This window comes from Caretta caretta, chromosome 6, assembly GCF_965140235.1.
Source record: "Caretta caretta isolate rCarCar2 chromosome 6, rCarCar1.hap1, whole genome shotgun sequence".
Classification (NCBI taxonomy): Eukaryota; Metazoa; Chordata; order Testudines; family Cheloniidae; genus Caretta; species Caretta caretta.
In genome coordinates this window covers 65036675-65504439 of record NC_134211.1, presented here as the reverse complement: position 1 = coordinate 65504439, position 467765 = coordinate 65036675, and the positions used below count along the sequence as shown (strand labels likewise).

Here is a 467765-nt window from a genome sequence, read left to right as displayed (position 1 = left end):
TACCTGTTATTTCAATAATGCCAAAGGTATGCATATCACTTTACAAACATAAAACCACAAGGAACCTGCATGTGGAAGAATAAGGGCAAGAAGTGGTTATTAAACATTTATATTATGGTAGCCCTCAGAGACTCCGACTAGGATTAGGGCCACCTTTATGATAGAAACTGAACAAACAGAGGTAAACACAGTTCTGCTTCAAATTCTTTACAGTCTAAGGAGTAAACTGTGTGTCACAGGGTGGGCTCTCACTTGCAAACAATGAGAGAAACCAATAGAACTCTTTGGTTGGGGAGGGAGACAAAGGGGCTGGAAGTAGGCCATTGTCCTTTGTGTGCCACCCCATGTTTGTGGGCAATTATCTATAGCTACTGTGTTGCTTTCCTGCCTGTCTTTCCAACAGCCCGCTATTAAGCTATATCAATACGTTCATACAGGAAAGTCTCATAATCCAATATATAACTTCTTCTCACTGACCAAGTCACAGATAGTGTTCATAAAATGGTTCATTCTCACCATTTTTAGATTATTGTATAGCAGCTCCTCCTGTCACAGCCCATATTGGATACTTCAGAGAAAGCGGTATGAATTCCCATAATGGCAAGTTATTGAATTGTCAGCCCATCTGGGATGATTTTTTTCCTAGCCCCAAGAAGATAGCGGTTTCTATACATCCTGAAGCATGAATACCTATATCATATATTGAAATTATCATGGGATGGTAGAAACATTAGAGTTAAGATTGCACAAGGATTTCCATTTTAACTGAGGTGAGAAAAACCTATAAAAAGCTTTTAGTGAGAAAATTAGGGTAGAATCCCTATTTTATTAACTAATTAGATATTGAGGAGTTTATAAAATTGAACATCTCAGAATTACCGTAGCTTGAGTTTTCAAGGGCAGTTTGTGGTGAAAAAATAATATAAGGTTAGTTATGACATTTTTTTAAAATGTGCCTTGTGTCTAGTTTGACATTTTCTTCAGATCCTCCCTTAAAATGTACAAGATAAGTTAACACAGTGAGGCTTTTGTCTCTCCCAGTGACTAGATGCTAGGTCATCTGAGGGGGAAATGAAGCCTGGACCTCATGCTTTCAAATCTGGAGTTACTACTGTTTGAGCTAACAGAGCAGGGCCATTAACTCATAGGCAGGAGGAAGAGCCCACAGATAAACCTCAGCATATGCTATAGCTACCAGAGGGGGAACAAACAGCCATTATGTGCATGAGGGTTTATGCAATGTTTTCAGTAGCAGAGAAGGTTGAGGGCACTTTGGAACAACTTTTATACTGGTGGAGTACAACATGGCACCATGTATGAAATGCTGACAATACTTTGGTCTGAGATTAGCAGGTGTCAGTGTTACCCTTCATTGTTATGCCTGGTTGTCAGGGGCTCAGTCTCCTCCATAGTAGCTTCACATCCATGTCTCCCCCCAGCCCCTTTCACTACCAGCTTGCTTCCTCCAGCAGCTGGTGAACATTCTTAAGCTTACAAACTGTGGTGGAATCCAGGGGATGAATGCCAGCAGGAATCACATGCTTGTGTTGTGTGTGTGTCAATTGGGGCTTTCACACAAATAAATGTCTCAAACAACCAAGGAGACTAACAACATTTCAATAGAACTTTTCGTGCATTTGGCTGCATATAGAATACTAGTGTCACACATGGCAGGTTTGAAGGTAGAGAGATGTACTTCATACTGGCAGAGATGGGGGAACCCAGAGGAAGGAGGAGGAGCACAGCTAATAGACACCTGCTAGTGCAGCCACTCCTGGTTAAACCCAATTTCTAGAAGTATAGAACAGGCTGTGGCATGTTTTCAGAAGAAAGTGATGGTCCATACTCCTTCAGGGAGTCCCCTCATCAACAGATAGGTTCTCATCACTGCTTAAAATGGTGGGCTGCTCATCGGTTAACTAATTTCAGTAATTTTTCGGCAATGATAAAACGTTAGACACAAAAATCCTGCACATCCTGTGGTATGTTGCCATTTCAGACCCCTTCATGAAGGTTGGTACAATCCAGAGCAGCTTCACAGCATTTTAAGTGTCTTCTCTCCCCTCTCACTGTGGAGAACTACCCCTGAGATACACCTATCTGTCTTTTTATAAAGAAAGTTAAAAAGACTACAGTTAGTGACAATTAATGATCCACTTCACCCATCCAAATCCCTCAAGCCTGGAAATAACAAGTTAGGGGAAAAGCCTTCAGCATTCTTTGCCATCTTCACATTGACTATCCTTCTGTTGATTACACCAAGGCTTTCAAAGATGGGTCCTGATTCAGCCTTATCTGTCAATAAAAGTAGGATAATTAAGTATCTGAAAATCTATCTAAAGTAACCGTTCACATGCTCTTTATCTGTATACATGTCATAGGGCAGGGGCAGGCTGCAGCACATCAGGTGTACCTGCCTCAGTTTCCCCTTGGTCTGGTCATAGAAAGAATAATCTCTTTAAGCATCCATTCAAAGTTCTACTTTTGGGCATAATTTATTCTTATACATGCACAATAATCCTCAGAACTCATAATAAAACCCTTTCTTCCAACTTCCCCCCACACCCTCAGAACAGGTACAGTCATAGTAGTTTTTCCATACCCCATCAGGGGACAGTACTTCCACGTTCCCCACCCAAAAGTCAGTTTCCACTCTGTTTGTAGTTTCTTGGCTCTTGTTTCAGGCCCCAACTCTCCAGGTCATTCACCAGAGAGATACCAAAGTTGCTTCCGTCCCACAACTCTCCTACCACAGCCCCCAAGTCAGGTCTCCCTCAAGAGAGCCCCCCATTGTGTTCCACTCCCCAGGCCCCCTTGGCTGAGAGTCCTACCCTTGCACAGGAAACATCGGTCCAGGACCAAAGCCCTTGTTCTGGACACAGCTTCCCACAGCCCTCCACTCAGGCCTGCTGCAAGGGGGCTTCCTACAGTGTTCCACTCACCCCGTCTTCGCTGCCTGGGAGTTATAACCTTTGAGTAATGGGTTCCCAATGAGTAGTTTAAAGATAAGTAATAAAGAATTCAGTTTGGTTTTAAGGTTCAAGATTCCAGGACAATTACAGATCATTTAATTTAGGGGAGGACGGTGAATGACAACTGAAAAAATTAAACAGTTTATTTAAAATAAAATGGTTAGTTAAAGCAAACAGGCATTACAGGAGAACCACACACTGTATTCATACTCACACTCTAGTGTAATGAGGCATGCAGGCGTGACCAGAGTCTGGACAAGAACAATGGGTACAACCTTTTCTCTAATAGTACCTTGATGGTGGATAGGTGCAGCTCTCTAAAAATCAGCCTACTACCCATTTCATAATGACTCACAACACCACCCCATAATTAATCAGCATGAAGCTAGCTTTTTACTATATCTATATTTCTACTACCATAATCAAAATACCTTCTACTCCCTCATTGACAATTTAATATTAAATATCATCCTAATTGACATCTACATAAATATAATTCTAATAACTATCAGTATAGACAGCATTCTTCCAAAACATTCACATTTCATTGAATTTGCTTGTTAAAGCCAGTTACAACAAGAGGTTGTCCTAACTTACCTCTCTTCATCTTCACTCATATTTTATCAGGCCTCTCTTAACTACTATCAAGCCTATTTTTAGGAAATAAAATTTTGGGCTTATTTACATTTCAAGCTCTCCTGTAATTCAGGACAGGTTCCTCCAGCTGAAGCCAGTCCTCACCCATAGTTTTCCTCAGCATTTATTCTTCCCAATAGTACCCTGGACTAACTCTCCTCTACTGCTCCTGTTTCAAGCTAGTCGCACCTTTCTTCCTTAGCAGCTCTCATCTGCCCCTTTTCCTAACTGACTCCTCCACTGGTTCAGTCTCTCCCAATTTATATGGCCCAGGTGCCTTCTCTGTAAACCAGTTGGGGGGCAGCTAATCAGTCACAGATGCACTGGATCTGCTCCTTCTTAAAAGGGCCAGTCACCCATGTGACAATGTTGTGACAGATATGGCAATTTCTTGGACAAACCTTACTGAATTAAGATAAAACTTATTGAATGAAGTATTTTAGGAGTCAACTGTATTAAAAATACAAATGTTTGTGTATTATTGTGGGACTATATGTAATTTCTTTAAGTGGGAGACAGAATTCAAGTAAACTGAGGAAAAGGTTATGAACATCAAAGGACTCTTAAAACAATAGACCAGACAAGATTGAATTTTAGTTGAGTAGGTTTCCTAGGAAATACTTGGGGAGAGGGTAATGTAAATCCTTTTGAAGTTACACCTTGAGGAGTGTAGCAAGGGGGACATGGCTTCCTCCAGGACTGAAGGGGAGGAACCACTCTCCACCCCCTGGCAAGCCATGCCCACCCCACTGGAAGAAGAGGGGTGGGACAGGAGGTTTAAAAGGTGGGTCCTGCAGCTCAGTTAGGCAAGAAACAGAAAAGGAAGCAGATGTCTCTTGACTATTGCTGAGCCCTATATCCAAAATAGAGTTCTGCTGAGAACTCAGAGAAGGTGCTTGGGCTGCTGACTGACCAGTACAAGGAGGAGCTACTGTGTACCCCAGATAGATAGAGGAATCCCCAGAGACAGAGGTACACTCTAAAGGGGTAGTAGGAAGTAGCCCAGAGATACCAGACAATAGTCTGGTTGTGTTGCCAGAATTCAGGACAGTGTGTTTTGGTGGGATCCCTGCTGACCCAGAGGTGGAACCCTCTGCCGTTGTTAGGGCCTTGGGCTAGGACCTGGCGGAGTAGAGTGAGCCTGAGTCCCCTTGCAGCCACCCCACCCCTGGCCTGAACTTATCTGCTCTCTGCCTGAGCCAGGAGGCAAGGCGAAAGACTGTTTATTGCTCAACCCTGCCAGAGGTGCCAGAGCCCCAAGACTGCTAATTCCCCTTTGAGCCTTGCCTTTATATATATGTGGTAGTGAGAGGGCGAGGCCTCCCTCCAAGACTGAGGGGGAGGGATAGACACAGACCCCTACACAAAAAAATCTACTGTCTCTGTCTGATTGCCTACTCATGGTCTCTGCAGATAAAGATGCAAAACTGAATACAGCAGTGATTCACAGATTCCTGGGTGTGCTTGTTCTGAGCTTTTGACTATAGAAAAACCCTTTAGTGTGGCCTGATGAACTGTTCACTGGCTCGAGCCCTTGTTGGAGTTGTGGTGGGGGGTGATCTCTGGTAAGCGTATTAGCATGCAAGTAGGTTTTTACTGTTTTAAATATGTTTTCTCTGCAATGTAAGAAACCATATGAATAAATGTGCTTGCTTAGAAAGAGCTGTGTGGTAACTTATCACTGTGGCAATTACCCTGTTCATAGCCTTTTAAAAGAAAGCAAAGCAGAGCAAAGCAGACCAACTTAGGCAGTCTGACTTTTCTGAGGAATTCACAGTGTAGGCAGGGAAGCATCCAGCCTGGAAATACTCTCCTCAGGAGGGAGAGAGATACATGTTTCTGCCTAAGAAAGGTGACTGCTGGGGAGCAAGCAGCTTAAAAGTAAGTGCCCTTGCTGGAGCATGGAGGGGAAATATAGATGCAGTTGCCCTGAAACTGTGACAAATGTGTCTGGTCCTTCTTGAATCCTACAAACCTCTGTCTCAATAACATCTTGTGACAAGGAGTCCCACAAGTTAATTATGGGGTTGAGGGGGTGTATTATAAATCCTTTTATTGTTTTTAATTCATTGGTGTATCAGATTTACTATATCAAGTAGTATTTTGTAAATCTGTTTTTGGTCTCCTCACTAAACTATGCATTCTTTTTTCTCTCTCTCTCCTCATATGGAAGTCTCTCTCCTTGCCCTCAAATCATTTTTATTGCCCATTCCTGGACCTCTTCTATTTCTGCTATATTTTTTTCAGGTAACCAGAACTGAACACTGTATCCCAGAAGACAGCAATTTTGACCAATAATTACATTTGCTACCCTTCAGCATCCCCAGTAAAGCAGCTGATATTAATCAGACTGTTTTTTAGCAAGAGCTCAACCACTTCATGTTTAAATTTCTTCAGAATGATTTCCCTTCATTCCGCTAGGTCCTGGCACCTGCCTTTTGGCTTCAGTGGGAGGTTTGTTTTTGTGTTTTTTCACTGAAAATTTTAAGAAGCACAGTAGAGTTTGGTGGAAAATGGTTTCTCTATCCTGCCAAATTTTTGAGATTTCAAATTTTTTCCTGTTTGGCATCAAACAAAACAGACTTTTTATATCTTTCAATGAAAAAACAGACAGCCCAAACTACATCAGAATAGCCAATGAATTGATGGTTGGAGCACTTACCTGGGATATGAGAGACCCAAATTCAAGTCTCTGGTCTGCATCAGGCAGAGAAAGGACTTGAATCTGACTCTCTCCTGCATTACAGCTAAGTATCCTAATCACCTAACCATTGGCTATTCTGGGGTGACTGGAGCACACTGTCTCTACCTGAGAACCTAGGTTTGATGTATCTGCATTTACCAAGGGAAAAAAACTACCAGCTCTACCCTGGAGCAGTAAATTCCATCTGAAAGCGAGAGCCAGCAGGGTCAGGAGACTGGGATTGAGAGTTATGAGTGACACCTCTGCATTCTGAGCATAGAAGTGTTGCAGCTTTCTCCAGTGACATCATAGGTCTGGGACATTGGCCAAGAAAGCAATTAGCTAGGATAGATTGACAAAACCTATAAGGGTCCTCGCCAAATTAAGAACGTCATCAGCTCTGCCTGCCAGAATACAACATGCATTTTGACATTGCATCATGATGCAGGGGAGGTTGAGTTATGCAAATTTGAGATTATAACTGGAACACAAACAGAACTGGATTTGCCTCCCAGCCCCGTAATGGTCATGTGAAGGGTTTTTAATGATCACCTGCATTAAACTCAAATACAGTATGTGCTAACTGCCCCCACTAACAAGGTTCCAAGGTGCATTCAGTCCAGAAAAGTTTAACTAAACTTTAAAAAAAAAATCCCCTCTGAATTTCAACTGGAAAAATAAATCTCTAATCTGTGTCATAATTACATGATTGGGTTATATGAGACTCTTTTGTGTTAGCACAGAATAATGCATTCTAGGCTAGATCTGGAGAGAACCAGGAAGTGCCAGAGGATTTCATAGGCTGGTGGGGGGAACAACACATTTTTTAAAAGGACACTTTTAACCTATTGTGACAGTGCCCCCATAAGGCTTTATGGAAGTATACTTATGCATTTATATGACATAACTAGAATGTGTTTTACAACTACATATGCCATGTAACATATCACTGTGAAGGTTATGATCTACTGAATCTATTAATCCTATTTGTATTCATGTGTCATTTTGTACTCAAAGTTATGAATATTGGCAGTATACTTGTTTAATTTTAAATAGCCTCAGTGAAGCAGTTCGTCAGCTTCCTGAGGAAAGACCATTCTCAGTAGGTGCCCAATCAAGAAGCCCTTAAGCCAACAATGAACTTGGAGATGTCAATCTACATCTGGGCTTTCCCAGGAATGTGACTTGGCTGATAAGGAACTCAGTCATGCATGGACATGTGACTTGCCCAGGTGACTCCAAAACTCCATTTTGTAGCTGGACTTTGCATAGGAGAGAGGAGGGGGGTTTCCACCCACAAGAGAGTCTATTTAAACCCCTGGGAGACCCCTCCAGTTTGTCTTCAGCTGGCTAAGGAGATAGCCTCTCTGCCCCACAGATACCTGAAAGAAACTGGAACAAAGGACAGTAACTACAGGGGGTGTGAGTGATTGCTGTACCCAGACTAGAAGGAGACTAGTCTGTCAAAGAAAGCTTACTGGAACTGGTGAGCTTTTTATCTGTAGTCAGTTTCTTAGACATAGACTTGTGTGTTCTATTTTATTTTGCTTGGTAATTCACTTTGTTCTGTGTGTTACTACTTGGAACCACTTAAATCCTACTTTCTGTATTTAATAAAATCACTTTTTTTTACTTAACCCAGAGTATGTATTAATACTTGAGGGGGGCAAACAGCTGTGCATATCCCTCTATCAGCGTTATAGAGGGCAAACAATTTGAGTTTACCCTGTGGTAGGGGCAAGGTTGTGGAAGACTGGCAAGGAGCTAAGTGGTGGACTGAGTATGTGACTGGATGTAAGCAGAGGGTGCAGGCAGTTTCAATGAACTTTGTCTGACAGACCCTGCCAAAAGACATTGTAGCATAGCTCAGCATATTTTTGCCTGTAAATGAGTCAGTTTATGTAATAAGCATAAATCGTATATATAAGAATGTAGCCAGCTGTTGACCCCATGTAACCCCAAAATAAGCACAGAGAATATAGCGCCGCAGAGGACTCCCCCCGCCCTCCTCCTCCCAGCGGAGTCCTGCCTGGTCAGCTGTCCCGAACAGCCAGAGTCCCCCACAGCCCCTCCGCGTGTCCTAGGGGCTCCCTGCGCAGATTGGAGCGTAAGTTCTTCCTTCCTTCAATAAAGCATAGTTTACTACTCTTAGGCCTGAGTGTCCTCCTTTCGCTGGTATCTTCCCCCCCCCCCCCCCCCAGGCCATGTGGGCACACCTGTATAAGCTTTATACAGGGTCAAATGGTTTTATTTAGGGTTTGGACCCCATTGGGAGTTGGGTATCTGAGTGTAACAGACAGGAACACTTCTGTAAACTGCTTTCAGTTAAACCTACAGCTGTTAGGGGATGTGGTTCAGACCTGGGTCTGGCTCAAACCAGGCAGAGCACTGAAGTCCTGAGCAGACAGGGCAGGAAAGCAAGAGCAGTAGTAGTCTTGGCATACCAGGTGGCAACCCCAAGGGGGTTTCTGTGATCCAACCCGTCACACCTCTGTCTGACTGCCCTGTAATGGATAGGAATATTCCTGTAGCACCTTCATTCATTAAAAAAAAAAAAAGTAGCTACATATTTCTTAAAAATAAATTAACAAACTAGGTCAATTGTCTAACTCACCTAGAAATAATGGTCCATCTGCTACTATCCCTGTATTACTTACGGGGCAGACCCACTTAGCTTTCCTCTGGATTTATTTGGAGATTAATTAAACAACTTCTATTAATAAATGTAATTTCTCCAAGGAGGTCTGCCTTCACTCCTTGAAGAGCTAAAGTAGTTTAGACTCCTGTCTACGTATGGTCCTGTTCATTCCATTGCCATATATCACAAAACAGGGCCCCACTGAAATCAATAGGCCCCACACAGACTGCAAGATACTTTCCAAACGTACAGAGACAAATATAGGAGGCGAGAAACTCATTCATCTTGCATCAATCAGGCAAACGACACTGGATTTATAACCAATCACATTGCAACTCTAGAATCAGCACAGCTCATAGATTTGGCAATATTTCAAGATGCATGACATTTTTGCTTGCTAAATAAAATATTCAGATATGTCTTAATTTAACCCCCTAAACATTCTCTTTAAAATGGTAAACGTACATTTGTATAGAGTAAATCAGCCTGGATAACACAATCATTTTAATTCATTCTATGATTTCATAATTTTATGTTTTACAGGAAAGTTACTCAAGCTGTCCAAATCCTTAAGGAATTCTTAATTTAGTAATGAAATGTCATTTCTCTTCTATCTCCCTTCCCCCCCAGTTATATTTTTCCCAGGGCCCTGTCTTGTATACATCTATCTTTTTAGACTGTGACTTTTGGGGAAGGGGCTGTGTTTTATATATGTGTATTACTCAGTGCTGAGAACAGTGCTGGTGCTAAACAAAAAAAAATATGTTGGATCCCCCATTAATTTGACACCATCAATCCCAAATAAACCTCCCATCCTCTTGAAGTGTCAGGGTGTCCATTAAAACACAGAACAAAAGATAAAATAGGAGCAACCAAGAGCAACATCAAAACAATATTTAGATCACATAGGGCCTGATCCAAAGCCATTTGCTCAAGCCCATAGGACTTAAGTGGAAGCAGGATCAGTCAGACCCATAGCTCAGGGAAATACAGTACATCAGCTGAGAGGCAAATGCAGCCCTGAGATGGGTGCAACCTCCATGTCCCTGTAACTTGCTATGTAGGAAATGAAATCAGGTTATAGACCTGATCCTACAGACCCACTCAGAACTCTCACCAACTTCAGTGGGAGATTGGCCTCAGTGAGATGTACAGACAACTGCAGCTTTTAAAATTATTTATGGTGAACTCAACTGCCAAGCAATTTCTATCCATCTGTCAAGATAGATACAAGTACAGGCAAATGTTATGGTTAGCTATATTTTTTATTTTTACAAAGATATGTAAATCTATACACAAGACATTTCAATACCCCAGTTCCCCCAATGCTAACAATTACAGCTGTGATAGGCACTCATCTCAGAAGCTGCAAGTGACTCATTTGCACATATTGATTCTGCATTGCATGATTTACTTACCCAATGTACTATGGGCCTGAATCTGATCTCAGCTGCACAATACTGTAACTTGGTACATGAGCAAGTAGATCAGGCCCAACACATGTGTAGAATGCAAAATCTCTGTGCTCTGCCACCACTCACATACTTAATTTACCATGTTATCTAACTCAGAATTTAAGTTCCCTGTGGTAGGAACAATGCCTTCCTCTGTTTTGCACTGCATCAATCTTAATGACAACACTCAGTAAATAATTAATAATAAAAAAAACTTCTTCATTGGAAAGGATATTGAACTACACTGAGTTTTGTCTATAAAAATTTCTCACAGAATAGAGAAATGCAGATTAAAGTGCTACTGTGTCCTGATGAGCTAGTTTTAAAAATAAACGTATCAGTTCTTTAAAAGTCAGCTTTATAGTCATTAGGATTGTGTGGCAATGATCTAGAAAGTGCATGTGCCCCATGATACTGCATGCACATGAAGACACTAACACTAAAAAAGTTTTAGACTATCTGTTAAAATCATAACCGAACAGCTAGGAGGGGAGTGGATTTGCTGCCATCATTGCTTTTACTTTCAATAAAAATACTTCTGAGAGGATAATGACAAGGCACAAAAGATTCAGTGTTAGTCAGATTTTTTTCCCTCTTAGAGAGGACCCTTTCCTGAGGTTAGTTGCAAACAGGACTGATAGGAGGAGAAAAGAAAAGGTGGATACCAAATGTAGGGGAATCCAGTGAGCATTCTTAACCCTGTGTGAAAAGCTCAGAGAAGTGATTTCCATCTCTCTGTCAGACTGGTTTTAAAAGGTGAAGCCCTTCAGAAGAAGATAATTAATGCTTATACATCCACTTAAGAGAGCAGCGTAGTCAATCCATTACTCAAGAGAACCATTGACTTGATATTTTTCTATCCACAGGCTGTAAGCAAACTATAAACCCAAGATCTCCAGTCTATTGGATGCACCTGGACATTCAGATGCAGTCCATATCTGAATATTACTCTGTCAAAGTTCAGGGCATCTGCCCCTGTATTCTCCCCTTTGTCGTTCCCCCCGCCCCCCATGGTCCAGCAATGGCCCCCACTTTTAGGCTCCCAGCTCCTCAGCCATAACCTCTCTTGAGAGAGGCACTGACTTTGTCAACTCATGGGGGGGTTCTCACCCCCTGCTCCACCACAGGCACCACCTCCCTCTACTCCTTCCACCAAGGCCCCATCCCTGTCCCACCTCTTCCCACCCATGCTCTATCCACACCCTGCCTCTCCTTGCCCCTGTTCTGCCCCCTTCCCCAAGCATGCCCCACCCTCACTCTGCCCCCTCCCCCCCAGCGGCTCCTGCATGCCGCTGAACAGCTGATCGTGGCAGGACCGGGGGAAGGCGCTGATCACTGGGGCTGGCAGTGGGTGTTGAGCACCCACTGTTTTTTTCCTTGGGTGCTCCAGCCCTGAAGCACCCATGGAGTCGCTGCCTATGTCTCTTGGGGTAGAGACCCATGTGTCTCTCTCCCTTCTTCACGGGGTTTTTTCCAGACTATACACGTGCCCTGCCTACACTGTGAATTCCCCAGCAAGCCAGACTGTCTAAACACGCCAGCGTCTGCACTTTGTTTTCAACTCAGCATAATTGCCCACAGTTATAAGTTATCATACAGCCCTTTTTAAACAAGCACATATATTCTTATATAGAGAAACATACTAAAAACAATAAAATAACCTATATGAATGCTAATCAGTTTATCAGAGATCACCCAAACTGCAACAAGGGCTCTGGCCAGTGATCAGTCCTTCAAACCCCACCAAGAGGTGTTTCTATAGTTATAAGTTCATAACAGCTGTTAGTTCTGAACAAGCACCCCATGAATCTGAGTTACTCTTTTATACAGGTTGGCCTTTTGATCTTTAGATTCCAAGAACAGGGCAGCAGACAATGGTTTCTCGCCTCAAGGCATAGCTTCAAAAAGTTGGGTCTGAAGGTAGGAATTTGTGTTTCCCTCCCCACAGGTATTTCCTAGGAAACCAAATTTAACTTTGTCCCAAAAGTTCCTTCTCAGGCACATTGCTGAAAATAGTCCTTTGAAGCTCATAACACTCTCCAGGGCTTATGTTGGCCACATCTCCTCTCATAGAGAAGCTACATGCAATCCCACAGTAATACATAAACTTTGTATTTATAATACAATGGACTCCAAAACTGTTTAAATTTAATTCAATAAGATCTCCCAAACATGTTGCAAGTAACTGCTACATCTGTCACATACTTCATTACACAAATATCTAAAGATGGGCCAATTACCATAGCTAAAATAAGAAATGACCCAACTCTCTACCCAAGTCTTGAAAAGGCCCTTTTTAGAAGTGTAAAAGGGTGGATTGAGTTAATCTCTTTTGAAAATATTTGTGCATTTCTGACTGCACATTCTAGATCTGTCAGGTGCCAAAAATGTAAATGCTGCAACAGCAGGAGAATTTCTTACAGTATTTTCAGTCTGATCAGAAACAGGGAGAACCAGAAATCTCATGAGAAAGCCAGAAATGATGTCACTGAATGGTCACCAAGCAGAATGTGTCTTGAAAGAAACAAGAACGGGGCTTTTCTGCTACATCTTTCATTGTACTCAGTGGAAAGTTTCCCAGTGACTCCAATAGCATTTGATTTGAGCTCTTAATATTTGCCTCACACACTTCCAGACCTTCAAGAGGGTGTATCACAAGGGGGTCCTGGCCCACAATTGGGACTCTTATGCCCCACAGCAATACAAATAGAGAATAATAATTTTAAATGATGTTTCTGCCACATGGCTCAAAGGGTGTATATAGGAAATAGCACTTAATCTAGGAGTTCCTGGTCTGGATGAGGCAGCTGAGAAGTGGGCAGCAAATGTGGTGCTGTTGATTTTTAAACTGAAGTAAATATATATGCAGTGGGAGTTTTAAAATATTTTAATTCTGCCAATATTTTTCAGTTTCAGAATTTTGTGGTAGCATATGATGATATGAAGATAATAGGCCAGATTCTTAGCTGGTGTAAATTGGCATAGCTTCCCCGAAGTCAGTTGATCTATGCCAGTTTACACCAGTTTTGGATCTGGCCCAATATTTTCATAAAGCAATTACAAATTCAAGTAGCACGTTATGAATTATGTTGTTTTCTGAGCCACAAAAATCAGTGCTTTTTGAACTATTTTTTGTTTTACTCCAAGTTGCCTCTTTTGTGGTGTTTTTCCATCACCTATTTTGGCAGCTCAATATTGTCGCTTCCAACCTACTTCACTGTGATTATCAGAGGAGGTTCTGGATAACTTCTGGCTTTCCTGCATAGAAGTTTTCTTTTTCTTGATCATAATGAACACATTCTCCTCCACCTTACCATAGGGTGGAAGAACCAAGATCAGTTCTGCAGTCTTAGGGATTGCCGACATGGGCTATTAGTGCAAGACAAGCCAGGGTGTGAATCTACAGCACACTGGCTTGCAACACAGTAACGAATAATGCGGACATTGCTACAGTGCACTAAGGTTCCATAGTGTGCTTTGACATACTGCTATTTGAAACAGGAATACGTTAAAGCACATTTACTGACCTTGTAGTGCACTTTAGCAGTGTCCACATCAGACGTAGTGCACAGCAAACTAGTGCAGTGTAAATTCCCATATTGGCTTGCTGCACAATAAAGTCTTGTGTAGACAAGCCCCTAGCCAGATTCTTGCATAACTTTGTGCCATGAACCCACAGTACTCCATAGCTGAAAAATCTATTCTTATCCAGTACAAAATCTCCAGATCTGGAGTTCACAACTTCCTGCTTCATCTTTCATAAATTACTAGTTAATCATGGCAGGTTGTGTAGATGTTTGGGCAAATAAGAGCTAGTGTATCAGTGATAGTTTTACTCTATCAAGTTTTCATAGTAGAGAGATGCTTTTTCTATATGCAAAACTCAGCTCCAATAATCAAGGTAGTTTTTTTTTCTCTTCTCTCACATCACTGCTAAAATCAAAGTATTTCACATGCATGTTCTTTATTATGTCCTCAGTTATACCTGTCAAACCTTATTGTCTTCACTGGGAGTCGAGGCCTTTCAGCATCTCTCATAGGATAGGGTCTTAGGCAGACACACTCAGATAATCCTGTTCTTAGTCACCTACTGTATATGTAATAGTATGCATTAACATGAAAATATATACCTAACTACACATTTAGTAAGAAAAGGACAGATTATGGCGAGCACCTGTGTGGTTGGACAGCCCAAAAGGGCATAGGGAATCTCCCCATCATACCTCCTACACAAGAGCTGACTACAGTTGCAGACCTTCACTCTTCTGATGGGGGAGAGGGGAGAACTGGCCAACTTTCCTAGTGACTGGGACTCTTCCCCAGTTTCATGTCCTTTTTCTGGAATGCACATACTTTAATCAGCTGCTCCCCATTCTCTATCTCAAACTGAAGCTGCATTGTCTTGATGAGGGGATATCCCCAGAGACTCAAACTATAATATTAGTCGGACTTCTTTTTTGTCCCAATGTCAAGTGTCTAGTACTTCACATCCAATTAAGATGCTCAACTCCTCTATATAAGCAAGCCAGCAAGTGGGAGGTGGGGGTTGAGGGAGAGATCAAACAACTGCTGATGTTCAATGCCTGCAGATGACAGTTTCCAAGATATTTCTGGGGATACACTTGGCAGGCACTGCCTACAATTTCTCTCTAGATACATATAAACAGCAAAAGCACAACAGCAGTCACTTACTAGAAAAGAGATAATTATGTTAATTTTTCTACATGTAGAAAAGATGGTTTAAAAACGGGCTGCTTAAGGCATCCTTCTCCTTACGGCCCCCTTCTTTCTCATCCCACCCCACCCCAGCATGTCAAGCTTGACATTTCAGCAGTTAGTTGTATTCCTGGGAGTAAAAATCCAGGACTTCATTTTGATCCCCAGTCTTCTGCACAATAAGCCAAGGCTGTTTTTTCTCTTTGGGTGAGTAGATGGCTGAGTGGCTTGTGAATGTTCCCTGAGTGCCAATTTGAATAGCAGATACAAAAATAATAATACTGTGCTGTTCTACAGTGCCTTCTATCAAAGGGTCCCAAAGCATTTTACAAGCATTAATTAATTTTGGTTGGGATTTTCAGAGGAGCATAAAGGAATTAGGTGCCAAAATCTCATTGAATTTCAATGGGATCTGAGTGCCTAACTCTTAGTCCCCTTTGAAAATCCTAGTCTAAACCTCCCTGTGATGCGAGTACGTCTTATTAACCCCATTTTACAGATGACAAAGCTGAGGCACATAGGAATAAGTGATTTGCCAAGGTCACACAGGCAGTCTTTGGCACTGTCAAATAGCAGACTGTGGTAATAAGCAATAATCCAGGCTGTGGAGGTCTCACTGCCTTTCTATTAGAAAGTTGTTTTATATTCAGTCTCTAAAACTTTCTGCGGTTAGTTTTTGCTTTGTAAGAAAATCAATAAAACAAATTTAGAGGTTTGAGGAGGAGGAAAGGAGAGGTCCAAAGCAAAAAAGGGGGTGACCTACTTCTGTTAACTTCAGGAGTTCACTTCTAGTTATCCACATGTGAGTTTTGTTAATCTCTTCATTCCTGATTTATTGTTAAAATCAAGACTAGATGTTTGGGAGATAGGAAGTAGTGTCTGTGGGGGTGGGAATGGCTAGAGAGACAGGGGGAGGGTGATTAAGGTGGGGGGAGCAAATAGTAAATCAAGAGAGTGAGGAAGCCAGGGGAGCAGGAGAGTTAGGTGAAATTTGAGTTGGTGTTGGGGGTGGTGGGGAACATAGCAGGATCCACAAAATAGGCAGATGTAGGGAGGGGAGAGCAGGGAGTTTTTGGAGGGATTCCTGCGGTGGAGGAAGGAAGACAGGCGGATGAAGGAGGATAGGGCAGGATTCCTGTTGGCCAGTGAAAGCATGTTGCAATGATTCCTGGCTGGCTGAGGAGGCACTTTGGCAGTGTGTTCCAGCTTTGCTCTGCTGGCCAGCTTGCTGCTTCTTCCAGCTAGCGGAGTTGCTGCTGGAGATTAAAAGGAGAGGCCGGTGAGGGAGGGAATGAAGCTGAGAGCTGGGTAGAAAGGAGCTGCTCCCTGCAGCCTTCTCACATCAAAGGTTTGCAGGGCTCCCAGGATCATGCAAATCCTTTGAAGTGCAAGTGATTCTGATATGCCACTTCAATGGCGCCTCAGAACCAAAGTAAAATCAACATTCACACCAGAAATGCAGCACTATAAAGCTAAGTGAAATCCTAGCTCCATTGAAGTCAATTGCAAAACTCCTATGAGTTAACTGGGTTTAGGGTTTCACCACTAAGTGCAAGATAGGGTTGATACTTGCTTTGACTAACTCCCTATGTGCTAAGTGTGCCACCTCGGTAGTGAGCCAGAACTGCTCTTACTTCAAAGGGCTTGTAGGGCTCATAGAAAACTACAAAGCTTTGGTGTCAGGAGGCAAGCCTTGAAGCCAAGTGTCCACCCCCTCATCCTGACTAGCCCTCCCTCTTCTTCCAGATCAAGTTATGAGCAATCTGTTAGCCTTGAAACACACAAGATTTTGTTTAGGTATAATCATGCTGCTAGCAGCTGGATTATTGTGCAGACTAGTATCATCTATGGGTATGTTAACACTTCTGGCTTTATGCATGTCAAGGGATGGGTTTTTGCCCCTACCCCCTGCTCCACCATCTACATGGGAAACCCTCTAACGGGTGTTCAGGGGCACAGAGAATGTAAGTTAATGTACCTGCCTGGGGGTGTGAGTAAGAAAAAGCATTAACATTTGATCCACGTCTCTAGCTGCCTACTTTGTGGTATGAATGCAGCAATGATGCGGTGAATCACCCTGGAGTCTACATAATCCTCCACCATCATTCCAACAGTTCTGTGTCCTGTATCTTCCCACCATTCGGCCTCCTCAGTTTTCTCCCACTTATTCTCTATGGACCAGAAGTAACCTGCTGTTTGTATTCCCTTGGTCAGAGTTTACCCCTCCCCTTTTGTGCGTATGGACGGCTCCACTTCCACATCTCAGTTCAGTCCTGCCCTGCCATATTTTGTGCCTTGGCCTTTCTAATTTTATCCCTATATATTTGTGTTATTTGTTTATGTTCATCCTTTGTAATTTGACCTAGTTTCCACTTGTTGTAGGATTCTTTTTTGATTTTCAGATCATTGAAGATCTCTTGGTTAAGCCAGGGTGGTCTCTTGCCACAGTTCTTACACAGTGGGATAATTTGCTCTTGTACCCTTAATAATGTCTCTTTGAAAAACTGCCAATTGTCTTAAACTGTTTTTTCCCCTTAGACTTGTTTCCCATTGGGATCTTACCTACTAATTCCCTGAGTTTGTTGAAGTCTGCCTTCTTGAAATCCATTGTCTTTATTGTGCTGTTTTCCCTCCTACCATTCCTTAGAATCATGAATTCGACCATTTCATGATCACTTTCACCAAGCTGCCTTCCACTTTCAAATTTGCAACCAGTTCTTCTCTATTTGGCAAGAATGGTGTCACCTCCTTGAGGGAGCACAGCATCCGGTACGTGTTTTTACTGACCATAAGAACCTTGAGTGCCTCTGCAAGGCTTGAACTTTGAACCAGAGGCAGGTATGGTGGGCCTTGTTATTCTCTCAATTCAAGTTTATGATCACTTACCTCCTGGGGCACCAAAACAGGAAAGCAAACGTTCTATCACAAAAGGGGGAATACAACTGGGAAAACAAGGAACCTACTTCTGAGCCCCACCTACTTCCTCAAACGTAGTAACTTTATGGGTGTTGCAATCCATCAAAACCTGGTCTCCCTTATCTGGTCCACCACAAAAGAAAGCTCAGTCACACGAGGAACACAATCTACACCATTAGGGTCTAAGATCCACCATTCTATGTGGGATGCAATAACACTTCAGTAAGTGCAAATAGTATATATTCCTGCAGGGAGCCCCCAACTGGAGGTGCTACAAGTATGGAAAGACACTCTGTTGACGGGTAATGTTGGCCATCTTAATTCCTCCTGCATGGTTGCCCCTTTTTTCTGGTGTCTCCACATACAGGCTGAAGTCCAAGCTTATGTGGACTCCTCTGAGTGCTGTGCATGTACCAAGATACCCCAAACTAGATATCTTGGCACCTTAATACTGCTGGATACTCCAGCCAGGCCTTGGTCTGCCATCACCCTAGACTTCATTGTGGAACTACCAGTGGCTACACAATGGTCTTAACGATGATGGATCATCTGATTAAAATGGCCTACTTCATCTCTTGCCACCACTTGTCCAATGCTGAAACTATTGCCCAACTCCTGGTGCAAACCACGGTTCATCTTCACAGACTTCTAGAGCACAGTTTCAGACTGATGCCCACAGTTTACCTCTCACTTTTTGCGCAATGCACTCAAGTTATTAGACATCCACATATCCACTTCCACTGTGTACCAACCCCAAACAGATGGACAAACAGAAAGGGTGAACCAAGTACTAGAACAGTATTGGAGGTGTTTCATGAACTATCACCAGGATAACTGGTACACACTCCTGCTGTATGCAGAGTTTTCATAAAACAACATCAACTATGCATCTATAGGTCAGAGCTCCTTCTTTGCAAATTACAGGATCCACCCCTGTTTTCACCCAGCACTACCAGCAGCTTCCCCAAACCCAGCTACCACCAACTGGATCCAACTGATCCATCTCATCCTGGCAGATCTCAAGAACTCCCTAGAATAGGTGAAGGTGGCTTACAAGAGGCATGTGGACCATCAGTGACAGGAAGCGCTGGCATTCACAGTAGGCCAGAAGGTGTGGATTGCCACAAAGCATCTCCAGACCAATTGGCCTTCCCAAAAACTGTACCACCAGTTGCTGGGACCCTCCAAATATGCCAGCAGATCAACCCAGTTATCTTCCACAGTCCCTCAAAATATACCCAGTTTTCCAGGTTTTATTTCTGAAGTCCTATACTGAGAATCCCTTTCCTGACTGAACCACATCATTGCCTCCCCCAGTCAAAGTGCAGGGTCACAAAGGGTATAAAATGCATGCCATCCTCAATTCCCAATGGACACATGAATTACGGACCCAAAGATAACATGGAGAACCTGCTTCCCATGTCCATGCCCCAAACTCTGTGAGAGAGTTCCATAGGACTCACCCCAAGAAGCCTGGGCTGGCATCACCCTGAGGAGAGGGGCCTGAAGGATGCCAATTTCTGGTATCCTGACCTGGCTTGACCCAGACCTGGCTACACATTTCCTGACTGCAACTTGGTAACTGACTAGTGCACACTGGTTACCCATTGCTTGGCCCTCACAAGTATTTTTCCATTCTGGTATTTCAAAAATATTTACATCCTTGATTGCTTCCCCTGCCCAAGACAAAAGTTAGAGCTGCTATTGGTAGATGTCCCTGATACATTATTTCACCCTACCCTCTCCAAGCAAGTTCCACTTCCCAAAACTTTTTCTATTAAAAAATATATCATTGTTACTTACCAGAGAGAGAGAGCCTGTGTGTGTACATGAGCGTGTGAATGAGAGAAAGAGAGAGAGAGACCCCTCCAGTGCCAGAAGTGAGAATGCCTTCTCATGAGAAAAACTGAAGGAGTGATTTTCAAGCATTCCTTCATGTTGTAAGTCATGGCCTTGTGAAAACAACGAAAGCTGGGGTTGTTTTTTTTTTTGGTCCTCCACATGGTAATTCAAATAATATACCATGTTTTTTATTCAGTTGGGAGGCACTTAAACGCCTGTTGGTGTGACCTCCTGTGAACCACTACAGGCACCACTAGTTGCCAGCAGCATTTCCATAGAGAGAGGAATGTGGCCAAAAAGCACAAGAAGCACCTTGCCTTCCAGAGGGCCAAGGAGGAGAGGGATACACTCCACGAGGACAGACCGCTAGAGAGATTCTTTGCACAACAGAGGAGGAACAAGGAGGACCACCAACTGTTCCTGGAGTAGCTGGTGACCATATGAGCCAACAGGATGGTTCAGCCAGCTCCACTGGCAGGTCCACAGTCACCTGAAATCAGACATCCTGTGCCAGCTGCAGTGTCTATAGTTACACAGGTTTATGTACCAGCACAATAGGAGTCTCCTCCATAGCTGCACATCCAGAAATCAATGTAGAGCTCACTCCTGCACAAACATCAACTCTCCCACAGCCTGAATTTGCATTGTGGACTATTGACAGTTTGATGTGCACAGTGAGTTATTTGTGTGTTCCCTGTGTTAGACAGTTATAAAAATTATGTTTTGTGCTATTCTAAGTTTTCATTGCAGTTTTGAATGGTTATCTATCATATTTACTTGCCTGTCTTTTACACTTATATAATTTGGAGTTTTCACTGTTACAGTTTCATGCTGCAGGCTTGGTTATGTACTATTTATTATTTATGCATTTACTTATTATGTATTAGGTGTTATTATTTTACTAATTTATTTTATCTTATTGTTATATTATGTACAGTACTATATTAACTATGTTTCTGTTACTAAAAAGGATATTACTGATATGTTATGATATGTATTGATTCTGTTTTACATTACTGTTTCAGTTATTTATTTTATTTATTTATTTATTGGGGTTTGTATTTGTTATCATTTAATTGTTTGATAAGGTTTCATGCAGTTGTATGTTGTGCATGTTGCACTTATGCCTACATGCACACTTATTGCTTGTGGGCTTTAACTGTGGGGAGGTATGTTGCACTTGGCTGTTCTGCACATTTGGCCACATCTTTGTCTTTTCCCGTGACGTATTATGTTTTGCAACGATGAGGATTATTTCTGAGGGCTCTCTGCATGAACAGTGAAAGTTATCAGGGCTCATAATAAAAGGGCTCAGATGCATACTTAAAAGAAATGAAACACACAGCCCTATCCCCATCCCCATCCAAAGCCCTTAATCACCAGACAACCACACAGCGGTGTGTGATGCCTCGATCGATCACTGTTTGCTGTCTAGGTGACTGACCCCTCAGTTCGCTGTACACCAACACACTGCATATTGGGGTTTGGTCGTCCATGCAGTGTGCTCAGGCTGTGTGCTGGGCATGCATGGCCCCCAGCATTGCAGTGTCCCCCAACAACCCATGCAGTAAGGCATGCGCCCATAAGTGACAGGAGAAAAGTGAGAACACAGGTAACAGTTATTAACAGTACACAGAGTCCAGGGCCCCATTACATCATCATATTTCATTTACAGCACCCTGACTTGCAAATATGGAGGCACACAAGGCATCCCTTATTTCCCTTACATGCCAGGAAGCAGCCCCAGAGAGGACAGGTGCCCTTTCTGATTGCATGTACCTGGTCTGCAAATCCATGATGTCTTGAGTTCACTCCATAGAAAAGTATTCTCCTTTACGTTTGCATATGTTGTAGAGGGTTCTACAAGCAATAATCATAAAGATGGCTGTGATGTTGCACCCCATAAGACTTTATGGAAATATGCTTATGAATGTATATATGACATAACTGGAATACATTTTATGCTACAGATGCCATGTAACATATCGCTGTGAAGGTTATGATCTACTGAATCTATTAATCCTATCTGTATGCATGTGTCATTTTGTACTCAAAGTTATAAATATTGGCGGTATACTTGTTTAATTTTAAATAGCCTCAGTGAAGCAGTTGGTCAGCTTCCTGAGGAAAAACTATTCTCAGTAAGTCCCTAATCAAGAAGCCCTTAAGCCAACAATGGACTTGGAGACGCCAATACACATCTCAGCTTTCCCAGGAATGTGGTTTGGCTGGTAAGGAACTCAGTCATGCATGGACATGTGACTTGCCCAAGTGACTCCAAAACTCCATTTTGTAACTGGACTTTGCATAGGAGAGAGGAGGGGGTTTCCACCCACAAGAGAGAGTCTATTTAAACCCCTGGGAGACCCCTCCATTTTGTCTTCAGCTGGCTCAAGAGATAGCCTCTCCACCCCCAAAGGATACCTGAAAGAAACTGGAACAAAGGACAGTAACCACAGGGGGTGTGAATGATTGCTGGACCCAGACTAGAAGGAGACTAGTCTGTAAAAGGAAGATTACTGGAACACCTCTGGGGGTGAGGTTTTATCTGTATTTAGTTTTCTTACTGTATTAGGCATAGACTTGCGTGTTTTATTTTATTTGCTTGGTAATTCACTTTGTTCTGTCTGCTATTACTTGGAACCACTTAAATCCTACTTTCTGTATTTAATAAAATCACTTTTTACTTATTATTTAACCCAGAGTATGTATTAATACCTGATGGCGGGGGGGGGGAGCAAAGAGCAGTGCATCTCTCTCTATCAGTGTTATAGAGAGCAAACAACTTATGAGTTTATCCTGTATAAGCTTTATACAGGGTAAAACGGATTTATTTGGGGTTTGGACCCCATTGAGAGTTGGGCAGCTGAGTATTAAAAAAAGGAACACTTCTTAAGCTGCTTTCAGTTAAGCCTGTAGTTTGTGGGATGTGGTTCAGACCTGGGTCTGTGTTTGTGGCCGGCAAGCGTGTCTGGCACAGCCAGGCAGGGCTCTGGAGTCCCAAGCTGGCAGGGAAAGCTGGGGCAGAAGTAGTCTTGGCACATCAGTTGGCAGCCCCAAGGGGGTTTCTGTGATCCAACCTGTCACTATGGCATTAGCCACAGTGGTATCCAAATGGTTCTGTAAACAGTCCCATCCTGTCTTCAGCCTGTCAAATGCACACTCCACCACTACCCAGCCACTGCTGAGAATTTAACTGAACCTTCTCCTGCCAGGTGCTGTGTTGTCTGGGTATGCTTCCATGAGCCATGGCCAGAGCTGGTAGGCATGTTCCCCAAAATTAACAGTAGGCACCAACACCACATTGTTAACAACAATAGCGGGGGAAATAGGGCTCCTCCCAACAGGTATGGTCCAGAGCTCCCAAAAACCTTCACTTCACTCATCTTGTCTGTACTATCCACACTGGTTTTCATGAACCTTTCTCTGGGGTCCACCAGAGCCTGCAGAATGATGGCATAGCACCTTTTGCAGTTTACATATTCACTTGTTCCCTGTTACAGGCAAATTACGGGCACCTGTGTGCCACCAATGGTCCCCAGTGCAGTTGCCGAACCCCATTTCTGTGAAGGCCAGCTATATTCCTTGCACATTTTCAGTGCCAACCAGACATGCATAAATCACAGAACATAAGAACGAACATACTGGGTCAAACCGAAAGTCCATCTAGCCCAATATCCTGTCTTCCAACAGTGGCCAATGCCAGGTGCCATAGACGCAGGAACTAGAGATCTGAGGGGTGCTGCATCACCCCCAGGTTTTATGCGGGGCTCAGGCTGCCAGCCCCATGCCCGGGCTCCACCCCTCCTGGCCCTGCACCTGGGGCCCCAGCTGCTGGCCCCACACCCAGGGCTCCACTCCCAGCCTGCACACGTGTCCCAGCTGCCAGTTCCACACCCAGGGCTCTGCTCCTGGCCCTGCATGCTGGGTCCCAGCTGCCAGCCCCGTGCCCAGGGCTCCACTCTCGGCCTCATAGCTGGAGCTCTGCTCCTGGCCCTGTGCCCAGGGTCCTGGCTGTTGGCCTGGGGTTCCATGCCTGCCCCGAGCTGTGTCCCCAGCCTCAGCCCCCTTACTCCTGTCTGTGTCCCCCTGTCCCAGAGCCACAGCTCTGCTCCTGGTCCCAGCTCTAGGGGAGAGGGGGGTGCAAGGACAGGGGTAATGGGGGGACACAAAGTAAAAAAGGGCCTTTGCAGTTTATCTGGCTTTCAGCAACCCCATTATAAAAAGTGTTCCATGACCGCTGCCAGGTGCCCCAGAGGGAATTAACAGAACAGGTAATCATCAAGTGATTCAGCCTGTCACCCACTCCCAGCTTCTGACAGTAAACGATAGCCTAGCACACTTCTACCACCACAACCCCCACAGCTGACTTGCTGACACTAAACTGTCTAGCCACAGAAATGTAGCAGTCTGGGGTAGCCAGATTCCAGAGGGCAGTAGCAGCCCACTTCTGCCCTGCTATGGCCTCCCTTAATCAAGAGTTCTGGCACTGGAGGGTCAGGGCTAGCTCCTCAAACAGCTCCAGGATGGTTTGCTTCCTCATGCAGAAGTTCTGGAGTCGCTGCTGGTTGGTTATCCCAGGTCTGAAGGACAATGTGGTCCCATCACAATGTGGTAGTTGTCCTGCGCCAGAAATCCTGCTCCACACATGGAAAATAAGCACCAATTGTGGCATGCATTAGGTCTGTACAGTCTGTCATTAATAGAGCCTTCTATGAGTCTCAGTGCCTTCTTCATCTCGGAAAGCATTCCTGAAATGCCATCCAGCATCTCGTCAAATGTCTGCTCCACTGCATAAACCATTCACCTGCAAGCAGGAGCAGCTGATTAAACGGATCCATGGCTTGGCCCTGCATTGGAACAGACAGAAGTGAGCGACTTGCACATCCAGAAGTGACAGGCATTCTTATGTGGCTGTTGAAAGCACTTCCACATGGGTGTCTCTGAAGGACGGACAAGTTCTCCCACAATAGACTGCAAACCAAGCACTAAAGCAGCTCCAGGTCTCAAGGGCTACTGGGACTGTGGGATATATGAATCCAAGCACAAAACAACATGTAGCTGTAGCATCAGCATGGATGCCGCTACAGACTTCCTTTTACAGGCACATGCACGCTCTACAGTGTTGACTCTGGCAACAAGCTTAGTTAATGCCCTGATGCATGCACGTGAGCCAGGACACAGGTACACCCCTACTATAAACATACCCTAACTGTTTCTTTGTGCTGCCCCCATCTGTTTATTGTATCCACCTGTTGTCTGCAGTCTTACACTTAGATTATCAGCCCTTCAGGGCAGGGGCTGTCTCTTCGGTATATGCTTGTACAGCATCTAGCACAATGGGGCTCTGGTCTCGGGGCTCTATTGCAATACAAATAAATAATAGACAACTGAAAACACAGACAAAAAAACTCAAAGACAGACTATTTTAGGTTAACATAATGTAAGTTATAACAAAATATAAGTCATTCTATCATTGTAAGCCCTTTGGTACATATACAAAGTATAATTTTAGAGTAATTAAAATGTGATGAATTAAGTCTAAAAGTCAAGGGATAATAAATAATTCACTCATTTAATTAACCAGTTACATGAATTAGTGGTAATTGTAGGTATCATAAAGCATAACCACAATGTAATTGCAGTGTAACTACAAGGTAGTTACAATCACTTAATTAAAATGTAACCCCTTCATAATAGCTTTGTTACAGTGGGAAATGAGGTAAAAAACGGGGAAAAGAAATCCCAGCTCAGAACCCAACCAGTTTGAGCAGAATCAGAAATGATATTCATTAAGCTACACTTACAAACTCACTGTCTCTGCACAAAAGATGTATTTCAAAAGTGTTTATGGAGTGACAATGCGATGGGATGTAAAGTGTTTTCAGTAGTCGGACACAATATGAATGAGTCATTCTGAGTCATGTTGTAACTTAAGATAGTATTCCTGTAGTAGAATCTCTGTGCCATTAGTGGGGACAGGCAAAGCTCAATAATGGGAGAAATTGCCAGTTGTGCAATTGTCACACTTTTCCTACAATTGTTTTGGCTTGGCAGGCCTATTTTTTAAATGTATGTGTTGGGCTGGTGCCAGCCCACCCTTCCCCTTCAATCCCTTTCTGCCAAAAGCTAAAGAGGTTTTTTGTACACTTTTTCAAGAGCCGGAGCTTGTTGATTAGCTCAGTGATTCTTTCAGCACTTGGCCAGCTCTGAGGAAGCATGAGAGGCAGCCTTAATACCTTCTAAAAGAAAAGAGGAGGAGGCTAGGAGGGAAGAACTCAGAAGGGAGTGAATGAGGGAACAAAAGAAAGATGCAGAAAAAAGTAAGGGGGAAATGAAGACAGGTGAGTCTAATCAAGAGAGACCAGATAATGAACTGAAGATATACCTACAGGCACCCCCAATAATAATATCCACGTTGTACCCACTGCAATATTTTTCCATTATTCCCAAAGGTGGGATTCATATAAGGCTGCCACCCAATGCTACCTAACTTTCATAGACTACAGCCCAAAATCTAGTCTCCCATTCCAGAGCAAAGGATACTGTCAAATGCCATGGCCTCAAGTACCAGCAATACCTACAGCTACTACACTTCCTTCCCATCAAATGCTGACAGCACCATTCCCCACTAATCTTAGTGCCTGAATGACATCTGCTCCTGGTTGAAGAGCAAGTGGCTACATCTAAACCCCAGCCAGATGGAGATGAGACTAGTGGGCAGAAGGAAATATTTCAAAGAACCAGCCGATACCATATCATCACCCTCAAAATAGAATCTGCCTTACTGTAGAACACTCGGGAGGCTTCTGTAATGTTGTAACACAGAGATGGGGAAGGGAGGTCAATTAAGCAGGGAAGTTCCCTGGATCAAATATATGCTACAGTATTACAGGATCACAGCACCTCGTGTATGAATCAAATTGCCATACTAACTTCCCTCTTTTCCAATATCTGTCTATATTTCTTTCAAATTATATGTCCTTTAATCTTCTGTTTCATATTCTTTGCACAATTTTCCTGTTCCAGTGAAATAATCAACTTCAGTCAATTCTGCTGAGTTAACATTCTCAGTTTTTTCAGATTAAAAAAAAATAGAGATGGAGTCCCTTCTCACACAGAGTGCTTTGATTCCCTGGGGTATCAGTTAGAAAGGGATGAGCAAATCAATTGGGTTAGAATGAGAACCCACCACAAACGTCATTCGTTCCTCAAACCAAACCACATGTAAGGTTTGAAAGCGTTCGGATAACCCCAGCCACCATCTGCTTACCTCTCCTTCAAACAATTACCAACCCCTATGCTCCTTCCTTACAGTGGCAGTGCTTGCTAGGAAGGAGGGCAGACAAACAGGTAAACTGTTGCTTCTCTGAGTTGGGGCTTCTTCACTGCCACTCACCCACATCTTCAGCTTGTGTAACTCATTTCATCTCTTCTTGGAGTATGGCTTTGGGGACACCGTATTGTGCACAAACAGTCTGATTGGCCCTTTTTATGATGTCACAGCTAGATACAAGTGATGCACAGCTAGGACCTCATTATAAACATTCCTATGATCATTATATTTAGTAGGGAGCAGAAAAAAGTTATTGGGGGAGGGGAGAGATGAGATTACGATAAAAAGGGCAGCCTCAATGGAAAATCTTGGGTCATCCCCCTCTATTGGCAATGCCGGGGTTAATGTATCATTGCACAGAGAAGAGGTGGAAAGAAATAGTAGTACAGTACCTGGTGGAGTTTTCTTCTTCCACAGATACTTGATATCTTCCAGCCATAGATGAGCCATGGCTGAATGTTTTCCTGATGGTGCCTCAAAGGGGAATAGATGTTGCTGGGCAAACACGAACAAACACAGAAAACATGCTCTCCAGCCATGGATCTGCCATCCACACAATGTAATGAATTTGGGATAGCCACTTAAGCCTCACACATGCAACTTTTTCCTTAGCACTGGGAAGATAAGAGATGAGTGTGGATAGATGATGGTGAAGGGGGTGGGTTGGTGGATGTATATGGCGTAGGTAATTGTGGAAGGTGGGAACTATGTACAGGTATGGGGCTTGGTTTGTGAAGATGCGATCTTTGGATAAATAGCCTGTTTTAAACCGGTTCAGGGCCACCTTTCTGATCCAGCAAATGGACGGGACTTCCTGTCCAAAGTGAGCCCCAATCCTTGGGACAGAGGTGGGCAAACTACGGCCCGTGGGCCACATCCGGACCCTCCTGCCCGGCCTCTGAGCTCCTGGCCCGGGAGGCTAGCCTCCAGCCCTTCCCCTGCTGTTCTCCCTCCCCCACAGCCTCAGCTCACTGCGCCACCAGCGCAATGCTGTGGGCGGCGGGGCTGCGAGCTCCTGGGGCAGCACAGCTGCAGAACCCAGCCTGACCCGGTGCTCTGTGCTGCGTGGTGGCGTAGCTGGCTCCAGCCGGGCGGTGTAGCCACCAGTGCTCCAGGGAGTGCGGTAAGGGGGCAGGGAGTGGGGGTAGGGGGTATTGGATAGAGTGCAGGGGAGTTTCAGGGTGGTGGTCAAGGGGCGTGGGTGGGGATAGGGATCAGGGCAGTCAGGAAGGGGGGGGGGTTGAACGGGGTGGCGGGGGGCAGTCGGGGCAGGAGTTCCGGGGGCAGTCAGGGGACAGGGAGAAGGGGTGATTGGATGGGGCAGGGGTCCCAGGGGATCATCAAAGGGTGAGAAGTGGGGGGGGGGATAGGGGGCAGGGGCCGGGCCACGCCTGGCTGCTTCGGGAGGCACAGTCTCCCCTAACCCACCCTCCATAGAATTTCCGAAACCTGATGCAGCCCTCAGGCCAAAAAGTTTGCCCGCCCCTGCCTTAGGAAAAGCTTGGAAGGACCTTGTCCTACTGAGGCCCCATAAGACCAAGTGCTCATTCTGAGCTGAAGCTGTGATGAATTCACAATCACAGAGAACACCCTTGTGTAGGGTTCGAAGGACTAATCATCAACCAGAACGCTTGTTGAAGCAAGGGAGTGATTTCTGGTAAGCTTATTAGCATGCATGTAGGTTCTTTTATAGTTTTTAATGTTTTCTCTGTAATTCTTTCTATCTTAATTATAAATCTGCTTGCTTAGAAACAACTGTGTGATAACTTATAATTTGTGGCAATCACACTGTGTGCCGTCCCTGAGAAAACAGGCCTGCTTAGGCAGTCTGTCTTTTGCTGGGAAAAGTCATAGTGAAGGCAGGGAACTATTCAACTTGGAAATACCCCAGTTAGAAGGGAGAGACACACACGTCTCCACCCAAGAAAGGCAACAGCTAGGGGCCAGAAGCCTGAGAGTGCGTGCCCTTGCTGAACCACTATGGGGAAACAAAGGTGCAGTTGCCCTGAACTCTGACACTATGGATATCCCTTTATTTTATCTTCATCTTCTCTGCTGTCTTGCCATTGTCCTCTGCAGCAATGAGAGCCCACAGTTTCTGCTTAAGGCTGCCCAACGTGCCTGGAGTACTTGCCAAGCATCTTTTCACTGAAGGGAAAGGGGAAGGATGTCATTGCTATTAATATGGAATCAGTTCTGGGTCTGTGTAGATGGACTCCTTCTTTTCCCCCTCCCTCATTCTCTCTGCCATCTCTGTCATCACCTGAGCCTACCCCAGAAACTGTTGCTTTTGCCATTCCTGGAATATTTTCAAAGGCACAAATGATAATGACTTTCAGTGGGAGTTAGGTGCCTAATTGCCAATTGTGCCTTTGAAACTTCCCCAACTCTGTGGTTTCTACCATTCTCCCATGGTATTTAAAAATTGCCTGTTTGCATATACTAATTTTCACCTAATAGACCAGTGGTGAGCAACCTGCTGCCCGTGGGCTGCACACAGTCCATCAGGGTAATCTGCTGGTGGGCCGCCAGACCGTTTATTTACATTCGCACTGTCGCCCACAGCTCCCAGTGGCCTCAGTCTGCCGTTCCCAGCCAATGGGAGCTGTGGGCGGCCGTGCAACTGTAAACCAACAGTCTTGGTGTGCCCACCACTGTAATAGACACTGCGACCCAGTCCTAGACCACCAGGAAATTTACATGGACTTTTCTGACATATCTGGCTAAGCACAGGTAACTCAGTTCTCTGCATGCCTGCCCCCTTCCCTAGTTGGTCATCCCAAGCTCAGTGTATGTTTCTGTGTGTATCTGCGTCAGAGCAGCATTCATTGCTTAGCAACATCCAGTGAATGAAGTCACAGAGAAAGCACTAGATCTTTGATATGAAATTACTGTTTTCTAGAATTGAAGCATTATTATAAATCTGCATTGTAATAGCATCTAAAGACCTCTTTCAGGATCAGGGCACCAGGAAAATACAGTCCAGGCTGCCATTGCTCCTTTAAAGTTAGGCCTCTGGCAATTAACCAGAAACCTTTCTTATATTCCCTTGAAACAAAGTAAAGCTGACAGGATTTGCATGCAGTTTGTGCTGGCTGCAGTTCTAAGCCGTTAGCGAGAAGCAGGAGGAGGGCCAAGTCCTGGAGGTTGGCAAGGCACCACTAATTGTCTAGGCAAAAGGGGGGTCTGACAGGTTTGTCACTACAATTTTCTTAATTATCTTTGATCTTCATCAATGCCTTGATTCAGCAAAGAAATGGAGCACAAAGTCTCCCTATTCCCATCCACCTGCGTAAGTGTTTTGCTGAGTAGGGATGGATTTCTCACCTGATTAAATGCTGAATTGGGGCCAAAGGGCATATTATTTGTGAAGATAGCAGCTGCTCTGACTCATGTGTCACATGTAGCTACCCTGCTGACAGATTTGCCTAGATCCACAAGGAAAGCAGTGTCTGCCAGGTAAACACCTCACCTTGCACCCATTTACATAAGCACCTGTCCTCTTCCTACATGATGTCCCCAATCATATACTTCTCTGGTGTTTCCAAGCCTAGGTGATGTTCTCTGTCCTCATAGTGTGGGACTGGCAGGGAACTGTGATTGCCCCAAAGGAGACACAGTCACAAGTCAATCACTAAAATGTTTGTTAATTTTTGTTCTTACCTTCCCCTAATCAAATTTGAAGAGATGCACATTTCACCATGACCCAAAGGGCACTCAGAACCCCATGAGATCAAATTCTGATTCCTGCATTTTAGGAAGGTGACACCTAAAGCATTTTACTTGTTGCAAGACCCCCCCGAAAGGGGATTTTTCAGCAGTTTCTTGGAATCTTTCATCCAACTCTTTCTTTGCAAATGGTTAAAGAAATGAGACAAATGTATCGAGAAACTATACTATAAATTTGTTAGTCTCTAAGGTGCTACAAGTACTCCTTTTCTTTATACTCCTTAAGTATTCCTGATTACTTAATGCAACACTAATCAACCAATACCTAAACCCTCATACATACACAAGACTCTATATATCTTTCTTCTGCTTCAAACTAGGTGTTTTCCTTTTATGAACTCAGTCCAGATTTTTGTTCATGTCTGTCCTGTCTCAGTCAATTCATCCCTTCTATGGAAGCTGCCAGGCTCTCAGGAAAACTGTCCTTAGGCTGGATCCATTTACCACCTTCCAGCAGAATGACCTTTTGTGGATTATTCAGAGATCAAACTTCCTTCATCACACATTAAACTGATAAATTTGTCATGGAAGAGAGTACAACCTCCTCCCACATACCCCATTCCTCCAAATGAAGAGCAGCAGAACGGGTATTAAATAATACTCTTACAGTCTCACAATGACTCAAAAAGAGGTATGTTGTGCTTTGGCAAGATACACACTGGACTCCAACAGGAAAAGGATATCTGAATTTGGTACCCTCTGGCCACATTTTCTGCCAGCCTGAGTAGTCAGGAGGGATCATTCCATGCAAAGCTAAATTAGAAAAGAAAGCTTTGATCTAATTTATAGAATAATGTACTATATAGCTGAGGAAATATGAACAAATGGATGTTTCCTCTATTTTACTGTAGCTATGTTTTGTTAATATTGAATGGCCCGTATGAAAATTTAATACAAGGAATGCCACTGGGAATTGCATTTTTATGCTTGACTTGCAGAGATACATTCTTACTAATTAAAGTAGCCATTCTACCTGCTAAAGCTGCACAGACAGCACAGTATATTTTTCATGTCCATATGTTTAAGATTTTTATTTTTGAAATATGTGCAACGACACTCTATTTTGTGACAACTGATTTTAAGTCACTGATTGGCATATACAGAATAATACAACAAACAGTGCTTTCACTTTGTTTGTGATAAGTCCTAATTTCTTTGAGTGTACTTTTGCCTTATTTACATGGAAGGGAGTCAACATCCAGAGTTCTCAGAGGTGATCCTTCAGTTTCAAGAGGTAATGGAGAAAAAGTTCATGTTAAGCTTTTATCCTTTAAGTAATCACCAGGTTTATTCAAGATTTGGGCATATTGCTCCCATTATCTATGCCCATCATCAGTCATCTTTTCCCAATGCTAATATTCACTGTTATTTCATCTATTGTTCAATAGTGACAGTGTGTTTGTTGTTTAGTAGTTAGAGCAGTGGACTGAGAATTAGGACTCCTGAGTTTTGTTGTTAATTCTGCCCCTGACTCACTATGTGATCTTGGGCAAGTCATTTAACTTTTCTGTCTCTCAGTTTCCCCATCTATAAAAGGAGGATAATACATATGAGACTCAAAAGGGTGTTGTGAGACTTGTTTGTGAAATACTTTGAGATTCTCACACAAAAGGTGCTATATTTTGCAAATGCAATATGTTACTATTAACATATCGTAAGGCCATTGTCACAGATAAACCTGTCCTGATTTGGAAATAAATTTCAGCTTTGCCAAGGCACTTATGTCACATCAAGAGACTATTATCCAAAGGCAATAACCACCAATTTTTCAATTACTTAGCAGCAAACCTCAGAAACAAAAGTGTACAATGCAGTAAAGGTGCACAAGACGAAAAATGACAAGATGAAAATCACATTTAAAATCAATTAACCATGTAAATCCCACAAACAAATAAAACTGAAAAATATATATATAAAGATTGGGTTTGTGTTTCACCATTAGTGAACTGATATCTGCTGACTTTGGCACTTCCATAAGCTTGGGCAGTGAAAGTAGATGGTTCAGTTTCAGTCTCTGGTTCTCATGCACTATCCCAAGGCTGTTGTGGGTTGGGTTCCCAACTCTTCAGGTGAATTCTTAGAAGAAATATTTATTTTTAGTATTGAAAACATTTCTATTAAAAATCACTTAAATTCATGGGCAGTGTGTAATGGAGGCTGGGGGAGGCTAAACCTCCTCAAATGCTCCCTGCCATTGCGGGGCTCTGAGCTCCTCCAGGCGGTCGGGGCTCAGGGTGGCTTGAGGAGGCAGGCCAAGGCTCCTCCAGCCATGGTGGGAGGCTCAGGGCTCCTCTGGCCCCAGCAGGCGAGAGTGGGGAGGAATGGGAGTGGGGCCTAGGGCAAGGTGGGGGTGGGTTCTCGAGTGGAAGTTGCAGGTAGGGGCTAGCCTCCCTGAATGGGGGAGTCATGCACCACCCATGCTTAAATTTTCAAAAGTGACTAGCGATTTGGGGCTTCTCAGTTTTTCGGGGCTTAACTTTAGCACCTTAAGGGTACATCTACACAGCAAAAATAAACCTCATGGCAGTGAATATCAGAACCCAGATCTACAGACTCAGGCTTATGCTACAGAGCTAAAAATAACTGTGTAGACATTCCAGCGTGGACTGGAGCTCTGGCTCTGAAACGGACCTCCCTCTAAGGGCTTTAGAGCCCAATCTCCAGCCTGAGCCAGAATGTCTACACAGCTATTTTTAGTGCTGCAGTGCAAGCCCAAGTCTGAAGACCCAAGCTCTGGGACTCGCTGCTGCAGGGTGGGGGGTTTTGTGTGTGTGGGTGCTGTGTAGACATATCCTAACAGGGCCAGATCTTCAGAAAATGCTAAGCACCCACACTCTGAAAATCAGACCCCTTTAAGTTGTCTCCTGTTGGGCACTCAAAAGTTAAGGAACTCAAGATCACTAGTCACTTTAACGTAGGCCAGTAGGTATCGTCTCCTCCTTGTGATATAAGAGACAACCAAGCTCACTATACCCCCTAATGGTTCGAGTCTGTGAGTTGGTGACAGTGCCTAATGGTTCAAGTCTGCAATCAGCAGAAGCGCCTAGTGGTTCAAGTCCCTGAATGCTTAAATTTTTTATTTTCTTCCAATTTTAACATTATCTCACCACATTCCACAATCATTTCCTAAGGGAACACAGTCTTTTACATTGCATCTCTCTAGTAGCTTTTAAGTCTTTCAGTGCCCAAAATGCTTCCAGTTCAATAATCCAATTATGTAGGAGGAGGAGATTAGAAAAAGGGAAGCAACCTGTGAAGAAAATTATGTTTCTGTGAAGTGGAATTAATTTGCAACAGACACACATGTTTCAACCAAATTTAGGGCTCTGCTGGCATCCATGCAGAGAATCATAGAAGGTAGAGATGGGAAAGACCTATTAAATTCCATCTAGGCAGTCCCCGGAGGTCCAGTGCAGGATTATTACCTACAGTGTCCTCTTGAGTCCTTTGTCCTCTATTTCCAAATTACTGTCTCAAGCAATGGGGCTTTCAGCCATTGAACTAAAACAGTTTTGACAGATAAACAGAGGAATGCCATCAAGTTGCATATTAGGCCTCACTTTGCTCAGCCAATTAATACAATATAACTAGGATGTGATTCTCCACTGCATTACACCATGAGTAGTCACCTACTTCTTTGCAAAATGGATGTAAAATTCTACCATTCTGATTAACTTTTTACATCTAAATTACCCAGGTGTAAATAATTATACAAGGCAGTGGAGAATGAGGCCCCTAGTTTTATTATACATATACATTAGTAGTGGGTATAACTCCACCACATGAGTCGTGTTGTGTGATGTATTTATTTGAAAACACCTGTTTATATCTTTATAATTCTCTCACCAGCCTTCTCACACTGAAACGAACTTCACTTCAACACGGTCAATATAGTAAAACAAACAAGGAGCTTGTAGGTCAAGCCATTGTGGAGATAGGAGGAGCCAAAATAGTATTAGAAAAATTTTAAAAACTGAAAACCACCTTATGTTTTTGAACCCATGAGCTCAACTGTTGGTCCTGGTCTGGGTGTGTTGTGCTTCTTGGGAAAGCCACCAAAGAGCTTGTTCAGCTTGAACCAACTTTTCCAAACAAAGGAGAAATTCTTCCCTTGGGTACCATGTAACATTTCAGATGGATTGGTATAATAATAGTGAAGTTCTGGTTATGCGTGCCAAAAATCAGGCTTAGAATGGGAAGTTTATTTCCACCTTAACTATGGGGAAAAAATCATGTGTTTATAATACCAGATATTTTATTTATAAGCTGCCTGTAAAACTCTCCCTGCTTCTGGAATCTGGCAGTGTGGCAGTCACAGCTTCAGTCCAAGACCCTCTGAAAGATTTTATGAGAGAAACTCTACCACTTTTTCACATACACAAGGCCCTCCTTTACATCCACATCCAATTAAGGAATTTTATTTTGGACTAGATTAGCAAGTTTTTAAGTTTAGCTCTTTTGTCGTCAGGGTCTCCTAGCATCCTAATATTCCTGCAATGGATTTGGTATTCAAGGAATTCAGGATGTCTGTCTGCTCTCAAACTACACTTAACAGTATACAGTTTTCTTCCTGGAGTAAACTTCAGCTGCCATATTGTACTATTTGAATTTTAATTCCTCAATTCCCACAGGAGCACTGAAGCTTTCTTTAAGTGCATCCAGCTTCCTCTAAACCAACCAACCACAGTCCCCCACATGACTCTATTTATTATTATAAATCAGCACATTTACTCTGTCATCTGCCTTTATCAGAAACAGCCTACTCGAAGAAGCCAGAATCAATTGCTGAAGTGGCATGGTTTTGATAGCACAAAGTCAATACAGTAAGAGAGATGAACAGTGCCACTTGGATGTAAACAATTCGACTCTGTACTCCTGCAGTGACTTTGTTATTATTGACAGTAAGGTCTGTAATTTTCCTGAAAATTAAGCAACTTGGCAAAATTCTAGAAATTAACTTTCATTCCTTGTAGCCAATTAGTTCTTTTTATCATTTAATTGAGTTATTGCTGTAGTTAACTCACATATTATTTCAGAGGTAATCAATGTGTGATGTATGGATAAGTATGAAAAGATTATAGAAGTAGAAGATTGACAAGTATTTAGGAGTGACAAGTAAAGCACAGCCTACAGGCTAAGGCCTATAAGATTTCAGCTTAGCCACACTATGATGCAGGTTTAAGGAGCCTAGACATGAGTGGGTGACCTAAGACTGACCCTATGACAATAAGACCACATGATTACTGTAAAAGATGAGCCAATAAGTGATGTCACAGAAAAATAGATCACAAGACACCTGATTGTAACATCACAGAAAATTCTGTTCTGGCCACAGGTAACCCTAGGGTTGCCAACTTTCTAATTACACAAAACTGAACACCTTTGCCCTGCTCACTGTCCCACCCCTTCTCCAAGGCCCGACTGCCGCTCACTCCATTCCCCCTCCCTCCGTCACTCACTCTTGCCCACCCTCACTTACTTTCATCAGGCTGGGGCAGGGGGGTTGGGGTGCGGGATGGAGTAAAGGCTCCAGCTGGGGGTGCGGGCTCTGGGGTGGGGCCAGAGATGAGGGTTTCAGGGTGAGGGAGGGGGTACCAGGCTGGGGCAGGGGTGCAGAAGGGGTGAGGGCTCTGCCTGGAGGTGTAGGCTCTGGAGTGGGGCCAGGGATGAAGGGTTTGGTATGCAGGGGGGGCTCCGGGTTGGGGGGCTCAGAATGTGGGAGGAGACTCAGGGCTGGGGCAGGAGTGCGGGGCAGGGGGCAGGCTCCGGGAGGGAGTTTGGGTGTGGGAGGGGGTATGGGCTGGAGCAGGGAGTTGGGGTGCGAGAGCCGGTGAGGGGTGCAGGCTCTGGGAGGGAGTTAGGCTGCAGGAGCGGGTTCCAACGTGGGCATGGGCTTGGGGCATGGGAGGCGGTATGGGCTCTGGGCGGCGCTTACCTCAGGCGGCTCCCAGAAGCAGCCAGCATGTCCAGCTTCTAGGCCACAGTGAGCAAACTTTTTGGCCTGAGGGCCACATCTGGGAATAGAAATTGTATGGCAGGCCATGAATACTCACAAAACTGGGGTTGGGGTGTGGGAGGGGGTGAGGGCTCTGATTGGGGGAGCAGGGTAGGGCCAAAAATGAGGAGTTTGGGGTGTGGGAGCGGGCTCCAGGCTGAGGCAGGGGATGAGGAGTTTGGGGTGTACGATGGTGCTCCAGGCTGAGACACAGGTGTTTGGAGGGGGATCAGGGCTGGGGCAGGGGTGCGGGTTCTGGCTGTGGGTGCAGGCTCTGAGGTGGGGCTGGGGATGAGGGGTTTGGGGTGCAGGAGGGTGCTCTGGGCTGGGACCAAGGGGTTTGAAGGGTGGGAGGGTGATCAGGGCTGGGGCAGGGGCGCGGGGGGAAGCTTAGGGGTTCAGGCTCCAGGCAGCTCCCGGAAGCAGTGGCATGTCCCTTCTCCGGCTCCAACGTGGAGGCATGGCACCTGCAGCTCCCGCTGGCCACGGTTCCTGGCCAATGGGAGCTGCGGGTGTGGCGCTTGGGGCGGGGGCAGTGTGCGAAGCAGAGCCTCTGGCTGCTCTTACATGTAGGAGCCATAGGGGGGCCATGCCACTGCTTCCGGGAGCCATGTGGAGCGGCCCATGACCCTGCTCCCCAGCTATGGGATAGAGTCTCTTCTGTATTATGCCTTATTAACATAAACCCCTTGTTGCTGAGATGTCTGATCTTGCAGAAAGGATGAGAGAGTTAGGAAAGGAAAATCTATTTGTTTTTTCATTTAAATAAAACACACTCTTATTAACCATAAAGGGAGGGAACACCACCCAGAGTGAGGGAGGAGTCACATTTGAGGAAAAGGAACATTTCCTTGCCAGAGTGAGTTGCCAGCTTTTTGAAGCCGCTCAAGGGGTTGGAATGTAAGAAAAAGTCCAGAGAGATGGATTAGTGGGCAGAATGCAAGGTGTGGTGACCAATGGTGCATGATTCTGCAATTTATCACATAGGTTTCTTGTGTGAGCATGTATACACACAAACACAGATGTAATTACTTTTTGCTCAAAGTGAGAAATATTTTTCTCCTCCACCCCCAGAGAGGGAGATAACTCAAAACCAGCTGAAAAGAATGCCCACCAAACTACTTTGAAGTTATGTCAAGCATGGAAAGTTAGAGCCAAACAGGAATTGGCCACAACACATTTGCTGCTTCCAGAATCGGCCCGTATCCTCTCAGCAGCTTTCATTCAAATGAATGGAATGTTGTTTGGATGCATCATATTAGTCTCTCAGGACAGGGTAGCGCACTCTTCCAGGATAATATTGTATTTATGTCATCCCATGATAAAGGGCCACAGTCTGCACTGGTGAGTGAGTGCATGCAGGGAGGTGCTGCTCAGCCCCCATAAGTGTTGTGGCCAATTCCTGTTTGGCTGTAACTTTCCATGCTTGACATAATTTCAAAGTATCTTTCTGGATACAAGTTCTAGATCTTTACTTCTACAGCTGCTTCTTATTCATTATGGGCAACAATGGCCCCTGTGTAGGTTAGTTAGCACAAGATCTATGTAACATATAAGCCATACTTGGAGGGTTTAAGTGGGACTTAACTGGTGCACATGCTTTGTGGTGGCCCTGTGTATGCAGGTGAATTTTATCCTATCAACAGAATTGTCTCTAAACAGAATGTGTCTAAATTATACAAAGGGCACTGAGGGGCCTTATAGACATGGCTGGCAATCCAGCAGCACTGGTGACACTAAAAAACAACAACAGCTGGCCGATCATAGCACAAAAAGCTACTTACCCTCAAAGATGAGAATGGCACCGGACAGTAATGACTGATTGATTCAGAGTCCAGAATTTCTTTCCACACATTCAGGCGCGGACCAAAAATTCTTTCATGGCCAGAGATCTGAATAATGAAAGAGACTTTGAATACAGTTAATTAAAGCACTGAAGACATTACCTGCTACTTTCTGACAATCACCTTTAAATCTCACTCTGTGCCCTTCCTAAAGTCTTGCCAAACTGTACCCAGTAAATAACATTTACCCCCTATTCTTTGCTGCAAACATTTTTCTGTCCCCTGGAAAATATAATATATAATCATTTGTTATTCACTTTTAAATATTTATGAGTGAATTCAGTGTTCTCAAAAGTAAAATTTGCAAGCTTCCCACACAGCTCTGTCAATGTACGTTCATTCTTAAGGCCAGAAATTGGGGGAATGTTTCTTACCCTATGAATTTGCTGTAATCAGTGGGTTAAAGACAAGAGTTTGTAGCAGATGCAGCCCAAGATTCTTCATCAACCTCAGTGCTCAACTGTAGTGACATGGGAAACTCTCACCCTGGGTTGGTGACATGGACTCAGTCCAACTCCAGCTAAAACAGTTGGGAGTATTTCCATTGACATCAATGGGAGTTGAATCTGGTCTATGATAAGGGTATATAGTATTTCTGACCGCATCATGTCACTCCAAGAGCCAGGGCTGTGGACACATGCCTATAATGTCTGGGAGTTAGTATACCCCCATCCAACCCATATAGGCAGACATTCCAAAGTGAAAATGAACCTATGTTAAGCCTTTGGGTAGCAGGACTGTCTAAAGCTAATCTGGCACTAGCATGAACTGGTGGAGTTCACATTAGCAACTAGCACTTGGAGAATTCTCTTGTTAACCTCTTGATGTTGGTCCTGAAATTCTGCCGGGCTCTTTGATGTTATCCTAGATTCCACAATTATAGGATCTTGCTATGAATAGCTCTAAATTGATTGTCAACCCTCTGATGTGTTCAGCTATATAAAGGCAGCCCCCCTTCTCAACATCTTGAACACAAGTTTTCTTGGTCCCTTTACAAAAGCAGAGATCTTAAACCAGAAAAATATATTGGCAAAGTATGTATTTATTTTCTGTCTTCAAGTAATCTGAGAAGTCAGTCTCATGAAGAGATGTTACACATTAACTTTTCAGTCAATTAATGAAAGTAATGGATGCACTTTGAGCTTATTTGTAGTAACCCTCCTGTGCTATGAAACAAAGGCACTGACTTTCCAATGTGCCGGGGGTGCTCGACCCCCTCTCTGCCCCAGGCCCAACCCCCACTCCATCCTTTCGTCCAAAGCCCCACCCCCACCCTCTCCCCATCCCGCCTCTTCCCTCCCTATTGTGTCCCTTCACCCAAGCATGCCTTGCCCTCACTCCTCCCGCTCTTCCCCAGTGCCTCCTGCAAGCTGTGGAACAGCTGATCATGGCGGGCGGGAAGTGCTGGGGGGAGAGGGAGGAGCTGATCGGGGGGCTGATGGTGGGTGCTCAGCACCCACCATTTTTTCCCATGGGTGCTCCGGAGCACCCATGGAGTCGTCACCTATGCTATGAAATAATATTAATATATGTCATCTGACCAATATACTCTGGATTTTCTGCCAGTGGGTTTGAAGCTCTTCCAGTGGCTGACACTAGACTCAGCCATTAAGTGTTTGACCCACTTACTCCACTGATCCTGTTGGTGTCAGATCAGTTGTAGGAGTTTTAAAGATTTGGGGGGAAATTAACAGTGTGATAGTATTAAGAACAGAGTGGGAATTACTAATATTTGTTGATGCATAAAGCACCATATTCCCATTAACTTGTACAGTAATAGGAGTAAAGAAAAGTAAAGACCAAGCTCCTTCGAGAACCTACCCCTGTAAGTGGCTTTGATTGTGTGTGGTGGTGTGAGTCGGAAGGAAAGGGAGAAGATGAGCTAGACTTGGGGTGGAGGAGGTAGACCACTCATTCTGTTGACTAGGAGATGCAAGAAGGGACCAAATAAAGTCTTTGCCTAGGGCTCTAGCACACCTATAGGTCCTAGAGAAAATCGAAGGCAAGTTGTTAGTTGAATTTGAAAGCCTTGGTTGGGGTGTAAATCTACATCAATTTTAGTTATATATTTTAGTTTAGTTTAGTGGAAGCCTTGAATGCCAATAATGAAATATGTAACTTGATTCTCTAACGGATCAACAGCCATTGACGGTGGAGAAATAATGGGGAGACATGAGAATTGAGCATATTGAAAAATGTACCTGCCTGCATCTCTAGTGCTGGATTGATGATCATGAGTGCAGGAAGTAGGCATTTAACAACATGATCACTACATGAGGATTCAAGCAGGAAGGCTATTGCAGTAGTCCCATATGTTAACTGAGCACACACTATAGTTTCAGTGATTAAAAAGGTTAAATGACTGAAAATTGGCAACGTTAACCAAACTCGGCACCTTGCTCTCCCCTTCTTTTGGCTAGCCTCTCACAACTAAGTACCTTCAACTGCCCTCTGGCTACAATTAAATGAGATTATATATATGATTTGATAATATATGATTAATATGTTATTTAAAAAATCTTGGAACTACTATGTGCCAAACCTAAACACCACAAACTCAGATGAACTTATCACCTCCACTCTTCCAACTTTTGCTCATTCATTGGCAAACTAATACAGTAAAGATTTGGAGTCAAGGAATTCATCTTCTTGTATCTCGCTGATATTTTCTGCTGAGTATCTACTCTGGGAAAATCTGGTCCCCCTGTTCAGGTGTCTCAAGTTGGATACACAAAAACTGAAGGACTCAAAATCACTAGTCACTTTTGAAATTGTAGGCCATAGTGTCTAAAATACTACACATGTGTGCTGTAGAAATGATTAGCAATAATAGAATGGCACAAATGAACAACTGTGTGAATTAAAAAAAATTGCTTAGGAAGGACTTCTAGATTCTTTAGCTATCAAGGAGGCAGCATGAGAGTCAATTTCTGAACTTGAACAACTAGGCAGCACATTGAAAATTTGTCCATGTTTTACTTAAAGAATATAACACCGTGAAATCATCTAACAAAGACAATCTGCCATGTGAACCGTATCATGACTCCTTACACATCAGTCCTGTGAACATGGGATAGCTAAGAATATTGCTAAGAGCCCCTTAAAGACTTACCTATAGATTTCACTTCACTCAGTTGTGAATCATTTGTACTATGTAATCAGACGAGTTATCATCCTAATCCATCCTATATTTAACTTCAGTGATAGTAAATCCTTTAACTTTAGGAAAACCCATCTTAAGGTAACTGCTTAATGTCTTGCATCATTCTGTATGTTGTCAACATATGGATCACAATTTGCTAATTCACAGGGGATAGCCTCTGTTGAATTCGGAGGAAATGCTTTATGTTTGCTTTCCAAACTAAGTGCTCTTAAGAATGCAGACACAGTATTCAGAGGCTGCTCTATATTCAAGAAACATTCACTGAATTGCTGAATGAATACAGTAATCACACCAAATAAGAACAAAACTAATGCTGGGACAAGAGTGTTTTTTTTTTTAAATTTGCAGCTTTTGGCTGGTGCAGCCAAATGGCAGAAGCTAAGCACACAGGCTGCAAGCAATACACCAACGTCTTCAGAATAGGACAGACTGGTAAAGGACCTTCTGGACCAAAAGTGGCAATAATGGACGAGCCGCAAGCTTGAATGACCTTGTTGGAGGGGAAGTCTCAAGCCTTCAATTCAAAGATCAATGCACTTGACAGGTAGGTTGATGAAGCAGAACAATAGATTCAGCATACAGAAGATGAGGTACTAAAACACACCAGGGGAATAAGAAAATCCTTCATTCAGAAAATGTTAATGAAATGCTATTTACTTTTAGAAAGAAAAGTCAAGACGTTTGAGAATTGAATCCATTCCCATAAAATGCAGTTAATAGGCATACAGGGGCAGAAACTCTTTTTAGTTATTATTTCTTGTTGTTATTATTATAAATGAACTATTTGCTATATATACACATTATGTCATTATTATTATTTCTTCCTCTAAGTGATTTGTTTATAAGAAACTTTTTCTGTTCAAGCTGAATGTTAAAATAGATCCTTTTATACAGAAAAATGTTACCATATTCTGATTACTTGCATGCTTAAATGCTTTCCTAGGTCATAGCCAGAATGCTCAGCAGTTTTCAGGATTGAGCCACCAATGCAGGAAATGCTCTCATTTATTTTAGCAGGAATTGAGCCTGCATAGGACTGCAGATTGGTGGTTGTTTTTTGCATAGTAGTACAAGAATTGTGCACAGCAGGAAAGTGCTTGGTTCTGATGTCTGAGTTATGTCATCTAGATTGATTCACTATGTGGAAAATCTCTCCTGACCATGATGTTGGCAGTGATGATAGAAGAGGGAACACGCTCTCTTCTTCTTTTTCTGCAGTGGTACAGTCCTGTAGGAAATCTTTGTAGTGCTAGAAGAGAGATTCAAAATGGATTTCACGTGACCAATGCACTAGCCTTCTGCCTGTGCACTTCATCTGACCTGGTATAGGAATGACCCCCTGAGTACATTCTCAGTCACCACAGAAGACAGTGATTTAGGAACAAGGTATTGATGGCTGACATCATCTGGTGGTTTCACTGATCTACCAACTCAAGGGCACTGCATACTGGCCTTGTAGTTGGGTAGTTTTCTAAGGCATGCTGAAAGGTGGATGGAGTCAGGAACGAATCTGCTAATACTGCTACCAAAGATAATAAACATATAGACTGTGGTGATGATTTTTAGGATGTGGACTCTTGCCCACTGGGGAACTGCACTGAGAAACCCCAAACATTTAATGTAAGATTTCTAAAAGCCATCAGATAAATATATTTTTTGCATTGATCAAGCATTCTTCCTTGTGCATATGTTTCTCTAGTTAGTATAATACAGCACATGGATGATAGATTGTGTAACTTTTGTTATTGGGTAGTTTTTTCTATGGGAAACTGCTGCTGCTGTATTTAGAAACAGGGTAAAAAGAATTTTCAGACAATATTTGTGAATTTTGGTTGTACTTCCTAGTGTATGAAAGCTCTTCTGAATATTTACCACTCTTAAAAATATTGTTAGCAATGTATATTTATAATACAATAAACATGATTACAATCTAATAAAAAGCAGCATCTGTTTGGGCTTTGTTTGGCACTGCGCAACTGCTGGTTTTCACAGTGTGGGAGAGTGACAGATCTCTAGACTGGCCTCCTCATATGGAACAATTAGATGCAAAATTCTCTTCAAACCTACTTAATGGCAAGGACCTTATTTGGAGTATTGTATAAAGACTACAACATTATTTAAATGTGATCATGCCATTTCAATGAGCCTAATTGGCAACTAAAGGTCATTCTCATTAGGGGCTCTTCAGAGAAGGATTCACTGAAATAAATTGTGAAATAATTTTAACATGTTGTTTTCCCCTCACCTGCTTCAAACAGTTTGAGGAGTTAGTGGGAAATTGGGCTTCTAGGACCAGAGATGATAGGGGCGCTGTATGTGAGTTCACTGTGACATAATATAATAATGTATATCCCAGCTACGTGAGGAGCTTTCACCATCATAATAGGTTTATGTTGGGAGGTGGGGGTAGGGGAGCGGACCACTCACTGTGTGTACAAGTTCTGAGATAACCTGTGAGAAGCTGAGGGTGGATGGGGTAGAGAGGAGATCTGGGATCATTGCATCAGAGGTTGTGCCAGTGTGAATGTTGAAGGTTTCCAAGAAAATAAGTAATGGGAACTTCATCACTCTATTTGGCGGTTCTCAAGGTACCTAGGACTGTGCTTCATCTTGTTACCCTCTGCCTCTAGCAAGAGGGAGGCTTGCCCATGGTATGGCTGGTTGTTAGCTCCACAACACCGCCAGCCTTTTAGCCACTCAGGCACTCTCCTCTGGGCTATGTCAGTTATCTCTGCCTCTCAGGTTAACAAGAGGTGCACTGTGGTCCACAAGTCACTTCGAGTCATTCCCCTGGGATATCCAGTCCATGACACTAACAACTCAAAGAAATCACAGATCATCTACTCCTGAAGGAGCACTGTACCTGTTTACCAGTTCTATCTGTAGCCCCATCCCCCTTAGCAAGGGACTGTGCCCCAAGAGCCATACCTTTCGGGCCCCCTGTGGGGTCGAAGACAGAGTCCTGCATTGTTGACTCCCGCGAGGCAGCTGGATACGGGGGGGAGCCAAAGAGAAAGGCTGCTGGGCCGAAGATTGAGCGTGCATTCCCCCATGCTCCCGCTGCTGCTGGCAGACATGTGGAGCCAAGGAGAGGGTGAGAGCCTGGAGAGGCAGCGGCTGAAGGCGGGAAAGTCCCTGAGAAGGTTCTGGAACACACGCAGGCCTTGGGAGCAAGAGACAGCACAGGGGCAGGAAGAGGAGAGGTCATGGTCACCCTGGTGAGGGCAGACAACAGCAGTCACGAACAGGCAGGCTGAGGGCAAGCAGCCTCTGACCCTGTGGAGAGACCCGGATGCCTAGGAAAGCAGGAGGGAGCCCAGCTTTCCCGCCATGTGGGAGAGACCAGCCGAGCAGCAGAGGGGAAAGAAGGTCTCCCTGTAGCTTGCCGGCACAGCACTTTTAGTCCCAGCAACTGGCCTGTCACTAACCCCAGCCTGCAGAAAAGCCTCAGGAGGGAACAGTTCACTCACCCCTCCTGTAACCCGCCGCCAACAACAGGAAGAGACAGTCCATCTGTCCTGCCACCACCTGCAGCCTGCTTGACCTGCAGCCAGCCTACACCAGGTCCCGGACTTGGGATCCAGAGACTGGACCTGCTTGCATCTGAACCTGTGGGTCCCAATCATTAAAGACTGCCAGCACCATTCCAGAAGGGAGCGGATGGTTAGTCCCTCTCCAGGGAGGACCTGCTTGCCTGCACCAACCTCCTGACTGCTCAGTCAGAAAAGGAACCTGAGTGAGTACCTTGTATCGTAGTTAGACAGATAGTTAGGGTTAACTTTGCACCATTAAGGCACATTGCATCTGCACAAGGCCTTTCATCTGCATGGATCATCAAGACTTGCACTGCCAGTTCCTGGTATAATAAAATGTGTTTTTAATAGCATCTCCTTACAGGCCTGCAACATATCTCCACAGGCATCACCTGGGTACCTGAAACATGCGGGACAGATGGAACTGAGCAGGGACACACTTTTGGTTAGGAATATTGGGGAGTGTGTGGTCACATGATATCGTATGCTTGCCAGCATAGCCTTGGGTAATTAAAAAGCATTATTAATATCTCTAATCATTTAATATTCTTATTGATTGCATATTTCATTTTAATCAAATCCTTATAAAGTTTCTAGCTATCGCTTTTAACTTGCTTGTTTGTACGAGTTTGAATTATTTGCGAGTTCAAGTGTGGTGGCCATTGCCTGAGTGTGATTAATTCGTCATCTCACTGGAGGCACTGCCAAACAGCTTATTTCTTCAGGACACATGGAGGAGGAGTCAGGCACCAACCAGTAGAACTGCAAAATGAACCAGGTGACAGAAACTTTGGAACTATCCAGAGACTGTGAGATACCCCTCTCCTGTTCACTCATTATACAAGGTACTAAGACAGAGCCAAAAGGGGAATTACAGATCTTAAATCACCACTCTTGGGAAAAAAAATCACACATCACTTGTGACAAAAAAGAAAGAAAGTTTATTTAAGAAAGAATAGAGATTCTACTAGAAACAAGAGAGACGGAAACAAAAGGTTATCATACAAAACAAATCATAAAACACAAACCTGGGTCTGCACTACTTAATAATTATCTTTTCTATCTACTAAAGTAGACTTCCTCCCCCCAACGCCTAGTCTGTTGCAGAGCTGGCTGGCTTCTCAGGAACCAGACTCCAATATTTCATGAGAACATCCCTGTTCCCCAGTATGACATCTCAGTGAAAAGATCTGGAGTGTCTTTCCCCCTGTGTTATCCTGAATCCATCTTTTGTCTTTATTAATAGAAAGGGGAAAGGTCTGTCATAATTTTTTTTTAACCTCCAAGTGGTTTCAGTTGTTTGCAGTTGTCTCTGATGGTTTTCCATTGAAAGTCTTGGGATGGAGCAAGGCCAAATAATTGAGCCTTGCACTACTTCACCAGTTAACCAGGGCAGGGTGAAAACATCCTCATGCTTGCATGGTTCATCATGAAAACATATTATCCCAGGTGACTAACTTTTACTCCAACGCCAGAAAGCATATTTTCAATATAATTACATTATTCCTTAAATATTAGCCATGCACACATCTGACCAGGATCATGAATCTTGACAAGCTACAAGCTTTCTGTAGATACCTTACATGTTACTGTTTATGGAGCAATATCCTGCAAGATATGTTTGGTGTAGTGAGTTTGTCAGGTCTAAGGTGAAAGCTGTTTGCAAAGAACAGGGGCCCCTTTGCCATTAAGCCTCTATCTCACGCCATATTAGGTAGCATTTTTGTCAGCTTCCCTAGGAAACCTCTCCTTTTTACAGGTCCAGAGATCAGCAGGATGCACACCTTGGACTTCTCTCTGCATTAACAGAGTAGAAAGATGCACCTGAAGGTTCTGGGCTCAGGGAGCCTCTCCTGTATTTGAAACTAGAGTGGAATAGGATGGCTTTTTCCACTACATCTTTCTGTTTTCTGTGATTGGGTCTGTAGCAGGCTATTATTTGGGGGATGAAATGAGTGAACCCTGGGTCTGCAGTGTCATACAGTGCAATACAAACCAAGTCAAGGCATGGGTATCTCTTATGATGATGCTATAGATGACAAATGGGTTTCTTACCATTGATCTTGTATTGAGCTTGAGATCCCGGTGTCTGCCTTCATGTTCCTCGGATGGGCATTTCCCATTACTGATAAGTGGGTACATCATGGTTTGGGAGAAGTTTTGATGTCATTTGTTTGTATGGTCACTCCTGTCCTGGGCTTTGTGCTGCTCTGGAGGAAAGGGTAGGAAAGGAGACTGCAGAGCCTAGTGAGTAACCTGTTAGTTCCCTCTGCAGGCTGCAACTGATTGTTGCAGGTAAGGAAGTGTCTTTTCCCTTTGCTGCTGTGGAAGGAAGGAGGAGAATTTCATGAGTTTTAGCTGTTTTTGGTTTTCACTATAACAGAGCTAGAAATGGAAAAAAATCCCAGTTACTTTTCATAGATAATTTTGAAAAAAAAATACACTGAAAAATTAAAAAAAATTTTTTTTTCAGTGTTTAAAAAACATTTTCAGTAAAAATTTCCAGTTCCCTTTTGTCGTTAAGAACCTGGAAAATTTCTACTAAAATGAAAATGTTCTGTGAAACTATATATTTTTGTCAAATAGCCATTTTTCATCACAAATATATTGTGCTGAAATCATCCTGAGCAGCTCTATGCAGTACCAGCCAGTACAAGTATTCCTTTTCTGGTTAATATACTTGTTCATAGTTTAAAATATTTGTCAGCACACATTTGTGCACACTTTGAAAGCTAAAACTGGGGAAGAGCTGGCTGGTTAACAGAGATAGAGCTTTGCAATCTCCTTTGTCCCATTTAGGGCAAAATCTAAACGCCAAGGTTAATTTACACTTTTGTTGCCACATAGGAAAGTTTCTAGCTCTTTTCATTACAGAGTTTGGCTTGAACATGTCAATGGATCACTAAGGTTGGATTCTTGCCACTGTGGTTTCTAGACACAAGTCCTTGTTGAAATGCTGTCACCTGTCCCCTCTGACCACTTTCCTTGTAATTTAGTTCGCTTTTTGATCTGGAGCTTTTTTCAAAAAGGGAGTGAAAGGGAAAATGTCTGCAGCACATAAGAAATAGTAGGCTGCTCCACCCAGTGGGTACAAGTAGTAGCCACAAGAAGCCTTCCTTCCCAGAAAAGGATGTGAAAGGGAAAGAATGAAGGAGTGTAAGACATGGAAGTAAAGCCCTTGAGACCTAAACTAATTCTATCAGGGCATGTATTGGGCTGTAGTGTTGTAAGGAATAGCCAATATGGATTTGTCAAGAACAAATAATCCAAACCAACCTAATTTCCTTTGTTGATAGGATTACTACCCAAGTGGATACGGGGGAAAGCAGTAGATGTGATGTATCTTGATTTTAGTCAGGCTTTTGACACAGCCCCACATGACATTCTTATAAGCAAACTAGGGAAATGTGCTCTAGATGTAATACTATAAGGTGGGTGCTAAACTGGTTAAAAGACTATTCTCAAAGAGTAATTATCTGTGGTTTGCTGTCAAACTGGGGGAGTGGGGGGCTTATCTAGTTGGGTCCTGCAGGGGTCAGTCTTAGCTCTGGTACTATTCAATATTTTAATTAATGAAGTGAGTAATGGAGTGGAGAGTACGCATATACAATTTATGGTTGACACCAAGATGGGATTGGTTGCAAGCACCTTGGAGGACAGGATTAGAATTCAGAACACCCTTGACAAATTGGAGAACTGGTCTGAATTCAACAAGAAGAAATGTAATAAAAACAAGTGCAGAGTTTACATTTAGAAAGGAAAAATCAAATGCACAGCTACAAAATGGGGAATAAGCAGCTAGGTGGCAGTACTGTTAAAAAGAATCTGAGGGTAATGGTGGATCACAAATTGAATATGCGTCAATAATTTGATGCAGTTGCAAAAATGGTTAATATTCTGGCTTGTATTAATAGGAATGTTGTATGTAAGACGTGGGAGGTAATTTTAGGAAAGCTGTGGATAAATTGGAGAGAGTCCACAGGAGACCAACAAAAGTTATAAAAGGTTTAGAAAACCTGACCAAGGAGTAACAGTTAAAAAACCTGAGCATGTATAATCTTAAGAAAAGAAGACTGTCAAGGAACGTGATAACAGCCTTCAAATAGGTTAAAGGCTGTTATGGAGAGGATGATGATCAATTGTTCTCCATGTCCACTGGAGGTAGGACAAGAGCAATGGGCTTAATCTGCAGCAAGGGAGATTTAGGTTAAATTTTAGGAGAAACTCTCTAACAAAGAGTATGTCTATACTGCAGGAGGAAGAAAGCCTCCAGCCCAAGTTAGACGGACTAGCGCCAACAAGGCTTGCGCTAGCATGCTAAAAGCAGCAGTGTGCTCATTGGAGCTCCTGCTGGGACTCAGACTCTCAGCCCTAGGGACTTGGGTGAGCTGGAGAACCTGAGCTCCAACCCAAAGCTCTAGGTCCACACTACTCTTTTAACATGCTTGCTTGAGCACCTCCAGCACAAGTCTGGCTACTGGAGTTAGGAAACTTGCTCCCAGCTGCACTGTAGACATATACCCTACAAAGATAGTTAAGCTGAAATCCCTTGGACATCTCCAAGTAATACAGTTCCTGGTAGCACCTAGTACTACCTAGTACACATTTGTACCATAGGGCAAACAAAGCTAGTGGCCTCTTTCATTAGGCCAATAGGATAGTGGCATTCAGAAAAAGCTTAGACATTTATATTAATAATGAGAACATCCACAGTGATGTTAGATTGGATAAAAATACGGAATGTACATCCTCATGCTTCAGGGTATCAGTCAACTACTAACTGACAAGGGCTAGGAAGAAATTTCCATTACAAGCAGGTTATACCTATACAATAATTTTCACTATCAGATTTCTTGCACCTTCCTCTGAAGCATTCATAGATTCATAGATATTTAGGTCAGAAGGGACCATTATGATCATCTAGTCTGACCTCCTGCACAACGCAAGCCACAGAATTTCACCCACCACTCCTGCAAAAAACCTCACACCTATATCTGTGCTATTGAAGTTCTCAAAGCGTAGTTTAAAGACTTCAAGGAGCAGAGAATCCTCCAGCAAGTGACCCATGCCCCATGCTACAGAGGAAGGTGAAAAACCTCCAGGGCCTCTTCCAATCTGCCCTGGAGGAAAATTCCTTCCCGACCCCAAATATGGCGATCAGCTAAACCCTGAGCATATGGGCAAGATTCAGCCAGATACTACAGACAATTCTTTCTTGGGTAACTCGGATCCCACCCCATCTAATATCCCATCACAGGCCATTGGGCCTATTTATGAATATCTAATTACCAAAACCATGTTATCCCATCATACCATCTCCTCCATAAACTTATCGAGTTTAATCTTAAAGCCAGATAGATCTTTTGCTCCCATTGCATTTGGCACTGACCACTCCCAGCAACAGGATCCTGCAACACAAAAAGCGATAAGCTATGCCCCCTAGAAATCCTAGTGATACGCACAGGTGACTACAGCACCAGTAAGGTCGCAGTTATTTGGGTATGACTTTGCATTGTGGCTGCTCACACCTGGACTAGACTAATCCAGGTGCCCAGACACAGTTGCCAATCACCCGAGTTAACTCTGTAGCGAACACATACGTTGACAGATTTTTCTCAACAAAGGGAGAAAGTTTTTATACAGCATATTCCCTATCTTACTTGGGACATTAGAAGGTCATCACTCACACATACTGTTGGTTCCTTTCAATGGATGAAAAATCTTTGGCATGTGTGATTGCCTATTTGCCACTGAGCAGATTCAGTTTTATGTCTCACTCCAAAAAACAAACAGTTACTAACCTTTCCGTAACCATTGTTCTTCGAGGTGTATTGCACCTGTCCATTCCAATGTAGGTGTGTGCATGTCCCAAGCACAGTTGCTGGAAATTTTTCCCTCAGTGGTATCCATCAGGTTGGCTCTGGCACCCTCTGGTGCGCGTGTCCAAAGTGCTGGTATAAGAGGGCCAGGCTGACCCTGCATCCCCTCAGTTCCTTCTTTCTGGCCAACTCCAAAAGAGGGGTAGGAGGGCAGGTCGTGGAATAGACATGTGCGACACCTCTTGAAGAACAACAGTTACAGAAAGGCTAGTAACCGTTTTTCCTTCTTCAAGCCCTGGCACATGTTCATTCCAATGTAGGTGACTCCCAAACCGTTGACTCGGTGGTGGGCTTGGAGTTTACGGACATGCTGACTGCAACATGGCTTGGCCAAATCCAGCATTGTCCCTGGCCTGTTGAGTGATGGAGTAATGAGAAGAAAACGTGTTCACTGATGACCAAATTGCAGCTCTGCAAATGTCCTGAATAGCGACCTGTGTTAGAAACAGGTTTCAGAGGAACAGCCATGTTAGTCTGTATTCGCAAAAAGAAAAGGAGTACTTGTGGCACCTTAGAGACTAACCAATTTATTTGAGCATGAGCTTTCGTGAGCTACAGCTCACTTCATCAGATGCATACCGTGGAAACTGCAGCAGACTTGTGTGTATATAAAGTCTGCTGCAGTTTCCACGGTATGCATCTGATGAAGTGAGCTGTAGCTCACGAAAGCTCATGCTCAAATAAATTGGTTAGTCTCTAAGGTGCCACAAGTACTCCTTTTCTTTTTGTGTTAGAAACGCCGCTGAAGATACTTGTGCCCTTGTGGATAGGCGGGGGTGGAACACTTGCCAGCTCATAGCACGGGCGGATATATGGCATGATCCACAATGAGATTCTCTGACCTGAGATAGGGAGACCTTTCATCCTGTCTGTAACCGCTACAAACAACTGGGTGGATTTCTGGAATGATTTAGTCCTTTCGATGTAGAAATCTAGTGCAACGCCTAATGTCCAATGAGTGGAGTCTCTGCTCTTCCCTGTTCGCATGTGGCTTACATAGAAAACCGACAGGAAGATAGCTTGATTGCTATGAAACTGGGAGACCATCTTTGGAAGGAAAGCAAAGATGAGGACTGAACTGCACCTTATCCTTAAAGAAAATCATGTATTAAAGCTCCAAAGCGAGGGCACAGGTCTCCGGAACCCTTCTGGCCAAAGTAATGGCCACTAAGACGCCACCTTCCAGGAAAGGTATAACAGGGAGCACATTACCAGTGGCTTGAATGGGAGCCCAGTAAGCCTCGACAAGACCAGGTTGAGATCCTGGAGGGGACAGGTTCTCACACCTGGGGATACAATCTCTCTAAGCCCTTAAGGAAATGGACAGACATTTTAGTTTAGGAAAACTCAGTTTGTATAATTTCTTAGATTCTGTTCTGTGCTTCCTTTCAACAAGCATCTTACATAAAATATTTAGAGGTTAAAATTACCCTCCTGCCACCCTTCATCCACTTTGGACAATTTAAAATGTCAACCCAAGATAGGGTATATCACAGCACAGCTAGAGTAGTTTATCTGCCTGCTAGACTTAAAGCTAGGAATAGCATCCATTAGTGTAGGAGGTGGATCTGATGAGTGGAAGCTACACACCTCTTATCACTTGACAGCTGATTCTCCCTACTGAGAGGAGGCACTGCTGTCTGAAGTCCTGACTCAACACAGCAGGGGGAAAATGGCCTATGACAACCATACTAAACATCTAAAAGGTTTTACAACAAGAAAAAGGTAGGAGGAGAGAGAGGAAAATCAGTGGGGCAAATTATATGGGGAAGTGGGATTTTTTCCATTAATAGCCCCAAATGTACAGTTCCCTTTAAATCCAGCCCTCATCTCTTAGGGATGTAAGAGGAAGGGAGATTAAGAAAACTGCATATTAAGAACACATATAACCAGCAAAAAAAAAGAAAGACATTTATCTAAACCACTGCAGTGTTGACTCAGTACCTCATCAAGAGAATGACATGATATTAATGAAGGATGATTTACTAGTTGAGAAACTCATCTATTAAACTACCCAATGTGCAAACACTTTCAAAGATCAGGTGAAACCCGTATTGTGATTTATAAAGGAAAGAAACCGACTGTAGCCATGTGACTATCAACCAGGAGGTTAGCAAATAACAATTGCAGCCAACAGCATCTTTTCCTCCAGGGAAAACATTTAGAACCAGAAAGAAGAATAAGTTAACCTATGTAGAAACAGAAAATTCTTCAGCTTGGAGTTCAACTCTGTCCTATAAGCCTGGGTGTGGAGTCCCACTGCACCTTCGGAAGGCATTCTCTCCTCTCCTCCCTCTTCCTAGCAGAGGCTCCTTAGCCTTGCCCCCATCATGTGTGCAAAGGGAAGAAAGATGAATCAAAGCTGATATTAATTCCTTGTTCACCAGAGACCAGGTACTTGCATAGACACACCCTCTTAATATCCCAATGAACCATGCAATTATTTTTGTACCCCTAATGTGGATAAAATAAAGTGGAAGTCATCAGAGTGCTTGGTTCTGGGTTTGCTTTCCTCTTCTTTTAAAAAGACGGTGAGAGAATGGGGTTTAAAACCTGCGCCAAAAAATAACGGGGGGGAGGGGTTGTCAAATAGTTGTCCTTTATAGAGCACGTGGAAGAAAATTAAAAGAAAAGTGGCAGAGTAAAAATAAGGGGAGATGAAGGGAAATGGACATATGTAAAGAAGACATAGGGAGCAATGAGGAGACAGAAGGGAATAGGAGAGGGAAGAGAGAAAGAAATTTGTCCTCGAACAGTTTTCTGCCCCAGTTCTTCTACCGTATTCTAATATCTCCCATGCCTGGCCCACAGCAGCAAATAGGATAAGCAGATCATGTGTTCAAGGAGACAAGTGAAGCAGTTATAAGAAATATGCTAGAGTGCACATTTAGAAAACCACTTCTGTAGCCTGATCTAAATAAATTGTTTCAGGGGCAAACTGATTGAAAGGCAGGAGTCTGAATAAGCCTGATTCAATATGCTAATCTGGCTCCCTGATGAACATGCTCTTCCTTTGGTTCACTGCAGCAGGTTCCGTAGAGAAATTCTGCTCAAGATGATTCGAGGCCAAGGCCAATATTTTGAGACTCTACGGCAGAGGTGGGCAAACTACGGCCCATGGGCCCGTCCCGCCCGGCCCTTGAGCTCCCGGCCGGGGAGGCTAGCCTCCCTCCCCTGCAGCCTCAGCTCACCGCGCCAGCAGCGCTCTGGCCCCGCTACTCCTGCCAGGCAGTGCGGTGGTGTGGCTGGCTTCGGCCGGGCGGCGGGGCTGCCAGCTCTTGCTGCTCTGAGCGGCATGGTAAGGAGGTGGGAGTGGGGGGGTTGGATAAGGAGCAGGGGTTTCAGCGGGGCAGTCAGGGGATAGGGAGCAGGGGGTGGTTGGATGGGGCCGAGATTCTGGGGGGGCAGTCAGGGGACGGGGAGCAGGGGGCAGTTTGATAGGTATGGGAGTCCCCGGGGGCCTGTCAGGGGTCGGGGTGTGGATTGGGGTCGGGGTAGTCAGGGGACAGGGAGCAGGGGGTGGTTGGATAGGCATTGGAGTCCTGGGGGGCCTGTCATGTGGAGGGTTGTGGATAGGGGTCAGGGTAGTCAGGGGACAGGGAGCAGGTGGGGTTGGATAGGGGATGGGATCCTAGGGGGGCGGTTAGGGGTGGGGGGTCCCAGGAGGGGACAGTCAGGGGACAAGGAGCAGGGGGGTTGGATGGGTCATGGGTTCTGAGGGGGGCAGTCAGGGGGTGGGGGCCAGGCTGTTTGGGGAGGCACAGCCTTCCCTACCCAGCCTTCCATACAGTTTCACAACACCAATGTGGCCCTCAGACCAAAAAGCTTGCCCACCCCTGCTCTAAGGCCTAAAGTTAGCCACCCAATGGCAGGAGGTGCTGAGCACCAGCAGCTCCTATTGAATTTAGTGGAAGCAGCACTTCTGAAAATCAGGCCATTTTTATCAAGGAACAATGATACAGAGATGTAGGCTATTACTTTGTGCATCGGGTTTGAAATTTTGGTTTAAATTCCATCAACTTGATTCTGCGAATTCTTATTTTCCAATTAAATACCTCTCTGAATTTCCAGTGGGCATTCACTGGTCCATTTCCTTTCAGCCTCGTTAATTCCACCCAGCCTTTTTGCATTGCTGTGGAGGCCAAGCCCAGCTCCAAATATTAAAGAACCTCATCCTCCTCACCCTAACTCCACCCACAAGCCTTGTTTGGGTTTAATTGCCCTCCACTACATATGGTCACACTCTCAGTTGTCCTTCCCAGAGTTAACACAGTTTATTCAAAATACCTTTGTCATCCAAATCTGCTCAGCCCTGGGATTAACTCCCCTTTCATAAACATGCACATTTCCCTTCTCACTGCCTTTCAGAATAGCCTGCAATGTCAAACCAGTGCTAAATAGATGTTTTTTCAAGGATGTTTTCTGACCTTGTTTGCAGAAGCCAACACTAGAGGGAGCCAACAGCCTTCTTTTCAGTTTCCCAATTCTCTGAGTGAGCGGCTTGCACAGTGCTTTGATAAAGATTTTTGTAAAGGATGTAAGTTAACTAATAAAGTGTAGTTAAAATTAGCTCCTCACTTGGGAATTCAGAAAAGCCTTCACAGAAATCCATATGGGATTGGTTTTTCTTTTGAATGCTGTTGCAGATGAGAGTTCACACCACTTAGCTAGAGAATAAACTCTCAGCTATTGCTCTAGCATTGATTTTTACATTAGTGATTAATTGTTGGTTGCCTAATAGGCTTTCTACCATGTGTCTTAAGTGTCAGTACTATGATGGAAGCTTAATCTTTTGAGGCAACTGTAAGAACTGCAAATCTTTATTTTTTTCACTGTGATCTTAGATGCTCTCTTAAAGCAGCAGGGTATTTTGCCATGTCTATGTATCTGATTAGAGGAAGGTTATTATACAGTTGTCATAGTGTCACAGAAAAAAAATGGAGATTTTCCTCAAACAAAAGTGAAACAAGTGGAAGTGGCAGATCCTTTTGCCCATGAAGTACAAAATGTGTCGTTCATCATGGAACTAATTTCGTGCACAGTTTTAGATGTGCTGAATCCTTCTGGGTATTGGGTGAAGAGACGAAGATGGGGGTCTGTACTGCCAGCGCTGGGTGAAGAGGCTGATGCTTTAGCAATGCACATGATATGATCAACATGCCAAGAGGGTTTATTTTTCCTTCTCAGGCATTTTATAAACACTCCCTGAAGACACTGATTAGTTGGCTGGCTGAGCTCCAATTGTTGTTGGAGCTCTATATAGCTCTTAGTCTATAGTCTAGCTCATATTAGTCTATAGTTAGCATAATGTAGAACAACAGCTTGGAAAAATCTTAATGAAAATTTATCAGCCCAGGCGCAAAATATACTTGCCCATATTTATTCATGTGGACGATTATAAAATAATAAGAATTATATTTTACTTCTTGTCAGAATAATCACTCACCCAAGGTGACCAGACAAGTAAAATTTTACAAGACTATTCTATAGGATTGTCTTACTCCAGAGGTTCTGTGACCCACATGCTGTAAGTCTATGGAAATGAAACGTTTTGACACCGAAGCAGTGAGAGATCAAGGAGGAAGCTTGCCCAGGAAAGTTCTCTCCAATATGAGGTGGGCTGCAAGACATTCAATCAATAAAGGGACATAAAGATCAATGAGTTAAGAAAGAAAAAGTGAGAGCATCATTAAAAATAGTTATACCACTTTGAGCTGTAGCTCATGAAAGCTTGTGCTTAAATAAATTGGTTAGTCTCTAAGGTGCCACAAGTACTCCTTTTCTTTTTGCGAATACAGACTAACACAGCTGCTACTCTGAAACCTGATCCCCCAGCACTTCATAAACGTGGCCAAGCACTATAATCCTCATTAAGGACACATTTCAGGAGAGCTTCCCTACTTAGGACAGCATGTAAGCATGTTTAAGTCTCATTGAAACCAATGGCACTGAAGCACATGCTTAAGTACTGTCCTGAATTGGGGCCTAGATGTGGAAACAGACAGAAAAGTGATCTGCCCAAAGTGTGAATCAGAAATGAGAATAGATCGCAGGTGTCCTGACCTCTAGCCCAGGGTCCTATTCACTGGATTGCACTGCCCTCCTCCCACAGTAGTAGTCCAAACACCTCAGGTGTCTCCAGTGACATTCTCATGAACAAACTGTCTCTCAAACTTAGAACTAAGTGCTGTACTGTCCATCACAATTGGGTCCTCAGGTCAAACAGTGTTATTCATCCTCAAAGAGTCATAACATCAAAGGAGCAGTCCCTTTGATTAGTGGGGGGAAAAGAAAACAAAAACCCTCCAGCATGTGACAAGATTTTCTTAGTGCAGATTTACTTTTCAGCAAACTCCTTGTGCCTTCCCTGCCTACCCGCCCTCCTCCTCATCCCAAATTTTCTGTGATCCTGGGGAGTTGCATCCCACTGTTTGATATTGACGGGTTTGCAGGTGCAGGGATTTACTATAACACACACACATTTGCCAGTGGGATGGATCAACAAACATTAACCCTGTGGTGCCAGGAGGAGTCACATTTTCTTTGCCATAAATGCCCACTGCATCAATGAAAGCACAGAAAATAGTTACACAATTAAGTTTGCAGCAAGTCCTGTGCCCATTAAAGTGCTGTACATCCTCCTCATATAAGTTGAGACATGTAGATAGACCAAGACTTTCAATTACCTGAGACAGATAAAGGAATAAAGCACTGCAAGTTCAGAGTCTTCCAAGATAAAGTCTTCCAAGTTGCTTGAGCCATTAGTCTTGCTCAGCCATCCATCAGTCCATTCCTTCCCTTCACAAAAGAGCCACTTATCGCTTTTGGCCTCCTGATTATGCATTTCTAGCTGCCCTCTTTGAAGAGAGGCATCAGTAGGTAAATTGCTAAGTATTTTAGATGATTTCACAAAGCACTTATTTAATTTGTACAAAATCCATCCTTCCCTTCAGAGGCAACTGCATGGAGGCCTCCCACAAGCCTAATCTTCCTCTTATTTTCTAGATTACCCATGTTGTGTGTGTAAGGTCACCTGGAGGTACTCTCTACTTTGTATGGAAAATTGGGGTTGTATGTATGTGGCTGCATAGTAATGTATACAAATCAGTACAATAAGTGTTGGTGTCAGAATTCTGGTCCATACACTTAAAATACAATATTTTAGATCAACTCATTAATCTCTGTTTAAAATCATCTCACCAGAATAATCTTAACTGGCCTATGGCTAAACTACAAGAGAATCCCTTGTACAAAGGACACTTGCCAAAAATAAAGGGACCAGTTTCTCATTATAAAGGTCAAAATCCCCCCCTTGGACTAGCCTGTGGAATTCAGATAGAATGATCTAGAGTCCATGTCGATCCAACCACAGGAACTAAAAGATCATGCTACTCTATGTTGGGAGGGAATGTCTGTGTTGCCTGCCTCTGAGCAAATTGGGGGCTGGGAGTTTATTACAACACATGGTTAGATCTAGTTATGAAGAAATTAGCACTTCTAATAAATCAGACCATATAACTGGAACCTGACATGTCTCTAATATCACCCAGTAACTCCCATATACACACACACAATTACTGCCGGATGAAGGTGAGCACAGTTTTATCCTGGGTGGGCAAGTGTCTTTCAGACAGATTTCTATAAATCCTAACAAAAGTGCTGGCAATGATAATCATACTCAGCAAAATGCACTAAAGACAAATCTACTAGTTCACAGCTCCTGGGCCGTCCTTGGGCCATCCCACACTATCACCTCCTGCCTCTATAAAATTAGCCTGGTGCTCCCAACAACTGCTGATCCCTGTGTAACATGCTGCTGGCGACACCCAGAACAGTGAGCCACCGTGTTACCTCCCTGCCTCTGCAAGAATGAACTTTACTGGAGATTAGACTGTGTGTCAGCTTCCTGCCACACTGGTCTGTCTTCCTTACCCGCAAGCCCCTCCAGGCTCTTCTAGCCCAAACCTTGCCTAGTAGGTAACAATCAGTGAACTCCAGCCCCTGGGCGCCTCAGAGATGTTTCTCTGCCATGCACAGCCCCCAACACTGGATAGTCAGAGAAGATATTAGGTTCATTGCTCTTTTAAAGAGTCAGTATATTACAATGTATTAACTTAACTGGGGTAAACATACCCTTCCCTTCTACCACAGCACACTGAGTTAGTTTATAGGAAAAATAAAACAAGTTTATTAACAAAAAGACATGGGTTAAGTGATACCAAGTAAAAGGAATAAAGGTAGAAATGGTTACAAACAAACAAAAGTAAAAATATGCTTTCTAATGGCCAAGACCTAACTAAACAAGCCACAGTCTTTATTCAAGGTCGTTTCCTCACCAATCTTCCTTTCCCAGCGACAGCTGGCTAACTCTTAGCTAAGATCCTCAGAGTCCATGGTTTTCCTTGTCTCTTCAGGGGATGCATAATCCAAAAACTTTTAAGGAGTCCTCATATCTCAAAGTCTGCCTTTGTTTCAAGGGTTAAAATGATCCCGGGGGATTAATTTCCTGTCTCCTCCATGGAGCTGGCTCCACCTTGATTAAGATGTCCCCTGGTGTGTTCCAATGTGATGCTTCTTGCTGTAATTTTATAATGTAAATGTTCCCTTCCTGCAAGCTCTGATACAAATGAACAGCCCATTAAATTTGGCCACACCTTGAAGTGTTGGCCTCTTTCCTTTATGTTGACAGGCCTAGTTTGAACACCTTTTAGTAACTGATTTTAAAGCACAATATCAGTGAGTATCCATAATTCCACCCACAGCACTGTCACATACATTTCATCATATTATTGACCAGTGTGGTGTTAGTTTTTAAATGATACCTCACAAGGTATACTTTGTACAAATATCTTTGCAGTGGTGTGTAGGGGGTGAACACAGTGGTGCTTCCCACTATCTCCTGCACCCAGGCCATCTCTAAGATGCCTGACCCTCCCACAATCTGCTCCTGCTCTGTTAGTTCCCTTCCATTACAATAATGACATCATCTGACAATGAGTGCTGCTCTTGTCTAATTTTTTCTCAAAGTCTAGGAATATATGAGACACATATATCACAATAGGTCAGTGCCTGACTCAGGGCAGGGACTTGAATGTGGGTCTTCCAGTCCCAGGTGAGTGTCCTGACCAGTGGGCTATTCTGGGGTGGATCTCTTGTAGGGTTTTTTGTGAACAGTTTCAAAAGGCCCCATTTTAATTCCACATTGGAACAAAACCAAATCTCAAAAATTTTCATGAAACAAAATTCTTGTTTTCTGGCTAATCCTACTGATGACCTTGCAGTCTCCAAAACTCTTCCTGACATGAGACCCGATCCAACACTCACCCAAGTCAGTGGGAATCTTTCCATTGACTTCAGGGGGCATTGGTCAGGCCTGGGGAGTGCAACTCTACCTGCAGAAAGTCCTCTTACAAACCTGGGACATGCTTCCTCAACTGATCGGCTCCCAGCCCGTTCCCAGCTGTTAGCTGCTCAGAAACTGTAGTGATTAAAGTGTTAAGGATATAATGACATTTGGCACAGTAGGCTTTTCCTCACTGCAGTGTTAGCTTGAGGTGCAACTTGACCAGGGCCGCCCAGAGGATTCAGGTGGCCTGGGGTCTTCGGCGGACTTTGCCGAAGACATGGAGCGGAAGGACCCCCGCCGCCCAAGTGCTGCCGAAAACTCTCGTGGGGGCCCCTGAAAACTCTCATGGGGGCCCCTGGGGCATATTGCCCCCGGGTGGCCCTGAACTTGACTGGCACCCCAGCCCAACTCCCATCTCCACACACACATCTAGATTGAGCGAAGTGGTGCTTTAAACTAGAGCTGACTGCCCAGCACGGGGTCTGGGTTACGGTTCAAGTCCTGCTGATGCTGGCACTACTAAGGCAGTGGGCACATGCAGCACTGTCTGCTGCTAATATGAACACACTGCAGCTCAAATGTTATTGTGCAGGGTGACCTCTCTCACTTGAGCTAGGCTAAACTGGGGAGTGAACTCAGTGCAGATAACTCAAGATAACACTGCAGTGAAGAAAAGCCCTTGGACAGCAACTTTCATCTCAGAGCACTTCACTAAGGTGGGGTAGAATGGGATATTCTCTCCATTTTAGGGTTGAGAAAACTGTAGCAGAGAGGTTAAATAATTTAGTCCAGGTTATGCTGTGAGTAAGAGAAGAACAAAAAGGTCTCATTTCCTGACTTCAGATACCGTTTTCTACCTTACCTTGTATTTGGTGTTCTTAAAAAAATATGGATGGAAGACACCACATATAGATTGATATTGTTACCATTGTCTCTCAGTCCTAATCATCGGTGCCCAAAGACCTGACATCCAAGGAAAAAATCTCTCAGAGGAGACCACACAGTGCAAAAGCTTATTTTGTGACCAGATGTCAGGTCTCGTGAATAAAAAGTGAATTATAGCAAGCATTAGAATATCACTATGTCAGCTAATCCCCCACAACGGTTTCTGGTTTTATCACAGACAGAGATGGAAAAGACCTTATTACCTCTAGTCCATCCTCAGGGAGCAGAGGAGGATTATTCTCTACAGGATTATTTCTAGCGCTTTGTTCTTTTTAGAAGTAAAATAGCTGTGATTAATTTTTCCATCCGTGAGAATCTGAGGCTAGAAGTGCTCAAGAGCCATGCTGTGCAAGTTCTCTCTGCTAATCTTGAGCAGACATGGTGTCATCTCCACGTCAAATACTGACTCTAATTCTCTTCCCATCCTTAAAGCAGAAGTGCTGTTGTGGGGACAGCTTAGTTGCAGTATGTGGCACAGAGTACGATCCAGGGGCAGTAGGGATAGCATTTATACTCAGGGTTTATATCATCACCAGCAAAAGCAAAGTAGTTCCAGGCTGATCAATTTGCATTTTATTTAATTATATGACTCCAATATCTGCCTCATTTCAATTTCATTCCTTTCCAGCAGCTGCCAACATTCACATCTGCTCTCAGCACCAGTGCTACAGTAGCAGTTATTGACAGTGATGTGGTTCTGGAGGGGTCAAATGATTAGAATTACCAATATCCCCTTTGTCAAGATCAGAGTGACACTGGTGGGAAGAGGGAAACACTTTGAGAAACTAACCAAAACTGACCTCTCCCTCCATCAGACAACAGACTTGGCTCACAGCTTTTCAAGTCCAGAGAGTTGTACAAGATGCTTAAAATACTGCAAAGTGAATTTCTATAACATTATTAATAACAAAGCGTGACTTTGCTGTTATACCACAGGGCAGGTATTACCAGAGGATCTCAACGCTTTACACAGACTAATATTAACTACTGAGGCCCTGAGAGGTTAACAGCTAAATTTTTTAAAAAGTTGTCACTAATTTTGGGTGTGTCTATTTTTTAAGTGGTCAACCAAAAACCGAGATTGGTCTTGTGGCCTCTAAAAATAGACTGTTATTGCAGTCTCAGAAATTGGACAAGCAAATTTAGTGACCACTTTTGAAAATTTGGGTCTAAATAACTTTGTCCTTACCCCATCATCACACAATGGTGCAGTGCCAGATCTGGGAAGAGAACCCTAGAGCTCTGACACCCAGTCTCCTGTTCTAAGCACTGTCTGCACGTATCAGTTCAGCTTCAGGATCCAGTGTTTTTGATTTAAGCCATTTACAATAGTCAAAGTGAGATATTGTCTAGTTTGTGAGGGAGAGCAAACAAGGTGGCTCTAGAATGAAGGACAGTTGAGCATTCAGTTAAAAACAGGCTGATTGCTTTGTTCCAGCCGTGAAAGAGACAGTGCATTTTGTAGAAGGGAGAGCAACTTATGGCCACATATAAAATAAAATCCAGGTAAGTGCAACTTATAGGTTGGGTCATCACTAGAAGGAAGGAAGGAACGAACGATGGATGGATGATTTCCTGATATGTAGACACGGGCCACACTCCAATCCTTCTCACTCCCGAACTTTGGTATTTCTGATAAAACTAAACCCAGGTTCAAAATGTCACTGGGAATTGGGTTTGCAAACCCCAAATCTGACTGTAGCAATGTTTTTCAAAACCAAATCCACCCCAGTTTGCTCCTTATTGGGATGTAACAAAACTGAAGCCTTTCATCCAAACCATTCTGCAGCACTTGGTTCATATAAAAATAGAAGCCAGAGTCAAATCACTTCTGCTTTTGGATTTGAAAAAACAATGCCCTATCAACAAGCACTTCTAAAAACAAAAGCAAACAAAAAACCCCACACACCCCTCTTGTAAATTACAGATACCTATTACTTGCTTTCTGTATCATAGTCCAAGAGAATAGACCGGTTTAGCAGTATGGCTTGCTAAGATTTACATACCAAAGATTTGGAAAACAGGATTTGTTATACTGGCTCAGACCACTTCATGCAGACCTGTATCCCGCCTCTGGCAGTGTCCAGAAATCCCTTTACTGCACGTAGCTAAATGTGTACCACCGTACACAAGGGAAAAACCCCTTAGTAACTACAGAAGTGATCAGCTTATGCCCCCAAGCTTGAGATTTGATTATCCTTATCTTAACAAGCATATGTACAAATAGCATTGGCCATAAAGCAAATTATTCAACCCTTTAAAAAACCTAGCTGTAGTCACTGGCTGTGAACTTCTGCAGCAGTGGATTCCACCTGCTACCCACCTGCTGTGTATATACCTTGGGCCAGAGCTTTAAAGGTATTTAGGGATCTAAAAATGCAGATAGGCATCTAATGAGATTTTCAGATGTGTCCAGGCACTTCATGCCTATTGAAATCAATGGGGAGTCAGACACCTAACCTACTTAGGCCCTTTTGAAAATCCCACTAGGTGCCTACCTGCATATTTAGGTGCCTAAATATCTTTAACAATCTGGCCCTATTTTCTTTGTACTTATTCTAAATTTTAATGCCAATAATTTTGAATGACCCCTCATATTATTAGACAGCCTAAGAAATGGACGTACTCGGTTCTCATTACATCCTTTGGCAGCAGGTCATTGTGTCCCCGAATCCCTAAAGTCAATGGTTAAATTTATGCCAACCCACACCTCGTCTTCTGGTTTTGGCAGCTATATAAACAAAAATCTCAACATCTCCAATGTCCCCTCCTCTGATCTTTGGTACGTCCAAGTCAGTTAACCCCACCTTGCTCTCTCCCCTTTCTGGAGCGAGAAGGATCCTTTGTTACCAGGGACATGTGGGCAGCTGGAGAAACAACCAAATCAGAGATATTTTCATTGTCTTTGAATTTAAACAATGTAGTATTCATGGAGCCAATGATAACTTAAAACACACACTTCTGTTTAAAAAAAATGTAACTAATGCTCTTAAACAGAACATTTAAAACCATAACAAGAGATCAGGGGAAAAAACTTTGTTTTTTCAGTTTATTTCATGCATTTTGATGGGACTTGGTGTATAGGGCATTTAGACTATCCCCAACATGGTGAGTCTATACAGTTTCCTCTCTTTGTGACAGTCTCTTTCATAGCAACACTTCAATAATACAAATATGGGGGACAGATTTTCAAAGGTATTTAGGGTCTAGTGGAATTTACAAAAGTGCTTAGGCACCCAGCTTCCTTTGACTTCAAGTCTTGTGATTTCATAGTCACACAGGACTGGATTTCAATTCTTCAAGTTATTGGGAGTCAGGCACCTAACCTGCTTAGGTGCTTTTGTGAATCCCACTAGGTGCCTATCTGCATATTGAGGCACCTAAATACCTTTGTAAATCTGACCTTATGCAACTATAAAAAAAATTGGCAGGGGGAAGCCTGGGGCAAGTGTAGGACCGGAAGCTACTTTGAGTAGATTATTTTTTAAAAAATTGACTCAAGTCCAAAGTGTCCCTTTAAGAAAAAATAGAGAAACTGGAAAAAATAAAGCAAAAAATGTCGGATTCTTACATCCAATTAGTAGACTCAGTTCATAGTCCATCGGAACATACACCCCCACCCCAATATTGCCGTCTCACTTCTTCTTTCCTGGAACGGACTGTCTCTTACGGAAGGAAGCCCAGGTTTGGGTTGTTTGTTTCCCCCCAACACCTTTCCAGAAGCCCTCTTGCCAGGCTTGAGTCTAAGTGTAATCTCTGATATAAAGACCATAAGAACAGCCATACTGGGTCAGACCAATCAATGATCCATCTATCCCAGTATCCTGTCTTCCGACAGTGGCCAGTGCCAAATGCTTCAGAGGGAATAAACAGAACAGGGCAATTATTGAGTGATTCATCCCATCATCCCAGCATTTGGCTAGAATGTCACAGGCTAGAGCCACCCAGAACATGTTGTTACATGCCATTGGGGCATGAGAGAACTTACTCCTGCCATACAGTTAACCATTGTCATTGCCCTGCTCGACCTCAGGGCTAACCAAATTCAGGCCTACTATCAGTGGATGCCACTCCCACTTGAACATGCATATTTTGTCTGAGTTAAATCTTAGGGCACATGATACAAATTTTTATTCTTGATTTAATTCCTTTCACATTAATAGGTGACAGCCATGTTTCATTGTTTAATGAAGTGCTTCAAGCTACCACATTTTTTCTTCCAGACTCCATGATATTAATTTTGATTCCTCTGCCATCTGTTTGCCAGAATCAGAGTTGCAATAGCTCTTGCTGCATTGGATGTTGAGTGCCCAGGAGAGAAAGCAGCTAGGAGAGAAAATGACCCACCGTAGAGTGTGCTATTTTCCGGGAGATGTAAATGTAGGGTTTAGCGTGAGAGGGAGGGAAGGGAAAAGAGCAGACACAAAGCTGAAAGTGAAGTATTATAAGCATCCCTCTTCCCCTGACCTTTAGGTGAGAGACCTATTTATAGTTATTCAGAGATATCGACCGCCATGACAACCCAAGGTTAGGAAGGTGCATAAGAAGCTTGTTCTTGAGTGGATGCCAATCTTAGTTAATTAGGCTTCTTTGGGCACTGAAAATTGATGAGGGCAAGGTATCTCTTTTGGTTACTAGCAGTGCCATCTGCACAACATCCCCACCAGCTGCTGTTTTAGAACGGATGATAGATACAGCCTTCTCAAGAGTACAATTGTGTGGAGCAGAATTCTGAATCAGAGATTTGGTCCATGCATTGTTATGTGTGTATAAATAAAGCTGACTGTAGTTATGCAAAATCCTTGGGAAAAAAATCACTGCACATAGGAGACATATTAGCCACATGCGGGACCGTAAACAGACATGAAGGGATGGCTACACATCTACACTCAGGGCAGCTGAAATATTTGGCCTTTGCCCTTGAGTATCAAAACACCAGGGACCTATATTATACCAGGCCCGCGCAATAGTAAAGAGAGCAAGGAACTTTCCCTCTTATCCACTGCTCAGGGGCTGAGCATAATCGTTTTTGCACATGGGGAAATACAGTCTGCGCTGAGTTAGTGCCTTCAGCAGTGCTAGCCTCCCCAGTGGATGTGTAAAAGCAGGGCTCTGCTTGCCTCTCTCAGTAGTCAAGAGAGCTGGCCCCACACAGAGGAAAGCACATTCCAGGCTTTCAAAAAGCGTAGAATGCAAATCATACTGTCCATAAGCTACTGGAGGTACAATGCTTTTTTAGCTTCTGTAGGGCAATATACTTCCACCTCATCCATCCATCTTAGGTACTTCTATGTCCTGCATCATTGTATCTGAGCACCTCACAAGCTTTAATGTATTTATCCTGACTGCACCCCTGTGAAGTAGAAAAGTGCTATTATCCCATTTTATCCTCTATTGAGGGCTGTGGCCAAGAATGCACAAGCTCCCTGATCTACATTCAGAGCTTATTATTTAGCCCACTTTAACTGAAGGGGGCTCAGAAACATGAAAGTTTCAGAAAACTGAATAAGCAGGATGGCAATGCTTGGGGTCATTTGCTGCTGCCAGGGGACATGACCAGCTGCTAAATAGAGGCTGGATAAATGGAGTTACAACATGCAACACCACACACTGATTAAGACAAAAATGTTGAATGACTTAAATGAACTACTTTTTCAAAAGCTAACAACTGCTAGGGAAAATGGTCTTACTTCAGAATTTCAAAGGAAACATTCAGCTCCATATTCTTCCTTAGCTTCATTGCCACAGGAAGGATGGGAGGATTTTAAGTCCCTACTCACTAGAAACAGTCAGATTTGAGGGAGTTTCCACCAGCTCCATCCATGTTGGCTCTGTTCCTACACTCTTACCTGTTTCTTCATTTTTGCTCAGCTCTGCTCTCTCTTCCGTTCTTGCTGCAGGAACAGAGGGAACGCTGATGTCTCTCTTCCCGGTGGTGCTACTGCACCCTCTGGCTTGAAGTAGTAATAACAAACACCAAGTAGCTGGTTTCCATCATCAGCATCCCCACTATAAAACTTGTTCCAACTCCCATCTCTTCCAGGATACTGGGCTAGATGGATCATTTTGTCTTGACCCAGTATGGCTGTTCTTATGTGGTGCTACCCTATGGTGCAATGCATAGGATGAACTGGTGTTCTATTGGCTCACCTTTCTCCCCAATATTTCCATGGAAGTCATAAAAGAGGAACCCTATGAAGGCCAAATTTGGAGAGAAAGTTTGAACTGATCTTTGTTATGATGATGTTGTTTTAATAAAACCAAAGCCCAGGAAAGGAGGCAAGTTGGCACTTACCCTACCATACTGAGTGGATTAGTTTTTAGCATAGGCTTCCTCACTCCCTTCCTGAGTCAGACACACACAGTGAAAGAGTATGTGAAGAGGAGATAATGGATGTGGGATACAGAATGAGGAAGATAAGTCAGTCAGTGGAGGGGGAATGAGTAGACAGAACGTTGGAGGGAGGGAGGAAGAGGGAATAGATGCAGGAGAGCCTGCACTCAAAGTTTTTAAACTAACTTTGGTGTTTGTTCCACATCTGGAAACAATTATAAGAGGATACCTGACTGCAAGGTGATGTCAAAGCTGATCAATTGCACATTTTTGTTGCTGGTGGCCTCAATCAACAAGCAGTACCCTATCAATGAAGAGACAGGCCCAAACAACTGTTTGCATTTATTTTTCCGAACAATTTAAGTAAAGTCTGCAAGTTAGGTTTTCTTGCACTTGTTTCCTGCCAAATTGCCAATGTGGCCCATGGTACGTAAAATTTGTGAACCTCCAGCTCTGCTTGAAAGTGGACATGGGTGGGGGAAACTCACTGAGAAGCAGTAACCTTTGTCCCTCAATTCTAGCGCCAGTAAAAATGGACTTTACAATGGAAAGATGGCAGCCAGTTCTCTTAGCAAGATTCCATAGGTCTTACCCAGTCAGGTCCTGGCATACACTACTGCTGCCCAAAGAGCTCCCTTGTGGTAACTATTTCTCTGTTGGAATAAAATAGATTTCCCTTTTCACTATCCACCTTTTGGGGATGCCATGGATCTAGCCATTAAAAATGTGGTGGAGAAGTAACCCTCTTGTCAGGACAAATTTTACTTAAAGTGCTACCCGACTCACCAGTGGATGCTTGTGCCAGCAGAGGACCTTTCTACCAGCTTGATGAAGCTGTTGCATGAGAATCAAAATTAAAGATAAAAAAATTGTTGTTCATTAGAGAAACAGAAATATTCTAATGGGGAGGGTGGGGAGTGAAGATTTTGCACTAGTAGGAATAGAAAGCATAATGGTGAAGTGCATGTGTATACAAAAAGGGATGGTAAACAAGGGGAAAGCAAAAGAAGAGACTCCTTGGAGAATGAAACTCTTGTCTCCTTAAGTCCTGATGCACTGGTGCAGTGAGGAAGGGCCAGGAAAGGAGGCTTTGTCTTTAGGAAGTTTCAAACAATAGAAAAAACCAACAAAATCAATAGAAAATGGTTTTAGAAGAGCCTTTAAAATGAGTTTTATTGTCAGAATTTTACAAGTTGCCTTTAGAGGCTTCATACAAGAACTCTGTTGCAAAACTCTAATAAATAGTCTGCCCCAAGTCCCAATTTTTTTTTTAAAATAAAATAAAAACCAAACCAGACGTAAAAATAGAAGAGAATAAGCAAGACTTCAGGATGCTCAGGGATGTTAGCAATATTTCTGATTTACAAATAATATCAGGCATTATACAAATCTCCTTCATACAAGTCATTTTTTAAAAAATAACAGGACATTCTCAACCTTTACAAAAGCACTCCAGAAATAGTTCCAAATAGATTCATTTCCATGACAAAACATCATCAGAGAAGAATTCCATGGGGATTATCACCACAAATTAAGCTTTAGGTCAAAGTGTAGCAAGTTCCTGTGTAGTAGGATCAAAGAGCAAGAAAAAGTGCATCAGAGAGAGCTTGGAAGATTCCCACTGATGATTTCTTTTGAGAGAGTGGGTGACTGTGGAAGAAGGGGAGGCTATTCCTGAAATGGACAAATAATACAATGTTACTTGTATAAGGCAATGTGTGTTTCAATGTGAGGGTGTTAGTGGATGCACACAGAGAAGGGCAAAGATGATACTTCACTGCATATGGCTTGCATCAATATCTGTGCAGGTTGTAGTATGAGTTATATTGTGACACCAAAAAAGTATTTCTAGAGAGGTGACATTTTATGGCAAGTTTATAGCTCCTTCAAAGAAAAACAAGTTAATCCTCCTGATGCCAGGCAAGCAGAGAAATCTTATGCTAGCCAGTTGCCCTGGGAAATCCAGACATCAGAGAGGCAAAAGTTAAAATACTGCTTCCTTCTTTGTCCCACTACTTAAGGAAGGGGACAAAGTCTCTAACTACAGCTTTATATTTCTCCATTTGCATTATCCATAACAAGGTTATTAAAGGTTTACTAATGCCAAAGACTTGCTATATAGTTGAGATTAATAAACATTTCTTCTGCCTTTTTTATTTGAAAAGTTCTATGACCAAGCTGGGTGGGGAGGGAAGGGCAAGTGCAATGACATGGCATATATGGTGTATTAGAAAATGCATACAGTTTGAAAAAAAAATCAAACACTTTACAGCTTCAGCCAAGGACCTACTATACATAGGTAGGTAATAGATCCCCAGGTAGGGGAGGGACAGAGACAATGCTTACGCAGAAGTACAGCAGTTATTCTCTCAGTCAGCCTGATGCAGTGTGCCATTTAGCATGCCAAGTTGCACTATTCCTAAAGTACCTGGCAACCATTGTTTCCATAGGAAACAAAGGCAACTAGAAGTGCTAATGCAAGGACATGTGTGATAATCTGACTCATCCATGGCTCAAGTGTCTAATCTCTCTTCCAATATTCTGATGCGGATTGTACTGTACCATACACTATGGGCATATGTTCTGTATAACATATGTGAAGATAGCACTAGTGATCAAGCACAAATCATTCAGGAGACACCTAAAACATTTTTTTTACACCCCCTTGTCTGTGGCATACTTCAGAAAACAATGTAAGGAAAGCAGCAAAATAAACGTTTCTTTCTAGTTTCCTAGGAGTCATAATATTTATCAAAGCAGCAAGGAAAAGCAGATTACCTGAAACAGAGAGAAAGGAGTTAATAGAAATAAATAGAGGCAAATAGACCGAACAATTCTGGTCCAGCCTCCAAATAATTTTGTACATAACAGGTAAAGAGATAATGTGCAAAAAATAAAGACATTCACATTTTAGTAGTTCAACTTTTATTTTACCTTTTTTAAATTATTTTTTTGTTTTTGTTTTTCTACAAAAGGCAGACAATGATTGTTGATCTGCGATTGTTCTGAGTGCGTGCAGAGGCGCAAAAAGGGGTCATCAGAGTACACAGGACGGGGAAGTGCTCTGACTATACTTTCACATATCATGATTAAGGTGGCATTAAAGCGAAGTCCCACTAACAATTATTTATAACTGATGTTTTCCTTCCCCATTTACTGTTCTCAGTTCATATCGATCGTGTTGAAAACCCATTCAGTGAATTTCTTCAGTTTCTCAGATGCACTCTGGGACTCCTCCTGTAACCGTAAGTTGTCTTCTCGCAAATGTTGCACTTCTGCCTGAAGATTGGCTTTGTCTTCTTTTTCCTAAGGGATGAGAAAGAATATGAGAGCTCAATGGTGATGCCCGGTCACATTTCCTGCTCTTGTCAACAAGGAGGACTCCATCCTACAGAGGTATTATATAGTTTTGTTTCCCCACTTTACAAGAGCTTTAAGTGCGTAGACACTCGTGTTCCTGGCTTTAGGGTATTCTATATCCATGGGCTGTGTCGTGACATTCTTTCCCCCTTATGCTCTTTCGGCACAGATTGTTGGGATTTCTCAAGACTAAATTCTAATGTAAATGCTAGCTCTGCAAGTGATCACCTGAAAATGGTCACAATCTATTCCATGCTAATACAGACGTCCTATGGTGTGACTGCTGAGGAGAACTAAGTAAGAGATGGCAAACACCTCCATGAATACTGTACTGCGTAAGAGACCTTTGACCTGAACACAGCAAGATCCTTTCTGCAGAGAAGCATGTATTTCATCATTAGAAAGTAGATGTGCTAACTTTACCTCTTACTTCCTAACACCACTGTGTTTAAAAAATAAAATACCTGGACTATGATCTGAGGAAAGAAGTAAAGAAATGTAATTTTCTCAACAAAGGATGAGACTGTTACAAATTTGGGGGTGGTGGAAAAGGTTTATAACATGACTAGTACTGCCTAGCAACAACATATTTACACCCTACAGGTTTCCTGTAGAATAAATGTTTACCCGCTTTAAATCCTCTTGGAGCATCTTCAGCAAACTTTCCAGTTGGTCCACTTTGGAAGCGAGAGTAGGAGGAGACTCTTTACTGTTGGAAGCAGGAGATAAAGACAATATTGGCAGGATTTTCTGTAATCCTTCTTCGCTTCTAACTCTAGGCTGGAAAACTGCTCAAAATACATGTGTGATACAGTACATTCTGAATATAGATTTTTACTTAAAAATGTTCACCACAGGCCTCGACTACTAACAGAAATGGTATGCACATGCTTAGGCAGCACAATCACTCAACGAAATGGCTATTAGCAGTCACTGAAGACTCATCATTTGCTTTCTCTCTCTAACCATTAGTTACAGGATAATTACATATACCTTGGAATGAGACTGCCTTGGACACTGTTTTAAACATCTCAGATGAAAGAGAACCTTCAGAAATATGCTATTTTCACAAAGACAGAAATATACTCAGCATTTTTGTGTTTTCTCTCTCCTCTGTTTTTCTTTTGTAAAAAGTCATAAGAGATCTAAGTTTGTTGCAAATCAAAGCATCTCCATCCAGTCTTCCCTGGGTTTAGTTTAAAAAACTTACCTGTCCAATATATTTACTCACCCTGTGTAAGGCTTCATCTGTGCAGTAAGCTGGTCCTCAGTCTGATCACTATTGGAAGCAGCACTCACAGGTCTGTTGTTTTCATCACTAGCAGCAAAAAATGAGGCTCGCTGAACTGAAGAGAGAAAGAGAGAGAGAGACAAACACAATTGTAAATATAATGATAATTTGCTTCTACATACTGGAGAATCTGCATTTGAGGATCTCAAAGCAACACAAACATTAAATATCACAACACAACACATGACTTATGTAATCAAAGTAGCAAGTTAAGATAGGTGAATGGAGGCATAGAAAAATTCAATACAACACTTGCTAAAAGTGACAAAGCAAGCTAGTGGCAGAAAGAAATAAAATCAAAGAAACCCATCTCACTGATCTACAACCTTCACCATGCAGCCCCTTTATATTGAAATGGAACCGACATTTTGAAAGGTACAAAGCCACTCGTGTAAAAGAATATAAGGTACTCCTTTCACTAAGAATTGCAGCACACACAGTGATTTGAACCTCCTGTGGCAAAAAAAGTTTTAGAGCCATCTTATGGCTTCACATAGTACTATTCGAGTAGCTTGGCAAATCATCATTTTTCCTAGAAAGAAGGTATTTTCCACATCTTTATGGTTGTGAGAATTACATGGAGAAAGTGAAGAGACCCTGATCATTTTTTATTTGTTATATTTGTTTATTGTTAATCCTTTATAACATGTTTTGAGATAAAAAAAATTGAAAAGAAATCTCCCCTCCTCCACCATTTGGTTTTTCCTTATAACTGTTTATTTATGAAGTTTTATCAAATTTACAAATCATTACCATACCATTTTTGTTTAGGGAAACACCATGAATGATACATCTCCTTTAGGCTTCCTAGCAAAAATGGTCAGACTCAAAGAAATGAAGAAGTAACGTCTCATTTGCTAGCTACTAATGGCCTCTCACTGGAAAGAGAAAAATAGTCTTCTTCTATTTGGCAAAGGTTTTATTCTGTGTTTTGAATAAGGCTAAAATTAACATGGCTGTTTTCTTTGACAGAATTTTGCCATGTCCATTTAAAAAAAAAAATGAAAAACGCAGGAGAACTGGATGGCTTAAGAATTTAGTAACAGCGCATGAAGGTTTTCAGTTCAGCTGTTAGTGACTAGAAACCAGCTGGGATGAGTTGGAGAGCCCTGCCTAGTTTCCAGTCAACAGGTGTCCAAAATCAGAAAAAGCACCAATTATTTATTCTAATTGGTACTTGCAAATCCCACACTGGCATTCAGCACACAGGCCACCGCATTGAGTTGACATAGAAACTGGATAATTTGTCTCTCCAGGTCAGGTTTGAAGCCCATTGGAGGAGTAGTGGGAGGAAGCTGACAATACACTGCCCATGCTTTACCTGTTCCATGAGTAGACAGAGGATTGTCAATCAGATACCTTTCACCAGAATTAATGCATACAAACTTTTAATGAAAAATAAAAGAGTGGATTCAGTGCCTAGAAAAGCGAGGAACACTAAAGTCAACTAAACTGTGAACAAGCCTAGGAGAAGAGATGGCCCATCATAGTAAATTGCACTACAATGGTGGCCTTGTTCTAATCCTTATTTGTGCATTTCACAAACCCTTTGAACAATTTCATTTCCCTCTGTGAATTAAGAAAGGATTAGAACTCCGTTCTCCAGAGGTGAATGGCAAGTACAGTAATCCATGCATCACAGAGTTCTCAGGTTAATGTCACAGCATGTTCTTACATCACTGACTGATATCAGCACTAACTAGGGAATACTGTGTGTTAGTTACTCATACTGCTGCTATTGTAGAACTAGCAGGGATACAGAAGAAAGTAGGTTACTTAACAGTAACTGCAGTTCTCAGAGTGCATTGCCTGCAGGTATCCACATTCTTGGTGTCCACGCAGCAGAACATCCAAAAAAGCAGGGATCAGTGGAAGCAACTTCATGAGGTAGAACAGCATTTATGTAGAGATTTCAAAAAGTGACTTTTGATTAGAGTATCCATACAACTTTTCCCATCAGATTCTAACAATTTTAAAGTAGTTTACACTTTGAGCTAAAAATCTTTAGTGTTTCTTTAAACTCCAGTGCATCTTGGCAACACGCATTCCTCTTCAGTTTACTAGTTGTGAAGGAGATGAAAAGCACCACAGGATAAAGTGATATCCATGTGCAAGTCCATGTATTTGGAGGTATGCTAAGGGGAGAATACCAATGGAAAGGCATGTGCCAGCAAGGCAGACTTTCCAAATTACTTTGGCAATGCACTTCAACTATAATACAGAAACTTCTTTCTAGTGCAATCTGCAGTCATTAAAGTGACTGCACTCTTTTCCACCACTGCTTGGCTTCACTCTGCACTTTCATGCCAGATGGCTGTCCATGCCTGCTGTGGTCTTTGTGACTGGTCTGTATTAATGAAAAGTATTCAGTTACACAGAAATGCAGTGAAATAATTTTGTTTCAGCTATAGTACTGAAACCTGCAGCGTGATTCAAATGTAAAGAAATGGCATCTGAATATTATACGCAAACATATATTAGGCTGTTGCAATTTGGATTGCATTTTCAAAAGAACTTGGACTTCAGAGTAGAAGAGAAGCTAAGAAATGGAAAAAATATCAGAATTAAAAAACCATCCTTAGTGAGGTATATAGTAGCATATAAGCTTTCCAAGTCAAGTATTTTGAATACTTACCCTCAAAGGCTTTGGCAGCATCTACCAAGTTTGACCAGTCCAGGTCGGAGGCAGAATCAGGCAAGGGCATAAGACCCGGGTCTGGCATGGGCTGCTTTCTCTGATCCTGGATGTCTGTGAGGGAGCTGTCTGAGGCAGAGAACTCTCCTGGAGCAATGCAGAACAAAAATTAAATAATCAAAAATTCAGCCATTTCCCTCACAGAAAGTTTCTTCATTTCCAGATAATAAAGAACTGAATCCCTATTCCTTGCTTTTCTGGGATGTAGTTTTTCAAAGCTGCACAGACGCCATTAAGAGCAGCAGTGAGACTGATCAGCCACGTCATTCTGCAAGTTAGCTCTTTGGAGACTGTGTTAACCTCTCACCCTCAGATTCAGTTCTTTCCAACATGCCCAAGATCTGCAGACCAGCACTTGGAAATCCAGGCTCTTATCTGACATTGTACACTGCAGATTCTTGTACCCCAACAGCTCATGTCTCCTCATGGGCCTGATAAGTGTTAGAAGATTCAGCAGTCTGCAGGCTTTAGGACAGCATCCCTGAACACTTTCTCTCATGGAATTAAAGGAAAATGAAATCTGAAATATTTGTAACCACTGACAAAATTATTTGTTTCAAAGGTGTTAACTGGATTGTCAGATAAATCAGAATATTTCTAGCTCATGTTTTCCCCTCCACATAATATGAAGAGCTGCCTTGAGGATGCAGTTGTTATTAATATGTTTAAAATTAACAAAATTATGAGTGAATGGAAGGTAACAAATATTGGATAGCATTAAATATCCAGTTCTATTTAAACTCTCTCTCACCAAGGGCATGTAAATAAGGAAGACAATGTATGGGTCACTCAAATGTTTGGGTCCTTTTATTCTGGAGGCCCACATTTTACAGAAAACTGAAAATTCCATTTTGTGACGATCGAATAAAACCACTGCTTTACAATAAGAGTCTTGACATTTCCATTTCAGTGCAAAGTAGAGAATGACAGAGCAGCCAAGCTTCTTTTGGAAAATACAGAGGTCTAAATGAAAGGAGACCCTGAATAGCCTGCTCTCTTTTACACCCACAGGGCATACAGGCACTCTTTCCACAAGTCAGTTACAAATGTAATTCAGTCTAAAAATATATTTTAGTACCTATGGAGAGAAGAATAAAGGGAGCTTCATCCCTCCCACCTCACGATGAGAATTATGTTAAACAGCAGCAACTATTTACAAAAATGTCAACTTCAATACTGATTGAAGAGTTGACTTCAATAGTTTTGATGTCTAGGAATGAGAGGCAGCTGAAAATTATGTAGATATTTTTTCCAGCATAGTCACCAGTTGAAGAAAATGTATTCTATGACTCTGATGACAATCAATGGACAAACAGTATTCCCTGTGATGCAGGGGGCAGTTTCTTTTCCCAGTTATATGGTTGGGGTGAGGTACGTTAAATAATACTGTGGTTTAATTCCTGGCACCTTATTTTAACAGCAACAGTTATGGTAAAACTAGTACTCCTAGTGACAGATAAACATAGATTCGGAAAGAGCAGGGTGATATACTAGGAGCCAGAATTTCCTGCATCTACAACCAGTCCATTATTTGTACTCTGGTTATCTGTTTTTTGGAGTAGAGAGTTTGGGTTTTTTAGGCTAACCCGAGTCCCTTGGTGCACTGAAGGCTCCTTTGGCATTTGCCTGCTTGATCCAGTCTGTCATCTTTTTTTAAAATTCTGATCATCACATTATTTGAATTTCAGACCTGCTTCTGCATGCCTGTCAGGTCACTACATCAGTGTGGGCAGTGCTGCAGCTCAAAATTCAAGCTGGAGAAGATCAGAGACAACATTCTAATACTGAGAATTGGGGAAGGAGATTCAGTGCTTCAGCTAGGATAAAAGAGGACTTCCCCAAAGAGCGAGGAGGATAGGCAGCTACTTCTCCCCTCCAACTCAGGAGTACGCAAGCTTCCATTGTTTCCCCTGGTACTGTGTAGGGGGATAGGTAGGGCTGCAGAAGCATTCTCCCCTCCTTTCTTTATCATACAATTCATATTTGATCAACTCACTAAATTTGGCAAAGAATGTCCTGCAGAATAAAAAACTGGAGCTTCCATTCTTGGGAAACTGTAGTCCTCTTATGGGTCTCCTCAGCTGCTCTGATATATACTAAACACTCCTAGGCTCCAGAGTGAAATAGACTAAAATCCCCACCTTTGAAGAGTTGGCAAGTGTTTTAGGTCCAGAGAAATGGCACATACTATAACCAACTATGCTAAAAGTTAAAAGCAAAATGCAAATCAAAGAACTACCAACTCCTGTAGTTTTGTTTTAAGTGCTTAAATATCTCTGGATTGAGTTGAACCTACTGGTATTATAACACTCATTCTTTTACCTAACATCACAGTATGGATGAACAGAAACAGGTGTACTTCTCCAAAAGACATTATGGAGCATTTTTACACTGAGAGACCTATTGAACTATTTCTCCCAGTGAAGGTTAAATATTCAGAAAACATACAATTACACATTTAAGTAAGCAGTGCAGTAGGAATCTGTGTAAAATCCCACCCACCCTCACCCCTGTCAGCAGCAATGGATTCAGCACAATGTAATCCACATTATACTGCATAAAATTACTGATGCTCTTCACTGCAGTAACAAGGGCATTTGCAGTATCATCTACACATTTTTTTAAAACTAAGTAAGGTAACTTTTTCCAGTTACCTGTTTAATGCTTGATCAAATTGCTTAAGTAAATCCAAATTCTGCAGTGTGTAGTGCAAGGATTTGAATTCAGGATCACTTGGTGCATTAAAAATTTATTAAGTGCTTTAATACCTCCAAATGTCCACTGGCATTCATCCACCTCAGTGGTCTTCATTGTCAGTGGTACTTTGAGCCTACTACACGTTAAAACGGGAGACACCAGAAGTAGGCAATAGTTACTTGTATAACACACAGGACGGGATCTTTGGACCAACGAGTCTTGATTCCTGCTTTTGGCAGTGGTGAAAACATGATGCTAAAGAAAAAGGCAAACTTCCCCACTCCTTCCCCAAAAACTATTTACCTGGCCGATTATGCAGTGCTGTACCCATTTGGGGGTGGGGGGAGGAGGATCCAGCTTACATTCTGAGACATGGGATTTGACTCCCCTTACTTTAGCAAAATCAAGATGCAATTAACAAATAGCCAGACAACTGTTTTTTGTTAAAGTAATTGTAATGGCATCTCTCCTTAACTGTAATTAGGCTGGACATATACTTACCATGTAATGACTTCATTCCTAAAGTGTATGATGGCCTTCGTAAGGGTAGTGACTTGGGGAGAGAAGGATATGTGCTACTGAACAGGACATCATTTGGCAGGGCTTGGTCCAAAAGCGAGGCCCGCGAGGTGAAGAAGTGTTCCCTCTGACCACTGTAAATACTCTCATCTGACAAAGTCCTCTGCAAGGCACGCTTTGTGGTAGGAGTGCTAGGGAACGGAGACTGAGAAGAGGGAAAGGTGTGACTATACATTCTTAAGAGGCCATCAGTACACAGTAACATTTCAAACATACACTACATTTGTTTATTAAAGCAATCTATATTTGTAAAAATAAGCAGGCTTTAACATACCCAATCTTCGTCAAACTGGAGGGGACAAAGTACTACATGAGCAGCTCCGTCTAGATGAACATTAAGTCTAGATGTCCGATTAGATCTTTGCCATCTCTAATTTCTATTTCTATCATTCAACAGACATCTTGTAGGATATCTAACCTCAAAAAACTCATGTATTCTGTAAATTAGCTCCAGACCATGTGTACTAGGGAAAATGTTTACAGAAGCAAGTTAAGTGATATCTAAAACAAAGAGTTCTACCTCTTGTGCTATCTTCCACACTCTCTGGCTAAGATGTCAATTGGCTACAAGCTCCATGTAACAGAACAATGAGGAAAGTCTGACAAACTAAAATCCTTCGGAGAGCTCTGAGAAAAAATTAACAAAACAAAAACAGTTCCACTAATCGAAATTCCTAGAGCAGACATGATTAAGTTGATTAATTTTGGAGAGCTGCTCTCTTGCACAGAGAAATACTTATCTGTTCACATAAATAAAAAGTTATTTAACCAGACAGTATTCTATTTCTGTGATTAAAACCCACACTGAAGGGTGGGACAGAAGCGGGGAGGAGGAGAAAGGTTATTGCTTCTGTACATTGGAGGACAATCTGCCAAAATGAAATATGGTTTTACCAAAAAGATCAGAAGCCCCTGCTAAAAGCTGCGGCAAGTTTTGTAGTTATGGATAAAGAACCAGAAATGTAGCTAAAACGTTTTTAAAACTTGCTGATAGCACCTGAAAAAACAGAAAAGAGACATTTTACATGCTAATTGTGTATTCTGCTAGTTCTCCTCCATGGGCTCATCCACACTAGGACAGAGACACATGTTGCTCATTTGTCGAGCAATATGAATATTGCAGGGTGTGGACAAAGCAGGTCTCTAAGGTTACCACAGCAGAAATGACATGGTAATGGGATTTTTGAAAACATACCGATATAAAAATTATGTGCCCATTGAGATGTGGAATTATACCTCTTTATGGGGCTCAGTGGACACAGAAATAAGACTGGCTAATTTCATTGCTATGGTGTAAGGAGGTCTGAAATGACCATCACGACGTGAGTTTTCCATTTAAGGTTGAGCACCAGAAAAATAACAACTCTTGGTACCAAGGGAACAACAACAAGGGTTTTATATACGGTTAGGTAGAAAACCCAGGGTGGATAAAAATCAATGATTTAAAAAAAGAAAATCGGATTTTTTTGATAAAATGATTTTTGAGGAAAAAACTATCTAAAGATAGTTTTAATTAAAATACATTATAGCTCAAAGACATCTCATCATGGAATACGGATTATAAATTCTAATTCTATAGTAGGAGAGAATATATTCATGTAATGTTTAAGAAAAGTTTTGTTAATGAGTTCCAATAGTTCATGGATTTAGGGACCCAATTTTATGGGTTTTCAGGGGCTTTTGCACAGATTATTTAGGTTAATCTTTCTAGCTACCCAATGGGACTCAGTGCTCAGGCTAGAAGATACCATCAGAGATGCTTAGTTTTGCAGTTCTCAAACTGTGGATTTGTGTCGCCAGAGATAACATGCTTGTTAACAGCAAAAATGTTTTTAAATAAATAAATAAATATATAGGGGTGAGAAATAGTTAAACAATTTGAAATGTCTGTCTGGTGATGTTCTCCTCCTCATACAGCATGGCAAGAAAATCCTCCAAATATTAATGATTAACCTGTTGAATTGAAGACAGTTCACCTCCCAATGACTTCACAATATCTGCTACAATTACAGTTGGTAAATGAAATAACCAATCATTCATTTTCTGATATACTGTAAAACTAATCTGAAAAGTTTTCAAAATAAATCACTTTAAAAACGTACAGTGTGTACCTTCTAAAAATGAAGCCGACATCTATCCGAGTTGTGAAGAATATGTATTAAGGTTATAACAACCAACAAGAATGCACTTTTATGTAGAAATCCATGATTAAATCGAGTCTTCCTGACTAGTGATTTAAATTGTGATTTAAATCAATTTGATTTAACTCAGATCCACTCTGAGAAAACCACTCTGTTTTCTCCTTTTGGGACCAAAAGCCCAGCTGGCAGTTTCTTGTCATGACCCAGCCAAGCCCCACAATACTTGTCCCTAGCAGGAGAGGGGAAAAAAAGAAGCCATTGTCAACATCAGGCACTGCTCAACCGAGGAACATCTGCAGTGCTCCTTGTGTTAAACATCCCAGAGTAGAAACACTTGCAGCCTCGAATATTAGAAACTGGAAACATAATTAGCGCTGGAACTTTAGATTGTTAGGCTACTAATATTTGAATACCAGGTGGATTTAGGAAGGAGAGACAATGTGAGCAGAGAAGTGAAAAGGGAGTTAGAGCAGTGGTTCCCAAACTTGTTCCGCCGCTGGTGCAGGGAAAGCCCCTGCTGGGCCGCGTCCGCAGGTTCGACTGATTGCAGGCCAATGGGAGCTGCTGGAAGTGGCACGGGCTGAGGGATGTACTGGTCGCCGCTTCCAGCGGCTCCCATTGGTGTGGAGCAGCGAACTGTGGCCACTGGGAGCCGCGATCGGCCGAACTGGCGGAGGCAGCAGGTAAACAAACTGGCTCAGCCTGCCAGGGGCTTTCCCTGCACAAGTGGTGGAACAAGTTTGGGAACCACTGAGTTAGAGGAAGATGGCATGGAGGTGACGGGTGTGAAGAGAGAAGAGAAGGCGAGATGGGCAGGAGAACTGAAGATGACAGGGAGAAGGGAAGGGATGAGAAGGCAGAAAGATTAGGAGACAAAAAAACTGCCTATCCTACCAGGAAACAGGACCTCTCAATTACCAAATACAAGAAGTGCTGCAAAAAAAAAAAAAAAAAAAAAACACACAAAATAAAAAGATTCAGGTAGCTAAGGAGGGCCACATTTCTTCACCTAACATGAAGTACAAATTGTGCACTGGGTAGAAATTATAATTATGTTTAAATTTTAACATTTATTTTCATTACTGGTAGATAATAGCATTGATAAAATTGAGCAGGTCACTAGGCTGAGCTGACACACTGATCCTAGTCACCAAGAAAATGAAGGATACTGGAAAGATTGAACTCGTTGTGCATAGTCAATAAAGAAAGAAGCTCACAAAAGATACACGCTATTCATGGTCTCTGGGACAATTAACAGTTTAAATGGAATTTCTTGAAAAGACAATAGGCGCCCGTTTACAGGTCAGGAAGAGGGTGTTTCCCCTTATGCCTCCTTCCTCTTATAAACTACTATACTGTTAAAAAAAAAAAAAAATCTTCCCCATGGCAAACTTTTTTCTCTCCAGCCTCTAAGGTAATATTTGAAAAAAAGTCTGTATATGGAATCTGGCACTTATAAGTTTTAATAAGACTTTTTGGGTTTTGACAAGCAGAGAAAGAAGCTGCTATCTCTCTCTTTTGCATGGCTGCTTTGGAAACCATTTGGGTCCTGGATGACGACCCTGAACTGTTAATCATTGGCTTAGTACACCGACACTATAGAAATCAAAACACTCTCTTGAAAATGATCTATTTTATTAGTATTTAAAAATATAAGTTATTACAATTTCTGATGAAACCTTAGGAAATTTTTCTGAATGGATTTAGTATGTATGTAAAATATTTGTTTTAGGTGTTCTCTTCAATTAAGTATGTTAGTCTCCTCAAAGGATGGCACAAAAAACTGCAACACCATTGCAACGGCTGGAATACCAAAACCATTCCCTAAGTGCTACCTTCCAGCAGTTGATAAAGCAAATGGCCAGCGTTGTGTCCATGCTAAGAATTCAGGGAAGATTAAAATTTTGGGTTCTGTTTGGTTGTTATGGATGAGAACAGGAAAGTTTCATCTGAGAAACTTACAGAATGTTGTGAGGTGCTGAGCAGCTCCTGTAAAGAGGTGAATGCCATCAACTCTCCTTAGAGTTGACAGTGTTCACATTTTCCATGAGGTACACAACACTGCAGTTTCAGTTAGACTTTTATGTTGTTTTCAACAGTGATGAACAATGCTTTATGCATGGTGCACTCAGACACTAAGGAAGTGATTGGGTCCAGATCCTCAGCTGCTGTAAACTGGCATAGATCTCTGAAGTCAATGGAGCTCTGGTCCCCTGGTCTCCACCTGCCTCCTGAATTTCACTTAACAGTGACAAAAGAGGATGATCCATTTCTGTAGCATACCTTAAAATTCTTCTGGGACTCTGGCGTTGGGCTGTCAAGATCTATCAGTTTCTTCAGCTCTTCCTCAACAGTGGACTGGGATGCTCGTTTTGGTGATGCCCGTAGATCTCTGGCTGATGCACGCAACCGTGGATGGGTCATTTCATTGCCATCACTCTGGTGTCGTCTTAAAGGGAAGGGAACAGACATGTTCAGGACCCAAAGCCACTCGGGGCTGGATCTATATACGTAATAAGCAGTAAAGCATCATCAAGATTTTCAGAGGGAAAAATGGTGTAGAGAGGGAGGATGTGGGTATGGGAAGATTAAGATAAAGTTTTGTATAATACAGTAAAGTCCCATATAAACGAAACCTGTTGAAAGCATCAACTTCCAATGCATGAAAAGTGCACCATAATAAATTTCCCTATTAAAGGGATGTACCTATTCAAAGAATGAACAAATATATAAGAACAAAAATCAATTATATAAACTAAAGTCTGTTAAATACTAGCTGAATGCTTAAACATACCAAATGTCCCGATTCTTTTAACTGGCTTCCAGTGTATAACTTGTACAAAATACTTTTTATTTTAGCTTCTATCTAGCATTCCCTTCAGTGGCCCATTGCAGTTACTGGCATCATCTGGGAATGCTGTACTTAACACCAATAATGATTTCAAAGCATCCCTAACTGCCCAGACATCTGAATCTCCACTGTAGAGGGTCAATGGTTCTGATATGCATTTTTCCAACCTCCACCTTTCAAGGTCATCTGAGACCCCAAATCACAAATCTCTTGATGCAAGTCTTAGAATGTGGGAACAAAACGAAGAATCTAAGGGACAAAACACTCAGTGTTGAGGATGGTTTTTTCATTTGTTCAATTAATATTTTGAGTTTCATTTAAAAATTCTCTAAAGAAAAATCCTACAATTTAATAAAGATGAAGTCTACTGCATTCTATAGAATTTCTATAGAAATTACTTTAAAAACTTTTACAAAGTAACGAAAAATGATAACCAAGCTATAGAATTTTTAAGCCACACTATGGAATTCTAGGGTAGAGATTCTAAAGTTCTATAGAGGTCTGATCATATCATTAAATTCTATCGGACCTTTCCATACGGGAAACTTCTCTGGATTTCAGTGCTTCTTCATGTTTAAGTTAACAACCAAACAATAGAACCAAAAAAACGCTCTTACTTTCTGGTATCCATAAACCCCACAGAGTTTATTGTCCCTCCAGGTTTTTTCCATCCAATCAGATACTTGCTAGTAGCACCCTGGCGAGGGTAGAAAGTCCTAGGACCAGAGGAGGAGGAAGAGGAGGAGGAGAAAGAAGGTGCGAGCTGTGGGGAAGTAGCAGAATGAAGCTCTTCTTTAGGTGAACTTCTGGCACTGGTGAAAACAACTGGGCTGGCAGAATGTCGTGAGCTCATGGTACTGGGAGAGAAGCATAACAAAGACAAAGCTTAACTTAAATGTGTGTGTATGCATCTTATGTAACTTTTTTAAAAACTGCATTTGGTTAGCAGGAACCCAAAGTAGTATTATTGTGATGTAAAGCTAATAATAATAATACTGTGCTGTTCTCTCATGCCTTCCATCAGACCGGAAAGCACTTTCGAAAACCAAATGAATTAAACTTCACAAGCCACCTGTGAGGTAAAAAAGTATCACCCCAAATTTACAGATGGGTAACCTAAGGCACAGAGAGGTTAAGTGACTTCAGGGTAACACAAGAAGTCTTGGCTGAGCTAGCAAGAGAACCCAGGTGAGAGTCCTAGCTCAGTATTTTATCCACAAGACCAGCCTTATCAATACCAAGAGATTTTTTTAGTATCAAAGAAATCCCAATAATATATAACGCTAGAGGATATATATTACTGGCCTTATTCATTATTGCTCATAATTCAGAGTCTGCTGCTGTCACAGCTGACAATGCCACCATGAGACAACACTCTCTACTATGTGATAAAAATGGAAGCGTTTGAGAGTCCTGCAGACACAAACGTTTCACTGTTACATTTCAGTATTACCAAAAAAGACTGGAGACCGGAAAGAGAGGATAAGTAGTTAGAGGAAACCAGAGTTTTGGTCTGCTAGGAATCAGTGTGGATGAATAGACTGAATACTTCTTTGATGAAAGACTCTGGGCAACATCATCAGTACTGGAGGACTGCACTGACTGTACATTGAGGACTTACCTTCATTGAGATCCAAGACCTGAGGATTCTACAAGAGCTGAACCATTCTTCTGTGAAGTCTGTGAGTTATGTAGGCCATGATCAATGCAGTTGCTTGGGTGCCTAGCATTTTAAAGCCTAATTTTCAATTCTAAAAGTTTAAGGGAAAAAATAGGATTGCTCACCACAGTAGGAAGAGTCCTTTTTTCTTTTGTACCCTCTTACTATGAGCATTTAATCAAGAGGAAGATATCATTTGGCTAATACATATTCCCCCTAAACAGTATTCCAGGTGGACTGAACCTTTACCCCATGAAGCTGAATTATTTCTAGTTTTCCCTAGTCATTTCAAGGCAGTTGCACAAGGGAGCAAGTAACACTGGGGAAAGAAGGAAAACGTTGGTTAAATAGGTTATTTTCTTATTTATATCACTCTGTGTAAACAGCAAATCTGTGAGAGCAGTTTCATTAAAAAGAAGAAAAATGGCTAGGCAATTAATTTGCTGTCCAGCAGACTGGGCCTTAACTGAAATTGAACGGATTGACTTTTAATATCTCTAATTCCTGACATAATATGTCTAGGCAAAGAATGTAGAGAAACAGAGTGCCTCATTCCAGCTGGTTTGCATCACAGGAAGAGTCCTGGATAAAACTAGTTTTCATTTATATGTTGATATGAAAGTTAGATGCTGTCTAAGAAGGAATCAGAACACAAAATTTTAAGACGACTATATATTATGTTATGCTTTAAAAAGGTGGAGGCATCTGTAACTACAGCAAAACTTCAGGTATAGATTCGGTGCTGGAATGCCATCATATATTTTAAGGACGTTGACACACAATTTTCTACCTTACTTTTGTGCACTGTCTTCTCCATAACTGGAGCACTGGAGGGGGTGTGTGTATGTGTGTGAGAGAGTAATTCTAGCATTTGAAACAGATGAGGTTTCTGGTATAAAGCGGTGTTTTCTGACTGTGAAATAAAAATTAAATGGATGGTTGAATTAACTAGCAGCTGAATGAACCCTAAATTTTTAGTCTGATAGCAAGTTCTCCAGTGATCCTGTCATGTGAAGGTGCATTGTATAATTTGTTACTGAAACAATGACAGAAGATATTTAAGGCATCAGATATGGTAACCTATTGTCTACACCGTTCATAATAATACTGAACATTTGATATTATATATCACTTTTCAATTGTAAATCTCAAGGCCTTTGCAAAAGAAGGTATTGTTATTCCTTTTTTTTTAAATAGCAGATAATGAAACTGAGTCAGAGATAAGAAATGATTTGCCAAGGTCACAAATTAGTGTGAAAAATCTCAGTTCTCCTGATTTCCAGTTCTGCTCCCATTCAAAACTTTCTTTCTAAATCTGTTCAGGCCATAAAATACAGCTGACAATCATAATTTCTTCCAGTTATCTGCCAGTAAACTCCAGATTGAAAAAAACTGGGAACAACTTGCCCGTAGCAGGTCAAAGCACAGTCCACCTGAAATTGCATGTCACAAATTTTGTCCACTTATGACCTGCACAAATATCACTTCTGCTAAGGAAACAGAGCAGAAGTAAGGAAAGAAATTCAGAAGTTGCTTGCCTTTTTTTTTGGGGGGGGGGGGGGGGAGGGGGAGGGAGAGAGAAATATAGTCCATCTATGAGATATCTCCATTATCAAGTTAAAGTATCAAGTGCTCAGCTGGGATGCGCATCTTAAAAGAAAATTGTATGGGACTGTTCTGTTTTTAAAATATTTTATAGTTCAGAAGGAGTGTGCATTTGAGAACTGGAGGTTTTTCCTTTGTGTAGGAATATTAATATTCCCATTATTTTTCAGAATTGTTAGTGTTAATGGAGAGTTATAGAGGGAGTAGTATCAATGAGGAGGGAAGAGAGGGCTTGTAAATAAATTTCCAAATACATTCCATGTGTTTATTTATACCTATTGTTATCAAGATGTTTCACTGAAGAGGGTATAGTAAACAAAAACATGAAATATGCAAGGAACAGTGGGGTGGCAGAGAGGTAGAAAAGTTAGCTCACAACAATTTTTATTTTTTGATGTCCTTGGTTTATATATATATTACATTGCTCCCCACTTGTCCTTGTTTAGATACAAATATTTAAATAATTAATAAAATAATTAAATATTTTTGGAGGTGCTCAGTTTTACAACATGAACATTCTAGGGATTAACCTGGTACTTTAGTGGCTGCATACTGTGCTGTTGACACCCGAGGATCAAAAGCCCCCAATCCACAAGTTGTTGAATTACACAGTGCAAACACTCTGAAGTCAGTGGGGCACTGCACAAGTAAAGGTGTTTGTCTGAATAGAACCTGAAGGCTTGGGACACAAGTTTGGGTACTGTCTACATGGGCCAGAAGGGGCTGGAAGCACTGTAGAGGCAGCACATTCCATTCCTGGGAAGAAAGTAAGGGATTCACATTGTTCAAGCTGGCAATCTGAACAGTTTGATTGTCTCTGAAGGGAGCAGAGTACAACCCTCAGGCTTGAGAAAAGGTTGTTTTTACACTGAACTTGAGCGTGGTAACAGGAAAGAATAAAAAAATATCTTTTCCTCCAACACCCATAAAAGAATCCTAGATTCTACTCATCTACTCAGCAAAATATTGTCCAATCATGAAATACAACTTTTTAAAAAGCAATTTAATACCATATCTGGATGGAAATATCAGAGATTTTGTTTTTAGTTTTGATAGTGAAGACAACAAGAGACCATTTAGCTAGTGAGCAAATGAAAGTCTGACAATTCATATGTTTCCTTTTTTATTTTATGAAATTCAAACTATCAGTGCATATGGTTTCTGTTAATGATGTTCAGATATACTGATTCTGTGTAATTACCGCCCTACATTAATGCAGTCCTCCTGGGACGCCATGAGAAACCTGCATAATCAATAGAGATTTTGGGAATGGGGGTGGAGAAGGAAAATAAAGCCCAGCCAGAAATACTGCTGCAAAATGTAATCACTATAATTTACATTTTGCCACCAATTCTCAGGTACAAGTTCTTTTATGCTCTGCCAAATGATCTGCACACTAATTACTGTTCCTGTCTTCTAAATGCACAAACACCCTAATTTGCAGTTATTTTATTTTCTGCAACTCTGTTCATTTTGTCACCAAACTAAGTTCCTCTTCCTCCAGCTCAGAACGGTTACCTTTATAGATCATACCAAAAGTATTTTAGGACTTCAGTCACAAGGTAAGCCTACAAGAAGTGAAGGGGAGGCTAAAAAAAAAAAAAAAAAAAAAAAAAAGGTGTGTGTGGAACCATCAAAAAGTGTACATGCCTTATTGAGTAACAGCATGTTCATATTGTCACTCTTGACTTTCCTCTCTCCTTCCTGACCTGTCAGTAACCCTCACTTACAATGTCATGTCTAATCAAGAGTGCAGGCTCTTTTACTTTGTTTTCAGGCACTGAATGCATTTTTAAATGTTCAAAAATTATAAAATAATAATGAGGGAATACAAGGTAGTCTGTCTTTTCTCCATGGCTAACAGACCAAATATTGTGCATTAATTTTGCAAGGTACTGTATGACCATATTTCCAAACTAGGGTGCCTCAATTCTGTTCTATAGATTACTATATCATTTCTCTGTGTAAAGAACTGTACTTTTGTTTGTTTTCAAATAAAGCAAAACAAGACTGTTCTATTTTGTGTAAAACCAGAGTAGTTTATCAAGAAAATTCAACTCCATTCTGAAAAAATATTTACAGGAACAAACAATTTAAGTGTAACTAGAGAAATGAGAATTGGGTTAAACCAAATAAACCATAGAAAAATGTCATGTTTGGAGACATATTGCTATAGTACAGCGAATTAATGAGATGGTTTGACAGGCTAACCCTACTATCAGTTGGTATCAGTTTGTATATATTTCATGATATCAAGTTTCCTTTTTTCTTTTCATTCTCTGCCACTTTTTTATTTCCACTTTTCTATTGACACTATTTGCTGCATGGAGGAGAGAATTCTAGAACCTCAACAGCCCAAACACGTTTTTACTGTTAAGAATATCTTCACAGTGTAGCTTTTAGTACTTACTGTAACCCAGGGATTTACCATGGTCCTTTTTCTCCTTTCTGAAAAATTTATTCTAAACAAAAATGTTGCTGGCAACTTTCCAGCATTGTCTTAAAATAAAAGTTATATATGTCAGGTAAAAAAATCAGTGTAAAGAGATGCTTAACATAAGGAGGCACTTAATGCCTACAATGCCCCTAGAACACAGACAGAATAGTATGGAACCCCATTAATAAAATCCCTAACTCAAATTAACGTGACACTGAGTGCAAGGAAATAAATCAATCACTGCATTACAGACTCTGTGGCAACCCCAACTTCCAGCTACACTATCAGAAGCTGTTAAACTGGATGGTAAATCTCCAGCTTTGCCTCATCTCATTTCTCCTGTAACAGAACTGTCAGACTGAAGAACTGTTAGCATCATATTTTCTACCCTCCAGCCCACTAGATATCTTAGCTGTCTCTTAAAAATACAAAGAAATTAATACAAATAATAATAAATGCAACTGCCTGCCTAAAACCAGGAAGGAAAAAAAATGATAAATGCTTTCCCTTGCAGATTTAGGTTTTTTGCTTAGTACTATAGCACAGATGCATTTTTCTTCTTACAATGATTAATAACATTTTAAAAATAATTATATTTAGTATTTTGGGAATTAAGCTAGAAGATCTGAATTTTTTTTCACCTCTAATTTTTATGATTCATTTGTAAATGAGTGCCTTTCATCTAAGGAGCTCAAAGCACTTTACAAAGAAGTTCATTATCTTCATTTTACAAATGGAGAAACTGAGATAAAAAGGTAAAGCGCCTGTCCTATGTCACACACACAGTCAGTAGTAGAGTGGGTACTAAGAATCAAGGTCTCCTCATTTCCTTGTCCCTTACTGCATGTATTAGATGGCACTACCTCCCAAGTTTCTAAACAAAAAGACTGGGGGGCGTGGACAGAGGAAGCAAATGTATAGCTATATTTTCCTGTATGAAACAACCACCACTTGAAAAAAAAGAAACAAAAATTCCAAAATCAAATGGGCATCGTTAAATTTATTTATCCCCTTGTTGACAATGATTTGAAAAGCAATGCTTGCACGATGTTCCCTATAATACACCTATCATACTAAAATCTTACATCATGTGTAACAGTGGTAGAGTGGAGCATGTTCCTGCTATCACAAATATTCACACACTCCTTAGACTGACTGGACCCACCAGTGGGAGATACAAATACCACATGCAGTGTCCACTGTCAAACACCTTACACAGTGGGATCTTTCAAACCTCTGGGTTAGCCAAAACAGGCACACAATTTTCCCTTAACACTCACTTCTCATCTCCGATATGTTAAAGAGAGAGAAAGTGAAGGTGGAAGGGGCATCAGTCATGACTTGAGAGAAAATTACCTTGTGTGGGAAACGGCATCACTAAGACTATAAGCACTGTTCTCTCTTGTTAAAGGATTGGAAGCTGGTTGACTCTTGGTGTGAATATCCAGGCTTAGTGAAGACTCCGTCTTCCGATCTACAACATGGCTTTCTTTTTCTAAAGTCCTGTCTGCGATGGAGACTACTTCACTGGAACTATGCCACAGTGGTGTCACTTTCTCCTTTGCAAGCCCTGATCGAGGAGACGTTGCTGAGGTTCCCAGAGAAGCTGTGCTGCCATGGCTGGGGCCATAGGAGGTGGTATCTATGCCACTATCAGCTGAAGTCCCTTGAAGGTAGTTGTAGCTGTTCAGCTCTGACTCAGTGCGGTCGCCACTGTCATACCATTTCTCATCACTATGGGCACTGGAGGCATTGCTGGAGAGAGTATTGCTGCTGGAGTGGCTGGAGTAGTGGCTGTCAGACTACAAAAAATGTTCATGACTTTAATTCAGAATGATCACAAAGAAGACAAGACAAAGAAGGCACAACTGCACTACGGAAGCTCTACTTTTACACATGTCTGAGGGGACTTAGAAAGTCTAAAATTCGCAGACATAACTCAGGCCATAAGTTTAATGCCCATTTTAAAAGCTTGGTATGACTTTGGGCGGTCATGCCTTAATTTATCAGAGGAAGTCTAATTTGCCCCACAATATTTTTACACCATTTACTTTAAAATTTAGTCACCTGTACTAAGCCTGCTCACAAGTAAAAATGACCATTCACGTTTAAACTTGTGATATTCAATCGCAACTGCATAACCATAGAAAAGTGCCCAATTCTTCAACAGTGCTTATAATTAAAGACAGCACAGATGCTAATTTTAAGGTGGTTAGAACACGAGAATCCATCAATCCACAACTGAAGCATGTGTTATTTCAATAATCTGATTACTTACCCAAAAGTTTGAGAAAGGACAGAATGGGCATCTCTGGCTACTCAGATCCCCCTTTACTAGAAGCTCACTGCTTCCTCAGCAGCAATCTCCTTTGCAAATAAACACTGAAATGAATTACTGGGAATGCTGCATGCTTCACAAACAGATGTATGTATGACAAGCTCCAAAGGGTGTTCCTACCCAGTTCTACAGGGTCAGAAGGATGTAGTTTTCTATTCAGTGATTGAACATGTATATAAAGGTAAGAAAAACTCCTTCAGGCAGGACTCCAGCAGCTATTATGGAAGAACCTTTCCAACTAAGGAAAAAGTTATGATCACATTTAAAGGAAATAAATGAGAGAGACTAGCTAAAGAAAGAAAAATGAAAACAAAAACAAGTGTAGAGGCAAGAGAAATGCTATTTATATTTATATTTCAACGTATGTGTATGGACTGCTGCGCCAAGCTTCTAAACACTGCCATATGAAGCATTTTTGGTAAATTGCCCAAGTCTTGCATCTGTGGCCTGGGACTAGCTATGGGGATTTACAAAGGATACTTCCTTTGGGAATAATCAGAGTTCCCACAAATACTCCACTTATCACCAGGCACCAGACCAAAAACCTACTGTTCAATTGGCAGTAAAATATTTCTGTTAAGAAATTTGCTATTAGAGCCGTGCTTAGCTTCTGGAATACTGAAAAGGCAGCAGATCTGCTTTGCTGACTCCTCTATATGCTAACAGAGAAGTATGGTTTTTTGCTGATTTTATAACTATGTTTTTGAAAGATACTTTGCCTTTGAACGGCACCCAGACCTTTTGGGCAGAAACAGAGTCAAACATTTAAAAATAATTTTTAATAAGTTAACTTACATGACCCTGCTTATTTGGAGACAAATGAACGACAGGATCCTGCCTCATCAGTCTTCCACTGGGACTGTCTCTGAAGGATGGCAGTACTTTTGATACAGCTGGGAGATGGCATGTGGGTTCTGCAACACAGCAAGCAACATTGCACTTACACAGTATATGCACTGTAGGGGCATGTGAGACAAATTAAGAAAACTTGAAATCTGATGTTACAGTTTGATTTTCCCCACTGCTGTCATTAACCAAAACCTTTGGACAGACAGTCATAAATTTATTTCAAAATACAGAATGTATGGTATACAAACCGCTTGTAAAACAAGTGCCAAATCCACACCTGTAGTAAATCAGTACAGCTCCACTGAAGTCAATGGAGCCATGAATATTTACATCAGGTGAGGACTGTGCCTCAAGTGTCCAGGAGGATGGGGCTAGGATATTAAACCAGGTGCTGGCGTATCGTAAAAATGAATGTCTCTTTGTTCACATGGCCAGAGGAGAATAAATTAGAAAGCTTGAGGTCCATCCCTGTTTAGTTGTACTGTCAGCAAGGCAGAACAGACAAGTTACAGTGATCACTTAACTATACACATTTATTTCCCCTTTGAACTTCAACCATATCTTATAGAAGTACCCCAAGTATTTCTCATCAAACCATTGAAAACAAACAGATATTTTTAAAAGAATCTATTGTCTAGTCCTAAATAGCAATATCATCTGGCATACTATTTCCATGCCACTCAATGGTTTTGACTGTACTCCATGAAAATCCAGTTACTGACCTGTAGCGTAACTTGTTTTTTGAGATGTGGGTGCAGATGTGTGTTCCACTCAGGTGCACCTGTGCTCAGCCCATCGAAGCAAGAGAACTTTGCTTAGTAGTACCCTTCAGGGCAATGTTCATGCCCTCTGGTCCTCATAGCCCCTCCCATGGCTAAATAAGGGCAGCACTGCCCCAACCACCCTCAGTTCCTTTGCACCAGAATCCAAGACTAGGACAAAGGATGGGTCATGGAATACGTATCTGCACCCCATCTTGAAGAACAAGTTATAGTACAGGTAAGTAACCATTTTTTCCCCCAACTGGTTGCAGACATGTATTCCACTGCGATGATTCTCAAACAATACTGGTAGGAGATAGGGCTTGGAGTCTTAAATGACTGCAGAACTGCCTTCCCAACTGACTTCCTTTCCCATCTGACCTAGATGCTGTGGTAATCACATAAGGTTTGGCAAAAGAATGTACAGAAAACCATGCAGCAGCTCTGCAAATGTCCAAGATTGAAATATCACTGAAAAATGCAATCGACGAGGCTTGAGCCCTTGTTGAATGAGCCCGTAAAGACTGTAGGGGTGTGGTCTGAGCTACTCCATAAGCTATGGTAATGCAGGAAGTTATCAATCTAGAAATTGTCTGCACAGATACTGGCCGACCTTTCATCTGATCCACATAAGAGACAAAGAGCTGAGGTGGTAATGAATAAAATGATTTAATTCTTTCCAGACAGAATGTCAGGCACCATCTCATATCTAACGTATGAAGCTGCTGTTCATCTGCATTCGAGTGTGTCTTAGGAAAGAATACAGGTAAGTAAATAGCGTGGTTAAGGTGAAACTGCAAAACTATTTTGGACAAAAACTTTGGATGTGGCCTCAAGGACACTTTGTCTTTGAAGTACTGTGTATATAGAGGCCATGCCGTAAGGGCTTGCAGTTTGCTTACTCTTTTTGCAGAAGATATAGAGACAAGAAGCATGATGCTACTAACCCAAATGGAGGACCCATGAGGGCAGCCAGTACAGTACAGAGGTCCCACAATGGGACTGTTTCCTTAACATGTGGAAACAGGTGGACAATGCCTTTCAGAAATCTCACTACCATGAAGTTTGAGAAAACTGATCTCCCTTGGATTGGAAGATGGAATGCCAAGAGCATTGCCAAGTGGTCCCTCAACAAGATAAGAGCCAGATCTGAGGACTTCAAATGAAATAAGTAATCCAAATCTCCTGAACACAAGTTAACATTCTCTTATTGACAAAACCGAAAAATGTTTTCACTTGGCCAAACAGGTAGTACTAGTAGGTGATTAGAACTCTCCTAACTGCTTCTGAACATTGATCTTAATTCTCACCTAGCCATCCACGCTGTGAAGTGCAACACTGCTCAGTGCCAGATGTGCAACCTGGCCAGGGTGCTGAGTCACTAGGTTGGGAAGATAAACACGAGATCTGGGAGTTTGAACAGACAGACTTAGGTCAAAGAACGAACACTGTCTTGGCCAACGTGGTGCAATAAGAATCAATGTGGCATGGTCCAACTTCAGCTTGAGGATACCTGAGAGAAACCGTAACATAGCCTGGAATTCTTAAAAAAATGTAACTTCTCATGTGTCTTTTCAGAAAACAAAGACTGTCCATCACATAGTATGTCTTCTATGCTCTTTTTTATGTACACAGCAATGCCTGAGTTCTGCAGCCAAGAAGCCCTCTTCACTGAGACATGGCAGTATGCCACATTCCTCTTAGAAGAGGAGGAAGAGTCTCTGAGCCTGGGAGTGGCTCTGATTAGTTTTATGAGTTCTCTTCCTCAGGGGAGCAGAGGAAGGGGACTGGTCCCTTTTTCTCTGAGAAGAGAGTCTGAATCTGGTGGCCTATCCAGGGTCCACACCAGCTCTGAAGACTGATGGCCCTGGTGATCTGCGGAGGGCCCCAGGGCTAAATCTGGCTTCATGGCTTCTTCCAGGAGGTGCTGTTTTAAACACAAGTCCAAGGCAACTTGAGTGCTTTTCTTAAAGGAATAGCAAATGGAGCACTCTTTATTGTCTCTCTCTCCTAAAACACAACAAACAACATGTATGGGGATTGTTATTTGGAAATGCCACCCCACAAAAAGGATGGAGCTTAAATCTGGTGAGGGCATACCACCATATAACACTATAAACAGAACTACTTCCTAAACTGACTACAAGGGTACTGCTAATTAACAATTTACAGACAATCACACTGTCGTTGTCAGAAACTGACAGGTAAAATCCACATGGCAGGCTCGAACTCAAGCCACGGGCAGTGAGAAGGAACTGAGCGGGGTCAGAATAGTGTCACCCTGATATAGGCATGGAAGAGGCTATGAGGGCGCAAGTGCTGCCCCAACAGGGACTGGTAAGCAAAATTTCTGGCTTCAGTGCATTGGGCGCATACACTCTTGAGTGGAATACAGTTCTGCAATGACGTGAAGGAACAGCATATATTTGGCCTTCTACATGAGAAAGTTGTACCAATATAACTAAAACAATTTAGAAATGGAATTAATTAAATGTGGGCAATCAACTTGTGCGGACACTCGTACTTGGTTTAAGTGTGCCTTATATCAATTTAAGGTAAGTGGATAAGGAGGTGTTTGAATAAAAAAAGCAGTTAATTCTTTTCTGAGAGGTCGCTATAGAATATAGAGGTCTTGCATGGAAAGTTCCCCAGCAGTATATATTTGCTTTCAAAGAGCTAAAAGTGGATGGGTCTTGGTGACAGTTCTTCACATGGACCTTCTAGAGATACTGAATACTCTGCATTCTTAAAATGCAACATTTAAGAGAAAATTGTGCTTACAAAAACCAAGGAACTTAGAGTACTAGAGGGTCACACACTTCATAGTTTTTGTAGGCCATATTTGGGGTCAGGAAGGAATTTTCCTCCAGGGCAGATTGGAAGAGGCCCTGGAGGTTTTTCGCCTTCCTCTGTAGCATGGGGCACGGGTCACTTGCTGGAGGATTCTCTGCTCCTTGAAGTCTTTAAACCACGATTTGAGGACTTCCATAGCTCAGACATAGGTGAGAGGTTTTTCGCAGATGAGGGTGGGTGAAATTCTGTGGCCTGCGTTGTGCAGGTCAGACTAGATTATCATAATGGTCCCTTCTGACCTTAGTATCTATGAATCTAGGCTGAGTTTATCGCACTTCCCAGGGGCTCCTTGAATCCCTCCTCACGAGCTCCCTACATTCCACCCTCCTATCCCGCACTGTCTCAGGGATTCCCTTGAAATGTCACCCATTCTCCCCTGCTGCCAACGGTTTTGTGTGGCCCGCCCATTATCTCTCCTCCCATACCAAGGTTCCCAATTCTCCCCCACCATGCTCGCAACTCTTGTGTGCACCCCTGTTCCCACTTCCCCCACAGGCTCCATTTTCCCCACGGCTGTGTGCGCTCCCCATTTCCCACTTACCCCATTCCAAGGGCTCTGTGTACTGCCCTTCCCGCACAGCTGTGTCTCCTCCTTCCCCCATACTAGGTTCTTTCAACCTTTTCGTCCACCAGGGGTTCTATGTGCCCCCCTTCCTCCCTGCCTCCATTTCAGGGTCCCCTATTCTCCCCCATGGCAGTGGCTCTGTGTTTGCCCCCATTCCCTTCATCTCTTCTCCCTGAAGGCGAGTCTGTCTGCTCCCCATTTACCCTTCCCCCTATACTAGGTTGCATCCCCATTCCCACTTCTTTCCATGTTCATCATACCCCCTTCCTCCTATGCCAGAGGCCCTACCTGTCCCTCATTCCCACCTTCTCCCCATGCCAGGGGCTGTTTTCCCTCTTCCCCACATACCATGGTCCCCAAACTCTGCCACCACTAATTTTCCCCCAAATCAATAGTGTTTTGGTTACTGATGGCTAGAACATTCCCAGAAAATTTGGAATTGATTGAATGCAGCATTCAGAAGTTATCATGTTACCTTCCTACCCACAGACAAACAGTAATTGCATCAAGTGTAGCATAAGGCGTTTGCAAGCTTGGTCAACCAGTTGAAACTGGGCAAAGTACAGATGAGAGCTATCCAAACCTCCTCAATATAGCTACTCTCTCTCAACCTTTATCTAGAGCATTATCATCATTCTAGCCCTAATGAGTCCTCTTCTGGTAAAAGTGACAAAATGGTGATTAGGTGCAATGGACAAAAATTCTTTAAAGTCTAGGGTGAAGCAGACACAGCTTTGTGTGAATCTACCATGCCTTATGTCCTACCTATTTACAAACCCTAATACTGCCTTCTTAAAGCTAAAGAATTCTACTTATTTTGTGGTGAACCAAACTGCTACATAGACTTATCAGAACTGGCATTACAGCTTCTAGACAGAGAGGCAGCTTACAGTCAGAACTGTCTGAATGCAGGACACTACCCAAGAGAGATACTGAGATTATAGCCCTGTATCCTCTTTGTTTGCTTTTGATGAATCTTGGAACCACCTTTCCCACCAGAAACACAATTTTTACAGCTCCTTTCACTTTCTTTAAGCCAATACTGTAGTATCTAACATTCCACAGCAGAACTTGCTGGCAGCTCTATCCAATGCCAGCACCAATACACAGCAGAGAAGCTGCAGAAGTAATGCTGAACAAGAGATCAGTTTTACATGTGTGGTTACCATCACAACAATATGAAAACATATGCAATTGAAAATCATTCTGTCAAAATGAGAATAACAGATGAGTATAATCACAGGTTTTCCATGTTAAAAGGAGAAAGGAGGAGGGGATGACAGATGTCTTCAATAATAAGGCACAGCTCACTGAGGCTCTGAAGTTACTCGAACAAAGTATGTGTTCAGAACCTGAGAATCACATTGCACTTCCCAAATGTCTGCTGCATTCACTGGATCCTTTATTCCGTGTTCAAGACTAGCACATTTATATAGGAATAATAGTGAACTACAATGCAGTAAGAAGGTCTGATGTGCAGACAAGATTGGGAAAGATATGGACTTCCAAGAATAGCTTCAATTCCCTGGTCCTAAAATGTCCTGAACTCCTACTAACCTATAACAGAGGAATTTAAAAAAATAGCAACCTTGACCAAACTAGTCATATTGCAACAATGCAACTGGTTGGCTATTGTAGTGCAAAACTTGTATCAGTGTCAGACTCTCATTGGTATCAACTGGTGTCAAGATGTCATCTTAGTGCACAACAGCGATATATAAAGAAGGAAAAGGTCTATGTACTGATACTCCAAATGAGGGCTTAACAATGCAAATCTTCAGTACCCAGCTGTTTTATGTAGTTAATATATTTCTTCAGCTGACAACTTAATTGCAAAATGCAAAGAAAATGTATACAGTGGTGGAAGGCAATTCTAATCAAGCTAAAGATTTATTTCACTATTTAAACTTAAATTGCATTTTTTCCATTTTGCACATGGGATTTTTATAGCTTCAATGATCAATCAATTTGCATTTATATAGCACCATTTGAAAGGGAACATTACAAACACTTAAGATAAACTAAGCGAAAATTAAACTAAGCCAAACCACTGGGGAGAGTAGGTGAGGTCAAACAAGCCTTCAACAACAAGACAAACTAATAACCATGTCTATCCAACCACTTCTTAAGGACAGGGTGTTCCAGAGAGTGGGAGAATTATGGAAAGTTTAGCCTCAGAATAACTTCTGTCCTTCCTCAGGTGATACTCAGAGGTCTCAAAGACACAGATGGAAGTATATCTAAAATCTAATAATTCATTCTAATTAATGAGAGTAACATTCACAAAGAGAAAATACAGTGGTTTAGAAGCTTCTCCCACTGCATGGAGAAATATATTACCAAAGTCACCTTGTGGTTAACACCATTTGCTTACTGCAGAACTTAATTACCTACCCATCTGGTCAGCAATACTATCCTCACTCCTCTGCCAGCTTGGTGTGGATTTGCCGCTGCTACCAGTATCTGTCTGCGTGTTCTGCCTGTCAATAGAGGCAGGGGATCTACGACTCATTCCGAACCTGTTGTAGTGTCCCCAAAACAAAGGTAGACAACAGTTTTAATTATGCTTAAATCCCATGTAGAAAAATAGCACTTACAGAAAAACGGTTATGATATCAAGTAACTTGACCCAGAAATCCAGAAACATAGCTGCTTGTGGGATTTATAATACTTTTCCTTTCAGTTATTGGGGGTCACTTACCACCTCTTATTTATAAAATACACAGTATATATATTAAACCATTAATTTACTGAGCACCTCTGTTCAAGAACTGCTGGTTTCAGTTAAAAAAATTATTTAACCAAAAATGGGTCCTAACGATGTACTAAATCACCAGTCAGCATGCTAAATCAGATGAACTTTTTTTGTTCTTAAAATATGCGAAATTATTTTGTTGCAAGATGTATTCTGGAAGGTTCAAAAAGTGTTAGTTGTTTTTACTAATGTAAAACAGTAGGTTTACCTTTTTCAGTTGACTAGCATTGAGTTTTGAGCAGTGCTTACTTTGTGCCAGGTCTTGCCAAGGCTAAGCCCTGGCACCTCTAGGCTTGGCAGTTTATAGCCCCGGCACCTCTGGGCTTGCTGCATCAGTTATGAATGTAAAAAATTGCTTGAGCCCCAGCACTTTTTTCATTACAAATTAAGCACTGGTTATGAGAGAACTATTTGTCACAAACAAGTGGCACCTGGGAAAAAGTTGAATGTTTATATCATAATTGAATTTGTTTTTTGCAATTTCCCATACCAATAGGCATCAACATGAGATTTTTAATTCTTCAGCCAAAAATGCGTGAAAAATTAGGGGGGGCAATCCGTTGTTTAACAATGATTGTGTTCAGTGTTGCTGTAGCCATGTTGGTCCCAGGATATGAGAGAGACAAGGTTGGGGAGGTAATAGCTTTTACTGCACCAAGTTCTATCGGTAGAAGGTACACAGAGCTGAGGAAGATCTCTGTGCAGCTTGAAAGCTTATACCTTCCACCAACAGAAGTTGGTCCAACACATGACTGGTTTGTCACATGACCGGTTTGTCACATGACCAGTCATGAGGAAATCCGATGGGCTAATGAAACCTCCAAAGGCTGAATTAGAATTCTTTTTTATTGAAGCACCAATTTCATATCAAAGCAGAACTTTTTAAAGGCTGATTTCATTCAATAAAGGTGTGATTTAAAGATTACAAGTTTTACTGAAAATTAGTGGAACTGTGGCCCCAACTCACTTAGACTCTTTTGAAAAATTAAGTATTTAAAAGGTGCTGAATCAACAGTCCTAGACCATGAAGTGCTATCTAGCCACACAAACACAACATGGGGAGTGACCGCATGAATTTCCCTACACTGCCATTAAAGTGGGCTGTGAGGTTTTACAGACTTCATAGACTATTATATCCTTGGCTTATCTGCTGAGGTGACCATCATATCACTATGTGTCAACAGTAGTAGTGATTTTTGGGATGTGGGCATTTGTCCATTAATAACTAGATTGAAAGCACCAATGCATTCCACATGGGCCATGGCATAGCCATTACCTGACAATTTATGGTGAATGACTGATTTGGGTTAGTTTTAAACTTGTGGCTTTGAGATAATGGATCAGCTTTGGCTGAGATAGATGAATATCTGAAGCCATTGTTTTTCCTTAATTTACACACACATTTTTGGGTGGGATTTTCAAAAGTGCCTAAGGGAATGTCTACACTGCAATAAACACCCACAGCTGGCCTATGTCAGCTGGCTCAGACTCGTGGGGTGCAGGCTGAAAAGCTATAAAACTGGACTGTAGATGTTTGGACTCAGGCTGCAGATTCCCAGAGCCCAGGCTCCAGCCCAAGTTGGAATAGCCACACTGCAATTTTATAGCTCTGCAGCCTAAGCCCCCTGAGCCCGAGTCAGCTGAGACAGGCCAGTTGCAGGTGTTTTACTGGAGCGTTGACATACTGTGACTGACTAAAGAGCACAGGCCTGATTGAAAGTCATATCATGATGAGATCTGTCAATCAAATTCATTAAGACACTGAATACAATGTATTCAAACTGTGGTGTGATACTTGTATACGTCTGCTCAATAAGCAAGTATCTGACAAGCAGAAATCCACAGCAAAAAACAACTCAAAAGCATATCAAGAAGGTGCATATACAGAAAGAAGAGGTCATTTACAAAAGGCCAGGCATTCAGGATGTGGTACTAATCTGCATAGTAGCTGCAAGGAAAGTAGATAGCGAGGAGAGGAGTAAAGAGATCTTAAAAATTAATAGAGACAGGTGACTATGTTTCCCCACTTAAATTCAATTGTAGTCAAGGACCATAGCAACCTTGACCTAAATTCTGGGGCAAGACCCTACGTATTCAAAGATACTCCAGTGGAGCAGATTGGAGATTCTGTAACAACTTCAGGAAAATCACACACAAAAATTGAAGTTTCATTTAATTATAAATGAAAATGAAAAATAGTCATAGTATCTCCCCCATCTTATTTAAGATGACATTAAATTTTTTTCATGCTGCCCCAAAATTTTTCATTTTCAAATATGCTGCAGGATAATGTACTGAAAATGCATAACTAACACAGAAGCAAATGATTTTGGCAGTTAAGAGTGGACAGTTGGGGCTTTTAGCATCTGGAAAGATGTGAGGTGTGGAAGATAGTTAAAGTTTGTGTGATGAATCCATTAATGGGATGTTAAAATGATCAGCTGTGAAACAGTTAATTTGACATTGAAATGTGTATTATATTTCGAAATGAATAAAGGGATACTGTTCTGAGAGGTACTGGAGCAACTCCCATCTCCGAACTATCGTTTCAGGTTGTCTGCAGATTCAAGGAGACACAAGGTAATAATTTTACACTCCGCACATATTTATAGGGTTCTATTAGCAGCCAAGAGAACTAAAACCCTTTTTTATTTAAATGAAAGCCTAGATTCTGAAACACAGGCAAAGGATGGATTCTGGCAAATTCCACTGCTAAACAATTGTGGAATACACAGGATCCTCCTTTATCCATCAATATCTATAAATGTAACATGCTGTATGATTTTAATACTGCAGTTTAAATATTAGATTCAGATCTTCTACTCAGGGTTAGATCATTACTTGAAGGATTTCATGAACATATCCAGAATTTAAAATAAAAAAATAAAAACAAAACCACACAAAACCACCATTAAAACAGATGAACAGCAACAGCAGATAAGCTTCGTACACTTCACAACAGTTCACATCATGGAATTTCCCCAGTTCCAACTACTTAACGTAACAGTTGAAATGAAAATAAACACATCCCGCCCTGCCAAACATAGGCCTCCCAGGTGACCTAATACTGAAATGGAAACCTGCCAACCAGTGGCGTGCCATCATATATTTAGTGAGGTATGCAACTGTACACTTGCATGCAAAATGGCATCCTCAGCACAGGGTGACCTCACACGCACCATAGGTGCAAGGTCATGCTGTGTGGAGGTCTCCATTCTGTCCTATAATATCCCTCCAACATCCCATAAACTTTAAGGGATATACAGAATTTAACCTCGTAATCCAAGAGATAATGGGAACTGTCTAAATTAAAACATTGTGAAAGACTTTCGAACAAGTATTACTATATTAACAAACTACATTAGAGTTTTATATTTTTTTAACAAACTGCTCACTTCCCTAAACATTAGCTAAGTGACTATTGAAACATTGGTAAAATCTGTCCATACTACCAAATATAAAAAAGGAGTAATTAGAAATTAGTATTTAAAAGAGAAGTTCAAGATCTAAACATCCATTTATCAAATTGTGCAGCATCAGTATTTTATTCTTCACATAATGTTCTCCTAATTAACATCCTTGATATCAATATTCATCATCAAGTGCAATGTAATATACTTTGCTTACTTTATGGTGTATTTTTATCAAAGAGGACATCAGAGATCCATGAAAATACTGTTGGTTAATCTTGGTGAGGTCTAATAATTCCCCTACTAATTAAGATGCAAGAAACTTGTTTCTTTCTTTATTTTTATTAACTAGGCCATTTAAAACTTACTAATTAAACTAGGAAATAATTAGTGCTGGTTGTAGTGGTATCTTTTATGCCACTTACATTATAAAAGTTGTTACAGGCCTCATGAAAACAGCAGAAATGCATCTTTATTTCCCAAAGGAACACAGGAAAATAGTTTATTTCATACAGCCAGAAAAAGAAAAACATTCATTCATTGTTTTATACTCCTTTTTTACATTCTATTAACATTCATACATATACATAAAAACCATACAATACAAACATAAGTGCACATGAAACACATCTATAATATATACAGCAAGCCCCATCTGGATACTGCTGAAGTGAAGAATGAGGCTTTTGCCATTGTTTTTAATGGGTGAATGATCAGGACCAATAATATAGTAGGATCACCAGTTACTGTTACAATAAAAATTGTTGGATAAAGTTTCCATCCTACTCTCTATTTTCAATTACTCGTATTCTGAAACTTTCATCTTTCAGGCTGAAATTTGTCACGGTTTGTCTTTATACCGAGAGGTGAATTTTTGGACAGCTTTAGCAAGTATGGTTCAGCCATTTACGAGCATGAGAACAATGGGGAGGAGACAGAGCAGCATGGTATTTTTCCCATCATAAAAAAAAAAATCTTGCTAGTTTTTCTAAAGTTTCTACAGCCACGTCAACGTGCCCTTAAAGATAAATTTGCCAAAGAAATTGGCTGTTTTGAGGATCAGTGCCACTTCTCGTTATCATTGTGCCTTTTATTATTCCAATGAACTGGAATAACTGGTTTGATTTGACAGAATTATTAATCTTTTAAAACAGTGAATTTAGTATGCAAGTGTGGTTTTGTTTTCTGAACTTGTAAAATGCTCAGCAAAGAAGGAAGGATCCACTATAGGTGTGTGCATGACTAACTTGTACAGTGAAATGGGCTAAGGAAGGACTCCTGTGCACTTTGGGATGATTTGGGACAACACTTAGGCACATGCATAAATCAATCCTTATTCAGAACAGTACTTAATCTGTCCTGAATAGGGATGCTTTTCTGAATCTGGGCCTTTGTGTTGGTGTGCAGGAGGGAACCTGCTCTGCAACAGGGGAAGGCACACAGCACCTAACATTTGCAGCGGAAGGTATCTTTCCTGCAAACTTCCTAATCTGTGCTGGAGCAAGACCACCTCAAAGGCACCTCGGGAGCTCTGAGCAAGAGAAAGCACTTGACACCTTGCTAAACCCCATGCTTCCATGCTGCACAGGACAGAGGCTCCTGTCTGCAGACTTTCCTAACATGCATAGGACAGGGTGTTATACTAGTGTCCAGCTAGGTAGTTTCAGACAATGGAATTTACATCACTACTACCATTTTTGCAATACAGGAGCAGAGATTTCAACTTTATAAGCACCAACATGGAGAGGATTACACACTGACCGTCAAACTACCTAAGGAGACTCCAGAGAGAAGCTTCACAGTGTGAACTATTAAGCCGTTTTTCTCCCTTCCTCTTCTGTGTAAGGGGTATTCTTAGGCATTTAGTTCTATGGTTGCCAATTATTTTTCTTTCCCTACTTAAAAATGTTTGCTTCATTTTTTCTTTTCAGTGTTCTCTGAAAAGGATACATATTTAATTTCTTCCTCCATGAGTTTTCCCAAAATGTGAATAGTGGGTCATTCCAAGGAGTTTCATGATTTCAATAAAGTTGGAGGAGACAGGCAGAAATCAGAGAAGCTTTTAATATGTGAAATAAATGATATTTTGAACAGTCCCTATAAGTCACTTGATACCCTTATGTCTAAACTATACAAATCTTAGATGAATGTATCACTTTCTTGCTTGCAAAAGCAGTGCAGGCTGCAAAGTCAAAAGCCTAAGAATTCAGTCTGAGTATTGTGCATTATTGATACCATTTAAGAAGCGGAAGCTGTGAGGTGAAGTGAAGAAGTTTGCAACATGAAACCGATGTATTTAATGAAGACTCAAATACTTCAAGGACTCTGCAGATGTTAGCCTGAGTATTGTCAGAGAGAGAAAAAGTGAGAGGACTCTTCAACCTCACTTTTTTTTCAAAAGCGAGGCAAGGAAAGAAAAACTGTTCTAGAAACTGCATGTAAAGAATAGTTTGTAAACCAGCAGAGTAAGCACAGCTCATATATATTTTATAACTCTAGCCACCAAACGGAAGAGGGAAACCTCAACCAAAAAGCACCTAAAAAAAAAAAAACCTGGTGCCTACCCTTCTGGCATAGATTTTTGTCTGTAGGTTCCCCCACCAGAGCCAGTCTCACTCGAGGACAATAGGTTGCTGGGGGAGTTGCGACACTGCTGTGATCTTGCTAAGGCAATGGATGAAACTGTGACATAGACATCAGAACCAGGAGACAACCTGTTGAAAGCAAACAAACAAACCCAGTTAAAGTCAATAAATCACAGTGCAGGGCATAATGGGCAATATGCACAAATTGCCACATCAGCAGTAAGCATGGCTTCATGGAGATAGTAAAATTGAAGCCATTTGGAGGGCCATACATATTCTCCCTTATTACTCTATTCCCTGTGGGAATAGTGGGAAAACAGACTTGGAAAAACAACTTTAGAAAAACATGCCAGTTTCCAAAGACTGCCAGAAATAAACTTGTTGAATTCTTTTTGTAGTTTGCTAGTCAGGAATACTGAAACACAACATACTTCATCCACATACCATATAACTGACTTATTTTTACATTTCAGAACAAGCTTTTGTGTGGAATTTTAACAAAATGCAGTACTTACAAATACCAACTCTTTAAGCATATAAAGCTTGTCTCTTTGCTACCGTTGTTTTGTTAATTAAAATACTAGGATTGTAGACTTGGTTAACGTTATTTATAAATGAAAAATGGGGATGTTCATCATTCCTAAATACACAGAATTGTTTGGCTAACACCTTATAACTTTGCTGGTAACTACATACTTGTGTCACATGGACCTACCTCCTAACAATACAGCAACAGTATATCATAAATGGTTAACGTTCCAACATTCACGTCTGGACAAAAAGTTGAACAGGGGTATCCTTACTTTGTCCAGCAAGGGTATCTGTCCTGCAATTGAGGTTTTGGGTCATCTTTTGGTTCCTGTGCATTCTGCCTCCAACGCATCAAGCAGAGCCTATACTGTTTTAATGATTCTACATATTTTTGCTCTACTTGTGACTGAAGTCAATGCGAATCTTTCCAGTGACTTAAAATGACTTTGGATCAGGCCCTCAGTCAACAAATTATATTTTAAACAAATTGCTTAACAAATTGTAACTGCAAAAAAGTGCAACATGTTGAAGCTTAAGACCTTTCAGTCATCTTACATGTGAAAAAACCAAGACAGATGGACTTCCATAAAACATGGTTTACCTGTCTCAGCACAGAACTTGGATCCAGGAACTTCCAAGACATTAAGCAAGCCACTTAATTGACATGCCTCAGTTTCCCATTTATAAGATGGGGGATAATATTTACTTAGCTTTCTCAATAGGATATTGTGGGAATCAATTATGAAAAGTTTGCAACTACTTTGAAGATGAAAAGGCTTATGGCTCTGATTGCTGAGAGAAATATTTGTTGAAAAATTTTAAGAGCTAGGCATTATGATGATCGTTTTCTATTTATTTGGTATTTTCCCTCCCACCCTTTTGCTTGAACAAAGACAAAAAAAGGTTGGTTTTTTTTTTTGGGGGGGGAGGATAAAGACTGACCCTCTAAATTCAGTTTGCATAAATGAGATTCAAGAAAATTTCTACCCAGCCAAAAACGCAGTGATTTAAATCCTACTCATTTGAAGCACAGCACCAAACCCAATAATGCATTTTTAGTCTACTGACCTAAATTTAACAACTCACATTTATCGGTGTAAGCAAAAATTCTGAACTTTTGATTGCAAAGAAAACAAACAGTTCAATAGATGGAAATTTAGGGAGAGATGAGCCAACCAGATTAATAGCAATTTCTAATTTTTCTAGTGGCATTCTTATACAGAAAAAAGAAAAAGGCCAGCCAAGAAAAATACTTGCTTTCAAATAAGATTCACACACTCGCACATATATACACATGTAGATCCACTAACACTTACCTAGCAATATATACATCACATTTTGTTAAACTATGACCTTCTCTCATATGATGGTTGATTAGAATTTATGGTAACGGAACAATAACGCTTCTATAGTTTTGTGTAAAATGTTCCTGCAATGGAATAGCTTGTATTTTCAATTTCAGGTATGGTTTTCCGCATTTCCTGTGCCTTTCCAAGAATGACAGTATTGTTCTGAGGTGATACAAAGACTTACACAACCACAACAGAGTTATAATTCCTCCACAAACCTGGAAGACTTTTAGTGAGAGCAAAACAAATGATTATAAACTTGGTCTGAACAGCAGAATGAACAGCCCCACAGGGAGGATAGTCTGTTATTTACAGCAGCACTGGATTTCAATTAGTACTAGCTACCATCTAACTAAAGAAAATTTTGAATAGGGAAAGTTTTATTTTACTGTAATCATCATACATAAGCCATGATAAAACTAATTTGTAGGGTAAATTAGTTGGACAAGATAATTAATATCTTCTAGTGGCATGACACATCTGTTAACTTATTTGTGATTTCCTTCCTTCTGGCACCTCAATATCCACCATTATCGTGCAATTAGGATATGTTTTGTACAAAGTATGCTTTGTGAGATATTATTCTAAAAGTCTTGATCTGCAAGACAGTAATATCTCATTGGATTGTATGTGCTACCACCATATGTGACGTTATGAAGTCTGGCTATGTATGTGCTACTGAAACATGCTGTGAGGTTAGAAACACCCACAAGCAGCCTTTCAGGTACAACAGTAAAAAGGCCAAACAATGTTAATGGTGTACTGGGGAAATGCACACAAGCACAAGGATTACCAGGAACAGTGTACAATAGAAACCTCTCTGAGATCGCACTACACAATGGGAACTGTTTGACCCAGGTCAAAGCAAAAGAGCTTTCCAGCAAGTGGGAAGAAGATATACAAGGGGGATAATGACATCATGATGGCACTTCACTCTCCTTACAACACCACACCTGGAAACACCTGAGAGGCAAGGATTGAACTGTGGGAAGTGATGGTCCCAGGCTAGAGGGATTCTTAAATTGTGTATGAAAACCTGGAAAACCCAAGCTGCAAAGCCTAGGCAGCTTGTGCCTTAAGAATCTGACAGCCTGTTTATCACTCAGGGTGAGAAACTTGCTAATTCATATCCTACCTATCTAGTCTGTTAAACTCAGTTTGCAGTTTTGTTTATTTACTCAGGTAATTTCCTTTTGATCTGTTTGCTATCATGTATAACAACTTAAAATCTATCCTTTTGTAGTTAATAAATTTGCTTTTGTTTTAACTAAAACCAATGTGTGGAAATTATAATTTAGAGCAGAAAGCTGTGGCATATCTCTCTCTCCACATTGAGGGAGTGAGTGAATTTTATGAGCTTATGCGGCACAGTTTCCTGTGCAGCGCAAGACAGTATACGTTCAGGTTTACACTCCAGAGGGGACTGCGTGCCTTAGCAACTGGGAGATGCCTTAGCTGAGCCTTCCCATGCAGAGCTGATTGCAGCATCTGTGTAAAGCTGCAGCTGGGTGTGTCCCTATATGTGTGTATACTGGTGAAAGAGCAAGATTGGAGAGCTTGGCAACATATCACAACACCACAGTGTGAAAGGGAGTCCAGGCTAATGGATCTGACTGGCTCAGTGATACCCCAGTTTCAAGTGGCACCCGTAGGGGAACTTGTTACACCTTCTATTTGTAATTTTTTAAAATTATTCATTTCAGAAGATTGTTTTGAGAAGAGCTCTCAAAACACTTACGGTGACTTAATAGTCAGAATAAAATCAAGGCGGTATTGCTGAGATATGAAAGGACTCAACACACCATAATTATAGATTAAATAGTGATAACATTATTCATTTTTAAATGGTTCAAAGAGTTATTGTCACTAGAAATGTAACCTAAAAATGGATAACATCACGTTTATATTTGGTTCCTGAAAAAATTAGAAAGATTCCTCAATAAAGAAATCCCTTTCAACCAATGGCCTATAATTTGAAAAAGGGCAGCAACCTCGTCAAAACGTGCAGCCATCAAAAGAATCACTGAAGAGATATTTCAATGGTACCTCACACCACACGAAAATATGCATAGGGCCAGGATCACGGAATTCACTAGTTAGCACTTATTCATGCAAGTTGCCCCCTTTAAATAAGTGGAACTATTTATGTAAGTATTACTCATGTAAGTAAGGGTTCCACAATCAAGCCTATGAATAAGCCAAATTTACCACTGACAAACAGATGCAACTCCATTCAAGCTCATTTATGCTACTGAGTGAACTTAGACCTAACAGCTCTAGTCCAAGCTGGAAGAACGGGTTGAGGTTGGACAAGGAGGGAAAAGGCCCATATATCTCCACATTCACATTGGGAGGAGGGAGGGGCGGGGAAAGCTGGGTGGATAAAAATCAATGATTTTTTAAATTAAAAAAAAAAAGGATTTTTTTTTTAATTTAAATCAGATTTTTTTGATAAAATGCTTTTTGAGGACAAAATCTATCTAAAGATAGTTTTAATTAAGATACATTATAGCTCAAAGATATCTCATCATGGAATAGGGATTATAAATTCTAATTCTAAAATATGAGACAATATATTCATGCAATGTTTAAGAAAAGTTTTGTAAATGAGTTCCAAGAATTCATGGATTATTCCAATCATGAATTCCAATCTTATAGGGTTCCAGGGGCTTCTGTATAGATTATTTAGGTTAATCTTTCTATCTATCCAATGGGGCTCAGTCTAGAAGATACCATGAAAGATGCTTAGTTTTGCAGTTCACAAACTGTGGATTTGTCTCTCCAGAGATAACACGCTTGTTAACAGCAAAAACGGTTTTAAATAATATAAAATATAATATAATATAATAGAGGTGAGAAATAACAGACCTCAACCCTGTTGCCCCTCTGCAAATTTGTGTACACAGAGTCAATCCCTTACCTCTCGCTAAAAGTGCAAAGTTTCAAAAAGTTCAATGAATAAAAGATTGCTGGGGGGTGGAATAGACCTGGACAAGGAGAAGAAGTCTGGAGATAAACGTGAGAAGGGAGGGACAGGAAGTAGAAACAAAAGTGAAACTGTTTGAGCAGCATATTCCAAAAGTCTTGAGGTCTTTCTGAGTATAGCCTTCATTGATTTGAGATCTACCATACCACCCTCTCACTAGAAGGGAAAACCTATAATGGCAGCAGGCTGTAAAAGAGACCCAGTTTGGGAATATTTGAACCAAATTCCTCTACCTGTGGGTAAGACAGGAATGCGTGCAAAATGCAAACAGTGCAACAAAGAAGGCCTGGTTGCCCGAATGAAACAACATCATGAGAAGTGTTCCTTCTCAGGAAGGAGCTGCGTTGAAGATGATGAAAAGAACATGTCTGAACGTGCAGGATCTTCAGGTTGGTAAATTTTTTTATTTCATACTTCTTTCTTAAGGACTAGCTCTCTTCCTTCTAGACTATTCTTGAATTCTCATGTTTGAGCAAAAAATATAGTTGTTACTCTACGGTACTATCATTTTAGATGCAGTTGTGATAAAAAATAAATAGTTGAAATAGGCAGATCTTCCTTTTACAATTTCACCTTTAAAGTAGTACTGAGTGTCAGTGAATGCAATGAGTAATACTAAATGAGCAGTATGGTAATAATAATTAAATAACTGCATTGACTTATTTTGTTTAGGAGAATCCATCCTCAACATACAGGATTCTGAAGACTATCCACCTTCAAGATCACCATCATTTTCTAGGTTTCAGAGGAACAGCCGTGTTAGTCTGTATTCGCAAAAAGAAAAGGAGTACTTGTGGCACCTTAGAGACTAACCAATTTATTTGAGCATGAGCTTTCGTGAGCTACAGCTCACTTCATCAGATGTTTACCGTGGAAACTGCAGCAGACTTTATATACACACAGAGAATATGAAACAATACCTCCTCCCACCCCACTGGAGGAGGTATTGTTTCATATTCTCTGTGTGTATATAAAGTCTGCTGCAGTTTCCACGGTAAACATCTGATGAAGTGAGCTGTAGCTCACGAAAGCTCATGCTCAAATAAATTGGTTAGTCTCTAAGGTGCCACAAGTACTCCTTTTCTTTTTGCATCATTTTCTATAGTTTCAGAGTTATCTGCCAATGATAGTGTTTCGGTCACATCATGTATGTCATGTAGCCACAGTATATCACTTGGAGCAAAAAGAAAAAAAAACCTCCATCATCCAGAAACAACCATAGATAAATTTGTGATAAGAACCAGCAGATTACAAAAAGAGGTAATTGATGAAAACATTGCCCGGTTTGTTTGTGCAACAAACTCTTCTTTCCATGTGATTGAGAACACACACTTCATTAACATGGTTCAGTCATTCAGACCAGGATACAGTCCACCCAACAGAGCAGATGCCACAGGCAAAGTGCTGGATAAAGTGTATGAAAGAGAAATTGAGCAGTGTGCGAAAGGTCTAGAGGGTGAAATTGTTAACCTGAGTCTCGATGGGTGGAGCAACATCCACAATGATCCTGTTGTATGTGCTTGTGTGACAACAGAAGAAAGGAATGTCTTCCTTAGACAAACAATTGATACATCAGGAAATGCACACACAGTAGAATACTTACAAGAAGTAGCAGTAAAAGCTATAACACACTGTGGGGAAAAAAAATTCAAATGTCTAGTACGCAGCTTGGTCACAAACAATGCTGCAGATTTATCCAAGATGAGAAGAAATTTAGAAGAGAGTCCCAAGCTAATAACGTACAGTTGTAGTGCTCATTTGATGCACCTCCTAGCCAAAGACTTCAGTGTTCCAGAAATGAAGGCTAATGCTGTTGAAATTGCAAAATACTTCTGTAACAACCACTTTGCAGCAGCTGCTCTGAAAAAAGTGGGAGGAACCAAGCTAACTCTCCCAGAAGATGTGTGATGGAACTCAGTAGTGGACTGTGTTCAGCACTATATCAAGTACTGGCCTAATCCGATGACAGTTTATGAACAAAATCATGAAAAAATAGATGGCACTGTGACAGCCAAAGTTCTCAATGTTGGGCTTAAGAGAAATGTTGAACACATGTTGAGTACCCCGAAACCTATTTCTGTAGCCTTGAACAAAATGCAGGGAAATAGCAGTTTTATTGCTGGTGCTGTTGAAATTTGGAAGAAACTGAGTGAGATCTCAAAGAGAGAAATATGCAATGACAGAGTTAAATTGCAAGCATTAAAAAATGACTGGGACAAGCACCATCTCCAGCTCATTTTCTTGCAAATATTCTCAATACTTGGTACCAGGGTCAAACCTTAACTGCTGAAGAAGAGGAGTTGGCTATGACATGGACATCCAGCAATCATCCCTCCATAATGCCAACTATAATAAACTTCAGAGCTAAGGGTGAACCATTCAAGCAATATGTTTGCTGACGATGTTTTAAAAAAAAAAAAGCACACCAGTGAACTGGTGGAAGTCACGCAAGCACTTGGATTCAGAGACGGTTGAAGTGATAATCTCACTTTTAACAGCAGTAGCTTCTTCTGCTGGTGTAAAACGAATATTTTCTTCTTTTGGACTAATTCATTCCAAATTGAGAAATCTTTTGGGACCCGAAAAAGCAGGAAAGCTTGTTTTTCTTTTCCAGATTATGAACAAATGGGAAAATGAAGGTGAAGACGACTGAGTTAGCTACAGAAGCCAATATTTTAAGTTTCTCATGTTGACCTGGCTGACAGTCAATTAAATTTTTTAATTTAACTATTTTAGTTAAACAATTTTAAAACAAACAAACCTGATTTTAAAAAACGTGAATGTTTAAATTCAAAAATTCATATTCTTGTTTTGTTAAATATTATATGTTTGCTGTTGAAGAAAAAAAATCCAGAATACATAACATTGTTGTTTTAGTTAAATAAAACAAATTTAAATGTCTGTCTGGTGACGTTCTCCTCCTAATACAGCATGGCAAGAAAATCCTCCAAATATTAATGATTAACCTGTTGAACTGGAGATATTTCACCTCCCAATGACTTCATAAATATCTGCTTCAATTACCTTTGGTAAATGAAATAACCAAACAATCATTCATTTTCTGATATAGCTGTAAAACTAATCTGAAAAGTTTTCAAAATAAATCACTGTTTAAAAATCTATAGTCTATACCTTCTAAAGATGAAAACTACATCTATCTCTGAGTTGTGAAGAATATGTATTAAGGTTATAACAACCAACAAGAATGCACTTTTATGTAGAAATCCATGATTAAATCCAGTCTTCCTGACTAGTGATTAAAATCATGATTTAAATCAAATCCAGCCTGGGGAAAACAGAGGGAGTGAGAGACACAGTATAAATATGTATACACATGAAAGACACACACACACACACACACACATATATATATAATTTGGACTGAGATTTTAGAACTAATCTAAAAAAGGTCACAGGCACAAATTTACCACATAACCACCATTTGGTATTCTTTGGCTTTTCAGTAAAAGGCAATCACTTGTCAGAAACACAGAGTTAATTTTGCTTTAATAGGCTTCAGCTAAACACCCTTGGATACACAAGGGTCATAGAAATATTGCACGATATAAAGAAATCTCAGAAAAGAGTAATGGTTCCCATTCTCGAACAAAAGGACACTACAAAAGCAACCATACGGACTGACAAAGATAAATAATTATTTTATTTTAACTCTATAGCTGCTTGTCTGGTTTTACAGATATTGGAGATGTCCCTCTTGATGAATTCACTGTCATGTTATTTGCTATAATATCCCACTGTGTTTTCTATATACTAAAAAGGTTACTAATAGTGATCAGATACTCAACGCCATTTAATATGAACAAGGGGGAAAAAACACAAACAAAAACCGGGAAATAATAGGTTAAAGAATATTTAGATAAGTTAGATGTATTCAAGTCGGCAGGGCCTAATTAAATTCATTGTAGGATACTTAAGAAACTAGCTGAAGCAATCTCAGACCCGTTAGAAATTATCTTCAAGAACTCATGGAGGCTGGGTGAGGCCCAGGAGAACTGAAGAAGGGCAAAACAGGGAACAAAGGTGCCCCTGGAATTGTAGACCAGTCAGCCTAACTTAAAGATCTGGAAAAAATACCAGAACAAATTATTAAATAATCAATTTCTGAGCACCTAGAGGACAAAAGGGTTATAAGGAATAGCAAGCATGGATATGTCAAGAACAAATCATGCCAAACCAATCTAATTTCCTTCTTTGACAGGTTTACTGGACTAGTGGATAGGGGGAAGCAGTAGACACAATATAACTTGATTTTAGCAAGGCTTTAGACACAGTCCAACATGACATTCGCATAAGCTACCTAAGGAAATGTGGTCTCGATGAAATTATGAAAGGTGGGTGGACAAATGGTTGAAAGACAATACTCAGAGTAATCATCAGTGTCAACTGGGAGGACAATGTATCTAGTAGGGTCCTGCAGGGATCAGTCCTGGGTCCGGTACTATTTAGAACTTTCATTAATGACTTGATTATGGCTACACTTATAAAATTTGCAGATGACACCAGGCTGGGAGGAGTGGCAGGCACATTGAAGGGCAGAATTAGAATTCAAAACAACCTTGAGAAACTGGAGAATTGGTCGAAATCAACATGATGAAATTCAATAAAGACAAGTGTGAAGTACTACACGTAGGAAGGAAAAATTAAATGCATAACTACAAAATGGGGAATAACTGGCTCGGTGGCAGTCCACTGAAAGGATCTGAGGGTTATACTGGATCACACATTGAATATGAATATATGTGCATTTGCAAAAAAAGTGTCAGATGCAAGATACAGGAGGTAATTGTCCCACTCTAGTCAGCAATGGAGAGGCCTTATCTGGAGTAATACATCAAATTCTGGCACCTACATTCTAGGAAAGATGTGGATAAACCAGAGAGAGGCCAGAGGAAAGCAACCAAAATAATAAAATGTTTAGGAAACTTGACCTATGAAGAAAGATTAAAAAACAGGGCATGTTTAGTCTTGAGAAAAGAAGATTGAGGGGGGAACCTGATAAGTCTTCAAATATATTAAAGGGTGTGAGAAAGAAGACTGTGATCAGTTGTTCTCCAAGTCCACTGAAAGTGGGACAAGAAGTAATGGCTTAAACTGCAAAAAAGGGAGATTTAGGACAAACTTTCTAACTTTAAGGCTGGTAAAGTACTGGAATAGGCTTCCAGGGGAGGTTGTGGAATCCCCATCTTTGTAGGTTTGCAAGAACATGTTGGGGATGGTCTAGGCTTATGTGGTCTTGCAAAAGCACAGGGAGTTGGTCTTGACCTCTCAAGGTCCCTTCCAGTCCCATTTCAATGGTTCTGCACAGCTGTGATGACTGATCTTCACAGTCATTTTTTGGAAAAGATTTACTCTTTTTTATTCTTATCTTTTAAAAAAAACAACCGCATCCACCATGGTTTTATATTGCTTTACGGCTTGGCTGAGAGTTCAAAGCCACGTGTAAGCTCTTTTCTCCTACAGATGCAACAAGATGTTTGGAGAAAGAGGTGGTGATCAAAATTTCCCAAACAATCAAGGAAAATCTTTCAAGAGCTGTGATATACAAGGGAGACAGTGAGCTCTTATTTTACTGGGACTACCATCTAGCCACTTATTCCCCATTTTGTAGTTATGCATTTGGTATTTCCTTCCTAAATGTAGTACTTTGGACTTAGTCTTTATTGAATTTCATTTTGTTTTCTTATGGGGTTTAATTTGCCATTGTAGAAAATTCCAGTTGAGATTTTTGTCAGGAAGTTTATAGAATATTTCTCTCTCTTCCCCTACTCACGTTATTTATATTACGGTATGAGAGGATACATTAAGTTATATCATTTGTATACATTTATATATATTACACACACACAAACCCTATTAAAAGAACATTCTTAAGGTTGCAAAGTCAAGCGCTCAATTGGTTAGTAATGGCCAGAATTAACAATGCCTGTGTCACCTTAATTCAGCACCCTTGTGTGTATACATTATGATACAGTTTTTACATACTATTTTTTCCACAGGACCCTGGCCTCATTCAGTGCACAGACCTGTTCTGGGGATGAATCAAGGTCGTACAGTGAAGGAGAGTTGCTTTATTTGTTACAGAAGTTGGGAAGTGTGCAGTGAATGAAGCAGGGGACTGGAGGAAGAGAAAGGATGGTCTTATGGTTAAGGAAGTTCAATGTTATCCTGAAGAACTGGATCTCTTTGCCTCTGTCACAGAGTTCCTATGCAATCCTAGGCAAGTCACCTAAACCAGACTTTTCACAAGTTGTCACCAATTGTATGTTCCTCATTTTCCGGGGGCCCAGTATGAGACACCCGGGGGTCTGATTTTGAGAAGTATTGAGAATTCACAACTGTAAATGAAGTCAATGGGAGCCGTTTTCAACAAAAGGGCAACAGAAGCAGGGGAGCGAGGGAGGGCTAGAGCTTCTGCAAGGAAAATATTGAGGGGTGGGGAGGGGAGCAGCATCTGGAGGAGGGGATACAGCAGCCTAGGTTGCACACAAGATTGGGCTGGCCACCAGGGAGCAGGTAGGACTCTCTAGCTCCGCCTTCCAGCCACCACAAGTTCCAGCAGAGACATTCTGGGGTAGGGGAAAAAGAATGAGAGAGGGCACCAATGCCCAGGCAAGGGGGCAGGGAGATGTTGGTGCACAGGGTGGCAGATGACAAGGGGGCAAGAAGGAGAAGCACAGGGCACTGGGCACCAGCCCTTGAGCTGTAGGAGCGGCAGTAGGAACTATGATGGCGCCCCACCCTAACCTGGAGCCAAGCTCCCCTCTCTCCCGCTCCTATCCCTCCATTCACGGGGAGCTTCTAACTCCCCACCCATCTGAACATATAAAGAACTATTCTGAAAAATCTGGCCTTGTGTGTCTCAAACTGAACACTCAGAATGAATGAATTCTTCTGACTTTAATCTCTCTCTGCCTCAGTTGTTAATCTGTAAAATAGAGATAAATATATCCCCTCAACTCACAGGCGTATTGTGAAAATAAATTCATTAATGTCCATGAAGCGCTCAGTTACTATAGAGATCAGTGCTACAGAAAAGCCCATAAGGAAATTAATTACATTTTCAGAGCTGGATTCAAAAAGTGTGCAGTAAATAAGGTCTGGGGCCACACAATGGGGAAAAAAAAAAAGAAAAGAAAAAAAAGAAAACAAAATCCTGAATAACTGCTCATTAAGTGAACGCAATCCATTCCATGAACTGAATAAGGTAGGTGTCCTGTGAATAATTATAATTGAAGATTATAATACATATGCACAAGGAGGATCAATGAAGATTGCACAGGCAACATTAATTCTGGCATCTCCTGCCTTTTGAGTGCTTGACTTTGTAACCTTAGTAATGTTGTTTTTAGTGTAGTTTGTGTTTGTAGAATACATATATTATGTAAAATGTCAAGAACCATAACTGACAATCTTTAGACATCTGAGGCTGTAGTCTTGGATTGCAGGGTTTGAGCTCCAATTTTCCAGTGCTGAGTGAAGATGTTAGGCCTGATGCTACTACACAGTGAACATACTATCTAGGTAATGAGGCAAGGCTTTACATTTTCTAATCCAAAACCCGTCAGTTAGGAAAAGTAAGAGTTGTATTCCAGATGGTGAAATCATAGGGAGGCCTATTCTTGTCTACACCAGGAAAAATAAGAGCATCAAGCATCAGCAACAGATGCTCTTGACTTGTGCTGAACACTATTCAACAGCAAGTGTAGCCAAGGACAAACTGTATTCAAATACCAGAACAACAACCTGTTTAGAAAAGGTTTTAACCATGGTTTCTGTTATGGTACTTAACACAGCATCATGACTACTTACTCAACAGGCTTGGCTACACTTTTTAACCAAACAAATTCCATTTAAAACTGAAATTTCCCACACTTTGCGCACTAAAAGAAGAGTATTTTTGCAAAGTCTGAGCAAACCCAACCTATGCACTAGAGCTGGCTGAAGTATTTTTTCCCAAAACTTTGATTTTTTAATGAAAAGCGGCTTTTTGACTAGGTGGAATTTTTTGAGAGAACATTTCTTTTCCATCAACACTTGATGGGTTTTGTGCAAAATCCTAAGAAAAAATGTGAATTTTTGTTTTTGATGAAAATGAAAAAATATTCTTCCTTCAAATGCTGTTCTTTTCAGAAAAAATGCATTTTCAATGTATTCCTTCAGCTCCATTATAAGCATGTGTATTCTGAATTTCTGTATAACTACGGTGATCATATTTCCCAAAGGGAAAATGGTACACCACATGGGGCTCGTCTGGGGCCCACTCCCCCACAACCAGGACTGGCCTGCATCTCTTGCGTCTCACTGCCCCCCCCCCCCCGAGAAGGGCTGGCCCAAGCTGCTCGCCCAACCCCCTTCCCCACGTGGCACTGGTATCGGTGCTTGCCTGAGCCCTGCCTGCCCCTTGCCTCTCTCCCCCTGTGGGGCTGGCATCACCACTTGCCCTGAGCCCTGCACGTTCTTCTGCACCTTACTTTTTGACAAAAGTGGCCATTTGTCCCGTTTGCTCTTGCCAGCTGAAAAAGGGACTGTCCCAGCTAAAACAGGACGTATGGTCGCCTTATGTATAACTGTAATCTAAAATCTTCAAACTTGGGGCACGAAATTGCAAACTACTGTTCATGCAACTAATGCACTGATTATAAAGAGATTACTCAAGTGTAAGAGTTTTCAGGACTGGGCCCTTTGCTTACTTTGTGGTCCTTAATGAGATTTAAAGCCAACCCTGAAGACAACTATTCCAGTATTATTTATAGAGGTTTAAAGTCAGTGTTTGAATGTAACCACATCAGTACAGTTTCCATTTGGCTTAGAATGTTGACTGTGCTCAATAACCTTTTATCTTAGGAGTGTCTGTATAGTTTAAAAGCTTTAGGTTCAGATCCAGCAAAATATTTAAGAATATACATAACTAAGCATGTAAACAGCTCCATTGACTTCAGCTCACATGTTTTCACACACTTGCTTAAGTGCTTTGCCAAACCAGGTTTCAGTTAAGACAGTCACTTTGGGATGAGTCAATTAAGAGCAGATTGTGATATAACTAACAGCACTCCCTCCCACCCCCAAACACACACTCACTCTCTCTCTCTCTCTCTCTCACACACACACACTTTCCCCCCATTAAAACAAACAGGAAATTAAATGCAAAAAACCAACATTAACACAACATTAAGATCTCAGAAGTCAAGAGATTCCAAAATATAAGGATATGTTTATACTACAGCCTATGTCGGCAAAACTTATGTCACTTAGGAGCGTGAATATTCTACCTCCCCGAGCAATGTAAGTTACACCAACATAAGCGTGCATGTGCACAGCACTATGTCGGCGGGAGAAGTTCTCCCGCCGACAAAACTTACACCGCTCGTGGAGGTGGTTTTTTATGGCAAAAGAAGAGCTCTCTCCTGTCAGCATATTCTCCTACACCAGACATTTAATTGGTTCTAGTGTGGGGGTTACACAGTTACAGGGCTCCTTACCATATAACCCGTAACTAGCACCAGGGTTAGAGGGCTCTTTACCATATAATCCGTAACGCAGAGTAGGCTCTCCTCAGCCTATCCCCAGGACTCAGTTCTCTCTGAATCCTAGCACCCTCCTCACCGCTAGGGGGACAGAGGGTGCAGCAGGGTGGGGACCTCAGCCCACAAGGTCTCACCCTATAATTTGAGCCCAAGGCACATCATCAAAATCCTAGGTCTTTTTCCCCTGGGAACTGTTCATTTTATTCTCTTAGCTGCACTGGAAACTGATTGCAAGTTGTGACAAATAAACAGCTCCACCCTTGTACCTCAGTAATGTACTCAGTGCATTCCTACTCAACCCACTGGTGCTTGCAGGTGCTGCAAGGAAGGCAAAAGACTCCCTGATCTTCTGCCATTTGGCCCTTGGGAGAAAAATTTCCTTTCTGACCCCTTAACAGGCAACTGGCTAGACCCACGGCATCCATCATGCTGGGTTCCCAATCCTTGTTTGAGTGTGCTGCTGGAATGCAGACAAAAGAGGCTCCAAAGGGCCCCTGCGTTGGGCTAAATCCTGGGATCTGCAGAATGCAGGCTAATCAGCACCTCTCTCCTCCAGCTGGCCAATGGGTGTTAGACTTCCAGAGAGGAGCTACTTATTGTCCCTTGACAAATGTCTCCATCCTCTGCCACAGGGGACTGCAGGCACCATCGATTTCCCGCACCTGTTGATGTGGGTGGGTGGCATTTTTGAAAACTTGTGTATATGACACATGGGTTGACCATCAATCTTATTCACAGCAGCGAACAAGGTATATTTTGTATGCTAGCATAAATTTATGATGGACTGCTTTGTTCATTTCATACTACTTTCCTGCTGTAGTATTGCTAATAAACTAGTTTCTTACCTGAATAACTATACGACTGAGTAGGGTTTTTTTTTTTTTTTTTTAAATAATGCTCATCTTTAAATAAGGTTAGGAAACTAAAGTGAATCTCTCTGTTAACTGGGATGATTGTATCGTCATGTTTTGTTTGCACCCTCCTATGCTTGACAAGAGTCTAGAGAACTTTGAAAGTGAAACTGAAGCCTTTAAAAGAGTCACTCATTGTTTCAGTATAAATATAAAGAAATTAAAGCTCAAGTTTAAGCCTCCATCTCAGAATATGTTTGGCCTGTATACTCAAGCTTCTCACCTGTCCCATATCAAAGAAGTCTCATTTCCCAAAGGACCCTAAGGAAACTAGGCACTCAACAGCACTGAATTTCAGTGGGAGTTTGGTGCTTACCTCTGTTATGCTCCTTTGAAAATCCCAATCTAAGTGTGTAGATGCTGATGAGCCTTTTCAAATCAAAATGCTTAACTGCAGATACATTCACCTAAGTAGGTATAGTCTACTTAGTTTAAAAAGGAATTTCCTGTAGTACTATTGAACATGGGATGCTTATTTCCATGCTTTTCCAGCTCACAGATTTTTTACAGCAACACTGATGTCTCTCTTAGGTCTAGAATTAGCTACTCTTTTGTGCATGCCTTCATGCGAATGGAATTCTTTTCTATGAGCTTGCCAGTGAATTGTGGATGGCTTTTCCCACTTTTGCTGCCATGCATTTTCAATGCAGAGCTGCCATTTTTCAACAAGAGGCTACACAGAGATTTGGAATTAGTCTCCTTACCGGGGTGAAAGTAACTTAAAGGACTTACCAGTACTCTGGGCTGTAGTCCTCTGCAGGGGGCAGGGCCTCAACCGGAAGGGGATGGGGCCTCAATGGCAAGAGGCAGGGCCTTTAAATAAATATTTAAAGGGCCCGGGCCTGCGGCTGGGAGCCTCAGGCCCTTTTAGTCACCGCCGGAGCCCCATGGTAGCGGTAGCCCCGGGGCTCCCGGCTGCTGCTGCTGCTACCACCCCAGGGCTCCAGCAGTGGGGCTCTGGCAGCTATTTAAAGGGCCTGTGGCTCTGGCCGCTGACAGGAGCCCCAGGCCCTTTAAATTGCTGGCCTGGTGAAGCTGCCCCCTGCCGGTACGGTCGGCTGTGTACCGGCTCTTGCCAGTATCCTGTACCAGACCATACCGGCTTACTTTCACCTCTGCTCCTTACTGTACTTCCCCCACCCCCACATAGTTTCTTTCCCCTGCCCATCTGCTCCTTTCCTCCACCTCCACACAACACTATCAGCAGTGTGAGAAGGCTGCACACTTTCAGCCCCTCCCACAGTAGCACTCCTTTTACTCAGCCTGAAACACATAGCCAGAGCCTGGAGCCAAGTCCTAATCAGAGGCTACTTTTAATATTTGCTATGTGTCTGGTCTGGTTTCTGTAAAAACTAATACTTCTAAACGTTTTCTTTTTAAGAAGCCAGAGTAAGTCCCCTTAATGATGTCTCCTGTCTCTTCCATGCCCACTCCCTTCTCCCAAGCAGTCTCTTCCTTGTATGCACGCTTTATATGTACACACACGTACAGACACATGCACGTGCACACACAACCTGTAACCAATCAATTTCTACTACGGCTATTCCCCATGTACTCCCTCCAATTCAGATGCCATTCTAGCTCCCTGTGCTGCCAGCACAACCGACTTCCAAAAAGGACAGTTAGCCCTGAAGTAAGTTTCACTGAGCAGTTTGAGGAACACTGAATGGCTGAATAAAGCACAACCTGAAAATGACAGTAAGCAGCAAGTTTAATTTTGAAATGCATTCTGGAGGCAGTATGATGCACTACAGTTAAAGTGTGGGGCAGGGGGAAAGAAGAACAGTGGCCAGTGCACTGTGGAGAGGCAGGGGAAAAAAAGCCTAAAAAAGGGGACACTCCAATCTGAAGCAGAAGGCTCAGAAGCTATATGGATATGCACACCTTTATTCTTAATACTGTCTCTCTCAGTTAAAACTTTCAAATCATAAAAATATCAATCTGTATAAAAAAAGGTTAACTAAGACATTAAGTATTGTATTGACATGCAGAACCGAAATAAAATTCAACTGAACATTTTGGTAATATCATATTCTGCAAGCCTGATCTTTATTTAATTTTTATCTCAGTTGAAAAAATATTGTAGCATGGCCATACTGAATTTACTTAAAGAAGATTTTGATTAATCAAGAGAAATTTATATTCCAGTCATAGTCAAATCTGAACCCTCGCAAATAAAAAATGATTTATAATTTTTCAAAGCAACAAGTCTAAAATGAACAAACAAGAGTTGCTGGATATATACCAGTGAAAATTTGCTTTAATTCCATTTCCTTGTTAGACCACATTGACCACTTCTCTATTCTTCACTATCCATAATTCTTCAACAAAATGAATTCATTTCACCATCTTCAGGAAATACTGTAATTACTTCATTGTGTCTTCCTTAAATAAAAGTTTATTCAGACATGTTTATTTTTTGTGTTTTTTATTTTCATCACCACCACTTTAAAGTAAAAAGAAAAGGAGTACTTGTGGCACCTTAGAGACTAACCAATTTATTTGAGCATAAGCTTTTGTGAGCTACAGCTCACTTCATCGGATGCATACTGTGGAGAGTGTAGAAGATCTTTTTATATACATACAAAGCATGAAAAAATACCTCCTCCCACCCCACTCTCCTGCTGCTAGTAGCTTATCTAAAGTGATCACTCTCCTTACAATGTGTATGATAATCAAGTTGGGCCATTTCCAGCACAAATCCAGAGTGTGACAAAACACCCTGTGGTGTGGGCCGAGGGACGTACTGGCCGCCGCTTCCAGCAGCCCCCATTTGGCATAAGCTTGAAAAAGTGAATCCTGTGGAAACCAATAAAGAAGTCCCTGCTGAAATGGTAACTTTGAGAAACATGAACTGCCCCATTCATTTCAATCATGGCCCCACGAAATACATGATTCTGGAGCTAGAATAGAATTTGGAATTTTTCCAAGATGCCATGGAATTCAACATCTTTGTTGTGGAACTCACCACTTTGCTACAACTAAGTGCCCAAACATCTTGTCTCCCTACCCTGCTGGGATTTGCCTACAACAGTCTCTTGCTCACCATAAGGGACTTATCTGGGCTATGGTGCATACTCCCTGAACTATTCAATGGAGTAAGACTACTGGATGTCAGGGAGCCACAGGTGAAGTCTACCTTGTATCTGGGAAGCAATGAGTCAGAAGTACAGGCTGTCCAGAGAATGGATAGTTCACTGAAACTGATTACAAAGCTCCCTGCTTGCTGGGTCCAGTGGACCTGGGGGATGGAAACAAAGATTTTGAGCTGGGCTACCTGGTGGACAACACAGCTGTGGCCTAAAAGTTGTAACCAGGCTACCATGAAGAGCATAGCAAAAACACTCAACCTCAAATATCATCACTGTTGAAAATAATCATTGATTAGTTTTATGCTAATAACTATTTTCAAGCATAAATTATAGTTGTGTGTGTTTATGTAGTGGTAGGGGATAAGAATGAAGAATATTTCATGATGATTGACTGAATTAACAGTGCCACAGAACGTAGGGGTTGTATGAAATAGAGTTTCACTGGGCTGAAAAATAAGCCGTATACCTTACGAAAAATGAGTCAGTGTCTCAGCTCAGGCCCTAGTGGATAAGTGCCTGTATTAGAAAAACACGAAAACAGCTGGCAATAATTGGCACCCTTCGTGGTACCCAGAAGCCAAGAACTGTTACTGAACTACCATCTCAGCCTTAGAGGCAGTCCCTCCAGGTCACACTTATATATGTTCATAGGACAATATGGGAAAACTATGTTTTATTTATACAGTGGAAGAATAATTTGCTTCAGTTTCCAGGACTGTTAATCCAGCACCTTTCACCATAACTAGATTCGCTAAAGAACAATCTCTGATATGGCAAATGTCAACTGGAAACTCACTTGAACTCACATACAGGTTTTCAGTCTCAAAAGCAACAAGATTCAACAGCATAAAGGTACCACTCAGTTTAGTCCCATTAGTTGATCACTCAAAAAAAAAAAAAGGTAAGAAAAATACTTATTTTCTTCTAAGCTGTTTTTTAAGTTAAGCCCTGGAAATATTTAGTGTCTTCCAGATGTTAACATAGTATCAGCAATAAAACTGTGACCTATTAAATTCAATATTGTGTCAGGTCCAATGTAAGCCAAAAATTTTACAGTGCTTCTCTGTTTCATCCTTAAACTCCACATGGTTGGAATGGAGATGATGATGGTATTAGATTACTTTATTTCTGCTGAATGGTTGTTAATACTGCTACATAAGCTTGTCCCACAAATCATCTCAAGTGCATAGCTCAAAGGGCCACCTGGATCAATTTATTATGTGCAAGTTTCACAGCTGCAGCATCCCTTAAAACACAAACCATGAACTGAAGTCAGAATACAATCCTCCTGGCTATCCCTTAGCCTTTTAGACTTTTCATTTCAAAATAGCATTTTTGCTTCAAGATTTATTTTTTTTAAAGAAGGTTGAACACCTAAAAACAAAATGAAAAAAAAAATCATTTCAAGTCAAAGTGTTTTGTTTGACCCAAAACAAAACTGTTGTCATTTGAACTGAACCACATTTTTTCAAATTGGCCCCGAACGGCCGGTGTGGGGACGTGAAGAAAGGAGCAAAATTGCTCAGCTCTACTCCTAATTTCCAGTTAAAACAGTCACTCTTATTTCTCCTCTCCGCAGCCATCAACTCCCTCCTCCCATACCCAATGCCATCATTAAAAACAAACAGAGGAGAAAAACACCCTGAACATAAAACTACAAAAAATAAAAAGATGGCAATCAATTTAGAGCAAAAAGTTCTGAAAAATAACAAAGCCAGGTAAATTTCTGACCGGACAAGCAGCAGCAGTTACTGAGCAACTGAAGAAACTGTCAATGATATTCCAGCTCTACCTCCATGGAACTTTAACCTCAAACTATCCAACGAAAACACTCCAGAACCACCATTTTTCTCAATAGCCAGTCCAGAAAAAGTGTCAACCACTTTGGAAAACTTGCAGGCTTTCTGTTACTGTGTTTGTTTTCTTAAGTAGAAAACCAGAAACGCAAAAACCTTCTAAGGGAAGTACACAGAAATGGCATCCATCACTTCTGAACACCAAACTATCTACAAAACTTGTTAGCTTATTTCACCCAAACCCACCAAATAAAAGAGATTTATCTATAGCACTAACACCACACACTAACCAACAAAAAGCAAAGGGCTAGGTGCTGGCTCTGGCTGCTGCCATTTAGTGATAGATCAGCCACGGTCAAAGAAACCATAAAGCCAGTGTATTCTTGCTGCTTAAAGGTTTGTCCAGAAACGTAGGGCTGGCGTAGCAAGCAGAGAGGATGTGGCTGGTCACAGGCAGAAAGGTCTGGCCTGCCTAACACTCCATCAATCCCTGACTGCTTCAGGCAATGGGCAGCTGGCACAAGTTAGAGCAGCCCTGAAACTCTTAACTCTGGAAGACTGGGTCTACAGCAACCTAAACAATGTTTGTTAGTGGGCAACTTGAATCTCTACATTCACAGTCTGGAGGTTGGAGGCAAGGGGAAACAAAGGATTATCTGCCCATTTCTGGAGTATGTCCCAAAGGTGGGTGGAACTCTGTGGCACAATCGTTGTTATTTATATTTGTATTATGCAGTAGCGCCTGGGCATCTCAGTCATGAACCAGGACTCCATTGTGCTACAGGTTGCACAAATACAGAACAAAGACAGTCCCTGCCCCAAAGACAAGGAAGCAATGAGACAATACTGGTCAGCATGTTGTCCCGATTTTTTGTAGGCCTCAGAGCAAAGTAGAGATCTGGAGAGAAAGTAGAGGATGTTGAAGGAGAATAATGAGTTAGGCTTGGGATACACTTAAAACATATTCTAGAATAGCTATGTTGGTGAGGAGTGTGGAAAAAAACACCCCGGCGAAATATTGACTAACCCTCAGTGTAGCTATAGCTATGCTGACACAGAAAAGTGCTTCTGTTGGTGTAGCTAACATCCTTCTGGTTGTATATGCTGCAACACAAGGGGGCTATGCCAGCATAGGCTCAGTAGCATAGACATAGACTTAGTTTTGCAGATATTTACAGGGAGCTTTTCCTAAGCATGGGAGAAAGCACAAATCAATCCTAGCTTTAACTCTTCAACAGAATTCCCTCCACCTCTGATGATCACTTTCAGGTTTATAAGTTAAATATATTTCAGTTAGGTCAGTATTTGACTAGGAAACTGAAAAAAAAATCAAGTTTCTGCTTAAAGTGGTGTTGATGTAGATAGCTGGTAAATTTCTTCACTGAATTAGTATGAACCAGAGCTTAAGGGTCCACTGTTGTGCTGGGAGCTGCCCTCTTTTATATGTTATGTACAATCAAAGCTCTGATCACTCTTTGCACTGGTCTACACTTTAAAAGCATTCTGGAATAACTGTCTGCTAGGAGTGTGATTGTTTGCTGACATAGTTATGGCAGTAAAAGCCCTAGCCTAGGTGTAGTTATACCAGTATAAAGGTGCCTTACACCAGTATAGCTTATTTTTTCCTAGAACCAGAAGATGATGTAGTGGTATAAGCACGTTTATACTGATATAACAGCATCCACACAAGGGAGATTTGGCTGATTTGCCAACACACTTAAAGTGGCAAACCTTTGAAGTCTAGTCAACCCTTTGTCATCTTTGGGTTGATTCTCCTTCTTTTACACTTCAGTTTTTGCCATATTCAAGTTTGTATGTAGGCAGAATAATTACAATCTGAATTTAATTTAAACTAGAAAAATTGTTCTTCACATTCCCTTCTAAAGACACGTGTAAGTTGCTGGGGCAGAATGTAAACATTACAGAGAAAGAAATTTTTTGCAGGCGACTGTCACTTTAAAAAAAAAAAGGATATTATTTTCATTATATTAGGTGACAATTTTAAAATTAATGTTTGAATGGATCCAGTCTCTCATCACAATTAATGGATAGTTATACAGTATGTATTATATGAATATCAGACTTCATTTATCCTTCATGTCAAAACATTTGTGATGTAGGATCCTTTTTTAGTTTATTACAAAAGTACACAAAATCTTTATGCAAACAGACAATATGTAAGCAGTTCTACTATCTATTAATGACCCTACTACTTCAGCACTGGATAGCTAATATCAAGAAAGATTCTTTTCTGTAGACTTAATTGATAACAGCTCTCTAAATCCAAGGGGGCTCCCATCAACCTCAAATATCAATAGTTACAACTAAATTTTTACAACTAAATCTCCATTCTGACTTCAGAAGGGAAAAAAAGGATGAAACGGCTTTATATTCCAGTTAACTGTTGCTTCTCTTTGCCATCTTACACTCTAGTGAACAGAGAACTACTACAAGGTCTTTCCTCTTTGAAACCACGTACCTCTAATGTTTCTAATAGTGCAAAGTAGAGACCAACAAAGTGAACTGGAGTACAGTTGATTCAGTGGGCACTAGAAAAACTGCAAGGATCATGCACAGAATGTGCAAGGAGTGTCCTTAATTAGGCATTGTCAGTGTTAAAACTTGACTACATGTTCCTTGCCTGTCTTGCACCATCCATGTGTGATCTCTTCACTTTTGGAAGTATGGGAGTCAATGGTGAAAATTCAAAGCAGACAAAGTATTTCTTCGCTAACTATAAAAATCTCATCTCTGTAGGCATTAGGACCTTTACATTAAAATAAATAAACAAATAAAAGCACTGACACATTTGGATTTTATTTACTAAAAGTACAAAGAATTACGCAACTTAAGAGAAAGAAAAATGATGTGACAATGTATGAGCCTATTAAGATAAAGAAATAAATACTTTTGTGATGTTAACGGAACACTGAAATATTAACTGGAAACAAGTGAACATTAAACAGCTGCTGTTTTACATAAAACTAGATCCTGCCCACAAAATTAAACTCTTTAGCAAACTCTGAGCAAGGAGAGAAGGCAACCTCCCCCCCCCCCCCCACACACAAAAACCTTAGATAACAGGTATTTAGAGTTGAACAGACATAATATTAACCTTTTTTAAAAAAATGCTTTAGAAAACGTTAGATTTTAAGGAGAGGGGGACAAAAAAAGGTTAAAATGGTTTGGAAACCAAGCAATCTCAAACTCATGGTTTCACATTTACAATACAAACACTGAACGGTGTGGAAATGTAATTTCTGTTTTGTAAAGTCTCCACCAAACACTGTGTGTCTTGCCATTATGATTATAATTTGAAATCCTGCAGTATAGGAGTGGGCAAACATCATTCCATGCTGCTCTGAAAACACAGGCCAAGGTTCCCTTCAACATTACTATGCAGGTATATCCTGTGGATTAAACATAACTGAGCATACAATCCAAACAGACAGGTCAGAGGTAAGATAACTTTATGTCAAATGTCAAACTGACTTCTATGGCCTTCTGTATACAAGACAACTTTAGAAAAAAATTCCCATCAGTGCTAACATTGGTAAATCAATAGGAAACTGTGTAGACAAGGCTCAAGAAGCTTCTGGCTTTTTATGTTAAGACCAATTTAACTGTCGGTGTTAAAAACACTGGTGCTACCATGGAACCACTGGTAATACAAGCAAGTTCTTTCCTAAAATTCTCAACTGCACATTTTCCTTATGAGGCAAAATACAAATCGACAATTTGAGCAAAATGATTATTTTAATTTTGTTTTTTAAAAGGGTGTAAATGCAATATAAAAATCACTGACTGAGAAAGAAATGAAAGTATAGTCTATCAACACCTTAGGAGTCATCATCATTTGTCAACTGCTGGGCTGGGCCACACTTGAGCTTCCAATCTTATCACTATAGTTTTTCTCCCTTGGCTATGATGCCTCTTAATTTCTCTCTCCTTCAATTTTTGGCTACATGAATGAATGCTTTAATGAATTAATTCACCATACCATGTATTTAAAAAGAGTTCTGTAATTTATAGCATGTATTGTCCACTTCTTTGTATTTTCCAGATGTGTAAATCATTATTCAGACATGGTCTACATACACGACATGTAAGGTCGTCTACAAAAACATACTTCGCCCACCACCCTGCCCACCGCCCATCCCTGTGTAAGTCTAGTGATACTAACAGATTTACTGAGATAATCAAAACAAAGTCACTACATTTCAGTACTATCATCCACATCTCCCATTCTTAAAGTGATGGAAATATTGTGACATGATGGTGCTGAGTAGAAATTTAAACTTTAAGCTACCTGTTCTCTGGCTCTGAAGTTAAATGACTTCTCCATCATATCAGGGAAATTTGCCTCCCTCACCTCTCTATATTGTGGCATGAATTTTATCATTAGCTAAATATATTACCTCATGCTATTTCTCAGCTGTATCTGACTTCCACAATGCTACAAAATGTGGATCCAGAATTGGAACATCCAAAAGTCCAGGTGTGTTTGGGTCCAGGATTTCAGTTCTGGTCCCACCAAATTTAAAAAGCAATACATCAATTTCAAAATATGCCATAACAAAACAGATTCCAACAATGCAATACCATCTCATTTTGCAAATAGCAGTAATAAGTTATTCCATTCTGGTCCATGTTTTTAGTTATTTGCAAGATATACTGAATAAAATATTTGAAAATACATGTAATGTGTTTTGTTTTGGAAAAAATTCTGAAAAGTGTTGAAAATTAGTTTGTGAACAGCATACATACCGCCGGCTCTCCAATGGACGTCCATCACTAGAGATGCTGCGGGGAATGTTGGCTGCTCGCTCTTGGGGCGGCATTTTCCCTTCTCCTTTCCCTGAACCAATCCTAGAGGTTCCTGGACTTTGTATCTGGGACGGTACCTGTGACATATGAGGCCCCTGCCCCTTGTTCGCATTTCGTTGCCATTTGTTATTGTTTCTGAAGGGGAATTTGAACTCATATGGAACTCCTTCATTCACTTTGTATTCCATCACTGGCATGCGACAGGTTTCTGAACAACTCCTGGAAGAAAGAAAATGAATACACAGGTAAGATATTTGTTCATACCAAAGAAAGAAAAATAAGTATTGCCTAGAATTACATTGATAAGTGCTGGCAAATGGAACAATTAAACAGAAGGTTTTAATCCTATTTAATACATCAGTGGTTCCCAAACTTGTTCCACCGCTTGTGCAGGGAAAGCCCCTGGCGGGCCGCGCCGGTTTGTTTACCTGCCACTTCTGCAGGTTCGGCCGATCGCGGATCCCAGCAGCCGCGGTTCGCTGCTCCAGGCCAATGGGAGCTGCTGGAAGCGGCAGCCAGTACATCCCTTTCCCTCCACAAGCGGCGGAACAAGTTTGGGAACCACTGTAATACATGTCTTTTCTGTTGCCTTAACTTTTGTTGCAGCAGGCTTATAAACAATACTAAAACATAGACAGTCAGTAAGACAAACCCAGAGAAACATGGAATAGATTAGATGAGCTAATATAGTAGATCTATCTCTATCTTCTACAATTCAATGATAAGGAGTCTGATCGATGGGATTTTATTTGCAATGAGCCCAACTCTAAAACCCGATCCAAAAAAGGGAAAATTCAGATTGAGCTGCTTCTAGTTTTTTATACAGTCAACAGAGTGTATAAGTTCTATACATTTGCTCAGAGATCACCCCTCAAAGCATCCAAAAGCATAGGTTGTCCATTGTTGCACCTCACTTCAACTCCAACTTGAAGGCCAGGTCAGACAGTTACAGTTACCTTTAAATCTTGAATTTTGAGTTCAATATGTCACTCTTTCTAGTAATGGTTCCCAATGTTTTCTAGTAACTATCAATTTACCAAATAAAGAATATGGATGTACCAGTGAGTGACTCAAAGTTCCATTCAACTGGATGTGCTTTAATCCAGTGGTTCTCAACCTTTTTGAGCTCAGGACACATTTGTAAACTTTGATGACCTGTCCTAACACAGTAAATAGCTTGAGTTACAAACAAAAATCTGGCTTACTAAATATTTCTTAGCCACTATAAACACATTAACATAGTCAATACTAAATACTCCTGAGGGAATTCTGTACCAAAAAATTAAAAATTCTGCAAATTCTGCACATTTTGTCAAAATAATACAACATAATCATGCCGTTTTCAATGATTTTGGTAATTTATTTCAAAATACCTTTCAGCAAGTATGTCTAACAATACAAGCAACAAAAAAGATTCAAAAAATGTTTTTTTGACAAACTGATTCCTTACTAGGCATATTAACATATCTATATGGCTCCACAGCAAGCGAGCGGGACAGAGTCTCACAGACACACTTGCCCAGCCCTACCCCGCCTCGGATCCAGATGTGAAGCAAGCAGGCGCAACCCGGCAGGATCCAAGTGTGGAGGGGCTTAGTGGCGGGGGGGGGGGGGGGGGGAATCCAGATGTGGAATGAGAGGGTTGTGTGTGGAGCAATCAGGGTGCGGGTGGCTCAGCTGGGAGTGGGATGTGGATACACGGGCTTGTTTGGGGATTCTGGGTGTAGGGAGAATGGGACTCTGTTGGGGGGTCCAAGTGAAGGTGGTTGGGGCTCAGATACAGGGGGTGGGGCTTGGTGGGTGGTCTGGATGCAGGGGGAGTCTGAGTGTATATGAGGGGGTCAGGATGCATGGGGGTTGGGAAGACAGGCTGGGGAGTGATGAGGTTCCCGGAGATGGGTCTGATTCTGCCCCGGGAGTGGCCAGTGCAGGGGAAGAGGAAGTGTCTCTCCCACCCACCCAGTTGGAACTAGCAGCTGGAGCCCAGTGCATGCTAGGAGCCATTGGCTGGGGTGTCTATAGCGCTGGGGCATCTATAGCGCTGCCCACCCCTGAGCACACCACGATAGTGAGTGAGAACCAGAAAGAGAGAGCTCAGCGCTTCCTCCCAATGCGGTGATTTGTGACTACCCTGGCTGCTCCTAATGCCCAAACCAGACATGCCCCCCCCCACCCCCACACACCGCTGCTAGGGAGGGGTGTGTGAATCAATTTTTCCCAGGGAAAGAGTAAAATCTACAAGGGGAATTAATTCTGTGCTTGCACAGTGGCACAGACTTCCCCTAAGAGTAACTAAACAACACTGTGCATACCATAGTGGCATCTCCTGTCCCACGAGGCTGGCTGAGGATGGCTCCTTCTCTAGGCACTGAGACCTCCAGGGTCACAGCGCACTTACTCAAATTTGGCCCAGTCTGACCCATATCCTCATGACAAAAGTGCAGCTGGGCCAAACCTGAGCTGTGACCCCATACTCCAGGGCATGATGCCTGGAGCTGGGAGCAGAGCCCCACAAGACTAGATCCACAGAAGCCAGCTCTAACAGGGTGAATGCGGGATGGGCTTTGCAACTCCCTGAGGTTCCATCCCCCCCCCACCCCCTTGGAGATGGGCTCCAATCTCTGCAGGGACTAAATTTCCCCCATGATCCTTTGTGACACATTCTGGCAACCCATGGGTTGAGAAATCCTGCTTTAACCCACAATGGTGATTATGAGACTGGAAGTGGAGGTTATTTACCTGTAACAGGAGGTTCTTCAAGATGTGTGGTCCCAAAGTGTATTGCATATGTAGGTGCACATGTGCACCTTGCGCCTGAGTCCAGAAGAGTTTCTTAGCAGTGTTTGTTGACCTGCATGTGCGTAGTGAGTTTCCGCGTGCCCCCAGCCAAGGGTACAACAGGTAGTATGGGGCCAACACGACTCCAACCTCCCTCTAACCATTTTGGAATCCAGTCTGAAGCAGAGGTGATGGAGTGTGGGTAGTGGAATACAGATAGGGACCACACATCTCAAAGAACCTCCAGTTACAGATAAGTAACCTCCTCCTCTTTTTCCTCTTCTTCAAGTGATGGTCCCTATGTGTATTCGATATGTGGGTGACTCGCAAACAGTGATCAGTGTGGAGGTGGGTGAGAGGATCCCAATGGAAGTGTGGTCTGCGGTATGGCGGGGCCCCAGGCAGCATCTATAGCCGTCACTTATGCGATGGCGTAGTGTCTCGTGAACATGTGGATGGAGCACCATGTTGCTGCGTAACAGATGTCTTGCCAGGAGACGTCTGCTAGTGAGGCCAATGAGTCACACTTGCATAGCGTGCGCTGTGACTATCAGACGGGTATGTTGGATTGTTTGTAGCATGCGCAGATGCTCCCTGACACCCGTTTGGAGATTTGTTGGGATGACAGGGCTTGATCCTTGACCATTCAATGACAACTACCAATAGCTTTGGTGATGTGTGAAAGGATAGGATACTGTGTAGGTAGAATGCCAGTGCACGGCGGACGTCAAGGAAGTGTCAGCTGGGGAGGCGTGCAGTTTGGAGCAGAAAACTGGCAGGTGGATGCACTCCACCACTTTTGGGAGGAATTTTAGGTGCAGCTCTAAGGACATCTTGTCCTTGTGGAATATCGTGGGTGGGAGGGTCTGCCATTGTGGATGCTCGTTCACTGACCTGTCTGGCTGAGGTAATGGCGACCAAGAATGTCACTTTCTTTGAGAGGTGGGAGAGGGACCATGTTGCCAGCGGCTCAAAGGGAGCTTTGTGAGGATGGAGAGAACAAGATTAATGTCCCATGGGGCGAGGGCTTCAGTACTCCCTGAATCGCTGAGCTGGTGTATATATACACACACCAAGGGACAGTAGTGTGGCTTTGGAGTTTTGCAGAGAGTGGAGGGATCTGTCTGTTTTTTTGTGGAACAACTTGTTCTCATCAAAGGTAAGGTCCTCAATTGTACTTTGGACCTCCATGGGAAAGTCAGATGATTGTAGCCATGAGTCCCAGTACATATAACTATCTCGGTCACTAGAGCGCGAGAGGACACGTCGGCTGCATCCACAGAGGTCTGGAGGCCCACTTGGGCAACCAGATGCCCTTTGTTTACCAGCCCCTGGAATTGCTACTGATGCGCCGGTGGCAGCTTGTCCTTGAACTCTGCTGGTTTGTTGTTGTTAAAATCATACTTGGCTAGCAGAGCCTAGTAGTTAGCAATGCAGAACTGCAGCCCTGCCAAAGAATATACCTTCATGCCCAGCAGGTCCATCCACGCTACTCTGTCTGAAGGGTAGACTTCTGAGGGTGCTGGAGTGCCTGCTCTGCTGCTGCATGGACAACCAGGGAGCTGGTTGTGTAAAAAAATCCAGTCCTTTGGCAGACACAAAATATCTCCTCTCCGCCCTCTTAAGTGTGGGGGCACAGGAGGCGGGGATGTGTCACATTGCCCCGCTGGTTGAAGGACGGCCTCGTTAATGGGTAAAGCTACCCAAAAGGGCCCCTTGGTTTGGAGGATGCCGAGAAGTTGATGTTGTGGGTCCTGATCCTCCTCGGACCGGGTACCCAGGTCTGCCACTACCCTATAGAGCAAGTCCTGATATTTATGGGGGTTGTATGGCAGAGAGAGCGGAAGCAGAATAAGCGCCTCATCAGGCAATGGGGATGCAGCAGCAGGGATCAGAGGGGCTGGCAGTACTGGTTCAATGTCTGCCTCCTCCTCATAAACAGCACTGATGGGCAAGTGGGGTACAGCCAATAGGATACCTGAGATGATGCCTGGTGTTTGTGGTAGGGATCCCAGTATGGCCAAAAAGAAGGGCCCCTCAGGTATGGTGACCTCACAGGTAGTGATTCCAGGCCTCCGTTACCGGACCATATACCGAGGAGCAAGGCAGTCTGGGCTGTTAGTCTAGACTCTGGTGTTACATCAGGGAGAACAAGGGTTCCGTCTCCGAGAACTCCTCGGATTCTGACAACTGTTCTGGCAAAGAGGGAATCGTCGGTACTGGGGGGTTGCGGTGTCGCAATTGGACAGGCTTCTCGGGCAGCAGCAGAAGAGGTTCATCCTCTGGAGTAGAGATGTCATAGGTGAGAGAACCAGACAGGAGTTGTGGGTAGGGTAGGTTCAGCCCCTCTGCCAACAGGAAAGGCTCAGAGTGTACAGGAGTCCACAGTGTTCCCATGGAGATGCCAGAGGGGTCTGGTTGCATCTGCTGAGCCAGCCTGTCTGGGAGGCACAGAGGTACCAGCAGATCAGGCAGCACATACCAGTGGGCATTCTGAATGCCTGGGTTCCAAGGTTGCTGTTAGCAGCATCGGATCCTGTTTGCACCTGGTCTTACCCTCCACATGGGGAAACATGGGCACTGGTCTGGCTGGATCCGCGTGCGACATCTCACCAGACCTGGTCCCACTTGGGGAGGAAACGCTGCACTTGGGAGCAGTCCATGGCGGGGATCTGCTCTTATGCCCATGAGAGTGTTTTTCACACTCGTGCAGGGTCTTGTCATTGGCCTTCAGTACCATTGATTCTGGGGCATGCAAGGTGCTCAGAGGAGCGCTCACTGCCAATAATGGCTGCTGTACAGGGGGTCTCCCAGTCCCTGATCTGAATGTGCCCTCGGTCTCAGGGCTTCCTCCATAAAGTATTTATGGAGGTAGAGTTCTCGAGCTTCTTGGGCTCTGGGCGGGAAAGACTTGCAGATGGAGCAGCAAGTTTCAAAAAGTGTGAGGCACCACTGGTGCTTGTCTCTCACAGAGAATGAGCGTGGGCAAGAAAAGCAGTTTTTAAAACCTGGATTCCAGGGCACACTCCCTGGTGGGGAGATGGTCCCCAAATGGGGAAAGAAACTACACTAATTGTAATAATTTATCTAACTACCCTAGAAAAGACAGTATACAGCTATATATACCAAATCAGAAGTAAGTCATTCTTTTAGAAAAACTAAGAGCACAAAGGAACTGGGGTTCCGACACAAGCCATGCGGCACTGAAAGGGAACTGGAGAGGCACTACCTATTATATCCTCAGCTGGGAGCAAGAGGAGACACACTATGCAAGTGCGGGTCAATGGATACAAACACTTCCGGACTCAGGCACATGGCACACATGTGCACCCATTTGTGGAATTCACATTGGGACCATCATTTGAAGAAGAATCTGGAGCTACCAAAACAGCACTGCAGGTTAGAGAACAAACAAAAGAATACGAATTGGACAGCAGAAGTGCACTGGGACCAGCAGAGGCTTGGACAGAACAGGAAGACTAATGCACCAGTCACTAAAGCCTTCAAGTTCAGCGGTTCAGACCACTGCTTTATACCCTCCCTTCCACCAGTAGATGCAAAATATTACTACAGTCCCAGAGCAAAATATTAATATACACATGAAGAGAATGTCAATTAATGGTCTATTTAAAACTTATATAGTGGGTTAATTTACACTTTAAATGAGGCAGGGCCTGAACAAGGAACTGAGCAGCCACATGAACCAGGAATTCCTCCTTAACCAACAAAAGGCTTTTTATTTGTTGCTTTCACTGAATGATAGAAAGCAAAGAAACCCTCAAAAAAGATTGAGTCTTCTGTAGATATTAAAACATACCTATTAAAAGTAAACATAAAAGTGATCATCAGAAATTCTTCAAACATAAGGCCTCCCACAGGATCATGCAGTCAGCTGCACCAACTGGGATATGACTTTTTTTTTTTAAAATGAAGCTTAATCAGAGTTTGATTAACCTTATCTGTTCACTGGATATTGACCATTTTAAGGTTAAAAACTCTGCAAGGAATACATTCAACATGTTTACCCTGTGAATGAAAAGAAAAATTCCACATGCTAGATTTTGTCTAGGACACAAGAAAAATATAAATTTGAGATTCCTAGTACAGCTAATTTTGAGATAATGCTTTACAAACCAAAAAGGTAATACTAACCCAAAATGAATTACATTTTTAAAAAAGTTTTATACCTTTGACATACATTGGATAATCAACCCCACTTTCCCTAAAAGTTCAATGCTTGCTAGAGACCACAAATACCAAATCTGAGGCTAAAGGGATTTATATGTTATTTTTTAGGAATTTGTGGTTTTGGGAAAGTGTCAAAATTGGGCTAAGAAATGAAAGTGGGCTACAACTTCAAAGTCACTACGAAGTCTACAAAGTAACTACTGCAACTCCATAATCATTCTAAAACCAGGTTATGGAAGAAAACAAAATAACTACAGATCAAGTTTGCAGATGACACAAAGACTGGGGGACTGGTAAATAACGAAAAAGACAAATCACTGATACTGAGTAATCTGGATCACTTTGCAAACTGGGCAGAAGCAAACAATATGCGTTTTAATATGAATAAATGTAAAACCATACATCTAGGAAGAATGAATTTAGACCATACTTTCAGAATGGGGGACTCTATTCTGGGGGAAGACTCAGAAAAAGACTTGGGGGTCATGGTGGATAATCATCGGAACGTGAACTCCCAGTGTGATTGGCCCAAAGGGCTAATGAGATCCTTGGACGTATAAATAGAAGAATCTCAAGTAGGAATAGAGAGGTTGTATCATCCCTGTATTTGGCACTGGCGTAACTGCTACAGGAATATTGTGTCCAGTTCTGGTGTCAACAGTTCAAGAAGGATGTTAATAAATTGGAGAGGATTCAGAGAAGAGCCACAAGAACATTTAAAGAATTGGAAAACATGACATAGTGAAAGACTGAAGAAGCTCAATCTATTTAGTTTAAGAAAGAGAAGGATAAGGGGTGATTTGAGGGGTGAGTTTATAAGTACCTACATAGGGAACAGAAATTTGATAATAGAGGATTCTTCAGTCTAGCAGACAAGGCGTAATAAGATCCAAAGGCAGACAGACTAGAAATAGGGCACATATTTTTTAACAGAGTGTCATTAACCATTGGAACACCTTATCATGGGTTGTCATAGCTCTACATCACTAGACATTTTTAAAATCAAGACCAGCTGTTTTTCCTAAAACAGTTGCTCTAGTTCAAACAGAAATTAAGGGAAGTCCTATTGATGGTGTTATACAAGAGGCTTGACTAGATGATCACAAAGGTCTCTTCTGGCCTTATAATCTATGAAAGCAACAGGTCTCTCCTACTTAACTTTAGGTGCTTCTCTCTAATTTGGCCACTAGAAGCCTTTGGGATAAACAGCATTATCATATAGTAAATGAAGTTCTTCGAGATGTGCGGCCAGTATCTGTATTCTACTGTGTGCGCGCACTTCATGTGCCTGAGACCAAAAGATTCTTGCCAGCAGGGCACATGTGCAGAGCAATTGACACATCTCCTAATGCTGTGAACTGAGGCTATAAGGGGCAGTGCAGAATAAGTGCTTCTCCAGTTCCTTCTCCACTGTGAAGCAAGGAAAAGATCTGAGGCAGAAGGAAAAGAGGGTAGTGGAACACAGATAGGGACAACACATCTCAAAGAACTCCAGTTACTATAAGATAAGTAACTTCTTTCTTCTTCCAGGGATGGTCCCTATCTGTATTCACTGTGAGTGACTGACAAGCAGTATTCACAAGAGGAGATAGGTGCGAGAATGCTGCTGATATAAATGATCACAGAACTGCTGCTCCATAGGACGTGTCTGCTGTGGAGGCTTGTATTATAGCATATCTCATGGAGGTATGAATGGAACTCCATTTAGCCCCTTTGCATATATCATCGAGTGACACTTATTGAAGTGAGGCTACTGAAGATGCCTGTGTTCTGTAGAGGCCTCTTATTTGTTCTGCTAGGGAAAGGAATAGTTTAGGTGACATTTTGATAGATTTTGTTCTTTGCAGATAAAACACTAATGTTCCATGCATGTCCAGGGAATGGAGTCTCTTATCCTCACTGCTTGTATGAAGCTTTGGAAAAAATACAGGTAAGTGTACTGTCTCATTTATGCGAAAGTCCGGGATTACTTTAGGAGTGAATTTTGGGTGCAATTGCAACAAGACCTTATCCTTATGGAACACTGAATACAGTGGATCGCCCATCAGGGCACCAAGTCAGAGACTAACAAATTTATCTGAGCATAAGCTTCTGTGAGCTACAGCTGATGAAGTGATCCTTTATTGCTCTAACCTAGGCTACCTCCTCTAATGAGGGCTGAGCTCTTAGACTGGTTGTTGTCTTGCCCTGACTGAGGGCCTGGTCTTATAGACTTTTGCTGCCCTGCCCTGATGACAGGCCAGAGCCCCTAACTGCTGGCTACCCGCCCTGACTGAGAGCTGGGGCTCATAGACCCTTTGCTGCTCTGTTATAACTGCAGGCCAGAGCCCCTAACAGTTGGTGCCTCGCCCTGCCTGAGGGCCCGGGTTCACATAGACTCGTTATTGCTCAGCCCAGCTCAAGTGGCCTGAGCTTTAAAGACAGCTAATTCACCCCTAACTGACTGCCGTTCTAAGGGTGAGACTGCGACGAGGCGTGGTCTCCCTCAGAGGTAGAACAGCAGGGATGGCCACACACTTTTACATTTGCATATTTAAGTTATAAACTCTTTGAGATAGGGATGACTTACTATATGTTTGTACAGCACATAGAAGAATGGGTCCCCTTCAAATAGGGCCTTTAGATATTACTGTAATACAAATCATAAATTATCTCCTGGATTATGCAGAAAAGGAAATTTGACTTTGGAAAATTTATTGCTAAAAATAAATTGCTTTGTGCAAAGATTTAACTTTAGTCTTTAATGATATATTTATTATTCAATATTTACGAAAATTTACAAATGTAAAAATGTATAAATCATTATGAATTTTTTGGATGCAGTAGGCAGGACGAGGAATTGGCATTTGGGAGTTTATAACTGAGTAATAAGCTACTTATGATCTTTGCCCCAACACAATAACAAAACCACTGTCACGAGGGTGAGTATTTTGAAAAATACTGTTATAGCTCTTCCTGCTGTGATTGTGGCCAGACTGAAGCTAAGCCTACTTTTAGCTGTGCTTAATTTAATTCAGCCAAGATATTTGAAATAAGTGGGATCTGTGCTAGAATTTTACGTTCTAACTTTTTTGCCATGATTGCAGCTGGACTTTTCATTTGCTGATCTGGCCAGATACTGTACAAAAGCATTTCAAATAGCTCACAAGAATTATCTTGTGCCACTTCTCATTTCAACCTCTGACATGCATTCAATTTTGTACTGACACTTTAGGGACAGTTGTAGCACCTGTTCTTTCCCCTTCATTTGATTCTCATTCACAAAATGGGCTCCCCTGGTTGTTCTTATGGCAATTCTAAAAGATTAAAAACAAAAGTGGGCTTTTTACAATTAGGACTCCTATCTAACTTGCAGGTGGTCTCCTTTGTTATAATGATGATCACATCTCAAAATAATAATAATGTCACAAATCACTGTAACACAGTACCTCCTCAAAAAGATCATTTGCACATTTGATTCTTGTACTTGGTTTTCTTCTAACCAAATTTAAGCACAAACTTGAGCTGACAAAGTGGACAAGTTCAGCCTACATAGCTACCTTCTCTCATATTTAAATACTGTTTATGAGGAATTAATACATGGTATTTGAGAGATGGGAAGCCGTGATATGACTGAATAGAGAAGCAATAAAAATGATAAACAGATTGGGAAAACAGAGCTCCAAGAAAAGATGAAGGAAATTGGGAATGTTCAGTTTAGCAAGAAAACCACCAGATAAAAGTTTATCCATGATCAAATGCTACATTTAAAAACTATAAAAGCAATAAAAAAGTTGACAGCCTGCCTGGAACTCAGCAAGGGTTGAGAGTGCTGTGGAGGCAGCAAGCTCAGCCACTGAGGAGACAGTCTCAATCTGCAGCAAGTTCCCTGACCAATACATACACAGGTAGATTGACTGGCTCTAGTCACATGTAGCCTTGCTTGGCTGGAAGGGGAATGGAACATCTGGCATTGGGGAAAAGGATTCATAGGAATTAAAAGTTCTCTGTGAATGAGAGGAAAATTAACTAGTATTTTGATGCATCATAAATGTACACTTGTCAGTTCAGAGATGTGTGATCTGCACAAGGTGTTTGTGGGAGTTTGAAGGATACTTTGAGAGTATTATGATTTTTACTAAACTACTGTACACGTAATAGATATTTTGTGGAGCTGAAGTGTAAATTTAGACAGCGTGCCCCCTTTTGCAACTTGTTTCAGTTGACAATATGGGATGCTGTAACATAATTCTTTAATAATCTTTATACAGGCCGGAATTTATTCCAATGTCAAAGTACCAAGGGGGAAAAGTTCTGCATTTTTAAAACAAAATAAATTTCTTGCCCAAAGGTAGCTCTAGATGGCATTAACTCTCATTCTGTCACCTCACAATACCTGCGTGGAGTGCAGTCCTCGTGTGGAGGAATGATGACAACCTTCACAGTTACTGATGTTCTCAGCAGGTCAATCATTTGTTCATGGCTTAGAGTGGCTACAGCCACTTTGCAGATCTCCACTAGCCGGCTGCCCTGTCGTAATCCTGCCTGCCAAGCATAGCCATAGGGCTCAACGTCTGCCACAATGCCTTCATAGTTCACATGGAAACCAAGCTGACCCAGTCCATTCCTACGTAAAGTCATCTCCGTGGTCTCACAGCCCTTTGTCACAAACTGAGAATTGAAATGAAGAGGAAAGAGTGATTAGTGTAATGAATTATAATCTGAGAGGGCTATAATTCTGGGTTTTACAGCCACAGTCCAAGATGGGGTATGGAGAAAGGGAACAGAAGTACTTTGTCTCAAGAAAAGTCCCCACTGATATATACAATACCAGTTCAAACAAGTCCCTTTATTCAAGCTGGATATTTAAGATAGCAGCTGATTGCACAGAATTAACTAGTGGTATTGTAGTTCTGCCTTAAAATTCCACTTATTTCATAGGAACATTAAAGGAATGTGGCAGTGCACAACAGGTAAGTGTGGAGGACTTACACAAGCACCTGTATTTCATATTTAAAATTTGACATTTTTACTAGGTCTGTGGATATTTCACAAAACTACCATTTCTCCATTATTCAGTACTATAGTTTGATGGCGTGCAACTATCCAATTTAGTGGAACTGAAACCTTCTGCCACTGTCTTAACTGGCACCAGGGTGACTACACGTTCTAAATGCTTGAACCAATGGCATGTGTGTCTCCTTCCCTCTTGTTCATTCTACAATTGTTATTTTTAATGTAGTGGAGAACACAGCTGCTACAAATACGTCTTTCCTTCATGACACAGTATTATGTGGACAAATAGTGAAGATGGACAGACATTTTCTAGATAAACAATAACAATACAATGAATTGTTTATTTTACTTTATTACTATTATTTGTATTGAGACAGCATCTAGAGGCCTCAATCTAGATTGGGGCCTGATTTGCTAGGCACTGTTCAGACACATAGTAAGGCAACTTCTACTCAAACTTTATTTGAGACTAAATATAACATGGATATGACAGAGTAAAGAGGAAACAAGAGAAATAGATAAGATCATTTGACTAGACAGGCATTTACTGTACAACTTGATGGTTCCTGAAGGTACCAAATTTTTTCTCATTCTTTTTAAACGACATCAGCTACTCCTGACTGATGCAAAACAACCAACAATGGCTGGCTACTTTCTGGTAGATGTCAAAGTAGAGGTGTGTGTGTGTGTGTGGGGAGGAATAGAGAGAGAAAACAGGAAATGGCCTTGTGGAATTAATTAATTAACAAACAGCAATTGTAAGCATTGTAATTCATTTGTTACAAAGACCAAATATTAATTTAGAAAAAAAAAATTCTAACCTCCAGCCTTTTCACGACCTCTTTGATATCATCAGAGTTGTTGATAAAGCTCTCCACAGAAACACATTCACCCCTGTCATAGAAGAGTTTGATGCTTGTGTCCGTTGAAGTCCACCCTATCACATCTCTGCAGGAACAATTGAACACCACACTCTTTGTATCCTGCTCAATGAGAACTACAAACTCATTAGATACACCCAGGAGACAGTCTATTTCCATACCCTTGCAATAGTCCTTTGCATGGACACTCCACACAATGGCACCAGAACTATGGAGCTCTGCTCCTGGATAAGGTTTGGACTTTTCCTTCTTTTTTGAAGCAAGTGAAATGAAGGGGAACTTGCCAGATGGGTCAATGGGTGTATTGGTGACATTCTTTTCTGCTAGATCTTTCAAGTACTCTTGGCGTGTCCTGGTGGCCATGGCACGGAACTTCTCGGATTTATGAGCAGCATTCTCTGCATTAATCACTTTGGCCAGTAAGAAGTCCCTGAACACATTTGATTTAGGAAAGGTAACACCTTTTGGGATTGGTGGTCCAAAGGATGGAACATCTCTGGATCTTGTCACAGCAACACTAGAAGAAATACAGAAATGAAGAAGTGATGTGTCAACATTTTAATTTCTCCTTAGCGGTTTATGGAATCTACAGAACCCACAGATATGCCCTTCTCAGGCCACCCTCTGATTTTCACACAGACCTACACTGGCAAAAGAAAGGGTTGCTTGATTCACCAGAGGCACAAAGTATCTGCAGTTAACATGCAGACAATTATTTTTTTACTTTGCTAGTTTCTCAAAGTTTTCTATAATGTATACATCGGAGAAGGGGATAGAGGAGAGAGGTAAATAATCACTCACTCTTCTTAATGCTCTCAATTGCCCTGCTAAAAAAAATAATCTAATAACTAAATGCTTCGTTACATATAATGTGCAAAATTTTCACAATACCCCACATTGGAAACCCACACAAAACTCTGTATTTGCATGTTTACGTCAGGTACAATTACATGCAAAAACAATGTTTATACTAACTTGAGAATGTGGCCAATATAATATATTGTAATATATGTTAATAATAACACAATTAAAATGTTAATAGCCAAGTATTTTGGTAAGTCCCATATATTCAATTTTTTGTAAATCAATGCTGCTGGGGGCATATATTAATATATTACATTCTCTGAGTTGTACATGACTCACCTATGAGGTGAAGAGGAACAATTCTGGCTCCTGTACTTATTCTTTAATATTTATACTATGGCAACATCTATGATTGACCATATTAATTAAGACCGATAATTAATTCATTCTAAACCATTCTTGGTTTTATTTTTAGCAAAACTAACACTCTTTTGATGTTTTCATTTAGATACACTAACTCAAATTTTCTTATTTGTGTATGAATAAAAATGTGGGTATATAATCTATATGCACAAACACCATGATTGTATGCACAATTTAAAAAACATTGGTCTGTTTTCTTTAAGGTCAGCACTGCTCTGTGTCAGTTGGAAAAAGCTGTCTTCTTAACCAGTCATTCAGGATAGGTGAACTGCTTGGACCAAATCTGACTACTCTAAACTCCTGCTCAATTTACCCCTTGAACAGAAATGTTACTTTTGTATGGTTTATAAAGACCTCTCCTCCCAGAAGAGGGGGAAGGAAGCAGGGGGAGGATGGGATGCATGCTCTTCTCTTATGGTCAGTTAAAGGCGGTTTATAGAGCTGTTTTACATCAACAGAGAAGCACAAAGCAGCTATGGTGTATATCCCAGATTCCCCTTCCCTGCTGTTTCCTGCATTCCCATTCCACAACCCCAAGTTTCCCCCCCACCTTTCCACCCCCTATGTTAATCTGTGCACTGCGCACACATCCACCGGTTTCACTCTCGTGTCTTCCCTCTCACCCCTGCGTTCGGTACCTCTTGTGCAACAAGTAGCTTTTTCAGAAAAAACATTTAGGATTAACGGTTATGTCTGGCATTATTCATAACTGAAAGTTTGTCCTTAACAGAGAGTAGTGCATAAAACATCCTTCAGAGAAATTCACCAGGCTTTGTCCTCATTCAAAATGGCAACAACCACACAGTATTTTTTATAGGACTCAGGTCACAAGTTGCTCTCAGTTTAGGTGACCTTCTTAAAATGACCATAGTATCCTGTTGGTCCCAATGGGAATGAACTCAAGCTGCCCTCAGGGAAGACAGTGCATCCCTGTTCTGTCAAAAGGCAAACAGGAACTGGAGAATGCGGGTGGTGACTAAATTTACTGAAAGCAGCTTGATGTTTCAATCCCATTGAGAATAAGAGGTGACAACCATTTTTGAGAATTTTTCTGAAGGAGGGCATTATTCTTCAGCTTCTGCTGAAGGAGAAACTCCAGAATTATAACAGAAAACAAAAATCAATCATTAATCCCAAAAGTTTCATTTTGGAAACTAGTCAATGCACCAGAGATTCACATCTCTGCCAACAATGCTGAGCTGAAATAATCTGTTACCAAAAAAAGACCTGTTAAATTTCTTAAAGGACCCATTTTAAATTAAATTTAACCTTAAACAGATTAAGGGATTTACTTGAGAATTCTCAGAAAATTAATTTGGTGTCCAAAAAGAAAGGGCTGTAACTTTGGTGAGGATACAGTGTATTCTTCATACATAACAAAATGACTGAACTCAACTTTAATTTAGCCACAGAGATGCAACCAGTGCAACCATGAAAACAAAAATAACCCCACTGCTATGTATTTGAAACCCTTCTTCCCTCTTGCCTCCACCCCTGCTTCTCTCTTCCCTTGTCACAATGTGTCTCTACTGAGATTTCAAATTCTTCAAGGTGGGGACCATGTCTTCCCAATAAGAATTTAATTTAATAATCAGCATCTGTGAACAGTTTGAGACTACACCAAATGGCACAAGCTGAAGAGGGCTTCAGATCCAGAATCCTGAATGCTGACTGATTTATGAGGAAATAATTATTTATGGGCAGTTCTGTATTTTAATCTGTACAAGCACTCAGAGCATAGCATGGGTGCCCATAGAAAATTTTATACATTTGAAATTAGATAATGGTTTGCATTATAGACAGAAAATTTCTGGTACTGTGAAACTGTTCCAAATAATCCAGTGGAGAAAAAGTCAAACTTATTCTGAGAGATTTCCTATAAAAACTTTTCAGAACTGAATTGTATAAATATGGATCAAGTATTTGTAGTGGAAAACCCATCAATGAAGAATTTTAAGCCCATGAAAGGTACATGAAACACACAAAGGTCCTGATCCTGCAAGTTACCATGCTTGGGAAGACTCCTGTATCTATGTAGAGGTATCACTGAAACCAAGTGGTCTGCTTACTTTTTAATCTGCAAACTACATTTCTGTACAGAAGCCAACTGTGTAATAAAAATACGGTTTCAGACAGAAAATGTAACTCTCAGTTTCTTCTTTCTGCAGATCTGGCCACACTTCTTCAATGGCTTCAATGAAGTGGTAGCATGAACTCAGATTCCTGAGTCTTTTCCACAAAAACCAGCAAACCCATTATGAGTTCTCAACAAAAATCTGTATTTTTACTAGACTACAAATATTAAGAATACTATCAAATGATACCAAAAGTTTTCTTTCTACATATAAATTAGTTACCTAATCTTAGAAAATTGAGCATAAAATCCACTTTCAATACAAAAATTTAATGAGCACAAATAGATTAAACATCGATTGATCCAGTGCTAATTCAATTAATCTGGAAGCCTCATAAATTTCTCAAAAGGGTAACAGCCTAATTTCAAAACTGCACCACAGTTTTTAAACCCCATGATTAAAAATATAAGGATCCCAGAACTCAGTATCCAATCAGTAACAAAATAAATCCTTATTTTACATGTTCAAATGCACCTATTTAGGCACTATTTTTAGCAACTTGTTTCCTGAAAATGTCTATGTGCCCACTAGTACCCATTCTCATTTGAAAGCTAGAGAACATTATTAACATCACAAAATCCAGAAAACTGTTTCCTTAAAGGAAGCAATAAAGTGTATTCCATTTAAGAATGCAAAAAAGGTGCTAAGCCTCAGCATATGTCAATATTTCCTTTTTGCTGTTAACCTGATAATAGCTACCTGTAACAGATGTTGTCAGTGCAAGGGTTGTGCACTCTTACAATGACAAAGACATGCTGGAAGTGAGAACGAATGTTCTTTGGGCTGAATGGCTGTGCTCCAGTTTCCTGGAAAACAATCGTCACAATATCGTTTCCAATATGCCGTTTTCTCAGGAGCTAAAAAAAATTAAAAAGATGACAATGGAAATCTCAGAGAATAGGTTAAAATGCATCAATCTTTTCATAATTTTTTCATTTCTCCTGCAATTATATTTTTAAATATCATGACTAATTATGGGGTATTTTTGTGTAAGCCACGCAGCTATTGCCATCGTTTTATTCTACAAGTCAATGCAGACATTAATACACAAAATATCTGAGGACTTAAATGAGGAACTTGCCAACGTCTAACATATTAGACAAAATGCTAGCATCTTGCATTTTCTGTTTCCATAACAACAGTTTTAATTCTATTTTAAACACAAAGAAAGGACTATGTATGGGGAAGATTTTAAGTGATTCTAAAAAGCAAATGAATTGTAATGCAAGGCATGTTATGGTTTAGTTTGTCTACTTTGTGTGTGTGTGAGTTCCAACATTATCAGCTGGTAATATTTAGAAGTTGAACAACACTCAATATATAATTATTACAAATTTGAGGTAGCTTAATATTTCTGGTTTAAACTGGTTGACAGTGTACATTAATGTATTTTTCAAAGATGTTATTTTCTTTAAACCCAACACTACAGTCTAAAAATATTATTCTTCTGCAAAAATAACTGCAACAAAAACTTTTTATTACACACAAAAGAGCACAAGATCCTAATGCAATTCTGCAATAAACACTCAAACTGGGCATAATAGGATGAAAACAAAAATGCTGGTTAGCAGACAAAAGTAAACAAAAATTCATACTAACTGTGATCTTGTAATAATATAAAACGTTTCAGGTTTTATTTGTAAATTAATATACCAACTTCCTTCATCACAGAAAAGCAGCCACTTCTGGACTGAAAAGAAGTTGTTTTACAGTACACAGCAACATTACAGAATGCTTTAGGAAAGGAAGAGACTATTAAATTTATTCAACTGAAAATGTATAGGTAGGGGGAATTTATGTAGATAGAATGTGATTATCTGAGTTTGAAATTGGCCAGGTTACTTGAGTTGACATCTCTGCTCTTATAAAAGATGCCAAGGGTGCTATAAGACCTTGATTTTATGTTTCAAACACAGGACAGAACCTCAAACAATACAGCACTCCTCTTTCCCACCCCCACAACTACCATGACAGGCACTGATTTAATTCTGTCTCTGAGGAGAAAATGACAACTACTGCATGGCCAAAATAGCTTTCTGCAAACACTTATATATATTTTTGTCCTTTAAGATCTCTCTTCAGAGAACTGAACCAGTCCATCTCTGTTTAGCTTGTAAGATCCTATATCACTGCTAAGGTGCGATTAGATGGTTAAGAGGACAAAAAAAGTATCTCGTGACTGGGAACTGAGATTATTTCCTCTATAGATCAACACCCCTGGGTACACCTATGGACTCCATATCCAGGGGTTCTCAAGCTTTTTCTTTTTGAGCTCCCCCCCGCCAACATGCTATAAAAATTCCCTGGCCCACCTGTTCCACAACTGTTTTTCTGCATATAAAAGCCAAGGAACGTTAGGGGGTAGTAAGCAGGGCAATTCCCCAGGCCTCATACCACAGGGGGGCCAGCAAAGTTAAGTTGCTCAGGCTTCGGCTTCAGCCCTGGGTGGCGGGGCTCGAGGCCTCAGGCTTCAGCCCCATGTCCTGCTTGACAGCCCCCCTGAAACCTGCTTGCAGCCCTGGACCCCTGGTTGAGAACTACTTATCAGAACCCTCTGGGAAACTTTGGCTGTTGGGGCCACTCATGTGTTCCCTCGTGATATTGAATTTTTGGAACTAAGGGCATATTAAAAACTGCAGCTATGTCCCTGAGCTCCTATCACTGATTAATAGCCAGGACCGTAGACTGTGGAGAGCGTGCCATGTGGGTCTGTGCAGGCAATCATCTCAGAGAACTTCAGTCACTCACAATTAATGTAAGTGTTTTTTTTCTTCAAGTATTGCTTGAACAGGTGCACTCTCTTGGAAGGATTTCAGTGGACTGAAGGAAGGGATAATGGAACCTAAGCTCACCATTCTGAACTTTGAACAAATTCAGTTGAAGGCTAAAATTCTTGAATCTAGAATGAACAGAAATCCCCCTGGTCTTTGGGATAACAGCACCAGCTTCCACTTTTGGTAATTATTGTATGAATATATACATTACAGCTACCTAAAATTCCCCCTGAACTTTAAATAATTTTTCATATCTTATTATAAATTGTTGTATAGTGCTGCTGTCCAATCTTAATGGCAGTCATGTTTCTTATTAGAAGCTGCTGAATTTGAGCGCTTCAAGTAGTAATATTTATTTACTGTATAGAGCACTAGAATCTTTTCTTATTTTATATATCGTTATTAATATTATTGTACTGTGTTCTCTCTTCTTGAAAATGTCAGATAATAACTAATACTAAAATATATTGAAAATACATTTTTTCACAGGACTGTTCTTTCTACCTATTAAGAGCCTACAGTGAGACCTACATAAACCTGTTTGCTAAACATCCTGTGACAGAGTTAGCCAGTTTTATTCCCGATACATATGTAATTCAATCTCTTCTATTTTTGCGTTGTTTAGACACTGGAGAGTACTTTTTAACAGGCTGCATATAGTAGTTGTCAAATACCAATGCAGTTATTTACTATTTTAAGTATGAGATTATTCACAAAGCTCTCTGCAGTTGACCTAAATTTTTTCCTGTTTATTCACTTTCTTTTAGAACACTCTGTATTCAATACTTCAACAAAGTTAAGTGCTTTCTGCCACTGCTATAGGTGTAATATTCAGTTATCATTTGACAGTACAACTACTTTATGAGGTGGAGGACAGAGGAATTCTAAATGGTCGAAGTCCATCCTACCTGTTGCTTGTTGTTAGGAGTGTATGGCAGCATGGTGGAAACATGAAACATGATTTCATAGTCTTTGTAAGTTGTATAGAGAGAGTGAGTTCCTGTTGAATCAGCTGCAATTAAAAAATTAATAAAGTGAAAAAACAACACTATTAAGTCCTTAAAAATACTTTAAAATGGGGTTGCCACATTGTTATGAAAACCTACTAGCCCAGGTACAAAACCCACTCATCATTCATCTTCACCTTAATAACAATGACAAACCTAACCATAATTTACTCACCTGCTAAAATTGCTCACCCAGCAGGCAAGTATAATTTTGCAATGCTATTTTAATACAAGATGTTAGAAAGAACTTGTAAGAAGTAAGGACATTATGAAATTATTAAGAATCCTGAACATCCTGAACTCAATCTAATTGAGCACCAGCATTGTAGGAAATACAACAGGGAACTCTTTAAGAGTATCACATATATACTTATGAAATATATATTAATGTTATATAGTTCAAAGCTAAGTAAATAGCTTTCTAATGGTACAGAACATTACTTAGTGTTGCAGAATATGGTGATAAAAATGCCTGATAGCTTTACCTTATGGACCAACATGTGTCTTGCATGGATCACTTAGTGTTCTCTGGATGTTAAGTGGCTTCTAGTTTAATGTCCTTATCTGCATACTCCGTCTTTCTAAAAGTATTTCAAAAAACCTTTGAAAAAGTCCCTTACAAGAAGCTATTAAGGCAAGTAGATAGCCATGTGGTGAGTGGGAAAATACTGTAAAGAGTAGAAAATGTCTAACAGACAAAGCTAAGAAGCATGAATAAATGGCCAGTTTCAACATGGCAAAAAGGTGAACATTGGGGTGTTTCTTATACAAACGAGTGTTGTTTAACATGCTAATTAATGATCTTGGGAAAAGACTGAGATGGCAAAACATGCAGATGACAAAATCTTTTAGGTCAATCAAGCTTAAACAGACCTACTTCAAAGGGATTTAAAGCAAGGTGAATGGATAGCATGATGGCAGATGAAACTCAGTGTTGACACACTCAGCATATGAAGTAAGCAATTGAAAGAGATCATTTAAAATATCAATGTATAATGCAAGCTTCTAAATTAACTGTAACCAATCAGAAAAAAAGCTCATTGAAAACCTCTGTTCAACGGAGAATGGCAGTCAAAAAGCAAACAACATGTTAGCATGCTTAAGGAACAGGAGGGAAAATAATCATGAAAATATTATACTGGCATTATATTAACCAAAGTTATTCTCCCACCTGGAATACTGTGTTCAGTTCTGGCCATCTTACCTCAAAAGAGGTATAGTAGATATAGAAAGGATGCTGAGACAGGTGACAAAAATGATTAGAAATGGAAAGACAGACCTTTATATGGAGAGAGATTAGTACAGCTGGGACTGTGTAGTTTAGAAAAAAGAAAAATAAGATGGAATAGGATTGAAGTGTGCAAGTATTGATTGGTCAAGAACAGGTAAATTGGGCACTTCCAATTTCTTTCTCAATAAAAACAAGATGACATTCCATTAAAAGGCAACACATTTCAAACTGAAAAAAGGAAATATATTTTATATAACTTGTAATTAATTTGTGGAACTCATTTCCACAAGTCTATGAGTTTAACAATTAATTTTTTCGGAATTGCCAGTGAACCAGTAAAATCTATTATTGGCACTGCTCTAGTGAATATATCCTTAAACTGTGTCATATAGAAAATTCTCTTATTTGTCCTCACTCACATTTCTTCTCTCCTGACAGTCCAGAATGCTTTCACCAAAGAACAAAACCAGCCGTTTGTAAGACAGTGACAGGCTGTTGACTTCAGAAGAAGTAAGTGTCATTCCTGAGGATCAGGACGGTTTTCCCAGATTCATAGATCGTAAAGTCAGAAGGGGCCATTGTGATCAACTAGTCTGACCTCTTCTATAACATAGGTCACAGGACTTCCCCAAATTGACTCCTGTTTGAATCAGAGCATATCTTTTAGATAAACAACCAATTTTGATTTAAAAGCTGCTAATGATGGAGAATTCACCACAACCCTTGATAAGGTGTTCCAGTGGTAATTTACCCTGTTAAAAATGTGCACCATATTTCTGGACTCAATTTGTCTAGCTTCAACTTTCAGTCACTGGATTTTGTTTCTACTTTTCACTGCTAGACTGAAGAGCCCTCTATTATCAAATTTCTGTTTCCCTTGTAGGTACTTACAGACTGTGATCAAGTTACCCCTTAACTTTTTCTTTGATAAGCTAAATAGATTTAGTTCACTGAGTCTTTCTTTATAAGGCTTGTTTTCTAATACCTTAAGCATTCTCATGGCTCTTCTCTTAAGTCTCCCCAATTTACCAACATCCTTCTTGAACTGCTGACACCAGAACTGGAGACGGTATTCCACAAGCAGTCCTACCAGTGCCAAATACAGGGGAGTATATATAATCTCCCTACTCCTATGCAAGATTCCCCTGTATATACATTCAAGGATCACATTAGCCTTTCTGGCCACAGTATCACACTGGGAACTCATGCTCGGATGATTATCCACCATGACCCCCAAGTCTTTTTCAGAGTCTCTGCTTCTCAGGATAGAGCCCTCCATTCTGTAACTATGGCCTGCATTCATTCTTCCTAGATGGATGATTTTACATTTGGTCTTATTAAAATGCAAATTGTTCGCTCATGCCCAGTTTACCAAGTGATCCAGATTGTTATTATTTACCACTCCCCCAATCTTTGTCTTATCTGCAAATTTACCATGAATTGTTTTGTGTTTTCTTCCAGGTCATTGATAAAAATGTTAAATAGCACTGGGCCAAGAACCAATCCCAGAAGGATCCCACCAGAAACACACCCACTTGACGATTCCATTTACAATTACATTTTGAGACCTGTCAGTCAGTTTTTAATCTATGTAATGTATGCTATATAGATTTTGTAGGATTCTAGTTTCTTAATCAAAATGCTGTGTGGTACCAAGTCAAATGCCTTATAGAAGTCAAAGTATATTACATCAATACTATTAACTATTATTATTTATCAACCAAACATAAAACCTCCAAAAATCAGGGTGGTTTAATAAGATCTACTTTCTGCAAATCCATGTTGATTGGCCTTTAATTCTTTATTAATCAAGACCAATATAATCAATTCCATTATTCTGGATCAAAGTCAAGTTGACAGTCCTGAAGTTACCCAGGTCATCTTATTACACTTTTTAAATATTCATGAATGAATATCCATCATGCTAGACAGAAATGAAACATTTATCCTTAAACACAACTGGTTATAATATTTAAAGACAATGTAATAACAACGGAAGTAGTTTGAGAGGTTTCCTTGTTTTTTTACTTATTTTAAATTATTACCATAATTCGTTGTAACCCTAGGATACATGTAATTTCCAAACCTTATTTCCTTTCCAAAGACTGCTGACTAGCAAGAGTTAGGCTACTTCCCCTTACCCAAACAAAACAAATAGATGTTGTTCCTTTCAGCAATTGTACTGGCTGAAGTTCATTACTAAGATGAGTAGAGATCATTGCCCTAGTCTATATGAAATAGGTGTTCAATTGAAAGGACACAATGTTTAAAACTGAAGGAATTCTACATATCTGTCATGAACACTTCTCATTTATGATGTTACGGAAAACATTAACTGCAATGATCACTTGTAAGAGCAAACACTGAGGAACTAATCTTAACATTTCTCAAAACAATCCTTAGCTTTAATTTTCCTTTTTGACATCAAATAAAATTTAATCTTGTTGCATTTTCATACAATACCTAAAATCAGCTTTCCTTTGTGCCGGGAACGCCTTATATCCTGTCTTGGATCATGCACCTGTCTTTTGTTGCTTGTGAAATGCTGCCAAAGGGATAAAGGACTAGGGAATTAACCTACACCACAGCACTGATCTTCCTTGTGATCTAATGATCAGATAGGGCTTGCTGTAAGAGCAGCTTCACAGTCAACTCTAAGTTTCCTATTTGGTGACTCAATGCAGAATTTCCAGCCAGGAAACAGTTTCCTAAATACGGATTCCAAAACAACTGTTCTTAAGGGTGGTCTCTAGCTTTTGAAAAGCAAGCAGCTGCAAAAAGCTTAAGACAGTTTTCACAGGTGTAGACCTCTGCATAGCAGGGCTGCTGCAGTCTCATAAGCAGAAATCATCACCATCACCATTTTTTATTTCACATTTTTTCACATTATTTCACATTAAAATAAAATATTTTATTTTATTTCATATTTTTTTTCACAAGGGCCTTTCGTAACAGGACTATCACAGGAAAGAATGGCTATTTACCATACAGCAACTGGTTCATCAAGATGAGTTGTCTATATTATTCTCCTTCTGGTATGCATGTGCCCCATGTGCTCAAGATTAAATTATTTTGGCCAGCTGTGTCCACTGGGGCCAGGGCTGCACCTTAGGAGTCCTGGCACCCCCTTTCCTAGGACATAACGGGCAGAGCAGGCCTAAATGTCCTTCATTTCCTTTATCAATACAAACTTCAGATGTTACAGGACTTTAATAGTGAGGGAAGGGGGTGGGTTGTGGAATACATATGGATAACATCTCAAAGAATTACAATTACAGTAGGGTTAGTAATTCTTTCTTTGAGTGGCTGTCCATCTGTATACCACTTCTCGTGAATCAAAAGCAGTGTTCTGACAGACAGAAAGTGAATGCTTGGAGTCTACTTAAGTAAAGACTGCAGGACAGCTCTGCCAAAGCTGGTGTCAGATTTTGATGCCTTGACTAGGGAATCATGCTGTGTAAGAGTATGTACTGATTCCCGTGTAGTCACCTTACAGGTTTCAGTAAGAGGCAATCTTTCCAGAGAAGCTGGCTCTATCCTGTATGGGGGGATCTAGCCTGGCAAACTCATAGCAAGCTCTAATACAGGGGTCGGCAACCTTTCAGAAGTGGTGTGCTGAGTCTTCATTTATTTACTCCAATTTAAGGGTTTTGCATGCCAGTAATACGTTTTAATGTTTTAGAAGGTCTCTTTCTATAAGTCTACAATATACAACTAAACTACTGTCGTATGTAAAGTAAATAAGGTTTTAAAAATGTTTAAGAAGCTTCATTTAAAATTAAATTAAAATGCAGAGCCCCCCAGACCGGTGGCCAGGACCCGGGCAGTGTGACTGCCACTGAAAATCAGCTCGCGTGCCGCCTTTGGAACACGTGCCATAGGTTGCCTACCCCTGCTCTAATACAATCAGATACCCCCTAAGAAAGTCTCTAGGATGACATTTTCTGACCCTTGTTTGCAAATGTTACAGAAAGTATAGAGGAATTTCTGAATGGTTTTGTTCTGTCTAGGTAAAAAGAGAGCCCCACAGGGGGAGCATCTGTCAACAGCAGTTTGGTGGATAGAGATTAAAAAAAAAAGGTACTCCTTTGTATACCTGGATAGGATCCAATTTAACACTAAGAACTTCTCAGCAGACCTACACCCTCATGTCTACGTGATATCTGTTGGGTAGATATACAGATTTCAATCATCCTTGCATGCAGCGTAGGTGACCTCTGACAGGCTGTGTGATATATATGCAGGAAGTCTGAGGAGTGAGAGACAGACTCTTACTGATATTTGAGGGTGAACCTGCAGCTGGGTGATGAGATCCACTATGGTTTTGAATCTGTTTTAAGACAGACTAGTGTTTCCTGTTGCGGAATCCAGTACTCTGACCTCTATTCTCTGGATTCTTGAGTCTGAGACCCAAACTGTTGAGCTGTAGGATTTGGTGAATAGAGTCAATCACCTGTGTGGGATGTTTCTCAGATGAGCCAACTGTTGAGGCAAGAATATAAATGGATCCCTTGCTTCATCAGAGCTGTCACTACTGCCAAGTAGTTGGTGAAGGTTCTTGGTGCTGTTGATAAAGCAAAGGACAGAAATCTGTCCCAATATTAGACGCTTCTAACCTGTCATCTCATGTATTTTTTGTGTACCAGGTGATTTGTTATGTGAAAATACACGTCCTGTATATCAAGAGCCATTAATCTGTCCTAAGGATCTACTAACAGGATTGTAGAGGCTCGGATTACCATCCTGAATTTGAAACGGCAGATGACGGCATTGAATTGTGCCAAGCCCAGGATTGGGAGTCAGTCCCCCTTCTATGAAATTAAAAAATAATGTGAGTAAAATCCATTCCCCTGAATTCTAGAGGCACTTCTTCTATTGCTCTGAGATTTACAAGTGAGTCCACTTCTTGCTGTAACAGCCTCTAACGAGAAGGGGCCCTGAAGAAGGATGGGGAAGAAGAAATAGGGTAGGAAGGCTCTGAAAAAGTATGGAATACCATACTTCATTGATATCTAAGACCCAGTGGTCTGAGGCAATGTGGTTCCAGGCCTCCTGAAAACAAAACAGGCAGTTGACAATATGAAGAAGAGGAAAAGTACCGATCCTCTATATGCTCCAAGTGACTCATAAGCAAGGCATCAAATTTGTTTTCTTGCTCTGCAGAATGGGGGAGTAGCAGATGAAGAAACCGTAGTCTCCCCTTTGTTGGAACCTCTCTCTTTTTCTTGGTGGTTCTGAGGGTCTCTACTGACTATCCTGGGGGTGGGGTGAGGGGCAGGCTCTGCTGGAGTAAGACAGAAGCCTAGCTTGTTTTCTCTTGAGTGCCAGTGTGCAGACTCCCAAAGACATCTAAGTTACTCATGAGTGTTTTAGCTAGTGCAAGGCTTCATCTGTTTTGGTGTTAAAGAGGTCAGAGCTATCAAATGGAGGATCCTCAATAGTTGTCTATGACTGCAATCTTTGGCAATACCTAAAGACACACAAAGATGGATGCGCTGTAGATCTCGATACTATGTCCAAGGCATGAAACATCACCTGGAGAGAAGTGTTGGCCAGTAGCTGACGCTTGGAGACAATAGTCCTCAGTTCCTCCTTGCTATCTTATGAATCACATTTTAAACGGTCTTCATTTAAATAATCTTATTTAGATAACAGTGCCTGATAAATGAGTAATATGTATTTGCAAACTTGCGGAGGAGTAGCTTTTTCTTCTGAATAAATCTAATCTTTCTGGGTTCTTGTCTTGTGGTAGTGTTTTTGGTGGTTCTAGCTGTCAGGTTTTCTCAGGTACAGCGGTTGCAATCGTGGACCCCTAAGAATCCTGGGACCAGATGTGTAGAAAAGCACTCAAATGCTTTTGAGTTTGACCAGATGAAGGTACTTGGCAGTGCCAGTCTGCTTTTCTGGAAGTAGGCACCTCAGACACTGATGTCTGCCAAAAGATGTTTCTCTAGCTACTGACCTTCTTGGCACTGAAGCTATTTTTGAATAACCTAACCTAACCATGACTATTTAACCTGAGTCACCACTAATGTCTTTGGTGGTGATTATCATTTCATGCTCCTGCAGTTGCAAAGTGTGAGTGACCTGTGCCTCTTGTATCACCGTACAGGATTTCAGAGGGGAGGTAGTCCTAGCCTCGGAAGTAGAAGCTGGCTCTCTTGATTGTTGCATACCTCAAAGGGGCCCAGTAGGCGAGGATTGAGCCTGATAAGGGTTCGGGCCAAACGGTAGGTAACATGGAGAATGCTCATCCCTACATCCTGAAGGTCTCTGAGTGTAATAATGGGCCCTATACTCCTATGAAAAGTAGGAGTCATTGGAACAGAAGCACAGTGAGTGGGTAGGGGATGTTTCTCTCTGTGCTCAGAAGCTGAGGAAAATAATGTCGGTCTTTGAAGAGAGGGTACTTGAACAGGGGAAGATAAACTACAAGCTTATGCTATGGTACTGGCGTTTATGAAGTGCTCAGCACCATAACAATATTTCTGGTTGGTACTGTATATGGCAGTCTCACCACCAAAGACATTAGTGGTGATTCAGGATGAATAGTCATTGTTAGGTTATGTTATTCAAAAATAGCTCCAGTGTCAAGGTCAGTAGCAAAAACAGCTGCATCAAGGTCGCTGGCATCAGAGTCACAGGTATCAAGGCGATAGGTATCGTGCATCAAAGCCGATACCAAAGCATCAGTACAGGGCAGTGTACTGAGCTCCACTTGAGGTGGTACCATTGCTTGGCAAGCTGTCTCTGTGAGTGTGTCAGAGGGACCTATTTTGGGTCATGAACTACCATTTGAAGAGAAAGGCAGAGATGATTTCAGCCTCTTTCTACTAGGTCTAGCAGATTTGTGCTCTCTGGAAGAGAGGTGTTTATAAATTTAGAGAGTTTAAGGCCAGAAGGACCACTAAATAATCTTGTTCAGAGGTGGGCAAACTATGGCCCGAGGGCCACATCCAACCCACAGAACCCTCCTGCCCGGTCTCTTGAGCTCCTGGCCCTGGAGGCTAGCCCCTGGCCCCTCCCCTGCTGTTCCCCCTCCCCCGCAGCCTCAGCTCACTGCTCTGGGCAGTGGGGCTGCAGAGCCATGGCCTGACCCGGTGCTCTGTGCTGAGCGGTGGCATGGCTGGCTCCAGCTGGGCGGCACAGCTGTCTGTCCTGGTGCTCTGTGCGGCACAGCTCTAGCGCCGCCAGCCACCAGTGCTCCAGGCAATGGGGTAAGGGGGCGGGGGCGTTGGATAGAAGGCAGGGGAGTTGGGAGGGGTGGTCGGAGGTGAGGGTGTGGATAGGTGTCGGGGCAGTCAGAGGGCGGGGAACAGGGGGCTTGAATGGGGGCAGGGGTCCCGGTGGGGGTGCGGTCAGGAAGTGGGGGGGGGGAGTTGGATGGAGCGGGGAGGAGGGGCAGTCCGGGAGAAAGGGTGGTTGGATCGGGCAGGGGTCCTGGGGGGGCAGTCAGGAATGAGAGGAGAGGTTGGATGGAGCAGTGGGGGAGAGTCAGGGGTGGGGGATCTGGGGGCGGTCAGGGGTTAGGGAGGTTGGATGTGGCAGGAGTCCTGGTGGGGGGACATGGGGGGCGAGAAGCAAGGGGGGTCGGATAGGGGGGTGGGCCACGCCTGGCTGTTTGGGGAGGCACAGCCTCCCCTAACCAGTGCTCCATACAATTTCGGAAACCCGGCGCCAGGAAGTCTGCCGATGATGCGTGTGCCACAGCAGCCCTAAGGATGCCACTAAGGCAAAAATCTCTGATGACCGCGTCCGTGGGTGTACGCACATCTAGAATGGAATCGATATGAGCAAGCACTCAAAGAAGAACCTCTCTTGGTAGCTGCTTATTTTACAACACAAGGATACACATCTGGTATGTCCCTTGTAGCTTTCTGTTCCAGTCCTCCAAAGACAGGTTCCTCAGTAGATGACTTGTGGAGTTTCTGATACTGATTTGATACTTCTAGCTGGAATGAATGCTTCACGGTTCTCTCTCTCCTCTTGGTCACAAATCATCAGCCGACTTCTTTGTTTTCTACTTTCTCCAATCCCTTATCACCTTGATCCTTCCCCTTGTGGCATCTGAGACAACATTTTCTGAATCTGGTTACGCAATAGGTCTGTTTTTTCTCAGATGCTACTCAATCTTGAAACTTAGGCTTCCAGATCACGTATCATCTCTTCCATAAGAACATAAGAAGGCCACACTGGGTCAGATCAAAGGTCCATCCAGCCCAGTATCCTGTCTACCAACAATGGCCAATGCCAGGTGCCCCAGAGGAAGTGAACCTAACAGGTAATGATCAAGTGATCTCTCTCCTGCCATCCATCTCCGCCCTCTGGCAAATAGAGGTTAGGAACACCATTCCTTACCCATCCTGGCTAATAACCATTAATGGACTTAACCTCCATGAATTTATCCAGGTCTCTTTTAAAACCCTGTTATAGTCCTAGCCTTCACAACCTCCTCAAGCAAGGAGTTCCACAGGTTGACTGTGCGCTGAGTGAAGAACTTCCTTTTCTTTGTTTTAAACCTGCTGCCCATTAATTTCATTTGGTGGCCCCTAGTTCTTATATTATGGGAACAAGTAAATAACTTTTCCTTATTCACTTTTCCACACCACTCATGATTTTATGTACCTCTACCATATCCCCCCTTAGTCTCCTCTTTTCCAAGCTGAAAAGTCCTAGCCTCTAATCTCTCCTCATATGGGACCCGTTCCAAACCCCTAATCATTTTAGTTGCCTTTTCTGAACCTTTTCTAATGCCCTGTCAAGGTTCCTCCCCCACTCTGAACTCTAGGGTACAGATGTGGGGACCTGCATGAAAAACCTCCTAAGCTTATCTTTACCAGCTTAGGTCAAAACTTCCCCAAGGTACAAAATATTCCACCCGTTGTCCTTGGATTGGCCGCTACCACCACCAAACTAATACTGGTTACTGGGGAAGAGCTGTTTGGACGCGTCTTTCCCCCCCAAAATACTTCCCAAAACCTTGCAGCCCACTTCCTGGACAAGGTTTGGTAAAAAGCCTCACCAATTTGCCTAGGTGACTACAGACCCAGACCCTTGGATCTTAAGAACAATGAACAATCCTCCCAACACTTGCACGCCCCCCTTTCCTGGGAAATGTTGGATAAAAAGCCTCACCAATTTGCATAGGTGACCACAGATCCAAACCCTTGGATCTGAGAACAATGAAAAAGCATTCAGTTTTCTTACAAGAAGACTTTTAATAAAAATAGAAGTAAATAGAAATAAAGAAATCCCCCCTGTAAAATCAGGATGGTAGATATCCTACAGGGTAATTAGATTCAAAAACATAGAGAACCCCTCTAGGCAAAACCTTAAGTTACAAAAAAGATACACAGACAGAAATAGTTATTCTATTCAGCACAATTCTTTTCTCAGCCATTTAAAGAAATCATAATGTAACACATACCTAGCTAGATTACTTACTAAAAGTTCTAAGACTCCATTCCTGGTCTATCCCTGGCAGAAACCAGCATAAGACAGACACACAGACCCTTTGTTTCTCTCCCTCCTCCCAGCTTTTGAAAGTATCTTGTCTCCTCATTGGTCATTTTGGTCAGGTGCCAGCGAGGTTACCTTTAGCTTCTTAACCCTTTACAGGTGAGAGGAGCTTTCCCCTGGCCAGGAGGGATTTCAAAAGGGTTTACCCTTCCCTTTATATTTATGACATGCCCGTATATCTTTTTTGAGATGAGGGGACCACATCTGCATGCAGTATTCAAGATGTGGGCATACCATGGATTTATATAAGGGCAATAAGATATTCTCCGTCTTATTCTCTATCCCTTTTTTTAATGATTCCTAACATCCCATTTGCTTTTTTGACTGCCGCTGCACACTGCGTGGACGTCTTCAGGGAACAATCCACGATAACTCCAAGATCTTTCTACTGATTAGTTGTGGCTAAATTAGCCCCCATCATATTGTACGTATAGTTGGGGTTATTTTTTCCAATGTGCATTACTTTACATTTATCCACATTAAATTTCATTTGCCATTTTGTTGCCCAATCACTTAGTTTTGTGAGATTTTTTTGAAGTTCTTCACAGTCTGCTTTGGTCTTAACTATCTTGAGCAGTTTGGTATCATCTGCAAACTTTGCCACCTCACTGTTTACCCCTTTCTCCAAATCATTTATGAATAAGTTGACTAGGATTGGTCCTAGGACTGACCCTTGGGGAACAACACTAGTTACCCCTCTCCATTCTGAAAATTTACCATTTATTCCTACTCTTTATTCTCTGTCTTTTAACCAGTTCTCAATCCATAAAAGGATCTTCCTTCTTATTCCATGACAACTTAATTTATGCAAGAGCCTTTGGTGAGGGATCTTGTCAAAGGCTTTCTGGAAATATAAGTACACTATGTCCACTGGATCTCCCTTGTCCACATGTTTGTTGACCCCCTCAAAGAACTCTAATAGATTAGTAAGACATGATCTCCTTTTACAGAAACCATCTTGACTTTTGCGCAACAATTTATGTTCTTCTATGTGTGTCTGACAATTTTATTCTTTATTATTGTTTCAACTAATTTGCCCGGTACTGACATTAGACTTACCGGTCTGTAATTGCCAGGATCACCTCTAGAGCCCTTCTTAAATATTGGCGTTACATTAGCTATCTTCCAGTCATTGGGCATAGTAGCTGATTTAAAGGACAGGTTACAAACCATAGTTAATAGTGCCGCAATTTCATATTTGAGTTCTTTCAGAACTCTTGGGTGAATGCCATCTGGTCCCGGTGACTTGTTACTGTTAAGTTTCTCAATTAATTCCAAAACCACCTCTAGTGACACTAGATTTGTCACCTACAAAAGACGGCTCAGGTTTGGGAATCTCCCTAACATCCTCAGCCGTGAAGACTGAACCAAAGAATTCATTTAGTTTCTCCGCAATGACTTTATCATCGTTAAGTGCTCCTTTTGTCTCTCCATCGTCCAGGGGCCTCACTGATTGTTTAGCAGGCTTCCTGCTTCTGATGTCCTTAAACATTTTGTTATTATTACCTTTTGAGTTTTTGGCTAGATGTTCTTCAAACTCCTTTTTGGCTTCTCTGATTACATTTTTACATTTAATTTGGCAGTGTTTAAGCTCCTTTCTATTTACCTCATTAGGATTTGACTTCCACTTTTTAAAAGATGCCTTTTTATCTCTCTCTCTGCTCCTTTGACATGGTTAAGCCACGGTGGCTCTATTTTAGTTCTTTTACTGTGTTTTTTAATTTGGGGTATACATTTAAGTTGAGCCTCGATTATGGTGTATTTGAAAAGTGTCCATGCATCTTACAGGGATTTCACTCTAGTCACTGTACCAGTGGCCAGCAGCTTGCATTTCATGCACCAGGGACCTCTTAAGTCTTCCATCAGAAAGGAGAAGTTAGCACAGCCAACGCAGACCACAACAGTTGTTCCAACATCATTCACATCCACTCACTCCAAAATTCCACTGTTTGCAGTCCCTGTTCACCTGGGAACTCCTTCCTACACCTCTCAGATGACTTAGCTTCTCTAATGGTCTTCGCTAACAACTTCTTAGCCAAGAGCTTGGGAGTTGAACTGGAGCTTGCAGGAGCACTGAGTCCGAGGCCTAGCAGTGCCTTTCTTTTCCAGTTCTGAGGAATCAATCTCTCTAAGAGAAATAGTTTGCAGCAAGCCTCTCCTACCTTTTGTGGTCTTTTAGAAAAAGAACAACAGTCAGCATTTTTCTAGGATGTGCCCCTCTCCAAAGCAACACCCACACAAACCTCAGGTATGCATGGTTCAGCAGAATAGTTTCATCGTAAGAGGGGCAAGTCTTGAGACCAGTTCTGCCATAAAGACTATGCCCTGGTACCACAAATTGCTAAATCTAAAAAGTAAGTCTCTCATTCTCTCTCTCTATAGACATAGATATCTACAGATGTATAGAGATATAGATAAAGATAGAGAGAGTGTGAGTCAGCCAGTATTAGCAAATACTAATACTAACTACATTAAAATAACACTATAAGAACATAGTAATTATTTACAAAAATAGATTTTGGCTTGCACAGTGTGAAAGAGATGTGGGTACTGTCAGGGATTCTTTGTCACGGCCACAGGAAATAAGAGGGACAACTGGACCTACTCTGTCCTTTATGCACTCAGGTGGTGAGAGCATGAGGGGACCTAGGGCATAGGCATGGCCTCAACAGACACTGCTGACCAAAAGAAACCAGTCTTGAGCTAATGGGGCACAAGCACACCAGAAATGAAATACATAGGGATAATCACCCAAAAAAGAAAGAAAAAATGCTTTAGATACTGGACCTTGATAAAACTCTAAACCAGAAGAGAGGAAGAGACATAGTCTTAATAATAATATTAAGATACTAACAGCCAGAGAAACCATTCTTAAAAATAGAGCTTATGCAGTAATAAGTCAATTTTTCTATATTCTTACATATGCAGTTTAAACATAGTGCTTGCTCTGCACAGAATCTACATTTACCAATTTTACGTAAAAATAAAATACTGCATATAAAGAATATGATTCTTGGCATCTTTTGGGACTTTATACATACATAATTTTATATTACATGAATATATCAAAATCAAATCTTAAACCTATTTTGAATTAAGGGATTTCAAAGCTCTCTGCAGGTGCAACACAGTACAGTGAAAAAAACCTACCAGACCCAGAAATAGAAGTTCACATCTGAACACTCAAGTTTTAGAGAAAATGATAAAATTTCAGGGTAAAATTAGATTTAGATACCAAAAGCAAGAACTACCAATGCTGAATATGAATGCAAGGTACTTTAATGAGCTCCAAAAGTATAAGAATCCAGGAATTAAAAACTGAAAAATGTTAACTATCTTGAAGTGTAGCTTGTGCAATATTTTCCTGTGCCAGATACAGTAACATTTAAGGGTGCAGACAACATATGTCTCTGGAAGGTTGTTTCCTTCAACAGTTTCCTAACCACTCAATTCATTTTGCAGATTTATCACTTGGAAATATCTACTCTCTGTATTCATGCAGAATCTGAAGAGCCTGTAGTTCTTATAAAATTTGCCTTTAAAAGACTTATCTTTTTGGGATTTGAGGAAAGTGAACTTTTCTCTTCTGAATAATAGAAATACTAGCGCAGTTCAAAGTGGAAAAACCACCACCACCACAAGGGAAAGATCAGTTCTTCACCCACCTACTTAGAGAAATCAAATGCGGACTCCTCCCCTCCCTAGCTTTTTAAGGGGTCTCCCACATGATCTCTCTCATAGATAACCAGGTTACATGACACTGTAGGAAAACGAGGTTACATGACACTGATTTGAGGGAGGTGAACACTGAAAATTCTAAGCAAGTTTTATACATTCAATTTTGACATTCTTTACTGGTTACAGCAAATAGACTTTTAAAGTAATACTTGAGAAGCTGAGTAATTTCATATTTTTAATGATCTCTTGCTCTCACTGCCTGTAGTTATAATACTGGTGATAGCAGAACCATGGCAACAGGACATTTTTTGCTGAGCTGAAGTTTATAAATGTTTTTCTATTTTCATGACTCAATTCCTTATTTAAATTTCCTGTACTGCAAGGAGCAAGATAACGACAGACTTCAATACAAATAGGTTAATCCTAACGTTTAAAGATGTCAGAGTTTTTAAAAAGATTTTAAAATTGAAGAAACACATACAGACACTGTATGGACTGTCTGATAAAAACAGATCTCACTAACTGTATTATGCCTCCTTCATACAAAAGGCAGAATATTTCTTTTACAAATATTGCCACATAAGACAAGATCACCATTCCAACATATTTTATGGTGGAAACTGGTGGCATAGTTGTCATAAATAGTTTAATTTACATAGGCCAACTCAGCAGAAGTCGCTAAGGAGAACAGAATAAATTCAGTAGTAAGGGACAGGACAAAAATACCTAGGGAAGGTAGTTACATAGGTTGGACACAGCATAAAATTAACAGATCAATTTACTAAGGTCAAGAGTATGACCCTGGGTCTGCAAAGCCATTTCAGCGTATTCTTCTTCTGGCAGTGACAGATCATTAAGATTATCATTAAAAATTAACAAAAGTTAATAAGGCATGCTCAATGCAATTAATGTAATATAGTTCATTGCCCTGTTATATTAATATTGATTCCAGAGGCTACTCATTTTTTACCTCAAATTTTTGAAACACCTTTGCACCAGAGTTTTGGTTCAATGTAAAAGTGAAATGTTTGTTATCAAACCTATAAAAGGCCATGTTGACATAGTTCAATTTACATGTTTGCTTTGTTTTTACTCATCCTTTGATATTGAACAGCTGTTTCTTTATAGCCAAGAATGTGATTTTTGAAGAAATCTGTTCAGTAACTGACACTCCTCTCATAAGTTATACTTATTAGTCTAAAAAATAATAAGAGGGTTGTCTTACTCTTGGTGTCCAGCTGAGCCCGGTACTTTTCAAACCCCTTGAGTCGAACTCGTTCTCCTAAGAGCTGAAGAAACTCTTCAAAGGCTGGCCCTGCTGACTCATTGTTGTACATCTCCTCTTCAGTGCTCTGTCCACCTTTGCAATACATGATCCCCACTTTCAGCTGATAGCTTAACTACAAACAGAAATAAAGATTCAAGATGTATATATCTTTCAGGTTATATAGCATTTATTCTGCCTGATTTTCTTCAGTCATTTAGTTAGTCCCCTAGTTTACAGACTCAAAAAATACCTAATCATTTGTATAACTTTCTTGCTGATATCCCCGCTGTTTTCTACCATCTTTGCCTTAAGGATGATGAGCATTGTGATTCATAGATTCTAATGCCAGAAAGAACCACTGTGATCATCTAGTTTGACCTTCTGTATAACACAGGCCACAGAACTTCCCCAAAATAATTCCTAAATCATATCTTTTAGAAAAACATCCAACCTCAATTTAAAAATTCGGAGTGGAGAATCCACCCCGATCTTTGGTACATAGCTCCAATAGTTAATTTCCCTCACTGTTAATAAAAATGAAGGGCTGCGAAAGCCCGGGATTGAACCAGGGACCTTGAGATGACTAGGTACTTTTCACCTGAAGATCTCAAATTGCTTTCCACAGGGAAATAAACATTATCCTCCTCCTTTTGCAGATGAAGAAACTGAGGCACAGGAAGGCCAAGTGACTTATTAAAGGCCACACAAAAAGTCTAGGCAGAGGCAGGATAGGAACCAGACTGATTCCCAGCCTTGTGCACTATCATTAAGATCACACTGCTTCCTTATGTAGAAGAGTAGCTCATAGTATTTGCTTATCACTGTTGTGAATGTCCATGAGTAGCGTGTTTCCTTGAGCTAGAGGAAAGATCAGAAGACACATGAAATTTGACTGGGTGATACCAGTCCACCACTGTAGGAATGGGTCATTTGCATTAGAAGAGCTTTCCTATGACTAATTTTCAGACAAGCAGCAAAACACAATTACACAAAGAAATTTTTTTAGCATTTTTTTAGCTATTTCTTTTAAGGGTCACTGTCAATTATTTTTAAGCTATAATTTATCAATTCAGAAGCTTTAACATAAAATTTCTCTCTCTGGCAATTTTTGCTTTTCTTTTTCCATTTGACAATCAGGATTATTAAATATTAAACTCTCTAGCACTGTCAATGTCTGAATTGTCACTGAGTTCATATTTTTTGGCAAAAAAATTAGCAATTAGATGTGATTTAAATGAAAATAATATTTACACCTTAGGTAATATCCCCTACCAGATTCTAACAGATACTAGTAAGATAACGTAGGTTGATTTAGGATCAATGCTACTATATTGTGCTGGGTTAAAATAAAAATACCAGAAGTACCTAACACCTTCGTAACAATGGTATTTTATTTCCTATTTTAAAACCTATCTAAATAAAAAGAATTTCTACATAACTGCAGAAGCAATATTATTATTAATCAATTTCTCCCCCTCTTAAATACTGTAGTTATTTAATAAATAAAATTAGCTTCTTCTTCTTACTCAGTATTAATTATTTTTCAAATTTTAATAATGTGGGAAAAGCCCTAACATTTTCACCTACAATGAAAATTTTAGAGCATAAAAGACTTTTTATTTAGAAGCTCCAGGGCACACGAAGTAGTTTTGTTTTGTTTTGTTCTATAGGAGACAGGCAGGAGGGTTTGGATCAATTTTTTCTCCTTTCCCACAAAACCTACAAAAAACTTGACAACAGTAAGGCTGCTGGTGCACTGAGACCATTGTCTATTATGCTGACCAATATTGTATCGTTGCATCCTTGTACTCTCCCATTTGTCTGTATTCATGTTGTCTCCTGTCTTATACTTAGATTGTGAACTCTTTGGGGCAGGGACTTTTTATTGTGTTTGTAGAGCTCCTAGCACAGTGGGATTCTGGTGCAGACTGGGGCTCTGAGGTGTGATGATAACACAAATACAAAATAATAGCCTTGAAAGTAATTAAATATTACGTCTTTATTTGAGATAACTGGCTCTTTTGCCACAGCTCCAGAGAACCAAACTTGTGAGCTTGCAAGGAGAATAAATGACTTTTTACTCTAAATTGTGAGGAAAAGACTGAGTTCCCCATCCATTTGAGATTTATTTCTTCACATCTAACATTGACACAACAACCCCACAATGAAGTAAAGTTCAGTAAGAGTGACTTCACTAAACATAAAAGTATCGAGCAAGAGTCCATAACCAAATTAGATTTAGTGTAGATTTTTAAAGCTCTGTTATATAGTAAGGACTGTCTTTGTCTGTTACATTCAAACAGGAAATTAATTTTCATTTGAAAGAGCATGCTCCTGAAAGAAAATAATGGACAGAACCTAGTTAACCTTCTTGAGAAGTAGAATGCTAGTACAATGGATTTGTCACTCAGTGATTTCTATTGCTTTACTATGTTCCACCTTGTAGACAGTGAACAAACTGTTTTTTCTGGTCCTGAATGTGGACTGTCCTAAAGGAATGTCTCTAAGAGAACAAGGAAATGCAATAGAATGACAATTTTTCTCCTGATTGAAAATCTGCCAAGTCTTGATGACTATCATTTAATGTGCAAACATGAGTGCAGTATCTTTTCTTTACAATTAAATCAAAATAGGTGGAATATACTCAATTCAGGTTCATATAACTTAAGTAACAATCAATTTCTGTGCAAATATCTCGCAAGATGCTAAAGAGACGGGGGCATACACAATATAAATTATTTTCAGCATTTTCCTGAACATTGAAATGACACAAGAACAGTTTTCCCACTGTTTTTACTTAATATATTACATTTAAAAGTGCTCATCAGTAGCCTATGTTCTCACAGACTTCAATGGGAGCTGGCCAACACTTAATGATTTTGAAAATCCCAGCCTATTGTGTATTTTGTTTATTTCATGTACATTATGGGGGACAGTGAAGCAGATTAGTTAATGGAATACTCCTGGGGGAATTCTGCCCCACTGCACAAGGGCAGAATTCATGTCCCCCACAGATTTTATTTTCTCTGCAGAAAACAGATTCTGCCGGAGAGGCACAGCAGTTACACCTTTTGCCCACCAGGGGTTGCTGTGGCACCAACACAGAGGGCAGCTGGCTCCTGGGCCAGAGTAGTCAGCATCAGATATGGAGGAGAGGCTTCATTCCTCACAGCATCCTGCCTGTGGGGCCAGATGAATAGACATAAGATATGGGGGGATGGACAGAGCAGGGCACATAGGTCTGCTGGGGGTCACAGATTAGGGTTCAGAAGGGCTAGCGTGGGGCAGATTGGGCCGGGGCACACTGGCTAGTGGGGTGACAGCTTTGAGCTAGGGGCTCAATGGGAGTGGATGTGCAGGGCCACATGAGGACTTGGGGTGGTGTCTGAGTGGAGGTGAAGGGAACATGGGGATGTGGGGGAGGAGAGGTGGCTAAGTGAAGGTGCAGGGACACATGAGGATGGGGGAGGAGGGGTGGCTGAGTGGGGGTGCAGACACACATGGGGATCGAGGGAGGAGGGATGCAGGGACACATGGGGACAGGGGCAGATATGCCTGACCAAATGGGAGAGGCTAGAGGTCAGCCAGGGTTTGCATGGGGCAGGTTCCTCTACTCCCTAACAATCTCTCCCCTCCATAAAAAAATCGTGTTCCATACCTCTTCCACCCCCAACAACACTCCTGGTTCACTCCCAGGATTTTTTCAAGCAATTACTCCCCTCCCTCAGCTCTTCTGTTACTTGCGACTCCCCTAAGCCTTTGCACTGCTTCTGAGGGGTGTGGGAAATAGGTTTCTCTATTGTAGTTTAAATGAATTATTACTCAAAGTTCTATATTAATATCCCTAGTAAGGAACCTATTTGTCAAAAAACATTTCCTGAATCTCTTTTGTTGTCTGTATTGTTACAGACACAGATGCTGACAGGTATTTTGAAACAAATTACCAAAATAACTGAAACTGGCCTAATTATATTGTGTTATTTTGACAAATAAAACATGCAGAATTTCAAAATATTGTGTGTAAAATTTTTAATTTTTTGGTGCCAAATTCCCCCAGGAGTAATGGAAGAAAGGAAGTAAATGGTCAGCTTAACTGTTTCTGCCAGCTTCCTGCTGGAGTGAAGAGGAGGAGAGAGGAATCTCTCTTCAAATGTACTGGACTTGTGCCAGAGAAGATTAGGCTGGCATTATGCCAGCTGCTAAGGAAATTCATGGGACCCACATTTCAGAAGCTCCCCCAACAGGAAAAGTCATCTGAGGATATGAAAAGAAGCTTTGGTTGGGGTGAAAGCTAAGTCCCAGGCTCTTCTGGAGAGTGGATTGAAGAACTGAGTACTTTTCTTGAAGATTCAACTGGATCCTGCTAGAGAGTGATTTTGAAGTTCAGATTGTGGGTGTGTCTGCTGGTTCAACAAAGGAACAGCTTGTTCAGTTCTCCAGACACATTTGGAATCAGACAAACCTGTTTTATGGATTTAGTTAGTGACAGGGTTATCGTTTACAATTCAACAAACATATACAGGAAAGACAAACTAAAAATTAAGTGTTGGTTCTCAGTAAGTTTCGCATTGTCAGCCTTTAAAACCTGGGTAAACAACTCCTTTCTATTTTTTTTAACTTGTATATAGCCCATTAAGTCTCACAAAAAACATCCATGTGAACTAGGGATTAGAAGGGTTAAATTTGCAACAGTGGCACAGAAAAAAGAAAAAGCCATTTCCCATTGGTCACATAACAGGTCAATGTCAGAGCCAGGAGTAGAACTCAAGTCCTCTATGACCCATTCTCTATAAGAGTCATTATAATCAATATTACTGGTAGTTATGCACGTTAAGATGGGACACTCAAAATTAAAAATTTGTCTACTTGCTTTAATCACTGGGGGGGTTAGGAAGGTTTTCTCCTCTTTTTCAGCATTGTACTATTGATAAGGCACTTTCGGGGAGTACTGAAGGCAGAAGAGGAGACTATTATTATTCACATTACCATAGCACCTAGTAGCCCTGGTCATGCACCAGGACCCCATTAAGCTAGGCTTTGCGCAAACAGAACAAAAAAAAGACTGTCCCTGTCCCAAAGTGCTTACAATCTAAGAATAAGACAGATGGGGAGCACAAGGGAACAATGAGAGAATATTAGTCAGCATGATAGGCAGTGGTCTCAGCACACCAGCAGACTAACTGTTAGTTTTTTTTGTAGGCTCCATGGAAGAAAGCAAGTTTTGAGGAGGGTTTTGAATGAGGATAATGAGTTAGTTTAGCTATTCCCAAGCATGATGGGCAGCATGGGAAAAAGAACAAAGGTGCTGGTTTGAAAATATAACAAGTGGGCAATGGAGGCTGGCATCATGGGCTGATTGGAGGTGGGAGTCAACATCTCACTAGCAAATGAGAGATGACAGGTAGGTTGGGGATAGGCTGTGAAGAGCCTTAAGAAAAGCAGCTTATGTTTGAGGTGATAGAGAAGGTGGAACCAGCGAAGGGATGTAAAGAGACGGATGACCTGGTCAAAGTGAATGGCTAGGAAAATGATCTTTGAAGCAGCATTCTGAATGGATATGAGTGGGACAAGACTGCATTTGGTTAGGCTAGAGAGAAGTATGCTGCGGTAATTGAGATGTGAGTTAAGAACTTGAATGACAGTTTTAGGTGACTGGATAAAAAAGGCCATATTGGAGACGTTCTGAAAATAGAATCAGCAAGATTTAACCATAGCTTGCATGTCACTCTTCAAATGTCTTCAATAACATGTGATGACAGTTATTTAATCGTTCCATAGTTCTCATGAAGGAGACACTTAGCCAGACTACCAAAACTTCAAATAGAAATAATCTGCTCTGTGCCTTACTTGCAAACAGGTCATGTCCTTTCTATTTTTGGGTGATTTCCAAAGCTTTTCTCACTGCTACGACTGAAACTTCCCTCTTTAAACGTTAAATTATAAAGACAACCAATAATGTGGACTATTAAGCACTGTGATAAAATGTTTTGGATAAACAAATTAGGAACAGCTCAGATACTCAGTGTTGAACAATAGCTACTGAGCATGTGTGAATTAATGTACTGAATTATGATTGTCATAATCTACCTAAACTCCCACACTCCAATTCACTAAAAATTGCAAAACCTGAATTCAGAACAACCATCTGCGTACACAATATAAAAGTCTCCAAATATGATTGGATGCTATTTTCTTAGGAAGAGATGATGCTCCAATAGCGATAGTGTTATGATCAGTAGCAGAGGGGTAGCCGTGTTAGTCTGGATCTGTAAAAGTGGCAAAGAGACCTGTGGCACCTTAGAGACTAACAGAAGGTCTATAGTCTATAAGGTGTCACAGGACTCTTTGCCAGTGTTATGACAGTTAATTTAGAGAGCTCACAACTTAATCATAGAGGATTATATAATGTGGCACAGTGAATATGTGGGGGGGAGGGATAGCTCAGTGGTTTGAGCATTGGCCTGCTAAACCCAGGGTTGTGAGTTCAATCCTTGAGGGGGCCATTTAGGGATCTGGGGCAAAAATTGGGGATTGGTCCTGCTTTAAGCAGGGGGTTGGACTAGATGACCTCCTGAGGTCCCTTGCAACCCTGATATTCTATGATTCTATGATATGCCTCTGTCCCCCACCCTCTTTCTTAATTCTAAAACATCAAGGCCAAAATGGATAATTTGTGACAGATGCAGCTTAAGTTCAGGGAGTAGCAAATATTAATTTCAATGTTCTCATTTTTAAGAGAGCAAATTTGAATGTGCACATTACTTGGAGTTATACACTAGTTTTATTTTTATAGTGGCAATATGGTCTAATGATCCAAGCATACAATCAGGAATCAAAAACTCCTGAGTTTTAATTTCAGATTAGTTACTGACTTGCCATGTGAACTTGGACAAGTCACTTTACCTTCTCTGCTTCAGTGTCCCCAAGAGCAAAATAGGGATAATGTTATACCAGACCCTTGCTAGAACGCACATCTTTATAATGCAAATTCGGATATAGCGCGGTCGCGGCCATGGATCCCAAATTTAAGTACTGTACAGCACAATTTTGAGTACAGACGCGATAAAATGATGGCTGAGCGCTCTCCTGTCGACTCCAGTACTCCACCAGAATGAGGAGCGCAAGTGCAGTCGATGGGAAAGCATCAGCTATTCACGTAGCTGAAGTTGCGTATCTTAGATTGACCCTGCATGGTACTGTAGACAAGCCCTAAGACAATTGCTGTAGGCCTAGAATGCCATACAGATGTAATGGAATAAAAATTTATAGGTACAGTATTTATCTTTAGAAAGATGTCAAAAATGTTGGGCAAAAGGAAGGCTTACTTGATGCAGGAAAAATTGGATGCTATCGAACAACTTAGAAATGGTGAAACCCAGGTAAAGATTAGCAGCGACATTGGCATTAACGAGTCCACCTTTTGTGGATGGCTAAAGAATGCTGACAAGCTCAGAATTTACATTCATAACCTGGATGAAGAGCATGGCCTTCAAAGAAAACGAGCCCGTTTAGCAAATGATGCCGATCTTGATTCTGCGGTGTACCCGCGGTTTGTACAAGAACTGCAGAAAGGCATTCCGATCTCTAGTCCACTTATAGCGCAAGCAGAAAAATTCAGCTGGGAACTTAATGGCGAATTCAGAAATTTTAAGGTGAGTTCAGGTTGGCTATGGCGATTTCAGAAAAGACACCGAATCTCTCAGATTGCAGTTTCAGGAGAAAAACGCTCTGCTGATGCTGATGCCATGCAGTCGTACCCAGCAAAGCTGAGGGAAATTTTACAGGCAGAGGGTTACTCGGAGGAACCAGTTTACAATGCAGACGAAACAGGAATTTAGTACAAAATGAGTATAAAATCTGTCAGAACAGATGAAAGTAAGAAAGAAGGATATAAACAGGCAAAAGATCGCCTTGCATTCACACAAAACAATAAAGTAACAGGCAAGCATAAATTAAAACCATTGTGCATTGGAAAGTCTCGCATGCCTTGGTGCTTTCATCACGTAAATATAAATTGCCTGCCATTTTCGTACAAGAAGTCCAAAAATTCCTGGACGAAAAGAGAAATCTTTGAACAATGGTCCTTTACCGAATTTGTCCCTTTGTGCGAAAGCATTTGCGGGCAAAACCCTTAGAAGAAAAGGACGTTCTTTTGCTAGACAACTGTCCAGCGCATCCTCTGGCTGAAAGACTCAGAACCCGTGACGATAAAGTACGCGTTGAATACTTACCTAAAAACATGACTTGCAAAATCCAGCCACTTGATCAAGGTGTTATCGCCATTTTTAAGCAGCACTATCGAAGGAACTTAGTACGAAAAATGATAGAAAGCGAGTTGTCTGTTACCGATTTTCTGAAGAAGTTGACTATAAAAGACTTCTTTTACATTGGCAGCGATTCCTGGAATTTATTACACGCTGAAACGATAAACTGCTGTTGGATGGTGGGACTGAGAGTCATTTGGTCACCCGCTCCTGGATTTACAGAGGAGGAAGTTGGAAGAACAGACCTGGAGTGGAAGCAGGAGCTGTGCCAGCAACTGTTCAGGCTCAGGGTAACTGCTCTGCCACAAAATATTAAGTCCTGGATAAGAGGCGATGATGAAGCAGAAGAATTTTGTCCCGTTGCTGAAAGTCTAATAGATGACCAAATTCTTCAGGCAGTACGACTAAACAACATTCCAGAAGCTGAAGAATTGGCCTTCGCCGTGGAAGAAGAGGAGGAAGATGAAATGGACGTCGTTCCAACGTCAACTGTGACTGTAGCTGGCTCAGAGACTGCTTTGAGATGATTTGAGAAGCAAGACGTTGAGCCTATAAAAATTATGCAGCTACATAGTCTTTTGCAGTTTGCTAAGTGGAAGCGGCACAGCAGCAAGAAGCAAAAGCAACTCACCAACTTTTTAAAGAAAAACTAGACTAGTTTATTGTAATGTCTACTTTAAATCTAATAAAGCAACACTTTTTTTCTCGTTTATTGTTTCCTTCAAAGTAGGAGTTTATTTTCTAAGATTTTCTATACTTTATGGATGTGACATTTACTGTATACAATAATTTCATTTTAATGCAGTCCCTGCTATAACATGGTACTTGGCATGAATCCCAAATCCCTCATTCTAGCGAGGGTCCGGTGTACTAGTTTACCTCACAAGGCTGTTTTTAGTACTACTTACATTCAAAGTTCTGTACAGAAATTAAAGTGTGAAATTCTAGTCCCATTGAAGTCAATGGCAAAAGTCACAATGACGTCAATAGGGGCAGGATTTCACCCTGAGGTAACAGAGAACTTTGATTATCTTTGAGAACTCATGGAGGACTGGTGACATTTCAGAGAACTGAAGAAGGGCAATCTTAGTACATATCTTTAAAAAGAGGAACAAAAAGTATCTGAGGAATTATAGACCAGCCACCCTTAATTTGATACCTGGAAAGATAGTGGAACAAATTATTAATCAATTTGGAAGAACCTAGAGGATAATAGACTGATAAATAATAGTCAACATGGATTTCTCAAGAGGAAATCATGCCAAATCAACCTACTTTCCTTCTTTGATCGGGTTACTGGTCTAGTGGAGAGAAGGGAAACAGTAGACATTATTTATCTTGATTTTAGTAAAGCTTTTGTCACAGTCCCATGTGACTTTCTCTTAAGGAAACTAAGGAATTGTGGGCTAGATGAAACGACTATAATGTGGGAGCTCTGCTGGAGGAGAAGGGGTCCTAAAAAGTAGCCAGCCAGCCAGGCAGCGGCACAGGAGCTAGCAAACAGAGCTGTAAACAGGGGAGTTTGTCTTGTGGGTTTGTTTTTGTTTTTTTTGCTGTGGGTGGTGGTGTTTTGGTGTGGTTTGTGTTTCCCAGATTAACAGGATTTAGGTGGGAAGGCTATGACAGATACAGAGGCAGCAGTGGGAGTGACCCATGTCGTGGAAGACACAATGAGGATGACTGGATGTGGAAGCTGTGGTATGTACGTGATCCTGGAGGGGGCACCCGGTAAGAGTTTTGTCTGTACGAAATGCCGTCTGATAGAGCCGATGGAGGAAAAGATCCGAGGTTTGGAGATGCAGGTGGAAAGTCTGGTTGAGTTTAGGAAGGGGTTTGAGCAGATTATGGAACAAAGACATGAGGTATCTGAAGGGAAAAGCTCAGACTTGCAGATGGAAGCAGGACTGGGGAATTCTGAGGGGAGACTGGGTGAGGAAAGTGGTCAATGGAAGCACGTGACTAAAAGAACCAGGCAGAGGAAAAGACGGGCTAGTGAAGGAGAAATAGAGCTCAGGAACAGGTTTGCAGAGTTGGAAAATGAAGACGGGGCTCAGCAGGTAGTCACTGAAGGTGGAAGGGCAAGGAAGAAGAGAAGAGCGGTTAGTCCTATAGGAAAAGGGGAAGAGTTAATGGAGATTACACCAAATATGAGCCCCAGGAGGATATAGGATGGGTTAAAGAGGATTACAAGGGAGAATAGGAATGGAAAGAACTTGCAGCCAGAGAGAGCAGGGGATAGACTGGAGAATAGCACTGTCACCAGGAAAAGGCAGGTCTATGTGATTGGGGACTCTTTACTGAGAAGAATAGATAGGCCTGTAACCAGAGCTGATCGAGAGCATTGGAGGGTGTGCTGTCTTCCAGGTGCTAAGATACGGGATGTAGACCTGAGGTTGAAAAGGATTCTAAAGGGAGCAGGAAAGAATCCCCTGATTGTCCTTCATGTGGGAACAAATGATACGGCTAGATTCTCGCTGGAAAGTATTAAGGGAGACTATGCTAGGCTGGGGAAGATGCTTGAGGAAATTGAGGCTCAGGTGATCTTTAGTGGGATTCTGCCTGTTCCTAGAGAAGGGCAACAAAGGTGTGACAAGATTATGACTATCAACAGATGGCTTAGGCAGTGGTGCTATAAGGAGGGCTTTGGGATGTATGGCCACTGGGAGGCATTCATGGACAGAGGACAGTTCTCTCGGGATGGACTTCATCTGAGTAGTGAAGGAAATAGACTTCTAGGATGGAAGCTGGCACAACTGATTAAGAGAGCTTTAAACTAGGAATTTGGGGGAGATGGTTGGGAGATGTCCAGGTAATCTCCACGCCGGATTTTAGCATTGAGAGGAAAGAACACGAACTAAGAGAGGATACAGCCGTGGGTAGGAGGAAGGGCAGTGTAGATACCAGTCTAATAGGTTATACTGGCTGTAGAATGACCGTGCCTAATAGGGTACAGAATGTGAGTGACAGTACAGTACAGGTACTGGAACAGGTACAGAATGTGAGTGAGGCCAAACAGCAAAAATTAAGATGTTTGTACACCAATGCGAGGAGCTTAGGTAACAAAATGGAGGAACTTGAGCTACTGGTGCAGGAAGTGAAACCAGATATTATAGGGATAACAGAAACATGGTGGAATAGTAGCCATGACTGGACAACAGGTATTGAAGGGTATGTGCTGTTTAGGAAAGACCGAAATAAAGGTAAAGGTGGGGGAGTAGCATTGTATATCAAAGATGAGGTAGAATATAAAGAAATAAGAAGCGATGAAATGGATAAGACTGAGTCCGTCTGGGCAAAAATTACACTGGGGAAGAAAACTATTAGAGCATCCCCTGGGATAGTGCTTGGGGTGTACTATAGACTGCTGGGATCTAATTTGGATATGGATAGAGCCCCTTTTAATGTTTTTAATAAAGTAAATACTAATGGAAACTGTGTGATCATGGGAGACTAACTTCCCAGATATAGACTGGAGGACGAGTGCTAGTAATAATAATAGGGCTCAGATTTTCCTAGATGCGATAGCTGATGGATTCCTTCATCAAATAGTTGCTGAACCAACTAGAGGGGATGCCATTTTAGATTTGGTTTTGGTGAATAGTGAGGACCTCATAGAAGAAATGGTTGTAGGGGATAATCTTGGCTCAAGTGATCATGAGCTAATTCAGTTCAAACTGAATGGAAGGATTAACAAAAATAAATCTGCAACTAGGGTTTTTGATTTCAAAAGGGCTGACTTTCAAAAATTAAGGAAATTAGTTAGGGAAGTGGATTGGACTGAAGAAGTTATGGATCTAAAGGTAGAGGAGGCCTGGGATTATTTTAAATTAAAGCTGCAGAAGCTATCGGAAGCCTGCATCCCAAGGATAATCTAGGCATGGCCTAATATCTAAACAAATACTTTGCCTCAGTCTTTAATAAGACTAAAGAGGATCTTAGGGATAATGGTAGCATGACAAATGGGAATGAGGATATGGAGATAGACATTACCATATTTGAGGTAGAAGCGAAACTCAAACAGCTTAATGGGACTAAATCGGGGGGCCCAGATAATCTTCATCCAAGAATATTAAAGGAATTGGCACATGAAATTGCAAGCCCATTAGCAAGAATTTTTAATGAATCTGTAAACTCAGGGGTTGTACCGTATGATTGGAGAATTGCTAACATAGTTCCTATTTTTAAGAAAGGGAAAAAAGGTGATCCGGGTAATTAAAGGCCTGTTAGTTTGACATCTGTAGTATGCAAGGTCTTGGAAAAAATTTTGAAGGAGAAGGTAGTTAAGGACATTGAGGTCAATGGTAAATGGGACAAAATACAACATGGTTTTAAAAAAGGTAGATCATACCAAACCAACCTGATCTCCTTCTTTGAGAAAGTAACAGATTTTTTAGACAAAGGAAACGCAGTGGATCTAATTTACCTAGATTCCAGTACGGCGTTTGATACCGTGCCACATGGGGAATTATTAGTTAAATTGGATAAGATGGGGATCAATAGGAAAATTGAAAGGTGGATAAGGAATTGGTTAAAGGGGAGACTACAACGGGTCCTACTGAAAGGTGAACTGTCAGGCTGGAGGGAGGTTACCAGTGGAGTTCCTCAAGGATCGGTTTTGGGACCAATCTTATTTAATCTTTTTATTACTGACCTCGGCACAAAAAGTGGGACTGTGCTAATAAAGTTTGTGGATGATACAAAGCTGGGAGGTATTGCCAATTTAGAGAAGGACAGGGATATCCTACAGGAGGATCTGGATGACCTTGTAAACTGGAGTAATAGTAATAAGATGAAATTTAATAGTGAGAAGTGTAAGGTCATGCATTTAGGGATTAATAACAAGAATTTTAGTTATAAGCTAGGGATGCATCAATTAGAAGTAACGGAGGAGGAAAAGGACCTTGGAGTATTGGTTGATCATAGGATGACTATGAGCCGCCAATGTGATATGGCCGTGAAAAAAGCTAATGCGGTCTTGGGATGCATTAGGAAAGGTATTTCCAGTAGGGATAAGGAGGTTTTAGTACCGTTATACAAGGCACTGGTGAGACCTCACCTGGAATACTGTGCGAAGTTCTGGTCTCCCATGTTTAAGAAGGATGAATTCAAACTGGAACAGGTACAGAGAAGGGCCACTAGGATGATCCGAGGAATGGAAAACTTGTCTTATGAAAGGAGACTCAAGGAGCTTGGCTTGTTTAGCCTAACTAAAAGAAGGTTGAGGGGAGATATGATTGCTCTCTATAAATATATCAGAGGGATAAATACCGGAGAGGGAGAGGAATTATTTAAGCTCAGTACCAATGTGGACACGAGAACAAATGGATATAAACTGGCCACCAGGAAATTTAGACTAGAAATTAGACGAAGGTTTCTAACCATCAGAGGAGTGAAGTTTTGGAATAGCCTTCCAAGGGAAGCAGTGGGGGCAAAAGATCTATCTGGCTTTAAGATTAAACTAGATAAGTTTATGGAGGAGATGGTATGATGGGATAACATGGTTTTGGTAATAGGCCCAATGGCCTGTAATAGGATATTAGATGGGGTGGGATCTGAGTTACCTAGGAAAGAATTTTCTGTAGTATCTGGCTGATGAATCTTGCCCATATGCTCAGGGTTTAGCTGATCGACATATTTGGGGTCGGGAAGGAATATTCCTCCAGGGCAGATTGGAAGAGGCCCTGGAGGTTTTTCGCCTTCCTCTGTAGCATGGGGCATGGGTCACTTGCTGGAGGATTCTCTGCTCCTTGAAGTCTTTAAACTACGATTTGAGGACTTCAATAGCACAGATATAGGTGTGAGGTTTTTTACAGGAGTGGTGGGTGAAATTCTGTGGCCTGCATTGTGCAGGAGGTCAGACTAGATTATCATAATGGTCCCTTCTGACCTAAGTATCTATGAACCCACTGAAAAAACATATTCAACAAGTATTCTAAATACTTCACTATCAAACTAGGAGAACGTATCTAGTGGGGTCCCACAGGGGTCAATCGTGGGTCCAGTACTATTCATTAATTACTTGGATTATGAGGAGAAGATTTGTGGATGCCAACAGCTGGCAGGGGTTGCAAGGGTTTTGGAGGACAGGATTAACATTCAAAAGGACCTTGGAGAATTGGTCTGAAATCAACAAGACAAACTTCCCAAAGTACTATACTAAGGAAGAACAGATCAAATGCACAATTACAACATGTAAAATAACTGGCTAGGCAGCAGTATTGCAGAAAGGGATATGGGGGTTCTAGTGGATCACAAATTGAACATGAGCCACCAATGTGATGCAGTTACAAAACTGGCTAATACCTTGGGGTATTAACCAGCATGTCGTATGTAAGACATAGGAGGTAATTATTCCACTCTCGTCAACACTGGTTAGGCCTTAAACTAGCGTATTGTGTTCAGTTTTGGGTGCAACACTAAGAAAGATGTAGATAAATTCAAGAGTCTCCAGATGAGAACAACAAATGATAAAAGGTTCAGAAAACCTGACCAATGAGGACAGACAAAAAAACTGGGCATATTTAGTCTTGAGAAAAAAAGCCTGGGTGGGGGTTACCTGATCATAGCCTTCATAATACATTAAGGGCTGCCTCAAAGAGGACAGTGACCAATTGTCCTCCTGTCCACTGAAGGTAAGACAAATAGTAATCAGCTTAATCTGCAGCAAAGTTGAGTTAGGTTAGATATTAGGAAAAAATCTCTAACTATAAGAATAGTTAAGCACTGGAATAAATTGCCAAGGGAGATTGTGGCATATCCATCATTGGAGGTTTTTAAGAACAACACCTCTCAATGATGGTTTAAGGAATACTTGGTCCTGCCTCCGTGTGCGGGAATGGAATAGGTGACCTCATGAGGTCCCTTCCAGCACTACATTTCTATGACTATCTCCCAACACAAGTAGTTTTATATTCTACAGAAATAACACTTGGCTTTACCTTTGCAAAAGTATTCATATCAAAATACTCAGAATCCCATGTTAGTTGCAGTCTTCAGAAGGGGTTCCCGGGTAAGCAGACAAATAATCTCCACCATATGTGGATAATTTTGTGATTAGAAGTGGAATTATTTTATCTACATTCCCCTAGGCATGAAAGGGCAATATTTTTACTCTGCTCAACTATATAACTCCCAAATACATATCTGAATCAAGTCTTACAAATATAGCAGTAAGTTTTTCAGGAGCACAAGAAGTCAACATATTTCACTGTCTGTACTGACCTCAAAAGACCTACTCCAATTCCTAACCTTTTCCAAATCCCTGATTCCTCATGTCCTTGATTTCAAAAAGCATTTTTAAAAGAAAAGAAAGTCTACATTTTTCAATCATGCCTTTTAACAAACTTAATGGTATTTTCTTCCCTAGAGAAATTTTATTTCAAGATTCTAAATAAGGTTATACAAGACCTTGAATTTACCTTTTAAACGAAACAAAATCAACATGGGGTGATCTCAAACTCTTGGTATCATATTCTAAATCAGATTCATCTGAAACCTATGCAATAATACATCTCTTTGCAACAATTTAAAGTTTTTGCAGGGATCAACAACTATTTAGTAAAATAAAATGAAATGTACAAAATGGATTGATATCACACGTAACTCAAGAGAACTAAAGGGCATATTGTTCCTTTTAAATTCAATCTGCAATGCACAACATAAGATGACCGATTCTATGAGATTAATTTAAACCACCTTGTGGAAGAAGGATGTGTACCACTTGTTTCACATCAGTAAAAACAATCCTTGATGTTAAGATTCTGGGCTTGTCTCTTCTCTACTTAAAACAGTTATTTTGCAATGCATTTTACAAATTTTTTTCTATGCAAGAGGTAAATAAATTATAATTTGGCTTATTTTACTAATATCTTATATAAAATAATATTCTGTATTCTTAACAGTTACATTACATGGCATTCCTTTTTAAGTGTTAGTTGCACTGCCAATTACTATGGTTTTTTTGTTTGTTTGTTTTTTTACAGCTACCCACACAGATGTTGTAGGACAAAGGATATGACACCCACCAATCACATCTGGACCATTAAAGTTCTAAATTAATCAAAAAGCTAGTCTTTAGGTTGGCAGTCTACAAAGTGGGAAATTTTCAAAGGCACAGGTGTTAAGTCCTCAGCTCCCATTGGCAATCAATGAAAGTGAGAGGCCTGACTGTGCTTTGTACCTTCGAAAAGCCACCCAAAACCATTAAAGAAAAGTTATTTAACAGTAATTGTGGCTCTTTGAATGGTTTCACCTCTATATGTTCACACTTGTGTGATGAACTCCCTGGCATTGCTGAGTTTCAGGAAACCACTAGAAAGCCAATTTCCATGAGGACTAGACTAGCAGTGCCTTGCAAGGCCAAACTTCAGCAACAAAAGGAGGAGACCATGCAGTCCAAAACTGCATCAGCTCTTTCTGCTAAACCCAGAATCATTAAGAGAGTAGAACTTGAAGGAAGAGGGACAGATGGGCTTCTAGGCTGCATATGCAGTGACAACAGTCTTTAAAAATAAAACAAGTGGTTTACCAGTGACTGTAGTTCTTTAAGAGTGTTTCCTCTGCATAGTCAAACTTGTAGGATAAGTGCATGTCAGATATGCAAACATGTACCTTCTGGTTAGTGAAATGCAGTGATGAAAGCCACCCTCACAAAAGATTTTCTGATGGCCAGTCTAAACACGGTAGAGACCAGCCAACGCTCAACAAACCATCATCTGATGTTAATTACCTCACCCAACAGGCAAGTTTTTCCAGGAAATTAGTAGTGAGCCAATATCTGATCTCCATCAACACTTTAAGACTTCTATTAATCAGAACTGCAGAAAGCATAGAGAGTCAGTTTTGAAAATGTCCTTTTAAAATTGTCATTCTACTTCTGGTTTAAGGAAAAAAACCCTTGCAGAAGTAACATGCATTGCACTGAGTACAATGCACAGCAGTGAAGAATTCAGTACCTTGGCAGATTTTTCTCTTTTCAATACAATAGCACCAAAAGAGCAGTTTTTAAAAAATGAGGGCTGGAATCCTTAAAATAAGAGTGATTAAATGGAACAACTTCCATTAAAGTTAATTTTTAAGGTTTAATCTTCTTTGACAATGTCCCTTCCACTTTGGCCAGAGAACTGTGTGAGAGAGTAAGTGAATGCACGTGCACAATTTTCATTTCACTGAGCTATGCAAAGTCTTAATTATGATCTATTGTGATGAAACAAATCCCCAACTAGCAAGAAAATTAATTTGAATTCAGATTTTACATGAGTAATGTCTAATAAAAAGTTAGCAGGCAAAATCAGAATTTTTTCCTTCAGTCACTGTTTACCTCATAACAGTAAACATTTAACAATTCAACATGGTGAGTTTAATTTTAAGAATTCCAAAAATACTGGAAGACTTGATGAAAAAGACAGTCATTTCAACTTCCAACATTGTGCAAATGCCCATTTAAACTAAAATACTGAAGTAAACTGCTGCTATACAAGACGAACAGATAATTTTGAAGTTCAATGCAGGTCTCCCAATTTAATTTTATAACACTGAAGAGTCTTTCTTATTCTTTAACTTGGGACTTACCCCTTGTTCATCCAGTTTCATAAGCTGCTCTGTGACTTTAGGAGTGTTGAAAGCCAATCTGAGGCAATGGATATTCAGCTCAGGAACTACATGTTCAAGAACTTCTTTTAAGGGAAGTCCTCTGGCTGTGCAATGCTTTGAAGTTGAAGGGATAGCATCTTCCAGCACAGAGCCTCTTAAAGTCAGAAGCTAGAACACAGAAATAATAAATTATTTTGACATATTTGGGGAGGAAGTATCAACTATTGGCAAGAGCAGAGAACTGACTCAGGACTCCTGGGCCTATTCTTGATTTTGACACTGACTTGCTGTGACATCGAGGGCAAGTCAATCTTTCAGAATCCCAGTGTACCTATGAGTAAACAAGAACAATACTACCTGTCCAACTCTCAATAGTATTTGAGAGATTTAAGTAACTCATGTTGTATAAATAGATACAGATGTGCAGAATGTTATTAATTATACCAAATACTAGACATGATACTGCAAGTGCTTTATAACAGTCTCCAGAGGCTCACATTTTGTATGAAATTAATACTTAGGGGAGAGACACAGAAGTTCACATTTCTCTTGTGAAAATCCAGGTAGCAGGTCAAATTTAAAATTGACCCCAGCATCATGAGAAGAAAGCAGACTTGTAAGGCTTTAGTATTAAGCAATGAGAACTGAGATAAACCTGAAAGATGAAATATTCAATGAGACAGACCTAGTGAGAGCTGCAAGAACTTTACAAAACATGAGAATTTCATCTGCTTATGAGTTTCAGAAAATTCCAACTATGAGGTTGGCTAAAAGGGAATGATATTCATCAGATGTCCCACATAAATGTTTGAGGGCAAACTTTCCTGCATATACAGTGTGTGCGTGTATATATCTAGAGAGAGAGTATACAAATAAGCTCTATCTACATGAAGGTCTTTTATTCAAAAAAAAAAAAAAATTCTCTTTTAAACACAAAAATGACTGACAAATTTCCAAACAAAATATCAGTTTATAAATAAAACCCAGATTATATTAAAGCAAACAGTAATTTAGAACAGACATAGGTTTTTGTTATGAATGAAGCAAAGCACCAAAACATAAGCATCTTCTCCTCCCTCCTTCCCCTCAACAGCTTCACTTCAGAAGGAATCTGAGGACATGTCTACACAGGAACATGAAGGGAACACAACTAAAGTTACGAAACCAATGTGTGTAAATTAAAGAGGAGGAGGAGGATTAAGTTACAGGTATTTTAGGCCACTTTAGTCCTGAAGAAAGCAAAGGGATGGGAGTAGGGCAGAGGAAGAGGGAAGAGAAGTTAACACAATTTAATTTATGCACATTGACTTTACATCTTTACTTGATTCGCCTTACCTTTCTGGAGTGTTCAGTGTAGACAAGCCCTGAGTTTAAGCAACAAAGGTAGAGGGAATTTCCTGAGGATTAATAGCCAACCAGTAAGAGTTATGCACTTCAGGTATTAACCCCAGGCAATCATTAAATATCCCAGAAGTGCTATGTCCCAAAATAGTTGCTGTTATAAGCCAAATCTTTTATATAGAAAAATAATTCAAAAATACTGCCTAGTTAGGGTTTTATTTTGCTATTTGTCCTCCATATTGTGTGTTGGGTGCCACTATACATGTAGTATGCTATGAGTTTGGATTTCATTGGACTCTGTCACAAAATTAATGCTCAGTATATTGGCCAATCAAGTTGCAACAATCTAGTCAGATTTACATGTAGCTTATAAAGCAATTTAGATTATTAATGTATTTTATTTGATTGATTTATTGGAAGCCAGTTATTTCTATGTGTGAAGAAATATATTTCTCCTTTAAATTGAGACCTATAGATGAACACATTAATGATCTTTAGTGTGCCATTATTTTACAATAGTTAATTATAACAGGAGTCCATTTGTACTTGTGTGTTTAAAGTATAGTATTTCTCAATTCAATGACCTACACTATGTGAAGTGGTTTGGTCGACCTAGTCCAATTTATATTTAACAGCGTTCAAGTCAAAAAATCACCAACAGATGGTACTAATTGATACCATTCATTGTAATTCATAGAAGATTCTATGACAGATTGAAAGAGAAGAGAATAAATCCCTCTCTCATGCCTAGAGGTGATCCCTCCAGTTCGGACTGAGGTATATTGGCTAGGCAAAGTGGGGCAGCGCATCCTGCACACCCATTCTGTAAATAAATACAGAACTTCAGTCTCCAGAGCTGTTAACCCAGCACTTTTTCCCAGCATTAGAGTCAACTTAAAAAAAAAACCAATCAACCAAATCCACAACAGTTCTTAGAGAATGTTTTTTGTGTGTGTGCTGCTTACATTTGGGAACATGTAATGGGATTTATATGTTGTCAAGGTTCCTCCCCCACTCTGAACTCTAGGGTACAGATGTGAGGACCTGCATGAAAAACCTCCTAAGCTTATCTTTACCAGCTTAGGTCAAAACTTCCCCAAGGTACAAAATATTCCACCCGTTGTCCTTGGACTGGCCGCTACCACCACCAAACTAATACTGGTTACTGGGGAAGAGCTGTTTGGACGCGTCCTTCCCCCCAAAATACTTCCCAAAACCTTGCACCCCACTTCCTGGACAAGGTTTGGTAAAAAGCCTCACCAATTTGCCTAGGTGACTACAGACCCAGACCCTTGGATCTTAAGAACAATGAACAATCCTCCCAACACTTGCACCCCCCTTTTCCTGGGAAATGTTGGATAAAAAGCCTCACCAATTTGCATAGGTGACCACAGACCCAAACCCTTGGATCTGAGAACAATGAAAAAGCATTCAGTATTTTACAAGAAGACTTTTAATAAAAAATAGAAGTAAATAGAAATAAAGAAATCCCCCCTGTAAAATCAGGATGGTAGATATCTTACAGGGTAATTAGATTCAAAAACATAGAGAACCCCTCTAGGCAAAACCTTAAGTTACAAAAAAAGATACACAGACAGAAATAGTTATTCTATTCAGCACAATTCTTTTCTCAGCCATTTAAAGAAATCATAATCTAACACATACCTAGCTAGATTACTTACTAAAAGTTCTAAGACTCCATTCCTGGTCTATCCCCGGCAAAGACCCAGCATACAGACAGACACAGACCCTTTGTTTCTCTCCCTCCTCCCAGCTTTTGAAAGTATCTTGTCTCCTCATTGGTCATTTTGGTCAGGTGCCAGCGAGGTTACCTTTAGCTTCTTAACCCTTTACAGGTGAGAGGAGCTTTCCCCTGGCCAGGAGGGATTTCAAAGGGGTTTACCCTTCCCTTTATTTTTATGACATATGTTCACATGAAACTCAGACTGTGATATTGTATTGATCTGATATAGTATAAAAATGTAGAAAATATGGATTTAGTGATGATACTTTACTAGAAAAGGGCAGTAACTTAAAAAGAAACTATAAATGTAGAATTGTTTCTTTATTTACTGAGGGGGTTTTAGAGTAACAGCCGTGTTAGTCTGTATTTGCAAAAAGAAAAGGAGTACTTGTGGCACCTTAGAGACTAACCAATTTATCTGAGCATAAGCTTTCCAATGAAGTGAGCTACGAAAGCTTATGCTCAAATAAATTGGTTAGTCTCTAAGGTGCCACAAGTACTCCTCTTCTTTTTGGGGGGGTTTTGTGCGCGCTTTCTATTTGGATCTTTCTTGTGTTAGTGCACATGAAAACAGCACAACAAACATAATGGACTTAAAGAAGGCAGACTTTAGGAAACTCAGAGAATTGATAGGTAAGATCCCAGGGGAACCAAGTCTAAGACAGAAACATTCCGAAGAGTTGGCAGTTTTTTAGAGAGATATTGGAATAAGAGGAAACTACCCCCATGCATAGGAAAGATAGGAGGCATGGTAACAGACCACCTTAGCTTAACCAAAAGATGATTATAAACAAACACCACAAGCATGTTGGGGCAAAATTAGAAAGCCCAAGGCACAAAACGAGATTAAACTAGCTAGGGACATAAAGGATAACATGAAAACATTTTACAAATACATTAGAAGCAAGGGGAAGACCCCAGGACAGAGTAGGCCCATTACTCAGCGAGGAGGAAAAGACAACAACAGAAAATGTAGCAAGGGCTAAAGTGTTAAATTCCTTTTTGTTTTCTGTTTTCACCAAAAAGGTTAGCAGTGACTGGACAGCTATCATAGCAAACATCTAGGTAAACTGGGTAGGATCTGAGGCTAAAATAGGGAAAAAGCAAGCTAAGAATTACTTAGGCAAGTTAGATGTCTTCAAGTCAGCAGGGTCTAATAAAATACCTGGCTGAAGAGAACATACTATCTATCTATAAAAAGGAGAATATGGACAACCATGGAAATTTTAGACCAGTCAGCTTAACTTTGGTACCTGGAAAGGTAATGGAGCAAATAATCAGTCAGTCAGTTTGTAAGCACCTGGAAGATATAAGGTGATAAGTAATAGTCAACATGAATTTGTCAAGAACAAATCATGTTATACCAACCTAATATCCCTTTTTACACAGGGTAACAAGCTTTGTGGCTAGGCAGGAAGCAGTAGATGTGATATATCTTGATGTTAGTACTGTCTCACCCGACATTCTCATAAGCAAACTAGGGAAATATAGCCTAGCCAAACGTACTATAAGGTTAGTGCACAACTAGTGGGAAAACTGTACTCAGAGAGTAGTTATCAATGGTTCACAGCCAAGCTGGAAGGGCATATGAAGTGAGGTCCCGTAGGAATTAGTCCTGAGTCCGATTCTATTCAATATCTTCATAAATTATTTTGATAATGGCATACAGAGTACACTTAAAGTTTGTGCATGATACCATGCTGGGAGGGATTGCAAGCACTTTGGAGGACAGGATTAGAATTCAAAATGATCTTGAAAAACTGTAGAAATGGTCTGAAATAAATAAGATGAAATTCCATAAGGACAAATGCAAAGTACTCCACTTAGGAAGGAATAATCAATAGCACACATACAAAATGGGAAATGACAGCCTTGGAAGGAGTGCTGCAGAAAAGGATCTGAGGCTCATAGTAGATCACAAACTAAATATGAGTCATCAGTATAAAACTGTTGTAAAAAACTCATTCTGGGATATATTTGCAGTAGTTTTATAAGCAAGACACGAGAAGTAATTCTTCCATTCTACTCAGCACTGATAAGGCTGAATACTGTGTCCAGTTCTGGGCACCGTGCTTCAGGAAAGATGTGCACAAACTGGAAAAAGTCAAGGAAAGCAACAAAAACAATTAAAGGTCTAGAAAACATGACCTATGAGGAAAGACTGAAAAAACTGGGTTTGTTTATTCTGGACAAGAGAAGACTGAGGGGGGACATGATAACAGTCTTCAAGTATGTAAAAGGTTGTTCTCATCCACTGAAGACAGGACAAGTAGTAATGGGTTTAAACTAGGGCAGTCGATTAATCGCAGTTAACTCACGCGATTAACTCAAAATTAATTGTGATTAATCGCACTGTTAAACAATAGAATACCAATTGAAATTTATTAAATATTTTGGATGTACTTCTACATTTTCAAATATTTCAATTGCATTATCTTCTGCAAATGTAAACAGAATTGTTTGTCTGAGTGATTGGCTGAACAAGAAGTAGGACTGATTAAATTTATAGGCTCTAAAGTTTTACTTTTTTTTTTTTTTTTTGAATGCAGGATTTTTTTGTATATAATTCTACATTTGTAAGTCCAACTTGCATGATAAAGAAATTACACTATAGTACTTGTATTGGTTGAATTTAAAAATACAGTACTATTTCTTTTGGTTTTTAAAGTGAAAAATATTTGTAATAAAAATAAATATAAAGTGAGCACTGTACACTTTGTATTCTGTGGTGTAAATGAAATTAATATATTTGAAAATGTAGAAAACATCCACAAATATTTAAATAAATAGTATTCTATTATTGTTTAACAGCATGATTAATTGCAATTAATTTTTTAACCACTTGACAGCCCTAGTTTAAACTGCAGCAAGGGAGATTTAGGTAGGACAGTAGGAAAAACTTCCTAACTGTAAGGGCAAATTAAGCACAGGAACAAATTACCTATGGAAGTTGTGGAATCTTTGTCATTAGAGGTTTATAAAAACAGAGTAGACAAACACCTGTCATGGATGGTCTAGATAATACTTAGTCCTGCCTCAGTGCAGGGGACTGGACTAGATGACCTATCAAGGTCCTTTCCAGTTCTGCATTTTGATGTTTTATGATTCACTGAAGCCGAGGTTGGGATGCTAAGGTGAGAATACTTGCAAGCTTACCCATCTCGATTCTCAAAACACTACTTACAGACTTGAAGGAAGAATATGCAAAAGCTATTACAAAGTAATTTATGGTTACGACAAAGCTGGACTAAATTTAAACCAGCAATAGAGTTAAAAAACTCATTTACCTAATTATTTATCCAGTCATAAGTCTATGCAAACTTTATTTTAGTTTAGTACGGAAAACACAGTAATTCTATTTTTTTTACACGCATCCTTCCATTATCTTATTTACTCATCCAAAAGGACTACTATTCTGTTGCAAGATATGGGATGTCTTGCATAAACTAATAAAATAAGATTAAAAAAAATCCCTAAGTGTAAATTAGATATAAGAGACAAAAAAACCCACAACTTTTGCCAGTGGTACTTTAAGTTTAGCCTGAGGTGGTCTGCAAGGTGAACGCTAATCTTTATTTATCAGAGTTTGAGCTTTAAATAGGAAACAAAAGTCCTAGTTGTACACTGAACTGCATTTGAACTGAATACTTCAGACGAGATAAACTAAGCAATGTGTCCATTTGAATGTTCTTGGAGAAGAAAGTTACATCATAGTTACCTTACATATAACGTTAATTGAAATTAATGGTGAGAAGGAAAGTTTCAATAGCTTTATAAGATGAGTGTAAATGTCAAGTAAGTTAAAGTTAGCAAGCTACACAGAAAGCAACAGCCTGAAAATCTGTAATTGCTTTTACAACCTGTGCCGTACCCTTGGGTGTGCCAAACAATTGTGTGTGCCTTTTTATAATAAAACTCAACAACAAATGGAACACACATCTTCAGACATAAGACAGCTTTAAAAAAGCATCTTCCCCTATTTGCCACTGACAAAATTCTCCCAAGAGTGAAACAATCCCTTTGTTGTAACAAAGTGTAATTTACAAGAGAATGGTCAGTTTCACTTCTGCTGCCCCAGCAGTTTGAACAAAAGGACTGGCACTAACCAGTGGTTTCAGATTTCATTTTGCTGCTCTAGAAATCTACCAATAGGAGGAAGAAATGATGAAACCAACACCTGCGTAAGTACAGACCATACCTCCTCACTCCCCCAGCAGAGACAGCATTCTTAGAAGCAGCTGAAGATTAGTAGTTTCTGTTGCTTAAATTTACAGAGCAGAGATTGAGATTGACAAAGAGTCTGGTCATCTTCACTCCAGCTAAAGGATAAGAACTGCAGCAATGAAGATAGCCACTCTTAAAATAAATGTGCCATAAACAGCAACAATGGTGGAGATGTAATCTGAATGTGAGAGGAAAAAGAAAAGGAAGAGAATGAAATTTCCCAGTTTGAAAGGAAGGATGAGTGGAATATCCATCGTTTCGTTCTGCTAGAAAAAAAGCAAAGAGGAAAAGAAACACTGTTCTTGCAGCAGCTGAGAGGGAGGGAGGAAGGGAGGGAATGAAAAGAAAGAAGAATCTCTGGGAAAGCGTCCAATCTATCAAACATCTACTATCCAGGAAAGATGGGACCAACAATAAAGCCCAGACTCAGCACCTGAAAAGAAGGCTAATTCTGTACACTGTCCCCATCTGCTTACCCCACCTCCCCTCCACATGTACACTAGTTAGCTGTTAAAAATACAATAGGCTTCTGAGACCAATGCACTGCCACCTAAAGTGTTAGGGTGTGGAATGTTCCATACTCTCTTACTTGCCTCTCACCATGATGTCCAGTAAATTTTTCAAGCCCTAACCAAAGTGATTTGCTCAAATATACTGTTTATTTGTGGGATGCTACTGTATAGTTCACTTTGTGATATATTTATCTTTATTCTATAAAATATAATTTATTATGGTTCTTGGTAAGGAGATTACTGTAGCATATTTACATGTGGAAGACAAAAATGTATCATGATGAGCAACAAACAGGCTTCCTTCTGGTTTCCAATATCTTCAATACAACAACTACCTGGATCTATGATTTCACCACATACTATCTGGCTTTGCCTGTTCATTACTAGTTTCTTCCCCTCTTATTCCACTCATACTTTGCTTACCTCACTGGTTCTGAAAATGATGCGGTAGTTATACAGAGGTCCATTTTCTTTTATTTCATCTGGTTTTTCTCTTCTAATGCTCACAGCTACTGGACCCAGGCTCTCATCTACCCCAAAATAGTTCCAGTGTTCTTGGGTATAAAAATAAAAATAAAGGAAAAATTCATGTTACAGCTCTCACAGAAACATTTTGCATTCAGATAATTTATTAAGTGTGAAATTCTGGACCCAATGAAATTAATGGGAGTTTGTCATTGACTTCACTGAAGCCAAAATTTCACCCTTAGCCATCAATTCACCAATGAGATCTATCTATATTTGTAGGGTGAAATTTGTCTTTGTGCCTGTACTCAAAACAGGGGTGAAATGGGACTTAACATGTGTTTGCCCCTTATGCTGATCCTTTGCAAAGGGGTAGGTTTCACTCACACTAAATCAATCAATACATTTGACCCAATGCATTAAAAGTAAAAGTATGGAAAGCAAATTAATGGATGCAAAAAACTCAGAACTACATATTTAAATCTGAAATGACAGTGTTGATTATACTATAAAAAGAAGTATAGACTATACTTGACTTTCTTTGTAGACTAACTTATAGTTTGACAAATGACAGTTCAGGGGCAATACAATAAACCTTGACAAGTATTTGAAGGGTATAAAAATCAAAGAGAAGTATTATTTGAGAAGTAAGTAAGAAAAAAGTCATAAAATTAATGTACGGACAAAATTAAGTAGCAGAAAATTTAGGATGAATATCAAGAAACATTTTATAACAGTGAGACTACGGAGTAGTACCCCAAAAGAAAATAAAGTCTTAATTGAGTTTAAAATTGGACTGGACAAAGTGGTGGAAAATATGGCAGAAGGAACAATCACTTATTTGCTGAGTGACAGGTAAAATGAATTAATTCTTATTTTACACCTGTAAATTACTCAATTCGTATGCACAAATCCAAATTTTCTAGTACACAAAAAAATGTAGTCCAACAAAACATAGACCTGAAAACTTAAGCACAAGCATTCAGAAGTTGGGTTAGGAGACCTCTTTACTATTTATAATTCTTGGACTGTTTTTCATGGGGATTGAAGTTGGGAGGTGAGAGAAGAGCTGCCACTAATGTAGTATGTCATACAGTTAAATGGAAACCTATCTTCAGTGACTAGGTAAATTCAAATCTAGACTGCCTGGCAGGTTGAGTTTAGAGAAACACTCAGTAAATTATAAACACAAGTATTTCTCAAGGCAACAAGTCCTATTACATCATAATATTGTAAGTATTTATGGAATACATAGAATAACAGAAGATTACAGGGCCTACCATAAAAGCAACACAGGACTTATTTGAACTTCAGGCTGGAACTTCATTCTTTCAATTAAAAATAAAAGATTCAATGGGGGGGAAATGTCTCCTATGATTTTCAGAATTCTCTAGAATTTCCTGGTTTAAATTAAACTCATTAGAGAATTTACATTTACTTTCAAAGTAATATAAAACAAAACTTTGACTGTAGTAGTATGTGTAGACTGTACACAATTTATGGAATACTTGGAAGTTCTTTATTCAAAAATTAATTACAAACTTGGATAAATTTGTAATTCTCACAAGCTTTTTCATAGAACAGCAAGTTTAACCTCATAGCAGATTAGCTAAAATTAATCTATCGTTTATTTTTTGTACAGCAACTAAAATGCATATGTCCTACAAGGGTATGTCTACACAGCATCTGGGAGCAAGCCCTCCAGCCAACATCCACAGACTTGTGGTAGAGGAGCAAATGCAAGAGTGCTAAAAATAACTGTGTGGATGTGATGCTTTCACATTGCAGCTCAGATTGGAGTTCGGGCTCTGATCTCACTCTCTTTCCTCACCCTCAGGTTTCAGAGTTTGGCAATTAAAAATATGTAGATATTTTCACATCATCTGATTTATTTAGTTTTCCCAGTAAAAACTTTGCTCATGGCTTCTTTAACGTTTTAGACTATAATAGACTCCATCTGATCAGATACACAAGCCAACTGTATATCAACACAAGATTACCTATATTGAGGGATCTGCCTGCACCTGACATAATATCACAGAAACCTATTACAGCCAGCTCTGAACACTTTCAGGCATCCCACAAATTGTTTATCTAGTGCTGCATGGGAAATGGGACACACTCTAATTGCAACTTTTTTTCCTCTGCTGGAGGTTGGGTACTTCCTTTTCTCCTTCACAATTGTTTTTCATCATGACTACAAAAAAGGAGTGCAACTGTGTGTTTTTGTTCAGCCTTAAAAAAAAAATTCTTAAGTCTTAAGAGCAAGTTACTCTTCCACCCTCTATTTGTGTGTGATCATTTCACTTTCAGAATCTAAGCTTACATGTTGTTACATGCACACACAAAAAGGCCAGGCTCTGCCCTTAGCTACCTGGAGGGGAACTTCATTTACCTCCTCTCCCAACCCGCTTTGTGGGAGAGTTGGCATTCTCACCCTCTACAGTTACCTCCTCAATCAGTCCCCTGTGTTACCACACATCCTCTCAACTGTTTCTACCTCTGTCCTTACCACACTCACAGTTTTCTTCTATGGTGTTCTAACCTCCAGTCCTATACCTTTTGCTGTATTTTCCTGCTCCCAGTCTCCCTCCTGCTCCTCAAATTCCATTGTGCTCCCTACAGTCTCCATCCTTAATCCACATTCCCTTACATATCTGCTGACCCTCTCCCTCCTTGTATCCCTCTCTTTTCCACTGTATCCCACATTCCCTTGCACCCAACCTTAATCCCTCTCCTACACCCCCACACATTCTCTTTTCTCTTCACAGTTTCCTGCACAGCTTCCAAACCAGACAGCTGGGCCTTCTGCGAGGTGTTTCATCCCTCATGTTTTGTATAGCCCATTGAGACCGTGAATAGAAGGCACCAGGGAAGTGACACAGATACCAAGTTTTGTATCACTTCATGTCCTAACCATGCCACTGCTTGGGGCAGGGTGTATTGAACAGAAGCTGAAATTTATTACTGCATGCAAATTATTTGCAAATATGCAAATTAGCTCATTACATTTTGTGTGTATGATGCCACATGTGGAGCTACACAACTTGGCAAATATGAGTTAGTGCTAATATAAGTCTCTGTATGTTTACATGGTCAGCAAGTGACATGTTCACTTGAAAAAGAAGCATTTTCAAAACTGAAACATCTCCATCTCTCTGTCTTCTAAACTTGTCTGTCTTCAAGTTCTGTATACCAAGCCTCTAAGTCTTTCTGACACTTACTACAGTGATGCCAATTAACATTCACTCACTGGGATAGAGTAAACTACACCAAGAATTAGTTTGGACCTAATTCAAACAGATGGGAAGCAGCTTTGTAGAAGCCGTAACTGTACATAGGGGACTACAAAATACCATGATAAACTCATTGCCAACAGCTGGCGAAGACATAAGTAGGGGGCCAAAGCTCATACTGTCATATTGAGAATGACAGCCACAAACAGCATAACTCTTGCAAGTTTCTTCTGAAATTATCATATATTGAACTGGACCTTACTATGGCAAAAATAGCCCGTCTCAGGACATGTATAGTACTGTTATGTATCCACCATGCACTTTGAAACACAGAGCCAAGATGCAGTGACCCAAACACTTTGATAAGCGGCAATCCCATGGCATAAACATTCCAAAGTTATGAATTCTCATGCTATGACCTTGAGTCCTACAATTTTTAGGTGGCTCATCTTCTGAACTTACTCAAAATGGCCACCATCTCTCATTACTTTCAGTCGGACTGAAGCCACAGGCTGGCCTTCATAGAGATGGCCACACTTTCCTTATAAGCTTTGCTTGTGGCACCAAGGCTACCAGCTGGCCACCCACTGCTGCCACTGACTGTTCTTCTAGCTGGTCCTTCCTGAACATAGCCAGCAGCGAGAGGAACAAGAGGAGAGGTAGAGGGGCTTATATATCTCCATCCCCTGGAAAAAAAATGGAAAGCTAGCTGACAAAAAGATTGATTCTTACTGCTGTTTTTTAAGATAGTTGCTATCTAAGAAAGAATCTGCTGCTATTCAAAAATACTGAAATTTTTGTAGAATTATGTGAATAAGAATTCTCTTCCTAGAGTGATAATTGTAATGCAAGATAACATGCACATAAATCAAAATTGTTGCCTTTTAACTTGGTTTAAATGTTTTGGGGTTTTTTACTCTGAATCAAGATATATGTTTGTTTTTTTTATTAAGGGTAAACTTACTTCTAAGTTATTAAAATGTCAGAGGAATACAGCACTCCATAGTAAGATTTGCATGAATTATTACATGCCAAAATAATTTCCTATTTGGAGTCACAGAAAAATACTGATATATTGTAGGAAAAAAAGGTTACTTACCCTTCTGATAGAAGAATTTCCGATAATAGTATGCACCAAGGTCCACATGTTCAACGATGTATCTCTTCACTCTATCTAAATGTAACATCAGATTTTCCTTGGGGACTTCAAGTACTGCCACTCCTGCATTTGTGCAATGGGAGCTAAGAGTAGACTCAAAAGAGGCACTTTCGCATCCACTGAAGGAACCTGAATTAGATTTGTACAGGCTGATCTTCCGTTCTCCTTCCCCACCAATCTCATTACGAAAATAAGGACAACTCATCACAAGTTCATTGCTTTTATCATCCCCCTGGTCCATATTGAGATTTCCTTTTGAATTCAGGTCTTCAGTGCTGCCCATAGGAGAATTGAAACTTGCAGAATGGGACAAGGGCCCAGAAACTAATGATGCTGCTGCTGCAGCAGAAGCTCCTGTTGTAGTGTTTCTTCTTTTAATAACATTATGTCTATTGATTGCTGCTTCATTTAAATCAAATAATATACTCTGAACATCATAATGGGCAAAGCATTTTGGACAAGTCCAAGGCCTGACACTGTCTTCTGACCTGTTATCTTCAAGGTCTGAAGACTTTGTGAGTTCCCCTTCACCTTTGGCATTACGCAACTTACGAAAAATAGAAGAATCTCCAGTCTCTGATTTTGAGCGCCTTTTAAGTGGTTTCTCCCTCTCCTTAAAGAGTCTGAGATTCTCTCTCTGAGTGATAGGCCCATCTATCACATCCAAAGAGAATCCTGAACCCTTGCTTCCACTGGCTATCAGAAGTTCACTGAGTTTGGCTGGAGCTGGGCTTCTCTGATCAGACTTCTCATCTTTATAACCCTTTAATAAATCAAAAAAACTGTCCCCTGAAGTTCCCTGCTTATCTATTGAGGATGTGCTGCCATATTCCCTGTGCAGTGATGGCCCAGATTTAAAAGTGGGTGAAATACATTCATCAAAGCTATCCACATCAAGTTCACTTAGGGTAATGTCACTGTTACTGCGTTGTCTTATTCTGCGAAGGGCTTTCCTAGGGGAACTGGGGTAACCATCAGGTGTAAGAAACCTAGAATCTAGATTCTCAGATTGTCTTGTTTTGTTTTTAAGAGTGTTCTGGATACTCTTTAACATGACAGAGTCACTAGCATTCAGGTTAACAGAGCTCCCCTGACTCCCAGGACTGCTTTTAGAGGACATACTATCAAGGCAACTTGATGTTTCATTTTCTTGACTTGATCTGCTAGTTTCTTTGACATTTTCCTTCCTTGGGGGCCAATCAGCAATCCTGGCCCTAACTCCCATTTTGGGAACACCAGGAGTAGAGGTAAGGTGGTGGGAACCGTCACTGCGTGGAGGCCCCACTGGAGCCATGACTGCAGATCCTAAGCTGCCATTCTGTGACCTAAAGCGCCTCATGTAAAAGTCATCTGAGTGAACTTTAGAACCTCCATCTGTTCCAACTGCTACCCCAGTGGCAACAGCTCTTTCAGTCTGGGACCGCTTCAAGCTGGTCATGATTTGTAAATATGTTTAGCTTTAGTAAGTTCCAAAAGAAGACATAGTCATCTCTGCTTTTTAAATGCACAATTCCCTTTTGGAGAATAGTCTCCAAAATATACACTGGTTGCATGAGATCCCAAACATGGTCATTTAAGGAAGCAGTTAAATGACAGATATCCAGGAAATTCAGGTCTTCAATAAGTTTTGATATGTAATAGCTCCTTTAGCTTTTGCATTTTAACAGGTGGCCATATTCCAATAGGCCTAAATTGTTTTAACATCACTTGAGTTCCAAAAACTTCAGAGTTATTATAATCCAATGATTTTATGCCTAGAACAGAGAAACAGGGAGACAAAAGTATTAGTAATTTTATGTAAACGCATTATCCCGCAACCAAATGTATTAAATAAATTACTACACTAAAGTTATATGTAAAACAAACACTCCATTTTTAAACCCTCCTACACTGTATCAAAAATGTAGAGTGGTGGAATTTTCATGTACTGTACCTATTGATTTGCATATAGAAAGACATTACTTTTGGATGCAACATTTGTGTACAAAGCACACCTACTGAATAGGTCAGTGCTGTTTTATAGGTTGGCTGGCAGAGAATATTACAAAACAAAGCAGAGAGCAGTCTGTCCCCGGCGACAGCCCTAAGCCCACGCACAGTATTCCAAGAAACCTAACTAGGTCATAAAATACTTCAGTGTGACAGGTATGCTCCACAATAAAGCGCACACATACTGTAAAAATCACTGATTTATTACACATTCTGTAGACTGAGTTAGAAAAATACAATTCTTTTAAGGTTTGTAAGCAAGACTAATGTTTAGATGTCAACCACCCTTGTGAGTAATTAGAAATCAATATCCACTGTTCCACTTTGTTACTATTTCACAATTATTTATACTCTGCTAATAACAAAACTGCAGAAAGCTAACGAGAAAAAGATTCGAAAAGGTTTCTACAGTAGGCATAACTTACTTCAGTAACACTTATCCTATGCTCCCCTCCCCCCAATCCTATTTGCACAAAAGCTAAATATTTTGGAAAATATGTAGCATCCCCTCAACCCCACTTTCCCACTTGTTACGTACACACAAAGTGAACGTGTGCACACGCACTTTTGCATACCCAGATATGGAAATGTTTCACTTGCTGACAAAATACTGCGAATATCACAGCTCCCCTATATTCCAGCTTCACAAGGCTATTGAAAGAAATGCTCTTCTACACTCCTCAGCACCAAAACTGATAACAAAGCATTATGTTACTCTTTGAGGAGCTACAAAAAGTTATACAAATATGCCCCGATTGGTAGAAGACAAAGGCATAAGAATGTCAGCATAAAATCCTGTACTGCTGTGTACATCCTTTAACAAAAAGAAGTAGATCATTTTCAAAGACTAAACCAATTACACAAAATGTGGCCTTTAAATACTTGCCAAATATCTGTGGAAAGATGCTGCTGAACCAGCACCATGTTGACAATGCAGTATTGTCTATGAATCAAGGGTTCTAGTGCTTCTAGGAAAACTAGTACTTTCTGCAGTCAGCTCTCAAAAGTAATGAGTACTTACTTCCACAATAATTAAATATCCTGCCAGAACATTTTCTACTTCCAAAGGCAGTATGTTTTAATTTCACTTGCCATAGACACAATCGGTTTGAAACAGCAGCAGGTATTTATATAAAGCTGAACATTTAGGAAGGAAAAATGCAAACTAATTCCAGTACACATAGCAAAAACAGTGCAAGCAGTTTGTGATACTGATGTTTTTGTGCAGCCATTCAGACATGCAATTGTCGTCCTAGTAACACTTCATCAACCATATTTATAAAAATCATTTTACATAGCTAAATAGGATAACTCTTGAAGGCTGACCGGCTACTTCAGTCACAAAACTACTGAATTTTCAATTATTTCACAAGCCAAACTTTTCATATGTGGTTACGAACTGTGTGTTCCTCGTTTTGAGCCTGGGAAGGGCCAGTCAGCAGGTGCCCTTATTGAAACCGAAGGGTCTGATATACAGAAGTGCTGAGCACTCTCATTGGCACCTGAAGTCAACCGAAGATGTTCTCTGAACATACAGTATCATAAGAACAGCCTTACTGGATCAGATCAATGGTCCAGCTAGCCCAGTATCCTGTCTCTGGCAATGGCCAGTACCAGAGGCTCCAGAGGCAACAGAACAGGAAGATTTTGAGTGATCCATCCCTGTCGTCCAAGTCCAGCTTCTGGCAGTCAGAGGCTCAGGGTCACCCAGAGCATGGAGTTGCATCCCTGATCATCTTGCTAATACCCACTGACAGGCTGATGCTCCACGAATTTATCTAATTCTTTTTTGAACCCAGTTATACTTTTGGCCTTCACAATCTCACATGGCAACAAGTTCCACAGGTTGACTCTGTGTTATGTGAACAAGTATTTTCTTTTGTTTTAAAACTGATGCCTATCAATTTCATCGGATGACCCCTAGGGAGACAGACCATTCCTTGCTTACAGACAGCCCCCGAACCTGAGGCAAATACTCTCCAGCAACCACACAACAAAAACACTACCCAGGAACCTATCCTTGCAACAAAGCCCGATGCCAACTCTGTTCACATATTTATTCAAGTGATACCATCATAGGACCTAATCACATTAGCCACGCCATCAGGGGCTCGTTCACCTGCACATCTACCATTGCGATATATACCATCATGTGCCAGCAATGCCCGTTTGCCATGTACATTGGCCAAACCGGACAGTCTCTATGCAAAAGAATAAATGGACACAAATCTGACATCAGGAATCATAACATTCAAAAACCGGTAGGAGAACACTTCAACCTCTCTGGTCACTCAGTAACAGACTTAAAGGTAGCAATTCTGCAACAGAAAAGCTTCAAAAACAGACTCCAACGAGAAACTGCTGAACTTGAATTAATATGCAAACTAGATACCATTAACTTGGGTTTGAAAGAGACTGGGAGTGGTGGGGTCATTACACATATTGAATCTATTTCCCCATGTTAAGTATACTCACACCTTCTTGTCAACTGTCTAAATGAGCCATCTTGATTATCACTACAAAAGTTTTTTTCTCCTGCTAATAATAGCTCATCTTAATTAATCAGCCTCTTACAGTTGGTATGGCTACTTCCACCTTTTCATGTTCTCTGTATGTGGGTATATATATATATATGTTCCATTCTATGCATCCGATGAAATGGGCTGTAGCCCACGAAAGCTTATGCTCTAATAAATTTGTTAGTTTCTAAGGTGCCACAAGGATTCCTGTTCTTTTTGCGGATATAGACTAACACAGCTGCTACTTTGAAACCCCCAGTTCTTATGTTATATGAAGGTGTAAAAAACACTTCTCTATTCGCTTTCTCCATGCCACTCATGATTTCATAGACCTCTATCATATCTCCCCTAGGCCATCTCTTTTTTAAGATGAACAGTCCCAGTCTTTTTAATCTCTCCTAATATGAAAGCTGTGCCATGCCCTTAATCAATTTCATTGCCCTTCTCTGCATCTTTTCCAATTCCAACATATCTTTTTAAGATGGGGGGACTAGAACTGCATACACTATTCAAGGTGTGGACGTTCCATGGGATGTATATAGTGGCATTACTATATTTTCTGTTTTACTATCTATCCCTTTCCTAATGGTTCCAAACATTGTTAGCTTTTTTGACTGCTGCCAAACACTGAGCGGATGTTTTCAGAGAACTATCCACGGTGACACCAAGATCTCTTTCTTGAGTGGTAACAGCTAATTTAGACCCCATAATTTTGTATGTATAGCTGGGATTATTTTTCCACTGTGCATTCCTTTGCAATTAACAATTTTTAATTTAATCTGCCATTTTGTCACCAGTCACCCAGTTTAGCAATAGCCCTTTGTAAAACTCAGTTACCTTCGGTAATTTTTTTATCCTCTTTCGCCACTTTACTGTTCACTCCCTTCTCCAGATTATTTATGACCATTTTGAACGGCACTGGTCCCAGTACAGATCCCTGGGGGAACCTCACTATTTACCTCTCTCCACTGTAAAAACTGTCCATTTATTCCTACCCTTTGTTTCTTGTCTTTTAACCAGTTGCTAATCCATGAAAGGACCTTTCCTCTTATAGCATAACAGTTTACTTTGCTTAAAACCTGGGGATTACAGTGGACGAGAAGCTGGACATAAGTCAACAGTGTGCCCTTGTTGCCAAGAAGGCTAAAAGGATATTGGGCTGCATTAGTAGGAGCACTGCCAGCAGACCAAAGGAAGTGATTATTCCCCTCTATTCGGCACTGATGAGGCCACATCTGGAGTATTGCGTCCAGTTTTGAGCCCCCCAATACAGAAAGGATGTGGACAAATTGGAGAGAGTCCAGGAAAGGGCAACGAAAATAATTAGGGGGCTGGAGCACATGACTTATGAGGAGAAAAGAAGAGTGAGGCGGGATTTGATAGCTGCCTTCAACTCTCTGAAGCGGGGTTCCAAAGAGGATGGAGCTAGGCTGTTCTCAGTCGTGGCAGATGACAAAACAAGGAGCAATGGTCTCAAGTTGCAGTGGGGGAGGTCTAGGTTGGATATTAGGAAAAACTATTTCACAAGGAGGGTGGTGATGCCCTGGAATGGGTTACCTAGGGAAGTGGTGTAATCTCCATCCTTAGAGGTTTTTAAGGCCTGGTTTGACGAAGCCCTGGCTGGGATGACTTAGTTGGGGGTTGGTCCTGCTTTGAGCAGGGGATTGGATTAGATGACTTCCTGAAGTTTCTTCCAACCCTAATCTTCTATGATTAAGAGCCATTGGCAAGGGACCTTGTCAACGGCTTTCTAAAAATCCAAAGTCCAAGTATATCAACTGGATCACCTTTGTCCCCCTGCTTGTTGACACCCTCAAAGAATTTTAATAGATTTGTGAGACATGATTCCCTTTACAAAAGCCATGTTGATTCTTTCCCAGCATATCAAGTTTATCAATATGTCTGATAATACTGTTCTTTACTATAGTTTCAACCAATTTGCTTCGTACTGAAGGTAGGCTTACAGGTTTGTAATCGCCAGGATCACGTCCCTTTTTAAAAAATTGATGTTACATTAATTAACCTCTGCTTATCAGATACAGAAGCTGATTTAAGCGATAGGTTACATACCACAGTTATGACAGGTTTATGCTCAAATAAATTTGTTAGTCTCTAAGGTACCACAAGTACTCCTTTTCTTCATCCCACAGTTAGTAGTTCTGCAATTTCATATTTGAGTTCCTTCAGAACTCTTGGGTGACTATCATCTGGTCCTGCTGACTTATTACTGTTTAATTTACTAATTTGTTCCAAAACCTCCTCTAATGACACCTCACCTGGGACAGTTAATCCGATGTGTCACCTAAAAGAATTGCTCAGGTTGTGGGGATATTCCCCACATCCTCTGCAGTGAAAACCTATGCAAATAATTAATTTAATTTGTCTGCAATGGCCTTGTCTTCCTTGAGAGCTCCTTTCGCACTTCAACTGTCCAATGGCTCCACTGATTGTTTGGCAGGCTTCCTGCTTCTAATGTACTTTAAAAAAATTGCTGTTAGTTTGTGTGTCCTTAGCTAGTTGCTCTTCAAATTCTTTCCTAGCATGCCTTATTATATTTTTACACTTGACTTGTCAGAGTTTATGCTTCTGTTTTCCTCACTAGGATCTGACTTCCAATTTTTAAAGGATGCCTTTTTGTCTCTAACTGCCTTTTACTCTGCTGTTTAGCCATGGTGGCATTTTTTCGGTTGTCTTACTGCTTTTTTTTTTTTTTAATTTGGGGTATACATTTAGTTTGAGTCTCCATTACTGTATTTTAAAATACTTTTCAATCAGTTTGCAAGCATTTCACCCTTGTTACTGTTTAGCAATGCTTCCTCATTTTTGTGTAATTCCCATTTTTGAAGTTAAACGCTATTGAAGTGGGTTTCTTTGATTTTTCTTTGCTGCTCCCCCAACAACGAGAACTACTCTGTCATTTCTATATATTTGTATCCTGGTATTACCATGTCTCATTGATTGTCATCATTCCATCAAGTTTCTGTGGTGCCTTTTCTATCAATATCTTAATTTAATGCCCGGCTCTCAACTTTACTGATCTTAGTATTTAGACTTCTAGCATTTGTATATATGCACTTGTACATTTTTTGTCAATATTCAGTTGCTTGCTGTTCCATACCGGTTGGCTTTCCCCTAGCCCTTAGTTTAAAAAAACTTTTACAATCTTTTTAATTTTACATGCCAGCAGTTTGGGGTTCCATTTTGGTTTAGGTGGATCCCATCCTTCCTGAGTAGGGTCCTCCTTTCCCAAAAGATTCTCCAGTTCCTAATAAACCTAAAACCCTAAAACCCAGCATTTCAGAGAACACTAACATGGAGGTCCTAGACTATAATCTTTTACCTACCAGCCTAAATCTGGGTCTGCAGTACCTCTATCCTACCTTTCCCTATGACTTTGGTACCCAGAAGTACCATGACTACTGGCTCCTCCGCAGCACTGCACATAAGTTTATCTAGATGTCTTGTGAGAGCTACAACCTTTGCACCCGGCCAGCAATTTACCGTGCAGTTCTCCCAATAATCACAACCCCGATTATCTACATTTCTAATGATCTAATTCCCCATTATTATTATCTGGCTCTTTCTAGTAACTGAGGGTCCCTCCACAGAGGAGTATCCTCAATGTGAGAGGATACCATGACATTATCTGGAAGGAGGATCCCAACTGTGGGATTGGTTCCCTCCGTTTCATCTTTATGTTCTCCTTCCCAGCCTCTGTGCTTTCATCCTCCTGAAAGCACAGAGGCTGTCAGTCTGGGGATGGTACTACTCAATTATGCTCGTGTAAATTTTGTTCACGTACCTCTATCTCCTTTTGCTCTTTCAGGTCAGCCACTCTGGCCTCTAGAGCCCATACTGTCTCTTTGAAGGCCATGAGCTGATTGCACAGTATGCAAACAAATGCCACCTGCCCACAAGCCAGGTAATCATACATGCTGCATTCAGTGCAATAAACTGTATAGCCTCCACTTTGCAGCTGGAATTCTGCCTGCACTATTTTTACTCTTGCTGCCTTTTTTTTTTTTAAAGGGATTATTGGTCTAAGCTTAGAGTACGCTTGTTGGGTATATCTGCCTCTCACACTCCCTTTCTAAATTTCTCCACAGAACACCTCTGTATGTTGCTCTAGTTTGTTAGCACCTCTGGTTGCCTTTTTAAACACCTTTTCTCCCTGACTGAGGCCTGCGCCCTTGTCAAGGGATCACAAAGGGGCTGGGATCAAAGGATAGTGGGGGCGGAGAGGGGGCGGGGGGGAGAGAAGCAGGGTAGGTAATAACCTCTCAGCCTAACCTAGCAGGCCACTTGCTCAGCACACAGATCCCAAAGCAGACTATACTATAATCTTCAAGCAAGCAAGCACAGAACAGACAGAAAAATTCACCCCCAATGATCACATGATCCTTCCCCCAAATGAGCAACTCCCTCACAAGAACATATAATGCTATGTACTCTGAAAAAATCATGCCCTAAATGTCTCAAATTGGGCCCCCAAAATGAGAGAGCAAGGAACAATTGGACAATCTATTCTTCAGAGGTAATGCAGATGAGGAACTGTTACGGGGCTGAAGGGTCAAAAAGAGGAGTTTAAACAAATATAATTTAAATAGCAACAAGTCACCAATAACCAGATGGCATTCATACAACAATTCTGAAGAAAAACAAGAAATAAGTAGCTAGCACAAAATATGTAATCCATCAATAAAATCAGCTAGGACTGGAGGGTAGGGCACATTGTACTTATCTTTAAACAAAGATGATAGGGGATCATGGGAATTATAGAGCAGTGAGCCTTACTCCCATCACAATGTAAATTACCTTAAACTATAATTAAAGACAGAATTATAAATATATAGATGAACATAATATGATAGAGACAAACTAGCATGGCATGGAAAGTCATGTCTTTCCACTCCATTACAATTTATTGAGGAAAGCACAAAACAACGAATAAAAGAATCTGTATGCAATATGTAGATGGATTTACAAAGAGTTTCATATAAAAGCACTCACTAAAGACTATTAAAGAAAATATGTAGTCACATGATAAACAGTAAAATATCACATATTGGAAACCAGTGAAGAGATAGAAAAAAGTAGGAACAAATGATCAGTTTTAAACAGAACAAAGGTTAACAGTGAAGTATCCCAAGATCTGGCCAAGCTGCTTTCCTGCAGCTCCCAGATAATTTTTAACTTTATTATTTTAGATCTACTCCCAATTCAAAATGTTCAATCATGATCAAAGTAGTATCCCTGCCTTCTCCCTCCCCAAAAGAGAATTAGAGTGATACTGGCAGGACAATCGGCTCATTAAGGAGTAACTTCAAAAGCTACAAGTGGCAAATCTCAAAGGGCTTGCAACACAACTCTATTCTTGTAAAATCTAGTAAAAGGTGGATTGGCCACTAGGACCTGAAGTTGAATCAATCATTCTTCAAACTGAAATGAGTCAGTAGAAAAATGACCTTCCATGCAAGGAGATTAAATTCACAGGAACTGAGTGAGCTTTCCTAAGATTTATCAGGGCTACATTCATATCTCATGACAGAGGGGGCATTTCAATGGGAGATTTCAAAAGCGTGAAATGCACATGCATCTAATGAATGGCAGCTGGACAAACACTGATCTGACCTTACACTAGTCATGATAGGCGAAAACAGCTGTCTAATATACCAGCATGCGATCAGTCTAAGTTGGACTCAAACAGACGAAGAAGGTAGTTAAGATTTTTGCAGGGCAAGTAAAAGGGTCCACTTGCTCCTGACCACATCACACCCAAACTTTTTCCATTTAGAGTTGCAGATCCTTCCAAGATGCCAGGAAGACATGCACCAGCGGCTTGGAGAAAACAGGCCTGCAGATCTCTACAGAAGTCAAGATTTCAGCATGGCTACTGGGCTGGAATGGAGTGGTGTGCCGCAGGCTTAAGATATCATCTGAGGCAAAAGTCTTGGCCCAATGCAGTTGGCTTTGGCCACCTACAACAGAACTGAGTACCATATCTGTCTGTGCCAGTATGCAACTATTGATCTGATTTCTTCTAAGCTTTGCCAGGACTTTTGCTACAAGTTGGAGAAAGTGTCTTTTGCTAATGTGATATCTTTTTGTGCCATGTCCAGAAGACTGACAGCTTCTTGTTCAACTCAGTGGCAAAAAGATCCACCTCCAGTGTCCTTCATCGAGGAAGATCTGGTTTGCCAGAAGGCACTCATTAGGATTCATCATAGATCAATTCAGCTTGTCTGCAACTGTGTTCTCCTTCCTTGCATGGTACATAGTGACAAGAAATATTCTGCCAATCCAACACTTGTAGATTTTCCCAATACAAGAGGACCTACTGCCTCCCTTTTTTTTTTTTTTTAAATGTAAAAGAGTATAGCCTAGTTACAAGTCTGCCTCATCTCCAGAGCATTTTATGGGCAACTGCTGTTCTTAGAATTACCAAGTTCACTGGGTACAAACTCTTTCTGTAGACAAGCTTCAGAGTGGTAGCCGTGTTAGTCTGTATCAGCAAAAACAATGAGGAGTCCTTGTGGCATCTTAGAGACTAACAAATTATTTGGGCATAAGCTTTCATGGACTAGAACTCACTTCATCAGATACATAGAGTGGAAAATACAGGAGCAGGTATAAATCATAGAATCATAGAATATCAGGGTTGGAAGGGACCCCAGAAGGTCATCTAGTCCAACCCCCTGCTCGAAGCAGGACCAATTCCCACCTTACAGTGCATTCATCCAGCCCATCCAGCTTTTGACACGGTCTCCCACAGTATTCTTGTCAGCAAGTTAAGGAAGTATGGGCTGGATGAATGCACTATAAGGTGGGTAGAAAGCTGGCTAGATTGTTGGGCTCAACGGGTAGTGATCAATGGCTCCATGTCTAGTTGGCAGCCAGTATCAAGTGGAGTGCCCCAAGGGTCGGTCCTGGGGCCGGTTTTGTTCAATATCTTCATAAATGATCTGGAGGATGGTGTGGATTGCACTCTCAGCAAATTTGCGGATGATACTAAACTGGGAGGAGTGGTAGATACGCTGGAGGGGAGGGATAGGATACAGAAGGACCTAGACAAATTGGAGGATTGGGCCAAAAGAAATCTGATGAGGTTCAATAAGGATAAGTGCAGGGTCCTGCACTTCGGACGGAAGAACCCAATGCACAGCTACAGACTAGGGACCGAATGGCTAGGCAGCAGTTCTGCGGAAAAGGACCTAGGGGTGACAGTGGACGAGAAGCTGGATATGAGTCAGCAGTGTGCCCTTGTTGCCAAGAAGGCCAATGGCATTTTGGGATGTATAAGTAGGGGCATAGCGAGCAGATCGAGGGACGTGATCGTTCCCCTCTATTCGACATTGGTGAGGCCTCATCTGGAGTACTGTGTCCAGTTTTGGACCCCACACTTCAAGAAGGATGTGGATAAATTGGAGAGAGTCCAGCGAAGGGCAACAAAAATGATTAGGGGTCTGGAACACATGACTTATGAGGAGAGGCTGAGGGAGCTGGGATTGTTTAGCCTGCAGAAGAGAAGAATGAGGGGGGATTTGATAGCTGCTTTCAACTACCTGAAAGGGGGTTCCAAAGAGGATGGCTCTAGACTGTTCTCAATGGTAGCAGATGACAGAACGAGGAGTAATGGTCTCAAGCTGCAGTGGGGGAGGTTTAGATTGGATATTAGGAAAAACTTTCACTAAGAGGGTGGTGAAACACTGGAATGCGTTACCTAGGGAGGTGGTAGAATCTCCTTCCTTAGAGGTTTTTAAGGTCAGGCTTGACAAAGCCCTGGCTGGGATGATTTAACTGGGAATTGGTCCTGCTTCGAGCAGGGGGTTGGACTAGATGACCTTCTGGGGTCCCTTCCAACCCTGATATTCTATGATTCTATGATTCCTTAACTTGCTGACAAGAATACTGTGGGAGACTGTGTCAAAAGCTTTGCTAAAGTCAAGAAACAATACATCCACTGCTTTCCTTTCATCCACAGAACCAGTAATCTCATCATAAAAGGCGATTAGATTAGTCAGGCATGACCTTCCCTTGGTGAATCCATGCTGGCTGTTCCTGATCACTTTATGAATCTAGTGCAAATACATGAAAAGATGGGAGTTGCCTTACCAAGTGTGAGGTCAGTCTAACGAGACAATTCAATTAATAGTAGATTACCAAGGGGGGAAAAATAACTTTTGTAGTGTTAATGAGAGTGGACCATTTCAAACCGTTGACAAGAAGGTGAGAGTAACAGTAGGGGAAAATTAGTATGGGGGAAATTAGGTTTAGGTTTTGTAATGACCTAACCACTCCCAGTCTTTATTCAGGCCTAATCTGATGCTGTCCAGTTTGCAAATTAATTCCAGTTCTGCTGTTTCACGTTGGAGTCTGTTTTTGAAGTTTTTGTTGTTGAAGAATTACTACTTTTAGGTCTGTTATTGAGTGACCAGGGAGATTGAAGTGTTCTCCTACTGGTTTTTGAATGTTATAATTCCTGATGTCAGATTTGTGTCCATTTATTCTTTTGCGTAGAGACTGCCCGGGTTGGCAAATGTACATGGCAGAGGGGCACTGCTGGCACATGATGGCATATATCACATTGGTAGATGTGCAGGTGAAGGAGCCCCTGATGGTGTGGCTGATGTGGTTAGGTCCTGTGATGGTGTCCCTTGAATAAATATGTGGACAGAGTTGGCACCAGGGTCTGTTGCAAGGTTTGGTTCCTGGGTTGGTGGTTTTGTTGTGTGGTGTGTAGTTGCTGGTGAGTATTTGCTTTAGGTTGTGGGGCTGTCTGGAAGCAAGGACTGGTCTGTCTCCCAAGGTCTGTGAGAGTGAGGGATCGTCCTTCAGGATAGGTTGTAGATCCTTGATGATGCGCTGGAGAGGTTTTAGTTGGGGGCTGTAGGTGACTGCTAGTGGTGTTCTGTTACTTTCTTTGTTGGGCCTGTCTTGTAGTAGGTGACTTCTGGGTACCCTTCTGGCTCTGTCGATCTGTTTCTTCACTTCACCAGGTGCGTATCGTAGCTTTAAGAACACTTGATAGAGATTCTGTAGGTGTTTCTCTCTGTCTGAGGGATCGGACAAAATGCGGTTGTATTTTAGAGCTTGGCTGTAGACAACGGATCATGTGATGTGGTCTGGATGAAAGCTGGAGGCATGTAGGTAAGTATAGTGGCCAGTAGGTTTCTGGTATAGGGTGGTGTTTATGTGACCATCGCTTATTAGCAGTGTAGTGTCTAGGAAGTGGACCTCTTGTGTGGACTGGTCCAGGCTGAAGTTGATGGTGGGGTGGAAATTGTTGAAATCCCGGTGGAATTCCTCAATGGCCTCCTTCCCTTCCAAGCTCTCGTCCCCTAATGCCCCTACTCTACTTGCGCTACATTGATGACATCATCATCTGGACCCATGAGAAGGAGGCCCTTGAGGATTCCACCAGAATTTCAAAAATTTCCACCCCACCATCAACCTCAGCCTGGACCAGTCCACACAAGAGGTCCACTTCCTATACACTATACTGCTAATAAGCGATGGTCACATAAACACCATCCTATACCATTCAACTATTTGCCAGTTGAGTTACTATAAATACCAAATAATATCTAATTACCGAAAGGAAATTTGTCAGAGGAAAAATTTCAATTTAATCCTGGTTTCAGAAATGTAGAACTTTTATCCATATTTTATTTCTTCATTTTTCAGTGTACTTTTTTTTCCTCATACAGAAGGTCTAAAAATATTTATGCAGCTACATATTATACTCATACTCCTTTTCTTTCTAGTGCAAATTTCATCAGGGCAAACTGAAAGGCACATTTTTGGGGGAGAGTATTCTGGGGAGAAAATGCTGTCTGAAGAATGGTTAGTATTTTATTTGTACAGTTTATCTGTTGTAAGCTTTTCAGGGCAGGGACAGTCTTTTTGTTCTATGTCTGTACAGCACCTGGCACTATCATGTCCAGATCCAGGACTAGGGTCCTGGGTGCCAGGGTAACACAAATAATAAATACTTTGGTTTTTGTACTTCTTTGAGAGATTGCTGCTGGGATTTTGTTGTTGTTCACGTTAATTGCATTTTTAACCAATTGTCAGAAGTACTTAAAATGTAACATGGGTACCCTTGTGCTTTTACAAACCTAAATTAAAACAACATATATGAATAAATGCTGATCTACAGAGTGTGCCACTAAGCTATGCGAAGCAAGTTTGCTTCTCTGAATGATTCATATCTTCAAAATCATATCCTATATTACTTGGATTAAAATGTTACCTATCTTTATATACTGGAGTATTTTTTGTCATACACCAGTAAAAAGGGTTCAATTCCTAGCTACTGAAGCCCCTGTCTTCATGGCCCATCCTGACCAATATTTGTGCTCTGTTTAGCTTAGCTAAGCCAGTGATCATGACTAAGGCTGCATGTCTGTCATGGAGGTCACGGAAGTCATGGATTCCGTGACTTTCCTTAACGTTCATGATTTCTGCAGTGGCCAGTTCCCAGCCAACAGGAGCTGTGGAGCTCACTTGTGGCAGGAGCTGCCCCTGGCTGCCCCTCCCGCTAGGAGCTGCAGGTTCATGATGGTTGGAGCCGGGTAGGGAGTCTGCCAGCCCCGCCAACCCTCCCCTCCCGCAAGCACCAGAGGGGGTCCCGGGCCGCACGCCGCCATCCACCGACCCCTCCACCCCAGTATGGGTCCCAGGCCACTGCCCACCAACCCGCCCAGCAACAGCAGGAGTTCTGGGCTGCGCACCACTGCCTGCTGACTCCCTCCTACCCCAGCACCAGCAAGTATCCCAGGCCGCGTACCACTGCCTGCCAACTCCCCACCCAGCATCACCGGGGGTCCCGGGCCACCTCCCAGAGCACCTGTGGCCCTCTGACCCAAGTTACCAGATTGGGGCTTTAAATAGTATCAGACTGGACAGCCACATGCTAAACTTGATGCTAGATTTGAATCTAAACTATTTTAGATTTTTTTTATACATCAGAATATAAACTAAAGCTAAAAATGGGGGCAATATTACTATTTGATTAGACTGAGAAAATTAAACAGTTTAGAGAGTTACCTTTGGATTATATGCCTGGATACAAATTTTAGAAGTTTATTGTACATTTTGGTAAATTATATACAGGCCATATAATCCAAAAGCAGTCAATTAAACATTAAGTTAATATAAACAAATCAAAGAAATTCACAAAAACACTTCTAAGTTTCTGAAAGACATGGGGAAAAAAATATTTTCATAAAGTGAGAAAGTTCAGACCAGAGTCATCAACTGCCCAACAGTCACATGGTCTTCAATTACACTATATTAGTGAGGACCTCTAGAAGAGTTTTAAAACAAATCTAACAGACACAGCATAATTTCAAATGGTAGTACCAATCAGCAATTTAAACAAGACAAGACAAGAAAGCTGATTGAAACTCTGGGAGGTAAGAATTTTTTGTTCAATCATCATCTGCTTGTTCACACTGGACAGGCAGGGTACAAACGGAGGAGGTTCTGCATTTGCATCACAAATGTATGCACTTGTTCTGAGGTCCAAAACAAGGTGGGAGGCAGAGCAGTTGAGAGTCTTTGGGTAAAGGTAAAAGGGGTAAAAAATAAGGGGTCATGGTAGGGGATCTACTCTATCCCACCAAATCAGGAAGAGGAGGTGAATGAAGCATTTCTAGGACAAACAGAAATATCAAAAACATAAGACCTGGTAGTAATGGAGGACTTTATCCAGACATCTGCTGGAAAAATAATTTGGCAAAACACAAAATTTCCAATAAGCGCTTGGAATGTATTGGGGACAACTTTTTGTTCTAGAAAGTGGAGGAAGTAACCAGGGAGACAGCCATTTTAGACTTGATTCTGACCAACAGGGAGAAAAACTGGTACTGAATCTGCAGGCAGAAGGCAATTTGGGTGAAAGCGATCATGAAATGACAAAAAAAAATTTGATTCTAAGGAAGGAAAATAGAGCATCAGAATAAGGACAACTCACTTAAAAAAAAAAAGCAGATTTCAACCAACTCAGCATTAGTAGGTAAGATCCCAGGCAAAGAATATCTAAGGAAAAAAGAGCTCAGGTGCGCTGGGAGTTTCTCAAGGAAACAATATTATATGTGCAATTGAAAACTATCCTGATGAGAAGGAAAGATAGGAAGAACAGTAAGAGGTGAATATGGCTCCATCAGGAGCATTTTAATGACTGTGGCAAGATGGCCGATTTTAGTCTGGTGGGTCCTGTGCTTTTCTTGGCAGGGAGCTAAGATGCCACCCTTTCCCCTGCTCTTGGGTGCCGAGGGCCCCGCTACTAGCCCGGGAAGGTGGTAGAGGAGGGAAGCAGGGGAGGGGTCTAGGTTTGCTCCTTGCTCTGAGTCCCAGCCCCTCTCAACTCCTGTGGGTTTCTTACCCTTGTCCCCCTTAGGTGGGGTTATCCTCGGTCCTTAGATACTGGGGGGAAGGGAGTCTCCCTGTCCTGCTGGGCAGGGTCTCCCTTACTCCAATTCTCAGATCTTCCAAATCTCTCAACACACCTCCAAGCTTCAGTCCTTTTCTCCTTCTCCCCTGTCTGCCTGACGCAGGGGGTTTTATTAGGTTCCTAACAGGCCCTTAATTGAGTGAAGGTGCTCCAATTAACCTGCAGCCACCTTCCCTAGTCTACAGGGAGCCACGCCTTAATTAGCCTTCAGCTTATATATTTCCCCTTTAGCACTCTCCCACTGTTCCCTGGCCCTCCTGTATCACATGACCTAAAATTCAAAAAGGAATCTTACAAAAGGTGGAAACATGGACAAACTGCCACAGAGGAGTTCAAAAGAATAGCTCAAGCATGTAGGAACAAAATCAGAAAGGCTAAGGCACAAAATCAGAAAGGCTAAGGCACACCTAGCGAGAGACATAAAAGGCAGTAAGAATAAGTTCTTTAAATACATTAGGAGCAAGAGAAAGATGAAAGGAAGTATTTAGCAGGGAAGGAGAGCTAACAACTGATGACATCAAGAAACTGACGTGTTTAATGCTCTTTTTGCTTCAGTCTTCGTTAAAAAGGTTATTGGTGACCAGAGGCTCAACATAATTAATATTAACAACAAAGGGGAAGGAGTGCAAGCCAAAATAGGGAAAGAACAGGTTAAAGAATATTTAGATAAGTTAGATGTATTCAAGTCAGCAGGGCCTAATGAAATTCATCCTAGGGTATTTAACAAACTAGCTGAAGTGATCTTGGAACTGTTAGCAATTATCTTTGAGAACTCCTGGAGGACATGTGAGATCCCAGAAGACTGGAAAAGGGAAAACATTGCATTTATCTTTAAAAAAGGAGAATAAAGGGGACCCTCAGAATTATGAATCAGTCAGCCTAACTTCAATACCAGGAAATACACTAGAACAAATTATTAAACAATCAAATTTTAAGCACCTGGAAAATAATAGGATTATAAGGAATAACCACCAAGGACTCATCAAGAACAAATCATGCCAATCAACCTAATCTCTACCTTTAATGGGGTAGTGGCCTAGTGGATGGGGAGAAGCAGTAGATATGATGTATCTTGATTTCTGATACTGTCCCACATGATATTCTCATAAGCAATGTAGTCTAGATGAAACTGATAGGCCTACAAGGCCATAATCAAAGAGTAGTTATCAACAGTTTGTTGTCAAACGCAGGGGACATATCCAGTGGGGTCCCGCAGCGGTCAGTACTAGGTCTAGTACTATTCAGTATATTCATTAATGACTTGGATAATGGAGAGGTAAGTATGCTTATAAAAATCTACAGATGACCCCAAACTGGAAGGGGTTACAAGGACTTTGGAGGACAGGATTAGAATTCAAAACAACCTAGACAAATAGGAGAATTGGTCTGAATTCAACAAGATGAAATTCAACGACAACAAGTGTGAACTACTTCACTTAGGAAGGAAAAAAAATCAAAAGCACAACTACAAAATAGGGAATAACTTGATAGGTGGTAGTACTGATGAAAAGGATCTGGAGGTTATAATCAGTCATAAATCAAATACAAGTCCATTATGTGATAAAGTTTCAAACAAGGCTAATATCATCCCAGCGTTTAACAACAGGAGTGTGGTATGTAAGACATAAGAGGTAGTCGTCCCGCTTCACTCAGCACGGATGAGGCCTTTCCCCTGTGTTCAATTCTGGACACCACACTTTGAGAAAGATGTGGACAAACAGGAAAGAGTCCAGAGAAGAGCAACAAAATGAAATCAGTATTAAAATGAAATCAGTCTGACCAACTAGTTATTTAGTTTAATCACTGAAGCAAGTGTAGTACACCCAGATTTTTTAATCCCAACTTTATTACAATATAAACAGGTTGTTCTTTTTAGATAACACGTGCCCAGCACATTTGTTTTGGTTTCTCTCCACACCTGGTCAAAATGTGTTTGCTGAATGTAAGTTTATATAACGTAAGGTTACTGCAGGTCTCCTCTTTAGCTAGAAACTCATTCATTTTCATTAACTGTACTAGGATTTCACATTACTGTGAATAATTCCAACACCCATACATACAAGTCCCAATAATACTGAATGATTAATTTTTCAAACGTTTTAAAGACTGGGTTTGGGGCCATGAAGAAAATGAAAGTTCATTATTCTTATCTAAGTTATACCGGTCCAATGCAGTATTTTTTCCTTCTGTAGTCAAGTGCTTCAACATTTTATTTTAACCAATGTATTTTCTGGATAGAATGCTACATAATATACTTTGTTCAACTAGCATTTTTAAAATCTGGTAGAAAAATTCAAAACACCAGTCCCTGCCACCGTATCGCCTCACCTCCAATAAATATTTCTATTTTTCTTTATTTGTCCTCTTCTGTGTAGAAAACTGACAAATTGATTTCCATAACTTTTGCAAATCAATAAAGCAAAAGAATTTCAAACATAACAAATTGGTAACAATGCAGTGGTAATGAACAATGACTGGAAGAACAGTTTCTTCGACAGAAGAAAGCATGACCTACAACTTTGGGGATGCACACTTTCCAGCCTCTGTAGGTGGGTGCAATGCGCTCAGCCACTGTCTCCTTGCATTCCTCCATTCACCCCTCAAACTCCTATTTCAGGGACATCCTGCAAATCCATTCAACCACCCTTTCCCTCATACCAGGAGCTCTTTGCATCACCCGTGTGTTCAGCCCGGCATACCACTGTCCTCTATTTACCTCACCCACCATGACAGAAGCTCTGTGTGGTCTCCCATTCCAGGGTTCTGTGTGACCCCATTCTTCCATCTTCCCCTTCTGGTCCCTACTTCCATGTCCACTCACACAGATCCCCCTTCATTCCCTTGTGGGTCCCTGCTTTGCCATCCTCTCCCCCCTCCTCCCGATCACCAAGGCCACTGCCCCCTCACTCAACACCAGGTCCCTGTTTCACCTACTCACTCTGACCCATACACACACACACACACACACCCCGAAGGTCCCTGCTTCCCTCTGATAAGCCTTCCCTATAAGGTTCTCTCATTTCAGTTACAGTCCAGAGCAGACAATGTTCTCATACAGCAAATTAAGTTTCCGCCCCAACGTGTAGTCAGCGGTACAGGGTAACAGAGAGATTGAGAGAGATTGCTCTACCTACAGTATCTAGCAATCTAGGGCCCTAACTTTCCTGTGAATTGAGTTTTTCTGGTGTTCCAATCTGCAGCAAACTGATGTTCCAAATTTACATTACAGACCAACAGAAATGCCATCCAGTTGAGTATTAGGCCTCTCTTGGCAAAGCCAATAAGGGATACTCAAAATATGTATTTAAAAAAAATATTTTCCCTGACACAGAGTTTCAAATTTCCAAATATCCCATGCTACATTCTAAGTACATTTCAAAATAGGTTTAGCATTCAGCATATTTATTTACTTCCTTGGTGGTTTTAAAATACAATGTACAGTCCTTGCACAAACAAAATTCCCATTAACTTCAGTGGGAGTTATGCACACAATTGCTACAAAATCAGGCAGGCATTCTGTTACTACTAGTTTCTATTAATATTTCAATATTTTTGCCAGTGGACTACTAACTGTATGGAAAAATCTTTGTGTTTTGATCACTACTGAAAACAAAACATTCAGACAGGAGAAAACTGACCAATAGTGGCCTTTGGATAGCAGACTGTGCTGAAACTGTGACTTCTAATTTGTAATACACTATAAAAGCAGACAGTTCCCACAGCTATGCTCTCTCGTGATTTTCAAATATAGTATTGACCTATGCTCTGGCTATAGACTTTTACATTACCAACAGAATTACTTCTGTTTGGATGAAGGTAGTGAAACACCTCTGATCCTGTATGCCTCAGTCAAAAATCTCTTTAGCCGCCTGTGAAAGAATTGCTTTAGTCTATCTAAACCACTCCCTTTACTGATATCACACACAGTCTAGGTGAGTTACAAAAATTCTTTGTCCTTAAAAGGAGCATATTTCATACATACATAAACAGAATCTTAAGAATGCTTCTCCACATGGAGTTTCCAGACCTAGGTAGACACAGAAATAACAAGGGAAGCCTAAAACAAACCTTTGTAAGTAATTCTAGAATTATTTTAAGAATAGTCCCTTTCTGAAACTAACTACAAAATGCCTAATTCTCCAGAAACTATGCAATGGTTATATTTTTAAAACTGTAAAAAAAGTGAACTTAAAGTGAATTTAAACTGAAGAACTACACTGAGTTATGCGATTCTAAAGGCAGCTGTTATGAAAGCTATTAAGCTGCGGTTGAGGTAATGAGTAGAGCACAAAATCTTAACACTGCTGATCTCAAAAAGGAATAAATAGCTGCTCAAAAAAACCCACACAACTTTGGTCAACAGAAGACAGCATACAAATTATACTAGCAAAAATAAAGATCCACAGATCATCTGGCCCAGTTCTAGTCTGTATTTTCATGACTTCAATAATGGAGTGGAGAGTATGCTTGTAAAATTCACAGATGACATCAAGCTGGGAGGGGTTTCAAGTACTTTGGAGGACAAGATTAGAATTCAAAACAACCTAGACAAATAGAATTAGGATGAATTCAACAAAATGAAATTAAATAAAGACAAATGCAAAGTACTCCACTTTGGAAGGAAATATCAAATGCACAGCTAGCAAAATGGGATATAACTGGGCAGGTGGCAATATTCCTGAAAAGGATCTGGGGGTTACTGTCAAGCACAAATTGAATATGAGTCAACAATGTGATGCAGTTGTGAAAAAGGCTTTTATTCTGGGGTGTATTAACAGGAGTGTCATAATTAAGACATGGGAGGTAACTGTCCTGCTCTACTCTGCACTGGTGAGGCCTCAGCTGGAGTAAGGCATCCAATTTTGGGTGCCACATTTTAGAAGAATGTGGACAAACTGCAAAGAATCTGAAAGAGAGCAACAAAACTGATCAAAGGTTGAGAAAACCTGACCTATGAAGACAGGTTAAAAAACTGGACATGTTTAGTCTTGAGAAGAGAAGACTGAAGGAGGCCCGATAACTCTCTTCAAACATGTTAAGCACTGTTACAAAGGAGATCAATTTTTTTCTGTGTGCTATGAAAGTAGGACAAGAAGTAATGGGCTTAATATGCAGAAAGGGAGATTTAGGGGACAAGACTTGACCTCATGAGGTCCCTTCCACCCCGACATTTATATTATTCTATTCCAGAAGTAAGCTACACAAAATAACAGGAGTGTACTGATAATAGCCTCTTCTTTAGCATGCTGTGTGTTCAAGCTACACACACTGAAAATCAGTCCTCACATTAGCTCTGTGAGACAGGTATGCTTGGTTTTTGGGTCAAGAGATCACCATAAATGGCTGAACGTGCAGCAGTAGAGAATGGAAACCGAGTAATTATAGCCAGATCTAGACTTGCATACAAAGATTTTGTTTTGATGATAGTACTGGACAGAAACGAGAACTAACACTCAAAGATAAAAGGATATTTATCCAGCTGCACCTCAAAAAATTCATGCACTACATCCCCTTTGAGAATAATTTAAAGGAAATCATTTGAGTGTTCTTTAAAACAGAGTGCCAAGGGGGAAAAAATTTAAGGACAGGACTGCCATTATTTTACTTTTGAGGCCTTTAAAAAGAAGTATTAGGAGTCCTGAACAGAGAGTTTAATTTGAGGGGAAACAAAAAGCTATTGTCCTTATTAAAATGAAGTAGTTTAAACATACTCTTTGCTTTATACTTTACATCTGTTCTCAATTAAAAATCCAGCTGCATGAAATAATATTTCTTCTTTTAAAATTAAATTAATTGTGCATATAGCACAGAAAACTTTTTAAAAATACAACTGATTCAGAAAGTCACTAAGTATTTTTAAATGATGTCTGTGGCCACACAAAGACTCCCCAAGAACCAACAAAAATGAAGGCTCTATAATGGAAAAGCTTTTTGTTAAAGACATGGATTTTTATTTAAATGTTCTTTTTAATTCCATTCAGACCCAAGAACAAGGGGTCATTTTGTACACCAAAAAAGGAAAACCATCTTTACTTAAAGTTTGGCACACATACTGTGTATATCTAAATTCATGAGGCTTCATAAATCTAGCCCAAAAAGCGTTTAGGCTTCCAATTCTTAAGTAACATAAACAAGCATAATAGCACAGCTCCCTGTGGATAATTCAGCTATTTTTGAGAAAATCTTAAATACAAGAAAAGCTTTTTGACTTTTGATAACCATGTTTATTAAGGATTTATTTTCCAAAACATCAACTTTATCAATAAAAAACAAACAAACAAAACACAATCCAAAAGCCACACTGTGAAACAAGGTAACAACTCCTAACTAGCTGTTTTTCTCATTAGGTTTATTGTAGATGCCTCCAACACATTTTGAGTTAAAAGCTAAACAAGATTTGATGGCTCAATGGGTTAAAATTTTAAAGATCATGCAAACAGAGTTTATCTGTGGCTAATAGTTTAGCACAGTCTCATATCAATAGCTGAGATTTGCTATTAATGCTTATCAGATGCTATGAAAAGATTTTGAAGTACAGATTCACTTGAGTTTTTGAATCTTGAGAATCTGGTGACAAAGATTAATGAATTAAACTATTAACAACATAACCATAAAATATAAAAGTTACGAGGAGATCTTGAAACTTTCAGCCTCAAACACAACAAACAGATTGACAGAACAATTAACAGAACAGGTAAAAACCACAGTCCTTGGTACAGAGCACATGCATTAATACAAAAGGCCTAGTGCTTTGAGGCGTTTTAAAGTGTTCCGAGCATAGTCTTTCTGCATGTAACAATTTACTTTAACAGGAGAATCAGATGGTTTACAGTGGTACAACATGAAGAGACCAAATACTCCAATGCAAACTCATCTGCAGATAATGAATTATTACTTTACAGCACCTGCAAGTATGTTAGGCCTCAAGAAAGGTCAACAAAACAATGGGGGAGAGAATTAAGAGAACAAAAGGCCACAGTACTAAAATGATCTCAGCATAGATCTGTGCACTGGATGGCCACAACATTTGCAATTTAAAAAAGCAAATATACATATAAAATAAATATCTTATTAAGTAACAATGTGGTTGATTTACATTAGAAGTGGGCATTAAGGATGGATTTTAAGAGGAGTAGTCAACTGGTGAATGAGTAAGAGCCCTGTTCAACAAGAAGCACAAAAGATTCTCTCATTAGAAAGATTTTTCTGTATGGATTCCTCCACATCAATCATGAAACAGATGCTGTTCTTTAATTTGTTTACATAGACAAATCAAATCATATATATATATATATATATATATACACACACACACACACACACACACAAAACTATACTTACATAATGCAACGCAAATTCTGCACTCCCAATTATGCAAAATCCCAGCGTTTTGAAGCTACACGCTGAGGAGTGGGACTTTGTCTGCTGATCACCTGTTAAATGAGACCAAGATCAAAGGTGCATGATATCTAAGGAAATACTGAACTGTCCATGGTTGTTCTGGCTTTGAGCGAAGGCTGTTGTGAACTTGTAACCATAAAAAAACAACAACCCTCCTCTGTGCGGCTTGAAGGACGGACTCCTACCAGTATCCTTGCTGGAGCTGAGGGGTGATATCTGATAAGCTTATTAGCATATCTCTAGGTTCCTTCATTGTTTTTAATATGTTTTCTCTGTAATGCTTTTACCTTGAAAATAAGTGTGTTTGCTTTTAAAGAGCTGTGTGGAAACTCACAACTGTTGACAATTATGTTGTACGTACATAGCCTTCAAAGAGAAAGCAAAGCACAGATGCTGGGCCTGCTTATGCAGTCTGGGTTGCTGGGGATATCATAATGTAAGCAGGGAACTGAGCAGCCTGAAAAAATCCCAGTCAGAAGAGGGAGAGACACTAGTCTCTACCCAAGAAAGGTGATGGCTGAGAAGCTGAGAGGGACCATGAATGGGGAATACAGGTGCAGCTGCCCTGAACTTGACAGATAGCTCTACAAGTTAGTCCCTAGCATATTTCAATGTGTCAACTTGAGTTTAAGAAAGAAAAAAGGTCTAAAAGTAGTTTACAAAACAAATGTAACTTTTGTCATCTGTGGTTTTCTCTATGATCACTGTCTAACCTATTAACTATAGTCAGTAAAGGAAAATATCTACATCTGCTGCTGGTTTGCATGCATGCATAACATTTCATAAAATAAAAACAGATTCTAAATTATTTAGATTCTAATGTTAAACCTCTACAAGCAAATTACCTAAAGTACAGTACATGTGTGGGTGTATTCCTGTTTCAGTGCATCAACAGCTTAATCAACCTTCCACATTATATCTGATTACAGTTCATTATATAAAATCATGCTTAACCCTTTTTGAAAAAGACAGGAATCATATTTTGAACACACTGGTCTGATTCCCCCCCGTGTCCCTAATCATTTAGGGCTAGACCCACAAAGGAATTTAGGAGTATAACTGCCACTTTAAATCCAACATTTATATCCCCCAAACCCTTTCTTAGCTGCTGCCTAACCATATATGCAATAATAATAAAATAAAAATAAAAATTAAATTAAATATACACCAGACCCTCGCTAGAATGCGGGATTTGGGATCCATGCGCGGTACCGCATTAACCGCGTTAAAATGAATTGCAATTAAAGTAATTAAATTTGGGATCCATGGCCATGACCATGTTATATGTGAATTTGCACTATATGGACATGCGTTCTAGCGAGGGTCCGGTGTACTATAAAAATAAAAAAGTTTGAACAGCCAACCTTAGTTTTAAGTGCCTCTGGCACCTCTAAGATGTAAATTTTATTATGATGATGATGAGAAATGCTTTAGCAATAAAAATAATAAATAGTTTTGCTAAAACTAAAAATATTGGTAACCCTTTAAGAGTTAGTCTGGTAACCCACTAGGAATCACTATACGTTGCATCTTTCTTTAAAGTTAATAAAAGTTAGATTAAAAGATTTGCTTTGGAATAGTCCAAAGAAGCTTTGATTTGGGCAAGGATCTGTCACTTAAGGTTCCGCAGCAGCATTTAAAACAATGAAATTACCACTGCTTTGGTTTCTGAAAACCCTGGGTAACAGCCCCCTCCAATAAGTCCTGAAACTAGGATATACAAAATGGAGGTCACTATGCACTCAAGGGAGTTGACTGAACCCAACACAGGAAGCTGCAGCATCCTAAGTGTGACCGACATCTGGACCAGTCATGTAGAAAGGACTCTCTCTCGTCCCAGGATTAAGAAAAGAAAATGTGGTGAGATTTAATTTCAAAGATTGTACTTCCCCTTCTATTCTTTAATATAAATTTCTGTAGGTTATCTTGCTGAGTCTATGCTCTCTAGGTAAAACTCAAGTAACCATCTTTTAGAGTTTAATTCCTTTATAAATTTAAGGAAATTGGCTTAAGAGAGATTGAAAATAATTTTTTTAAGCAATTGCAGTTAATATTCAAAACCTGTCCTTTTTGGACCAACCTAGTCAACAGAGAAGTTACCACACTCTTAAAAATTCCTTAAAGAGAAGTGCACCTTTGGAAATGTGATAAATGTGTCAGGTATCAAAGAACTGAGAATTGCTGATCATAAGTAAATATAATAAGAAATCTTGATCATTTACATTGGTTTTGATATAACTACTGAGCCTCAATTCTAAACTCTGATCATTGCTTGCAAGACTATACTGGCCGTGTCTGTGTTTGACTGGTGAACTGCTCATTATATATTAATGTGGTTTTGGGTGAATTAATAAATTGTTAGTTGGTTAAGAAGAAGCAAGTGTTCCAGTTTGAGAGATACTTTTCAAGTTAAAAAAGTAGACCTGAAAAGAACCTAGCGTTAAACTAGTAAGGCAATGCTCCCTGGACTTAATTAAAAAGGGGTTATCCTCTTGAATTCTATTATACTTTGGCAAACCTGGGTTAGTTAGATTTCAGCTTTAAAATCTAATGTGCATCCAGGCAAATTCATAAATTGACCCCCGTTTCATGCTTACTGCTGTGGATCATACTCAGAGAAAGGTGCCTCCTGATAGGCATTTCCTATTGGCTAGCTTAGATGCCTCCCCACTCCGAATGCTGGCTTCTATAAACCCATTCTTAGGCACTAAATTTCCCCATCTATTGTATAGGTAGCCGGGGAATTTAACAATGGTCCTTACAAAAAAAAAACCTAGGATTTTATTTTTAAATACTACGACTACTACAGCTAATTACTACAAAAAACAAACTAAACTACTTTCCACAGTGGAGGGAAGCTCAACATGGACAGCTGCTAAGGCTCTGTCTCAGGCTGAGGCAGTCAAGAAGAACCCAAGGATGGTTCACCTGTGCAGTGCTATATAACTATGGTACAGTACACAAGACTAAGTAGGATTGATGAGCAGGTCAATGGAAATTGCTATGTGAAATCTCCAATCAAAGGTGCAGGGGACTCAAGCGCACCTAGAGTGGAGCACCCACAGGAACACTACTTGAAGAAGAATATTGCTTACCTGTCGCACGCATGTTGTGAAAATTAAGTAGTTGGTGTATGCAAAGCATTAGATAAGTGCTAAAGTTCACCACAAGACCAAAAACTTCCTGCTGCAGAACCAGCAGTGCAAAGTTTATTGTACAGCTCTCTTTTTCAAAGCTATTTCAAAATATGCTGGCAACTACATTCCTGAACAGAGATTAGCATATGATGGGAGTCACACATAACTCAACTTTTTGCACAAGCATAAGTGTGAAGATGAGGAAAGCATCTGTGAATGTGTGTGAAAATTCTGCTTGTATGGACTTACACATTTTTTAAAAATTCTGTATTATAACAGCATTGCCATTACTTTAGTAAGCCACAGCATGCCAACTTCTTGTCCTTGAGTCAGCCCAAGAGTGTGAAAATGTTTTGCATGATGGGGAATGATGCCATTGAAAAGACAGTAACTCTGAAATCTTAAAATTCCACGTCATATAAGGAAGACCTTTAAACAAAACAAAAAAAAACCCAAACCCCAAAACAGAAACTTCATGTTTAATCAAATTTATCCTGGAGAGCAGCAAATTCCCTTCAGGACAGATATAATATTAAAATTCCCAAGACTGTACACACATCCCAGTACAAGTAGCTGGTTTCCACCTCTGCAGCAGGAGTGGTGTACACTGTGTCAGTAAATTTTGCTAAGGCCAGGTCTACACTATAATCTTACATTGGTCATACTATGTTGCTCAGTGGTGTGAAAAAACTACTCCCCTAAGCAACACAGCTATACCGACCTAGCCCCCGATATAAATAGCGCTATGTCCATGGAAGGGCTTCTTCTGTCATCATAGCTACTGCCTCTTGTGGAGGTGGATTAAGAACGCCAATGAGAGCAGCTCTCCAATCGGCATAGTAGCGTCTTCACTGAAGCTTTACAGTAGCACAGCTGAACCGTTGCAGATGCGCCATTGCAGTGTTTTAAGTGTAGTTGTGCCCTAACTCTCCTCTAATCTTCAAATCAGTGCTGAACAAGTGGTGTGACTGTAACAGACAGAAGTGCTAAGCCACGTCTAAACTACTCTGAACTACTAGATGGGCTGGAAAGAAGGGGAGAGAAGGGATTATGTCCCAATTCCAGTAAACCAAGGAATCTACTTGGGGGCGAGGGCGATACCATCTTTTAAGCTTTGTTTGATGAAGACAGGGACTCATGAAATCAAAGAGATGCTTCAACAGATTGTCTAAATTTTCTTCAAATCACTGTTTTCATTTAAAATAAAAGATAAATGAACTGTGCTGAAAAACTGAAGAACCATTCTAACCTCCAACTGAGAGGTGTGAAATTTCTGATACCTCCTAAATAATGAACTCGGGAAATTAAAAAACGAGCACAGCGTTGAACTGAAATTTTTCTTCCCTAATCCCTATGAATAGAAAATCCTTGAACTACTGAAGTCTATCAACTTCCGCAATGGAGTATCGATTTTCAGAAACAGACATTTGAATCCTCCTTTTAATTCCCTTTCATGTATATCATAAGCTGTCCGTTCTTTCTAGAGCACTGCTTATCCAAACCTTAAAATAGTAAAATTTGGTTGACAGCATCTTTGAAATTTGCAGTACTTCTGTCTTCTTTTACAACTGGAAAAATACTGAGAGATTAGTCTCCCTCTACTCCAGTCCTAGCTAGAACTCAGACATGCAACATGGCACAAAATTGAAAAAAAAAAAGGATTTAAAGTTAGTTACATTAAAATTTTGAAACCCTCAAAAGTGGTTTAACCCGAGAAATGAGGAAAAGGTTTTCAGAAATATGGGTGGAAGGGATGGAGATTTGGAGCTTATTTTTCCCTGAACTTTGACACCCATGCCTACTTAATATGGTGAGATAAGGGCAACTTTCTGAAAGGATCAACATCTTTACTGACAAGAAGTCAGATCAATATTAAACAAATTCTAAAACTCAGATGTTTCATTTTTTTCTTCCATGTGTACTGTAAAGTTCTGATTTGATAAAGAAGGCAACTAAAGCACACTATCTCTTCAGAATGTAGTGAATGGTAGTGGTCAATAATGTAATATAAGCCAACATCTCACATACAAGATTCTAATTTTTACCTAAAATATCTTTTAAGACTAATGTGGAATTGTTTTTAAATCAGATCAAAGTTATAGTAAGTGATCCAATATGACCACTAGTGAGACAGTGCAGAAAAAGAATAAAAAGAATAGTGTAGAACACATTATACATCCAGTCTGCCAGGAAGAAGGCAATGCCTTTGAGTGAGAGAGAGAGATATATATATATATATATATATATATATATATATATATATATATATATATACAGACAGACAGACACCGATTATCTTAAAAGGAATAGATGCACCATACAATGATATCCCACAGGAAAAGCAGTGCTGAATCATATAGGCATTACCAGAATTGAAAGAGGAGGACCGTATTAAGTTTAAACTTAACTAAGCAGGTTCTTCAAAAGCAAAGTAACTTTAACTTCATTATTTCTCTAGTGATGTTGTCTACTGAGTCTCCTGAAGTCAGTATCTTCTATGAATTGATAAGGCTTAAAGAAAGGAGTAAAATTACTTGATCAGAGCAAAAGATCCTGCATCAGTCAATGTTTAGTCTGCTAGAAAACAGAAACAAATGCGGCAGATAAGCATAGACAGATACAGGAGAATGAAATCTTTTTGTAATTATAAATGGACTGTGTTTTCAACGATGTCTACACTACGAAAGTAAGTCAACTTAATGTAAGCTGACATCCAGCCACTGCAGTAATAGTCAGTCGTGCCTGTCCACACCACACTCATGGTGTCAGTGGGAGTGCGTCCTCACTAGCACTGCTTACATTGATGCACAGAGCAGTGCACTGTGGGTAGCTATCCCACAATGCAACTAACTGCAAGGGTTTCAGGAGAGGCTTGCAATGCCTCATGGGACCAAAACATTGTCGCAGATGGGAATCGGAACATAGGTTTGACCTTCCATGATGCAGTTTCCTCCCTACCATGATATCAATGGCAAACAACCCGTATTGCCTTGTGCCTTCTTTCGAAAGCCTGGCTTAGCCATGTGTATGCCATAGCGCACGAAGGACAGACCCCGTTCAGTTGTGCAGCCTTGTTATGAGCATTACCAATCACCTCACGCCTTATCCTGCAGTATTTCCAGAGATGAGACAAGAGCTGCTGCGCAGAACATTGCGATGTCATTCAAGCAGCCCTGCAACGAGCCATAGAATGAAACAATTCCCGGTTGCTGCTGGCAGTCATGCACCCATTGAACATGGTGGAGCACCATTTCAAGTCCCGGGAAACAAGCATTGTCTGATGGGATCGCATCATTATGTGAGATGACGAGCAGTGGGTGCAGAACTTTCAAATGAGGAATGCCACTTTCCAGAAACTTTGTGCAGAGCTTTCCCCAGCGCTGAAGTGCAGCGACACTAAAATGAGACTGGCTCTGACAGTGGAAAAATGAGTGGAGATAGCTCTGTGAAAGCTTGCAATGCCAGACTGCTACTGAACTGTGGGGAATCAATTCAGTGGTGGTAAATCCACTGTGGAAGCTGTTGTGATCCAAGTGTGTGGGGCCATTAATCAACTTCTGCTAAGAAAGGTAGTGACTTTGGGCAATGTGCAGGACATGGCAGATATTTTTGCCATGATCGGGTTCCCTAACTGCGATGGGGCAATAGATGGCATGCATATCCCTATCTTGGCACCAGACCACCTAGCCAAAGAGTATATAAACCGAAAGAGGCCATTTCATTGACATCAATGTGGAATGGTCAGGAAAGGTGCATGATGTGGACATCTTTAGGAACTCCGGTCTGTTCAGAAAGCTGCAATCAGGGACTTTCTTTCCAGATCGCAAAATAACCACAGATGATGTTGAAATGCCAATAGTGATCCTGGGAGACCCAGCCTACCCCTTGCTCCCATGGCTCATGAAGCCGTATACTGGCCCCTGGACAGCAATAAGGAGCAGTTCAACAATAGGCTGAGCAAGTGCCGAATGGTGGTGGAATGTGTTTTTGGATGTTTAAAGGGTTACTGGAGCAGTTTGCTTACTAGGGCTTTGTCTACGCTAGCATTTTTGTGAGCTCACTTAATTTTTAAATGCTCACTTAATATTATTTTTGATTACAAAAATTTGCACTGTAAAAATGATAAAAGAAATAGTATTTTTCAATTCACCTCATCCAAGTACTGTAGTGCAATCTTTTTGTCGTGAAAGTGAATTTTGGAAGTTGCCAACTGCAATACATTCTGTATTGTTTGCAATGCAAAGTACCCATGAACTCTGAGCTTTCCTTTAATATGCAGAAAAGGAGTTGACATGCAATAACAGTAATATGTCATCAAGTAAAAGGGGCACATGGTAACAGTGCTTTCAGTACACTTCACAGACAAGACTTCTTGTAGCAATCAGATCCTTATCTAAGCTCAATCACTTAGCACACACAAAATAATTTATCTAGAAGGAATGAGAGTGGACATATTTCCATCTAAACACCTCTTGAGAAAAACAGGCAGTAAACAAAAGCTCTGAGGTGCATACTAACTCCACATTTATTCTTACAGCATTCCATAATCTGTTCCACAGTTCAACAGTGAAGAGACATAAGTACCTATAAAAAAGATTCAGCCCCAAATTTTCCAAACTTTGTACCTAAAATCAGGCTCCTAAATAAAACCAGTCTCGTTTTCAGAGATGCTGAGCACTTCTGACAAACAAGCCACATTATCCTAGGTCTCCTTTACACACAGATTTTGTAGTGTGACTTTTTTCACTGAAACAGTTATACTGGTGAAACCCCTAGTGTGGATGCAGTTATACTAATATAACAGTGTTTATACTGGTATAGTTTATTCCCCTTCCCATGAGGAAATAAACTACACTAGTACAACTACACCCATTCTACAGGGGGTTATACAACTGTACAACTTTTGTGTTTAGAGAAGTCCATAGGAGCCTAACTTTAGGAAACCTGGATTGAAAATCTTGGGCTTAAGTTTTATTCATAACACCAATCACAAGACTGAAAATAAATACTAAGTGGAAATGAATCTCATGCACTAAAAACTACGAAGGAAGGACATAGGTCCTCTAAGCAGATATTGCCTGAAGCTGAGAAGAAATGACACAGGTGAAGTGCTCTATTCCTATGGTAACAAGTACTACTAGATCAATAACCTAAGTCTCCTAAAAAGAAGCACACTATTCCTGCAGCTAATAGTCAATAACCACTAGCAGAAAAGAAAATATTACAAAATGAGTGGAGAAAGCATTTGGTAGCATACAAAAGAGCATCCAATATATTCAGCTTCAGGCAGGGGGCCTGTAACCTGAGCCCCACCACGCAGGGCTGAAGCCCTTGGGCTTTGGTTTCAGCCCCGGACGGTAGGGCTTGGGCTTTGGACCCAGGCACTGGGGCTCGGACTTCAGCTTTGGCCCCCAGCAAGTCTAACGCTAGCCTTGGCGACCCCATTAAAACAGGATTGCAACCCACTTTGGGGTCCCAACCCACAGTTTGAGAACTGCTACACTAGACATTGAGATTCAAATAATTAAAGCTTTATAACTGTTAAAACCACAAACTGGCATCGCCACATGTCAAAATATACAAATTAAATATCTTTTAATCTAACTAAGAAATTCCCAAGATGCATTTTTTTACTTTGCTCATCAGTAAATTTTTATTATTGATGGAAATATTTTTCATCAGTTTGTATGTGCGCAGCAAATACAACGTTTTTACTGATATTTACCAATAAAGATCTAATCCTTTCAAGCCTATGTATAATCAAGGACTCTGAAAAGAACTCCTACACTCTTGCTAACAGTAACAGTTACTCTTTTTTTTATCCTTTTCTTCAAAAATACTTCCGCACTTTAAAACAAAATAGTTATGTCTGCACAACTGTGGGACACCACAAAATGCAGAGTTCCTACAAAGCAGCTAAAAAACCCTTGATTTGGTAAAGAGACATGTAGACAAGGGTCTCATTTGCTTCTTCTGTCTATACCCACAACTGTCTTGTGATTAGAAACCATGGTGATCCTTGTCAGCAATCTAATTTACTGTATAATATCAGTAAGTAAGAATACTACTTCCAGAGAGGAATATAATGAAGAAGGCAAACAGGTTATGGCATTCAAAATAAAATTTGTGGCTTCAAGAACGAACCATCTGACTTAAAGAGTGCATTGCTGTTTTTCCCAACCTATCATGTCTCCACTCACTCTATCTCAAAAACTTTAATGACACAACTTGAACTTTGAGTATATTCATCTATAGACTCAAAACCTTACTACATAAATCATAGGGAAGGGAAGAGTATGACTGATGCCTCTTCATAAATAAAATACTTAAACATTACCTAACCTCAATATGCGTCTAAAGACTACTTGTTTTTAAATCAAAGAACATAGGTAACCGCTGGTCTGAAATAATCTCTCTGCTTGTACATAATTCTTTCAGAAACCAAACGGAAAGCACAAGTCACTCTGTCTAGATATATCACTACACCCTGTCTGAAAGGATTCTGCTACAGCAAAAAGTATTATGCTTAAGTATTAAGTTCTTTAAGCAGGTGAAGAAATATTCATCACTAAACAGCTGACATGATCAGCTGTCTATGGTTTCAGCCACAGAACATGTTTGACAACTGTGCTATGTAACATGTTATGCACTCCTTATCTGATGAGATCATGAGCCAAAAAGACACTAAGAATCCTACCAGTATATACAAAGTATATACCAGTATACTAAGAATCCTACCATCCTACCGATGAAGTGAGCTATAGCTCACGAAAGCTTATGCTCAAATAAATTGGTTAGTCTCTAAGGTGCCACAAAAGGGCCTTTTCTTTTTGCCTCGTGTAGTTGCCCAAATTGGTGGATAACTGCGTGAAAGGAAAGTGTTCATACAATGCACTCCAATAAACCATGCAGCTTCCCAGAGAAAGAAGATAATTCACATGACATATTTCCATACTGCCTTTTACTCCTTTTCTGAAGTCTCAGAGCAGGACTTCATACGACATAGAACAAGTTGTTTCTGAAAACACAGAAATGAAATGCTTGTCTAGGTTTACAATAAAATGCAAATGATTTGACACGAATATACAAACATGAATTTCTGTCAGTGAGTTCTTAAACTATGTGAGTATGGAAGCTGTCCAATTTTAATGTGGATTTAGGTGTAAGCTAATAATGTGTCCACAAAACAAGTTGAAATAGAAAATGTGACTGGGCTGCCGTGACTGCAGTATACCATAGTTCTTTTAAAAAAAAAAAAAAAGAGACCGATCACAGTCTCGCCTGAGAAAGTTCATCAGTTTAAAAAAAGCAGCAGACGCCACCGTTTATTGTTCCCCCACTCTGGAGGGAAAAAAGTGATTTATTACAGGAGAAAAGTGCTTATCCGTTTAACAAGCTATGTTCACCAACAGCATTCAATAACTTATAAAGTAATTTATGAATCATGCAATTCTCTAATATAACTGCCAAACCCCCTAATATAACTGCCAAACCCCCTTCTATCTTAAATAGACAAATGTTCATGTAATTTTTTTAAAAACTTTGGGCTTTGCAATTTCAAAATGAAGGACATTAATGGCAAGCAAACAGCAATATGAAATATGCAATCATAAACAAACAAGAAAAACAATTTTAATACCTATGAAGCAACAGATACTTGAGGTGCCATGTTATCCGACTCTCAGGATATTTTCCTCCAACAATTTCTTTTTCTAAGTTTCATTCCTTTAGCAGGTATGGGCTCAACCCACAGGTATTTTTTGCTCCTTTTATAAAATAATTATTTATTTTGGCAAAGAACAGAAAAGACCACAGTGGTGGCTACACTGGAAGTGTAGTCTGGATTCCTTAGAGATTTTCAAAACAAACATTTCAGTTTGAAGTAACAGAAGTCCAAACCTGTGTGACTATGTACTGTAGGAGGAGGAGGAGGAAGAAGAGTGAAAGAATAGAGCTATCCAATCACATCCCCACCTATGCCTGCCAGTGTCCACGGGCATATCAAATACCTTGTAGGAAACAGATTCAAAGGCTTCTAACAGATCTAAAAAACCCAGCTTGGACAACTGGTTTTCATCCATCTCCAGAAAAACAACATTGACCATGAGATTAAGTCTCTGCACCATAATCAGACCTAAAATCAGATAACAGGATGAAGGAATTCAGATCTCTAGAAATTGTCAGAGCTGTTTCACCAACATTTCTTGGTAATCTGCCCTAAAAATGGGTTATTAGACTTAGGGCAATGATTGCCAAAATTTTCTATGTCAAATGATAATTTATTGAGCAGAGGCTTAGCAATCGCTTTAAGAGCTCTTGGGTAAAATGTTCAAAAGTGACAAGGCAATTAGGAGCCTACAATGCATTGGCTTTCAATGACAATGACGCTCTTAAATTCCCTTTGAAAATGGGACGAAGGAAATTATTGAAAATTTTACAATTTAGCTTTTCTTTTTTCCTTCTAAAAACTTAAGACCTGAGAAATGCAGAAAGTTTACTGTTCCACAGGTGAATTTATAGAGTTAGATAAGATATGATAATTTGGTTTGTGGTTACAGAATTTAATTTCAACTGCCACTTAACCTTTTATACAACGGTGTGAAGATAAGGCAAATTGTATTCAGGCTGCTTTAGTAATACAGATTGTGACTAAGTGTAAATGCAAATTAACTTAAAAGTTTATCAGCATCCTAGAAAAATAAGAGTTTCAGTTTTCTTCCCAATTACCTTGAGAATGCTAGATTTTCCTATCTCCCCAGGATAAAGGGCCATAACTGGTCTCTACAGCCTTAAACTAATATATAATGACTAAGCCTTAATCCTCAATAGAAAAAAGCAAAGTAATCGCTTTTCTGAGCCTTAACACACACAGATGTGCACACACTGCATTAATAAACCAGGAATACCTGAGTCTTATATAACACGGTTAAAATAAAGAGTTTATATTTATTGACTTTGGTGAATTACATAGCCCTCAATGTTCTTCACTATCCTGCTGTCTGGTAAGAAGGACAACACAAAATACAGCAACGTCAGAATTTATCAAAAGCATTCTGCAATTGTCAGGAGAACTAGCCTGATTGATTAAAAAAGAACGAATAGCTGTTGTGTTTTTATTCCTTTTATCTGACCCAAAAGGGGAAATACATTACAATGTGGAGAGAGCACTTAAGTAATACTTGTGGAAAAAGTTATGTAAGCACAAATTCTAAGAATGCCTTTTCTGATTACCTTGAATTAGAAGTGGGGATATTTGCTAGAAATGGCCTATAGAGATTTACAAACCTTTTGAGTTGGTTTAGATACTTTGCAAGAAAGGTTATCTAGACCATGTAGCAAGCCAATTTATTCAGTAGAGAAGTTGATGGATCTGTGTCAGCTGCTCTTCGTTTACTTAAGTCAATGGCAATTGTGATCTGCAGAAAGAGAGCATCAATTCTAATTAGCTCACATCCCCTCACCCCAAAAAACCTATTGACCTTTTGAACACTCAGTATCAGTATCAGTCTACCTCTATATAAGGATGTTATCAGTATCAGTCTACCTCTATATAAGGATGTTCTTTGAGGGAACAGGAGAGGGAAGAATCCATAAACTCACTTTTAAGGGTTCCCTGCCAAATATAATAGCCTTTTTGCTACATACTGGCAAGATTTACACTTGCATGTGCGCATGTGACCAAGTTGAAGGAAGGATCTGTAATTAAAAACTGAAACCTGCATTCTGTCCTGGAAGATTTTTCTTTGGGGAAAAAAATGAATTTGAATTGGACTCCACAGGCAATGAGCCAAGGAAGGTTGATCAACTTCATTGTCTCAGCACTAGACAACCTAATTTCTGTTAAATCTGTAGGGTAACATTTTCAAACGAATTTAAAACGACTTAAGGTGTCTATGGCTACGTCTACCCCACATTTCAGTGCAGACTGCGGAAATGTGAATTGAAGAGCACAAAGTGTTGCACTGTAGCTTCCCCATGTGAACGCTGCTGGCACAAAACTAGAAGGTACCCTGTTTACATTAACCTAGCCCTTGAACCAGACCACAATAACACAAACTGGGTACCTTCTAGTTTGCATCAGCAGTGTCCATGTGGGGCAGCTACAGCGCAACACTTTGATGTGCTCTTCAGTTCACACCTCCATAGTCCGTACTGAGTGCAGCAGAGACAAGCCCTACATTTCATGGATTTAGGGCAACTGATTGGATTGGCATGTAAGAGAGCAGAGGAAGGAGGATATGCAGAAAAGATTCAGGGACATTCAGGGAGCTGAGGAAGCTAAGCTGTCTCCTCATTCCCTACACACCTGCCTCCCTACACTACATCCGATGAAGTGAGCTGTAGCTCATGAAAGCTTATGCTCAAATAAATTGGTTAGTCTCTAAGGTGCCACAAGTACTCCTTTTCTTCCTACACTACTGGCCACTGTTGCCCAAAACCAGCTCAGCTCCAATGCCCAACTTCCATAGCCCCTCGTCCTTGCACCCTCCTCACTAATTCACCTCCCCATACTAGTTATGAAGAATTTTGTTTAAAGACACAAAAACATAAACATTGAAATGTCAAATGCAGAACAGAGGACAGGAAGTACAGAATACAAATTCACATGCACTCACAACAGAGCAAAGACACAGAAACAGATACTTGTCAAAAAACCCACAAACAAATGATGCCAAAAGAAAAGGAAGATTTTAATAAATCTCTTCATGACAGGGCTGCTTTTTTCACACATCTTTAAAATGTAGAACCACTAGCTGCTAACTATTAAGAGTGAAGTGGATCCCTCCCAAAACCTGCTTTGGCAGTTCGGTTTAATAGTAATCGTTTGCTAAGCTTTGACAATTACTCCCACATTCCCCCCTGAGAGACTAATAGTTAGCTAAAAATAAAATGGAGATTAGCATTTACAGTAAACTGCCTAAGCAATGCACAATTTGACAGAAGGTGAAATTAATCAACTTTGTGGTGTGCTAATGTCCAGATTTTACTTTGAAGGTCCAGATTTAAACTTAACCAATCTAGTTGAACACATTTATGTTTAAATGGATGGCACAAAATGCTATTTTTGTTTTCCATTTCAACAGCTTGGTATTTTAGAATACTGTAGTATAGCTTCTCACTTAACATAGAGCAAAATGATTCTACATAAGTATCACAGGCCTTTGTTTAGCACCTGAAAAAAACCTTACAAAAAAGTGGATTTAAGGAAAAGGCAAAAAACTTACTATAATTTCATGGCATGTTGGCCAATACACATAACGTAGCTTCAGCATCCACACAATGAATTGTATGACCTGGGAAAAAAGCAGAATATGACCATTGAAAATATCAGGAAGAAAATATATAATATTGACAAATACATCAATTGACATCTTGTAAACAGGATTATTGATGAAGTTAAAAGAAGAAAAAGACTGTCAAGCTTCTCTCTTTTTCCATGGAAGCATAAAAATCTTTAAGCCACTTGGGGGACAGAGAGGATGGTGGAAATGTTTAAAACACAACAATGAGCCAGCTACTTTATACAACAAAATGGGTTGTTTTAAAAAGGAATATTTAAAAAAAAATTACTATTACAAATTGCACGTGGTATAGGCAGAAATTCATAAGTACTTCCTGATGCTAATTCCTAAGAGAAGACGACTATATGTAGAGATAAATCTTTAAACAAAAACAGTTAACGAAAACACATCGAATCACCGAAGATTAGGGTTGGAAGAGACCTCAAGAAGTCATCTAGTCCAATCCCCTGCTAAAGCAGGACCAACCCCAACTGAATCATCCCAGCCAAGGCTTTGTCAAGACGGGCCCAAAAACCTCTAAGGATGGAAATTCCACCACTTTCCTAGGTAACTCATTGCAGTGCTTCTCCACCCTCCTAGTGAAATAGTTTTTCCTAATATCCAACCTAGACCTAGCCCCCTCCTCTTTGGAACCCCCCTTCAGGTAGTTGAAGATTGCTACCAAATTCCCCCACTCTTCTCTTCTCCAGACTAAATAAGCTCAGTTCCCCCAGCCTCTCCTCATAAGTCATGTGCCCCAGCCCCCTAATGATTTTTGTTGCCCTCCGCTGGATTCTCTCCAATTTGTCCACATCCTTTCTGTAGTGGGGGGCCCAAAACTGGATGCAATACTCCAGATGTGGCCTCATCAGTACCGAATAGAGGGGAATAATCACCTCCCTCGATCTGCTGGCAGTGCTCCTACTAATGCAGCCCAACATGCCATTAGCCTTCTTGGCAACAAGGGCACACTGTTGACTCATACCCAGCTTATCGTCCACTGTAATTCCCAGGTCCTTTTTGCAGAACTGCCACTTAGCCAGTCAGTCCCAGCCTGTAGCAATGCATGGGATTCTTCTGTCCTAAGTGCAGGACTCTGCACTTGTCCTTCTTGAACCTCATTAGATTTCTTTTAGCCCAATCCCCCAATTTGTCTAGGTTACTCTGGATCCTATCCCTACCCTCCAGTGTATCTACCTCTCCCCCCATCTTAGTGTCAGCCACAAACTTGCTGAGCGTGCAATCCATCCCATCATCCAGATCATTAATGAAGATGTTGAACAAAATCAGCCCCAGGACAGACCCCTAGGGCACTCCACTTGATACCGGCTGCTAACTAGAAATCGAGCTGTTGATCACTACCTGTCGAGCCCGACGATCTAGCCAGCTTTCTATCCATATAGTCCATTCATCCAATCCATACTTTTTTAACTTGCTGGCAAGAATATTGTGGGAGACCATATCAAAAGCTTTGCTAAAGTCAAGATATATTATGTCCACCGCTTTCCCCATGTCCAAAGAGCCAGTTATCTCATCATAGAAGGCAATCAGGTTGGTCAGGCATGACTTGCCCTTGGTGAATCCATGTTGATTGTTCCTGATCACCTTCCTCTCGTACTTCAAAATGGATTCCTTGAGGACCTGCTCCATGATTTTTCTGGGGACAGAGGTGAGGCTGACTGGTCTGTAGTTCCCCAGATTCTTCTACTTTCCTTTTTTACAGATGGGCACTATATTTGCCTTTTTCCAATCATCTGGGACCTCACCCGATCGTCAAGAGTTTTCAAAAATAATGGCCAATGGCTCTGCAATCACATCAGTCATCACCCTCGGATGCATTAGATCCATGGGCTTGTGCATGTCCAGCTTTTGTAAATAGTCCTTAATCTGTTCTTTCACCATTGAGGGCTGCTCACCTCCTCCCCATACTGTGCTGCCCAGTGCAGCAGTCTGGGAGCTGACCTTGTCTGTGAAGACCGAGGCAAAAAAACCCATTGAGTACTTCAGCTTTATCCACATCAGTCACTAGAGTGCTTCCCCCATTCAGTAAGGGTTCCACACTTTCCCTGACCACCTTCTTGTTGCTAACATACCCTTCTTGTTATCCTTCACATCCCTTGCTCGCTGCAACTCCAATTGATCTTCCTGATTACACCCTTGTATGCTCGAGCAATATTTTTACACTCCTCCCTATTCATCTGTCCAAATTTCCACTTCTTTCAAGTTTCCGTTTTGTGTTTAAGCTCACTGAAGGTTTATTTATTAAGGCAAGCTGGTCGCCTGCTATATTTGCTATTCTTTCTGCACATCGAGATGGTTTGTTCCTGCGCCGTCAGTAAGGCTTTTTTAAAATACATGCAGCTCTCCTGGATTCCTTTCCCCCTAATATTAGCCTCCCAAGGGATCTTGCCCATCAGTTCCCTGAGGGAGTCAAAGTCTGCTTTTCTGAAATCCAGGATCCGTATTCTGCTGTTCTCCTTTCTTTCTTTTGTCAGGATCCTGAACTAGACCATCTCATGGTCACTGCTGCCCTGGTTGCCACCCACTTCTACTTCCCCTACCAATTCTTGTTTGTGAGCAGCAGGTCAAGAGGCATAGAGCCCCTAGTTGGTTCCTCCAGCACTTGCACCAGGAAGTTGTCCGCAACACTCTCCAAAAACTTCCTAGACTGGTTGTGCACTGCTGTATTGCTCTCCCAGCAGATGTCAAGGTGATTGAAGTCCCCTATGAGAACCAAGGCCTGTGATCTGGAAACTTCTGTTAGTTGTCCGAAGAAAGCCTCGTCTACCTCATCCTCCTGGTCTGGTGGTAGGGTGACCAGATGTCCCGATTTTATAGGGACAGTCCCAATATTTGGGGCTTTTTCTTATATAGGCACTTATTACCCCCCACCCCCTTCCCGATTTTTCACACTTGCTATCTGGTCACCCTATCTGGTGGTCTATAGCAGATGCCCACCAGGACATCACCCTGCTGCTCTAGCCTCTAAACTTAACCCAAAGATTCTCAACAGGCTTTTCTCCAGTTTCATATTGGAGCTCTGAGCAATCATACTGCTCCCTTACATACAGTGCAACTACTCCACCTTTTCTCCCCCGCCTGTCCTTCCTGAACTGTTTATACCCATCCATGACAGTGCTCCAGTCACGTCAGTTACCCCACCAAGTCTCTCTTATTCCAATCACACCATAGTTTCTTGACTGTGCCAGGACTTCCAATTCTTCCCGCTTGTTTCCCAGGCTTCTTGCGTTCGTGTACAGGCATAGACAAGCACTTGGAGCAGCATGAACTGCTATAAAAAAGCAGCAACAAAATACTTCCAATCTCCCCCCAACTACACACCAACTACCTCAGATGGATTGTAGGCACCTTTATAATGAGAAAATAGCAGCAAATAGTTTGGAAAGCGGACTTTGAGTGAAGGGAGGCAGAAACTAGTCAGAGGGCTGATAAGAGAGAAAAATATTGTAGTGATTCAAGGGGAACCTGATTTTACTAGGAGAGTGCAGAGCAAGTATGGGGAACACAGAAGATCCTGGTTCTAGACAGGGAAGCTAGTATAAGAATCACAGGGCTAGAAGGGACCGCAAGGATCATCTAGTCTAACCCCCTGTCAAGATGCAGGACTTGTATAGAACACAGGATTTTGTAGAAGAGGGGGAGGATGGGAAACCTGATTGCAGATAGTCGGTGGTAGCCTGATGTAGAAGCAAAGAGAGTTTGGAATACAATAGGTGAAATCCTGGCTCCACGGCAGTTACTGGGAATTTTGTCACTCACATCAATGGGACCTGGATTTCACTCAGAATGATGTACTTTAGTAACTGTTGATGCTGCATTTCTGCATGTTTATTATTATTGTATTATATTACACTGACAATTCTAGAATCAGAAAAGGTTTCCTTAGTAGGGAAAAATATTTCAGTACAAACTTACACATGAGTAGAGAAGGGTAAAAAAAATTAAGCACTTCATAACTGTTGTCTGTACAGAAATTTATAATCTCCCCCCATCCTGCTTTTGTTCATATTCTGTTCTTCCCGCATCTCTTGTTTCTTTAAACTAATTTAAGTACAGACATGTACTATCCCCTTTTATGAAATGATTACATATTTTAGACAATAAAAACAAAGGAAAATGTGGCATTGTAGAAAATTTTTTCTTGTACTCTATTTAATCCAGCCCAAGTTCTCTTGCCTGTCACTGAACAGCTGAGGCTGAGATGAGTGTATTATAGGAGTGCCTTTTTTTTTTTTTTTAAACCATGGCTTGTAAAGAAAAGATTTTGAACTCTGGGTATGTATAAGTTAACACATGAGAAAAATCATCTTTTTTTAAAGTGATATTTTGTCTAGCACCTTTTGATTCTCCTCATACTCATCAAATATTTCTTCCAAATGCATCTTTGTTTTAAATATTTACAACTGGAAGAACTGCATGTAAAAACAAAAAATGATTTTGGAGACATGATAATTATGCCCATAAATATCCTGAGATATGATCATTCATCAAGGACAAACCTCAAATAAAAGATGAAGGCATCTTACGAAGAGGATATTTATTTGTGTTTCAATCCCACAGAAACCTATTAGGCATTTATTTATACCTCAGCATTTACTTTTATGTAAGCACTACCAAATAAACTGCAGTAGTGTCATGTTAATGTCTCTTGGCAGTGGCGGATTAATGATTTTGCCGCCCCTACGCCCTGAAATAATTGCCCTCCCACCCCAGCTCACCTCTGCTCCGCCTCCTCCCCTGAGCGCACCGCCGGGTCCTGCTTCTCCTCGCTCCCTGCCAGTGCTTGTGCGCGAAACAGGTTCACGAAGGAGGGGGGGAAAAGGGGGAATGCGGTGCGCTCAGGAGAGGCGGCAGGGCCGGGGCAGGGATTTGGGGAAGGGGACCAATAGGGGCAGGGAGGGGGCAGGGAAGGGGTGGAGTTGGGGCAGGGCCTGGAGCAGAGGGCACGAACCGGTGCCAGGGGAAGCAGCCTCTGGCTGCTATTATAAATTTGCCGCCCCTGCAAATTTGCCGACCTAGGCGTTAATATGCAGCTGTCTGTTGGCAAAGAGGAGTCTGCTCGTCTATTCAGCATGAATTAAAATATCATTGAGGAGGATACAGTTGAAAATAGGAGTCGTGGTAATTTCAATTACGGTATCAAGAACTATAAAACATACTGAAATAACCATTCTTAAAACCAAAAAATAAGTCGAAAAGGCTAGATTAACAATGTCCTTGATAAGTTCTGTGCAAAAATAGATATTTTAATCCTTTTGTTATGTTTTACATATAGAACTGTCCTGGAATATTCTTTGATCACAAATTTTGAATCCAATGAGAGAATGTCGGAATCCCATAAAGGGATGACATGTTAATTTCAGAGAAAACATGACATTATGCTTGTTTAGCTCTGATCAGTGGTTTGTTACTTGATAAAACAAAGCATTTTTTGTTAACACTTGTGACACACATTTTACACATTTACGAGTAAAGGAAACCTGTTTTTCCGTAAGTATTGCAACTTCCACATAGTCAACATGGCATTATTAGATTTTCAGAATGTGTTCAAGGGAGTAGATACCTTTATATACAAAGCATTAATTTCAGTTTTGGAAGATAAGAATCAAATAACTTAACCCAATGTTCATTCCATTTATTAAGTCATCAGTTTGCTGCATGAATTCTAGGCTCCCTCTGTTTCAGTATACTGCATAAATCAAAGAGCAGTGTTTGCTTTCTTTTATACAGTAATAACTTAGCATTTTGGCTTGAGCTATGTCCTTTCTAGAAATTTGAATTTAAGCCAAATACAGAGCTCCATTCATGATAAAACCATACAAAGCAAACATGCTCATTTCCTACCATCACATTCAGCTGCTCAGCACTAACCACTATAGAACAATCCACTACAAACAGAAGTTTGGTACACATTCGTTTGTTCCCTTCACACATACAAAGGGTTGCCAAACACACAGTTCAAGATACAAACACCCACGTGTTCCCTGCTGTACAATACAATTATTCAGACAGTTCCTATCCAAAGAGCTAAAAGGCCCAAGGAGATAGCATGCACAGAGAGGTAGAAGAACATGTTCACTTAGAAATCCCTCTTTCCCAACTATTTTGGATAAATATTTTAGAACAATGGATCTGCACTATAATTCTGATTGCTAAAAGAGACAGTGCAATATAAGTATTTGAAGGGTAAGATATTGCAATGTTATCAAATCTTTGAATTTTTGACAAAGTCTCAAGTGTACTGAGGCTTTTAAGCTATATTAAAAAGGATTAAAATACCAAATCTGGGGCAATTTAATGAAGAAATATTTTTGGCCTCAACACAGATTTACATACTAAAACAATACACCCCAATTCATTTGGTGATTTAAAGACAAAAGGGAGAACCTACATTGAAGTATTTCCTTATGTTTTGCAGTTTAAAGTTTCACAGGTCTGCTAGCTATTAGAATGATCACATTTTATCCTAAGTTAGAACATCTATTATTTTGCATATTATGAGCTGTTAAACATAAAGAGGAAAGGGGGAGGGGGAGACTATCTCCTTAGCAGCAGAGAAACTAAAATACGAAACTGAAGCATTTAACAAACTACCTTGTGTTGTTATGGTAACTAAAAATGTCTAGAGAGGCAGGGACAAATGGAGAAAACAGCAGCAAGTTCTTCTGTAAATTCAGTTAGATTTCATTCTTTTTGTTTTTCTTCATTGTGGGTTCAAATGGAATGGGAGGGAATACTATATAAATATTAAACATCACAACACCCCAAGATGGAGGTAAACATTTTGATTTTACAGATGGAAAAACAGAGGCAAAGAGATGAAGTGGCTGTAAAAGTTGACTCATACAACTCACAATTCTGAAAAGTTCAATTCCTCACTACCAAGAAATGGAAATGATTTTGTAGAATGAGCCTCAAAGCTCAGAGGGAAGGCAGGAATTTCTCATTCTCCAGCATGAATCAGTAATGACTGCTCAGACCAACTGGGAGTTGATGGCCTTGGCATACCTGTTTAGTTTCTCCATACAGTTCTCAATTTCGTGTGCCCTCTCTACTGAACTCCCAAATGGTTCCCCAATCTCCTGCTTCTCATGCAGCTTCTCAGACTATATCTACACTGGTGCTGGGAGCGAGTCTTCCAGCCTGGGTAGACAGGCTCACTCTAGCCGGGCTCAAGCTAGCTCTCTAAACACAGCAACGTACACATTCTGATGTGGTCTAGGGGACCAGATGGATTTTAAAGTCCAAACTTCTGACCAACTTCAAAAATTCACATTGCTGCTTTTACCATGCCAGCTTGAGCACCGCTAGTGCACACCTACGTACCTGGGCTGGCAGAAACGCCCCCAGATGCAGTGTAGAAATACCCGCTTCAACCTGCAGTAGGAGTAACGTAGGAAAAATCTTCACAGCTGGTTAGGAAAGAAGCAAGATTCCGGTGACTTCCCAGCACATAACATAGGGCAGGGGAGAGGAGAAATCCCCTTGGCCCCTCCAGAGCTTTGGAAGGGAATGTCCCAGGGAAGACAGGGAAACATGAATAGCAAACGGAGAAACAGAGACCGAGGAGGGCTAGGGGAATCAAAGAGAGAGGAAAGAATTTTTAGATTTCATTGACTGACAGGATGTGGGGCAGGAACAAGAACTGATGGATTTGATTTAAGCAATTAAGTGATGCATGTTTTGGCATTTGCTCATTTGTAGAACATTTTCAGGTTCCAAACCTACAGTCCTAATAGGAATGTCTTAAAAGGTCTGGTACCCTGGTTCTTGTCCATATAAGTATCAAATAAAGCACTTGTCTTTGCTCTGTGCAAGTACATTTAATTCATTAAATGCTGTTCACTTATTTTTGAAGCAGAAATAACGGCCACTATAAATGCAATTATAACAGATGAAAAACAACAGCAACAGCAGCAGCAAAGCAGTAGCCACCAGTTCAAAACACTGTTTTTAACAAACCCAGATATAATTTTTATAATTTAATATGGGTATTATTCCCTAAATTCAGCAGTTAGGAATTTAACAGATTCCTAATTTCTCATTTAGGCACTTCTAAAGAATGTTTCTTTAAGAAATTCTCTCATTCCAAAATGGAATGTACAAAAAACATATCTGCATTTCTGTTTATCTAAAAATCTGTAAGGTTTTATATTTGAATTCACAGAACCACATATAATTTGACCTGAAGAAAAATAATTCTTCCATAGATTCCCGGGCCCTGTATAGGCTTTTACTCATAATGTATGTGCCTAGACATAATTTTTTTTTCTTGAATCTGATCCTAATGGGTGATCTAATTGTATATTGTACAATGTAACACTAAAATTAATGGACTGTGCAGTCTTACTGGAACTTTCATTATACTGAATGTGGGGGGGGGGGAGTGAGAAGGAGGCAGCAGGAGTCAGACTTGAGGAGCAACTTGGGGCTCCCTTCCTGGGATGATGTGAAGAGTATTGGGCTATTTAAACCTAAATCATACACACAAAAACTAAGTTAAAAGAACATTAAAGTTGCAAAGTCAAGCACTCAAAAATAGTGTGTGATTTTATAGATAAAGACTGCCATAATGTATGTGCACTGGCAACCTCATTGTAATTTCTTAGCTCTTTTAGAAAAGCAAACTGAAAAAAAAAACCCCAGAAATTCCAATATGTGGCATCATATTAATATCCATATGGTTCATGAGCAAGATTGGAACCATAGATCAACTGCACAGACCCAGGGCATTTCAGCTAATGGAGTAACTGATAGCAATACTAAGTTGTCATCTTCTATGTGGACCAGGACTAGAGGGGGATGAGACAACACATCTTGCCAGTGAATTCAACAGCTATTTGATGACAGAAGAGCAATGGGGAGACTCAGGAATCTTGGATTCAATTCCAGTCTGCAGAGGGGAGTATTCTCTAGTGGGCACAGTCTCTGCTGCCCATTCTCTCCCCCCCAACCCCCCAAAATGTCCCTGTCCAGCTCCTCTCTCTTCCCTCTTCCCCTCCTGCCTCCAATCCCCAGCCCCGGTCCCAGTCCCGTTTTCTTTGCCTAACCAATCCCATCTTCACTCCTTACACTTCTCATCCCAGTCCCAAACTCCTCTCCCCCTAACTCCAAGTTCCAGGCTCCTTTTCTCACTCCACTGGCTTCCAGTCCCAGCTCTGTGCTTAGAATGGTGGAGACATACACTTACACACAGGAGTATGTCCAATAAATCTGCAAGGATGGTGGAGGCGTAATCTGATCAGCACTAGAAACAGAGAGGCTAAAGAATGCTCAGTGAGGACAGAATCTTCTGAGAGGTTAGTTGCTAAAATAGGATTACTCTAGTGAGCAAGTATAAACTGCAATTTTTCAAAGTTCTATAACTTGGCCAAATTTGGGGAAATTTTCACACGGATGGCAAAAGGCACATCTCTAATATGAAGGCTACCATCGCTACCAAATTTCAAGCCCCTGATCCTGCCTGGGGGCACTGGGGCTGTTAAATGAAAATATCAGTATTTTTTTTAAATGGGCGAAGCATATCTTTCCCTTCCTCGTACTTGGAAATGCCGACTGTTTTGGATTAAATTTTCCAAAAAAACCTTCAGCCTGAGACAGAAACCCAGCATATCAATTTCAGCCTAAATAGTTAAAGCCAAATGTTTTTCCTGTTTTTAAATGTAAACTCTTAGCTGATATTTGTAAAATTTTGTTTGATAAACACTAAAATCCCAAAACAAAAAGTGATTTACTTTAGAGTGCCACCACACCCAAAATTCACAGCACACAGGTAACTATCATGGTGACCAATATTGTCTCATTGTTTCCTTATACTCCCCTCTTTCTGTATCCATCTGTTGTCTCTAGTCTTATACTTAGAGTGTAAGCTGTTTGGGGCAGTCGTTCTGTTCTGTGGGTATACAGAGCCCAGTACAATGGGGTCTTGGTTCATGACAAGAGCTCCTAAATAGGGCTGTCAAGTGATTAAAAAAATTAATCACGATTAATTGCCGTTTTAATCATACTGTTAAGCAGTGTGATTAAACTTTTAAACTCCTTTTGCTGAGCTAGGTGGGCTCCCTTCAGCTGAGCGTGCCCTTGTTTGCAAGGGAGGGTGGATTTTACCATAGGGACTCCGCATGTAGCAAGGGAGGAGAAGCTTGTGCAGGGAGGCTGAGCTCACCGGGCCCCTGCCCCCCCAGAGCGAGGGGCTGGCTGAGGGCACTGGAGCACAGCACATGGGGAGTGTGGGGGATGAAGGTAGACCCAGGCGTGAGTGGCCAGCCAGAGGCATGGGGAGTGTGCAGGGGCTGGTCCCCGGAGCGAGGGGTCGGCTGGCGGCATTGGGGCACAGTGTGGGGAGGTCGGTCCCCGTAGCAAGGGGACAGCTGGGAGCAATGGGGCACAGAACGGGGGGATATGTCCCCAGAGCAAGGAGCCAGCTGAGGCACGGAGGGGTGTCCATGGAGCTAGGGGCCAGCCCAGATCAATGAGGCACAGAAAGGTGGGGGGGGGGTCAGTCCCTGGAGTGAGGGGCCGGTTGGGGTCAATGGGGCATGGCGGGCTCAGGATCCCTCCCTCTTTACCAGAGTTCAAGGAATGAATCAGGGTTGTGTGGTGAAGGAGGCTGTTGTCTGCAGGACCCCTGCCTCATTTGTTTAGGAAGCTGGAAGTGAATGAGGCGGGGGCTGCACAAATACAAAGGATGGTTTTGTGGTTAAAACAGATTGCCATCCAAGAGAAATGGCCATCTCTGCCATAAGAGTTCTTATATAATTCTGGCCAAGTCACTTAAACCAAAATTTTCACAGGTGGCCACTAGTTGTGTGTTCCTAATTTCCCAGGTGCCCAATTTGAGACACCTGAAGTCTGATTTTCGTAAGTGCTGAGCACTCTTACCTCTGTAAACAAAGTCAGTGGGAGTCACGGACATCTATGTGCTTCGACTTGCCAGTCTTTGATTCTCTAATATAGAATCATACAAATGTAGGGTGGAAAGAGATCTCAAGAGACCATCAAGTCCATTCCCTTGTGCTGAGGCAGTACCAAGCAAACCAAGACTAAACCCTAACTTGTTCTTAAAAGCCTCCAATGATGGGGATTCCACAACCCCTTTGGTAACCTATTCCAGTACTTAGAAAGTTTTTCCTAATATCTAACCTTAATCTCCCTTCCTGTATATTAAGATGATTACTTCTTGTCCTACACTTGATGGACATGGAAAACAACTGATTACTGTCCTCTTTATAAGAGCCTTTAAAACATATCTGAATACTGTTATCAGGTTCCCCCTCAGTCTTCTTTTCACAAGATTAAACCCAGCCAATTTTAACATTTTCTAAAACTTTTTGCATTTTTGTTGCTTTCCCCTGGACTTTCTCCAGTTTGTTCACATTTTTCTTAAAGTATGATGCACAAAACTGGACACATTAGTTTAGCTAAGGCCTCACCAGTGCAGAGTAGAGAAGAACAATTACCTCCCATGTCTTATATAGAACATTCCTGTTAATTCATCCAAGAATTATATTAGCCTTTTTCACAATTCATCATATTGTTGTTATTCAAAATCCTTATTCTGGCACTTGATATAGATGATCAGCATCTTTTGCTCTTTTCCCAAAACAGTGATCAAAACTGCAATAAGCCACAGGTCCTGATTGATAGCAATAACCCTTAAATGACTAGTAAAACAATCTTCCCATTTTTCTTGAATTCCAGCAATTTGAACAGAAGGGGTGACCTTTTGCTTCCCACTGACTACAATATAATATCCAGGACCTCTACCAGAGAAGCAAATATTTCATAGTCATCAGAAAGAGAGGTGGAAGCTGAAGTCCCATTGTCTGACCAGGTGGAAGAAAACGGTCATCTTCCATGATACCCAAGGATCATCTCCATCCTCAATGTGTTCCTTGTCTTCATAAGTCTTTAAAAGGTCATTGTCTAGGCCAGGAGTGGGCGAACTTTTTGGCCCGATGGCCACATCAGGGTTGCGAAACTGTATGGAGGGCTGGGTAGGGAAGGCTGTGCCTCCCCAAACAGCCTGGCCCCTGCCCCCTATCCGCCCCCTCCCTGCCCCCCTCAGAATTCCCTATCCATCCAACCCTCCTGCTCCTTGTCCCCTCCCCCCCATCCCTAACTGCCCCCCAGGACTCCACCCCCATCCAACCCCCCCTGCTCCCTGACAGTCCCAACCCCTATCCACACCCCTGCCCCGACAGGCCCCCCATGCCTATCCAACTCCCCCCACTCCCTGACTGCCCCCCGGAACCTTCTGCCCCTTATCCAACCCCCCTGCTCCCTGCCCCCTTACCATGCCGCTCAGAGCGGCAGGAACTCGCAGCTGCCCGGCCCGGCCAGAGCCAGCCCCGCCGCCCAGAGCGCTGGCGGCACAGCGAGCTGAGGCTGCGGGGGAGGGGGAACAGCAGGGCAGGTGCCAGGGGCTACCCTCCTCAGCCGGGAGCTCAAGGGCCGGGCAGGACGGTCCAGCGGGCCGGATGTGGCCTGTGGGCCGTAGTTTGCCCACCTCTGGTCTAGGCTGATAAATGGAGGAGATGCACCCCAAAAAGGGCAGAAATGTTATTCTCTCTCTCAAATGCTTTAAAAAGGGTAATCTAAATGAATGTAATGATTCTCTTAGTCAAATACTACTTGAGTGTTTGGGCTGACTGCACATGGGCCATATATGGTGTGTAAGAGTCAAAGGTAAGAGGCCTATGGTTGGTATAGTAGATTCCAAGGTGAGAGAGAATTCCAGAGGGGAAGACTCAAAATTTCTTCAGACTGGCCTGGATAACCCAATATCTGAGATGTTAGGAGAGGGTGAATAAGCCCTCTCTAACTCTTGAAATCACCCTAACACTTGAGGGCAGACTCACTGTTGCGAGAGAGCTCAGGTAAAGGCCCAATCACATCATAGATGGAACTGAGTTTGAATCTAAGAGCACAGATCCAAGGCTTTGGAAGACAAACCAATGTCCTATGACAAAAGGAGAAAACTAATAACAGGAGATTCCAGGCTGCACAAGTCCCTCCCTCCCAAAATGCAGGAGAAAATCTGCTCATCTGAAGAGAACAGAGCAGAGCAGAGATTTTTATCTTCTAAACTCCCCAAGGGAAATGAGATGGCATATGCATCTATCAGCATCTACGAGGCAAAGACAGGCACCAAGTAAATTGCCACATCAGTGGAGCATGAAACAAGGAAACCACAGTTCTAACATCCATTGGATGCCTTTCAACCATAGGCAAGGAATAGCACAAATCCATGAGTGCTCTTGAGTGCCAGAAACAGAGACAACAAATCTTTAAAAATGTGGTCCCAATTCTGAATTTGAGTTCTTTTTTAAAGGATTTAAATCTGACAATTTAATTCATGTGCCAGCACTTTGGCATTTTTTAAGCACAGTGGTTTGATACAGTCCTGGACAAAGAGAGCAGACTCATTCATCAAGACTTGAATAGAGGAAACAAAACAAGTTCCAGTCAACAGAACGGTTAAGGCCACCTCCTTCAGAAGCAGCCACAAGCAGTCCCATTAAAGAAACTCCTGAGTGATAAAAGCAGTGTAGACAGAGCAGCCTTCAGAGAGCCCACCTCATAGATATTTCAGGCACTTGGTGTGGAAGTACATATTTTATGGTCACATTATATGCTAAATTTTGATTTTTAAAAATCAAGATCCACCATAACCAACAGATAGAAACCATGCACGTATATAGATTTAACCAACATATTAGCAAATCTAGTGTGTGTCTGTGTGTGTGTGTGTGCAAATAAAAGTTCCATCAACTACAAACTAAGAAATACAGCAATGCAGAGCCCTGGATTGAAGCAATAATTCTGAGATTCACTATCTGTTGCAGTAGGGAAAGAATTGCAGGTGGTAAAAGTCTTGTTTTAATATGTAAGCTTCCCTTCCTTACAGAATCATACTCAAAGTTCAGATCTGTAAGACAGCATGAGCATGCCCCCGAGGTCACTGCTTTCTAGATGGTTCCAGAGCTCAACACCAAGGCATACAGTTCCCGCAGGAGTGGAGATCCACACAGGCAATTCTCAGTGCAGAGCACTTTGCATCCTTTGAAGACCAGACCACTGTGCTGAACGAAGCTTTGAAAACTGATGGTATCTTCTGTTTCAAAAGCAATTGTGTACAACATTTAATATTCCAAGAAAAAAAGGCTACCTGTATTTTTAGAACAATGCTCAAGCCTGCCACAGTAAAGCATGAATAGAAACGGCTTTTATAATCTACCAGCTCTGCCAAAGAATAAACCAATGTTTGTTTCAACAGATGCTTGAGTTATCAACAGAGATTGAAGTTTAACATCAGAGGAATTCATTTTGTCCCAATAAATAAAACACAACCAAAAAAGAGATGAAAATATATCAAGCACACTTTAAACACAGGACAAAACGCCAGTGCACAATATAATCATTTTGAAAATTTGATTAGATTCAAATTCAGAGCAGCACATTTTTAAAAACATCACAACTGTTTAGAGAGTTGATGGTCTGAATAAGCAGCTGGATTCACACACCAAAAAATGAGATTTACTGGAACAGCGGCTGAAAAGATCAACACTGATGCATATTTCTAATCAAAGCAATAGTCACCACCATCCTGGTAATTTAGGCAAAAATCAGTCAATATACAAAGAAATATTGGTCCTATGGGAAGCCAACAACAAAAGTAATAAGAAAAACTCCTATTACCTTTACAAGGAGAGGCAGAAAATAAGTTTAAAAATGCAAATGGGGGAAAAAGTACATAAGGTTCACAGGGTAACCAGGAAAGCAAGATGGAACTGCAACCAAAAGGTGAATTAAGCACAGAATATATTCATTCTGCTCTAGCCAGCACAGCTAGCTTATGGCACAAAAATCAGGGGGAAAAAAACCAGTAAGGTGATTTATTCAGCAGATACGGTATTAAGTTCATGACAATACAAAGTATTTCACCCAGCCTGTAGCAGCCATCCAATTCCTTTCCAGGCAATAAAAAGTACTCTTAACAAATTCCATGTGTATTGGACAACAGCACCAGAAGAAAGTTGAAACAGAAGCTTAGTTTGGTTTAATTATGAAGCTCCACAATGACTGGTATAGCAGCAGGAGAAGTAGGGGAAAGATGCTAAATCTGTTAATATAGTTACTTTAGTAGTTAAATCCAAAACCTGTAAAAGACATTTCCTCAACAAAGCTAATTCTTTGAAACTCTCAAAGCTGTCAGGAACACCCAAGATTCTGATTTACTTTAGATACTCAAATGGAAGAAATCTACACTTCAGCTAAAAACTGTGAGAACAAGGGTATGATTATGTAGTGTATAAAATAGGTTCACTTTCACATATGGAATACCATCCCATTTCTATGATAAATTAAATGATATCTCTTCAAAAGTTATTGTGTGAGAGTATGCTAGCGTGGGGGGTCACTATATCTCACTATATAAAAACCTCTAAGAAATTGTGCCTCACTAGAGAGATGCAAAATCAAAGAAAAAAATTAGGGTTGTCAAGCGATTAAAAAAAAGTTATCGTGATTAATCACACTGTTAAATAATAGAATACCATTTATTTAAATATTTTTGGATATTTTCTACCTTTTCAAATATATTGTTTTCAATTACAACACAGAATATGAAGTGTACAGTGCTCACTTTGCATTTATTTTTATTACAAATATTTGAACTATACAAAAGAAATCGTATTTTTCAATTCACCTAATACAAGTACTGTAGTGTGATCACTTTAACACGAAAGTTGAACTTACAAATGTAGAATTAAGTACAGAACAACTGCATTTAGAAACAAAACAATGTAAAACTTCAGAGCCCAAGTCCATTCAGTCCTACTTCTTTGTAAGCCAATCGCTCAGACAAACAAGTTTGTTTACATTTGCAGGAGATAATGCTGCCCACTTCTTGTTTACAATGTCACCTGAAAGTGAAAACAGGCATTCGCATGGCACTGTTGTAGCCAGTGTTGCAAGATATTTACCTGCCAGATGCGTTAAAGATTCATATGTCCCTTCATGCTTCAACCACCATTTCAGAGGACATGCATCCATACTGAAGACTGTTTCTGCTTGATAACGATCCAAAGCAATGCAGACTGAAGCTTGTTCATTTTCATCATCTGAGTCAAATGCTACCAGCAGAAGGTTGATTTTCTTTTTTGGTGGTTCAGGTTCTGTAGTTTCCACATCACTGTGTTGCTCTTTTAAGACTTTTGAAAGCATGCTCCAAACCTCATCCCTTTCAGATTTTGGAAGGCATTTCAGATTCTTAAAACTTGGGTCGAGTGCTGTAGCTATCTTTAGAAATCTTCCATTGGTACCTTTCTTTACGTTTTGTGAAATCTGCAGTGAACATGTTATTAAAATGAACAGCATGTGCTGGGCCATCATCCGAGACTGCTATAACATGAAATATATGGCAGGATGCAGGTAAAACAGAGCAGAAGACATACAATTCTTCCCCAAGGAGTTCAGTCACTAAGTAATTAACGAGTTATTTTTTAACGAGCACCATCAGCATAGAAGCATGTCCTCTGGAATGGTGGCTGAAGCATAAAGGGGCATATGAATGTTTAGCATTTCTGCCACATAAATACATTGCAATGCCGGCTACAAAAGTGTCATGCAAATGCCTGTTCTCATTTTCAGGTGACGTAAATAAGAAGTGGGCAGCATTGTCTCCTGTAAATGTAAACAAACTTGTTTCTCTTAGCAATTGGCTGAACAAGTAGGAGGACTGAGTGGACTTGTAGGCTTTAAAGTTTTACATTGTTTTGTTTTTGAGTTCAGGTATGTAACAAAAAAAAAATCCACATCTGTAAATTGCACTTCCACAAATAAAGAGATCGCACTACAGTACTTGTATGAGGAACTGAAAAATACTATTTCTTTTATCATTTTTACAGTGCAAATATTTGTAATCAAAAATAATATTAAGTGAGCACTGTACACTTTGTATTCTGTGTTGTAACTGAAATCAATGTATTTAAAAATGTAGGAAAACATCCTAAAATATTTAAATTGGTATTCTACTGTTTAACAGTGCGATTAAAACTGTGATTAATCATGATTCATTTTTTTTAATCACAATTAATTTTTGAGTTAATCACTTAAGTTAACTGCAATTAATCAACAGCCCTAAAAAAAATGCAACAGATTTCACTCAAAAACTGACAACTTAAATTTCACTTCTTCGCAGTATTTCAAGGTAATCATTATTGATTGCTTTGAAATGTGTAAAAAAAAGTTACCAAAACTTGATTACCAACTCTAAATTTGTGTGTTGATACTCATTAAGCGGCACCGGTAAATTGGCAGCATTTGAAATGTATTGCGCACAAAAGACTGTAAGAGAAAGAAAAAGTTATGTTGCTGCAAATTTCCTCCCTGAAACGTTACCCGGTCAATGTTCACACTATAGTAGTCAATGGGTTGACTACTAATCCACATATCTTGTGGGATGAACTATTTTACACACACTGCCCCAAGAGCCAACAAAGGAGAAAGACAGCAAATAGAGAATCAGCATTTTTTAATAGCTTTGCACACAGGGCATATAATAGAAAATTTAGGTCAGAGGTAGCATCACTCAGGAACAAAAATTACATTAATGCAAAAAGTTTTACTACAGCACAGATTGTTTATGCTAGCAAATTCTTCAGGACTCTGCCAGTCCAAATCTTGCCTTGCAGCTAACAATTAGTGAATTCCAGAGTTCCTCTCTGCAGTGTCCAGTTCCTCTCACTGTAACATTCACAAAAATGACCAAGCTCGCTGCCGCCAAAGAAACAGACCCAAAAGCCTGTTGGATTAGCTGAAGACTGATACTTCACCTTAATACACAGTACTGAGATGGTTTTGTAATAAAAGAAGAAGTTTAACAACAAAGAACAGATTTAAGTGATACTAAGCAAGAATAAAAAAAGGCAGGTCTGGTTACAACCAAAACAAAACACAATTCCTAGTAACTAAAACTTAATTGTAGCAAGCTACAATTTTTGCCTTAGCAGTTTCTCACTTCCATCAAGATTCCAGTAGCTCTTGCCTTTCAGGTCAAGAAGATCCAGCTTTTGCAAGCTCAAAGGGTGTTATACCCTAACACACCCTCAGTGATAGGCTAATAAGTCTTTTAGCTCCCCTTACACTATTCACAGTTCCTTGTCTCTGCCTCAAAAGCCAGGAAGGCTTTCTAGGACGTAGATTCTGTCCCCTGGTGTGATTGTTGAACAGTTTTTACCCCCTGCTTGTTCAGCTTGATGGCTTTGTATATAGGATAGGTAAATGTACTTCCATTTCCTCTGCCAATAACCAAGCCAGTCAGACAGGTAAACATACATTCTTTTGTCTAGGGCAGGCTGAGCTTTATGCTCTGCATCCCAAACACGTTTTAAAACAAATTTCCAACACACCCATCTATAACTTTGTATGCAACCTGTACATACATCACAATGATTTTCAGGACCAGCATGTCACCAGGATCAGCATGTCACCAGTTTACATGATATCTCAAAGGAGTTATGTAAGGTATGTATTATGACAATAGTGTGTTGGAACAATGACTGTGTCAAGTTTGATGTGAGTTACACTGTGGGGAGGCCCTCTGCCAGTTGACCCAAGGAGCCCCAGTGGCCATAATCACAGAATCATAGGACTGGAAGGAAACTCGAGAGGTCATCTAGTCCAGTCTCCTGCACTCATGGAAGGACTAAGTATTATCTAGACCATCCCTGGCAGGTGTTTGTCTAACCTGCTCTTAAAAATCTCCGGTGACAGATATTCCACAACCTCCTTAGGCAATTTATTCCAGTGCTTAACCACTCAGAGTTATGAAGTTTTTCCTTATGCCCCATCTAAACCTCCCTTGCTGCAATCTCAGACCATTAGTTCTTGTCCTATCCTCAGATATTGAGAACAATTTTTCTCCCTCCTCCTTGAAATAACCCTTTATGTACTTGAATGTTTATAGAAGTTCCATGGACCCAAGAGCAAGCAAATTTCAATTGTTTAATTTTGCACCAAATAGTCTACATAGCACTACGCCACTATGCTGCATCCCAACTACTCTAAAAACTTTGCAATATTCTTTAAGTATTATTTGTAGAACATGAAAGTGCCATGTCAAAACTTGGGACTATCCCATGAAAAATCAAGTCAGGAGGCAACTCCATTAGTCCAATTATTAACTGACTGATAGATTTTTATTTTTAAAAAATCAGTCCATTACAAAGGTGTGTAGTTAAGACTCAAAATATGATCTATCCTAAATCTATTACAGTTTGGAAAGAAATATCTGGGTTCTCTACACAAATCAAGCTGCTTAGAATAAACTCATCTTGCCCATTACTGCAAATACCTTTCTAAGGAATCTGGGTGTGGACCACAAGAGAAGCAGCAGCTGGAAGCAGAATGCCATCAGACAGCTGAGCCTCTGGTAGATTTCCTTTCTAGTGTAATGGATAACACATGCCATTCTTTACATATATTTGATGTGGGAACCACTTTTTGTATGCTATAACCAATTGTTTGGACTACTGAAGTCTTTTATAAATTACTGGACTGTACCTCTTTGAGGAAAATACATAACCACTGTTGCACACAACTTTTTTTTTTTTGCGCTCAATTCAAAAATTCTAGGCTCATTCCTGCAATAAAAACAAACTAACTACTATCACATAAGTTCCCTGTAGTCAATGGGAAACAGTGAGTAAACGTTATAAAAGAGTTCAGAATTGTGCTGATCTCTACAAGGATGATACATAAAAATATACTTGGTTTGCAATGGAAATTATTTCCTTGGCTATTTTCCGATTTTGCATTCTGTAAATAAATGTAATATAGTGTCCTCCAAAAAAGGAAAATATTGGCTTTATAAAGGCAGCTCTGTAAGATGGGTCCCCTCCCCCGCCTCCCATTTTAAAAAAGAAAAAGGGAAAGGGGGCAGAAGTATGGGGGAGAGAAGATACATTTCCACCAGTTTTTCATATTAAAAATTGAGGTCCTATAGATCCTGGAAGACTATGATGTATGGAAAACTGATATTGACACAAGAAAGTGAAAACTAAGCAACTATGAGGGAAAACTATTTTTAGGCATAAAGTTTAATTTGCCATTTTTAATTTGTTTTTGTTTCTGACTTCTTCATTTTAAAAACCACCATCCTATTAAAGTTCAGTGTTACTTTTCTCCACAAGATAACATCCTTAACATTTATGTAGGACCTTAGATGTACAGTAATGCCTCACTTAACGTCCTCCTGGTTAACGTTGTTACTTGCTGTTCTATTAGAGAACATGCTCATTTAAAGTTGCACAATGCTCCCTTATAACGTCATTTGGCCACCTGCTTTGACCACTGCTTGCAGGAGTCTCTGAAGAGCAGCCCATCCTGGTGGGGGCTTGGAACCAGGGTGAGCCAGCAGCCCCCCTATTAGCTTCCCTCCACACACACCCACACACATCAGCACTTTCCCCCTCCCTCCATCCCCACGCCTCCTGGCTGCAGCAGTTTTGTGGCATTCAGGAGGCTGGGGGGAGGGGGGAGGAGCAACGACACCACATGCTTGGAGGAGGGGATGGAGCGGGGCCAGGAAGAGGCAGGGAGAGAGTGGAGTCTTAGGGGAAGGAGTAGAATGGGGGCGGGCCTGGGGCAGAGCCTGAGGTTGAGCACCCCCCGGGAAAGTTGGCACCTCTGCTTATATTGTACCTGAGTTGCAATGGGGGAAGCTGCTGCTGCTGCTGCTCAAGGCCCTTTCTTGCCCCCCGTGGCACCTTCAGCCTCCTTGTCTGCAGCGGGCTGTGCCTGTGTGGGGTATGTTTGTAAACACACTCCACGTGCATGCTACCCCGCAGCGATTCACCATCGCTTTATGGACCAGCTGCTGTCCTCCTCCCTGCTCAGGAATAGGGTGCTACGCTGAGCACTTGCGGAGGGGTAATACAAGCCTATATAAGAAAAAGCCCCAAATATCGGGACTGTCCCTATAAAATCTGGACATCTGGTCACCCTACACAGCTTCCAGTAGGGGAGCAGATTACCATGGAGAATGACATGGGTTTTCCAAATTCTTTCCCTTTCAATAGTTGATTGATGCTGCATGACCCCAACCACTCCAGGCTGAAGGGAGTGAAAAGTAGCACGAGCATGCGCCATCCAAAGGAGTATCACCCAGCATCATGAGTAAAAAAAAACCCAGCAAGTGATAGTGGAGTGCCTAGCTGTAGCAGTACTACTAGCAGTAAGAAAATCAGGAAAACCATTAGTTTGGTTATTAAATTAGACATTTTAAGGCATTTTGATGCAGGTGAGCGTGCGGTAGACATTGGCATCACTATAGGTCTTACTCCAACCACTGTGAGAACAATTCAGAGTGATGCCAACAAGATCAGGGCTAGTGCTCGGTGTTTAACACCCCATAGTGTTACTATAATAAGTTGATCAAGAAGTATTTTGCTGGAAAACATGGAGTGTCTTCTCTCAGTGTGGACAGAGGACCAAAACCAGCGGAACATACCTCTAAGTTGCTAATGATACAAACTAAGGCAAAAAGTTTATGTGACAATTTGAAGAGAGACCAAGGTGAAGGATCACAGACAGATGTTCACGGCAAGTTGGGGATGGTATGATCAGTTCAAGAGACACTTCCACCTGCATAACATTAAGATGTCCAGTGAGGCTGCGAGTGCCAATACTGCAGCAGCTAAAAAATTCCCCAACTATCTCAAGAAAATAATTGAGGAAGACTGCTATTCCCCTAAGCAAGTCTTCAATGTCGATGAAACAGGCCTCTCCTGGAAGAGGATGCCTGAGCAGACTTACATTTTCTGAGAGGAGAAGACAGCACCTGGATTTAAAGCAGCTGAAGACTGTCTAACCTAACATTGCCTAGGTGGTAATTCTGCCGGAGACATGAAGATGAAATCGTTGACTGTATACCAATCCAAAACACCACAAGTTCTCAAGGGATTTTCAAAGGAAAACCTTCCAATCATTTGGAGATCCAAGACGACATGGATAACTGGAGATATTTTTTCAGAATGGCTGACTCTCTATGCCATCCCTGCATGGAAGAAATACCGTGCCAAGGAAAATCTTGATTTCAAGATTTTATTGCTTATTGATAATACACCGGCTCATCCAATCAACTCAGACGACCTGTGTGAAAAATGTTGAAGTTGTCTTTCTGCCATCTAATACCACATCATTTATCCAACCCATGGATGAAGGAGCCATCGCTGCATTTAAGGCATATTACTAATGCCTTACTTTCAACCAACTCATCAGAGGCATCAATGGGGAAGGCAAACCTATGATTCAGTAATTTTGGCGTGACTACCACATCCTCAAGCGCATCAACAACATTGGTGTGTCCTGGGCTGAAGTTACTCAGGCATGCATGAATGGTGCATGGGGGAAGTTATGGCCTGAATATGCCAATGACTTAAAAGGATTTAAAGATGTTGTCCCCCCTATGAAGAAAGATATCCTCGGCTTGGCTAAGAAAGTTGGTTTTGATGAGGTGGAAGAAGCAGACATTACACAACTTCTGCAATCACATAGAGAAGAGCTAACCAATGAAGATCTGATGCAACTAGAGGTGATGAGAGTAATGGAAGAAGAGGGCCAAGAAGTAAAAGAATAACCAACCCATCAAAATTTGACTTCCCAACGTCCTTCTGAAGCTTTCCAAATGATTGAAGCTGGCTTGCAAATCCTTAGTGATGACAATGCTGACAGGGAACGCAGCTCCAAAGTGATTAGTGGAGTTGGTTTATTTACCAAGAAATAAAAAGGAAAGCAAAACACTCTAGATGTGTTTTTTCGAGTTGGGAGAGTTCAGCAAGAACAGCAAGAGGAAGAGCTGGACAATACACCCTCTTCCACCCTGACTACACCCCTTCAACCACGCTTCACAATCATCATTTATGAGTATAATATTAAATTGTTTAAAACTTATACTGTGTATGTATATAATGTCTTTTGTCTGGCAAAAAAATTCTCTGGAACCTAACCCCCTCCCCCCCCATTTACATTAATTCTTATGGGGAAACTGGATTCGCTTAACATCCTTTCGCTTAAAGTAGCATTTTTCAGGAACATAACTATGACGTTAAGTGAGGAGTTACTTTATATTCTCTTCCCTCATGACAAACTGGAACCTGACTAAATGAACACTGATCATCCAAATTTGCACTGCTTTTCAATCTGGCATTCTCCAACATAACAAACAACTATTTAATCTATGCCTTGTGTGTCAAGCACGGAGACATAGATGGGTGAGGTAATATGTTTTATTGCACCAACTTCCAAGAGAGAGAACCTTTTCAGCCACAGAGCTTTTCTTCAGGTCTGCAAAAGGCACTCCCAGCATAACAGCAAAAAGCAAGGGGAAAGATTCTTTATCATTGGTAGTTAGCACATAAAGAAAAGGAGTACTTGTGGCACCTTAGAGACTAACCAATTTATTTGAGCATGAGCTTTCGTGAGCTACAGCTCACTTCATCAGATGTCTGATGAAGTGAGCTGTAGCTCACGAAAGCTCATGCTCAAATAAATTGGTTAGTCTCTAAGGTGCCACAAGTACTCCTTTTCTTTTTGCGAATACAGACTAACACGGCTGTTCCTCTGAAACCTGTCAGTTAGCACATAGTGTAAGGAACTATTCAAGGTAGAGTAGCCCATTAACACCTCTACAGTCATAGGACAAAAACAAAAGGTTAGTGGATTACAGATTGTTGTAATAAGACATAAATCCAGTGTCTGTGTTCAGTCTATGATTTTTAGTGTCTAGCAGAGTAATAAATTTAAGCTTCCAGACTCATCTTTTGAAAACGTTGTGCCACCTTCCTTTGAGGCTGAGAACCGATAGGTCAGAGACAGAGCAATCGCTTTGTGAAAAGTATTCATCCTCAGCTGATAGAAAAATGATAAAAGACAAAAACAACCTGTGAGAGTTCATTTGAGAACATAGCAAGTGTCTGGTTTCACCCACATAGGTATTATTGGGGCATTTACCAAATGTTGCGACAGGCACGTGTAGGATCCATAGATCTTGAAAGGTGGGTTGTGAGGGGTGTTCATCATTGTAGCAGGGGAGATACGTCTGCAGGTTTTGCATCTATTGTTCTGACAGGGCATGGTGCCGCTCTGAGTTAGTGTGTCCTTGTCTGTGGGCAGCTTGCTTCCGATTATGAACTTGGGGGGCCATGTCTGAAGTCCAGAAGTAGGAGTTCAGGATGGGTCCCCAATGATTACAGTTATTCAATGATACCCAATATGGGTTCCAGTGTAGGGTGATAGGTGACAACTAGGGATGAGCAGTCAGTCAGATGAGCAGTTGTATTGAAGCAGGTTCTCTTGAGGTATTTGGGTGGCCCATTCCATGATGCGATCTACTTCTCTGGTGGAGTGTCCTTGTTTGGTGAAGGAAGTTTTGAGTGTGTTAAGATGTATATTCCAGACTTTCTCTTCAGAGCATATTCTGTGGTATCGGAGTACTTGGCTGTAGATAACATATCTTGGTGTGTTTAGAGTGGTTACTGAATCTGTGAAGGTAGGAGTGGTGATCCATGGATTTCTAGTATGGGGCTGTCTGTGGGGTTCCATTTGTCATGGTGTCTGGTATGGCTCACAGCCGAGAGTGCCAATCTCAGGTGAGACTGTCAGAAGACAGGGTAGACATCCCAAACTGGTGGTATATTCTATAATTAGATTTCACCAAGCCAGTAACAACGTTGCACTCCTGGATTACTATATTAGCCTTACCATGGAGTCACAGACAGTCCCCCTTAGGCTCTCCAACCCCTACTTTACCACCCAGATAACATTTCATCACAAAGTCCAGTTTATTAAAACCAGAATTCACCACACATTAGGATACTCTCAACCGCAAAGGGTCAGTCACTTACCCCAGGTCAATGGATGCTCTGGATCTCGCACCAAAAACAATGTGGATAGCTAATCCTTTAGTAAACTAACTGAAAATTTATTAGCTAAGAAAAAGAAATTAGAGTTATCGAGAGGTTAAAGCAGTTAAAATACATAACAGGTGAGTCAGAGTTTGTAGGCCAAATGATAGCAGAGATGTAGTATCTGCTAGTTCTCCATAAGTCACTCAGAGTTGCCCAAAATAGCTTTGGGGACCTCTGTTCACTTGCTCAGAATTTCACCCTGTCAGAACTCATCAGTCCAGAAATACAGGATCATTCCCTTGAATCAGTATTTATAGATTCCACTCACAGAAGACACGCTGACAAGCATCTTGACCCACCTGGGTCTTTTGATGACAAAGATTAGGAAATGCAGACAGAGTCCATTGTTGCTTAATGGCCCTTGCTTTGAAGTTAACTTTTTCATTTACGTTTCCAAGGCTCCAATCTCCAATGAGTAAACATACTGTAAACACAACGTGATAGCCAAAAACAATCCTTCATTCGTTCTCCATGAAGTTTTACATATTAAGGGAACTTACATCTAAATGTTAATACATCCATTTGATCTAGGACTAACTAACTACAATATAAATCAAATATTAGATGAGTGATGACAACAACATAGCATTTCACTAGTTTTCAAGAGTTTAGAGCAAATGTAATTATCAGGGCATATGCCATATAAATGTAATGTGATAACACCCCTTTGTTCTATTCTAACAAATGAATTGGCTTGAACACCTATGACCTTTTAATATTTCTTTGGTTTCTATTAGCAAGTGAGTGAGTTAGCCTGCTGCCTTGGCTTGAGCTGGAAGCCTGCTAGGCAGTGTCACACCATTGTTGAAGCAGAATGTGGTGTCCAGGATGTTGATGCTAGTATGAGAGTGTTCCAAAGAGAGTTTAATGGACAGGTGGTAGTTGTAGAACGTTGTGGTAGAAATCTATGAGGGAGCTTAAACCGTCTGTTCAGAGGATGAAAATATCATTGATGTATCTCCAGTATATCATTGGTTTTGTGGTGAATTTGTCAAGAAGAGGTTGGCATATTGGAGAGTCATCCTAGTACCAATGGCTGTGCCCATGGTACGGACAAAGCATTTGTAGCTGAATATAACATAATGGGTGAAGATGAAATGGATGAGTTTGACGATGTGTTTGGGATGGATCTCTCAGGGCACGTCAATGCAATTGTGCTACATTGGCACAGCTGCACTGATGCAGCTGTTAGCACATCTGGTGAAGACATGTTATGCCGACAGGAGAGTGCTCTCCAGTCAACATAATTATTCCACCTCCACGGAAGAGAGTCTCCCGCCGACGTAGCAGGGTGTGGAAACCGCTTTAAGTTGCTGTAACTTAGGTTGTTCAGGGGGGTGTCACTTTCACACCATTGAGAGACGTAATTTACATTGACTGAAGCGATAGTGTAGACTAGCCCTAATCTCGTAAATATTTCAGACAGGCAGCTATGTCATCATTGCGAGGGATGTTGGTGTATAGGGAAGTGACATCCATGATGGTGAGGACGGTATTCTGAAGGAGGCTGTTAATGTTGCAGAGTATGTGGGGGAAGTCTTGTGTCCTGGAGGAAGCTGTCCCTTTGTATGGCGAGTGGTTTGAGAATGTTTTTTATGAGTCCCAATACTCCTTCAGACGTGGCCAGATATGATGGGTCTGCCTGGGTTCCTTTGTGTATGTTGGGAAACATGTAGTAGGTCCTGGGGTGGGTTTGTGGAAGATATGTTTGTAGGGTTTCTCTTGAAGTTGTTTGGAGAAGGATTTGATGATATCCTTAAATTCCTGGGAAAATTGTGGTGTGGGGTCTTCTTTGAGTTCTTTATAGTATGCGGTGTCTGAGACTAGTCAGTTGGCCTCATTAACATGATCATCACGATTGAAAACTACACTGGCACCCACTTTGTCTGCTGGTTTGACCATTTTGTGATGGTTAGATTTCAGGGACTGTATGGCTGTCCTCTTGGTGGCAGAGAGGTTATGGTGGCTGTGAAGTCTGTTAAGGATTTCAGAGTCTGTTTTTTTCCTGAAGCAATCAATGTAACAATCAAGAGTATGGTTTCGTCCGCTCTGTGGTGTCCAGTCAGATAATTCTTTTCTCTTACGATTGTTTGTGCGGACCTGGTATGTCCTAAGACTGCAGAGGGGTTAATGGGTCACTCTACCTTGAATGATCCTTTACAATATGTGCTAACTACTTATGCTAAAGAATCCGTTCTACCATGTATTTTGCTGTGACACTCGGAGTACCTTTCCCAGACCTGAAGAAGAGCTCTGTGTGGCTCAAAAACATGTCTCTCTCACCAACAGACAGTCCCGGGTTTACAATGGCTCCAGTTACTCCATGGAGCTGGGCCCATGCTCAGAAGTGGCCCCAGTCTGCTCCGCTTGCACTGTGCCCCGAGACCCGCTCTAACTCCCTCTGCCCACCACTTGCTCCTCTTGGTCTGACCGCCTGCAGTCTCCGTGGCCCACCCCCCTGCTCCTCTCTGCCCCCTGCCCGGACTCCAGTGCACTTCTGGCTCCGAACAGTTCTGCTTCCCACCACTTGTGGGGCCCCACCTGTCTCCCCGGAGCTGAGCCACCTGGGACTGGTGCAGAAGCCTGGCCAGTCTCAGGTGTGGGGAAGGGAGTGAAGAGGATAGTGCAGGGAGCTTGGCTGGGCCCCTCCGGGGAAGTGCATCTTGAGGGAGCCCGGTCGGGACCAGCTCTGGCTGCACTGTTGGCTCATCCTAGCAGACACAGCTGCCTCCCAGCAGGGCCAATGAGTGTGGTCAGGAGGCAGAGTATGGGGGAGTGGGTTCTTTGCGGGCTGTGAGAGGGCAGGGAAGATATGTATGTTGGGGCACTAGGGAGTGGAGGTTCTGTGGGGGGTGCTGGGCAGTTGTGGTGGGCTGTGGGCAGGGGGGCGCTGGGCAGGGCGCTATGCATTTGTGTGGAGGGGGCTGGGCAGGCTCTGGCCGTAGGGAGACAGGAGGATGTTGGGTTGGGGAGCTGTGTCGCGTGGCATGTGCCCACCCCCCGAGGGAAAGGGGCATGCTGGCAGCATAGGGCCAGAAGGGCCACTGTGTGTCTGGCAACTGCCGGTTTGTAAATAGTGCCCTCGCCCTGGGCTGGGCAGAGCTGGGCTGCCCCTGCCATGCCATGCCCCACTGCACCTGGCTGGCCCCTCGCTCTGGGGACTGACCTCCCATGCCATGCTCCATTGCTCCCATGGGGGCCCACAAATAAGGTTGGTGCTGGGCCAACAAAAGGTTAATCTGGCCCTGCCAACAGAAGTTGGTCCAATAAAACATATCACCACACCCACCTCATCTCTCTAATATCCTGGGATCAACACAGCTATAACCACATTACATAGAAGGATGGCGACAGAAATATATACACACACATAGAAACAAATGGGAGCCATTAACTACAGAAGGGGGAAATCTTTCCTAGGAAATGCACGCACATACAAATCAAAACAAGATGGTGATGAATTCCTCAGCTTACCAGGAATATAAAAGGCCTGAAACTGCACTGTAAGTCCTTGGGCCTTCTGCCAGAACTCGGGACCTTGAAAAGAACACTGAAAATATAAATAATCTCAAAGCTTTAAGGCCACAGTTTTGGAAACCAGCAGCTTTTTCTTTCAAATATCAAATTTTGGCTTATGCACTACTTCAGATTCACATCAAAGGGTAGAGGGAAATGGAAGCACTGGGGAGATGAAGTTAGAGAGAGAGAAATGGAAAGAAAAGAGCAGTGCAGCATTATTCAGAAAGACAATCCTACATCTGATTTAGCACAATATTACAACTTGAAGGTGCTGGCAGTTCAACTGCTGCATATCTAGAGAGGAAACAAGGATTTCATTGAGGGAAATGATCGCAGTGAAGGACAGCCATAATCCTAAAGCCCTGCATCTCGAGCAAATGAAAATCCACTTTTGCTCACATCCTTATCAGGATTAGTGTAGGCAAGGTTAAAAACCTCACATTTTAAATTTCTTCTGTTTTAAATACTTGTTTAATATGTGCCCTCTTTTCCTAGCCCTGGTCTACACTAGCAGTTGGGGTCGAATTTAACAGCGTTAAATCGATTTAACCTGCATCCATCGACACAACGAAGCCCTTTTTTTCAACTTAAAGGGCTCTTAAAATCTATTTCCTTACTCCACTCCCAACAAGGGGATTCGCGCTGAAATCGGCCTTACTTGGTCGAATTTGGGGTACTGTGGATGCAATTAGACGGTATTGGCCTCCGGGAGCTATCCCAGAGTGCTCCATTGTGACCGCTCTGGACAGCGCTCTCAACTCAGATGAACTGGCCAGGTAGACAGGAAAAGGCCCGCAAACTTTTGAATTTCCATTTCCTGTTTGGTCATCGTGGCAAGCTGCAGGTGAGTGCAGAGCTCATCAGCAGAGGTGACCGTGCAGAGCTCCTCAGCAGAGGTGACCATGATCGAGTCCCAGAATCGCAAAAGAGCTCCAGCATGGACTGAACAGGAGATACGGGATCTGATCGCTGTATGGGGAGAGGAATCTGTACTATCAGAACTCCTTTCCTGTTTTCGAAATGCCAAAACATTTGTCAAAATCTCCCAGGGCATGAAGGACAGAGGCCATCACAGGGACCCGAAGCAGTGCCGCGTGAAACTTAAGGAGCTGAGGCAAGCCTACCAGAAAACCAGAGAGGCAAACGGCCGCTCCAGGTCAGAACTCCAAACATGCTGCTTCTATGCTAAGCTGCATGCCATTTTAGAGGGTTCAGCCACCACTACCCCAGCCGTGTTGTTTGACTCCTTCTATGGAGATGGAAGCAACACGGAAGCAGGTTTTGGGGACAAGGAAGATGAAGATGATGATAATGAAGTTGTAGATAGCTCACAGCAAGCAAGAGGAGAAACTGCTTTTCCCGACAGCCAGGAACTGTTTCTCAGCCTGGACCTGGAGCCAGTACCTCCCAAACCCACCCAAGGCCGTCTCCCGGACCCACCAGCCAGAGAAGGGACCTCTGGTGAGTGTACCTTTTAAAATAGTATACATGGTTTAAAAGAAAGCATGTTTAATGATTAATTTGCCCTGGCATTTGTGGCTCTCCTTTGCAAAAGGTTTCTGGGGAAGGCAGCCTTATTCCGTCCACCATGGTAGGACACTTTACCACTCCAGGCAAGTAGCAAGTACTCGGGAATCATTGTAGAACAAAGCATTGAAGTGTATGTTTGCTGGCATTCAAACAACATCCATTCTTTATCTCTGTGTTATCCTCAGGAGAGTGATATCATTCCTGGTCACCTGGTTGAAATAGGGTGCTTTTCTTAGGGGACATTCAGAGGTGCCCGTTCCTGCTGGGCTGTTTGCCTGTGGCTGAACAGAAATGTTCCCTGCTGTTAGCCACGGGGAGGGGGAAGGGGCTACCCACGTGGTGTGGGGAGGCAAAATGCAACCTTGGAACGAAAGCACATGTGCTATGTATGTAATGTTAACAGCAAGGTTTACCCTGAAAGAGTGTACCCATTGTTTTATAAAATGTGTCTCTTAAAATACCACTGTCCCTTTTTTCTTCTCCACCAGCTGCATGTGTTTCAAGGAGCACAGGATCTTCTCCTTCCCAGAGGCTAGTGAAGAACAGAAAGTGAAAAAAACACACTCGCAATGAAATGTTTTCTGAGCTCATGCTGTCCTCCCACACTGACAGAGCACAGATGAATGCGTGGAGGCAGACAATGTCAAGAGTGCAGGAAAACACAATATGACTGGGAGGAGAGGTAGCAGGCTGGAGAGAGGGCTGAAGATGAAAGGTGGCGGCAAAACGATGAGAGGAGGCAGGATTCAATGCTGAGGCTGCTGGAGGATCAAACTAATATGCTCCAGCATATGGTTGAGCTGCAGGAAAGGCAGCTGGAGCACAGACCGCCACTACAGCCCCTGTGTAACCAACCGCCCTCCTCCCCAAGTTCCATAGCCTCCTCACCCAGATGCCCAAGAACACAGTGGGGGGGCCCCCCCTCTGGCCACCCGGCCACTCCACCCCAGAGGATTGCCCAAGCAACAGAAGGCTGGCATTCAATAAGTTTTAAAGTTTTAAACTTTTAAAGTGCTATGTGGCCTTGTCCTTCCCTCCTCCACCACCCCTCCTGGTGCTTCTCTCCTCCACCACCCCTCCTGGGCTACCTTGGCAGTTATCCCTCTGTTTGTGTGATGAATTAATAAAGAATGCATGAATGTGAAGCAACAATGACTTTATTGCCTCTTCAAGCAGTGACTGAAGGGAGGAGGGGAGGGTGGTTACCTTACAGAGAAGCAGAGTGAACCAAGGGGCTGGGGATTTCATTAAGGAGAAACAAACAGAACTTTCACACCATAGCCTGGCCAGTCATGAAACTGGTTTTCAAAGCTTCTTTGATGTGCACTGTGCCCTCCTGTACTCTTCTAACTGACCCGGTGTCTGGCTGCGAGTAACCAGCGGCCAGGTGATTTGCCTCAACCTCCCACCCCGCCATAAACGTCTCCCCCTTACTCTCACAGATATTGTGGAGCGCACAGCAAGCAGTAATAACTGTGAGAATATTGGTTTCGCTGAGGTCTAACCGAGTCAGTAAACTGCGCCAGCGCGCTTTTAAACGTCCAAATGCACATTCTACCACCATTCTGCACTTTCTCAGCCTGTAGTTGAACAGCTCCTGACTACTGTCCAGGCAGCCTGTGTACGGCTTCATGAGCCATTGCATTAAGGGGTAGGCTGGGTCCCCAAGGATAACTATAAGCATTTCAACATCCCCAACCGTTATTTTCTGGTCTGGGAATAAAGTCCCTTCCTGCAGCTTTTGAAACAGACCAGAGTTCCTGAAGATGCGAGCGTCATGTACCTTTTCCAGCCATCCCACGTTGATGTTGGTGAAACATCCCTTGTGATCCACCAGTGCTTGCAGTACCATTGAAAAGTACCCCTTGCAATTTATGTACTCGCTGCCTTGGTGCTCCGGTGCCAAGGTAGGAATATGGGTTCCGTCTATGGCCCCACCACAGTTAGGGAATCCCATTGCAGCAAAGCCATCCACTATGACCTGCACATTTCCCAGGGTCACTACCCTTGATATCAGCAGATCTTTGATTGCGTGGGCTACTTGCATCACAGCAGCCCCCACAGTAGATTTGCCCACTCCAAATTGATTCCCGACTGACCGGTAGCTGTCTGGCGTTGCAAGCTTCCACAGGGCTATTGTCACTCGCTTCTCAACTGTGAGGGCTGCTCTCATCTTGGTATTCATGCGCTTCAGGGCAGGGGAAAGCAAATCACAAAGTTCCATGAAAGTGCCCTTACGCATGTGAAAGTTTCGCAGCCACTGGGAATCGTCCCAGAGCTGCAACACTATGCAGTCCCACCAGTCTGTGCTTGTTTCCCCGGCCCAGAATCGGTGTTCCACCGCATGAACCTGCCCCATTAGCACCAGGATGCCAGCACTGCCAAGGCCCGTGCTTTGAGAGAAGTCTGTATCCATGTCCTCATCACTCTCGTCACCGCGCTGATGTTGCCTACTCGCCCAGTTTTGCTTTGCCAGGTTCTGGTGCTGCATATACTGCTGGATAATGCATATGGTGTTTAATGTGCTCCTAATTGCTAAAGTGATCTGAGTGGGCTCCATGCTTGCTGTGGTATGGCGTTTGCACAGAAAAAAGGTGCGGAACGATTGTCTGCCATTGCTCTGACGGAGGGAGGGACGACTGACGACTTGGCTTGCAGGGTTAGCTTACAGAGAATTAAAGTCAACAAAGGGGGTGGCTTTACATCAAGGAGAAACAAAAACAACTGTCACACAGAATGGCCCCCTCAAGGATTGAACTCAAAACCCTGGGTTTAGCAGGCCAATGCTCAACCCACTAAGCTATCCCTCCCTCTGGTATTTCAGGCAGGACTGAATCCCCATTAAAGTTTTCAAGGTGTCCCTGACAGACCTCACCAAAACGATTGTCAGCCATTGATTTCACGACGGGAGGGCAGGACGGGGGAGCAAATGAATACAAAACAAATCTGGTCTATTTCTTGTTTTGATCCACTCCATCTATCTTTTACATCTTTGGCTGGCAGCAGATTGTGCAGTAGGACTGCAAGCCATCCACATCTCCTGGCTGCTCGGCAGAAGATGGTACAATAGGACTGCCTGCAGAACCAAAGAGAATGACCTGGTCGAGTCACTCCTTATGTAGTCCCTGCACCCATGTCTGCCCAGACGCTCCTGACCGACCTTACCGAGGTGGCCAGGAGCACCTCGGACACGATGAGGATGGTTTTCAGGCCTATTGCACCGTCTGCTGCCACAAGGCAATGGGTTGCTGCTGCTGTGTAGCAATGCAGTACCACATCTGCCAGCACCCAGGAGACATACAGTGACAGTGAGCTGAGCGGACTTCATGCTTGCCGTGGTATGGTGTCTGCACAGGTAACTCAGGAAAAAAGGCGCAAAACGATTGTCTGCCGTTGCTTTCACAGAGGAAGGGAGGGCCTGATGACATGTACCCAGAACCACTCGCGACAATGTTTTTTGCCCCATCAGGCATTGGGATCTCAACCCAGAATTCCAATGGGCAGCGGAGACTGCGGGAACCATGGGATAGCTACCCTCAGTGCAACACTCCAGAAGTCGACGCTAGCCTCGGTACTGTGGAAGCACTCCGCCGAGTTAATGCACTTAATGCACTTAGAGCATTTTGTGTGGGGACACACACAATCGACTATATAAAAACGATTTCTAAAAAACGGCTTCTATAAATTCGACCTAATTTTGTAGTGTAGCCATACCCCATATCTCTCAGAAAAATAGAAGTAATTAGGTTTACCAACTAGTATATTTTAACAGTTAATACTACATTTTTCATACCATGTCCCATATCTGCAGATCTTAGATGCTAATCAAGTTAGGCTAGATCAGTACTGCAGAAGATGCTAGGAATTAAGAAGGGTACATTCTTCTCTTTTTATTAGCACTGACATAATGTTCAATACTGGTATTAACTGATGCCTCGTTGAAGTCACAGCTTTTTGTAGGAAACATAAAAATCAAGGTCCCAACCATTTGCATTAATCAAAGATGTGATGCTACTTTTAAAAAACAGAATCAGAGTAGAGGTGTCATTTCCCATTGTCCAAACATCAACCCTGGTAATTCCATTTTACATAATGAAAAGGAGTACTGTAGCTCACGAAAGCTTATGCTCAAATAAATTTGTAAGTCTCTAAGGTGCCACAAGTACTCCTTTTCTTTTTGTGAATACAGATTAACATGGCTGCTACTCTGAAACTTGTCATTTTACATAATGGAATTCCTTCAGCTGTTTCAAATGAATGCAGTATTCTTCACTTCCTGACAGACCTAAACTATTGTGGAATTTCCTGTGTAATGTTAACATATACTATGTTTGCCAGAGGCTGGGAATGGGTGACAGGGGATGGATCACTTGATGATTACCTGTTCTGTTCATTCCCTCTGGAGCACCTGGCATTGGCCACTGTTGGAAGACAGGATACTGGGCTAGATGGAACTTTGGTCCAACCCAGTGTCGCTATTCTTATGTTTCACCTCCAGAGCAGACGAAGGGGAAAGTGATGACTATATTTCCCTTTCCCACCTCTCAGGGGGATATTGTGATATTGCAGGGATTGTAATATTGCAGTGTTTAATCTGCTAATATTTATAAGGCAATTTTACATCCTTGGTTGAAAGATTCTACAGAAGTACAAAACATAATTAGCTGAAAAGTAAGCCACCTGTCAACAAAAACTAAAAAGCAGAATATTACTGACTCATCAGAAGTTTGAATCAAGGCTTACAATGTCATGTGCAAATGACAGATGGAGAAGGCTTAAATATTCCAAGTTCCAAGTTTTTCCACAATTAGCTACAAATATAAATCAGGGTTATTTTAAAAAGTTTCTCTCTATATATTATAGGTGGAGTATCTAATGACACACATATTTAATCATTCCTTTTTCAATAGTTTAAAAATTTCCCCAAATATTCACAGGCTGATTTTTCCCCCCCATAGTCATGTTTCCGTTCAACAGTACTGGGGACAAAAAGGCTTTTTTGTTTGTTTGGGCAAAACTGTTTCAGATTATTTAGAATATGAAGAGTGGGAAAAACACATATACCATTGTATTGTTTTTTTTAAGCTGCAGCTGAAAAAAACAAAAACAGATCTAGTTTGCAAACCATTGCAGTTTGAGGAACAAAGTTGAAATTTTTCAGGTACATTAGTTCCAAGACTGCAATTGTGCCTTTCAGTTTTGATTTGCCCAAGTTATAGGTATTTTTAAAATCTTGGGCATGCATGCTGATATTTTTCTCCAAATTAAAAATGATGGCTGGTTTTGTGTGTGTTAAGTTAGCTATCCATTCTTTATTTAAATAAATGTCATTTGTACTCACTTATGGCAGTATGGAAAAAAGCAAATACACTTCAGATCTTTATATGGACAACAGATTTAATTAAAAGTTTTGCCTAATGGAATGTGCCTTTTGACTATCGACAGTTCTACTGCTGTCTAGCAAATAATTCTTCATTTTATTTGTTTCAATTTTATCATTTGCCTTTTTTTAAAAAGAATTCACATTAGAACGTTAAGAATATCAAAGTTGCACAGCGAAGCACTCAAACGTCAGGAAATGACACAGTGAAAGTTATTCACCCAACCCTAATTCTATCCTTCTATATGTATGGATTACTAGTATACAGTCTTCAAGTACACTCCCAGGTTTTTCCCCACACAAGTCCCTGCATGATTCACCAGACAGGATAGACTGTGTGCAATAAATAAGTCGGAGATGGTGAATGAGACAGCTCTTGCAGCCCTGTGCCTTATTTTGGGCAAAATTATATTTTACCTGCAGTAAATCTAATTAAGTCAACGGAGTTTCTTTGAACGTACACCAGTGCAACTGAGCATATTTGAGTCCTTTAGGCAGAATGTGTGTAGTGGGAGAATCAGGTTATACTCACTGGACAATGAGGATAAAATAAAATACTAAACAGGTACCTCATTCACCAAGAACCATCCAGTTTATACACTGAATGAGGCAAGATAGGGAAATAATGTGATTGTATAATTTAAGGTTGCTTGACCAGGCAGTCCTAACAACGTCATTTCCTAACTTTTGAGTGCCTCACTTCGCAACCTTAACATTCTTTTAAACATAATATAGATTAGATAAAGCTAACATTTCACGATTCTAGAGTCAAAGTGCACTTTCAAATATGCACCTTTTTTTTCCTGTAAGAGGTTGGCTTGAATATAATGTCTGGCACCAACCAACTATGGTCATTTTAAAATAAACACTTGGCTATTTAAAGTATGCCCTATCATCCATCAAAAGAAAAAAATCACTGTAAATTTTAAAATAATATCAGGTAAAGAAACTTATAGCATATCTGATGTATTGCTATCAACAAGCCCAGATAATACAAATGTGTGTGCGTGTGTTTGCATGTATATATGTTTGTATGTACATGTTGGCCAAAAGTCTGCATTAGTAGATCACTGCAAGAATCTGAAGTAGAATCTTACCACTTCTTAACAGGTTGCCTGACTATTCAGTTAATAATGAAATTAGGACTCCTACACCTGAACACTCAGTGTAAAGTTCAAATCTAAAGGCACACAAGTTTTAACAGGGAAAAACTCCCCTTGAATTTATCCTCTCCTTCTACTCATTTAACAAATTGAACCTCACTTCCCTGCTCAATTCGAACTCTGGCTAGAAGGCCCAAAATACAATCCTGTTATTAAAATAATCTTCTCTCTGCAATACATTTTGATAAATGCTATAAAATTCCAACATATGTATACAAAGAGAAAACAGTTATTTCAATATCTGATATATGTTTACAATGGTGGGGTTTTTTTTGTTTTTTAAACACAAAATAGTTTAAAATGGAATTCTGGAAAGACATTATCATGCCTCATAAGGTTCCATATTTACATTTGATTTTCAGATCATATTTACTCAATTTCAAGTAAAAAACTATCATTTGTTCATTTTCCCCCCAAGTGCCACCCCTGCAAACTTGACCTGGGATGTAAAAGTCAAGCGTAGTTCTTTCTGACTCATACATCACCACCATGAATATGTTCTGCAAGCCAAATGGGCTTTCACAGATGTAATCAAGGGCAGAATGTAGCCCTGGCAAATGAACTAAGTTCAGTATTATGTTGGTTAACTGTACAAAAGAGGAGAATACAATTCATTTTATGTTGACTCTATAGTGTTGACTAGCCTATAAGCAGTAAAAAATTATTCGCCTATGAAGTAAGCAGTCATAATTGTCACTACATGATCTACAGCACAGCGTTCAGGAGTGTTCATTCACTGCTAACTGAATTGCTTGATACTTATTTTAAAAAGCAGCAAGACAATAACAGGGGAAAAAAACCAAACATTTTAGTTAGGACATCTCCACTGAAAGAAAAATTCTTTAATCAGGGTTCTTCTCCAAATTATTGTTGTCCCTTGCTGACATGAGCAACTAGTACTCCTGAGGGCATTCGGAGCCAAAAAAAATTCTGCACCAAAAAATTAAAAATTCTGCACAGTATTTTTAAATTCTGCAGACTGTATTTGTCAAATAAATGTGGAGGCTTGAGTGGGGCATTGGGGAGCACAGTCCAGTGGCTGCACAGAGGTGGGAGATCACTGTGCAGCTGCCCTCAGGACATGGTCTCAGCGGTAAGGCTGCACCCAACCCTGACACAGCGGAAGGACTGGGCCTGCCGCAGAAACAACCCAGGGCCCTGCCCCTCCGTGTGGGCAGGCAGGCTCAGAGCAAGGCAGGATACAAGTGTGGAGGGGCTTAGTGTGGGAGGATCCAGGTCTGTGTTGAGAGGGTTCTGTATGGGTAATCTGGGTGCGGGCAGCTCAGTGGGAGATCCGGATGCACAGGGGCTTCTTGGGGGGATGCTGGGTGCAATGGTAATGGGCCTCTGTAGGGGGGTCCAGGTAAAGGTGATTGGGGCTCAGTGGGTGGGTTCTAGGTGTGTGGGGGGGAGAATAGAGCTTGGCAGGGGATCTGGGTGTGGGGCTCCAGATGCTGGGGAAGTAGGAGCTCAATGGGGTAGGAATCCTGGTGCAGCTGATGGGGCTCATTAGGGTGGGGATCCTGGTGTGAGAGGCTGGTTGGGGTGGTCCGGTGCATGGGGAGTAGGGCTTGGCAGGAGGGGTTCTGGGTGCAGGGGGAGTGAGGTTTGGTGGGAGGGTCTAGGTATGAGGGGGTCTGGATGCACAAGGGTTGGGTGTATGGGGGAGAAGCTCCCTGTACAGTGATCCCTCCCCCTGCAACTGAGGAACAATGGATGCAGGAAGCGCATGGAGGGTGCAGTTTGCAGAGGTTCCTACAGCCGGGGAAGAAATCTGGGGGTGGGTCTGACACAGCCATGGATGCCGTGGAGCCAGGGGAAGAGGAAACCCCGTCCTCCCCAGCCCAGCCAGGAATAGCAGCTGAGCCCGATGCAGGGTAGAAGCCACCAGCCGGGTCTTCCCCAGTCCTGCGCCCTTCCCCACAGTGACTTACCTCTCTGCCAGCTGCCCTGGGCACCCAAAATATACTGCTGGGGAGGGTCATATGACCGCTCTTGTGGCTTCCCTTGGCTTCCCAATCAGAAAGTCATTTTTCTGCAGAGAAGGAAAGAAATCTACGGGGGACATAAATTCTGCGCATGCGCAGCATTCCCCTAGGAGTAAACTAGTTAAAAGTTCTGGGCCCCGGGGATATTCCAGTTAGGAGGAAAAATTGGTGATAGTCTGGGGTTTGGGGGTTTTTTGGATGCAATCTTATTCACAAGGCATGTACAAATCCATGCTTCTCCAAATGCAGAAGGAACCAGAAACGGAAGAATTATTTCTTAGTTTACAGCCCAAGCCTCTTTAGCCAAAATCAGACCTAAAAGCTTGTTCTCTAGCTTTTTCCAGGGTCACATTGTGCTCAACAGGTACTGCTTGGCTGTTTTTATGTTCTGCTTATTTTCATACACACCCTCAAAACCATACTTAGCAAAGACCCTTCACCCACACAGTCCAAAACTCACAGGCGAGTTCACATAACCCATTTGCTTTAGTTAGGAGCTTATGTGACCCAAGAACTCTTAATGTCAACTGGGAAGGAGATGGAGAAATTACACCCCTGTTATGGGTCTGGTGTATATATTTAATCTAGTTCACATGAGATCTTGAATAAAAGCCTGTGTCACACTGGCAATCAAAATCATTGTGAAATGTATGTAAACACTATGTAAGGAGTTATGTATAGATACTTTAAGAACATATTTTAGTCTGTAGGTACTGGTCACTGACAGATTCTGTCAGACAAGAGATGTTTATTCATCTATCTGTTCACCAGCAAATTGAAGCTGGACACTGTAGGGAATGCTCTGAGGACTCAGGGATTGGTGTGTGCCTATTGCTACCAGCACAAAAAGAGTGAAGCCTCGAAGATGGTGCTTGTGTTGCCAGAGGCTAGTGGATTTAGGGACGTGATCCACTGCAAGCACAGACAAGACTGCCTCACACTAAGGACAGGCAGTGGTGAAGTGCCTCACAACCTTGGATACCCCCTGGGAGCGTCACAGCTTGTGATTAATTTATCCTTACATTTATGTTAATTGAACAGTGAGTTCACATCCACCAATCTCAGAGAGGTTTTAACTTAACTCATAACACTTATTGAAATGTTGGGTAGAGAGAGATTGACTCAATAAGGAAAACATTTACTTTTTCCATACAAATAAAAACGACTGAGGTAACCTTGAAAAGTATGGTCAGTAGACATTTTTGTAGAAATTAAAATTACCACAGAGGATATTTAGCTAGCTTCTTATCTGGCTAGAGACTGGTCACACACAGATAGACAAGAACTAATATGCCTCTAGACAGGATATAACCATCTTTCTTTAAATGCTTAGGGATGCCTACTATCTCATGCTAGCATGAAATACAGAATTAATTTACTTGAGAAAATACTATATTCATAAGGAGATAGGTTAAATCAAGGCATAAAAACAGACATTTGGGCTCCTCACCTTATAAACTGAGACATTTTAAAAGAAGCCATTTGGTCAAGACATTTCTCCTTTATTGGTTAATCTTTTAAACCTTCCTTCCCAATTATACCACCCAACCAACTTCTCCCAAAATAAGTTGGTGACAATCATGAACTATTCTCAGCAGTTTTACCTGGTAAATTACTTCATATTTTTAATACACCAGGTATGGAAACATCATCATGAGCTTAATATTTTCTTAGTTTCATAGAAATTATAAAGACACAAAGAAATTTCTAGTTTGTGACACATTACCAGTTCCAGCAATATTCCTCACTTAAAGGAAAAGGTTGCAAAATAATGATTTTACAAAACAGAAGGAACTTTAAATGTTACCACTGCATCCTGTCCTCTCTAACTTTTGTGCCCTGTTGTACATTCACCACCTAACATTCTAACCAGTTTTAAGCTAATGAAGTGTTATTTCCTTATGCAGATAATTTCACAATCTCATATTTCATAGTTCTAATATTCTTGTGTGATTGGGTGTGTTCCTCACAGGCCCCGAGAGGGCTAAAGTAGGCCAAGTGGGCTCAGTCAGGCAATTAGGCTGCAAATGGGGGAGGCTTAAGCTGGTAGAAGCTAATCAGAAGGAGGCTCACCTGTGAGGGAACAGGCAGGGCTTCTACAAAGCCAGGAGGCTAGCAACAGTACCAGGGAGGAAGCCTGCAGTCCCCCTCCTTGAGGTAAGGGAGAAGGAGCCTGGTAGGAAGGAGTCCACTCTAGCACCCTCTGTAGGCCCTCGGTTTTTGTGCACTATTCAGCCCTCTGGCTGAGAAGCATCTTGTTCAGACCCCTTCTGAGGTAACAAAATGTTCAAGCACAGTTCAGAGTCCCAAAAAAATCATCCTGTCCTCTGCACCGTGTGCTCAACCCTTTCCTGTGATACCACTGCTTTTCTCCAGCTCTGCTATTAAGCACTCCCCCACCGAATCTAAGTTTTCCTGAGGCCTCTAGTCTCCAACAGGCTCTGGAGCTCAGGTCCTTAGCCTGCACCCTGTGCCTTCTTCCCCCTTTTCTCTCTAGTTTATTTATAAGGGCCAGGTGTCTGACTTACCACTTGACCCTTCTTTAGTCCTGCCCTCTCTGGCTGCCCAAGTAAAATGAATGTGACTAACTGGATTTTTAACCCTTTCTTTCCTGTGGGGATTTTACTATCACATGTATCTTTTGCACTCCCCTTAGGAACTGCAGGATATTCCAGGATTTCTCTATTTGTAATACCCTTTCTGATATTTAAAAGAATATACCCTAATAATTTTATCTTTTCTTTATAATTTCTTGGCAACTTTTTTTTATTTTGGTAAATCCTGGGGACAATAAACCTTTGGAACTATTACTTGGTACTATGAGAGAGCCTTTCCTCCATATACTTAAAAATGAAAATAATTTTATTCATGGTTTTAAAATATCATAAAATTAACCACTAATCATTACCATTGGTTCAAAAAGTCAATTTCAGTTGTGTTTCATTTAACTTCAAACCTTAAAACTATTTCATGCTATAAATCGTCCCTACTGTATTTTGTGGTTTGCTGTGTAATTTAAAATTCTTCTTCCTATGATTTCTCAATTTCTCACCCTGACAACAAAATTTCATGTTTCCCTAGAAACTTGAGTATAAAATACAACAAAAACATCTGACTATGGTCCTTTTAACTTAGACTGAAAAAAGACATCTGTTCTTCTGCTGGTTGGGTTAGGGTTATTTCTCTTTATTAGCGTATCCCATGATTGCCATCTCTCTCTCCCCTTCTCTCTCACTTGCTCCCACATCTATCAACCCATATCATCATATCCACTCTTCCACCTATTCATATACACCACAGAACTTAATTTGCCAAGCATCTATTAGGCAAAAACTGATGTGAAATATAGAAGCCCCCACTGTCCAATGCCAACATCCAGATGAGAAGCTTTCACAGACTCCAGCTGCCAGAAAAGGAGAGAGTGATGTGATTCTTAGCAGGGTGCCTGGGCCTTGTTCATGGAGTCTATTGTTTTGTATAGTGTCTAGCACAATCAGACCCTGATCTATGATTGGGCTCCTAGTCATTACTGGAATACTACTACCACCACCACCAATAATGTTTGTACCCATGGCTAATAAGCATCCAACAATTTTGAGGCACCCCTCAACACCTCCTTCTATTCTAAGAACTTTTGGCGGTTGGATCCTACCCTTACATCCTCCTCTCGCTATTCAACCCTCTCCCAATATCTTCCCCATTGAATAATTCCAGTACCTGCCTTAGCTACTGTTCATACCTATCCCACGGAGCAGCAGGAAAACTAAGCTAGTTGTTCTTGGTTTTACAGCTTCTCAGCGTTTTGAAAACAGCAGCGTAAACAGAAAAATCTGATCAAGTTTCATTCTGCTGCAGAACTGCATCGAGTTTACACTAGGTTCGCTTTTACAAAAGTATCTTTGCTAAACAGTTTTTAAAATTCAAGCTAAGATTCTGAATAAGATTCCTACAAAAATTTCTCCTGTAGCAGCAGTCAATACAGCATGGGTAATATGGAAAATATTATAATGCTTTTTATATACATCAGTGGTACATCCTCAGTTGAAATATTGCATTTATTTAGGATCTCCGCATCACAAGAGTAATTTATTTTGTGGAAATTCAGAGATTAGTCATACAAATTATTAGAGCATGGAAAAACCAATATGAAAAGAGATTGAAAGTACTGATTCTGTATCTTAAGAGACGACAGGATGGGATGTAACTAAAGTATAAAGAATGATGAATGGTTAGGAACAGTTGCATCAAGAACTTCTATTCACCCTCTCAACACAAGAATGGGACACACCATGAAATTAAAAGGTGTCAAATTCAAAACTGACAAGGAAATACTTTTACACCACACAGCCTGCTACAGGATAACACTGAGGCCAAGCGCGGAGCAGGAATCAGTGGAAGATTAGAGAATTATATGGATAACCATAATATAGAGAGTTATAATTGGAAATATTTATAAAAATTAAGTTGGAAAATACATAAACCCTCCTGCCAGATGCCAAACTCTACCTACCAGAAGTTGAGAGAAGATAATGCTACAGAAGATGATATAAGAACTACCTTCTGTAGAGTGTTTTGCCTCTTCCTCTGAAGAATCTATGCTGGCCACTGTTGATAACAGGGTACTGAACTAGAAGTCTGATACAATATGGTGGTTCCTATGTACCTAATGGTTCCATAGGTAGCAGAGGAAATGAAATGAACTTTTCAAGCCTTGAATATAATACAAAGGATTCACAGTCAGCCAGGTGAACGGGCTTTAAAGCCATCTGCTACATGAATCTCTTACTGAAAATAACAGTTCCAAATATAAAGTATGATCTATTTTGCAGTGTCTGTTGAAAAAGAGTCAACGTTAGCTTTCTCCAAATGCAACAAAAAATCTGGATGCATTCCAGAAACAGTTCTCCCAGTTGATAAATGAGCCCCTGCTTCACATAAAACGTGTGGAGCAAAGCTACTGTAGGTGTATCGTGGAGCCTGTAGAAGAATACCAGCAAGGAAATGAACTCATTCAGATCAAAAACAGAGATTCCCCCACCCTCTGAAAAGAACTTTTTGTGAGGTCAAACCAGCACTTTGTCTTTGCAAAAAAACTGATAAAAGGAGGAGTGGGTAAGGATTAAGGCAAATAATCAGTAAAAGTTTGGAGCTCACATAGGGCTGTATTAAGGCAACACCAGCATCGGGGGCTCATCATGACCTGAGGCCTCCCATGACTGCCCCCTGCCAGGGACACCAATCTCTACTTGGACTGGCAGTGACACAGTTTCCCCCTCTGCTCCCAGTAACGCAGGGGCAACAGTAAAAGCATCCCTTCTTCTGCTAGGAATGGCAGCAGGGAACCTCACCCCTGAGAAACTGCAAGAGGATACCACTGTACCAGCCTACGTACAAGAGAGGAAGGTGTAGTAGAATCTGAGCCATCTGCTTCGGTGGCTGGACAGGACCAATGCATTACTTTTTTCCTGTCCCTCCCTCCCCCCCGCCACACACACACCCCTACCTTCCTTGGGGTAGTGTTAGCAGTAACCTCAGAGTAATGGGCTGAGGCGTTAACACCCCACTGGAGATGTACAGAATGGTTCATCCTGTTACCAAATTGGAATTTTCTGTAACAGGTTTATGAACCTTATGTGTTAGACAGTTTTCCCTACCTTTCACATAGCTAATCAGAGGAGGGGGAAAGGACTGTTTCTTCTCAGGGCAGGCTAAGGACTGGTCTACACTAAAAAGCTAGGTCGACCCAGCTATGTTGCTCAGGGTTGTAAAAAATCCATACCCATGAGCGACACAAGAAGGGTTTCTACAGGTATGTTAGCAACAAGAAGGTGGTCAGGGAAAGTGTGGGCCCCTTACTGAATGGGGGAGGCAACCTAGTGACAGAGGATGTGGAAAAAGCTAATATATTCAATGCTTTTTTTGCCTCTGTCTTCACAAACAAGGTCAGGTCCCAGACTACTGCACCGGGCAGCACAGTATGGGGAGGAGGTGAGCAGCCTTCTGTGGAGAAAGAAGTGGTTCAGGATTATTTAGAAAAGCTGGACGAGCACAAGTCCATGGGGCCAGATGCACTGCATCCGAGGGTGCTAAAGGAGTCGGCGGATGTGATTGCAGAGCCATTGGCCATTATCTTTGAAAATTCATGGAGATCGGGCGAGGTCCCAGATGACTGGAAAAAGGCTAATGTAGTGCCCATCTTTAAAAAAGGGAAGGAGGAGGATCCGGGGAACTACAGGCCAGTCAGCCTCACCTCAGTCCCTAGAAAAATCATGGAGCAGGTCCTCAAGGAATCAATTCTGAAGCACTGAGAGGAGAGGAAAGTGATCAGGAACAGTCAGCATAGATTCACCAAGGCCAAGTCATTCATGACTAACCTAATTGCCTTCTATGATGAGATAACTGGCTTTGTACATGAGGGGAAAGCAGTGGACGTGTCATTCCTCGACTTTAGCAAAGCTTTTCATATGGTCTCCCATAGTATTCTTGCCAGCAAATTAAAGAAGTATGGGCTGGATGAATGGACTATAAGGTGGATAGAAAGTTGGCTAGATTGTTAGGCTCAACGCGTAGTGATCAATGGCTCCATGTCTAGTTGGCAGCCAGTATCAAGTGGAGTGCCCCAAGGGTCGGTCCTCAGGCCGGTTTTGTTCAATATCTTCATTAATGATCTGGAGGATGACATGGATTGCACCCTCAGCAAGTTTGCAGATGACACTAAACTCGGAGGAGTGGTAGATAAGCTGGAGGGAAGGGATAGGATACAGAAGGCCCTAGACAAATTAGAGGATTGGGCCAAAAGAAATCTGATGAGGTTGAACAAGGACAAGTGCAGAGTCCTGCACTTAGGACGGAAAAATCCCATGCACTGCAACAGACTAGGGACCGAGTGGCTAGGCAGCAGTTCTGCAGAAAAGGAATAGTGGTTGCGGTGGATGAGAAGCTGGATATGAGTCAGCAGTGTGCCCTTGTTGCCAAGAAGGCTAATGGCATTTTGGGCTGTATAAGTAGGAGCATTGCCAGCAGATCGAGGGACGTGATCATTCCCCTCTATTCGGCGAGGCCTCATCTGGAGTACTGTGTCCAGTTTTGGGCCCCACACTACAAGAAGGATGTAGAAAAATTGGAAAGAGTCCAGCGGAGGGCAACAAAAATGATTAGAGGGCTGGAGCACATAACTTTTGAGGAGAGGTTGAGAGAACTGGGCTTCAGCCCTGTAGGGCGCACTGCCAGGGGTCAGGGCTTCAGCAGGAGCAGGGCTGAAGCCCAACCTTGGCAGGTGTGCCCCAGCTCTTGAACTTCTGAAGACTGTCATATGTGGCTTGGAGGGCCAGTAAATTTGGTCACCCCTGGTCTAGAAGATACACAAAATAAACAAACAGGCACGCACACAAGCTCTAATATGGGTGCGCCTCTAAATATACTGATGAATCTCATGCCCACCACGTACAGATTTCAAGCAGTTAGCAGATAGCAGTTTAAAGATTTGACAAACTAAAATGGGAAGAAAATGAAAATCTGTATCAGAGTATGTTTCAGAACACAAGGAAGTATTCGAAATTTTTTAATAAAAAGCAAAAAAGAAGAAAAAGACGAAGTTGAGTGTTTGCGCTGCAAATGGTGTGGCCCAATTATTAAATGTAAATATTTATGAGCTAATAGTTCTAAGTCTTCAACAGTAAACTGTTTATTCAGATGAAAAGTTTTAATTGGGGATTAGAGATGTATTGTTTTCTTAAACTTAGAGGTCGCATTGTGTTTTGAGTTCTGTTTTAGTTTTCGTTCTCTAGCAAACCACATTGATGAACAGAATTCAAAGCATTAATGTACTGAATACTTTTTTCCCATCTTTCTGGCCATCAAAATAAACCCTGATATTTACTCAGAAAAATTATTAATAGTTTTCTGCACTGATTTTCACCTGTTTTTGTTGTGGTGATGAACATGGATAAATTCCCAGGAAAAAGTAAATAAAATAAAAACTGAAAATGAAGGATCCTACTTATTTACTACACACCTTCCAATTGCTGCAACAAATGAGGGAGGGGTCCTACAAACAACTGTCTCTTTCAGTACACAACCCTGATTCATTCCCATCATGTGCACTGAGTGCGGCAGGGGCCCTGTGGAAAAAATATTATGTGGTCATATAATTAAAAACTACATTACAATGCATATGCATGAAGTGGACAAAGAGAGGTTACTCACTATGTGAAGTATCTAACTTGATATGTGTGTCCCTATGGGTGCTCCACTTGATAGAAAGGCAACCCTGGATAGTGCCTGCACCCCATGCCCCTTTGATAAGGGACTTTCATTAGCAGTGTCCATTCAGCGAACGCATGTGCTACTGCTATCCTCATGCCCCACACCAAGGCTTTATCAGGCTGGGAAAGCAAACCACAATCAGTTCCTTCTCCACTGCCAAGTGTCAGAAGTAAACTCGGACATAGAGGGAGTGAGGGTGGGTAGTGACGCAATCATAGGGACACATCTCAAATAACTAGTAGTCGGCAATTCCTCGGAGTTAGAGGAGAATTGCCTTCCAATTGCTGGTGGATCCGCAGGTGACTAATCAGACCAATCCAGGATCCACAGATCTTGTCACAGCTGGGGCAGACATTTCCCAATGGAAGGAGCGGAACTGGATTGTTAAGTCAGGCTGTGGCGCGTTCTTTCCTCCCTTTCCTATTTCCCGTTGTTGGGAATACCTGATACTGAAAATGATCCTGGCCAATGACAAAACACAGGAATCTTCTGTGGGACAGGTGTATCGCTATATGGAAGTCTGATTCTTGAAGGTCAAGGGCCAAAAACTAATCCCCTGAATCTAGAGAAGGAATTACAGTTGCCAGAGTCACCAACATCAACTTTTGAGATCTCATGAACTTGCTTAGCCATCTTAGATCTAAGATTGGTCTCCACAGTCCATTTTTCTTTGGCATGAGGAACTACCTAGAGTAAGAGCCTCTTCCCCAGCGCTGAGCAGGGACCAGCTCTACCACTCCTAAAAAAAAGGAGAGAATTTATCTCCTGTCTTGGTAGGAACTCAGGAGAAGGGTCCCTGAAAATGAAAATCGGTATCAGACAGGGAAGGGGATTGAGGAGGTGGTAGGGAGATAAAAATAGATGGTGCAGCCCTATGATATTATTTTCAGAATCCATTTGTCCAAAGTGATATGCTCCCATGTTTGTCAGAAATGGGAGAGTCAGTCCCCAAAAGGGTGAAGGTGGGCATATCATGGTAGTTGACAAGCTAAGAGAGGGGAGGGTAGGAACCTTCAACCATCTCATTAAAATCTTCGAAGATTAAGCCTGCTGAGAACTTGTCGGGTGGGGTAAAGGATCTTTTTCTCCATGTCTCTCTTTTTCTAGGAGGTTCCATCAGTATCTGAAACCCATAAAATTGCATCTGGTGGGATCGGTGAGCTCTTCGTGATCTACTGAATTTTCTTTTGTTCACAGGAGTGTAGATGCCTAACAAACGTAACGTGGCCCAGTAATCTTTAAGAGTATGCAACGACTCATCAGTATTCTCTGTGAACTGCTCCAGACCATCAAAGGAGAGATCCTCTTCCCTGTCTCTTTGAGAAAGGGGGTTTGTATATGGCTAAGACAGAAGATCAGAGAGTGATGATACTGAAGGGAAGTCTCCATCCTCCTCAAAACGGAGGAGAGCTGACCAAAAAGACAGGTGATGGTACCAGGGATGTATAATCTCAGTACCAAGAGATGCTCGGTACCTGCCAGCAATGGAGACTCAGATTCAGCAGTCACAGATAAGTCCTTCGGATACCTGCAGTTTTGCAGCATCGAGTGAGGCTGTGGTACTGACAAACCAATATACTTGTTCCTGCAGGATGGTACCAATGGTTTTCAGTGCTTCACAGACAGTGCTGATGTAAATAGAGACAATCTTACACAGTACTGAACAGCTCAATAAGGGCAGTGGGAGAGGGGTTAAGTTCAACAGTACCCATCTTCTGTATTTGCTCTATCTCCACTAAATGGTACAGGAGCCTTCCCAGAGCCATGCTTATTCTTAGAGCTGCAGGATCTTCCTGCCTCCCGGGTATCAGAGGAGTCTTTCACCTCTATTGCACTGAGCCTCAAGGACAAAGTCTCTGAGGCTGTTGACCCTGGTCAGTGAATGAGGTCTTTTTGAGATGGGTACCTTAAGAATCAAATTAGACTTCTCTTCTTAGGATCTTTAGAGGAAGTCTCTGAGGCTTTCCCCTTTCTAGTAGGGCATTGTACCAAGGTCGAAGGGGTGCTAGAGACACTGGGGGATGATGTATAAGGGTGTTCTCCTGACCTGGATCCAAAGCAAGGTGAAGGGAGCCCTCAATCATTAACAGTTGGAGCTTGATTTCCCAGTTATTCCATGCCCTGTATTTGACAGCGAAACCGAAGTTACACTTCTGAGTAACATGCGACTCTCCTGTACCTAGAGTGTCCACTGGCTGACTGGGATAGCCTCTCTACACATGAGGCAACATTTAAACCCTGGTGAACAGGGAAGATTTCCCCGGAGGAAACAAAACACTCTTTCAATAACCAGTAACAAACAAGTTAACTACTAAACTAAATAAACTAAGTAGGGCGAACTCAGCAAACAGCCAAAGCACACACAATGCAGACACGCTAAGGTCCATCTCAGGCTGATGCAGCTGAGAAGCAAGTGAGGGCATTTCACCTGCACAGCCTGATACAGCCTCAGTATGCAGTACAAGGATGCATGCGCAAGTTGAACAGATAGTACTTATGAAAACCTCTGGTCAAAAGCGCATAGGGCACATGCACCAGTAGTGGATTAATGATTTTGCCGCCCCTCGGCCCTGAAATAATTGCTGCCTCCCACTTCCCTCCCCACCCCAGCTCGCCTCCGCCTCCTCCCCTGAGCGCGCCGACAGGTCCTGCTTCTCCCCACTCCCTGCCAGTGCTTGTGCGCGAAACAGGTTCACAAAGGAGGGGGGAAGAGGGGGAAATGTGGCAAGCTTAGGAGAGGAGGCAGGGCCAGGGTGGGGATTTGGGAAAGGGGACCAATAGGGGCAGAGAAGGGGTGGAGTTGGGGCGAGGCCGGGGGGCGGAGGGCGCGAACCAGCGCCAGGGGAAGCAGCCTCTGGCTACTATTATATATTTGCCACCCCTGCAATTTTTCTGCCCTAGGCCTAGGCCTTGTCGGCCTAGGAGTTAATACACCGCTGACCAGTCGTGGAGAACCCATAGGGCTTTACTCGAAGAACAAATTAAGATGGCAGAAGTAACCTTAACTCTGGCATTTCCTAACTTCTGGCTGCTTGGCTTTGCGTTTTTAATGTTCTCTTAAGAATTTTATGCATTCCCACGCTAGTAGCATGGGAAACAAATTTTAAAAATTACTTATAGTTACAATTAACCACACAAAAACAACATACTGTAGCACGTTACTTTACTTGTTGAAAAAGTTAGGCAATGGAATTGATGTGATAATGATTTGTGCTAGAAAACCCACTTCCCTTAAGAATTTAGAGGCACTACATTAATTTAATACTGATGCAGCAATAAGATGTTCATTTGCTGCTTTTAAATTAAATTTAATCTTTATTTTATTTCCTACAAATTCTCATAAGAAATCAAAAGAAAACCTGATGTTCGTTGTGCATCTTTGGTTTTTTGTCTAAATATAAATATAGAAACATTGGTTTGTGATCTGTTGACTCACTGTACATCACACCCATCTTGCCACATTAACAGCACTGATAGCTAACACATTGTGTTACTATGTGGGTGATTAGAAATGATCAGTTCTGGTATCTTTCTGTTTTAGGCAGAGTCTGTAAGCATTATGGAAAATTACAATACCCTGTCTGATTATGGATGGGAAAAGGCTGGTTAGAACATGCTGATCTAAATGCATCAATGAATCAAACAGCAATATATTTCAAGTAAAAGGTATGTAATAAGGGGAAGGAATTTAAAGAGCTAGTGGCATGGGATACCAACTATTCAGGAGGCAGTGCTGTGAGAAAGAATCCTCACTTTTCATTACGTTTTTTTCCAAGAAATATTTTCAAACTAATTTTCTGGAAAGACTGTGTCAGCCACTCACACTTTTTCTCAAGTTGATTATGAATTGAGATACATCCTGCACTTCATTTCTGGGGCCTTATTCACCTCAAAATCAATGAAGTCACCCTGGCAAAAAGCTGAAATAGTACAGGGGTGAACCACATTCCTGATTTTTTGGAGCCAGAGACAGACCAGTCACCCCTATATGGGTAGGCGGGCAAAAAGATGAATATACGGTTTCTGGCAATAGCCACTACTATGAATATTATTCCTGAGGGAATTCTGCACCAAAAAATTAAATATCGTGCATCAAAAAATTAAATATTCTGCGCACAATATTTAAAAATTCAGCAAAATTCTACATATTTTATTTGTCAAAATAATATAATCACACCATTTTCAATTATTTGCTGACAAGTATTTTGAAATAAATTACTAAAATAATTGAAAATGGTGTGATTGTATTGTTACTGTGTTTCTGCATTATTTTGACAATTAAAATATGCAGAACTTTGAAGAATTTTAAATTTTTAAATTTTTCGGTACACAATTCTCTTAAGAGTACCAGGGTTCTGCGTGGTGCAATCTGGGTGTGGGCACCTCGGTGGGGGGTCTGGATGCAGGGGGGAATCTGGGTGCACAGGGGCTCAGTGTGTGGTTCTTGGTGCAGGGGGAATGGAACTCTGCAAGGGGAGGGGAGGTGAAGGTAGTTAGGGCTGCGGGGGGGTTGGGGTCAGGATGCAGCTGATTGGGGCTCAGTGGGGTTGAGGTCCAGGTATTGGTAGCTCCTGATGCAGGGGGTGAGGTTCAGCAGGATAGGGGTCACTGTACAGGGAGCTGATTCCACTGTCCACCCAACCCCCAAGCATTTGGACACACACAGCCCGCACCAATCCCTCTCAGCTGACCCTCGCCCACGCCCCCCGCACCTGGAACGTCCCCCTGAGGCCCTCCCCCGGTCACACCCAGACACACCCATGGTGCAGAGCTTCCTGAACCCAGGGAAAGTTTCTGGGGCTTCATCTGACACAGCCCTGGCTCCTCCATGCAGGGAAGGGGGAGAGGGAGGGGAAACTCTGTCTCAGTTCTCCACCCCGCCCACTCCCAGCTGGGACTAATGTCCCTGGATGGCCAGGGCATCCCCAGTCCCCTTCCTCCCAGTGATTTACTTCTCCCTGGCTGCCTGAACAGGCACATCTGAGCTGCCCAGGAGGGGTGAGTGAGTGAGTACTGGTACAGCTTCTCTGCTTCCCCACAGAAACCATTTTCTCCTGTTGAAATTACTCTTATAATGCTGCTGGGATTTTACTGTATTATTGATATTAGGATTAATGACAGAGTACCAAGAGCACCGAATAGGTGTTTTTATTAATTAAATCTAAATAAAATAAATCTAAAATTACGCAGACCAACCCCCTCTCACTTTTCTTTTTTTTTTTGGGCAAACAGTTAATTAAATCAAATAAATCCCAGAGAAGCTTTATAAAGACGAACCTTCAAACTGCCATGATGTCAATAGCCTGAAAGGCTGGTCACAGTGCCAGCTCCGTTGAAGGAAGAGGAAAAAAGGCACACAGGGTAAAAAAAAGGAAAGGAGCTGAATTCTACACAGTCCAGAGGATGAAGAAAACCCAACCATCACTGGTACTACTATCCCATAGGTTGTGAAAGTAAAGGTAGTTTTCCCCTATGGGGAACTAGGGAAAGATCATATGCCTGATATCAGAAACTTTTCTCAGTCAGCTTGGCTCTTATTCTAGATCCTCTGTTTCTGCAAGATCTTCAGTATGAAACTATTCAATGTATGTGTGTAAGTGGAGAGGGGGGATGGCAACCCAAAGAGGGCTCTCTCTCAAGTCCATGGTTATATTTCTCTTGTAAGAATTGATGACATCTCTTACTCCTAAGGCAGAATAAAGAACACAGCTCCGTGCTCTGCTTTATGTCTGTATGGCCTTTAACATTTAGGGGAAAAACCCACAGAACTCAGTTATTTGTGTTTTTAACCTGCCAGGACCTTTTAATTTACTTTCAAGATGTACTTGCTTGCATTTTTAAGGCTACACGTGTCCCATTAATAATTAAAGCCTTAAACATGTTTTTATATTTTTTCCCCAAAGCTTCTCTGTTCACCTTCAACTCTTTCGTTGCTGATCACTGTACCCACAGTCATTTAGCTTGTTGATTACAGCTGAACATATCTGTTATAATCCTGATTTTCCATAATGCTATATTTTGTAACCTACACAGTTACTTGTGCTTGCATCAAGCTCTATTTGGATGGACATTAAAATAAAAATTAAAAATGCACAAACATTTTATTATTAAATAAAACTACCTTTAATATGCTGGATACGTAAAGTTTATGAAAACATATTTTGCTTTTAAAACTCATCTGTTAAACAAACCAAGTATTATTTGTAGTTAGTGAACTGGCCTGATTATTACTTGTCACCATGTCCTTCAAAAATTTTAGAACTAGCAGATCTCATTCCCTCACATCTAGTTTTTATTCATAGACTGGAGAGGAAAACAAGCTCTCTTGCTTTTTTCAACTCCCAATTTGTGTCTTAACTTTGAAAGAACTAGTCTAGTCATTGAATTGAATGAGTTGAATACACTGACATTAAGTAAATATTCTCTCTGCCCATGCAGAACGGGCTACTGTTGTCAAAAGCTGGTTTAGCACTTGAAACTCTGGTTCCAAGGTGCTTAGCAAGTGACTTCCACAACTTCAGTGGTTTGGCTTTCTTTAGAACTTGGCAGCAAAAATGTACTGCTTAATATTATTTCTTTGTATTTAATTTAAATTATAATATATTGTAAGTAGTTTAGGCCTTACCATACAAAATCAATTTCAAATTTAGTTTAAAATACTTGTTTAAAAAAAAAATAAAGCTGTATTTACTTTAAATAAAAAGATAAAATTTAAAATTAAATTTATTTTTTTATTTTTTTCATCTATTTTATTCCATCCTGTGGCCAACTGATCCCTGCAGAACCCCAGTAGAAACACACTTCCTCAATGATGATTCCCCATTTTAAATTACATATAAGACTTGTTAGTTAGCCAGTTCTTAATACATTTAATCTATCCCTTGTAAATTTTGTGATGTTCTTTTTTTTTAAATCAAAATTTTGGACAACACCAAGTCAAATGTCCTACACAAATCTTAGAATATTACATCAACACTACTCACTTCATCAACCAAACTTTTAATCTCTCAAAAAAAAAGATAAGCAAGTTAGTTTGACCAGATCTATTTTTCATAAATCTCTGTAGACTGCCATTCAATTATATTACCCTCCTTTAATTCTCTAGTCATCATGTCCCATACCAGCCATTCCAGTATTTTGCCTTGGACTGATGACAAGCTGTCAGGACTATAGCTACTCAAGTCATCCCTTCCACATTTTTAAAATATTGACACAATATTAGTTTTCTTCCAGTGTTCCAAAAGTTATTGAAAATAAACATTAAGGGTCCAGCGTGCTAATCAGCCAGGTCTTTTAAAACTCCTGGATGCAAGTTATCCAAATCTGAAGATTTTAAAATGCCTAACTTTAGGAGGATGTTAAACAGCAGCAACTGAGTTACTATTGGACTGGAAAGTGTTTCATCATCATCAGATGACATGACTACATTATCTGACTTTTTCCCAAATACCGAACAGAAATATCTGTTGAACACTTCTGCCTTTTCTGTATTACTAACAATTCTATCATTTCCATCTAATGATGGACCAATACCATTGTAGCATTCTTTTTGTTCCTAATTTACTTTAAAACCCCTTCTTGTTTTCCTTAACTCTGCAGGCCATAGAGATCTCCTTGTGCCCCTTTTGCTTCGTTTATCAATTTCTACAATTCCTAGCTTTTGATTTATTTAACAGGGCTGCCAGTTTGTTATGGTGGTGAAAATATCATGGATACCTTTCTATCTGTGACATTTCAAATCCGAAGCGGTATCAACCATCTGCAGCAGCACCCTAATCCCAGAATGAGGAAGAGGCAAGGTCCTGCTGGTGGGGTGGGGACCTGAAGAGCAAGCCCACCCCACATACACCCTGCAACGGTGGCTTCTGTCCCACAGGGCTGAGTCCAGTTCCCTGCTCTAGCAATTGCAATATGGTGCACAGGGCACAGCACCACTCACGTTTGGCTCAGGCACCCCATCATAACATGCACAGGCTGCAGACAGATCACAACGCCAGGTACAGCCGACAGGCTGGATTAGGGTTGCAGTGCCAGGGCAGAGGATGTTGACGTGCGTGGTCAATGATTCCTCAGCACAGAGAGGCAGCAGCCATGGAGGAGGATCTTAAAGAGGTATAGTTGAATTTCATTTGTCACTGCTTCCCCCCCAAAATCAAAAAAATCACAGTGTAGCCATGGTACATTGAGTAAAAGTTGCAGTCTTAGGGGAAAATGCTGTATCAAGTCACAGATAAAGCCACACACTCTCTTTCCCCCAAATCTGCGACTTTTACTAAATTTATTGTGACTACTCTGAGATTTTTAATAAAAACTGCTATGATCAATCTGCTGCCCTAATAGATTATCTTCAACCTTCACTTTCTTCCATTTGTTAGATCAATAGATGGAGGGACGATAGATGGATATTATAGCTGTCTTTACTTCCCTTTTAAGTCAGGTTGGTTTTCTAACCAGTATGCCCTTTTCCCTCAATTGTGGCTTTTTGGACATCGAGTAAAATGTTTTTAAACAGTTCCCAATTATCACTCACATTTCTGTGTGTCAATTCTTTCCCCGCAAAATCCATGATATGGAAATTCGGGTTCCTGACTAACCCTAGCTATTAATTTAACAGAAAGATCTTTTTCATGAAGAATCCATGCAGAAGCAGCTGCTTTAGTGCCCCATATTGTATAGTGCATAAGTCCATATTCCAGTAGGAGGTTCCTAAAGCCGGACTTTATTGAGGTACTTCCGTAAGTGCCCTGAATGAACATAAAAAGAATAGGAGTACTTGTGGCACCTTAGAGACTAACAAATTTGTTTGAGCATAAGCTTTCGTGAGCTACAGCTCACTTCATATTGTGAAGATCCCCCAACAATTCTGTTTTTTTCTTCAAGTGCTGATCCTTATCTTTATTCCATGGGTATGCATGAGCTCTATGCACCTGAGACAAGAAGAGTCTCTCAGCGAGGATTTATTTATGGTAATCATTCTGTACCTCAATCTGTGTATAAAGCCACTGAGCCATCTGAGATCTAAAATGGGTCTCCATCCTCCCTTCTTGGGAATGAGTAAAATCCCTTTCTCCTGTGTTGAGGATGTACTTTGGGTATCGGCATTTTGGGTAGATGGATTTGGCAAGTTGATTGATTCGCAGCACTCAAAGATCCCATCAACAATATTTCTTGCAGGAGGTTGGGTTTGAAAGGAGGAAGAAGGTGGGAACGTTATGCTTGCTATGTTGCACCTTCTGTTGTTTCCATGGTGGTTCATAGCCCCTCTGGGGCTAAAAGCGTTGAGGAGTGATGGTCATTCCTTCTATAATTGCAGCCTGTGGTATTTTTTCCTTGGTGCTGGAGTGAAGATCAGGGGACAGAGGATTGCACTTGAGTCCATGAACAAATGTAATGAGTTCTCTTTTTTCACTGAACAGCTCTTTCCCCTCAAAAGGCAAGTCCTTCACTGTAGACCTGGGAAACTTGGAGGACTGGAGCTATGATACTCATCACATCACTATAGCCTTTGTCATGGAGTGGGAGGCTTTATATGCTGGGTTGACTAGGGCTTGCAGGGTTGATCTATTGAGCAATTTTCCTTCCTCAATAAGTGCCTGGAACATGCCTTATCCTGCTGTGGAAGCTTGTCAGAGAATTCCTCAAATTAATGAAGTCAGACACGAGTGCCTGAAAGTTTTCTAGTCAGAGTTGCTAACTGGTGGAAGTGAAGACTTTTCTTCGAAAGAGGTCCAGGTTCTTGGCTTTCTCCTGATCAGAAGAGATGGATCTGGGCTTATATTTGGGACAGGGTGTATAATAAAAATTCTGCTCCCTTAACAGATAGAAAGTACTAGTTTTCTGAGTGGGGACAGAGGTGGCTAGGGTATGCCAGACCACATTGGCAGGTTCTAGGATGTCCTCACTGATGTGAAGTAACACCTTACTGGGCCCTGTGCTCTGTAGAGTGTCAAGAAGTTTACAAGGTGGGTCTTTCACCTCCTCTAGATGGATATGGAGTATGTCATCAATTCTCTTTAGTAGATCTTGAAATTGTCTGTAATCATCAGGCAGGGAAGGAAAGCCCAGTGCTACCGCCTTATCTGGGGAAGATGATGGATAGCCTCATTGAAGCTGGTGGTTCTGCTAGAGCCAGCTCTTCCTCCATGGCTCCTGAGTCCAGGTTCAAGGTCCTCCCTGTAAGGGAAGTATTGCACAGATTCCCAATACAACCGTATGGATTCAGGATTTCACATATATAGGTCCTATAGTCCCCAATATGGCCAGTGAGATGGGTCAAATAGGAATAGTGGTGGTCCCCACAGTGCAGGGTACCATTGGTCCCAAGGTTCATAATCCTGTCCATGTGATTGAGATGAATCCCAAGAGGCTCTGTATCCCCTATCAGGGCTAAGCCCTTCACTTGATGGCAATGGTGATGCTCTCCCATTTGTGTCCAGGAAAGAAGGAACAAGCTCCAACTCCATGGGTGGTGCTATGGTACCGTAAGTGTTGTTATGCCCCAACCAGCAGAGGTCTCGATAAGTGACTGCCACTGCCTTGCATTCCCTGTACCAGCAGCATGATGATCTTCTTCATGAGGACTGGATGTGACAGCATCAGAGGTTCCAGATCCAGGAAGATGCTGGTAGTGTATCTATCCCCAGGCATAAGGGATCAGGGAAGACTCCTGTCCTTCCAAAGAGATGGGGTCAGTCTCGTTAAGAGATTTTGGCACAAAAAAAAGTTCTCATCTCAATGGAACATTACCATTGGTATAGGTGGTGCTTGGCTTTTCTCTCTTGTCAGTAACACACACAGTCCAGCTGCTGCGCACAATGCTTGTTTCAGAGAACTCTTTGTCTTTGGAGCCAGAGCACAGGTATCATGTTCCATGTGAGCTCCTGACAGTCCTATATGGGGGAGCAGAGTCTCACCCAACTTAACAGTGTTGGAGAGGAGGTCCTTTTCTTCCCTCGCTTTTTATGACAGTATTTTCTACGCATTTTGTGCTTCTGTTTAAAGAAGTCCTTAACTCTGCCACTATTAGCTCCAGAACCAGAGATCACCATGCTTGTAGGTTTGCTCCTTGATGCCTTTGCGTGATGCAGAATGGGTCTCCAAAGCCAGGGTTGGACTGGAGCTTCATTGTTCATCATAAGGAATCTTTGCAGCCTGTACTCGTACGCTTAATGGGTTTGACTTGGCAAGGATCAGCAAATGCTCACTTCTAAGAGATGTGTGACTCCTTGAGGCAGTAGAGGCACTTGAAGTGGTCAATGCTGACTGAGAAAGCCCAGGGACAGGAAAAACAGTTCTTGAAACCCAGGATCTTGGGCATACTAGTTGCTCTGTACCAGGGGTGGAGGGAAGGTAGAAGTACCCCATAAATCCTAATTTTACCCTAACTAATTAAAAACTGTAAGGACTCTAAAATTATGTAAAAATGTCTCAGCAATTCACAAATATTTACAGGTCTAAAGTGGATGAAACAAGGAAGTTGTGGACACTGAAGTGGTTCCATCTCAGACCATGAGCAGTACAAAAGGAACTGAAGAGGCAGTCAGTCCACGCTACCCCTTATATATCGTTGTTTCAGAGCACAAGGAGGAGAAAAGTGCAAGGGTGTACCAATCGACACTACTAGCAAAAATCTTCCAGTCTCAGGCACATGGAGTGCATGCACAACCCACAGTGGAACACATATAGAGACCATCACTTGAAGATTTTATTTTTAAATTGCCACTATTATGGTTGAAAATTAAGTCTCCAACTTTTGGACTTTACCTGCAGCTTATGCTGAGAAGTACATCTGCTCTTGTCATAAAACAATGACTAAGACAGTCATTTTAGCTGCACACAGTTTGACTGCAAATTCTATCATCCAATCACAAAATACTTGAGACTAAAACAGTACTTTTTTCCTTGTATAAACATATAAACAACTACAGTGATATCACTGGATAGGCATTTAATAGCATTAATTTGACAGCAAATAGACCTCTACATTGAGGCAAAAAAGTTACTTTACAAAGATCAAAGCAGATCATCTTGCGCTCTCTCTCAAAGCAAATGCATGTGCGCATGCCTGTGCACACTAATCTACTTGGCTCAAAATTACTTATACCTCATTATGTTTAGAACTATGGTAAAACCCAGAAATGCAATGCAAAAGAGGTTTTCATCTTTCATGGTAATTTACAGAGCTGCTGCCAAGAATCAAGGAAGCACTTGCTGTACAAGTGTTTTTTGAACACTGCTTTAAGATTTGATATAACACTATTATACACTACTTCTCTAAAACGTTAAACACTGCTGTAAACACTGAACATATAGAGATAGATAAAACAGATCTACCCAACAGCTTTTGAAAAATGTCAGTACTGAACAGTAGTCCTACAAAAAAAAATAAAAATCTCTTACCGTAGGAATATCAGAACAGACTTTAAAGAATTAGTTGACAATGGCTGATGTTTCAGAAGGATTTTTGTACACTATTCACAGCAGCATAATTGTCAACTATTATATCCCCACTGTGTGAAGTTTGTCTCCTTAGTAATTTTAAGCATCTAGCAATTTTAAAAATTCTTTATACCTGAGAACATCAGTTATAGTTTACAAAGAAAAAGTATCAGTATCTAAGATGCTCTTCAATAACTTTAAAAAAAAAGTGTCTTGTAATCTAGTATGTGATTTAGTTCTCACTAGAATCTAAATTCATTAATCAGAAGATAGTCTTATTGAGACATAGTTACTAATTGCTAATAATTCTGATCACGTATACATCTTGCTGACCATAGTACCAGAGCAACTAAGCTATTTTAACGATCAGTGTCAGAAAATGATGTCCATCTTCACCGAGAAAACTTCTTTGGGAGTGTGATGGGGTGAACGCACCCCGCACTGGACTGGGAAGGGTTAACTCCTCACTGTGGCTGAGGAAGCCACACCCCCACGTCCCTACTGAGCATGCTCCAGATGCAGCACTAGTATAAAAGGTAGCAGCCAAGCTCAGTCTGGGTTGACGGCCGGGGAGGAAGGATGCTCCTTGCCAACTCCAGCCTGTAAGGAGCTGGAACCCTTGACTGTGGAAGCCGGAGTTACAGACTGGCGCCCAAGTGCCTGTGAATGTCAGAGAGAAATCAGAGTCACTGGGAACTACACATGCCGAAAAGCCAAGAAACCCCGACAACGCCTCAACTACAGCTCCAAAAGATATGGCAGGAAGTGGCGCAGAGGGCGACTAGCTAGAGTCCAGTGGAAAGTCGGCATGTTTCAGTTGGAGCCCCACTGACGGAACACTCCATCACTGTTAAGGACCCGGTGGAGCAGGTTAACATTTTCAAGAGGGCTTGTAAGTGACCTTAGGCCCCAGGTCACTTTTGAAAATGAAATGTAGGTGGTTTTCAACTTGCTACCCCAAATCAGTTTATTATGGAAACAAAATGTTTTGGTACAGTTTGAGAGTTCTTCTACAAAGTGACAAACGGACGTACAGTGCATTTTATTTCTATTATGGTAACACCTAGGAACACCAAACAGGCACCGAGGAACAACTGTACCCCTCCACCACCACATATCCAAAGAGCTAGGCTTTAGACAATACAAAATGAGTAAACAAATAGAAAGTGAGGAGTGTTCAAGGGCAATGTACAAAGAGAGGTGACAGCATAAATTAGTAATCACAGTCATGTCAGTAGCCAGATGTATTATCTGGTGATCACCTGTAATACAGTACCACACAATATTAAGTCCTTCTCCAACTTCTTTTATTCTTTATTCTGTGGACCATTTTGCAAGACAGTCCTCTCATGGTCCCACCTCCTCTCCCAACACCACAATCCCCAGCTGTTTACTTACCAAAAATCTTTTGCTCTGCAGATCAGGGAAGAGCTCCACATACCACTGGGGTTTCACAGACCAGAGTCTGACAGATTTATTTTTAAATAAACTTTGGTGCATAATTCATCAAAGTGACATGCTGTTGGCTACCCTTACGTTCCTTCAGTTAAGCCCACATACCCCATACAATAACTTGCTTATTTCCTTGTCTGCAACTACTTTAAATTTAAATGTGACAGTGCAGACTCTTCTACATTCTGTTATCCAAAATCTTATATTATGTAGGGCTGTTTCCCCAATTTCTGGGACTATTTCTTTGATTTCTTATCTTTCATTACTTTCTGAACTTAAGAACAGGTTTATTGCATTTTCAAAACTTAAAGTAATACTAGATGATTGGAAATAACTCCAGGCAAAGCTACAAGACATGAAAAACCAAATGCAACCTTGGAAGTAGTACAGAATTTCTATAGAAAACAGGTGCAGAAAAGGCAAAGTTTGCAATTTCCACTGGATTGATTAATATCAAACTTTTTTGCCAAATCCTATCCTAGGTTAGTCTCTTCAAATGAGAGTTATTTCCTGTACTTTCAAATAAAAAAAACAAAAAATTATTACACGTTTTAAAGCTAAGGAATTCCTGCATGCTAAATACTAGAAATTAAACCAAACAAACAAGATCAACTGAACTTTCACTATATTAATCATCTAATTAGGAATAAAAAAAATCTTTTTGATGGAGAAATGGTCAATGCTGTACATAGTGTAACCAACTGCAGCCGAACTGCTACACCCAGTTTCTCCTGACATTGATTGTTTTGCCTATTAACTTCTTCCTTAATTCAGTATCTCACTTTTACTTTATATCTCTCACTAAATCATACACAGAAGAAAATTATAACTGTCATAAGCTGGGAGTGGTAAAAAGCAACACTGTTCAAAGCTTCTTATCCTATAAAACTCACTTAACTGTCCTACACAATTTTAAAAAAAGAATTTAAAGCAAATACATTTGCCACGTCAATAGTTGGTCTCTATTCCAGATAGAGAAATAAATTAGATTAGAAGTAGCATGGAAAAATCAGTGCCTTCACACAGACAAGGATGAGAAAGCAAAACTTATTCTTTTTCAAATGTCAACTAGCATGACAATTGGCCAACTCTTTCTTGGAAAAGGATTGTTATTACATCTGGTCAAATTATTCATTGTGAATTTAGCCCTTTTTCCTGTTTACAAATGATTCCCAAACTAGTTATAATTTCTGCAAAGATAGTAGCTATTCATAACTATCCCCAAGACAGTTTGGGCCACATTTCAGTCTTGGATTCCTCATAAATTATAAAACTATTAGCTATTTGTGGTATTCACCTATGGTATGTCAAATGGTAACAGCTTCTGGTCCCTGTTAGACGGCTACATTTTAATAAAGAAGAAAAATACTTGTTCACACATGAATACCCTTGTCTACATGAAAAAAGAAAAGGAGTACTTCTGGCACCTAAGAGACTAACAAATTTATTAGAGCATAAGCTTTCATGAGCTACAGCTCACTTCATCAGGGGCATCCAGTGGAAAATATAGTAGGGAGATTTTATATACACAGAGAACATGAAACAATGGGTGTTACCATACACGAGAAGACAGGTATCTGCGTAAAGAACAGCCATTCCTCACATTTGTGTAAACAAAAACACATTCATAGACATATTTGGAAGCAGTCAAGTACAAGGGAACATGGAAATGATCAAATCAAATGGCAATTCAGAATCTGAACAAAAGCTCATTAGCACTGTTTTGCAGCATCCAACCATACCTAATTGCTCTCTCTTTAGCAGGGGTGAAAGTAACTTAAAGGACTTACCAGTACGCCGGAGACTGAGCAGGGGGCCTGGCCTCAACTGGAAGAGGTAGGGCCTCTAAATACCCGTGCCCTTTAAATCACCCCCAGAGCTACCAGCTGCAGAGATGGCTGTGGCTCAGGGGCGATTTAAAGGGCCCGGGGCTCCGGCTTCCGCTACTGCTGCCAGAGCCCCGGGGTAGCAGTGGCAGAGCGCCGACGGTGATTTAAAGGGCCCGGGGCTTCCTGCAGTGGCTGGAGCCCCGGAACGCCAGCCACTGCAGGGAGCCTCGGGCCCTTTAAATCGCCAGCCTGAAGAAGCTGGTCCAGTCTGGCACGGTGTACTGGCTCTTGCCGGTACGCCGGACCGGACCGGCTTACTTTCACCTCTGCTCTTTAGGTAAATGTGTTACTCAGAATTCTTGAATGACCATACTATAAAGAGCATTACACATATAGAAAAGTATTCCAATTGTGTTCACGGAAACTTGGGAGACTTCTCTCACTTACAAGTTTTGAAAACAGCGGGAGAAAAATTGAAAAACTTTGGTCTAATATTAGGCCTGATCCTCTTCAATGCCTATTGACATCAACGGGCATTGCAGCTGTTAAACGCCTTTCAGAATCAGGCATAGAGCGAATACTGAGTGCTCAGCACAAAATCAAATTTTCCAAATTAACTTAATTTTGTACATTTTGTACATTTTCCCTCCAGAAATTGTATTGTTTTGGTATACTTGGTTTTCCTGAAAATATGCAGTTGATCAGGTGAAACAAAAATTAAAAGTTGAAACAGCTTAATTATTTTAAGGTACTATAGCAAACTAAAATCAGATAACATCTCCTGCAATTCTCAACCCGGTTTAAAAAAAATCTAGGATTTTACATAAATTTTTAGTCATAGTAATTGCTCTTTTATTTACAATGGAATACTAAATTTAACTGAGCACAGAAAAAAGCACTGTGCTTTGAGACTACTGCCACAATAATCTTTCAGGAATACTACCGAAGAATGTGTTCTTATCACATCTCTCAAATTACTCAAACTCACAAGGGTAGATTTTGGCATGAGGTACCCTTCGATGGGAATGTGTGAAGGATAACTCCTTGCAGAAACGGCCATTGGGATTCTGTTGGTAGGACTCCTCCCTCTGGCCCAGTTCTGAGCCAATACCCCCATATTGTACTAGGAAGCACTATGATAGTTGGGAGTTGGGTAAATCAGAGGAACTAATGACCGGTAGTTATTAATGGCACTCTAGACCCTTAATTTATATACCACATAATCAATTACTATGCTGTTGGTCAGCTATCTCTGAAAGTTTAATATGTGAACATTAAATTAAAAAAATTAGGGCCAGATATTTAAAGATCATACCGAACTTTATACAACAGTAAAGTTCCTGTCTCCTGACCAAATTCTGGTTTGGGTAATTACTTTCTCCTAACTTCAATTCCTTCTGTAGTTCCTGTTGGCAAAGGCATTTCTCTTGACTTCCCGAGTTAGGCAGCTGTGTACTGTTAAAAATCTGCCACGTTGTACAACAGAAGCAGCTGCATTTTGTGTAGAGATCAAAACACTATTTTATATGTAGATTATAACATTATTCAGGAGGAAGTGTACCACTTCATTATAGGTAGAGCTGATATCACCACCTAAAGTTAAGGGTGCCTGACACTTTCCGTTATAAAACTGTTACCAGTTTGTTTATAACTTTGGCACGCAAACTGTTCAGAGTGAATATTTCCACACTTGGTGTTTGCCTCAACTGGATATATGTTTTTTTCTTTTATGTGAGCAAAAGTGAATCAGCTGTTTCAGAGAACAAGATTATGGAAAAATATGTCTGCCCATGTTCAAAAATTATTTCAACTGTTTCACTAGGAAGTCCTAGTGCCTCCATGCTGTGGGGCAGGGACTCAAAACTTGTCAGGGGGCTGCCTGTGTGTCAGTGATTTTTCCCACATGAGAATCTGGCCAAGTTGCAAGTCTTTCAAATATCTGTTGCACTTTCTCAGGAAAGACTTCATACAAGTTTGGCATGGAATTATCCATAAATTCCATCTGCATTGAGTGTGCTCCAACTCAGATCTGCAGGTCCTGAGCAGGACCTTCCCTACAATTGCTCCTCCCAGAAGCCACTGTGAATCTGAACATGGGAATTGAGTGCAGGGAAACAGTGTCACTTGTAATTTCAGTGCTCCCTTTGCTGGTGCCCTGCCATCCTGGAAAAGTAGGAGGAAGTTGCCTGACTTAAATGCAGAGAGATGAGAATGGGAGGTTAGGGGATTGCAGGGGCAAGCAAGTGGAGAAAAGGCAGAAGAAGACAAGAAGGAAAGGAGCTGGTGGGGGAGTGGAAATAAGAGCAGCAGGTGTGGGGAGGCAAAGGCAGCTGGGTGAAATTACAGGCATAGAGGAAGAAAAAGGCAGGAGCCAAGGGATGAGGGTGGTAGAAACCAAAAAGGAGGTGGGAACAGGAGCTGGGGTTGGAAGGATGGAAGTGGAGGGAGAGGAGAGCAGGATGGAGCAGAAGGGGACAAAGGCTGGGGCACAGTGGCAGAAAAGTCTGTAACAACTAGAACACACACACCCAGAACCAAGAATTGAGCCCAGAAGTCCCGAATTCTACATTCCTCTGCTGTAAGCAATTATCTATGAAACTCACTGAATGTGTGAGTGAGAGAGAGATTCCCCCTGTAGTGGCCGGGTCACACAGACAACAGCCTACTACTGCTATCGCTTATTCAGATACTTCAAGTGGTAAAAGTCTGTGCTATGGCTCTAAAGATCCAAACCCTGATGACCAATATCAATTGGAGATCAATATGGTTGGAGATCAATATGGTTCCTCATTATGGAATTTCTGTTTTTTCAGGTTTAATTTTAAGTAAGAAATTGACGAAGACGAGGCCCCCGAGTCTAATTTGCAGAAGTGCTGATCAGAAGTGAAAGACCTGCTAGGACAGTAGAAAGGCCGGAAACAATCTGCTCACCTCGGAATCACTAAGAGTTTCCATGAGGAGGCCACCTGTAACAACCTGGGTACAAAAGGATCTTAATGTGGAACCAGAACTCTGAAACTGAACCAAGAACTCTGGTTTTAAGGGGTAGCAATTTAAATTAAATGACATACAAAACACAAAAATCTTGTAGAGAATTAACACCCATTGCACTAGCAAGATTTGAGAAACAATTCCACTCACTTACAATTCCATGCACCACTGCTACATTGTATTCCTATGAGTAAAATTATTTTAAAAATAAGCTAAAGGCAGCTACTAATTGTATCTTCTAATGCATTATTTAGCCTTCCTCAAAATAAAAGAGCAATAGGACAGGGATATTCAATGAAATTAAAAGGCCACAAATTTAAAATTGATAGAAGGAAATGTTTATACAACACAATTAGCCAGGGGAATGGAGTGCCACAAAATAACAGCTAAACCAAGAGTTGAACAGGATTCAGAAAAGGACCATGCATTTATATGGCTAATGGGAATATCCGAAATCACTTTATACATATTTTTTTAAAAATTTAAATGGTTGGAAGGAATAGGAACCTTCCTTTTGTTAAGATAAAACCAACCTCTAATGGAGCAGAGGTCAAAGAAACTTCCCCACAGGGGATCCATAATTGATCACGCCAGAGTTTACAACACAATTTTCTGCACCTTTCTTCGAAGCAGCTTGTAATTTGGCCACTGTCAAAGACAGGACAGCAAACTAGACGAACCACTATTCTGAGCTAGCATGACAAATTCCTGTGTTCAAGCCCTTTTTCTCAATAGCTCCCACACTCAGAAGTTCAACAAAATTCTCTTGCCAAAATTAAGTCAGTCATAATTAAAACAAAAAGTACTTGCAATACATTGGTAAAAGCATGTGTTGTGCAAATCTCAACATTCTTATTGACTGGCTACCAAAAGTATGCTATTGTAGCATAAATGCAAGAGGATCAAAGGGCAGACACTATAGGTGGGATAGGATTTGAAGAAATGGAATGCCCAATAAAAGCGGATTGGGTATTTTTTTTTTTACCAAAATGGTTTTTTTTGATAGGAACTGCTGTTTCTGCAAAGTCTAAATTTTCCATGTGAAAACTTTGATTTTCCCAAAAAATTCATTTCAGTCAGGACAATCAAAATAAAATAGGTTTAACCTGATTTGAAATATTTTGGTTTGTTGTACTGAACTGAAAAAGTTAATCTGCCTCTGCCTATGATGCCATGGTGCCTCATGGGAGTTGAAGTTTAGGCACTTCATGACTCCATTCTTTTGTATGGGGCTGGCTCCTTGGCTGGACTACATCTCCCACTGCATACCATGTTCTCTCATAATGCACTCACATGACTCAGCAGAGATGTAGTCCAGCCAGGGAGCTTGGCCCATAAGAAGGAATGAGAGCATGAGGAAGCAGACCCATCTCTCTCATGAGGCACCACAGGCAGCTGTGGCTTAATGTCTAACTCAAAACAAAATGTTTTGATTCAACTCAACATATCAAAATGGAACATTTCAATTTAGAATACCAAAACACTTTGTTTTGATCAAAAATGTTTAAATTGCAATGTTTCAAAATTTCTGTACTGAAACTTTTTGGCACATTTCATTCCTCAAAATGTGCCAAATTAGGACAAAAACAAATGTTGAAATACTGCAACTTCTCATGGGACAGAAATTCCTATTTTCACTTAGCTTTAAAGACACTGGGGTTCCAACTCAACTGAGTTGGAGGACGATGTGACTACCTTAATAGGTCTTTTCCATCTCTAACTTCTATGATTTAAGCTCACCACTCTGAACACAGATGTTTTTACTTTAGTAGCTCAGTGTTTCCTAGCTGACTGTGATTTTTCAGGTGGGTAGAATAACTGCAGCTATATTTTCAAGTACCAGGATTTATTATTTTAATGGTTACATATATTGATTAACTCCACTGATGGACAAAAGAACACCTCCCCTCTACAGTTTTGCATTTATTTTTCTAATGTGAGTAAATAATCCTACTGCTTTCTACCTTGCAACATTTTAAGGAATCTATAGAGTTTTCTTTTGGTAACAAACGCCCTACCAAGCTAAAAATGTGGTGGATATCAAGCTTCCGATTCAGTCCCTGGGCCATTTAAAACTTTTTCATACTTGGCTTAGGGAGTATTTTAAGTGCAAAATATGTCAAAATAAACACTATTATGACCACAGTACAAGTTCATTTTTTGAACAAAAATTATTAGAGGACATACATACAATTATTTAATCTGATTTAGCAGATGGATTTAGCACATTTATAGAATTTTCCATCTGTTTAAACACATTACCAGCGGGGGGAAACGTGACTTTTTGATTGTACTACTACAGTTTATTTTACAGGACTGGACAGATTTTTTTTTTAAATCTCATTTTTTGTTGGACTACTTTTGTTTTTGCTACTAAGTATTTTATGTTACCTATGTCCGTTAATGAGCTGAACGGCTCAGCTAGTCAATGATGTTACACACTTACTGTTTCAGTAATTCATGAAACAAATACAGTATTTGTCAAGCAGCTGTTTAAATGTTTAGGAAAACAGACATTACATATTTTTGGACAATATCCAATCACAATGCTTTTAGTTTTAAACAAATGGGACTGTGCTATGGCCTCTTTAATGGTACTTACTCAGTATCTGTTTAAGTGGTTAGTTATTACCAGTGGAGCTTATCAGCAAGAGAACTCCCAGGTCCATGGTATACAATGTATTCACAGGGTATATTCATGCATGCTTCAGGAAGCTGACATTTCAACTGTATTAAAAGTAAAAAAATTGACAGAAACTACACCTCCAGGCCACTCCGGTGATTTGGGTTTTATTTCAACACTAAGCAGCTACTGGCTTCTTTGTGCACATTTTTACAGTTCTTATAGAAAGACAAAACTCTCATGATGGACTTAAGAGTTTTGCCTGAGTGTGTACTGCCAAGTTGGGCTCTTCAAAACAGTTTTAAAATAAAAATTTCAGTTAAAAATGAAAGGAGAGTCCTTTTATGCTTGAAAACTATTACATAATGGCAGGAGTGTCCCATTTGAGAATGAGTTACTTGGTGACTTTTTAGCATTAAAATGCATTGCCAGCTAGGATAGACCAGTTCATTCCTGGATCCCACACAGGCTTACAAAGCTTGCAGGAAGAGGGCTCATAGGAGGAAGGAGTGCATTACATTGCTAGCTAGTTTTAGAGTCATGCCTAGATGTTATTAACAGTCTCCTCTCGCTGTGTGGAAAAACTCCAGTGGGGAAGTGAACAAAAAAAGTTAGCAAAAAGTAAAGTTATAAAATGTATTTTAATTTTTTAAATGTTAAAATTACCCCTTTACCATAAACTTTACTCTGATTTGTCTAATATGAAATTAAAGAAAATGCACAGAATGAAGGACTCTTCTAGAAAGAAAGTCATCTGAGAAGGGCACTTCCAAATGCTAAACAGCATATCCTGACCTAATCCATGGCAGTGTGCTTAAAAGCATATTGTAAGATAGGTTGACAAACAAATGAAAACAAGACCTCATATGTTATGCTTATTTAGATCATCCTGGCTTTTCTGAGATGTTTTATAGCAAGTCACAAGGGAAAAGTTATTTGAGGTATTTTCTTTTCTTATTGCATGTGTATTATATGGCTACAAATAAATGTACAAACAATATTCAAGAAAAAAAGGAAAAGTACCTTCATTTTCAACTTCAGCTTTAAGTTTCCTGGCTTCTTTTGTGAAACTAAAACAAAATGTCTTACTTTAAAATTAACCAGTACAGTTTGAGAAGAATTGCATATTTCATAGAAACCTTGATATTTGTATAATTTATATTACTTTTTCCAGTCTTTTTGGCAATTCTTTTGGCATTTCTGTCTCTGTTTAGTCTTTTGGGTTTCAAGTCAAGTTTCCAATGCCAATTGTTTTTCTAAGAAGGAGACAGCTAAATTCTGACTTATGGAAGTTAACTGGACTAAAAAGAGACACTGGCCTATTCTGTATGCTGTATTTACACCTGAGAGATTTTCAGGTTTAACCTCTATCTTACTACCATGCCAACCCTGCTTTTTTATATATATATAAAAATTAAACAAAACAAAACTTTAGGGTGGACTTAGGGTTGCCAGGTGTCCGGTTTTTGACTGGAACACCTGGTCAAGAAGGGGCACAGGCAGCTCCGGTCAGTACCACTGACCGGGCCATTAAAAGTCTGGTCGGCAGCGCAGGGGAGCTGGCAGACTTCCTACCTGGCTCCACACAGCTCCCAAAAGCGGCCAGCATGTCCAGCTCCTAGGCGTGGGGTGGCCAGGGAGGCTCTGAGCGCTGCCCCCCATCCCCAGCACTGGTTCTGCAGCTCCCATTACCCAGGAACTACGACCAATGGGAGCAGCAAGCAGAGCCACCTGGCCATGACTCTGCCTAGCAGCCGGGCATACTGGCCACTTTTGGGAGCTGCGCAGAGCCAGGTAAGAAGCCTGCCAGCCCCGCCATGCTGCTGACCAGACTTCCTAATGAAAAGCACCTCCAGCCGCAGGCACCATCCCTGCAGCTCCCATTGGCTGCGGTTCCCAGCCAAAGGGAGCTGTGGAGCCAACACTCAGGGCGGGGTGGGGGCAGCGTGCAGAGCCGCCTGCTGTACCTCCACCTAGGAGCAGCAGGGACAGGTCGTTGCTTGCAGGAATCCACCCAAGGTGAGCACACACAACCCGGATTCGGCACCCCATACCCCCTGCCGTGCCTCAAGCTCCTGCCTCGAGCCCCCTCCAGCACCCAAACTCCCTCCCAGAGCCCATGCCCTGCTCCCCTTTCTGCTCCTCAACCTGCAATCCTGCGCTCCCTCCTGCACCCAAACTCACTCCCTCTTAGTTAACCGGCATTTTTCACTTACTGGCACCTCCGCATTCCCCCAACATGCCAGATTAAAAAAAAGGTTTTACTGTACTACAATTCTCACTAACCAAGAATGGTGTTTCAGTTCTTGGGGGCGGAGGGGGGGGGGGTGGTAACGAGACATACAGACAGACCAGTTGACATCACTTTTCCAAAGAATAAATCCGAAAGCAGTTTTTGAAAGAGAGAATCTATTCACCTTCTAAACAGCATTCCACTTCCGCTACTTGGCATCAAAGTGCTACTACACGCTTTTCTCCATTAGCATGAATATAAATTTTAAAACTGAAATTTCTACCCCAGCACACAGCATAATTCTACTTTTGATTGGACTACAATCTTGAACAAACATATTGCCATGTTTTAAACAATGTTCTACAGGTAAATTTATAAATAAAATTTGCTCAACATGGTGCTGCTCTGAAAAGAGACTCTAAAAACTGCATTATGAAGTTCCATGCTTATTACCTCTCAATGATTCAAAATCAAATTTGCTCAGTTTACATGTAAAAAGATAGGTTTTCCACTAACTGAAAGCAGCCTGGGATGTGAAAGAATCCAGAGTTCTTCCTAGTTATCAACAACAGGTGCTATTTTTAAGTAATTTTTCTCACTGTTATTGCACTTTAAATAAACATGGTGCTTAGAATACACCAGGGAGAATTAATTAGCAACAAATATCTGATGCTCATTCATTACTTTTTTCCCCCTTCATCAGATTCATGGCTCCATTTACTTGTTCTGTGATCCCATCATGTGAGTCAACTGTGGATGGGCTGGATGCACACTGGAATGAGAGTCTTTCAAGGGACATCCTAATGCCACAGAATATGGTGTTGGTTGATTTCCTAGGTGGAATTCCTCTACCTCTGGCCAAACCCTACCCTACTTTACAGACCAGAGGAACATGCCCTTTATGTGACAAGCAAAGTGCCTAATGTTTTTGTGTAAAAGTATTTGTCCATTCTGTTCCCCCTAAGAGGAAGAAAGAAGAGCAGATTCTTGAGGAAAGGGGTGATAGGAGACAAATATCAAAGGCATAAGAGGGAGAGGCAACACTACATAGAAATAAGAGAAGGAAGAACCACCACAGACATCTGGCTCTAGCCACTTTTGTAAAGCCTCCTAATGATCAGAGAGGGCACTGAATTTTTGTGGACCTGAAATGGTGGAGGCTCAGTGGGAGGTTTAGGGGTTTTTTTGGGGGGTGGGCAACAACAGGTTTGAAAACACTAAAAACCAGCTAAGGTTGCTGCTGTAAAGGAACTAAAGCAGTGGCTCTATCTTCTCCATACCAGAAGCCCATGTTACAACAGAAAAATATTTTCAGAACACCCTCCCACCCAATCATGAAGAAAGGGATGGTTGCAACTGCCTGAACTTGTCCACAACCTTCATTTTCAGAATGGGGGATCTAGCAGGACATCAGCCAAGTATGCTAAGATCCTCTCTGTGCTTGGTCACCTTTGCAACGGAGAAAAGATGAGCTGCTGGAGACAGAGCAACACCTAGTGTTACCAAAAGGAATTAGGAGGATTCTTTATTAAGGACCCCCCTCCCATACAGGCCTGTTCCCCTGAATTAGTATCTATCACCTATGGTAATCCCAAGCATTACACTAATCACTGTTAAGGGACAAAACAAAATATGGTTTAATTAACAAAACACTCAGTGATTTAACGCTCAAGTAGGCATTAAGCCTAGACCCAAACTAAAGCAAGATGTGGGTTACAAAGATCATAAGATTATCTACTTTACTCAGGCTTGTGCAGAAGACAACAGAAACCGAAAACCAGAAGTCCCAGGAAACCGAACAGGAGCAGCAGACCAGGAACTTGAACCAGGAACTAAGGGACCAGGAACTTCAGGAGAGCATGTCACTGTGGGACCAGGAATCAGCAGGTTCAGTAACAGGTAGGTGTTTCCGATTTTCTGTCTTCTCTGATGGTACCTATATCGAGCACAGTGCCACTGGGGCAGGCAGCAACCAGTATATTGTACTAAGCCCTTATATAGTCTTATATTACTAGGCAGATTTTCCCCCAAGGTCAGGTGACCTTTCCAGCCTTTTTCTAAATTTTCCCACCATTGATCCTGTTACTAAGCAGAACTCTTCTAGGCTTGCCAAATCAGAGGTAAGGGATAGAAAAACCATGCCAAACAGAGCAACAAGAAAGTGAACCAATATGGAGGGTAAAAAATAGGCAGATAATTCCTAATTCCCCTCCTTGATGGCTTAATGTTGCATTACAGGCATTGTTAAACCAGTGACTTTGGACAAAACTTTAACTGGTGGTTGCACAATTCTGTTGAGAATTAGTTTATAATTAATTCCTTTTATCCTACTTAACTTTTCCCTCATCCAGTACACTAAGAGCACCATACAGATAATGATTAGAATTTGGATGATTAGTATTACCAGTACTGGATGAAGAAGAATACTCCATGCCTTGCTGTAATCTGCAGAACCACTGAATAGATTTTCCCACCAACAGGAAAAAGCCGATTCCATCTCTATTCATTTTAGAATTTTTTCAATCTTTTGAGTAGAATGGTGTACTGTTATCATGACCTTTTTACTTTCTTTTTCTAATTACTTTAGATGTTTCTTGAGGTCAGGGTGCTGTATCATCTGCCTTAATAGAGAGATGTTTACTCCTTCATGAACAGGCTCAACATGATCATATAACAGGTAATAAGCAATAAATGATCTGCACCATGACAGTGGAAGACGACAAATATATTCTTAACTGCAGCCATCACAAAGGAAAACAATCAGGAGAGGGACTGGAGCCATTCCAGAGATGAAAGCCTCCACCATTTGCCCAGAGGCTTTACAGAATTGACAGAGTTAAGAGCTTCAATTGACTGTTGGCAGCTCCCACTACTTGTTTTTGTGCATGACAACGTCACCCCCCCCCACACACACACACACACACACGCTTTGTTGCACCCCACCTCTTGCCACCTACTTGGCATCAGAGGTGCAAGAATGACTCTCTGCAAGTAGGTGGAGTTTACTAGAACTTGACCTAAATATATTTTATGTGTTAAAAATAAAAAGTGCTCAGATACAAAGGTGATACCAACAAATTTTAAAAATGAGTTTTAGGTCTATTATTCTGTTCAGTATTTTTTTCTTGGTGAAAGCAATAGTTTAAGAGGTTCTGTACAATGCCACCCCTCCCAGCAGCTCTCCATTTCTTATACCTCAGCTTTTTGGTTGTACTCCTTTCTTTCCCTTCCATCTCCATTTGTCTCCCACCACTCTTAGCTTCACACCGTCTTTACTGTTGCCCTCTGTCCTTCAGACAGCCTCCCATTCTCTATGATCACCCTTTCCTCAAAATGTATACCCTTCCATCAAGCCTTCTGTGTTGACTTCCATACACATGGATAATCACATGCCTACTTGCATTTAAAATTTGTATATACTATATTGTATTTGCCTAAGTCAGATTACACTCTTCCGGGCAAGAATCTTTTCTTAAATATTATGAAAAAACCCTGTGCTTTTATTCTCCAAAAAATTACTTCTCTTATAAAATTTTTATTTGTGGTACACACCCCTAGTCCTAGGCATCAACTGGAAGGGATACACCCCTAATCCTAGGCATCAACTGGAAGGGATACACCCCTAATCCTAGGCATCAACTGGAAGGGATAGACTCTGTTACACAAAATCCTAGACAACCACATTGCCTGGGAGATAATCCAGATGTACATTTGTCATTAATAAGAGATTCTTCTCCTAGCTTTAAACTACCAGAGTCTATTTTCACATGTGTATAATGGGCGAGAGGGAATAAAAAAAACTTCTCAAAGCTTAAAGCTCTTGTTCTTTAATAAAATCCAGCTAGCACCTCCTTTCTTAAGCTCCCAAGGTTGATCTTAACACTATTTTATTACTACAGACCCTGGAAAGACTTTTTTAGACACTAGCTGTTTTTGTACAAGGCTCATTGCTATTTTACAGAGACATTTCTTTTTTTTTCATTTGCACCATATGCAAAAAAGAGAGGTTCAAAATAAATGCAAATATCCTTATGTAACTAGAATGCCAGCCATAATGCTGAATATGAAATTATTTTTCCCCACTTTGATTCAGTTTCTAGGAATGAAAAATAAAACTTTTCTTACTGCCCCACTTTTTAAAAGAAAAGAGGATTCATTCTGGATTGGTACACAGTTTAGTTTTTAAATATAGCATATGAATTAGGCATCATTATTTAGTTTCACCTGCAAGAAGGGCAGGGTACGATATCATGAACACAGGAAATTTTTATACGTGTGTCTAGCTTTACAACTTACTGTAAAATTTTGTCATTTATGAGTGCCAAGCAAACTTACAAAAGGCAAACATCTTCCCATTCTTTTCTCCGGATATGAATCTATATAAATTTACCACAAAAGTATACAATATAGGTCCAGTTTAAAAATATATTAAGCTGCTGACAGATTTTTACCTCTATAGTTGCTGACTGATCTGCAACACAAAAACTCCATAAAACAACTTACTTTCCCACTCTTTCTAGAATGGGTATATTTTAGTTAAGGACTTCGGTGGAATGCGCTAATTTAGACTTGAATCATCACATGTGAACATGAATTTGCAGTCTCTCCTAAATTCCTAGTGAACATCCGTCCACATCATAAAACTGTAAAACAGTACATGACATTTGCCAGTCTGCTGAAGAATGAATTAGAATAGCATGCATGTGCCAGTCATAACTGCACTGGCACAGCAATATTGGGAAAAGTGAGGGTTTTCACAATAACTGCCAACTCTATAGTATGTCACATTCTAACTAGAGTTCATCAGGCTCCTGCCCCGAGTGCTACATTTAGATTTCCAATCCTTTTAAATAACATAACAAAATACATATAAAAGTTTTCAGAAACATCCATTTCCTGCAGAGAGATTCTTTACTAATAACAAAAAACACTGATTGAAAGCATCAGTGAAAATGAAACATAAGAGTAAAGCTTCCACAGATTTCAAAATAAAATCTGTAACATATAGTTTAATTCAGCACTATGGAACTTCCCTGCTAGCATGATCAGTATATGATCTCCATCTCTCAGAATTACTTAAAGTGCTTCAGGAGAGTCTCTTAATTTTATGCACAACAAAATCAAAACTACAGTGACTATCAACTGCCCAAACCAAGGACAAAGGTCCTCTAATCCCTGCCATTCTGTGTATTCCTAAAATGCTATGTTGCATACAAAAGGATACAAGACAATACCCCTTGTGTCTGTCACACTCGAGCACGATTCCTACTTTTGGTTGTACTATTTCACAAAGTATAAACCAAAGAAACCCACAAATTACCCAAACATGCTAATCATTTTGTTTTGTTTAAATGAATATAAAAACGTCAATATTATTTTGTATTTCCTTCAAGAATTCAACTGTTTTATGGGAGGATAAAATGGATGAGCCCACAGAAGATACAAAAATTGCTTTTATTCCTGAAAACACAGCTTTGATATGCTAAATTAAAAAATAACCCAAGTCACCAAACTGCATCCTCAACGAGCAATCAAATAGTTAATGAGGCAGAAAAATAGGGAAGGAGAAAGTTATGATTACTGCACAGATCCATGACACACAAATCAGGTAGATTAAAAGGGAGAAAATTGAATTTTAAAACTTCCCTTAGGTCAAAGGAGCAGGCTGTATGATAAAATATATGGTCATCCCTCTGCCATGTGATATTTGATTTTAGGGCCTTGCAGGTTGGTTTCCCAATGGAGGAAGACATGGCATTTGGGTATCTTTTTAGTATAACTTGTTTTATTTGCATTCCTTTTATTTACAGTCCTTGAATGAAGATGGTCCAACAGCACATAGCCAATCTTTCCCTTCAGGAATCTCAGCCAGAACACCCGCAACTGGTTCCCAGAGAGCAACTCTGCCTCCAGAATTAATTCTAATTAAAGAGATTAAAAAGGCAGACAGCTAGCTCTCCAACTGCTTACCACAGCTCCCCACAAAAAATAAACAGCATTTTAAAAAAAACAAAAATGCAACATTTCTTCAAATCATACACTTCTTACAAACTAAGAAAAAGAACTTTTAAGACTATGTCCAACAGTGCCATCTGATAACTCCTGCCATATTAGAGAGTATTTAAGTAAAAATGTATATATCTGATACAACTTCCCACTCAGATAATAGAGCATAAGCTCTATTATGGGAGCCTCAGAGGTTCCTTTGAACTCTGAGGCAAACAATTAATCTATGGGAGAAGGTAACTTCATTTTTAATCAATAACCAAAGGTTTTTAGTATTCTTATATGGAAGTTATAAAGCTTGATTATTTAAAACATCTTTAGAAAAAGGATAAATATTAAACTAGTGAGACATCTTTCTGCTCAGTAGATAGACTGGCAGTTCCAGAGTTGATCGTAGATAGCAGAGGTCACCTTCATTAACTGACTTGAGGATTGGGAGGAAGAGGAAGGAGTGATGGTATGAGGGTGCAGAGCTGACTGGGGACTGAAATGGTTTACCTCAAGGGTCTCAAAGTCCCGGCCTGCGGTAAAATGAGTTTGAGACCCCTGGTTTACAGCATGAGGACAGCAGACAGTGATTTAATGGAAAAGGTAGGAGAGAGGGAAAGAACAACAAAAGAAATGAAAAAAGGTGCAGCTTTGGGAGCATGACAATACAGGTATTTTCAACTGTGCAGGTTGGTGTGTGGGGGGGTCGATTTTTTGAGCCCTGGTCATGGTAGAGGGCCACAAAATCCTGCAAAAATCTTACATACCATATTGAGCTGCAATTATGAAGCACCCACTACAGCAGACTAAACTGCTCACTGAAAAATTTCTAGCCAAGTAAAATAACCAGCCACTTTACTGATGCTACATAGTGTCTCTCTAAAACAGCTTGCAAAGGTCCACATTTAAGATTTTCATGACACTACAGAGAAGGAGCTAGGCAGTATTTGGATTCCATTTAAAGTATGTCTTACTCAATTGTAAAATTTCTGTTCTAGCTGAAAGGCAACACTTGTGGTTTCAATCCAAGAGAAAATGGGTCCAAGTTGTCCAAAGATTTAATCTGGCATTTAGTACAGGTTTTAGATACCTATACAGATGGTTGTGAAACTCACATGTCATTTGTCATATATGAGCCGTTTCACTGAAAGCTGAAGCTAAGCTGTAGGTCCATTGCTGGCCTTCACTGCTGAAGAAAGGACAACTGCTTTTGAGACAAAAGCAGTGCAGCAGCTGGGCTCCTCAAGTGCTCAGCGTGACCCACATCTTCATTTCCATTAACACAAAAGTATTCAATGACCAGCTGCTTGGGCTGTGCTCTCTTCTCCCAGGCCCTCTATCAATTTCTTACACCTTCCCAGATTTCTCCTTATTTCCCTTTTATTCCCAAGGGTCACTTTAAGAAGCAGCAAAGTCTGCAAAGAATGAGCATCCCACCTCACCTGGTCTGTAAAGAGTAATACAAAACCTTTGATCTTAAAGCAAAGCCAGCTGGAGAAAAACCAGGAAGGAGCTCAGTCCCCAGTCAACTGTGTAGTTCATCATTTTGCCAGGCTACAATCCCCTCCTGACTATTGGTCCAACCATGGAAAAAAGCATCCAATGTAGTGCTTGTTCCTCCCCTGCAAAGGGAGCTATGGGCAGGTCTCAGCTATCTTCCCTCTACCATCCACTCCCCTGTGGAATTGTCTCCTCCTACTGGAAATTTCACTGTCGCAAGCACTAGTGAGTTGTATCAGTATGCACATGCACACACTGGTGTGACCACAGAACTTGTGTTCATGCATGAATGTCATGGGAGGAGGAAAGAAGGCAATGCACACACAAAAGTGAGCCTGAGGGGCTTTGCCCAGCATATGTTGTGATTGAGCCCTATGAATCTTAGGTGATGGATGTTTCTGGGCAGTGAGGGATAATGCTTGTAACAAGTCAGTGGAGAGTCAGGAAAAAGTGATTCATAAACAAAACAAAATAGAAATGGAAGAAAAATTGGGGACAAGGCTGGGGATGAGAAGGAAGAAGAAAGGAAGTGGGAGAAACTGACGTAAGTGGACAGAAGAGATAAAAAAGCAGATTTTAAAGGGAATAAAGGATGATTATGAAAATACTCTTAGGAAGCAGGTGAACATAAAGAGAAAAAATGAGAGCGAGAAAAGGACTGAGAAGGAGAAAACAGACTAAAGACAAACAGACACTGAAAAGACATAGGGAAAAATATGATGTCCTGGAAAGGAAAAAGGAGTAAAGGAACAGGTGAGCAGGGAAGGAAATAGAATAAGAACAAAAGCAAAGAGACTGAATGATTTTAATAAAGTTATCAAAACGTTACAAAAAAAGCCTAATACAGGTTTAATTTTTATCTGTAAACAATAGGTATGATTCTGCACTACCTCCTTGTATTTTGTGTAATTATTTATACCTGTGTAAAGGAGGATAAAGCGCTGCTAAATCAGAATAGTAGCAATTTACACTCACTTTGTATACATGTAAATAACTATGCAAAGCTGAAAGGCAATGAAGAATCAATCCCAAATATACAGTATGTTGAGCAGTTCAAATTTGACCATAACACCCTTCAATTTACCAATATATAACAGTTTGTGTATTTAAAAAAAAAAAGGAGTACTTGTGGCACCTTAGAGATTAACCAATTTATTTGAGCATAAGCTTTCGTGAGCTACAGCTCACTTCATCGGATGCATACTGTGGAAAATACAGAAGATGTTCTTATACATACAAACCATGAAAAAATGGGTGTTTACCACTACAAAAGGTTTTCTCTCCCCCCACCCCACTCTCCTGCTGTTAATAGCTTATCTAACATGATCACTCTCCTTACAATGTGTATGATAATCAAATTGGGCCATTTCCAGCACAAATCCAGGTTTTCTTCCTTGCCCCCCCCCCCCAACCCACTCTCCTGTTGGTGATAGCCTAGCTAAAGTGATCACTCTCCTTACAATGTGTATGATAATCAAGGTGGGTCATTTCCAGCACAAATCCAGGGTTTGACAAGAACGTCTGAGGAATGGGAGTGGGGGGGGAGGGGTTAGGAAAAAACAAGGGGAAATAGTTACCTTGCATAATGACTTAGCCACTCCCAGTCTCTATTCAAGCCTAAGTTAATTGTATCCAATTTGCAAATGAATTTCAATTCAAAAGTCTCTCGCTGGAGTCTGGTTTTGAAGTTTTTCTGTTGTAATATCGCAACTTTCACATCTGTAATCGCGTGACCAGAGAGATTGAAGTGTTCTCCGACTGGTTTATGAATGTTATAATTCTTGACATCTGATTTGTGTCCATTTATTCCCAGAAGTCACCTACTACAGGACAGGCCTAACAAAGAAAATTTGTGGGGGGGAGGGGGAGAGAAAACCTGGATTTGTGCTGGAAATGGCCCAACTTGATCATCATACACATTGTAAGGAGAGTGATCACTTTAGATAAACTATTACCAGCAGGAGAGTGGGGGGTGGGGGGGAAGAGAAAACCTTTCATTCATTTCATTCACCTCCACATTCATTCATTTTCAGTACTGAAAAATGGTGCTTGAATATCACTCTCTAAAGCCAAATGAAGGGGAAAAAAACCCACCAGCCTGTATGACAAAGTTTGATTACAACCACCTATACACATATGCCTAATGGGAGCTCCCTGCACCACCTAGTGCATACGTGACAGCTAATGATGTGTGTACATCCACACCACACACAAACAACCCTTCTACATATACAAAGCTTTAATACATAGAAAACTTTATACACCCTTTGTAGACTATTTAGACAAACTTTTTTTTTTTTCCTAATCTTAGGGCTCCTTTTTTTAAGTTTTAAAAACTCGGAGGAAATGTATGTTAAAATGTTGCTATTACAGTTAAAGTTGAAATGTTTTAAAAAAATTATACAAAAATACATAAGAATATTACCATTAAAAAGTGCAAATCCTCCAAAAGAATGGAAATAATCAATTCATGACAAGTTACATGTTTAAGATATTAACTGAATGCAGGAACTATAAGCATAAAATATTGACATTTTAGTAACTCAAAATATGAAAAGTATAGACAATGACATTATTAAAAGGAGGAAATTCCCCATACAAATTCTAAAACATTAACTCAAACCGCACAAAGCATAACTCACAACACAGACATTATTGTATGTGTACATTTTTTATATTTCTATATATAATGTATAGTTAGTACCTTATATTGAAATAATTTATGAGTTTACCATCATGGTGTCTATCACACTGAGATCTGTGTCTTTCATCAGTGCCTGCTAGGGGTATGAGAGGTGGTCTTACAATATGTATAAGCTGTGACTACAATTAGACTGAAACAAGCTCATTTTCACTTATAACCAGAGAAAAAATGTGAACTCTGATCTTCAGAAGTGAAAGCCCTAGTGCATGAACTCGAAGTTATTGGTTAGCTTTCTTCAGCATATTTAGATAAATGTGAGCTTCCAGTGTGTAGCTGTGACTACATGGTCTAATGCAATTCTCTGGTATATTAACAGGGAAATATAGAATAGGAACAGGAAGATTATATTACATCTGTATTTGGCACTGGTGTGACCACTTCTGGCATACCGGGTACAGTTCTGGTTTCCACAGTTCAAGGAGGAGGTAAAAAATTAGTCAAGTTTCACAAGAGAGCCAAAAGAATGATTAAAAGCTTGGAAGACATGCCTTGTAGCGAAAGACTCAAGGTTGTCTGTTTAGTTTATCAAAGAGAAGGTTATGGGGTGATTTGATCACAGTCTGTAAGTACCTACATGGGAAGCAGAAATTGGATAACAGAGGGCTCTTCAGTCTAGCAGACAAGTGTATAACAAAATCCAATGGCTGGAAGTTGAAGCTAAACAAATTCAGACTAGAAATAAAGCACATTTTTGACAGTGAGAGTCATTAACTATTGAAACAACTTATCAAGGGTTATGGTGGATTCTCCAAATTTTTAAATCAACACTGGATGTTTTTCCAAGAGGCATAACTCTAGTTCCACCACATCTATTGGACTTGAAGCAGAAATTAATTCAGGCAAGGCTTATGGACTGTGCTATGCAGGAAGTCAGAACTGATAAACACAGTAGCCCCTTCTGGCCTTAAAATTATTAACTTACCTTTTTTTACTTTACAGATCCTAATTTCTGCTCTGTCCCTCATGAACTCAACAATAAATACTCACTAGAAAACTGCAAAATCAAAAGTAATTTATTTTAGTGTTCTTAAATTGCAATAATAGGTGCAACCATTGTTGCAGTGTAAGGTATTAACTGGCTCAAAAAAACCTGTAGCATGCTGAAACAGAGCATATTTCAGGATCTTTGATACTTTGTCAGCCAACCTCCCAAAATTTTAAAAATATATAGTTGTTAACAACAACAAAAAAATCACATGCATACTAATCAACATGTGTTTGCAGCATACTTAAGTGTTCTAACAGTCACAGTATATACCATGAATGTACACTAAAAAGCTACAACTAAGCAAAATGCATGTATTTGTTTATTTTGATTTCTACATTGCACGTATCCATACCTTCTTGAACTTGTGCAAAATTTTAAAACACAAACTAAATCTAGAACACGTCATACAGACATTTAAAATAGCTCTCCAATTCCAGACCAAACATGCTGAATCAAATATACTGAGACTGAAGTAGTCTCAGATTATCAAATGCCTTAAATCATCAGTTCTCAAACTATGATATATGGACCATATCCACAGAGTGCCTGCTTATGTCAGTGGAGAGCTGGCTGGTCACACAATACTGGCTTTCCTTGTTGTTTCTAACTGCTAAATTGCATGAGAAGAAGCTAAAAATATATTATATGCTTTCCTAATATTAATTTTCCATTTAATCAATTGCTGTAGTTGCCACAGGAATATTCTAAGATGTAGATGACAGAGGTAGTGGACTATGCCACTGGAAATGATGAGTGGTATCCAAGAGACACTTTTTATTAGGATGAATTGCACAATAAGAAATTCTGAGAACACACTAAATATGTAATATTTTCTCTCTCACACACACACTTACTCCTTTCTTCTTCTTTCCAGGTCTACCCTAGGAACCTGTAGACTTTCTAACTGTAGGATCTAACTCTAACTTTCTTTGGGCCTCTCAATGGAGTCTTGATTTAAAATGGGTGTACATTCCACCATTTTGAAGAGCAGAGGAGTCAAACTCCCAACCCACAGGCCACATTGTGACCTTCTTGATGTACTTGGCTAAAACCTTTCAGTCAGGAACCAAATGTAACAAATACCGTATTGTCTTCCCAAATCTGCAGACAGCCTGAAACAATGTCGCAGAAGCATGAACTCCTCCACGCACTGTAATGCATGAAGGTGGCACTTTAAACTAACTAACTATTTCACTGCTGTATGCAATGGTGGTGTAGCTGTGTTGGTCCCAGGATACTAGAGAGAGACAAGGTGGGTGAGTTAATATCTTTTTTGGGACCAAATTCTGTTGGTAAGAAAGACAAGCTTTCAAATGAAGTGAGGAAAGGCTCTGACAGGGTGGAGACAGTGGGGAAAGGCTCCAACAATGCTGGAGCTGCCAGAACCTTTCCTTGCTGCTTCCCCTTGCCAGAGTCTTTCACTGCAGTGAGGAGGCTCCAGCAGCAGGGAAGCAGAGGGATATTACACTACTAAAAATAGCAGTGTAGATGGGGGAAGCACTGCTTGGATCTGTAATGAGCCATATTGGGTATATACCCTAGGATTCAGGCTTGTAGGGCTCTCTACTCGCCTAAGCCATGCGTCACCACTAGGTATTTATACCCATGCTAGCTGGGCGTGCAGAGTCTGTATTCTGCACACCACCACAAGTGTAGATGTATCTTAGAATACATACATACATCTGTGTACGTCTCCAGAAAGCAACACAATCCAGAAATATGCTATGTAACACAAGTATTGACTAAACAACAATACCTAGACAAGATGCAGAATCCTCAAAAGTAGATCCTAACACTATGGAACCACTGTAATCAGGTTATGATTTTACTCTGTTTTTACAGTTTGTGCAGTACCTGGCATAATAGGGCTCTGATTCTTGATTGGGGCACCTAGGTACCACAGTAATACAAATTATAACTACCAATACTGCTAACTACAACAAACTACAGAAAACAATATTTATACCCTGTGTTAATCATACCAATTAGTTAAAGGGGCAGCTGACACAAACAACAAGAATCTATCAGACTCTAGATGCAGTTTAATAATTACACAGCTTCAGCTAGGTATGTACAACATTTACAAAATCCCAAATTTTGATATAAATAAAATCATTAAATGCAGGCTGTTGTACTGTGTTTTTTCAATCCTTACTTTTCACATAGTCTATAATGGTTACGAAAAATGGTTACTTAGCTTACAGTAACTGTGGTTCTTCAATCATTGTCTACATGGACCCAACTTCTGGTGACTAGCAACCTCATAATCAGGAGGTTGGTGCTAGGGGTCCTATTTAAACTAGCATTGCAGAACAGACATCAGAGCTTGAAACCTCAACTAATGAACACTTTTGCGTGAAAGTGTGGACTGAGCCCCACATAGTTATCTTGCAAATTTCTGAAATAGGGATACTCCTTAAGAGAAGTTGCAGGTGCTACCTGAACTCTAGTGGAGTGGGTTTTAACATTCATAGGCTGGATTTAACCTAGCTAACTCATAAAAGGATCTAATACAGCTGGATACCCATAGAATCTTAGTGCATAGGGCTTGACCCATAACACTATCTGCAAAGGCTACATATAAAACAGGGGAGCTCCTGAAGGTTCCTGTTCTGTCCAGGTAGTATGAAAGAGCCTTGAATACATCCAGGATATGTATCAGAGTAACAGCCGTGTTAGTCTGTCTTTGCAAAAAGAAAAGGAGTACTTGTGGCACCTTAGAGACTAACCAATTTATTTGAGCATGAGCTTTCGTGAGCTACAGCTCACTTCATCGGATGCATACCATGGAAACTGCAGTAGACATTATATACACACAGAGACCATGAAACAATACCCCCTCCCACCCCACTGTCCTGCTGGTAATAGCTTATCTAAAGTGATCATCAAGTTGGGCCATTTCCAGCACAATTCCAGGTTTTCTCACCCTCCGCCCCCCCCCCCCCACACACACACAAATTCACTCTCCTGCTGGTAATAGCCCATCCAAAGTGACCACTCTCTTCACAGTGTGTATTATAATCAAGGTGGGTCATTTCCAGCACAAATCCAGGTTCTCTCACTCCCTCACCCCCCTCCAAAACACCACACACACAAACTCACTCTCCTGCTGGTAATAGCTTATCCAAAGTGACCACTCTCCCTACAATGTGCATGGTAATCAAGGTGGGTCATTTCCAGCACAGATCCAGGCTTTCTCACCCCCTCCCCCCTCCCCGGGGAACGAACACACACACACATATAAACTCACTCTCCTGCTGGCAATAGCTCATCCAAACTGACCACTCTCCAAGTTTAAATCCAAGTTAAACCAGAACGTCGGGGGGGGGGGGGTAGGAAAAAACAAGGGGAAATAGGCTACCTTGCATAATAACTTAGCCACTCCCAGTCTCTATTTAAGCCTAATAGTATCCAATTTGCAAATGAATTCCAATTCAGCAGTTTCTCGCTGGAGTCTGGATTTGAAGTTTTTTTGTTGTAAGATAGTGACCTTCATGTCGGTGATTGCGTGACCAGAGAGATTGAATGGTTTATGAATGTTATAATTCTTGACATCTGATTTGTGTCCATTTATTCTTTTACGTAGAGACTGTCCAGTTTGACCAATGTAAATGGCAGAGGGGCATTGCTGGCACATGATGGCATATATCACATTGGTGGATGTGCAGGTGAACGAGCCTCTGATAGTGTGGCTGATGTTATTAGGCCCTGTGATGGTGTCCCCTGAATAGATATGTGGGCACAGTTGGCAATGGGCTTTGTTGCAAGGATAGGTTCCTGGGCTAGTGGTTCTGTTGTGTGGTATGTGGTTGTTGGTGAGTATTTGCTTCAGGTTGCGGGGCTGTCTGTAGGCAAGGACTGGCTTGTCTCCCAAGATTTGTGAGAGTGTTGGGTCATCCTTCAGGATAGGTTGTAGATCCTTAATAATGTGTTGGAGGGGTTTTAGTTGGGGGCTGAAGGTGACGACTAGTGGCGTTCTGTTATTTTCTTTGTTAGGCCTGTCCTGTAGTAGGTGACTTCTGGGAACTCTTCTGGCTCTATCAATCTGTTTCTTCACTTCCGCAGGTGGGTATTGTAGTTGTAAGAAAGCTTGATAGAGATCTTGTAGGTGTTTGTCTCTGTCTGAGGGGTTGGAGCAAATGCGGTTGTATCGCAGAGCTTGGCTGTAGACGATGGATCGTGTGGTGTGGTCAGGGTGAAAGCTGGAGGCATATAGGTAGGAATAGCGGTCAGTAGGTTTCCGGTATAGGGTGGTGTTTATGTGACCATTGTTTATTAGCACTGTAGTGTCCAGGAAGTGGATCTCTTGTGTGGACTGGACCAGGCTGAGGTTGATGGTGGGATGGAAATTGTTGAAATCATGGTGGAATTCTTCAAGGGCTTCTTTTCCATGGGTCCAAATGATGAAGATGTCATCAATATAGCGCAAGTAGAGTAGGGGCTTTAGGGCACGAGAGCTGAGGAAGCGTTGTTCTAAATCAGCCATAAAAATGTTGGCATACTGTGGGGCCATGTGGGTACCCATAGCAGTGCCGCTGATCTAAAGGTATACATTGTCCCCAAATGTAAAATAGTTATGGGTAAGGACAAAGTCACAAAGTTCAGCCACCAGGTTAGCCGTGACATTATCGGGGATAGTGTTCTTGACGGCTTGTAGTCCATCTTTGTGTGGAATGTTGGTGTAGAGGGCTTCTACGTCCATAGTGGCCAGGATGGTGTTTTCAGGAAGATCGCCGACGGATTGAAGTTTCCTCAGGAAGTCAGTGGTGTCTCGAAGGTAGCTGGGAGTGCTGGTAGCGTAGGGCCTGAGGAGGGAGTCTACATAGCCAGACAATCCTGCTGTCAGGGTGCCAATGCCTGAGATGATGGGGCGCCCAGGATTTCCAGGTTTATGGATCTTGGGTAGTAGATAGACTATCCCAGGTCGGGGTTCCAGGGGTGTGTCTGTGCGGATTTGATCTTGTGCTTTTTCAGGAAGTTTCTTGAGCAAATGCTGAAGTTGCTTTTGGTAACTCTCAGTGGGATCATAGGGTAATGGCTTGTAGAAAATGGTGTTGGAGAGCTGCCGAGCAGCCTCTTGTTCATATTCCGACCTATTCATGATGACAATAGCACCTCCTTTGTCAGCCTTTTTGATTATGATGTCAGAGTTGTTTCTGAGGCTGTGGATGGCATTGTGTTCTGCACGGCTGAGGTTATGGCTTCCCCTGGGTTTAAGTGGGGGTTGGGGTAAAAAAATCAGGATGCGAACCAACTGATTTAAATGAAAATCAAAGACAACTTTAGGCCAGAATTTGGAATAAGTATTAAGAGTCAACTCGCCTTTTTTGAATACCAAATAAAATTGACCCATCATAAGGGCCTGAATTTTCCCTATCCTCTGAGCTGATGTTATGACTACTAAAAACCACAAATTGGTGGTAAAATGAGCAGGTTGCTAAGGACACGACAATAGAAGTGGTCACTGAATGTGCCCCCACAGCAGGAGTATTTAGAGCAGGTTGCAGAGATGTTCAGGCCACTAATTGCCCCTCAGACACTAGGTATTTTAGCTCTTCTCTTTATTCCTATGGAAGCTTCTCTAAATTGTGACATCTTGTCCCAGTTCAGATAGTCATATTTTTGACAGCAGAGCCCGATAATAGGAGTACACCTTCCTGTCAAATCAAGCTTCTTAAGGGTCCTTCTTTCTTGGTGTCATCTTTTGAGACCCTTATTCCTTTCATTTTCCATGTGATCCAGGATTGGGTAGGTGATAAAGCATTCAATTCCACACTGCTTTCTAGGAAGTGGGTGCCACTGATGCTGGGATATGCCACAAGAACTGAGTTGTGAACTGCCTTTTGGTCAAGCCACATGATCAGATATAGACATGAAGGGTCTTCTGTCTCATCTTATGAGTAGGGGTCTACTTAAATCATGGAGAAATAACGAATTTTTTGTGGGTTGATCACGGAATAAAGAGCAAATCTGGCGGATGTGTTCACCCAGTATATATTGTACTGTACTACTGTTACGTTTGTAAATTGCCCTAGATAAGGAAGTATGCACAGTACTTTTGTATACTTTTACCCTAGATATAATCTAGGGTAAAAGTACACAAAAGACCAGATTTCATGGTCCGTGATGCATTTTTCACAGCTATGAATCCGGTAGGGTCCTACTTCTGAGGCAGGGTGGGCGACCTTCAGTGAAATGCAATATGCAATTCATGAAATTAAATCCCTTAGCCCTACCACAACTACTGTAATATTTTTTAAAACTATTTTGGCAGTTCAAAAGGATGAATCTAAGTAATTCATCTCTTCTATAGATGAATCATTGCTCACATGTCTATGGAGAAATGAAGATGCAGCTGTCTTCCTAAATTAGGAAATAAAGCGTCACATAATTCCACATATATGCCTCCCTCCCATGGTATAGACTACTGCTCTTTCAAGCAGCTGCAGTCTCTTCAGGCAACCCAGATGGCCCTACCTCCATAACGATCAACGAATCTACTGGGCTTCAATCTGCAACCACAAATAGAGAAGAAAAGGTAAATAAGAGACCTTGACACATCCTTCTCCGGAAAAAAAAAATCACTATTTTTAAAACCAGGTTTAACCATTTACTGCCTTTTATGACATAATGATTAGTGGAAAAATGAATTAAGCTAAATTAAATTACAGTTTGAGATTTTTAAGTTTTGGTGTGTTAAACGAACAAAAGATTGCAGTGCATCTGACAAGATGGTGAGATAATTACAGAGGTAATGAAGGCTTGACACCCAAATAGCCTTAGGTGTTTAATTAGGTGCACATGGTATTTTGAACATAAGTAAAAAGCAGCTTTTTTGAGACACGGTTATTCTAGAAAAATTACTCGTTAATGCATGTATGCTCTACTTCAAAAGACTGATACCCTAAATTACAGCATGCCCATTCATTTTTTAAAAAGAGGCTTCCAACTAGTCTTTGCCTATAGAAACATAGCTCATGAATACCCTGGAACAATTCAACAAACCAAATTTGGCCACAAGTACAATTTCAGTAAACAGATATGTCCACAAACTGAACTCAGAAATAAAGGAGAGAAATATGCTGTCCTCAGACTGCAAGCTAAACACTTGACAGATAAACAAGACCTGCACACACAGTGAACGCAGTGCATGACCTTGATTAAGCAGTCCAGTGGTGTGAACATGAAAATGTGTGTTGTCACTTGGAAAACTACAGTGTAAGTCTCAGCCATTGAAATCACTTCATCCTTTCAAAAAATACAAATAATACCTGAGAGAAAGCTAAATTATATAGTTTTCAAGAAGTTGGGAAAAAAACTGTTCTTACTTGCCACTGGTAAATACAATTATTGGCTAAGAGCACATCTTCCTCTCCACCTAAGAGGGTCTGGACTCAATGCGAGTATGTCAGGTCCCCCCCCACTTAGTCCAGGAGTGCTGGAACAGGGGGTCCAGGAGCCATGCCCTCCCCCCCCCCACACACACACACTTTTAAGAGTGGGAGGATTATGCCTTCTCACTTTTTACCGGCCGTAAGGGCGAGCGATGAGGGGATGGGGATGGAGAGGAGTGAGTGAGGCGCAGGGAAGGGACAGAGCTGAGGGGAAGGGGCCACTGTTCCCATGCCAGTGCCCCCCCCCCCCATACTTTTAGGGACCTTCTGCCGCTCCTGACTTAGTCTTGTATTTTGCGTAGGGCCCATGGAATGTTTCAAGCACTACCCCAAGGTATGATGGGAGGGAGATGGGATGACAGTTGCCAGTGACTTGATCACTTCTCTGTAACTTTTTGTGAGCTACCCACCAGAAGGAAGTCAGAGTTAAATCCTAGTGAGGAAAATAGAAAGGAGCATAAACACTGGCAAATGAAGTGTAAAAATACAATTAGGAAGGCCAAAAAAGAATCTGAGGAACTGTTAACCAAAGACTCAAAAAGCAATAGCAAATTTTTTTTAAGTACATCAGAAGCAGGAAGCCTCTTAAACCACAGTGGGGCCACTGGACAATAAAGGTGCTAAAGGAGCACTCAAATACGATAAGGCCAGTGCGGAGAAACTAAACGAATTCTTTGCATCAGTCTTCATGGCTGAGAATGTGAGGGAGATTCCCAAACCTGAGCCATTCTTTTTAGGTGACAGATCTGAGGAACTGTCCCAGACTGAGCTTTCAGTAGAGGTGGTTTTGGAACAAACTGATAAATTAAACAGCAATAAGTCACCAGGACCAGATGGTATTCACCCAAGAGTTCTGAAGGAACTCAAATGCGAAATTGCAGAACTACTAACTGTAGTCTGTAACCTATCATTTAAATCAGCTTCTGTACCAAATGACTAGAGGATAGCTAATGTGATGCCAATTTTTAAAAAGGGCTCCAGAGGTGATCCCGGCAATTACAGGCCTGTAAGCCTGACTTCAGTACCGGGCAAACTGGTTGACACTATAATAAAGAACAATATTGTCAGACATACAGATGAACATAATTTGTTGAGGAAGAGTCAACATAGTTTTAGTAAAGGGAAATAAAGCCTCACCAATCTACTAGAATTCTTTGAGGGGGTCAACAAGCATGTGGACCAAGGGGATCCAGTGGATATAGTGTACTAAGATTTTCAGAAAGCCTTGAACAAGGTCCCTCACCAAAGGCTCTTAAGCAAAGTAAGCTGCCACAGGATAAGAGGGAAGGTGCTCTCATTGATTGGTAACTGGTTAAAAGATAGGAAACAAAGAATAGGTATAAATGATCAGTTTTCAGAACGGAGAAAGGTAAATAGTGATGTCCCCCAGGGGTGTGTTCTGGGACCAGTCCTATTCAACATATTCATAAATGATCTGGAAAAAGGGGTAAAACAGTGAGACAGCAAAATTTGCAGATGATACAAAATTACTGAAGATAGTTAAGACCCAGGCAGACTGCGAAGAGCTACAAAAGGCTCTCTCAAAACTGGGTGACTGGGCAACAAATTGGAAGATGAAATTTAATGTTGATAAATGCAAAGTAATGTACTTTAGAAAGCATAATCCCAACTATACATATAAAATGATGGGGTCTAAATTAGCTGTTACCACTCAAGAAAGAGACCTTGGCGTCATTGTGGATAGTTCTCTGAAAACATCCACTCAATGTGCAAGCGGCCATCAAAAATGCATACAGAATGCTGGGAATAATTAAGGAAGGGATAGATAATAGGACAGAAAATATCTTGTTGCCGCTATATAAATCCATGGTACGCCCACATCTTGAATACTGTGTGCAGATGTGGTCACCCCATCTCAAAAACGATATATTGGAATTGGAAAAGGTTCAGAAAAGGGCATCAAAAATTATGAGAGTGATGGAACGGCTTCCGTATGAGGAATGATTAATAAGACTGGGACTTTTCAGCTTGGAAAAGAGACAGCTAAGGGGAGATATGATTGAGGTTATAAAATCATGACTGGTGTAGAGAAAGTAGATAAGGAAGTGTTGTTTACTACTTCTCATAACACAAGAACTAGGAGTCACCACATGAAATTAATAGGCAGCAGGTTTAAAACAAATAAAAGGAAGTATTTCTTCACACAACACACAGTCAACTTGTGGAACTCCTTGCCAGAGGATGTTGTGAAGGCCAACACCATAACAGGGTTCAAAAAAGAACTAGATGAATTCATAGAGGATGGGTCCATCAATGGCTATTAGCCAGAAAAGGCAGGAATGGTGTCCCTAGCCTCTGTTTGCCAGAAGCTAGGAATGAGCAACGGGGGATGGATCACTTGATGATAACCTGTTCTGTTCATTCCCTCTGGGGCACCTGGCAGTGGCCACTGTCAGAAGACAGAATACTGGGCTAGATGGATCTTTGGTCTGACCCATTAGGGCCATTCTTATGTTCTTAGAGTAATATCTGAATGAAAGACAAGAGCCAGAAAGGAGAGTGCCCAGTAGAAAAGGGAATCTTCAAGAGAAGCAAATCTCAAAAGCTTATCAACACTCCCTAAAATCAGAAGAACAAGAAATATCTCTGATCTTCCAATGTAAGATAGCCATGTGAGGGCACATTTTTCTGGCTTCAGCTACTATAGAGTAAATGAACTCTCAAAGGATAGGTAACCTAAAACAAAGTTTGCTGTCCATTCCCCTGACAATGTTGTTAGCAAAACTGTATTGCAATGCTGAAGAAAAGTTTTAATTTTACCTATTTTCATCTACTAGTAGCTTTACTTTAGAAAATATTCTTTTTTTATCATCATCATTTAGGGAAGTTGACTTTAAAAAAAAATAGCTCCCTAAAGTTGGTAAAGCCATGCTAAACAGAGGAAACTTTTGGATGGTGGTGTGGGATTTTTTTTGTTTTTAATATAAACATTTATAAGGTGTTTATCATTGCATTAACTGGGCTCACTTTACATATCCTACATTATAATCAAAATCATTCCTTAATAGAGGGACCAAATACACCACACACCCCTTTATCACCTGGAGCACAAATACAGTCTCATCAGTAGGTTGAGAGGGGAAAAACACACACACACACACACACACCAGGTGTACATGGGCTAGCCATTTGCAAAAGAGGGCAAAACTGTGCATCTTTTAAACCCATTCAGAGTATGGCCAGATTGAGCTTTAGGCCTATTGCTCATAAGTGCCTAGCAGTGAAAAAGCCCTACCTCCACCTTCCTTTACCTTTACCCTTTTGAATGGTTCTTAAGCATTCTGGATGCAGGCAACTGGCAATGGATCATAGACGGCCAATCAATCAGAGGTAGCTGGCCACAGATTGGTAAGCCACTCAGGTTGAGGCCACATCTTCTATATCCTGTACAACTCTAAATTTTGTCAGCACTCAGCAAAAACAACAAACAGGTCAATTAGGGCTTTTTATGTAACTAGCGCCATGAAGTTCTTCCTAAAGGTGATTCTCAGTGTGACAGGGTAGTCGATTTGTTAAGGTCAGTGGTGCCTAGTGGTCAGACCATCCCATTACATAATATGGCCCTATGGAGATTTCAAAAGGTCAAATAAATACACACAAGGACCTAGGAGTTACTGACAGAGAGGATGTGGTCCCAAGAATAAGTGGTACATGGGAAGAAATCCCATCACTGTGTCTTTAAGACCCTAGGGCGAGGAATCTTGCAGAGTGGGTCAGGCAAGACTTCCCTCTCAACCAATCAACTGGGGGTGAACTGAAAGAAGGGAACCACCATAAATGCTGCCTTCTCCCTCACAGTAGAGCAGACAGCAACAGCAGCAAGCTGACTTGCTGAACCTTCAGAGCCTGAAGACTAATTGGGGAGAAAGGAGACCGCTCAGGGAGAAATCGCTACAGCCCTGCCTGCAGCTGACTAATTTATAATCCAGTTCCAAAGAGACAAGCTGGAGACTCCTGTTTTAAGAGACCTGGCCAGGACTCTTATATGGGCCCAGATGGGGTGACCCGCGGTAACTAACAAAGTGAGTTATATTTGGTTAAAAGACTAATAAGTCAGACCCCACAAAGGGGATACATGTCTCAAACCAATTTTGTGTGGGTAACTGACTTAAAGAACCTGAGGGGGTTCTCAGTGCAAACGTACCTTCGGGACACAAGGAGCATGTGTTCTTGCCAATCTGCCTTCTTAAGAAAACAAGTGACCCAACTCTGCACTAGCTAAAACTTCCTATTGGCCTTGACTGTCAGTTCCAGTTGGAGCATAATACATTAGTCCAACCTGGAAGTAAACATGAATGATAGAGAAAGTCTACATCCAAAATGAAAGGGTGCAATCTTCTAGCACACCACAGATGAAAAGAACTTTTCTGGAAATTATTACTATAGAAGGCCAGGAGCAAAGAGCAGTCAAGTAAAAATCTGACAGTTCAAACCTCATGAAGTAAGACTCCTTCAACAGAGAGAGTGATTATTTTGAGAATCTAATAAAGTCTAATCACCCCAGCCTCTCTTTCATCCAGGCAGATTTAGACAACTAGTTTTCTTCCAGGACACTATCTCTACCAGACTTTAGAAGGGTAAATATATAACAGCCAAACTGAGTCAGACCAATGGTTCATCTAGCCCAGTAGCCTGTCTTACAACAGTGAGTAAAGAAATGACTCAGACTGGGTCTGAAGAAATAACATTGTAGTCTTTTGGGGTAGGGACGGTTCTTTTCATTCTGTGTTTATACAATGCCTAGCTCAACAGGGTCCTGGTCCCTGTCCATGGCTGGAGTTCCTGGTAATAGCAAATAATAATAATACCATGACTACAATTGCTAAACATACATATTGAACAAAAAGGTTGGCAGAATGGAGTTGAGTCACCCCCTATGACCTTCTAAGCTCTCTCCAACAGGCCCAAACAAACGTTTGAAGGCATTTCTTCTAACCTTGCCTGTTCCTGTTGTTAAATCGATGTTATTTTGAAGTATTTGCAAAAACATCTGCTTTCTCACTATTGCCATAAAATGCTTGGATCCCAAGATGAGGGTGCCATACAAAATCTTAGATTACATAGATATAGTTTACTGCTGAGATTTAAGGCTTTTATACCATAACAAGCTCTGAAACCTGAATGGTTGACATCCAAACACTTGGAGATTAGATGATGACAGTTCATTAGGCAAGAACATCAGCATCTACATAACATTTCTTTAGCAAATGCCAGACTACATTATTGAGTGAAGTTTAAAAAAAGCGTAGCTTTTGTTCATTAAAGTAGTTCATTTACATGCCCCTCAAGATTTTGTCTAAAAAGAAAGGTTTAACTCACACAACTGTATGAAATTAAAACCCTCAAACAAGTTGCAAATATCATTAAAGGGGTTAAGGCACTAAAAGTGAGCAACTGCAATGAAAAGAGTCTCCAAACAAGATGATGAAATCCATTTTTTAAAAACTTAACTGTCACTGAAGAAACTTGGACCTTCGGCTTAGTGATAAATTAATCATGGTTGAATTCAAAAGAAAAATTTGCCAGTTGCAGGGTAGATGATTTCAACTCTAGATTAGTTTAAAGAAGGGAGGGAAATTTCTAAAAATATATTCTACTCCTTCCATCTTTGCCCTGCTGACATTTCAGTAACAATCATTTGTGAAGTGGATGAATGTGTATAATTTTCACAGGAGGTGCCCAATAAGAGTATTTTAGACAAGGTCTCGACATACATACATATGCACACAAAAAAAAACCTTTTCCCTTTTTTCTTCGAACTAGATTCATCACCCTTTTGACCACTACTGAGCTGCATCATAATTCTAAACAAAAGCTCTTTACATTCTTTTTCTTGGTTATTAAATTATAGATTTGCTGTGCAGAGAAGTTTTTTTACATTTCCTGTGAAGCTCAATTGTGAGAGGGAAGGCCACCTACACAGCAGAGAAAGTGAGAAAAACACTTGCAGAGCTGAAAAAAATACACTGCTGTGGGCGTACATGGGGAGGGGAAGGAGGGAAGGAAGAGATCCTAGTCCTAATGAGAAGACTTTATTTTCCTATATCAGTCTGGGAAAAAACTAAAATACATGGCTTAGAAATGAGCAAAAGGACTGTTCTCTATTACAAACAAGCAAGCTATCAGATGTCAAGTGCCAGTATTATAAGTAATTGTAAGATACAGCCATTGCAAGTTCATATCCTTAATGTGTGGGACTTTAAATCTGGGCAGGAATGCTGCCTTTCCCACACAATTTTTGCAACTCCCTGGATACACTCACAGAAAGGAAGCCACCTGTGCACTAGCAGCTGCTCAAAGCTTAAGGAGCCTGTGACGGAGTATACAGACCCCACACTGGAGAGCAAAGGGTTAATGAACAGCTCTGGGCCTAGGCGGCCCCAACCACCCACACCTGCAAAGCCTGCGAAAGCTGGAAGAAGAGCTTTAAAAAGGGGAGCAGAGCTGAGCAGCTCAGAGGCACGCAGTGGAAGGGAGCAGATGGCTGCTCTAAGGGGAAGGTGCTGCCCACGAAATCATTAACTCAGACTTGACAACCGACCTGTGCAAACCTACAAAAGTGGAACCTTTAAAATGTTCCTCCACATTTAAATCAGAAAACTGTTGGCACAAGTTCCTCAGCTGATTTCCACTGCCATATTATCAGAAGGACGGAGGCATTTTCTAAGGTAGATAGGACACAAACGCACACCAGCACAAATGGGGAAGTTAGTGACCAAGTGCCTGGTCTTGTTCACATTTAAGTTAATGGGAGTGAGTTTTGCCATTGACTTTGATGATAGTAAAATCATACCCCACAACAGGGAGAACTACTCTCGTGCTTCTGTGGTAGTGGGATTTTCAAAGTCAATAGAAGCTGGATATCTAACTCCCTTAGACATTTAGGCTGAGATTTTCAAAAGGGTCTAACTCCCATAGCTAGTCAACATTTGGACTCCTGCAACTGCAGCATACTCAGCCACCATGGAGGATAGCTTCACATATCATCCACTAGTGACACTCCAAATGGATAGAATTACACATGCTGAAAGACTCAAAAAAGTACTCATCCTCCTCTGGAGGAACGCACCATAATAATCACTGTTACAAGCTGAACATAAAACTGGTAAACACAAAATCAGAAACCCACTGTGACAGGGTCAGGCCAGATGGCTAAAGGAGAGTAACAGAAGGCAGATATATTAGCCCCAGGCTAAGCAGGTCCCTTTTCCTTGGGTAAGGTAACAGGGAAGGTTCCAGAACAATCAGGAACCTTCTGGAGACAATTAAGACAGGCTGATTAGAACACCTGCAGCCAATCAAGAAGCTGCTAGAATCAATTAAGGCAGGCTAATCAGGGCACCTGAGTTTTAAAAAGGAGCTCACTTCAGTTTGTGGTGTGCGTGTGAGGAGCTTGGAGCAAGAGACACTAGGAGCTGAGAGTGAGAACGCGGACTGTTGGAGGACTGAGGTGCACAAGCATTATCACACACCAGGAGGAAGGTCCCATGGTGAGGATAAAGAAGGTGTTGGGAAGAGGCCATGGGGAAGTAGCCCAGAGAATTGTAGCTGTCGCACAGCTGTTCTAGGAGGCACTCTAAACAGCTGCATTCCACAGGGCCCTGGGCTGGAACCCAGAGTAGAGGGCAGGCCCGGGTTCCCCCCAAATCCTCCCAACTCCTGGTCAGACACAAGAGGAGTCGACCTAGACTGTGGGTTCAGAAAAACGGCCAAGCTGAGGGCTGTCGTGAAGCTCCAAGGCGAGCAAATCCACCAATAAGCACAAGACCCACCAAGGTAGAGCAGGAACTTTGTCACACCACAAACCTCTATAAACTGGATAGAACACTTTTCACATTGATGCTGCCTTTTGGACTAATGAATTGGAGCTTTAAACATTAACTGTATCTTACATATGTAAATGGGCATTATCCCTATTTTACAGATTGTAAAACAGAGGCACAGAAGTTAAAAACTGGATTATTAAAAATACCTGCATGACTTGGGAGCATATGTCCCATTGACCTACCCAAAGTTATACAGTGAGTCCGATCAAACAGAATAGTAGCTAGATTTGAAACAACTCCCAGTGCACTCCTAAAATCACTAGACTGACCATGCTTCTCCCTTGAAGGTCACTGTACTGCAGGGCCTTCTGGGTGAGATGGACAGCAGTATTAGACTAACAAAGGGAGATGCAGAGATGAACAGCAGTGGAACCTTTAAAAAAAAGGGTAAGTCAAAAAGAGGGGGTGGGGAAGGGGATAAAAGTGTAGAGGAGAAACATGTACAAAATCCAGAGGATGGAAAACAGTGAAAGAGAAAAAAAATAAGGTAAAGAATTTTTTTATTATTATTGTTACTCATATTAGTTTTGCTGCTAAATAAAAACTTCATAAAACTTTGGAATCCATCTTTCAAAATCTGACGTTCTGAGTTAAAAAAGTGGGGGGATATTCTGACAAAATTGAAAATATATCCTTGTACATACTGAGAAACACAGAAAAATGCATTAAAATAATTCCCTCTCGCTGCCACTGAACTGCATACAACGAGTTTACATCCTAGTCTTTGCTAGTCAAGGATGATTCCAATAGCATATATTTGTGTCAAGGCTCAGCTTGTCATCTAAAGAACATTTTGCTTCAATAACTATTGCCAAAAAAGCTCAATCTGTTATTCTCTCATAACTTTATTTCACTGTAAAATAAGAATTCAGAACTCCAGAAGCCATTTTCAATGTTATAACAAGGGCATATGATATAGCATACTTCTCAAATAATAATAGTTTGGATCATTACATTTCAATTTTGATGCTACTAGGTCTCTGACGAGAGCAGACTTATTAGAAATGGAGCTTCTCAAAGTGCCATTAAAGCAGAAGGACACAAATGAGTCCCAATCTACCTTCTTCATTGGAATATGGAAAACATAACCGCCAATAGGTTTATCTTTAGACTTTTGAACAAGTATTCTTTTAAGATAGCTTTTAGTGCATGATGCACAGAATAATGTCAAGCACATTATATTATTGATCCAAGGGGATTCACTACTGAATAAAACAAATATAATTCATTCACCAATTGTTTTCCCTCTCTCTTCAATGGAAATTCACCATTTTATCCTTTACCACTTTTTCCTCAAGGTACCCACACAACAACTGGGAATCAGGAAATATCTGGAATAGAAACATTTCCCCTTGATTTGATTGGGAACTGGTTCTATAGTGTTCAGGCTTAATAGATGATCTATTTCCTGACATAACAGTCTTTCATGAGAAAGGTCACTGAAGGACGGACGGAAAGAGAGGGTGGGCAGGAGGGAGGTAAGTGGATAGAGTAACCCTTGAAAATGATCTCCCAAGACCCATGTTTTCCCAGCTTTGTTGGAAACAAGCAAGGTGGCATCTGAAAGGATGTGGACAGTTTGTATACTGCAGCAATTATTGGTGGGAGTGGTAGCTCGGGGCCTTGACCAAAGTATAAAAACTGGTGTTTTGAGGTCGAGGGCTGGGTTGATGAGGTTTGGGGGTGGAGGGGGGCTGATGGTTTTTGTTTTTGCACTCATCTCTTCTGTTGGGGTTGGTTGGGGTGAAGGGAACTGGGCCAGTCAGGATCCGTGTATTTGTATACTAAATTTTCTTTTTTGTGCTGGCATGTAGATTCCTAGAGAGCACAATGTGGCCCTCGAGTCCTTCAATGTATGAAGTGAAGCATCCATTTTGTCTGCAAAGAGCTTGGAGCCCTTGAAGGGAAGGTCTTCAACTGTTTGTACTTCCTTCGGTATCCCCAAAAGGTGTAACCAGGAAACTCATTCCATCACCACTGCCATCGATACAGAGCAGGCCACTGTATCTGCAGCATCTAGTGCTGTCTGCAGTGCTGTCATTACAATCAGCTGGCCCACATTAATGATGGCTTGAAATTGTTCTTTTTGTTCATTCAGCAGGTGGTCAATAAAGGTATTAAGTTTCCCACAACTGATGCAATCATATTTTGCCATTAAGGCCTGGTAATTTGCAATCCTAAACTGAAAGGTTGCAGAGAAATATGCCTTTCTACTAAATAGATTAGCATTTTCCAGTTTTTGTCATAAGGGCAGAGTTAGCGTGATGCTGTCTTCCATGTGTATTCCATGTGGTTTCAGTGTGGTAGCCATGTTAGTCTGTATCAGCAAAAACAACGAGTACTTGTGGCATCTTACAGACTAACAAATTTATTTGGGCATAAGCTTTCATGGGCTAAAACCCACTTCATCAGATGCACAGAGTGGAAAATACAGTAGGAAGATACAGATATAGATCTATTATACTCCCATTATATTATATATAAATATAGCAGTACATGAAAAGATGGGAGTTACCTTACCATATAGGGCCTGAATAAAGACTGGGAGTGGATGAGTCACTACAAGAACTAAAAAAAAAAAACTAATTTCCCCATACTAATTTGCCCCTACTGTTACTCACACCTTCTTGTTACCTGTTTGAAATGAGCCACCCTGATTACCACTACAAAAGTGATTTTTCATCCTGTTGATAATAGCCCACTTTAATTGAATTGTCTCGACCCTCGACTTGTAAGGCAAGTCCCATCTTTTCATGTACTGCTATATATCTTCCTACCTTATTTTCCACTTCACGAAAGCTTATGCTCAAATAAATGTGTTACTCTGTAAGGTGCTACAAGTACTCCTCATTGTTTTCACGTGTATTGACAGCATCTTCGACAATAGAGCTGGGTGAAGGATGTGGGGAAAAAAAATTGTAAAAAATACTGTGTGCTCTCCAAGAACATAATTGGCCCTTTTGCATGTAGGTGTTATGGAGGCTGCTGTTTGCCAAATAACCTTGGCAGGATCCAAGAGCGCCTGATTGATTGGGAGTGCAATCCATGTAGAGGAGACCATATGTAGGATGTCTAGTCATTTGTGATGCAACTTTTACCTCTTTGACAGGAATCTAGAGTGCATCAGCAACCTTTAGTGAGATCTTGGAACAGTTTAAAATGATCCGCTATTGATGGTGGAGAGGACATTACAGCTTCATCCACTGAGGATGAGGCAATATTAGCTTCAGTCAAGCCTCCTGCTCTTCAAAAGTTCAGGGCTCTGGAAAGAGAGGTTGAAGGAGAGGGTCATAATGTCTTTCTGTGGGAGACATTAGAGGCCCCAGAAGGACAGTGTCTGTAGGCTACCTATGGTTCCCATTATGGCTACTGGGGTGGAATAAAGGACATGGGTAGTGGCATCCAAGGGTGTCCATGCCAAGTAGGTGGCTGAGGATCTCGCTGAGGCAGCAAATTGAGAAGACCCTGGGTGTTGCTCAGATGAGTTGTGTTATGCAGCTAAGCAGAGACGGTCATCCTCCCCACTGTTGGCCTCTTTACTAGATAAAGGTAGAGCAGACAGAGGGGCTGGCGGTGAATGCCTTGGTACCATGGATGATTTTGGAGAGCAAGAGATAGTCGGTAGTGGTGATCCTAGAGACTGAGATGTATCAATAATGAGCTGGTTTCTGGAAAAACTAAATTCCTGCATTTCCGTGGTGATTAGTACCACTAGAGTTTGTTGTTTCTGGCTCATTGGTACTGAAGGAGTCAATGGAGGCTAAGGTCTCTTATGGTGTGATAAGGTGACCAGAAGAGGGCTGAATGGAGGTGCTCAGTACTGCAGTCATATGCATCAGTGCCGCTTTTGCAGAGATGGTACAGTCTGAGCTTCAAGCTCTGTCAGAAGGTGCAGACATGTCTGAGTCTGTGCACCTTGGGTCTTTAGGCTTGAGGACAGTACCAATACCCGAGGAACCCTGAGCCTTCTGGGTACCATGCCGCAGTGCCAAGGTCACTGATCTTGTTGGGAATCTCCTCTGACTGGTTAAGTGCTCAGTCTGGGGACCTCACACGTTCTTGTCAACTGCTGCAAATGGCCCACCTTGATTATCACTACAAAAGGTTGTTTCTTTGTTTTTTATTTCCCCCCCCCCCTCCTGCTGGTAATAGCTCACCTTACCTGATCACTCTTATTACAGTGTGTATGGTAACACCCATTGTTTCATGTTCTCTGTGCATATAGAATCTCCGCACTGTATTTTCCACTGCATGCATCCGATGAAGTCAGCTGTAGCTCACAAAAGCTTATGCTCAAATAAATCTGTTCATCTCTAAGGTGCCACAAGTACTCCTTTTCTTTTTGCGGATACAGACTAACACAGCTGCGACTCTGAAACCTGTCAGTCTGGTGACTTGTCACCCTTTTCTTAAGCTTTATGAGGGGAGTCAGAAGATTTCCTCTTAAGCTCTCTTTCCTTGGAAGTTGATGGTCTTGGCGATGACCATTGCTCCGGGGAAGTCCCAGGACTGGGGTCAGAGGCCGGTCTGCAGAAACTGTCCATCATGAGGAGCTTAAGTTTCAGTTTATAGCTCTTCTTCCTTCTAGCCTTCAATTTTTGGCAAAAAGTGCACTTTTGACTAATGTGAGCCTCTCCTAGGCACTGGATACAGTGTGAATGATTGTCACTGATCAGTATTGCCTCTCTGCAGAAGAGGCAATGTTTGAAACCAGGGGAGACTGACATAACCCTTGTTGGGGGCGGGGTCAGTTTCCAGAAGGGGGCAGGGGAATGTGTCAAGGACAGGGAGAAAAAGAAAAAATATTTGGGGGGCAGGGGAATTAAAATGGAAGCTTTACTAGCTACTATGAGAATGGAAAGTACCGGCTACTACAAAATTCAAAGCGAGGAACTGTAATCAAAATTGGACTGCTAATCACTGTCTCAGGCCAAGGGCGGTTGAGAAGGAACTGAGAGTGGTTCACCCACGCAGCACTAAATAGCCTTAAGGCAAAGCACAAGACTAGGGAAAGCACATATGCAGATCAAACAGACCCTGCTATCTAAAATCTCCCATCAGATGCACAGGGACGCAGACACACCTACAGTGGATCACCCATAGGGACACTACTCAAAGAAGAAAGGTTTTTGCACAGGGCGAGCAATGAGAAGAAGGGCCCAATCCAATATACATTTGCCCTTTCAACTATTTGACAGCCCATTGTCTATTTTTTGTTTTTATTCTTTTTTCTATGTCATATTTTTTAGTTGTTTGGCTTCTTCTGAAAGCAGTGAGATGATGAGGTGACGTTCTCACTGCTGACAAACAGCTTGAAAATTCTGTATAGGTTAGCAAATCAGAACAGATGGAATAGAGTAGACATGCCACCTAGCTCTTATATAGTGCTTTTAATCAGTAGATCTCCAGGCGCTTCACAGTCTGATGTATTCATCCTCACAACACCCCTGGGAAAATAGAGAAGTATTATCCCAATTTTACAGATGAGCAACTGAGGCACAGGGAGGCTAAGTGAATTTCCCAAGGTAACACAGGATATTTGTGGGGGAGTATGGAACTGAAACCTAGATCTTCCAAATCCTAGGCTAGTGCCCTAACCACTGGACAATCCTTCTCATATAGTACTTTTCATCAACAGTTCTCTAAGTGCTTTACAAAGGAGGTAAGTATCACTAACCCAATTTTATAGATGGGGAAACAGGGGCACAGAGCGCTACGGTGACTTGCCCAGCAGGCCAATGGAAGAACCAAAAACAGAAATCAGATCTCTCAAGTCCCATCGTGGGGCCCTATGCTATGAACCACGCAGCCTCCCCTTTTATATAAGATTTCAGTAATCATGGTAGTGTTATGGAAAAGTAACACTACAATGATTACACAATCCCCTGCATGCTGGCTCAAAATTACTGTTAGCCAGAGTACAGGAATTCACATAATGTATAGTCTGAGAAATAACAGTACAATGAATATGCAAACCAGACCCCCTGAACTGCATAACTGAACAAGCCTAAGGTGCTTTTCAGTTACTGAACAGCAACCTTACATGCTGTATACTTAACATTTGCCAACCAAGTAAAGTTAAACTTCTCCAATGTTGAATAAAATTTGTTTGCAAGTGGTGTATCACACAAGCTCCCATTAATTCAACTTCAACTGTCTGTGACTCCATGTTCCCAATAAGAAAATAAAAATAGTAATTATCTACCTCAGAGGTGAAAATGATTAATATTCATAAAGGATATGAAAATTAAAAGCAGTGAGAGAGGGTTGAAGGAATCTATTTTCTATTAATATTCTGAATGAGAAACGGTTTGGCTTTTAGTAGCACTAACTTCTTTCTTTCGAGTTTCTAAGAATTTTATCAACAGTATACACACAAAATAAAATCACTGCCAACAAAATTTCACTTGAGCTTTATGCCCAGCCATGAACAGCAGCAGAGACTTCAGAATGGATTTTTATCTGAACAAACAAGTTTTGGAGTATGCCTTTCATCTTGCCCATCTATTTAATTCACTCTCTAAACTTGAATCTTTTAATTTTCTTTTTTCTCATTAAAATATTGATTAAAATGTTAAAAGTTAGGGCTTAGGCAGATGCTGAGAGAAAGAAAAGACAAGGTTACTTTGCAGTAACTAGAATACTTTGAATGTATTCGCAAAAAGAAAAGGAGTACTTATGGCACCTTAGAGACTAACCAATTTATTTGAGCATAAGCTTTTGTGAGCTACAGCTCACTTCATCGGATGCATACTGTGGAAAGTATAGAAGACGTTTTTATACACACAAATGTAAAAATGGGTGTTTACCACGACAAAAGGTTTTCTCTCCCCCCACCCCACTCTCCTGCTGGTAATAGCTTTTGTAAAGTGATCACTCTCCTTACAATGTGTATGATAATCAAGGTGGGCCATTTCCAGCACAAATCGGGGGGGGGAGGGGGGGACAGGTTACCTTGCATAATGACTTAGCCACTCCCAGTTTCTATTCAAGCCTAAATTAATTGTATCCAATTTGCAAATGAATTCCAATTCAACAGTCTCTCGCTGGAGTCTGGTTTTGAAGTTTTTCTGTTTTAATATCACAACTTTCATGTCTGTAATCGTGTGACCAGAGAGACTGAAGTGTTCTCCGACAGGTTTATGAATGTTATAACTGAATGTATTGTTTCTAACAGATCCATGCTGAAGGAGGAGTACAGTGAATTTTCTTGCAAGTCCAAGAATGATTAAAGCTGTTAATTATTAAGGGACATGTACAAATCAACCCATGGCTTAGATTGTTCCACAGAAGGTTTTAAGCTTCCTACTGCTCCATACAGACTTTGGCTCCTCTCCATCTATCTTGAGGCTGCTCTGCACCATGATGGGGGCCCTGGCTGGTGTAAAACCAGTCTCTGGATTAGGGAGCTACAAATGTCTTCCAACCAGTTATGCTCCAGCTAAGTGCAGCTAAGAATCTGGCCCAATGTTTTCATCTTATATGAAAATTGGGGGGAAATGGTCTTGACGCCTTCAATTTTGATGGACCATCATCTGTTTTGTTACTAAGTAAACTGGGGCATGGCTTTCAAGGGCAAGTATTTCTCACGCACAAAACACTTTCTCAAAACATTTCCATTCAACAGCATCAGTCTCACTTGTCAGTGACTAAAGGTCTGAAAGAATCCAAGGTCTACCACTTCTCAGCTATTTGGTCTGAGAAGTGTGCTTTCTACTAAGCCAGCCCAGACTCCCACTTCTTCAGTGCAGCTACACATGAAAATATAGCATGCTCTGCGAGGATCACTTTCAGTTTCCTTTCTCATTCTGATGAGCTTTTGGGGGTAAATATGGCATGGATTAAACAGGCTCAGGGAGAATGGCCTTCATCTAGGCAGACATGGCACCTAGTGTGTCAGGCAGTGACAACACCTTGTCATACATCCTGCACCTCTTGAATGCAGAGCTGGTCTCTGGATCCACCATGAGTAAATATTAAACTTAAAACAATTACTAAAGTCTACTAATACTGAGCTCAACTTTCTAAAGGAATTTTTCTCGGAAATAAGTCAAGTAACCAAATGTGTCCACATTATCTAGGCCCCCAGCATGTTTATGACATCATTTATTAAAGGAGTTGGCGGATGTGATTGCAGAGCCGTTGGCCATTATCTTTGAAAACTCATGGCGATCGGGGGAAGTCCCGGATGACTGGAAAAAGGCTAATGTAGTGCCCATCTTTAAAAAAGGGAAGGAGGAGGATCCAGGGAACTGCAGGCCAGTCAGCCTCACCTCAGTCCCTGGAAAAATCATTGAGCAGGTCCTCAAGGAATCAATTCTGAAGCACTTAGAGGAGAGGAACGTAATCAGGAACAGGTCAGCATGGATTCACCCAGGGCAAGTCATGCCTGACTAATCTAATTGCCTCCTATGATGAGATAACTGGCTTTGTGCATGAGGGGAGAAGCGGTAGACGTTTTGTTCCTTGACTTTACCAAAGCTTTTGACATGGTCTCCCACAGTATTCTTGCCAGCAAGTTAAAGAAGTATGGGCTGAATGAATGGACTACTAGGTGGATAGAAAGTTGGCTAGATTGTCGGGCTCAATGGGTAGTGATCAATGGCTCCATGTCTAGTTGGCAGCCAGTATCAAGTGGAGTGTCCCAAGGGTCGGTCCTTGGGCTGGTTTTGTTCAATATCTTCATAAATGATCTGGAGGATGGTGTGGATTGCACCCTCAGCAAGTTTGCAGATGACACGAAACTGGGAGGAGAGGTAGATATGCTGGAGGGTAGGGATAGGATACAGAAGGCCCTAGACAAATTAGAGGATTGGGCCAAAAGAAATTTGATGAGGTTCAACAAGGACAAATGCTAGAGTCCTGCACTTAGGACGGAAGAATCCCATGCACTGCTACAGACTAGGGACCAAATGGCTCAGCAGCAGTTCTGCAGAAAAGGACCTAGCGGTTACAGTGGACGAGAAGCTGGATATAAGTCAACAGTGTGCCCTTGTTGCCAAGAAGGCCAATGGCTTTTTGGGATGTATATGTAGGGGCACTGCCAGCAGATCGAGGGACGTGATCGTTCCCCTCTATTCGACATTGGTGAGGCCTCATCTGGAGTACTGTGTCCAGTTCTGGGCCCCACACTACAAGAAGGATGTGGAAAAATTGGAAAAAGTCCAGCGGAGGGCAACAAAAATGATTAGAGGGCTGGAGCACATGACTTATGAGGAGAGGCTGAGGGAGCTGGGATTGTTTAGTCTGCGGAAGAGAAGAATGAGGGGGGATTTGACAGCTGCTTTCAACTACCTGAAAGGGGGTTCCAAAGAGGATGGATCTAGACTGTTCTCAGTGGTAGAAGATTACAGAACAAGGAGTAATGTTCTCAAGAAGCAGTGCGGGATGCTTAGGTTAGATATCAGGAAAAACTTTTTCACTAGGAGGGTGGTGAAACACTGGAATGCGTTACCTAGGGAGGTGGTGGAATCTCCTTCCTTAGAAGTTTTTAAGGTCAGGCTTGACAAAGCCCTGGCTGGGATGATTTAGTTGGGGATTGGTCCTGCTTTGAGCAGGGGGTTGGACTAGATGACCTCCTGAGTTCCCTTCCAACCCTGATATTCTATGATTCTATGACATACACACACCACTTAGTGATTAAATGCATTACTCTAAAGGAAAAATTATTTATTTTATTGCACAGCAGAATTACAACTAAAGTTATCTATTTTAGTAAACAGAGAGGAGTGAATGTGATACACTAAACAAAGGAGTTGAAGGAGGGGGGGAAAGGAAAAACAGCATGGGGAAAATAAATCTGACCATTCACTTGCAAATGAAATCAAGTAGTTTAATGCCTCAATTTCTATCTGAAAACATAGTTAATAGATGAGAAACAATGAAAAAAGCAAAGATATTTTATAAATGTAAGACTTAGTATTGCAGATCCCAACAACAACAATAAAAGGGAGATCTGAAACAAGGAAAACAGTGCTGCATCATCTCAACTCTCTAAGCTTTTCAACCATGTAAGTATAGGAAGAAAGTGGCTAGTATTCAAAGCTTGTCATAGGGAAGGGAATTTTATATTAATATTTTATATATGTGACAACTATGAAACAAATCAATATTTTAGAAGTTAATTATGTACTAAAGATAAAGGTCAAAGTTTACAAGATCATAAAGGTAATGTATTTATGTAAATTTATGTAAAAAGAAAAATGTATTTATGACAAATCTTTTGATACCATTTAAAAATCTGTGAATCACTCTTATGTATTATTTAATTTAATACCTGCCATAAATAGATAAAACTACAAAATACACAGGAGACCAACACCCCAAAATGATCTTCACAAAGATCACCATGAAAGGAGCAATACAGTCACATAAGTGAAAGAATGCTTACTTACCTCACAGCTACTATGGTTCTTTGAGGTGTGTTATCCATGTGGATTCCACTCTTTATGTGTATGCGTCCCATGAATGCAAGATTGGATTTTCTGACAAGTTGTATCCATTGGGGCCACACCTGTATCCCTGATATACTTGCCACCCGAGGACATAAAAGGCAAAGCAGGCCATTTGTGTCTCAAATTTCTTCATCAAGAGCCAGGTTTCAGAGTAGCAGCCGTGTTAGTCAGTATCCGTAAAACGAAAAGGAGTACTTGTGGCACCTTAGAGGCTAACAAATTTATTAGAGCATAAGCTTTCATGAGCTACAGCTCACTTCATTGGATGCATACATTGGAGAATCCCACAGGAATAGGACTCCATAGTAGCAAAGGAGGAGGGCACGTCATAGAATCTATGCAGGCATCTTGAAGAACCACAGTTACTGTAAGGTAAGCAACTATTTTTTCTTTGACTGACTATCCACATGGCTTCCATTTTTGATGACTAACAAGCTTCGAGGTTGGTACAAGGAATCCTACTAAAACTAAAACAATGAGTGCAGGACAGCACGACCAAAATGAGCATTTGATGTGGAAATCTTTGTTAACGAATAGTATTTTGTAAATGTGTGGATGGAGCTTCATAGAGCTGCCCTACAAATTTCATTTAAAAAAAAAAAAAAACAGTATCTTCAAAACGGCAGGAGAGACTGCCCGAGCTCTAATGTGGCTACATGGATCTAACCTAGCTAGCTCATAAGCTGTTCTTATACAGTTGGAGACCCATTTTGATAATTATTTGAGGCTATTACTTGATATTTATCCTAATGAGTCCATATACAGTCTAGATGTGTTCCTTAATGGTTTTGTCCTGTTAAAGTAACATGACAATACCTTCACTACGTCAAAGTTTAACTTCCCCCGGGGTTAAGACAGACTTAGACTTGGACAGGAAATCTGGGAAATGACTAAATTGGTCCATATGGAACTCAATTAACTTTGGACAATAACTTGGGATAAGGCTTGAGAGTAATCCTGTCCTTATAGAACACTATATAAGGGGAACCACCATGAGAACTTAAATCTCCTCTTCCTTTCAAGCTGATGTGATAACTACCAAACAGGCAGTCTTCACTAATAGATGGTAGAGAGAACAGGCTAAAGACTCAAGAGGTACCTGTCAACTCTTACTATATTGGTGACAGGTTTCAGAGTGGTAGCTGTGTTAGTCTGTATCAGCAAAAACGATGAGGAGTACTTGTGGCATCTTAGAGACCAACAAATTTATTTGGGCACAAGCTTTCATGGGCTAAAACCCACTTCATCAGATGCATGGAGTGGAAAATACAGTAGGCAGGTATAAATACACAGTACATGAAAAGATGGGAGTTGCCTTACCAAGTGGGGGGTCAGTGCTAACGAGACAATTCAATAAAGGTGAAAGGGGACTATTCTCAATAGTAGAATACCAAGGGAGGAAAAATCACTTTTGTAGTGGTAATGAGGCCAAAATCAGGATGGTCCATTTCAAACAGTTGACAAGAAGGTGTGAGTAACAGTAGGGGGGAAATCAGTTTTTGTGGTGACCCATCCACTCCCAGTCTTCATTCAGGCCTAATTTGATGGTGTCCAGTTTGCAAATTAATTCCAGTTCCAGAGTCTGTTTTTAAAGTTTTTTTGTTGAAGAATTGCCACTTTTAAGTGTCCAGGGAGTGTCCAGGGAGGTTGAAGTGTTCTCCGACTGGTTTTTGAATGTTATAGTTCTTGACGTCCGATTTGTGTTCATTTATTCTTTTGAGTAGGGACTGTCCGGTTTGGCCAATGTACATGGCAGAGGAGCATTGCTGGCACATGATGGCATATATCACATCCGTAGATGTGCAGGTGAACGAGCCCCTGATGGTCTTCTCATGCTATCTGTCTAAATCAAGACAAACTATACCAGAGCCTTCCCAAAAATGTCATGTAAATTTACCAATTCACGCACAAAACCTATTCCTCCACTGATTATTACTCTGATGGTGACCGTGCTAGTGGGAAAAAAATAGTACCTTTTTGGGCATCAAAAAAAAGTTACTCAATGCCAGGCAAATGGGTGATTAAAGTATTAAAGGCTGTTGTAACATAATTCATTTGGAATTTAGAGGGCTATTATTAGATACGGATTTTTGAGGAAGGAGGACGGTATACTCTGGGGATAAGAGATTTTTCTGAAGTTTGTTTTAATTTAGTGGCTGGCAAAAGTAAATTCTCTTAAATTGAGACTTTAATAAATGTTGGCTAATAAGTTTATTTGTTTATATTTATGCTGCTGCACAGTTATTGTAAATCTAATTATTGTCCGGGTACTTAGAGTTTTTGTATGCACTTTTCTAAATATTGAGAATAAATATATAAACAAAAAAAAACCAAGCCTGGCTTTGGCCCCAAGAGAATAAAAAAGACAAATGGAAATTCAAGAAAAAACAAACAAAAACTGTTCAGGAACCAAGGCCAGATCAGACAACATTTGAACATTAAGGGATGCTAAAGGATACTTGAAATGCATAAATAAAAATGTAAGAAATAACTCACCAGCATATTTCCTAAAATGTTCATTTTCTCAACCGGAGATTTTGCTTCAACACCCTCACTTTAAACAAACCACAACTTTATTTTCACTGATATCTAAATGTCTCTCTTAGAACAAGAACATGTTAATCTTTGTAAGGTCTCCTGTCAATGCTTTAATCAGTTTCACTTTGCTAAGCTTTTTTTATTATGATTTCAAAGCTACATCCAATACTACTACTTTAGCCTCAACAATTTTTACAAATAAGTTTCAATCTCTCCCTGAAGCATTTGAATTGCTTACTAGATAGTACCAAGATTAGTCTGAGGTTTGACAGCATCCACAGAAGATCTCTCAACTACCGAGACAGACATTTTATTTCAATTCACAACCAAAAACTTTTATACTGATCAAGGCAGTAGATGCCAAGACTGACATCTGCCTCTACGAGGCCTTGTCTCTATTAGAAAGTTCTACCAGTAAAAGTTCTGTCAGCATAAAGCTAACAAAAGTATTTTAGCAGAGGGTTCACACTCAGCTATTTTGGCCATTTAATTGTGTCTATACAGGATCAAGCTGTACTTGTAAAAAAAAAAAAAAAAGCTGTAGGTGAGAATCCCAGTGTCCTCCGCACCATATTCAGGCATACTACCTTGTGGGAACTGGTTTCTGTGTATTCTGGAGCAATCACTGTGTCCTATGGGATAGCAGCACCCCTCTCAGGGAACTGTGGAGATACAGGGTCAAATGCTCACAATTCTCTATCCTCTCCCATAATCAACTGCTCCTGAGCACCATTTACGAACTTGCCGCAGCAAACATGGATGCAGCACAGAGGAATGCCTCGCTTTTCTCTATTTTAAGGACAGGGCAACAGTCCTGTTTGAACTGTGAAGGACTCAGACAGAATCAAATGAGGATGACTGGAGAGCTATGCTGTTACGGCTAATCATGGAACAACTGCACTTTGTAGAGCTGCAATTTTGGGACCATCCAACAAGCACTGAGCACTTAGACCAGATTGCGATGCAAACCTGGAGCCACTATTAGTCAACCCAGAACTGTCAGATGAAGAAGTCCACACTCCTGGAACCACGTGCCAAGTTCAGGACAGTCCTGCAAAGCATGGATACCAAGATGAGAGTTGCCCTTACAGTGGAGATATGAATAGTGATCATCATATGGAAGTTTGCAGCCCCAGATTGTTATTGATCAGTTGGTAATCAATTTGGCATTAGGAAATAAATGGTGGGGTTATGTCATCAAGGTATGCCAGGCAACAAAGCACGTCCTGCTATACAGGGTGGTCAGACTAGGCAATGTGCAGGAAATAAGATGTATTGAATGAGCCAGGCTTCATATTGTTCTCCTTCACCTTCTGATTCCCCTTACCTTAGCTCCTTTCCCTTTGCCTGTCACTAATACTCCTCTCCCTAGTTTTCAAATTCTGCCATCTCGTTCACCAAGTCAGTGAAAACATTCTTGTTCCTGTAGGAGTGCCATACCTGCACCTGTGCTCCTTGCCACAAGGAAATCAAACACCTCCTTCCTAGACCAGACAGCAGCACAAGACAAACAGCAAGAGATATGCTTTCAGTGAACAATTACCAGATAACAGATGAAGACTACACTGAGCATTTAGAAAAGTTTTGATACTGACTTCTAATTACTTAGACAGAATTTAGCATGGATACATGACAGGTTACGCTAGAAAATAAGGCAAATTTTGCCAATACAACTTTCTTATGCAGACCTGGCTTAAAACCTCTCATGATAAAAATGAAAAGCATTCAAGCAAAACTGGGTTTACCTTACCCTTTCAGCTACTCTTGTGTGAACACGAATGTAAATTAAGCCCTGAGGGACAAAATCCAGCAAGCTACTAAATTTGTTTATGATACAGGTATCACTGTAATAAAAACAAAAATGTTCTGCATACCTCTAGCAGAAACTCTCTCTGATATCAATAATTTAAGAAAAAGATTATATGTACCTGTTATAACAACATTAATCCAGGGAGAACAGTCTCAGAAAAGATAGTCCTCAATCAGTAAACTTCAGCAAATGGGTCAAATGTCAATTCCTAAAAGCAAAGATTTCAAAAAAAAAAAAAAAAAGAAGTGTGCAGCAAAAACAGCATTCAGTGCCAAATATATCCCTGGGGTTACTACTGACTTCAGCAGAGTTATTACAAGTACTTATTTGGCCCTCAGTGTTCAAATTTCTCCTCTTAACAGATTATCTCCTGATTTTAGCTCAGGGATGGTTGCAAAGCAGCATGTATGGTGGAACAGCTGGCAATGTGGTCCAAGCCAAACTAAGGAAGTAGTAATTTAAATCTTAAATTAAAATCATTTAGCTCTTCTGATTTGTCTGTATATACTTGCTATCTATTAGAATCTCTGGTCCTTATACTGGAATTTACCACATTATGATCCTTCTGTATACCCTGTAACAATTTATTTATTCGGGATTAAAAGGTTTTGCTTCAAATGATTACTGTATAAATTATAGCAACTAACATATATAGCTTCTATCTCCAATTAATCTTACATCTTTGGGGGTGGAATATCAAAGGGAGGTCAGAGAGCTTTGAGTGGGATGAAACAGCTGTGCCTACTTTAGGATGTATGCAGTGTTGTAGCTGTGTCAGTCCCAGGATATTAGAGAAACAAGGTGGATGAGGTAATATCTTGTATTTGACCAACTTCTGTTGGTGACAGTAGATGCTTTCAAGCTACACAGAGCTCTTCCTCAGGTGTGGGAAAGGTACTTAAGAGTGTCACTGCTAAATATAAGATCAAACAGAATTATATTACCTCACCCATCTTGTCTCTCTACTTTAAGATATATAATTCCGGAATTTAGGAATATGGGGTAAATTTGTGAAGTCTAAGCAAATTCCAAGGAAAGACAATGGATGCATCAGGGAAAGCACATCCAGCCTCCAGCAACTTGGAAAAGAGGAAGCCACTAGCCCACCTTCTCCTCATCATCACCTTGATTAATCTTCAATGAGAAATTTTAAGGGTCAGCCAAATAAAATCTCTACAGGAATCAGTAAGTGCATTGGGTAATACCACTCTTCAGGGAATATCATCTACTTGAGTGAATCTCTGCATGGTGGAGAACAGTCTCTAGAGACAGATCTCTCAGGAGTGTCAAACAGGGATTAAGGTCCTGCAATGAAAGCCTGAGAAGTGCATCTGAAATAAGATCACTTATTCTACTTTCCTCTGTGGAGCTTGAGGAGCTCCAGATTTTCTGATCCCTTCAAAGATTCTACTCAGGTGAGGATGAAAATCAAATAAAGCTTTAAAAAGGCACCTGCTGGTGCTGCAAAAGGCAGGAAAAAACTTGGAAGCTGGCAGGAGGGAACTAGTAGAGGTGCCAAAACTCTACTTTGTGAGACGAATCCACCTGACTGATACCGAAGTGGACGTTACAGTGTATTGCTCACGAGACAAAACCAAGCTAAAAAAACTGTATATTCAGTCTGAGAATTTTGGATGTTCTTCCACCAAACACATATGCCAATCTGGTAGCTATGTATTGGATTGACTATTCATTGTTAAAATCTTTATCTTGCCCCATCCCCTTGCATTGAGGCTGTCAATTTTTTAAAAGTTGTCGAAGACCCTATAGAGAAGCTGTAATAAAAATTGCTAAATATTTGACTTGGCTTTCTTTATCATCCTTTGTGAAAGGATTAGCAAAATGTCACTTCTAATTACTTCAGTTCATGCTTCTGAAGGTAAAAAATTGAATAATCTTTTGTGAATTTATCATTTCTTGCTTCTATTATATATAGTATATTCTATAATATATTCTATTCTATATATTTTTAAATAAAGTTTGAATTAAAATGTACACCCTGTATACAGTTCAAAAGCAAGTAAACACTCCACCTATTAGATGAAACAGTTGTGACCCTGTGGATACACACCACAATTGAAAGTTTTTTCTGAGGCTTAAAATATTACCTGAGTTTTTAAAATTTAGGATTATACATTTAGAAGAAAACATGCTATCATCTAAAACGACCTTAAACTGGGGCTATATTATAAAGGAGGAAGAAAATAAGTTTTAAAATTATATATTCCTAATGAGATCAGGTTGATCTATACAGCCTATTTAACAAAGATGGGGTCACCCTCCACATATCCAAAAAAAGAATATTGCTCAGGCAAACATGGAGTAAGCTTCCACACATTATCTATCAATGTGCCTCAGCTCTAAACAGCAGGATTCATCCGTAACAGAAAGAAGGTCCTTAGACTACAACAAGGATTCTAATTTATGGCAATACTGGTGATTCTGTGATGTAGAAATCTGTATTAACTGGAACCTGAAATGACACCATCAATTTTTTTCAAATAGGCTGAGGGTTCTCCAGCCTCTTAGCCTATAGAAATTTCGCTGAAAGAAATCCTCTTCATGAGTCACCCCCCCTCACAACGGCCCCTCATTACTCTGTTCTCAATCAATGCCATTCTTCAAATCACACGAAGGCACTAACTGAACTTTTAGTTACTACCAACCTGGACATAATATGTATGGGTAACAGACTAAAAGCTTTTTGTCATATCAATAGGGTCCATAAGCCTCCACTGTCATTCCGCCCCATCACTTAAAAAAACCCAACAACCTTCGTTAGACTTACTTTTCAAAAGACAGACTTGACTTTCAGCATTTTGAGGCATTTTATTAAGAGGAACTTTTACAATTCCCAATTTAGTGGAATGCTCATATGCATGCTGGCTATTGTGTTTTTACTCATCACCTGTTAGCTGTTTACAAATATAAATTTGTTAAACAGAAGATTGGGATGTAAGTGCAGTGGGATGTCCAGAATGCAAACTAAATACACCCAAATATGCCACCTAAGATCACATGAATTTACAGATTGTGTATTTTCCCCACTTTTGTTGCTTTTAACATTCAAGCATACCACTGATCTTTTTATAGCTACAAATATTATTGTGGTAAACAAATCTTAATACATAACCAGTCAAATCATAAATTGATTAAGCATGCTCAATGGAGGAAAAGATATGCTATACAATTATTACGGCCAGCAAATAATGTCAGCATCAGAAACACAGTTGTAGATGTTAGCATCAAAAAGACAGGAAACAAAGGTTTTCAATGTCAGCTTAAAACTATACAAAAGGCAGGCACATGAATGCTGAGCATTCAAAAAAAGCGAAAAACACAATAAGAGAAAGGATGGCGTCAAACCAGCATAATCAACATTGAACTTGGGACCTGAATCTGACATGACCTCAAACCTTTTCCTTCCCATGATGACCAGAGTCCAGAAACAGGAAGGGCAAAAGGCATTTATCAATTTCTCAGATGTCATAATCTAAACAAGACAAATGCAAACTATAGTATTCTGAATCAGATGCAGCCGCACAAAGAATTGTATACTTACCATCATGGAAGAGTATTTTTGGCTCTACAGTACAAGCATAAAACAAACATCTGGGTATTATGAGAATTAATGGAATACTCCTCAGAAACTGACTGTTCACAATTAAATGTGCCCAAATGTCATCCATTCAACATATGTTTAATCATTAATTCACCACCAAAATTGTAACTGTAGCCAGGTATGGAAGGAAGAATATATTTTTACTACTAGAAACTACTAAGATAATTATTATAAAAATTTCTGAAGTTCATAAAAACTAACTTAATCAAATCTGATGTGTATTTTACAACTACATTACTTCAAAGTTACAGGATTGGCAGCTTATAAAGGGAGTTTATAAACATATACACACACACATATATACATATAAATATATATATATATATGTAAAACATATATATACACACACGACACTCTCACGTTTGAGCGCACATACGACACAATTGGGATTTTTTTGTTTTTGCCATTTTTATTTAAGTTACGAAACACTTGTTTTTCTGTTAAAAAAAATATAGGAAGCTGGATGTTTGCTTTAAAACAAACTCCTCTCTCAATAAGATACAGTCCTTTACTCCACCTTCCCGCCAGGTTTTGTGTGCCAGACAATATTTGGAGTTCAACTGCCAAGAGGATGTTTATAAGCTTAAAGGATGTTTATCAATTGATTTTGATTAGTTAGAAGCCAGATGCTGATGCCTTGTTAAAAACATTTTACAGAATGCCTTCTAGCAAGCAACACAATTACAATTCAAAATACATTTAAATAAAATTATGTGACTCACTTAGGTCCTGATCCTGCAACCAATCTGCACAAGTGGCCCCTTTCACCCCCGTGGAGCCCCACAAAAGTCAACAACGCCCTATGCAGACCCAGCTGCAGGAGCAATGCCTCATGTAGATTCAGTTGTCAGTTTCTTTTATATTTAAGCATTACTTTATTAAGGAATAAGGCTCAACCAAACTGCTACCTTGAAATATTTGGTTATCAATAACTTAAGCATTTGGTAAAATAGTAATTATAGAGAAGTTGGTTGCCTTCAATACAGTTGATCATTCCATAAGACCTTTGCTTCCATCTCTAACAGATGCTGAAAACCCCATACATCCATCAAATTTGCAAACTAGCAAAAACCTTAACAGGGACCTCAGCAATGTAAAGGCAGAGTAGCATCCCAAGTGTAAGGAGTGTGACAGTCAGATGTGTCTACCTGTTGATTTGTTAAGACTGCACTAATATGATTTGTATTTAAATGGCCCTCCATAGTATATAAGCACCTCATAATCTTTAATGTGTTTATTGTTGCAGCACCCTGTGTGCAGTAGGGAAGTGCTATTATCTCATTCTAGAGATGGGGAAATGGAGCACAGAGAAACTAAACTATTTGCCCAGGGTTACACAGGAAGTCTGTGGCAGAGCCAAGAAGTAAAGCTAAGTCTGAGGCCCAGGCTAGTGCCCTAACCACTGAGCCATTTTCCACGAACGTACACGTTTGATTAAAATGAACTACATATCGCTTTTCAGTACCTGTTGGAAATGGAAGCGAAAACCCTATAGAGTGTGTTATCAGCAGTGCTGTAGGCATTTTGCAAACGACAAGGAATGCAGGAGATTCACCCCTTAATCTGTTTTTCCATCATTTTTGTGGTTTGATTCAACTTTAACTGCCACTAAACACTGGTGTATGTTTACCATATGTAGACAGTTTATCATCATACGATATACAATTCGCTTTTTTCCTGTATCTAAGATCAGATCCTTATCAACTGCTCAATACTTAAGAACATAAGAACAGCCCTACTAGGTCAGACCAAAGGTACATCCAGCCCAGTATCCTGTCTACCGACAGTGGCCAATGCCAGGTGCCCCAGAGGGAGTGAACCTAACAGGTAATGATCAAGTGATCTCTCTCTTGCCATCCATCTCCGCCCTCTGGCAAACATAGGCGAGGAACACCATTCCTTACCCATCCTGGCTAATAGCCATCAATGGACTTAACCTCCATGAATTTATCCAGGTCTCTTTTAAACCCTGTTATAGTCCTAGCCTTCACAACCTCCTCAAGCAAGGAGTTCCACAGGTTGACTGTGCGCTGAGTGAACAAAAAAATCCTTTTATTTGTTTTGAAACTGCTACGCATTAATTTCATTTGGTGGCCCCTAGTTCTTATATTATGAGAACACGCAAATAACTTTTCCTTATTCACTTTCTCCACATCACTCATGATTTTATGTATCTTTATCATATCCCCCCTTAGTCTCCTCTTTTCCAAGCTGAAAAGTCCTAGCTTCTAATTTTACCTCATATGGGACCCGTTCCAAACCCCTAATCATTTTAGTTGCCCTTTTCTGAATCTTTTCTAATGCCAGTATATCTTTTTTGAGATGATGGGACTACATCTGCATGCAGTATTCAAGATGTGGGCGTACCATGGATTTATATAAGGGCAATGAGATATTCCCCGTCTTATTCTCTATCCCTTTTTTAATGATTCCTAACATCCCGTTTGCTTTTTTGACTGCCACTGCACACTGCATGGATGTCTTCAGAGAACTATCCATGACGACTCCAAGATCTTTCTACTGATCAGTTGTGGCTAAATTAGTCCCCATCATATTGTACATATAGCTGGGGTTATTTTTTCCAATGTTCATTACTTGAAATTTAATGTGCATAAATGTAATTTGCCATTTTGTTGCCCAATCACTTAGTTTTGTGAGATCTTTTTGAAGTTCTTCACAGTCTGCTTTGGTCTTAACTATCTTGAGCAGTTTAGTATCATCTGCAAACTTTGCCACCTCACTGTTTACCCCTTTCTCCAAATCATTTATGAGTAAGTTGAATAGGATTGGTCCTAGGACTGACCCTTGGGGAACAACACTAGTTACCCCTCTCCATTCTGAAAATTTACCATTTATTCCTACTCTTTATTCTCTGTCTTTTAACCAGTTCTCAATCCATGAAAGGATCTTCCCTCTTATCCCATAATGGCTTAATTTATGCAAGAGCCTTTGGTGAGGGATCTTGTCAAAGGCTTTCTGGAAATCTAAGAACACTATGCCCACTGGATCCCCCTTGTCCACATGTTTGTTGACCCCCTCAAAGAACTCTAATAGATTAGTAAGACATGATCTCCTTTTACAGAAACCATCTTGACTTCTGCGCAACAATTTACGTTCTTCTATGTGTGTGACAATTTTATTCTTTACTATTGTTTCGACTAATTTGCCCGGTACTGACATTACACTTACCGGTCTGTAATTGCCAGGATCACCTCTAGAGCCCTTCTTAAATATTGGAGTTACATTAGCTATCTTCCAGTCATTGAGTATAGTAGTTGATTTAAAGGACAGGTCACAAATCATAATTAATAGTTCCGCAATTTCACATTTGAGTTCCTTCAGAACTCTTGGGTGAATGTAATCTGGTCCCGGTGACTTGTTACTGTTAAGTTTCTCAATTAATTCCAAAACCACCTCTAGTGACACAAGATTTGTCACCTACAAAAGACGGCTCAGGTTTGGGAATCTCCCTAACATCCTCAGCCATGAAGACTGAAGCAAAGAATTCATTTAGTTTCTCCGCAATGACTTTATCATCGTTAAGTGCTCCTTTTATATCTCGATTGTCCAGGGGCCCCACTGGTTGTTTAGCAGGCTTCCTGCTTCTGATGTACTTAAACATTTTATTACCTTTTGAGTTTTTGGCTAGCTGTTCCCCTTTTGCCAAGAGTTAATTTGGCAGTGTTTCAGCTTCTTTCTATTTACCTCACCAGGATCCGACTTCCACTTTTTAAAAGATGCCTTTTTATCTCTCACTGCTTCTTTTATATGGTTGTTAAGCCACTGTAGCTCTTTTTTAGTTCTTTTACTGTGTTTTTTTAATTTGGGGTATACATTTAAGCTGAGCCTCTATTATGGTGTCTTTGAAAAGTGTCCATGCAGCTTGCAGGGATTTTGCTCTTGTCATTGTACCTTTTAATTTCTGTTTAACTAAACTCCTCATAGTTCCCCTTTCTGAAATTAAATGTCACAGTGTTGGGCTATTGAGGTGTTCTTCCCACCACAGGAATGTTAAATATTATTATATTATGGTCACTATTTCCAAGCTGTCGTGTTATAGTTACCTCTTGGACCAGATCCTGCGCTCCACTCGGGACTAGATCTAGAGTTGCCTCTCCCGTTGTGGGTTCCTGTACCAGCTGCTCCAAGAAGCAGTCATTTAAAGTATCAAAAAAATGTCTCCGCAATGCGTCCTGAGGGACATGTACCCAGTCAATATCAGGATAATTGAAATCCCCCACTATTATTGAGTTTTTTGTTTTGATAGCCTCTCTAATCTCCCTTAGCATTTCATCGTCACTATCGCTGTCCTGGTCAGGTGGTCAATAATAGATCCCTACTGTTATATTCTTATTAGAGCACGGAATTACTATCCATAGAGATTCTATGGAACATGTGGATTCATTTAAGATTTTTATTTCATTTGATTCTACGTTTTCTTTCACATATAGTGCCACTCCCCCCGCACGACCTGTTCTGTCCTTCCGATATATTTTGTACCATTGTACAAAATGTGTCCCATTGATTGTCCTCACTCCACCAGGTTTCTGTGATGCCTATTGTATCAATATCCTCCTTTAACACGAGGCGCTCTACTTCACCCATCTTATTATTTAGACTTCTAGCATTTGTGTACAAGCACTTTAAAAACTTGTCACTGTTTATCTGTCTGGCCTTTTCTGATGTGTCAGATTCTTTATGTGAATGTTTCTCCTCTGATCTGGCCCTTACTTTATCCTCTTCCATCCGCTCCTCCTGACTAAAACCTACAGAATCTCTATCAATAGACTCTCTTCTAAGAGAGGTCTCTGTCCAATCCACATGAGCCTCTGCAGCAATTGGCTTTCCCTCATCTCTTAGTTTAAAAACTGCTCTGCAACCTTTTTATGTTAAGTACCACCAGTCTGGATCCACTTTGGTTTAGGTGGAGCCCATCCTTCCTGTATAGGCTCCCCTTATCCCAAAAGTTTCACCAGCTCCTAATAACTTATATCAGAACTGGAATGTATTCAAACACCACATACTTTATGGGTCTAGTAATCCAGACAGTTATTGCCAGTGAAAATTATCTCTGCTTCTTAAAGACATCGTATTAATTGTGTTAAGAAAATACATTTTAAATCCTTACCATACACTGACTTTGGTTAAATACTGATTTCATCATCAAATTAATAGGATTAATTAGAATATTTAGAAAGTAGTATGTTTTTAAATAACCCTCATGTATAAAAACATGAAAAATAACTATATAATATATAAACTAGTGGTATTTGTAGCAGTTTACTAAAATTATTTTTGGTTTGATTTTATGCTACTGAAGATTTTCAATCCTCTGTGACTCAAAAAGGGCAAGAACGTGTATTTTTCACTGGGTAAGGTTCTTACAGGTTGTAAAGTCCGTAATTTCCAAGCGGATCAGAGCAATTTGTGTCACACGAATATTGTATGTTACAGGGTTTATAAATTACTAATGGGATGGGGGCAATTTGGTGGGTGTGTGGGAGGGGGTAGAATGTCAGTTGATCATAACTTGCTCCAGAACATTTACTGATATCATTATAGGTTTCAACAAAGATGGATGAGATAGGGCAGCCCAACTTAGATTCCCCAACAGGGAATCTAAATGCAGATACCAAAACTCTGGACCAATATCCTTGGCTGGCAAGCCACTTCAAGTCAATCCTCTTTAATACATGGAAAGACATTAGCAGCTCCAGAGGCAGAGATGGAGAATCATAGCTGTTTTTTAAAATTACTTGGCCCTTTTCTTTCCAAAGGTACCTTCAAAAATATAAACCAATGTTTCAACCCTAGGTATATAAACAAAACAAAACACAAAACAAAACACAAAAAGCAAAACAAACAGAAGTCTGCTACATCCACAGAGCCAGTTGCTGGTAAGGAGATTCTCTATGAAGGCTCCAGGACACTGGAACCTCCTTCCTTCTTGGCCCAAAATAGTCCAAATTTGATGACCTTCCAGGCATGTTACAAAAGACACTTATTTGATTACGATTTTGGAGAGGGCTGAACACATTCTCCCCAGAACCATGAGACTGTGCAAAAAAACAGCCTTATAGGTGGCAAGCTAGCTGAGTTTCTCCTTTTGAATTTGTAGTTAATGATGCTGAGGTTTTCTTTTGTTGTAATATAAATTATGTGTCAGTGTGTCTAGAAGTCTCATTATTCAAATCAAACTTTAAAAAAACAAACCAGAAACTGTAGCAGAGGGCAAGGGAGACTCAAGATCCATACACACACTATTTTTAATAAGATGAGTCAGATAAGATTAGGGTATATCTTCAAGAATCTTCTCACTGAGCGTCCCCAAACATTATAACAGCAATGTGATCATGGAGGACAGGAATTGGTATGTTTTACGGAGGGAGGGGGAGAGAGCAGAGCTAAAAAGTGTTTTGGTCAGAGGCATCTAGAGGGATCAAATGTTCAGATAAGAGAACAAGCTGCCATGATACAGGGCCTTTGATGTGATGGTAGCACAAGGGCAAAAAAGGATGCCAAAGGACACTCTCTGGTCAGACTGCAGGAAGGGGAACCAAGATTCTTTTAACAAAAAAGACATGCTCCTAATGAGAGGGAAAGGGCAGGAGGGAGAAATTTAAATAAAAAATTTTTAAAAAAGAAGCAATGTTTGGCAAATAGAAGAAAAATAATTTGGTGAGAGTTATATTCAAGCTTCTAAGAAAATAGGATAGAAATAAGTTAACAAGTATTTGAAAGGATCCCATTAATAAGCAGGTAAAATATTTGTAAACATTTGCTAATATAGGGCCCAATCCTGTGAGATGCAGAGTACCAGGATACTGGCCCCCATCTCTCCCTCTCACAGGATTGGGCCCATCCTATATATCAATGTTGAATATGTCGAGCTTGGTTAAGCACTGTCTAGGAGGTTGAAGGGGACACAAATATCTGAAGAGTATAAACAACAAACAGGTAGAGAAAGGATTGAGAGTAGTAGAAAGAAGTAAAATTAGAAGTCATGGAATGAAATTAAGAGGAGGAAAATTTTGGCCAAATATCAGGAAATAAAGCTTGACACCAGATCTGTTAGATCAAGGGATAGTGTCCTATGAGCCGTGGTGGAAACCTAGTCATTTTGAAAATGTAAAATCAGACTGGAAAAAACATTAGCAAATTTACAACAGGGTCTAATCCTGTATTGGCAGAGAGACAGACTAAGTAACCTACATAGACCATTTCCAGCTCTACCTTTTCTAAATATTGTTCTTGTAATTCCCACTGACATTAAAATTAAAGTGTGCCTTGAGAAAACAAATACACCCAACAAAATATTTTCCTCGATCTTTTGATGCACTGCATATAGTGACTAAAATGTTTGTAGGGCTCTATAACCTGCTTATACGCTTTAAATAATAGCTGAGGGTTTCCTAGGATTGGCTATGCATGAACCAGTGCTGGAAATGCCACACTTCAGATTTTGGTTTGTTCTCAGATATAGTACATCCCAAGTACACCCCTGTCATAAATATAAAGGGAAGGGTAAACCCCTTTGAAATCCCTCCTGGCCAGGGGAAAGCTCCTCTCACCTGTAAAGGGTTAAGAAGCTAAAGGTAACCTCGCTGGCACCTGACCAAAATGACCAATGAGGAGACAAGATACTTTCAAAAGCTGGGAGGAGGGAGAGGAACAAAGGGTCAGTCTGTGTGCTGCTCTTGCCAGAGACAGAACAGGAATGGAGTCTTAGAACTTTTAGTAAGTAATCTAGCTAGGTATGTGTTAGATTATGATTTCTTTAAATGGCTGAGAAAAGAATTGTGCTGAATAGAATAACTATTTCTGTCTGTGTATCTTTTTTGTAACTTAAGGTTTTGCCTAGAGGGGTTCTCTATGTTTTGAATCTAATTACCCTGTAAGATATCTACCATCCTGATTTTACAGGGGGGATTTCTTTATTTCTATTTACTTCTATTTTTTATTAAAAGTCTTCTTGTAAAAACTGAATGCTTTTTCATTGTTCTCAGATCCAAGGGTTTGGATCTGTGGTCACCTATGCAAATTGGTGAGGCTTTTTATCCAACATTTCCCAGGAAAGGGGGGGTGCAAGTGTTGGGAGGATTGTTCATTGTTCTTAAGATCCAAGGGTCTGGGTCTGTAGTCACCTAGGCAAATTGGTGAGGCTTTTTACCAAACCTTGTCCAGGAAGTGGGGTGCAAGGTTTTGGGAAGTATTTTGGGGGGAAAGACGCGTCCAAACAGCTCTTCCCCAGTAACCAGTATTAGTTTGGTGGTGGTAGCGGCCATTCCAAGGATAACGGGTGTAATATTTTGTACCTTGGGGAAGTTTTGACCTAAGCTGGTAAAGATAAGCTTAGGGGGGTTTTTCATGCAGGTCCCCACATCTGTACCCTAGAGTTCAGAGTGGGGGAGGAACCTTGACATGGTGGCACAGTGGTGGGATTAACCTGAAATCATTTGAGATCCAGTTGAGATTTTTTGAACTAGAAATACAGATTTTAAAAAGGAAATTTTTTTTTCCTTTGGAAAGAAAGTCCAGAAAGCAGCTTTGAAACTGAAAGCAGCTTGGTTTCTCTCTGCTTTGTGGCCAAGCAGAGACAAAAGGGGATTATCTTGTGAATTGCAGGTTTTCTTTGCCTGGAGGCAGGGTACTTAACTCCTGCAGGGAAATCTTCCAACCCAGAGGTTTTTTTTTTTCTTTTCTTCCTAAAAGTAAATAGGGGGTGTGTGTTCTACCCATTTGCTTTTTCTTTGGGCTGGGTAAGCAGGTTTCCAAGCAGTTGGAGGTTTTTTGCTTTAATTTGGGCCCAGAGCAGAGACAAGGGAATTGTCTTTTTCTGTAGGCTGACAATCACTATCAGAGAATAGGTATTCTATTGCAGCACAGCAAAATTTTACAGCCAAGTTTTGTTTGTTTATTTCTAAACCTCAGGTGTAAAGTTAGTTAAAAACAGAGAGGTTAGAATGACCAAATCCTCAGCTCAACTACAGCTGGAATTAGCCAAATTTCAGGCTGAGGAAAGACAAAGGGAACATGAAAGACAGATAGAACTCATGCGGCTGGAGAAGGAGGTACAGGAGGCTGCCCACAAGAGGGAAATGGAGGCAAGGAAGCATGTGGAGGAGGAGAAGGAAAAAGAGAGGAAGCATGTGGAGGAGGAGAAGGAAAAAGAGAGGAAGCATGTGGAGGAGGAGAAGGAAAAAGAGAGGAAGCATGTGGAGGAGGTGGAGAGGATAAAGGCCCAGCAGAATATACCAACAAACCCTAGCAATCCTTCTCCAGGTACCACTTCCCATCCCAGAAAGTTCCCCACCTACAAGGCAGGTGATGATACTGAGGCCTTCTTAGAAAACTTTGAAAGGGCCTGCCTTGGGTACAACATCTCTACTGACCAATACATGGTAGAGCTGAGGCCGCAGCTCAGTGGACCCTTAGCTGAGGTGGCAGCTGAAATGCCTAAAGAACACATGAACAAGTATGAACTGTTTAAATCCAAGGCGAGAGTCAGAATGGGGATAACACCCGAGCAGTCTCGTCGGAGGTTCAGAGCCCTAAGGTGGAAACCAGACATGTCATTTACCCGACATGCCTACCACATTGTGAAACATTGGGATGCCTGGATATCAGGAGCAAGTGTTGAATCTCCAGTAAATTTGCCCTTCCTAATGCAAATGGAACAATTCTTAGAGGGTGTTCCTGAGGAAATAGAAAGATACATCCTAGACGGGAAGCCCAAAACTGTAATCGAGGCAGGAGAGATTGGAGCCAGATGGGTGGAGGTGGCAGAGAAGAAGAAAACTGGTCGCAGTTGGAGCGGAGACCAGAAGGGACCACCCCAGACCACACCCTATTACCGGGGGCCGCCCAAAGCCCCACCTACCTCCCAAAGAACCCTCCAGACCCCTTATCGTCCCACCACCCCGTTCTCCAGCAACCCTCCTCGCCCCAGTGACCCGTCAGCTGGACGATGTTTTAAGTGTAACGAGCTGGGGCATGTAAAGGCCAACTGCCCCAAGAACCCCAACAGATTACAGTTCATTGCACCGGAATCACACCAGAGGTCCACAGGCCCAGATACCTCCCAGATACCCTTGGAGCGGAGGGAAACTGTGAGTGTGGGCGGGAAGAAGGTCACCGCATGGAGGGACACCGGAGCACAAGTGTCAGCTATCCATGCTTCCTTAGTGGACCCCAATTTAATCAACCCAGAGATCCAAGTGACGATTCAACCCTTCAAGTCCAACTCTTTCAATTTGCCTACAGCCAAGTTGCCTGTCCAGTACAAGGGCTGGTCAGGAATGTGGACTTTTGCAGTCTATGATGATTATCCCATCCCCATGCTGTTGGGGGAAGACTTGGCCAATCATGTGAAGCAGGCCAAGAGGGTGGGAATGGTCACCCGCAGCCAGGCTAAACAAGCCGTGAGGCCTGGCTCTGTTCCGGAAACTTCTATCAGGACCCAGTCAGAGGTGATGGACCTGGACCCCAGGCCAATGTCTGCAACAGCAGTAGTGGATCCAGTCCCAGAGACCCAGACGGAACCAGTCCCAGAACCGGAACCAGCCGAACAACCAACACCAGACCCCGTGTCAGCACTGAATCCAGTACTTGCAACCTCAACACCAGAGGGCCCCACCGAACCTGAACTGGCAGCAGCCGATAACCCTACACAAGAGGCTCAGCCGGAGCCTGAATCCCAACATAGTGCACCAGCGGAGAGCGGTTCACAGTCAACAGAAACAGCTCCATCCCCTATATCGCTTCCAGAGGGACCAAGCCTAGGTCCACAATCCCATGAGGAACTGATGTCTCCAGCATCAAGGGAACAGTTCCAGACCGAACAGGAAGCAGATGAAAGCCTCCAGAGAGCTTGGACGGCGGCACGGAGCAACCCACCGCCTCTCAGCTCTTCTAATCGATCCAGGTTTGTTATAGAAAGAGGACTTTTATACAAGGAAACTCTTTCTGGTGGACACCAGGAAGACTGGCATCCTCAGAGACAGTTGGTAGTTCCAACTAAATACCGGGCCAAGCTCTTGAGCTTAGCCCATGATCACCCTAGTGGCCATGCTGGGGTGAACAGGACCAAAGACCGTTTGGGGGGGTCATTCCACTGGGAGGGAATGGGCAAGGATGTTTCTACCTATGTCCAGTCTTGTGAGGTGTGCCAAAGAGTGGGAAAACCCCAAGACCAGGTCAAAGCCCCTCTCCAGCCACTCCCCATCATTGAAGTTCCATTTCAGCGAGTAGCTGTGGATATTCTGGGTCCTTTTCCGAAAAAGACACCCAGAGGAAAGCAGTATATACTGACTTTCATGGATTTTGCCACCCGATGGCCGGAAGCAGTAGCTCTAAGCAACACCAGGGCTAAAAGTGTGTGCCAGGCACTAGCAGACATTTTTGCCAGGGTAGGTTGGCCCTCCGACATCCTCACCGATGCAGGGACTAATTTCCTGGCAGGAACTATGAAAAACCTTTGGGAAGCTCATGGGGTAAATCACTTGGTTGCCACTCCTTACCATCATCAAACAAATGGCATGGTGGAGAAGTTTAATGGAACTTTGGGGGCCATGATACGTAAATTTGTAAATGAGCACTCCAATGATTGGGACCTAGTGTTGCAGCAGTTGCTCTTTGCCTACAGAGCTGTACCACATCCCAGTTTAGGGTTTTCACCATTTGAACTTGTAGATGGCCGTGAGGTTAAGGGGCCATTGCAGTTGGTGAAGCAGCAATGGGAGGGATTTACACCGTCTCCAGGAACTAACATTCTGGACTTTGTAACCAACCTACAAAACACCCTCCGAACCTCTTTAGCCCTTGCTAGAGAAAACTTACAGGATGCTCAAAAGGAGCAAAAAGCCTGGTATGATAAGCATGCCAGAGAGCGTTCCTTCAAAGTAGGAGACCAGGTCATGGTCTTAAAGGCGCTCCAGGCCCATAAAATGGAAGCATCGTGGGAAGGGCCATTCATGGTCCAGGAGCGCCTGGGAGCTGTTAATTATCTCATAGCATTCCCCACCTCCAACCGAAAGCCTAAGGTGTACCATATTAATTCTCTAAAGCCCTTTTATTCCAGAGAATTAAAGGTTTGTCAGTTTACAGCCCAGGGAGGAGACGACACTGAGTGGCCTGAAGGTGTTTACTACGAAGGGAAATGTGCTGGTGGTGTGGAAGAGGTGAACCTCTCCATGACCCTTGGGCGTATGCAGCGACAGCAGATCCAGGAGCTGTGCACTAGCTACGCGCCAACGTTCTCAGCCACCCCAGGACTGACTGAACGGGCATATCACTCCATTGACACAGGTAATGCTCACCCAATTAGGGTCCAACCTTACCGGGTGTCTCCTCAAGCTAAAACTGCTATAGAACGGGAGATCCAGGATATGTTACAGATGGGTGTAATCCGCCCCTCTGAAAGTGCATGGGCATCTCCAGTGGTTCTAGTTCCCAAACCAGATGGGGAAATACGTTTTTGCGTGGACTACCGTAAGCTAAATGCTGTAACTCGCCCAGACAACTATCCAATGCCACGCACAGATGAACTATTAGAGAAACTGGGACGGGCCCAGTTCATCTCTACCTTGGACTTAACCAAGGGGTACTGGCAGGTACCGCTAGATGAATCTGCCAAGGAAAGGTCAGCCTTCATCACACATCTCGGGCTGTATGAATTTAATGTACTCCCTTTCGGGCTACGAAATGCACCCGCCACTTTCCAAAGACTTGTAGATGGTCTCCTAGCGGGATTAGGAGAATATGCAGTCGCCTACCTTGACGATGTGGCCATATTTTCGGATTCCTGGGCAGACCACCTGGAACATCTACAAAAAGTCCTTGAGCGCATAAGGGAGGCAGGACTAACTGTTAAGGCTAAGAAGTGTCAAATAGGCCTAAACAGAGTGACTTACCTTGGACACCAGGTGGGTCAAGGAACTATCAGCCCCCTACAGGCCAAAGTGGATGCTATCCAAAAGTGGCCTGTCCCAAAGTCAAAGAAACAGGTTCAATCCTTCTTAGGCTTGGCTGGTTATTACAGACGATTTGTACCGCACTACAGCCAAATCGCTGCCCCACTGACAGACCTAACCAAAAAGAAACAGCCAAATGCTGTTCAGTGGACCGGAAAGTGTCAGAAGGCCTTTAACAAGCTTAAAGCGACACTCATGTCTGACCCTGTACTAAGGGCCCCAGACTTTGACAAACCGTTCCTTGTAACCACAGATGCGTCCGAGCGTGGTGTGGGAGCAGTTTTAATGCAGAAAGGACCTGATCAAGAATTCCACCCTGTAGTGTTTCTCAGCAAAAAACTGTCTGAGAGGGAAAGCAACTGGTCAGTCACTGAAAAAGAATGTTACGCCATTGTCTACGCTCTGGAAAAGCTACGCCCATATGTTTGGGGACGGCGTTTCCACCTGCAAACCGACCATGTTGCACTGAAGTGGCTTCACACCGTCAAAGAAACTAACAAAAAACTTCTTCGGTGGAGTTTAGCTCTCCAAGATTTTGATTTCGACATCCAACACATCTCAGGAGCTTCTAACAAAGTGGCTGATGCACTCTCCCGTGAAAGTTTCCCAGAATCAACTGGTTAAAATCGTCCTTGAGATGTGGAAAATATTGTTAGTCTTTATGTACTTGGTAGTATATTTAGAGATGCATGTGTCTTCTTAACTCTGTTTTCCTAGAGCTCCAGGAAGAAATCCCAGCCAGTGTTTCACCCTAGCTGAGATTTGGGGGCGTGTCATAAATATAAAGGGAAGGGTAAACCCCTTTGAAATCCCTCCTGGCCAGGGGAAAGCTCCTCTCACCTGTAAAGGGTTAAGAAGCTAAAGGTAACCTCGCTGGCACCTGACCAAAATGACCAATGAGGAGACAAGATACTTTCAAAAGCTGGGAGGAGGGAGAGGAACAAAGGGTCGGTCTGTGTGCTGCTCTTGCCAGAGACAGAACAGGAATGGAGTCTTAGAACTTTTAGTAAGTAATCTAGCTAGGTATGTGTTAGATTATGATTTCTTTAAATGGCTGAGAAAAGAATTGTGCTGAATAGAATAACTATTTCTGTCTGTGTATCTTTTTTGTAACTTAAGGTTTTGCCTAGAGGGGTTCTCTATGTTTTGAATCTAATTACCCTGTAAGATATCTACCATCCTGATTTTACAGGGGGGATTTCTTTATTTCTATTTACTTCTATTTTTTATTAAAAGTCTTCTTGTAAAAACTGAATGCTTTTTCACTGTTCTCAGATCCAAGGGTTTGGATCTGTGGTCACCTATGCAAATTGGTGAGGCTTTTTATCCAACATTTCCCAGGAAAGGGGGGGTGCAAGTGTTGGGAGGATTGTTCATTGTTCTTAAGATCCAAGGGTCTGGGTCTGTAGTCACCTAGGCAAATTGGTGAGGCTTTTTACCAAACCTTGTCCAGGAAGTGGGGTGCAAGGTTTTGGGAAGTATTTTGGGGGGAAAGACGCGTCCAAACAGCTCTTCCCCAGTAACCAGTATTAGTTTGGTGGTGGTAGCGGCCATTCCAAGGATAACGGGTGTAATATTTTGTACCTTGGGGAAGTTTTGACCTAAGCTGGTAAAGATAAGCTTAGGGGGGTTTTTCATGCAGGTCCCCACATCTGTACCCTAGAGTTCAGAGTGGGGGAGGAACCTTGACAACCCCTTTGTCATTTACCATCAGAAGAAATCACTGCTAAAATGAGTACTGAACATAAAAAATAAAAAAAAACAAAAACCAAAAAGACTAACATTGGGGGGGGAAAATTAAGTGAAGATGGAAAAATACCAAGAAAATTGGTTTTGCAGCTAATGCACAAAATGTTTCCATGAGAATCAGCACAGAATTTTCTTAAGCTAAGCCATACAGTTCTACTTTAACAGATTTCCTGCAGCATAGAGAAAAATGTGCAGCTCCATCCACTACACCTACAGAATCAACCATCTGAAATAATTTTAAAAGGAGTGAAGAGCTTCTCTATGGTTCACAAATCCATGACAAATGACTGACTTTCTGAGAAAGGAGAGGGGAAGCAGCAGGGAGGTTTGTCAGCTTAGATATTCTTGAGATTTTTCTTTTGGGAAGACAAGAGAGGGATACCTTGATGTACTTGAGTTTCCATCATCCAAGTATGTATTGAGTAGGTCATCCAATAACGTTTGCTCCTTTTACAGCTCAAATGCATACATTAATGCGGACATCATAGTCAGCTCAGTTTCCTGCTGTGAAGGTGAACAAGAAAAGGTGAACCACACATGATGATTTCTGAGTGTCAAACTAAGTACACCTTTCAGTCCTTTAATCAAGAATGTAAAATCTACCTATTCACAGTGCATGTGTAAGCGGGGAATAATCCCGCTCTTGTGAGGAGCTTTCCTGGCTTCTGCACTACCGTGGTGAAGTGGGCTAGCGAAAGGATCTGAGTCCTCACTCCCACTTCCACTTCCTTTACCCAGTAGCCTCCCCGCCCTTGAGGACTCCCCTTCCACTCTCCTGTCTGGCAGGGTCCTCGTAACCCCAACAAGGCTGGGCCCAGGATTCCTGGGGGGCTTGACCCCCAACCCTGCTGTGGTCACCTAGGACAGGGGCTCGGGTGTCCCCACTTGGGGTACTCTCTCTGCAATGGGCACTTCTCTGACCCACTGACCAGTACATACAAGTTAAAGTTATTTAATCAACAATTAATTTTAAAAAGAATAAGGAATAATGGGAAAGGTTAAAGGAAACACATCAACCCGCTCTGTGGCAGGGAACATCACAAACAGTGTCTCTGGAATGTCAGGGCAGTTCACAGTCTGTTCCTTGTAAGTCCCAGGCCTTCTTCTCAGGCCCTGGCTGTGCTATAGGGATGCTATGGGTTGGACACTTGCTCTGGTGGTGGCCACACGCTCTCAGGCTCTAAGTGGTAGGACCCTTCTAAGTGGTAGGACCCCCAGTGTCGCCCCCGCCCTGTCGGGGTTACAATCCAAGCCTGGCCTGCAGAGCCTCTTGGCTGAGGCGTCTCCCTGTGTTGGGCCTGCTGCCCAGGGTCCCCCTCGCTCTCCCCAGCTGCTCACCGCACCCAGCTCAGACTGCTCCAGCCCCAGCTGCACCAATCTGTCTCTGCACTGCTGCTCTGCCTCCAGCTCCCTGGGCTGCTTCTTTGGCCCCTCTGGCTTCTGGTTGCTACAGCTCTGCTCCCAGGACAGGTCTGTTCTGCAGGCTGCTTCTGTGACTGCTCCCAGCACTGACCTGCTTCGTGGGCTGCTTTTCTGGCCGCTCTGGCTCTGGTTGCTGCAGCTCTCCCCCCAGGGCAAGTCTGTTCTCTCTGGGCTGTGCCTCTGGCTTTGTGGTTACAGCTCTGCTCCCAGGACAGGGTCTGCTCTCTCTGGATCTGGCACAGCTCTGCTCCCCAGCTTAGCTTGGGCCCCTGCTTTCTCTTTAGCTCGGCCCCACTCTGTCCAGGCAATTGCAGCTCACACAGAGGATGGGACCTCCCTGGCATCCTGACTCCCTGATTAGCCTGCTCACCCTGTCATTCAGGCTAACCTGGAGCATTGGCCTCTCCCCATTGTTCCTGGGGACTGTCAGTCTCAGGGTCCTGATTTCCCATAGACCCTTCCTCTTTTAGTACTGGGAGCTAGCCAACTAAAACACCCCCACTGACTGTTAGTAAGGGGGCAACAGTCCCCTTACACATGGTATCATGATGCAGGGAACCAGATTGAAAGGTATTCTTAGTTCCAAGCCCTCAACCACTAGGCAATAAACTAACTGGTTATGGCTCTCCCCATGTATATATTCATTTCTAGGCCAAGTCAATAGATTTCGCCTAGAACAAAGAGAGAATAATAAAAACATGCCAGTAGATGGGGAAGGTGATCAAACAAAGACAGTTTGTGTTTAATGCAATGGAGGACAGGAAGTCGTCAGAGGGATGCAAAGAGGGGGCGATGTGGTCAGTGATGATCCAGGAATACGATCCTGGCAACAGAATTCTATTCTAAGCAGGTTCTTACACTGTGCTTATCACCATAGTATCGGAACACCTTCCAGCAGTGCACGATTAAACATTTGTCACATCTCCCCAGGGTGAGAAACATGTGCAGTGGAGTGTTTTGTTTTGGTAGGGTAGTGGTTTGAAGGAGTTTTTTTAGGATTGTTTGTTTTTAATATATATGTCACGACATATTTATGTTAGAAGGCAAGGAACATACCTTCAGAGAAATGCACCTTGGAGTGGAGACGGTGAAGTCTGATGTACCTTAGTTCCTGGGAGGGTTTCATTCCACAGTCTTGGACAGATTGCCAAGAAAATTCCGTCTCCCACACATGAGTTTTACCCTTATTATAGAAAGTTGCATTACTCCAGATGAGCAATATAGTCAACCAGAGTCTTTATTCTGGAGCCTCAGGAGCCTCCAGGCCATGGAGCACCCTGAAGATAAAAGACTGGGACCCTGAACTTTAGTCAATATTCTATGGGAAGCCAGTAGAGAGCATGTCAAACTTCAACATACTTAAGGAGAGGAATGTGGTCGATATTAGGGCTAGAGCAGAGGTTCTCAAACTTTTGTACTGGTGACCCCTTTCACACGGCAAGCCTCTGAGTGCAACCCCCTCCCTTATAAATTAAACACACGTTTTTATACATTTAACACCATTATAAATGCTGGAGGCGAAGCAGGGTTTGGGGGGATGGAGGCTGACAGCTCGCGACGCCCCATGCAATAACCTCGCAACCCCCTGAGGGGTCACGACACCCAGTTTGGAGAACCCCTGGGCTAGAGAGAGGATTACTGTAATAGAGATGCAGGATGAGGGCATGGACAGACACAAAAGACTAAGAGCAAAATTTCCAATAGTACCTAGGTAAGCTGAAGTCCCTCTGAAGAACATTGGTGATATTAATAAAAATTACAAATATGATGTGAACATCTATTTGATTTTGATCATTGTGCCTGATACATAGGTGCAACTCAGTTCCTGGTGGCACATCTGCAGGAAGACAGACAATGGTCACAGATAGCCCAATCACTGGTACTCAAAACAATATATGTGTTAACTCCTTTGAAGGTGTATCCCCACCACCCTCTGTTCAACACGATGGCTGGTAGGCTGATAACTCCCAGTGTGGCAGGGACGTGGGGGATCCTTGACATTAGAATTTGGAACCTGTTAAAAGCTTAATTCCTGAGGTTGATGGGGGAGACAGAGTCTACAGAGAAACAGATTGTAATCTGTTCTCCAGAACAGCAGAGGTACCAGGGATAAGTCAGGCCTACCCAAGTGATTGCATGGGTAGATCTTTTCTTATTTCAAACTTCTCTCTCCAGTTGCTGTATTACTATGAATATTAATGTTTTCAAGAAACTGTTTGGTATCACTGCACTTACCTACTGCTCACAGCTCGTGAAAGGGTATCTACAGCAAGTGCCCAACCCAGTTGGACGTGCTGAAGACACATGGTTAATAAAAAGGAGAGCAGAATCCGAGGGGGCGGGGGAGACAGTATAAAAGTGGGGTGAGTTCATGATTCTACTCTGAAAGGAGTGAAGCCACAGGGCCTGTCACGTGAAAGGATGTCCATGAAGAACCACAGAACTGGAAGGGACCTCGAGAAGTCATCTAGTCTAGTCCTCTGCACTCATGACAGGACTAAAGTATTATCTAGACTAGGGGGGTCTCAAACTGTGGGTCGTGACCCCTCAGGGTGTCACAAGATTATTACGTGGGGAGTCATGAGCTGTCAAGTCTCCAACCCAAACCCCACTTCACCTCAAGCATTTATAATAGTGTTAAATATATTTTAAAAAGTGTTTTAATTTATAAAGGTGGGGGGTGTTGTGCAGAGGTTTGCTGTCTGAAAGGGATCACCAACACAAAAGTTAGAGAACCACTGATCTAGAGCAGGGTCGGGCAAATTTTTTGGCCTGAGGGCCGCATCAGGTTTCTGAAATTGTATGGAGGGCTGGTTAGGGGAGGATGTGCCTCCCCAAACAGCCAGACATGACCTGGCCCTCGCCCCCTCTCCAACGCCCCACTTCTCGCCGCCACCCTCCCCCCCCGGGACGCCTGCCCCATCCCCGCTCTCTGTCTCCTGACCGCCCCCAGACCCCCCACTGCCCCATCCAACCCTGCCTCTCCTTCCTCACTGCCCCCCCCAGGACCCCTGCCCCCATTCAACCCCCGTTCCCCGCCCTCTGACCGCCCCGACCCCTATTGATACCTCTGACCACCCCCCAAACTCCCCTGCCTTCTATCCAACCCCCCCTCCCTGCCCCCTTACCACGCAGCCTGGAGCACCGGTGGCTGGCAGCGTGGCTGCACCAGAAGAGGCAGTCGCGTTGCGCCATGCAGCACTGGGTCAGCCCGGGCTCTGCAGCCCCGCCACCCAGAGCATTGTGCCACGTGGCAGTGTGGCCGCAGGGGAGGGGGGACAGCCTCCCAGGCCAGGAGCTCAGGGGCCCGGCAGGACAGTCCCTCGGGCCGCATGTGGCCCGCAGGCCGTAGTTCGCCCACCTCTGATCTAGACCATTTCTGACAGGTGTTTGTCTAACCTGCTCTTAAAAACCTCCAAATGATGGTGATTCTACAAGCTCTCTTCTATTCCAGTGGTTAAATACCCTGACGGTTAAGAAGTTATTCCTAATGCCCAATCTAAAACACTCTTGCTCCCATTGCTTCTTGTCCTATCCTCAGATGTTAAGAAGAACAATTTTTCTCCCTCCTCTTTGTAACAACCTTTTATGTACTTGAAAACTGCTATCATGTCCCCTCTCAGTCTTCTCTTCTCCAAACTAAACAAACCCAATTTTTTCAATCTCCCCTCATAGGTAATGTTTTCTAGACCTTTAATCATTTTTGCTGCTCTTTCTGGACTTTGTGCAATTTGTCCATATCTTTCCTGAAATGTGGCACCCAGAACTGGACTCAGTTGGACTACACTCCAGTTGAGGCCTAATCAGCGTGGAGTAGAGTGGAATAATTACTTCTCATGTCTTGCTTACAACACTCCTACTAATACATCCCAGAATGATGGTTGCTTTTTTTGCAAGTGTTACACTATTCACTCCTACCTAGCTTGTGATCCACTATGACCACCCCCAGATCCCTTTCCACAGTACTCCTTCCTAGGCAGTCGTTTCGAATTTTGTATGTGTATAACTGATTGTTCCTTCCTAAGTGGAGTACTCTGCATTTGTCTTTATTGAATATCATCCTATTTACTTCAGCCCATTTCTCCAGTATGTCCAGATCATTTTGAATTTTAATCCTATCCTCCACAGGACTTGCTACCCCTCCCAGCTTGGTATTGTCTGCAACGTTTATAAGTGTACTCTCTATGCCATTATCTAAATCACTGATGAAGATATTGAACAGAACCAGACCCAGAACTGTTCCCTATAGGACTCCACTCGATATGCCCTTCCAGTTTGACTGTGAACCACTTATAACTACTCTCTGGGGACAGTTTTCCTACCAGTTATGCACCCACTTTATAGTAGCTCCATCTGGCTGTATTTCCCAAGTTTATTTATGAGACGGTCATGCGAGACAGCATCAAAAGCCTTACTAAAGTCAAGATATACCACATCTACCTCTTTCTCCCTGTCCATAAGAGATTGAGAGGTCAACCATACAGCTAACCTGAGAACCATGACACTAGCATTTTCAAAAGTGAGACAAAGACAGTCCAGCTGACTTTCAATGAGACTTAGGTTTCTAAATCACTTTTGAAAATGAGTCTTACAAAAGTTTTTGAAAATTTTATACTGAATCTTTGAAACATATATGTAAAGGTAGTAAGACTTGGATACAGCCTGAGTGAGTGGGCACAGACAGAAGGCTGACACCCAGATTTCAAGCCTGAGGGCAGGTCTACATTTAAAATATGGCATTGACGCAGCTATGCCTCTTTAGCACTTAAGTGAAGATAATACTGTGTCAATGGGAGAGCTTCTCCCATCGGCATAGTTATTCCACTCCCTCCTCTCAACGTAATGCTCATTTACAATTACATTCTGAGACCGATCAGTTAACCAGTTTTTAACCATTTAATGTCTCATGTTGATTTTGTATCATTACAGTTTCTTAATCAAAGTGTCCTACATAATCAATTCAAATGCCATAAAGAAGTTTAAGTATACGACAACAACATTATTACCTTTAGCAACCAAACTTGTAATCTCATCAAAAAAGCATCAAGTCTAACAAGATCTATTTTCCATAAACTCCCATGTTGACTGGCATTACATTATATTACCCTATAATTCTTTATTAAGTCGAGTGTCATATTAGGCAGTCTGTTATTTTGCCCAGCCATCAGTGTCAGGCTCACAGGCTTTTAATTACCTAGGGTCATCCCATTTCCCCCTTTTTAATATTGATACATAAACTTTCTTTCAGTCCTCTAAAATTTTCCCAGTATTCCAAGACTAATTGAAATCAACATTAGCAGTCTATAGTGCTTCTCAACCAGCTCTTCATGAGAGGGGCAGAGTAGTTCAAATGTTTCTGGAAGACATTCATTTACCTGTATCATGATCACTCAAACAATGATACGGAGAGCAAACTACTCATTTACTCCTTGTTTTTATATAAAATTATTTGTGCTTTTTTCCCCCCTTACATTCTTAGACAAAAAACAATACACAGATGTCTGATTAACAGGTAATCAAAGTTGTTGGCTTAAGCCACGATCCTCCAAAATTACACAGGTGCCTAAGTATTTGCAGCACTGGGGCCTCAGACATCTGTATTTAAGTCAACATTCTCCATCAAGACATAATTAGCCCTGGAACACAGGTATCAGTTTGCAAGCTCTTGCGCTTTCCGCAACAGCTGTGCTGTACGAAAAGATTCATTATTAGTTCAGTAGTCACAAGTTACTAAACTATCCCTATAAACATCAAAATTGACCTGCAAAGTTTTTTCAAGTTGGTACTCTTACTTAGCTTATGAAGTTCAGTCTGAGGATCCACCTCTATTTTATTTGTCAAAATCCATGTTTTCATATTTTTTTAAAACAATCACCACAAATCTGACCTTTCACAATTCCTTTGTGAAGAAGAGACTGAGAGGGACCCAAGCTCTGCTGTATGCTGACATCACCGTTACTTGCATGCTAAAAAATACAAATACTATTTCCTCACTCTCACATATATAGTTTACTTGTACATTACTACATTGATTTGGTTAAAGCAACTACATTGTTGTAAGAAAGCCGTTGCATTACTCCTCCCAGCCCAGAGTGTGAATATGTATGTGAGGAGTGGGGTGGGGAGGCTCACAGACTAGGAACAATCAGATTGCAGTCAGTAATTAACATGTCAGTAATTAACAGGATATGTGATGCCACTATTTTAAAGAAAATAAAGTTATACAACCCTCTATTCTCAGCAGCTGGTGTATCTAAAAAGCAAAGTTTAAGGAATAAGAAGAAAAACATCTGAGTTAATTTATTAGAAAGCTTTCAGTGTGTGAGTGGTGGTAGAAAACGTCAAAAAAAGTTTTGCAGATCACTATTAGCTTTCACCCATTTTTCAGAATATGTATTTTTAACTAAAAAAATGAATAATATGAATAAAACTATGTTCTCTATCCCATAATAATAAAAAGACATTGGGTCATTGAGCTCATCAGCTATTTTTCAAGCACTACAAGAACCAAACAATGACATAGAAAGCAGGAAATGTTAACAGTTATACTCTACCTTGGATTTTTTACAGCATATCACCTATTTATGTTTAACAGGAGGTTGAACAGGTTTTAGCTAACATGAGTTTAAATTATTTTCTCCCTGAGAGATTCTTAAAGATATTACTTAGCCCTTGACATCTTACAGCTTCACAATTATATCGTACAAATTAATGGTCCAGTCCTCCAAACACATGTGTAGTTTATGCTCCTGTGAGTAGTCCCACTGAAGTCAATGGGACTGCTCAGAAGCTTAAGAAGTTAAGCACTTGTGTAAGTATTTGCAAGCTCGGGGCCTAATTTAACCTTTAGGCAGCACTGCATACATAGATGGACAAAATGAGATATAAATAAGTGAAATGACTTTCTCAAGGTTTACAATGAGTCAGTAGCAATGCCAGAAATAGGATTCAGATGTTCCTGTTTCCAAGTCCTGAGCTTATTTCTCTAGGTGGTGTTGCTCCTCAAATAAAAATAAAAAAAAGAATACTACAAATAATATTAGTCATCTGCTCATCCATGTCCTGTATCAGCCTTGCAAAATTCTATTCATTCATGTGGAGCAATAATCTTGTTGATAAGAAAGTAAAATAAAATAAAATTTTATTATATTGGGATTTCAGCACCAAAATGTGCTAATCACAAGAAACACTCCCCAAAGAGCTTACAATTGTCACTGTAAAGTGTAGGCAAGTAGATTTTTGTGCCTAAAGGGGAAGTTACTCACCTTGCAGTAACTGAAGTTCTTTGAGATGTGTGTCCCTGTGAGTGCTCCACTCTAGGTGTCGGTGCATCCTGGCACCATTGATCGGAGATTTTCGGTAACAGTGCCTAGTCGGGACGCAGGTGCTCAGTTGGTATCTCCCATCTCGTTGGACTCTTCCTGAGCACCTGCATCCTGCACCCCCTTCAGTTCCTTCTCTACCGTGAAGCAATTATACTAGTACTCCAAAGTAGAGGGTAGGAAGGAGGGGAGTGGAGCATCCACAGGGACACACATCGGAAAGAACTTCAGTTACTGCAAGGTGAGTAACTTCCCCTTCTTCTTCGAGTGCTGTCCCTCTGGGTGCTCCACTCTAGGTGAATGTGTAGCAGTTCCCACTATGGTCGGTGGGACTTTGGAGACACGGCAGTGAGTACTGTATGGCCTACTATGGTGTCTGCCGTGGTATCCTGCGTGATAGCACAGTGTTTGGCAAACGTGTGTTCAGATGACCATGTAGCCACTTTATAGATGTCAGAAATGGGTACGTTATGTAGGAAGGCAACATGTGATGTCGACATAGCTCGAGTGGAATGAGTTCTAATGCCTTTGGGCGGTTGAATATTTTGAATACAGTAAGAGGATCTGATGCAGTCAGAGAGCCACTTTGGACAGACGTTGTTTAGAGATAGCCATACCTTTTGACCTTTTGGTGATGGAGACAAAGTCATGGAGATTTACAAAATGGCTTAGTCCTGTCTAAGTAAAAAGTGATTGCTTGCTTGACGTCAAGAGTATGCAGGTTTGCCTCATGTGGAGTCTTGTGAGGCTTGGGATAGAAAGTAGGTAAGTATACAGGTTGGTTAAGGTGGAAGGTGGATATCACCTTAGGGAGAAATTTAGGATGTGGTCTCAGAGTGACTCTGTCTTTGAAGAAGACTGTGTAGGGAGGATGGGCCATCAGGGAGCTTATTTCACCTACTTTCATTGCTGATGTTATTGCAACTAAGAAAGCTACCTTCATGAACATATGGAGAAGAGTGGAGGTAGCCAAGGGCTCGAATGGAGGTTTCAGGAGAGCGTGAAGAACAAGGTTAAGATTCCATGTAGCTGCCGTTGGGTAAATTTCAGGGTAGAGATTTTGCATGAGAAATCGTTTTATGGCGCGGTGGGTAAAGAGTGAATAACCTAACAGGTCATGGAAGGCGGAAAGCACCTCCAGGTGTACTTTGATAGAGCTGTGTGAAAGTCCATCCTGTTTTAGTTTCAGGAGGTAGTATAGAATGTTAGGGAGGGTCACTGTATTGGGCATTAAGTGATTACGTGAGCACCAGAGGGCGAAACGCTTCCACTTCTGCAGGTTAAGTTTTAAGAGTGGAGTCTTTTCTACTGTGCAGGACGACATATCGGACTTGCTCAGAACAGGCTAGTTCATGGGTGTGGAACCATGGAGGAACCACTCTGTCAGGTGGAGCTTTTGGAGCTGCGGGTTAAGAACCCATCCGTTGTCCTGGGAAAGGAGATCGGGTCTGTTAGGGAAAGCCCGTGGATGATGGGAGGACATGCGGAGTAGGTAAGGATACCACGTCTGTCTCAGCCAAGCCGGGGCAATAAGGATGACCCAGGCCTTGTCATCTACGATTTGCCAAAGAACCTTGTGTAGTAGAGGAATCGGTGGGAAGGCGTAGGGGAGAGAGTTGTTCCACGGGATGAAGAACGTGTCTCCTAGGGATGCAGTCCTGAGTCCTGCTCTGGAGCAAAACAGGTGACAATTTCAATTCTGGGTTGTGGAAAAGAGGTCTATTGACAGGGTGTCCCAGAGGGAGAAGAGCTGTTGAAGTATTGCAGGATGTAGTTCCTATTTGTTTTCTGTCAAGAAGTGCCTGCTGAGTGCATCAGCAGTAGTGTTGTGGTAGGTAGGAAGTGATGATTTGTATTTGATGTTGTATGCACCAATTCCATATTCGGATGGCTTCCATGCAAAGGGAATGTGATCAGGCTCCCCCTTGTCTGTTGATGTAGTACATACATGCTATGTTGTCTGTTAAGACCCGAATAGATTTGTTCTTTGTGAGCGGAAGAAAGTGAAGGCATGCTCACCTCACTGCTCTGAACTCTAAGAGATTTGTGTGTAGTAGGTGTGTCTCTGATGCAGACCACCGGCCTTGTGCCCTGTGTCCCCCTAGGTGTGCTCCTCAACCAATTAAGGAAGCGTCCGTGGTGAGCATGAGCATTGGGGATCGCTGCTGGAAGGAAACCCCCGTGCAGAGGTTTTCTGTTCTTGTCCATCAATGTAGGGAAGCTAGAACATTGGGAGGAGGAGTTAGAAACGTCCCTAAGGTGTGTCTGAGTTTGAAATTGGAATTGAGCCAGCCCTGAAGACATCTCATGTGAGGCCTGGCGTACTGGACCACAAAGGTGGTGGCTGCCATGTGACCAAGGAGCTGTAAACAGATTCTTGCCTGTGTCCTGGAACAAATAGAGAGCATGCGTATGAGCTGCGTGATAGCAAGGAACCTGTGATATGGGAGCAAGACTCTGGACTGAGTTGAGATGAGCTCCAATGAACTCTCTCTGTTGTATAGGTGTCAGGTTGGATTTTTGGATGTTTATTTGGAGGCCTAGGCTGTGAAAGAAGGAGATGGTGAAATGCGTAGCTTGAAGTGTCTCGCCACAGGAGTTGCCCTTGATGAAGCAATTGTCCAGGTATGGGAAAAGCACGATCCCATGTTTGTGGAGATGAGCCACAACCATGGCTAGAGTTTTGAAAAAAAAGACTCTTGGCGCTGTGGAGAGGCTGAAAGAAAGAACTCTGTATTGAAAATGGTCATGACCATTGTAAATCATAGGAAGCATCTGTGAGGTGGATGAATTGATATATGAAAATAAGAGTCCTGTAGGTCGAGGGCTGTGAACCAGTCCCCTTGATCCAGTGCAGGAATTACTGTGCCCAGTGTGACCATCTTGAATTTTTGTATCCTCACGAATTTGTTCAGTTGGCATAGATCTAGTATAGGCCTCCATCCCCCAGTCTTTTTCTGGGTCAGGACATAATGGGAGTAGAGCCATTTCCCTCGATGTTGCATCGGCACAGGTTCCAACTGCGTCTAGATGGAGAAGGTGAGCCACTTCTACGCAAGTAGGTCCTCATGAAGAGGGACGAGGAAGGGTAGGAGGATAGGATATGAATGGGATAAAGTAACCGGACTGAACTATTTCGAGGACCCAGCAGTCATGTGTAATACGCTGCCAGGCATGCTGGAAACTCTGGAGGCGGTGGCCAAATGGGCAAGTAGGCTGTGGAATCAAGGGGTGATCGTGCAGACCCTCGACCAATGTTTCAAAATTGTTTATTCCTAGATGGGTGGGAGGTGATTGCTTGAGCTTGATTTTGTCTGCCCTTAGGGGGCCTAGCGCGATTCCTCTACGTCGTATGGCTTGGGTTGAGGCCGATAATATTGTTGTGTGCGCGGTCTTTGGTATCGTTGTCTCCTGGAAAGAGAAGGGTGAATGCCCAGGATGCACAGTGTCGCTCTAGAATCTTTCATGGTGTGAAATAGTTCATCGGGTTTTTTGGAAAACAAACAGTTTGTCTTTATCAAAGGGGAGGTCCTCCACTTTGGTCTGCAGATATTTAGGGATGCCAGATGCAGAAAGCCATGGAGATCTGTCCATAACCACAGCAGTTGCAGTAGTACAGGCTGCTGTGTCTGCCGTGTCTAAAAATGTTTGTAGGGCCGTTCTGGAAATCAATTGGCCCTTGCTCAGAATTGATTTAAAGTCCACTCTCCTATCATCTGGAATGCAGGAGGCAAATTCAAAAAGTTTACTGTAGTTATCAAAGTCGTAGCTGGCGAGGAGTGCAGAGTAGTTTGCAATCCTGAATTGTAGTGTGGAGGACGTGTAAACCTTGCAACCCAAGACGTCAAGGCGTTTAAGGTCCTTGTCTTGTGGGGCGGGCCGATATTGTGGCTGTTTCGTCCTTTGTGCAACTGCATCCATGATGAGAGAGTTCAGTTGTGGGAGAGAAAATAGGAAGTCAGCATCCTTAGCAGGAACACAGTATTTACGTTCTGCCTCTCTCTAGGTTGGTAATAAAGAAGCTAGAGTTCGCCAGAGTGTGTCAGCTGGTTCAAGGAGTGCTTCATTTATAGGGAGCGCGATCTTTGAGGATGCAGAGAGTTGAAGGATTCTGAGGAGTTTGTGTTGTGTCTCCTGAACCTCTTCTAGAGGGATGTCTTGACTGAGTGCCACCCTCTTGAAAAGCTCTTGACATTGTTTACAGTAGTCCATGTTCTGTGGAGGTGGGGGAGACAGGGCTCAATCTGGAGCAGATGGAGAATTAGGGTTCGGTGAGTCAGGATATGGTTCGTAGCTCACGTTCTCAGGAGAGGGTTCAGGTACTCTAGAAGTGGACAGAGCTGGAGATCAAGACAGAAGCAGGTAGTGGTTTCGTGGAAGAGGTCTGAGGATGAGTGGTACGAAGATGTGGCCAAGGGTACCACTGAGGCCAAGGCATAGGGTAGGAGAACCCAGGTGCCGTCCCCGGGAAAGTACGGAAACTGAGGCTGGTGGCTGTGGACCGTAGCCCGAGGTGGAAGAGGTCTTCTAGTGGAGGAGGAGAGGCAGGTAAGGAGAACTCCGCCTGCTGCTGTATATCGGGTTCGCTATCAGTGAAGGTAGCCAGTTCAGGTAGTGAGAGCGGCTGTTCGAAGAATGAGCCCTGTGTATCCAGGAGCAGAGAGTTAGGTTCAGATGGCACTGAGAGGTCACACTGAGTAACTGTTGCTCCTGCTCCCTGGGCTGCGCTCTAGCACATTAGCAAGTGAAAGTGTCAGCGGTGCCATGGGTCTGTTGGAGGTGCCCTGCAGGGGGTCCGCTGCTGGTACGGGGCAGGAGGCAGGCTCGGTGCCGACGTTCTTCCCAGCACCAGGGCAGAGCGTGCAGTCAGCCCCAGGGCTATTTTTAGCATGGAGGGGGTTGGTGCCAACTTCCTTGTCGGCACCGAGGCAGAGCGTGCAGCCAGCACCGCAGCTATGTTTAGCACTGAGGTGCTCGGTGCCGCGGAGACCTTCCCGATATGGGAGGTCGGGTTCCTGCCTCTGTGGTCTGCAGGAGCCATGGCTGAGGCTTTAGAAAAAGCTGAGGCGCCTGCCTGTGACACTATCAGCACAAAGGGTAAGGATCTCGCGGGAGACCCTTTACCCTTGTCAGAGTCTCTCCTATGAGACTGCTGTGCTTCTTGCCTCTGCTCCAGAGAGGGTGAAGCAACGCTCCCAACTGGTTCGGATCTGGCCAGGGAGCGTGTAGGGGTTTAACTTTCCCCGACTCTGAAAGCGGCTGCGGGAATTTTTCCATCAGAATAATTTTAAGCTGCAGGTCCCTGTCGCGCCGAGCCCTTGACTTGAGGCTCGTACAGTGGAGGCACTTTGCAGGGATGTGGGTTTCCCCAAGGCACTTCACACAATGCGAGTGCCCATCTGACCGTGGCATGTAGTCCTGACAGGAAACACACTTTTTGAATCCTGAAGCCCCTGGCATTGTGAATTAGAGATGGCAGGGGAGAGCGTCTCAGTGGGAGACAAGCCTGAAGCAAAAAGTTTTTTTGTTTTGTTTTTTGTTTTTTTAATTAACTAACTATGTAACTACACTAAAGGAAGGGAAACAACTGGGATGTAATGAATAACTATTTCTATATTCTTTGTTACTTTTTTCCTACAGAGACCAGGGGAGAGGAGCAGCACTGCCCCAACTCCCGTCTTCAGCCGAGGACGGTTGAGAAGGAACTGAGTGGGGTGCAGGCACTCAGGAAGATTCCAGTGAGACGGGAGATACCAACTGAGCACCTGCGTCCCAACCAGGCACTGCTACCGAAAATCTCCAGTCAACGGCACCGGGACGCACCGACACCTAGAGTGGAGCACCCACAGGGACAGCACTCGAAGAAGAATTAGAAATTTCACATGCCAATTTTTTCAACTCTGCCCTAAATGTTGCATGGAGTAGCCCCAGTACATTCAAACCAGCCCCAATACATTCAGAGAGCTGTTCTATGGCCCACAAGTGCTTCCATCCCCATTAAGAAAGTCCAAAAGAACTAAATTTTTTTATCTTTAATTATACTCAAAGTTTCCAAAAGTTCTTACTGAACGGGATTCCTACTTTTTCATTTTTATTAATTTCTCACTATAAAATCATTACAGGTTACTCTGTAGTGCCACAAAAATGTGATACATTTCCATTCATTTGACTTGAGGGCATAATGAAGCCTTCACAACTATGTCCACCATTCAGCTCAACCTTGTATTCACCATCAAAGTCAGAAACATGAATGTTATAAAGGTAATTAAATTAAGTCTACAATCTATTGAAAAGTATCAGCAAGGACTATATTTTCAGGAACAGCTTCTTACATTGTGTGTTCAAGACTATTAATTGGATAGTCATCTATTTGAATTCTCTGCACAAGTTTGTAAATATTTTTGCAGGCATAAAATTGGAAACGGATTTTAGGCCAGCTGAAAATTTTACTCCGGCAGTCAGTAGGGGTGAAAGATCGTGTGACTGAAAATTGTATTATTGTTAGTTTTAAACTAAACAAAATAAAAAACCCTTTCTAACTTGAAGTCTTCCTACCCTCCATCCTCATCTGGAGATGAGGGTCTTCGGGGGACGGTAGTACAAGGAAGAGGGAAGCCGTGGTTTGGGTTTAGTTTTAGAATGTTCAGAGATCACATGCATGAACTAAAAAAATTCTTGTAAATCATTACAAGAGTTTAAAATCAAATCCAGATGCTCTGCTTATAGGGCTCTACTTGTATTAATAGAAGGAAAGATAAATAAAGACCACACAATTTAGTTAAAATTTGATATATTTTCAAGACAAAACAAAGGTATTTTCTCTCAGTTTCTTCTGTTTCAACATTCCTCTCATTCACATTATGAGAATGGAATTTAACCCCTCCTGAGAAAGGAATGATATGGCAGGAACAGCCAATAGCTGCAAATAGTGGGAGGGAAATTTCATATCAGCATTTATTCAATTTCAGGAAAGCAAATAATGCATTAAGGCTTGTTCTGATTTTTTATAAAGAACAAACAAAGCATTCTCTCTCCAGTTTACCTGTATACCTGTTCCAAACTTATGAGCAACCAAAGTACTGAATTTTTACTTCAAGTCATACCATCAAATATGGCCTAAATTTAAGGATTTCTAAAATTAAACTTTCAGGATCAACACAAATGTGTTTCCATGATTTTTTTTTTTAAACAACAGAAATGGAAACTTACTTCCCAACTACCCCAATCAACATCTGCCTCCCACATTTAACACAACATTTATGAGAAAATAACTATAAACCATGATGAAATACCTAATTAAGGTTAGAGTCCAAAAGAAGAAAAATTAAGATAAGCAGTAATGTAAACAGCTAAAAGCAAAAGTAGATTATAGTTTCAGTGTTAATGAGTTAAGGACTTATCTGTAACATATGCAAGGATTTGTTCTTTAAATGTTTTAACCAAGATTTTCAGAAGTTAATAGCAATTTTGGTACCTCAATGTTTAGGTGCTGACTGCTGAGCCCTCAGTCTTTGAAAATCAGGCCCTTTCAATGTGTTACAAGTTGGACATCTAATAAATGAGACACTCCCAAATCATGATCACTGTTGCATATCCAGGCCATGATTGTCAAATTACCAGGATCCCTTTTAAGTCATACAGTGTCTATGACCATTGAATCTATTTCAGTCACTTTTTAGGTAAATGAGTCACCCAAATAATCATATTCCTTAGATTCTTGCACATTTCAATTCTCTTCTTGCAAGCAAGAAACTGACGGGCAGACAGAGAGGAGGGATCAATCAATATACAGTTGTGCAAACACAAAGAAATCCAATCCAAGTCATAGCTACTAGGTAAAAATTTAAATTATGGCTGCAATATTGATAAAAATGTTAAGGAAACACTTTTTCAGGATCAAGAGTTCATTTTTTAAAAAAATACATATTCAAGGTAAATAATTTGAGCACTACAACCTCCACAAGGCCCATTTTAATAAATTTATCATATTTGTAAGCTCAATATCTACATCTGAGGTTTCCAGTGACCATAATGTACGAGTGTGCGAAATCAGAATTAACCAGCAAAATTTGATTATGGTACCTCAGTATTAGCTTAATCAAAAGCAGCAGCAAACCAACTTGACTGAATATTAGTCACTAAGACTACATTCCTCACACTCATTCCAATAGTAAGGTAGAATTAAAATGTAAGTCCACTCTGTACAGTTTTGTACAGTACATTGAAATACTTCATTCCATTTTACAATATTCTTTTCTCTATAAACAAAGAAACCCATATAATCTTCTAAAAAGCTCAGAACAGAGACAGTATGGTAGATAGTATGTTATGTAACAGAACATATTCCAGCAAAGATTAAATTTCTGTTACTGAAAAAGTAAATGAACTGTCAAACTTGGGGAAAAAATGGTTTCAACACATAAGAAAAAAACATTCAGATTTACACAGAAAATGCAGGCATATACAGAAAACTGATGGTGGAGTCAACTACAACAAAATATGTAATTCACGTAACAAACATTAGGAATATGACAAAATGTTAAGAAAGGAAGTTCCACTAAAGCCAACTTCCAATGCCCATGTAAAAAGTGTTTTTTAAAATGTCAAGGGAAGTTCTTCTGTTGTGATTTAGTAATGGAGGAAAGATTTAAATGTTTTAAAATGACCTTGTTTCTGGTGAGAGGTTTATTATTTGAGTGCCATTCACACTCAAAAGGAACACAGTCACTGCCCAAGGGAATTTAAAATGTAAATCAAACACAGGCAATGCAAGGCAGATACATACATATAGTACACCAGGTGAAGGTCTAATCTTTAAATGACTAATGCTTCATCACTGGCCGATTACTGAAAAGCTCGGTTTTAAAAGAGGGATGTGAAGAGAATGGGAAATTGGTTAGAGCATAAAGAGAAGAAGCATAGGGCAGCAGGCAAGAAGTTGCACAGCTGGGAACAGAGGAGCAAAAAAGGAGAAATTAACAAGGAAGATAGAAGAAGTTTAGGCATTGATCCAGAGCGACCCATGCCTGCCGATCGTTGGAGGGAGGGCCCGGAATGAGGGCAGCCAGCTTCAGCAGTTTTACTGAGCTTCAGTTCGTGTGAGCATGCTCAGTACAATCCAAGCAGCAAATGTGTGGGGGAGGGGGCCGACCCTGCCCATCCACCTCCAAAAACGTCCCCTCTGCATTGATCCTTCAGTGAAATCTGTATTGGCAGATCTCAGCAACCTGTATGGACTGCAATGGGAGTCTGTGCAGAGGTCCACCTGCACGTAGCTCTTTGCAGAATCGGGAGCCTCAGACAACGATTGAAAGAAATAATAAACACAGGCACAGCTACTTGGGGCTTTTAAGGTAAAGCGATGAATCTTGACACCAAAAAGGACAATAGGAGATAGTTAACTAGCGAAGTAATGTGAAGAGCGTGTTCTGTACATGGTGCTTTTAAGAGGTTGTCTATATTTAAAATGCTACAGTGACAGGAGAAATCTCCCTTTAACCTAGTGCTGTCTACACGATGGGTTAAGTCAGTTTAACTGTGTTGCTCAGAAATGTAAATTTTCACACCTTTGAGTGACAGTTATACCGACTTAATTTCCTAGTGTAGACCAAGCCTCAGAACATTGTGGCTGCCCACTTTTATAGGTTGGAGGCCAAAAAGGAGAAGGGCTTGCAGCAATAAAAGCTATTGAAAAAGCATAAACAAGGGTTTTACGAGTAGGGAGGGAAATGGTGGATTCTGGAGATGATACAGGGAAGAAGTTCCAAAAGCATGGTCCACAGAAAGTTGGCTTGGGACATGGGGCTTATTCAATTCCAGCTGCTTCTTCAGTCACCCAGGCTTTTCACTTCAAAGAGCCTAGAATCCTGAAAAACAGCTGGAAATGACAGGGACTCTACTAGGGATTACTATAGAACAAAAAGGAAAAAAAGAGTAGCTACTCTCAGATACAGAATCCAGCTGCCAGCCACCAGGGGCTATCTATCGCACTATTTGAATTTTGTTCCTGTTTGTCTCCAACTGCCATGCTCTTCTGATTGCTGGTTCTCAAATCCCCTAGCTTTATGAGAAAAACTCATTTAAAGTTGAGTATATCTATATTTTCAGACAGTACTGCTATCGACTCATAGGAGAAAGTTATACTATGCCTTGTATATGATTTAGATATCCTTGAACAAAGTGTATAAGATAGCAACCTCATGTGGCCTGTTTGATGTTTTTCTCTTTTTTTTTTAAATGTATACAGCTGAACAAGTATGAACTATTGAAATACAAGTGGACAAAAAGTTCATAATACCTCAGCTGAGAAAATAATTGAATTCCTCACACTAATAAGCTCTGAACTCCTGTAGGCAGTAGGATAGAATTCTATTAAGTGGTTATTGTGTTTAGCTTTTTTATTTTCCTTATTATTGACAGTTATAAATATAAGGGACTCCGAGGTCAAGCATAGAGTGTTATTTGCAGGGAATTTTTTGGACAGTTTGGATCAAGAGTGGATTTTTCCCCATTCATTCATTCCTTGTCGCTATACAATGCTCAATTTATAGCTAATCTTATTCATTTTAGATGCCAATTCAGAAATAAGAGGCAAGACTTGCTTTCAACTTCTAAGCATTTTAGCAATCTGACCCAGTTTACAAGATCCTCCCATAAAAAGGTTCAGCTATAATTTAAATCTAGCTAGCCTGCAATGAAGAGACTGATTCCACCTTGATGTGCAAATGAACCTCAAGAAACTTCCTTATTCTAGTAGTCACCAATACAATATAGTGTATGCGCTTTCTCTTATCTGATGAGCAGCAACAATCTTTCTTTAAAAAGAAAAGGAGTACTTGTGGCACCTTAGAGACTAACCAATTTATTTGAGCATGAGCTTTCGTGAGCCACAGCTCACTTCATCAGATGTTTACCGTGGAAACTGCAGCAGACTTTATATACACACAGAAATCATGAAACAATACCTCCTCCCACCCCACTGTCCTGCTGGTAATAGCTTATCTAAAGTGATCAACAGGTGGGCCATTTCCAGCACAAATCCAGGTTTTCTCACCCTCCACCCCCCCACACAAATTCACTCTCCTGCTGGTGCTAGCCCATCCAAAGTGACAACTCTTTACATAATCAAGTCGGGCTATTTCCTGCATAGATCAAGGTTTTCTCACATCCCCCCCACCCCCATACACACACAAACTCACTCTCCTGCTGGTAATAGCTCATCTAAACTGACCACTCTCCAGGTTTAAATCCAAGTTAAACCAGAACATCTGGGGGGGGGGGGGGGTAGGAAAAAACAAGAGGAAACAGGCTACCTTGCATAATGACTTAGCCACTCCCAGTCTCTATTTAAGCCTAAATTAATAGTATCCAATTTGCAAATGAATTCCAATTCAGCAGTTTCTCGCTGGAGTCTGGATTTGAAGTTTTTTTGTTTTAAGATAGCGACCTTCATGTCTGTGATTGCGTGACCAGAGAGATTGAAGGTCGCTATCTTAAAACAAAAAAACTTCAAATCCAGACTCCAGCGAGAAACTGCTGAATTGGAATTCATTTGCAAATTGGATACTATTAATTTAGGCTTAAATAGAGACTGGGAGTGGCTAAGTCATTATGCAAGGTAGCCTGTTTCCTCTTGTTTTTTCCTACCCCCCCCCCCCCCCCAGATGTTCTGGTTTAACTTGGATTTAAACCTGGAGAGTGGTCAGTTTAGATGAGCTATTACCAGCAGGAGAGTGAGTTTGTGTGTGTATGGGGGTGGGGGGGATGTGAGAAAACCTTGATCTATGCAGGAAATAGCCCGACTTGATTATGTAAAGAGTTGTCACTTTGGATGGGCTAGCACCAGCAGGAGAGTGAATTTGTGTGGGGGGGTGGAGGGTGAGAAAACCTGGATTTGTGCTGGAAATGGCCCACCTGTTGATCACTTTAGATAAGCTATTACCAGCAGGACAGTGGGGTGGGAGGAGGTATTGTTTCATGATTTCTGTGTGTATATAAAGTCTGCTGCAGTTTCCACGGTAAACATCTGATGAAGTGAGCTGTGGCTCACGAAAGCTCATGCTCAAATAAATTGGTTAGTCTCTAAGGTGCCACAAGTACTCCTTTTCTTTTTGCGAATACAGACTAACACGGCTGTTCCTCTGAAACCAATCTTTCTTTACAAGTTTATCCCAGCTTATTGCTTGAAAAAAAAAAAGTTAAGCAGTATATTACTTATTAGACATGTCAAGTGAGACAACATATTTCCAAAAAACACCTCACAGATGGTAGATTCATACCATTTTTAAAAATCTGAAAAGTAATGGAATAAGTAAAGACTATTTTCATGATCAATACCTATACGTATATAAAATATTGGCTGCAGCACAGTAAAGTTAACTTTATTGTGAAATATTGCACTTGAACTTAGGAATCTGAATATTAAAATCAGTTACTTTTTTGTATCCCTCAGGGAATGATTTAAAACCTGTACTCTAAGAACCAGACATTACTAAATATTATCATCATTGCGTACCCAGACACCTAAATAAAGATTAGGGCCCTTACTAGGTGCTGGACAAACATAGTAAGACATGCTCTCTGAAGCAATAATTATTATCTAAACCACCTATACCATTTTGTGCATTACACTGATGATAAATATTGAAATGGCATTGTTGTCAGCAAGAGAGAAAGGTTGCAGAATAGTTACTAATCAATACCTACAATTTTTTCCAATTTCTTATTTTGATTGGTTGTGACTGATCTGCATAGTGCCTGTATAGTTATTACTTGACCATACACTATGAAAATACCTGTACTCAAGCTGGTTTACAACTATTATAGTATTTAGGAGTTCAAGGAATCACAATTGCCCTAGTAACACAGGCCTGAATAAAGTAGGGACCTGGCTAACACTCGACTTAAACAGAGGAAAGAATATATGAAACTGACTGAAAATGGGACTTTGCCCATCACTGAAGGCACCTGCTCCCAGGAGCCAAGTAGTTCAAAGTCTCAAAATCCTGTTCAACACCTTTATTGTTCCAAGAGGCCCTCATAATAGTAGTGATTAAAAATCCCTTCTACGCTCTTAAACTGACCAAACAACTACACCCATCTCTATCTGATGTATCTATTCACAACCGCAAGCCACACGTTTTATTTATTTGTCAATAGATTTTAAAACTTAATCGCATGATTAAAAAAATTAATCTTGATTAATAGTGCTGTTAAACAATAACAGAATACCATTTATTTAAATATTTTGGATGTTTTCTACATTTTTAAAAATATATTTATTTCAATTACAACAGAGAATACAAAATATAAAGTGAGCACTTTGATTACAAATATTTGCACTGTAAAAGCCAAAAGAAACAGTATTTTTCCATTCACCTAATGTAAGTACTGTAGTGCAATCTCTTTATCACTAAAACTGAACTTACAAATGTAGGATTTTATAAAAAAACCCTACCCTCAAAAATAAAACAATGTAAAATTTTAGAGCCTATGAGTCCACTCAGTCCTACTTCAGCCAATCGCTCAGACAAAGGGGGGTGAGGGATAGCTCAGTGGTTTGAGCATTGGCCTGCTAAACCTAGGGTTGTGAGTTCAATCCTTGAGGGGGCCATTTAGGGATCTAGGGCAAAAATTGGGGATTGGTCCTGCTTCAAGCAGGGGGTTGGACTAGATGACCACCTGAGGTCCCTTCCAACCCTAACCTTCTATGATTCAAACAAGTTTGGATACAATTTGCAGGTGATAATGCTGCCTGCTTCTCGTTTATAATGTCACCTGAAAGCGAGAACAGGCATTTGCATGTTGTAGCCGGCAGGCATTTGCATGTTGTAGCCGGCGTCCCAAGATATTTATGTGACAGATGCGATAAAGATTCATATATCCCTTCATAATTCAACCACCATTCCAGAAGACATGCGTCCATGCCGATGTCAGGTTTGGCTCAATAACGATACAAAGGAGAGTGGACCGACTATTTTCATTTTCATCATCTGAGTCAGATGCCACCAGCAAAAAGTTGATTTTCTTTTTTGGTTATTTGGGTTCTGCAGTTTCCACATCAGAGTGCTGCTCTTTTAAGACTTCTGAAAGCATGCTCCACAACTCGTCTCTCTCAGATTTAAGATGGCACTTCAGATTCTTAAACTTTGGGTCAAGTGCTGTAGCTATTTTTAGAAATCTCACATTGGTACCTTCTTTGCATTTTGTCAAATCTGCTGTGAAAGTGTTCTTAAAATGAACAACGTGCTGGGTCAACATCCGAGACTGCTATAACATGAAATATATGGCAGAATGCAGGAAAAACAGCAGGAGATACACAATTCTCCTCCAAGGAATTCAGTCACAAATTTAATTAATGCATTTTTTTTTTTAAACGAGCATCAGCAGCATGGAAGCATGTCCTCTGGAACAGTGGCTGAAGCAGGAAGGAGCACACGAATGTTTAGCATATCTGGCACATAAATATCTTGCAATGCCACTATAAAAGTGCCATGCGAATGCCTGTTCTCACTTTCAGGTGACATTGTAAATAAGAAGCAGGCAGCATTATCTCCCATAAATGTAAACAAACTAGTTTGTCTTAGCAATCAGCAGAACAAGTAGGACTGAGTGGACTTGTAGGCTCTAAAGTTCTACAATGTTTTGGTTTTGAGTGCAGTTATGTAAAAACAAGAAAAATCTACATTTGTAAGTTACACTATTATGATAAAGAGACTGCATTACAGTACTTGTATGAGGTGAATTGAAAAATACTATTTCTTTTGTTTATCATTTTTACAGTGCAAATATTTGTAATAAAAAATATAAAGTGACCACTGTACATGTTGTATTGTGTTTGTAATAGAAATCAATATATTTGAAAATGGAGAAAAACATCCAAAAATATTTAATAAATTTCAATTGATGTTCTATTGTTTGACAGTGGGATTAATCATGATTAATTTTTTTTGCGTTAATCGCATGAGTTAACTTTGATTAATCGACAGCCCTAGTTTTATCACATCAAATCTAGTCTATTACAAACGACTACCTGGGTCTAACTTCGGGGGTCATCTGGAAGATGCAGCATCACAATGCAGCGTGCCTCTGGCGTGGAGACAGCAGGAATTAACACATGATCACCAGTACTCCACACTCTGCATTGGGTGATGAGTCAAACTCCAGATCTAGTTCAGGGCCTGATTCCATCCTCAAAGGCTAGCCCTGAGTGAGCTGAGGCCCAGCTAATTCAAGGGCCATCCCTGTATATATGCCCCATCTCACTCGCTAACATTCAGTTGGAATATAGATATCCATGAGCATGAAACTTCAGTAGAAGAACAGGTTGACCCCAAATCTTAACACCTTCAGAAGGTGCTGTGAGGTCTTCAAGTGACATCTCCAGTACAGAGGTTGTGAACCACAACCTTCCATCTTTCACTGACACAACACAATCATACAACTTCCACTCTCCTTTCTGACATAGATGGCTTTTTTTTTCTATTCCTGATTTGCCTGCAACCTTGCCCGATAGTATGAGTGAAGGAATCAGGTTGCTCTGTGATCAACAAGCAATGTGCCCACAAAAAAAAAAAGTTACGTACAGAAGTTCTCCATTAATTGTGCTCTTTTTAAATTCATCCTTCTGATCACCTCATTCATAGTTATCTACCAGTAGTTAATTTTTAACATTCTTCTTTAACATCAACACTCAAACACTTTGAGTTATCTCAGCGTTCTTTTTAAATGCCCAGCTCTCACATCAATACAGAAGGGATGACCATATGTAGCTCTTCAGCAACCCAGTGAGGATGTAGAGTTGCAACCTTTGACAACACAGAAGTCTTTGTAAGTTGCTGAATACGTTTTTTGCAAACAGTTCTTGATTTCTTTGTTGCATCTTATCTGATGTTATTTGACTTCCTAAAGAGGGGAAATTATCCACTTGCTTCACCATGGCTGAGAGGCAAATCTCTTAGAAAAAGCATCTCCCTAAAAAGCCATATAGGGAAGACATCCAATATAGAAGGCCTCAGTCACTAGCACACTAGCTTAAAATGAAGGAAGGAGAGGTTTACTTGTTGAGACAGTTTTGATGCACGTTTGTTGTTACACAAAATATTATGGTAATAAGCACCACAAAATCTTTTGCAAAAATAAAAATAACTCCACCAAAAAGTTACCCATCTGTAACCACATTGTAACTGTGCAAATCTCTCTACTCTGACTGGCTACTATAATAGCTCCATAACTAATGAGTCTCAGCACTCAGCACTTCAACCTGCTTGCTAGTATAACAACAAAAACACATGGCACAAACATTCACTCCCTTCAAATAAGGGAAAAGAATTACAGTGCTTCAGCTGGCCTCCTGGAGGCGTTCCAAAATGCCTGTTCTCACCTCTCTGGTCATCGGTTTGAACTCTACTGCCCTACACTCAGGTGACCAACCGTCATCCCCACCCTGTAAATTCCTTTGTAATTTTTAAAATCCTCTTCCTGTTTGCTTGGTGATGCATGTAGTGGTCTCAGTGCATCTTTCCAGGTGGCCATCTGGCGTCAAGACTAAGCTTGATAAGTCCATGGAAGGGATGGTATGATGGGATAGCCTAATTTTGACAATTAATTGATCTTTGACTATTAGCGGTAAATATGCGCAATGCCCTATAATGGGTTGTTAGATGGGGTGGGATCCGAGTTACTACAGAGAATTTTTCCCTTGGTGTCTGGCTGGTGAGTCTTGCCCACATGCTCAGGTTTCAGCTGATCGCCATATTTGGGGTCGGGAAGGAATTTCCCTCCAGGGCAGATTGGCAGAGGCACTGGGGGTTTTTCGCCTTCCTCTGCAGCATGGAGGATTCACTTGCTGGAGAATTCTCTGCACCTTAACGTCTTTAAACCATGATTCGAGGACTTCAATAGCTAAGACATAGGTTAGGGGTTTGTTACAGGAGTGGGTGGGTGGGTGAGATTCTGTGGCCTGCATTGTGCAGGTGGTCAGACTAGATGATCATAATGGTCCCTTCTGACCTTAAAGTCTATGATTCTATGCCCCTCTTGGAGCAATGCCGAGCTGCTGGACCTCATCAGCATTTGGGGAGAAGAGGCTGTTCAGTCCCAGCCACAGCTGTAGGAATTATACCACCTACAGACAGATTTCACAATGCATGACAGAAAGTGGCCATGGCCAGGACACATTGCAGTGCAGGAGCTGTGGAACGCCTGCCACAAGGCACGGGAGGCAAACCACCGCTGTGCCCACAAGCTGTTGGTTTTACTAAGAGCTGGATGTGATACTCGGCGGCGACCCCACCTCCACTATGAAGACCACCGTGGATACTTCGGTGGCTCGCGTGCCAATCAACAGTGGACCGAGCCAGGAGGAGGAAATCTTGGATGAGGATGTGGATGAGGAGGGGGACCCAGAGGCAGAGGATGACTTGGACGTCAGAGATGCATGCAGACAGTAGCTGTTTTCTATGCAGGAGGAGGCTAGCCAGTCACAGCTGTCGGATGTTCACGAAGGGCAAACAGGAGAGGAGGCCCCTAGTAAGTGGATTTGATTTTGGGAATCGCTGAAGAAAGTTGTTGGGGGCAGGAGGGTTGCAGAAACCAGGCTTGTCTCCCACTGCATGCCTAGTCAGAGTGGCGGAACAGGGTGTTCATTGACTCCCTCACTTTACGGGAATCTCCCTCAGATCGCCAGGAAACTCTCGTGGAGATATTGGGCAATCCGCTGCCGCAGGTTCTTTGGCAAAGCTGCTTTGTTTCTTCCCCCATTAACGGTAACTTCCCTGAGCCACTCTGCCATCATGGGGGGGAAGGGGACCTACCATTGCTGCACACAGGCGAGCGGCATAGGGGCCAGGGCGGAAGCCACAGACTTAGAGAAGACCCTCCCCCTTGATTCCCTGCTCACCCTCTGCAGCAAGATATCTTCCATAACAATCACATCCTGTGGAAAGTGTGAAGACAGCAATGATTATCAGGCCCCCACTACAGTGCTGGCTCTCCCCAAGAGCCACGTGCCCAGTGTACAGTAGGGTCCAGGAACACATTTACCCTGCCCCTGGGGCTACTCACCATTTTGGGGGTCTTGTGGCTCATGTATGCTTGCCTGGGGTTAGCCAGTTAGTGACAGGTGTGAGTGTACTGGCTGTGTTTTAAACCACTGAATCAGTGTTCTCTGTGTTGCAAACAATATTGCTTCTGTAAAATGTTGCATTTAAACTTTAACAGAGATGACCTTGGGAGCCCAGCCTCCTCTTTGTTATCAGCGACTGAACAGCTGCGCAGAATTAGAAAGCGGCCAATAAGAACTAAGGAAGATTTTCTGCGTGATGTTATGATGCACTCAGCCACCAAGAAACAGGAATTGAAGGAGTGGCGGGACAGCAAGAAGAGAGACTGAAAGGAGAACGCGGCACGCCAGAATGAAGCCACGGAGCAGCTCTTAAAGGTTATGGCACACCAAGCAGACATGCTCCAGGCGATACTAGCACTGCAAACCGAGCAGCTCCGCGCCCGCCCTCCCCTGCAGCAACATACAATTATGTTAAACCCACATATTGCATTGTCCGCACCAATCACCGCCTAGCATCACAAGCACTGCACTCCCGAGCACAGCAACAAATATTAGTGACCTTCAGCTTCAAATTGCTGCCTCAAGGCATCCCTGATCCTTATGGCCTTGCACTGTCTCCCTCCAATAGCTCTGGTCTCTGGCTGTTCAAACTCAGCCTCCAGGCACTGAGCCTCTGCAGTCCAACCCTGAATGAAGCTTTCACCCTTCCATTCACAAGTATTAAGGGGTGTACAGCACGTGGCTATAAGCCTAGGAATGTTGTCATCAGCCAGGTCCAGCTTCCCACATAGGCAGCACCAGCAGGCCTTTAAATGGCCAAAAGCACACTCAGTAGTTATTCTACACTTACTCAGCCTGTTGTTGAACCACCCATTGCAGCAGTCAAGGTTCCTGGTGTACGGCTTCATAAGCCACAGCATTAAGGGGTAGGTGGGGTCTCCCAGGATCACAATGGGCATTTTGACTTCCCCTCTGGTGATCTTCTGGACTGTGAAGAAAGTCCCTGCTTTCAGCTTCCTGAACAAGCCAGTGTTCTGAAAGATGCATCATGTACCTTTCCGGAGCAGCCTGTGTTAATGTCAGTGAAATGCCCAGGGTGATCCACAAGTGCCTGGAGAACCATTGAGAAATATCCCTTGCGATTAATGTACTTGGTGGCTAAGTGGTCTGGTGCCAGAACTCGAATATGTATGCTATCTATCGCCCCTCCGCAGTTAGGGAAGCCCATTTGTGCAAAGCCATCTACAATGTCATGCACATTCCCCAGAGTCACGGTCTTTCAGAGCAGGATACGACTAATGGCCCTGCACACTTCCATCAACACGAGCCCAACAGTCGATTTTCCCCACTCCAAACTGGTTAGCGACCAATCAGTAGCAGTCTGGAGTAGCCAGCTTCCACAGTGCAATCGCCACACGCTTCTCCAACAGCAGGGCAGCTCTCATTCTCATGTCCTTGTACCACAGAGCTGGGGCGACCTCATCACACAGTCCCATGAGTGTGGCTTTCCTCATCCGAAAGTTCTGCAGCCACTGCTCATCATGCCAGACGTGCATCACCATGTGATCCCACCACTCAGTGCTTGATTTCCGAGCCCAACAGTGGCATTCCACTGTGGTCAACACCTCCATGAATGCCACAAGCAATCTCGTGTCGTAGCTAGTACGTGTGGGAGATCAATGTTGCACTCCTCTTGCCTTTGTAGTTTAAGGAATAACTCCACTGCCACTCGTGATGTGTTGGTCAGAGCGAGCAGCATACTGGTCAACAGTTCGGGATCCATTGCTGCAGCCCAAAGAGGCAGGGTGCGCAGTACACAAATCATTGAAAGATGGCGCCAAATGCGGATGGAAGCACAGGGATTGCTGCGATGCGAAGCAATGAATTACGGGGCATTGGGACAGGACCCAGGATGCCCTGTGACCCCCTCCGTCTTCCCACAACTCTTTGTGGCAGAAGAGAAGAAGGTACTCTGTGGGATAGCTGCCCAGAATGATCGCTCTGAATACTGCTGCAACTGCCGCAAGTGTGGATACTCTATTGCGCAGGCAGCTGCCAGTGTGAACGCAAAACAGCAGTTTCCCTTCAGTGCTCTCTGAGCAGCGCTGTAACTGCCGGCACTATAACTCTGCCAGTGTAGACAATCCCTGAGTAAATTTCCCAAACCTGAAGAGCTCTGTGTAAGCTTGAAAGCTTCTCTCTCTCTCCAACAGAAATTGGTCCAATAAAAGATATTACCTCACCCACCTTGTCTCTCTAATATCCTTGGACTGACACAGCTACAACACCACTGCATACATCGATATCAATATATTTAAAACAAGTATGCTTCAGATGAACTACGATAGGTTAGTAATTCAAAAGACTGGTGAAAATGTCATTGGTTTAAAGAAAGACTCATTTATTTAAATTACACTTGGAACAGAATGGGAGCACATATTTTCAGGCTTTCTTTATAAGACATAAAAAAGCAAAATGAGGACACAAGCCCAATCTTTCCTCTGCAGGTCAACTTTAAAGCCAGATAATTTCTGACTTATTTTAGTCTTCAATCACAATATTTCTAAGGTTTCACCCCAGCTTAAAGTTACCAGTGTAATATTCTGGTTTGGATTTCAAAAATAAAGGAAGAACTGACATTGTCAGAATAAAAAGGAGAGAACAAAACTAATGTCCTTTTAAAAAACTGTAGGAGACAAAATGGGGTAAAATAAAAAGCAACGAGCCCTAAGCAACTTGCAAAATAATTTGAATGGCAGAGGGCAATAATTGCTGAGAGGAAGTGGGCCAACAATTCACAATTAACAATATTTGGTTAACTTAATCTTTCTCTCTGTTCACAAAGACACTGGTTTTTATGAAGTCTTCACAATTTGAAAGTTTATATTCCGTGCATATGAATTTCAGCCTATAAATGGTTCACATTGTTTGCTCAATGCCTAATATTTACAATTAAACAGTTAAGTTTTATGCTGGCTCATCATTATATAATAAAGAATACCAAAACCTGTCACTTGGTCTCATTCCATTCACTGACTGAATGACCTTACCATAAAAGGCCTCTTCTGCCCACCATTTTACATTTTGTGATTAAATGAATCTCTGCTGTAGATCCAAAATTCTCTCTCAATATTTGCCCAAACAATGCTTTTAAAAATCAAAGAGCGTAGACACAGTCAAAAGAAAACTCTAGTTAGAAGTTATTCAAATATTTGTGCATAATTTTTCCTCACTATATGCCCAGCTCTCTGCCCATCCATTCTTTCTACTATAAAGCTTACTTAACCTTCAGGAACCCCTTTAAGCAATCTACCAAACAGCAACACCATTCCCTGCGTCTACACTGTGGTACATAGGTTTCAGAGTGATAGCCGTGTTAGTCTGTATCAGCAGAAAGAACGAGGAGTACTTGTAGCACCTTAGAGACTAACAAATTTATTTGAGCATAAGCTTTCGTGGGCTAAAGCCCACTTCATCAGATGCACGACATGCATCTCATGAAGTGGGCTTTAGCCCACGAAAGCCTATGCTCAAATAAATTTGTTAGTCTCCAAGGTGCCACAAGTACTCCTCGTTCTTTCTAGTGTGGTACATAGTTACTTTAGCTATTGTGTTAAATGTCAGTTATCTTCAGCCAATATACATAACATTCTCTCTCATTTCAGTGAATGTGTTTAAAATCAGCTACTGTTACTGCGCCTCTGCTCATTAAACAACATTCAGGAAAAGTAGGAGGTAACTAGGTTTAGCTGGAGAAAGCACACAGCAAAGAAGCTACCATTCAGGCAAAACACATTCACAGAATGTTTGAACTTCAGAGAAATTAATATGAAAGTCATCGTTAATATAATAAAAATAAAAACATCAAGTTGCAGTAGAGTAACTAACTTAGTCAAGTAGCTAGTGATAAATTAGACTTCAGAAGTCTCCTGGTAACTAGCCTTTAAACTATGGCATGGTTGGAAATTACCCTGTACAGTTGCCTGAATTGGCAAATATTACTACCTTCTGTGGGTAAATGTTGCAACAGATCTTGAGAAGTGCTGAATGTTGCCTGAACAATGTACATTTTTATTTTCTTTAAATAATGTAAATGTATTGCTGTTCTGCTCACTGAGTACATTCAGTTTTATTTCTTCTCCAACATATGGTATTGTCCATTTTTTACTCCTTTCAGGAAGGAAGTTTAAGTTTACTGTAATCCAATATACCAATTATGAACAAATAGCCAGTGTCTTACTTTAACAAAGAGGGAATTTAAAAATGGTTAAAATAGTCATCTACACAGGAATTTTGTTTCCTTTCCATTTGAAAAAATAAGACATGCAATTTGTACCATTCTTTTAAATTCATCTGCTAACTGTGCAGCTGAGAATAATGGAAGGAGAGTGGAGAGAGCAGCTCCTAGCAGTCTGTTAGTAATATCATCACTAGATTATTGTGAACAGCTAGAGTAAATTCAAGCTATAAAAAACTGCTGTCATTGCTGTATTCACATAACCTGACTGAAAATAATTTTCAATAAAATGCTTGATTACAAAAAATTTTACAGACCAAACCATCTTTTTATATTTTTTCCTAGCAAATATATCTCTATTTTTCCTAGTTTTCTCATTCTCTGTTCTGTTTAATATATTAACTTTTCTTCATACCATAAAACACCGCTAAAGTGTTGCCAGCAACATAAAATATAATGGAGCCATTATAGTCTCCGGAAAGAAGTGAACTGTTTAATGTCTTTCCATCTTTCCTTCCTCTTGTGTGCCAAGTTAACTTTTGCTAAAAATCTCAAATGCTACAATGTTCTACAGAAAGTTCAACAGAACCTGCAAGACTGTAGCTTTTGAGAGTGTACTTTAAAAATATTTGGGAGAGTTTGAACTTAGAGTTCAGTTTTCATGAACTAACTAATGGCACTGACAAAATAAATCTCCGCAAGCTTCCCCAACTCCAGGCATAGTCTTGTCAATGCATCACAATCCTGGACTGCAACATTTCTAATAGTCCTGTCCCTCCATCTCTCCTGAGCAAAGACTACAAATCCATGAGACATGGTGATTTTGTGATGGAGACAAACATTCATCAAAAACTAGACTACAATGCATTTCCTTGGGATATAACAGGTTTAAATCAAGGTCTAAGACAGACAATGTGTCATACTTAAACCTTCATCCAACAACCTATTAAAAAAGCATATTTAAAATTAAAAAGCATATACAAATTATATCAGGTTTCTCAAATGGGGGTCTGCAGATCCCTGGGGGTCTGCAAGGATACTCCAGGGGGTCCGCAGGCCTTACTGATCAACTTCTTCCCCTCCCTCCCAGCACCTCCTGCACACAGGGGAACAGCTGTTCAGCAGCGTGCAGGAGGCACTGGGGGGGGGAGAAAGAGTGGGGACGAGGTGTGCTCAGGGGAGGGGGCAGAATCATGTCTGGGGCCGCCAGCCGCCAGCCCATCTGATCAACTCCTCCCCTCCTGTCCAGTGCCTCCTGCATGCCAGGGAACAGCTGTTCAGAGGAATGCAGGAAGCACTGAGAGATTGGGGGGGGTGGGAGGAGGAGCAGGGGGGGAAGAGGTGGGGTGGGGCCTTGGGAGAAGGGATGTCGTGGGGGCAGGGCCTCGGGCTGAGTGGGGGGCTTGAGAGGGTCCGTGAAAATTTTTAAATCAAAATAGGTGTTCTCGGGTTGCTAAAGTTTGAGAAACACTCACATAGGGTAATGTTTCTCAAATTCCAAGACTAGCCTTCCTAAAGGGAGCAAGAAGAGGGCAGAAACAAATCTATGGAAAATGAGGGACTGTGGTTTTTTGGCAAAAAAAAGTACTACTAACTATGGGTACAATATTCAAAAGCATTTAAGTGATTTTGGACTCTAAGTTCCATTTTCAAAAACAATTTAAACCAACATCACTTTTGAAAATGGGTTTTAAGTGTTTTTCACAATGTTACCCTATTGCTGAAAGACAATAGGGTATGCCATATTAGGCTACTGAAGCACACTTTTCATCACCCAAGAAATGCACCCACTAGTATTGTCTCAGAGTATGTTTAAAAAAAGAAAAAATGAAAAAATGTTGGTGCAATAAACGTTGATGGGGGAAATGCCGATTTACCAATATGGAAAAGTGCTTCCCACTTTTATGATGACAAAAATTCTTTGAGAAACCAAAGGAGGCTTTATGTGCCAAAGGACAGTTTACATAAACAAACACAATGGTCATTGGTCTATGGTACAGATAGTAAGTGGCATCTCAGCTCTTTGTATAACTGTACAAAGCAACCACACTGAAGACAATGGAATACATAGGGGGAGAGGATTAGACAGGGTGACAGTTTTGACAAAAGTTAGACCAAGATTAAATACTTCCTGTTACATTACACACCTGCTCAATGTGGAGGACCCAGCCATATGTGGTTATGAGTTGGTGCTAGGCTCAATAAATAAAAAGCCAACAAGGATATAAACAGAAATCCGTTTCACAAAAATAATAATATTGGATATTAAATACTAATATTTTATGTTCAGTATAACACTACTCTACTTGCTGTGCCCAAACTAAAAATGATCCAGTAGGTCAGGTAAGAATGTTTAACATTGTGGCCATAATTAAAATGCTCTTTTGAAATGCAAAACTTTTCATTTATTCTCCAGTGCAACCTCTTCCCCTGCTCCAAAAAAGAAAATGTCTTTCAAATTAGAAACACACTTTAGTCACCATAGGTTTGGTTACACAGCAGCTGAAAGCATGCTGCCCAGCACATGTAGACAGACACAGTAGCTGTGCTTGAACGCACACACTAAAAATAGTGGCTGTAGCAGCAAGGGTGGTGGTTTAGGCTAGTCAGCCAAGTACACCCCACCCAACCACCTGAGTAAATACTTGGGTGGTTAGCCCAAGCGGATACCCATGCCACCATGGCCACCATGGCCACACAGCGGGGTTTTTGGTTTTTTTTTTGTTTGTTTGTTTGTTTGTTTTTTTTTTTGAAGACTAGCACAAGCACAGCTAGTACATGTCTGTTTATCTGGGCTGGGAAGCACTTTTCCAGAAGCTGCGTAGATGCCTCATTACACACAATTGTGACTTAAAGTTACTATATAGTCCCAGAGGTGCACACAGCATTTTACAGATAACTAAAATGACACATCCCTCTTCCCAGAAATGTGGAATCTAAATTAAGCTTACCACAGTAAAGGGGACAAACAGGATGTGGAGAGATGGAAAAGGACAAGAAGAATTGCTACCCAAAGATTGGGAAATGTTATTAATATTAGAGGTGCATATGATGAGTTCCTCTTCTCTTTTTTTTTTAAACTGTATTAAAATTTAAAGATGGATTCCAGCATATCTTTGGGAGTGGGGGTTGGTAACCAACGTCTGAGCAAATAGTGAGTTTAGAGGAGGAATTTGAACAGACTTTGGAGATAATCTAATATCTTTAAATACCTGAGGACTGTCCAATCAACTTGTTCCCTGCTCCTCTCAGTGAGTAGAGCTTAACTGTGGACAAAGTAGGTTTTTAAGAGTAAAGTCTACAAATGAGTCATAAAACCTTACACAGTTACGCTCCCTTATAAATTACTTGAAAGTAGTCTTGGTTTGTCTTTGTTGCCAAACATGTTCCAGAATTGCCATTACTCAATCTTTACAGTCTGTAGAATGTATGGTAAATGCTTAACTATCAAACTACACACCTTTGACAAAATAACCCATGATTCTCCTGACTTAAAGCTTACAGGGGACCATGTAATCCTTTCCTTTACATCAGAACAGTACGTTTCTAAACTTTAAATTAATTTCTGCATCCAGCAGAATCTTACATCTGTTGAGTTCCAACCCAGCAGAGAGAAACAAAGGAATGACTACATGAAATGGAGAAATTTGAATATTGTCATCTGATTAAATTACCCGAATCTTTTTCATCAGTGAAACAAACCTAAATAGTCCTAAAATACCAAAAAAAAAAAAAACACACCCATCACAAAACTTAAGATTACTTTATCACCCAATCCTGGAAAGTGCCAAACATTTGGGGACCAAAGTTCAAGACTCACATTTAGGATGAGGAAAGGCTGAAAATTATTCTGTGTTGGTCCAAATTTCAGTTACATTGCCCCAGGAAAGGGGCAGAGACCTGCGAAGACCTCACTGGAAGAGTCAGGAGTGGTCTTGACTGGCACTCAAAGGAACTGTATTTAACCTTTTTTTTCAGCAAAGACAGGAATTTTTAACCACACAAGTTGTTAAATTTGGCAAGAGCAAAGTTGAAAAACAAGGGGGATTAGAGTCAAAGGTTTAGAGTAGTGATTTTCAACCTTTTTAGGCTCAGGACTCATTTGTAAATGTTTATGGCCTGTTGTAACCCAGTACAAAGTCTGGGGCTAGAGGCCCTGTGGTTATTTCAGTTGGATTCCGCCCCCTGGGGGGGTTGGGTCCTGCCTGGCACTCACCCCACAGTGGCAGCTCCTGTGCTGTGGGGCTGGCTGGGCTTGGTTATGAGCTCTGGGTGTTGCAACCTCCGAAGTCACAGCAGCGCTCAGGGTTTTCCCACTCCTCTTACTGGACCAAATTTGTAAGAGTGGAGTTGTGACCCGGCTCAGGGGATTACAGTGCCACTCACTCAAATTTGGCCTACCCAGACTCCCATCATCATGACCGCTGGGTCAAACCTGAGTGGTGCTGGGGCCCCGTAGGTTGCACCACCACCACAACAAAAAAAAAAAGAAAGAAAAAAAAAAGAGCTGCCACCGGCATGCCGCCGAAGAATCAAAGGTCCAAGAGCACAGCTGCCGCCGTGCCAGCAGCGCTTCTTCAGCGGCGCTCCTCCTGCCACGTACCCCCAGGGATGGTCTTGCGCACACCCCACTTTGAAGACCACTGGACTAATAAAAAAGCTAAAAAATGTCATTAGCATGAAAAAAATAAAAAAAAGCAGCAGCTTCACCAGACACTTTTAGCTCTACAAATGATATCAACAAAACACCAGGAATGTGTCTCCCCTTGTTGAATGGGAGAACAAAACAAAACAAAAACATTTAAAAGTCAGCAGAGATAGAAGAAGAGCCAAGAGTCTCAGTACAAACCTCATCAGCTGACCTACAAATTAAAAAAATTGAACTTGTCCCCTTTTTTGCTTCTTTATGGATGTAGGCATGAAAGATTTTCAAGGAATTGAAAAAAATATAGTTTTAAAGGTAATGTTTTAAAAATATATAAAAAAATCAAACACTAAATAAATTTCATAGTACTGCTAATGTCATGTTATCTAGTTCTTCCTTCATATTATCTATCACCACCTTGCACAGATGTAGTCAGGCATTATGTAGGGTCTTTAACCTAAGTTTCCAGAAGCTCTTTGCAAACATGAATTAAGCCTCGTAACATTCTTGTGAGGGAGGGAGGTAATTTTCTGTTTTTATAAATGGGGAAACAAAGTGAGGGAAAGCGACTTTCCTCAAGACATACAGCATGCCTGCAGCGGAGTCAGGAGTAGAACCCTTGAGATCACACCTCACTCCTATGTTTCCAGTCACAAGACAGCATTCTTTTTGGCTCCATCTCAACTGGGCCTACAACTAAGGTTTGCTCAACTCATTTTAAAACACTGTTTTAACCACTGTATAGCTAGCCAGCTTGGATGGGGACAAATTATGTTTAAAATTGTAGGGTTTTAAATTTGATTTTAACACTTTGTCCCAATCTTTACTGGATAGCTATGCAGAACAATATTCAAAACCAGTTCAGCCACAGCCAGCCTTTGGACTCTCTGAAGACTATGCCACAGATATCCATGACTATTATGAACTAGATGTGATTCTCAACTTCATTTTTAAACACAGGTTTTTGGCCCTTTTCTTTTCAAAGACAGCCTAGGAAACATAAAACAAACAAGTTGATAATGTTGAAAAATAGAAAGCTGAGCTTCACTTCAGCAACATCTGACTGGGATGGAAGACCTGAAAATCTCATATATGTAACACACACTTTTTATTGTAAAATAAATCAGTTAAATATGGGATACATATTCCAATTAATCATCTTGCTAACCTACCCAAAACCCTTTAGCCAACTATATATGCATGGTGGGATAATAGGGAGCAGAAAATATCTTGGGAGTGAAAGCATAGGAAATATGTTGGTGTCCTGCCCAACAATACTAAACTCACCTCTGTGTACAAGAAACATGTTTTTAGCCCCAGTGTAGGAAAGTGCCTTACAGTAGAACATAACTGAGCTACGGACAACGAAAGGGAACCAGGAGGGGGGGGAAAAACAACCAAAAGCAAATCATACTGTACAAACACACTCTCTCTCTCTCTCTCACACACAGACACACACACACTTACTTCATTGGTTTGTATCAAAACAAAAAGGTAACCATTTTCCTTGCTTTCGCCAAGGAACAAATAAGTATCCTGCTGCTTCTCTCAGATATACATAGCAGACATTGCAAGCAACTGGAGACAGATCATCCTGTCTGCACAAAAAACTTCCTTAATACAGACAAAAAGCAAAAAAATTAAACCTCTTATAAGAAAGATTGCCTGGACAAACTGTCCCCTTGACAGTTCTGTGAAACAGTTTTATATGTTTAAAATGAGAAGCCACATATTAAATTTAAAATCCCATACAGGTATTGAAATTGAAAACTATAACAAAATTGAGAGATCTCCTTTCTTCAAAAGCAGTACATGATGGGAAGTTTTTCCACACAGTTATATTTAAAATTATGATCTGACACCCAATGGTTAAATACAAAAAAAAGTCTGAAAATATATTAACTTCAAAACTTTTAATCATCATAAAATAAAAACGTACACCATTTCTTACATTAATTTATGCTCAAATAGCTAGGAAGTTAAGTTGTAGTGTGGAGGAGCAGTGAAATCCACAGTCCCAGGACAAGAACAGTGTGAGGGTGCTGTACATCCACCTTCTGTTGCAGGTACTATTAATTAGAACAGCACCTGTTGCCATTCTACACAATTTGCACGGTGTACAGGTGCCATATAAACACAGATCCACAAACTGGCCTGCCCCCATAATAATGGGGCCATGTGCATCAATCTATGAAGAACTGATGCAGAGTGATGTAAATGGCCATGTGTCAGTCTTTGGTCCTGGGGAGAATTTTACACTATATTCATGACTTTTGGTTTGTTTAAAAAGTAGACTAAAAAATAAACCAATGAGAATTTTAATACAAAGATGTATGTTTAACAATCTGACCAAAAAGAAAAGGAGTACTTGTGGCACCTTAGAGACTAACAAATTTATTTGAGCATAAGCTTTCATGAGCTACAGCTCACATAAATTTGTTAGTCTCTAAGGTGCCACAAGTACTCCTTTTCTTTTTGTGAATACAGACTAACACAGCTGCTACTCTGAAACCAATCTGACCAGAAACCACTGCACATATCTCAGAGATGCACTCTTCTATACATTTTATAGTATTATTTTCTGCCATTTCCAATTTCTAAATGTCCTTAACTTAAATAAGTAACTGGAGAAGGGATTGTTTTGTATCAAACTATGAAACTTAAAGACTGTTGGAGGACTTTGTAAGGTTATTTCAAATATCCAATAGTTAAAAATATTTTTAATATGAAGTTTATAAAGGAGTTTGAATCAAGTTCCAGTTATTTGAAATGACTTATTTCTTGCAACTTGTTGTGTTGGTATTTCCCCACAGAGGCCAAATTTTTTAAAAGCTGAAGCCTGAAGTCAGGCTTCTTAATTCACCTATCAGCACCTAAATAAGATGTTTGCTACCACTTGTGGTTTAATTGTATTGCTACAGATAAGCTGCAGCTTTCTTCAGGACTGCATATTTTTTCATAACCAGCCATTTTGAAATGAAGGGATACAGAAGATTATACAAGTTTCAGCCTTCTTTCCATTCTTCTCCAACCTTCCAAATCAGCGTACTCCAATGCTTAATGCAACTCTAGTGTAAAGCTCAGCCATCTCCATAGTTTAAAAGTACAAACAGAAACAAATGACCAAGGACACGCTTCTTTTCTCCCTTTAGTAAAAAGATGCAACAATGATTTTTATTTTTTCAACTTAAGTAACATTTATTTCAGTTCCTTATTTAAGGCTCTTGTTCTCCTGACTGAGCTATACATACAGGTCTGATTTTTAACACCTTTTCAAAGATTTAGCCTGTTGTATTTTATTTGATAAGCTGCCGAGAACCATTTTATATAAAATATCCACTCCCAGCATAGCACAAATCTAACATGTTGCTCTTTTTAGGAGCATCTGTTCGTTCCTCCTTACATTTAAAGTAGTTGGGTTTTTTTTGTTTGTTTGTTTTTTTGGGAGGTGGGGGTGTTCTTGCTACAAAGTGTCTATAAAAAGGAACAATATGATCAACTCTCTCCCACCAACCAACATCACATCTTGTACATGTGTCTTATATCTATTACATGTGTTCAAATGCAATGATATCTACAATGCTAATGGTATCGCTAATGCTTAGTTTCCAAGAACATATGGAAATCCACAAAACAAACAAAGGATTTGTTCCTTTTCATAACAAAACTAAGGAACAAATATATTGTTACAAAATACATCTTCTACAAAGCAGTGTTTACTGCTCAATAGACCCAAAATACAACAGCCTTGTATGTAGGTTTAACAAACAGAAGTGAATGTCAACAAAAATGAATATAAAAAGAAAAAAGGAATTTAATATAATATGCAGAAAAGCCTACCTGCCTGAAATTTAAAAAAACACATCAAATTTCATTACAACTCTTCTTGATCTGACTTTCATTTGAAGACATTCACTCAAGAACACACCATCTGTTACTAGCTTAAGATTCTAGTCACTATCTCTGACGCAGTGGGCCCGGCACTTTCACTAGTTAAGGACAATAGGCAAACTTTGCAGTATATTCTCCAAGTTCGGTTGCCTCAAAGTATCAGTGTTTTCTTGTGTGTGTGTTTTTTAAATAAAAAAATTTAACATACAAGTTTTCAGCCTTACAGAAATAATGCTCAAACACAGAAAGGGAAGTGGATTCACTAAACCAGGGGGAAAAAAAAAAAAGAAGAGCTAGGATTATTTTAAAAAGGAGAGATCAAACAGAAGGATTATTCCAAATTGCATGTGATGGAATGCCTCCCTGTATTCACACCTTACACACTATTGTAATAATCTTTGTATAAGGTATGCCTTGTGGCCTATCTCAGAACATACATTAATTTTAGAGCTTCCTATCAAGCTCCAGCTAAACTGCTTTTTTGTCTATGGTCTCAGAATTTACATCACTTGGAATACCCAAGTCATGGTATAAAGAAATTTATGTTAGAAGATATACTTCGCAGGAATATGGTCTCTTATACAAGTAATTTTGGATTCCCTGAGGCCCCTTTAGGGGGAGTCCATTATGTCCCCGCATCTTGAAGCAGTCATCTTCTCCCCATTTTTACCCTCCTCAGAACACACAAATTTTCAATGATATATATAAATGGCCATAGTTCTTATGGACAAAAACACTGGATGATATGCAGAGCCCACTTACATTGCCATTTACTGGACTGGTAGATTACCAGTGAAGACAAGGCTCCTGCAAACTCAAACCACTTCTGAAATACAAAATCATATAGATCATAGTTTCCTGGATAGCCCCACTTCAAGGGAGAAATGTGCAAAAAAATAAAGAGTTAAAAATAATAAAGAGACACTCAATTCCCACTGAAAGGTCTAACTTCCCTTTGTCCTTTCCGAAAATCTCATTTTTAAACTTGTTTCAAAAAGGCTAAAATTTAAGCATGAAAGTAGGTCATCAATCATTCTCAGATACTTTCCATAACATATATTCTGCATGTAGCTTTTACATTAGAAGACTAATTTTAATAACAGACCTCATAATACGGTGTTTTTACTTCAATTTTTATGGTTTAATTTCTGCCATATAAAATCTCATCAAAAGCTGGGCATGCATATTGCCAACCCATATACAAAATTTTGGCAAGCCATGAAGAAATCAGACCTCTTTCACACAAAGGCCCTCTGTGCTATGCAGTGATTGTTGTCAGTTAAATATTAACCCAGAGAGAACCCCAACCTGTCAAAGCTAAAAAAGCCCCATAGGCCCAAATCTGAAAATGCATTTCTTATTAAGGAATGACCATTTACAGTTTGTCTACCCCACAAAACAAACAAAAACAAATTGTTCATGTATTAGTCAAATTTCAATTTTATCTAAAGAAAATTGAGGACTGGAGGAACTGTAATTCCTAATCTGTCTCTAATGTCAAAATGAGAAGGATAAAAAGTTTTGAAGGGAACAACAACTGGTTAATGGAAGTATCTACTCACTGTAAGAATTCTCAGTCTATTTCTGATTCATACTCTCAAACAGTGGTTTGGATATCATGGACAGAAAAATGTGATGGGTCCACAGACAAGATATGAAGAACAACTTCCCAGAAGCCAGTGTACTAATTTTCTCTGCATTTTCCTTACAATTCTGTCATAAGTGATATAATCTTTTCAGTTCTGCTCACAGTTAGTAATACTATACTCTGAAAGCAGCCTGTTCATTTCAATACAATTCCTTGTAGAATAACGTACTACTAAAAGTGAGCATGGGTGGCAGAATCAGGCACTACATTAGTTAAGTCCTCAAAACTTGCTTACCTGAAGTCCTTTATCCTCAACTGGTGCAAATTTCAAAAGCCATTCTTTCCTTATTACTCTAAATTCAAGTTAGCTCAATCCCTGGTTCCAAGGTTCACTTTTATCTTCACATCCAGTTCTTCTCCATTGCCAAGAAATAGATATAGGGTAGCTTCTGAGCTTGGAGTTTCTACTTTCTGGATTTGAAAATTATTTTCTAATATTTCAAGAATGTTTTCATAATGTATGTTTAGCTATATTTTTAATCAAAAGATATCTGAGTATTTAATATCTCCCAAAAAGTACAGTACCCAAGAACTCTCTAACACATAGAAGCTTGTCAGCACTTGACATCAGTGGCAGATTAGCCAGTAGGCTGATGGGGCCTGTGCCCAGGCTCCCCAGCCAATTGGGGGGCCCAGGAAAAATGGGCACCCCCATATCCTGACCCTGCTCTGCTCATCCGGGGGTGGGGAGGGAGCAGAGGGCTTTGTCATTCCAATGCTGCGTTCTCCCCCTCCCCACAGCATGTTTCGGGTCACAAGGAACAGACAGAGCAGCTCTGCTCTGGGTCCTACCTCAGCAGCTGGACACCATCTCCTGGGTCCCAAGGTCCACCTGTTTCCTCTACAACCATGAGCGTGTGGGGGTAAGAAGAGAAGGGGATACAGGAATGGGTGGAGGGATACAGGAGCCCAGCATGTGGCATTCCCTGGGCAGCAGCAACCCCAGCAAGGAGCCAACCACAGCAGCACCACAGCAAGGACATCACTGAAGAAGTTGTTGCCAGCAGCAGCTGGGGCCTCCCCTGTTATGCCATCCTGTCCCCCCCCCCAGCACTAGCAGCCCAGGTAGCACTGTAGGCGGAGAGCGAGAGCCAGAGAACCAAGGGAACTGGCTTCAGCACGCACATGTGCATGGGCGCACTTTACCGCCCCAAATATAGCGGTCAAACTACACCTATCGCCTTGTGGGTGGGGGGGAGGAGGGAGACAGAGCTGCTCAGGTCTTGGAGACGGGGGGGAAGAACAAGATTGCAGGGCTGCGGCTGGAGACGGGGGAGGGGCATAATGGGCTCATCGTGTGTGGAACAGAGCGAGATGGCAGGGGGAAGGGGCAGAATGGATGAGGTGGATGTGGCTTTTTTTAAACAACTAACTAACAAAACCATCTAAAGCACAGGCCTTGGTAGTGATGGGGGACTTCAACTATCCAGACATACGTTGGGAAAATAACACAGTAGGGCACAGATTATCCAATACATTCTTGGAATGGATTGGAGAATTTTTTATTTCAGAAGGTGGAGACAGCTACCAGGGCCAAGCCTGTTCTAGATTTGATTTTGACAAATATGGAGGAACTGGTTGAGAATTTGAAAGTGGAAGGCAGACTGGGTGAAAGTGATCATGAAATGATCGAGTTCATGATTATAAGGAATGGCAGGAGGGAGAACAGCAAAATAAAGAATGGATTTCAAGAAGGCAGACTTTAGCAAACTCAGGGAGTTGGTAGGTAAGATCCCACAGGAAGCAAGTCTAAGAGGAAAAACAACAGAAGACAGTTGGCAGTTTTTCAAAGAGACATTATTAAGGGCACAAGAGCAAACTACCCCACTGCGTAGGAAGATAGGAAGTATGGCAAGAGACCACCCTGGCTTGAGCAGGAGATCTTCAATGATCTAAAAATCAAAAGAGTCCTACAAAAAGTGGAAACTAGGTCAAATTACAAAGGATGAATATAAACGAACAACACAGGTATGTAGGGACAAAATTAGAAAAGCCAAGGCACAAAACAAGATCAAACTAGCTAAAGACATAAAGGGTAACACAAAAATATTCTACAAATACATTAGAAGCAAGAGGAAGACCAAGGACAGGGTAGGCCCGTTACCCAAGGGGTGGAGGGGGAATAACAGAAAATGCAGAAATGGCAGAGGTGCTTAATGACTTCTTTGTTTCAGCTTTCACCGAGAAGGATGAAGTTGATTGTACATCTAACGTGGTGAATACCAGTGAAAATGAGGTAGGATCAGACAAGGCTAAAATACAGAAAGAACAAGTTAAAAATTACTTGGACAGATTAGATGTCTTCAAGTCACCAGGAACTAATGAAATGCATCCTAGAATACTCAAGGAGCTGATTGAGGAGATACCTGAGCCATTAGCTATTATCTTTGAGAAGTCATGGAAGATGGGAGAGATTCCAGAAGACCGGAAATGGGCAAACATAGTGCCCATCTATAAAAAGGGAAATAATGACAACCCAGAGAATTACAGACCAGTCAGCTTACAGACCCAGAAAAATAATGGAGCAAATAATGAAGCAATCAATTTGCAAGAATCTAGAATAAGGTGATAAGTAACAGCACAGATTTGTCAATAACAAATAGTGTTAAACCAGCCTGACAGGGTAACAAGCCTTGTGGATAGGGGGGAAGCGGTAAATGTAGTATATCTTGATTTTAGTAAAGCTTTTGATACTGTCCCTTCTCATGACCTTCTCATAAAAAAAAACTAGGGAAATGCAACCTAGATGGAGCTACTATAGGGAGGATGCAAAACTGGTTGGAAAACTGTTCCCAGAGAGTAGTTATCAGTGGTTCACAGTCATGCTGGAAGGGCATAACGAGTAGGGTCCTGCAGGGATCAGTTCTGGGTCCGGTTCTGTTCAATATCTTCATCAATTATTTAGATAATGGCATATAGAGTACACTTATAAAGTTGGCAGACCATACCAAGCTGGGAGGGGTTGCAAGTGCTTTGGAGGATAGGATTAAAATTCAAAATGATCTGGACAAACTGGAGAAATGGTCTGAAGTAAATAGGATGAAATTCACCGACAAATATAAAGTACTCTACTTAGGAAGGAACAATCAGTTGCACACATACAAAATGGGAAATGACTGCCTAGGAAGAAGTACTGCGGAAAGGGATCTGGGGGTCATAGTGGACCACAAGCTAAATATGAGTCAACAATGTAACGCTGTTGCAAAAAAAGCAAACATAATTCTGGGAGGCATTTGCAGGAGTGTTGTAAGCAAGACACGAGAAGTAATTATGACACTCTACTCCACGCTGATTAGGCTTCAACTGGAGTGTTATGTCCAGGTCTGGGCACCACTTTTCAGAAAAGGTGTGGACAAATTGGAGACAGTCCAGAGAAGAGCGACAAAAATGATTAAAGGCCTAGAAAACATGACCTATGAGGGAAGATTGAAAAAATTGGGTGTGTTTAGTCTGGAAAAGAGAAGACTGAGAGGGGACATGATAACAGTTTTCAAGTATGTAAAACCTTGTTACAAGGACGAGGAAGAAAAATTGTTTTTCTTAATCTCTGAGGATAGGACAAGAAGCAATGGGCTTAAATTGCAGCAAGGGAGGTTTAGTTTGGACTTTAGGAAAAACTTCCTGTCAGGGTGGTTAAGCACTGGAATAAATTGCCTAGAGAGATTGTGGAATCTCATCATTGGGGATTTTTAAGAGCAGGTTAGAGAAACACCTGTCAGGAATGGTCTAGATAATTAGTCCTGCCACAAGTGCAAGGGACTGGACAAGATGACCTCTTGAGGTCCCTTCCAGTTTATGATTCTAACAGGGTGGAGCTGTGGGTGGGGCCGCAGGCAGAAGGGGTGGGGCAGGGCCCCAGGCAGAAGGGGTGGAAAGGGCCAGGCTACAGACAGAAGGGATGGGGAGGGGGGGCCCCCCCACTTCCTGTGGCCCAGGGTCCCACAAAACCTTAATCCCTCTCTGCTTGACATGCTCAATAAAAATAATAATAAAGAACCTTTCTTTGCTGGAATAATTTTTGGCACATTAACCATTAATGAAAATTCTCTCCAATTCTTTAGGTTATCCAGTATCCTCACTGTGATACTATTGGTCCTGGAGGAAATGAGAAAGCAATCATTTTTTCTGATAAGTGAATTCTTTTAAAAATTCCCACTGTTTTGAAATTAGACATTTTCTTTCGGCGCCTAAATTGATTTCATGCTAAAAGGTTCCATTATTTGTTTACATTATGACTTTCCAACCCTGCCCTCCCTGCCCCCCCCCCAAAAAAAACTATACAACACTCATTACTAAACCAAATCATACACATATATTGTGGAAATACACACACGCTGCCATGTGTACATTCACTGTAGGTTATATAATAAACCATCTTAAATTAAAGCTTCCAGACCAACCCAGGATGCTTCGGGTCATCAAACTAGTCCTTTCAAATGCATTTTAGATTCCTACTTCAACAAAAATAATACATACTAACAACATATTTCTAGTTTCAGAGTAGCAGCCGTGTTAGTCTGTATCTGCAAAAAGAAAAGGAGTACTTGTGGCACCTTAGAGACTAACAAATTTGTTGAGCATAAGCCTTCGTGGGCTACAGTCCACTTCATCGGATACATAGAATGGAACATATAGTAAGATAGATAGATATATACACACACACAGATATATACACACACACACACACAGGTAAGTTGGAAGTTACCATACATCTTACCATATGTTCCATTCTGTGCATCCAATGAAGTGAGCCGTAGCCCACGAAAGTGTATGCTCTAATAAATTTGTTAGTCTCTAAGGTGCCACAAGTACTCCTGTTCTTTTAACATATTTCTAGGTGGTTTTGTTTAGTCTTTCATGGTTACAAAACACTTGCTGAATGTTACTCTCCTGCATACAAAGTCCAGGTGCTATGAACAAAATTGTCTGAACACAGCTTCAGAATTACATTATTATTTTATTCAAGTGCTTCATCTATGGTAGCATGGTGTACTGTAATAATACTGCTTAATTCCTGTTAAACCCTTGAGTCAAGAGTAGAAAAATAATGGTGTTACAGTAATTATCTAGTTACAATAAGCTAATGACAATGAAAGGAGTGTATACAAGTTGTTTTTAATCACCACTACAAAATTATAGCTTTTAAAAAAAAACACTTATTACCTTTTTTACATAGATCACCCCAAAGGCACCCAAAAAGATGAATTTAAACAGTTTATATCAATCCACCTGTTTTTATTTTTCCTTCTATAACCAAAATATATAAAAAGCTGTAGCTCCAACTTGGGGAAAATTGTAATATTATAAGTAGGTTATGTGAGAGTCAGTAACCCATCTGTCTCCTTATAAAAGAAGAATGGAAAAAATAGTATTTTTAAATTAGGTATTAAAACAATCCAAGCTGTCAGCTATTACTTTGCCCATTGTCCAACATGATGACAGAGCTGCACTTAGTATCTAATTATTAATGTGCACTTTTTACCATTTTTTTTCTCTCTAGTTAATTAATTTAAGGTCATCTCTGTTCGGAAAAACTAACTTCAAAAAAGACACCACCCGACTGCATATTTGTCTGATTTCCAGGTCTTCTTTGATTAGTCTATACATAAAACTTCAAACTGACCCTAGAAACTGAAAAGTTAAGTTCTGACAGTTTACAAATTCGAAACAGCACAAGTAATAGCACAAATCAAATTCTGTTCTCTATTAAAACACAGAAATTGCCATACTAAGACGGACCAATGTACATCTACGGCCACTATCCTAGATCTGGCAGGGCCCAATACAGATGGTTAAGAAAAGGTGCAAAGAAAAACTGCTTGGCAATTAGGACATAACTTTTCTTCCTAACATCTTGCAGTGGGCCTATCCTGAACCATGTAGGTTTTTTTCTGCTGTAAAATTTCACCCTATCAAATTTATCTATCAACTATTGTCTACAAGTTATGCGGCAGATCCTCAGCTGGTGTAGATCAGCATAGATCCATTCATTTCAGTTCTTTTGGTACATGGAACAGAATAGGATCTCATAGCTGCATTAGCTCTGCAGTGATAACAGGAGTAAAGACTTACTTTTGTCAATGAAGTAAGCAAATATGTACACAGGGCAGACATATTTAATAAGGCAATACATTTTACTCCATCAATTTTCAAAATAGACCCACATTTTAAATTACCTAGTTCACTAGTGTCTTGTTTCAGCCTCAGAAGGGATCAAACTGGGTCAGTTCACAATGGTTCTGAGAACTGATATATTTTTCTTGAAGCTACCATTTTGACTCCACAATCCAAGCTTTAATTTTAAAAAAGTCTCTAGCCCACCCGGGTTCCAAAGATAACTTAAATAATTAACCTAAAATAAGAACCTGGTAGTACAGAATCTGCAGCCAGTTTAGTTCAAAGGAGTAAGTCAGGTCTAATGATGACAAAGCATTAACTATTCTGCAGCTAAGCAAAGCATGCAAGAAAGGTGTGACACAACATTATGCAGATCTACAGAGAATAGAGTGTTTTGGCATCAAGTGGGAGGAGCTGGTTTGTGAGCAGAGCTTGATCCATTACTTCATCTCCACCCACCCCCTTTAGGCTCCTGATTATAATAAATACAGGCACTCAATAGACAAAAACATTCTCCAGGAGCAAGCAACACAGCACATGTCACCACAGGAAAGGTTTCTTTTTGGATAGGGTCAGTAGTAGCAGCAAATATCCTCACTATTCCCATGATTTTATTCCCAGCAACAGATCAGAGGTGAGGATATTGTCTCTATTAGTGGATACCAGTCTGAGGCTTTGGAGCATTTATTTTGCTGATCTTCTGCTTATGTACTTCACAATTTTTTTACAATAAACACAGGAAAAAACAATAAGCCTTTATTTCAGAAGTACATATTATACAGCTCCATACTGGACTAGCAATTATTTTCAAAAAGAAAAAATTAACCTACACAAAATCCCACTATCCATGAAAACACTAATGACATTAGGATTAACATGTGGATTTTCAGAATGCCAACCTAGAATTAACAGACAGTACTTGAGACACTGTCTGAAGCCTCTCCTTTTTATACACTGTTCAAACTCAAAAGGGTGTTATATTCAGCTAAAAAACAAAAGACCATGCAATAGAGAAGGCTTTTGAAATGCATACTAAAGCCTTTTGAGACACACTAACGAATGCAAACAATCTAGAATATTACGATCACCTCGCCCCCCACTATTTCAAATGAACATGGTGGCTATCTAATATACTTAAAGCTTAGCACATTAAAAGTCTCACACAAGGATACCAACTTTCAGAATACACATTAAACTTGGAACTTCTTTATCATCTTCTGTCCTTACAGTCCAATTCTGATTCATCAGACAGTCATCGTGAATTGGCATGCAGAATAAAACATATTAGCTACAGAGCATTAGTATACTAAGTCAGGCTTAACTGTATTCAGATGTTTTATCCATTACTATCAATTGTTCAAACAAAATAATCTTAAGTAAACCTGAGAAAATGTCTGTATTTGTTCCTTCCAACAACTTCAATAAACTGGATTTATATTATACAATAAGTGTAAGGAACTGTTTACAATACATTAACAAAAACGATGCCTTTCTAACTGCAAGTCACGGAGTGGCCAAAAACTTCCATTTACAATAGGCAGGGATATACTATACCTAACTACAGGTCTATTAAATATTTCCAGTTCTGCTGTGCAGCAGCTTGTGCTTGACATATCATAATCCAACAAGTTAAAACACATTCAAAGTTACTTCATGTCATTACCACAGATATATTAGAGCCAAGAGGCACACCTAGTGTACACTATTATTCAACTTAAACTACTCTCCTGGTCAAAGATGAGGCAACCCCACAGCATCACTTCTCCACAAACAAAAACAAACAAAAGTTACAGTTTGTCATTCTTGGTGCAACTCTCAGGAAAGAGAGCAGAGACAGCATCTTGAAAAACAGGTGAACTGCTTGTCTGTTTCAGCAGCACTCCGCCCCAGGATTTAGCTCACTATAACTATCCTATAGGAAAACCATACAGTCATTTAAATGTTTACTTTCAGGTCAAGCAGTTCTAGGACTCCCTTTGTCCATTAATTCACCTTTATAAATCACAAAGAAACCAACATTTGTTTTCAATCTTTTTAAAAATATACATAATATTGCTACATTATGGGTTGTTAAACAGTACGAACATTCACTCATAGTTGGCAAATCTGGTGACCTGTCATTTAAGAAAACACAATCACAAGAGACAAACATGTCACTAGAAATTGTAAATTAATGACAAAAGTTTGAAGTAAATACTTGGCTAAAAAGCTTTGCAATGGGCTATGTCTCTGAGTTCAAGCATTGTTTTTAACCTAGTTATAACATAGTTTGGCCCAGTCCATACAAGCAGGACCAAATTACATTACAACAAAATAGAACACAACAAAATTTAACCACTACGGCTCAATTCTGTGTTTATTGTGTACACAAGGCCCCACTGAATTCAGTGTACATTGCTTTTAAAAACTTATCTTGCTTTCCATTCATAACTACATATCTAACTACAGCATTGCTGCAGGTGTCACATCTCTGCCTACACTGTAAAAAAAAAAAAAAAGCGTTGGGGGAAATGGCTTACAACATAGTAGTCCACAATTAACACATAGTGTGCGCTTGCACCATAAATGGGAATCAAATATTTTAGCCACAATCCAAAAACCAGTCCAAATTGTAACTATGTTCCTAAATACATGTTCAGGAACATGTCAATGGGAGGGCTTCTCTGGTCAACATAGCTACCACCTCTCTTGGAGGTGAAGTACCTACGCTGACAGACCTTCTCCTTTCGGCATAGATAGTCTTCACTGAGCACTGCAGCACTATAGATGTAGAACAAACCCTGAGTTAGGCTATATCTACACTACAGCCTATGTCGGCAAAATTTATGTTCCTCAGGGGTGTGAATATTTCACCCCGAGCGATATAAGTGACACCAACATAAGCACTTGTGTGCACAGCACTATGTGAGCGGGAAACCTTCTCCTGCTGACACAACTTACGCTGCTCATGGAGGTGGTTTTTTTATGCCAAGGTGAGAGCTCTCTCCCATCGGCATACAGTGTCTTTACCAGATGCGCCGCTGCAGCACTGTTCATATAGACATGGCCTTCGTTTCCCTGACCTGAAGAAGAATTCTGTGTAAGCTCAAAAGCTTGTGTCTCTCGTCAACAGAAGTTGGTCCCATAAAAGATATTACCTAATCTATCTTGTGTCTGGGAAATTATAATCAGTTCACTTGCAGTCACATCTTACAGGTGCCTCAAAAACATGTATATCCACTTCAAAGCTATTATAAGCTGTCTTCCCATTCTTCATGTCTGCCTTATTTTAGGAAGCTGAAGCAAAATCCACCTGTACAAAGGAAAGCTACTTTCCCCCATTCCATTATCCAGTACATTACACTTGTATTTATTGAAAAAACTACTAAGTCAAATCTACCTTAGCGGGCAGCACTATAATTTGTATTCAAAACTCTGCATTGCAGGAATTACATATTCTTTTGTAAAAAAAAGGACAGTCTTCAATATCTGAAACCATTGTATGGAGGCAACTTTGCTGTCCATACTCATTTGTGTCATTATATGACAATTTTAAATTCTAAAATCTATAATTAAAGAAAAAACATTCTCCTATTGACTCCTTGAACAACTTAGAACCACAAAACACAAGCCAGTCAGAAATAACTGCAATGAATCACCCACAGTTATGTCCATGGAAACACTAAATCATTAGGAACATCAGAGAACGCAGACACTGTTTAACTATACACTGTGGAACAGATCTTCAAAACGATCAGAAGGTTCTGTTCTCAATTCCACTTCAGCTCAACTTTTTCTGCAATGTGGGCTTTTGAGGTTACTCAATTTTTCCAGGCAAAAATATTTTAATACCTGACAATCAAAAAAAAACAAACAATCACATTATTCTAAAGCTGCAGAACCGGGACCTCCCTAGGGCTTGTTACTTACAGCAGTTCTCAGAGTACCACCACAACTCCCAAATTAAAAGGAAATTTTCTGCTTCTACAGGGTTTTATAACTGGTACTGTATGTTGCTTTATATTCATAAATCTCAAAATAAATATACCAGGAAATGCATCAAGTTTCCTTTTAAAAATATATTCAGGTCATTTTTTTAGTTTATATTCCTTTGGTACACAAAGCAGCTCATCTTTGCCACATTTCTACGATCTAGATTTAGCATACAACCATAGCGACATTTTATCTAATCCCATCTCATAGGTGAAAATCTCAAAGGCACATGCAGCCTTCACAACTTCCTTTACCCCTTCCAGCTATGTACCAGAAAGCCATACTCTATGCTTCAGTAGTCAAAATGTCTGTATGTCATTTTTAAAACATCAATTTTGAATTTTTACCCTGTTCCTTATTTCTCCTAGTTACTTGTATGTTAATATGAATTCTTGAGATTCTGTTCTTCCTGTCAGAATCAATACTAAGTCAACTTCAAAAGAGGAGTTCCATCTGCAGATTTTTAAAACATGGATTCTATTTTGTAGCACAATTTAACAGAGACAAACCTCCCTCCCAACAAAAACGCAATTTCCAAGAAAGGAATTTGTTTTCAGTAACTCAAAATTGGAATGGATAGCCATTTCGCTCTGTGTGTTACTTAGGAAGAGTAAGCCAAATAACTGAATGAATTTTCATACAACTCAACCCAAATCTGGTCCTTCCATCTACTTTAATATTCCTCCCCATCCCACCCAGACAGACACACACACACACCCCGTGGCTGCAGCTCAACTCCCCCATGGCTGAAGTCCATAACATCTTGTTCAGAGTTATGGACAACCCCCATTCCCGAGGTGTCCGTAAATTTGAGGTTCTACTGTACTGTGATTGGAAGGAGTTTCTGTTTGTATTAACATTGCTCCAAAGCACAGGTGGCCTTATGTTTCTATTTTCTATCTTCAAACACTGCAACCTACAACTTTAAACCTTGAAACCTACAACTTCAAATCATTCAAACACAGCACCAAAGTAACCATTATTTTGTGTTTTGTTTTTAATTCCCATATTTCTTCCATTTTCAGCCTGTTCACCAAGTCTGTCAGCTTCCTCAACTTTTTATTGAAATACTAGAAGAAACCAAGGTACCCAGATATTACAGTGATAGTGATGCTATGTTAAGCACATACATAGACATTATTCGAGATCTACAATTCCAGGGCCATGAAGAATCTCTAAACCACCAATAGTATTTCCTAGTCTGATTTAATGTAGTGTGATAGGTGAAAAATGTTGACTTGTGAAGCATTTTCTTAAAAAACAGCTGAAACATTTCATTTTGAAGCCAACATTCAACTCAGAGGTAGTATCTTGGATTAACACTGCACTCTTACAGAGCTTTCCAAGCTTTAAAGTGCTTTACAAATATCTAATTCATTTTAATGTATTTGCATGCATTAAATATCTAACCTTTGATAAAGGAAGGCTTTATGGAAGTTTGATTCGTTTTGAAACAGGTAAAGCCTGCCTAAGTAGTTAATTGAGTTGACAGACCTGATTTTAGGATAGTGATCTGCATGATCGACTTCAGAAAGCATAACAATGGTCCAGACCCAGATCAGTGCAGTCCAAGCCTGTGGGAGGGATTTCCCTTAAGGAATTAATTGATAGAAGGCTCCAAAATCCCAACAAAAGCTATGCTTTGAAAAGTTGGTAAGAGAGAAACATGGAGTAAAACAACTAAGTTTTTTAAGCCCTGCACATTCCCAGTGCAAACCTAAATAGAATTGCAGTAGCAGCTATTAAGTTCACTATTGCACAACAAAAATCAATCACCAGGCTGAAGAAAAAAGCACAGGATACAGAGGCATCACAGTTCTATTACCCCATTTGTAGGTGCTCTATCGGCATGACAAGCAAAAAGGGAAAACATCCATTCATCCTTCTATATTATTGGTTCAAACTCAGACTACTTTGTTTTATAATTGAATTTCACACTTGCTTTGACACATGAACCAGAATAATGAATGTATACAATTTTTACATGAGACGTCTACACATATTCCCCCACACAACCTAATGAGCCCTTCAACTATATCAGAACTGAAGGGCACTAGGACGCCACAGTACAGAATCTACTGTAAACTTTCCATCTGAGTTTACAAAGGGTTGGAATGTATTTCAATTTGGCATATATGTTCTGTTAGTAGTAATTTGTACTTCCCCTTTCTCACCTCTGAGGAAAGATTTCACAATATGTCATGATCATATCATAGTCAAGCTATCAGTAGTCATATCATTCTATGGTAATATTATCTTAATAGAAGATCTTAACCAATGTAGCTATGCTATTACAGGGTAAGGAAATTGGAATCATGTTTTGCTAAAAGGGGAAACGGGAACAGGGAATGGGGCTGGGGAAATTGGAATCATGTTTGGCTAAGGGCAGGAATGGGAACAGGGACACAGGTGTAAGGCTCTGTGGTGTCAGAGCTGGGAAGGAGGATACTAAGGAAGGAAACTGGAATCATGCTTGCTGGAAGTTCACCCCAATAAACATCGAATTGTTTGCACCTTTGGACTTCGGGTATTGTTGCTCTCTGTTCATGCGAGAAGGACCAGGGAAGTAAGTGGGTGAAGGAATTAGCCCCCTAACATCTTGGTGCCAGTGACTCGGATGCATCGCATTGGATAGGTGAGTGGCAGCCTGTAAGTCCCCCTCCCCAACAGTCCGCGCAGCTGCTTGTAGGGGGTATAGCAAACTCTCGTGATGGTAGCTACGGGTTCTGGCAAGCCAGGGTAAAGGATTTTTTGGATCAATGGATAAGGAAAAACCAGGGCCCATACCAGGTGCAGAGGTCAACCTGGGATGAGATTAAAAAGGAAATGGAGGAAGTGTTAGGGGACCCAGATGGATGGAGGGGTAGTGGAAGAAGGTCCCTGCCCATGGGGACTGAATGCCTTCCAGGGAAATGAGGCACTTCAGTCTGCTTGTGAGAGGTTTGAAGTAAGGGCAGCATTATGGGAAGCTGCCAGTAATCTTTCAAGTTTGGTGCTGCTTCAGCAAGGGCTGCTGAAGGGTTGTAAATTAGTTAGGGGTAGTGAAAGATGATGTGGCCCAAAAGGGTTTATAGTCAAAAGCAGAGTTAACAGACTACCTTTAGAGACTGGAGCTGGGACTTGATCCTGGGGGAGTGGAAAGAAAGAAGGGCGGGGGGGGGGAGTTTCAAAGTGCAACCTGCCTTTCCACACTCTTTTGTTTTTCTGAAGTTTTAATGGAGGGTACTTTGGATACTTATGTGAGATGTCAAGAAGGAAGTTTTTGTTTAATGATAAAACCCAGTTATATAAATGTAACTGTATGTGCAACTCTGTGCAGTCACATTGGATGGAAGCTTGGTAATTAAATTTTCCAAGGGGGTCAGGTAGAGTGGCTACTACCACCACTACGCTTCTGTCCACAGAAGCCTTTACAGCTATTCTGAGGGAAAATGGGCCCTTTTCCCACAGAAATGGTCTATAAAGGGACTGCTGCAGGCAGCAGGCAGAGAGAGAGAATCTGATCAAAATCATTTGACTATTGGGTAATGTAATCAAAATCACTAAAGGATGGAAGGGGTTTCTACTGGAACTTAACTTGGCTGCCCCTGGTTGTGTCTAGTTGTACAAGATGGCAATGTAATTGGGGTACAGTTGTGTAAAAGAGTAATCACAGTGCAAAGGATGTTAGGCAAAAGAGAATTGTGTGTGTGTACATGGGAAAAAGAAAAGGAAAAGGGGAGGAATGATGGGAACACTGAGCCTTGGGGTGTCTCTGGGGGATCAGATTGTTGCTTTGGTGGGTGTGCATGAAAACTCTGGGCATGGGGAAGGCAGTTACACCTTGTGTAAAATTAATATGGCTAATGTTATGGAGGTTAAACTATATGGAAGGAATGTGCATTTTCCCAGGACGTGTGGAGTGTCTATTAGAGAAGGTAAAAGAAATGCAAACAAAATATGGTACCTAATTAAAATCCTATTAGGGCTCCAAAAGGGGCCACAATAGGTTGTGCTTTCTTTTTCAGATCTCTGTGTGATTTGGAGCAGGAGATGAAAGTAATCAGAACTCTGGTGGAAGTAAAATGTTTCCCTTTTAAGACAGTGTCTGAGCTGCTAACAGCTTTGGATCCAGAAGCAAGCTAGTGAGCCTCTGTGTAAATGCAAATTACCTAGCTGATGGGCACAAAGGAGCTGCAAATAATGAATACATCTGATCAGCAAACAGGCTACTAGAAGACTCAGATTATGGCTCTCCAGGAAAGGGAGGTGAAAAAGACAAGTCAAGTCAAGGGGGACAGGTTAACTTTAAGGGGTGGGGGAAATGGGAACAGGGAATGGAGGTAAGGAAATTGGAATCATGTTTGGCTAAGGGCAGGAATGGGAACAGGGACACAGGTGTAAGGCTCTGTGGTGTCAGAGCTGGGAAGGAGGATACTAGAATCATGCTTGCTGGAAATTCACCCCAATAAACATTGAATTGTTTGCACCTTTGGACTTCGGGTATTGTTGCTCTCTGTTCATGCGAGAAGGACCAGGGAAGTAAGTGGGTGAAGGAATAAGCCCCCTAACAGCCTGACTCACCTCTTATCATCTGTTAATTTCTCCCTTCTTCCCAGAGGTCAACCAACCAACCAACCAAACCAGTTAATTATTGCTTGGTTTAAGAAATAACTGCTTCCTAGCAAAGATTCACATACAGCAGAACCTCAAAGGTACAAACAGAGTTACGGACTTCGGAAGTCATCAATTGGGCAGCAGTGGAGACCCAACCTTCCCCCCTCCCCCCCCCCCCCCCACACACACACCAGCAAACACTGTACTGCTTCAGGCTTTAGCCCTGAAAAAAATCACAGCTTCAGACACGGGTGGGGGGCTGGGGCTGCAGCTCCAGGGTGAGGGCAGTCAGGGCGAGCTGGAGGCTTCTGACCATCAGGAGCACAAGAGCTCAGGGCTTTAGATCTGGGAGAGTGCTGGGGTTCGGAGCTTCAGCCCCACAGCTCCAGTCCCAGCTTCAGCCTTGAGGGGGTCACCAAGGCTGGGGGCTTGAGCCCTGCAGATCTGTTCCTGGCTTCAGCCCCATGAGGGTTGCCAGGGCTCTAGCTATGAGGGGAGCACCAGTTTCGGCCCCAGCACTCCCCCGTAGCTAAAGCCTCAAGGCCCAGTGCCCCCATCCCCACCCCCTTTGAGACTGGGAGCGGAGCCGTGGGGCTGAAGCCCCATCCCCAGTGCATCCCACTGGGCTGAAGGCGAGAACAGAGCCGTGGGGCTGAAGCCCTGAGTCCCAGCACCCCCCGCAAGGCTGAAACCAGGAGCGGAGCCACAGGGCTGAAGCCCCAAGCTCCAGCGCTTCCCCAGGTCTAAAGCCCTGAGCCCTGGTGCTCCCAGGGGGCAGAAGCCCTGAGCCCCCCACCCTAGCAGCCCCCAGGGTCAGAAGCCCCACGCCCTGGCGGCGGCAGCCCCAACTCCCCTGTGGCTGAAGTCCGTAATGTCTCGTTCAGTTACAGCCCATTTCCATTCTCAAAGTGTCTGTAACTCTGAGGTCCTACTGTACTCAAGAATGGAACCAAGCTTTTACACATTGTTTTAAGTATTGTTAGCAAAATATACAGACGGTGCATATAAATCAGACTAGTTCTTTTATCTACTGTATTTCACTAATGTAATATAGAACTACTAGTGAAGGAAATCAGAGTGATGCATTGTGATATAAGTGGGGGATTTTTTTAGTGTTTTGTATGAGTGTGTGTGTCTCAGTTTCCCTGTGTGCTGCGTGTTTAATGAGTGGTGGGAGAGGGGGTTTGTTACAAAGGACCAGGTGTGACCTCGCCTGGCAGTCCGGCCCTCGGACAACTGCCTGGAGATGACCTGATGACCAGCAGGCCCACCCCAGGTTAGCAGTCAGCCAGTTCTGGTCAGTGGGACGACAAAGGGCTGAGGAGAGAGGACCCGACCAGCTATGGGGAGGGTATGAGAGAGGACAGGACGACACAGGACGGAAAAGAGGTCCCCAGCTATCTGTTTTCCTGGGATGGAAGACAAAGGACAGGGAGCAGCTGTTGGGGGAGATGATATAGGATGATCAGCTGGAAGGTGGGGGCTTCAGGACTGGGGAGAGAGAGCAGCCAATGCCCACCTGGAGGCGGGAGAAGCCTACATGTACTGTGCTGAGGGATGCTAGGCCCGAGAGCCCTGAGAACATCCTATGCTGTGTTCAGATGCTCAGTAAACCATTCTGTTTTACACTGGCTCAGAATCACCAGAGTCTAGAGATCGGGATAGCATTATTTCTTCTGGGTGTGAAGACCCTAGTGGTCCAGAGCAAGTGGACTCACGGCAAGAGACAAGTGTGCTGAGGGCTCAGAGATGTCCGGTTTCAGGAGGCGGAGGAAAGAGGACTTCCAAAAAGGGCTGACACACTGAAGGGGGTTCCTTCCAGGGACCATATGGAGCCAAGAGAGAGCACGAGTCCTGTGAGTCCGTGACACACATTACCAAAGTAATAATAATAATAAAGCTCTCTAAAATTACTACATATATAAAATATTAATAATATATATACACATACACACACACACACCTTTTCCTGAGGTCGAAAAGGAGGTGAGACAGACTAGATGAAAGCCTCTTAGTAAGCTAACAGGAGTAAAAAATAGGTCTGGAAAGGCTCTACTATAGACCACCTAATCAGAAAGAGGAGATGGATGAGGCATTTCTATAACAAATAAGAAATGTCCAAATCACAAGACCTAGTGCTAATGTGGGGCTTTAACTATCCAGACACCTGTTGGAAAACTAATATGGCGGAACACAAAATTTCCAATAAGTTGTTGGAATGTATTGGGGACAACTTTCTGTTTCAAAGAGTAGAGAAAGTAACAAGAGGGACAGCCATTTTAAACTTGATTCTGACCAACAGGAAGGAAGTGGTAGTGAATCTAAAGGTGGAAGGCAATTTGGGTGAAAGTGACCATAAAATGATAGATTTTGTGATTCTAGGAAAAGGAAGGAGTGAGGGCAAAGAGAATAAAGACAGTGGACTTCAAAAAAGCAGACTAAAACTGGTAGGTAAGTTCCCATGGGAAGCAAATCTAAGGGATAAAACACAGTTCAGGAGAGCTGGCAGTTTCCCAAGGAGATAATAGTAAAGGCACAATTGCAAACTATCCTGATGAGAAGGAAGAATAGAAAGAATAGGAAAAGGCCAACAGGAGCTCTTTAATGACCTGAAATCAAAAAGGAATTCTACAGGAAGTGGGAACAGAGACATTGCTAAAGAGGAGTACAAAAGAATAGTGCAAGAATGTAGGGACAAAACCAGAAAGGCCAAGGCACAAAATGAATTACTCCTAGCAAGGAACATAAAAGATCTTTCATAGCCCTGGTCTACACTGGAGGGGGGCTGGAGGGGAGGGGGAATCGATCTAAGTTACGCAACTTCAGCTATATGAATAACGTAGCTGAAGTCAACGTACTTAGGTCAACTTACCATGGCGTCTTCACCGCAGTGAGTCGACTGCTGCCGCACCCCCATCACCTCTGCCTGCACCTCTCACGGCGCTGGAGTACAGGAGTCTATGGGAGAGCACTTGGGGATCGATTTAACGCGTCTAGACTACACACAATAAATCAATCCCCGCTGGATCGATCACTGCCCACCGATTCGGCAGGTAGTGAAGACATACCCATAGTAAAAATAAAGAGAAAACTATTGCATCCCTCAAACTAACACAACCACTCCATTCCTTTGATGATAAATAACCGACTCTCTTCCACCATTCTGATTCCTTTGCAAATTACTTTCTTGCTTAGAGAAAGAAGACACTTTCTTATTTTCTATACACTTAGGCTGTGCCTATATCAGACTTTTTAGGGAATCTCCAGGCTGCGGCAATCAGGAATAAAACCCAACAGTCTCCTGGGTCCCAGTCCAGAATTGCCTCTCTTCTTGCTATCCTCTGTCTTGTTCATGATCCATCCTGTATGACAAATAGTATGTAATCATATACACAGACACCAAGAACCACATCAAGCAGTGAAGCAGCTCAGAATCTTGGAAGTGCAAATGTGCATAAAAGCCATCTGAAAAGCACAGAACCTGGCCCTTGAATTATATTTCCAGCTCTGCCAGAAGTGACCTTGTTCAACCTCTTATCTCCCACCTTTAAAATTAGGGAAATGATGCTCACCTGCAGGCTAAGTTAGGGGTATGAGGCCTTGCTCCATAATAAGATCTCAGAAGGTCACAGAATTAATACTAGTCAGTGGAGGAGCTGAGCCCAGCACACGTGCCTCTAGGCCAAGGGAAAGAGAGTATAGCAGCTGCTGCTGCTCTATCATCTCCCTCTCCAGAACGTTAGTTCTGTGCCTGACAGCATACTCAGTACAAATGACAAAGAGAGCTCTGTAGGGCTGAAGTGTGATCAGTGCAGATGGAATCGGAGATTTTGGCAGCAAGCATCTAGTGAGCTATACTGAGCATCTGCAAATAACAATGTTCAGAAGCGTACAACTTGGCCAAATTTGGGTGGATTTTTGGGAGGACAGCAAAAGGCATATCACTGACCGCAATATCATCATCTCCCTTCCAAATTTCAAGCTCCTCCTCCAAACTCTTAATACTGTATACTAAATCTCTTCAAAGAAACTGCTGGGGGAAAATAATTAACACTGGCAAGACTATGTACTTTTCCCCCTAGCTTCATTCTCAAACAACTGAACTGCATTAGATAATTCAGCCCAAGGCAGAGTGTAGCTAGCCATAGAAACTTTCAAGCCCAATGACTGAAGTTTATCAAAAAGTCATAAGCAACTAAAATAGGGGTTTATAACAAAGTGTTAAAAAAAAACCTAACTACAAGCATTCCCAATAACTAATTATAATGGAGTCACCATCCACTATATAATTCCCAAAGACTGCACACTCACTGCTCGCCTGAGTTATGCAGCACTGCCCTGACTATACAAACACCAACAGACAGCAGTTCAGCTACGGACGTCAGGTGCAGGACGGTGATGGAGTATGCATTTGGGACCAGACAAACAATGACAGCAGAATCTTCAGTCTGACTATCTGCCTGTGGTATTCTGCACAACAATTGTGAAAGCAAGGAAGAGATGTTTAGGAGTGTCAGTCAGAGGCCTGCTGCAATTTATGCAGCACTGGACAGACAAGAGTGTGACCCAAGGTCAGTGCTGCATGCACTAGGTATGTAAACAGATAGACAAACAGTGCAATTTGCCTTTGTTTCTGCAGGCACTCTTAAGAGTTCCTACAGGATCTCTTATGCCAGCAGCTTAATTCAAAGGGACTAATACTGGATAACTAAAAACAGGCTAAAAAACCTCTAGCTACTGAGGACTCCTGCAAAAGGAAAGGAAAGCCCAATTTGAGCAACTGAAGAGAAATTTGCTCTAGAGTCACTCCCTGATAACACAGGGCACACTATGGACCTGGAGAGAGATAGCGAGTTTCCACAAGGATGTGAGGAAGTTAGCACAACTTCCCATTCCCCCCAAAAATATAAATCACCGAGCTAGAGAAGTGATTTTATCAGGGATTTGTTATGACTACTCTCCCACAAGTGGGGGGGAGGGGAAAGAATCAGAACTAAAACAATCTGTTACCTCCATTAAGACTGCTTCCTTGAATTGGCTGGTTTGATACATGGGGCCTGGAGAAAACCAAGGTTCCACCGTTTTTGCCTGAAACTGCTTTACAGCAAACTGCATTCTAATAATTATGCCAGTGTTTCATGGATAATGAAATGTAACTGCCATCACGTAAGTGCCCCAGTCAGGCTGCGCAGCAGAGCGAAACAAGCCAACAGCTACATTATATTGTACATGCTGGGGCCATGGTGTTCATAATCCTGCTTTGCCCTTTTCAATATTTCTGTGGTTTAGTAACTTTTTAAAAACTTATCTGCACTTGTCTGCCATTTTGAGTCCAGCCACACAGCATAGCTCAGCCAACCACTGAGCACTGTATTCTAGATAATTCAGCTATTAGTCTGCTCCAGCAATGGAGGAGAGGGAATTTTCACCTTCACTGAGGCTGCATCCCCCATTTCACAACAGTAACAGAGTTCATACCCGGAAAACTAGTTCAGCAGTCCCCAAATATGCAAACAAAGTTTAAAACAATAAAAAAAACACAAACACACAGTAATGCACCTTGGACAGAGGAGGTTCCCTCATCTCTTCAGTTGTTATTCTCCAAAACTTGCTTGCCTGTTCTCTCAGCAATCTCCCGATACTCCGGTTCAGAAAAGAGGTCTTGGAACAGTGGTACAGACGCCTGGTACAGTTCCCTTTCAATCCCTTTCACATCTCAACACTGTTTCTTTTGCAACCACTGGGCAGAGGTTTTCACTGAACAATTCACTAGGACACTAAGATATCTTCCTTAAGTGCTAAGAGTTCAATTAGAATCCAACACCACACAGGAGTATTATTTTATATATGTCAATACTCAGTTTCTTGTCTTTTTCCTGCCCATTCCCCTAGATTTGTTACGACCCTCTGAAGTCCCACACAGTTCTCCCTCATCTTCACCTCAGTACGTGTGCATCACCTGCAAGTTTTCCGTCTCATCTTCTGTCCACTTTTCCAAATAAACTGATTAACATATACAGTAACATCTGCCCCTGTGCCTATCTGGCTCAGAGCAAGTGCAAGCCACACAGTGGTTCAATTGTCTGTGCACTGTTGAGAGCAATGTGTGTGTGAACACTTAGTGTATTGTAGGCATGCTTAGGGCCCATCCAGTGGTTAACATGCCAAATTTTTCTCGCATAAACAAGGTTTTAGCTGTTGCACTGATGTTCCCATTTTCAGGCAACACTACAACCACATATCTGTCAACATGACAAGTGTTAATCTACATTTTCTGTAGTACAGCCATGAAGAAAACACAACTACCTTCTTCGCAATCAAGTATGTAAAACAATTCACAGGTAAAGAGAAGCTCAGTGTCAATGAGGAAAAAGTTTCAGTAGCCAAAACAAAGCTTGACAATAGAGGCTTGGATTGGAACTGCAACTAGAACTTTAATCTCCTCCACAAGTATTAACATAGAATTAAAAACATATTGGCTTAATTATCAGGTATCAGGGCCTGCAGAGAGCCAGTCTCAAGGCTATCTCATGAGCACAGCTGGCTTACAGTAGGTTGCCTGACTGGCTACACCACCTGATTGGTAGGAAGACTCAGCAGACCAGCTCTTAAGCCCAGCTGTAGCAGCAGTTCAATGGCTGCCCAAAGCATTTGCCCATGGCTACATTCGGTCATTCCTTGGCTACAGCCTTGCCTCACTCCAGGTAACCCAGCACTAATCACAAGCCCTGACTCCTGCTCATTAGGCCCAACCACCCACATCCCAGTCTCTGACAAACCATGCTGTGGTCTTACTAAGGTATGGGCTAATTTATCACACAAACTGATAAATTACATCACTGTCATCCTTCAAATGCTAGCCCTTTGGTTTATTCTTCTCTACATAATTAGTCTTACATATATAGAACTCCTCCATCATAAAAACCGTAAGTCATGGGGCAAAAATTTGCCCTGATACGCACACCAGACAACCCAAATGATAAAGAACTCAAACTAAAATTATACTTGTAAATACAAAACCTCAACAACTTAGCTCTCAAAGCTGATGAGAACAAGTATATACCGTTGCCCCTTTCTGACTGTAGCAGCTAGTCAAAGTTCAGGGCTCTGAGTATGTTCCAGTTTGAAAGAGAAGTTGATGGAGCCTGGTACTTCCTCTGACGCAATCTTAATTATTTACAAGGAATGTACAAATGCAAGAACCACCAAGAATAAAAGGAACCATTTTAGTTTACAGCCCCAAGCCTCTTTAGCCAACAGACCCCAAAGCTCTCTATAGCTGTTTTCAGGCTACTGCCTGGCTGTCTTGCTTTTTCCCTCTGCCTCTCTTTGTTCTCGTCTTTTTCAATTTTTGGTTTCTTCTGCCTTCCCACAGACTTTCCAAAATCAATACTCAGCCAAAAAACTCCTAGATGGATTCACACATTCCTTTTGTCTTACGTGGGGGACTTATGCTTAGTTATATTAACTGATGGGTGAGTTCACAACTATCAGTCTCAATGGGTTTTTAATTCAACTCACAACAAGGTTTTGCCCAACTCACAACACAATTCAGTTTTGTTTTGTTTTTAAAACTCAAAATATACTTATTCACAATTACTTTGGACAGGTTCCATAAAACTGTACTTATTTGACAGTGCAACTAGATAACGCAATCATTACTAAACTGGGAGAGGCCCCTGTAGAAGACAAATAGGACAATCCTTTCCGGACATTTTCTTTCTTCCTGAAATGCATTTCCCTTTTACAGAATACATCGTAAGTCATATGCTGTCACCGAAATGGCAAGTTCTTACAATGGAACTGGTTGATTTGTGTAAACAAAAAAACCCACCTATTTGTTGTTCCCTTTCCACTTACATCCATCTACACTTCTGTCTTTAGACTGTGCTCTCCTCAGGATAGGGAATGTCAATTCCTGAATGTCCAGAAAGTACCCGATATATCATGGGTGCTCCTATAAACAAGTGGTAAATAAGAATAATAGTGACCAATAGTTCTAGATTAGTTTTTCGTTAATTATTATATAGTTCTGGACTCTGGACATATTTAGTCCTTCAAGACCCGTGGAAAAAATTTCAGAGTTTTCCTCCTTTGGGATTAAAGCCAGGATACCCTCAGGCTTCCTCATTATAGTCCTGATAGAAAGGAGAAGAGGACATAGTACACCATGACCCTCTGAGAAGCACCCAATCCACAGGATAGCTCATCAGATGGCTAACCAAACCCGCACAGGAGAAAAATAGGAAACACAACAGAGGGAAAAGAACTCAGCCCTCAAAAGGCAGCAGCCCCATGTCAAGTTTGCCTCCCCAGCTTCAGATGCCACCAGCTTCCCCGGGATACTGTTGCACTGGACTCCAGTCCTTTTTGTTTCATCTGTTCTGTGCTTCCCCAGTGTGACTGAAGAAAGACAGGTGGTCCACCTCATAGTGAGAGCAGAAAATACCAGAAGGAAAAGGGTAGGGACATGTGGGGTATGGAGACAAATTCTGGTTCCACTGAAATCCACATGAGCTGTGCCCTTCAGTGAGGCCAAGATTTAAGCTCTAAGACAGTCTGATAGGGCTCTAGGAACCAGAGAGTTACCTATTTTCGAACTCTCCAGCTTGTTGGCTGCTTGTATTGGGCTGGTGGGGTTGCCAGTGGAAGGTGTGTCCCCCATATCCTCTTCCTCACATACTGCTGTCTCCCTCACCATGCCAGTGGCTCTGTGGCCCCCATTACCCTCATCCAATTAAATGGCAAAGTTACATCAAATGAAGTTCTATAAAAGTTTTCTGCCACTTTCAATCTATTGATAGATAACAGTGTAAACTGTGCTAACAGCATTGGGCCAGTAGAGTGAGGGCAGCCTAGGGGCTGTCAATCATGGTGTCTGCTGTGTGACCTTTGTGGATCTACACATATGCGGAAGGGACTCCTGGCCTGAGGCGCACAGGTCACAAAGTCCTATTACAGTTAGGATTAGTGTTCCGTGTTTTCGGATTTTATTTGTTTAAAAAAAAAAAAAATCTGGGAATTTTTCACTGTTTGATTTAATCCTGGTTTTAATGTTTGGAAAACAAGTTTAAAAATAATTTTTAAAAAAATTGGGAAAAATCAGGGGAAAAAGAAAATACTTTCATAATATAGATTTTACTACAGTATAACAAACTTGTTTATGTACAAAAGGTATTTTTTGTCTCGCTCAGATTTTTCCAGAAATCCTTATTTGCATACGCTCACATAATTTTCTTCAAAATATCCTCACTCATGTTGAGCCTCTTGTTGTCTTGGAGGCAGCCCAACTTTGAAAATAAGTGCTCTGCATCAATAGATTCAGGGGCTACACTCACAACTCACCCATGCCACTGTGCTGAAGCTGGGAAGCGTATCTTAAAGACTGTTCCAAAAAGTCAGCATATCCGCTTTCACATTGTCAGGGTTAGGCATGTTCATGTAAGTAGTAAATTCCCCTTTCAGATTTGGTATTTCATTTTTAGTGGCAAATGGTTGAAACATTCTGGCATCACGGTCGTAGTCTGCTGCCAAATTCACCTTGAAGAAAGGGTGCAACACCTGGATGACATTCCAAAAACAAATCTTTGGCACCAAACACTTCAGGGTTCAGATTACAAACCACAGTCATCTCCCATTTCCCACTGAGCATTGCACTGAAGGTTTTGAATGCTTTTTTTGTTCTCTTGTGTTCTGGGGTAAGAAAGATTTCCAGAAACAACTGGGTTTTCTCGCCGTATGTTTCTCCTGCAGCTTTTGTGCTCAATTCAACTGAGATTTTGGTTGTTAGGATCCGGTAAATGTCTGTATTGGCAAATGTGTTGGCAGTAGTCAGAAAAAAATCCAGTGTTTTCTTTGTCACAGTGATTCCAAGTTTTCAGCAATGAACATTACCTTGATGTGCAGAATCGGGCACTCATTTTAGTTACTTTCCAGTCTCTTGAAAAGTTCTGCTTAAGAGTCAACAAACTCAGGGTGATCTAGGAGATGCATTAGCACAGTCCATGTGTTATTTACATGACAGGCAGCGAGGCACAAGCTCATCCACCAGCGTGGATCAACAGGACAGGTAGGTAATCGGCTATGCACTCGTTTAGCACTGTGTAAAACAAAGCCTTTAACTTGTTCTCGTGCTTGAAAATGGCCCAGAAGCCAACAAGGCAAGATTTCATGTCTTTCATTTCTTCTGTACCAGTAGCTACTGACAACAACGTTAATTAGATGAGCAGGACAGGTAATATGTAGCAATTCCAGTTTCTGATTGAGTTTAATCTCCCGTGCAAACTTAGCCATGTAGGAAGCAGAATGCATGATAGTTGTGGCCACATTTTCCCATGTTAGCTGGTACATCTCAAACATGTCAGTTATTACTGCATCAACAAAATGGCTGTCAGCAGAGGGGATGAATATCACATCAGCACAAAATAATGCAGATTTATTCTCTTTGATATCAAAAAACAAAAACAAAAGGCCAAGAATCAGACAGTCCAAAGCATCAGGAGACTCATCAAAATTAGACTAGACACCACATTTCCATCAATTCATTCCATGGTTTAGATACTAAAGCATCATCATTTTCTTTCAGATACTTACTAGTGAGATTGTCTGCATTAGAAAGGGGTTTTGCTGCTGGACAGTATTGTTACATAAAGTCACCAGTAGGTCCCTCTGCTATTAACCGTGGCTGTCCAGCAAAGCAAAGAGCACACACAATTTCATTGACACAATTATGCTGAGTTCTCTCTTTCATTAAAACCCCGGTGAAAAGCTCCTGATACTGACTGTTTATCCCGAAGCTCACTTTATTCTGTCAGCTTCTTCTATCGTTTGCTTTCGACACACTCCTTTATTATCAGTGCAAGCACTGACCTCGATGCTCCAGTGCTTGCAGTGCAATGCATCTTCTTGACTCCCATCTTTACTTTTCTTTAAAATTTCTAAGCTCTTATTTTCTTGTTGGTATTCAGGCATAGATTTGTATTTTTGTCCCATGTTTACCTTATTTATCTTTATCTGTGGAAGACTGATTATTTAAACGGATGCAAAGAAATAGGCAGGCAACATCTCCTTGTGAGCCCATCATAGCGTGATATTAATATTGCTTGATTTTCCAACTTCCACCATGTGCGTGTTCTGTGTTTTACACAGTTGAACTGCTTCATTTGCAGAACTACAGGATACAACAATCACGTAAAGCATTAGAATTTAACAAAAATAACCTGAAAAATATTGAATGGATTGATAAATGGGTGTAACTCAGTAAAAACTGAATTCTTCAATTAAAAAAAGCTGGCAATCAGTTAAAAATGGTAAAAAGCAAAAATGTGGAACTCCAGTTATGATTCATGTGAAGGGTACTAGTCTTACTCTGCACAGTAGCAATTACTAGTTTACCCAGCAACAGTTCCTGATTTGTTGAGGTGTTTCTCTGTATGGATTGTCAATTGTTAATATATATTATATACTGTTACCAGTTCTTGGTGAGTTATCTGCTAGCTAGGTTGCCCCACTGTGATTCTGACTGACCAACAGAGCCTGTGTTCATGATTTCATTTCTACAATTAAGTTTATTGTTTAAATACTTACCAAAGACTCCAGAATTTGGATATCAGACCAGGCAGGTAGCAGAAGGAACCCACAAAGGAGCACTACTGCCTGTTAAGGGAAAGGCCTAGAACTGCCCAACAGTCAGAGTACAACATTATATACAAGTAACAAGACTCCTCTCCCAAATGCCTTGATAGTATGATAGTATAGGAACTGTCAGACTCCTTACCATCCAGACCTAGTGCATGGCCATAATGGCCCATGCTCCTCTCTGGTGGCACCTCATGTGACAGAAACTGGGCTGAACTCCCCTTCTCCCCACACCTGCTAGCCACTCTCAGAATCATCACCTGGACCTAGTAGCCCATTTTCTTTCTCCCCTGCTCCCCACCATCACTATGGGGCCTGGAGTTTCCCCATGTCCAGGAGAGGGGGGAAAGAGGGGTGGGGTCAGGGCAGGCTGAGCTCCCACCTGAACTCACCAGCCCTAACACCTAGCTTCAGGACCCAGTGATTCATGCCCTCTCTGGGATAATGGTCTTCCTCTTGCTGCCAGCTGGTATACTTAGGCTTGGTATATGCTAGGAACTTATGTTGGTATAACTACATTGCTCAGGGGTGTGGAAAATCCACATCTTGAGCAATGTAGTTATACTGACCTAACTCCTCGTACTGACAGTGCCATGTCAACGGGAGGGCCTCTTCCGTCAACATAGCTACCACCTCTCAGAGGTGGATTACATACACTGATGGGAGAAGTTCTCCCATCAGCATAGATAGTGTCTTCACTAAGCGCTACTGCACTGCAGGGCGAGTGTAGACAAGCCCTTAGTCTTGTAACTTAGTGGTATCAGTCTGTGTTGCACTGCTGAAGGTTCATAGTTCAGACCCTGCTGTTGATTCATGTTGAGGGGGTTGTTACAATTGCAAATGGAATAACTTGTGTTTTACTTTTTTCTTCTGAAGAAAATCTAAGGCCGTGTCTACACCGCCACTTTCAGCACTAAAACGTTTGTCGTTCAGGGGTGTGAAAAAACACCCCCGAGTGACAAAAGTTTTAGCGCTGAAAAGTGCCAGTATAGAGAGCACTTTACCTCTGGGAGCTGCAATCCCGGTAATAAAGCTGTCACCACTCGTGGGAGAGTTCTCCCGCAGTGATAAAGCATTTCTACACTGCCCATGTCACAGTGCTGCTGTGCTGTAACGTGGGTAGTGCAGACATACCTTAAGTAATTACATGCTCAAATCAACTGTTTAAAAAAGCATTTAGGTCACAAAAACCAACACTTGAAAATTAATTGCATACACATCCATAAATGCGCTACCTTAATTCAGATACTGTTTTTTCCACAGGATGGACATAGAAGGTACTAAGGTTGTATGGGCAGCCATAAATCTGGCATTTCATTTTTGTATGCTATATATATACACACACACACACACAGAGCAATGTAGTTGCTGTATAGTGGCCTTGCGCATTCGAAAGTTTTGCAGCTGCTGCTTGTCATTCTATAGCGGCATAACGATGCGATCCCACCAGTTAGTGCTTGTTTTCTGGGCCCAGAAGTGGCGCTCAGCCACGTCAAGGAGATGTGAGACTGTTGCCAGCAATTGCGAATTACTCCACTCTGTCTTCCAGCAGCGCTGCTTGCGTGGCATCACATTGTTCTGTGCAGCAGCCCCTGTATCAGCTGTGTAAATTCTGTAGGATAAGGCGCAAGGTGTTTGTAATGCTCACAACAACAAGTGTACAGCTGAGTGGGGTCCATGCTATGGCATCGTATGGGTAACCCAGGCTTACGAAAAAAGGTATGAAAAAGGCTTGGTTTGTTAGCCTCCCATGATGCAGTTACCTTCCTTCCCTGAAATCAGTGGCAAACGCCATGTTCCCATAACCACCCGCACAACTGTTTTCATCCCATAAGGCATTGCAAGTCCACACCAAATTCCACTCGTCTACATGCACTGTGGGATAGCTACCCATAGTGTAGTGTTCTGTGCATCAGTGCAAGCCCTGCTAGTGAGGATGCACTCTGCCGTCACAATGATTATAGTGTGGACCCACAAGACTGAGTTGCTTAAATCGGAGGCTTGATGTAGACTTACATATAGTTGACTTAGAGTATAGAGTAACAAGTATAGAGTAACAAGAAGGGTTTCTTCAGGTATGTTGGCAACAAGAAGAAAGCCAAGGAAAGTGTGGGCCCCTTACTGAATGAGGGAGGCAAACTAGTGACAGAGGATGTGGAAAAAGCTAATGTACTCAATGCTTTTTTTGCCTCTGTTTTCACTAACAAGGTCAGCTCCCAGACTGCTGCGCTGGGCATCGCAAAATGGGGAAGAGATGGCCAGCCCTCTGTGGAGATAGAGGTGGTTAGGGACTATTTAGAAAAGCTGGACATGCACAAGTCCATGGGGCCGGACGAGTTGCATCCGAGAGTGCTGAAGGAATTGGCGGCTGTGATTGCAGAGCCATTGGCCATTATCTTTGAAAACTCATGGCGAACGGGGGAAGTCCCGGATGACTGGAAAAAGGCTAATGTAGTGCCAATCTTTAAAAAAGGGAAGAAGGAGGATCCTGGGAACTACAGGCCAGTCAGCCTCACCTCAGTCCCTGGAAAAATCATGGAGCAGGTCCTCAAAGAATCAATCCTGAAGCACTTGCATGAGAGGAAAGTGATCAGGAACAGCCAGCATGGATTCACCAAGGGAAGGTCATGCCTGACTAATCTAATCGCCTTTTATGAGGAGATTACTGGTTCTGTGGATGAAGGGAAAGCAGTGGATGTATTGTTTCTTGACTTTAGCAAAGCTTTTGACACGGTCTCCCACAGTATTCTTGTCAGCAAGTTAAGGAAGTATGGGCTGGAAGAATGCACTATAAGGTGGGTAGAAAGCTGGCTAGATTGTCGGGCTCAACGGGTAGTTATCAATGGCTCCATGTCTAGTTGGCAGCCGGTATCAAGTGGAGTGCCCCAAGGGTCGGTCCTGGGGCCGGTTTTGTTCAATATCTTCATAAATGATCTGGAGGATGGTGCGGATTGCACTCTCAGCAAATTTGCGGATGATACTAAACTGGGAGGAGTGGTAGATACGCTGGAGGGGAGGGATAGGATACAGAAGGACCTAGACAAATTGGAGGATTGGGCCAAAAGAAATCTGATGAGGTTCAATAAGGATAAGTGCAGGGTCCTGCACTTCGGACGGAAGAACCCAATGCACAGCTACAGACTAGGGACCGAATGGCTAGGCAGCAGTTCTGCGGAAAAGGACCTAGGGGTGACAGTGGACGAGAAGCTGGATATGAGTCAGCAGTGTGCCCTTGTTGCCAAGAAGGCCAATGGCATTTTGGGATGTATAAGTAGGGGCATAGCGAGCAGATCGAGGGACGTGATCGTTCCCCTCTATTCGACATTGGTGAGGCCTCATCTGGAGTACTGTGTCCAGTTTTGGACCCCACACTTCAAGAAGGATGTGGATAAATTGGAGAGAGTCCAGCGAAGGGCAACAAAAATGATTAGGGGTCTGGAACACATGACTTATGAGGAGAGGCTGAGGGAGCTGGGATTGTTTAGCCTGCAGAAGAGAAGAATGAGGGGGGATTTGATAGCTGCTTTCAACTACCTGAAAGGGGGTTCCAAAGAGGATGGCTCTAGACTGTTCTCAATGGTAGCAGATGACAGAACGAGGAGTAATGGTCTCAAGCTGCAGTGGGGGAGGTTTAGATTGGATATTAGGAAAAACTTTTTCACTAAGAGGGTGGTGAAACACTGGAATGCGTTACCTAGGGAGGTGGTAGAATCTCCTTCCTTAGAGGTTTTTAAGGTCAGGCTTGACAAAGCCCTGGCTGGGATGATTTAACTGGGAATTGGTCCTGCTTCGAGCAGGGGGTTGGACTAGATGACCTTCTGGGGTCCCTTCCAACCCTTATATTCTATGATTCTATGACTTTACTTTGTAGTGTAGACGTGGCCTTACCGTGTAAAGCCCTAATCATGCAAGGGCTTTGTTTGATTTTGATAACATGAGTAGTTCCATTGAACTAGTGGGACTACTCATGCTTAAAGCTTGGTATGTAAGTGTTTGCAGGATTGGGGCCTATGCACCTGATCCAATATTCACTGAAGTAGATGAAAAGACTCCCACTGACTTCAGGCTGTCAGCAGATCAGACAAAGCAGGGAGTGATAAGGGTGGTGGTTGACCAGTCATTATGTTAAGTTAAACAAGTTTTCTTTTGCTAGTAGGAGAGGTCATTTCTAATAGTTTTAAACACACGTATGTTCATACCAATGTTTTTTTTTTGTAATCAAACTGTTATAGTGGTTACACAAACAGTGCTTTTGTATCAGGTATATTACCTGCTTCCAGCACACTAAACTTTTTTTTTTGCATACCTCTTTCACCAACTATCCTCTCCTACCCTAATACTTGTTGACGTTTGTCTTTTGTGTGAATTATTGCCATGTAAATAGTGTTAGTATTGTCTACTTTAATATACCTTAACTAATTTAAGGTTGTGTATTTTCTTGAAGTGTTTGAGACATGGTCCTTGAAAAACTATATATTTATTATGGATGGAGCGGTCAGGGTCCATTAACTGAGCGGAGAGGCTAGCATTTGGAACCCAGATCCCTGAACAGTGTCAAAATTCTTCTTGTTACAAAACAATCTGGAAAGACTATCACAGGGATCCTTAGGTTCCCTTTGTGCTTTATGCTATGTCTTAGGGGTGATGGTTTAAATGGACATACTATCAATGTGATTGTGAAGCCTTGAATGAACACTTAAGTGATACAGGAAGTATCATTCAGTAGGTGATACTCTTTCCTCCACAACAATATGGGGCCAGTTTCCCAGCAAAGTATTAAGTGCCACTGTGCCGATGAAGGTGCTCTCTTTTTAAAGACACAAGAAATGGTGTCGTTACTATTCAGGGTCATTAAATGTCCTTTAAAAAAAAGGCTAAATGTCAAGATTGGGGGTAATTATATTTTGCCTGCCAAAATTCATCCAGGCCTCTTAATTTCTCTCTCTTTTCAACTTGTCCTACACAATTAACAGTGACTATGTTTCACAACAGAGTTGGCTGCATTTCTGTTGAAGAGGATGTGTGTCTCATGTATTAATTGTTTGTGTTAAATCTTGAATCCTGCAGGATAGAAGGTATTATTGAAGGCTATGTCTACACTACAGACTATGTCAGCAAACCTTATGTTGCTCAGAGTTGTGAATAAATCACCCCCCCAAGCAACATAGTTACACTGACATAGGCCCTCATCTGCACAAAGCTATGCCGGTGGGAGAGCTTCTCCCACTGACATTGCTTCTGCTGTTCACAGAGCTCTCCTACTGGCATAGAACAGAGGTGGGTAAACTACGGCCCGCGGGACCGTCCTGCCTGACCTCTGAATTCCTGGCCGGGGAGGCTAGCCCCTGTCCCCCATCCCCTGCAGCCTCAGCACGCTGCGCTGCCAGCGCTCTGGCCTGCCGCTCCTGCCAGGCAGCACGGGCTGCGAGCTCCTGCTGCTCTGAGCAGCATGGTATGGGTGCGGGGGGCTTGGATAAGGGGCAGAGGGTCCCAGTGGGCAGTGAGGGGACAGGGAGCAGAGGGTGTTGGATATGCATGGAAATCCCGGGGGGGGGGGGTTGTCAGGGGTGTGGATAGAAGTCGGGGCAGTCATGGGACAGGGGTGGTTGGATGGGGGTCGGGTCCCAGGGGCAGTTTGGGGCGGGAGTCCCAGGAGGGGGCGGTCAGGGGACAAGGAGCATTGGATGGGGGTCGGGTCCCAGAGGCAGTTTGGGGCGGGAGTCCCAGGAGGGGGCGGTCAGGGGACAAGGAGCATTGGATGAGTCGGGGATTCTGAGGGGGGGGGGGCAGTCAGGAGGCAGGAAGTGGAAGGGGGCAGAGGCCAGGCTGTTTGGGGGAGGAACAGCCTTCCCTTCCTGGTCCTCCATACAGTTTCACAACACCAGTGTGGCCCTCGGGCCAAAAAGTTTGCCCATCCTGGCATAGAGTGTCTTCACCAGATGCGCAGCAGCAGCAGAGCTGTGGCACTACAGTGCTGTATGCCAAGGCGTGCCCCCAGGCAGTGTTTCTCAACCTTCTTGTGACCGCCCCTCCAAAACTTTAAAAATTGCAACCCCCCACCTCATCTTCAATATCATTAAGTAAATTATGAAGAACACTCAGGGCCAGCATTAGGCGGTGTCAAGCAGGGAAACTGCCCAGGGCCTCACACCAGAGGAGGGCCCTGCAAAGCTAACTTACTTGTCCAAGCCCGGCTGCCTGGGAGACTGAAGCCAGAGCCGCACCACCCAGGGCGCTGAAGCTGGTAACTTACCTTCACGGGGCCCCCTGTGATGTGGGGCCCCGGGCACTACCGTGCTTGCCACCTCCTAACACCAGCCCTGCACTTGCAACTCCTCTGAACCCGTCCCACGACCTACCCCAAGACTGAGAAACACTACCAAAGGCCCCCCGTTTCTGCAATTTGCAGCACCTGCACAGGGCTCCATTGTCTTCAACAGAGATCCGTGCATGTTCAGTAGTGTGCATATGTGTTTTGAATCCCAGGATAAAGGCCTATATTCCTTTTCACATTAACAGTCTATTTTACTTTCTGGTTCCCCTGTATAGCACAATGTTATGTTCACATTGGATCACAATGTTGCAAAAGAATGTTTAACTTAAAAAACTCACCACTATACACAGGCACTTCATTAAAAATTTTTAAAAGTCATGAAAACTCTTCTATCCATATTCAATTTCTAAAAGCCTAAATTAACTGATGTCACTTTAAAACAGTGGTGCACAAACTTTTCCAGTCGTTCCCCCCCCACCACCAGTTTACCATTAATGAAATCTGTCCACATCCCTCCTCCATTACAGCAAAGCTAAGGCTTCCTCAGCAGCAGAGCTTGGGCTGAAGGCAGAGTTGAGGACTGAACTGGGGATGGGGGAGGAGCTGGGGCTAGAGGCAGAGTTGATCTGGGGTCAAAGAGTCAGTGAGGGCAGAGCTGGTCTGTAGACAGAGAGGGAATAAGGACAGAGCTGGGCAGGGGGCGGAACGGGAGCTGGGGGCAGTTCTGGCCTGAAAACAGAGCTTGGGGCATGGCACTCCCTACCCACTCCCTATGGGGGCTGGCCCAGGTCCTGCTGTATGTTCCCCCACCCCTCAAATGTTCCTGATAAGCAACATTACAATAGACTCTCGATAGCTAGCGAACTGAAGCAGCAAGCTGGAGTTTTGTGAGAGAGTTCTCCAGGCAAAGGAGGAGCAACAACGTGCCCTTTGGGGTGCATTTGTTAGTTTGCTTGAAATGTGTCTGCTTGATGGAAGTTTATAATGTGGTCCATTGTGGGGAGGGAGTGTCCTGTTCAGCCTAGTGGCATGGTAGGCAAGATTGAGAGCTTCTTAACCAGGCTTTGATCCCTAATCCCTTTAGGATATGTTAACCAGAGCTACTCAGATAAAACAGGGGTTTAAAAAGCCATCTCCATAGCAACGAGAGGAGCTAGTGAACAGGAGCAGCAAACAGGAGTTTTGTGAGGAAGTTTAGAGGGGGAGTGGGAGTGCCAAATACACCTAATATTCCCTAAACTTAAGCCAACATACACTTCCCCAACCCAGCCCCCCCCAAAAAAGCTGCAGAAGTTAAAATAATGCAGGCAGAAGTCTAGCAGCAGAGGCTATCCATTTTATTGTGACAGGTTTCAGAGGAACAGCCGTGTTAGTCTGTATTCGCAAAAAGAAAAGGAGTACTTGTGGCACCTTAGAGACTAACCAATTTATTTGAGCATGAGCTTTCGTGAGCTACAGCTCACTTCATCAGATGTATACCGTGGAAACTGCAGCAGACTTTATATACACACAGAGAATATGAAACAATACCTCCTCCCACCCCACTGTCCTGCTGGTAATAGCTTATCTAAAGTGATCAACAGGTGGGCCATTTCCAGCACAAATCCAGGTTTTCTCACCCTCCACCCCCCCACACAAATTCACTCTCCTGCTGGTGCTAGCCCATCCAAAGTGACAACTCTTTACATAATCAAGTCGGGTTATTTCCTGCATAGATCCAGGTTTTCTCACATCCCCCCCACCCCCATACACACACAAACGAGCTATTACCAGCAGGAGAGTGAGTTTGTGTGTGTATGGGGGTGGGGGGGATGTGAGAAAACCTGGATCTATGCAGGAAATAACCCGACTTGATTATGTAAAGAGTTGTCACTTTGGATGGGCTAGCACCAGCAGGAGAGTGAATTTGTGTGGGGGGGTGGAGGGTGAGAAAACCTGGATTTGTGCTGGAAATGGCCCACCTGTTGATCACTTTAGATAAGCTATTACCAGCAGGACAGTGGGGTGGGAGGAGGTATTGTTTCATATTCTCTGTGTGTATATAAAGTCTGCTGCAGTTTCCACGGTATACATCTGATGAAGTGAGCTGTAGCTCACGAAAGCTCATGCTCAAATAAATTGGTTAGTCTCTAAGGTGCCACAAGTACTCCTTTTCATTTTATTGTGCTGAATACAGCATGTATGATTACCTGCCTTGTGGTAAGGTAGCATGTGTGTGCCTTTCGGGCAAGTAGTTCATACCCCGTCAGAGAGACAGGATGGGCACTTGAGACCAAAGTGGTTGAACTGGAGGAGCCAGGGGAGACAGAGAGGTATATACACAAGACTTTCCAGCACACAGTAAAATGGCTCCACCCCCACGATGACAGCCTCTGTGATATTCAGGAGAATGAATGTCTTGGGGAAGGAAAGCATCAAGCTGGAGCAGAGGGAAATGATCCTATATTGGTGATCCTCCTTCCAGATGTCGTCATGGTTTCTTCTCACACCGAGGCTCCCCATCCTGGGGAGGGGTCCCCAGTTATTAGGAAAGACAGGTGATAATAATTGGGGGATTTGATTATGAGAAATACAGGTAGTTGGTTTTGTGAGGACCAGAAGAACCACATCATGAATTGCCTACCGGCTATGAAAGTTGTGGACCTCAAGACATCTAGATAGATGTATTAACAAAGAAACAGCAGAAGTTGATAAAACACAGGTAGGAACTGAAGGGAAACAATCATATGAAACAGAGTCCGATTCAATTACATCACATGAAGGTAGACAATTAAATATTGACAAAAATTTTATAAGTGCTTGTATACAATGCAAGAAGTCTAAATACTAAGGTGGGTGAACTTGAGTTCCTGGTATTAAATGAGGATATTGATATAATAGGCATCACAGAAAGTGGGTGGAACTTTGATAATCAATGGGGATGTGGTAATACCAGGGTATAATAAAATATATAGGAATGACAGAGATGGCCAAACTGAGTGATCATAATGTAATTAAATGTAACATCCTTGTGGGGGGCGGGGCGGGGAACACCAATGAAACCCACTACAGTAGCACTGTAGTTAAAAGTAAAAAGTTACTGAGTGCTTCCGCTATATTCCCCTCTTGGGCCTAAACAGAGTAAAAGAGGTGGTTAGCGGCAAAAAGGCATACTTTAAAAATTCAAAGTCAAATCATACTGAGGAAAATAGAAAGGATCACAAACTCTGGCAAGTCAAGTGTAAAAGCACAATTATGCAGGCCAAAAAGAATTTAAAGAGCAACTAACAAAAGACAAAAAATGACAAAAAAAATTTTGTTAAGTATATCAGAAGCAGGAAGCCTGCCAAACAATCGGTGTGGCCACTGGACGATTGAGGTTCTAAAGGAGCATTCAAGGAAAACAAGGCCATTGCGGAAGAGTTAAATGAATTCTTTGGATCAGTCTATACCACAGAGCATGTGAGGAAGATTCCCACATCTGAGCCATTCTTTTTAGGGGACATATCTGAGGAACTGTCCCAGATTGAAGTGCTGATAGAAGAGGTCTTGGAACCACCTGACTTCAATGAGTTCTGTATCAGATCTTAGGCAAGGGATCAGGGTGTACAGAACCACAAAAGCATACTTACTAACCTTCAAATTTCAGCCTATGCATCTCCACTCAGGGACAATGAAAAAAGTTCTTCTATATTAACATCAAAACACTTTAAGAAAGGAAGATTACTCATGCTGCAGTCTGAGGACAGATATATGCAAAACAAAAATATCTGTTTATAGGTGCTTCATTGAAGCAAAATCTCATAAAATACTTCTCAGTTGGTAGTATTCAGAAAAGGCTTCCATGGGAAATTAACACCCAATCTCTTTGTGAACTTCTCTAATACTCCAAATAAACTTTAGAGGAATGACATGTGCACATCTATGCAGACCTAAGACTTTAATAACGTTTGAGTTAAACCAACCCCCAAGTCACCATGCAGCATAGCAATTCATTTCCAGCAATACAGCCATCTCAGGATGTTTTATGAGAATGTGCTTCCAGCAATGTAGTAAGTTGTGCTAGTGGGACTTAAAACTAAAAACAATACTATCCAAGCATATACATACAGTAGGCTACCAACTAAAATGGGGAAAATGTTGAGTTACAACATGAGGCTCATTTGTCATTTTTAACAAGGCTCAGCACAGGGTTTTAATAGACCACACATTTCAGTGCAGCCAGACAGTACTTTAAATCTAATTTAATACAACTTTTCTTGAACACCAAAAGGTGGTCAAAATGCAACTTGTAAAACAAAACTTCCCAGTTTTTATTGGATATTTATCCCAGTTATATCCTGATTTAGCTTAATTTTTTAAAACACATGTACTTCTGACAGCCTTTGGTTTGACAGTTTCTTATAAATGCACTTCAGGTTTACAGATTCCTCATGGTCCTATTTGTTGCATGCATCAGCTTGCTCTGTTCATTCTGCAGTTTTATATACTGTGTGTCTCACTTTATTATTACAGCTCAAGATGTATGACAATAGTTTACTATCAAACTAAGAATGAGAATCTTAGCAGGCAAAGAAAGCCCAAAGCAGTTTATTGAGTTACTTAATATAACATTTTGTAGCACCACCACATATTATGTTGGAACATTATTCTACTAATCTTAGTCACTAATCAGGCAAAAGAATGGAAGTCAGTAACTCTGAGTTCTATTCTTGGCTCTGCAGGTTACCTGTGCACCCTATAGGCAAGTCACACAACACTGGTATCTGAGTATGCTTATTTTTTGAAAGGGGAAAAATACTATTACCATACTTCACAAGGATGTTGTGATGATTAAACTCTGTAATGAGTGAGATGTGCTATAGTGATGAGTGTTATAGAAATGTAAACAAAAATAAATGCCATCTCAGAATGCACTCTCAGTAACACTCATAAGTGAACAAGATCAGGCTAAATCAGTACTGAACCAATACCCAAACATGAGGCCACAGGGCAACATGCTATTCTGTAGGAGATGCCACCTTCTGGATAAAACGTAGAAATAGGGTCCTGAGCACATGAAGTCAATGAAAATCTCTTGGCACTTGTCACAAAATACACAGATGTTAGCTTCAGGGTCTTGACTAAATTCCAATTTGGTAATTAGTTGGCTAGTCTCATTTCTCTTTATATTTTAAACCTACTAAAATATTCTTCTCTTATCTTAAACTGTTGTGCAAAACAACTGTTGTGTTTAATTCCAGAGATAGCTATTCACACCCACCCTTGTTTCTCTAATATCCTTGACCAACACAGCTACAACACTGCAAACAGATATTCAATCATCATTAATAAGCATGGATCAGACATATTTGTGAAGGGCTACACTATAGTACAGCTACGGACCTTTGCAGTCTACTTGATTTCTTTTCCAACGCAAAGAAACCTTTAAATACAAGTTAATAACTGAATTAGAAACAATGACAACTCATATCCTCAAGTTTTGCCCATACTATACATACACACCTTAATGACTTTTAGGACCAACAGATATACCAACCAAACAGCAGTGGCACTTCATGGTTAGCACAGATTTGGTTTCTGCCTTTGGAAAAAGATACACTCCACAGACACCAAGCTTTGCTGTCTTATGTTCTCGGTACCAAAGACACTTGATTAAGGCCAGGTCTATGCTACACAGTTAGGTCAATGTAAGGCAGCTTACATCAACCTAATTAGGTCAATATACACACTACTGCCTTCTCCTGCAAACGTAGGCTCCCTACTACATCGACAAAATAACTGCACCTCCATGAGAGGCATCGAATTTATGTTGGGGTAGTTAGGGCAACACAGCATCTTTGTAGACATTGCCTTACTTACATTGGCTGTTGGTTGCTCCAGCATGGAGCCATGAAATCGACAAAGCTGGACAACGGCTACCCCAGCTCCCCACTCCCAACCAGGCTGCAGCCCAGAGGCTCCCCACTTCCAGCTGGGAACGGAGAGCCAAGAGCCGGGGGGTGGGGGGGGGCCGGGCTCCCAACGGGGAGCCACACGGAACTAAGAGCCATGGCTCTCACCCACCACACTGCCCCTCTTCAGTCAGTGGAAGCACTCCTGGTGAGGACACGCACCACCAACAGAAGGAGGGTAATGTGGACCTAACATAGGGAGACTTAGGGCTGTAATGTAGACATGCCTGTAAGAGGCCAAAAGATTTTCCAAAACGTCAAGAGCTTTTTTCACCTACACTTCAGCACGAAGGTGACAGCAAAGAAGGTACCTGTTGCTATTCCTTATTTTTTTTAAATAGAAATATTTGCATTGAAAATCAAGCGATGCAAATATAATACACAGTAACTTATTAATTACACAAGTAAGGATATCAGTTTTCTTTAAAAAAAGCATGCATTCAAAAAGTATTTTTTACTTGGCAACAACTCTAAGCCCCTAAAATGGAAAGGATTTTTTACTTGATTTATCAGCTACAGTTGAACAGTGTAGATGCATAAACCAACCACAACTTAAACAGGGGTACTCTGCATCATATTGTGCATATAATTACTTGATTTTTTAAAATGTTAGCTCTCAATGGTGCTTAATTACTTTAGCTGCAAGCATATGCATGTAACACCCACATACTGTAGCATAGCCAAGAACTTTTGTTGCCACCTGTAAAATGTTACTGAAATAGCACAGCACTGCATCAGAAACTCTACTCTTGCTCCATATAGAGAAGGTAAATGGAATATAGAAGGTCACACAAAAACAAATATACCTTCTTCATTATCCACTGTTATAACTTTATATCTGGTACCTCAAGATGACTATCCAATTCCCAGATCTATTTAAAATAACTGTAAATGAGAAACCATTAAACAGCGTTAGAGTCCTTAAACCAGTATCTACACTAGCACTTTTTACAGAAATGAGCTGCAACAGTGGTGATAGCAACAGCTCTAGTATAAGGCAGCACATATGTTTTAGCCATTGCATCATCTAAACATAATAGGAAAAGGCCTATGTGAAGCTGAGGGTGTAAAGGTTCTACTATATACCCAAGGCCTAGCAATCAGCTATGGCTGGAGCTACCTTCAAGAATCTGAAGAGAAGCAACAGCTAAAACTCCAAACTGATTGTGTTCTTTGCAGCATTCACCTGGTTTCCCTCCCACCCCTCTGTTTCTTCTGGTTGGTTTTCCTCATCCCTTCTCTCACTCTCCAAGAGGGAACCATAGGGAAACCCGGGGGAAAGCATCTCTTTAGCCCCATCTCTTCTTCCTTTACACCTCACATAGTTTCAACAAGCATATTTACACAAATGACTCAAAAATCTCCTACTACTACCGGAATACATCAAAACCCACATTACCCTCCAGCAAGAGCCATATATCTGTTTCTCCACTCTCTTATGCTGGATGTTCTGCTGTCAACTTTAACTTAACGTGGCCAAAGCTAAATTCCTGATCTTTCTCCCAAAACTCTCTTCACTCTCCACTTTACCATTGTTAACACGATAATATTCCCAATCTCTCAGGCCTGTAACTTTGTGATCACATTGGACTCTTCCATTTCAGTTGCCCCACACATTCAGGCTGTGTCCGAATCTTACCTCTTCTTGTTCCAAAACATTTCTAACATCCTTCCTATCTTTTCTTTTTCTAGACTTTTAGTGCTCAAACTTTTACTGTCACACCCCCTACTTACCAGTAACAGAATCTGTCCGTGCTATCCTACCCTCGAATTACTGCACAGTTGCCTCAACAGAGGAGATTGGGCTGAAGACAGAGCTGGGGGCTGAACTGGGAAAGGATAAGGAGTTGGGGTTAGAGGCAGAGCTGGACTGGGGAGAGAGTGGGAATGAGGCAGAGCTGGGCTGGCGATGGAGCAGGGGGCAGCGTAAAGCTGTGGCTGGGACCAGAACTGGGCAGAGAGCAAAGTGTAGCTGTAGCCAGAGCAGGGGTGGGAGTGAGGTAGAGCGGAGCTGCAGCTGGGACCGGAACAGAGCTACAGCCCCATGGGGGCTAGCCTGGGCCCTGCTGCTCCCTCCCCAAACTTTCCTCTATATCCCCCTAGGGGGGGTATGGCCCACAGTTCAGAGACCACAGACAAAATTTTCATCGTCTCCTGTTTTCATTACCACCTCCAGTTTCCTTAACACCCATATTTCCACTCTCCAATCGATTCAAAACACAGCTGCTAAACATAATTTCCTTGACTTCTCACTCTCTTCCTGGATACCCCTCTTTCACCACATCAACTGCAAGCTTCTTCTCCTCTTCAAAGCCCTCCACAACTGTTCTCCTCCCTAATTCTCTGCTTGTTTCTTAAAGCATCATGCGTACCCCAATCTGCCCAAGATGCTGGTCTCATCTGATCATCTGTCAGCTTCCCACACAAACATCTCCTTTCACAGTGCCCCTTACGTCTTCTCCCTGAACTTGTTTGTAAGGCTACTGTCTTCTCCATCTTTAAATCTCCTAGCCTTCTGCTTTGACATCCATGAGAAATCAACCATTAATAAAGGCTAGGCTAAAAAGTAATTGGGAATACTTGACATTTACAACATATACAAATTTGCAATTTTAAAAATCAAACACCCAAAATCTCTTCCCCTTCCTATCCTGCACAGGGTTATTTGTCTTCTTTGGTTGTACACTTATTGATGATAGGACTGTATGTGATCAGTCTTGCTTGTGCACTACAGAAATTTAAATATTATAAATAATAAAAGTCAACTAAGAAAACCAAAATCTAACTTCCATATTGGTTTTTTTTTCCGATTTTGCACAGATGATGGTCTGAAGTAAGTATTTGTTTTTCCAGTTTTCAAAGAACTGTATACCATATCAGCTGCTGAGCAAGCTGAAGAGCATGTCCACAATGTATGCTCTCTTGTCCTTGACAGGAATAAACCTGTTGGCAGTTTGAGATAAATATCTCCTTGTAAGTAATGAGATGCTGAAATTAAACACATTAAAAGGAATAAAATGGTAGTTGTCCAACTACAGAAAATTGCAAAATGTCCTTTCAGCTGCTTCTAGTGTGAAAGCATTCACTTGTAAATACTGGGGTTTGACCAAACTGGCAGTAAACATATAATGGCTTTTTTGACTAGTTGTATTTTACCAAAACAGTGCTCTAAACTAGGATGAATTGAATCTTGTCATATAAGAGTTACCTAATCATTGCTATTCACTTGTTTTAATAGTCATTCTAAGTTATCACTCAGTTTAAAAATCTTGACTGCATCAACATTTATGTGAATGACAATAAAATGGATATTATGGATTTAATCAAACAGATAATTCCTTTAGCGTTCGGGGGGGAAGAAAGGTTGGTCTCTCTTTTTATTTAGCCTAGTATACTGATGGCCCTTTAAAATTCTCTTTTCACATCTGAAAGTAAACACTTGTACCACAGTGCTCATATTAAAGGATGTCATAACAATGTTATTAAACGACAAACAAATCTAAGTAGGTTTAAAGATTAAGGGTTTGACTACAGGAGTGGGTTATTCTGCAATAAATTAACATGGGAATTTAAAGCAGAATAGCAATTCTACAATATCTTCCTGTGTGGACACACTGGCTATGGCTACACTAGAGAGCTCTCCCATCGACTTAATTAATCGACCCCTAACTAGCAGCAGCAGCTATGTCGGAGAAGTTCTCCCGCCAAGACAGCACTGTCCACACCGGCGTTTAGGTCCCTGTAACTTATGTCTCTCAGGGAGGTGGCTTATTCACACCCTGAGCAGCATAAGTTATATCGACATAAGTGGTAGTATAAACATACCCTCTTTTTCAGGAAACAGAGTGCCATTTTCCAGGTTAGCTTAATCTGCTTCCAAACTGAATTAAACTAAACCGGAAAAAGGCACTCTTAATCCTGAATAAGTGCATCCACATGGGGAATTATTCCCCAACAACTATTGCAGTCAATTTCCCCATGTAGACAAGCCTTTAATAAAGCCAAAAAAATAAATGTCTTTTCATCTTAGGAAAAAAACATACAATTCCATTTTCCTTTAGTACATATTTCATAATTTCCTCTAATTAACAGAGGCGTTGGTGTGTTAACAAAGATCACTTCTACTCTTTCTGCATCATACTGCAGTAAAGATATAATGCTGACTTTTTGACATCACAGTAACTTCCATGGAAACAAAGGTATGTGAAATACAAGCTGATGACTTCACTGCAGGGGAGTCAGCAGAAAGCCTAGTGGGACAGTTAGGAAGACAGCCTTCATTCAAACATGATCTTTTTCAATAACTGGAGAGGGAAAATGCAAAAACAAGAACTGGGCAAGTAAGTTGCTTTTTATATAAAATATTTGTTTTCTTTCTCTGCCTTCACAAGTTTGCTTTATCTTGAAAATTGTTCTCCAGATTTCATTCTTTGCTCAGGCGGCTGACAACCACTAACAGTAATGTAACGGTCTATTTCAGAGGTTCTTAAACTTCATTGTACCACGACCCCCTTCTGACAACAAAAATTACTACTTGACCCTGGGAGGGGGGACCAAAGCCTGAGCCTGCCCGAACCCCGCCACTCCGGGTTGGGGGGCCAAAGCCCGAGCCCCACTGCGCTGGGCAGGGAGGCAGGGGGAAAGCAGTCAAAACACAAGGGCTTCAGCCCCAGGCAGGGGACCTGTAACCTGAGCCCTGCTGCCCAGGGCTTTGAAGCCCTCTGGCTCAGGACTTCGGCTTCAGATGCAGCCCCGGGTGCCAGCAAGTCTAATGCCAACCCTGGCGACTCCATTAAAATGGGGTTAGGACCCCAAAGTTTGAGAACTGCTGGTCTACCTTTTTTTTTTTTTTAAGTCACCAAAATATGTACAATAAAAGGTTTAGCCAACTTGAGAATTGAAACTACAACAATATTGCCAATGTAATGTAGTATGTAAAAGATACACTAATTTATGAACTCAAGATGTTTAGGGGTTTTTTGTTTTGTTTTTTAAGGGATGAGAACATATAAAACTTGTAGAATTATTCAGTCCTTCAGCATAGCCTAGAAGTTTAAAATCTAATTTAGTCTTTCAAAATTATACATTTAATACTAGAAGCCTGGATTGTATTCAGCAGAAACCCGGCAGGCCCACTAACATTTACTCTGCAGAGTGCAGTATCCACTTACATGAGACATGCACAAATATCTCCTTTGCCACCATCCAATTAAACAGTTCCAGGCAAATGTAAGTTAATTAAAAGGACTAAGGAGAAGGGGAAATATAGACTCCAAATAGCATTGCTCCTTAACTGAGTAGTTCATTCTTACAGTCTAAAGAATTCAGACTGCCAATTCAGTAAAGAAGTGTTGTCCGGAACAATAACTAAAAGATATACTTACCGGTGATTAAATTAAAATAATAGTTTACCTGTGAAGTGACAATCTTAGTTATTATATGAATTTGTAAAAAATAAATATCTATTTGCACTGAGACAATACCTCTCAAAAAAGTCTCAAAAAACTCTTTACCAGTTTGAATTTACTTTTCCACATTCTCAGGGGCATATAAATTATTATTTATTGTCCACTAATTTCTAATCTACCTTTTTCTACTGGTACACTAGGTCTCACATTTGTAATGCAACAGCAAGTGAAGTTTGCTTTATTCTGCAAGCACCAGTTCTTCAGAAGTTTGAATAGTGCAATAAAGTGAACTCTCAAAGACAGACATTAAAAAGACAAAGTTTTATTATTGGCCTCTTACAGAAAAATGTGTAGTTCCTAGGTGTCAGTGGATGAAAGAAAAGAAATCAGGTTTTCTGCCACAGAGGTCTGCAACCTCACAGCCAAAATTAAAGCATGTGCATAGTCATCGGTGACACTGCTGATATCCCAAGCAAAAAAAAACCACACAAAATGGACTAAATATGAAAAAACTACAAAGCATTTTAGCTGAGCCACAAAAAGTTTTCTACCAAGATGCTTTGGATTTTTTAAAAGACAGCTAAGAAATTCCTACAACTACCACTTCATAATTTAGTGCTTATTTTTTCCATCATTTATCTGAACCAGACAGATTGGAAAAAGTTGGAAGTTGAAAAACAAATTCTTTTTGAAATACTTGCTACAAAAGGTGTAAGATTTGCACTGCATACTTCAGGTGACTATGTGAAATACAAAGAGAGAGATTATTTTACATTAAGCATGGAAGTAACAACTGCAATTTGTTATTTTAAGACTTTAGAAACAAAACAGGTCAAATTCAACAACAATAAATATATTTTAATTTCAAAAACACAAAAACTTAAACGTTTTTCAGTATTATGTCAAAATTAGGTAGTTACTGGACAGAAGAGCAACATGTATTTTTTGTCAAGCAACATGTCACCTCTTGCAACCATTAGCTGTACTTGGCTAAGCAAAAAAATAGGCAACAGACGTGAAGCAAGATATTTGCTTACTTTCCTGGCTGAAGGAAAGATACTATTAAAACTGACACTGTGATACCAACAGGCAGCAACTATGTTTCAGTGTAAAAGAACTCTTCATAAACAGATTCGAAAGACAACTTTTCCTTTTAGATGCCCTCAATTTATACTATAGTTAGTACTTCATACCAAGACAAAAGAAACCAATAAGAAGAATAAACTGGTTTAAAAGCAAATGTGTTGTGTGACAGTAATATTTACATCAGTTATCAATATTTAAAAGCCAACAGATGGAACTTTCCCCATGATCTATTTGATTTTTAAATTTTACATCTTCAAACCACTCAAATAGTCCTTAACATCTGTGAGGTAAATGTTATCCCAATTTTACAGATGGGAAAACTAAAACAGAGAGAATAATTCTGTGCCCAAAGCCACTGAAGGAGTCTCTCTCAGAGCTGGGATTACAACTTGGAATTCCTGTCTCACAGTCCTATGCACTAACCAGAAGGTCACCCCCATCTCCCAATAACACTTAGCACATGATTTTTTGAAAGTACACACACACACACACTACGTATCTCAACACAAAAATAATCCAGATAATTTATACACAAACAAGTTGTCTTACAGAATCTTGTATTTTCCAGGACTATGATATATCTGACAGTAATGAACAGCCACATAAAACTCTATGGTTGATACTTATCATTCTAGCATCTGAACCAGGCATTTAAGTTTCCAAAGTAATATGAATAGAAGCAGAGAGGATGAATTTTGATCTAACACACAAATCTACAGGGGTTTTTCCATATATTATATATATATATTCAGATCTCTTTGAAATAACACTAAAAAGGATCCTCCATTAGTGATTATGAAACTCACCAGTTGCAGATTTTTTTTAATTAATTAATTTGCTCTATTCAAACGAAGTTCTCTTTAAGGAACATTCCCACAAAGAAAAAAATCTTCAGAACAACTAAGCTAATGTTACACTAAGCACAACAGGCTCATGGTAGATCCCAATCCAGAGTCTGAAAATCCCACTTGCCTACTTGTATTAGTAAACAGGAAGATGAATAAAAAGGGCCAAACTCGTTAACTTCTGTAGAATTTAAGCTTCCATGTTAAAAAGAAAAAAAAAAAAAGTATCTAGCCCTTATGTTAATGTAGACACCCTTCCAAATGTAAGCCAATACAGGATTCTCTTTCTGAGCCCAAAGACAAAGGACTCCAGTGTCTCTGCAACTACTCATAGGTCTCCCAACTCAGTGGTTCTCAACCAGGGGTCCGGGACCACATAGCGGGCCGCAAGCAGGTTTCAGGGGGGCGGCCAAGCAGAGCCAGCATTAGACTCACTGAAGCCCAGGGTAGAAAGCCGAAGTCCCAGTACCTGGAACTGAAGCCGAAGTCTGAGCAATGTAGCTTGGGAAGAGCCCTGTAGCATAGAGTCCCAGGCAATTGCCCTGCTTGCTACCCCTTAATGCCAGCCCTGGCTTTTATATGCAGAAAACCAGTTATTGTGGCACAGGTGGGCCACGGAGTTTTTATAGCATCTTGAAAAAGCACATCGGAAAGAAAAAGGTTGAGAACCGCTGTCCCAACTGACACCAAAGTGACTGCTATCTAGGACCCATGGGTAGAACAAATGACTATGAATCATATTAGTTTTACAAAGCAACTGCTTAGAAAAAGCTAGAACCAGTTTGAGGCACTAAAATATTGCTACTCAAACTCACTGTCCCATCGCCATTTTTGGCAGCACCCTCAAGGTATAATATTTAGGCATCCATCTAGCATGTGTAAGGTAAAGTGTACAAGCTCTGTCCCAAACAGTTTGAGGTTTTTATTTTAATTAAAAACAAGAACCACCACAGCTTTTCATATCCCATAAGATATCACTTTAAACAAATTCAGCTTAAATGTCCATCATTAGAAATTTAAAATGAATTCACTGATATATTAAGATTAACATACTTAAAATTTCCCATTTAGAGAGATCTATTTGAAGTCAAGCCACTGAGTCATATCTCCCTGGAAACGTGGAACAATCTAACATGGTATTTTTTTCTGCTAACAAAAAGGATATTTAACATATGATTAGTTTTAAATGCAGAATGCCGCATTGCTAAAGGAACAACAGATTGGGGTTTGTACCCCCTTTAACAAAGAATCTTCAGGCAAAGTCTCTTAAAACCTGGATTCGGAGTAACAGCGGTGTTAGTCTGTATTCGCAAAAAGAAAAGGAGTACTTGTGGCACCTTAGAGACTAACCAATTTATTTGAGCATGAGCTTTCGTGAGCTACAGCTCACTTCTGGTTAGTCTCTAAGGTGCCACAAGTACTCCTTTTCTTAAAACCTGGAAAAGAATATGGGCACTTTTCTGGATGGCAAGTAACTTGAAATCAATGGAGGTCCATTTTCATACTAGGTACTTTATAGCAATAACAAACAATCTTTCTTCAGGAAGAGGAATTCCAGAACAGTAAAGCCTTCATCCTGCCTTCTGATAGACAGTGCACAGCACTGGAAAAAGTTCAGCTACTGTACATGTGAACAAGAGAAGAATAAACTGAACACTGATTTCAAAGTAAATAAAGCAAGGACAAAGATATTATGGAATCATCATATAAATGTTTAAAAAGTTAATCATGTTAACATGTAGACAGTAGTTGCTGAGAAAAAATGCAAAAACTTTAAAAGTCTGGGAGATGCTGCAACAGCCAAAGAAACACCGAAATAAAATAGTGTTTCCAACAAACCAACATGCAGGTTCAATCAGAATAATTTTTAAAGCACTGGAAATATCAACATTAGAAAGCCAACCAATCTGAGAGATCAAAACTTTGATGAGGGCAATGGTGCAACTGTTTCCACACCACAGTGGGATACCCTGGATTTCCAATCAGTAGTGCAAAGAACTGAATAGTTAGCAGCAAACCCCTTATTGAAGGGATTAAACTATTGATATGGAGAGAGCTGTGCTTTTGTCTTCTATACAATCAATACACTATAGTACAGTACAGAAAGCTGAATACAAAAGAGCGAAATGGGCCTCAACTCTTTCACACAGTAGAGTAACTTGTTTGTTTTCTCAGTGGCTTGTCCTTTTTTCACCTGGCTTTCCTCTGTTTGCAAGAATCCTGAACCAAATACTCTTGCTAAGCAGAACAAAAACAGAATTAAATAGCTGTTTTAGTAAGATAAAATATATGTTCAGTAATAGTAGAGTCTACAGTTTTGCAACTAAAAGTGTGTCAGATATATAGTTGAAAAATATTAATATGATTGAGGAGAGAAGTTACATTAGAATGCAAACAAAGTTCTTGAGATACCGCAGGCGAGAGACTGCATAGGCAAGGAAAAACCTCTCAGTCATTTTGAAGACATGGGGAATGGAGGTAAGATTTTTGGACAAATTATCAAAATAGACTTTAAAAAATAGCTACAAAAATGTAGAAAGTAATAAAGAGATTTGCTAGACCAAGAGAGATAAACAGAAAAAAAGCCGAAAAAAGAAAATCATAAAGAAGTGATCATACATGTTAAGACAGAAATAGTAAAGACCAATGAAGAATACAGCAGTGCACAAATCCCAATTAAAATTTCATTTCCCTGTTAGACTTCTTTATTCTGATGCTGACATCTACACCTGCTAGTAGTCACAAACTCCCACCTTTGTGCAGATTCCTACATTTAAGTCACAGCCAGTGACCCCATTTTGCTTGTCACCTTGCAATATAAAAGATTCACTTAACCGTAACTAGAAAAGGAGTACTTGTGGCACCTTAGAGACTAACCCATTTATTTGAGCATAAGCTTTCATGAGCCGTAACTGTTAACCACGTATTTCCATCTGAACTAGTAATACTAACAACTAAACAGAAATTAACAGCAGTAGCACCTACTCAATGCATTGCTGAGCAACGTGCTAAGTACATTTTCCTTAATCAACTGACCATGTGTAAGCCAGTTACACAGGCAACTTAAATTTTTCTGTTCCTAATTATCTATTGTTATGAAGATTGAATTCATTATTCAAATAATGTCTGTCATGTAATTCAGACACTTCTACTTCCTGAATTCAATGAAAGCTCCCATTAAAAAAAAAAACACTAATTAAAAAAGGAAATGCAATGTGCTTTTTTGTATTACCAGCAAAAAATCTCAAATTCCCACATTGTGTTTCTGACTCAATGACTGGTATGAGATCTGATGGCCTAAGGCATGAAAGCCTTGACAGTGAAATACAATGTTTAAACCATTTCTCTGACACTTCTAACGCAAACTTTTGCTTCATTATTTCCACTTTTCTGATCCTCCCAAAAGGAGGGGGGGAAGGAGCTAGTTTGGCTTGATTGCACCTTCTAAATAGAAAATAATGACCAAACTTTCCATCAAACAAGACGACAATCATATGCTATTCGATCAACACTTATGCTGACTACAAGCAATTTTCTCCTTAGAAAATTGCTTTATGATTTAACCTTAAGAAAGTTAACACTTCACTCCCACGTAGCAGTCACAATGGTCAAGGGTCTGAGTCAGAGTTTCATCATGAAAGGATTGCTTTCTAGAGGAAACACCAATCTAAGTTCACCCAGATAGAGCTGGAATCTAATGAAATCTGACACCTTCACCTCCCGCCCCCTAAAAGCAAATTTACATTGTATTATCAGCTAAGGACACAGCTCACAGATACACTTCGGCCTGCATGCGTTAAGGGATTAATTAAAAACAGCATTACTAAAATATTCAGTGTAGATAAAGAAATCTTGTGAGCAGTACTACTCACAGAAATGCACACACACATTTTAGAAAAAAATGTCTTCTCCATGTAAAAAGTCACACACACACAGTAGTCAAGGTTACACAAGGAGATTTTCCTTTAAGTTGAGCAATTCCCCTTTTTGTACTGCTGCTTTATCAGAAATGAATAGATGCATTCCTCATTAAATGAACATGATCAACCTTATAATTGGTCAGTGTATGTGTATATTTTATTCATGAAAAGATATACAGTGAGAAATTCAATGTCACTAGTTTTGAAAATATAAAATGGAAAAGGGTGAAGAATGAGGTTGAAGTCTGCCCCCTCCTCTTTTGTCTCTTTACCTGGTTTTCCTCAAACACAAACACAACAACTACCTTATTCCATGAGATCCAGTTTAAGGCATCCCCTGTATTTCACTTCTCCAGACTTCAAGGAAAGAAATTAACCACCTCCAAACATTTCATTCCTCCACTCCCTTACCAAGGATATAAACATTTAGATTATCGGCACTGCCTTCAAATGAGCTAATCATCATTATTGTGGTGTCAAAACAGACTCAAAACAACTACAAAGCAAAAGCTGGCTTTTAACAAAATGAATAAAAAGTAAAGCTACTTGTATACTTATAGCACCAAATAAATAACTCACTTCTTATAGTGGAAACAGCCTAAAAATCAGATTATATCCCGCCCCAGTGATTGCTCTCTGATTTCAGTAAGGCACCTGAAGAGAAATGTAAAATTTAAGAAATGTTTTTTGTTTGTATTTAATGTTTTACTGCTTTCCTTAAATAGTACATGCAGTACTATAAGTAATGGGTATATTGCCTAAATCATCATTTCCTATTGTCATTTCAGAGCAACCTGAGCCTTGGTTCACTTAAAAGAGCTTACCCCCTTTTCCTTTCTTCCCCTCCTTGGGACCGTTTAGAGCCGTTCCCATTCGACGTTCCCCTTCCTAAAGAGAAAACACACATATACACAAAAGCAGTCACTACTGCACCTCCTCCTTCCACCACCACCTCCCTCAGTTTTGTTCATAGAGGAAAAATACCATTGGGGGGGTGGGGTGGGAATAAGTCCATGCCACTTTTTGCTGAAAAAGGAGGTATCCAAGAAGCAGCAGAAGAAGGTGGGGGTAGAAAAGCCAAGTTAATATTGCTGCTTCTCCTTCTCTTGTTTAAGTTGGGGGCAGGGTGACTGAGTGTGAGGAATCCTCATGTCCAACCCCCTCTTTTTCCTCCTCCGCCTGTCTCATCGGAAATCGGCTCCAGTCAGAGCCCCAGGACTTTTTCCCTGATCGTCTTGGGGCTGTTAAAGCCGGGGAGGGGGGCAGAGAAAGAGCGATCCTCTCCTCGCATAGAATCAATACATCAGCGCTCCACGACCTGCCCCACAAAAATCTGGGGGGAGAGCAAAAGACAGCGAGATGGGGTACAAGGACATGCTCTTCGCGGGGTCAGTGCCACGCAAGGCTCGAGGACTCCCCACGTACACATGGCAGTTTTGGGGGCCAGGGTCTAACTGACCCAGGGATGGGGGAAGGAGATAAAGAGATTAAATTAAGAGGCTTGGAGGGGTCTCTCCCCATAAGTGGCCAGTTCTCTCCAGGACCCTCCCCACCACCAAACTCTGGAGACTGCGGAGGAGGCGGCTTTGGCTAGGGAAGCGGGCCGGCCGGTCTGGTCTGTCTCCTCACGATCAGCTCCATTCACTCTCCCCCAGGCTCGGGCTGGTGGGTCGGGAAGGGGAACAGGGTGCCTCTCTCCAGCTCAGGACGAGCTCCACGCAGGCCCCCCCACAAAGCTAGGGGCTGAGGGACGAGGAGCGGGTCCTGCCCCCGCAGGCTCCATGCTACCTGCCCAGCTCCCGCTCTGAACTCACCCAACAAAGTTGCTGCGACTGCTGCAGGAGCCTCCGCGCTGCGCTCCCTCCCCAGCTCCCGGGATGAGCTCACCCCGGCGCCTGCTCCGCCTGCTGCCAGAGGCGCTCTCGCGAGAGGAGGAAGGGGGGCGGGGAGCAGCCTTCCTGCAGTTGCTATAACAACGGCCAAGCGGTGGGCCTAGCGGGGAGGTTGTAGCCTGTGCAGGGGGCGTCTCTGTAGCTCCGGGGCTCGCCCGACCGTCACTGGAGCACGCGGGGACCCTTTGCCCCCCTCTTCGGTGCGAAGAGTCCGCGCTGCAGGCGCCTGAGGTGGGACGAGGCCGCACCGCGACCCCAGCCGTCGGGTCCCGGGCTCCAGCCAGCCGAGTTGGCCACGGAGAGGCCTTGAGAGTCCGGAGTTCGGGGAGGAGCGGACAGGTGGCAGGGCAGGAGAGTTACACCAGGTAGTCAACAGCAATGTGAGTTAGGGACACGCACAGGGCCCTTCGGTGGCTGGCGCGGGTTTTCACCGCCGCTGGTTCAGTCTGAATGTGTGCGTAATTTAAAAAGAAAAAACCCATAGGCTCTGCATCCTTGATGCAGGGATACTACTGTTGAAATGCAACCCCACCCTCCCAGGGCAAGCCCCAGGCATCCCCAACCGCAAGGCAACTCCACTACAGTCACCTCACTTCAACAGATAGTAGAGAGTAACCACACATAGATTAGATTGATATCATCACACCTCTCCTCACTCTGGCATGACTCAAACCCTCTCTCTCACACACATGTGGTGGGCTTTTTGTGTTGGTGGGCAAACACCTGTGGTATTTTCAATAGTTTTGATCTGTTATTGTGTAAACTGCGGAATTGAGAACACTGCTGCATCTTTAGCTGGGTGCAAACTTTTAACATTAGATATCCAGTGGTAACCCTACTGGGTAAGGTTGATGGGATGTCTGTGCACATCCAGACCTCTTGAGACATCTGAGTAGCTCTATGTGCAGTGCTGGGGAGAAGCTGGTAGTTGGGGTACATGTAGGTATCAATGACATAGGTAAAGGTAGGGGAGATGTCCTAGAGGCAAAATTTAGGCTGCTAAGTGAGAAGTTAAAGTCCAGGACCTCCATGGTAGTATTCTCTGAAATGCTTCCAGTTCTACACGCACAGACAAGCAGACCTGCAGGATTTCAATGCATGGATGAGATGACAGAGTAAGGACCAGGGATTTAGATTTATTAGGAACTGAGGAATCTTTTGGGAAAGGAAGAATGGGTTACACTTAAACCAAAATGGAACCAGTTTGCTGACCTGTAAAATTAAAAAGTTCATCGAGAAGTTTTTAAACTAAGGGCTTGGGAAAGTTGACAGGAGCAGAGGAGCACAGAGTTTGGACAGATACATCCCTTATCCTACTGAAGAGGAGAGAATAGAAGTTCATAAAATGCAGGTAGGAACTGAAGAGAAACAAGCAAATGAAAGGGAGTTTCATTCAGTTACATCACATGGAGGCAGACAATTAAATACAGATAAATTTTATAAGTGCATGTATAAAATGCAAGAAGTTTAAATACTAAGATGGATGAACTTGAGTGCCTGGTATTAAATGAGAACATTGATATAATAGACATCTCAGAAACTTGGTGGAATGATGATAATCAATGGGACACAGTAATACCGGAGTTGGTCATGCTGGTGGAGGATTGGCATTATATATAAAATAAATCCTAATCTATTATAGTAAAAATCTTAAATGAATCAATTTGTACCATAGAATCTCTGTGAATAGAAATTCCATGCTTGAATAATAAGAGTATAGCAGTAAGAATATATTGCGATCACCTGACCAGGTTGGTGAGTGTGAAATGCCCAGCGAGATTAGAGCAGCCACAAGAATAGAAAACCCAATAAACAACTATCCCTATATTGGTTGGGAACATGTCACCACAGGCTGGGATGCAGAGATAAAATTTCTAGACACGATTAATGAGTACTTCCTGGAGCAGCTAGTCCTGGAACCCACAAGTGGAGAGGCAATTCTTGATTTAGTCCTAAATGGCACATAGGATCTGGTCCATGTGGTAAATATAGCTGAACTACTCTGTAATAGCAATCATAATGTAATTAAGTTTAACATTCTGGTAAGGCTGGGAATACTAAAGAAAGCCACCATAGCAGCATTTTAACTTTAAAAAGGGGAATTACACAAAAATGAGGCTATTTAAGTGGAAATTAAAAGGAACAGTCACAAGAGTGAAATGCCTGCAAGCTGCATGGAAACTTTTTAAAAACACAATAATAGAGCTTCAAACTATATGTATACCCCAAATAAAAAACACCACCGTCACTAAACAACACAGTAAAAGAGGCAGTTAGAGACAAAAGACATCCTTTAAAAATTGGAAGTCAAATCCTACTGAAGAAAATAGAAAGGGGTATGAACTCTGGGAAGTCCAGTGTAAAGGTATAATTAGGCAAGCCAAAAAAGAATGTGAAGAGCAACTAGCAAGAGTCTCAAAAACTAATAGCAATTTCTTTTTTAATACATCAGCAGCAGGAAGTCTGCCTAACAATCAGCCGGGCCAATGGATGATTGAGGTGCTAAACAAGCACTCAAGCAAGACAAGGCTGTTGCAGAGAAGTTAAATGAATTCTTTGCATCAGTCTACACTGTAGAGGATCTGAGAGAGATTCCCACACCATAGCCTTTCTTTTACAGTGACAACTCTGAAAAACTTTCCCAGACTGATGTGTCAGTAGAGGGGGTTTTAAAACAAATAGATAATTTGAACAGTGATAAGTTACCAGGACTGGATGGTACTTACCCAAGAGTTCCAAAGGAACTCAAATATGAAACTGCAGAACTATTAACTTTGGTATGTAACCTATTGCCTAAATCACCCTCTATAGTAAATCACTGGCAGATAAATTCTTCTGATTTTTACAAAAGTCTATAGAGGCAATCCTGGTAATTACAGGCTGGTAAGCCTAAACTTCACTACCAAGCAAATTGATTGAAACTATAGTAAAGAACATAATTATCAGGCTCATAGATGATAACAATATGTCGGGGAAGTATCAACATAGTTTTTGTAATCATGCCTCACCAATCTATTAGAATTCTCTGAGGGTGTGTAACAGGTGCTTGCTACTCACTGCTTGGCAGCGCCTCCTCGTAGCTCATCTGGGGAATTAGCTCGCCACTGTCTGTTCCCCGTCCAGCAGTCACTCAACCCATTGCCTCAGTCACTCACTCTGCAGTCCCTTTCTCACTAGTCAGGAGTTTCTGCACCTCTCCTTTGTGGCTTAGCTCTCCAGCCAAGTCACAATTGCGTTCCCCTTCTGGGGTCTCTCCAAGGTCTTGCTCCACACAGACTCAGGCAGACTCTAAATCCACTGTGCTGCTCTCACAATGGCTTGTAGGGGAACTCTAGCCTGCCCTCAACTCTGAGTTCCAGTCCAGGAACCCTCAAATCAGCAGTTCATGTCTATAGTCCCTCAGACTTTACTGCTCCTTCCCTGGACTGCTTCCTGCATTCCTATTAAAGGTTTCTACTCTTCCCCCCTTGTATCAGGGAGTGTGACTGCAAGCTTCCTCACTGCAGCTCTCTTCCAATCATCAACTCCTAGGCTTTACAGAAGCCCCGCCTGCTCATGGGTAGCGGGTATCACAGGCTAGGGGAGGCTGAGCCTCCCCAAACAGCCCTGCATGGCCCAGCTGCTTCCTGCTGGTGCTCTTCCCCTGTGGCCGGACTGGGGCTAGTGGGGGCCGGCCTGCAGCCCAGGACTCCAGGCAGCTGCGGTCTGTGCTCACGCCTTCCCTCCGGAGTTGGAGGGCTGTGCCACCAGCCTGGTGCTCCGGGAGTGGAGGGTGTTGGGAGCCGCACCACCTGCCCAGTGCTCCAGGACTGGAGGCAACATGGTTAAACAACAAAGTAAAAGAAGCGGTGAGAGGCAAAAAGGCATCCTTTAAAAAGTGGAAGAAAAATCCTAATGAGGAAGATAGAAAAGAGCATAAACTCTGGCAAACGAAGTGTAAAAATATAATTGGAAAGACCAAAAAAGAATTTGAAGAACAGCTAGCCAAAGATTCCAAAAGTAATAGCAAAAAAAATTTAAAATACATCAGAAGCAGAAAGCCTGCTCAACAACTGGTGGGGCCACTGGACGATCAAGATGCTAAAGGAGCACTCAAAGATGATAAGGCCATTGCGGAGAAACTAAATGAATTCTTTGCATCGGTCTTCACTGTTAAGGATGTGAGGGAGATTCCCAAACCTGAGCCATTCTAGTGCTAAGGTTAACTAACATCACATGTTGGAGATTTTGCCTGTGTCCAGGAGTAGTAGACCCTACTTGTGTAAGTGCTACAAAGGTCAGAACTTGACTGAATAAACTTATCTTCCAGAAAGCAGGCCTTATACTCACGGGTGTAACATTAGAGCTAATGGGGAACTGTATGCCTCAGTAGAGCCCCGTGAAATTAAAAAAAAAAGTTATAATTTTATTTTGGGAGAAGTTCATTTTGTTTAATGTTAGCCAAGCGGAGACTGGGTGGGGTGTTGCAATGCCATTCATATTTGGCCCAGCTGCTCCCGCTGGCTCAAATCATGATGATGGAGGGGTGGCTGGACCAAACCTGAGTGATGGTACAAAAAACTGTAGCACACACAACTGCAGAGAGAACCACACATCTTGAATCTGTAGTTGTATGGATACCAATGAGCATACTTTCCCTTTTAAGACTAACATTGTTTGCAGTGTTGTTGTAGCAGTGTTGGTCCCGGAATATTAGAGAGACAAGGTGAGCAAGGTAATATCTACGTATGCTAAACAATCTATTCCACCTTGTATTTAGCTGTGACACTCTGAGTTCCTTTCCCAGACAAGAGGAAGAGCTCTCCTTTGGTCAAAAACTTGTTTCTTTCACCAACTGAAGATGGTTCAATAAAAGATATTATCCCACCCCCTTGTCATTTTAAGTCTAATGCAAATCTTATTTATTAAATGAAATTCTTGGATCAGGAACACTTTGGATAATAAAAGCCAAAATGATAACTCTGATTTATGCAAAAGTAACTGCAATCAAATGTAATTTGAAGGTATTTTTAAGAAAGATGTTAGTGTTTTTATTTTAAATCAACACTTAAGCAATACAGGAATTGCCATACCAGATCGGACCAGTGGTCCACCTACTTGAGTCCAACAGCAGCCAATACCACAAGCTCCAGAAGAAGATGCAAGAAAAACTGAAAAGAATTATGGAATCTCCTACCCATAGAGGAAGTTTTTAATTTGCAAATGAAGAGGGACAATCTCTGTCACTGAAAATAGTAAATACCATAATATTTAAAAAATAACACGTATACCACTTTTAATCCTGAAGGATTCCAAAGTATTTTACATAGTACATACTGTATTACACAAAACGTGTTAAAAGAACATTATTGAGGTTGTAAAATTAAATACACAAATATTAGAAAATGCCAAAATTAAGATTGCATGTGCTATTTTAATTTGCACCCTTCCCCACCCACATGTGAATACATTATAATACCGTCTTTAATTCCACAGTCATTTGCTATTTTTTCCACAGGACCTCTATCTCATTCAGTGCACAGGATGGACCTATTCTGGGAGTGGAACAGGTTTGTGGAGAGAAGGAGATTGTTGTTTGTAGAACCCAGCTTCATATGATGCAGAAGTTGGAAGGTGTGTGGTGAATGAGACAGGGTGTTGCCCGAAGAGAAAAGATGGTTTCATGGTCAAGGCAGTTGAATGCTACCCTAGAGAAATGGATTCGATCACCACGTATACCAGAGTTCCTATGTGGTTCTAGTCAAGTAACTTACACCAAACTTTTCACAGGTGGTCGCTCATTGTGTGTTCCTCATTTTGCAGAAATGAGAAGTACTTACCGCTGAAACTCAGGTCAAGGGGACCTATGATTTAAACATATAAAATGCTAAATAATGCTAAGTTTGCTGAAAAATCAGGTCCCAGGAATTTTGGCACCCAAAATTAGTGGACTTTAATCTCTCTGGGTGGGAATCCACAAAGGGATTTAGGAGTTGCAATGTGGAGTGTCACAGCATTATCTTTTAGGCACCTAGAAAATCCAGGAACAACACTTCAGTCAAGAAAGCCAAGTTGGTGTGTAGTCTCCTAGGCGGGGAAGAGATGGGCACCTCCTCTCTCCAGAAAAGCCAGCATGTTGGGCCAGGAGCTGCCTAAGATAGCCAGTGGGAGATGCCAATCAGATGGGTTTGTGCTAAGCCCCACCTCTCTGAGATTGGTGCCTAAATCCAGGCTACAGGGAGTTCCCCTTAGTGATACATAAATGTACACTCGCTGCCTGGAGTGGATGGTTTAGGCACCTAAGGTATTTGTCACAGAATGGGTTAGGTGCCTGCCTTGCTCCAGGCAAAATGGGTGGCAGAGGATTGGAAGAGGGAGGAGAAAGTGGTGCCCCTCTTTTAACTTTAGCCTAGTGGTTAGAGTACTCACCTGTGATAAAGGCAACCCACATTCATGTCCCTCCTCTGCCTGAAGGGGAGAAAGGATTTGAACAGGGGTCTTCCACCTACTAGGAGAGTACTCTAACTACTGAGCTATGGGGTATTCTGCTATACAGGTTCCCTCAATCTCTCCCGTTGAAGCTGTTGCACTGTGGATGAAGAAAGAATAGTTGGATTAGGTAAGTATTTATCCACAGTGGAACAGTCATTGGGCCAGAGAGAGAAAAAGAGAATTGGAATGACTCTGTAGCTCAGGGGTTAGGGCTCCCATGTGGGACTTGGGAAACAATGTGTCCAGTCCCCCTGCTCCAATCACTCTTTTATTATTTATCCATAGTGGAAAGCTTCAACAGGAGAGACTGAGGGAGCTCCACATCAGAATATCCCATACCTCATTAGTTAGAGGGCTCTCCTGGTAGGTGGGAACCTCTATTCAAATTCTTTCTTCCTCTCTGGTAGAGATGGGGGAATTGAACTTTGATCTCCCACATCACAGGTGAGTACTCTAACCACTAGGCTAAAGTTAAAAGAGGGGCACCACTTTCTCCTCCTGAGTTTTGAATTGGACCCCATCTTGTTGGCAACCTCTAATCACACTTACTAGATTGGGCCCATATGATTTAGGTGGCTGATGGCCTGTCTTCCCTTAGTACATGGATTAGTCTGGGGCTCAGGTGAGAGATAGGCATCCAGACTCCTACTGGGAGGCAGCAATGCACATGCTTAGAGGCTGAAACACAAGCGCCTAGGGAATTTTTACCCTAAAAAACTTAGGCACTAAGAGCATTTAGGCACCTACGGGGTTCGGCTGAAGTTTTGTGGATTGCAGTGGAACCAAAACTAGGACTTACACACCTAAGTACTTTCGTGGATCCCATCCTTATATGCTTCAGTTCCCCATCCACAAAATGGAGATAATAATACCACCTCAGTTGTGAAAATAAATTCATTAATAGTTGTGAACCACCCATACTATGCTGATGAATGTTACAGAAAAGCCCAGGAGGGAAATTATAAATCCGCGTTCAGAGCAGGATTTCAACAGCATTCAGTAAATAAGGCATGGGGCCACACATAGCAGAACAAAGTGAAAACAAAATAGTGAATAACTGCTCATTAATTGAGCACTGTGCATCTTGTTCACTGAGTAAGGCAGGGGTTCTCTGGAAAATAATAGTATGTGTTCATGTAATTAAAGGTTGTATCATAAGGCATATGTACAAGGAGAGTGAATTAAGGTTGTACAGTCAGCAGAGTCATTGAGAGCACAGGAAAGAGAGCCTCCCTGCTCTCAGTTCAAGTGCCCAGATCCAGCAGGGCCTCCAGCAGCACAGAGTTGCAATTGGAGAGAAAGTTCTCCTCAGCCCTGAGCTGGAGAATGTCCGGGGTGGACGGGATCTTCGGCAAATTTAGCTACTAAAATGTCAGAAGTCTCTACTGAGCATGTGTAAACTGTGATTTGTCAGAGGGTTATAAATTGGTGAAATTTGGATTTGGATTTTCATGGCGATGGCAAAAGGTGCATCCTTGACACAAAGATCACACCCTTGCGAGGTTTCAAGTTCCTACTACAAAAGGAAGGAGAAGGAAGCACTAGAAATTTTCAAAGGAAAGGTTGCCGGAATCTTTTAACATGAGCTAAATATATTTTTCCCTGAGCCATGGGCAGCAGGTATCATAGGCTGGGGGAGGCCATCTCCCCCCAAACAGCCTGGTGTGGCACCACCAATGCTCCTCCTCCAGGCTCCCTCCTGCAGTTCCTGGCGCTCTGCCCTGGCCCAGGCTGGCTGGGGCAGGGTTGGCTGGCCTACCTGCCGCAGGGACTCGGGGCATCTGGCGCTAGGGCCGTTCTGCCCTCCCGGCGCTCTGGGGCTGGCCATGCTGCCACCTTGCACTAGCTGCCCAGCACTCTGGGGCTGGGGGCAGTGTGGCTGTGCCACCCAGCCTCTGGTCTTCCATCACTTGGGGGCCGCAGTGTGGGTGCTCTGGGGGTGGGGGGCGGAAGGGGAGAGGAGGGGCCTCAGGCACAAGGGGAGAGGCTGAGGGCTAGTCTCCCCCAACGGCTGGGTCACCGACCGCCCATACCCTGAGTTGTTTTCAACAACAGCTGGATCATTTTGGTTGAAAATGTTCCCAAACCATTCAGCCTGAGGCAGACACCCAGCAAGGAAAAGGTTGACAAAGTTATAAGAAACTGAAAACTTAAAGCAACCTTAATAATCAGCCCCATACCACCAGCCCAGGCTATAACAAGAAGTTCTCTTGCCACTGTAATGCAGTTACCGCTCAGGTAGGGAGGAGACACACAATAGCTATTTAACATCAACATCACTGAACAGTTTGAGAGAGGAAGTGAAAAGTGTGCTAGCCAACTAAAGCAGCAGTGATTTGGTAGTTTTTATGATTTATACAAGTCACCCATAAAATAAATCATTTAATAACATACACTAATTTGCAATATAAGTTCTCAGGGAAAGATACTTACCATTATATATAAATAAAAAACATCAGCTTTCAGATACTTTTTTTTAATAATCCTATAATTCAAAAAGACCGTTTTCCCAACTGATATTGTACATCCAGTTAGTTTGTATGTGGCTATTAGGGGTTCTGAACAAAATATAAAATGTCAGATATTTATCTTCAAGAAATCACTCTTATACACAACAAAATTAAATTAGAGTGAAAATGAATGATGTTGGGAGAAACTACAAATGATTTACCACTCATCTGTTTGAAGGATAGTTGACCCAGCTATCACTTTTTGCAGATCTGCCAGTCAGCCCAAGTTCTGGGATTCATTCCTATTATTGTATTAGAATCGCAAATTAGTCAGTTTCAGAGTAGCGGCCCTGTTAGTCTGTATCCCTAAAAAGAAAAGGAGTACTTGTGGCACCTTAGAAACTAACAAATTTATTAGAGCATAAGCTTTCGTGAGCTACAGCTCACTTCATCGGATGCATACAGGGGAAAATATAGTGGGGAGATTTTATATACACAGAGAACGTGAAACAATGGGTGTTACCATACAG

The 467765-nt window shown here is 41.4% G+C and overlaps 1 protein-coding gene and 1 long non-coding RNA gene across 6 annotated transcripts; one reads left to right on the top strand and one right to left on the bottom strand.

Moving 5' to 3' along the window:
- Window positions 1–42247: 42247 nt before the first annotated feature.
- On the top strand, window positions 42248–71950 carry LOC125637797 (uncharacterized). Its single transcript, XR_007357081.2, has 3 exons — window positions 42248–42468; window positions 71273–71357; window positions 71491–71950. It is a non-coding gene; the product is annotated as an uncharacterized LOC125637797 (long non-coding RNA).
- Window positions 69105–458321, bottom strand: SIPA1L1 (signal induced proliferation associated 1 like 1). Of its 5 annotated transcripts, XM_048852811.2 has the most exons (26): window positions 458237–458321; window positions 457247–457310; window positions 429154–429276; window positions 235375–235443; window positions 233435–233565; window positions 196587–198400; window positions 192210–192340; window positions 183945–184133; window positions 166069–166243; window positions 150317–150420; window positions 147334–147491; window positions 143213–143789; window positions 141772–142046; window positions 130371–130649; window positions 105373–105522; window positions 101902–101955; window positions 99038–99162; window positions 92411–92529; window positions 90634–91079; window positions 84193–84432; window positions 83008–83173; window positions 78506–78728; window positions 75248–75394; window positions 72553–72667; window positions 71949–72030; window positions 69105–71267 (listed from the first exon to the last, which is right to left on the bottom strand). In XM_048852811.2, the coding sequence occupies exons 6-26, from the start codon at window positions 198082–198084 to the stop codon at window positions 71124–71126; spliced, it is 5397 nt and encodes a 1798-aa protein (XP_048708768.1). In that variant the 5' UTR covers window positions 198085–198400; window positions 233435–233565; window positions 235375–235443; window positions 429154–429276; window positions 457247–457310; window positions 458237–458321; the 3' UTR covers window positions 69105–71123. The 5 variants fall into 5 exon arrangements, with proteins under 5 accessions (XP_048708768.1, XP_048708767.1, XP_048708769.1 ...); XM_048852810.2 differs by lacking the exon at window positions 429154–429276; XM_048852812.2 differs by lacking the exons at window positions 457247–457310; window positions 458237–458321 and adding an exon at window positions 430665–430773.
- Window positions 458322–467765: the final 9444 nt, after the last annotated feature.

Excerpts from the sequence above, each read along its gene's own strand:
- SIPA1L1 (XM_048852811.2), bottom strand. The coding sequence starts at position 198,084 with ATGACCAGCTTGAAGCGGTCCCAGACTGAAAGAGCTGTTGCCACTGGG. Across the intron at positions 184,134-192,209 it reads TCATTTTCAGAACCAGTGAG|CTTCTGACTTTAAGAGGCTC; the intron begins GTAAGCAAAGTA and ends TCTGTGTTCTAG. Across the intron at positions 83,174-84,192 it reads GGGTTTATGGATACCAGAAA|ACGACACCAGAGTGATGGCA; the intron begins GTAAGAGCGTTT and ends CTTCCCTTTAAG.